This window comes from Myotis myotis, unplaced genomic scaffold, assembly GCF_014108235.1.
Source record: "Myotis myotis isolate mMyoMyo1 unplaced genomic scaffold, mMyoMyo1.p scaffold_m19_p_8, whole genome shotgun sequence".
Taxonomy (NCBI): Eukaryota; Metazoa; Chordata; class Mammalia; order Chiroptera; family Vespertilionidae; genus Myotis; species Myotis myotis.
In genome coordinates, this window is record NW_023416390.1 from 47,396,324 (window position 1) to 47,914,970 (window position 518,647).

The 518,647-nt window shown below is 39.0% G+C and overlaps 12 protein-coding genes, 1 long non-coding RNA gene, 2 other non-coding genes and 3 pseudogenes across 46 annotated transcripts; 8 read left to right on the top strand and 10 right to left on the bottom strand.

Moving 5' to 3' along the window:
* The first annotated feature begins 23,500 nt into the window (after positions 1-23,500).
* On the top strand, positions 23,501-23,609 carry LOC118662287. Its single transcript, XR_004969679.1, has one exon. It is a non-coding gene; the product is annotated as a U6 spliceosomal RNA (small nuclear RNA).
* Positions 23,610-34,819: 11,210 nt separating this feature from the next.
* UBR3 (ubiquitin protein ligase E3 component n-recognin 3) lies at positions 34,820-223,682 on the bottom strand. Of its 12 annotated transcripts, none has more exons than XM_036319910.1 (40): positions 223,068-223,682; positions 192,532-192,671; positions 189,802-189,957; positions 184,704-184,847; positions 183,333-183,382; positions 169,018-169,084; positions 162,249-162,379; positions 160,871-161,099; positions 149,749-149,928; positions 149,039-149,172; positions 137,607-137,693; positions 135,665-135,730; positions 135,493-135,582; positions 134,613-134,741; positions 133,870-133,922; positions 133,638-133,771; positions 133,221-133,306; positions 131,511-131,652; positions 128,846-128,942; positions 124,705-124,846; positions 122,218-122,322; positions 120,191-120,364; positions 119,974-120,006; positions 117,071-117,531; positions 109,250-109,338; positions 92,533-92,700; positions 88,009-88,142; positions 84,494-84,604; positions 77,777-77,989; positions 75,654-75,790; positions 69,708-69,793; positions 68,223-68,325; positions 62,450-62,553; positions 56,334-56,458; positions 51,205-51,312; positions 50,950-51,075; positions 44,777-44,956; positions 39,967-40,176; positions 39,126-39,265; positions 34,820-38,846 (listed from the first exon to the last, which is right to left on the bottom strand). In XM_036319910.1, the coding sequence occupies exons 1-40, from the start codon at positions 223,604-223,606 to the stop codon at positions 38,729-38,731; spliced, it is 5,721 nt and encodes a 1,906-aa protein (XP_036175803.1). In that variant the 5' UTR covers positions 223,607-223,682; the 3' UTR covers positions 34,820-38,728. The 12 variants fall into 12 exon arrangements, with proteins under 12 accessions (XP_036175803.1, XP_036175802.1, XP_036175805.1 ...); XM_036319909.1 differs by having other exon boundaries at positions 189,802-189,960; positions 223,068-223,681; XM_036319912.1 differs by having other exon boundaries at positions 92,533-92,682; positions 189,802-189,960; positions 223,068-223,680.
* On the top strand, positions 138,118-144,958 carry LOC118661441 (annotated as a pseudogene).
* Positions 223,683-230,380: 6,698 nt separating the features above from the next.
* Positions 230,381-240,505, top strand: METTL5 (methyltransferase like 5). Of its 4 annotated transcripts, XM_036319231.1 has the most exons (8): positions 230,455-230,597; positions 230,708-230,908; positions 234,927-235,041; positions 235,377-235,558; positions 237,023-237,105; positions 238,266-238,317; positions 239,978-240,027; positions 240,403-240,505. In XM_036319231.1, the coding sequence occupies exons 2-8, from the start codon at positions 230,761-230,763 to the stop codon at positions 240,439-240,441; spliced, it is 669 nt and encodes a 222-aa protein (XP_036175124.1). In that variant the 5' UTR covers positions 230,455-230,597; positions 230,708-230,760; the 3' UTR covers positions 240,442-240,505. The 4 variants fall into 4 exon arrangements, 3 of the variants coding, with proteins under 3 accessions (XP_036175122.1, XP_036175123.1, XP_036175124.1); XM_036319229.1 differs by having other exon boundaries at positions 230,383-230,908; XM_036319230.1 differs by having other exon boundaries at positions 230,384-230,869.
* On the bottom strand, positions 238,962-250,248 carry SSB (small RNA binding exonuclease protection factor La). Of its 4 annotated transcripts, XM_036319228.1 has the most exons (13): positions 250,093-250,178; positions 248,593-248,664; positions 247,023-247,061; positions 246,495-246,598; positions 246,233-246,407; positions 245,436-245,543; positions 245,248-245,348; positions 242,763-242,834; positions 242,404-242,446; positions 241,881-242,021; positions 241,139-241,325; positions 240,877-241,008; positions 238,962-240,594 (listed from the first exon to the last, which is right to left on the bottom strand). In XM_036319228.1, the coding sequence occupies exons 4-13, from the start codon at positions 246,509-246,511 to the stop codon at positions 240,506-240,508; spliced, it is 1,065 nt and encodes a 354-aa protein (XP_036175121.1). In that variant the 5' UTR covers positions 246,512-246,598; positions 247,023-247,061; positions 248,593-248,664; positions 250,093-250,178; the 3' UTR covers positions 238,962-240,505. The 4 variants fall into 4 exon arrangements, with proteins under 4 accessions (XP_036175121.1, XP_036175118.1, XP_036175119.1 ...); XM_036319225.1 differs by lacking the exon at positions 247,023-247,061 and having other exon boundaries at positions 250,093-250,247; XM_036319226.1 differs by lacking the exons at positions 246,495-246,598; positions 247,023-247,061 and having other exon boundaries at positions 250,093-250,248.
* An 8,114-nt stretch (positions 250,249-258,362) lies between these two features.
* KLHL23 (kelch like family member 23) lies at positions 258,363-275,136 on the bottom strand. Of its 3 annotated transcripts, XR_004969533.1 has the most exons (5): positions 274,714-275,136; positions 272,646-273,860; positions 266,866-267,018; positions 261,681-261,824; positions 259,935-260,072 (listed from the first exon to the last, which is right to left on the bottom strand). XR_004969533.1 is itself a non-coding variant. In XM_036320460.1 (4 exons), exons 2-4 carry the CDS (start codon positions 273,856-273,858, stop codon positions 259,762-259,764), a joined length of 1,677 nt encoding a protein of 558 aa, XP_036176353.1. In that variant the 5' UTR covers positions 273,859-273,860; positions 274,714-275,132; the 3' UTR covers positions 258,363-259,761. The 3 variants fall into 3 exon arrangements, 2 of the variants coding, with proteins under 2 accessions (XP_036176353.1, XP_036176354.1); XM_036320460.1 differs by lacking the exon at positions 261,681-261,824 and having other exon boundaries at positions 258,363-260,072; positions 274,714-275,132; XM_036320461.1 differs by lacking the exons at positions 261,681-261,824; positions 274,714-275,136 and adding an exon at positions 274,127-274,428 and having other exon boundaries at positions 258,363-260,072.
* Positions 275,137-289,161: 14,025 nt separating this feature from the next.
* On the bottom strand, positions 289,162-296,594 carry PHOSPHO2 (phosphatase, orphan 2). Of its 3 annotated transcripts, XM_036319929.1 has the most exons (5): positions 296,349-296,594; positions 295,812-295,845; positions 294,797-294,965; positions 293,355-293,484; positions 289,162-289,923 (listed from the first exon to the last, which is right to left on the bottom strand). In XM_036319929.1, the coding sequence occupies exon 5, from the start codon at positions 289,896-289,898 to the stop codon at positions 289,173-289,175; it is 726 nt and encodes a 241-aa protein (XP_036175822.1). In that variant the 5' UTR covers positions 289,899-289,923; positions 293,355-293,484; positions 294,797-294,965; positions 295,812-295,845; positions 296,349-296,594; the 3' UTR covers positions 289,162-289,172. The 3 variants fall into 3 exon arrangements, with proteins under 3 accessions (XP_036175822.1, XP_036175821.1, XP_036175823.1); XM_036319928.1 differs by lacking the exon at positions 293,355-293,484 and having other exon boundaries at positions 296,349-296,592; XM_036319930.1 differs by lacking the exons at positions 293,355-293,484; positions 294,797-294,965.
* Positions 296,595-296,699: 105 nt separating this feature from the next.
* Positions 296,700-330,697, top strand: CCDC173 (coiled-coil domain containing 173). Its single transcript, XM_036319931.1, has 9 exons — positions 296,700-296,800; positions 300,186-300,412; positions 302,058-302,231; positions 302,341-302,534; positions 309,094-309,250; positions 313,420-313,559; positions 316,573-316,765; positions 317,676-317,840; positions 330,174-330,697. The coding sequence occupies exons 1-9, from the start codon at positions 296,734-296,736 to the stop codon at positions 330,516-330,518; spliced, it is 1,662 nt and encodes a 553-aa protein (XP_036175824.1). The 5' UTR covers positions 296,700-296,733; the 3' UTR covers positions 330,519-330,697.
* LOC118661670 lies at positions 323,728-333,904 on the bottom strand. Of its 3 annotated transcripts, XR_004969429.1 has the most exons (5): positions 333,858-333,902; positions 331,899-331,989; positions 331,427-331,548; positions 330,142-330,249; positions 323,728-324,519 (listed from the first exon to the last, which is right to left on the bottom strand). It is a non-coding gene; the product is annotated as an uncharacterized LOC118661670 (long non-coding RNA). The 3 variants fall into 3 exon arrangements; XR_004969428.1 differs by lacking the exon at positions 331,899-331,989 and having other exon boundaries at positions 333,858-333,904; XR_004969430.1 differs by lacking the exons at positions 331,899-331,989; positions 333,858-333,902 and adding an exon at positions 332,688-332,725.
* Positions 333,905-338,375: 4,471 nt separating this feature from the next.
* On the bottom strand, positions 338,376-388,505 carry PPIG (peptidylprolyl isomerase G). 5 transcript variants are annotated; one of them, XM_036318905.1, is made up of 15 exons: positions 387,963-388,098; positions 377,393-377,439; positions 376,516-376,593; positions 376,338-376,412; positions 375,867-375,974; positions 374,954-374,998; positions 372,152-372,239; positions 365,457-365,486; positions 365,229-365,368; positions 352,664-352,871; positions 351,308-351,475; positions 349,427-349,514; positions 344,368-344,504; positions 343,079-344,189; positions 338,376-338,484 (listed from the first exon to the last, which is right to left on the bottom strand). In XM_036318905.1, exons 3-14 carry the CDS (start codon positions 376,574-376,576, stop codon positions 343,079-343,081), a joined length of 2,259 nt encoding a protein of 752 aa, XP_036174798.1. In that variant the 5' UTR covers positions 376,577-376,593; positions 377,393-377,439; positions 387,963-388,098; the 3' UTR covers positions 338,376-338,484. The 5 variants fall into 5 exon arrangements, with proteins under 5 accessions (XP_036174798.1, XP_036174801.1, XP_036174800.1 ...); XM_036318908.1 differs by lacking the exons at positions 338,376-338,484; positions 387,963-388,098 and adding an exon at positions 388,392-388,505 and having other exon boundaries at positions 339,101-344,189; positions 376,516-376,595; positions 377,394-377,439; XM_036318907.1 differs by lacking the exons at positions 338,376-338,484; positions 387,963-388,098 and adding an exon at positions 387,785-387,879 and having other exon boundaries at positions 339,101-344,189.
* On the top strand, positions 355,718-356,867 carry LOC118661442 (annotated as a pseudogene).
* On the bottom strand, positions 372,853-372,958 carry LOC118662302. Its single transcript, XR_004969690.1, has one exon. It is a non-coding gene; the product is annotated as a U6 spliceosomal RNA (small nuclear RNA).
* Positions 377,720-378,330, top strand: LOC118661192 (eukaryotic translation initiation factor 1-like). Its single transcript, XM_036318910.1, has one exon. The coding sequence runs from the start codon at positions 377,852-377,854 to the stop codon at positions 378,188-378,190; it is 339 nt and encodes a 112-aa protein (XP_036174803.1). The 5' UTR covers positions 377,720-377,851; the 3' UTR covers positions 378,191-378,330.
* A 6,804-nt stretch (positions 388,506-395,309) lies between the features above and the next one.
* Positions 395,310-396,295, bottom strand: LOC118661847 (40S ribosomal protein S27-like). Its single transcript, XM_036320305.1, has one exon. It carries the CDS (start codon positions 395,752-395,754, stop codon positions 395,482-395,484), a length of 273 nt encoding a protein of 90 aa, XP_036176198.1. The 5' UTR covers positions 395,755-396,295; the 3' UTR covers positions 395,310-395,481.
* Positions 396,296-403,844: 7,549 nt separating this feature from the next.
* Positions 403,845-432,809, top strand: FASTKD1 (FAST kinase domains 1). Of its 4 annotated transcripts, none has more exons than XM_036320226.1 (15): positions 403,845-403,934; positions 406,371-406,890; positions 411,112-411,180; positions 412,848-412,973; positions 417,239-417,637; positions 418,779-418,889; positions 420,418-420,549; positions 421,760-422,246; positions 424,166-424,280; positions 427,947-428,075; positions 429,546-429,677; positions 430,039-430,152; positions 430,748-430,886; positions 431,726-431,840; positions 432,561-432,809. In XM_036320226.1, exons 2-15 carry the CDS (start codon positions 406,514-406,516, stop codon positions 432,654-432,656), a joined length of 2,541 nt encoding a protein of 846 aa, XP_036176119.1. In that variant the 5' UTR covers positions 403,845-403,934; positions 406,371-406,513; the 3' UTR covers positions 432,657-432,809. The 4 variants fall into 4 exon arrangements, with proteins under 4 accessions (XP_036176119.1, XP_036176118.1, XP_036176120.1 ...); XM_036320225.1 differs by having other exon boundaries at positions 403,874-403,980; XM_036320227.1 differs by lacking the exon at positions 420,418-420,549 and having other exon boundaries at positions 403,874-403,980.
* A 5,413-nt stretch (positions 432,810-438,222) lies between these two features.
* KLHL41 (kelch like family member 41) lies at positions 438,223-456,482 on the bottom strand. The gene is made up of 6 exons (XM_036320041.1): positions 455,289-456,482; positions 451,537-451,694; positions 451,318-451,425; positions 445,915-446,100; positions 444,531-444,677; positions 438,223-438,986 (listed from the first exon to the last, which is right to left on the bottom strand). Exons 1-6 carry the CDS (start codon positions 456,393-456,395, stop codon positions 438,875-438,877), a joined length of 1,818 nt encoding a protein of 605 aa, XP_036175934.1. The 5' UTR covers positions 456,396-456,482; the 3' UTR covers positions 438,223-438,874.
* A 3,065-nt stretch (positions 456,483-459,547) lies between these two features.
* Positions 459,548-482,320, bottom strand: BBS5 (Bardet-Biedl syndrome 5). Of its 2 annotated transcripts, XM_036320458.1 has the most exons (12): positions 482,162-482,320; positions 479,908-479,990; positions 476,804-476,869; positions 474,680-474,729; positions 474,423-474,550; positions 472,266-472,401; positions 470,250-470,345; positions 467,073-467,135; positions 465,394-465,528; positions 461,035-461,118; positions 460,115-460,138; positions 459,548-459,962 (listed from the first exon to the last, which is right to left on the bottom strand). In XM_036320458.1, exons 1-12 carry the CDS (start codon positions 482,218-482,220, stop codon positions 459,861-459,863), a joined length of 1,026 nt encoding a protein of 341 aa, XP_036176351.1. In that variant the 5' UTR covers positions 482,221-482,320; the 3' UTR covers positions 459,548-459,860. The 2 variants fall into 2 exon arrangements, with proteins under 2 accessions (XP_036176351.1, XP_036176352.1); XM_036320459.1 differs by lacking the exon at positions 470,250-470,345.
* A 16,333-nt stretch (positions 482,321-498,653) lies between these two features.
* Positions 498,654-499,454, top strand: LOC118661550 (annotated as a pseudogene).
* The last annotated feature ends 19,193 nt before the right edge of the window (positions 499,455-518,647 follow it).

Genomic DNA, 518,647 nt, shown 5'->3' on the forward strand with positions numbered 1-518,647 from the left:
CAAATAATTGTATTCAGTGGGTCACTGAGACTTGCAGCAGGTTTTACTGTTATTTACCATGCAGTTAGCAGGCCAGATGCTTAGAGCTCGGAGCTACCACTACATATGAACAAATCAGAAAAAATGAGGGGCATCATGCATTTTATGTTATTAGCATAACCTGAAAGACAGTATATAATTGGTTCCATATTAAAAATCCTGTACAGTGAAGTCTACTGCTCTCCTCCCAGACACCAGGGTGGTGATTGTGGTGCAGATCCAGGGCAACTGATGTGCTTTTGTAAACAGTGCAGAATTAAGGGTCCTACTGAACTTTTTTTAGGTCAAAATCATTGTGAGGTAGCTCTGGCCCGTGTGGTTCAGTTGATTGGGCATCATCCCTTGCACTGAACAGTTGCTGGTTCCATTCCTGGTCAGGGTGCATTCCCAGATTGCTGACTGTGGGCTCCATCACCAGTAGGGAGCATGCAGGAGGCAGCTGATGTATATTCCAATCTCACATTGTGGAGCAGAAGGTGAACACTGGGCTGAAAGTCAGGGGACTTGGGTTCTACTCCTGAATACCTGCCGAGTCATCTCAGGGAAGTTACTTGAATTCATATTAGGAAAAGAGATGATGAAGGCCCTGGCTGGGTAGAGTTGGTTAGAGTGTCAGCATGATAAGCCATGGCTTCAGGTGTGATCCTGTCAGGGCACATTCAAGAAGCAACCAATGAATCCTATATAATAAAGATGTAATATGCAAATGGTCATTACGCCATGAAGTGTAACAACCAACCGCGTAATGACCAACCACATAACGACTGGATCATGGATCAGCAGGAGGGTGGGGCAGTGAGCTAAAAGCGGGTGGTGGAGAGCTACAAGAGGAGGCAGGACAGCAAGCTAGAAGGGGGGGCAGGGAGGATGGGAGGGGAGCGGAGGGAGCTACAGGAAGGCAGGGCAGCGGGCAGAGAGCTACTGGAGGGCAGCAGCGAGCTATTGGCACACAGATTCATGCACAGGGCTACTAGTACATAAATAAGTGGATACAAACATCAATGTTTCTCCCTTCCTCTCTCTAAAAATCAACAAATAATTTTTTAAAAATACTCATTTAAAAAATTACTCATTAAAGAAAAGGGATGATGACTGGATTAATTTATTTTATTGAGTTAATTTTAAAGGATAAATGAAAGCTCAGAGTTTTCATAGGATGTGAAAAGCGTTATGTGGCTCTGTGGTTGAGCGGCAACCCATGCACCAAGAGGTCATCAGTTTGGTTCCTGGTTGGGGCACATATCTGGGTTGCTGCTTCGATCCACAGTGAGGGGTGTGCAGGAGGCAGCCAATGAATGTTTCTCTCTCACTGATGTTTCTATCTCTCTCTCCCTTCCTCTCTAAAATCAATTTTTAAAAAATTTTAAGAGACCTCAGCTAATGCAATTAAAAACATAAAAAGCATTGCAGACAAAGGGAATTCTAGGGGGCAAAAGAAAGAAGCATCAAATGGCATAGGTTGCTTGGAGAACCACAGGTACTTCAGCCAAGCTGGAGCCAACATATCAAGGAGCAGCAGTGGCAGGAGTGTGGGGACCCAGGCCTCCAGATTCTGAAGGCTCTTGAGTGCCTCTTTCTTCATCTGCAATGGGAGCAATTCCAGTAACTGAGATCATGTAAATCAGGGTTTCGCACAGCGTTTGACAAGGAGAAAGGTATAAGCTGCCAAGCAGGGTTGTTCTTCAAACGTCCGAAAGTCAAAACAGAAGACCCCGGGCAATAGTGGCCTTGTTCACACAGCCTACCTGTGAAATAATACAAGAAAATCTATATATTGTTCTATGTCCCTGGTTCCTGGCACAGAGCTCCTAAAAATCTTGTAATTTCCTAAATCATCAGAATACTAGGAGTATCTTTTGTTCCAATATTTGGTCTTTGACCTTGGTTCCTCACACAAAGCTCCTAAATCTCTTGGAATTTTGTGGGTAATAGGAGCATCTTTTGTTCTAATGAGATGACTCTTGGTGGGCTCCTGGATGGCTTCAGGATGGGGGCTGGTCACCAGGAAGACCAAACCATGATTAGAAGCTTAGAATTTTCAGCCCTACTCCCCATCTCCTAGAAAGGGTTGAAAATTGAGTTGATGATTGGTTGTGTCTACATGAGGAAGCCTTCATAAAAAGTTCTGAAGCATGACGTTTAGATGGCTTCTGGGTTGATGAACACATCTATCTACTAGGAGGGTGTTGTACCCCAGCTCCATGGACACAGAGTTACTGCACTTGGGACCCTTCCAGACCTCGCCCTATGTATCTCTTCATCTGGCTGTTCATCTATATCCTTTATCATATCCTTTCTTATATAATAAACAAGTAACATAAATGTTTCCCTGAGTTCCATGAATTCTAGCAAATGATCTAATCCATGAAGAAAGTCACGGAACCTCTGATTTATAGCTAAGTCAGACAGAAATTTTCGGGAACCTGGGAACCTAGAAGCCCACTACTTGGGATTGGTGTCTTACGTACAGGGTGGCAGTCCGCTGGGACTGAGCCCCTTAACCTGTGGGATCTGTGTTAACGCCAGGCAGTTGGTGTCTGAATTGTTGGATGTAGAAAACCCACACATCTGGTGTCAGAAGTGCTGTGAGTGTGGTAACAGTGTGCGAGTGAAGGAAAAACAGGGGGCTTTTCCAAGTCACTACCCCACATGAGGGGTCTGTCCCACATCCAGCACCCAGGAAAAGCCCAGTGCTGCACCCCAGACAGCCAGCTGGGGGCCTGCTTTCTCTCCATCCTGACAATCCTATTTCTAAGGCTGGGCTCATTTCCTGATGGTCCTTTCTTTACCTCTGATGATTTGACCAAACACAGCCTTATTCTGCACCTAAAATTCTATGCCTGCACACCACCCTCTCAGAGACGTCTCCCATTCTGTCTCCTAAAATACTGATGTGGGCATGGAATTGGACTGGAATTTTCCATTGCCTTTCAGCCTGGGTGTTCCATTGGCCTTCTCCTGAGAAGGGGCCCCCACTTCTGCCCTAGCATTCCCCTTACCCTCTTAAGTACAGTAGACCCTCATGCTAACATTTTGTATTTTGCAGACTATGTTAATCTCCTTCTGGAAAATATTTCTGGCAGAGAGGTTAATGGGGATCCCAGCCAAGGTGAGCAAATTTTCAAAGAGAGTGGTCAGTAAGGTTAAAGGTTATCAAGATACTGAGGACCAGAGAAAATCCATTTGACTCAGCTAGTGGGAACTAACGTTTCAATGGTGCTAAGCAATGGAGCAGAGGCCACATCCAGGGGTGAAGAACAGAGATGCTATAAACCACTTTCTCCCAAAACGTGTCAATGACAGGAAGGGAAAAATAAGGTGATGGTGAAAGGAGCCACATGATCAACTGAAAGTTTTTCTCAAGTTAGAAAAAGAAAAAAAAAACTAGGGTTATTTTCCAGCAGAGGATCAAGAAATAGAATATGGAACCAAAGTCTAAGGAGCAATCTCTTGTTGATGAAATATTTATATCTGCTGTCATCAAGAATTACCTTCCCCTCCAAAAGCTCTAGTAAGGAAAGTATATATAAATATAGGTACTTTCTCACTTGGCATTTTGAACAAGATGCACATAAAACCCAATATATTCAAATCCTTTTAAAATTATCAGCCTGTACTCTCTGACCCCTTTGGGTTAAATTCAACTGGCATAAGAACAAGTAATTGAAGTATTAAGAATCAATTAACAGCGATCTGGCTGATTGTCATTACACCTTTAATTAGCAGGATTGGTTTCAGTATCACAGTGCAATGGTTAGTGCCTATGAATGCATTGATTGCCCAGCCACCAGCTGACATTTTGAGAACCTTGATGCATCATCACTTTTTCCTGCTGCTAATTAAGATTTATATCTTCCACTGCATTAATATTGCACAGGCCTTTGTGGTGGAGGCAGGGTTTTTCCACTGCCTTTGTGTCAGTAGATCTCATCAGTTACAGGCACACGCTGGGATTACAGGCTTGTAAACTCTCTATCCCAGGGACTCCATTCAAACTGGATCCTCTGCTGGTCCATTCAGTGAATATTTTTTAAAAGGATAACCATATGCCAATCACTGTGCTAAGTGCCAGGACAGAGGAGAGAGAGGAATATCAGGATGAATGAGGCACTGGCCTGAATTTAGGAAGCTTGTCATTTCTGGGGGGGGACACACACACACACGGTACTCACTGGAATACAGTACAGTGCAAATTACCATGGACTAGAGAAAATGTGAGTGGGGCACAGAGGATGAGGCAATTAGCTCTGATTTCCAACAAGTGACCTTTTTTAAAAAATTCTTATTGTCACAAAGATTCAAGGGTTCATTCAACAGGGAAGGGGACTTAATTGAGTAATTCCATGACCAGTCTAGACATTCGTGAAAAAGGCAGCTTATTCATTTCTAGCCACACTTCCCACTCTGCAGGAAGAGGAGCCAGAGCAGCTGATGTCTGATCTGACTGGACTTTCCACTCACTGGTCAGAGGGTCAGTGCCTGTGCCTCCCAGGGCATATCTTCTCCCTTCCTCCCAAAGTAGCTCATGCCAACTGCTGCTCATTTAACCACACAAGTGTGCTACGAATAAATAGGCATGCCTAAGAATCATTTTGGAAGCATTTTAATTTAACTTTTTAGTGTTTTTGTTCTTTTTTATTAGAAAAGATAATACAAGCAAAGGCTTGAAAAAGCACTAGCACTGCTTTCTTTCTCTTGTCCACTGACTTTGGAATGAGAATAAGCACAAGATAAACTGCTGGAGGATGAGACTCATGGAACAGAAGTGAGTTGGCAAAGTTGTCCCAGCCAAGACCCTACACATGTAAGAGAACCCAACCAAGATCAGCAGAGCCACCATCCAACTTATAAAATCATAAGCAAAAAGAAGTCTTTCTTGCTGTAGGCCACTGAAATTCTGTGGTCATTTGTTACATAGCACATCATTGTGATAATACATAACTATATGTCTACTAATACATTTATGTACTAGTATGTGTTGCTTACTCTGTTTATAAGCAGAGATCCCCATCTAGTATAAAACTTTCTCAAAACCTTATGAGGCAGCTACCATATTCCCTTGTTACATATGAGGAAAGAGACCCAAAAATGGTAGAGTGACTTGTCCAAATTGCCCCAGTTGGAAAATGCCATGGCTGGGCCTTTAGCTCTGATATTCACACTCAAAGTCCAGTGGTTTTTGCCACAAAAATCAAAGCAGCCTAACATCTTCCTCAAGTGTCATGAACTCTAATGTACCCAAGAGCCAGGCAGGCCACCTGAAAAGCTAAAGGGACCACTCACATTGTCAGAGTGTTGTCAGGGTATGGTGGAGATTGAGGAATCTGAAAACCGTGTGGTCTATATAAAGGGTCCACCACAATTCAGCTCAGGCCAAATTTGCCCCACAGAAATGAGGTCCAGGTTGCTACATGGCATGGTTTTTCAAGAGAAGTCAGAAAGCCAAACTTGTATATAAATTGTTCTATTTTTATAAGTTAGCTTTATTTTTAAAAGTGCAGTGCAGGCCAAAAAATATGTGTGCAGTATCTGGCACCGAAACTGCCAGCGTGTCGGGACTGCCTTATATTGGTACAACGCTTCACAGTTTAACAAGTAGTTTTACACCCATTATGTCATGTTTCCCAAATAGAGACCCTATAATGACAGGTAAAGAACCTACTATGATTAACACTTTTGGAGATGAGGCTCAGAGAAAGTAAGTAACTTTCACACAACCAATTAGCAAAAATTGAGACAAGCATCATTGGCCTCAGGTTTCTGTACTTGTCATTCCTTTTTCACATCAACTGCACAGGACAGATGAAAACTCTCCTGTGTCTGAGGCACAGGTGGGATGGGGCCGTGCAGAAGGCTCCATTATATCAGGAAGCCATGCTCCTGTCAGGTTTCCAAAGCTCTGTACTGTGGGCAGATCTTTGTTTAAATTTAGCAACGGATTATAGTCACTCCCCCAATAGTTTACTTTCTCTGATTATTTTCTTCTTTCTCTCTGTAAGTGAACCATATCTACTTATTTAATTTATAAAATTCTGTCTCCCCATCAAATAGCCTTAGGCTACAAAAAAAATCAAAGAAAATTCCTAATTAAAGTATTAAAAGAGTTTTAAAAGCTAGCAGAAATGATGACAAAAACATAAACATCAAATCTACAAATTAAGCATGAAATGACATTAAGAAATAATTTCCTCCCAGTATCCAATCAAGGTGGCTCAGCCGACTGCAAAGATAATACAACATGCAGCAAAGCATGTAATAAATAAAGGGCCCTCATCAAAATGAACATGTAATTTCTGCACAGGAAGCGGTACTGTGCTTCCTTACCTGTTCACTCTCCAGCCATTTTAGCAAGCTTATATTTCAATGAGACGAGGCAGGGAAAGTGTAGGAGGCAGGGAAGATGAATAGATGTCGTTTCACAGTTTGCAGCTGGCCAGGAGTGGCCACAAAGGCTTTGGGAGGTCAAGGCATCCCTGGAATCATCTGTCTCTATTGGGAGGGCTCTGGCTTTTCAGATGGGCCTGAAAGGCTGAAGTGAAGAATATAGGAGGCACGCAAGGACGAGGACAGCAAGGACACACAAGGGCGCCCATCCAGACCTGGCAGGCATCCATCTTTAAAAGAAAGACCCTTCATCAACAGTCATATTTCCATGAATACTAATGACACAACAGCTTATAGACTTACAACAGTCCACAGATTGCCCGCATAAAAGGAAACACGTTTAGTTGATGCTGAACATTAAATGTGCCTGAGAAACCCCCTTGTTGAAATTTCAGTCTTTTTTCATATTATTCTGACATTGAGAAATATATTTGCTTTGGCCTCACTCTGAAGAGAAGAAAAAAAAAGTCTTTTTATAAGATCAAAATAAATAAAGATTACTCTCTCACAAGATTGTTTTCATCCTGCCAAGTAAATAAAGTGATGACTCAATAAGCAGAAATTGCACCTCAAATCCTTAAATAACCATGACCAGTGTAAGCTCTGTTAGCTATTACTGGTTGCTTCCTTTTTTCTTTTTTCTCTAAGCAGCTCACTCAGCAGAAAATATTCTAACAACATCAGAGTGATCGCACTGAGTCCTGAGAAGACCTGACAACTGGGTGAGCGGCTTGAGGAGAAAGACTATGGGTGTGGATTCCCCACCACTACAGTTTCTGGAAAGTTCCCTCTGACAGAGCTTGGACTTTTCCCATCAAAGCTATGGTCTGGTGAGTCTCCTGTTTGAAGCCGCATAGCATTTTCTAACTTGCTACACATTTGTGGTCTTTAGATCAGATATTTGTAGGCGTCTCTCCCAGGGAGTTTGGAAGCTGCCCCAAGGGCACTTTGCTGAGCCAGGCAGGCTCCTCGAGTCCCGGCTGGCTGCACACCCACATGATGTGGAATGGGGAGACTATAAGGTCAGGTGCCTCCCTCCATTCGCAGGTTTGGCACCAGATAAATCCATTAGTATTTCCCCTTGAAAGAAACAGGTTTGTCAAACAAAGAGATGGAGCTTCCCCCACATCCCACAATTGCTGTTATAGGAATTTTTAGTGAGTGACCAAATACTAGTAATTAGGATTCCCGCAATGGATTCTCTTGTTTAAAAAATATATGCCGCCCTGAGCTGGTTTGGCTCAGTGGATAGAGTGTTGGCCTGTGGAATGAAGGGTCCCGGGTTCGATTCCGGTCAAGGGGACATGCCCGGGTTGTGGCTCCATCCCCAGTGTGGGGCGTGCAGGAGGCGGCAAATCAATGATTCTCTCTCATCATTAATGTGTTTCTCTCTCTCTCTCTTTTCCTCCCTTCCTCTCTGAAATCAATGATATATATATATATATATATATATATATATATATGCCAGATTTATTTTTCCATGGAGACAACCAATTCTGCACCCGTGTCTATAATATCCTCTCTAATAAAAGATTATTGGGGTTTTAAATGAGAGTTGTATTAGAGCCCACCTAAGTTATACCCATCAGAGCATTTAGTTCCAAGCCACTGTCCTTTTTACTTAATGTCAAACAGGCAATCTTTGATAGCATCATTTGAACACTGAACAGCTGCCTTCTTCAAAATCACCTTCTCATCATAGATCCCTCTCTTATTATTCGTTCCACAAACATGTACTAAAGCCCGCTCTGTGAAGGCTGCTAGGCCAGACCTGAGGAAATGACAGTGAACAGACGCCGTCCCTGCCCCTTACAGTCAAGGGAGAGAAGAATATTGTGCAAACTGCTTTTTCACATTCCAAGGAAAGTTGCCTTCTACTTTCATTTTATGTAAGACTATTACTCAGAATCCTATTTCTTTTTTCATTAAAAATTTCTGCTGATAAAAGATATATTTTTTCTGCTGCAAAAATATTGACATTTATGCAGGAGAAAAGTAAAGCCATGCGTCATCCTCTGACTGACAGATAACTGGTAAAGTGTCAGGGGTGCGTATATTTCCAGAACTTTTTCACTGTGTGTCTATGCACTTATATGCACCATCTTGTAAAGTTTATTGATAGAAGAGAAGGTATAAGAGAGCACAGAAATGAGGGGAAGAGAAACAGAAACAAAGAAACAGAGACAGAGTGACTGAAGCCAAGAGGCAGAGGCAGAGAGAGGGGGGAAAGACAGAGGCAGAGAGAGGGCAAGCTGGCCGTTTCCCTTCGATCAACTTGGGTCTCCTTCCTCATGAGGAGGACCAACCGGTCTCAGGGTCCTGGCCAGCCAACTGATGAGTTAAAAGCCTTTGCCCAAGCTCACTGCATCTATAAACTAACGACCCTGCAGGAATGCCTGCCCACACGCCCACGGCCTCTGGAAATCTACACTGGGCCTGTTCATAGTAAAGAGTGCTGGTTTCCCAATTTCTGATTTAAAAAAATTTTTTTGGTGTTTTTAAAGAATTATGGGTATGGCACCACATTTTTCTTTTTGCTTTTCTTTATGTTTATATCTCAGTGTCTAATTAGCTTGTCACTTCACCTCCTGGTTTGACATTAAAGGGTTTATTTGACAAAAAAAAGCTAAGAAAATGCTAACTCATAATCTGGCATAAGTTTCAGGCTGAGTCTAGGTCAGTGATGGCGAACCTATGACACGTGAACTCATTTTTTGGTTGATTTTCTTTGTTAAATGGCATTTAAATATATAAAATAAATATCAAAAATATAAGTCTTTGTTTTACTATGGTTGCAAATATCAAAAAATTTCTATATGTGACACGGCACCAGAGTTAAGTTAGGGTTTTTCAAAATGTTGACACGCCGAGCTCAAAAGGTTCGCCATCACTGACCTAGGTCATTCCTGAAGAAAAGCAGATTAAAGATATTTAAATGTTCTACAGCAAATGGGTTTCAATTCAAAATACACCCAAACCATGTGTCAGAGCCAAGCAAGATACATGGCCTTGTCTAGATCAACAATTTGTTTCTCACTCCTTACGTGGGGGTTTTGATGTCATGTGGAGAATGACTATATTTTCATAGAAAAAAAGAATAAAGTCTGATGATTCCCATCATGGTGCCCCTGGCCTGTCCAATATCCTCACAGAAAGCATTCTTCGTGGTTTCACCCAGGGGCTTGATAACGCCAAGTAGTTACCCCCAAAGCAGAAGTAACGGCCACTGATGACCTGGGGATGGTCCAGGGCAGTGGGACCAGAGCACTGGGCTCCTCTGCCCGTGAAGCAGCATCTGCTTGGGGACAGCCGCTCCTGGCATGGCCTTCCAGGGACACCTCCAGCCGTCCAGCCAGCATGCTGCTGCCTCGCAAGAAATCGTGCTTACTCAACCCCATTTTTGCCTCATCATGAGGAAGGGAGATTAGCCCATGGACCAGCTTTCCTGATAGGCATCACTACTGAGTCCTGACGCATCTGTGATCATACCCCACGCTCTGTAGTCACTTAAAATCATAATATCACCCTTATTAAAAAGGCAAATGGCGCCTGTCAGTGGGCTGTGTAAGCCCTAAAACATGACATTGGGAAGGCAGGCAATTTTCCTTAAATGCTTCCTGATTACCCGCTCTTCGGATCTCCCTTATCTCCTCCTGTCCGAAGACAGACTGCCAGCAAAGGCCGCCCAGCCCCGTTTCACGGCCAACGGCATGGCATAAATCCATTTGCGAGCAGTGATTATAATGAGCGGAGAAACGGCATGCCTCTCTGGTCTCTCTCCACCATCCAAGCCTTGTAATCTTATCGTCATCTCCCGATAACACTGACGTGGTCTTCCATCAGCCATCTGCCCTCTGCCTGCGGAGGCCAGCCTGCGGGCCTGGGAAGGAGGGGCGCTCAGCCTCTTGATAAGAACCTCTTCCTTCCACCACCTACCCATGCTCGGAACTCTGAAGCTTTCCCAGAATGTCAAGGACAGACTGCGGGCTAAAAACATTTTGGACTACAGGGGGGAAACCAGGTAGATGTTTTCCCTCTAAGCCAGCGGTTCTCAACCTGTGGGTCGCGACCCCTTTGGTGATTGAACGACCCTTCCACAGGGGTCGCCTAAGACCATCCTGCATATCAGATATTTACATTACGATTCATAACAGTAGGAACATTACAGTTATGAAGTAGCAACGAAAATAATGTTATGGTTGGGTCCCAACATGAGGAACTGTACTTAAAGGGCCAGAAGGTTGGGAACCACTGCCTAAGCCCTGAGAAAGAGTAAGAAGAAAGTCCGAGCATCCTGCCTGCACCCAAGTTCCCACTCAGCAGGGACCAGTCTGTAGCCTCCACCTACACCAGCTGGGCCACTCCGCCTCCTCTCCTCTCAGTTGGGAAGGTCTCCCACAGCAAAGGGCAGGGACGGCCAAGCGCAGGACTCCCCAGAGGGAGAGCAGAGGCACGTCAAGATGTAAAGTACAGCATAGGGAATGCAGTCAGTAATAGCATAATAGCTCTGCATGGGGCCATTTGGGTCCTAGAAGTATCAGGGGGACCACTCTGGACATGTTATCTAACCACTTTGCTGTGCCTCTGCAGCTAATATAGCATATTATTGAATGTAACTGAAAAATTAAAAATTTTAATTAAATAGAGCACAGCGAACATTATTCTATTTTACCAAAGGACCTGAGTAGAAGTCAAAATTTTTATATTTACTACACACACATAGTTGCACTAAAAGTCACACCTATTGCTTAATATTTTTCTGAGAAGAGCACATTAAACAAAAATGTATGTGCGGTAGGAGGGAGTACGCAGAGAGTAGTTTTCCATCGAATTTTAAATCATATTTACTTAAACCTCACGAATTTTAACTCTTCTTGGGCTGCAGCTGACAATGACTACATGCAGATGCAGATATATGATTTTTAAAAAGGGAATATTTTCGGGCTGAAGACCAGTGACACGTGCCAGAAAGATCAAGCCAATGTCTGCATGCCAGACAGGCCTGCCGTCTAGGTCTCCAAGGTGGGAGGACATGGCTTTGGGAATTCTTTCTCTTACCCTGTTCTGTTTCCTTCGGCGCTTTCACTGCTCACCTCTGACGTTGCTGCAATGAATAAGCAAAAAAGCAGACTCGTGACGGCTGCCCAACACCTGTGGCCCTCAGCCTCCACCCGCCTCCATGGCCGCCTGGGACCCAGGCCCCGGCGTTATCTTTCACTCACTCAGCTCCTGGCCAGAGGAGGAAGGGCCTTACCTTACCTGCCATTGTTCCACCTGAACAAAGGTGAGACTAACCGTAAGGAAGTCCTGCTCCCAAGATAAAGGACTACAGAGATGAATAATTAATAATTCATGGGAACTTGAAGCGGATGGTAAGTGTGAGGCCAGGGTGAATAAAAGAAAGAAACACTAAATGAAAAGACCAAGTTTTGTCCATAAGGAAGGTCAGAGAGGGGATGTTCACCTTCAATTGCTGAGAAACGGAGCCTCCTTTTCCAAATGTTAGTATTGGACTGAGAGAACCAGGCCTTCAGTTCCAATGGGCAAGGGCTGCTGGCTATTCATAGAAAATGTCCTCTTTCGAGCCTGCTTACCCTGGTTTCTACATCGGGCTCGATTCTGAAGACCCATCCATGTTCCTCCATGTCCCATTAGCTCCCATTCCTAGGAGACTCCCTTTTCATTTTCAAAACAGTTTATTGTTAAAGGTACGATGACTCAGCTAAGGCCACTCGCTGGCTCTTTTATCCATGTCTTCATTCAACAAATATTGACAAAGTCTCTCTCTCTCTCTCTCTCTCTCTCTCTCTCTCTCTCTCTCTCTGTGTGTGTGTGTGTGTGTGAGCGCGCGCGCACGCCAACATCTGTGCTAAGACCAGGGGTCCCCAAACTTTTTAAACAGGGGGCCAGTTCACTGTCCCTCAGACCATTGGAGGGCCGGACTATAGTTTAAAAAAACTATGAACAAATTCCTATGCACACTGCACATATCTTATTTTGAAGTAAAAAAACAAAACTTCAAAAAAAAAAAAGGCTCTCCTAACTTCAAAAAAAAGGCCCTACTAACTGCAAAATAAAAAAAAGTAGACCTCCTAACTTCAAAAAAAATAAATCCTAACTTGTTCTTACCCCAGTCCTCAGGCAGCAGCAGGCTCTGCACAGGCAAGCTCGTGACTCGTCCAATCACACCCAAGATTGAGAGGAGGAGTCGAGAGACAGAGAGAAGGAGGGGAGTTGGAGAGTGCAGCGCACATTCCACACATGTGCACTGCAGGCCCGGGACGAGTCGGCTGCTAAGCAACAGGCAGCAGTGGCAAAAACACCCGGCGGGCCGGATAAATGTTTTCGGCGGGCCGCATGTGGCCCACGGGTCGTAGTTTGAGGACCCCTGGCTAAGACATTAAGGCAGCGGTTCTCAACCTGTGGGTCGTGACCCCTTTGGGGGTCAAACAACCCTTTCACAGGGATCGCCTAAGACCATTGGAAAACACATAATTACATATTGTTTTTGTGATTAATCACTATGCTTTAATTATGTTCAATTTGTAACAATGAAATTGGGGGTCACCACAACATGAGGAACTGTATTAAAGGGCCACGGCATTAGGAAGGTTGAGAACCACTGCACTAGGGTCAAACAGGAAAATAAGGCTCCGAGTGTCTTCAGGCAGGCTGGCAGCCTCACGGCCTCACACGCCTGTGGTGTTGGTGGTCATCTCCACATTGCTGTCTCCAGCCCAGACTTCTCCCCTGCACTCAAAACTCAGAGCCAACAGGGCACGCAGCATCCTTCCTGGATATCTGCTGCTGTCTCATAGGCATCGAAATGGGATTTGTCCAAACCCGGACTCTGAACCTGCTCCTCCTGCAGCCTTGTCTATTTCCATTAAGGCCACTCCATTCTTCCCTTCATTAGGGCTTTTCTTGGAGTCATCATACTTTCTGTGTCAGTCAGAATCTGTTTGGGAACTGGAAACTACAACCGTTATTTTAACGGGAAGAGTATAATACAGGTCATTGTTAACCAGATACTAGAGAGCTGAAAAGGCCATCAGGGACCACTGAGGTAGCCAGAGATAGTGCAGAAAGCAGCCAACACCCCTCAGGCTGGGCGATCGGAGGGAAGATTGGGGTCACCTTTGCCTACAGTCTGTGAAGAGGGACCCGCAGAGCTGGCTTGGACTTCTGAGGAGAGAGCCATGGCCAGGAGGTGCTGGTACTTCTAAGGGGCCCAATAGCTCTGGGAGTGTGAGGAAAAGTGGCATTTGGAACCAGCTACTGCTGCAGTGTCACAGACAGGAACAGGGAATCAACGGGATGGCACATGTCCTTCTCCCTCTCCAGTCTTGTGTGTCCCTCCAGCACCAATAACATGGAGCTAGCTGGCCATGCCGAGAAGCACGAGCTTAAGCACGAGCAGGCTACCTCTTTGGCTACTTTGCCTCCACACACCTGTATACAAAACTTCTTTCTCTCACACCCCACCTCCTACTGCCAGCAAATCCTCTCAGCTCTACCTTTAAATATCGCCAGGATTTCACTGCTTCTCCCCACTCCACTGCCACCATTCGGGTCTAAGCACCACCAGGCGCACCTGGGTCACCACAATAGCCTCCTAAGAGGTTTTTGTGACTGTCCCCGGGTCAGTTCTCCACGCAGAAGCCACCATGGTTGCATTAGTTAGCTAGCACTGCCACAAACATAGTGGATTAAACTACCACAAACACAGTGGATTAAAACAACAGAAACGTATTCTCTCAGTTGTGGAGGCCAAAAGTCTTTCATCACGATGCCCCCGGGGGTTGCTTACTTCTGTAGCAGCGGTTCTCAACCTGTGGGTCGCAACCCCTTTGAGGGCCAAACAACCCTTTCACAGACCATCGGAAAACACATATATAATTACATATTGTTTTTGTGATTAATCACTATGCTTTAATTATGTTCAATTTGTAACAATGAAAATACATCCTGCATATCAGATATTTACATTAGGATTCATAACAGTAGCAAAATTAGTTATGAAGTAGCCACGAAAATAATTTTATGGTTGGGGGTCACCACAACATGAGGAACTGTATTAAAGGGTCGGGGCATTAGGAAGGTTGAGAACCACTGCTCTGTAGGCTCCTGACAGAGAATCTAGATATTCCACGCCTCCCTCCTGGCTGCTGGCGGCTGCTGGCAATCCTCAGCATCCCGTGACCTTGAGGATACACCGTTTCAGGCTCTGTCTTCACAGGACCTGCTTTGTCTCTGGGTGTTTCTAGTGTCTTCTCCTCTTCTTATAAGGACACCAGTCATTGGATTTAGGGTCCATCGTAAACCCAGTATGATATCATTTTGATATTCTTAACTTTATTTCATCTGCAAAGACTCTATTTTGAAATAAGGTCTCATTCACAGGTACTCTGGATTAAAATCCTAGAAAAATCTTTTAGGGACCACTACTCAACCCACTCCAGTGATCACAGTTAAACACAAATTAGATCATGTCACCCCTCTGCTCCAACGGGTCCCTTCCCTGAGTAAAAACTGCACTCCTGCACAATCTGGACACTTCGCCCTTCTGACTTCCTCTCTTGCTGCTCTCCCCTTCCTTCCAGACAGAAGCTATGCAGTCCCTCAGCACAGCACTCAAGCCAGCCTCAGGCTGCCCCTCTACACTCTCCCTCCACATTTCCCAGGGCTGTCTCTCTCTTAGTTTCTTTAGACCATTTCTCATAAGTTACCTTCTCAGCAAGGTTCCTCCTAACTAGGCCATATAAAACTGAATCTCGTTATTTTTCCAGATTATTTTACTTTTAGGTTATCTGTCAGCTTTTTTAAAAATATATTTTTTTATTGATTTCAGAGAAGGAGGGAGAGGCAGAAAGACAGGCTGGCAGTCTTAGAGATAAAGATAAAGTCTTAATGGCTATCATCAACAAGTCAACAAACGACAAGTGCTGGTGAGGATGTGGAGAAAAAGGAACCTCGTGCGCTGCTGGTGAGAATGCAGACTGATGCAGCCACTGTGGAGAACAGTATGGAGTTTCCTCAAAAAATTCAAAATGGAACTCCCATTTGACCCAGTAATCCCACTTCTAGGAATATATCCCAAGAAACCAGAAACACCAATCAGAAAGGACATATGCACCCCTATGTTCATAGCAGCACAATTTACAATAGCTAAGATTTGGAAATAGCCTAAGTACCCATCAGCAGATGGGTGGATTAAAAAATGGTGGTACGTTAATACAATGGAATACTGTGCTGCTGTAAAAAAGAAAGAACTCTTACCATTCACAACAGCATGGATGGACCAAGAGAGCATTATGCTAAGCGAAATAAACCAGTCAGAGAAAGATAAAGTCACATGATCTCACTCATTTGTGGAATATAATGAACAACATAAACTGATGAACAAAAATAGATCCAGAGACAGAGAAGCATCGATCAGACCATCCAACTTCAGAGAGAAGGCAGGAGAGGGAGGGTGGGCGGGGAGGTAAAAGACCAACCAAAGGACTTGTATGCATGCATATAAGCAAAACCAATGGACACAGACACTGGGCGGGTGTGGGCATGTGTGGGGGAGGGGGTGGCCCAGGGAGACGTCAATGGGGAAAAAAAGAGACATATGTAATACTCCATGTAATACTTTAAACAATAAAAGCATCAATGATGAGAGAGAATCATCGATGGGCTGCCTCCTGCATGCCCCCTACTGGGTATAGAGCCTGCAACCTGGGCATGTGCCCTGACCAGGAATTGAACTGTGACCTCCTGGTTCATAGATTGACACTCAACCACTGAGCCACACTAGCTGGGTTCTGTCAGCTTTTTAAAGATGACTTTTTATTAACTACTTTACTGGGATTTAATTGCCATAGAATAAACTGCACATGTTTACAATGTACAATTTGATAAGTTTTGACACTTCTATACACTCATGAAATTATCACCATTAAGATAGTGAATTACAATTAAAATAGTGAATATAGCCATCACTCTTAAAATTTCCTTGGGATCCTTTATAACCCTTTGCAACCTGCCCGGACCTGCTTTTTGGAGGTTGTGGTTTTATTTTCATTCAGTTCAAAACACTTTCTAATTTTCCTTTGACTTCTTCTTTGACCCATTTAGAGATATGTTTTTCAGTTGCTGCAGATTTGGAAATTTTCCAGAGCTCTGTCTTTTGTTGGTTTCTAATTTAATTCTATTATGACTACAGAATAAGCTTTGAGTGACTTGAATCCTTTCAAATGTACAAAGGCTTTTATATGCTGCAGAATATGGCCTCTCTTGCCAAATGGACAGTGAAAAGAATGTGTACCCTGCTCTTATTAGGTGCCGTGTTCTCTAAATGTCAAGTGGGTCTACTCGGTTGATAGTTTTGATCTGGTCTTTCAAATCTTTCATTTTCTTTTTATTCTCTATTTATTCTATTGATTATTGAGGGAAGGGTATTGAAATCTCTAGCTACAATTAAAGATTTGTCTACTTCTCTTTGCATTTGTATTAGTTTTCACTTCATATATTTCAAAGCTTTATTTTTAAGTGCATGATATTTAGGATTGTTATGCTCTATTGATGGACTGACCCCTTCATCATTAGGAAAGGACATTTTGTCTCTCTGGTAATACCCTTGTCTCTGAAGCTACTTTGTCTGATGTTAATATAGCCACTACAACTTTATTGTGATTGGCATCAACATGGTAACTTTTGTTCATCTTTTTATATTTTATTTATTTGTGTCTTTATATTTAAAGTGTGTTTCTTACAATGTGTAATTAGTTCTTGCTTTTTTATTGAATTTGACAATCTCTGCCTTCTAATTGGAGTGTTTAGACTATTTATATTTACTATTATTACTGATAAAGTTGGATTTAAGTCTATCATCTTATTTGTTTTCTATTTATCCCATCTGTTCTTTCTTCTTTTCCCATTTTTCTGCCTCCTTTTGGAGGAGTACTTCTTAAAATTTCATTTTATCTCTTTTGTTGGCTTATTAACTATAATTCTTTGTTTTCTTATTTTAGTGGTTTCTTTGGGAGATTATATTATACTAGAGGACCAATGCATGAAATTCATGCAAGAGTAGGCCTTCCTTCCCCCAGTTGCTGGCACCAGCTTCCCTCTGGCACCCGGGACCTGGGCTTCCCTCGCAGCCCCAGCTTCGTCTGGAAGGACGTCCGGAAGGACATCCAGTCTAATTAGCATATTACACTTTTATTATTATAGATATCTTTAGCATATCACAGTGGACTTTCAAGTGATATATGTACAGTAAAAGAGTCTCACAATAATATTTCTTTATGGCCCGTTCACGGGTTTCGGCATAAAAAAAATAATAATAATAATTTTTTTTAATTCTTCCTTCTAGGCCTTTATACTATATGTTTTCATGCATACTACTTATAGATATGTTATAAAACTCAAAATTGTTATTATTTTTGTTTAAATAGTGAATTATTTTTTGTAACAGCTTCATTGAGATATAGTTGACATACTATACAATTCACCCTTTGAAAGTGTACAATTCAATGATTTTTAGTATATTCATAAGACTGCAACCATCACCACTATATAATGCAGAACATTTTTACCACACTAAAAGAAAAGCCCTCACCTTTAGCCAATACCTCCCAAACCCCCCAGCCCTCACTGCTCTAGGTCACCACTAACCTACTTTCTGTCTCTATAGATTTTCCTATCCTGGACATTTCTTATGACTGGCTCTTTTCACTTAGCACATAACATTCTTAAAGCTAACTCATGTTGTAATATGTATCCATATTTTGCCCTTTCTTTTTTTAAAAAAATATTTTTTTATTGATTTCAGAGAGGAAGGGATAGGGAGAGAGAGAAACACCAATGATGAGAGAGAATCATTCCTCAGCTGCCTTCTGCATGCCTTACTGGGGATTGAGCCCACAACCTGGGCATGTGCCCTGACTAGGAATTGAACCCTGACTTCCTGGTTCATAGGTCGATGCTCAACCACTGAGCCACACCAGTTGGGCTACTTAATTTTTCATTTGTAATCCTGTATTCTTTTTCTTAAAGAGGACCCCCATTATTGTGTAATCTCTGGCCCCATACTCAGGCTCTTGTACTGAACCCCCTGGTTTGGAATTCTGCCTGCCTCCACCACCTACTAGCACTGTGATCTTAAGCGCCTCTGTATCTGTTTTGTTTTGTGTGTTTTTTTTTTCCATCGGTAAAACCAGGATGACAATAGGACTTACATTATGATGTGAAACATTAAATGAGCTAATATGTGTAAACCACTTAGAAAAGAACATGGAACATAGAAATCACTCAATAAATCTGTTATTCTTATTATTATTTGAGCATCAACAAGATATAGGTAGAACTATAAATTATGGGATCATCCATAGAGAGTGTGAGGGCTTCGAATGAAAGATCTGTATACTAGTGTAAGTGGTGAGAGCAGGGGAAGAGATTACAAAAGAGACAGAGTAGTGACCAGAGAATGAGATTACCCAAAGAATATAATGTCCTAGAAAATAAATTAAGCAAACTTTCATAGAAGGGAGAGATTAATCTGTTCTGTGCCACTAAAGATCAAGATGAGAACTTAAAAATATCCCCTGGATTTGGCAATATAGCAGTCATGACTGATGCTGTAAAATGGGGACATGAACAGGTCCCACCACATATGTTAATAGTGAGTATTAAATGAGAAATCCATACTAATTCCTTAGAATATATTAATCATTCAAAAAAATATAAGGTATTTTCATTACTATTATTATCAAAATTATGTATATCATTTACATCACTGGTTCCAGCCTGTGTCTTACCCTAGTACAGTGGTCGGCAAACCGCAGCTCGCGAGCCACATGCGGCTCTTTGGCCCCTTGAGTGTGGCTCTTTCCACAAAATACCACGTGCGGGCACGCACGTACAGTGCGATTGAAACTTCGTGGCCCATGCGCAGAAGTAGGTTTTTGGAAAGGAGATAGACGAAACAAGTATACAAGACGAGTGTGGATGGGAGAGTTGGAAGGGGTCGACCTCAGCGAACGTACCTCAATCAGGTTGAGGACGTTTTTAGCAAAGGCCAGCTTAGGAGTACCCTAATTAAGGTAATAACAATGTACCTACCTATATAGTTTAAGTTTAAAAAATTTGGCTCTCAAAAGAAATTTCAATCGTTGTACTGTTGATATTTGGCTCTGTTGACTAATGAGTTTGCCGACCACTGCCCTGGTATATAAATGTTAGGACGGAGTCTCTGTCTGGTCCTACTGTCTTTATTTGCTTTGATGCATTTTCACCCACACCTTGAGGTATGCTACTAGGGGGTCCTTCTCTCTCTCTCTCTCTCTCCCTCTCTCTCTCTCTCTCTCTCTCTCTCACTCACACACACACACACACACACACACACACACACACATACCACAGACTATCCTACAAGCTTATTTTTCTTTTTTCCAAGGGCAATTGTTTCCCCCTGCCTTCATACTCTTCCCTATCTCCCTATCTTATTAAAGTAATGTAGAATTCACCAATAATTAGCACTCCATGTGGATTCAAAGGCCAAGGCCAATCCTGGGTCAATACTGAGTCACATGTTCATATCCTTTAGTGCTAGGAGAGATGCCTGGGCCCTTCTGGCTTCTATAGGAGAGGCAGAGCTCAGCTTTCTACCAGGATTCCCTCCAAGTAAGAAGTGGACTGGATTCTTAGCAGCCAAAGACCAGTGACCAGTGTACCCTACACTCAACTAATTCCAGCATTCCAAGGATATAACCAACTCAACCAAAAGATATGTTTAATTATATTTCTAAATTTTCTTTTTAATTTGAAGAGGTACCAAATCCATTTGGTCACTTGTTTGTAAGCCATGTGAATTCTAAGTGAAAAGCTGGTCCTGTGGGTCTGATTCACTACTATAGGAATCATATTAATGCTATTTGCAAAGATCTGTAGGGAGCCCCAAATTATACCTTGCAAGGTAAGAAGTATAACTTGTACCAAGAATCAAATTATTCAAACCCAAAACAATCCTGTGTTCAAGCTGAAAATTTGTTCCCCAGGCTTCTCTAAGCCTTGTACTGTGAGTCATTCTAGATGACTAAACCTCCCAATACTTGAAAGCTTAATCATTTAAACAAAAAACTTTAGAATTTTAGTGATGTGAGACAAAAATCTTCCTAAATAAAACTATTTCAACTTCCTAAGCAAGGCAAAATGAACATAATTTTACCTTCTCTTAGAGACTCAGGGTCATCCATAAAAATATCAGTTAATGGCTCATTCTAGAATAGATTTAAGGCTCCAGGGGTTATTTAACCCTACCCTAAATGGCCCAGATGGTTGGTTTTGAGTTCTTGGGACTATTTTAGTTTTTCTGTCTCTTTTCTTATTGGTACCTGTCACTTCCCGCCACTAGAAGTTTGCTGATCTACAGTAGCTTCTTTCACATTAAACTATTTGTTGCTCTTTAAATCTGAGAGCTTAGATACCCTGTGAGAGTTCTTAAATAGTACAAATTGATTCTAAATGGGGCCCTGAGAGATTCCACAGGTGAACAACCTAAAGTTGCTCAGATGTTGCTTTTCTAAAATCAGTAAAGCATAAGTAAACAAAACAAATGAAACATTTTGTGACATCCACTCTGGGTTCTCTGATGTTTTGTTGGTTTTTCTTACTTTGTGATTTTGGCCATGTCCTACAGTGGTAGGAAAGGTGGGGGGGGGGGGGGGGGTTCTCGCAAAGGAGACGAGGCCTCAGATGTGCTTCATTCTCTCTCTATCATCAGGGGCATCAGCCGGCTGGAAATACAACCAGTGGCTTGGATCAGCAAATAACTGAAATACTTCAGGAAAGACTTGGGACAGAAAGGCCAGGGGCAGTCAGAAACAGGTACTCTCAAAAATATTTCCTCATTCCTCACAAAAAATTACTAAAGGCATGAGATCTTGCCCCGACCCTGGACCTGGTTGGAAGAAGCAGCTTTGTTCCCTGGGTTTGGCTGGATGGGCCAGCTCCCCAGGGGGACAGGGGGCTGTCAGACACCGCACTCCCATCCCAGGAACCGGCTCGCAAGCAGGGCTGCTCCTCTGCCGCCTCCCCCTGCAGCGCACCACCTGGCCCAGGATTTCTCTGTACTGGGAGAAACCTCTGCCCAACGTTTCGGTCAATCCTGGGGAGCATTTTCAATAGGTGAGTGAGGTTCCAACTATTTAATTCCTTAAACAACAGAAATCTCAGCTGTTCCCGAGAGTCTGTGCTTTGGCTCCGAGGAAGCCCTTCCCCAACAATCTCCTGACACAGGGCAGCTGAGGCACCGGCCCTCCGGCCATCCATCAGCACAGCACCGAGGCTAAGGAGCTCTTGTCCTGTGGCCTGCTTCTCACACCCCCACCTTCTGCTTCCCAGGCAGGCTGGCTCTTGAGCTTCTTTCCAGCCTCTTCCCTTGGGCAGCTTCCAGCTTACTTGACCTATTTTCTACCAGCTCACAACAGAGGGCATAGAAAAGTGCTGAGTCACTATAGGGTCTGTGTTGTTTCCCATTTATAAAGCCCATTTATAAAGGTGATATTAAAATATCACCTTTTAGCGGCCCCACACCTCATAGGTTTAATGGTCCATTCTAATTAATAATCAGCTACGTTTCTTTCTTTACCTTCTTTCCCTAGTGTTAAGAGAAAAGAAAGTTCTTCTCTTTCAGTAGATTCTAGATCCTGTATTTATAAATATCATTAGAGGCTATACACTTTCACAATGATAGGAAAAGTAAAGATTTTCTCTATTTACTCATTCAGGACAGAACTATTTCTCTGACTATTACTAGAAAGTTTTCTCCCTTCTCCATCTTCAGCTCAGTGTCCTGGGTCTCTAGGTTCATAGTAGCTATTCAAGAAACATTCATTGGTTGAAAGAATGGCTAGAGATGGATAAATGTCTCCACTTTGTCATCTTCCAGGGCATCCCCCAAACTTGTTAGAGAACCCTCACAATGCTTCTTGGAGGCTCTTTTTCAGGGACCCATGATCAAAGGGGCCTCTCTCAAGCCTATTTGAGGTTCATACAATGGAATTTAATTATTAAGACACTTCTATTTGCATCTTTGTTTTGTTTGCAGAAGAACTGGATGAAAACCTAGCTCCCTGGGTCCTGGGTAGAAGTTCTGAGTGAATGGTTGGACAATTTTGGGTTTCTAGTACAGCTCAGCTCTCAGGCACCTTGGCATCCACTTGGCCCTGGAATGGCTGTGCACAGCCAGGGTTCTGTCCGGAGCTCAAAGGGCTCCTCCAGAGCTCTGAAGCAATTAAATTTGGGACTTGCTCTACTTTGTTATGAGCCTGTAGGATTTTTTTATCTTTTCAGAAGTCTTGGCAGCTATTGGCCCCTCTTTAGAGAACATCCTCCCTCGAACATTACAAGATGCTATTGCCCACTGAGAACTACAAAGGCAATGGCCCTGGTTACTGACCCCACAGTACGTCAGAGGCCAGGGACTCAGTGTCACAGGCCAAACTACCCTAGTGAGACTCAGTGGCTGCCACTTCCCTAATCTCCCAGCTCCTCCAGTCTGTCTCTCCCTTTTCTGGAGCTGAGCCAGGCTTCCGGAGGACGTGTCCTCCTCGCAGTGGGGCTCCTTGTTAACATTGCTTCTTGTCTCTTGTTCTTTGCTCCAGTCCCACTGCAGCTTCCTGTCACAGCATTGCCAACCGGATCTGACCCCACTCCTGATATGGCCCTCCTAAGAGAGGGCTTTGAGCCAAGAGAAGACAGGCTGTGGCCATGAGAAATGGAAGGAGCCTCTCCAGGTCAAAAAGAGGCCACATCAGTAACTAGCAGTGCTGAGCCCAGGGAAAGTGCTCTTACAACTGTTACTGTTTGGATTATTGGTTGCATAGCCTTAGAGTGACTCCCCACATATTGCTTCTCAGTAACAAGGGAGAAAACAAACAAACACAGCAACCACACCATGGGGAAAGTGCACAACACCTTGGCTGGATGATCAAAATCAACTTTATCTATAACCTCAATCTAACCCTGAAGAAACACCAGGCAAATACACAACGAGGAACATGCTGTTCAAACAACATGGTGTGTGGTGCTCCCTTTCTCAACACATATACTAAAATTTGAATGATACAGAGAAGATTAGCATAGCCCCCCTGCACAAAGATGACACACAAATTTATGAAATTTTAAAAAAAGTGTGTGGGGGAATGAGGGATCAATGTCATTTAAACAGATTAAAGGAAGCTAAAAATACATGACAAGGATGTGCAATACTTGACCCTAGAGTAGACTGTGTCCTGTACTAGGGAGGGGGAAGGGGATGCTTTAGAGGCCATTGATAAGTCAACAAAATTGATATGTGAAGGCTAGGTTAGACAAACGGACTTTGTTCATATTTTCATATATTGATCTCAGTGTGAATATTTAGTTAATAGAAAGACTTTAGACCGGCAGGAAATTCTCCAAAGATATTTTTCAATGGGTGGTAGGTTTTAAAGTGTCTCTAGGCTTTCTGGGATGGATGGCAGACAATTAGCCTGCCTCTTGCCTGAGAAATCAGACTAATTACTGGTGAGGCTTGGCTAATGGGGTCTTTTGTGAACTCCCTCCTTAAATGAGAAATCTTTAACTTTTCAAAAAACTCAATCTCATTTGTGCTGCTGATTCCTAATATTTCTAAATAATTGCTTGGCCTCTGGGCTTGTAAAGTCAAATAACCCAAATCAAACCAAGCTGCTGTGGCAGAGGAAGTTTTTATTTTGTGCGAATCTACTGGAGGAAACAGACTGAGTTTGGAATCATCGTAAGCAAAGACTAGCTGCAGCTCACGCATGGGCCAGTTTTGTGGACCTGGGCTAAGAGGTGAGTTTACCCCCTTTGGGCTGAAATGGCTTGTTGACATGCTCACACCGTGAACACTGGCATGTTTCAGAACTCACAGTTTGTAAGATGTAGGCTAGTCTTAGTAATGACAGGGTCATCCACCAGCAGGAGGTCCTCTGAGGGAGGTGACCTTGAAACAGAGATACATGTCAACGGTGATAGGAGGAGAGGGAAGAACAGCTCAGAGCTTGTCAGGCCGGAGAGGATTCCGAAAGTGGCTCGGAGCTGAGGTGCACCCTACACAGCTGGCTGGAAGGACCTGCTCCAGCAGCACCTCCAGCGACCTCGAAAGGCAGATGTGGAATATTCTATTAGCCCTTTCTTCAGAGTCCTTCCTCATCAAGGATTTTCACAACTCTTGAAATACAGTAAAACGGGAATGCTTGGTGCCTTTGGATTCCTTTTATAATATTAAATTGCACTGAATTGCCTCCTAGCTAATTCTGAGCTCTTCCTCTACTATATTTTCACCAGCTCCACTGGTTCTTTCCAGAAACTTTGAGAAGGGATAGCTGTCTGCCCCATAGCTTCTTGGGATATTCTGGCTCCCCACTCTATCCTGAAGAATAGAAAACATTTCCTCTTTTTGCATTAATAAAGGTACCATTCAACTTTTTTAAAAATTGGTAGAAAACTTCAAAAAGATAAAAGAGGTATACAAATGGTTTCAGGACATAGATTGTATTCTAATGGGAGTTATGGCAAAAATTAGGGTCCAGTAAACTCCAGGTTCCTTCCCTCTCTTCCACTCCTCCACTCAGCCTAGAACTTTCTGAACAAAATCCTCCTTAAATCCTTCAGCATCTTTCTCCCGCTCCATTCTGAGCACATGCATATTCCTCCAGGAAATAAGCATGGACAGGGGCCTCAGTCACCACAGGTAAGACTAAGTGGGTCATTAAAGGTCCATGCCTAGTCAGAGAAAGACGCCTCTCATTTCTCAATGACCAGGGTTCTCACATGTGTTATGCACACAGACTACCTGGTAAATGTGTTAAAATTCATATTTGGGGGCCTTTCTTCCACATTCACTAGGTCTGTGGTAGGGCTCAAGAAACTGCTTTTTTTTTTTAAGAGAGAAAGGGGGAGCAAAACATCGATGTGAGAGAAACATCCATCCATTGCCTCCAGTACTGGGGATTGAACCCCCAACCTAGGTATGTACCCTAACCCTAACCAGGAATTGAACCTGCCATCTTTTGGTATACGGGAGGCAACTCCAACCAACTGAGCAACCAGGCTGGGGCTCCTTGGTATTTCTTGAACAATTTTTGTTGTATTGTTGTTAATCCTCACCTGAGGATATTTTCCCATTGTTTTTTAGAGAGAGTTGGAAGGGAGGGGGAGAGACAGAGAGAGAGAGAAACATGGGGATCGAGCCTGCAATCGAGGTACCCTTGACCAGAATCGAAACTTGGACCCTTCAGTCTGTGGGCCAATGCTCTAGCCACTGAGCAAACTGGCTAGGGCAGGAAACTGCATTTTTTAACAGTCATCCTCGGTATTCCGATTCAGATAAAAAGAAGACACTTTGAAAGGCTCTTTTGGAACTACAGCATCATAATGACAGTCTTAAAAAACTGGTACCAAGTCCTAACAGAAGTAAAGGGTCATTTCTCTGCCCTTTTCTACACCAGAATGGAGTCATCCCCCAGATCTGGAACTTCAAGAGCTGCCCTGGCTCAACCTCCCAGTCCACCGTGGCACTCTGCGAGCCCGAGTTACCCACAACAGCTGCTGACTCTTTTAAACGATCACAAGGGAGTCACATTCTACAGCCTCCCATGCAAAGCCATCCAGTGTGCAATCACCCTTCAGTTAAGCTCTCCCTTACATTTAATCAGTTCTCTCACTGCAAGACTCATCAACTCTGGCTCTGTTCTCTGTGGAGATGGAAAAACAACGTTACTGTGCAATTTCTGACCCTTCATTGAATCACAGAAGAGATTGCAGATATTATCTGGCACTACCCCTCTACTCTACCTATGAGGATGTTTGTCCAAAGACGACATGCATTCTGTGGGTTTTAGTTTACAGTTCCTGCAAAACATCTGAAGAAAGCTGTCCAGTAGGTAGCTATACAACAGCCCCCATTCTGTAAATTTTCTATTCTACTGTGTTGCCTTAATTTGGGAGTGGGGTGAGAGCACCCTCTTAGCCTTTTCTGTATCAGAATATACATATGAACTCCTCCAAAACACGTTTTCCAATATTATAATCATTTTAACTGCTTGTCTTCAGATTTTTCTTTGCTCCAAATAGGCTTGCCAGACATGGCAAATTAAAACTCAGGACTCCTAGTTAAATTTGAATTTCAAATAAACTAATAATTTTAGTAAATATTTCCCATGCAATATTTGAGTCATGCTTATACCTTTTCAAAATTTTTATTGTTGAGAGTATTACAGATGTTGTCCCCTTTCCCCCCCATTACTCCCTCCACCCGGTTCCCACTCTGCCCCAGGCCTTCACTACCCTATTGTCTGTGCCATGGGCAATGCATATATACATATAAGTTCTTTGATTACAAGATACAAGGCCAGCACACAAAAATAATTTAATTTCTATTAGCAATAAACAATTAGAAACTAAAAATTTTTAAATACCCATTAGAAAATGAAATCTCAGTTATAAATCTAATATTCAGCTTTAGATTGTTTTTTTCAAGCTCCTTCTGTACTAAAGCATTTGAAAGTTCTAAACTAAAGTTCAAAAACAGACAAAACTAACCTATGATGATGAAGAAGACAGAAAAGTGTAGTACCAGGGTAGGACATAGGGGACTTGTGGTTTCTCTGGTAGTATTCTATTTCTTGACTTGTGTAATGATATGTTTACCTTTTGATAAATCACTAGCATAAACAATTATGAGTTGGATACTTTTCTGAATATATGTTCTACATTAAAAATTTTTAAATAATAAACAAAAATATAGTGTTATCATGTCTTGAAACATTTGTAAAACTACATTTTGAAATTGCAGTTTACATTTTATCTTAACCAATTAAACATTAGCAGAATGATCTGAGAAATATAATGGTTTAATTTAACAAATCATTAGATTTCCATAAAATTTTATTGTTTCACAAAATTTGCATCATTCTCACCCATATTTTCCTCATCATTATTACCTAGCAATGACAGTAACTGTTGTCACATAGCTAACACTAATCATCCTTACAAAGCTTGCAGATGCTTTCATTTTGGGGTAGGTAGTCTTAGGGTCAGAGCATTGGGATAATTATCCCTCATCTACACAAGGTTCATCTTTTGTTTTGTTTCCAAAATCCCAATTCCTCTATTTCCCTCTCTGTCCTCTCCCTGCCCCCAAACATAGGTATCTGAGATTATCCTTGGATACTAATGTATTCTTTAAAATTATAAAGGGTACAAAGTTTCAGTTATGCTGGATGAATAAATTCAGGATATCTGTGCAGCATGATGTATATAGTTAATAACACTATATTGTATACTTGAAATTTGCTAAGAAAGTCGGTCTTAAATGTCCTCACCACAAAAATAATTATAACTATATGAGGTGATGAATATGTTAATTAGCTTGGTTGTAGTAATAATTTTGCAATGTTTTATGTGTATCAAAATATCACATTGTATACAATATCTCAATATATACAATTTTTGTTAATAATGACTCAATGAAGCTGGAAAACATTATATAGTTTTTAATGTGTACAAATTTTTAGCTTACATAAATGGTTGGTGCAATGGATCTTATTCTTTTTTTTCTTTTACCCAACACCATGGTTTTTGAATAATTACCTCTGTTGCTATGTGCACATCTAGTTTATTTCTGACTGCTCCAGAGTTCACTCTGTGTGTACCTACTTTTTATGTTTTTTTCTTTTGTGATAAACAACAAAAAACACTGCAAACCTACCCCTATACCAAAAGTTTCTTTGGAATATATCCAGGGTTGGGAAGGCTGGGTCATTAAGTATGTAAATTTATCTTTACTAGGTACTGCTAGAATACTGCTTCTAGAAGTGACTCTCGTTATGTGTTTAGTATTTCGCTGATTGGTAGGGAGCATTTCTTTTATACACATATTAGTCGTTTACGTACAAACTACGAGGTAAACAACTGATAAATTTGATATCAAAAGTAAGCATTTCTCTTCCAGGAACAACAGGAGAGGCAACAAAGTAAACAGATAACCACATGGAGGAAGATATCCGCAGCATCTAAAACATCAGAGGAGTCTCCATTCCACCTTATTTAGTCTTCCCAACGACCCCAGAAGTCAGCGTCATTATAACTCCCATTTTATAGATGGAAAACCTGACACCAAAGAGGCACAAATAACTTACCCAGGATCAAATCGATAATCAGAAGATGAGAGCAGACTTAAATCCAGATTCAACTGAATGGAAACCCTTTGCTCTGGGACTTCCACTTTTTGGATCCATGTGTAAGGAGCTTGGAAGTTCCACTCCATCCTAACAAGAAGTTGAACGGACTGAAAAATCATCAGCTCTTCTTGGATCCCTGAGATGCGGGAGGACACAAGGCAAAGTGCCGCCCTCCAGGTTGGAGAGACGGGGACTATGCGGAGTTGTAGCTTCCTGATGAGATTCGCAGTGGAAGCAGCTGTGGGAGTCAGCGCTGGGGAGGAACACCTGGCCTGCAGTTGATGATCGCGGGAGGCTCGGTGTGGACAAGTCTGAGAGTTAGAGGCTCAGAGGGGCCTGGTCATAGGGCAGCCCCGAAGATATTGTGTAACTTACCTCAGGAGCTCAATCAGTTCCCCACAGTAAATAGCAGAGAAAAACCCCCTCGGGCTTCCTTCAGGAGAAGGGAAAAGGAACCATTGTGAAATTTACCAAACCACTCGGTTCTATTAAAAAGGCCTGCCCTCAGGAGAAACTATTTAACCAGAGCCTAGCGGAGGTGGGGAATGCATTTACAGGCTCCAGCCCACTCTAGCCACCCTGTTCCACCCAAGTGGGGAGGGTAAAGGGCGAAACTTGTGAAGGTCACGGTCCAGAGGCATAGGTTCACTCATAGACTGAGCCGAAATTATAGGGCCATAGAAGGCTTTCCTCCCCCAAATCACAACTAAAGGCCTACTTACAGCAGCTCCTCCACCCAGTGCCTCACAGTGGACTATCAAGGGGAAATTTCAAGGCACACCAAAAGGAAAAAAACAAGCAGACAGAAAGCACCTCTTCAGAAAGGACAGAGCAAGCATCCGAACCAGATAGGCGGGATGCTGGAAGGATCAGACTTAGGATTGTAAGTAACTATGATTAATATGCTAATGGATAAAGTAGACAGCATGCAAGAACAGATGGGCAATGTACACAGAAAGAGAGAAATCTTTTAAAAGGACCAAAAGAATGCTAGAGATAAAAACATGGTGATTAAAAAAAAAAAAAAAAAAAAGCCCCGACCCGTTTGGCTCAGTGGATAAAGCGTCTGTCTGCGGGCTGAAGGGTCCCGGGTTCGATTCCGGTTAAGGGCATGTACCTTGGTTGCGGGCACATCCCTAGTAGGGGGTGTGCAGGAGGCAACTGATAGATGTTTCTCTCTCATTGATGTTTCTGACTCTCTATCCTTCTCCCTTCCTCTCTGTAAAAAATCAATAAAATATATTTTTAAAAAAACAACATGGTGGATGGATGAGTTTTTTTAAAAGCCCATTTGGCCATTGTTACACTCCTTGAATGACGAATCTCTGTCCTGTAAATCTACATATGTGGCCATCTGTAGGCATATCTTTTCTATCATATATCCTTCTATCTTTTTCCAAATGGTGAAATAAGTATAATGGTGGAGACAGAGTTTGAATTGGAGGCAAGACAGTTAGATCTGGGAACAAAAAGAACTGAAACCAAGAAAAATAAAACCTTCAAGTTGGATGGTTAAAAACAATTAAGGGGCATTGACAAAGGCCCCATATTTGTTATCAGTCAACAGGTCAAAAACAAAGATATCAAAGAGTTGAACTGTACAGACTCACCTGCCTTTTTAAAATCTTTTTATTTTGAAATAATTATAGCCTTACAGGAAGGTGCAAAAATAATACAGAGGCAAGCTATGTCCTTTACTCAGTCTCCTTCACGCTTATATCTTACGTAACCATAGTCCAATATCAAAACTGGGAAACAATACATTGGTGAAATGTGTGTGCAGTTCTGTCATTTCATCACGTGTGGATTTATGTAACCCCTGCTGCCATCAAATACAGAACAATGCCATCACCGTGATATCTGCCTCTGGCTCCCCTTCATAGTCCAGCTTGCTTTATAGCAGCGGTTCTCAACCTGTGGGTCGCGACCCCTTTGGCGGTCGAAGGACCCTTTCACAGGGGTCGCCTAAGACCATCCTGCATATCAGATATTTACATTACAATTCATAACAATAGCAACATTACAGTTATGAAGTAGCAACGAAAATAATTTTATGGTTGGGTCACAACATGAGGAACTGTATTTAAAGGGCCAGAAGGTTGAGAACCACTGCTTTATAGGAAGATAACAATCTAAAGCTCAGTCTGGGAGCATTTAGGACATGGTAAGTGTGGAGAAGGCAGATGAAAGATGACTGTCCCATAACTGCCACTATGCCAGACTCTCCAGTGTGTCAGGGAATCTTGGTTAGGGACCTCCCACCACTGCTGGTGGTTCTCCTGAGAAGCAAAACTCTTTAAAAAGACATTAAAATTGTTCCAGCTACACTGTCCCCAGATCTTTTGTCCCCACCTTCCTTATCTCCTGTCCCACATTCCCCCAACCTGGCCCTTCACTCACTCCCTGGCCTCTTATTCACTGAGACAAACTAGATTCAATCTTCAAGTCCCTTAGTCAGTGGCATTGGCCTGCCTAATCTAACAAGTCACCATAAACCTCGTTTACTCGTAAATGGACTCATAAAAGAGACTCTGTCCTCTGCCCTCTCTCATGGTATCTCATGCCCATGGCCTCATGAAAATCATCCCAAGTTTGCACCTCTGGCTCCAGACAAGGTAGCTCCACCTGTATGTCATGAGCACCCTAAAACTGTCCCAAATTCAACTCTGTATTCTAACAAAAATTGTCCTCTGCCGTGTTCCCCACAGTGGAGACTAAAATCATTACCTGCTCAGTCACTCAGTATAGAGGCCTCAGTAACTTCAGTCTCCCCCTGCCCTGTCCCCACATCCCTCACTTCCCAGCGTGCAATAGATGGGGCTTTTGAGCACCTTTCTGCGGTTCCCTCGTTCTTGATTCCCCTCAGATCCTGATTATTTCTCACGTGGACTAAAATGACAATGCAGCCTCCCCTTCACAGCGCCACTGCATTCTTCCTCTCAGCGCTCACCATGGAGGCATCACTCCCCTGCTCAACCACCTGGGATGACTCATCACTTAGAAAGTCAAAACTCCTTCCTTCAGCATCTCAAGGGCTCCATTCCCAAGGGAACAGTGTGTGCTCTAGAGCCACCCTGCCTTTGCATCTGCCACTTTTTAATCAGCCCAGATGGTCCTACACCCTTGACCTGCTTGATAAAATCCTGTGCATCCTTCCAGACCTCTTTCAGAGCCATCTTCTTGGCTGAGCCTTCTTTGATTGGCCAGATGGAATGACTTCTCCTTGGCATTCCCATGGGCACTTTATTCTAACGATTCTTTAAGGTTACCTAGAAATACAGCTCATGTACATTTCTAACATTGCAACCACCTTCGTCATTTTCTGATCTAGCAAAATACTGAAGAAAAACAATGAGTTTTAGACTTAAACTAGGATTTGAATTCCAATTCTGATATGTACTGACATGTGGCATTGCACCAATTGTCCTCTCTGAGCCTAATTTCTTCATCAGTAAAATGAGGAAAACACTGTCTGTCCAATAGTAATGTGGATAAAATGCCAAGCACAATGTCTCCAAACTCAGGGTAGGCACTCCAAAACTACGAGCTGGGGTCTCCACTTTATATCATACCTAATATCTAAGGCAAGTTTTGTGAATAGCAGGCTGTGAAAAAAATTTTGTGTAAACCCCTCCCACATTGTACGAGGGTTGGTATGTATGACAGAAGTAATATGCCACTTCCAGCTTAGGTTATAAAAGACACTGGGGGAAAATTTTTGTAAATAAAGGGTACTTGCCCTGGCTATTGTGGCTCAGTTGGTTGGGCGCAGTTCCATGCACTGAACAGTTGGTTCAATTCCAGGTCAAGTACAGGCCTGGGTTGCAGGCTTGATCCCTGGGAGGCATGCAGGAGGCAGCCAATCTATATTCTGCTTTCACATCAATATTTCTCTCCCTCTCAAAATCAACAACAACAAAAAAACAACTTTAAATAAATAGGTACTGGGGCTTTCATCTTGGGTATGGTTTTGTGTATGTTCTGTCTCTCCCGCTCTTTGATCCCTTGTCCTGGGGAAATCAGTTGCTGTGTTGTTTGCAGCCCTGTGGAGACCCCACATGGCAAGAAACCACAAGTGAATTTTGAAAGCAAATCCTCCAGCCCGTCAAGCCTCAGATGACTGTGACTCGGCTGAGACTTTCATTACAGCCTACCAAGACTCTGAGCCAGAATCACTCAGCTAAGCTACTCCTGGATTCCTGGCCCACAGCTTGTAATATAAGGAATATTATTTTATTGCATTAATTTTAGAGTAATTTGTTAACTAGGAGTAGATATCTAACATAGTCTGAATCTCTTTATTTGCCAATACTAGAAGCCACATGTGTCTGTGGATGCTTTTGCATTACAATGCAGAGTTGAATGGTTATGTTTTGTAGAAAATGTTTGCTGACAGTTGCTCTAAACTGAGGCCATAATGATCATTTTAACATTGCAATCTGAACACTCACTGCCCTACTTAATCTCTTACAATGACTTCCTGTCATTGTAAGGACAAAGATCAAAATCCATAACATGGCCTGAGGCCATGCATGATCTGACTCAAGCCTATCTTTCCTGCATCATATCTTGCCACACCCACCACACCCTTCTGCTTTCAATGCTTCAACTGTACTGTACTTCTTTCAGTTTCTTTTTCTTTATTGGGGCAACACTGGGTAATAACATTATGTAATTTTCAGATACACAATATTATAATTTGACATCTGTGTATTCTATCGCATGCTCCCCATCTGATGCTTCCATCTGAAGTCTAGTTTCCTTGTTAGCATATATTTGACCCCCTTAACCCACTTTGCCTTTCCCCTCCCTTTCCCCTCTGTAACCACCGATCTGTTGTATCTAGGAGTGTGTTCTTGTTGTTTTTTTTATATTCCATGAGTGAAAGCATATGGTTTTGTCCTTTTCCATCGGACTTATTTCACTTAGCATGATATTCTAAAGTTCCATTCAGTTTCTGGAGTGTATCTTGCCCACGCTTATTCCAGGGCCTGTATGCTATATACCCTTTAGATTCTAAAGTTTAGAATGCCCTCCCTCTATTCCAGTGGTTCTCAACGTGTGGGTCACGACCATCGGAAAACACATATAGCATATCAGCTATTTACATTATGATTCATAACAGTAGCAAAATTACAGTTACGAAGTAGCAACGAAAATAATTTTATGGTTGGGGGTCACCACAACATGAGGAACTGTATTAAAGGGTCGCGGCATTAAGAAGCTTGAGAACCACCTTCCCTCCTTCACTTAGCTTTCTACCCATTTTTCAGGTCTCAGTTTAAACATCACTTCCTCTATGCAGTCTGTGAGCTCCCCAAACTAAATGATCCCATTGGTTCCCATAGCCCTCTGCCTAACTTGCTGATAACATCCATTTACCTGTAGAGTGCTGTTTCCAACTAGACTGCAGGGAGACACTAACACTCTGTCTTGCTCATTGTGGTATCCTCAGCATTTAGCTTAGCATCTGGCACACAATAGGCACTTAATATTCCCTGCTCTCCCTTAACCTATTGAATTCTGTCAATTCTCTTCTGATATTGTCCACTTCTTTCTGTCTCCACAACTCCCCTAATTGAGCCAACTGTTATGTTGTGTCTGGATTCTTTCAACAGATACCTAGGCAAGTCTTCCCACTCTGGATTTTTCTCCACAGTGCAGCTGGACTAACTTTACTAAAATGCAAAGCTGATGGCTTCCCACTGCTCTCTAAAGAGTCTAAAACTCTTGGAAGACTTACAAAATCCTTTGTAATTTAGATTTTACCTCTCTCTCAAAAGCACATATGTTAGAGTCAAAGTGATTCCCTTTCAGGTCTTTAACTATAGATTCTCTCTCAACTCTGAATTTTGCAAATGATTCTCTTCACCTGCCTAAAACAGTATTCCTTCCCTTTCACCCAGGCATCTCCTACACAGTATTTGGGAATCATCTTTAGACATCTCTACCCCTGAAAGCTTCCTCATACTCCCAAGTCTGGTTCAAGGTACCTTCTTTAGTACCCTATATTCCATTGCCCCCAACACGCTCTACACACACCACTTGTAGCATTAATTACACAAAAAGCTCTGTGAGAGAAGGGATTCTCTGGCTTCTTTTCCATTGTTATTTCCAGTATTTACACAAGGCTTGGCACATAGGAGACAAAAAAATTTACTAAATAAGTGAATTTTAATGCTTCAACACTAAAGCAATTTTCATAACTTTGAAAGCTTACATTAAATCTTGTGATTTATAATATTATACCCTTCAATTTATCCCACATGGACCCTACACTCATTTCAACTAGCACCCCCAAATTTCTTACATTGTACCCACCTCTCAAATCCCCAAAACATGAATTTAGCAGTCTAATTTCTACCCTTCAGGTCCTAGACTGCTGGGCTCAGGGGCTTCATAAAGTCACAAAACCTTTCTAACTGGCTCCATTAAAATATGGCTCCTAACCCTACTGGGCCCTCAATATGACTTCTGTGGTGCTTCTCCTTATTCCCAGCCTATTCTCTCCTACTATATGTCTAAACTTTCACCACTTGCCTCAAGCACCCAAGTTATTCTCCACTTGCTCACTCTCAACAGATGATCCTGCTACTCTGTCACCGAGGTAAGAGGGAAATGGATAGGACTCCTTTCCTTCCTTTAAACTTTCTTTCCTTTCTCTTGCCCCTATTCCTTCCTCTCAAGCTGAAGCATTTATCTGTGCCCTTGAACCTACTTCTCTGGCCTGCTCTTGAGCTCTGCCACATCAATCTTGGTACTGTCATATTTCATATTAACTCACTCATGGTATCACTACTTCATTGTGTTGCATCAGCTGGAGTGGCATCCTCTCCACTGCTAGATTACTGCACACTAAGATGGTACAGCTCTTCAATACTTGATATGCCTCATTATCAAGGGAGCCTGAAGTTCACAAATCGAGAAGTGATGACGTTGCCATCCTTCTGCCCACTCCAGCTCACCCATGATGAGCTTGATCCAGTCAGATCACAGAGATAAAAGAAAGAACTATGTGCTGTGAATGGAACTGAGACAGTAACATTTCTTCTGCTCTCCCACTAATTCTCAAGTGTCAGGCATAACCCCAAGCTACAATAAATGTATCTTGTCTTGGTGATTCTAGTGGTTAAAACTATGTTGCATTCTTTTGTTGTTGTCAACATGACCTCAAATATGAGCCAAGAATGGGAACTTGAGAATTAGCAATGACAATCCTGGAGAAGACGCAAGAGACTCCTGGGCCACCTCTCCTCTCGTGCTGTTGTTCTCCCCAAGCTTTCAGTGCTTTTGTCAGCATTTCTTCTAGGTCAAAGAAATCAATAAATATCAACACACATAAAGCAGAAAGAAAGGTTTGTAAACATAAATGGATTTCTAAGTGGCTGGTGATGACTGGCTGGTGAGCTCCAGGATGGAGGGATAGGGATGAGGACTGTCAATTCAAACACCTCCACAGACCATTCAAAAAGACCATTATCACGAATTACTTCAGATTTCTAAAGTCCAGCTGGGAATTTTCAGAAAGCAAGGACCATGCAGTGTTCCTCAGTTCTGCACAACCATTTTCTTCTCCCTACTCCTTTCCAAAATACATACACTTAGCAAAGGCTTTGCATTAATTTTAACACAAGGGTAGCAGATATAGGAACTAGCTCTCGAAAGAAAAAAGAAAAAACAAACCCTTTACACTTAAACTCCACCTTAAAGCAATTATTAGCTATGTTATGCTTTCATCTTTTGAGCCGTGCTCACTTACATACATTATTGTCAATATCTTTGAAAAAACATGTAAACATTAAACATTTTAAGGACCTTTCACAAACCAAATGACAGTAGGTTTTTATTAACATATCTTACAATGTTGATTATTCCTAGGTTTATAATTTCTGCTTAATTATAAAGATTGATTTAGCTTCTACAGTAATGTACTGTATTTAAATGATCATTCATACAGGGTATCACACCAGTACATTTTTTGAATAATATACACACAGCACTCTAACTTGGATCTGTTATTTTTAAAAGTGGATTTATAAATGGTACTTAAAAAAATTATGGGGGGGAAATTAAAGTTCTAGTTTAGCAGCATGCATGTATGAATTCAAGTACAATTTTCAACCAAGTGCTTTTAAAAAATTTATTGGTGACTAATTCACCAATATCAAAATAAACACTATCAAACCCAAATTTTAATGTTAAGGCTAAATATTTCACTTCACATCCATATGCACAACCATAAAACATTCCATTTTAAATATGTAGTAATCAAAGTCTGAATACATTATACCATGTATATATAGCATCAGAGTTTCAAATTGTAGAATTATTCAAGTTCATGAATCCTGAAACAGTATTTACTAGAGATGTAAATTCAACCACACTTACAAATGGTCTGGTATTCATAATGACTGATGCAAAAAAAAATATGACAGACTGAACTTATGATACATTACTGTAAAAAGTAGCAGTGAGTTGGAAAGGACAGCTATTTAAACAGAATCATTCTAATCTTTCAGAAAGTTATCTTAATATTTTGGAAATGTATATAAAAATAGCAAGCTATTTCCATGTATTTTATTGTAGAGCTATAGGTAATTTTTTTACTTTTTGAACACATTTGAGTATGTACTGTTCTGCTCTCTCTACTTTAACCAAGGCCATCATTTAATGTCCACTTGCATATTCTGTAATATCATGTCATTCATGATTTTTAGAAGCTAGATCTGACTTTATTTTTATATTTTATCACTAGATGTTTTTTAGGTTATTTTTATATGTAAAAATGTAATTTTATATAACAAGCCATGTTCAGTCCAAAGTATCTGGAATTGTTTGATAGCACTAAGCATGAAATAATCATCAACTTAATTAATTGAAAAAAAATGGCAGCAATATATAACATGCTTTTCTGTAATCTTCCTTCTCTTCTAATAGAGTTTAGCTCAATCATTCCCATTCTGACTTAAAAACCCTACAAACATAAATTGCTTTTCACAACAGCACTTAAGAAGAATGCAGATGTGAGGTTCATTCATGAGGGTCCTCACCACTGAGCCTTTCCCTCCCTTTTTAGGAAACCAAGCAGAAATAGCAGTGATTACATTGCACAAATATATAGATGAACCTCTTGAGTTGAAAGGAAAGTTCCAAAACTATGCTTCATTTGTGGGGAAGTCTGAGCATTTCCAATCCAGTCATTTAAAAAAAAGTGTGGTTGGTAATAAAAGATGGGCATGAGCAGATTCAAAATCTGCCATGTGTATGCTCTTAAAACTTAATTTTATAGTCAAATCTATTTGTTACTACCTCCAGTAATTCAACCAACTGAAATGGAAAATTTTGATTTTAAGGGCTCCCTCCCCCAAGCACTCATGTATCTCCCAAAATGTACTGTATTATATTAACAGCAGCTATCTACTTATTTTACAATTATTTCAATTATTTACCTGGGGAGAATATTTATGAAATTCCTGAGAATGAATTAAGTTTTCAGCAAAGCCTTAAACTTTAACAGATTCCTCACAATAAGAAAACATTTTAAAGTTCTACTATTAAACCAACTTTTACTATACAATATTTCACATAAATCATGTTTTACATTTTTTTCTAATTACATACAGCAAAAATCTCAAATCAACACAAGAATGGTGAGGGGAAAAGATGCATTATGTTTAGCAGATGCAAATTAACACACAGACATAAAGAAGCAGTAAAACTTTAAATAAATCACACCAACTCTAAGTATCAATGAATCATTGATATGCATTGCTGGGAGAATCAGTTTTAAATAATTTTGTCAAATTGTGCTTCTTATTAATTGTAGATTTTTTTAAATGACCACTAAAGAATGATTTAACTTGTAACTTATGTTCTCCAGATACTTTTTAAAATTATTATACCATTAATGTGATTACCAAGCACCTAATTTTGGAAAGGCTTCATAACGTAAGTTTTCTTTTTTTCCCCTCAGCAGAAGTGTTAATCCCCCAAATTAAGTTAAAGCTTATTGTTGATAAATTCTTAATGAAAATGATAATATAATGCAGTGCCGAGGTGGTGAGTCAGAGCCCATTGTAGTGTGGACCCCATCTTTTATTGATGTGATCAAAAGTATGAGAGATCCACTGTTGTTCAAGAACTTTGTATCTTTCCTTACAAATGTAGAGAGGCTTGCCTCGCCTAGGGGAAAAAAAGGAAAAAGGTATTAAAAGTAATAAAATACAATAAAGATTTTTAAAAATAGAATTTTCATGGCAAAAATTTCACATAGTAATTTGGTTTATTTCATGTTTTCTCAGGATGATGAGGAAAATATCTCAAAAACTAGAAATAGCTCTAAATTAATGACTGTCAGAATTTCTTAATATAAAACTTTTATTATTACAAAGCTAGAAATGGCACATTGTTCTCACCGGACCAAATGTCAGTGACACCCCTGTGACACCCACGCATTCTCACCTAAGATCCCGGTCTTCCTCTCCGTGCGCGTCCAGGTACACTGAGCCCCACAGGCAGAAGCGGTGCCCTCGGATGATGATGATCACAGACGCATTGACCAGGAGGAAAATCCCTGTGCCAGCACCGCAGTTCTGAGAATGCTAAAAGATTAAAAATATATCCAATAACTCCATAATCAAATAGACTTTACATAAGAAAATCAAAAATCCCTTAAGTAAATTTCTTCTAAATAAAACAGGCATATTTTAAAAAATTTTAATAAGATTTTATCTAAGTTAAATTTACAATCTCACTTCTAACATTTTATTAATAATACATTAGGAGGAATTTGGGTAAGGATTATCTAGAAAAGCGATTAAAAGCCAATGCCGGGGTGGAGGGACAATTGGGCAATAAGGACACATATGTAGTATCTTAATCAATAAAGAAAAAGAAATTTAAAAAGAATAAGCAGGCACAAAAAAAAAAGCCAATACAAACCTAATTCAGAGATTAGCACCTACATTAGCATATATGGCTGTGATTTCGTTGCACAACACTCAAAAGTATGTATCAGTAAAGGATAGTGGGAGTAGGAAGAGGAAGAAAATTGTACTTATGAAAGGTTTTACTCAAAGACTCAGCTGTTTTGTTTTGCTTTGCTTTACCCTTTTACTGGGTTAAAAAGAACAAAAACAAACAAGAACAAAAAAGAACAAAATCTTTACATATACTGTTTATTTCCCCCAAAACCTAAACTTTTAGAGCTGGCTTGACCATATATATGTATCTATATAGCACATATCCATGTGATATGAAATTTTGAGTTTTCATAAAATTGCTATTATTTACTAATACTTACCAATACACATTCACAGTAACTTTGTTGCTTGCAGCACAGTCCTTTCAGGCATACAAAAGTGCCACAAACAAGGCAAACAGCAGGATCTTTAGGAACCTTGGTGCAGACACTGCAGGTTTTTCTGTGGTAGTACTGAAAAATGGTATTATAATTCTCAGGCAACTGTAGTAGGTGTGGTAACTTCCATCTTGACTCTTGGATAAGCAAGGCCTAAAACATTATCCAAAAATATTCATTAGTCCTATGTATTTAAGTCATTAACACAAAATACTTATTTTTTTAAATGAATTTTTAAAAAATGGAAAATCTGTCTCCAAAAATGTGACTTATTTTCTTTATTAACACTCTTCTCATTTCCATTTTACAAGTGACCAAAACTGTATTTCGAAAATTACCATTCTTTATTTTTAATGTTGTTTCTATTTAAAATATGATGCAAGGTTTAGATTAAGCACCATAAAACACTTAAACTTGTTATTACTTTAAAAGAAGAATATTAAATATAACTAAACATGCATAAAAAATATATCTAGATATACTTGTTTTATATATGCTTTCAAACAGTTATACATTTTTTTAAAACCAAGTTTTGACCTTTCTTAGCTAAATGATTCATTGGCTTTTTCTTTAGGGAAAGTCAAAGTTTTAACTCATTTCTATTTCAATACTTTATAACCTAGAGTGTGTGTGTGTGGGGGGGGGGGTACCTTTTTTCTGTCAAGGCCATTTGGATATTTATAACATCATTCTTGGGCCATACCAAGCTATCAACTTAAAAATTAGCCTGCTATATTTGGTCAAACATTTAATTAACTCACCCCTAATGCATTGGCAGGGCCAGACCAAATGACTTCTCCGGCCTTATACAGCCCAAGGGCCTGATGTTCCCTACCCTTGATCTAATTATAAAGTATTGTTCTCCTTCCTAGAAGGTGTAAAATCTTCTTATACCTCAAGCTAAGATATTTTGTATCCATAAGTGCTGGGGCTACAACTCTTCATAAATTTGCTTACTTTTTTTTAAAATGACAAATTAGTTCAATTTTCCTGCAGGATATACTTTATTGATTGTTTGCAGGGATATAAAAATATTAGTAACAGCACTCATTTTTTTTCTAGATGCTACTTCATTAACACAAATAAAATGTAGTATGAATCTATTAGCTTAAGAAACTGTAAAGATGGCAGGCAACTCTTATGTGATTATCTCACATTATCTACAGCCATAATCCATCTAACTCAATGCAGTGGCTAAATAGCTAACCTGGTACTTATCAGTAAGTTCATGGATAAGGTGACCATGGAAGCAAGGGTAAGGACAATATATGGGCCTACAATATGCTATTTGCCAGTACTCAGTGCCCATCCCTGGATTCCAAAAACTGCTATTCCATGATGGGTTGATTATATTGGAACTCTTCCATCAGTGGAAGGAATGGCAGTTTGTCCTCACTGGACTTGATACTTAGCAAGATTAGACTGTGAACTACCCAGTAACTCACACCACAAGGCCTCTAATAAAATAATCTTCTTCTATACAGGAGTATTGATTGTTCTCTCACAGCTAGAAATGGACAGATTAGGAAACCAGGGTTTAAAGGTGGTTGTGGCATCTTCCATGATTTCATCTAAGAATTCGGTTTTTAATTTCTGTTTCCCTAAGGAAGCTGTGTACTCTTCTCCACCAGATTCCACTGATTTAGAAAGTAAATGTCATCTAATCATTCTAGGTTACCCACACCACTAAGAGAAGAAAGGGAATGGCTCACAGCACTGTCTGAAGGGACTGACCCTGACCGGTGGCTATCAAGAGCAGCTGAGATGCTAGTCAAAGGAGGTGAAAGAATAAAGTCATATATTTGACTGTATATTAACTACAGCTTTATGACTGGTTGTAACTTTTGCTTTCTGTGGCATACATTTTTGCAACAATTTTCATTCTTTCCCCCTTTCTCTTACTATTGAATTCAGGGTGAGTAGGTGCTAATTAAAATTTTCTAGATGACTGGGGTGTAAGTACAACAAAATCACAAAAGGAATGTACATCTGCCAGACCCTCGGGAGGCTGATGATGTAACTATTGGATGTGACTTCAGTTTGCATATTTTGAAAAGTGTTTGTAGAGGTGATGTGATGGTTACTTCATTTTGAACACAGAAAGAAGTGAAACTCTATGAATGAGAAGAAAGATGTCTATGTGCTGGGCAAGTAAGATGTGGAGGTAATGGGCTACCAGTGTTTTTTATTTTCCATTTGTCCAACATCTTTATCTGCATCCTTATATTAATGGTATTACAAGTTCTTTTGGAACAAAAACAACCTCTTTTCCTGCTACAAACAAGTCTGATAGGGTTGCCCCCTCACTAGATATACCCACCACAGGGGTGTGCATATGATACAAATTAGGCTAACCAGGTTCTCTCTCCCAGGAATCTGAATCTTGAGTGCACATGGAGGGAAGGAAAATGGTTGAGGCAGAGTCATCCAGGGGTAGAACTTCAGAGAAAACAGACCACAGGTTTGCAACCAAACTGTTTGAACTAAAGAATCTTAAGTGATGCACATTAGAAGCACTAACTCAGGCTATCTTTCAAGGGTACTGTTATTGGACTATTTAGCTTCATTCACTGTTTATCTTTCTAAGTCCCTATATTCAAATTTAAAATTCCTGGCAAAGAAAATCTGGTTGCCCTAGAGTCCCAGCCAGGGTTAGAAATAGAACAGAGTGAAGCAGGAACAGGAGGAGGGGTGCAGGTCAGGTGGTGATGCATTCCAATAACCAGTAAAAACTCTGCATGAATAAGTTTATCAATAAATGTCTGACCTTAAAACAAATAATTACCACTATATTTTACAAAAAGATAAAATATTTTTAAATAATAAATTCTTATTCTCCATCAATATCCACACCAATATTATTCATCTAAAATGTAGGCCTTCTCTTACACTATCAAATAAGTTATTTTTCTCTGTTGCTTAACCCATGGCTCATATGAAAACAAAAACTTTAATGATGCTCATCTCTTTTTCTCCTGTCCTGGTTCTACAATTACACCCACCTCTTACTCCAACTCATGCCTCATAGGTTTTCAGACATCAAAATAGAACTTCAGATTCTAGCTACAAACTGTGAATAAAGAAACTACTAGACAGAAAAAAGATTTTTATACATAACATACAAGATTCAATTAACTTCATGAATTTCCCATTCCTTTTTTTAAAAAAATATAAAATGATATATTATCTCTTCAAGGACTTCGACAAAAAAAAATAGAAATGAGTAAAATAGACATTTATTATTTATGCTTATCTTGCCTTTATTATTCACTTCAATGTTTTAAAAATTAAGTATAATCAGACACTTCCATCTGAAATACTAATCTTTTTATTTTCCCTTTGATGTTAAAATTAAAATTCTAATTTTCCCTGAAATTTGGTTCCCTTTCATCAATTCTATTTCAGCCAATGACATCCTACCACCATTTAATTGTTCCACAAATATTTATTAGGTCACTAGTCTATAGCAGGCACTTTATAGGAACTAGGGATTCAAGGATATACAAATAATTTTTGCTTTGTGGAGCCACAAATCAGACACAATAAACAGTGATAAATATGGCAACTGTGAGAGACAATGGCAAAAGTACTGTTATACAGCACAACAGTACTATCATACAGGAAAACAGAGGGAGGGGGTTAAGGCTTCAGAGGAATATGGACTATCAGACAAAGCTTTACAGAAGAGGTAACAAAACCTTGATGGATTAATTCAGCAGGGGAAGGGTAGGAAGTTTATTTTAGATAAAAGCAATAGCAACAAGCAATAGCACAGGTGTTTGAAGATATATAGCACAGTTAAGAAACATTCTTTTGGTTTGAGCAAGGTTGTGGGCAAGGGAGTGGTACAGAATAAGGTTAGAAAGGTAGGCAAGATGGGGAAAATCCTTGAATGCTTTGCAAAGAGTACATTGATGGGACATCTTCAATGGTGTTTAAGCAGGAGCAGGTTCCTATCAGAACTATGTGTACTCACTACTATTCTTCTAATGATGTGAGTTCAAGATCTTAAAGTCATGTGTATATGTTCACCAAGTCCTATCTATTTTTCTCAAATGTCTCTTGCATTGGTTACATTCTAATTTCTACTGTTAGGACAATAGTACAGATTTTCTTCACCACCTAAATAATCATCTCTGGCTTCCCTCTCTCCTTACTTAACTTACCTGCTAAAAAGCCACCAGATTACCCCATAAAACACTTACTTCTCTCATATTATGCCATTTCTCAAATACTGTAGTTCTAGCTATAGAAAATGTCTGAGCACCAAACTATGGCATTCAACCACCCTCTGCTGCCCCCACTCTCCAATACCAAACCTTTCTCCAGCTGAGCTGGCGGCAATGGGCCAGCAAATTTTAAAGTTCAAGGTGTGACCTTTTAGACCTGCTAGTCCAAATCTTTGATTTCTTTGTTGACAGTTCTCTTTCCAATAAGCTTACAAGTCCCTCATCTATCTTAAAATTCCTTTGTATCTTCCAAGTCTAATGCTATGATTATTTAAGGAATCAATAAAAACCTGACAACCTAAAACAAACTAAAAGTGACATAGTAATTCCTTAGCTTTATTGATTGAAATACTTCTGCTTTTACATTCAAAAACAAATATTATGTAAGTAAATCATTTCTCAATGTAATTAGTTTAATAAATGTTTCTAAGAATAGATGACCTATAAGTTTCAAATTCTTCATTAGCCTCTTAAATATTAGCACATGACCTCTATGGCAAGTGAGCACTATTCCTTTTACATACCTTTCCTTGTTCTGCATGTCTTTCAGTAAATGAATTTATCTCAGAACACCACTGAGCTATAATATCAAATGCTGGAACTGGCCAATCAAGACAGGAGGCACTGATGAAGGGATGTTCTGTTTGGTAAAATGTTGGCAGAAGTCCCAGGCAGCTGGAAAGAACTGAAAATTCTTCTTCTTCCTTTTAGACATGAAATAGAAAATTCTCAAGATATTTCATCATGAACATTTCCCATTTTAGGTATCTTTTTTTAAAATATATTTTATTGATTTTTTACAGAGAGGAAGGGAGAGAGATAGAGAGTTAGAAACATCGATGAGAGAGAAACATCGATCAGCTGCCTCCTGCACATCTCCTACTGGGGATATGCCCGCAACCCAGGTACATGCCCTTGACCGGAATCGAACCTGGGACCTTTCAGTCCGCAGGCCGACGCTCTATCCACTGAGCCAAACCGGTTACGGCCCCATTTTAGGTATTTTAAGTGTCATTCTCAACAATTACTTTTGGATAGTAAGAAAACTTTCTAAACTAAAGTACAGGGAGTAAAAGAAATGAGAGAAAGGTCCCTAGCTGTTATATCCAAATATCCCTATAATATTTCTCTCTGAAATTTAACTCCTAAGTGCCATAGTATCTGCTTCTTTTATACATTTATTTTCTAAACTAGAGGCCCTGTGCACGAAATTCATGCACTGAGGTGGGGGGGTCCCTCAGCCTGGCCTGCGCCCTCTTGCAGTCTGGGACCCCTCAAGGGATGTCCACCTGCCAGCACTCAGACATCTCTCTCACAGTCTGGGGCTCTTGCAGTCCGGGACCCCTCGCTCCTTACCACCCACCTGCAGCAGAGGCAGGAGAGGCTCCCACCATCACCACTGCACTAGCCAGCCTGAGCCCAGCTTCTGTGCTCCCTGTGGGAGCACACTGACCACCAGGGGGCATCTCCTGCATTAATTGTCTGCCCCCTAGTGGTCAGTGCACATCATAGTCACCGTTTGGTCAATTTGCATATGAGGGTTTTATTATATAGGACTAGAGGCCCGGTGCACAAAAATTTGTGCACTCGGGGGGGAGGGGGGTGGTCCCTCAGCCCAGCCTGTGCCCTCTCGCAGTCTGGGGCCCCTCGGGAGATAACGACCTGCTGGCTTAGGCATGCTCCCGGGTGGCAGAGGGCAGGCCTAATCCCTAGGTGCAGCCCCTGGTCGGGCTCAGAGCAGGGCCGATTGGGAATTGGGGCGCCGCCCCGTCATGCACAGAGCAGGGCGGACTGGAAGGTTGCAATGCCACCCTCAGTCATGCTCAGGGTAGGGCCAATTGGGGGGTTGGGGCACCGCCCCCTGTCACACTCAAGGCAGGGTCGATGGGGAGGTGGCGGCGCCACCCCCTGTCACACACAGAGCAGGGCCAATCAGGGGGTTGGGGCGCTGCCCCCTGTCATGCACAGAGCAGGGCCCATCAGGGGGTTTGAGCGCTGCCCCCTGTCATGCTGATCCCGGTGCCAGGAGACCTCGCGGCTCCGCTGATCCCGGTGCTGGGAGGCATATTACCCTTTTACTATATAGAATAGAGGCCTGGTGCATGGGTGGGGGCTGGCTGGTTTGCCCTGAAGGGTGTCCCGGATCTGGGTGGGGGTCCCCACTGGGGTGCCTGGCCAGCCTGGATGAGGGGATGATGGCTGTTTGCAGCTGATCACAGACCCTTCAGGGTGGGGGTCCCCACTGGGGTGCCTGGCCAGTCTGGGTGAGGGGCTGAGGGCTGTTTTCAGGCTGGGACTGAAGCTCCCAACTGCTCCTTTTTTTCTTTTCTTTTTTTTTTTATTCTGAGCCAGCTTTAGCTCTGAGGCTCCAGCTCTTAGGCCTCCGCTCCTGAAAGCAGGTATCTGGTTTGTTTAGGTTCTACAATCGAAACTCTGTATCAACTCCAGGTCTGAGATCCCAGCTAGCTGAAAGCTGGTTTCTGGGGTTTTGTTTAGCTTCTATTTTTGTAACTATGTTTCAAACTGCCAGCTCAGAGGCTTGCAGCGGCAGGCGGGGAACGTTGGAGTCCTCTGTCACTGAAGCAAGCAAGCCTCATGTTAGTTTCAAGCTGCCTGGCTGCCGGCCGCCATCTTGGCCGGCAGTTAATTTGCATATCTCGCTGATTAGCCAATGGGAAGGGTAGCTGTCGTATGCCAATTACCATGTTTCTCTTTTATTAGATAGGATAGTATGGTCACATAACTGATGAGTACAGTCTATAGAGTCATATTTACTCTGAAAGTCAATGTTAATTTAGGACAAAAGCAAAGTGACTTTGGTTAAAAAGACATAGCTTGTCAGTGTGGATGAAGAATAAGAGTAAAAGCATGGAATACACAAGAGGCAATGCTAAATAATTTGCATGTGAAACAAAGTCAGTTTTAAAAGAAGGGAGGCCCTTGCCAGTGTTGCTCAATGGCTAAAGTGTTGACCTCCTACAGCAGTGATGGTAAACCTTTTGAGCTCGATGTGTCAGCATTTTGAAAAACCCTAACTTAACTCTGGTGCCATGTCACATATAGAAATTTTTTGATATTTGCAACCATAGTAAAACAAAGATTTATATTTTTGATATTTATTTTATATATTTCAATGCCATTTAACAAAGAAAAATCAACCAAAAAAATGAGTTCGCGTGTCACCTCTGACATGCGTGTCATAGGTTTGCCATCACTGTCCTACACCAAAGGGTCTCAGTTTTGATCCTGTGCCTGTGGGAGGCAACCAACTGATGTTTCTCTCTTTCTCCTCTCTCTCTCTCCGCCTCCCTCCCTTCCACTCTCTTTAAAAATCAACTGAAAAAATATTCTCTGGTAAAGATTACGAAAAATAAATAAATAAGTCTGTCAAAAACATTTTAATAAATAAATAAATAAATAAATAAATAAATAAATAAAAATAGAAGAAGTGAGTTTTAAAAAACTTCCGAGATCCAAGTGTCCGGCGATCTGAAGCTCCACTCAGTTATAATAGAACCAGAGAAATAAGTCATCCAAGCACTCACATTTTGAAAGTTTATTTTTAAGGAGTTTGTTAGCCCTGTGAAAACCAAAGTATACTCCCTAATCTTTTTTTATTTAACTGAAAAAACCATTTTTGAGGCTAGTGTGTCTACTTTCTTCTGTCCATTGGATCAATTCCTATCATCCTTCAAATCTCCGAGCTCCCCAGAGAAGCCTCCCCTCACCCCTATTAATGAGACTTCACATTACCCAGCCCCATTCAGATAAAATTAATCCTTCCACACCTTGTAAACATTTCTCTTTTGGATATTTGCTATTAGTTACTTTAAAAATAAATTAGCCTTTCCTATAAGACTGTGGGAGCGGTTCCTGGGTGTAGGAGCTCTGTCTTCCCAGGGCTTGGCACATAATAGAAATTCAACCAGCATCTCTTTGCAAAAGTGAACTAATTAATTATCTAGATTAAGTACAAAATTTGAAATATGGTACAAAGATAAAAAAGCAAAATGATAAGAAAGCTAAAAAATGTTAATTTTTTAAATCTCTAGAAATAAGGCCACAAATCCCCCATTTATATAGCTATGCAAAGAGGGCATTTTTAAAAACAACTTTATTGAGGTATAACTTCCATAACCATAAAATGGACCAACCTTAAGTGTAGTTTGATGAATTTTAGTAAAAGTATAATCATGAAACTACTGCTACCATAAAATTTTAGAACAATTCCACTCCCCCAAAATATTCCTTTTACCCCTATGCAATCAATTCCAGCCCCTTCTCCTGCCCAAGCAACCACTGATATGCTTTCTGCCATTGTAGTTTGGGATTTTACATTTCATATAAATGAAACCATTATGTGTTCTTTTGTGCCTGGCCTCTTTCACTTAGCATAATATTTTGAGATTCATTCATGTTATAGTGTGTATCAGTAGTCCATTCCTTCTTATTACTGAGTAGCATTCCACTATATGAGCATACCACATTTTGTTCACACGTTCACTTGTTGAAGGACCTCTGGGTTATTTCCAGTTTTTGACTACTATAAATTAGGCTGCTATGAACATTCAATTACAAGTATTTATGTGGACATACGCTTTCATATCTTTTGGTAGATAACTAAGAATAGAATCATTGTGTTATACAGTTAAGTGCATGCTTAATATTTTAAAGAAAACTGCCAGAATTTGACTATACCACTTTGCATTCCCACCAGCAATGAATAGGAGTTTCATGGAACTCTACCCAACTCCTTATCAACACTTGTAACATTAATTTATACTCCTCTAATCAACAATGATGTTGAACACTCTGTCATGTACATATTGGTCATTCATATATATTCTTATAAGAAGTGCTTGTTCAAATTTTTTGACCACCGTATGTTTTTTGTTTTCTTATTGTTGAGTTATAAAAGTTCCTGATATATTCTGGATACAAATCCTTTCTCAATATATATTTTTTAAATTTTTTTATGAAAACAACAAACCCACAGATCCGAGAAGCTTAATTAATTCAAATCAGGAGGAAATATAAATAGGTCCATTACTGGAGTTCTCAATGTTAAGATGATAACATTATAATGTTACAGCGTCAGTTCTTCCAGTTAAGATGAGAGTTCTAAATTAATATTTAGAGTCAGTGAAAACCTTCCCCATCCCCCCAAAAAACTAAATAGGCTTTGTTTTTTTATAGGAACTTCAGGCTGATTTAAAAATTTTGTGGAAATACAATGAATAGCCAAAACATACCTTGAAAAAGAACACATTTTGAGAACTTATACTGTATGATTTCAAGTCTTACTATTTTAAGTCTTTTTTTCAAGATCTCATTTGAAAGAAAGGTTCTACTGCTAAAGTATGTTTGAAAACTCCTGCTGCAGTATCATGGGACTCAGGAGGGGAGAGATTAAAGGAAGGTGTGATGAGGCATATCAAACTGTGCTGTGATCAGATGGTCCTTAGTAACATTTGAGGCTGCAGGAGAGTATTGGCAGGGGGAAAAATAGATTTTGTGGGGTTAAGGAGTGAGTAGAGAGTAATGTAGGCAGCTGGTAATAGACCACAATTAGAAAGAGAAGGAACAGATGTAGGTAAATGTCCTGGTTGGGCAGCCCCTTCCTCGTGCCCATGCTCACTACCATTAGTGCTAGGGATAACTTCTGAAGTTAAAGGTATTTTGATTAAAGCTGTAGTCTTCAAGTGAGTTACTTGATTTAACAAGACCAAGACTCCACAGGTCTCTCACTCTATCCACTCTTCTAGTAACTACAAAATCAGTCTCAGACAACCCTGATGTATGGAAATATTCGTATTTTTGAAGTCACTTTGGCTTTCCAGTGCCTGGATTGCTGTTAAAAAAGAAAAACCCCACAGCTTAATCCCTACTTTTTGTTTAAGGAGATTCTCCTAGATTATTGGTGCAATACAGTGATGTGAAGAATTTTTGAATATTTTTAATTTGTTCAATATCTTATAATCCTAAATACAAAGTTTTGGGGACAAATATGTAGAGTTTAATCTCAAATCACTTGATAAAAACCAAAGAACACAAACTATGCAATGGCCAATTACATAGGAGAAAAGGAATAATCAACTTCTTAATTCTGATATACTTCAGGCTTCAACGATCATAAATATGATAAATACCGTAATGGCCACATCAAATTCACCGAAAATGAATGGCAGATAATGCCAAAAACATAATCCTAAAAGCTAATTTGGTTTACTTACCTTCTGCTTTCCTTTCCTGTCACTTTCTTGCCTACTCACATTGACCAACAGTTCTAAGAAATATATTAAACTAGTGATAACTCATTCATCCAAGTTTTAATATAAATGACTATAAATTGAACATTTTGTTGTTCTAAAATTACATAAACACCATCATATCTTCAGATAACCAGCTTTCTGACCAACATAATTTTTAAAGGATATTAAAAGCAATTAGTGATAAATGTATCAATAGAGATGGTGATAACTATTATCAATATGAATACTATGATCCTGTTAAAGTATTGGGCATTTAATATCACTGATCTAATCCAAAACTACTTAAATATCAAATATTAGTAACATTACCATAAAAATGAGTGGATGCTAACAAATACAAAATATAATAACAATAAGTATTCTAAATAGTTATTCCTTTTAGTTAGACTAAAACAATGCACCCTAATCTCTATCCCAAATTATACCTGGCAGCTAGGTAAATCTTCCCCAAAAAGGTGATGCTGAAGAAGGCTGGTGATTCTGAGGAAAGGTAAGCAGAAGTCCTGCAAGTATTTTTCCATGGATTCAGAAGACCAAGCAATAGGGCTAACCTAAAGTTAAAAAAAGAAAACCTGAATAATTCATTCTGTGATATAGCTTTAAAAATTATATTCATAATGGCAACAAAACCTAAATTTTTAACTAAATAACCACTACATCTAACCTTAGAGAAAACATACCATTGCACACTCCTGAGCTCCTTCTTCATGGTATAACTTTCCTTTAGATAGTTCACTTATCACAAAGCTCAATAGCACTTTATAAGACTTTTCTGCATCACACGTATTCTAGGAAAAATTAAAATATTAGTTATCTCAGTCACTGAATTTACAAAAAGTTAACATTGAAAAGAACACTTTTTAAAGAGTACAGCATAATTATGATTACATTAGAGGCCTGGTACACGAATTCATTCACACTGAAAGGAAATTAATTAAAATAAATATTTTAATATCACTATTCACCCTTTCTCTATAATAGACGTATTAACCAAATTCACAATCGACAATGACAAATGGTAACATACACATGTGATTGGCGCCAGCAAGAGCTTTATATGTATCACGTATGTGTGAGTCAACTTAGCCTTTTATAGATATAGACTAAACTTGCTTAATTAGACCTGCTTTCTGATGTAGCTAAACCTTTTCCAGCCCAGTGAAGCACCCCAACTTCTCTTCCAGGTAATTGTCAGCAACACATCAGTAAATATCAACATGAAGCAGATTATTATTGTAGATCATGCAGGGAGAACAAAGGGTAATATATTTAACTGCAGCAGTGTCGACTATATTTTGCACAGTGAGAAAACCTGAAGTCATTTTCAAGGTCCACCATTTCTTACTTCTTTTCAGTCGGGTCAAGTTTCTAAGTCTCTGTTTTCCAGCTAATGAAAAGAAAATAGGATTCCACCAAGTCTCCCATCTACCTACTCCAGGACTTCTATGAGGATCAAATGAGATGAGGCACGGGAGAATGCTTCACAGACATTTGGTTAAAGTGTGAAATGTTTCCACCTGGCTATAAAGCAAGTCATGTTCCTGGGCAGAAGAAACTGAAAGGAGGCTAGTCGCTAGGGAGAAAAAGCCGGCATTGCTACGTGACATCATTACCCAGATGGTAGGATACTTAGCATATTAGTTTTTTATATATATAGCTTATTTTTCAAGTATGTAAACTTCAATTCCTCAAAACCTATACATTTACACAATGAAGTACTACTCAGCTGTAAAAGGAAGAAAATTTTATGTTTTGTGACAGCATGGATGGACCTGGAGAACATTATACTAAGTAAAGTAGGTCAGACCAGTCAGAGAAAGACAAGTACCATGTCATTTCATTCATATGTGGAATTTAATTCATATGTGGAACAAACTGAACTGACAAGCAAAATAGAGACAAAATCATAGAGAGCAGGCAGGCAGCTCTGGTGTGTGTGGAAGGATGTTGGGGGGCCGGGTGGAAAGACTGACAAAAAAAAGAAAAAGAACTCATGGACATGGATAATAGTGTGATGACTTCAGGGGGAAGGCAAAGGGGTAGAGGTAGAAGAGGGCATGGGGTGGGGGGGAATAAATGGTGATGAGTGGGGAGCAAAGAAATCCTGGTATAAAGTCTCTTTTAGCAGATATTCCAAAGAAGAAAAAAAATATGCTAACTGTAATGACCATTTTTCCAACACAACTGAACTTCCTTATCAAATTATCTCTATAATATTCTTTTGAAAAATACATATTTTTATTGCTCTAGGGTAGATTCAATCTGGCAAAAATCTGTTTTCACTGGTATTATACCTGAGGATAAAGAATTATATGGTGGGTTGGAATAAACGAGGCTCAAGAAGAAAGAAAAGAAGGAAAGGGATGAGAAGAAAAGAAGTAAAGGAAGAAGGAAATGAAAAAAAAAAAAAGGAATGAATGATACACAATGATACATTTCATTACTTATATAGCTGTTTCCATTATTTACTAGAGGCCCAGTGCACAAAATTCGTGCACTCGGAGGAGTCCCTCAGCCTGCCCTGCTCCCTCTCGCAGTCCTATGAGGAGTGGGCCTAAGCCATCAGCTAGACATCCTTAGCACTGCCTCAGAGGCAGGAGAGGCTCCCGCCACCACCACTGCACTTGCCAGCCGTGAGCCCAGCTTCTGGCTAAGCGGCTCTCCCCCTGTGGGAATGCAATGACCACCAGGGGGAAGCTCCTGCATTGAGTGGGATCGAGCCAAAACTGGCTCTCCAACATCCCCCAAGGGGTCCTGGATTGTGAGAGGGTGCAGGCCAGTCCAAGGGACCCAACTGGTGCACAATCGGGGCTGGGGAGGGACCGCAGGAGGGCTCTAGGGCGTGTTGGCACATTTCCCTCAGTCCCAATCAGCCGGACCCCAGCAGCAAGCTCACCCACCAGTCAGAGTGTCTGCCCCCTGGTGGTCAGTGCACATCATAGTGACTGGTCCACCGGTCGACTCTCTGCCCCCTGGTGGTCAGTGCACATCACAGCAAGTGGTTGAGCGGCTTTAGCATGTCATTAGCATATTATGCTTTGATTGGCTGAATGGACAACCATACAACCAGACACTTAGTCTATTAGGCTTTTATTATGTAGGATATGTTATGTATCTAAACGTTTAAATCAACTGCAGAAAAAGCTAATAAAAGCAAAACAATCTACAGAATAATTATAATTTTTCCTTTATTCACTAAAGCCATTTATGTGGTTATAAACTTCTAATCTACGTCTGATAAGAATCTAACTCATGTTAAAGGTTTTATTAAGTATTATTAAATAGCTAATGATTATCAAGTCAAGAAAGAAAATTAATATGTTACCTAAATTAGCTCATGTTCCTCCCATTATAGATTTACAACTGTCTAATGTTCTGTCATTAAGGTCTCATTTTTGCAGTTAGATTAATAGATTTAGACCCAAATAATATCAGGAAATGTTTTAAATATACAACTTTTCATTATTAGACAGTTTACTAAGAAAACATAAACAATGACATAGCATAAAAACCTAATATACTTGATTTGAATACTAACAATACAAATATCAGATTTGAGTGTGTTCAGAAACCTGAAAGGATATTTAGAAAAAAAGAAAGATAACTGCAGAATAAAAATTATCTAAGAATCAACTAAGAACAAGGAGAAAAAATCATTGCAAGAAAAGACAAAAATCCATTTTGAGAACTTGGAATAATAAAATTTTATAAAGAGAGGCACCATTATAAATCATATATTCCAAATTCTCATTTACCTTTCAGAAAATTGAGGTTCATGGAGTTTTTATGTCTTGACTGAAAAAGTAATATGTATCTCTATTTAGTGGTAGAAGCTTGGCCTAGTACTTAGGTTCAATGGCCAACCACACATATCCCTAATTAAGACATAATGAACTTTGTGATGATACTATACAAATTTTTTGTACATATAATCATGATCTGAGAGTAAATTGGTGATAAAAGTGAAAGTTAGGTTGAGTATATTTCATGTGTTTATAATTAGTCTTCTCTCCCCTTTGATATAAGTACGTTAATCCTCACCTGAGGATAATTTTTCCAGTGATTTTTTTTAGAGAGAATGGGGGAGGGGGGAGAGAGAGAGAGAGAGAGAGAGAGGTAAGAGAGACACAGCAACTGGTTGCCTCCCGCTCAAGCCCCAACCCAAGCTGGGGATCAAGTCTGCAACCAAGGTACGTGCTCTTGGCTGGGAATTGAATCCACAACCCTTCAGCCCATAGGCCAATGCTCTAACCCAGTGGTCGGCAAACTCATTAGTCAACAGAGCCAAATATCAACAGTACAACGATTGAAATTTCTTTTGAGAGCCAAATTTTTTAAACTTAAACTATATAGGTAGGTACATTGTTATTAACTTAATTAGGGTACTCCTAAGCTGGCCTTTGCTAAAAACGTCCTCAATCTGATTGAGATACGTTCGCTGAGGTCGACCCCTTCCAACTCTCCCATCCACACTCATCTTGTATACTTGTTTCAGATAGACGAGTGTGGATGGGAGAGTTGGAAGGGGTCGACCTCAACGAACAAACGTACCTCAAAACAATGTACCTCCCCCGCGCTGCGTATCCCGCAGCCCGACCAACCGAAACCCCCCACTTCTTCTAGCGCTACTTCTTCAAAATAGACTCGCCCAGGCCGAAAACTGACTTCTGCACATGGGCCACGAAGTTTCAATCGCACTGTATGTGTGCGCCCGCATGTGGTATTTTGTGGAAGAGCCACACTCGAGGGGCCAAAGAGCCGCATGTGGCTCGCGAGCCGCGGTTTGCCAACCACTGCTCTAACCACTTAGCACCAGCCTGGGCAAATAGATATGATTTTAACAGAAACTTTTCAATGAGGTATAAAACCTCTTTAAGAGTTTATAAGCCTAACAAAGGTTTAATTTATACGACACCTATTCTTTTCTACTTTTCCCAAATAAATATTGAAGTAACTTTCTTATTTTAAACATTCTGTAAGCCAAACCACTCAGTCACAGAGTACTTTGATTCTATAGTATCCCATTTGTTCTCAAGCCACTGAATACTTTAATTAAATACATTTAACTAAATGTGCACAATTGTTCTAAATTTTTTACATAATTTTAACTAAAGAGATCTCCTTTAAATTTCCTAAGAACTTATATATATTCCAACATGAGGGGAAAAAAGCAGTACTTAAAGAGGTATAATTAAGAAAAGGTTAGGATTATTTTTTTAGGTTTAGTATATTTTATTTTTAAGCATATAAAGTATCTGAGAGGCAAACTTACAATCCCAATAGAAAAAGAAAAAAAAGCCTCAAACTAATAAGTACAGAAATCGATTTGCCTCAAACAGAACAGTAGTATTTACATGCAATACATTTCCAATACACCTTTCACCTTGGGATTTTTAAGTTTAGAAATGATAAGTTAAAAGCCATCTTTGGATTGTGACTGGGGATAGAGATAAGAAGAAGGAAAGATGACATATAGTAAAATAGGTAAGTCTGCAAACATTGTGCTACTTCCTCACTGTGTTAGCAAAATTTTTGTAACTTCTGTAAGTTTAAGGCTTATAGCAAAAGCAAAACAAAACTGCCCAAATATAAAGAGATAAAGGCCAAGGTTTAGAAACAGATGCAAAAGAGCTCATTGCACAAGGAAAACATTTTCAACTTTTTTTAGCCTGAAGGTGTTACATTTCCATTTAAAATAGTTTGTTAATAACTCATTTTGTATTTAAAACATCTAATCTCATTCATTCACACCTCCAACTTAAATGAGTTTACCGAACTACTAAATAACAAATTCGAATAAGACACTAACCTTTTTGAGAGCTCCTGTATGTTTCCAGGCTGACCTATCTTCCTCATTGCATTTGACTGAAAGTGCCACAAGAGCTTGTGTGTACAGTAGGGCAAAAAGCACCTTCACAATGCAGGTGAAGTGGTCTACAAGAGAAAGAGAAGATTGTTATTTCTTTGAAATCTAGACATTTTATACTCAAGACTAGAGGCCCAGTGCACAAAATTCATGCACTCAATGGGGGGGGGGAGGGTCCCTGAGCCCAGATTGCGAGAGGGCACAGGCCAGGCCAAGGGCCCCCACCAGTGCACAATCGGGGCCGGGGAGGGCCAGAGAGGGACTGCAGGAGGGCTCCAGGGCATGTCTGGCCCATCTCGCTCAGTCCTGATCAGCTGGACCCCAGCAGCAAGCTAACCTACTGGTCAGAGCATGTGCCCCCTGGTGTTCAGTGCACATCATAGCAACTGGTCGACCAGTCGACTGTCTGCCCACTGGTGGTCAGTGCACATCATAGTGAGCAGTTGAGCGGCCTTAGATATCATTAGCATATTACGCTTTGACTGGTTGACTGGACACCCAGACGACCAGACATTTAGCATATTAGGCTTTTATTATATAGGATAATTTCACAAACATATGCCTTTCTTTGCATGTGTAATTGATTTTTGTTCAACATTTAAGTAGTTAATAAAATGATATTACAATGTGGTGATATATTTTCTACTCAACAGATCTAAAATTATGAAATCAAAGTTCCCTTATTCATCCACTGAATATGTAAATGAGAGGCATTTAGCATAGTGGGAGGTGTTCTATGTTTTAGAATACCAGAGTGCTAATGCCACTCAACCTCAGAATAGCTGTTTAACCTTGGCAAATCCCCTACTAGATATCATGTACTTAACAATGTCTGGTAGTCTGAGTGCTTAAAACCAGTACTTCGTCTACTTCTAATATGATATAGATCTTGTAAATAATAACATAATATAAAACAATACAATACAGAACTTCTAAAATAAAAAAATAAAAAAAGAGATCCCAATATTTTAGGTACTCTGAGTTTTAAAATTCAATGAAAACCATAACAATGCAAAAACAAGAGTAACAATAATGCAAGATGCTTGGTACATATTAGGTACTTAATAAATGGTAGCTTAATAATCATAATTAATACTTATAAATACCTAATAACAGAAAATTGCCTCAAATGTCTCATTCAATCCTCAGAAGTCTCAATTGGACAACTAAGCTTCAAAAGGATGTGCCAGTGGTAACAAAGCTAATAAGCACATGTGTGTGGATTCTGAACTTGAATCCACACACATCAATCAGATTCAGTGTTCCTTCTATTATCTTATGCTGTTCAGTTGGTGGGCATCATCCCATGCACCAAAAAGTTGCTGATTCAATTCCCCATCAGGTCACAAGCCTGGGGATGTGGGCTCGATCCCCAGTAGGAGGCATGCAAGAGAAAACCAATAGATGTTCTGCTCTCACATCAATGTTTCTCTTTCTCCCTTTCCCTTCCTCTCTCTCTCTAAAAATCAATAAAAATATTTTTTAAAAAGCCCTAGCTGGTGTGACTCAGTTGATTGTCATCCCATGTACTGAGAGGTCGCTGGCTCCATTCCTGGTCTGGGCACATGCCAGGATTTTGTGCAGAAAGCAGCCGTTCAATGGTTCTCTCTCATCAATGTTTTTCTCTCTCTCTCTCCCTCTCCCTTCTTCTCTCTCTAAAATCAATTTTAATATATTTAAAATACATATTTTTCAAAGGTCAAATTGAAGTACACACAAATAATATCTTCTCCAGTAACAAGGCTTTTATACATCCACAGATGTATAAAAACCTTTCTTTCCTTCTTTATCCTTTCTTCCTTTCTTCCTCCTTCCTTCTTTCCTTCCTTTCCTTCCTTCCTTTCCTTCCTTCCTTTTTTCTTTCTTTCTTTCAATCGAATGTTACAAAAGTAACATTGTTTAATTAAACCATACAGGTTTCAGGTGTGCAACTCAACAAACCATCATCTGCATACTGCATTGTGCACACACTACCCAAAGTCAAGTCTCCTTCTTTCCTCATTTATCCCACCTTTGCCACTTCCACCTTGCCCCACCCCCCTTTCCCTCTGGTTATCATCATACCATTGTCCATATCTATGTGTCATATACACACACACACACTAAAGGCCCAATGCACGAAATTCGTGCAAGAGTAAGCCTTCCTTCCCCCAGCTGCTGGCACCTGCTTCCCTCTGACACCTGGGACCCGGGCTTCCCTCTGGCCTCTGGCACCCAGAACCCGGAATCCGGGACCCAGGCTTCCCTTACAGCCCTGGCTTCATTCAAAAGGTTGTCTGGAAGGACATCCAATCTAATTAGCATATTACACTTTTATTATAGGATATATATTTTTTTGCCTAATCCTATAACTTTTTCTCACCCAGCCCCCCAACCCCCTCTCCTCTGAAAGCTATCAGTCTCTTCTATGTATCTATGCCTCTGTTTCTATTTTATCTGTTAAATCATTTTTAGATTCCACATATAAGTGAGCTCATGTGATACTTATCTTTCTCTGGCCTATTTCACTTAGCATAATAATTTTCAGGTCTCTCCATGCTGTAGCAAAAGGTAAGATTTTCTTCTTTCTTTTGGCCAAGTAGTATTCCATTGTGTAAATGTACCACAGCTTTTTTATCCACTCATCTACTGCTGGGTACTTGGGCTATTTCCAAATCTTGGCTATTATAAGTAACTAGAGGCCCGGTGCACAAAAAATTTGTGCACTGGCGGGGGTGGGGGGTGTCCCTCAGCCCCACTTGTGACCTCTCACAGTCTGGGACCCCTTGGTCCTGCTGGCTTAGGCCCACTCCCGGGTGGCAGAGGGCAGGCCCAATCCCTAGGTGCAGCCCCTGGTTGGGCTCAGAGCAGGGCCAATTGAGGAGTTGGGGCACTGCCCCGTCACGCACAGAGCAGGGCCAATCAGGGGGTTGGGGAGCTCCCCCCTGCCACGCACAGAGTAGGGCCGATAGGGGAGTTGGGGCACCACCCTGTCACACACAGAGCAGGGCAGATCAGGGGGTTGGGGCGCCGCCCCCTGTCACCCATAGAGCAGGGCCGATCAGGGGGTTGGGGCACTCCCACCGTCACACTCAGAGCAGGGCCGACGGGGAGGTTGTGGCTCCACCCCGTCACACATAGAGCAGGGCCCATGGGGGGGTTGGGGCGCCGCACCCTGTCACACACAGAGCAGGGCCGATCAGGGGGTTGGGGAGCTCCCATCAGGCACAGAGCAGGGCCGATCAGGGGGTTGGGGCGCCTTCCCCTGTCACGAACAGAGCAGGGCGGATAGGGAGGTTGTGGCCCCGACCCCTGTCACACACAGAGCCGCAGGGCGATCAGGGGGTTTGGGCGCTGCCCTCTGTCACACTGCTCCAGGGGCCAGGAGGCCTCGTGGCTCCACTGATCCCAGTGCTGGGAGGCCTCGCGGCTCCACTTGGCACTGGGGCAGTGAGGCCTCGCTGCTCAGCTGATCCCGGTGCTAGGAGGCCTCGCTGCTCTGCTGACCCCGGTGCTGGGAGGCCTCGCAGCTCCGCTTGACACAGGGGCAGTGAGGCCTCGCTGCTCCGCTGATCCCGGTGCTAGGAGGCCTTGCTGCTCCGCTGATCCCTGTGCTGGGAGGCTCCGATGATCCCGGTGCCAGGAGGTCTTGCGGCTCCGCTGATCCCGGTGCCAGGAGGCCTCATGGCTCCGCTGATCCCAGTGCCGGGAGGCCTCACGGCTCCACTGATCGCAGGGCGTGAGGCCTTGCGGCTCCGCTGATCCTGGGTTCGGGAGGCCTCACGTCTCCGCTGATCCCGGTGATGGGAGGCATATTATCCTTTTACTATATAGGATAGAGGCCTGGGGCATGGGTGGGGGCCAGCTGGTTTGCCCTGAAGGGTGTCCTGGATCAGGGTGGGGGACCCCACTGGGGTGCCTGGCCAGTCTGGGTGAGGGGCTGAGGGCCGTTTTCAGGCTGGCAGGTGACTGAAGCTCCCAACCTCTCCTTTTTTTCTTTTTATTCTGGGATTTATTTACCTTCTATGGCTGTCACTGGAACTGAGAGCCAGCTTTAGCTCTGAGGCTCGGCTCCAGCTCTGAGGCCTCCACTGCTGAAAACAGGTATCTGGGTTTGTTTGGCTTCTATAATTGAAACACTGTTGCAACTCCAGCTCAGCCGGCTGGCTGAAAGCATGGGGTTTGTTTAGCTTCTATAATTGCAACATTGTTTCTTAGAGTGCAAGCTCAGAGCCCAGCAGCGGCAGGTGGGGAACCTTGGCTTCCTCCTTCACTGGAGCAAGCAAGCCTCCTGTTTGCTTCAGGTGCCTGGCTGCCGGCCGCCATCTTGGTTGGCAGTTAATTTGCATATCACCCTGATTAGCCAATGGGAAGCATGTCGGAGGTATGGTAAATTACCATGTTTGTCTATTATTAGATAGGATGCTGCCATGAACATAGGGGTACATATATTCTTTTGAATTAGTGTTTCAGATTTCTTCAGATATATTCCCAAAAGTGGGATTACTGGGCCAAAAGGTAGTTCCATTTTTGATTTTTTGAAGAAAGGCCACACAGTTTTCCACTGTGGCTACACTGGTCTGCATTCCCACCAACAGTGTATAGGCCTCTCTTTCCTTCACATCCTTGCCAGTACTGGTTGTTGATTTACTGATGATAATCATGACAGCTGTGAGGTGATATCTCATTTTGGTTTTAATTTGCATTTCTCTGATGATTAGTGCCAATGAACATCTTTTCATATGTCTATTGGCCATCTGAATGTCCTCTTTAGAGAAGTGTCTATTCAAATCCTTTGCCCATTTTTTAATTGGTTTGTTATGCTTCTTGGTATTGACTTATAAAATTCTTTATATATTTGGAAATTAATCCCTTAGCAGATTTATTATTGGAAAATATGTAGTGGGCTGCCTTTTCATTTTGTTAATGTTTTCTTTTGTTATACGAAAGTTTTTTAGTTTTATGTAGTCCCATTTGTTTATTTTTTCCTTTGTTTCCCTTGCCTGAAGAGATATATTAACAAAAAGATTGCTATGAGAGAGTCTGAGAGTTTACTGCCTTATGTTTTCTTCTAGGATTTTTATGGTTTCCCGACTTTACATTTAACTCTTTTGTCCATTTTGAGTTTATTCTTATGTATGGTATAAGTTGGTGGTCTAGTTGCATTTTTTTTGCATGTACCTGTCCAATTTTACCATTTAATAAAGAAACTGTTTTTACTTCATTGTATGTTCTTACCTCCTTTGTCAAATATTAATTGACCATTGATTTACTTCTGGGCTTTCTGTTCTATTCCACTGATTTATATGCCTATTGTTATGCCAGTAACAGGCTGTTTTGATTACAATAGCCTTGTAGTATAATTTAATATAAGGTAGTATGATACCTCCAATTTTGTTCTTCTTTCTCAAGATTGCTGAGAATACTGAGGGTCTTTTGTGGTTCCTTATAAAATTTTGGAATATTTGTTCTAGACCCCACAGATGTTTTTTCTAGTGTAACTTAAATAGCACAAAAACAAACAGAAAAAAGCAGAAACCTGTTTCCCACCAAAGGAGAATAGTTAATTACTTGACAGAATAGTTTAAATGTTTTCAAATAAAAACTGGAGCAATTAAAATGTTTGTAGTATAATATTAATATCAATATTATGACATTAACACTAATTAAAAATGATGGGACATCACATTTGAATAAATCTATGATATTACTATATTAAAATGTATTAGTATATGCATGTAAATAGGGTGGGGCCATTAAGGCTGAAAGTTTGTTTTATTTTTCACGTTTTTGTATTATCACTTTAATTTTTTTAAAACAGGTTTTCAGAGTGATTTCCCATGTCTTTACCTCATTATGGACTAAAAAGCTAAAAAAAATAGACCTATAAGGGAAAAAAACAATTTTGTTTCATTGTCATTTTCTTTATATATATAACTACTATTTATTAAAAATAGAAAAAACAATGTTATTTACCTCTAAATAATCCCATCAGATGAATGCTACATTTGTTGCTACAATTAGTAGACTATTCATTATATATACTATGTAATCTAAGAATCTGAATTATAAAGACATACCTTTGCGTAAGGGTTGTGGCATCATTAAAATCTGAATAAGCAAAAGGGATGTAACATCATGATAAAGAATTGGAACCTCAGGCTGTTGTTCTTCATTTCCCAACCTAAAAGAAAATGCATAATCACTTTAGGCTGTATTGTACATCTTTTCTTTCTAATTCATTTTCTATTTTACACATATGCCTATGGATCAGAAATCAAACTTTCATAAGCACCTGAGAACTTTCAAAAGAAAAAGCTAGGAGCCATAATTTTTGCCTAAAAAATAATCTTTTTTTATCTTTTTTAATCCTCACCCAAAGATATGTTTTCACTGACTTTAGGGGAGGGGGGAGCGAGAGAGAGAGAGAGAGAGAGAGAGAGAGAGAGAGAGAGAGAGAGAGAGAGAGAGAAACACTGATGGGAGAGAGAAACATCAATAAAGAATCCTTCAGAAATATTTAAAAAATAAGATACAAACAGAAAAATGTACAGATGTCCTAAATATGTAATTCACAGATTATACACAAATTGCTAATAAATATGAAATATTTATATAAAGTTAACTTCACCAGAAGTTATATAAATTTCTATTACTTTAAGATACCTTTTTTTAATTTCAGAAAGAGAAAGGGAGAGGGAGAGAGATAGAAACATCAATGATAACAGAGAATCATTAATCAGCTGTCTCCTGCATGCCCCCTACTGGGGATTGAGCACCAAACCCTAGGAATCAAACGTTCAACCACTGAGTCACACCATTTGGACATGAGATCCCAATTTTTGACTCTCAAATTACCCCCAAAATATTTTTAAGTACTAATATTCAAGATTGACAGAAATGAGGACATTCTTAGATTGACAATTTAAGTTTATATAGGTACAATCTTTCTGAGAAGCAATGTTGCTCTGTACAACACAGTTCCTAACACTCAGTGAATATTTATCAAATAAATTACTGAAATAATCTAAAACATTATGTTATTCTATAGTTTCATGTTATTCTATAGTTCTAGGTTACATCTAACATGTCAAGAACTGCTTAACACATCATCTGATATTATGGTGGGAAAAGAAAAATTAAATAATTAACAATAGAAATGAATGAATAAATAAATTAGGTACATCATTTAAAGAATTTTTAATGATAAGGGAATCTGGTTGTTACATATTAATTTAAAATTCTAAAACTGATAGAGTATGAATCAAATAGTATTCTAAAATTTATAATATATGTACATATAAAAAAGAAAATGAAAAAGTATCTCATAATGTTAAAAGTATAGAGGATATCTCAGAAAATATGATTTATCCCTATATTTGCTCTCATTTTTATGGTTGATGAGTTCATTAAACTGTAATAAACTATATATAACACATAGTTTATAAGATTCTAGATCATTTCATTCTCATCTTCAACATTTTTGTATGTTCTAAGCATTGTACAATAAATATAATTTTTATAATCAGAAAAAAATGTAAAAATAATAAACTGAAGCTTGTTGGCTACTAAGATAAAAACAATCATTCTGAAAACATAGAAATGGATTTTCCTGGCACACAGTAGGCGCATACTATGAATGAATGAATGAATGAATGAATGAATGAATGAATTCACCCCACTGTCAAAAGAGAAGCATAGATTTTGACTGTGGGGTTTAATAACATCATTATGATAATTATTCTTTAAATGCTTAATATTTAAAATACATAATTATTTCTGATGGCCAAGAGACATATGAAAAATGCTCAAAGTCACTAATCATCAAAGAGATGTAAAATAAAACCATAATGAGGTATGACCTCACACCTGCCAGAATGGCTACCATGAACAAATCACAAACAAGAACTGTCAAGGATGTAGAGCAAAGGGAACTCTAGTACACTGCAGAATGGTACAGCCACTGTGGTAATGCAGAATGGTACAGCCACTGTGGAAAAACAGTATGGAGTTCCCTTAAAAAATTAAAAGTAGAACTCCCATTTGGCCCAGTGATCCCACTTCTAAGAATATATCCTAAGAATCCTAAAACACCAATCAGAAAGAATATATGCACCCTTATGTTCATAACAGAGCTATCTACAATAGCTAAGATCTGGCAACAGCCCAAGTGCCCATCAGTAGATGAGTGGATAAAAAAGCTGTGGTACATTTACACCAGGGAATACTATGCGGCAGTAGAAAATAAGGTTCTCTTACCCTTTGAGACGGAATGAAAGGACCTGGAGAATATTATGCTAAGCGAAATAAGCCAGTCAGAGAAAGACAAGTATCACATGATCTCACCTCTATGTGGAATCTAATGAACAAAATGAACTCACGAACAAAACAGATCCAGAGACATGGAAGCATGCAACAGACTGACAAATCTCAGAGTGAAGAAGGGGAAGGGATAACAGATTAACCAAAGAACTTATATGCACATATGCATAACTCATAGACACACACAACAGTGCAGTGAAGACCTGGGGAGGGGACAGGAGTGGGATGTAGGGGGACAACTGTAATACTTTCAACAATAAAGATAATTTTTTAAAATATGTAATTGTTTCTAACTTCTAAAGTTTTTAGCTAATCTTTAAAAAAATCTAGATTATAAAAACTGTACACTACTATTAACTCTACAGATGATAAGAGAAAATGGGTGGGTTAGTGTTAATAGGCCTAATTTTCCCATTATTTTTTCTTAAACCAAATGACTGTTAATACAATAAAATTAAAAGGAAATAAGAAAATAATTTTTATGAGGATTACAGAAAAAGCATATATGAGAAATCTATATCATTAGACATAGAATTTGATGAAGAAGTATTAAAAGTGAGAAAAGAGGAAAAGATACTTCAATTCTTAAAAATCTAATATTGTAGATATAAAACAGATGATATTATTAGTATTACAACTTAGTGAACTAGTGAACCATACTGGAAATTCCTCAGATCTGTAGACTAACAGTTAAGATGTTAGGCTCTGAAATCAGAAGGTTTTGGATTCAAATACCAGCTTTATTCCTTAAAAGCTGCATATCCCAAAAGAGTATGTTAATTAACTTTTCTAAGCCTCAGGTTCCTCATATGTAAAAACTGGGATAACAATGGTACCTAGTGTACAGCGTTATGGTGATGATAAAATGAGATTATACACACGAAGTACAAAAATGCCTTACCATGAAATAAGCACTAGATAAGTGTTCACAGCATTTACTACTATCCTAATGGGTATTTATCTTAGGGCTTAAAAAGAACACAACCCAGCAATCAATATTATGGAAAGCATAGTACCTATGTCTGTTCTTTCAATATATTTTTTTAAATCCTCATCTGAGGATATCCTTTCCACTAGTTTCTAGAGAAAGTGGAAAAGTGGAATGAGGGAGGAAATGGGAGGGAGGGAGGGAGAGAGAGAGAGAGAGACAGAGAGAGAGAGAGAGAGAGAGAGAGAGAGAGAGAGAGAGAGAGAGAGAGAGAGAGAGACAGAGAGACAGAGAGAGAGACAGAGAGAAACATCAGTTGGTTGCCTCCCACATGTGCCCCCATTGCCTGGGGAACCTGCAATCAAGCTACCAAGCTACATGCCCTTGACTGGGAATCGAACTAGCAACCCTTCAGTACACAGGCCGACACTCTAACTACTGAGCAAAACCGGATAGGGCTTCTCTTTCAACTTTTAATTCAACAATACTACACTTAAGAAATCTTTCTTTGCCGAAACCGGTTTGGCTCAGTGGATAGAGCGTCGGCCTACGGACTGAAGGGTCCCAGGTTCGATTCTGGTCAAGGGCATGTACCTTGGTTGCGGGCACATCCCCAGTAGGGGGTGTGCAGGAGGCAGCATATCGATATTTCTCTCTCATCGATGTTTCTAACTCTCTATCCCTCTCCTTTCTTCTCTGTAAAAAATCAATAAAATATATTTTTTAAAAGAAATCTTTCATTTGCTGAACATCTTTAGACTCAGAGCATTAGGTATGCTAATACTTTATGCACACCATCCTTGTCCCTGGGTATGCAAGTCCAGCTAAGAAAGAAAATCACTAGCTAATATGAACAAAAGTGATTTTCCTTAGCCATAATATGCAAAATACTTACAGCTTGCTCATTTTGTCTATAAACACAAAACACACACACAATTTTATTTTGTTTTGAAGAAGTAGCAGGATGTATTTATAACTTCAAAGTATCTCCCACAGATACTAACTACAAGGGATAAAATAACTTTACAGTGAAAAAACCTAGCAGATACCACATTAACCAAATGATGAGAATTACTATCATCAATAACAAGACAAATCAACAGCATGTGCCTCCTGATACAACACAGTAAAAAGAACATATTACTTCTGTGGTATTTCTGCCAAAAGTTTATAGCCTGAATCTAACTACAAGGAAATATTAGACAAAAATAATTTGAGAAATTCTACAAAATAATTGGCCTAAACCCTTCAAAAAAGAAGTCAGTGTCATAAAATACAAAGAAAAAGTCAGGAACAATTTCAGATTAAAGGAAACTAAAGAGGCATGACAACTAAACACAAGCATGATTTTGAATGGTCTTTGCATTGCATTTGCATTTCCCAGGATATTACTGAAACAACTAGCAAAATCTGAACAGGTTCTGTATGAGGTAAGGGTCAACATTAATTGTTTCTCATATAAATAGTCAATTAATCATCATCATTCACCATAAAGACTACACTTCCCCCTCCTCAGAGCCATCTATACTATAAATCCAACATCTAGTACAGGGATGGGCAACCCCTGGCATGCAGGCCAAACATGGCATGCCAGTAACTTTTGCTGGCACGCGAAACCCTCTCTTATAATCTTCCATTTACAATTTTTTTCTTAATATCGACTTTTTTATTTTTCAGATAAATTCAGTGTAGGTGCATCTTAGATAAATAAATAATTTTACATAACAAGTTATCTTAAAGAACATAGACATGGATTGACGAGAGAGGGGAAGAGCAATTTCAATAGTGTCGAAAATGAACTACTGAGGACTTGGAATGCCATTCCAGAAAATTTTTTCTGTTTAAAAAACTTTGCAACAGCATTACTCTCCATGCTTTCATCCACATATGCTTGTGAATCTTTGTTCTCAGTGATGAATTTTGTTAAGTCTCATAATAGGAGTAGCCTGACGGATGAAAGTAGTAGCTCGTGTATATCTCTGAAAGTCACCAAATATAAACCTGATGTAAAATCTCTGTCATCAGTGATGCAGCAGCAAAAGTCCCACTGATAATATCAAACGGAGTCATAAAGTCTTCTGTCGGACTATCAGTGTACATGTATGCATTAAAAAATAAATGTATTTTTCATCATCATATACTGTGTTTTTGTCACTCGAATGAATTTTATTATTTCTTCAAGGTTCTTCACATATGTACGCCTTAAGAGATATCAAGTAGGCGTAACATGTTCTCAAAAAATTAGGGTTGGCACACAGAAGAATTTTGAGTCAGAGATTTTGCTGGCTTTGGCACGCACTCACAAAAAAGTTGCCCACCCCTGATCTAGTACAACCGAAGAAAGGTTTTTTAAAATCACTATTTTGCAGCATCTAATGAAATATCAGATTAAGGCAAGAATCTTCAGGGATTGCAAAAATCATTAGATGAAAGGCTGATGGGGAACTTAACAATGGAGGGATCAGGCTTAGGCTACTTGAATCCACTGATCAATTCTGACATAAAAAGAGGCACAACCAGCTATTGTGTACATCCATTTGAACGTTTTATCTGCATTTTTCAAAAACAGTTTTAATTAACTTTAATCTTTCAGTAATACTTACTGCGAATTCATCTCTTCTAACTGAGTAAGCTTTCCCCAGGGATTAAACTCAGAATCAATGCTATAAAGCCGCATGTGCAAGGCTAATACATGGAACAGTTGATCTAAATAAGTTAAAGAAAAGGTAATTAGAAAGTTTACAAAATTCTTCCAGAACAAAATTCAGACAAAATGTCTAATTTATAAAGGAATGTTTCCTATTCTTATAATTATAATTCACCAGGTTTAAGTACCAACTACTTCATGCTCTCTTTTAAGCTAAATTCTGAAATATACCTAAATAATTTCAAGTAGTGTCTGGAATGTCCTTATAGTCCATCTTAACAGGAATGGTTCCTTTTCCTCATCTGTCATAGACCTACTTTTCCTGCGTTTTATGCCACAGCTTTACAACATGTGCTTCTCACTATTGTTGTCTCTTCCTAAACAAAATTTACTATTATCTTCAATACCCTACCCTGAATAATATGGACAATAACAACCATACAAATCAGTTAGGTGAAGTATTTTTCTTTACTTAATATTTTCCCCAACATCTTTTTTACGTTGAATTTTGATTCAACCTAAAGAAAAAAATAACAGCCCTGGTAGGTGTGGCTCAGTTGGTTGGAGCATCTTCCCATGCACTGATGGGTCTTGGGTTCAATTTCCAGTCAGGGCACATACCCAGGTTTCAAGTTCACGTTCATGAAAAATCTACTTTAAGTTCCAAATGACACTTCTTTCAACTATACCCTTACAAAAAGTATTAAAGAATCATGCCACTTTACAATATAAAGTATATTCATAAATAAAAGCAAACATATACAACTTTAATAGGTTTTAACATGTATATCAAAATACAACATAAATGTATTCCTTAATAGCAGCTATATAGAGGAATCTATAGACAATACTAGTTGCCATTATGAAAAGATTTTCTTAAATGTACACAATGGGAAAATTCTTTTAAAGAATTTAGTTCACCCTAACCGGTTTGGCTCAGTGGATAGAGCGTCAGCCTGCGGACTGAAGGGTCCCAGGTTCGATTCCGGTCAAGGGCATGTACCTTGGTTGCGGGCACATCCCCAGTAGGGGGTGTGCAGGAGGCAGCTGATCGATGTTCCTCTCTCATTGATGTTTCTAACTCTCTATCCCTCTCCCTTCCTCTCTGTAAAAAATCAATAAAATATACATTTTTTAAAATAAAAGAATTTAGCTCAAGAACAATTTTTTATAGCTGAGAATAACATATTGTTTTAGAACCAATGTAAATGTGGTCAATTAGCATGACATTTATTTACTGAGTAATCACAGTACAGAAAGAGCTAATATTCATATGATTTTTTTCTAAGTACAAGATTAACCATTTAAAGCATATAATCACTATTAAAACTGATTATATACAACATAAAAAGAATCTAAAAATACACCAAAAGATTACTTTCTCTGTGTATGTCTTCAAAAAAGACATAAATAGAAAATTTTAGCACCATTTAATACTTACTTAAACAAGACCTTTTGCCAGCTGTGCTTGCACCCCCTGAACACAAATTCCCTCCTCGATGTATTAATTCAAGTTCCAAATTTGTTCTGTAAGTAAAGCATTATAATATATCTTAGTCATTAGGCTGAAGCAATATTTCTTAATTTGTCTTATTGATATGACTGAGTCAACCTAAACAATGAAGTTCAACTTTATTATTTGCAAAAGTATAATCTATGCAATATCAGTACAATTTTATTTCTGAAATAAAAAGGGGAAAGCTTATTGTCCTTACTTATATATTCATATTTATAACTGCAAAACCGCACATGTCACAGTATAATTGTTCAAAATTCCAAATGTTGGCAAATACTAAAAACTAGGCCATAAGGAAAATAACTACAATGCACTTCATAAACCTGCTAATGAATCTAAAGGAAGAATTTGTATTCCAACTGTTAGCCACTGAGTAGGTGGTTACTATCATACAACGCACAAGTGAAGGTCAATTTTCCTATCAGAGAAATGGTTATCACTCATTGGAGCTTGGATGATTCTAGAAATCAATATTAAGAAACAAAATCACTAACATAAAGGTGACTAGGGACAACATAATTAACAGCAATCTCTTCTGTGGATGTCTAAAATTAATTTTATTAAAATATATTGTGTAACTATTGATACTGCTAAACATCAGTAGTATTATTCATAAAGACCTGAAATTATAAAATATTTAGCAATTATCAGCTTACAAAATAGCAATAATTAGTAAATTGACATTTCAAAAATCAAACTGATGAAGAATCTAAAGATTCACTCAAAAATAGTAACAGTAAAATAGCAATTTTTGCCAAAATAATAAATAAAAATTCTGAGTGATAAACTATGTATTTTTACTTCAACAGTATTAATAATCTTAAATATACCTTTATTTGCCACAACTAAAACTGAATGAAGTTGTTTATATCCTAGACATGCATTTGACACTAATAGTGAGCTATCCCCCAGTCTTAAAAAATAAAAAAAATAATAAAATTAGGCAGCCAAGTTTCAAGCTTACTCTTTGCAAATGATTTCAAGAAAAAACATATGCTTTTTTATTTCAAACAAGAATGTTTTGAAATGTTATTTTCATATATTTACTTAGAAATGCAAACTTTAAAATATTAATATTCCTAAGTCTGTACATTTGTCACCTATTTATAAAGGAATGCTTTAATCCTCTCTACTTGTTGGGGGGGGGGGGGGGCAAGAAGGGGAAGGAAAGCAATTTAACATTGATAATGTTCCTGCTCAGAGCTCCATCTGGTTGCTGCTGATAAGGGAATCTGTGTAACAAGGAAATTTTCCACCCTTCAGGCGATTTTCATTGCTCACTGAACTTCTAAAAACCTACCAGCAAGGAAGCAGGGACAAGGATTTCATATTAGTGGACAGAAAGCGAGCGGAGACCAGCATGTTTTCCTTCATCAAGGGGACATAAATGGGATCAATACATTTTGTTTTCACAAATCTTCTGTTGCCTAATCTGTAGGAAAAAATTAATGGCTATATTCTCTTATAGAAACTAAGATTTCCTAGATAGTACTTTTAAAGGAGCTAACCAGAAACATGAGCAATTCTTACATTCAAATGTCAGAACTAGAATGTCAACTTTGATTTCAGGGTAATTTGCAAAAATATTCATTAAAATATAAATACAGCCGAAACCGGTTTGGCTCAGTGGATAGAGCGTCGGCCTGCGGACTGAGGGGTCCCGGGTTCGATTCCGGTCAAGGGCATGTACCTGGGTTGCGGGCACTTCCCCAGTGGGGGATGTGCAGGAGGCAGCTGATCGATGTTTCTCTCTCATCGATGTTTCTAACTCTCTATCTCTCTCCCTTCTCTCTGTAAAAAATCAATAAAATATATTTTAAAAAAAAAATAAATAAAATAAAATAAAATATAAATACAAGAACAATTATGTTTATTCAACCATCAAATAAGGTGCTTTAAAGGATGACAAACATGTTACTAGGAATTTTATTTTAATGAATACTTGACAGAAAACTACTAAATGTAATTAATTATTTCAGATTATGGTAGGACAATCTCCTACACAACATTCTTTCTGAATTTAAAAAAAAAATAAAAATACCTGCCTATCCAAAGGGTTAGTTTAGTATCATGTACTAATTTCTAAAACTTTAAAAATCAAAGTCAGAGGCCCTAACCATCAGCTTTTCCTTATTTCATTTATAACAAAATTTGTGCTTTAATTCAGACTTGCAAGAAAAGAGACACAAATGCACCTTGCTCCCATGTCTAATCTTCCCTCACTGTTGAAAATCAACCACACAATAGTGCTGTTAGCAGGAGTTTTCTGAGCATTCCAACAATTTCTTCTTTGCTGCCCTCAGAAAATCTCCCAAGGCTTCACCATACAAATAAAATTAAAAACAAAAAGATACTCATTGTCCTATCAAAAAAAAGTTCTAAAACAATGATTAAGGGAAACAGTTTTACAGGCTAGTTACCCTCTAGAACAGCGGTTCTCAACCTGTGGGTCGCAACCCCTTTGGCGGTCGAACGACCCTTTCACAGGGGTCACCTAAGATCATCCTGCATATCGATATTTACATTATGATTCATAACAGTAGCAACATTACAGTTATGAAGTAGCAACGAAAATAATTTTATGGTTGGGTCACAACATGAGGAACTGTATTTAAAGGGCCAGAAGGTTGAGAACCATTGCTCTAGAAATATTTTGTTTCTAAACATCAAAAAATGTAAGTTCCCCAAGGAACAAACAAAATTACTTATTCAGCAGGAAGAAATTCAGTTCTGGAAAACAGGTTGTAGTTCATTCAAAATTACTAAAGTCAAATAAATAAACTTGTAAGTTCTAATAAACCATACATTTAAGAATCACAATATTTAACTCAAAAGTTAATTCAAAGTAAGTTTACTTCTAAATATTTTACTTAAATATCTAAGCATTTTAGATATTAATATGTTAATGCCTACTTTTTAGGAATAAAAATAATCATAATCTATAATCATAAGTATTTATGACATAAGATTATATGCTAGGCATAAGATAATTATGAAGAATCTGGTTGGTTTCCTACCTTATAAAATTATATCCTATTCAAATAGGACCTTGGTCGACAAACTGCGGCTCGCGAGTCACATGCGGCTCTTTGTCCCCTTGAGTGTGGCCACGAAGTTTCAATCTCACTGTATGTGCGCGCCCACACGTGTATTTTGTGGAAGAGCCACACTCAAGGGGCCGCAGTTTGCCGACCACTGCTGACCTAGGTAATTTTAACCAAAGGAAAATGAGGTTTTTAAGGAGTATATAGTTTCTCTTTCAGAATCTTTATTTTGCTGCTTTAAAGTTTATCATTAAAGATCAGAGAAGGATGGGAAGAGGGAAGAGCATATGTTCTCTACACATATATACCCTTATTAGTAAGTAACATTTGACATTTGTTCCTGCTTCTCTATAAAAGAGAAAAACTGAAATATGTATATTTTAAAAGTCTCCTTAATTAGCAAGCTTTATTCTGTAAGTTATTTATATATTTAAACCACAAATAGGAATCTAAAATTTCCACTAAACTAATGTAAATCAAATTATTGGATTTATCATAGTATAGCAAAATTCCATATATAGATCATGCCCATTCAAACAGGATTTTCTTATAAGTCAAATCAAAGGCATAATAATCAACATTTGTATGTACGTGTGTGTATGTGTGTGTGTGTGTGTGTGTGTGTGTGTGTGTGTGTGAGAGAGAGAGAGAGAGAGAGAGAGAGAGAGAGAGAGAGAGAGAATAAGTATGTGTGCATAATGACATTTCGGTCAACGACGGAACACATATACCAGAGTAATACCATAACGTTATAATGGAGCTAAAAAAATTCCTATCACCTAGTGATGTCACAGTCATCCTAACATCATAGCACAACACATTACTCACATGTTTGTGGTGATGCTAGTGTGAACAAACCTGCCGAGCTGCCAATCGTATAAAAGTATAACACATACAATTATGGATAGTATATAATACTTGACAATAATAAATGACTACGTTACTGGTTTATGTATTTACTATACTACATTTTTAACATTATTTTAGAGTGTACTCTTCATAAAATGTATTACACTGGTAGTCACCTCATAAATCTCATGTTCATCGCATCTGGTTATTGCATTATTTTTCTGTGATTGATTTAATCTTGTGTTTGTACAGTAACATGCTGTACAGGCTTATAGCCTGGAAGCAATAGGCTATATCACAGAGCCTCAGTGTGTAGGAGGCTATGCCATCTAAGTTTGTTAAGTACATTCTATAACCTTTGCACAACAACAAAATCAACTATTGGCATATTTTTCAGAACATATCCCTATCATTAAGTAGCACAGGACTACCTATGTGTGTGTGCGCGCGCGCACACACACACACACACACACACACACACAAACACACATCATAATTGAGTTGGTCTACATTCATTCCAATATTCTGTAGCATTATTATCACAATATAGTACAGGAGTTTTGTAGAACCTTGAAACCGTGGAAAATTAAATTATATTCAATTTAGTTTTCACATAAAGCATATTTTACTCCAAGTACGCAATTGGTAACTCTCCAGAGACAAATGTTAAGTTAACTATTATATCTTCCCCCAAAGCATTCTGGATAAATAATAACAGTCAGGAGTGTGCAGGCTAAAAGTTACTTCCCAGTCCATTAGATCCTTTTACAACAAATTGTGTACAGCATTTGCATTCTTAAACCAAAGACTAACGTTTCCTTATCTTGAGCTCTAACTTGCTTGCAGCAATTTTCCTGAATCTGGTTCTATTTTTCCTGGGTTCTAAAGACTACATATACTTCATTTATCCTTTTGTTATCCTCCGGTCCAGGAATGGGGCAAAGACAATGGCCATGATAAACTGCGTGTATATATGACCTAAAAAAAGCTGAACGCAGGAGAAGAAAGAGGATTGGAACTGAAAGAACACTAGACCAAGACTCAAGAGACCCGAGTTCTAGACCTACTCTGCCACTAATTTGGTGCATGACTTCCAGTCACATTTTCTCTCTAAATGTTGCCTATGACAACACTACTTGGACAAAATATGACGCTTCTAGAGATATCCAGGGGTCTACAAATCAGTTCTGGCAGAACGAGTTTACAAGTTTCTAATTTGCCCGGTTCCTTCCCTATTTACTTCTTTTATGGTTCTCTGTTTTCATTCTATTAAGTTTTCTAAAATTCCTATTTGGAACTATTTCTTAGGTAATGAACATCTACTCAGTCTATTAGACTAATCATACCTAATTTGAAAGATGAGAATTATTTGCCTCTGTTTTCTTAAGCTGCTGCTAGCCACTAATCGAGGCTTAAGATCTGCCTGATCTCATGCTTCCTCTTCCTTCACCTGTTTTTCAAAAGCAACTATTGTCTTCTAGGATATTATTAGATCTTTCACTAGTTTAGAACAAACAAAGTAAGTTCTTCTTATTGTTGTTATTTTTTTAAGTAAATACTGTTCAACATGTTACAATGTTTTAATTCTCATTATTATCACTTTTTGAAAACTTGAATAGTGATTTCTTAACACCACCTTTCATATATAATATTCACATGCTCTGAGGCAGATATCTGTCTCAAAATGTTAACAATATACTTTTCCCACATATCATATATCATATATCATATATCATATATCATATATATATCATATAATGCTTAGTAACACTTAACTCAATATTTCACTAAAATAAACTCTTCACACAATGAAAGAAAAGTATACTTTTATAGTCCTTCAAGGAGATTCTAAAATTAGCCATAATTTCAACAAGCATTAAAAAATATCCTTTCTTTAAATAAATATGAATGAAAATAAATGAAATAAACCAACTAAAAATAATAAGTAAATATAAAAGTATATACTGCATATACCTACCTAGCAACAGAATACATAAAAAGAAAATCATTGTCTGGTGAGCCTGGGGTCTTGCTATAGTCTCTATATTTCTTCTGAGTAGTATTTTTTATATCTTTCATTACAGATTCCATTTCCTTACTTAAGTTAGTTTCGGACTGTAAAAAATACAAACAAAATATAGTTTATTTATATTCATTTTCTCTAATAATAGTCTAACACTATTGTTTATCATATGAACATACTAGAAAATTAAAGTTAAAAAGTACATTAACTATCTATTATAAATGTATGTAGTACACAAAGATAAAACAGATCAAGAAATATTTTCTCTTATTTTAGGGATATTTTCTCCTAATCTATATTGTGACCGGTAACTCAACCACACAAACTATATTCTAAATAAATGAGTGGATGTCATTAAAATAATATTTTAGAACAGTTCCCATGTTTATAAAAAACATGATTTTCATTTTCAAAGACTAATATTGATGCCCCTTACTTAAAGCATACTATAAACACACACAAATTTAGAAGTATCAAAGAAAAAAAAATCACGAAGACTCTAAAATTAGTCTTCAACTGAGAAAAGAAACTGCTAGGAGATGATTCTGAGTAGCTTTGAAACTATGAATTTCTGTTTCAAAAGTTTTCATAAGTTTACTGCAAAAACCAGCCATAGCTGTCACTTCTCTCAAGAACTATGTCATAGCTCAAGCCAATGTGGCCCAGTTGGTTGGAGCATCATCCCATACACCAAAAGGTTGCAGGTTCAATTCCCAATGAGGGCACATACTTAGGATGCAGGTTCGATCCTGGCAGGGGCACACATGGAAGGCAACTGATCTATGTTTCTCCCTCTCCCTCCCACATATCCTAAAATCAATAAAAACATATCCTCAGCTGAGGATTATCTTTTTAAAAAAAGAACCATATCACAAACCTATAATAAGGTGAAATATTTAAGAGTTTGAATCAAATAAATAAATCCTACTGGATAGGATAAAAGATGGGTTCACTTAGAACAAAACACACAGTAAAATAGATCTGACTTATGGTGAATGGTTCAATCAAGTATACAATATTTCATCTCTTTAATATATATACACACACAAATGTGTATGTAAATCTATAATTACACATATATAAAGTGTGTGTGTGTGCATGTGTGTGTGTGTCTAAATATATCTTAATCCTAAAATACCTAATGGGCATAATTTTAAATGATTAAACTGTGCTTAACATTGCAAGATACATAGATATAATTTACTGGTTTGGGTGGCTTTGTTTTTAAATATTTCAATATCTTAATCCTACCAGACCTGAGGCCCTGAACCTAACTGTCCCCTATACCTGGGCTCCTGAGCATTAAAGAGAAAAAACCCACATGATATAGAAAAATGTTAGTTACATGCAAACAAGTGGTTAGAATAAGATGGAACTTGGAGACATTGTAGAAAATAGGTCTACCTTTCATCTACCTTTCATCTAGCGCCAATATTTCACCTTTGTGTAGAAATTACCGAAAAATCGGTACAGCGGTCTGGTAGGGTTAAAAAAGTTTAACCATATCTAAGCTTATAGGACAGCAGTTCTCAACCTGTGGGCCGTGACCCTTTTGGGGGTCAAACGACCCTTTCATAGGAGTCGCCTAAGACCATCGGAAAACACATATATAATTACATATTGCTTTTGTGATTAATCACTATGCTTTAATTATGTTCAGTTTGTAACAATGAAAATACATCCTGCATATCAGATATTTGCATTATGATTCATAACAGTAGCAAAATTACAGTTATGAAGTAGCAACGAAAATAATTTTATGGTTGGGGGTCACCACAACACGAGGAACTGTATTAAAGGGTCGCGGCATTAGGAAGGTTGAGAACCACTGTTATAGGATTTCATGATCTGGAAGACATATATTAAAACTATAACAATTTTTTAGACTAAGGAAAAGTATAGCCTTTGCTAATAATTTGTTCTATTATTCTCATTTTTATTTTTAATAACGACAAATAAGAGAAAAACTTCTAAAAACAATTTGTATTAAATGTATAAAGGCCCAGAATAATTTAAAAACAAAAGAAATATAAAAGCTAAAAAGCAGAGCTGAGTTAACCAGGATATTTCTGCCTTACACTGATGCTTACTGGGAAAGCTCCCGGCCGTCCCTGCAGCTCCTCCACTTCCTTTATGAGATCTTGTAAGCTTTTGTTACTAGGACGTTGCCAAAGGTTATTTTCCATATTGCTTCCAGGATAACAAGGAAGAACACTGTTCGCAAACTGCCTGCAGAGAGGACAGGTGAATTCTCCTTTGTCCACGGAGAACCCCTGAAGAACCTGGTCATTCTAAAAGATGAAATAAACATACAGATGTAGGATGCACACCTTTATATAAAATAAAATTTACACCACTACATTTTATAGTAAATAAATGAAACATACAAAATAAGACACCTCTAATATATGCCATAAAAACATAAACAAAATCTCTCATTTAACTGTTGAAGCTTATCAAATCACCTCTCACATCATGGCAATTATGCAATAGTTGCCATCACCAATAAATTCCTTAAGTACCCTACTCTTCTCTCAGTATTGAAACATTTAAATAATGACAAAATCACTCTGAAATGTGGATTTAAGATAAAGAATAACTCAAAAAGCAGACCACATTACAGTGGATCACCTTCTTCTTACCCCTTACCCTGTTTTCATAATCTATAAGTGACTACTGAGAAGATTCTCCAAGTGCCCATGTAGGTAAGATAGATAGCTTTTGAACATAAATTAAGCCAAAAAAATGTGATGTGTCTGTCTTGTGTCTTAACTGCTGAACACAACTGACTGGACTTTACGCAATAGATCTGTTTAGGTTTCATGGATAGGAAAAAGACTTAGAGTATTCAGAACGTAAGTGTGACAGGAGGAGAATTAACTCCTTCTTTCAGATGTTTCTGATAGAGGAGGAAAAAGTAGAATTTTTGAAGCAAAGACACATAATGCACATATGCCTAGTAGGAAGCTCTTGCTCGAGAGACTGCAATACATGCTTACTAACCAGAGGACTTAAGACAGACATTCAGGCTGATAAATTTGTTCCTTTCTTTTGCCTGAGACCATCCCACATCTATTTTGTTCTTGTAGGCCATTGCTCTTGTGTTGTCCTAACTGTTATATATCTTTTCCCAGTAATCTCTCTCTTATTCTGTTAACTAGCTTTACCTCAAAATATGTTTTTAATACATTATGTATATGTAAGAATACTACAAAATGACCATTATTACTAATAAGACAAAAGTAATGAGAAAATAGGATTAAGGAAAAGAAAATAAATTTATTTGCCTACTAGAGGCCTCATGCATGAAATTCATGCAAGAGTAGGCCTTCCTTCCCCCAGCTGCCAGTACTGGCTTCCCTCTGGCACCTGGGACCCGGGCTTCCCTTTGCAACCCCAGCTTCATCTGGAAGGTCATCCAGAAGGATGTCTGGTCTAATTAGCATATTATGCTTTTATTATTATAGATAGTTAATAAGGTAGTTAATGACAATGTCAGGATGAACTTAGGTTTCCCAACTCTTTTTTTTTTTTTTCAACTCTTAATTTAGTGCTAATTTCACTACACCTAGGATCTCAAATACTTGGACTAACAGAACTATTTTTTTTTTAACTTTTGACATTTATTTTATTTTTTTAAAAATATATTTTATTGTTTTTTTTACAGAGAGGAAGGGAGAGAGATAGAGAGTTAGAAACATCGATGAGAGAGAAACATCGATCAGCTGCCTCCTGCACACCTCTCATTGGGGATGTGCCTGCAGCCAAGGTACATGCCCTTGACCGGAATCGAACCTGGGACCTTTCAGTCCGCAGGCCGACGCTCTATCCACTGAGCCAAACCAGTCAGGCAACTTTTGACATTTATTTTTAAATACAATTCTATAAACACTTATTAAATTCTATCATGTGTCACGTGATGGCATAAAGAGTTAAGATACATCTTCACTTAAGATACAATTTAAAAGCAAACAGAAACAGCTAGATTACAATAATAATGTGATAAATGCAACAAAGAAGGCTTTCCAGAAAAGACTTGTGAGCTGAGTTTTAGATACAAAGAAGAGTATACTACAAGGTTGGGGCAAGGGACCTGATCACTGAAGGACATTCTGTGATAAGCTTCCCTATATCCTTAATTTTAAAGAATGCCAATCTACCTCCTTACCTTGACTGAAACTCAATTCTTTCCTAAATCCTCCCCAGAAGCCCTCTCAGTTAGGCACCGCTCATTCTCCTACATCCCTCACATCTCAGCATCCTTCTCATCTCCAGTGCTGGCTCCAGATAATTATTCTTGCATTCTCCTATCTTTGTGGCTCATGTCATTTAACAGTGCCATCCTTTTTACTGGTCTCCATTGCCTTCATTAACATAAGGACTTTGATACCTAGATCAGTTTTCCTCATCACTCCAAGTTCTACCATCCTCCTATGCAACTTAAGCAGTGTGTACGTGGACAACCCGTCTTACTTACATCTGAGTCCTTCAACTCCTCGGCCTAATCGGCTCCTATGGCTCTGACCTCCACTCTAACACCAGTACCTGTTACCATGACCACATCCTTGTTCTGTAATGGCCCAAAATTATCCATATCTGAAAATACTAAATTCATACATCTTAGTTTCTGACTTCCAACTCCTGTTTCCTTTAGTTCCTCTTTTTTTGTCCCAGTTTATTAGGCCATTCCTATCCTGCCCAAACACCATGATCCGCCACTTCAAAAACATTCAAGTCAATACTCCTCATTCCCCTCCATATGTCCTTTCATCACACATACCTAACAAAACATTCATACAAAATTAATCCAATGTATGACTTCTCTAATTCTGCATCAAACTAAATGCTGTTAGGGAAAACTGAAATAATTTCTTCCACAGTTTCCAATTTCAGCGGAACCCTGAATACTGCATGGCAATCTTGCTCCAACATCCTGTGAAGCACTCTCTCACCCAATTCCAAAGTGGTTTTTCAAAACCACCTCTTCACTTGTAATGTCCCTTCACTTACCCCAGCCTTGTCCCCTATACTCTAGGCACATAAAGCCACACCTCCTGACTTAGAAAGAAGAGAGTCATGGCAGCTCCTTCAGCTTCCTGACTTCTCTCACACCGAATATGGAGCTAATAAATCCTACCAGTCCTTCCATCCACTTTCTTCCTTTATCCCCTTTGCTAATATCTCCTAATCACACCACTGTCAGTATGATCTACCTAATGTGAGATTATTACCAATCACAATTTTTCAATGATCACCATTATCTTTCACCTTGATTCCTTACTCTCTTATGCTGCACACACAATCTCTCAGAAGACCATATATATATTATATATATATATTATATATATTTCAAATATCTAACCTCTTCTCCATCTCAACTGCCATAACCAAGCCCAAGCAACCATCATCTCTTGCCTTCTAAATGATATAACCTCATATTTTCTAACTCTCCTGCAATCCTACAACAATCTCCTGCAAACACAACTACCACAATAAACTTTCTGAGCATGTCATATCTCTGCTTAAGAGTCTTTAATGGCTTTAATGTATCTCTGGAAGGAATCTGTCTAGAGTCCAAAATCCTTACATGGACCTTTACAATATGACCCCTGACTACTTCTCCCATCTTCTCTCTCATCATTCAAACACCTTCCTTCATCAAATGTTCTAGCACAGCCGTGGGCAAACTGGCCCGCGGGTATCCGGCCCGTTTGAAATGAATAAAACAACAACAACAAAAAGACCGTACCCTTTTATGTAATGATGTTTACTTTGAATTTATATTAGTTCACACAAACACTCCATCCATGCTTTTGTTCCAGCCCTCCTGTCCAGTTTAAGAACCCATTGTGGCTGAAACCGGTTTGGCTCAGTGGATAGAGCGTCAGCCTGCGGACTGAAAGGTCCCAGGTTCGATTCCGGTCAAGGGCATGTACCTGGGTTGCGGGCACATCCCCAGTAGATGTGCAGGAGGCAGCTGATCGATGTTTCTCTCTCATCGATGTTTCTGACTCTCTATCTCTCTCCCTTCCTCTCTGTAAAAAATCAATAAAATATATTAAAAAAAAAAAAAAAAAGAACCCATTGTGGCCCTCGAGTCAAAAAGTTTGCCCACCCCTGTTCTAGCACTTTGGCAGATGTTCCAATAAGACCCTGTATACACTTCATAATACTTAGCACATATGCTGCAACTGTTTATTTCTGTCTCACACAATGTATAGTAAACTCCTTGAGAGAAACTGTGTCTTATTCACTGTTGTATCCTGAAAATCTATCACAGTATCTGGAACACTACAGGCTTTGAACAAATATTTGTTGAATGAACAAAATTGAATAAAGAGGTATGAAAAAGGGATAATGTGCTTACAGAGCTATTAATTAGCTTATTAGTGCTGAATTGATGGAAGATAAAGCTAAAGCAACAGCCAAGCCTAGGTCACGGAGTGCCTTGAATGCCATTCAGAGAAAAATAAACTTTATCACATTAGGAATAAGTCAGTAAAGGGTCTTTAAGCCATATGTCATCAGATTTACATTTTAGAAAGATCAATATAGTGACTAAAGTAGACTTGGAGTAAGGAAACTGACAAGAAAGCAATTGCATTAGTTAATAGATGAAGGCATATACAAAAAAGTAGAAGTGGGAACAATAAAGATGGAATATAGCCAAATGAGATTTTAGAAGGCAGAATCAATAGAATTTCATAATGACTGAATGTGAGGTAAGGAGTAGGAAAGGAAAAAAAGAAATCCACTGCTTCTGAGTTAGGAATCTGGGAATAGAATAGAGCTATCTAGCTTTTAAGAAGTTAAGCTGAGAGAAAGATAAAAACTACAGCGACATGCCCAGCCGGCGTGGCTCAGTGGTTGAGCATTGACCTATGAACCAGGAGGTCACGGTTCGATTCCCAGTCAGGGCACATGCCCAGGTTTCAGGCTCAATCCCCAGTAGGGGGTGTGCAGGAGGCAGCCAATCAATGATTCTCATCATTGATGTTTCTTTCTCTTCCTCTCCCTTCTTCTCTGAAATCAATAAAAATATTAAAAAAAAAAAAAAAAAAAGACTACAGCTACAGGAAAATACAAGGTCAAGGAAAGAAATTTTAAATGGCAGACTTTGGTGTACTTATTAACTGAAAAGAAGGGACAGACCAGGCAAAAAAACTAAAGCTACAGAAGAAAAAGAGGTTAATTACTGATAAACCAAAGCCACTGTGGTAAAGGGGAGAAAGGAATCCTACAGCATAAAAAGGAAGATTATTCCTGAACAGAAGAAGAAATACTACCTCTAAGGGTAGAAAAGAAAGGACTGGTTGGGATGCAAAGTCATTTATCAAGGAATATTAAAGCAAGGCAGGAAGCTAAAGTAGTATGTGACAGAGAACCACTGTTTTTGGTGAGAGGAAGAGACAGTTTAATGAGGGGAAAGAGTTCTTGGGACTTAAGTGGGATAGGGGAGGCAAAGGTTTGGAATAGCTGCTGAGGAAACCAGGAGAGAAAACTGATTAAAGACAGGTAAATGAAGTGATAAGTGGTATCTACAGTCCATGACTTTAGTCCAACAATTTTCAACCTTTCATCTTATGGCACACAGAAACTAATTACTAAAATTCTGAGGCACACCAAAAAATATATTGTGTTGTTTTTGCCAATCTGACAAAAAAAAAATAGTTATAATTTTGATTCACTCATACCAGACAGCTATTGTTGTGTTGGCTGTTGTCACTTTTTTATTTGATAATCTAAGGGAAAAGAGGTGCCCTAACTAAAATTCTCATGGCATACCGCCGAAACCGGTTTGGCTCAGTGGATAGAGCGTCGGCTTGTGGACTGAAAGGTCCCAGGTTCGATTCCGGTCAAGGGCATGTACCTGGGTTGCGGGCACATCCCCACTGGGAGATGTGCAGGAGGCAGCTGATCGGTGTTTCTCTCTCATCGATGTTTCTAACTCTCTATCTCTCTCCCTTCCTCTCTGTAAAAAACCAATAAAATATTTAAAAAATAAAATAAAATAAAATTCTCATGGCATACCAGTTGAAATTCACTGTTCTAGTCTAAGGCACTATTATAGAAAACCACAAATTTATGGAGATGCCAATTTACTTAGTTTTATTACTTTTCTAGCAGGGCTAGTTGCCTAGGTGTATGATCAAAGGAGGCAGATTAAACAACAGGTATTAAGAACAGAATGGGCAAAGTATAAGTAAGTGAGGCTAGGTAAGAGCTAATGCACCAGGAAAAATGCACAAGGGTTAAAGGACTAGAGATCTTGATGCTAGATGCAAAACATACTAATAAGAGTGAAAATAAGAGAATTTGAAAAATAATCAAATGATATAGTGGGATAATAAAGCTTAATATTAATAAAGCTTAATATTTCAGAACTAGAGTAGCAAAGTCTAAAATTACAGCCATGTCCTGGCCTGTGTGGCTCAATGGTTGAGTGTCAACCTATGAACCAGGAGGTCATGGTTCAATTCCCAGTCAGGGCACATGCCCAGGTTGTAGGGAGCGTGCAGGAGGCAGCCAATCGATGATTCTCATCATTGGTGTTTCTCCCTCTCCCCTCCTTTCTAAAATTAATAAAAACATTTTTAAAAAATAAAATAAAATTACAGCCTTGGAAGTCAGCTGCTAAAAAAAATCCCTAAAGTTGAAGAAATGAAGAAACTGTGAGTTTAGATTGTTCACATGATGATCAAAATCACCCCAGATGAATTGGGATTTATATGCTGTAAAGATATTTAATATGGGGAAAAATACATACACCTTTAAAATTTATTCAATTAACTTACCCGTAATGATTCCATGTAAGACTTATGACAATCTATATGTAATGTATGTCCACAGGTTTGGACATAAACACCTCCTTCCCAGCCAATTGATACTGCCAAGAGACAAGAACTCTTAAAAAAAGAAAGACAAAATACAATTAATTTTAAAGAAGTATAGACATATTTAAATATATCCACAGAAACCTCTGAATGATTTTTTATTTGAACTTAGCTTTCTGATTTGGTGACTAAATAGACTGTGAAGCTTTTAAACCCAGAGGAAAAGGAAGAATAACTTTGTATTTTTGTGATAAAGCAATACCAGACTTGACAGCCCGAAAGCAACTCTTTAAACTAGAAACACCATTAAGACTTAGCTTCTAAATATCTATGCTCATATGAAAAATAATGATCAATTAGACTTTCTCCACCCCATAAAATATAAGCTCTCAATATTATACTATAGTTCAGTGTAAACTATACTGCTATTGATGATCTTAACTGTTTTATATGGTATTTAATCTGTGATTGCCATTAACAACTTCCCTCTTAAAGGGTCTTCTTCCCTTTGGCTTCCATAATGAGACTCCCTTTTGGTTTTACTTCCAACTCTTTAACCATTTGGTTTAGGCTCCTTTAAGTCTCTTCTTTCTTGCCCTGCCCCTTCAAAGTTTATATTCCTCAAGATTCTATTCTTAGTGCTTACTCTCTACTCATTACAACTATTCTCCCTAAGTGATTTAATCAGTAAATTCACCTAGCCTCAAAGCTAAATCTCTTGCCTGACTGACAGATACAAATACTTAGCTGCCAACCAGAAATCTCCAGTTTGACATTCCTCAGATAACATAAAATTAATGTGTCAAAAACTTGTCATTTTCTCCATTACTCTTCCTTTTCCTCTGGGTTTAAAAGCTCCACAATCTATTTAGTCACCAAATCAGAAAGCTAAAGTTACTCTACCTCACACCCTTTCCTTCACACCACAGTTTTAATTCCCAAATCATATGAATTCTGTCTTCTAAATAACTCATGACTTTGGCCTGACTTCTTCATTCTCAATGTAACATTCAAGTCTGTACATTTGTTGGGGGGGAAGGGGGGGGAGGATTTCTTATATAAAGTTTTGTAATTGGTCTTCTTGACTCCAATTTCTTCTCTCCATGATGCATCCCCCACATATCTCTCCAAAGTACAAATTTGGTCATAAGAATAACCCCAAAAAAGTGCCTTAACATTTACAAGGGTTTAATATAATGCACAATAAAGAAGGCAAACAGATTATATAAGCCAACTACACACTCATTTGAAATTTGTTTTTAAAGTTAATTGCTTCTATCTCCTTTTTCTCTTACATCTTCAACTTCTTCTCTGCTAATTCCTTCCATTCAGCCTATAAACAGGCTTAGACTTTTCCTCCTAAAATAATTTTGAGTTTTCATTTCCCCTCTGACAAATAGTACTTACTTGACAATGAACTTGAGTTCACCCCACTAGAGTCTGTAGTAAATAGATGGCCAAGCCAGAGCAATATAAGATCTAACATGAGTGACAGCATATGATGAAAGCTTTGAGAGCCATAAAAACTCTTTTTATATTAGAAATTTATACATTATAATGTAAGATGACCAAATCAACTTTAACAACAGTAAAACAAAGTTCCAATATTAAATCGAGACTCTTCATGAGCATCTGAAAGTTAAAAATCACAGTGCAAAATGTCTTCGCAGCCAATTTAAATATATGTGCAGCAGCACAAATCAAATACTACTCACAGCAAGTGAGCCGGCTTCTACTGTTACAAATCAGAAAAACAACAGGAGATCTGCTCATCTCTGTTTTATGATTTGCAGCCACTTGAAGTAGAAGCAAATTTTGGTATTAGATCATTTTAGAACTAGAGGCCCAGTACATGGATTTGTACACTGGTGGGGGTCCCTAAGCCGGGCCCTTAGGAATCGGGCTGAAACCAGCTCTCCGACATCCCTGAAGGGGTCCCAGATTGTGAGAGGGTGCAGGCCAGGCCAAAGGACCCCACCAGTGCAGGATCGGGACTGGGGAGGGACTGCAGGAGGGTTCCAGGGCGTGTTCAGCCCGTCTCACCCAGTTCTGATCAGGGCCGATCGGGGCCATTTGGGGCCGTCTCACCCAGTCCCAATCAGGGCCAATTGGGCTTGCCGGTCGGGGAGGGACCGTGGGAGGGCTCCAGGGCATGTCCGGCCCATCTTGCCCAGTCCCAAACAGCAGGACCCAAGCAGCAAACTAAGCTACTGTTCGGAGAACCTGCACCCTGGTGGTCAGTGCGCATGATAGCAACTGGTCAAACAGTTGAACAATTGGACACTTAGCATATTAAGCTTTTATTATATAGGACTAGAGGCCCAGTACACGAATTCATGCACTGGTGGGTCTAGCCAGCCCACCCTGATGGGGGCCATCGGGGGTGGGCTGGCTGGGGTGGGGGGCCGACAAGGGGCGGGCCCGACTGGGGCGAGGGGCTGCCGGCGGTTTGCCAACCAGGGCAAGGGGCCACCGGTGGTTTACCGGCTGGCCCTGCCCCCAACTGGGGTGGGCATGCCCGCTGGGAGGCGGGGGCCGCCAGGGCAAGGGACCACAGGTGTTCTGGTCGTTCTGCCATTCAGTCAATTTGCATATTACCCTTTTATAGGATGGTTGTTAGTTAATAAACAAGCTGCTTCTTTGACTATGTATTATAAAAATGTAATTAACCCTTTGCAGTCCAATGTTATTTTTGGAATTCAAACAGTCTGGTCCAAATTAATTGACGGGATTGAATGTTGAACTTTTTAATGTTCTTATTGCTCGGCGTTGGATCTGCTCCTAGCGCCTGGTCTGTCGAGTCAGCCTCGAGGTTGGACTGAAAAGGGTTAATCTTCCTTTTTAATAAAAGCAGTTAGCTGAAAACACTAAGTCATTTGTTAATGTAACTGTTAGATGTCTTATTTGAATTTGCTATAGTGTGGAAAAAGAGCAGGAAAACATTTACTAATATGAGATTAATATTTTAGGAAGACTTCAATAATGTGTCCACCACTGTGCTAAGTGCTTATCATCCAATTTTCACGACCTCAATATTTATTAAAACCTCCCACAGTAATTGGTAGTATCTTTTTACAAATAAGGAATACAAAGGTTCTAAGATCACTCAGTTATAAATGGTAGTAGATACACACTCGTTCTACATTAGACAAGACCTCCCTAACTAGAGCCATCTGCTTCTCCAGAATCCACCAGAAACCTTCTCCTCAGACCAGACCAGTATTATAGTTAATAGTATTAAATTTGTATACCTCCCAATAAATAACATTTAAAACGAAGATATAACATTTATAACCTAAAATATTTACTTATTAACAGATTTCCATTTCTTTACTATTCACATATTAATTTTTTTTAATAAAGTTCCAGACTCTAAATCAGAATGACATCTGTTAGAAAAATATACATAAAACTCTGGAGTGAAATTACTATGAATTTTGCAGACAAATATACTAGTAGATAAAAAGGATACTCACATCTTTAAAATAACGCTGTAATAATGAAAGCCTCACATCATGAACTGCTGCACATGTATCCCAAGGATAAATCTGTTCCTCTTCAGTGATAGGCAACTTTTTTGGCTCAGTGTTGTCACGGCACTGCCCCAAAACTATATTAACAACAGAGATAAGAGCTCATTAAATAATCAATATATAGACCTGATTCACCATAAGAGCCAAGTTATTTACAACCAGCTGACTAATGTTTGCACTTATTAGACCCTAAAAAAAAGTGATATTCTAGTGTTCTTCTAGAGAGTAAATAAAACTCCAAAGATGCCAATATTTAATTTTCAAATTAACAGTAAAATATGGGTGTTTACTCGGGATGGATGAATGGACTAATGGATTGATCGAAGAATCAATAGATGAATGGATTGATGGAGGATGGTTTCCAAAGTCTGTCCATTGAAAAAGTCTAGAAATTATGACACTCCAGTAACAAATAAATTTTATTTCTAAATACACTATCTCTCATGAAAAGGAAACAGAGACCCTCGGAGAAAAACCTGAGTCCAAGGTTGGGAAAAAGTTCAAGAAAAATCTGGAATTTTGTGTAATAAAGAGCAAGGGGTAGCTCTGGCTGAGCAGCTCAGTTGGCTGGAGTGTCATTCCATACACCAAAAGATTGCAAGTTAGATTCCCAGTCAGGGCACATACCTAAGTTGTGGGTTCAATCCCTGATCGGGGCACATACGTGAGGTAAATAAATGATGTTTCTCTCTCACATCGATGTTTCTCTCTCTCTCTCTCTCTCTCTTTCTCTCTCTCTCTCTCTCTAGTCAATGAAAACATATCCTCAGGTAAAGATTTAAAAAAAAAAGATCGAGGGGTAATTCAAACACTGAGGGGGCAGTCATGAGGATCTAAAGGAGTTCTGACTGGTCAAATTTGAGAAAATTTAAGTACTGAAAAGAATAATAACAGAAACAGATAACACATTCATTGATTCAGATGAGGAATCAAGTAAAAGGGTAAATTACTAGAGGCTCATCATATAGATTACCTACCACCTTAACCAAGTGATCAAACTTCACTGGCATCACCAATAATAGGACAAGCTGTCACTATGAGCCTCATTCTACAGAACTGACTTAGACTCATCAAAACTTTCTAAAGGTCTGGAGAAACTATCCTTGACTAAAGGAGACTAACAGGAAATGACAATGAAATGCAATGTATAATCTTGGCTCTTGGATCAAGAAAAAGACTTTGCTCTAAAAATATTACTGGGATATTTGAGAGAATTTTAACATAGAATATTAGATGTTATTAATAACAAATTTCTTGGATATGATTATACTGTGGATATAGTAAAAATACCCTTGTTCTTAGGAGATAGTGTCTGAAGTATTTAGGAATAAAATGTCATGATGTCTGCCATTTTCTTCTGAAGAGAGAGAAAAAGAGAGTAAATAAGAGAGGGGGAAAAAAACAATATTGGTGAGTCTACTTAAAGGTATCCAACTTTTCTGAAGATATAAAACTTTTCAAAATGAAAACTTGGGAAGAGGTATATGGCAAAAGGAGAAAAACAAATACTAGGATTTTATAATTGTAAAAGCACAAAAAAGGGGAGTAGGGATAAAAACATACAGTGCCATACATTATTATAAGACTGATAAGCATGGGAAGAGCCATTCTTAGGGAAGGTAAATTAGCCATAACACTCACTGTGGGCCCCAAGTTTTGAAGAGTAGTGGCAAAAAGAAGAGACAGAAGTAAATGCTAACAACTAAAATATAGTTATCCATGATGTATGCACTTCTGTATTGGTTTCCTAAGATTTTCATTTATCTCTCCTCTAGTCTTTATTTCTTCCTATCTGCTAGCTTTGCAGTCAACTTATTCCTAAAGTGTAAAGTTACATTACTGATTTGAGATCTTCTTTTTTTGAGGGAAGCGTTTGCAGCTATAAATTTCCCTCTGTGCACTGTTTTCACCACCCACATAAGTTTTGGTATGTTGTGTTTGCACTTTCATTTGTTTCACAGTACCTTCTAATTCTTCTTTGGCCCATTGGTTGTTTAAGAATGTGTTATTTACACATATTTGTGAATTTTCCAATTTTCCTACTGTTATTGATTTCTAGTTTCATTCCATGTGGTCAGAGATGATACTTTGGATGATTTCAGTCTTTTTAAATGTTTTGAGACTGTTTCATGGCTAACCCATGTTCTATCTTGGAGAATGTTCCATGTACAATTGAGAAAACTGTATTCTACTGTTGTTAGAAAGAGTATTCAAGGGGTTTTTTTTAGGTTTAATTGTTTTATAGTGTTGCTTAAGTGTTTTATTTCTTTTTTTGATATTCTGTCTAGCTGTTCTATAAATTATTGAAAATGGGAGATTAAAGTCTCCAACTATCATTATAAAACTACTAGTGGCCTGGTGCACGGATTTGTGCACACTGAAAGGAAATTAATTAGAAGAAATATTTTAATATCGCTATTCGCCCTTTCTTTATAATAGAAGTGTCAACCAAATTCACAATCGACAATGACAGATCAAAACACACATGTGATTGGCGCCAGTGAGAGCTTTATATGTATTGCGCATGCGCGAGTCAACTTAGCTTTTTATATATATAGAATAAACTTGCTTAATTAGACCTGCTTTCTGATGTAGCTAAACCTTTTCCAGCCCAGTGAAACACTCCAACTTCTCTTTCAGGTTATGGTCAGCAACACAGCAGTAAATATCAACACGAAGCAGATTATTATTGTAGATCACGCAGGGAGAACAAAGGGTAAAATATTTAACTGCAGCAGTGTTTGACTATATTCTGTGCAGTGAGAAAACCTAAAGTCATTTCAAGATCCATAATTTCTTACTTCTTTTCAGTCAGGTCAAGTTTCTAAACTTTCTAAATCTCCATTTGCTGGCTAATGAAAAGAAAATAGGATTCTACCAAATCTCCTATCTACCTACTCCAGGACTTCTTTGAGGATCAAATGAGATGAGGCATGGAAAAATGCTTCACAAACATTTGGTTAAAGTGTGAAATATTTGCACCTGGCTATAAAGCAAGTCATGTTCCTGGGCTGAAGAAACTGCAAGGAGGCAAGTTGCTAGGGAGAGGAAGTTGGGCATTGCTACGTGATGTCATTACCCGGCATCCATAGCCACCGTTTCCGGGCTGGGCTGGACTGTGGGCTGCATTTTACACCATGGAGTCCCAGCAGCACTGACTGTGATTTGGTGGACTATTGCTCCAGGATGGTGGCAGGGCCTATGTCCTACTTGGGGGAAGCTGAGTGTTGCTTTGTCGGCACCAGGACCGTGCTGCTGTTTCTCTGTAAATGGCCAGTGTGTGTCTCGGCAGCTCCTGCATTGAGTGTCTGGCCCCTGATGGTCAGTGCGTGTCATAGTGACTGGTCGAACAGTGGGAGAGAAACAGCATATTAGCCTTTTATATATACAGATTTCTCCCTCTAATTCTATATTTGCTTCATATATTTTGAGCCTCTGCTACTTGATGTGTATACACTTATAAATGTTATATCTTCTAACCCTAATCATAACCCTACCTCAAAATACTTCAGTAAGGGAGAGAATAGAGAGCATTCAGACAAATCCTTAAAAAAACCCCAAAATTTGTTTTTAACTATAGATTGGCAAACATATTTGTCAGCTGACTGTTTCAAGAATGACACCTTCTAGTAGCTCAAGATATAAGGACAAAGCTACCTAAATATGCCTTATGCAATTAAAATAATTAAGCTGACAGCCCTGGACAGTGTGGTTCAGTTCGTTGGAGCATCATCCCATGCACCAGCAGGTCAAGGATTTGATTCCCAGTTGGGGTGCAAATGGGAGGCAGCCAATTGATGTATCTCTTACATCAATGTTTCTGTCCCTCACTCTCTTTCTTTTTCTCTCTTCTCCTTCCTTCCTCTCTTAAAAAAATCAATATTTAATTTGACAGTATTTCTGGTGTTAAAATTCTTCCAGATTTTAGAATAAATTGCCAAAAACACTAAACTCAGCTAACGGCCACCTAGCATTGGTAATATACCACATCATTTTAAGGAAAAAGACTGTAACTTATAAAGAGATCTGTTAAAAAGTTCTTCCAACATTCATGTCCAGCAAGGTCAGATAAAACCAGATTAAGAATCTTCGCTATACAATTCTAAATCAACCGTTGCTATGTAGACCTATAGTTATATCTAGACCAGGGGTGGGCAAACTTTTTGACTCGAGGGCCACAATGGGTTCTTAAACTGGACCGGAGGGCCGGAACAAAAGCATGGATGGAGTATTTGTGTGAACTAATATAAATTCAAAGTAAACATCATTACATAAAAGGGTACGGTCTTTTTTTTTTTTTTTTTAGTTTTATTCATTTCAAACGGGCCGGATTCGGCCCGCGGGCCGTAGTTTGCCCACAGCTGATCTAGAGAAATATATAACTTACATTCAATACAGATATTTATTAATCTGTTGTATATACTTTATCTTTACAATGTTCCCACTGAAAAAGTACTTTAATTTTACCTGAGGATGCTTGTAACAGAACAACCAATCCTGTAGGTCGGTCTTCAGAGGAGGGGCCACTCTGCCCACAAATAACACAATCATATACTGCCTCAGAAACTTGTGGTTCTGCTGTGGTGATCTCCATAGGAATATCATTCTCAGGAGAATCTGAGAAGAAAAATCTCTCTTCAATGAAAATGTGGGGAAAAACTTAGTTGAAATAATTTTGAGCTTCAATACCAATAAAGATATATTGTAATAAAATTATGGAAAAATACCTTGCTAAAATAAAATGTTTACTAAGAAAGACAAAATATTCAAAGAGTTGATATAATGAAAGACTTTAAATAATACGTGGTTAAATACTTCTGATAGTGTATCATTCACAAACAAAATTGAAAGGAAAAACACAGAGGCAAAGACATTTGTATTAAAAACACCTTTAAGATATTATAATTTAAGAAAATTGTTTTAATTTTCTTTGAGGCACCTCAGAAGGAAAATTTATGACATCTCAGCTCTTGGGAAAAAAATGGCAATACTCACTAGGAGATAAAAGAGAAACAAACTATTCCTCCTTTATTTTAAATTCCAGTGATTATATCTTGGCATTAATAATTATTGATATGTTTATTTATGTACAGAAATCATTTATATATGACAATACATATTAATAAAGCAAAACTACTATAAAAAAAATAACAGTAATCCTTTGGTGATAAGATGTTAACAGCAAGAAATAAAATACTGATTATAATTTTCCAATAAAGACTCTTAAATTCACAAAGATCAGTGATATTGGCAAAAAGCGAGTAGAGGGGATTGGGAAGACCAGGAAAGCAGAAGTGATTTATGACTTCTTTAAAAGATGAAGGCATATTTAAATAAAGATGTATAAATGCATGACAGAAATAGAAAAAGAAAAATATCAAGTTCAGATAGGTTTAATAAGAATTCATGCAGATAAATATGTATCTAATAGTTATTGAAAGTAACTGAGAAGGGCCAAAATAAAGCTTTGAATAATGCCCAGTATTAATGAAAAATAAAAAAGAAGCCAATAAAGAAATCAGAGAAAAAAATAATACATAAATAGAACAAAAATGGCAGCACAGTTAAACACTGATACTCACCGCCTCCCACAACCACATCAAAATTACAACTAAAATATAGAACAACTATCATTCAGAACCTCCTGAAATCTGGCTGAATGGAAGTCCTACAACTGGAGAAGTAAAGAAGAAAGCACACTGAGACTAGTGGGAGGGGCAGAGGCACAGATGGGCTAGTCCAGCCGTGGGCAAACTACGGCCCGCGGGCCGGATTCGGCCCATTTGAAATGAATAAAACTAAAAAAAAAAAAAAGACCATACCCTTTTATGTAATGATGTTTACTTTGAATTTATATTAGTTCACACAATCACTCCATCCATGCTTTTGTTCCGGCCCTCTGGTCCAGTTTAAGAACCCATTGTGGCCCTGGAGTCAAAAAGTTTGCCCACCCCTGGGCTAGTCCGACAACCACCCATGGTGTTTCTTTACTCGGGAGGGATATCTCCAAGGCTTCCTATAATACACCAAATCATTTTAAGGAACATTGACCCCTGTGAGAAGCAGGGGTCCTGACCCCACACCAGACCCCCAGGTTCCAGAGCTGGGAAGAAAAGTCCCCATAACTTCGGATTGTAAAAGCCAGCGATGATTGTTGCTAAGTGACATGGAGGCTGTTGGAGTCCCAGGTGTTCCTCTTGAAAGGCCCGTGCACCAACTTCATGGTCCCAGTTCCTCTGAGCTCCAGCACTGGGCAGCAGTGTTGGGGGAATCCAGGAATAAACAAGGAATAACTGGACTGTTTGTCATCAGGGCAGGAACCCAGGGATGGTTTTCTCCCAGAAAGGGGTGCTCACAGAGGTCAATGTTCCTGTGCTTAGATCTCCACAGTCACAGAGCTAACTGGCAGCCATATCTGAGTTTTCATCAGCATGGTCCACACTGTTCCCTCCACCCTGGTGATTCCCTGAGACCTTGTCCCATCCAATTGCGGCACCACAGAAGCTGTTTGCAGCTACTTTTCCATATGAATGGCCTGTCCTGGCTCAGGCTTCAGACTTTCCTTAAACAAGCAGCAACTGGCCCCAGTGTGCCCCAAACCTAATCAATACCGGGCTGTAGTACCAGTCTGCCTTGCTTCACAGCTGGGCTTTGCCTGGGCACTTTTTAGCCCAATACAAGTAGCACCCATCTGCAGAGATCTTTGTAGCTCCTGTTGGGTGGCCCCAGTCAGTGTACCTGGTAGACAGCTTCAGAACATACCAGATTACAACTCTACACATCCACAAGCGACACACTCAAGGGGCAGACTCAGTGAGACCCAAAGCCCCACTGAAGCAAGTCCTGCTCCACAGGAGTGTCTCCTGCACAGCAGCTCTTCCACTATAGATACAGTTGGTCTTCACAGCCAACTGACCGGGATGTCAACCCTCCCAGTGATGCCAAAAGCAATCAAGGCACAACTACAACATCAACATCATTAAAATGTCCAAACTACCCAAAGCAATCTATAAATTCAACGCACTTCCCATTAAAATACCAACGGCATATTTCACAGACCTAGAACGAACTCTCCAAACACTCATCTGGAATAAAAAAAAGACCCCGAACAGCTGCAGCTGAGAAAGAACAGAGTAGGTGGGATCTCAATGCCAGATATCAAGCTGTATTACAAAGCCACTGTTCTCAACTGCCTGGTACTGGCACAAGATCAGACATATAGATCAATGGAATAGAATAGAGAACCCAGAAATCGGCCCGAACCAATATGCTCAATTAATATTTGACAAAGGAGGCAAGAACATACAATGGAGTCAAGACAGTCTCTTCAATAAATGGTGCTGGGAAAATTGGACGGATACATGCAAAAAAAAGAAACTAGACCACCAACTTACACCATACACAAAAATAAACTCAAAATGGATGAAGGACTTAAATGTAAGACCATAAAAATACTAGAGGAATCCAAAGGCAACAAAATCTCAGACATATGCCGAAGCAATTTCTTCACCAATACAGCTCCTAGGGCATTGGAAACTAAAGAGAAAATAAACAAATGGGACTACATCAAAATAAAAAGCTTCTGCACAGCAAAAGAAACCATCAACAAAAAACAAGAAAGCCCACTGCATGGGAAAACATATTTGTCAATGTTATCACTGATAAGGGTTTAATCTCCAACATTTATAGGGAACTCATACAACTTAACAAAAGGAAGATAAACAATACAATCAAAAAATGGGCAAAAGACCTAAATAGACACTTTTCAAAAGAGGACATTCAGAAAGCCAAGAGACATATGAAATCATGCTCAAGTCACTAATCATCCGAGAGATGCAAATCAAAACAACGAGGTACTATCTCACACCTGCCAGAATGGCTATCATCAACAAATCAACAAACGACAAGTGCTGGAGAGGATACGGAGAAAAAGGAACCCTCGTGCACTGCTGGTGGGAATGCAGACTGGTGCAGCCACTATGGAAGACAGTATGGAGTTTCCTCAAAAAGTTAAAAATGGAACTCCCATTTGACCCATTGATCCCACTTCTAGGACTATATCCCAAGAAACCAGAAAACCAATCAGAAAGGATATATGCATCCCTATGTTCATAGCAGCACAATTTACCATAGCTAAGATTTGGAAACAACCTAAGTGCCCATCAACGGATGAATGGATTAGAAAACTGTGGTACATATAAACAATGGAATACTACGCTGCTGTAAAAAAGAAGGAATTCTTACCATTTGCAACAGCATGGATGGAACTGGAGAGCATTATGCTAAGCGAAATAAGCCAGTCAGTGAAAGAAAAATACCACATGATCTCACTCATTTATGGATAATAAAGACCATTATAAACTGATGAACAAAAATAGATACAGAGGCAGAGCAGCATTAAACAGACGGTCAAACTACAGTAGGAAGGCTGGGGAGGGTTGGGGGGTAAGAGATCAACCAAAGGACTTGTATGCATGCATATAAGCATAACCAATGGACACAAGACACTGGGGGGTCGGGGAAGCTGGGGGAAGGTCGGGGGGGGCGGGGGGGGGAGAGACTAATTGTTGTAATATTTTAAGCAATAAAAAATATATCAGACAAAAAACAAAAAAAGACTGTGCACACAATCCACACAGGAGTGCACCTAGAGTACCCAGCTCAGGTAATGAGGGAGGCTGAGCCACTGGGCCCTACAGGACACCTATTACACAACACCACTTTACCAATTCCAGGAGACATAACAACTCTACCTAATACACAGAAACAAACACAGGAAGCTGGTAAAATGTGGAAACAAAGAAATATGTTACAAATGAAAGAAATGGAAGCAAAACTACTGGATACAGACTTCAAAACAATGGTTATAAGGTCATTCAAGGATCTTAAAGAGAGCATCAAGGGACTTAATGAGAACTTCAAGGGACTTAGTGAGACTTTTAAGGATCTTAGTGAGAATGTCAAAGACATGAAAAAGAACCAGTCAGAAATTAAGCATACTACACTAGCTAAAATAATGAATAATTTACAGGGATTCAACACAGACATCTGCCTTGCCTGGGGGGAAGGCAGTCCACACACCCTATTGGAAAACAGTCCACACACCCTATTGGAAAAGTAACAATTAGCCTCCAGGCAGAAGCAACCACCCTACCCAGTTGAAAAAACTCTCACCACACCAGAAGACGATTGCCTGGGGGCAATTCAATTCAGAATCCTATTAGTCTGTAGACAGAGGCTGTTTCTGGAGGCTTTGAGTCTTTGCCTGATCCAATTTGTCAGAAATAGCCTTTAACACTGTCCTGCACTAGAGATTGAGAGGTATAGAGGATCTACCTAAATCATAGTCACAAACCCAAATAGACAACCAAAATGAGGAAACAAAGAAACAACCTCCAAATGAAAGAACTAGCGAATTCTCTGGAAAAAGAGATAAATGAGCAAAGATAAGAAATTTATCTGAAACAGAGTTCAGAGTAATGATGTTAAAAATGCTCAACAACATGAAAAAAGATATAGTAACTATGAAAAAAGAACAGTCTGAGATAAAGAATGACACAACACAAATAAAGAACACATTGGAAGGAATACACAACAGATTAGGGGAAGCTAAGGATCGAATCAGTGAATATGAAGATCGAGTTGAAAATATCACTCAATTAGAGAAGCAAAAAGAAAAAACAATTAAAAAACAGAAGGACAGCTTAAGGGAGCTGTGGGACAATGTGAAACATAACAATATTAGAATAGTATGTGTGCCAAAAGTGGCAGGAAGGGAGAAAGGAATAGAGAAGGTGTATGAAGACATAATGGCAGAAAACTTCCCTAACCTGGTAAAGGTAAAAGTCACACAAGTTCAAGAGGCACAGAGAACCCCAAAGAAGAAGAACCCAAATAGATCCACGCCCAGAAACATCATAATTAAAATGCCAAAAACTAAAGACAAAGAGAGAATCTTAAAGGCAGAAAGAGAAAAGAAGACTGTTAACAACAAAGTAGTTCCCATAAGGCTAACACCTGATTTCTCATCAGAAACTCTACAGGCCAGAAGAGAATGGCATGAAGTACTCAAGGTAATGTAAAGCAAGGATCTGAGACAAAGATTACTATATCCAGCAAGGCTATCATTCAAAATAGATGGTCAAATAAAGAGCTTCCCAGACAAAAAAAAGGCAAAAGGAGTTCATTACCACCAAGCCAGCATTACAAGAAATGCTAAAGAGGGTTCTGTAAGGCACTTCTGAAAAGAAAAAACAGAGAGAAACCTCGCCATCTGGAATTAAAATAGCTATAAATAAGTACCTCTCAATAATAACACTAAATGTAAATGGATTAAATGCTACAATCAAAAGGTATAGGGTAGCTGAATGGATAAAAAAACATGACCCAACTATACACTGTCTACAAGAGACCCACCTCAAAACAAAAGACACACACAAGATGAAAGTGAAGGGATGGAAAAAAAATTTCTATGCAAATGGAAAAGAAAAAAAGCTGGAGTAGCAATACTCATATACGACAAAACAGACTTTAAAGGCATCATGCTAAACAAAATAAGCCAGTCTGAGAAAGATAAATATCATATGATCTCACTCATTTGTGGAATATAATGAACAACATAAACTGATGAACAAAAATAGAGCCAGAGGGGAAAAAAATATTCTAGAATATAGTAGAAGTAATCCTGTTATTTGCAGATTTTTAATATTTCCTACAACTTTTGTGATATCATATGATGTTAGTACAGTTTTGGTAATATATTTATATTTAAAAATCCTTTTATTCTTGAAATATTAATGCTTATTGCATATAATATTGTTACTAGTATATGGAAGATAATTTTTCTTGAATAATTGGTATTTATTACATGTAACATATTTAAAATCATTTTTCTTGAGATATTAATGTTTATTGCATGTAACATTGTAATATTTAAAATCATTTTTCTTGAAATAAAAAAACCGAAAAAAAGAAGAAAAATATGAACAATAAAATGGCAATAAATGCATATCTATCAACAATTGGTTCTAAAAATCAAAATAAATGAACAAGATACCTAATGAACAAGATAAAGTGATGAATAAAATAGAATCAGAGGCAGAAACATGGAACAGACAGACAAATCTCAGAGGGAAGGGGTGAGTGGGTGTGGGAAGAAATTAACCAAAGATCTTATATGCATACTAGAGGCCCGATGCATGAAATTTGTGCAAGAGTAGGCCTTCCATCCCCTGACTGCCGGCACCGGCTTCCTTCTGGCACCTGGGACCCAGGCTTCCCTCGAATCCCCGACTTTATCTGGAAGGATGTCTGTAAGGACATCTGGCCTAACTACCATATTATGCTTTTATTATTATAGATATGCATTACCTATGGACACAGACAATAGGTTGGTGAAGGGTTGGGATGGGGCAGGAACCCAGGTGGAGGGGGGCAATAAAAGAAAAAGGGGCAACATCTGTAATACTCTCAACAATAAAGGTTTTAAAAAATATATAAATAGAACGAGAGAGCTCAATGTCTATGAAAATAAGATTAATGAATCACAATAAATAGATTTCAAAAGAAAGTACCAAAGGCCATTAAACTTTGACATGTGATTACTGTTTCTTAGGAAGAACTTTTTAGCACAGAAAAGAGGGGATGTGTCTGACTGTTCTCAAGTTCAAAGGAGAATAGAGAAATACCTGACTTAAAGTGACATGAAATAATTCAGTCTCACATTAAGTGCCAAAGAAAAAGAATTTCTTGAACTCTACCTCACACACAAAGATAGCTTTCCTTTTCTTTTTTCTTTTTTTTTTTTCTTTCTTTTTTTTATGTTGTGGTACAATCCAGTTGAAACTTCAAAGAAATCCTAATACCAAAATGCTATATCAAAGAAGCTGCTACGTTTCATTTCCTAAACTTTTAAAAAGTAGGGCTTCACTGTGCTAAAGGAATGAAAATAAAACAGATGGCCATCTCTTTCATGCGTAGTAATTTTTATTTTTATTCTGACTTTAATAATTACAGATACTAATATCCCTTTTTCTTCAAGAAAATAAAAAGATCATGGTTTGTTTCTTTAAAAAAGAGGAAAACCACTACTTCTATGTATTATTGGTAATTTATTATTGATTCTCTCATTCTGATACATTTGTAACACAGATTCTCTTCTACATTCTGAACTCCATCCTGGAACAATGACTTTAAATTTGCATACATTTAGATTCACTCTGTTGTAAAGTTCTATGGGTTTTGAAAAATGCATAGTGTTATGTATCCAACTTTATAGCATCATTCAAAATAATTTCACTGCTCTAAAAAAATCCCGTGTTTCACCTATTTAGTCCACCACCACACCCAACCCTGGCAACCACTGATTTGTTTATTGTCTCTATGGTTTTGCCTTTTCCAAAATGTTACGTAATTGGAAACATACAGTAGGTAGCCTTTTCAGACTGGTTAGTTTCACTAAGCAATATGCATTTAAGATTCATCCATGTCTTGCATGGTCTGGTAGTTAATTCCCTTTTATTGCTGAATAGTATTCCATTGCATGAATGTACCACAGTTTGTTTATTCATCTACTGAAGAATATCTTGGCTACTTCCAGTTTTAAGCAATTATGAGTAAAACTTCTATAATCATTCATGTGTAGATTTTTTTTACAGACATAAATTTTTACATTAGTTGGGTAAATACCGAGGAGCATAATGGCTGAATCATATCATAAGACTAAGTTTAGCCTTGTAGGAAAATGTCAAATTCCTAAACCAAAAAATTTCAAGAGAAAGAACTTTTTGTACTTTTAACTGGCAACAAATGGGGAGAAAACCTGAGTTAATGTTAGATTTACATCCCTCCCACTGGATCTTTTTAAATTAACAGTTAGTAGGTATTAAAAGCATATAAACACTTATCTTCACAGAGTGGCTATGAAAGAGTAGATATACAGTGTGGGGCAAAAGTAGGTTTACAGTTGTTCATATGAAAAATAATACAATAATTAATAAATAATAATACAAGAATAAACTGAGAAATGACATATAAGAAAACCAATTTTTACCATAGGCCAATCAATATAAACAAGTGTTAAGGTCCTATAGAATCTCATCAATGTTATAATGAAATGACACTGAACAAAATGAATTATTTGAGGACCTGCTATATAATAATCCCTTTTAACTGTGTGAAAATCAATGTAAAAGGAGATTAAGTAAATTACTCCAGGCAATTGAGGAGCTGAAATATGAACCTAGGCAACAAGCTCCAGAATCCATACTCATAACCACTGCACTATGCTACCTCTCCAATGAAGTACAGCCTTTAAAAATTATAGTTACTAAGAGTTTTTAAAATAATATAGAGATATTTTTACACTAAAATGTTGAGTAAAAAGGCATGATACAAAATTGTTACTATACAGTATCACTAGTAATATACATGTATTTGGATGGTAGGATTAAGGATAAAGTTTGTTCCTTCTTTATGCTTAAAATGAATTATGTCTAGGGTCAGAAAATAATTTCCATACTAAATTCTTTATATTTGGAACTCAATTTTGTTGCATTTCAATCATCTCTATCTGATAAAACTTTAATGGATCAAGGTTATAATTTAATATCTTGATTTACACCTTTATAGCTAGTCAAAATAAATAAGGGGGCCCTAGCCAGTTTTCTCAATGGTTAGAGCATCAGCCCACATACTGAAGGCTCTCAGGTTCGATTTTGGTAAAGGGCACGTACCTTGGTTACAAGCTTCATCCCTGGCCCAGTCAGAGCACATGTGGGAGGCAACCAATCAATGTGTCTCTCTCTTATCTATGTTTCTCTCTGTGTGTGTCTGGGTCTCTCCTCCTCCCTTCCACTCTCCCTAAAAATCAATGGAAAAAAAATATCCTGGGGTGAGGATTAACAAAAAACAAACAAACAAATAAAGGGGGTTAGTGAGCAGGAGAAAAAAAATCTTAGAAAATGCAGAAGTGAGTTTCTTCATACAGGAAACTTGATAACTACAGAAAGGCATTAAACATCAAAGGCATTAAACTAGTTAAGAGTAGTATTCACAGCGCAGAAATCTGTTGCATTCAGAGAGAAAAGCTTTTGTCCTTAACTTCTTATCAAATGAAATTACTTGATTAGAAGATTTGAAAAGTACTATATCTTATAAATTTGAAATATTCTGTATGCTGTCTTACTAGGCTAAATATCTTAGGAAAACATTCCTCATACACAAAGATAAAGGCAAAATAAGAAGCAACCACAGAATGTTTACATTCCTGTAACACAGATAGGAAATAAGGCAAGAAGACAAAAGGAATTCTGACAAATGAAGCAGAGGACTGGACTAAGATTAAACTGTATCTGTACTACTGCCAGATAGTACTTCAGGGGGAGAAATGCAACTTGGCAATTTTTATCTTGGGCAATGGATGAAAACAGTCTCAAATGGATTTTTGGGGTCAAACAGATCTCTATGGGAAAGAACTGAGTTCTAAATCAAAGGAATATACAAATCTGAATGGTCCAGGATCCCACTGGCATGGCCATGAACAACATAAATAAACCAAGTGCTCATGAATCTTTATTACCTCACCTGTCGCCACTGCAGCATGCAAGAACCGGGACTGAGATCATTATCCTGATGGCTTCTGTGAATTGCCTTTGTTTGCTAGCAATCACGTCTGCCTGATCCCTCAATTGTTCTTCCTGTGCCCTGGCTACTGCCAAAAAAGGTCATACCTTCCAAAAAGTAGTAAGATTTAGGAGAGGGAGTCAATAACTTGCAGACTAATAACAAGTCAAAGTTATGATCTTGATTATAACTGGTCCCTAAGCATTGTTTATCAATCTTCATACTTAGCCTTGGTGAGCAACATCTTCCACTCTCCTCAGCAACTATTCCAAACCTCTGCTGGCATTCTTTCTACTCAGCAGATCTCACATTTTATTTAACCCTGAAAACTAAAGCAACCAAGTGATTACCTAAACTTCCCATTTCCCTTACCCCAATGAAACTTACCTTTATCTCCATCCAATCTTTCCTCCTTCCCTCCAGTCTCCTCAGGAAATGAGGTGGCCATTCTCCTATTCAACACTACCTAACTGCCTCTGGGTGCTTTGCTTAATCAGTTCCTCAGAAAACTGTTTTTGCTTTATCTCACTTGAGACTGGGAAGCAATAGATAAAAATAATTTCTAAAAGTATTAACATTCCTTAGTTCCTAAACTTGCAGACAAATAAACCAAACTGCACATCAAACTGGTTATAGAACTGCTCTCAAGTGACTTCAAAACAGAGAACTTTGTCTCTACAACCTTAGAGGAATATATTGAAAGACAAAATGAGCCTGACCAGTGTGGCTCAGTGGTTGAGCGTCGACCTATGAACCAAAAGGTCACAGTTCGATTCCTGGTCAGTGCACATGCCCAGGTTGCGGGCTCAATTTCTACTGTGGGGCGTGCAGGAGGCAGCCGGTCAATGATTCTCTCTCATCATTGATGTTTCTCTCTCTCTCTCCCTCTCCCTTCCTCTCTGAAATCAATAAAAATATGTTTTAAAAAATGATATGTAAATAAATTTTTAAGGTTAATTCAAATAATTTCATTATTTAACCTAACATCGAGGCTTGTATTTTGAAATCATTGTCTTTGTAGGAAAAAGTAATTTTCTTACATATAGTATGTTGTGGTTGAGTAGGAGAATATGCTTAATCCTAGGGCAGGGGTGGGCAACCTTTTTGTGAGGGTGTGCCAAAACCAGCAAAATCTCTGACTCAAAATTCTTCTGCGTGCCAACCCTAATTTTTTGAGAACATGTTACGCCTACTTGATATCTCTTAAGGTGTACGTATGTGAAGAACCTTGAAGAAATAATAAAATTCATTCGAGCGACAAAAAACACAGTATATGATGATAAAAAATACATTTATTTTTTAATATAAACATGTTATGTAAAATTATTTATTTATCTAAGATGCACCTACACTGAATTTATCTGAAAAGTAAAAAGTCGATATTAAGAAAAAAATTATAAATGGAAGATTATAAGAGAGGGTTTTGCGTGCCAGCAAAAGTTACTGGCATGCTGTGTTTGGCACGTGTGCCAGGGTTTGCCCACCCCTGTTCTAGGGCATGCGTGCTATAATATCCTACCTAATAATAGACAAACAGGGTAATTGACCATACCTTTGCTACGCCTCCCATTGGCTAATCAGCATGATACGCAAATTAACCACCAACAAAGATGGCGGTTAATTTGCATACATAGGCTCCAAGAGGTGGAGCGAAGCCTGACGACCGGGAGCCAGCGGAGCAGCGAGGCCTCACGGCTCTGGGGCCGGTGGAGCAGCGAGGCCTGATGTTTCCGGGGCCAGCGGAGCAGCGAAGCCTGACGTTTCTGGGGCCGGCTCCGGCCAGAGCGAAGGCCTGGGCCCCGGGGTGCCAGAGGCAAACCGGTGCCAGCAGCCAGGGGAAAGGAAGGCCTGTTGCACGAATCTCTTCGTGCAACAGGCCTCTAGTTTAGGAATAAAGTGATATGATGTCTAGAATTTACTTCATTAATAGAGAGACAGAAAACAAGGAGGTGCAAGAAGAAAAAAAATGTTAACTAAATGAAGGTTACATTGGAATTTATAATACTATTTTCTGTATGTTTGAAATTTATCTTAGGAAAAAATTGCATATGCAAATTATCTCATTTTGGTTAAAAAGAAAAACCCTTTAAGGACACAAGCTAAGTTAGGAAATCTGGTAGCAAAAAAATGTATTATTTTCTTATTTTTAATTATATGTGTTTTCTAAGATTCTATAATAACAATTTAATGCTTTTATATCAGAAATTTTAACTTCATACTAACTACAATAATTAGGAAGTATCTAATTCAAGATTGCAAACAAAACACAGGCTTTTGTTGTTCACTCCTTCTAAAAGAACACTGAAATAAAAGTAAAGAAGAAATATTCCTAAAAGAATATAGAAAAAGGATAGAGTTGTGAAAGAGAATTGAACCAACCAACAAATAAGAGATGTCAATAAAATTTCTGAACAATCGGAAGAGATTGGAGACATGCCGAAAGGTGAAAGAAAGCTATAAAAGCTGCAAACACTTGTGCATTATGAGAAAGTTACAGAAATGACCTATCCCTTTAAAAGTCCATCTAGGCTTAGAATCAGCCAGTGATCCAACAACAGGGATCGTAAGTATGAAGTGATTGTGAAAATATTTTAATTAATTGAAAGACTATATACAGAACTCACTATTCAGCACTCAAGTCCTTCCTCAACATTGACTAAACAGAGCATTCAGGTGTCTTGGCATTTATCTCAGAAGAAAAAAAAAGGGAAGGAGGCAGGGAGGGAGAGACTATTCTTCTCCAAAGAAACTGAACAAGTTGCCTGGAGAGCAGTGGAGTTTCTAGGTAATTATTAACATATGTGGGCTCAAACCAATCAGTGTGCCATCCTCCCACTCAAATCTAAGTCTGACAGTCAACACGTCTCACCCACAGACTAGACAGAATAAAAAGGATCAGCCCCAGCCAATTTGGCTCAGTGGATAGAGCGTCAGCCTGCGGGCTGAAGCGTCCTAGGTTCAATTCTGATCAAGAGCACGTACCTCGGTTGCAGGCTCAATCCCTGGCCCTGGTCAGGGAGCGCATGCTGAGGCAACCAATCAATGTGTCTTTCTCACATTGATGTTTCTCTCTGTGTGTCTCTCCCTTTCCTTTCCACTCTCTAAAAATCAATGGAGAAATATCCTCGGGTGAGGATTAACAAAAAAGAAAAACAAAACAAACAGAAAACAAAGAACAAGGATCAAACCTATTTACACATCAGTAGAATAAACCTAAATTAGCTACCTAGAGTGAAGGCGAACCTATGACACACATGTCAGAGGTGGCACGCAAACTCATTTTTTTGGTTGATTTTTCTTGGTTAAATGGAATTTAAATATATAAAATAAATATCAAAAATATAAGTATTTGTTTTACTGTGGTTGCAAATATCAAAAAAATTCTATATGTGACAAAGCATCAGAGTTAAGTTAGGGTTTTTCAAAATGCTGACATGCCGAGCTCAAAAGGTTCGCCATCACTGACCTAGACCATCTTTCCAGGACAACCAAGTATTATCAGGCAAGTGAGGAAAACTAGCAACATGAAAGATTAACAAATATTTTAAGTAATTCAGAAGGATAATTCAGAGAGAAGAGAGACATCTAACACATTCAGAAAAATATGAGAAAAGAAATCTATAGACAAAATAAGAACAAGATGCTGGAAAGAAGAAATCTCTAAGCATGTAAAGCAAAAGAACACATGAGATAAAAGATAAAATATTAAAAGATCCAATATCCAACTAGTAGGACTCCCACAAAAAGAGAAGAAAGAAAAATAAAAAAATATATTGTAATAGTTCTCTATTGCTGTTTAACAAATTACCCCAATATTCAGTGGCTTAAACCAACATTTACTATCTCACACAGTTTCTGAGGATCAGGAATCTAGGAGCAGCTTAGCTAGATGGTTCTGCCTTGGGTTCTGTCATAAGAATGTTAACAAAAAAAACAGCTAGGCTGTGCCCATTTCTGGAAGTTCCACATCTAAGCTCACTCACATGACTATTGGCCAGAGGCCTCAGTCACTCACCACATAGTCCTCTCCATAGAGCTGTTCACAATATGGCAGCTGACTTTCCCCAGAATGAGTAATCCAAAAGAGAGAAAGCAATCAAGACAGAAGCCACAGTGTCTTTTAAAACCTAACCTCAGAAATTACATATCTCACTTCTAGCATATTCCAATGGTAAAGTACACCAATTCTGGTGCAATTTGGGAGAAGAGTTCACAGGGCATAAATATCAGGAGGCATGGATGGATCATTGAGGGTCACCTTGGAGGATGACTGTTATACTACCATCAAGAAAATCATAGGAAAAATTTTTCTCAGAGCTTCACAGATATAAATCTTCAGATTAAAAGGCCATTAAGTACTAAAGAGACTGAAAAAAGATCTACCTAGATATAAATCATAAAATCTCATATCTCTAAGAATCAGACAACTGTAAAAGTGTCACAGAAAAGCGGGGGGGCGGGGGGGTTGCTCAGCTACGAAAAAATAAAAACAAAACTACCACCAGACTTCTCATCAAATGAATAATAAAAAGACAAGGGAGTATTGCCAAAACAGTTGAGACAGAAAATGTGTATCAACCTAGAATTCTACATTCATCCAAATGAATAATCAAGCATGAGAGCAAATTGAGGTCCCATCCAGAAATATAAAGAATTAGAAAGATTAGCCTCCACGCAAGCATTATTAGGAATATACTTGAGGCTACACTCCAATAAAACAAGACCAAAAAAACGAGATAATATAAGATGTAGGAAACTCTAAATCAACCCTACAAGAGAAAAATTCCAAGGCAATGGCTGTACAGTATGCCTACAAAGCAAATGGACCAGACTGGAACAGAATAACAGAAAAAGGACAATATCTTTGAGTAGAATAATAGAAATGCCATAAAGATATATTAGTTAAGAAAAAAGTGTAGTTGAAAACCTCAGGAAAAACAAAAGACAATATAACAAAGTAATAGCCCAAATAGAAATGAGTAAAAGGTGGTATGGTTTTAGCAGTTGAAAGAGCTATAAGAAGAGAGGCTATATACTAAACACAATTTCCTTAAAGTGGTCCAGGTGTCAGACCACTGAACTCAAAAAAAGTAAATGTATCCTAGCACGCTACTTAGTTAGCCCTATACTCAACAACATTCAAAAGGCTGTATTAATTGTTTTTAACTTTTAGAGTCAAGCTTTAGATGAAAGACTTGATTACAAATGTAAAACAAAATGTTAGCAAACTTGACAATTTTAAAGTAAACAAGTAACTACTCTGGCCGGTGTGGTTCAGTTGGTTGGGCATCATCCCATGCATCAGAAGGTCACAGGTTCAATTTCCGGTAAGGGCACATGCCAGGGTTGCAGACTAGATCCCCAGTAGGGGGCGTGCAGGAGGCAGCCGATCCATGTTTCTCTCATATGGATGTTTATCTTTCTCCCTCTCCCTTCCTTTCTAATACTCCTTTTTTTTAAAAATATTTTTTTTAAAGTAAACAAGTAACTGTTAAAAGGTGGAAGACAGAGATGAGACAAATAAGAAAGATAGAGGTGCTTATTAGTTCATTTTATATAAGGAGTATGAAGAAACTGATTATAGATACAATAATTAATAGATATTATATTTAATATGTGAAAAACAAAAAATATAATTATCAATATTTGAAAAGAAGTAAAAGAAGAGATGGAGAAAGGGAATGTAGTGTCAATAAACTAAATTCTTATCTATCATATAAGAAAGTCAACTGATATTAAGTTAATCCAAAATACAGAATTTAAATATTCTTTACATCGAAGTTATATCCTGAACATAAACTCCACTGTTGATGGTTTAGAGGATACTATGCTACATCCGGACTGACCCCACTCCACACCTTTTCATTGGTTATGTGTGCTTTTGTGCACAAAAGTGCATGAGAATGTATATGCATATGTGACTGCACATATGTATATGCATTTCAACTAAATGCATATACATATGCATTTTCTTTCAGCATTTTTGTCTAAAAACATCACTGGATTGCAAGAAGTGGTCAGGGAAGGAAATATCCAGGTTGATGAAAGACTAAGATTAATTGAGATTTAATCTATTTCTCCAATATTTGTAAAAGATTACTCAAACCAACCTACCATCAAATGGCATTGCCTCTCATTGTACAAATGCAAATGAAGTGAGAAGTGCACCTAATTTCAAGTAATGCTGAAAGGTGGCAGAAGGAGGAAGCACTAGATGTATCTGAAACTGTTTAAGGATCTTGAAATAATTTCACTTACACAAAAAAAATCAGAATAAGTAAATGCATTATGGTGAACCTCACAAATCTAAAAGAAAATTTAACATTAGAGAACAGTGGGAAGAAACTATTGATACCATCAGGAAGAGCTTTCTAACTGCAGCTACTCAACAACAGAATGTACTTCCTATAATAAAGATCTGATCTTCTACCAACCCATTGGTTAAGTAAAGAACAGAAATAATCTCTCTGTAATGTTTAAAACTTATGGAAGATTAGACTAAATACTCCCCAAAATAGTAACTGTAATTATGAAAGTTCTAAATTAATAAAGTTTGACTTACCAACATCCATTGCAGTTTCCATAAAGCTTTTTTGTCGTGAAGCAAACTCTGCAAGCAATTTTTGCTGCCTCTCTCTAGCCTTTTGTCGCCTAGATTAAACAGAAATAAAGTGATAAGTACCAGGCATGCTAAGGCTTATTTGCTATCTTTCAGGAGTATATGATGTATGAAAAGGCCTTTGTACACAGTTAACAGCAACATGAACTTGGGATCTAATGACTGATTTTTAACATAAACAAAATGTTAATTTTCGTATTTGAAAAGCTGTACTGTGATTATGTAAGAAAGTGCCCTTATGTCTAGAAAATACACACTAAAGTATTTCAGGGTAAAGCAATTTACTCTGAAATAATCCAGGAAGTTCTTTGTACTATCCTTGAAATATTTCTGTAAGTTTGAGATTTCTTTAAAATAAAAAGGTTTGGGGAAAACCAAGATGGCGGCATAGGTAAACACCTGAAATTGCTGCCTCACACAACCACTTCAAAACTACAACTAAAGACAAAACAGATAATGTTATGGGGGGAGAACCAAGATGGCGGCATAGGTTAACGCCGGAGTTTGCTGCCTTGAACAACTACTTCAAAAGTGAAACCAAAAAACGGAAGGGACATCACCCAGAACCACAGGAACGCTGGCTGAGTGGGAGTCCTACAACTAGGAGGAAAGAGAAACGCATACGGACACTCAGAGGAGGCGCAGTGCTGAAGTCAAATTCTGAGGTGCGGAGTGCGCGGAGCGGGCTGGCGGCGGAGGGCGCGGTTGGCGTTTTCAATCGGGAGGGAGTCGCAGACTCTGAGCTCCAGATCCGGGCGAGTCTTTAGGGACCCAGACTCAAACGGGAGAAGCGGGACTGTCTGGCTTCAGTCAGAGCCAGTGCAGCTTTCTCTCTGAGCTTTGCAGCGGGTGCTGGGACTCAGAGAGGCAGAGCCCCTGGGGACAGGACTGAGAGCCGCCATAACTGCTCTCTCCGGCCCACCCTGTTGATCCCGTGCGACCCGCCCCGCCCAAGCCCTGCACACAGGCATTTGCCGGATAGCCTCAGGCAAAGGCTAGATTAGCACCTCCCTAGAGGACAGAAGTTCTCTCACTGCTGACACAGCTGATTCTCATAGCCACTTGGCCTGGAGGTCAAACCCTCACTGGAATTAGCTACAACAATCAAGATTTAACTATAAGACTGCGAACAAAGACCACTAGGGGGTGCACCAAGGAAGCATAACAAAATGCGGAGACAAAGAAACAGGACAAAATTGTCAATGGAAGATATAGAGTTCAGAACCACACTTTTAAGGTCTCTCGAGAACTGTTTAGAAGCTGCCGATAAACTTAATGAGATCTACAAGAAAACTAATGAGACCCTCGATCTTATATTGGGGAACCAACTAGAAATTAAGCATACACGGACTGAAATAACGAATATTATACAGACTCCCGACAGCAGACCAGAGGAGCGCAAGAATCAAGTCAATGATTTGAAATGCGAGGAAGCAAAAAACACCCAACCGGAAAAGCAAAATGAAAAAAGAATCCAAAAATGCGAGGATAGTGTAAGGAGCCTCTGGGACAGCTTCAAGCGTACCAACATCAGAATTATAGGGGTGCCAGAAGATGAGAGAGAGCAAGATATTGAAAACCTATTTGAAGAAATAATGACAGAAAACTTCCCCCACCTGGTGAAAGAAATGGACTTACAGGTCCAAGAAGCGCGGAGAACCCCAAACAAAAGGAATCCAAAGAGGACCACACCAAGACACATCATAATTAAAATGCCAAGAGCAAAAGATAAAGAGAGAATCTTAAAAACAGCAAGAGAAAGAAACTCAGTTACCTACAAGGGAATACCCATACGACTGTCAGCTGATTTCTCAACAGAAACTTTGCAGGCCAGAAGGGAGTGGCAAGAAATACTCAAAGTGATGAATACCAAGAACCTACAACCAAGATTACTTTATCCAGCAAAGCTATCATTCAGAACTGAAGGTCAGATAAAGAGCTTCACAGATAAGGAAAAGCTAAAGGAGTTCATCACCACCAAACCAGGATTATATGAAATGCTGAAAGGTATCCTTTAAGAAGAGGAAGAGGAAGAGGAAGAAAAAGGTAAAGATACAAATTATGAACAACAAATATGCATCTATCAACAAGTGAATCTAAGAATCACGTGAATAAATAATCTGATGAGCAGAATGAACTGTTGATTATAATAGAATCAGGGACATAGAAAGGGAATGGACTGACTATTCCTGGGGGGGAAAGGGGTGTGGGAGATGCGGGAAGAGACTGGACAAAAATCGTGCACCTATGGATGAGGACAGTGGGTGGGGAGTGAGGGTGGAGGGTGGGGCGGGAACTGGGAGGAGGGGAGTTATGGGGGGGGGGGAAAGAGGAACAAATGTAATAATCTGAACAATAAAGATTTAATTAAATAAAAAAAATAAAAAAATAAAAAATAAAGACAAAACAGACATCGCCCAGAACCACAGGAAGGCCGGTTGAGTGGAAATTCTACAACTAGAAGGAAAGAGAAAAGCACACTGAGACTTAGCAGGTGCGGAAGTAAAGTGCAGAGGTACGGAGGCGCGTGGAAAGGGCTGGCAACGGAGGACGCCAGTGTCTTTTTCAATCGGGAGGGAGTCTCAAGTTCCCAACGGCCCTTACTCCAGTTCGGGCGAGTCTCTGGGGACCCAGACTCATCTGGGGAGAAACTGGACTGTCTGGCAGCAGGCAGAACTCAAGGGCAGCTTTCTCTAAGAGGTGCTTGCAGCAATTACTGGGACACTGAGAAAAGGGGGCCTCTTAGGGTAGGACTGAGGATCAGCCATAGCTGCTTGCTCCGCCCTGTTGATTCCCTGAGACCCCGCCCCACCCAAGCTGCTAACAGAGGCTTTTGCATATGAATGGGCTGGCCCTTTGAGATCTAAAATTACCTAACAAACTGCAGCTGGGTCAGAGAGAACCAGAACATCCAAAAGAAGGTTCAAGGCCCCACAGCAGCTTGCACTGCTTCACAGCTGGGCTTCATCTGAGCACTTCCAAACCCCAAACAAAGAAGAGGAATCTGTAGATCTCTCCATAGCTCCTGCTGGGTGGCCTCAGGCAGAGGCTAAATTAGCACCTCCTTAGAGATACAAGAGCCCGTGTACCTGGTGGTCAGAGTGGGACCATCCAGATTACAACTCCTCAGATCCATAAGGGACACACTAAGGGGACAGACTCAGTGAGCACCGTAGCCCCACTGAAGCAAGTCTTGCCCCAGAAGGGTGTCATCAGCACAGAAGTTCTCCCACTGCAGACACAGCTGATTCTCACAGACAATTGGCCTGGAGGTCAATTCCTCCCAGTGATACCAACAACAATCAAGGCTTAACTACAACAAGACTGTGCACACAGCCCACAAAGGGGTGCACCAAGAGTGTCTACCTCAGGTAATTGGGGAGGCTGAGCCACTGGGCCCTACAGGACATCTAGCACACAAAGCCACTCTATCAACACAGGGAAGCATAAAAAAATGCAGAGACAAAGAAACAGATCACAAATGACAGAAATGGAGGAAAGCAAACTACTGGATATAGAGTTCAAAACCACGGTTATAAGGTTTTTCAAGAATTTTCTAGAAACCGCTGATAAATTTAGTGAGACCCTCGAGGATATAAAAAAGGACCAACTAGAAATTAAGCATACACTGACCAAAATAAAGAATAATATACAGAGATCCAACAGCAGACAAGAAGATCCCAAGAATCAAGTCAAAGATTTCAAATATGAAGAATCAAAAAATACCCAACCGGAAAAGAAAAAAAAAAATCCAAAAATATCAAGATAGTGTAAGGAGCCTCTGGGACGTCAAGCATACCAACATCCGAATTATGGGGGTTCCAGAAGAAGAGAGAGAGCAAGATATTGAAAACCTATTTGAAGAAATAATGACAGAAAACTTCCCCTACCTGCTGAAAGAAATAGACTTACAAGTCCAGGAAGCACGGAGAACCCCAAACCAAAGGAATCCAAAGAGGACCACACCAAGACACATCATAATTAAAATGCCAAGAGCAAAAGACAAAGAGAGAATCTTAAAAGCAGCAAGAGAAAAAAGTCAGTTATCTACAAGGGAGTACCCATACAATTGTCAGCTGATTTCTCAACAGAAACTTTGCAGGCCAGAAGGGAGTGGCAAGAAATATTCAAAGTGATGAATACCAAGAACCTACAACCAAGATTACTTTATCCAACAAAGCTATCATTCAGAATTGAAGGTCAGATAAAGAGCTTCACTGATAAGAAAAAGCTAAAGGAGTTCATCACTACCAAACCAGTAGTCTATGAAATGCTGAAAGGTATTCTTTAAGAAGAGGAAGAAGAAGAAAAAAGGTGAAAATAAAAATTATGAACAACAATTACATATCTATCAACAAGTGAATCTAAAAATCAAGTGAATAAAAAATCTGATGAACAGAGTAAACTGGTGAATATAATAGAATCAGGGGCATAGAAAGGGAGTAGACTGGCAATTCTCGGGGGGGGGGGGAAGGGCTGTGGGGGGTGGGAGGAGAGACTGGACAAAAATTGTACACCTATGGATGAGGACAGTGAGAGAGGGTAAGGGCAGAGGGTGGGGTGGGAACTGGGTGGAGGGGAGTTATGGGGGGGAAAAAGAGGAACAACTGTAATAATCTGAACAATAAAGATTTATTTTTAAAAAAAGGAATAAAAAAGAATAACTGAGGCAGATTAGAGTTTGTCTTACAATACAAAAAATAAAATATAATAAATAAAATAAAATGGTTTGAAAAATTAAATCCATCCTCAAAAGACAAAAATTTGCCACCATAGAAAAAATGGAAACAAACAAAAATATGCTATAGTTGCTCAGAGCATTCTATGAGACCTCCAAAAGTGCTATAAGTAACAATAGCCTTGCCAGGATACATGCTTGGTCTCATATAGCACTATTTTGTAAATTTATAAGGCTTAGTATGTTTTTTAAATTAAAACACTGTTATTGCACTTTACAGATTGCCTTTAAATATGTACATGTACATTTAGAATATATTCCATAAGAGAATATTTCAAAAAACAAATCCATATATCAAACATAAGAAAGCCTCAAATGTAACTGCTTGGCACTAGAATTAAAATGCATTTCTATTCTGCCACAACCACATGAGCCCGGAAGACTAAACTCTAGATCAGTATGGCTGTCACCTTGATTTTGGCCTATGAGACTGAGCTGAGAACCCAGTCACACTATGTCTGGACTTGGACATACAGAAACAGTGAGTAAATAAATGGGTATCGCTTTAAGCTGCTAAAAAAATGTATATCTATACTAGCTTTCTATAATTTCCGGGGGGGAGGGGAAATGTGTCATTGTTATATTTTCCTTCCATTGTTAATTTTTCTTAATGTAGGTTATTCTTTTCTAAAATTGGGCACAGATATGAGTAAAAACATAAACAAGTTCTGGCAGATTCAGTACAACTCAAGAGTGTTCCATTATTACCCCAGAGGTGGAGACACTGAGACTGCATAATGTTACAACCATCTAAGGTTTCCTATTTGTATCTTGTTTTCTATGGAGTTAATCTATTATGAAAGTGATGCCAAATTTGTCTATAGATCAGGTACTTTGGAATGGATCATCATTAAACGCTTGTGAACTATTCTGCCCTTATTATAAAACTTAATCCCAAAGCCAAAATAAACTGAGAAAAGATAATGTGAGAAGCATAGTGAGATTCAAATAGGTTCATCTTAATTCTTAGCTGTCTGCTATAGGAATAGTTTCAACTTTTTGTCAATACCATCACTGCTCAAAGTAACTAAAGCCCATTACAAAGAAAGTCTTGAAATTGTTTTTAGAATATTATTTATTATAATAGCATTAGAGCTTTTGTAAAAATAGCATCTGAACTATGTACTCCAGTATCATGTCTATTGAGTAATAATCACAAAATGTTTTTGACCAAATAAAACAAACTTTGACTCACAGATGTTTATCTTCCTTAAAAAAAAAAAACATATTATGCTATAACCAAAAAAAAAAAAATCACCAATTTAGAAAAGACTAACAAAAATAAAAATTTAACTCATTTTGACATTATGATTTTATCAGATCCATTAAATTCTAGGAAGTTACTAATTCAAAATTAATGAACTGTCATCTAAATTGTTATTCATAACAATCTATAATAATAAAAGCATAATATGCTAATTAGACCAGACGTCCTTCCAGACGACCTTTCGGACGAAGCTGGGGCTGCGAGGGAAGCCCGGGTCCTGTGTGCCTGCCGGCAGCCAGAGAGAAGCTCGGGTCCTGGGTGTCAGAGGGAAGCTGGTGCTGGCAGCAGGGGGAAGGAAGGCCTACTCTTGCACAAATTTCATGCATCAGGCCTCTATTTCCTATTATAAAGTACTATGAGAAATCTGAACTTTCCTAAATTCATAATATACCAAAGCCTTTTATGTATACTTGTAACAAATTATCTGTAACAAAATCACATCAGCAATAAAGTACAACTACATATGTGACTAAAATTGCTCCTGATACAGTTACCAAAGATGAAATTCTAACTATATGGTCAAACGGAACAGCCAATCTTCTCGGAATTTTTGCAGCACTTAACAATGCTGAGAAGTTTCTTCCTTCCTGAACCTCCTCATGCCTTCTCTAATGCCACTCTCTAAAGTTCTCCTCCTATTCTACTCTAGCCATCCCTTTTCAGTCACTTTTGTGGGTACTCCTTCCTCAGTCACTCCCTTTAATGTTTTCTCCTTGAGTCCTATATTAAGTGTTCTCTTACTGTACACACTCTTCCATATACAAGGCACATAATTATTACTTATGTGCCCAAATCTGTAGCTATAACTCAGAATTCTCCCCTACAAATCAAATTTATTTGACTGGACATCTTCACTTGGATGTCCTTCTTAAACTCAGTAATGGACAAGCCTGAGCACATCAATTTTACTGCTAAGCCTGAGCCTCCTGCTAGCCTCCCTTATCTTGGTAAAAAGGAAAATCATCCAAGAAAGATTTTTTTTAAATTTATAAATATCAGGATTTAACAACAAATTAAAAGCAATCTAGAGTTCCAAATGCTAGAGTCATAAGTATGTTTTAAAACAGTGATGGCGAACCTTTTGAGCTCAGCGTGTCAGCATTTTGAAAAACCCTAACTTAACTCTGGTGCCGTGTCACATATAGAAATTTTTTGATATTTGCAACCATAGTAAAACAAATACTTATATTTTTGATATTTATTTTATATATTTAAATGCCATTTAACAAAGAAAAATCAACCAAAAAAATGAGTTCGCGTGTCACCTCTGACACGCATGTCATAGGTTCACCATCACTGTTTTAAAACATTCCTTATTTAATAATCAGTGATCACACACTGAAAAGAGTGGAAAGAACCAAAAGGAACTAAAATAGTCCAATTTTTATTTTGAGATATATTTAAAATATATTTTTTTAATTTTCTGTTCTCATTTAAAGTCAAATTGATAGAAGTTTTTGAAAACAGCAGGAGAATTATTAGATTCCCATGGTAATTACAGAAGTAGCAATTTTCCACAGGGGCCTACAAGTTTAAGGCAGTAATTTAATGCTGGGGTCAGAAACCTTGTTTTCTCAACAACAACTAACTCAAGCATACTACACACACAAGCACCAACTACATTTGGTTCCATTTATCTTACAAAGCTTTAAGCTATGATTATAGCTACTAAACACCCAGGTCCTCAGCCAATAAGAAAAGCTATATCAAATCTTGAACTGTACCATTCATGTTAAAAACAGTAAAAATAAAAAATTACCTTTCTTCTTTGTCCAATGTTTTCTTCTCTGCTGCAGTGACTTTTCTGGGTGGCACAGGAGGGGTCACTTTTCTGCATATCTCTTCAATGATACGTTTGTTCATTCTGCTTTGCAATGCAGCTTTTAGTAAAATTCTTTCTACTGCAGTTATACCATCTCCATGACTATATTTAGGAATTTCTGGTTGGATCAAAATTTCTATGTCATCAAGCCAAGGAGGATAGTAGGAGTTTTGTTTTCCTGAGAGTTTGTGGTGAAGTTTAATTAGCAAAGACAATATACTTTCTTTAATTTCCAAAATGGCTGTAGTTAACTGTGGAGCTGAACCAGGAGCAGACCATTTACTTGAAGTTTTAGGACGAACCACCTGATTTGCTTCATTGCTGCTACGATTGATGATCTCCTGAAACTTCTTTCTACGCTCTGCTACTAAGCTGAAAACTTGGGCTGTACCAGAATTCTACCATTAAAAAAGAAAAAGAAAGAAATCAAAGAAGTTATTCAGTGTCAAGTTTAAAAACATATTAGTACTACGTTTTCCAAAGGGAATGTTCAAAGTTTCATGCAGATATGTTTCAATAGATTTTCTTTTTAAGATATCTGACTCTTCACCTCTCTTTCCTACATATACTTAGACCCACTCAATCTGAAAATAACAATGAAGAGGAAAAAGGAGATAATCCAAGATAACAACTCTTTTGCAACCTCCTGAATCTATCTATCTACTAGAGAAAACAGACAAAGCTTGAGTAGTATCTATAGTCATATTAAAGAGGAATCATAAATTAAGTTCCTCATCAGTTTAAAAAAAGAAAAGCTGTTCTACCCAACATTCATCAAGAATACCATATTTGCCCTAGCTAGTTTGGCTCACTGGATAGAGCATCAGCGCAGACTTAAGAGTCCCAGGTTCAATTCTGGTCAAGGGTTGACCTTGGCTACAGGCTTGAACCCCTGGCCACACCAGCCCTGCCACCCAAAGGGCACATGCAGGTGACAACCAATCGATGTGTCTCTCTCACATCAACGTTTCTGTCTATGTTTCTCCCTCTCCCTTCCACTCTCTCTAAAAATCAATGGAGCTCAGCTGGCATGGCTCAGTGGTTGAGCATCAATTTATAAAACAGAAGGTCACAGTTTGATTCCCAATCGGGGCACATGCCCAGATTGCGGGCTCGATCCCCAGTGTGGGGTGTACAGGAGGCAGCCGATCAATGATTCTCTCTCATCATTGATGTTTGTGTCTCTTTCCCTCTCCCTTACTCTCTGAAATCAATAAAAATATATTTAAAAAAATATATGAAGTGAAGAGAGACTCACCTGCAAGTACCAGCTCTGATAGTGGAAAAATATCCTTAGGTGAGGATTAAAAAAAAAAAAGAATACTATACTCTACTAATTTCTAAAAAACTGTCATATTTTCCAGTGAAGAAAATTATAAATTAATTTTTTCTACGCTAATAAATATGAACTGCTAATTAATTTCATTTTTAAGGAACTTCAAAAGTTTGAAAATTATTTCTAACATGCTTAAAGTTATTAATATGAAATATAAAGATGAAAAATCAAATTTATCTGTTTCATATTTGAGTATCACTATAATTTGTTATTTGAACAGATTTTTAAAAACCATGTTTTTCAATGTATTGTCTAAATAGCCTTTACCCTAAAGCTGTCAAACTGAATTAGAGCTCTTAGAAATCATTTTTAATTAAGACACACATCAGTTTAATACATTTCATTAATTTTTTAAGCAAGAATAAGAACAATGCTCCAATGCTTTGATGAGTTAAATTATAATATACACTATTTTTCAACATCCAAACTGTTTTTCTAATTTTTTTAATCCTCACCCCAGGATATTTTTCCATTGATTTTTTTAGAGTGAAAGGGAGGGGGGAGGGGAAGAGAGAGAGCAAAAGACTGAGACAGAGAGAGAGAAACATCTATGTGAGAGAGACACATGGATTGGTTGCCTCCCACATATGCCTTGACAAGGCCCCCAACCCAGGCTGGGGATCGAGCCTACAAGCAAGGTATGTGCCTTTGACTGGGAATCGAACCCACAACCCACAACCCTTTGGTCCTCGGGCTTATGCTCTAACCACTGCGCGCGCAACTTGGCAAGGGCCAAGTTGTTTTTCAAAATACTCTCTACTAGCCTAAGAGGCAAAAGCTGCCTCTTAGAAAGATTCCAATATTTTAATAAAAACTCTTTATGATGTTCACAGCAAGAACATGTTGTCAAAGGCAAAGAAATCTCTGACCACAGGACTCTACTATGAGAAATGTCTGATTCAGTGTTCCCTACTCACAAAAATATAGATTGTAGGCATTAGGTGTTTAAGTTTAGTTATTTGACATGTCACTGCAATATATTTCATTTCTGCTTTTTAAAAATTAATTAAGCTACATGCAATGAGAGCTGATTTCCAAAATGAATCCAAATACACAATATATGGAGTTTAAGTTCTGAGAGCTTATTTTATCAAAGTTAATTAATTGCCATAATAAAAAAATTATAAATGGGCATGCTGCCGGCAATTAAACATTAAATTTATTTTGATTTAGGAAACATTTATTTTTAAGTTGTTAGTAACAATGCTAAATGTAAACAGACCCAAATGTGCTGCCCATAATTGATGTAAAATACTTCTAATACTACCAAGAAAAACCCACTAAGCACTCAGTATTATTTTTTTAAGTTCAATAATATGAATTTCCTTTAAAATTATACCTAAATCACTATATTAAAAACACACACGTATACATTAAAGAAACACCTCTTTAAATTTAACCATATTAATTAAACATACATATACACACACAAATACTTCAGTGTTTTTCCACATTTCCAGTTAAAGCCACATTGCTAGTTAATGCAAATATCACATACATCTACCTCTCTTTGAAGAACTTTAGGCCTTCGTGAACTCTGGCAGATTAAAGGAAAAAGAGAGGTGAAGCTGCTTAGATATATCAGAGAAAATAAAAGAATTTATAGTTACCTACAACCACATTTATTTTTCTTTTGGATATCACAGGATGACCTAAACAATGTATCTGTCCAAACATAACATAAAGCGTTTCCTTTTTTTCTTTCTCCCTTCCACACTTACTTGTAAAGAACCCAAGCTATCAGAGCTGGTACTTGCAGGTGAGTCTCTCTTCACTTCAGGAGCAGTCTCTGGAACTCTCACTCTAACATAGTTTATAAAGTGTCGCATGTTGGCTACTAAATTACTGCCAGGAAACCAACTGTCATGACAACGTTCTGGTCCACACACTGATGCCTAAAACATAAACATAATGAATATCAAGCCTTGTCAAGTCAGGTCTAAGGTACAAGGGAGGTGTAACAAGCCCAAATAATCATCCACTGTCTGTCATATCCTTAAATCCCCATAGCCTCATCCACAAATTATAAAGTGCTAATAAAACCAAATTCAGCCCTGACTGGTTTGGCTCAGTGGATAGAGCATCGGCCTGCAGACTCAAGGGTCCCAGGTTTGATTCCAGTCAAGGGCATGTACCTTGGTTGTGGGCACATCCCCAGTAGGGGGCGTGCAAGAGGCAGCTGATCGATGTTTCTCTCTCATTGATGTTTCTAACTCTCTATCCCTCTCCACTCCTCTCTGTGAAAAATCAATAAAATATATTTAAAAAACAAAAAACAAATTCAAACACAAAATACAAGAATAAACTTTTCAATACTGATATGGGTAAATTCAAAGGAAGTCAGCTAAATTTCTCCTGAAAAGTACATTTTAAATCTGAAAATACTTAACGTACAGAATATTTTTCATCACTCGTTAGCAACTCATTATATAGCCAAATAATGGTAATATGGAATAACTGTAGAAGAAAGTGTGAAAAATCAACTAAAAGTCTGACCTAGTCTTAGAGGAATCTTAATGATCCTTTACTATCTATGGGAGAATATATGTTGATTCAACTGCCTAGTCTTTTTACTTGTTTTTTGTTGTTGTTGTTTTTTGTTTTGCTGTTGTGTTGTATTTTGTCTTTTTGAAGGGAGGGAATGAGGAAGCCTTATATTTTAAAATCAGTTTGTAGAAACAATTGCTTTTATGGAATGATACTTTTAAAGTGCTGAAAAATCTTAACTTGTATACTTAAGTACTTTAAACATCCTATGTAATAAAAGGTCAATATGCAAATTGACCGAACAGTGGAACGACTGCTCACTATGACACACACTGACCATCAGAGGGCAGACGCTCAATGAAGGAGCTGCCCCCTGGTGGTCAATGCGCTCCCACAGGGGGAGCACCACTCTCAGCCAGAAGCCAGTCTCACAGCTGGCAAGCGCAGCAGCGATGGCCAGAGCCTCTCCCACCTCCGAGCAGCACTAAGGATGTTCAAGTGCCAGTTCAGGCCCACTCCCCGCGGGCCTAAGCCATCAGTCGGACATCTCCAGGGCTCCTGGACTGCAAGAGGGTGCAAGCCAGGCTGAGAGACCTCCTCCCCCCCATCACCTGCCAAGTGCAAGAATTTCATGTACCGGGCCTCTAGTTCTCCCATAAAACACTATTCACTTCACAAACTTAAAATCTTTACCCAAAATACTTGCTTCTCAAAAATAATCCCTAATCAAATTATTAGACTTTCTAGACTGAACTGATTATTACCAGTAATCAATGTTATTACCATTGATCACCAAAAATTCATTAACTACTTTTCTCAGATCTACAGATTATGAATTTACCAATTTCAAATTCAATAATTCTACAAGTAGAGTGTAATGCAGGGATCCTCAAACTTTTTAAACAGGGGCCAGTTCACTGTCCCTCACACCGTTGGAGGGCCGGACTATAGTTTAAAAAAAACTATGAACAAATTCCTATGTGCACTGCACATATCTTATTTTGAAGTAAAAAAACAAAACGGGAACAAATACAATATTTGTATTTGCATGTGACCGCGGGCCGTAGTTCGAGGACCCCTGGTGTAATGTATCAGTGAAACTGCTAAAAACCCCTGAATTTAAAGATCAAAAAGAGCCTTTTCTAGTAGTTCTTTAAGATCATATATAAGATGATTTTGTAAATACATTTCAAGATGACATATTACCTTTATTAAGGAATGTTATAAACTTTAATGTCTAAAAATGTACGAAATTACTTACCTCTTCATCTGATTCCTCATCAGCTGAATTTTCAAGTCCTAATTCAATCAGATATAAAACCATGCAGAGTACATGTTCTGACAGATTTTGATGATCCATTAAAATCTTTAAAAAGGGAAAAAAATGCCTCATAATTACTTTTTTCCACAAAATATATTACACATTTAAATATCCAAAAACATTTTAATGTCATAGATTAAAAAAAATAAACATACATATAAGTATATAGCATGATCAAACATGTACTAAAGCTACATCTTGGTGAAAAGACAAACTAAACCAAAAATACAAGTTCCCTTGCAAGATCACACAGTATTTTAAGCAATATCTAAAAATAAGAGTTCACTGATTTCCTAAAGGTTAACACATTAAACAGTCCACTAAATCCATTATTATAAATATACTAGTATCTGAAAAAATAACAAGAATATTTTACATCCTAATTTGCTGACACTCTTCTACTGATGACAAGGATATCAGAGCAGCAGTAGAAGTGGGTTGAAGGCTGGGAGGCAACAGAGGTCATCCTTTTAATCTGCTACTTTATAAAGGAAACCAAGGCTCAGCCACACATTCAGTTAGCAAAACTAGAACACAGATTTCAGGCTCCCAAAGATTATCTACCATTACTACACTGCCTTCTCTTGATACATAAAATATTACTAAATTCAAGTAAATTTTGGCTTGAAATCCTGTGACATTCCATCTTACAGCTTCAATTTCATAGCTAAGAAAAAAATCACTTTATTAAATACTGCAAAATAATTAAAGTGACTTTTCTGGGGAATTTTATTAACATGTTCTACATTAATGTTTGTTAATAAACATGGCAGGAGAGAAAAGGTTTTACTGACATTGGTTTTTAGAAAGTTGACTTGCCAGTGCAATGTCAGTTAGAAAAGTTTTTTCTATTATTATTAAATTAAAAGCTATTATAAAGTTCAGACCTTAAAAAATTTGTTCATAATAACCTTGTAACACCGCCTTTCTATTTTTGATAAAATACTATTTTTACAGTAAGCAAATAAAAGGTTGAAAAATATAACTTGAGAGAACATAAATCATTCACAGTAAGACTTTAATTTTTAAATCATAAATTATTGACTTACTACTTATTAATTATAACAGTGCTCAGATTAATCATCTGAAGTAGTTATTTAACCTTTAAAACTCAAAAATCGTATCTGAAAAATAAAAATAACAACTTTAACTCATAAATTTTGCTAGAATTAAACAAAGTAATGTATATAAGTACATATAAAGCATTTGAAACAAAATCTAGCACTAAGTAAACATTCAAAAATGTCTGTTATTGTAAAATAAATACAAATATAATTTTAGTAAGAAAAAATATTTTACTTTTTTAATGAAGAAAAGAAAATTTTAATCATTTTATTGAATAATCCTCTTGGAAATTAATAAAAATAAACCATTTAAGATATTTTGAAACACGTATCTAAAATCTTAACAGGAATAAATTGAAAAATTGCTCAGGTAGAGTTGAAAAGAGGGAGGGATACAAAAATCTAAAAGGATTATCCCATTACTAGTACATAGCAAACATTAAGAAAAAATCTAGTGTCTATTTAACTAAGTTTAATATATATTTTCTTAAATAATTAATAAATGTATATGTAGTCATTGGAAATTTGCATAACAAATATGCTTATTTTTCTTTTTATGCTTTTTAATTTTTCAAATTCTAATTAGGAAGAACAGTAGTTTTTCTTTGTATCTAATTATATGTTTATTATGTCTATAGTTACTTTGTAACTGTCTATAGTAATTTCATCTTATAACAGTTCTTTTGTCTTTCATCTCTTATCCAGATTACATCATAAATATGCCTGTTTTATATGCATACACCACAATATTATGCGTACAATTTTTTAGTACACTATTAATGTTAGCCAAATAAATAAATCAGTTTATGTGAAAAGAGCCAAGAATAAAACAAATTCAAGGTAAGAAGAAAGTAAAAATATCTTTTGAGTTTCTAAAGTCCTTAACATGAGCAAAATCTTAATGTGTCATATAGGAACCCATTCACATCCCTCCATGTCACATTCCTGATAAGAGTTAAAAAACCAAGGGAACAACCTTAAACACAGGGTTACTGGCCCCCATGGCTGTCATCTTAGTTTTGTCATGTTAGTAGCTACTGGTGGTTGTTTGGTCCCTGTTGTTCATCCCAATCTTCCTGTAATTTCACCATATCCACTCTTGTTCTACAGAAGCTATCTATAAATATTGCTAATCTGGAACTGGATAACATAGTTCCCACAAAGAATGGTATAGTTATTCCATTATTTTTAACTTAGAATTCATAAACATGTGATTATAACATGCCCTCATACATCTTAAATTATAAATACACTTTGCTTTATAAATGGTACTTTTATGTAGATATTATCCTTTAGCACTTCTATTTGAAAATTATGGAAATAAATTCTAATCGGAATCTTTCTATTCAAATCATTACTGTACCTTGTAAAGCAGAGTGAATAGCACAATATGTAAAGTTTTACAGTGCAATAGTCTCATGAGACCTTTATAGCTGGGATGGAGTGGTGTCCTTTTCTTATAAGGAGGCCAAGGATTTCCAGGGAATTTTCCATTCTGTTTTAAACTGTAAAAATAAAACAAAACTAAAATTAGATGGTAGACTCAAGATTAAACTGTAGTATAAACTGTGATTTATTGTCATTAATTTTTGTCACATTTCCTATGCAGTACATTTTTTTTAATCCTCACACGAGGATATTTTTCCAAATATTGTCTACCATTTTTAGAGAGAGTGGAAAAGAGAGGAAAAGACAGAGAGAAATATCGATGTGATAGAAACACATTGACTGGTTGCCTCCTGCACGACCCGACCAAAGCCCAGGCCGAGGAGGAGCCTGCAACAGAGGTATGTGCCCTTGACCAGAATCAAACCCAGGACTCTTTGGTCAGCAGGCTGACATTTTCCACTGAGCCAAACAGTCTAGGGCTATGCAGTACTATTTTAATCAAATTGCTTAAAATTTTTAAATGGGCCCTCGCCAACATTGCTTAGTGATTAGAGTGCCATCCTGTGCACCAAGGGGACGTGGGTTCCATTCCCGGTCAGGGCACATACTCAGGTTGCAGGTTCAATTCCTGGTCAGGGCACAAGTGGATGGGAGGCAACCGATCGATGTTTCTCACATCAATGTTTCTCTCTCTCTCTCTCTCTCTCTCTCTCTCTCTCTCTCTCTCTCCCTCTCCCCCCCCTCACCCCCTCCAACCTTGCCTCTCTCCCTCCCTCCCTCCCTTCTTTTTCTTCCTCCCTCCCTCTCTCAATGAAAAAATACATATCCTCAAATGAGGATTGAAAAAGCCAAATGAACATTATTATTGCCTTCCATATTGGATAAAAATGAATGGAGAGAGCTAAAACTAAAGAGAAATATGAATAGGAAAATGTTAACAAAGGAAAACAAACAGAAAGAATACAAAGTAAAGAACTAGGCAAACAAATTCCCAGTTATGCCCTAGCCAGGTAGCTCAGTTGGTTTGAACATCATCCCCAAACGCCAAAGTTGAGGGTTCAATCTCCCTTCAGGGCACATGCAAGGATCAACCAATGAATGCATAAATAAGTGGAACAACAAATCAATGTATTTCTCTCTCTCCCTCTCTCTCTAAAAATAAAAAAAAAATCAATAAAAATATATTATTTTAAATTTCCAATTGCAGTAACTGAATAAAATAGAGAAGCTAAAAATTCCCCACTACAGCTGGGAAAGCTGGATAAAACATAACATATAACCTTTTGAAGGCATATCTGAAGCACAAAAGAGAAAGTAGAGTTCTCCAAGGTAACAGGGGAAAAAATAACAAGCACTAACACAGTGTTTGCCAATGGTTTTAAAGTCTTTGAGATCTCAAGGTGTTGAACTCACACCAGGCTTAGAGATGGAACTGAGATCCCACATAAAGCTGAGACCTGAAAAGCTTTACCCTCAATGAAAGGATAACTCACAATGAGAAATAAGAAAGTTTGTCTCTTCTATGATGGAAAAATAACAGATTCCCAGGAAGATAATAATCATGAACTTGTATGAACAGAAGACTCAAAACATAAAAGACAAAATCTGAGAGAATTACACAAAGAAAGTGACAAATCCACACCCTTAATAAAAGATATTAACATACTTCTAACACAGTGGTCGGCAAACTGTGGCTCGCGAGCCACATGCGGCTCTTTGGCCCCTTGAGTGTGGCTCTTCCACAAAATACCACATGTGGGCACGCACGTACAGTGCGATTGAAACTTCGTGGCCCATGTGCAGACGTCAGTTTTCGGCCTGGGCGAGTCTATTTTGAAGAAGTAGCGCTAGAAGAAGTGGGGGTGTCGGTTGGTCGGGCCGCGGGATACGCAGCGCGGGGGAGGTACATTGTTTTGAGGTACGTTTGTTCGTTGAGGTCGACCCCTTCCAACTCTCCCATCCACACTCCTCTATCTGAAACAAGTATACAAGATGAGTGTGGATGGGAGAGTTGGAAGGGGTTGACCTCAGTGAACATACCTCAATCAGATTGAGGACATTTTTAGCAAAGGCCAGCTTAGGAGTACCCTAATTAAGTTAATAACAATGTACCTACCTATATAGTTTAAGTTTAAAAAATTTGGCTCTCAAAAGAAATTTCAATCGTTTACTGTTGATATTTGGCTCTGTTGACTAACGAGTTTGCCAACCACTGTTCTAACAGAAAGCCCAGTAAAAATAAATTGGTAAGGATTTTGAAGATTTTTAACAACACAATTAACAATCTCGACCCAAAGACAAATAAAGAACATCCATTAGAGAATACACATAATTTTAACTAATTTTAGAACATTTATAAAAATTGAAAAAACAATAAATTACAAAGTAAATCTCAACAAATACAAAAAGAACTAATACACAGATCACAATCACTTATCACAAAGCAAATAAAACTAGAAATCAAGATAACCCCAAACCCCAAACATATAGATCTAAACCAGGTTTCTCAACCTTAACACTAGTGACATTTGGAACCAGGTAATTCTTTGTTTGAGGTGCAGACCTAGCATCTACTAGATGTCAGTAACAACCCTCCCAGTCTTCACACAATGCCAAGTGTCTGTGAAGGATAAAAATCATCCCAGGTTGAGAACCACAAGTCTAAATGTGTTCAATTAAAAGTCTATGTGAAAAATAAAAGATGCAATTCTGTTTGCTTCACAGAGGGCCTAGCATATAACAAGCATTCCATAAAGGTATTGTTAAATAAAATTTCCTCTTTAAAATTGATTACAAGGCTTTAAAGTTTCAGCCCAATCCTAGTCCAAATTTCTATTTATTACAATGTAAAAGAGAGTAATAAAATTTACTATTCATTTAATTCTTATGTAATACTCAATTGAACAGCCACTACCACTGCCTCCTGAAAAAAAAGGCAGAACCACCTAAAACAACAGTATTTAGAAAGGCCGCACTAGGTTTTTTCCATGTAAATGCTTTCTCCCACTCATCTTTAATTTTTTAATGTGAACCACTCAAATTTATTTATTCAACAAATATACTCTAAATGCCTACTATGTGCCAGCACTGAAAGAATTACTGAAAATGTAAAAGAGATATACAGACAAAAGTATCTTCCCTCAAGGAACTAACAGTATAGTAAAAGCATACAAGCAAATAGTTATAAAACCACATAAGCATAGAAAGAAACTGCTAAGAAAGCAGAAAAAGGGCAACTTCAGACTATCCCCCTAAGGGTTTTAGAGAAAAATAGGGAAAGATGCTGATGAGTAAACTAGGTTTTGTTTTATTTTGGGGGAGTTGCACCAAAATTTGGCACCAAAATTTTCTTCAAATACATCTGTGATGGATCTTAAATTCAACGTATCTCTATTATTACAAAGTCTGGCAAAAGAGAAGTTTCAGTTATACCTAATACATTTATACTTTGATAGTTAACTGGACATATATTTTTTTCAAAATTAAAGACATCGATATCAATTTAAACTTGTTTTTTAAATGTTTACCTTAAGCTTTAGAAAAGCACAAATAAAATATGATGTTCAAAAATATAATATTAATTACTGAAGTTTAAAAATAAGTGGAATTAATACATTTAAAATAATCTACAACAACATACAAAATTGAATACATTAAAAAGATATCCTTCAAAACTTTATTTTCCGCAATCATCAACATTTTAAACTACTTTAAATACTTACAAGTAAAATTCATTTTATTTTGGCTATTTTCCCAGTTAATAGCAATATTACCACACTTTTTGATACCCATCATCTCTGATATCAGACAATTTTATTCTCTTAACTTGTGCCTCCTCTAGTGGTTTAAAAGTAGAACAACAGAAAACCAATCTTTGAATTCCACTGGTTTTATGTTTTATAAAATTTATTTTTATCAGATTAAAATCAGATTTTGGGTCAAGATCTTGAGAACATAGGTCTCAGCCAGATTATTTTTTTAATCTTAAAATATTTTCTCCTCTAAAGACTGAGAGCATACTTTAATGAGAGCATATCACATCTGTGTTATAATTGAAATGTTTCTATATAAATACAAAATGTCCATTATTATACTAATCAATACAACGAACTTACAATGCTGTATATCTGTCCATTGCAGACTGCACGTCTCTACGGTAAACTGTTCGAAGAATGACCATGACGGGGTCAAACTCCTGATCCCAGACTTCAGCTATTATTCAAAAGAAAGTAGAAACAAAACACTGACGTCATAGGAATAAAGCCAATCTCTAATGATGAATTACATTAAGTATATTTTAAATTTAAAATATGGGAGAGTTTAATTAGATATATTTGGTTTAATAAGCTTGATGTCATGAATACTTTCTAAATCAAAAATCATAATTTCATCATTATGAAAGTTCTCAAGTTCACTAAGAACTAGTGGGCAAAAATTTTTATATGATAATACCTCACCATAAAAATTTAGTTCACTGGATATTTTTTATAAATTGTCAACCAGAAAGTGAGAAACACAATACATTAACACTTTTCAAAGTTGTCATGGTAATGACATATTGAAATTGATCTCCTTACCTTCTCCATAATTACGAACCACTATCCTATGTATGATGGTACACAAGATGATTTTAAGTATTAACTGTACAAACCTTTTTATTTTAATAATTATATTAATGTGTATTAGAAAAATGTACATTGTAAATAAAACCTGTGATCTCACTAATAATCATGCATAGGATGAGGCAAAGTTTTAAAAAAGTGAATCTATATAAGAAAATACAGTATACTACGTATATAATAATAGAAATGATATTTAGATGTAGCAAAATCTACACAATGGAATAATAATTCTAGAAACTGCTACCTCTTTCCTAAATTAAGCTTTTTCTCCTCTCAGTATCTGTAGCAGAATTCTCAACATTTGAAAACATAGTAAGAAGCTTAAGATTCTTCCTATACATCTACTATAATTTCAACTTTCTGACATAAAAAACTTTTAACATAAAAAACTTGTACCTATTTTCTTTTTTTTCTTTATTGATTAAGGTATTACATATGTGTCCTTATTCCCCCAATGCCCCCACCACCACCACCACCACCACTCATGCCCTCACGCCCCTGGTGTCTGTGCCAATTGGTTATTAGGCTTATATGCATGCATATATTCGTCTTAAATTATCATAAGTATGATCTAAGATCCTTAAGATAGTCCTTCACAAAGACTTTTGCTACTGTTTCTATTATCATTTATTGTCCTTCACTTTTAATTCTATTAATTTGTAAAATTAAAATACCAATGCTTTTATTAGAATTATGAAACCATAGCAATGGAAGAAAACTTTAGTGCTTAACTAGTCCAGAAGGCTTCAAACAGTGTTCCATTGGAGCTGAATTTCCAGAGGTTTTAACAGGGGCCACTTTGGAGCAAGGAGGTGTCAAAACAGACAAGAAGCTATATATCCGCTACTCACACACACTTTGACAAGAGTCGGGCTGCTTTTAGCAGGTTTGCATAGCAGATTTACTTAAGGCTTAGTTCCCAAAAATTATAGAAAGGTTTATTTAATCACTTTTGAAAACCTTAAAAACCATTCATTTTGCAAATAAGTCAAATCCAAAGATAAACTAATTTTCTCAACATCACACAACTAGCTAATACAATTCAGTACTGTATTTGAATATGACACCCAATTTCTTGCAACTAATCTTCAAATACCCAGTGCTCCATCTCAGTGTCTAAAACTTTATTGTGTATGACAATCATCTTGTAGAGCTTGTTAAAAAAAAAAAAAAGCATGCTCCCAGAATCCATCCCTAGCAATCTTAATGAGAGCAGATTTGGTTTTCAATAAGGACCACAGATGAGTCTGACAGAGGTAATCCTCACTGCACACTTTAATAGGCTCTGTACCATACAAGACCACCACTCCCCTTGGAAGCTCACCTAAATTTTAGATACAAAATGCTCTCTGCAACAAAGAAAAACTTTTCCTTTAATGGAATATGTCACAACCAGAAACTCTGAGTTATTCTTTGTAAACTCCCTGAAAAATCCCACACAAGAAGGCTCATTCTGCTGTTTTGCTGAACACAGTACATTCTATTTACAACTTCAAAGTGGGCATCAGTTTTTCATTTAGAAAACGAGTACTGAGGTGGTCATGAAGCATGTAACTGCTACTTCTTTCAAAATTTTACCTTACATTAGTGAAAATGTGAAAGTTAAAAAGAAAAGACTGTGAATCAAGACTTTACCTACTTCTGGCTCTTATCAAACATGTTATCTATAAATCCCAGGGGAAATCTTAGAAAATCAACCATTTAAGGAAAGGATTCTATGTTTTGAAAATGTTTCAGTATTCTATATAGATTTTAATTTCACCTGCTTCAAATTAAACTTTGGGTGGTGAGTACTATTTCCAAATCAAATTTTGAAAGCAAATACATTCAAAATGTTTTTAGGTATATATTTTGTTTTATAATTTGTGGTTTATTTACAGTTCGTTCACTTATAAAAATGAACTAATACAGTTCATATATAAAGTTCCTTTTATAATTCAGTCATCTAAAAAGCTTTATTATAATATAAAAGCCATAGATTTGTAAATAAGTGATAGCAATATCACTATATACCATAAAGGACAAACATACATCTATAAGAAAGTTGAAGAAAAAACCCAAAGCAGAATAAATGAAAGGCAAAACATTTTTTTTTCAGTATACACAACTCACCTTCAGGAAAACTGATATTTAAAAGAATTTATGTACATAAACGTACCTTTAGGAGTATACATGCCTTGTTGCATAGAACCTCCAGGTTCGAAAACAGGAGCCTTAAAATCAGCTACAGCTGATAAAACTGATTCAAAGCTATAACTGCCCGGAATAATGCCACTTTTGGGATTTGGATTTTCTGGAATATGATGTATGTGTCAAGAAAAAAAATTCATGACTAAAAGCCAGATTTATAAACTTATTAAGGTACTCCAGTTTCTAACTGTTTTTGCTAAAAAGGTAGAATTGTCTGTAATATATGAAATTGGCCACAAGAGGGCTATATAATTTGATAACTATTTGTAATTGTGAATTTTAAAAAAATTTTAAACAGGAAGCCTACTAATAAAGTATATGCTGAAGTTGTTCCCAAGTATATTTCCCCAAAACTAATTAATCAAATTTCAGAAAAGGAAAAATAAAACTCTAAAAAAATTAATTTATATTTTCATCATTTTGCAAATGTGTGCTTTCCCTTAGAAAATCAAAGAGAGCAGACTAAAAATTAACCAAGATTTTTACGAGTAAAGATTGTTTTTCCAAAAACACAAAATGTCATCTCAAAGTAAAAACAAAAAGATGCTAAGCAAATTTTTTAAAAGAAGGAAACCAGAAAACCACAGACTCTTTCCCACTGGCTTCACATTGAAGTGTACAATTCTTTTAAATTCAAAATTTTCTAACATGCTTTTGCTCTGTTACAGCACGGATACACAGTATATAATTGTTTTAAAAAATTCTAAAACAACAACAACAGGATGCTGCTTATGAAAATCTTCAAAGTTATCAAACAGGAATTCCAATAAGAGTCATTTCACAAAATTGTAGCAAATTATTCCAAACATATTCACAATATACAAAGTAATTTAGTCAAAAATTTACAAGAAAAAATATTTATCACAAAATAACATGATGATCTTGGTCTAAGATTTTATAACAATAACAAAAAATAACATATCCATGTATGCTCAGTCCTATACAAGGAACCATACGTTTTCAAAGTTGTAGACAATAGTCCTTGCCCTTAAAAACCTCTTGGTTTAATAGTAAACTCAAAGAAAAAATCCTCAGAATGTTTAAAACCCTGGTAATAATAATTATAAGGCAAACCTCTAAACTTTAACCAGAATTCCAGCCAGGCTATATGATAAAGTACTCGCTGCCTTTTACAAGATGTTCAGCTTTCTTTCACAAATACGGTCCTAGAAGGTCATACATATCCTTGGGTGCCCCGAGCCAGCAGTCCTGAGGTCTAACGGAGGCCTAAGAAGAGCTCGCTGAGAGCCCTAGCCGGTTTGGCTCAGTGGATAGAGCACCAGCCTGCAGATTGAAGGGTCCCAGGTTCAATTCTGGTCAAGGGCACATGCCCAGGTTGCAGGCTCGAGTCCCAGTAGGGAGCGTGCAGGAGGCAGTCAATCAATGATACTCTCTTATGACTGATGTTTCTATTGCTCTTTCCCTCTCTCTTCCTCTCTGATATCAATAAAAAATACATTAAAAAACAAAAAAGAGCTCCCTGAGAGGTGACAATTAGAGGCCAAAACATCTGCCACTAGCCCTGAAGACACAATGGAACAAATACTTTTTCCATACTATTTTCAAATTCAAAAAAAAGTTTAGTCAAAAAAGTGATATATCTTTAATCTATAAAAATTACTTATTATTTATATTTAGATCCTGCAACTATTAGTAAATTAAACTTTTAAAAGGATATGAGGTCCAGCAATGAACTATGTGTCCTGTCGTTCATACACAGCTGGGCTACCATCTCTGCCCTAAGAATCTCATCATCAGACATTCCTAAAATAATTAAAAACAGAATTAATAAATCTGAATTAACAAATTATAGAAACAACTTATCACACATTTTATTAAGCTGTTTACCAAAAATAAGATGCTTTAAAAATTAAAGAGCAAAGAATACAATGCCCCAAATATAGCTGCATTTTAACTACCTGCTGTTTGCAGTTCCCTTAAATTAAGGGTTTTAACATATTAAGTTTGAAACACTGTTTAAATATGTGCACATCCTTTCCTTTTTTTTCCATAAGCCAGTTATTAACACTGGGAGGGAGAGGAAACGGAAGAAAATAGTATTTAATACCCAAGTATTAGTATCGCTGCTTTTTACCTAAATGTAAACGAAGACTCAAAAGAATCACAAGAAATGTAAGAGCGCCTTCTAACATCGACCTCTCATGCTCTGCATCAAGTACTGTGTTTTGATGTTGCGACGCCATTGTCAACAAATCCACTACCTTAAATCTATGAGAAATATTTGAGACAAATTTTTTGAATGTTAAAACAAAATTAACTTAAATTTCAAATACTTCCTAATACCTGTCTTATAAAAGTATGCTTACCTTTCAAAGACAGATGAAATAAAATAATCTGGGTCAAGTCTAGAAGCACAAACCTTCAAAAGATAAAAAAATCAAAACCATCAATTTTATTTCTCCATATTCAGTTTTACTTCTTATATCAATCATGTTGGGTATATTTTTTTTTAATTTTTTGCATCTATGATGTTTTGAAATCTTGGGGAGGCCTTACAGACCCTGCAAGAGACTACCCAGGTACTCTCAAGGAGAACTAATTCCTAAAGAGAGTAAATAACTCTCTTGGGAGCCAGCCTCTTATATGCAAGTCAGTCACCCCCTTTATTTAACTCACATACAACCATCCAGTATGCCCCCTACAGTAAATCAATCCAGGACCAAGTACCAGATAGCCAGGGACAGTCCCTATGCCGCAAAAACCCACCAAAATTATTCAAACTAGCCAATCCTAAAGTGTTTCCTCTGCCCTGACTTGCCTTTCCTATGGAGACACCAAAAAAAAAAAAAGAAAGAAAGAAAAAGAGAGTTCTACTCTTATATTTCCCCCCCTCCTGCTTCCACTTCCTGCACCAATCTAATGCTTCTTCTGTGGTCCTGCATGATGTGGCATGGCACCTTCTCTTGGGAAATGTAATGAACAAATTCTTCTTTCAATAGCAATGACCTCTCTGTGTTGTCATTCAGTCATATGAATAGATTAGAATCCTGTGGGTACAAATGAGACATTTCCAATCTAAAGTACAACATCTATTATCAAGTTGGCTTACCTGTAATAGGTAAATGTCAGGATCGATCATGGAATTACAGAAATGAGATTGAACATAGGTCATGGCTTGTCCTTTGATTTGCAGACCATTTCTTACCCACATATTGCTGTGGATTTCAGCAAGACTTGCCTAGTAAAATAAAAATTATGTAAATTGGACAAAGAAGTCATCTAAATTCAATCTTTATAAAATATGTTATATTGAAAAATCACTTCAAAATATTTTATAACTTAATCACAGTATGAGCCTGACATTCTGTCCAATGTTAATTTAAGACATTCAATTCAAATATATACTTTAAATTTTTTAAATCCTTTATGTGGTCCCTTTTGTTGGAATTGTATATGTGAGTTAGTTTTATAAGAGTTATTTAGTGATGGCTTCTGGATATATTTATAGTAATATTCACTGAAATATTAAATAAGGAATCTATGAGAAATATTTGAAACAAATCAAGTAGGTGAATTACCCCAAACAACATGGATAATAAAATAGTGGTGCCACCAAGGCTATAATCCATTAGGTCTACTAACTCCCCAAAGCAGTGCTATAAACTTTCCCTACAAATAAATATAGTGAAAATAATTCCTGAGAAAACTATAACTAAGCGTAAATCTCATAAAAGCAAAAATTCCTAAATATAACCTAGCAAAAATATCAAAACTAAGTTTAATGTTGTTTAAATCTTTATTATTGAAAGTATTACATATGTCCTCTTGTTCCCCCATTGATTCCTTCTAGCCTGCCCTTGCCCACCCCAGCAAAATTTTTTCAAACATTTTGGCTACTAAAACAATGATAATGGCATAAAAATAAAATAAAGGAAGAATCATTTAACCAAATAATTCAATCAAAATGCTTTAAAAGCCTGAATACGTACTTGAATTTGGAGTGGATGAATCATTAGTTTCATTAACATTTCCTGATCTGGTAAAACAGAATCCAAATCTAGTTCTTGACATTTCACAGCCTAAAAAATATGATTAAAAAGTTACTAACTGAATATTTATTTTCTAATATTTAAAAAAAGAATTGTTTAATGATAATCTTACCTTACTCAGAAACATAGCATAGTAACGATGTAGTGGCAGATGAAAAGTGACTTGGTTGGGAGCTGGCTGGAATAAACAAACAAAATCCACAAGTCAAAGAATGTTTTACAGAAGTTCAAAGAAGGTTTTAAAATGTTGAAACCACACTTTCACCTTGATTTATTCCTATATTTTTAATCAAGACTTAAAATTTTAGAAGTATAGCTTTAAAAAATACATAGAAAAGATAAAACTATTCTATTTTAAACACCTAAATATAAGTTCCTGAAGGCAAAAATTGTATACTACTCAACTCTGAAGCCTCTGAAGCCTCCAGCACAGAATAAGAAATGGGAGAGATGTCCCTTTACGTAGGCCACTTGGGAATCTTCAAATGCACGCATACCAAACACATAATAGTAACATGAAAAACAACTGCAGCTCACCGGCATTGAGCACTCATCATGTGCCAGTCCCCACTTTATTCACATTACCCCATTTAATCCTCATAAAAATCCTGTGAAGGAGGAACTATTAATAGTCTCATTTTATAAAAAGGGAAATTCAAGCTTAGAAAACATAAGTAACTTCCTAACAAGTAGAAGAAGTTAGTCTGGACCCACTGTTATATTCAGAGTGGTAAGAGCCTCTGATTATAGTCCTAAACTGAGTATAGGTGAAATGCTTGCCTAGGTTCCTTCACAAGCTAAGTGAGATGTTCCCCATATCAGTGCTGAACACACAACCTCCATAATTAAGCTTAGTACTATTATCTTCAAGACTTTTGGCAACCTTGTGACTATTATAGAATTTGTATTTTAAATATGTGAATCCCATGGGTCACGCTATCACTATAGGGCAAAAGTACACAATAGCTGTCTTTTTTAAACAAATTTTAAAAAATTAAAAAAGTATTTTTAATGCTTTTATAAATTTTAGTAGTTTTTCATGTTAAAAAATATTGTCCAGAACATTCAGATAATAATACTAATGTAGTATCAGTATAGAACTATAAAGAGCTGCAATATGTCAGATCCGTGAAAGTTTTTTTCAAAAATATGAGAACAGCATCCTCCTCATTATGTGAATAAAAGTCTATAAATTAGTCTAATAAATAAAAGTTTGCCTTCCATAAAAAGGAAGAAATTTCTGACACATGCTACAAGATGGATGAACCTTGAGGACTTTTTGCTAAGTGAAATAAGCCAGTCACAAAAAGACAAATACTTTGTGATTCTACTTATATGAGTTACTTAGTTAAAATCATAGAGACAGAAAGTATAATGGTGGAGTAAGGCTAGGGTGTGGAAAGGGAATTTAATGGGTTAGTTTCAGTTTTGGGGGGGAAAAAACAACAACAAGAACAAAAGAACAGCAGAGGTTCCATCTGTGTAGGATTCAAAAATCACCCAGGGAATTGAAGTAGTCTGAAACATGGCATATTGTGATGCCACTTTATAAGAGGAATGAAAGGGGCTTCTAATAGTAAATGTGTCTGACTAATTAGAAGCAAGCCCTTGCTTAATTCATACAGAGCCTGTTCTATGTTATTCATTAATAACAAGCACCTTTGTTCAAACCCACTCAAAAACGATGACCAATTTAAAAAGTTGTGATACTGTTTCCATCAATATTCCCCATCCTATTCACATTTGCACTGTCATTTTTACCTCTTCAAATAAAACTAATTTACTCCTGACAAATACTGAGACATACACATTTAAGCACAGGAAAAAATATCATGCCCTTCTCTAGGAAATAAACAAACATAAGTAATGCACTGTGGAACCTCCTAGATGTCAAGGAACTGGTGTCCCACTTCTTCCTTTTTAAAACTTAATGATATTATTCACTCTGACTTCTTTCCCTTGTCCTATACAAAGGTATTCATTATTTTCAGTGTTAAATATAATCTAACAGTTCTTTTCTTAAATGCTTTTACATATATCAAAAATGTACATACCTCATCTACAAAGTTAATTGCATCAAACCAGTCTTGAAGAGCTTCAAGGCAATATCTAACAACATTTCGAGTATATTCTTGGGTTTCCTAAAATAATAAGTTATACAGCACATATATATGTGTGTATTTTCAACTTCAAATTATATGCAATACATAAAACTAAGTTATATGCATTATATATAATGGTAAAATATTTTTTTCAAAACAAGTACATTTTTCATTTCAAGAAATCACCCTTTCACAAATACTAACAATCAATGACAATTATAAAAATTAAAGAACACAATCTGCTACATATTCCTTTAAATGAATCAAAGCTGAAATAGATTTATATAATATAAACCAGGTTCCATTTCAAGACATCCCAAAAATATTATAAATTCTCTAATCTTATTGTTTAACAGGTACAGAGTTTCTTTTGGGGGATGATAAAATGTTTTGGAAATAGGTAGTGATCATGCTTACACAACACTATAAATGTACTTAATGTCACTGAATTAGGCACCTAAAAATGGCTAGAGAGGTAAAATTTATGTTACATATATTTTACTACAATAAAAAACAACAAAAATAAAAAGGGACGAATATATAACTACTATAAGTAACCTATAAATATATTTGTTTGCAACAGAATTTAGAAGAAAAAAGTATAAGTATGTGTCACTAATGCTTTATGGAGAAATGGATCCAGTGAAATAGGCATCTATTAAGTTAAACGGGAAAATAAATGATGATAGCCTTTGCAAAAATAAAGTGGGCTAAGAATCTGAATAGACATTTACATGAGAAGATGCTCAACATTATCAGTCATTAGAAAAATACAAATCAAAGCCACAGTAAGATACCATCCATATAAACTAGGATGGCGATAATTTTAAAATGTAAAATAAAAAGTGTTGGCAATGATAGAAACTGAAACTCTCATACATAGTTGGTGGGAATGTAAAATGCCCAAGAGAATTAAAAGCATACATATTTACACAAAAACTTGTATACAAATGTTTACAGAAGCAATATTCATAGTAGCCACACACAAAAAAGAATCAATTCAAGAATGGACAAGTAAAATCTATGTGATGGAATACTACTCAGCCATAAAAAGAAATGAAGTACTGATTAATATATGCTGTAACACAGCTGAACCATGAAAACATTACTAAGTGAAAGAAGCCAGACACAAAAGGCCAAATATTGTATGATTCCATTTATATGAAATGTCCAGATAAACAAGTTCAGGCAGAAGAGAGAGAAGGTTTCCAGGGGATGAGAAGAGGTTGAAATTGGAAGGTATGAAGCAGGGAGGGGAAGGTGATAAAAATGTTCTGGAATTAGTAGTAATGGTTGCACAACTTTGTGAATATACTATAAACTACTGAACTGTACACTTTAAAAAGGTTAAAATGGTGAATTTTATGTTATGTGAATTTTAAATATATTATATATGTAAATATCTTTTTACATATGTAAATTACTCTGGGCCTCTAAAGAAAGCTAAGTTTCACATTCATTGTTGACTCCTCCTTCATCCTGCTCAGTCTCCATGTCCTGTTAATTCTTCCTTGATATTATTATCTCATAAGTTCTCTCCTATTTCCACCTATTTCTGCTACGATCCAAACCAAGTATCACTTATCTAGTTTCCTTGCCAATAGTCACTCTGTTCTAATCTATCCCATTTATAAAGATTTATCTTCATAAAAATACTAGAGGCCCAGTGCATAAATTCATGCACCTGTGGGGTCCCTCAACCTGGCCTGTGCCCTCTCGCATTCCAGGACATCGGACTGCCAGTTTTGAGGATCAGCCGAAACCGGCAGTCCGATGTCCCACGAGGAATGTAGTAGTGCCTGAAGCGGCAGGCAGCTGGGGAGGAGCCCCAGCTGGGGCTGGGCACCACTTCTGCCCATCCTAGCCCCGCTGTGCCTGCCACTGCCGCTGCTTGGTAGTGCTGCCTGGGAAGCTTCAGGCTGAGCTGTGCTCCCACTGTGGGAGTGCACTGACCACCAGGGGGCAGCTCCTGCACTCAGCATCTTCTCCTTGGTGGTCAGTGCACATCATAGCGACCGGTTGACTGGTCGTTCTGTTGTTCAGTTGTTTAGGCTTTTATAAAGAGATATTATTTTTAAAGCACATTCTGTTTCCCATCTCTCACAGGAAAAAATATAATGGCACTTATAAATTACAATAAATAATCTGTCATAACCAAACTAACTGGTAGATAATTAATGACTAAAGAAACTTTAAAAACCAAATGTTCTCCTATTTTATCAAGGATTTGGACAAAGGAGTACCATTATTCCTTCTCAACACTAATGTAAACTGACACAATCCCTTTGGAGAATAATTTAAAAAGTGGGTATCAAGACTCTTTTAAAAAGTGGCCAGTTTATTCCATTCCTAAATATAGCATATTTAATAATCTGTTCAGTTAATCTCTCTCCCATATCCTCACCACTAACACACCCACTCAAAAAAGAAATTTAGTATGCATGCTAACTACCTGTTAGTTTATCATCTTTGGCAAATTACTTAAATTGTATGAGTCTCCGTTTCTCATTTGTAAAGATGGGAATTAATACTACTTACTTCCTAGTACTGTTATGAAGAAGCAAATGAAATAATGTATGTAAAATGCTCTGTGTCAAAAAATAAATAAATAAAATGCTCTGTGTCATAGTCTAGCACTACTTCTGATAAGCAGTTAAGTGTCCCAGAGACAAGGCCAGACACTTCTGTCAAGTATGCAGTAATCCAAAGTTGCCACTAGGTGGAGATTTTATAGCTTGTTTGTTCTGTTCAAAAAGCAAAAATTAATAATATTCTAGAAATGAGCCATCCTTTATCCATTCTATCTGTTATTAAACAATCTAGTACTACTGTTTTAACTAGCTCTTACCATTTTCAACAACCAAACAGAATTCAGGGTAATCATACAAAGAAAGCTATCAGGTGAAGTTCCCGTTTTGATTGCTAATCTTTTAGTTTTCAATTTTATAATTAGAGAATATAAACACAAAGAAATAGCTCCCCCCCCCCCGCCTTAAATAATAGTCTTTCTTCTAGTTTACATTTCTAAAACCTGACAACACTGCTGCTAAAGACATTCTTGCTTAAGAGACAATTATAATAAAGCAGTAAAGAGCACTGGTTATAAAATCGGATGAATTTGTTTCAAACTCAGCTTTCACTTGTAGTTTTGTGAACTTGGACAAGTTATTTAACCTATGAAAGAAAGTGATGATACTATTTACTTCATTAGAGATGGTATGTGGATTAAGTAAGCATATAACCTCAAGCCCTAACCGGTTTGGCTCAGTGGATAGAGCGTCAGCCTGCGGACTGAAGGGTCCCAGGTTCAATTCCGGTCAAGGGCATGTACCTGGGTTGCAGGCACATCCCCAATAGGGGGTGTGCAGGAGGCAGCTGATTGATGTTTCTCTCTCATCAATGTTTCTAACTCTCTATCCCTCTCCCTTCCTCTCTGTAAAAAATCAATAAAATATATTTTTTTTTAAAAAAGAATATAACCTCAAGAATACAGTGTAAAGAACAATGTCTGGCAAACTGTAAGTGCTCAAGAGATCATCTTATCTAGGACCAAGACACTACTGTCTCAGATACTACCAGGACAATATGAACTTGCTTTCTGTCTGTTCTCTCACTTTATAGATTAAGGGAACCATAACACATTGCAATCCTGGCCTTCAGAGCTAAAAATAAAAATAAACTACTGCCCAGTAGGCGAGGCTCAGTGGTTGAGCATCAACCTATAAACCAGGAGGCTACGGTTCAATTCCCAGGCAGGGCACATGCTCGGGTTGTAGGATCAATCCCCAGTGTGGGGCATGCAGGAGGCAGCCGATTAATCATTCTCTCTCATCACTGATGTATCTATCTCTCTCTCCCTTTCCCTTCCTCTCTGAAGTAAATAACTTAAAATATATAAACTACTGCCTGGAAACAATGATTTCTAATTATTATGTAACCTCAGCTTCATAATCCAAAGTCATCCTCAAAACTGTTGGCACCTCCTAAAATAATGTCTTTTTATTATCAATATCGTATCAATCCTCCCTCCTAAATCACTGTCTTCCATTGGCTTACATGACACTGAATTTTTCTGGTTTTTCTCATTCCCTCCATATCCAAATGTTAGTTGTTTCTTCAGAGTCCATTGCTCTTCTCTTCCTACTTTATCTCATTCCATTGCCAATGATAAATATCATCTATATGCCCAAGGGTCTAAAATTTATAACCTTAGTACAGATTCCTCCTCTGAGCACAAAACTCATATAGCCATCTATTCTAGTTCATTCTACCTCATATATTCCAGCTGCCTATTCACTATTTCCACTTGGATATTTCATAGGCATCTCAAACTTAGCACATCTAAAACTAACTCTAATCTTTCTAAACCTACTTTTTCTACCAATCTTTTCTATTTCTGTACCTAGTTACCCAAAAGTCTTTCTCTCTCACTCATCAATAACATACAATCCATCACTAAGCCTACTGATTCTCATCTTCAATATCTAAAGGGCATCTTGAATATACCTTGAATTTCAAAGCTGAATGTCCTATCTAGACTACTATCTTAATTATTAAGATAATTATTATTATCTTAATTGGTTTATTTGCTTCTAGTCCTGATGCTCTCCACATCCCCCTCAATCAGTCTTCCCAAAACTACAATGATCTTTTAAGTATATATCTGATCAGATCAAACCTCTGTTTAAAAATCTTCACTGGCTTCTCCTTAAAACTAAATCCAAGATTCATTAACATGATCTATAAGGAACTGCTTTAATAATCTGATCCCTGCCACTCTCTCCAACTCCATGTTCTACTCTATTGCTCTAGCCACAAATTCCTTAAAAGGACCAATCACTGGAGGCAGGCTATTCCAATCTCTCTCTCCTACTACCCTGGTAACCCCAGTTTTATTGTTCACATAACTGGTACCTACATAATCTTTCTTCAGAAAGACCTTCACAGATCCTCACATTTAATCAGTCTGAGATCCTACCATCACAACAATCTGTTATTATTCTATAGAGTACTTAGAGTTTACAAAGTAAAGCTACATGTTTATTTACTTAATGTCTATCTCCCCTAGTAGATTGCTCCATGAGAGAAAGAACCAAGTCTACTTTTTCAACATCAAAAACCCAAGAATCTAGATACTCTCTAGCACAGAATAGCATTCAATAAACATTGTGAATGAACAAACAAATCACATATTATATGACAGTTTATAATAATTTACATAGAGATTAACAAGGTAATATAAACCTAACTGAAAGAACTTAAATGAAGAGATTACATATAAATTGAGTCTTATAAGTAGAATTTTTGAAGAGCTAACACTAATGGTTCTTCCCAATCATTAGAATCACTGCTGAGATCCTACTGCACATCAATTAAATCTAAATCTCTGACAGTGGGGCTTAGGCACATGTAATTTTAAAGCTTCCCAGGTGATTTTCATGTAAAAGAAGCACTGGACTAAGCAGAGAGGATGAAAGAGCATATGCCAAAAAAGGGACTAGCTTAAAAAAAAGCATAGAAGTCGAGAAAGAACAATGCAGGTGGCGACCCACAGTGGCTCCTGTTCCGGGGGACCCAGCCTGGGCTCCCCCCTTACCAAGAGCTGCCATTAGGCAGACCCAACCATGGCCCCCTACAGACTACAAACCTGAAGGGCAGCAAGATCCTTTGCACCCATAGCTTGAAAGGGAACAGTTGTTGCCTTTTCGGGAGGTTGTCTAGCTGCAACATGTGCAAGAAACACCCTTCAGTGTCTGGGTACCACGCTGTGCTGTAGCCTGGGGTGTCCAGCCCCAATGGAGAATACAATGGCTATGGGCCTGATTCCTACCTCTATGACCTGGGAAGCACCCACGGCACCTTTCTCAACAAGACTTACATCCCACCCCATACCTACTGTCAGCTCCAAGTCGGACATGTTCTTCATTTCTGTGCAGCACTTGGCTCTTTCTTTTCAGGGACCAGAGGAAGACCGAGAGGTAGAATCCAAGTTGACAGTAACACAATTGAAGGAATTGGGCAAGAAGCAACAAATGATGTTTGAAAAGATGAAGGGTAAAACTCAAATGAAGATGAGGAAAGGGATACCACTAAAAGGAAGAGAAATACTAGTAGTCAAGATGAAATGGGGTGCACTTGGGGAATGGGAAAAGATGCTGTAGATCAGGAGGCTGAAGAGAACCCCATTGTTATAGAATTTCAGCAGGAAAGGCTGAATATATTTTTTATTGATTTCAGAGAGCAAGGAGAGGGAGAGCGAGAGAGAGATAGAAACATCAATGATGAGAATCATTGATCAGTTGCCTCCTGCACGCCCCACACTGGGGATCAAGCCCGCAACCCAGGCATGTGCCCCTGACTGGAATTGTACCTGGGACCCTTCAGTCCACAGGCTGATGCTCTATCCACTGAGCCAAACCGGCTAGGGCAAGGCAGGCCTTTTATATAAAGTATCCAAAAAAGGTTCTCCAAAGGTTTATTTTTGCCTGAGAAATAGAATATGATTTTGATAAACAGGGACACAGCACTTGGCTTTACAGGGTTAGATTACCTGTGGATGATTCCACTGGAAAACAATTGGTGGCTGAGGCTGTACACTCGGGAAAGAAAAAAGAAGCAATGATCCAGTGCTCACTGGAAGCCTGTCCAATCCTCGATACTTTGAGATTTCTGAGGAAGGAGACAGTGTCTCACAAAAGGAAAGTGAAGAACTGAGAAGAGGAAGACTTTTATGACAATGATGATGACATATTTCTTGATTGGACTGGTTAAGAAGAAGCTTCTAGACTAAATGAAGAAGGCTGGGAAGATTTGATGAGAAGCCAGAGACCTTTGAATCATTGGTTACAAAGTTGAATGATGCTGAAAAAGAACTCTGAAATTTCTGAGAGACTGAAAGCCTCAAGCAAAGCTCTGTCAGTCACCACGTCAAACTCTTTAGATGCATTCATGTCTTAAATGAACAGGGAATGCACTGGATGGTGTGTCCTGGACGAAACTTCACCTGAGAACTTTTGAACTGAGGAAAGAACAACAGAGACTTAAAGGACTGACAAAAACTGTAAAGCCAGCAGAGATTCTGGAACTAAAAAGGACTAAAAGTCAGACTATAGATGCTGAAAAATAAGCTAAAAAGTTTACATCTTTCTTTCTTTGGTGTCATGAAAGAAGAACACAAATTCAAATTAAAAACTGGAACAGTAGGAAAGATACCCCCTAAGCGTCCTGAACTCCCTCCAATTCTAATGAGAATGAAGGCTGAGCCTAAAGTAGAAGAAGAGGGGAAAGAGGAGAAAGAAAAGGAGGATCAGAAAGAAAGTAAAACTGTCATTATTCACAGATGATATGATATTATACATATAAAACCCTAAAGATTCCACACAAAAACTGCTAGATTTAATAAATGAATTTGGAAATATAGCAGGATATAAAATTAACATCCAGAAATCAGTATTTTTATACACCAATAATGGACTCACAGAAGGAGAAATTTTTTAAAAATCCCAGTTACCATTGCAACAAAAAATTAAGATTAACTTAACTAAGGAGGTACAAGATCTGTACTCAGAAAACTACAGGACATTGAAAAGAGATAGAGGAAGATATAAACAAGTGGAAGAATATACCTTGTTCATAGATTGATAGAATTAACATAATTAAAATGTCCATACTACCCAAAGCATTCTATGGGTTCAATGCAATCCCTATTAAAATATCAACAGCATATTTCACAGATCTAGAACAAATACTCAAAAAATTTATATGGAACCAAAAAAACACACAAATAGCCACAACAAACTTAGCTACTGTAATCAAAACAGCCTGGTACTGGCACAAGAACAGATCAATGAATCAGAACAGAGAACCCAGAAATCAACTCAAGCAATTATTCTCAATTAATATTTGACAATGGAGGCAAAGACATACATGGAATAAAGAAAGTCTCTCCAATAAGTGGTGTTGGGAAAATTGGACAGGTACGTGCAAAAAACTGAAACTAGACCACCGGCTTATACAGTACACAAGAATAAACTCAAAATGAATAAAAGACTTATATGTAAGTTGTGAAACAATAAAAATCCTAGGAGAAACCATAGGCAGCAAAATCTCAGACATCTCCCATGACAATATGTTTTACAGATACATCTCCTAGGGCAAGGGAAACAAAGGAGAATATAACCAAATTGAGCTACATCGAAATATAAAGCTTCTCCACAGCAAAAGAAACCATCAACAAAATGAAAAGGGAGCCCACTGTATGGGAGAATATATTTGCCCATGATATATCTGATAAGGGATTAATTTCCAAAATATATAAGGAACTCATACAACTTAACAAAAGGAAGAGAAACAATCCAATTAAAAATTTGGCAAAGCATCCCGCCTAAGTGGACAAGAGATATGAAAAAAATGCTTAAGATCACTAATCATCAGAAAGATGCAAATTAAAACAACTATGAGATATCACCTCACAGCTGTCAGAATGGCTACCATCAACAAATCAACAAGTGACAAGTGCTGGCAAGGACGTGGAGAAAAGGGAACCCTAGTACACTGCTGATGAGAATGCAGACTGGTGCAGCCACTGTGGAGTTCCACAAAAAATTAAATATGGAACTGCTATTTGACCAGTGATCCCACTTTAAGTAGAATATCCCACTCAGAAAGAATATCTGAACCCCTATGTTCACAGCAGCCCAATTTATAATAGTTAAGATCTGGAAACTGTCAAAATGTCCACCAGTATATGAGCAAATAAAAAAATTGTGGTATATCTACACCATGGAATACTACACAGCTGAAAAAAGGATTTGTTACATTTTGAAATAGCATGGAGGGACCTAGGGAGTATTTTGCTAAGCAAAATAAGTCAGTCAGGTAAAGTATCACATGGTCTCACTCATATGTGGAATCTAATAAACAAAATAAATGGATGAACAAAATAGATCCAGAGACACTGAAGCATGGAACAGACAGATGAATCTCAGAGGGAAGGCAGGGGTGGTTGGTGGGGAGAGATTAACCAAAGAACATAGAATGCATATATGCATAACACATAGACACAGACAATAGTGTGGTGATGGCCTTCGGGGGTGGGTCCTGGGTGGAGGGGGTCAATGGGGAAAACTAGGGACATCTGTAATACTTTCAACAATAAAGATAAAAATTTTTGAAAAAAGGAAGGATCGGGGAGGAAAAAAAATAACTGGAGGCTGGAAGCAGTAAACTACATCAGGAGAGAGGGTCAGAGGAAGCAGTGCAGAAAACAAGCCCTCCCACAGATCTCACATGTTTTAAAGAAACAAAACAGCATGGAAACATGTTTCTACTCAGCCAAATGGAATAGAATAAAGATTATCAAGAGACTGGTGAAACAGCTGCATGATGTGAGGACCCCTCAACATCAAAGAATGAATATGAGGAAAACGGAGATGAATTGAAGAAAAAGAAAGCTCCGGTCCAGGTAAACTTCTTCCAACACTTTCCTCCAAATTTCCAAACTACTATGTGTGGGTCCCACCTCAAGGTCAAAGTGGAGATGACGGAACCCATCTTAATAACAAGTATGGCTACTGATTACTTCAGAATCCTGAAGGAAAACCTTGTGGACCATGTGACATGGGACATTTAAAATAACATATCAAGCTCAATGTCCAAAGAAGGTGTTCAGAAGATCATTTATAAAATTTGGTGACTGTCCTTTTCTTTTATACTGAATTTGGCTTCCTGAATTTATCTATCCATCTGATTCTCTTGAATTTTGTGTTTATGTTTAAAAGTGTTTGTGTATGTATGTAAAAAGGAACCAGACATTTTGAGAATTAGTAAAGTAAGAGACATGACTGTTAAATTTTTTAAAAAGAGCATTGCATGCTGAGGAATGGTAATCCAAGGAAGGCAAGTAGGTAGGAACGTGAATTAAGAGAAATAAGTTGAGGGCAAATTGTGTAGAATCTTAAATGCCTCTATAGAAAACTCTCAAACATTATCCTGGAGACAGATGAGAAGTTGAGTAATTTTTAAGCAGAGAAGAGATATCCACAGAACTTAGAAAAGTAACAAGTATTGGGATGGATTACAAAAAGAAGAATCAAAGGCAGAAAAACAATTTAAGAAATTGCCTTAACAACCCAGATTTTTTAAATATACAGAAATAAATTAAGACAGAGGAAAGAAGTGGGAGGGAGATATTTCTGGAATGGAAAAGAGAATTCATGGCATCTTATACAGGTTAAACAAGGCTGGTACAGCAATGGGAGAAGGTTTCTATACTAGCTAATCGCATCATTTAAGATACCATTAAGTAACATAAAGAACGCAGTATGAACAGATGATTTTAGAAGTTAGTTAGGGACCTGAGAAAACATGTACCTAATAAGGAGATCTATCTACATGAGTAGCCAGAGCTGTTGGAAATCTGAACCTAGCAGGACAGCAATCAAGTTGTGAGTCATCTGCATTTAGAAAATAGCTGAAGTCATGAGAGAAAATATAAATCTGCTTAAAGAAACATATACACTTAAAGAGTATATGGAAGAGAGCCTCATAATAACCCTGTGAAAAGTTCAGGCTTTGCTGTCCTTCATTTTGCTTTTTTAAAAATAAGGATAAAGACTGAGACTGCAAAGTTCAAGTAGTTTAAAATGAACAGGCCAAGTCACCTAAGTAGAAAGAGGCAGTGCCCAACCGGAACCCAGAGTTTCAAAATATTTCTACTATAAAATCTTGTACAGCATGCTTATTGGTACAGGTATGCAGGCTGGACTTCCTGGTACCTATATAGCAAAATCTTAGTCAAGTTCTTAGTTTAAGGATTGGGGAATTCCATTTTTCTGGATTATCCAAGGATTCTGGAGTCCCATCAAACCAATACTTCAAAATACAAAAGTAAAATATGTGTTTGTATAGAAAGACATACATACACACAATTATAAATAAGCATTTTCTTATCCAATTAAAAGAATTTATGTTGCTGCTATGTTACCTTTAGATTTTGTTTATAAACAACTGGAATTTGTATAAAATGTATGCTGATTTTGCGCTTGGAATCTTAAAAGTGTAAACTTTATTGATAACTATCCTCATCCCTTGAAAGACAAGACAAATCAGGCAACTAACTGATAATGTATAAAATGAAACAATAAAGATGAGTGCAGAGATTTATATTCACAACAAGGGAAGGCTGGAAAGATTTGATAATATAAATGAAGTCCAGCCTGTCTAAGAAAAATAGTTACTGTCTCAAGTCAGCTTTCATAGAGGTGAGTTCAGAACTAAACATTGCAACCTTATTATACATATGTATACAAATAAATGTTTTCACATCTTTTTTCTTAATTAATTATTGTAAAGGTATTTATAGGAATTAACAAAAATAAACATACCCTCACTTTACAATGTGATAAAAGCCCCCACATTGGCTGTGCACATGCCTCAAGTTCAGCAGCAAAGGCAGCATAGTAGGTCTGAGACTCAAATTCCACATGCTCATTTAGTTCTCGCTTGTTTAAGTTCATACCTTACAAAAATTAAAACAGATATAAGCCTTATTAATGAAAATAAGATTTCCTATTAAAAATCAAATAAAATACTTCCTAGTACCAAACATATTCTAATATACACACAAATAGCAATATGTATAGAAATAAGTAAATTATTAAAAATATAACAATCTAGTCCTTTTGGAATTCTTTACAAACTAGATTTTCTTATAAATACTTTGCAAATTGTCTCTTATATAACATAATTAAATTTATTAAATTAAAAAGTTAAAATTATTTTAACTGATGCTAGTTGAGATTTTTATGAAAGCATTATGAATCTTCTTAGAGAATAGAAACTTCCAGAATAATCGTTTAAAATACTAAAAAAATTACATTCTTATTCTCGTTTCCTTTTTAATATTTTGACATTTTTATAATTCTGATGTATCGTCATGAATACTTTATTAAAGTATTTACAAATATCAATTAATTAAAATGAGACACTTCACATGTAACCAAATAATGTGCTATTATCTTTTAATTAGTAGTTGATAGCTCCGCATTAGGCATTTGGTAAACTAAAGAAATTAACAAAAAAATAAAATTCATACCTTGAAAGAAAGATACAAAGTTCATCCATGTAACTAACAGACCATGGTCCTCCAAAAATTTCTTAGCCACACTTTGATGAGAAAGAATATTAATAAAATCACTGACAAGAGGCCAATAAGTGTTATTCTTCAGTAATGCTTCTCCACAGTTCACTACCACATGTAAACTATTTTCTTCATCTAAAACAAACACACACAGCCCAAAAATAAGTTTAAAAAAAACTTTACAAGGATTATACTTTACAGATTATATACTTTAGATTCAGAGACACCTAAATTCAAACCAAGCTTGCCATTTAATATCTATATGGCTTTAAATATGTTAGACTCTGAATAAATTTCCACATCTGTAAAATGGAAAAAGACATTATCTTAAGGGAATTAAATGAAATGTTAACATAATGCTTAGCACATTATAATAATGTTTACTATTATGTCCAACATATTATATGATACTGAGTTAACTATGTTTATAAAACCACTAGAAGCCCGTTGAACGAAGATTCGCACAATAGGCCTTCCTTCCCCTGGCTGCTGGCACCGGTTTTCCTCCAGCACCCGGGACCCAGGCCTTTGGTCCGGCCGGAGCGGAGAAGCCAAGCCTCGAGGCTAGGCTTCTCCACTGCAGCCACAGCGAGGCTTGCCTTCTCCACTGTGGCCCGCAGTGAGGCTTGGCTTCTCTGCTGCAGCCAAGCCTCTTTAGTTTTCAGTCTTCAGTCTTCACTCTGGCTGGAGCCTACAGTCTTCGCTCCACGCCTGTGAATGCAAATTAACTGCCATCTTTGTTGGGTTAATTTGCATACTCATCTGATTGGCTAGTGGGCATAGCAGAGTGACATCAATTAGCATGTTTCTCTTTTATTAGTGTAGATATTATTTTCTTGATTCCAATGACATAATGCAATATTTCAGTCCAAATCAATAAATATTTTTATTCCCAGATTAATCTCATTCCATCTTAGCTATCAAATCTGTGATTTAAACTATATATTTAATTACTTTCTACTCAAAGAATATGTAAATACAATTTCTTAGCAAAAACAGTATTTCAAAAATGAAAGAACAGAAAACACACATAAACTTAAGCCTTAAAAAAAGTCCTCAAAAACATTTTTTTACAGTTTCAGTTTTTAAATCTTTTTTTGTTGATTTGAGAGAGAAAAAAGGAAGAAAGGAGGGAGGAAGACAGAGACATCGATTTGTTGTTCCACTTATTTATGCATTCATTGGTTGCTTCTTGTATGTGCCCAGACCAGAGATTGAACCCACAACCTTCGTATATCGGAATGATGCTATAACCAACTGATCTACTAGGCCAGGGCAAAATCCTCAAAATGTAAATACATTGCTGGAGAGGGGGTATGCTTATATAAAATCTTCCTTTTTTTTTTTTTTTTTTACAAAATCTTTACAATAGAAGTTATCACAAATGCATTAGCTCTCTTAACCAATTCCAATTAAACTGATTCACTGGAAAAACAAGCTCCCCAATCCCACTGTAAAATACCCTAATAGCCATAATTTACAGAATGGTTGGTATAAAAGCCTAGTATAAGAGCCTAGTATGTATATGCTTATCCAGAGTCAGTTTTCATTTCTGTTCATATAAACTGTTGTTTTTATTATAATTAGAAAATTTAAATTAAAAGTATATGAACTGATGAAATATGAAAGCATAGAGAGAAACATTACAAAAACTGGATCATAAGCTTTTAAGAGACAATAAAGGTGCCTGAGAAAATGCTAAAAAATCTTGGAGGGGAAAAATCATAAAAGCCTAGAAAGATTTTTAGATATAGTGAAGCCACTAAGATCTAATGTTCCTATTCTACTTTAAGGAAACTGAAACTGAAAATCACAGATGATGCATTAAAGATGTGATATATATATATAAGAAAGACGAAGAATTTAGTCAAGGAAACCACACCCTAAAAATGCTTTGCCCAAAATTAAGACTGGAGAATGAGCATGCATTTCTGTGTTTTAGGTTAAATGCATTGTTTAAGGTAATGTATATTTTGTTGTTAATCCTCACCTGAGGATATTTTTCCATTGATTTTTCTTTTCTTTGTTTGAGACAGTAGAAGGGAGAGGGAAAGACAGAGAGAGAGAAACACCGATGAGAGAAGACACATCAATTGGTTGCCTCCTGGACCGAGATAGAGGATCAAGCCTGCAACCAAGATACATGCCCCTGACCAGAATCGAACCAAGGACCCTTCAGTCCAAGGGCCGACACCCTATCCACTGAGCCAAACTGGCCAAAGCAGTATGTATCATTTTTAATGATTCTTCACTTTAACCACTTACTGTCAAACTCGTGAGGAGGGCTTCTACTGAACCTCTTAATTTCCATACATTGAATTTGGGTTTCAGTCTATGAAATTATTTTTCCAATTCTTGATGTTTAATATGAATACTTGCTTTCTTTTGGCAAGATTGATATCTGTTTTAATTTTTGCAAGGTATGAACTTAAACAAGTAAGAACTAAATGAGCATGTGGAATTTGAGTCTCAACTATGATGCCTTTGCTGCTGAACTTGAGGCAAGTAAGGGGACTCTTATCACACTGAAATTTAACTATATGTAAGAACAGGACCCACAAAGTTAAGTACACTCTCTTTTAGTGCTTCTCAACAGGATAAGAGAGGGTATAACTGAATGAGGAAGAGGGAGTAAGGGACTTTCTATAAATAACCCACACCTGAGATTCAGAAAAGCCCTCTGACTGACAACTACTGCCACTGTAGTTGTGAGCCATTGATATTGATGGGAGAGTGCTTAGGGATGCTGAGACTTTTAAAAATATATATATTTAAACATTGATCGCTGTTCTATTTCATTAAAAACAGAGGATAAGTAAGCAGAGTATAATTACCCAAAATCACTATTTTTCTTGACACTACTTTAAATATTAATCTTGTGAAAAACACCTTAGAATCTTTAATGACATAAAATGATTAGTACTTCTATTTTTCCCTGCGTACTTTCATCACTAGAGAGTAATGATTCAATGTTAAATGAGAGTCAATCATCAACAATTATTTATTGAGCACCTACTGAGGACCAGGTAGTCTATTAAGCTCTGAGATTAAAGTGGTAAATAAATCGACTTCTATAGTTTCACCCAGCCAGTATGGTTCAGTGGTTGAGCATCGACCTACAAACCAGGAAGTCACAGTTAGATTCTCAGTCAGGGCACGTGCCTGAGCTGCGGGCTAGATCCCCAATAGTGGGTGTCCAAGAGGCAGTCGATGAATGATTCTCATCATTGATGTTTCTATCTCTTTCTCCCTCTCCCTTCCTCTCTGAAATCAATAAAAATATTTTTTTTAATTTTATTTAAAAAAAGACTTATATAGTCTCTCTTTTCACTGAGATTAAGATCTAAGAAGACAGTGGGTATGATAGAGACTATAACAAGAAAAGTACAGGAAGTCATAAGAACAAATAAAACTAGTCTACAATTCAGGAAGAGTCTCCTGAGGAAGAGATATTTAAACTGAGATATACAGAATAAAACAGGAATTAGAGATTAGCCAAAGAAATTAGGGATGGAGAAGAAAATGGTGTTCTAAGTAGACAAAGCTGTAAAAAAAAATAAAAAAGAGGCCCAGCTGGTATGCGTCAGTGGTTGAGCATTGACCTATGAACCAGGAGGGCATGGTTAGATTCCCAGTCGGGGCACATGCCTGGCTTGTAGGCTTGGGCCCCAGTGTGGGGCATGCAGGAGACAACCGATCAATGATTCTCTCTCATCACTGATATTTATATCTCTCTTTCCCACTCCCTTCCTCTCTAAAATCAATAAAAATTATTTTTTTAAGATAAAATCACTGAGACAAAGAATGCAAAGAATAGGTGGCAGAAATGAGGCTAGAGATCCTTATAAATCAGATTCAGGAGTTTGAAGTTCATGTAAAGAGAATGGCAAGCCACTGGAAGGTGGCAAGGTGGTAAGAAAGGGGACATGATGTGTAGCGTGGAGAGTGACTAAAGAATGGCGGTGATAACTAGTGGTAGAGGCCTAGAGATAACTATTGTTTCAACTATGGTGGTGACATGAAGATGCAGAGACAAAGAGAAGTGGCTATTTTAAGATGTTTAGACTATATCACCAAGGAGCAACAAGAACTCAGAAATGACTCCTAGGTTTTTAGGTTGGGCAGCTGTGTAGATGATTATGCAGTGGTACCAAAATATAAATTTGTGTACTCATACACACACACATACATATACACATACATGCCGGGAGCCGGTCCATGCTTGCTGTTTCAAGGGACCTGGCATATATGGCATACTGTTCTTAATATGTTTGCTCACCTTCTTGGCACTATGTGTTTTAACCAAGGTCTCTGAGAAAGGTTGTTTCCCCAGGTAGGGATTTTCCCCTGAAGTTAGGGAGGGAATAAAACCTCTTAACTAAGTGCCAGGCGGGTAATTAATCACTTTAACTATGAACAATCATGCTTAAGCTACATAATCTTTACTCCCTGGAATGGAGATAAGAAACGCCCTAACCTTTGGAATAGAGATTGATAGGATTGGAATCAACTGGTATAAATACAGATGTAACAAGACAGCAAGACACAGAACTTAGAAGACAGAACTTAGAAGACAGAACCTAGAGACAGAAGAACTTCACTGGAGAGAACATGGCAAAAGATCCTGGACAGAAACTGGCAACAGAACCTAGAGACAGAACCTGGCTACAGAACCTGGATAGAACATGGCAAGAGAACCTGACTAGAAACTGGTGACTGAACCTGGCTGGAGAACCTGGACAGAACCTGGCTGGAGAACCTAGTGAGGGAACATGGCTACAGAACCTGGCTGGAGAACCTAGCAAGAGAACATGGACACAGAACCTGGCTGGAGATCCTAACCAGGACCTCTCTGGAGATCCAGACCAGAACTTGGCTGGAGATCCTGGCTGGAGATCCTGGCTAGGCTGCTGATCAACTGAACACTGTCTCCGTGTCCTTCCTTCTTCGCCGACTCTGTCAACACCTTTGGGGACCCCTTGACCTGCTGGGGTTGGACCCCAGCACATACATACATACATACATGCACATACAAGATAACAGAAATGAAGCAGGCTTGATAGAGGGATATTGAGTTTTTGGTGTGGACATAGTGTGTTTGAGTTGCTTATAGACACTGAAAGAATATAATTCAATAAAGTTTGATATGAAGGACAGAAGATCAAACTAGGATTTCTAGCAACTACAGATATTCCTGTTGTTATGCAACGCCTGGTTTTAAGTCCCATTTTACCCAGAATGATTTAAAAGGCAAACTGAAAATTTCAGGAATTTGAAGTTATGAATTATGTTTGGGACAGCACAGTGGTATGGTGTAAAAATGAATACAACAAAATAAAAATGTAATGTAGGGGTCACTAGCAGATGCTCTTCCCTTTTTTTTAAATCTTTTTTAATTTTTTATTTATTGATTGATTTTAGAGAGAGAAAGGACAGAAAAGAGAGAGAGAATCATTGATGTGCCCTGTCCAGAAATCAAACCCAAAACTTTGGTGTATAGGGATGACACTCTAATCAACTGAACCACCAGCCAAGGCAAGGCTTTTCCTGTTTTTTAAAAATATATATTTTTATTGACTTTTAGAGAGAGTGGGAGAGAGAGGGAGAAAGAGAAATATCAACGTGAAAGGGAGACATTGATCAGCTGCCTCCTGCACACACTGCCCCGGAATCAAACCAGCAACATTTCAGTGCACAGAATGGCACCACACCAGCCAGGGTGAGGCTTTTTCCTTTAAATCTTAAGCTATTGCTGTGGTCATTGAATTCTCATTGTGTCAGCTCCTGTATTTACTATAGTACAGAAAAAACTTTCAATTTATGCAAAGGTTAGATGGAGACTGTTAAAAAAAAATTAAAAATAAAGTATAGAGAAACCAAGATGGGGGCATAGGTAAACACCGGAGATTGCTGCCTCGCACAACCACTTCAAAAATACAACTAAAAGACGGAACGGACATCACCCAGACCCACAGGAAGGCTGGCTGAGGGGAAATTCTACAACTAGAAGGAAAGAGAAAAGCATACCGAGACGCAGAGGAGGTGCGGTGCTGAAGTAAAATACAAAGGTGCGGAGGTGCGTGCGGAGTGGCTGGCGGCTGAGGGCGCAGTTGTCTGTTTCAATCGGAAGGGAGTCTCAGGCTCTGAGCTCCAGTTCCGGGCAAGTCTCTGGGGACCCAGATTCAAACAGGAGAAGCGGGACTGTCTGGCATCCATCGGAACTCGAGGGCAGCTTTCTCTCCGAGGTTTGCAGCAGTTGCTGGGACACTGAGAGGCAGAGCCTCTGGGGACGGGACTGAGAGCAGCCATAACTGCTCACTCCACCCGCCCTATTGATCCCCTGGGACCCACCCCACTCAAGCCTTGCACGGAGGCATTTGCTGGTTAGCCTCAGGCAGAGGCTAGATTAGCATCGCCCTAGAGATCCAGGACAGAAGTTTTCCCACTGCAGACACAGCTGATTCTCACAGCCAATTGGCCTGGAGGCCAAATCCCCCCCAGTGTTACCTACAATAATCAAGGCTTAGCTACAACAAGACTGCACACAAAGACCACAAGGGGGTGCACCAAGAGTGTCTACCTCAGGTAATTGGGACACTTAGCACAGAAAGCCACTCTATCAACACAGCGAAGCATAAAAAAATGCCTAGACAAAGAAACGGGACACAAATGACAGAGATGGAGGAAAGCAAACTACTGGATATAGAGTTCAAAACCACACTTTTGAGGTCTTTCAAGAGTCTTCTAGAGACTGCCAATAAACTTAAAGCAATCTAATGAGACCCTCGATGTTGTGATAAAGGACCAACTAGAAATTAAGCATACACTGACTGAAATAAAGAATATTATACAGACTCCCAACAGCAGACCAGAGGATCGCAAGATTCAAGTCAAAGATTTGAAATACGAAGAAGCAAAAAGCACCCAACCGGAAAAGCAAAATGAAAAAAGAATCCGAAAATACGAAGATAGTGTAAGGAGCCTCTGGGGCAGTTTCAAGCGTACCAACATCCAAATTATAGGGATGCCAGAAGATGAGAGAGAGCAAGATATTGAAAACCTATTTGAAGAAATAATGACAGAAAACTTCCCCTACCTGCTGAAAGAAATAGACTTACAAGTCCAGGAAGCGCAGAGAACCCCAAACAAAAGGAATCCAAAGAGGACCACACCAAGACACATCATAATTAAAATGCCAAGAGCAAAAGACAAAGAGAGAATCTTAAAAGCAGCAAGAGAAAGAAACTCAGTTACCTACAAGGGAATACCCATACGACTGTCAGCTGATTTCTCAACAGAAACTTTGCAGGCCAGAAGGGAGTGGCAAGAAATATTCAAAGTGATGAATACCAAGAACCTACAACCAAGATTACTTTATCCAGCAAAGCTATCATTCAGAATTGAAGGTCAGATAAAGAGCTTCACAGATAAGGAAAAGCTAAAGGAGTTCATCACCACCAAACCAGTATTATACGAAATGCTGAAAGGTATCCTTTAAGAAGAGGAAGAAGAAAAAGGTAAAGATACAAATTATGAACAACAAATACGCATCTATCAACAAGTGAATATAAGAATCAAGTGAATAAATAATCTGATGAACAGAATGAACTGGTGATTATAACAGAATCAGGGACATAGAAAGGGAATGGACTGACTATTCTTGAGGGGGAAAGGGGTGTGGGGGATGGGGGAAGAGACTGGACAAAAATCGTGCACCTATGGATGAGGACAGTGGGTGGGAAGTGAGGGCGGAGGGTGGGGTGGGAACTGGGAGGAGGGGCGTTATGGGGGGGAAAAGAGGAACAAATGTAATAATCTGAACAATAAAGATTTAATTTAAATTAAATAAAAAAGAAAGTATAGAGATCCTGTTGTAACATCTGTGGCTAGTTATATTTAATATATTTAAAGCTCATTCCAATACTACTCATGCAAAAATGAGAATAACTTATGATGCTTTTATAAAACCAGTAAATATGTACTATGAAATGCTATACTATTTTTAAAAGTAGAAAAAACAGCATAGCAGCTAAAGATAATTTTAGACCTGGGCTTAGAAATAATGTAATTTACTAGAAAAAATACATTTGTATTTAAAGATCTTAGAAAAGTTACCTATAGCTATTTAGCTTCTACAACATTCAACTTGTACAAGAATTTCCAGGACAGACCAATTTCCAGCACTAGAAGGGAAGCATATATAGAAAACAAATAAGACCATGCAATATGATTTCACAAAATATGGGGAAAATGAGAAGAGCAGAGATATCAGGACCAAGTGCCAAGAAACACTAACATCAATATGACAAGTAGAAAAGAGTACTGGGCCACAAAAAGAGCAGAAAATCAATAGTGTGAAACGCTACTGAAAATCAAACAAGATAAGGTCCAAAGAGTGGCCACTGATTTCTTCATCATGTCCATGGGTGGGGAACATCTGGCCCATGGAAGTCATTTGGTCTGGCCCTGCCAAGGCATGAGTGGTGAGCTAATTAAATGTTTGACCAAATATAGCAGGCTAATTTTTAAGTTGATAAAGTTGCTTGGCCCAAAATCGATATTATAAATATCCAAATGGCCCTTGGCAGAAAAAAGATTTCCCACCCCTGATGTAGGCCATAAAAAGGACAACAATGTAATGTATTATATAAACTGGGACTCTTTTGAGACTAAAAGAGATTATATTAATAACTATATCAGAACAACAGTCATAATTTGGGGCTGTTTTGGGAACATAGGACATGTGGCCACTGGAGTCGTCGACAATTTTAGAAAGAACAACAGAATGATGGAAGCAGACACTAGAATCAGGGGTGGGCAAACTTTTTGACTCGAGGGCCACAATGGGTTCTTAAACTGGACCGGAGGGCCGGAACAAAAGCATGGATGGAGTGTTTGTGTGAACTAATATAAATTCAAAGTAAACATCATTACATAAAAGGGTACAGTCTTTTTTTTCAATAGTTTTATTCATTTCAAACGGGCAGGAGCGGGCCGTAGTTTGCCCACGGCTGCACTAGATTGAGGTAAGTTATTGAGTGATTAGAGATAAAAACAAATTCAAAAACTCTCTCTGGAAAGTTATCTATGGGGAAAAAATGGGAGGCAGACGCATATACAAATATTCTTCTTCCCATATATTCTTCTTTGTAGACCAAATAAAACCATATAATGTAAGCACAGCAGAATCATTTAGTCAACAAAATAGACTGCAGATTCTTTTCAAAAGAGCAGATACTTCTAAATTTAAAAAGTTTTCTTGTTTATAAATTAAAAATACTATTTTTTAAAAGGTCTTTTCAAAAATAAAAGAAAGAGCAATATGTATAGTTAGTAGTTAAATCTCTAAGAAATAAAAGGTCGTCTTACAAGAAGATAGAAAAACTATAACACAAAGTGGATTTTAAATTTTCCTTTAAAGAAGTGAAGAGGTATATTGCTTAATGCAGGGGTCCTCAAACTTTTTAAACAGGGGGCCAGTTCACTGTCACTCAGACCGTTGGAGGGCCGGACTATAGTTTAAAAAAAACTATGAATTCCTATGCACACTGCACATATCTTATTTTGAAGTAAAAAAACTAAACGGGAACAAATACAATATTTGTATTTGCATGTGGCCCGCGGGCCGTAGTTTGAGGACCCCTGGCTTAATGTATAAAATGTATTATTCTCCCACTATACCTACAATGGGAAAATAGTCCCACAGTGGGCAAAAGTATGAGTTTTGAAGTGAAACACCGAGCTGTACATCTTTACAGCTGTAAAACTATAAACTATTGATTTAACTCCCTAAGCCATAATTGCCTCATCTATAAAATGGAGAAAGCAATATCTATAATACATATAAAGTACTGAGAAAAGAGCATAGCATACAATGACTGCTCAAAAGATAGTAGCTATCATAATTATTAGCTAGCTATTATTACACATAAAGCATGTGCCCTGCACTGAGCATATATCAATTTTCAGGCTATGGTATCACATCTGAAAACAGACAATAGGAGACGATATGCAGAAGAAGGCAACATTGGAACAAAGCAAGTCTCAACTACAGAAAATGGGAAGGTCCTAAGATTTAATCTGAAGTACTGGTTGTTGTTATTTTAAAGGTTAACTCCAGGTGCCAACAAGAGAAGACACAGTCTTATCAATGTTGGCCTGGCAGTGTCATGGTGAAGAACAAAAATTCTGAATCAGAGTATATGAATTCTGAATCTTGGCTCTGTCATTTACTAGCTGTATACTCTATGGCAAATGAACTAACTTCACTATGCCTCAATTTACTCATCTTTAAAGTGGGGATAGTAACAATGTCAATCTCAGAGAGTTGTTCAGAAGTTTAATTAAAACAACATACAAATAGTATTCACACAGTTCCTAATACATAGCAAACATTCACATAATATACATTATTATAGGGAGGTAAAGTCAAGATGAAAGACTTCAGAGAAATGAGAATGTGATAAGGTCCTAGAAATGTATGGCAATTTGAGGAGTATCAACCATACAGTGGCACAAAATAAGAAAATCAAAGATTCATTATGGCAGCACAGAAAAGTTAAGATTTATTCAACTTTTACATTATAAAAAGTATAGGTATAGTAAAATGTCTGATAGTAAAAAATTTATAATAAGAAAAGGAACATATCTAATTAGGAAATGTTTAAATTATAGTAAAGCCATATGATATTAATACCTGCAACCATTAAAACACATATTCTTGACATGTACACTATGGTAACATATTTTTAAGTATGTATGTATATATACATATAAATATATTATCATACAAAATGACAGAAAATATCCCAAAATGTTAACAAGTTATTTGTGAATAACAAAACTACAGGTGATTTTAGGAGGCCAATGCCTTATCCATTAGGTGACTGGGGCTTCTAAACTACAGGTGATTTTAAAGTTTTGTTTTAAATGTTACTGAAAATTTTCCAAAAATTTCTTTTACAAATATGTACTATTTTATAATATTTTGAAAGCTATTTTTAAACACACAAGGAGGTTTTAAGAGTAGGTATACACATTATACTAATAAAACTAGTGAAAATAATTCTGAGTTTACCTTGTAGCTCACTTTTAATAAGGCAACTTTCCATCATGTATAATAGCACAGTGACCATAATATCCAGCAGCTGACATTCTTCTGTTACCTGTCTTGCTAGCTCCTCATTGCTGAACAACTGAACACTAATATGAACAATTCTGTTAGACATCGTGTCTGATTCATGACTTTTCTTCAGTGTTTTCATAATGAAGGCATAATGCTGAACAAAAGTTTTTGTAAAAGCAACCTGTAAATGTTTTAAATAGAAAAAAACCCACATTAGTTTAACTTTGACTTTTATTACACATTTTCCAATATATTACATTAAACTATTAATTAGTTTGTGATGATGTCCAAGGTAACTGAAAAAATAATTTCAATGATGACAGTAGTCTTAAGTCATATTTCCCCATTTTTTGAAACATCAGCAAAATATTTTGATGGTTAAAAAATATTTAATAGGCATTTTAAATTATTAAAATTTTAAAGCAACTACAAATACCATAGTTTAAAATACAAATTCTCACTATGCTCATAAATAAATCAATTTATTGTCAAAATATTTCTCTCTGTTCTGTGCTACCTACTTTAAAAACAAAATCTAAAGTCTCGGTTAAAAACTATCACAGGTTTCATATAACTTAACAAGTGAGTCAATGTGATTACTCCAAAAGAAATATCTTCTCCTATTTGTTCAGAAAGCCACTAATCTAACTAAATATTCTTTCTGTGTAACATGTACATTTATTTCCTCTGTTATTTTCCTAAGCAGTTATAACGTCACCAAACAATGGCATTATTAAAGTGAGGCCCTATTTCCTAAGCCATAAAAAGAACTATAGCATGATTCACTTTCTTTTTCATACACTAGGCTATGTCATTTTGCCATAACTATACAGTGGTAACAGGTGAGTCCAGACACTCTGGGACTAGAGACTTCATCTACCTACATGAGTACATTAGTCAATAACTGTTCTGTATTTAACTTTATGGCAGGCAGCTACTAATTCCATGTTTTCCCATACCTAACCCCACAATCTAAATTCAATTGCCCCCATTACACATACTCATAGCACCTGTACCTCTCCTTCGAAGAATTTGTAACAATATATTTATTTGAGCAATTGTTTTTATGTTTGTCACCCAGCATTCCTTTGGACCAAGTTCCATGCAGAAGGGCAACCCTTAGGAATTCTGTTTGACAGTGGTGCTTTGCCACAGATCTTTGATACTATGCTTCTTCTGCAGACCCTATGTTCTTTCACAGTGTTATATCAGTCCTCAGAGCTACAACACAATAAGCCATAGCTGAGATGTATATTTTTAAAATTTAGTAGAGAAAGGGCAAAGAATAGGGAGCAAAGTTCAGAAAGGAAGGGGGGGGAAATGTATATACCTTATACTCTTGATCTGGAAGCATATTGAGTAAGAAAGTTACCATCTTCTGAGGGAATTCATATTTTATAGTCCAAAACAATAGTTCTTCTAGGAAACTTTTATGTTTCAAAACATCCATTATGGATTGATCTGTGTTAAAAAAAAAATTTTATCGTCTAATGATATAAGTTTCTCATTTCATTTAAACCTTACTATAATTAATAACCCATCAACCCCAAACACCTAAATGTATCTAAACATTAAGGATACCTTTTCAATAATTCAATGATAATATTTACAATATCAAGCTAGATTTCTATCATCTCCACAGTTTATAAATAATAAGATACTAACCCCTATGTTTTAAGATAAAGCAGTTACTTAAAAAATAATTACTTATCCTTAAACATAAACCATTTACCTAAAATTTCTACTAAGATTAATCTTACAAGAACAATATTCACGATACCTAATTTAAAACAGTAATAATTATCAATTGAACAAAATAGAGAGCCCAGCTATAAAACCATATGCATATGAACAGATACTTTTCAACAAAGGAGACAGAAACATACAATGGAGTAAAGATAATCTCTTCAATAAATAGTGCTGGGAAAATTGGAAAACCAAATGCAAATGAATGAAACAGGATTACAGTTTGTCCCCATGTACAAAAATTAGTTCAAAATGGACCAAAGACCTAAATATAAGATCTGAAAAATAAGTTACATAGAAGAAAACATAGGTATAAAACTTAATGGACCGCCGAAACTGGTTTGGCTCAGTGGATAGAGCGTCGGCCTGTGGACTGAAAGGTCCCAGGTTCGATTCCGGTCAAGGGCATGTACCTGGGTTGCGGGCACATCCCCAATAGGAGATGTGCAGGAGGCAGCTGATCGATGTTTCTCTCTCATCGATGTTTCTAACTCTCTATCTCTCTCCCTTCCTCTCTGTAAAAAATCAATAAAATATAAAAAAAAAACAAAAAAACTTAATGGACCTTAGTAGTAGAGAACACTTTATGAACTTAACTCCAAAGGCAAGGAAAGTAAAGGCAAAAATAAATGAAAGGGACGACTAGTATATCAAACTAAAAAGCTTCTGCACAGCAAAAGAAACTGACAAAACAAAGAGGCAGCAAACCAGATGGGAGATACTTGCAAACAGTAGTTCCGACAAAGGTTTAATTTCCAATATATATAAAAAAAACTCATAAAATTCAACACCAAGCAAACAAACAACCCAATCAAAAAGTGGGCAGAGGGCCCGGACAACGTGGCTCATTGGTAGAGCATCAACCTATGAACCAGGAGGTCACGGTTTGATTCCCGTTCAGGGCACATGCCTGGGTTGCAGGCTCAATCCCCAGTGTGGGGCATGTAGGAGGCAGCCAATCAATGATTCTCTCTCATCATTGATGTTTCTCTCTCCTTCTCCCTTCCCCTTCCCCATCTTCCTCCCTGAAATCAATATATATATGTATGTGTGTGTGTTTTTGTTTTGTCTTCTCTTAAGTGAACAGAGGGCCTGAAAATACACCTCTCCCAAGAAGGCATACAAACAGCCAACAGATATATGAAAAGATGTTCATGAACAACAAATACACCTCTATCAACAAGTGAATTTAAAAATCAAGTGAATAAATAATCTGATGAACAGAATGAACTGGTGATTATAACAGAATCAGGGACATAGAAAGGGAATGGACTATTCTTGGGGGGGAAAGGGGTGTGGGGGATGCGGGAAGAGACTGAACAAAAATCGTGCACCTATGGATGAGGACAGTGGGTGGGGAGTGAGGGCAGAGGGTGGGGTGGGAACTGGGAGGAGAGGAGTTATGGGGGGGAAAAAGAGGAACAAATGTAATAATCTGAACAATGAAGATTTAATTTTTAAAAAAAAAAAGATGTTCAACCTCACTGCCAATTAGGAAAATGCAAATCAAAACTACAATGAGATACCACCTCACACCTGTTAGAGTGGCCATTATCACCAAGACAAACAATAACAAGTGTTGGAGAGGTTGTGGAAAAAGGGAATCTTCATTCGCTGCTGGTGGGAATGGTACAACCACTATAGAAAGCAGTCTGGTGATTCCTCAAAAAATTAAGAATAGAGCTACCATACGATCCAGCAATCCCTCTTCTGGGTATATACCCGAAAAACTCAAAATCATGTATTCGGAAAGATATATGCACCTCTATGTTCATTGTAACATTATTTACGGTGGCCATGACATGGAAACAACCAAAGTGTCCTGCCATAGAGGACTGGACAAAGAAGCTGTGGTACATATACACAATGGAATACTACTCAGCCATAAGAAAGGATGAAATAGCACCATTTGCAACAACATGGATGGACCCTGAGAACATTATGCTAAGTGAAGTAAGTCAGTCAGAAAAAGCTAAGAACTCTATGATTTCACTTATATGTGGGAAACAAAAATGAAACTTATGAACACAAACAGCAGTGCAGTGATTGCCAGAGGGAAGGGGGTGGGGGAAGCATGGGGTCCTAATATATGGTGACAGGAGAAGATTTGACTTTGGATGGTGGGCACACGGTGCAATATACAGATATTGTAACATAGAAACCCACACCTGAAACCTATATGTACGTTCATGTTGACCAAGGTCACCCCAATAAATTTAAATTAATTAACTAATTAACTAATTAGATGATAATAATGGTTTTAAGCTAAAAACATACTATTAAGGACATAAAGTCCAAATCTAAATTTTTTAATTTTTAAAAAAAGAGGGGAAATCTTTACAAATTCAATAATTTATTTCTTCAAAATTATCCTTCATAAAAGAAATACTAATTTCACCAGAAAGAATAATTACTAATGCATTGCTTACCACAGTATGCAGAAGCATTTTTTTCTAGTAAAAATATACCAGGCAAAGTATAAAGAGTGCTAAATATGCTTACTTGCACTAGACTCAAGAGTTCCTCTTCATGTATACAATGCCCCTTTCTAATAAAAGTATTCAAAGGGGGATAAAATTTCTACTGGAAAGCCTATTTCTAAAGCCAACTGCCACTCCTTGAAGGCTAAGGCTGTCTCTTGCTAAACTCTGAATCTTTGCCATACTTAGTCAACAGCAATGTCTCAACCAAATACGATGAACGAAATATGTTTAATATTTTAGCTATCTCTTTCACTTTCTCCAATTTTCCCCCTAAAAATGAACTAATTCTGACTATTAATCTCTGTTGGAGCAAATGATCTTGGGCTACTGTTCTGAATCATCATCTCTATATAAGGACATCAAAAGGATATAGCAAATATCAACTGTGAGCAGACTAGTTCAGTGATGGTGCTTAAGCAGGAACTGGAACTAAATGAAAGATTTTTAAAAAAACAGTATCACATGCACCAAAATATGCAGGAACAGCCATAACTACATTACAGTTCAAGTTGTCTTGCAGGATAACCTTGTAGAGTTTTTTCAATTAACCCTACCCAATTTCACAGTTCTTTTATTGTTGAGCAATGTGTTCACACCACATCTCGCTCAGGTAATGAGTCTACTCCAACTCAGATGTATCTCAAGGACTCAGGTAAAAACATGGGCAACTCAAGTAAGTCAAAGGGTCAGGTAGCCATATGGGTTTCTATTTTTTCAGGGATCACAGCTTCTCTGCTGAGCCAGGGAGAAGGGACACACGTTTGTAGGAGTATGTTTGCATCCTGGACTGCAGACCAAATTTCATGCCCTTTGCTAGTAGCTCACAAGTTAAATGCAGCAGCCTATGTAACTAAGAACACTTACAAAACAAACCTCAACTAAAACTACCCGCTTGCTCCACCTTTCCAAGCAGTTCCAAATATTCCACAAGATATACTTAATTAGCACCAGAAATAAGAAGCTTGTTTTCATCAAAATATTATTTTAACCTCTGGAGACTCTTGGAGACCATGTTAACCCAGACTACAGACATGTTAAACTTCTGACTGTGGCAAAAATCCCAAGTGCAGGCTGCCAACTAGAAGCAAGTACTCAATTGCCCAGCCAGTTTTGCTCAGTAGTTGAGCATCACCCCACGCACCAAGACGTCACTAGTTTGAGTCCCAATCATGCCGGGGTCCAACCCCAGCAGGTCCAGGGGTCCCCAAAGGTGTGGACGGAGTCGGCGAAGACGGAATGACACGGAGACAGCATTCAGTTGATCAGCAGCCTAGCCAGGATCTCTAGCCAGGATCTCCAGCCAAGTTCTGGTCTGGATCTCCAGCGAAGTTCTGCTTAGGATCTCCAGCCAGGTTCTGTGTCCATGTTCCCTCGCTAGGTTCTCCAGCCAGGTTCAGTCACCAGGTTCTAGTCAGGTTCTCTTGCCAATTTCTGTAGTCAGGTTCAGTCCAGGATCTTTTGCCATGTTCTCTCGCTAGGTTCTGTCTCTAGGTTCTGAGGCCAGTTTCTGTCCAGGAACTTTTGCCATGTTCTCTCCAGCGAAGTTCTTCTGTCTCTAGAGAACGTTCTGTGTAGGTTCTGTGCCTAGGTTCTGTCTCTCTTGGTTCCGTATTCTAAGTTCTGAGTCTTGCTGTCTTATTACATCTGTATTTATACCAGTTGATTCAATCCTATCAATCTCTATTCCAAAGGTTAGGGCGTTTCTTATCTCCATTCCAGGGAGTAAAGATTATGTAGCTTAAGCATGATTGTTCGTAGTTAAGGTGATTAATTACCCACCTGGCACTAGTTAAGAGGTTTTATTCCCTCCCTAACTTCAGGGGAAAATTCCTACCTGGGGAAACAACCTTTCTCAGAGACCTCGGTTAAAACACATAGTGCCAAGAAGGTGAGCAAACATATTAAGAACAGCATGCCATATATGCCAGGTCCCTTGAAACAGCAAGCATGGACCGGCCCCCGGCAAATTCCCCCTTTTTTATTTTTTACAAGCAGGCATTAAAAAGAAAACCCCGAAATGCTCTCTTGTATCCATTTTAAGAGTAGGATTGGCACTTTCCGCTATTACCTGAGGCCTGATCTATCACCCCAGGGAGAGCTTGCCAATCCTGCACTTTCCCGGGGTGGAAAGGCTGCAGTGGGGTTAAGGATAAGGCTCCTTGGGCCTACCTCCTCCCATGCCTTTACATTTACCTTTCCTTCCTCAGAAAAGCATGGACATACTTCTTGTATAAAACGTTCTGTCTGACTGGGAGTAACCTTAATTCCTCTGCTAGCAAGCATATGAGTTAAGAGATCAATACAGAGTCTTATTTCTTTATACTCAGTATGGCACATCTTCTTAATCTAAAGATCAATACAGAGTCTTCTTTCTTTGGACTCAGTATGGCACATCTCAATCTAAGTTCTGTACTATCCACCTTCTTACCCTACTTATCCTCTATAGGGGGGTCTGCAGTACCCTGGTGGAGTCCTATCCGTCCCGAGTGTGGGGGTTCTCAATGGGGGGGCTTACCTAAGGGAATCCTGTTCCAGGGGTTCCCAAAGGTGTGGACGGAGTCGGCGAAGACTACCCACCCTCTTCCTACGGTGGAGTCCTATCCGTCCCGAGTACAGGGCGCTTACCTAGGGGTCCCTGTTCGGGCGCCATATGCCGGGGTCCAACCCCAGCAGGTCCAGGGGTCCCCAAAGGTGTGGACGGAGTCGGCGAAGACGGAATGACACGGAGACAGCATTCAGTTGATCAGCAGCCTAGCCAGGATCTCTAGCCAGGATCTCCAGCCAAGTTCTGGTCTGGATCTCCAGCGAAGTTCTGCTTAGGATCTCCAGCCAGGTTCTGTGTCCATGTTCCCTCGCTAGGTTCTCCAGCCAGGTTCAGTCACCAGGTTCTAGTCAGGTTCTCTTGCCAATTTCTGTAGTCAGGTCAGTCCAGGATCTTTTGCCATGTTCTCTCGCTAGGTTCTGTCTCTAGGTTCTGAGGCCAGTTTCTGTCCAGGAACTTTTGCCATGTTCTCTCCAGCGAAGTTCTTCTGTCTCTAGAGAACGTTCTGTGTAGGTTCTGTGCCTAGGTTCTGTCTCTCTTGGTTCCGTATTCTAAGTTCTGAGTCTTGCTGTCTTATTACATCTGTATTTATACCAGTTGATTCAATCCTATCAATCTCTATTACAAAGGTTAGGGCGTTTCTTATCTCCATTCCAGGGAGTAAAGATTATGTAGCTTAAGCATGATTGTTCGTAGTTAAGGTGATTAATTACCCACCTGGCACTAGTTAAGAGGTTTTATTCCCTCCCTAACTTCAGGGGAAAATTCCTACCTGGGGAAACAACCTTTCTCAGAGACCTCGGTTAAAACACATAGTGCCAAGAAGGTGAGCAAACATATTAAGAACAGCATGCCATATATGCCAGGTCCCTTGAAACAGCAAGCATGGACCGGCCCCCGGCACAATCAGGGCACATTCATTTATTCACATTCTCTCTTTCACCATCTCTACCTTATTTGTCATTTTCACTTTAGAATGCATACACCAAATTATAAAAAGATGTAATCCAAACTAAAACTGTACACCTAAAACACTGGCTCCAAATCAAACAATTAATGAAACGACTTATATTTTTCTGGCTCAAAAAAGATAATGAACATTTATTTTAAAAAACATATAACAAAATCCCAATAGTAAGGGTTTTACTTGCTTTTGAGGTCCCCCACAATCACCCCCTAAAGACAGTTTCTCCATTATTCGACAAATATAATAACATAATTCTCTTTTCAAACACACCTCGGATGTCAATACGAATAGCCAATCAAGTGTTCCTAGAGATTAAGCATTTAGAAACTTTTTATACAAGTTAAAAATAAAATATAAATACCTTTGGTGCTACTGCTTAGTTTGACCCTTTTTCTCTTGCCAAGACCTTGACTTCCATCCTGATCCTCCTGGAGGAAAACAGAATTAGCATTATAATAATGCTATTCATGAATTTATATTTTTTACATAAATATATGTATGTTTATAAATGATTAAATATAATATATTCATGCTTAGATATTATTAATCAACACATTTTACTTTTCTGTATTTGCTGTAGTATCTTTTAATGCTAATTTTGATTAAATTATATAATGAAAATCCTTAGTATTAAAATATAAGAGCTCTTAAACTTAATCTGTTCTTCTAACGCAAATTGCCAAAATAAAAATTTTCCTGACTTTATAAACATCATTTCATACGAACAAAGAAGCTGAAGGGGGAGTCGAGCAGACTGGCATAGGAAGAAAGGAGAGAAGGAGCAGAGGGCTAAAACAATCAATAAAGAAAAATGCTTTGAAGAGTCTAAGACAAAGAAAAGTCATAATCTGCACCTGGGGAAATCATTTGGATGCCCAGGAAAACATCTTGGAGTGGTCTGAGGCAGTCTCAAGGGGATGGTACACTGCACCACAGCAACAGAGTGGGAAGCTAGGGAGCTGAGACAACACAAAGGGAGGAGGAACAGAGGAAGCAGCCTGCGGATGGTGAAACCAAGGTGTGGCTAGAGGTGTGCATCTAGGGAAGGAGCCCTGGGCATAGGCGCACATTTCTAATTTTCTTTACATGTTGCTGAAAAGGCTCTTGCTTTCTTTATAGCTGAATTCAGGAGTTCTTCCCATCCAGCTAAATGTTATGATTCCACTCCATTTTCCCAGCTTTCCTAAACTAGGAAATTGCATATGAATTCAAAACTTCTATTTTATACTATCATTTTCCTATTTTCCAAACATATATGAGTCAACTGGTATTATAAGGACATGTATGGTAGCATTTTGGCATATAGTCTGCTAACAATGGAGTTGGTGGCATGTTAGAATGTAATACAAATTCCCAGATTTCTCAAGTAGAGCCCATCAAATCTTGAAAGCAGAAAAGTAGTCTCGGATTCATACTGCTGTTCTATCTACTATTATAGCTTCCTTGGCCTACACACCATAGTCTTAATTTCTGGTTTCTATCAAGTCCAGCATCAGTCCTCAGGGCCAGTCTGGGGTTTTCCAGAGCTACATTCCACATTTACTGAGCACTTCAATATGCCCTCCCTATTAATCCCCACCCTTGCCAAGGCCTCCATAGTAATCTACCAGGCAGCAGGACTGACGAACTACTACTCCTCCTCTGCTACCCTCACCCTTGCCATTGGAGAAACTCAACCAGAATAAAACTTGGAGCCTTAAAAGACAGAAAACAGACACAAGAATGTAAAATCAGCCCTGGCCAGTGTGGCTCAGTTGGTTGGGTGTCATTCTGTGCACCCAATGGTTGCTGGTTCGATTCCCAGTCAGGGCACATGCTCGAGTTATGGGCTTAATCCCCAGTGGGGGACGTGCAGGAGGCAACTGATCAGTGTTTCACTCTCACATCAATATTTCTCTCTCCCTCTCCTTTTCTCTCTCTCTCTCTAAAAATCACTTTTTTAAATCTTAAAAAAAAAGAATGTTAAATCATGCCACAGGACCCAGGGGATTCCAAAGTTTGAGATTTTAGCTAATAGCCATTCTGAAACTGTTCTCCCAGCCCTGAGAAAAAAGACAAATTTGGAAAATCTATGTTATATCCCAGGTTAGGATTGCTTAATTATTTCTCTTTTTTTAAAATATATTTTTATTGATTTCAGAGAGGAAGGGAGAGGGAGAGAGATAGAAACATCAATGATGAGAGAGAATCATTGATCAGCTGCTTCCTGCACGCTCCCTACTGGGCATCAAGCTTGCAACCCGGGCATGTGCCCTGCCCGGGAATTGAACCATGACCTCCTGGTTCATAGGTTAACACTCAACCACTGAGCCACGCTGCTGGGTGGCTTCATTATTTCAAATATAAACTTCCTATGAAAAGAATATCCTTGATCAACCAGTGGTCTTAGAAATACAAAGTTTTATAAATTTCCCAGTCTTATAGTCTAAAAGACAAGTAAAATTAGTCAGGCAAAGGAGGGGAACATCATTCCAAAAAGATAAGACAGCATAAGCAAAGGTGCAATAACAAAAGTCCATAAACATAGACCAGTGAGGTGGTCTGGACATCATAATATATATCAGCCAAAGCAAGGAAAGGAGATTATCTCCATCTAAACTGGCAGGAAAATGGGTACTCTTATACACTGTTGGTAACATTATACAACAGTACAATTTTCCTGAATGGCAATATACATGTCATAAATCTTTAAAGTGTATTTATCATTGGAACAGAAATTCCAGTTCTGGAAATTTATCCTAGAGAAATAGGAACAAGCAAATAGGAACTATATGTATAAATATTCATCACATTTTATTTATAACAGGGAAAAAACAAGAATCTTTGGCTTCCAACAACAGGGTACACAGTAAATAAATTATAGCACACTTTTGTACCCTTTGAAGAAAAACAATGCTAGAGTTCTAAATTCACTGTGAACAGAGAGATGTTCAAAAACTATTAAAAATGATAAAAAGATCTCATATGTAGAATAGCATATGGAATGTAAAACCATTTCAGTATTGGTAATATATATATATATATGTGTGTATATATATATGATCTATCTATATAAAAGCCTAAGCAGCCAGAACACCGGAATGACTGAAACTACTGGTCACTATGATGCGCACTGACCACCAGATGGCAGATGCTCAATGCAAGAGCTGTGCCCTGGTGGTCAGTGTGCTCCCACAGCCAACCTCTCGTGGCCAGCCAACCTCCCATGGTCCCTCCCCCCATCCGGCAGGCTCTGGCCAGCAGCTGGCAGCTGGAAAGAAGGCCCCGGCTGGCAGCCAGAAAACCCCAATAGGCCCTGATCACCAGCCAGGCCTAGGGACCCCACACATGCACGAATTTCATGCACCAGGCCTCAGGTACACAAATAAAATCTGTTAAAGCATACTCCTTGTTACAGATGTTCAAAAAGACCATTAGTGAAAAAGGCAGAATACTGAATAGCACATACAGCATGAAACCCTTAAAATATACTATATATGGGGTGGGTTAAAAGTGAGTTCACAGTTGTTGGTAGGAAAATAATGCAATAATTATTAAATAATAAGAATAAACTGTTTTGTGTACTCACAACTGTAAGCCTGCTTTGCCAACCCCAGTATAAAAATGTTAGAATACAGATGTTTATAGTAAGACACCTCAAAATGATAAGAATAATAGGTAATTTTATTATATTTTTGTTAATGTCTATTTTCTCTTTACTCAATAATGAATATGGATTATAGCTCTAAGTTAATTTTTTAATAGTCTATTAATTTTTAGAGAGAGAAAAGGTGAGGGAGAAAGAGATAGAAACACCAGGAAACCAAGATGGCGGCATAGGTAAACACCGGAGATTGCTGCTTCGCACAACCACTTCAAAAATACAACTAAAAGACAGAATGGACATCATCCCAAACCATAGGAAGACTGGCTGAGTGGAAACTCTACAACTAGAAGGAAAGAGAAAAGCATACCGAGACTCCGAGGAGGTGCGGTACGGAAATAAAATACAGAGGTACAGAGGCGCACGCAGAGAGGGCTGGGGGCTGAGGACACCGTAGTCTTTTTCAATCGGGAGGGAGTCTCAAGCTCTGAGCTCCAGTTCTGGGCGAGTCTCTGGGGACCCAGACTCATACGGGAGAAACTGGACTGTCCGGCATCGGTTGGAAATCGAGGGCAGCTTTCTCTCGGGGGTGCTTGCAGCGATTGCCAGGACACTGAGAAGCAGGGCCTCTGAGGATAGGATTGAGAGCAGGCATAACTGCTCGCTCCGCCCTGTTGATCCCCTGGGACCCCGCCCCGCCCAAGCCATGCATGGAGGCTTTTGCATATGAAAGGCCTGGCCCTTTGCAATCTGATAATTACCTAACAAACTGCAGCTGCCCCAAGGCCCCAGGGCAATTTGCATTGCTTCACAGCTGGCTCCTGCTGGATAGCCTCAGGCAGAGGCTAGATTAGCACCTCCTTAGAGATCCAGGAGCCAGTGTGCCCAGTGGTCAGAGTGGGACTATCCAGATTGCAGCTCCTTGGATCCATAAAGGACACACTCAGGGGGCAGACTCAGTGAGCACCAAAACCCCATTGAAGCAAGTCTTGCCCCAGAAGAGTGTCTCCAGCACAGAAGTTCTCCCACTGCAGACACAGCTGATTCTCACAGCCAACTGGCTAGGAGGTCAATCCCTCCCAGTGTTACCTACAACAATCAAGGCTCAACTGCAACAAGACTGTGCACACAGCCCACAAAGGGGTGCACCAAGAGTGTCTACCTCAGGTAATTGGGGAGGCTGAGCCACTGGGCCCTATAGGACACCTAGCACAGAAAGCCACTCTATCGACACAGCGAAGCATAAAAAAATGCGGAGACAAAGAAACAGGGCACAAATGACAGAAATGGAGGAAAAGCAAACGACTGGATATAGAGTTCAAAACCACACTTTTAAGGTTTTTCAAGAATTTTCTAGAAACCGGCAATAAACTTAATGAGACCCTCAAGAAATCTAGTGAGACTCTTGAGGTTGTGCTAAAGGACCAACTAGAAATTAAGCATAAACTGACTGAAATAAAGAATATTATACAGACTCCCAACAGCAGACTAGAGGATCCAAGAATCAAGTCAAAGATTTGAAATACGAAGAAGCAAAATACACCCAACCGGAAAAGCAAAATGAAAAAAGAATCCAAAAATATGAAGATAGTGTAAGGAGCCTCTGGGACAGTTTCAAGCGTACCAACATCCGAATTATAGGGGTGCCAGAAGAAGAGAGAGAGCAAGATACTGAAAACCTATTTGGAGATTCCTGACTCGAGAACCAAGATGGCGGCATAGGTTAATGCCGGAGATTGCTGCCTCGAACAACCACTTCAAAAAACAACTAAAAGACGGAACAGACATCATCCAGAACCACAGGAAGGCTGGCTGAGTGGAAATTCTACAACTAGGAGGAAAGAGAATATCATACCCAGACTCAGAGGAGGCACAGTGCTGAAGTGAAATAGTAAGGTGCGGAGTGCACGTGGAGCGGGCTGGAGGCGGAGGGCGCGGCTGTTGTTTTCAATCGGGAGGGAGTTTCAGACTCTGAGCTCCAGATCCGGGCGAGTCTCTAGGGACCCAGACTCAAACAGGAGAAGCGGGACTGTCTGGCTTTGGTCGGAACTCGAAGGCAGCTTTCTCTCCGAGGTTTGCAGCGGTTGCTGGGACTCTGTGAGGCAGAGCCCCTAGGGACGGAACTGAGAGCAGCCATAACTGCTCGCTCCGGCCCGCCCTGTAGATCCCCGGGGACCCGCCCCGCCCAAGCCCTGCACAGAGCCATTTGCCGGATAGCCTCAGGCAAAGGCTAGATTAGCACCGCGCTAGAGATCCAGCACAGAAGCTCTCCCACTGCAGACACAGTGGACTTTCATAGCCAGTTAGCCTGGAGGTCAAATCACCCCCGGTATTGCGGACAACAATCAAGGCTTAACTACAACAAGACTGCGCACAAAGACTACTAGGGGGTGCACCAAGAAAGCATAAAAAATGCGGAGACAAAGAAACAGGACAAAACTGTCAATGGAGGATATTGAGTTTAGAACCACACTTTTAAGGTCTCTTAAGAACTATCTAGAAGCAGTCGATAAATGTAGTGAGATCCTCAAGAAATCTAATGAGACCCTCAATGTTATGATAAAGAACCAACTAGAAATTAAGCATACACGGACTGAAATAACGAATACTATACAGACTCCCAACAGCAGACCAGAGGAGCGCAAGAATCAAGGCAAAGATTTGAAATGCGAAGAAGCAAAAAACACCCAACCAGAAAAGCAAAATGAAAAAAGAATCCGAAAATACGAAGATAGTGTAAGGAGCCTCTGGGACAGCTTCAAGCGTACCAACATCAGAATTTTAGGGGTGCCAGAAGATGAGAGAGAGCAAGATATTGAAAACCTATTTGAAGAAATAATGACAGAAAACTTCCCCCACCTGGTGAAAGAAATAGACTTACAGGTCCAGGAAGTGCAGAGAACCCCAAACAAAAGGAATCCAAAGAGAACCACACCAAGACACATCATAATTAAAATGCCAAGAGCAAAAGACAAAGAGAGAATCTTAAAAGCAGCAAGAGAAAGAAACTCAGTTACCTACAAGGGAATACCCATACGACTGTCAGCTGATTTCTCAACAGAAACTTTGCAGGCCAGAAGGGAGTGGCAAGAAATATTCAAAGTGATGAATGCCAAGGACCTACAACCAAGATTACTTTATCCAGCAAAGCTATCATTCAGAATTGAAGGTCAGATAAAGAGCTTCACAGATAAGAAAAAGCTAAAGGAGTTCATCACCACTAAACCAGTATTATATGAAATGCTGAAAGGTATCCTTTAAGAAGAGGAAGAAGAAGAAAAAGGTAAAGATACAAATTACGAACAACAAATACACATCTATCAACAAGTGAATCTAAAAATCAAGTGAATAAATAATCTGATGAACAGAATGAACTGGTGATTATAATAGAATCAGGGGCATAGAAAGGGAGTGGACTGACTACTCTTGGGGGGGGAAAGGGGTGTGGCGGGTGCGGGAAGAGACTGAACAAAAATGGTGCACCTATGGATGAGGACAGTTGGGGCGGGGGGTGAGGGCGGAGGGTGGGGTGGGAAACGTTGGAGGGGAGCTATGGGGGGAAAAAGAGGAACAACTGTAATAATCGAACAATAAAGATTTAATTTAAAAAAAAAAAAAGAAAAGAAAGAAACACCAGTGTGAGAGCACATCAATCAGGTGCCTCCTGCATGCTCCCCAACAGGGGATCAAGCCCACAAGCCCAGCACATGCCCTTGACGAGGAATTGAACCAGCAACTTCCTGGTGCACAGAACAACGCCCAACCAACTGAGTCACACTAATATTTTAAATACTAGTTCAGATTTCCGATCCTAATTGCAATAATATGCATAAGATAATGGGCTACTGTGCTATCTATTACAACTCCATCACTAACAAGAATTCATTAGCCTGAGTAAATCAGTTAATTCTATGGAATTCAGCTTCCTCATCCATAAATAGGTTAAGCAAGATAGACTTTAAGGTCACTTTTAGCTTTAACATTTTTAATGTTTATAACCTTCAAATTATCTCCTCCTAATTCTCACTTTTGCTTTGTTATATTACAAGATTCTTCTATTTCTAACTCAAGATATAAAAGTCAGAAAGCAAAGACTTTGTAGTATATAAATCAATAAAACAAATGAATGTTTTTGTATAAAAATTATGATCACAATCTTAAAACAGAAAATTGCCTGACTTTATCGCTAAAACTCTTCTAAGATTGCCCTGGGTAGTGATCTTATCTCTATACTTTTCCATACTTCTCACTTCAAATATTTTTATGTGACTTTTATAATCAGAAAGAAATACAATCCATAAAAATTCCAAATATACATACCCTGTAGCCTAGCAATTCCATAACTTAGAAAACTATATGCACATCTGCACAAAAATAAATGTAAGCATTATCTTCAAATAAAAAAACTGAAAATTAAGAAAATGATTGGCCGAAACCGGTTTGGCTCAGTGGATAGAGCGTCGGCCTGCGGACTGAAAGGTCCCAGGTTCGATTCCGGTCAAGGGCATGTACCTGGGTTGCGGGCACATCCCCAGTAGGAGATGTGCAGGAGGCGGCTGATCGATGTTTCTCTTCCATCGATGTTTCTAACTCTCTATCTCTCTCCCTTCCTCTCTGCCGGGGTCCAACCCCAGCGGGTCCAGGGGTCCCCAAAGGTGTGGACGGAGTCGGCGAAGAAGGAATGACACGGAGACAGTGTTCAGTTGATCAGCAGCCTAACCAGGATCTCTAGCCAAGTTCTGATCAGGATCTCCAGCGAAGTTCTGGTTCAGGATCTCCAGCCAGGTTCTGTGTCCAGTTGTCTTGCTAGGTTCTCCAGCCAGGTTCTCCAGGATCTCCAGCCAGGTTCTGTGTCCATGTTCTCTTGCTATGTTCTCCAGGCAGGTTCAGTAGCCATGTTCCCTCGCTAGGTTCTCCAGCCAGGTTCAGTCACCAGGTTCTAGTCAGGTTCTCTTGCCAATTTCTGTAGTCAGGTTCAGTCCAGGATCTTTTGCCATGTTCTCTCGCTAGGTTCTGTCTCTAGGTTCTGAGGCCAGTTTCTGTCCTGGATCTTTTGCCATGTTCTCTCCAGCGAAGTTCTTCTGTCTCTAGAGAACGTTCTGTGTAGGTTCTGTGCCTCCTGGTTCTGTCTTCTTCTGGTTCCGTATTCTAAGTTCTGTGTTCTAACTTCTGTGTTCTAAGTTCTGTATCTTGCTGTCTTGTTACAACTGTATTTATACCAGTTGATTCTAATCCTATCAATCTCTATTCCAAAGGTTAGGGCGTTTCTTATCTCCATTCCAGGGAGTAAAGATTAAGTAGCTTAAACATGATTGTTCGTAGTTAAAGTGATTAATTACCCGCCTGGCACTTAGTTGAGAGGTTTTATTCCCTCCCTAACTTCAGGGGAAAATCCCTACCTGGGGAAACAACCTTTCTCAGAGAGGAGACCTTGGTTAAAACACATAGTGCCAAGAAGGTGAGCAAACATATTAAGAACAGTATGCCATATATGCCAGGTCCCTTGAAACAGCAAGGATGGACCGGCTCCCGGCAAATTCCCCCTTTTTTATTTTTTAAAAGCGGGCATTAAAAAGAAAACCCCGAAATGCTCTCTTGTATCCATTTTAAGAGTAGGATTGGCGCTTTCCGCTATTACCTGAGTCCTGATCTATCACCCCAGGGAGAGCTTGCCAATCCTGCACTTTACCGGGTGGAAAGGCTGCAGTGGGGTTAAGGATAAGGCTCCTTGGGCCTACCTCCTCCCATGCCTTTACATCTACCTTTCCTTCCTCAGAAAAGCATGGACATACTTCTTGTATAAAACGTTCTGTCTGACTGGGAGTAACCTTAATTCCTCTGCTAGCAAGCATATGTGTTAAAAGATCAATACAGAGTCATTTCTTTAGACTCAGTATGGCACATCCTCTTAATCTAAAGATCAATACAGAGTCTTCTTTCTTTGGACTCAGTATGGCACATCTTCTCAATCTAAGAATCAATACAGAGTCTTCTTTCTTTGGACTCAGTATGGCACATCTTCTCAATCTAAGTTCTGTACTATCCACCTTCTTACCCTACTTATCCTCTATAGGGGGGTCTGTAGCACCCTGGTGGAGTCCTATCCGTCCCGAGTGTGGGGGTTCTCAATGGGGGGGGGCCTTACCTAGGGGAATCCTGTTCCAGGGGTTCCCAAAGGTGTGGACAGAGTCGGCGAAGACTATCCACCCTCTCCTACGGTGGAGTCCTATCCATCCCGAGAGTGGGGTGCTTACCTAGGGGTCCCTGTTCGGGCGCCATATGCCGGGGTCCAACCCCAGCGGGTCCAGGGGTCCCCAAAGGTGTGGACGGAGTCGGCAAAGAAGGAATGACATGGAGGCAGCGTTCAGTTGATCAGCAGCCTAGCCAGGATCTCCAGCCAGGATCTCCAGCCAAGCTCTGGTCTGGATCTCCAGAGAGGTTCTGCTTCAGATCTCCAGCCAGGTCCTGTGTCCATGTTCTCTTGCTAGGTTCTCCAGCCAGGTTCAGTCCAGGTTCTCCAGCCAGGTTCAGTCACCAGGTTCTAGTCAGGTTCTCTTGCCCATTTCTGTAGTCAGGTTCAGTCCAGGATCTTTTGCCATGTTCTCTCCAGCGAAGTTCTTCTGTCTCTAGTTCTGTGTAGGTTCTGTCTTCTTCATTCTGTCTTCTGAGTTCTGTGTTCTAAGCTCTGTATTCTAAGTTCTGAGTTCTAAGTTCTGTGTTCTAAGTTCTGTATCTTGCTGTCTTGTTACAACTGTATTTATACCAGTTGATTCTAATCCTATCAATCTCTATTCCAAAGGTTAGGGCGTTTCTTATCTCCATTCCAGGGAGTAAAGATTAAGTAGCTTAAACATGATTGTTCGTAGTTAAAGTGATTAATTACCCGCCTGGCACTTAGTTGAGAGGTTTTATTCCCTCCCTAACTTCAGGGGAAAATCCCTACCTGGGGAAACAACCTTTCTCAGAGAGGAGACCTTGGTTAAAACACATAGTGCCAAGAAGGTGAGCAAACATATTAAGAACAGTATGCCATATATGCCAGGTCCCTTGAAACAGCAAGGATGGACCGGCTCCCGGCAAATTCCCCCTTTTTTATTTTTTAAAAGCGGGCATTAAAAAGAAAACCCCGAAATGCTCTCTTGTATCCATTTTAAGAGTAGGATTGGCGCTTTCCGCTATTACCTGAGTCCTGATCTATCACCCCAGGGAGAGCTTGCCAATCCTGCACTTTACCGGGTGGAAAGGCTGCAGTGGGGTTAAGGATAAGGCTCCTTGGGCCTACCTCCTCCCATGCCTTTACATCTACCTTTCCTTCCTCAGAAAAGCATGGACATACTTCTTGTATAAAACGTTCTGTCTGACTGGGAGTAACCTTAATTCCTCTGCTAGCAAGCATATGTGTTAAAAGATCAATACAGAGTCATTTCTTTAGACTCAGTATGGCACATCCTCTTAATCTAAAGATCAATACAGAGTCTTCTTTCTTTGGACTCAGTATGGCACATCTTCTCAATCTAAGAATCAATACAGAGTCTTCTTTCTTTGGACTCAGTATGGCACATCTTCTCAATCTAAGTTCTGTACTATCCACCTTCTTACCCTACTTATCCTCTATAGGGGGGTCTGTAGCACCCTGGTGGAGTCCTATCCGTCCCGAGTGTGGGGGTTTTCAATGGGGGGGGGCCTTACCTAGGGGAATCCTGTTCCAGGGGTTCCCAAAGGTGTGGACAGAGTCGGCGAAGACTATCCACCCTCTCCTACGGTGGAGTCCTATCCATCCCGAGAGTGGGGTGCTTACCTAGGGGTCCCTGTTCGGGCGCCATATGCCGGGGTCCAACCCCAGCGGGTCCAGGGGTCCCCAAAGGTGTGGACGGAGTCGGCGAAGAAGGAATGACACGGAGACAGTGTTCAGTTGATCAGCAGCCTAACCAGGATCTCTAGCCAAGTTCTGATCAGGATCTCCAGCGAAGTTCTGGTTCAGGATCTCCAGCCAGGTTCTGTGTCCAGTTGTCTTGCTAGGTTCTCCAGCCAGGTTCTCCAGGATCTCCAGCCAGGTTCTGTGTCCATGTTCTCTTGCTATGTTCTCCAGGCAGGTTCAGTAGCCATGTTCCCTCGCTAGGTTCTCCAGCCAGGTTCAGTCACCAGGTTCTAGTCAGGTTCTCTTGCCAATTTCTGTAGTCAGGTTCAGTCCAGGATCTTTTGCCATGTTCTCTCGCTAGGTTCTGTCTCTAGGTTCTGAGGCCAGTTTCTGTCCTGGATCTTTTGCCATGTTCTCTCCAGCAAAGTTCTTCTGTCTCTAGAGAACGTTCTGTGTAGGTTCTGTGCCTCCTGGTTCTGTCTTCTTCTGGTTCCGTATTCTAAGTTCTGTGTTCTAACTTCTGTGTTCTAAGTTCTGTATCTTGCTGTCTTGTTACAACTGTATTTATACCAGTTGATTCTAATCCTATCAATCTCTATTCCAAAGGTTAGGGCGTTTCTTATCTCCATTCCAGGGAGTAAAGATTAAGTAGCTTAAACATGATTGTTCGTAGTTAAAGTGATTAATTACCCGCCTGGCACTTAGTTGAGAGGTTTTATTCCCTCCCTAACTTCAGGGGAAAATCCCTACCTGGGGAAACAACCTTTCTCAGAGAGGAGACCTTGGTTAAAACACATAGTGCCAAGAAGGTGAGCAAACATATTAAGAACAGTATGCCATATATGCCAGGTCCCTTGAAACAGCAAGGATGGACCGGCTCCCAGCACCTCTCTGTATAAAATCAATAAAAAATATTAAAAAAAAAAAAGAAAATGATTGGATACACTGCACAATACTATATAGCAGTAATAAAGAGTATTGGCAAAGAGGGATTAACACAATACATTATGGAGGAAATAACAGGACACAAAATAGTGTAACCTTTTTTATTTATTCACACACACACACATACACACACACACACACACAATCCATTTCTGTAAGCACACAGTTACTTAACTACATAGAAAATGGTCTGTCAAGGACAGCCAAACTATTAACTGTAATCCAGAGGGGATTTTTATTTTATCTGAATTGTCTAGCAAAGCAACTACCTTGTATTCATTTGTGCATTATCTAATTTTTAATTTAATTTTTAAATATAAACTTCATTACTTTTAAACCATGCTTTAGTAAACCAATTCCTCTGAAAAGATAAGCAGAAATACCTACACTATGACCCATAAGAGTTCAAAAATTCTAATACTTGAACCCCTTCTACACATAAAGGACTAGGTAGAAAGCATTTATCAAGTTCCTAATTTGTGTTGTCCATGATAGGTACTTTACATATGTTATTCCATTTAATCCTAACATGAGAATTACCATCATTTTCTTCATGAGGAGATTGATGTTCAGAAGTTAAATAACCTGGCAAAAGCATAGTGATATTATAAGACAAGATTAAGCTCAGGTCTGCCTAACTCTAAAGCTCAAGTATCTCTTAAAGAAAAACTAAAGTAAATGTTCCTCAATCTACCTCCAACTAAACAACTCTACCTCAAATTCTTAAGCTTTCAAATGTCCAAATGACCTATTTTTAGCTCAATTAGAAAACATAAGAAACTATAAAAAGTATTCTGAAATATACTAGAAGTTTGATTATAAAATGTGATTTAGGGATCAAATGTGATTTAGGGAATAAACTACTTTTAAATATATGTATAAATTAAATATACATTACATGCTCTAAAAGTAAATCTCAGCTATCACAAAAATACTGCATTACGAGGATAGCTGTTGAAATGAAGTATTCTAAAGTTATCACCATCAAAAAATATTTACTATGATATTCACACTGAGCCATAATCATAATTAAGGAGCAAATGATTATATATATCACAGAAGTTAAAGAATCTAAGAGGAATGAGGAGAGACGAAAAGATCTAAAGAAGGACAGATGAGAAGTAATGGTGATGAACAAAATTCACATTTCAAATCCTCTGATATTCCCCTAGGAATTACTTCCAGAAGAGATTTAAAAGCCTCCTTTACCCATGCACACAAAAGGATCTCCTTTTAGCATTCTATCATAAAATATGGCATTGTTATGATGCAATTATGTACTATTAAAGTCTCCACTGGCGATTTAAAAGCTAATCTGGAGAGCTTAGGCCAAGACAAAAGCAAATGTTACTTCTTTCCTAGACACTGGAGAAATATCTGTGTTGAAGATCAGCTTTTCACGTGCCCAGAAATCAAATCCAATTCATGTAAATAAAGTAGAATTGTTAGCAAGGCTGTTGGATGCATAATGCTAGGTATGCTAAAATAATATGAAGATTTTAATCAACCATATAAATACAAACATGAAATTATAGATTTTTCAAGATTATATCAAGATATTTAGATTATTGTAATAAAGTGCTCTGTAATATCAGTAAACCATTTCATTATGTAATAGTTTCCTAAAGTTTCTACTGGCAATAGATACAAGTAGAAACTCCTTTCCTATCTGCCTGGCTTTAGTCAAGGAAGTGCACATGCACCCATTCATATTCAACTACGCATTCTCAGATCTTGCCTTTTGAGAAGCCATTCCACCTCACCACAACAGTAGTGTTATAAAGGACTTACTAGAAATATTTATTATATTAATAAGCACTAAAAAAATTGAAATTTCAAATTGACAGTCTATTTCCCTGTACATTGCTTTTTTTTTAATAATCCTTGACATATTCGGTGTAACTTAGTTATGTGATGAGAAAAGCAGTTACATTTCATATTCTTTTAATAAGTTACTCTGGACTTCACTAAATTTCTTAAGACAATTTCATTGTACTTATAACAGCAATTTGGATAAATTTTGGATACCTTCCTAGGACAAATCTCTATCTCTATCTCCCACTTCTAAACTATTAAAAGAGAAATTAATTATAAACAAATAAAAATCTAGTTGTAGTAGTACTTGTTCTGTCACTAAGTGATTATATGATCGTGGCTAAGTTATTCCATTCTGAGTATCAGTGTCCTTGTCTACAAAATTAAGAATTTAAACTAGATAATATCCATAAATCTGTAGTTTTAAGACTTTTTAAAATTCTATTTTTAAAAAGTTCGAAATTGTAAATCTCACCTCATCTGAAGAATCTAGTTGTCCCAATGTCCCTGTTGCACCTGCAAAACCTTTAAAAAGGAAAAAAAAAGTTGCCCTTCATAGTTGTTACATAATGCTTTACTTGCTACATCACAATATCAAAAGCTAAGTTTTGTTATATTAAGACACCTCATTCTAACAGTTATCTTGGCAAAGTTCAACATTTATCTTTAATACATTTGGATCTAATACTTTATATACTTTATACTTTCAATAGGAAATCCCAGTGAAAACCCAAATATAATCATCACAAATGGTGTTTCAAAAGTATCTCTATTTTTTCCCTTTTTATTGAATTTATTTGGGTGACACTGGTTAACAAAATATACAAGTTGCACGTACACAATTCTACAACCCATCATCTGTACACTGTATTGTATGTTCCTCATCCCAAGTCAAGTCTTCATCCATCACCATTTATCATTCCCCTTCTCCACACAACTCCCTCCCCTTTAGCAATCACCACACTGTTGCCCCTGTCCAGAAGTTTTTCCCTGTTTTTTTTTCCTTTTTGCTCAATTCCTCCACACCTCCAAAACCTTACCCCAACCTTTTTAGTTTTAAACTATGGTTTACTAAAATTCTGGGCTACTCTTAAATATAACAACTGCTGCATTTTTTACTAGTTAGAAACAGAACCTTAATAAACTAAACAAATTCCATTTAAGAAAAATGCTTTCAGCCCTGACCGGTTTGGCTCAGTAGATGGAGCGTCGGCCTGCGGACTGAAGGGTCCCAGGTTCGATTCCGGTTAAGGGCATGTACCTTGGTTGCGGGCACATCCCCAGTAGGGAGTGTGCAGGAAGCAGCTGAATCGATGTTTCTCTCTCATCGATGTTTCTAACTCTCTATCCCTCTCCTTCTCCCTTCCTCTCTGTAAAAAATCAACAAAATATATTTTTTTAAAAAACATATTAGCCGAAACCGGTTTGGCTCAGTGGATAGAGCGTCGGCCTGCGGACTGAAGGGTCCCGGGTTCGATTCCGGTCGGGGGCATGTGCCTGGGTTGCGGGCATATCCCTAGTAGGAGATGTGCGGGAGGCAGCTGATCGATGTTTCTCTCTCATCGATGTTTCTAACTCTCTATCTCTCTCCCTTCCTCTCTGTAAAAAATCAATAAAATATATTTAAAAAAAAAAAAAAAAACATATTAAAAAAAAGAAAAATGCTTTCTCTTCTTTGGCTAATCTATTTACTTTTGCTTCTAAATCTTTAAACTTTTATTACTTTCCTTACAAAGAAGGATACATTATTTAAATTTCTCCAATAATGAGAAAGTTTGAAGGGGGTTATTTTGTTTGTTTTAATACAGAAAAGTTATCATTATCCAAATTACATATTTAGACAAACCTTGAACTGCCAGAGTGCTAGTGCCAGCAGATGGCTCCTGTATACCATATACAAGTTTATCCTCAGGATAGGTAAGTCCAGAGCTCTTCAAAGCTATAAGGTACTTTTCATGACTTTTCTTTGCACAAGTATTTTCTCCAAGACCTAATATTTAAAACAAATTTAAAATAGGATTAAAATATTCCATTTGAAATATAAGTACAGTCAATTCAGTCACTAATATATATATTATATATCTATAAATAGGTGAATATGCTATTGAAGGGAGAACCCTAGCGTGAATTATATAAAATAGTTTCACACCTTTTTTACTCATGTTTGGCATTAACAATCCCAGAATGTACAGCACATTTATAACAAATAATGAAACCTACTAAGTAACTGAACATCTAAAATACGCCAGAGATTATATATAAGGCACAGAGCAGGCAAAGATTAATAAGGCAAATTCCTGTCTTCAATGAATTAGTGTTAGAGAAAGACAATATGGTAAAAGACAATTATGTAGTAGACTTCATCATTTGGTTTGATAACCTGTGTTCTCCTAATACTGTGCAACCAACTTAGCCAAAGCAGAGTACTTAGGACAGGTTTCCTAGAGAAGATAATCCCTGGGTGAAATTTTAAAATATTACAACTGAAATTACTGTTAACTCCTGTTTTATTATCATATTTAAGGTATTAAAAGTATAATTTCAACAAAAGTATCAGTTAAAACTAATTTATTCCAAAAAATACTGAAAAGTTTAGGTTCTAGAATTGAACAATCCTAAAACTTTCACTTTAGCATTTCAGCTTATTAATTATTGCCAATTTTTCTATTGTTTTGCTTTTAATATATTATGGAAGATGGAATAATAGTAAAAGAAAACACTAATATTTAAGAATTCCTTAAAAGAAAAAAATCGTTCTCTGTCTGAAAGCCAAATTACCATGGCATTTGCCACCTCTTTAGGCAGACTATGTATCTTAAATTAAGATCTCAGCCTCTCTGAACAGACTGACTAATCTCAGAGGGAAGCAGGGCCAGGGGATCAGGAAGAGATTAACCAAAGATCTTATATGCATATATGCATTCATTATCTATGGATACAGACAATAGGGTGATGAAGGCTTGTGGTGGGGCAGGAACCAGGTGGGGGGGGGGGGGCAATGGGGACAAAGAAAGGAGACATCTGTAATACTATCAGTAATAAATATTTTTAAAAATAAAAAAAAAAAAAGATCTCAGCCTCTCTGATTATAAAAAGATATAAATGAGTTTCTTTAGTATTTGCTGAGTTTTATTTCCTCTCTTTACTAGCCTCAATAACTGCAATAGAATAGTTTGGGGTTTTTTTAAATCTCTGTCCAATCTCTTTGAGCTGGTATAAAAAAAAAAACTCCAACACAGACTAAATAGATGGGAATTAAAAACAACCATAATTAGTTTGCAAAGAATAAAGAACTCATAACGTTCTATGTAAGAAATGACTAAATTTCTCCTGAATAATAAAAAACACACATTTATCTCAATGAGATAGATTTGTAATACCTTTTAGTTAACAAAATACAATTCATCAATCTCTCACAAGCCTGAGAAAAATGAATATATAAAACCTTATATGGTTTATGAGCATCTACCTAATCTAAAGCTAGCCTAATATAATAGCCTTTCTTTGTACCACTATCCCCATAACATTCATTTCATTTCAACCACACTAGCCTTTTTTATTCCTTTTATAAAAATAAGCTCATTTTCACCCATAAATATTCCCACATGTACACTGTATTATGATATTCTTTATATTTATCCTGCTTGGGGTTCTTTAAACATCTTGGATCAATAAGTCTATATTTTTTCATCTAATTTGGGGAATTGTAGTCATGATTTCTCCAAATGTTTTTTGTTTTTTTAATATATATTTTATTGATTTTTTTACAGAGAGGAAGAGAGAAGGATAGAGAGTTAAGAAACATCGATGGGAGAGAAACATCGATCAGCTGCCTCCTGCACACCCCCCACTGGGGATGTGCCCGCAACCAAGGTACATGCCCTTGACCGGAATCGAACCTGGGACCTTTCAGTCCGCAGGCCAACGCTCTATCCACTGAGCCAAACCGGTTAGGGCTCCAAATGTTTTTTAATGCCCCAATTCTCACTCGCCTGTCATGATATTTGGTCATCTTATTCTAATAGGCCCTTGAGGCTCTGTTGTGTTTTCGGTTTTCTAGTTTAATAATCTATTGATGTGTCTTCAAATTCACTAAGTCTTTCCACCTGTCTAATCTACTGCTAAACCCATCCAATAAATTTTTCAATTAAATTCTTGCACTCTACAGTAATTTTCAGTTCTAGAATTTTATTATTTATGTTTCTTTGCTAAGATTCCTTATCTCTTTGATCATAATTATTTGAACAGGTTTTTCTTTAATTTCTTAAACATATTTATAATAATTTCTTTAATGTCTACCTGCTAAATCCAATATCTGGGCTACTGCAAGGTCAGTTTCTACTGACTGTTTTGATAACATATTGGACATTGTTTAAAAAAAAAAAAAAGAACAGTTTATTTTTTAGAGAGGGAGAGAGAGAAACATGATGTGAGAGTGCAACAGTGATGAGCTGCTGCCTCCTGCACACCCTTTATTGGGGTTGGAGCCTCAACCCGGGGCTGTGTCCTTGGCCAGAAATCGAACCGGCAACTTCCTCGTACATAGGATGATGCCCAACCAACTGAGCCACACCAGCCAGGGTAATATTGAACATTCTAATGATACATTATACAAGATTCTGGATTCTATTATCTTCATGTGAAGAGTATTCATTTTATTTTAGAAAACAGTTCAATTAATAGCCTGATCATGGATGTGAGGGCGATCTGGATGCAACATCTGTCAGTCACCCCATTGATCGCCAGGGTTGATCGGGCTGATCTGGCTGGCTAGCCAGGTGTCCCCCTCCTCCCTCACCATCCATGTGTGTCCCTCCCGAAGCTGCACGCTTGGTCGAAGAGGATGACCTACCCCTCAGAGGAGAGGACCGGTCTTCAGTCTAGAGTATAGTACTAGCTGCACTCCCCTGCTAGAACCTCCAGACAAGTCTCAATTAACAGCCTGATCACCTAGAACTCATGAAGGTTTGGTTTAACACTTTTGTAAAGAACAGATCTGTGCAAAGCCTAAGTTTCTCAAAATGCCCTCTGAGCTGACAGGAATCATCTCCATAATCTATCTTCCTTGCAGATACTGTCAGGGCTTTAGGCTTCATTAAGGCTGACCTAGACCAGCCCTTACTCTAAGTTTGGCCTTCTGTCTCAGCTAGATGCCTGAGGTATTAACAAACTCCAATGTCTCCCAATACTACTTAACCAGTTTTATGTTTATGGCATAAGGGATGGACTGACCAATAGTTATAGAGAAAAATGTCCTCTACCTGAAATCTAGTCCTATCCCATTACCACCCAACTCCCCTCACCCTTTGTGAAGCTTCCTCACCTTCACCATCAGTGAAATCAGTCTCTCTTTAGTATACACTTGTCCTACCCTTTCATAGCATTTACTACAATTTATGAGTAGTCTGAGGGTTTTATTAATGTCATCTCACTCACTAGACTATAAGCTTTATAAGGGTAGAAATAGGATTATCAGGTTTATTAATTACCTTCTCTACCCAAGCTCTAATACCTAGCTCAAAGCCAAACCACACAGTGGATACTTAAGTATCTGTTGAAGAAATAAATATATCCGACTACCTGTAAATAACACATGATTAATAATAAACATGGAAATTATACTAAGAAACAAGACAAACTTCAATTTTCAAAACATGCTATTTATGAACCAGTATAAAGAATGCCATTTAAAATATCGCCAAAACCGGTTTGGCTCAGTGGATAGAGCATCGGCCTGTGGACTGAAAGGTCCCAGGTTCGATTCCGGTCAAGGGCATGTACCTGGGTTGCGGGCATATCCCCAGTAGGAGATGTGCAGGAGGCAGCTGATCGATGTTTCTCTCTCATTGATGTTTCTAACTCTCTATCTCTCTCCCTTCCTCTCTGTAAAAAATCAATAAAATATATTTAAAAAATAAAAATAAAAATAAAATAAAATAAAATATTTATAACAAGATTTTTAAATAATTGATATATTTATTATACTATGAATTTGAGCTAAACGAAAAGTATAAAAACTAAAATATTTTATATAACAGTATAGTATACTATGTAAAAACATACTCAACAATTCCAAGTTTTAAAACATAAACTCTACATTATTATAAAATCCTTAAAAAACCCAAAAGTTTAGAATACCAAAGATGAAAACATAAAATGGTTGTTGTTCTTGTTAGAAGGAAGAAAGAATACAGTTATGATTATGTCACATCCAAAGTTAACACCCTAGCCCAGGGGTGGGCAAACTTTTTGACTCGAGGGCCACAATGGGTTCTTAACTGGACCGGAGGGCCGGAACAAAAGCATGGGTGGAGTGTTTGTGTGAACTAATATAAATTCAAAGTAAACTCATTACATAAAAGGGTACGGTCTTTTTTTTTTTTTTAGTTTTATTCTTTTCAAACGGGCCGGATCCGCCCGAGGGCCGTAGTTTGCCCACGGCTGCCCTAGCCGGTTTTGATCAGTGGATAGAGCATTGGCCTACAGACCACAGGGTCCCGGGTTCAATGCCGGTCAAGGGCACGTACTTGGTTGTGCAGGCTTTTCCCTAGCCTGGGCCCTGGTAAGAGCTCCTGCAGGAGGCAACCAGTCGATGTGTTTCTCTCGCATCGATGTTTCTCTCTGTCTTTCCCTCTCTCTTCCACTCTTCCTAAAAATCAATGGAAAAATATCCTGAGGTGAGGATTAACAAAAAGGAAAAAAAAAAGTTAAGAGACCTAGGTTCTAGTTCCAACTTCAAAATAAATTAGTTATAAGGTCTTAAACTAGTCATTTAATTTTTAGGGGGCTTCGTTTCTTCATCCATAAAATCAGATATTCTTCATAACAGCCAGCTTTATGAAAAAAAATCTACATTTTACTTTTAAGTTCTAAAATACACAATTTCTAATAAGTATACAATATAAGTAAACTTTAACGTTCTTCTACTCTAACACTTTACTCACCAGAAGTCAGATCTTTGTAGTTCTGTTGGTTTGTCAAAACCTGAGTAAGAACAGACCGCATTGCTCCTCCCATTTTAGTTAGATCTTCTAAAAAGGAAATTTGAGGTTCCAAAAGCTGAAGAACTTTGCTAAGGTCTTTTTCTGATGGTACATCAGCTGCTAAAGAAAAAAATTAAACATTATAATTAATTTTCTTTAAAATATTTTGATAAGAATATTTTATTCATTTAAAATTATAGTGACTTAGATGACAGTATTTTATAATCAAAAAAGTTAATATAAAAAAAAAGTTAATATAAAAACTCTATGTGGAAATTAGGTATCCACCAAGCACCCAGCCTAGGGTAGACTTGGTCAGGTATTCAGTCATATAAGAAAAGGTTAATGAGGAAAAAGATACCATAGGTATTATTTAATTTGTGTAAGCAGCATTCAATTTGAGGGCTCTATACTTCCAGATACATAAATGTAATCATAAGATCATTTCAAAATTACATAGTATTTAAGAAAAAGTAAAACAAGACCAAAATCAAATACATTGTACAAAATTATGTCAGTTCTAAATTTAAACCAGTGTAGCAAATAACACATCCTCTATCATATTCCAAAAATACAGACCTGTGTTAGCTGGAGGTCAAAGCAACTAACATGAAAAATAACTGTTTTCAGAAACATGAATGTTTTTACTAAAACAATTTAAAAATACCAGGCAATATATGTCTAGTAGAGATAAAGGAAGAAAAGGGAAACTTGCATAGTAACTGAAAAAGAATATTTAAGAGGCAAAGAAAACAAATGCTTTAGAGAAACTGAGGTCTAAAAGAAAGAAGCGAATAGAGAGATTTAGAGTTTAGCTATGATTGGTTAAAAGAAGAATGCATATAAGGGAGCTAACAGGGTCCGGTGTACCCAGTAAAAAGGACATCAATTTCATTGATTAATTCAGCATCTACTCTATTATAGGCACTGAGAAACAAAACTAAATTAAGACATAGTTACTAACTCACACCTAGTTCAAAGATAATCTGTGAATTCTAGACAATGATGAGTCCTGAGACCCAAACCAAAAGCCTTACTTTCTCAATAGAAAATTAATAGTATATGTTATTCATGTTTATAATCTCCCCCAATGACTTATACAGTTAAAATAGTAAATATTTAAGTAACTTTAATTTTTGGTTCCTAAGAGCTCTAACACAAGTTCTGACATTGGTCTGAGGATTGTAGGGTGAAATGAAAATGGAATTCAAGGCAACTGTAAAACCACAAGATCTCTGAACTTCCATTACCACAGATTAGATCATTTCAAGTCCTTTCTTTAATTTTAAAGTCTTTTTTTTTTCACACAGACACAAGAAATGTATACTAAGCATAAATAGTTATATAGAGAGGAAAACATCATGAATCTAAGTTCATAAAGTTTATCTTAAGACAAAAAAGTACTTCCATTCATTCCTTTATGTTTTCAACAATGGTAACAGATAATTATCAAAGCTATGTATCTACGTTATCTACCTTTATAACTGCTAAATGTCACCATAGGAAAAAATAAATATAATGTACTTTTGTTTGAATTATTCTGATTATTGAGAAATTGTACAGAAGGCAAGTTCAATAACCCAGATGGTCTCTGGTTCATTCATTCCTAAGACAAGAGTAGTCTGTAACTAAATCAAAATAATATTTCTTTCTGTATTTTACAAGACATACTCTGAGAAGAGTAGACGTATTTAACAAAGGATTGTATAATTTGCTAAAAATGTAGACATAAGAAAGGGTTCGCTCACAATGAAGGAAACATGATAGTTTTAGGAATAATAAAGACGCTATGTGATATTTCTTCACACTTAAAGGATGGGGGAGATACAGAAGATAAAAATGTGTGCCATAGTTTCAAATTAAATCTAAGATTATTTATAACATTAAATAATTTAAAACCTCTAAAAGTAATGCAAAATGCTGTCCCTTATATGACAAAAATGCAGGTATCATTAGAAAAGTAAAAAGCAACAAAAAATTAATAAATTTGTTTTATACCACTAGTGGATATCTGTAATCCACAATGTCAGACTGAAAACTTTAACAGACAATAGCTAAATCCAAATATTTAACTAAAGTATATTTAAAAAGACTGTGAATAAATCTTAAAAGGTAAAAAGAATATCTATAATTTGCATGTTTCTTTTCTCTTTTTAACACTATCATATTGCTTACCCCCATACATTCTACCAGATACATGGGAGTGAGCCATTTGACTCTCTCATAAGTTCTTATATATGGAGAGGAACAAAAATATATAGACCCCTACAAAAAAGGGGGGAGGAGGGCAAATCTATAGACAGATAGCTATAGATATTGGTGAAAGAGTAGTTTAATCTTCTAAAAATCTAAGTTAAATTCAAACTTTTCCAGGACTTCTTAATTCTGCTCTATCACAATATAACTGCAAATAGAGTCACTTTAACCCTATAAAATGATTATTTCCTCATATGCAAAAGGCTAATAAATTTTATCAAAACCATCTTTGATCACAGGAACACACAGTGCCCAACTGTGCCAACTACAAGGTTACTGAATTTATATTTAGTGTGTTTTTACTTAATATTTCACAGTCTCCTCATAAAAAATATTGCAAAAATAAGCTATCCGAAAAAACTCACCTGTTATTAATGCTAAACTTTGTTATCTGGAATTTGAAAAGAGTACTAACAAAGAAAATATTAAACATACCTGGCTCATTATAGCCTTCTCTTAAGTACTGAATAAGACAAAAAATAAATCTTGGAAGCACAAATTCAGACATCATGAGTAAGTCTTTGGGGACACAAGGGATATTTGAACTTGATTTAATTTGATGTCTTCTGCAAAACCTATAATATGAAAAATGAAAAAACAATTAATAGTGATGTCTTATCTGCCAAGAATACAGTACTTCTATTTACAATATCCATAAATGGAATGCAAGCCAATATCAAAGCCAATGTATTCTTCCTTTATAATTTTTAAGGCACCAAGTTAGAAGAATATATAGTTTTAACAAGTCTTTAAATTAAAAAATGGTACTGAGGGATATTTCTTCCTAATAAAAGACCGTACTAATTAAGTTCCCACTAGAATACAAAAAGAAAATCTCATTACAGAATTTATATTTTTAACTGCAATTTATTAGTTTCAAGTACTATTTTATTACTTATAAACCTTTATAAACCACTAATTATAAATTAATCATTTCCCAAGAATTTGCATTCCTTAACTATATCTAACTTTTTGCATTAGTGAATAAGCGATATAAAAGTTGAAGTTTATTTTTAAAGTTTACACACTTGAGTATATACATTTCAATTTTTATTTATACTTATTTTAAAGCATGATTGGTATACTTGAGCAAAAATGAAGAAAACTTCATTCACAATCCAATAATCACAATTAAGGTATTTTGTGACTAAACACAAAATAACCACACTAAACATATAAAATGCCTAGAAATAATCTTAAGAAGGGTGTAGAAATTATTTTAGTTGAAAAATATAAAAGATCTGAATAGAGAAAACTATATAACCAAATGGGAAATCCAATTTTTTTAAAGTCTGTTCCACCAAACTTAATACCATTAGATTTAAATCCCAATGGGACTAATTATAAACTAATTGTAAAATTCAAATGGAAGAACATATGTGTGAAAAAAAATCAGTAAAAATGAAAAAAAATTAATGATAGTGAGCTAGACCTTAAAAACACAGTACAAAGCTATTATAATTAAAAATCTGTGGTAATTTTATCACATCAATGGACCACAATGGAGTCTAGAAGCAGGCTATGTAAATTTGCAAATTTAACATAATAAATGTGGCATCTCAATTCAATGGGGAGAAGACAAAGTGCTTAGGGACAACTAGTTATTTAAATGCAGAATGTAAATTTGATTTTTCTTATACCATAAGCAAAATATATTCCAAACAGATCAAAATCAAATGTGAAAAAAGTTACCAGGAAGAAAATAAACTATTCCCCTAAATAATCTCAAGGTCTTGAAACAAAACCCATAAAATATAACAATTAACTATATAAATCAAAAGCTTCTATGCAGAAGACAATTACAAACTGGAAAAAATATTTACACTATGTAAAAAAGATTAATATATATGATCTATAACTCTCAGAAATGGATAAGAAAAAGAAAACAATTTAATAGAAAACTCAGAGAAGGTCATGAATAATTCAAAAAAGAAGTACTGAATAGCCAACAAACGTGAAGATGTTCAAGTTCCCTAATAATCAAAACAATTAATCAATCATCAAATCAGCAAATAAAACAATGAATAGCTTCTCTTTCTGCACTCATGTGACTAAAAAGAAAATTAGGATAATTCTGTACATGTTGCTTCATAAAATCCTTTATGTAAATAAAACAAGTATACTATTTCTTTTGTTTAAGAAAATAATCAAAGCAATGAATTTCATTAAAATAAAATATGAGTGCCCTCGCTGGTTTGGATCAGTGGATATAGTGTCCCCCTAGCCCACAGACTGAAGGGTCCAGGTTCGATTCTGTACCTAGGTTTTAGCTTACTGGAGGCAATCATCTCTCTCTGTCTCTCTCCCTTCCTTCCACTCTCTCTTTAAAAAAAAAAAATCCTCTGATGAGGATTAACAAAAATTAAAAATAAATAAAAATGACCACTTTAAAAAAATAAATAAATACTAAAACATGAGTAAGTAGAAAATGTCCATTTTGTGATGCCTACTGAAATATTTGACCCATGCTATGAAGCCACTAGGCAGCGGTTCTCAACCTGTGGGTCACAACCATCAGAAAATATATATAGGATATCAGATATTTACATTATGATTCATAACAGTAGCAAAATTACAGTTATGAAGTTGCAATGAAAATAATTTTATGGTTGGGGATTACCACAACATGAGGAACTGTATTAAAGGGTTGCGAAGGTTGAGAACCACTGCCGGACTCGAGGAAGGCTTGAGGGAAAATTTTTCACTTAGAGATCAGACTACTAAATCTTTACCAATCTGTATGATCAGAAGTGAAAAAAATTAAGCTCTGTGATGCTTGTAAAACACACAGCACTGATTTCAAGCACCATTTATGAAGTGTTCTTACCAAACAAGATGCATTTGAATGACATCACAACTCTAGAACTAACTGCCATTTATAAAGAAACAAAGGAGATAAAGGAACAAGTTAAATGACACCACAAAAAAGCAAACAGACAAATCATGAATGTAGAACATTATACAGAACTTTACTAGGGGCGATGGGCCCATATTCAGCGTGCAGATGATGTTTTATTCATTTGTACATTTGAAGCCTGTATGGTTTTATGAACCAATGTCACCACAATAAATTCAAAAATAAATAAATAAATAAATCCTATATAATAAAAGCCTATTTTGCTAAGTGTCCTGTCGCCTGGTCGTCCATTCAACCAATCAAGGCATAATATGCTAATGATATGCTAAGGCCGCTCAACCACTCGCTATGATGTGCACTGACCACCAGGAGGCAGAGAGTCAACCAGTGGATCAGTCACTATGATGTGCACTGACCACCAGGGAGCAGATGCTCCAACCAGTAGGTTAGCTTGCTGCTGTGGTCCAGCCAATCAGGATTGCACAAGACAGGCCAGACACGCCCTGGAGCCCTCCCGCAGTCCCTCCCCAGCCCCGATCGTGCACTGGTAGGGTCCCTCAGCCTGGCCTGCGCCCTCTCACAATCCGGGACCCCTCAGGGGATGTCAGAGAGCCAGTTTCAACTTGACGGTAGAACCGGTCCCTATAACATGCACTGACCACCAGCAGGCAGACACTCAACACAGAAGCCGCCCCCTGGTGGTCAGTGTGCTCCCACAGGGGGAGCGCAGCTCAACCAGAAGCGGGGCTCATGGCTGGCGAGCTGCAGTGGCAGGAGCCGCTCCCGTCCCCACAGCAGCGCTAAGGATGTCCAACTGATGGCTTAGGCCCGCTCCTCATGGGAAAACAAGGACCTCTCGCCAGGGTAACCTATCCTCCCCTAGTATATGCATGGTCATGAAGTTTGGACCCCCTGACCTTTCATATCACTGGTCTTGCAGTTTTGACCCTCCCTGTGACCTTTCCTCCTCTGGCCTTTGCTAGTTGTACAAGTGAAACCCCCTGAGAGGGGGGATGAACAAGAGGATCAGAGAATAGCTCTTAAGCATTAAGCCCCCAGGACAATGAGGTTCTGACCCAAATCAAATACATCTGGGTCTCAGCTGTGTTTTAGCTCCAGGACGAGAAAAATATCAAAACCTGACAAGCAATGCCAAGGCTGACATCAGGACCAGCAGCATTGACTATGACCTCCCTGACCTGATGCCAACCGATCAATAGAGACCACAATGCTGAAAGGACACACTTGGAAAGCTGATGAATATTCTATTGGGATCCTCCCCTGAGACCTTCAGATAAAAATCCTCAAGAAGGAGGACTCAACGCAGCTCTCTCTATGGAGAACTCGCATGCCTTTCCCCACCTCCTTCTTGAATCCCCTTCCTCCAGGGGAGGTTTTCTTGCCTCTCTCCTTCTGCGCTCCAAGGGCCCCTCTTTTGCCTCTATAACTTGTTTCCTGAGCCCTTTTCTTCTACATCTGCGACTTGCTAAATAAACTTTCTCTTATAGTTTGAGTCTAGACTCTAGACTCTTAATTCTTTCTTAGCCAGAACTCAAGTACCCAAGGTTGTTGAACCAGGTCCAGTCTGACTCCACCGGTCTAACAACTAGTGCCATTTTGCCCCACCAACAGATCCATAAAAGACTTTGCATTTGTTTAAAAGAATGAGATAGGCCAGAACCAGTTTGGCTCAGTGGATAGAGCGTCGGCCTGCGGACTCAAGGGTCCCAGGTTCGATTCCGGTCAAGGGCATGTACCTTGGTTGCGGGCACATCCCCCGTGCGGGGCGTGCAGGAGGCGGCTGATCGGTGTTTCTCTCTCATTGATGTTTCTAACTCTCTATCCCTCTCCCTTCCTCTCTGTATAAAATCAATTAAAAAAATAAAAAAACATATTTAAAAGAATGAGATAGATCGATAAAGATAAAAATAGAATCATGCCTAAGATAAAGTGAGAAAAGAAATGCATAGCAGTATAAATAATCTCTTTTATATATTAAATTTTACAGAAAGAATAGGCAAGAAAATGTTGACATATGTAAGAAGAAAAATATTTAGAAAATGTATACCAAATTTGGTGTAAATTACCTGGGAGTGATATGGCATACTTTTATTTTCTACATTAATTCTACCTGTAATTTTGAATTTTGTATAATGAACATATCTAGAGAGAACCAAGATGGCGGCATAGGTAAACACCTGTACTTGCTGACTCCCACAGCTACATCAAAATTACAACTAAAATACATAACAACTATCATCCAGAACCACAGGAAAGCTGGTTGAGTGGAAGTCTAGGAAGGTAAAGAAGAAAGTGCACTGAGACTGATAGGAGGTGTGGAGGCACAGAACAGGTTGGCACCCAGGTGCGCCACTTTTTTAATCTGAAGGGAGATTCAAGCTCCAGCTTGCTCTGAGCTCCAGTGCCGGGCGAGACTCGGGGGGAACCAGAAACATACAGGGAGAAACTGGACTTTCTGGCATCGGGGCAATAACTTGGGGGTGTCTTTCTTCCAGACGGAGGTGCTCCCAAGGTTCACTGCTCCTCTGCTGGAACCTCCCAGGTGCAGGGCTGACTGGCAGCCACTGCTGTTTGCTCTGCCCTGGAGATTCCCTGAGTCCCCACCCTACCCAATTTATAACCCCACTCAAGCTGTGCACAGCGGCTTTTGCATATGAATGGCCTGTCCTTTCTCAGCCTAAAACCTGTGAAACAGCTGCAGCTGTGTCAGGAAGCCCCAAAGTTATCAAAAGAAGGCCCAAGACTGCACCAGCACCAGCACCAGCACCAGCCTGTCTTGCTTCATAGCTGAGCCTCGTCTGGGCACTTCCAAACCTGATACAAAGAGGAGGAATCTGCAGATCTCTCTGTAGCTCCTGCTGGGTGGCCCCAGGCAGTGGCTGACTTTGCACCTCCTTGGAGATCCAAGAGCCAGTGTACCCAGTGGTCAGTGCGAGACCATACCAGATTACAACTCTTCACATCCATAAGTGACACACTCAAAGAGCAGGTTCACATCCATAAGTACCACACTCAAAGAGCAGATTCAGTGAGCACCAAAGCCCCACTGAAGCAAGTCTTGCCCCATAAGAGTGTCTCCTGAACAGCAGCTCTTCCACTGTAGACACCGCTGGTCCTCACAACCAATTGGCCTAGAGTCAATTCCTCCCAATGACACCAACAGCAATCAAGGCTCAAGTACAACAAGACTTGTGCACACAGTCCACAAAGGGGTGCACCAAGAATGTCCACCTCAGGTGATTGGGGGGGCTGAGGCACTGGGCCCTATAGGACACCTACTACACAAGGCCACTCTATCAACTCAAGGAGACTTAGCAGCTACCCAATACATAGAAACAAACACAGGGAAGCAGCCAAAATGTGGTGACAAAGAAACATGTCACAAATGAAAGAAATGGAAGAAAGCAAAATACTGGATACAGAGTTCAAAACCACAGTTAAAAGGTTACTCAAGAATCTTCTAGAAACCTCCGAGGAACTTAGTGAGACCTTCAAGGATCTCAGTGAGAACGCCAAAAAATGGAAAAGGACCAGTCAGAAATTAAGTATACACTGACTGAAATAAAGAATAATATACAGAGATTTGCCCTGACCAGTTTGGCTCGGTGGATAGAGCATTGGCCTGCGGACTGAAGGGTCCCAGGTTTAATTCCAGTCAAGGGCATGTACCTTGGTTGCAGGCACATCCCCAGTGGGGGGCGTGCAGGAGGCAGCTGATCGATGTTTCTCTTTCGTCAATGCTTCCAACTCTCTATCCCTCTCCCTTCCTCTCTGTAAAAAATCAATAAAATATATTTTAAAAAAGGAATAATATACAGAGATTCAACAGTAGACTAGAGGATCCCAAGAATCAAGTCAAAGATTTGAAATACGAGGAAGCAAAAAACACCCAACCAGAAGAGCAAAAAGAAAAAAGAATCCAAAAATATGAAGACAGTGTAAGGAGCCTCTGGGACAACTTCAAGCATACCAACATCCGAATTATGGGGGTGCCAGAAGAAGAGAGAGAGCAAGATATTGAAAACCTATTTGAAGAAATAATGACAGAAAACTTCCCCTACCTGCTGAAAGAAATAGACTTACCAGTCCAGGAAGTGCAGAGAACCCAAAACAAGAGGAATCCAAAGAGGACCACACCAAGACACATCATAATTAAAATGCCAAGAGCAAAAGACAAAGAGAGAATCTTAAAAGCAGCAAGAGAAAAACAGTCAGTTACTTACAAGGGGGTACCCATATGACTGTCAGCTGCTTTCTCAACAGAAACTATGCAGGCCACCAGAAGGGAGTGGCAAGAAATATTCAAAGTGATGAATGCCAAGAACCTACAACCAAGATTACTTTATCCAGCAAAGCTATCGTTTAGAATTAAAGGTCAGATAAAGAGCTTCACAGACAAGAAAAAGCTAAAGGAGTTCATCACAACCAAACCCATATTATATGAAATGCTGCAGGGTATTCTTTAAGAAGAGGAAGAAGAAGAAAAAGGTAAAGATAAAAAGTTATGAACAACAAAGTGACAACAAATACATATCTATCAACAACTGAATCTAAAAATCAAATGAATAAAAAATGTGATGAGCAGAATAAACTGGTGAATCAGGGGCATGGAAATGGAGCGGGCTAATAATTCTCAGGGGGGGTGGGGGAGTGTGGGGAGGGTATGGGAAGAGATTGGACAAAGATCTTATATGCATGTATGCAGTACCTATGGATGCGGATAGTAGGGTGGTGAGGGCCTGGTGTGGGGTGGGAACCAAGTGAAGGGGAGCTATGGGGGCAAAAAAGAGGGACATCTGTAATAATCTGAATAAAGATTTTTTTAAAAAACGTATCTATAACTTTGTGATCAAAAGGAAAAATTTTGTACCAAGAACAAGTAAATGATTAAGTATACTTATCCATTTGGTTTCAGTTCCAAAATTTAAAGCATTAATTCTTAACCTCTTTTGGTTCATGGACCCCTTTGAGAATTTATTTTTTTTTTAATATATTTTTATTGATTTTTTGCAGAGAGGAAGGGAGAGAGATAGAGAGTCAGAAACATCGATGAGAGAGAAACATCAACCAGCTGCCTTCTGCACACCTCCCACTGGGGATATGCCCGCAACCAAGGTACATGCCCTTGACCAGAATCGAACCTGGGACCTTTCAGTCCGTAGGCCGACGCTCTATCCACTGAGCCAAACCGGTCTTGGCCCCCTTTGAGAATTTAATATAAGTCATAGCTCTTTCTTAAGAAATATATACACACATACAAAAATAAACCATTCAGAGGATTCACACCTGCTGAAGTCTATCTACCTTTAAGGCAGAGCTTCTAATTGTTAGGTCCAGTAAATTAAAGAGAAGAGAGATATATTTCTTCAATCCTCAAGGCAGACAGAAGGGCAGGGTCTGAGTAGCCTCCTCAGTTGCCTCAGTGTCCCATCCAAATATCATTTCCACATCTATCATATTATGAAAAAGGTTAGTAACTATTATCCCTTAAGGACCAAACCTTTATTTAAAAGGAAATATGAATTTAAGAACCTCCTTCAGCTGGACATACAAAATCAAAGTAAAATCAAGAAAACTTTTTAAATGATACCATTTTTAATTTAAAAGCCTTTAAAAGATAAAAAAGAACCTGGCCTCTGTGACAGCTTAGAGAACCAATGGTTACCTAAGATAATTTAATTAAAGCACCTATAAACATAAGTGTAAAGGAGAGAAAACAGATGAAAGGAAAGTCAGAATAGAAGAATGATAAAACACACTGGGCCAAAAGACTAAAGGATGCAATGTAAGGCTCGACAGCTGAAAAGCAAGAGAGAGAGGATTAAATAAAGGAGGGCACAGAAAGCTCTTAGATACTCAGTGCAGGAAAGAAATCAATTCAAAAGAGCTACTGGGTAGAGAGTAAAGAACAATTTGAATAGAGTGTCAAGTGGCTTCAAGGCATAAAATTTCAACCTGGAACTAAGCCCAAAGGACAGCAATAATGGTCTAAGCAACCTTTGGACCAGCATTACAGGAGTGTATCAGATGGCTGTGGACTTAACAAATTAATAGCCAAAAGACTAAAGAACCAAGCTCTGTGAGCCAATTTAAATGATGTAAGACTGTCCAACATGGATGGAACATTCTATAAGATCTACAAACAGAATTGGACTTTGTATTTCAGGCTTAGCAGAGTATGGGAACTAAGACATTTTACACAGCAAGTATTCCATAAAGGCTTGATGAAACAAAGATTTAATGTAATAGAACACCAAAAATTATTTCAAGGGTGTCCAGTTAAATAACAAGGAACCCGTTTAATAATCCCAGGTTTCAAATATGCTTTGAAGAACCTCTATTACACCTGGCACTTAGACCCTAGGAGCACAGGGGCCTTGCTCTCATGGAGCTAATTTTCTATTGGGTGGGGAGGGGAGTAGAGGAGAGAAACAAAAAATTAAATATGAATAATAAGCTCTATGAACATTTATAATGATTTATAGAGTGCATCCATTAGGCTCCTTTAAATCAGATTTGTCAGGGAAGGCTTTTCTACAGAGGTGATATATGCAGGCTACAGGCCAAATGACATGAAGGAGCTAGGCTAGGTATGCAAAAAGCTTTGTAGAGCATACTGTCAAGAGGCCTGACAAATGCAAGTGTATATAACCAGGTACTAGTGATCTCTCCCCCAATGAACAGGAGAAGAGCTTTCTAGACAACTAGAATGGCTCCAAAGAAAAAATGAGGCAGGAAGTAATGTGTTCATATTAGCAGTTCACAGGTCACAGATACTTTTTTCAAGGAAACCAATGGATTTTAATGATTAAGAACGTTAAATATTCCTTAGTGAAGTAGGATGTTATGGTAATAATGGAATGGCCCAATGAAATGATATAAAGAGATGATAAATGACCTTATCAAATTTCAAGCTCCCCCCCCCCATTGATTTCTAGAGAGAGTGGAAGAGAGGCAGGACGGGGGGGGGGGCGATGGGGGGGGGGACATGGACATGAGAGAAACACATCCATTGGTTGTCTCCCACATGCGCCCCCACCAGGCCCGGGGAACCTGCAATGAAGGTACATGTCCAGGAACCCTTCAGTCCTTGGGCAAATGTTCTAACCGCTGAGAAACCAGCCAGGGCTTACTTCAAGCTTTTAAAACGTTTCATTGAAGAACAACTGTTAGAAAATTGCAGCTTAGTAAAATATCACAAACCAAACTTAATGACTAAAAGCAGAATTCTTGGACTCCAAGGAAGAGAAAGAGGAAACAGGATGGGAGAGGAGCAAAGGGACAGAGGATTCTGAAGTCTGCAAATTACTGAGTCTTTAAAGGGAGTACGAGTACAAGGAGAGGCCAACTCAAATAACCATATGCTACAAAAATTAGACAAGTATCTGAGATAAGCTCCCCTAAAAATTAGCCTTTGGTGTGCACATCCCCTTCCCAACTTAGCACATATTACACATATATACACTACTTTGCATATAATTTAAAATAACAACAGAGATCCCTAGAGAGTTGCCCCAAACTAAAAAATCCTAAAAATAATCTGTTCTCTTAATTTTATAGAAGGGACAATCTTAGAAACAATAAATGACAAACCTACCTGGTAAAATTGTTTTAAAACTCCTGAAATAGTTCATGGACACAGACAATAGTGTGGTAAAGACCCATGGTGGGGCAGGACTGGGTGGATGGGGGCAAAGGGGAGGAAATGGGGAACATCTGTAATACCGTCAACAATAAAAAAAAAGAAAAAGAAAGGATAATAATAAACTCCTGAAAATCACAAAAGATATACCATAAAAATATACATTATTAACCTAAACTAATCTATAAATTTAATATGAACCTCAGTAAAAATGACAATAAGGAATAAACAAGTTGGTTGTAAAGTTTGTATGGAAAAGTAACAATAGCTAAGAAAATTCTGAAAAATAAGTTATGAAGTTGAAGTAGCTTTACCAGATATTAAAACTTACTATAAAATTTAAATAATCGCCCTAAACGGTTTGGCTCAGTGGATAGCGCATCAGCCTGTGGACTGAAGGGTCCCAGGTTCGATTCCGGTCAAGGTCATGTACCTTGGTTGTGGGCACATCCCCAGTAAGGGGATGTGCAGGAGGCAGCTGATCGATGTTTCTCTCTCATCGATGTTTCTAACTCTCTATCCCTCTACCTCCCTCTCTGTAAAAAAAATCAATAAAATACTTTTTTTTAATTTAAATAATCAAAACAGTGTATCCAGCCGTTAGGGAGCTTACATTCTAGAGGTTAGATATACACATCTATGATAATAAAAGCATAATATGCTAATTAGACCGGATGTCCTTCCAGAGCACCTTCTGGAGGAAGCTGTGGCAGCGGGGGCTGAGGCAGAGGCGGCCACAGAGGCCAGCCGAGGCAAAGGCAGCCACCACAGCAGCAGGGAGGGGCCAAGCCCCTTGCACAAATTTCGTGCATCAGGCCTCTAGTTAATGATAAATACAATTAAATAAACTATAGAATAAAGAAAGGAGTCAAGTCATAAATTCAGTTCCAAATTCGACAATATGTAGTCTTGTGCCTCCACAAAAAAGTCACCAAATGACCAAGAAAGACAGTGAGAGAGGAAGAAAGGAACAAAGGACCTAAAAAACAGTCAGAAAACAACAAAATGGCAATAGTAAATCCTTACCTATCAATAAATACTTTAAATATAAATGGATTAAATTCTCCAATCTAAAGATATAGAGCAGCTGAATGAATAAAAAATAACAATAAGATTCAATGATATGCTGCCTACAAGAGATTCGCTTTAGCTTTATGAATGTGAACAGGCTGAAAGTTAAAGGAAGGAAAAAAATATTCCAAGCAAATGTAACCAAAAGAGAGCAGGAGTGGCTATACTTATATCAGACATGATAGACTTTAATTCAAAAATGGTGACAAGAGACAAGGAAAGATATTACATTATGATAAAGGGGTCAATTCATCAAGAAGATATAACAATTTTAAATATTTATGCATTCAACATCAGAGCACCTAAATAAACAAAAAAAATACTAACACAACTGCAAGGAGAAATAAACGTTAATACAAAATTGTAGGGGACTACAATATACCACTCTCAACAAGGATATCCAAAGAGGATATTAATAAGTTAACAGCAATTTGGAACAACACTACAGACCAAATGAACCTAACAGACCTTTACAGAACATCCAACAGAATATATATTAGTCTCAAGAATGAAACAGGACATTCTCAAAGAAAGATCATATGTAAGGCCATAAAACAAGTCTTGAAAAGGACAAGACGTCCTTTCCCCAGCCGCTGGTAAAGTGCTCGGTCCTTCCAAAGAAGCTAAGGCTGTGTTGGGGTGAGACCCTCACTTCATCCAGCAATTAGCACACCACCCCTGGCAGCATTCGCCCACACCACGGTCTTGGAACTCACCTGCATCTACTCAGCCCTTATCCAGCAATGACAGTGATGGATGATAAGATCAATGCTCTCATTAAAGCAACTGGTGTAAATGTTGAACCTTTCTGGCCAGGCTTGTTTGCAAAGGCTCTGACCAATGTCAACATTGGGAGTCTCATCTGCAATGTAGGGCCTGGTGGACCTGCCCCAGCAACTAGTGCTGTACCAGCAGAAGATCCTGCTCCCTCCACCACTGCTGCCTCAGCTGAGGAGAAGAAAGTGGAAGCAAAGAAAGAAGAATATGAGGAGTATGACGATGACATGGGTTTTGGTCTTTTTGACTAAACTTCTTTTGTAACACATTCAATAAAAAGCTGAACTCTGTTTAAAAAAAAATAAAAAAGGTCAAGAAGATTGAAATTATATCAGACATCTTTTCTGAAACCATAGGTTATTAAACTATAAATCAACAAAAAGATGCCAAAACCGGTTTGGCTCAGTGGATAGAGCATCGGCCTGCGGACTGAAAGGTCCCGGGTTCGATTCCGGTCAAGGGCATGTACCTTGGTTGCGGGCACATCCCCAGTGGGAGATGTGCAGGAGGCAGCTGATCGATGTTTCTCTCTCATCGATGTTTCTAGCTCTCTATCTCTCTCCCTTCCTCTCTGTAAAAAATCAATAAAATATATTTTAAAAAAATAATAATAATAAAAAAATAAATAAAAAAAAATAAAAAGAGGAAAACTGGAATACTCACAAATATGTGGAAATTAACACACTCCTAAACTAATGGGTCAAAGAAGAAATCAAAAGGAAAATGTAGCCGAACCGGTTTGGCTCAGTGGATAGAGCGTTGGCCTGCAGACTGAAGGGTCCCAGGTTCGATTCCGGTCAAGGGCATGTACCTTGGTTGCGGGCACATCCCCAGTGGGGGACGTGCAGGAGGCAGCTGATCGATGTTTCTCTCTCATCGATGTTTCTGGCTCTCTATCCCTCTCCCTTCTTCTCTGTGAAAAATCAATAAAATACATAAAAATAAATAAATAAATAAAAATTAAAAAAAATTAAGAAAAAAAGGAAAATGTAAAAATATCTTAAAGTGCCGAAACCGGTTTGGCTCAGTGGATAGAGCGTCGGCCTGTGGACTGAAAGGTCCCGGGTTCGATCCCGGGTTTGATTCCAGTCAAGGGCATGTACCTGGGTTGCGGGCACATCCCCAGTAGGAGATGTGCAGGAGGCAGCTGATCGATGTTTCTCTCTCATCGATGTTTCTAACTCTCTATCTCTCTCCCTTCCTCTCTGTAAAAAATCAATAAAATATATTAAAAAATATATATCTTAAAGTAATACAAACCAAAGCCTATGGGATGAAGTAAAAGACATTCTAAAAGGAAAATTTGTGTCATTCATAAAGGTCTACATTAAAAAATAAGAAAGATCTCAAATGAACACCCTAACTTGACACAGTAAGGAACTAGAAAAAGAAAAAAATAAGCCCAAATTACCAATAGGATGGAAAAAAGAATAGAGCAAAAATAAACAAGGAAACAGAAAAGATCAATAAAACTAGGAGTTGATTTTTTTTAAAAGACAAATCCTTAGCTAGACTAAATAAGAGGAAAAGCAAGATGATTCGATTGATAAAATTATAAATTAAAGAAGAAAATTTACAACTGATACCACAGAAATACAAAGGATCATTACAACTGATACCACAGAAATACAAAGGATCATAGGAGACTACTATGAACTATCATACTCCAACAAATTGGATAACCTCAAAGAAATGGGTAAATTCCTCAAAACAAACAATCTAATAAGAATGAATGAATGAAAAAAATAAAAAAAATAAACAGACCAATAACAAGTAAGGAAAGTAAATCAGTAATCAAAAAATCTCAAACAAGAAAAGCCAGGACCAGATGACGTCACTGATGAATTTCATAAAACACTTAAAGAAGAATTAACTCTAATCCTTCTCACACTTTTTCAAAATATTGAAAAAGGAGGAAATGCTGCTTATGTTGATACCAAAGCAATATAAGGACACTAGAGGAAAAGAATATTAAAGGTCAACATCCCTGATGAATATTAATGCAAAAATTCTCAAAAACAAATGCTAACAAACCAAGTTAAACAACACATTAAAAGATCATGTAAGATTTATCCCTGGTTCAACATACAGAAACCTATCAATGTAACACACCAGATTAACAAAATGAAGGATAAAATTTACATGATAATCTTAACAGCTGCAGAAAAAGCATTTGGCAGAATTCAACATCCAATCATGGTTTTAAAAAAAAAATTATCAGCAACTGGGGACAGAGAGAATATACCTCAACATAATAAAGGCCATATATGACAAGCCACAGCTAAAATCATACTTAATATTGAAAAACTGAAAGCTTCTCTTTTAAGATTAGAAAGAAGACCAGGGTGCCCTCTCTCCCCACAGCTATTCAGCACAGCACTGGAAGTCCTTGCCAGAGTAGCTAGGGAAGAAAAAGAAATAAAAGGTATCCAAATTAGAAAGGAAAAAGTAAAACTGTCTCTGCTTATGAGATGACATTATATCAGAAAATCTTAAAAACTATATCAAAAATCTGTTAGAATATTAAAAAATCAACATCAAAATTCAACTGCATTTTTATATACTAACTAGAGGCCCGGTGCATGGATTTGTGCAACAGAGGGGTCCCTCAGCCTGGCCTGAGTCCTCTCACAATCTGGGACCCCTCAGAGGATGTCAGACTGCCAGTTTTGGCCCAATCCCCACAGGCCAGGCAGAGGGACCCCACCGGTGCATGAATCCATGCACCAGGCCTCTAGTATGCATGTAAGATCTTTGGTTAATCTCTTCTCACCCTCCCCCCCCTTCCCTCTGAGATTCATCAGTCTGTTCCATGTTTCCACGCCTGTGCGTTGAGTGTCTGCCCCCTGGTGGCCAGTGCGCATCATAGCTACCAGTCAAACGGTCGAATGGTCGCTTAGGCTTTTATATATATAGATAATGAACTACCTGAAAAAGAAATTAAGAAAAAAATTCAATTTACAGTAGCATTAAAAATAATAAAATACATAAGAATAATTTTAACCAAGGAGGTGAAAGCTCTATGCACTGAAGACTATAAAATACTGATGAAAGAAGACACAAATAAATGGAAAGATATCCTGTGTTCATGGATGTTAAGATCTCCATACTACCCAAAGCAACCAACAAATTCAATGCAATCCCTATCAAAATTCCAATAGCATTTTTCACAGAAATAGAAAAAAAAAAAACTAAAGTTCACATGAAACCACAAAAACCCTAAAGAGCCCAAGCAATCTTGAGAAAGAACAAAGTTAAAGGCATCGTACTTCCTAATTTCAAACTATATCAGAAAGTGATTGTAATCAAAACAGAATGGTATTGGTTTAAAAAAAAGACAAATTAATGGAGCAGAATAGAAACCCCAGAAATAAGCTCAGGCATATACAGTCACTAATATTCAACAAGAAAGCCAAAAATACACAATCGAGAATGGATATAATCTCTTCAATAAATGGTGCTGGGAAAACTGGACATTCACATACAAAAGAATGAAATTGGATCACTATCTTATACCACTCATAAAGTTAACTCAAGTTGGATTAAAAACTTAAATACTACAAACCATAAACTCCTAGCAAAAAAAAACATAGGGAAAAAGCTCCTGATGTAGACCTTGGCAATGATTTTTTAGAGATGACATAAAAAATACAAGCAGCCGAAGCCGGTTTGGCTCAGTGGATGGAGCGTCGGCCTGCGGACTGAAAGGTCCCAGGTTCGATTCCGGTCAGGGGCATGTGCCTGGGTTGCGGGCATATCCCCAGTAGGAGATGTGCAGGAGGCAGCTGATCGATGTTTCTCTCTCATCGATGTTTCTGGCTCTCTGTCTCTCTCTCTTCCTCTCTGTAGAAAAATCAATGAAGTATATAAAAAATAAATAAATAAAAAATAAAATAAAATAAAAAAATACAAGCAAAAATAAACAAATGGAACGACATCAAACTAAAAAGTTTCTACATAGCAAAAGAATCAATCAATGAAATTAAGAGTAACCTAAGGAATGACAGAAAATATTTGCAAATCATTGATCTGATAAGGGGTTGATATCCAAACTATATAAAAACTCATACAACTTAACATCAAAAAAAAAAAAATACTCTAATTTTAAAATGGACAGAGGACCTGATATCTCTCTCTCTCTCTCTCTCTCTCTCTCTCTCTCTCTCTCTCTCTCTCTCACACACACACACACACACACACACACAGCTGACCCTTGAACAATACAAGAGTTAGGGATGTTGACTACCTACACAGTCAAAAATATGCATAGCTTTGACTCCCCAAAAATTTAACTACTACTAATAGCCTACTGTTGACTGCAAGCCTTCCCAATAATATAAACAATCAATTAACACATATTTTATATGTTATATTATTATATGCTATACTCTTACAATAAAGTCAGATCAAAAAAATATTAACAAAATCATAGGAAGAAAAAAAATACATTTACAGTATTTATTGAAAAAAATTCCCATATGTTTGGACCTGTGCAGATCAAACCTATGTTGTTCCAGGTTTGTGTGTGTGTGTATGTGTGAATATCATTCAGCCATAAAGAAGAAGAAAATCCTGCCATTTGTGACAACATGGATGAAACCTGGAGGGCATTATTATGCTAAGTGGAACAAGTCAAACAGAGGAAGACAAATACTGTATGATTTCACTTATATGTGGAATTCTGAAAAAGTTGAATTCATAGAAACAGAGTAGAATGGTGGTTTCCAGGGGCTGCAAGGAGAGGAAAGTAAGTTATTGGACATAGAGTACAAACTTTCTTTTTTTAAAAAAACAAAAAAACTCCATTCTTTTTTTTTTTTAACATATTTTATGGATTTTTTACAGAGAGGAAGGGAGAGTGATAGAGAGTTAGAAATATCCATCAGCTGCCTCCTGCACACCCCCTACTGGGGATGTGCCTGCAACCAAGGTACATGCCCTTGACCAGAATCGAACCTGCAACCCTTGAGTCCGCAGGCCGATACTGTATCCACTGAGCCAAACCGGTTAGGGCACAAACTTTCAGTTATAAGATGAGTAATTTGGAAGACAGAAAAGGGCTGGAAGAGGTTAATGGGGGAAAAGGAAGACCTATGTAATACTTTCAACAATAAAGATTTTTTTTTAAAGATGAGTAATTTGTGGGGATCTAATGTACAGTATAGGGACTACAGTTAACAATACTGTGTTGTATAGTTCAAATTTACTGAAAAAATTTTACTGAGGAAAGAAGATAACCGTGTGAGGTGGGGGGGTGGGTGTTAAATAACCTTATTGTGGTTGGTATTCATTTTATAATATATACATATATCAAATCATATTATATACCTTAAATTTATACAGTTTCAATTTATCAATTATACCTCAATAAAGCTAAGGGGAAAATCAGGCTGGATGGTCTTTCTAATTAAATTAAATGACAATGAGAAATTTTCTTAGTTTAAGAATCTATTATAGCCCAGCTAGGGTGGGTCAGTAGTGAGCCATCAACCCATGAACCCGAGTTCACAGTTCAATTCCCTATCAGGGCATATTCTCAGGTTGCGGGGCTCGATTCCCAGTGTGGGGCGTGCAGGAGGCAGCCAATCAAGGATTCTCTCTCATCATTAATGTTTCTATCTCTGTTCTTCTCCCCTTCCTCTCTCAAATCAATAAAAAATTTTTTAAAGAATCTATTATAGCCGGGCCAGTGTGTTTCAGGGTTGAGCATCAACCTATGAACCAAGAGGTCATTGGTTCGATTTCCAGTCAGGGCACATGCTGGGGTTGTGGGCTTGATCCCCAGTAGGGGTGTGCAGGAGACAGCCAGTCGACGTTTCTCATCAATGTTTCTATCTCTCTCCTTCTCCCTTGCTCTCTTTCTAAAAATCAATTTTTTAAAAAAATTTTAATGTAAAAAAAAGAATCTATATAGCATTAAGGCTGAACCTTTTTAACCTCTTTCTAATCTCAAAACTCTTTTTAGTATTTAAAAAACTCTTCATCACCTTGAGATTTTTACATTACCTTAAATACATTTCATATTAGAATTCAGGTAATATTACATACTTATCAATATTTAATTATCTATTACTTAAAGTAGATACGGTGCATATTTTACTAAAATACTTTAAACTGTGCATATACATTTTATACACACTTTCTTAAGTAAATAAACTTGATAACATAAAAACACTTAAGATATACTAATACAGGAGAAACCAAGATGGCAGAGTAGGTAAACACCGGAAATTGCTATTTCGCAGAACCACTTCAAAAATAGAAGTAAAAGACAAAACGGACATCATCCAGAACCACAGGAAGGCTGGCTGAGTGGAAATTCTACAACTAGAAGGAAAGAGAAAAGCACACTGAGACTCAGAGGAGGTGCGGAAGTAAAGTGCAGAGGTACGGAGGCACGCACAGAAACGACTGGCAACTGAGGACGCAGTTATCTTTTTCAATCGAGAAGGAGTCTCAAGCTCCCGACTGCTCTGAACTCCAGTTCTGGGCAAGTCGCTGGGGACCCAGACTCATAAGGGGAAAAATGGACTGTCTGACATCGGTCGGAACTCGAGGGCGGCTTTCTCTCAGAGATGCTTGCGGCGATTACTGGGACACTGAGACACGGGGCCTCTTAGGGTAGGACTGAGGATCAGCCATAGCTGTTTGCTCCGCCCTGTTGATTCCCTGAGACCCTGCCCCACCCAAGCTGCTAACAGAGGCTTTTGCATATGAAAGGCCTGGCCCTTTGCAATCTGAAAACTACCTAACAAACTGCAGCTGGGCCAGACAGACCCAGAACTTCGAAAAGAAGGCCCAAGGCCCCACAGCAGCTTGTATTGCTTCACAGCTGGGCCTCATCTGGGCACCTCCAAACCCCAAACAAAGAAGAGGAATCTGCAGATCTCTCCATAGCTCCTGCTGGGTGGCCTCAGGCAGAGGCCAAATTAGCACCTCCTTAGAGATCCAGGAGCCAGTGTGCCCAGTGGTCAGAGTGGGACTATCCAGATTACAACTCCTCAGATCCATAGGGGACACACTCAGGGGGCAGACTCAGTGAGCACCAACGCCCCATTGAAGCAAGTCTTGCCCCAGAAGAGTTTCTCCAGCACAGAAGTTCTCCCACTGTAGACACAGCTGATTCTCACAGACAATTGGCCTGGAGGTCAATTCCTCCCAGTGATACCTACAACAATCAAGGCTCAACTACAACAAGACTGTGCTCACAGCCCACAAAGGGGTGCACCAAGTGTGTCCACCTCAGGTAATTGGGGAGGCTGAGCCACTGGGCCCTATAGGACACCTAGCACACAAAACCACTCTATCAACACAGTGAAGTATAAAAAATGTGGAGACAAAGAAACAGGTCACAAATGACAGAAATGGAGGAAAGCAAACTATTGGATATAGAGTTCAAAACCACAATTTAAGGTTTTTCAAGAATTTTCTAGAAACCACTGATAAATTTAGTGAGACCCTCAAGAAATCTAGTGAGACCCTCGAGGTTATGAAAAAGGACCAACTAGAAATTAAGCATACACTGACTGAAATAAAGAATATTATACAGACTCCCAACAGCAGACCAGAGGAGCGCAAGAATCAAGTCAAAGATTCGAAACGCGAAGAAGCAAAAAACACCCAACTGGAAAAGCAAAATGAAAAAAGAATCCGAAAATACGAAGATAGTGTAAGGAGCCTCTGGGACAGCTTCAAGCATACCAACATCCAAATTATTGGGGTGCCAGAAGAAGAGAGAGAGCAAGATATTGAAAACCTATTTGAAGAAATAATGACAGAAAACTTCCCCTACCTGCTGAAAGAAATAGACTTACAAGTCCAGGAAGCGCAGAGAACCCAAAACAAAAGGAATCCAAAGAGGACCACACCAAGACACATCATAATTAAAATGCCAAGAGCAAAAGACAGAGAGAGAATCTTAAAAGCAGCAAGAGAAAAAAAGTCAGTTACCTACAAGGGAGTACACATACGACTGTCAGCTGATTTCTCAACAGAAACTTTGCAGGCCAGAAGGGAGTGGCAAGAAATATTCAAAGTGATAAATAGCAAGAACCTACAGCCAAGATTCCTTTACCCTGCAAAGCTATCATTCAGAATTGAAGGTCAGATAAAGAACTTCACAGATAAGAAAAAGCTAAAGGAGTTCATCACCACCAAACCAGTATTATATAAAATGCTGAAAGGTATCCTTTAAGAAGAGGAAGAAGAGAAAAAGGTAAAGATACAAATTACGAACAACAAATACACATCTATCAACAAGTGAATCTAAAAATCAAGTGAATAAATAATCTGATGAACAGAATAAACTGGTGAATATAATAGAATCAGGGGCATAGAAAGGGAGTGGACTGACTATTCTCTAGGGGGAAAGGGGTGTGGGGGGTGCGGGAAGAGACTGAACAAAAATGGTGCACCTATGGATGAGGACAGTGGAGGGGGGGGGGAGGGTAAGGACAGAGGGTGGGGTGGGAACCGGGTGGAGGGGAGCTATGGGGGGAAAAAGAGGAACAACTGTAATAATCTGAACAATAAAGATTTAATTTAAAAAAAGAAAAAGAAAAAAAAGATGTTTACAAAAAAGAAAGATATACTAATACAGAAACTCAGAATCTGAGTTAAAAACCCTTCTCAATATTACTCCAAATAAACTTAATAGAAAGTACCATTTTCCTTTTTGTCAATGAGAAGGGTTAACTAATGTTGAAGTTCAGGTTTATAAAAACCTAAACGTCTTTTCTTTCAGAGTACCTAAGTACAAGAGAGTAATATGAGTAGATAATGAGAAATATTAACAAAACTATGATAACACATTACAATAACAATTTCAGAGATAAAGAACACCTACCTACCTTATAGGTTTGTTTCTATTTTTTTTAATGAACTATATATAATTATCCCTGTTTTCTAAAATTTCACTTTACACCACTTCAATTTAATGGAAGACATATATTAGTAACTGATTTTGCTAACCAAAAGAAATCCAAAAAGGATTTTTGCTCTTCCAAAAAAAGGCAAAAACAGTGTTTAATGTTTGCTTTGCAGTGAGCTGTGGTAGAGCTATTCAGAAAAATAGAAGACACTTAAAGGTGTTGATAAAAATATACTTCTTGTCAAAACGGTTTGGCTCAGTGGATAGAGCGTCGACCTGCAGACTGAAGGGTCCCAGGTTCGATTCCGGTCAAGGGCATGTACCTGGGTTGCGGGCACATCCCCAGTAGGAGATGTGCAGGAGGCAGCTGATCAATGCTTCTCTCTCATCGATGTTTCTAACTCTCTATCTCTCTCCCTTCCTCTCTGTAAAAAATCAATAAAATATATTAAAATATATATATATATATATATACTTCTTATTGTTTCATTCACATATAAGCAGTTGGAATAACCAAGTGATATTTTTCTGAATACATGAGTAGATACATTAGTCCTTTTGCTGAAAAATACCTTAAAGAAACCAATAGGTGTTTTCTGGTAATAAGCGTGCTGCTCACCCACCTGGCATTACCAAGTATGGTGGTAACATTTATGTTGTGTTCTTACTGCTGAATACAATACAGTTGTGGCCACCATGTGACCAAAGCCTAAAAGGCACAATTAGGGCTTATCATATGAAAATTGCGATGTGTTTTATTTTAAGTGCCACTGACAGAAAGGGCAACTCTGAAGCGTCTTTATAAGAGATCTAGAAAGAGTACTATATAAAATTGGCAACCACCAACCTTAGAGATGCTCTTAATGGGCTAAGAGTCTGAATGAAAAATGGCATTTGGAGGAAACTGTCACAAAGCAATGAACAATTTTTTTAATATGTTTTATTTATTTTAGAGGAATAGAGAGGGGGAGAGAGAACATCGATCAGCTGCCTCCTGCATTTCCCCTACCAGGGATCAAGACTGTAACCCTGGCCAGGAATCAAAACAGCAACCTCCTGGTGCATGGAGCGATGCTCAACCCTAAGAAACCTAAAACACCAATCAGAAAGAATGTATGCACCCCTATGTTCATAGCAGCACAATTTACAATAGCAAAGATCTGGCAACTGCCCAAGTGTCCATCAGTAGATGAACAGATAAAAAAGCTGTGGTACATTTACACCAGGGAATACTATGCAGCTGTAAAAATGAAGGAGCTCTCTCCCTTTGAGACAGTATAGACCAGGGGTGGGCAAACTTTTTGACTCGAGGGCCACAATGGGTTCTTAAACTGGACCGGAGGGCCGGAACAAAAGCATGGATGGAGTGTTTGTGTGAACTAATATAAATTCAAAGTAAACATCATTACATAAAAGGGTACGGTCTTTTTTTTTTTTTTAGTTTTATTCATTTCAAACGGGCCGGATCCGGCCCGCGGGCCGTAGTTTGCCCACGGCTGGTATAGAGGGACCTGGAGAGTATTATGCTAAGTGAAAAAAGACAGTCAGAGAAAGACAAGGATCTCACTCATATGTGTAATCTAATGAACAAAATAAACTGATGAACAAAACAGATCCAGAGATATAGAAACATGGAACAGATTGTAGAATCTCAGAAGGAAGGCAGGGGTGGGTAGGTGGGAAGAGATCAACCAAATAACCTGTATGCATATATGCATAACCCATGGACACAGATAATAGGGTGATGGAAGTCTGAGGCAGAGGACAGGGGTGGGTTATAAAGGTGTCAATTGGAGAAAAAAGGGGACATATGTAATACTTTGAACAATAAAGGTTGTTGTTTTTTTAATGAAAGCTGGGTTTGTGGAAGTTAATAAAGATGATGATGGCCCTGGCCCGTGTACTCAGTGGTTAGAGCGTCAGCCCATGCACTGAAGGGTCTCAGGTTTGAATCCTGGAAAAGGGCAAGTACCTGGGTTGCAGGTTCGGTCCCTGGCCCCTGGTAAGGCACATGCAAGAAGAAACCAATCGATGTGTGTCTCTCTCACCAATGTTTCTTTCTCTCTCCCTCACTCCTCCCTTTCCTTCTCTTTCTCTCCCTCCTTCCTTCCTTTCTTACCTCCTTTCCACTCTCTAAAAATCAACGGGAAAAATATCCTCAGGAAGGAGTAACAAAAACAAAATGATGTTGAAGAGGTCTTGGCATCCCGTGACCAACAACTTACAGATTAAGAACTAATGCAATTAATTGCAAGAGGAAAGAATATGAACCAAAAACTATTGCAATAGCAAATGAAGTCAACCGAAAATGAAGTCATCCAGGAACTGAAGGTGAAGCACTTGCATGAGATTTTTCACTATGAATGACCTTGCTGCAATGACTACAGAAAAGTCTGACTTTAATTTTGAAAGGGCATGTAGGTTTAGGAAAAGTTTGCAGGATGTTTTGAGCCTACAAAGAATTGTATGATAGAAAAATGTGTCATGCTTAAGCAGACAAGCATATTGTAGAATATCAAGCCTTCCACATCAGCCACAACAGACAGCTAACCGTGGAGCTCAACTTTCAATATTAAGACAAGCAGACATAATCTGCCTGCCCTGATATATTCAGACAATGATGAGATGTTAACAGATGTCCCTCTGCCTCTCTCTTCTACACCTACCTCCCACTACCCCAACTCCATCAACTCTGCCTAATACAGCATCATCACCACCTCTCAACTTCCAGTGTGCTCACTGTCTTCCCAAATCTAGTAAGGCAAACTATACCATACATACATTATTTGTACTTTATACAGGCTGTGTACTTATCATATGATTCCTGCTTTTAATATTGTTAGTGTTATTTTAGGTTTTGCGTGTTATCTGGTATGATTTGGTAGGTTATTTGGGGAATCTAAGAATACTCAAAAAATCTCCATATAAATTAATGGTAATTGTTTTTCACTTTGTACCATTTCTGCTTACAGAAGATGTCATAGGAATACTCTCTTTTCTGATAGCAGGAAAAACCTGTACTCAGCGGACCTTTCAACCAGAATTTTTTAAATATATTTTTATTGATTATATAGAGAGAGGAAAAGAAAGGGAGAGAGACAGAAACATCAATAGGCTGCCGTACCCAACCAGGGATCAAACCTGCAACCTGGGCATGTGCCCTGACCAGAATCAAACCAGCAACCCTTCGGTGCATAGGATGATGCTCAACCAACTGAGTCACACTTGCCAGAACTCAACCAGAATTATTTAACAGACTTCTCCTTTTCTTCTCTTTCTCGTTCTCTCCTATGCATATATACATATATACATGAACAACACACATAAATTCATGCAGATTTCAAAAAGAAACTAAGTCCCTTTATAGGGAAAAAGAAAATGTCCTCACATTTTAAGAACCAGCACATCTTTGTAAACTACCTGACAAAAAGACACTGCTCATAGCTTATAATAACCCTATTCTATTATAAATAATGAGGCATTGCTTAACAAAATGGAAAGTCCTCAGAAACTGTCTCCTGCCCAGGTTTGCTAATAATCTTAGTTAGTTGGGAAAGAATGTGCATTTTTAGATCCAAAAACAAACATGGTTCTACTATATGAGTCAACAATGTTTTTCTTATAGGCCAGATAGTAAATATTTTAGGCTTTGAGAGGCAGTCTCTGTAGCAACTACTCAAGTCTGTCTGTAGAGTGAAAGCAACCATGAACAATATAAATAAATGAGTGTGATTTGTTCCAATAAAACTTTATTTATAAAACAAAGCAGCCAATTCCTGCACATTAATGTTAACTCCATGTTCTACAAGGATCCAAATGATGAACAACCATAGAATCGAAAATGCAAAAGTCTACCTACTCTATTAAATTAAACCATGTTCTATTAATCAATGAGGCCAGTGTCTTATAACTTTCTGCGTACAGTGGGGCCTTGACTTATGAGTTTAATTCGTTCCGTGACGGAGCTCGTAACTCAGATTACTCGTATGTCAAATCTTAAAGGGAACAAGTGAGACACGTGATGCTGGGCTGATGTTGTGGTGTTCACTGTGACGTTAACTGCGCCAACTAGCGGTGGGGTATCAGAAGCTGGCTCGTAACCCGAGTTTTAGCTCGCAACTCAAAGCAAAAAATCTGCCGAGAGACAGCTCGTATCTCTAAAAACTCGTTAGTCGGGACACTCGTAAGTCAAGGACCCACTGTATAGGTCTTTTACCTTAATGGCTGAATTTATTCCAAGGTACTTTTCATTAATATTTTAGAGAGAAGAAGTGAGAAGGAGGGAAAGAGAGAGAGTGAGAGAGAAACATCAATCAATTGCCTCCCACACGCGCCCCAACCAGGGATCAAACCCACAACCTGGGTATGTGCCCTGACTGGTAATAGAACCTACCACCTTTCAGTGCACCTGACAACACTCCAACCAACTGAGCCACACTGGCCAGAGCTCCAAGGTATTTTTTAATGCAAATATAAATGGGATTGTTTTCTTAGTTTCCCTTTCTGATAGTTCATTGTTAGTGTACAAAAACACAATAAATTCTGGGCATTTATTTTGTATGCTGCTACTTTAATGAATTTATTCATCAGTTCCAGTAGCTTTTTGGTGGAATATTTAAGGTTCTTTCTATATAGTTTCATGTCATCTGCAAATAAAGACAGTTTTACTTCTTCCTCTCCAATTCGAATGCCTTTATTTCTTTTTATTGTCTGATTACTCTGCCTAGGAATTCAAATACCATGTTGAATAAAAGTGTTGAAAGTGGACATCTGTGTCTTGTTCCTGACCTTAAGGAAAACTATTTTAGTTTTTCGCCATTAAGTATGATGTTAGATGTTGGTTTGTTACATATGTTCCTTATTATGTCCAGGTATGTTCCTTCTATTCCTACTTTGCTAAGAGATTTGATCATGTTAATGGATTTGTGAATACTGAACTAATCTTGCATCCCAATAAACCTACTTGATCATGGTGTATAATCTTTTTTATGTGTTGCTGAATTCAGTTTGCTAATATTTTGTTGAGGACTTTTGTATCTATCATCATCAGAGATATTGGCCTACGGTATTTCACTTTTTTTCGAAATATCTCTGTCGGGTCTGGAATCAGCATAGTGTTGGTCTTGTAAAGTGCGCTTGGGAGCATTCCTTCCTATTTAATTTTTTGGAACATTTTGAGAAGGGCAGGTGTTCTTCTTTGAATGTTTGGTAAAATTCACCTGAGAAGCTATCTGGTCCAGGACTTTTATTTGATGGGAGGTTGTTGTTTTTTTCCAATTTCATTAGTAGTTATTGGTCAGTCTGCTCATATTTTCTGACTAGAGGCCTGGTGCACGGATTCATGCACTGGTGGGGCCCCACAGCCTGGCCTGCAGGAATCGGACCAAAACTGGCTGTCCAACATACCCTGAGGGGTCCCAGATTGCAAGAGGGTGGTTCTCGGGTGACGCACCCTGGAATCAGGCTCCCTCCTCTCTGGTTCTGGGTGCATCACACGAGAACCGCAGCTACCAAGTCACCACAACTCAGCAGCTCCTGCGTTGAGCATCTGCCCCCTGGTGATCATTGCATGTCATGGCTACCTACCGGTCAGACAGTCACTTAGGGGTGTGTGTGTGTGTGTATATATATATATGTGTATATATATATATATATATATATATATATATATATATATTCTTCTTGATTCTTGATTCACTCTTGAAAGATTGTATGTTCCTAGAAACTGATCCATTACTTCCAGGGTATCTAATTTGTGGCATATAATTGTTCATAATTTTTCTTTAATCCTTTGTATTTCTGTGGTGTCAGTTGTCACTTCTCTTTCATTTCTGATTTTATTTATTTTGGTCCTCTTTCTATTTTTCTTTATGAGTCTAGCTAAAAGTTTATCAATTTTGTTTATCTTTCAAACTACCAGCTCCTGGTTTCATTGATCTTTTGTATTTTTTTTAGACTGCATTTCATTTTTTTCCACTCTAACCTTTATTTTTCCTTTCTTCTATTCACTTTGGGCTTTGTTTGTTCTTTATATAATTACTTTAGGTATAAGTACAGATTGCTATAAGATTAGTATGTATACCATCTACAGCCCAGATGCCCTAAACCTATATGAGTACCTTCAAAGAAACTCACTGACATAGTTTCGCTCCCACATTGAAGCATCACAATTAGAAATCAGATTTGCTTTTCACCCAGATCAACCTGATAATTACCACTGTGTTCCAAAATTCAGAGAAGAATCAATATTATTTCTTAACTTCATGTTTTTAAAGGATTTCCTAAATGCTTAAACTAGTCTGTGAAGTAAAAATGACTAAATATCAGTAAAGAATTGTTTCAACTCCTTCCTCTATGTTTTGAAATGCCTCTAATATAAAGAAAAAAGTGTTAGTTTAAAAAGAAAAAGGCCCAACAGAATGGAATATTTTAAAAAATACAACAGTATTAAATGAAAGTACGAATAAGAATGTTATTTGTAGAGACAGTAGAGAGAAGTGTTGAGTGGTCAGGCTCCAGAGCCAGCATGCCTAATTTAGTGCTTGTGTAATCCTGGGCAAGTTTTTTAAAACTCTGTGCCCCACTTTCCTTTTCTATACAATGGGGATAATAACAGTAATAATCTCAGAGTTGTTGAAGATTAAATGAGTTAAATCATGTAAAGCAATTAATATTTTTATTGTCGTTGTTATATATTTTATTGATTTCAGAGAAAAAGGGAGAGGGGTAGATAGATAGAAACATCAGTGATGAGAGAGAATCATTGACCAGCTGCTGCCTGTACTCCCCACACTGGGGATTGAGCCCACAACCCAGACATGTGCCCTGACCAGAAATCTAACCGTGACCTCCTGCTTCATAGGTCAGTGCTCAACCACTGAGCTACACCAGCCAGACAAGCAGTTAATATTTGACCACTGTTTTCCAAATAGGTGGATAAAAGTCCAAACTTTTAATAACACTGTTGATAAGGCTGTTAGAAAACAGGGAGTCTCATTCCCTGCTTAGTATTAAGCCTCATGGAGGGCAATTTGGAAATCCCACTTTTGAGAATGTATTCCATTGATATTCTTGCACAGGTCTGAAAAGACAGGTATTCCAGGTTTTATATCGGAAACCAAATATCCATCAAAAGTGATGATTAAACAAAGTATGGCAACTTCATGACATGGAACACTATGTAGCAGTTTTGGTTTTTTTAAACAGATTGGCATGGAAAGATCTCTTAAATCTTTTCATAAGTGAAAAATGTAAGATGTGCAGAACAATGCATATGGCATGTTATGTTTTGCATAAAAAAGACTGAAAAATCAAAATACATATTCATCGTTGTTGGTTTTTGCACTAAGAAACTAACAATGGTGGGACGAAACTGGGCAGATGGAAGACAAGATGGGAGGGACACTTCAAACTGTTTATGTTTGGGCTTTTTTTTGCTATATGAATATTTTACCTATTCAAATATTAATTTTAAAAGCTATTTTCTTAATGTTAGTACTTGGTGATGGGGAGACATGAAGAGATAAACCAAAAGAACTTATATGCATAGCCCACAGACAATAGGGTGGTAAAGACCTGGGGACGTAGGTAGGGCTGGAAGGAGAGGGGTATAGGGGGAGGAATGGGAGACATCTGTAATACTATCAACAATAATATATATATGAAAAAACGAATGTCAGTCTTTACGCTCTTGAATATTAGCTGCAATTATTTCTGTTATTTTTTTCCAAATATATATTTTTTATTTCAGAGAGGAAGGGAGAGGGAGAGAGAGATAGAAACATCAATGATGAGAGAGAATCGTTTATCAACATGTGACCAATAGAGCCCACAACCGGGGCATGTGCCCTTGACTGGAATCGAACCTGGGACCCTTTAGTCCGCAGGCTGACACTCTATCCAAACCAGCTAGGGCTATTACTGTTGTTATTAGTAATACTAGTAGTAGTAGTAGTAGTAGTAGTAGTAGTAGTAGCAATCTCAAAAAACCTTTCTTTTTTAAAAATATATTTTTATTGATTTTAGAGAGAAAGGGAAAGGAAGAGAGAGAGAGAAACATCAATGATGAGAGAGAATCATTGACCAGCTGCATCCTGCATGTCCCACACTGGAGATCGAGCCTGCAACCCAGACATGTACCCTGACCAGGAATCAAATCATAACCTCCTAGTTTATAAGTCAATGCTCAACTACTGAGCCACACTAGACAGGTATCTAATTTTTTTAATCCTCACATGAGGCTATGCTTTTCATTGATTTTAGAGAGAGAGTTCGGAAGAGGGGAAAGGAGGAAGAGAGAAAAAGAGAGAAACATCAGTTGCCTCAAGCCTACCAGAGATAGAATCGCAACCTGGGCATTGCCCTGACCAAGAATCCAACCCGTGACCCTTCAGTGCACAGGATGACGCTCTAACCATTGGACGTACTGGCCAGGGCTCAAAATGCCTCCTTTCTAAAGCCTTTTTCTTACTCTCTCTGCACAGCAGCCTCCTATAACTCCTGAACTATATAAGGAATTTATCATTTTCTATTCTATTGTAAGTGGCTTAAGTCTTATTCCTGTTTAATATCCCAGGAACCTTGCTTTCACCTAGTAGATACAAACATTCTGGAGAAACAGTAACCTACAAGTACTCCAAAGAAGAAAATGGTGACCATTTCTAAAGGGATTATACTCTATAAGACTTAAAATTTGAAAAACTTGAATAACTAGATTTGCTAGCATTCTTTCAACTACTACTGCCCAGCTAAAATTTTCTCTGGGTCACAAAGTTTTTCCTTATCCCAGGACTTCCCTAAACATGGGAATCATGTCCCAAGCCAAGACACTACATGGACGAACTCTTTAACTCGCTGCAATCTCTGAAATGTCTTCTGTCCCAAGTCCCAACACCCTGGTACATCCTTCCTATTGGAAAAGCATTTGTTTTGAGTGTCTCCTTTTAGAAAGATGGCACGTATTAGACAGCGAATAAGGTGCGCTTTTTATAAAGCTGGAGAAGAGCTCACACCTGACTCCTAATTTGCTCAGTGTTTTGTTTGTTCTCCTGGTACAGAGGGTAGTCTATCACTGATGGCTCGGTAGCCCAATTCTAGATGTCATTCCAGCACACCAAATACCCCACTGACAGCTCAACAGCCGCTTTCCGTGCAGGCCCCTCCCACTCGCTCCTCCCTCAACCCCCACAAGCTCCAGAGCTCCTCCGCACAGAGAGACACGCTGACAGTTCCGAAGTCCTTCTCCCTACGCTGTCCTCCCCTGCAGCTGCAAGACCACCTCCCCGCCTCTCATCATCCCGCGATCCCATTCGGTCCCCAATACCCCTCCCAGCCAAACCAAATCACACCATCATCGCTTCCCAGGAAGCACGCCGCTTTCTACAGCCTTTCCCAACAAGTGCACCATTGACAGTTCGATACCACATTCCCCAAGAATCCTTTTCCTCCTCCTACCCCACGCACAGGCTCTTTGCTCGCTCTCACTCGGTCGCCCTGGCTTCCCCGAAAATTCACGGCCCGATCCTTAAACCTGCCCTCCGCTCTCCCCTCCATCTCACCCCCTCTCCGCCGCTGACAGCTCAGACCGCTCCATCCCCGGGTGCCCGCACCCTCCCTCCCCTGCTCCCTTCCCTTCACGTCTCAGAATCGGCCCCCAAGCCCCCACTCCCGGTCTCCCAAAACCCTGGCCCGGACCTCCCGCTGCGCTCCCCGCCCCGGGGGAGGGCTCCACTCACCCGCTCTCCCGCATCACGTTGCTGTCCCCGCAATCGCAGGCGCCCCCGGCCTGGCTGCGGAACATGTTGAAGTCGTGTCCCGTGTGGTCGCCCTGGTGGAAGCACTCGGCGCACAGCGACATGCAAGGGGAGATGCCGCACGTCCGGCAGCGGTAGGCCACGAAGTTGGCCGTCCAGACCAGGCCGCAGAGCGCCGCCGGGTCGTAGGCCCGCACCGCCGCGCAGAACTCCTCGTAGCCGCCGCCGCCCGCCAGGAGGCACTTACACCACTCCAGGGCCTCCTCCTCGGCCGCCCCCGGGCCGCCGCCGCCCGCCGCCGCCTCCTCCCCGTCCGCCGCCACGGCCAGCGGCCGCTCGGCGCTCAGCACCCGCTCCAGCAGCGCCTGCAGCTCCTCGGCGCCCGCCCGGTTGTCCGGGCGGCTCAGGGCCGCCTTCAGGTGCGCGGCGGTGGCCGCCTTGTCCAGCGCCAGCCCGGCAGCGGGCAGCTCGGGTTGGGGCGGCTGCGGCCCCCCGACGGCCGCCGCGGCCGCTGCCGCCATGATGAGAGCTCAGAATTTGGAGAGCCCAGGGCTGGCGGCTCCTCCCGGGAGGGTGGGGGAATTGACTGCTGCGATTGCTCGGCCGCCCAACTCTCGCGATAGCCGGGAGCTGCCGCGCACCTTGGCCCCGGCTCCTGCACACGCCCCCTCAGACTGCGGTGCCGGTGCGGTCTGCGCGCGCCGCGGCTCGCCTGCGATGCTGCTGCATTCACTCCCCACCACCTCTGGGCTCTCAAAGTTAAGAGCAACTGAAATATTTCATATGAGAATTATTTAGTATGAAAAATCTTTAATGTGGACAATGGTGGGGTGTTTTTTTTTTTAATGTGCCTGGATGTAGGAATTATACGCAGCATCTTTCAGATGTTTTTTAAGCATCTGCATTTCGTTTAGCGATATAAATTCCCATTGTCGAATCCATACTTAATATGTCAATGGCAAATGGACACAGAAAAGGTGCTCAGCATCATTAGTCGTTAAGGAAATGCAAATTAAAGCTATGAGATACCGCTATACACACCCACTAGAATGGCAATGATCAACAAGACAGACAATAACAAATGCTGGCAAGGACGTGGAGAAGCAGGCACCCTCATGCTTCACAGATGGGGATGTACAATAGTACAGCATGTGGGAAAAGTTTGACAGTTAGCTTGACATTTACCACAGAGCCCTTCAATTCCACTCCTAGGAATCTACCCAAGATAATTTACAACATATATCCACACAAAGACTTAAAGGTAAATATAGTAGCCAAAAAAAACCTGGAAGCAATCCAAAAGTCTATCAATTCGTAAATGGTTAAACAAAATGCGGTATATTCATATAATGGTATACTACTTAACAATAAAAAAAAAGCATGAAATATGTGCTATAACATGGATGAACTTCAAAAATCTTATGTCCATGAAAGAAGTCAGATACCCCCCAAAATTTATATTGTATGATTCCATTTACATGAACTGTTCAGGAAAGGCAAATCTATGGAGACAGAAAGTAGATTAGCAGTTAAATAATCTATGGGAAGGTAAGAACAGACAATAGGTACTAAGCGTCTTTATAGAATGATACAAATGTTCTAAATTTGGATTGTGGTGATGGTTGCACAACTATGTAAAATTTACTAAAAATCATTGCATTCTACTCTAAAAACAGGTGGATTTTATGGTGTGAAAGTATACCTCCATAAAACAGTTAATGATCATAATCAGTAGTAGTACTTATTGTTTGAGATGAATAACAATCACATTTCTGTCCAGATAGAAACTATTTTACTGCTTTAGCTTTCAAAAGCAATATTACAGGCTCTCAAATCTTTGGTTCTCCTAAGGTATCTGGGGCTTCTATCATTTGGATCCAGGAAGTCTGACATTTTTCTCTTTCAATGCATTAGTGTAATATACCAATTCTTCTTCTAAATTACCTCTCAAATAACAGGGCTGTGTAATGGGGAATTCCTACAACGATCATATTTCCATGAGGGAAAGCCAGATTGAAATTCAGCTGAAAACTCAGTACTCACTTCAATGTTATACCTCATAAGATTTTATTTAAGTGTGTTACTATTACTCTACTGAAGACATTGAGTAAATAATGCAATATGCTGCAGTTACAGAAAGCTAAAAATAGTATCTAAAGTGTGCTTTTATATATTTCATCTTAATTAATGTAAAGAAAAATCTGGTAATACTTCTAAATTGGCTTTTCAAATTAAAATAAACCACACAGATGAGTTAAGAGCTATAAATAAATGATAGATAACATCATCGCTTCCAAACTTAAAGTAGATACCTTCAACAGAGAAGTTTAAAAATTAATGTAAATACTTCAAAATTGTTTTTGTATAAATCAAGAGTTTTTTAGTTGCAAGTGATAAAAACCCAACTTGAACTAGCTGAAGCCAAACAGAGGACCATATTAGATCATGTAAACAATGGAGGGAAGGGGGATATGAACCTGGAGGTGTATACACCTTTGTTTTCGGTGAGCATCAGCTCTGTTGTCTTCTGTGCATGGACCTCTCCCAACCCCAGCTCTAGGCCACATCCCACTTCACAACAAAGAATAAGGGTCTCTTCTCTGCCAGATCCACTTCAAACCTTGGATGGCCCCATGCCATCCTTACTATCAGAAATAGAGGAGGCCATACCTGCTGGGAACATAAACATACACAATGCTTAGAACATTAATTTCTCAATTTCTACCTCGCCTCCAAATATACACAAGACCTTCTCTACATACACAGCAAATCTGTCAGTTCTAATGGCAAATGTTGAAATTGCGCATGGTAAGAAACATTGTGCCTACTATGTACAGGAATTCTGACCAGTGAGCACATTTAAGATTCACAACCACCCTGAGAGGCACTTCTCATTATCCCCATTTTACACATAGCAGTGATACCCTTCATTTCACAGCCTTCAAACCATGAGAACAAACCCTGGTAGAAAAATCATGCATTGTTTTTGAGTGTGCCTGTCTTTCTCCCTTCTTCCTTCCTTCCTTTCTTCCTAGCTTAATACCTACCTTGCAAACTAAACTTACTGCCAGTCTCTCATTTGATTAATATTGAAGCAAAGACGTTTTAGTAATTTTCTCAAGTTGTGCTTTAGAAATATTTTGGAGGAAAACGGCATGACAGTGCATTGTTTGACCTATTTTAGCTCCTCTACAGGAGCAACTTTTCCAAGGTTATGAATGCTTAACAACTCTCTGGGGTCTTTTTTTATTATCATTCAATACTATTCCAAGTTGTCCTACTTTTCTTTTCCTCCATTCTTTTTTTTTTAATCCAAGGAAAGTTTCCTTCTCTTCATCCCTACTAAAGGCCAGAAGATTTTCACCCACTGCCTTATTCATGCAGCAAATTAATTCAATAAGTGTTTGTTGAGCTCCTACTAATTACTGTGAACAAAACACATGGTCCATGGCATGGCTTAGCATGACACAAACCTAGGGAACACCATTCACATACAATGCTCCTTACACTGAGCTTACACACTGATGGAAGCATATTATAAATTGCAACCTAATCTACAAATACAGTATTATTGTTGCTACAATTATTATTACTTATAATCTGGGAGTGAAAAAAACAAAGTACTAACGACAAAATAAAAGACTAACAGAATGAGTTAATTTAAAATTTCTATTTATTAAAAGAAACAGTTAAGAGTTACAGCCTTTCATCCACAGCCAGCATCATACTCAATGGGCAAAAACTATGAATGTTTCCCTTAAGATCAGGAACAAGACAGGATGTCTACTTTCACCACTCTTATTCAACATAGAACTGGAAGTCCTAGCCACAGCAATCAGACAAGAAGAAGAAATAAAAGGGCATCCAAATTAAAAAGGAAGAAGTAAAACTGTCATTATTTGCAGATGACATGATATTGTATATAGAGATCTCTAAAGATTACACCAAAAACTATTAGAACTGATAAATGAGTTCAGTAAAGTAGCAGGATACAAAATAATGAAATCAGTTGCATTTTTATACACCAATAATGAACTATCAGAAAAGGAAACTAAAAAGAACAATCCCATTCACAGCTGCTTCAAAAAGAATAAAATAGCCCGGCCAGTGTGACTCAGTGGTTGAGCATCGACCTAGGAACCAGGAGGACATGGTTCAATTACCAGTCAGGGCACATACCCGGGTGCAAGCTCAGTCCCCAGTAGGGGGCGTGCAGGAGGCAGCCAATCAATGATTCTCTCTCATCACTGATGTTTCTATCTCTCCCTCTCCCTTCCTCTCTGAAATCAATAAAAATTTATTTTTTAAAAAAGACAACCCACAGAATGGGACAAAATATTTACAGACTGCTAGTATATAACTGCTAAGGATCAAGTATGTAGAATACACAAAGAACTCTTACAACTCAACAATAAAAACATGAATAGCCCAATTTTGAAATAAGCAAAGGATTTGGATCGTTATTTATCCAAAGAAGCTATAGAAATTATCAAGAAGCATATTTTAAAATGTTCATCAGGGAAATATAAATCAAACCGCAATTAATTGCTACTTCATACCTGATAGGATGGCTATAATTTTAAAAATGAAAAATAATAAGTGTTGGTGAGGATATGGAGAACTTGGTTATAGGAACTTGGTCATACATTGTTTATAGGAAGCTAAAATGATGCCACATGAAGGATCTTTGTGGTGATGGAAATACTGTGTCTTGACTGTATCTGTCAATATCCAGTTGTGATACTATAGTTTTGCAAAATGTTATTATTGGGGGAAACTGAGTAAAAGATATGGAGAATCTCTATGTGTTATTTCTTATGATTGTATATGAATTTACAATTATCTAAAAATAAAAATTTTAAATCAAATTTTTAATAGAAAAAATGTTTTCAACCACATATAGGTCTGTTTTCTTTTCATATATCCGGCTACTTTCAATTATCCATTTGGTTCAAACTCCTTACTCTAGCCACCTCCCTCTCAACAAATACCAGCAACAACAACTATTGGGTATGTGTTATGTGACAAAGAACTTTATGTACTAACTTTATGTGTAAGAACTTTTATGTATTAACTTATTTAATCCTTACAACAGATAACTTTGAATTCTACTTTTCACAGGAAACAGCAGCCTCAGACACCACTTCCTCTACTTCATTCTCGTCCATCCATGTATATATATACTAGAGGCCCGGTGCACAAAAAATTGTGCACTCGGGGGGAAGAGGGGGTCCCTCAGCCCGGCCTGTGCCCTCTCGCAGTCTGGGACCCCTCGGGAGATAACGACCTGCTGGCTTAGGCCTGCTCCTGGGTGGCAGAGGGCAGGCCCAATCCCTAGGTGCATCCCCTGGTCGGGCTCAGAGCAGGGCCGATTTGGGAGTTGGGGCGCCGCCCCCTGTCATGCACAGAGCAGGGCTGATCAGGGGGTTGAGGAGCTCCCCCCTGTCACTCACAGAGTAGGGCCGATAGGGGAGTTGGGGCACCGCCCCGTCACCCACAGAGCAGGGCGGATCAGGGGGTTGGGGCGCCGCCACTGTCACACTCAGGGCAGGGCCAATGGGGAGGTTATGGCTCTACCCCGTCACACACAGAGTAGGGCCCGTGGGGGGCGGGGGGGGGGCAATTGGGACACCACACCTTGTCACACACAGAGCAGGGCCGATCAGGGGGCTTTGGTCACTGCCCCCGTCACGCTGATCCCGGTCCCAGGAGGCCTCGCTGCTCCGCTGATCCCGGTGCTGGGAGGCATATTACCCTTTTACTATATAGGATAGAAGCCTGGTGCACGGGTGGGGGCCGGCTGGTTTGCCCTGAAGGGTGTCCTGGGTCAGGGTGGGGGTCCCCACTGGGGTGCCTGGCCAGCCTGGGTGAGGGGCTGAGGGCCGTTTTCAGGCTGACGGGTGACTGAAGCTCCCAACCTGTCCTTTTTTCCTTTTTTTTTTTTTCATTCTGGGCTAGCTTTAGCTCTGAGGCTCGGCTCCAGCTATGAGACTTCCACTGCTGAAAGCAGGTTTCTGGCCTTTGTTTACCTTCTGTATTTGAAACAATGTTGCGGTCCTGCTGGCTGAAGCCTGGGGTTTTGTTTAGCTTCTATTTTTGTAACATAGTTGCTTAGAGTGCAGCTGAGAGGCCGGCAAGGCAGGCAGGGACGCTTTGGCTTCCTCCATCACTAAAGCAAGCAAGCCTCATGTTAGTTTCCAGCTGCCTGGCTGCTGGCGGCCATCTTGGCTGTCAGTTAATTTGCATATCGCCCTGATTAGCCAATGGGAAGGGTAGCGGTCGTACGCCAATTACCATGTTTCTGTTTTATTAGATAGGAAGATATATATATATATATATAATTTTCACTATATATATGTACATATATATATAATTTCAGAGAGGAAGGGAGAGGGAGAAAGAGATAGAATCATCAGTGATGAGAGAGACTCATTGATCAGCTGCCTCCTGCACGCCCCCTACTGGGGATGGAGCCCACAATCTGGAATTGAACCCGGGACTCTTCAGTCCGCAGGCTAAACCACCTCTTTTTCTTCCTTTAACATAATGAAATGAAAGGCCGATTTCGCAGATTAAAGGCAATCCTTTCACTTAAGCACAGAATCTACCTCTCAGGATCCTAACTCCATCCAATATCCTCTTTCTTGTATTTTGAATCCCTACCTTTCTATTCGCTTTAACCTGTTCGAAAGCTTCCCCTAACCTTACAAATCCATCAATTCTCACTCCCCTTTTCATAGCCACATTTCTTAAAACGTGTTCACATTTATTCTTTCTACTTCCGAAACTTTCATTCCATTCAATATCCACTACAAGTTGATTTCTGCTCCTACTCTTATGAAAGCCTGACCTCTTTCCAGCATTTCACACTACTACCTATTTCTTCATTTAAACTCTCTCTTCTTTGGGCTTCTCTGACATCACTACCCTGTGAGAGTTGAGTAAGTGACACGGGTGACCTAAAAAGAGGGAAACAAAGTTATAATAAATAGGGCATGCTCATGACCAAGGAGGCAAAGGTGAGGACATCGCTGCTTTTTGAGAGGGGAGTTGGGAGACTGAGGGCAGAAAGGGCTACACTGGGCATTAAAACAAAGTAAACAAAGTGACTGTAACTTACACCCTCTTTGTTCCTTTGTTCCCCTATCCTTTGAGTGAAACGGCCGGGGGGGCGGGGGGGTGCAACCGGCTGGGGCTCAGCGAGAAGGGGGGGGAGTGGAAGTGGAGGAGCACTGAGTCGCCAGCGGAACCCGTGAGCAAGGCCGCGGTTGCAGCTCGGAGGCAGCACTGGGACGAACGCGAGCGCGCCTGGTTAGCGGCGCTTCCGGCCCCAGCCACGGCGCTAGCAACCTCTTGAAATGCGCCGATGCGGTGCTTGAAACCTGGGCTGGAGCCGCCGCTGATCGAGGATCCTGAGATCGGCGCGGGATACCCTGGAGGCAGGCTGCCCAGAGGCTGGCGGAAGACTCCGCTCGCCGATAGCGCCGGGAGGAGACGCACACGGCCTGGCCGGTGTGTCCTTACCGCCATTCGTCCCCTGCCCGGCCCCTGGGCCAGCGGCGCTGAAAAACGGGCGGGGGCGCGGGGGCTCGGGAAATTCAGGTTAAATAATTTCTCTGCAGATCCGGTGCCGTTAAACCCTGAGAACCCACACTTTAAAAAAAAAAAAAAAAAAATGAAGAAATTAAGACTTAAAGAACTAGAGAGTCGCCTGCAACAAGTGGATGGATTCGAAAAGCCCAAGTTACTCCTAGAACAGTATCCCACCAGGCCGCACATTGCAGGTAGGGCGGCTGGTGACCACGCCTGTGCTTCTCGGGTGGGTGAGTCCTGTCTGCTCACTCTATAGTGAAATGAGGACAGTTGTTTACATACAAAGAACGTCCAGAGGAAATCTGCTGAAAGGTTACATAGCACGTTAGAGAGGACTTCCTTGACACCACAGCTAAAGACACCCCACACACAGACACACACGTTGCCATTTTACTGTTTGCTTCTGCGTGCCCTTAATACTGTCAGACGTCTTTTTAATGTGTTTGTTTCTCTCGTTACACTGTAAACTCCTCAAGGGAAAAGAATTGGGCTTTTTCACACAGTGCCCCGTGTCTGAAGAGTTTCTGATACTAGTTAGGAGCTCAGTAAATATTTGTAAAATAAGGATCAATTTCCTTTTGCAAGGAATTGTCAGCACAGATTCTATGCTATACTCTGTCCTAGAAATGAATACTAGAGCTGGCTAGCTGAAGGACTTTTAACAAATCCATAATAGGCGCTATGTAACTATGAAGATGCATTTCAATTTTAAAAATGATCCGAGTGAGAATCAGTAGTGTTGCTTGATCTGAGAGAATGATACCAGTAATACAGGAAAGAATACAGGAAAAATCATTCATATTTAATAAATGTATTATCAAAGTCATTGGGGAGTCTTAGGAAAATTAATTTGTTGGCAACACCTGCCAGGAGGAAACTCATCCAGCTCCAACATGGTTTTGTTTCTAAGCTGCCAGTGAATGTCAAGGAACTAACTCCAACATACTGTCATAATTTCAACCAAATATTAAGACCAGTTCACTCAAGTTAGATAACGACTTATTTACTATCTCAGGTTATAGGGTTTCTAAGTGGAATTCAGCTTTTTAAAAGGCCAGTTGTAACATGCACATGGATGTGCTAATTCTTTACCAGCTTCAAAGTCACTAACACCTGCAGCTATAATCAGGACAGCACAGTCGGCCTGAGATGTCCCATAATTGTATTTTTGGTAAAACTGGATCCTGGGCCATCAGTAATGGCCAGTAATCCTTGTAGGGTTCATATATCCATAGGGAGATATCAGTGATCTTACTCATGAGTAACCTTCAGCATATACCAGACCTTTGTGTATTTGAAATATCCCTTTCCAATCTCAGTAGCTTCTGCTCTATAGCTCAATAGTTCTATCAGGTCTTCTTAGTACAGTGGTTCTCAACTTGTGGGTCGCAACCCCTTTGGGGGTCGAACAACCCTTTCACAGGGGTTGCCTAAGACAATCGGAAAACACATATATAATTACATATTGTTTTTGTGATTAATCACTATGCTTTAATTATGTTCAATTTGTAACAATGAAAATACATCCTGCATATCAGATATTTACATTATGATTCATAACAGTAGCAAAATTACAGTTACGAAGTAGCAACGAAAATAATTTTATGGTTGGGGGTCACCACAACATGAGGAACTGTACTAAAGGGTCGCGGCATTAGGAAGGTTGAGAACCACTGTATTAGTAGATTATGAATATATGTCTGTAGATCATAAATGTATGTGTCTAAATATGTGAGTCTAAAAGCTATATTGTGGGTTTGGTTTTTTCCTTTGCCATTCTAGTTTAAGCTTATGGTACCTGGTGACAAATTTGTTGCAAAAAAGTTCTGTGCCATTTTAATGTTAATGCATGGTTCCTGGACTTACAGATTTCACAAATCAGTAAAATTTCAAAATAATTTTGGGGAGAGAACCAAGATGGCGGCATAGGTTAACGCCAGAGATTGCTGCCTTGAATAACCAAATCAAAACACACCTAAAAGACGGAACGGACATCATCCAGAACCACAGGAAGGCTGGCTGAGTGGAAATTCTACAACTAGGAGGAAAGAGAATATCATACCCAGACTCAGAGGAGGCGCAGTGCTGAAGTGAAATACTCAGGTTCGGAGTGCACGCGGAGCAGGCTGTCAGCGGAGGGTGCGGTTGGTGCTTTCAATCGGGAGGGAGTCTCAGATTCTGAGCTCCAGAGCCAGGCGAGTCTCTAGGGACCCAGACTCAAACGGGAGAAGCGGGACTGTCTGGCTTCAGTCGGAACTCGAAGGCAGCTTTCTCTCCGAGGTTTGCAGCGGTTGCTGGGACTCTGTGAGGCAGAGCCACTAGGGACGGAACTGAGAGCCGCCATAACTGCTCTCTCCGGCCCACCCTGTTGATCCCGAGCCCGAGTGGCCCACCCACCCCGCCCAAGCCCTGCGCAGAGCCATTTGCCAGATAGCCTCAGGCAAAGCCTAGATTAGCACCTCCCTAGAGGACAGAAGTTTTCCCACTGCAGACACAGCTGATTCCCACAGCCAGTTGGCCTGGAGGCCAAATCCCCCTAGTATTAACTACAACAATCAAGGCTTAACTACAGGAGGACTGCACACAAAGACCACTAGGGGGTGCACCAAGAAAGCATAAAAAATGCGGAGACAAAGAAACAGGACAAAACTGTCAATGGAGGATATTCAGTTCAGAACCACACTTTTAAGGACTCTCAAGAACTGTCTAGAAGCCGCTGATAAACTTAATGAGATCCTCAACAAATCTAATGAGACCCTCGATGTTATGATAAAGAACCAACTAGAAATTAAACATACACGACTGAAATAACGAATATTATACAGACTCCCAACAGCAGACCAGAGGACCGCAAGAATCAAGGCAAAGATTTGAAATGCGAAGAAGCTAAAAACACCCAACCGGAAAAGCAAAATGAAAAAAGAATCCGAAAATACGAAGATAGTGTAAGGAGCCTCTGGGACAGCTTCAAGAGTACCAACATCAGAATTTTAGGGGTGCCAGAAGATGAGAGAGAGCAAGATATTGAAAACCTATTTGAAGAAATAATGACAGAAAACTTCCCCTACCTGGTGAAAGAAATAGACTTACAAGTCCAGGAAGCACAGAGAACCCCAAACAAAAGGAATCCAAAGAGGACCACACCAAGACACATCATAATTAAAATGCCAAGAGCAAAAGACAAAGAGAGACTCTTAAGAGCAGCAAGAGAAAGAAACTCAGTTACCTACAAGGGAGTACCCATACAACTGTCAGCTGATTTCTCAACAGAAACTTTGCAGGCCAGAAGGGAATGGCAAGAAATATTCAAAGTGATGAATACCAAGAACCTACAACCAAGATTCCTTTATCCAGCAAAGCTATCATTCAGAACTGAAGGTCAGATAAAGAGCTTCACAGATAAAGAAAAGCTAAAGGAGTTCATCACCACCAAACCAGTATTATATGAAATGCTGAAAGGTATCCTTTAAGAAGAGGAAGAAGAAGAAAAAGGTAAAGATACAAATTATGAACAACAAACATGCATCTATCAACAAGTGAATCTAAGAATCAAGTGAATAAATAATCTGGTGATCATAATAGAATCAGGGACATAGAAAGGGAATGGACTGACTATTCTTGGGGGGGAAAGGGGTGTGAGAGATGCAGGAAGAGACTGGACAAAAATCGTGCACCTATGGATGAGGACAGTGGGTGGGGAGTGAGGGCGGATGGTGGGGCGGGAACTGGGAGGAGGGGAGTTATGGGGGGAAAAAAGAGGAACAAATGTAATAATCTGAACAATAAAGATTTAATTAAGAAAAAAAAAATAATTTTGGACACGGATATAGCATTGCCAAATTTATATATTAACAAGGAAAGATATTTTTAAAACCTATTTACTCTTCCCATCCTTTCATAAAAATATTTCAACATCAAAGATAACTGATATATGTGTGTGGATGGCAATGTTTTAAACAGATTGAGGGGAAAAACATTGACCTTATTTTTCTCATTTACCTCAGAGTTTTGTCATTCTTGGCATTGTCACCAGAGACTAGTTTTGGGGAACCACTGGTATGGGTTTTATTATTCTTGTGTGTGAGACTTTGTATTACATACCAAGGTATTATGCCTTATGTTCTAGGGTACCATTTGGGGGAGGACTAGATAATGAAATACAAATTGTTTTAAAGAGTCATTTGCACAAATTGGATTTTGGTCATCAACTTGCTTACTTATTCTCTAATATGTTTTTTGATCTTTTAGCATGTATGCTGTATACAATTCATAACACATATGATGACATTGAAAATAAAGTGGTTGCAGATCTAGGATGTGGTTGTGGAGTACTCAGCATCGGAACTGCAATGTTAGGAGCAGGGTAGGTCCAGTATATATTATTTGGTATGGGGTGGTTTTAATAAGCATAAATAGGATCAGCTGGTTATATTTATGGGACTCTATAGTATAATGAGTTAATTTTGAACGAGCAGAACTAAAAAAAATACAACAACAACAATAAAACCAGTAACACCAGCAGGCAGATGTCTCCCTTGTATACAAACCTGAGTTTCCAACCCCTGCCAGATTGGGAAATCATGCTGTTGGAAGGTAACACTCACTCTTACTTTGCCAGTTGAGTTATGATTTTTATTGTTATTGTTTTGACTTGGAAGCCATAAATAGTGGATCTTTGTCTATGTTTTGTATTTATAGGTTGTGTGTTGGATTTGACATAGATGAAGATGCATTGGAAATATTTAATAGGAATGTGGAAGAATTCGAGTTAACAAATGTTGACATGGTTCAATGTGATGTGTGCTCATTAGTTAACAGAATGTCCAAGTCGTTTGATACAGTAATTATGAATCCTCCTTTTGGAACCAAAAATAATAAAGGTTAGTAACAAAACTCAGGTATATTGGTTTTAAAAACCAGTTGGTTGTTGATTGTTTAGGTTAAGTGTTTTTATCACTCTACAGTAAATACACCAATTTCTTATCTATAGTTATTACATTTTCAATTTGTGTAATGCATGGATAGGGAATTGAATTTTTCAATCTTTGTTTTCACAAATTTGTATTAAATAAAAAAAAATATTTTTATACTCCATCTGGTTTCAACAATGATTTACCTGCCCTTTATGAATGATTATGAATCCTATAAAGTATTTTATACTTTTACATAGAACCTCCTTTTTTCTTTTTCTTTTTTTGGTTAATCCTGGAGGATATTTTTCCCATTGATTTTAGAGAGATTGGAAGTGAGGGGGGGAGAAAGAGAAAACATCCATGTCTGGAACCCATATCAAATGGTTGCCTCCCCCACACACCCCAGCCTGGGTGGGGAATCTGCAACCCAGGTATGTGCCCTTGACTGGAATAGAACTCGAGACTCTTTTATTCTTGGGCCGGCGTTCTAACCACTAAACCATGCCAGCCAAGGCTAGAACCCATATATATATATATGTATATATATAATTTATTTTTTTATTTTTATTTTTTTCCAGAGAGGAATGGAGAGGGAGAGATAAAAACATCAATGATGGCCAGGGCCGGTTTGGCTCAGTGGATAGAGCGTCGGCCTGCGGACTGAAAGGTCCCAGGTTCGATTCCGGTCAAGGGCATGTACCTGGGTTGCGGGCACTTCCCCGGTGGGGGATGTGCAGGAGGCAGCTGATCGATGTTTCTCTCTCATCGAAGTTTCTAACTCTCTATCTCTCTCCCTTCCTCTCTGTAAAAAATCAATAAAATATATTTAAAAAAAACAAAAACAAAAAAAAACAAAAACAAAAAAAAACATCAATGATGAGAATCACTCATCAGCTGCCTCCTGCATGCCCCCTACTGGGGAGTGAACCTGCAACCCGAGCATGTGACCTTGACATGAATCAAACCTGGGACCTTTCAGTCCGCAGGCTGATGCTGTATCCACTGAGCAAAACCAGCTAGTGCTGGAACCTCTTTCAGTAACAGTGACTCACTGTGGCTTTTTTTGTGAGAATGCTGTGCGCAAGGAGGGTAGGAAATCAGTAAGAGGAAAAGACATGCAGTTTGAAAAAGTCCTCTTTGCACCCCCCACCCCCACCCGATTCTAATTACTACTCTGTTCCTTTCTCCCTTCTTTGAAAGTTATTAATTTGGAATATGATACTAAAATTTTTACTTTATCCTTATTCAAATATGACATTATAGTTCTGGTTTTATTCTATCAACTTATATTTGGATGTTTTACTTATTTGTACTCTTTTTGCACAATTTGAAGTGGCTATTTTCATATTTATTAATACCTGGTATTCATTTAATCTTCTATTTTGATAACAGGTATATAATTTAAATTGGAGCTTTTTCTACTGTTAACAGGAACAGATATGGCATTTCTGAAGACTGCTTTGGAAATGGCAAGAACAGCAGTATATTCTTTACACAAATCCTCAACTAGAGAAGTAAGTTCAAATCATCATGATATTCTGCCATTTATTTTTGAAATCATTAGTGTTGTAAGGATTTGCTGTGAAATGTATTTATTGGTAAGTAAATGTAAATATTAGACAAAAACCTGGGCATGTGCTCCAACTAGGAATTGAACTGTGACCTCCTGGTCCATAGGTCCACACTCAACCACTGAGCAACACTGGTCAGGCAAGTCTGTATTCTTATACAGAAATTCTAGATTTCAAAAATGGGAAAATATACCCAAACTAGGATTATTTATTAAATTCAAGAAAAAACTACATGCACAAACACAGTGTCAGTATTGTTTATAATGAAAATATTTCCCTAAAATTTAGGGAAAGTTAGTTTATCAACCAGCTTAATCATACTATCAACATGAATAAAATGCTTATACCAAATATTAATATCTCTAGATTTCTAGCAAATTATGCACATAATTTATTTAGGGGATTATGGGCAACTTTCCATTTACGTTGAAATGTATATATTTTTAAAAATTCATAAAGCAATTTTTATAACCAAAAATTTTATGAAGTAGTTCAAGAATTTTAGTCCTATAAGTAGTTAACATTTAGTACTTACTGTGTGCCAGGACAGTTCAAAGCACTTTTCATATTCCTCAACAATCAGATGAGAGATACCATTATTATCCTCATTTAACAGATGAAGAAACTGAGGCACAAAAAGAATGAGTAGCTCAGGGTTACAAAGCTGGTAAGTAGCAGAGCAGCAGTTCAGATGCAGGCTGTCTGGTTCTAGAGACCATGTTCTTAACTACTATCCCCCACTGCCACTGACCATGTACATAGATCTCTGTTAAATAGTTTCCAGGATAGTTATATATTAATTATTGATGAAATAATGCTGCAGAAACTATGGTTACATTGTACAGTTTGATATATTTCTGAAATAATAACTTTGTGACTTGGATTTTATTTAAATATGTAATTTGGCTCAGATGGTTAAATATATTGAAATGGCTTGGTTTATTTTCTAAATGTGATCCAATCAATTGAAAAAAATGTAAGGATCTAAATTCTAATGAAGTTTTAAAAGCTTGAATTTTTTGAAAACTTAATACCAAGTATTAGTAAAAAGCAATTTAAAAATATTTACAAATCAGTTCACATTAACATGTTATTATGTTCAGCATATCCAAAAGAAAGCTGCAGAATGGAAAATCAAGATAGACATCATTGCAGGTAAGAGTTTTAAAGTTTCTCATAAAACAAATCTAAATTCTAAGAAAGCCAGAATGCATTAGCCAAACCAGAATTTTTATACAGGTGCTAAGAAGATAGTGTAAATCACGTTTTTTAGTGTGGCAAATGGAGTAAAGGCAGGGTATCAATGTTTGTCTAAGACTGTCCCAATTTATGTATTGCATTTTACTGAAAATTTCTAATAGTACCCAAGTATTTGGTCACTCCAAGCTCAGACCCTTTATAGCTTCAGTGACTGAAAAGCTTGGGTTTAGAGTTGGTCAGACCTGTTTGAAATCCATTCATGGAAAATACCACCAGATTATGCCTGGACCACCTGTCTTTTTTTTAAACTATTGCTGCCTTTTCTTTTTCATTTTAATATATATATTTTACTGATTTCAGAGAAGGGAGAGATAGAAACATCAATGATGAGAGAGAATCATTGATTGGCTGCCTCCTGCACACCCTCTACTGGGGATTGAGCCTGCAACCCAGGCATGTGTCCTTGACTGGAATCCAGCCAAACCAGCTAGGGCTGGATCACCTGTCTTTCAATTTTCTAATTGCCCCTGAAGTCAAATAACATGAAGCTTTTTTTTAGTAGGGGATAGAATATAATCATCCACACTGAGTAAATCATGCTTGGTACATTTTTATTAGTAAACTGAATATTCACAAACATTAAAATAGGGAAAGCATACAACTAGAAGCTAACTGTAATCCAAATAATTTTGAAAAGTCTGAAGTAAGAGTACAATAAGGGGAAATGTTTTTACACGATAATAAACTATGAACTAGCACGATGGTGTTAATCATATAACTAGATCTATTACTGTTCTTAATATAATGTGAAAAGGTCAGTCTTTCTATTATATTCAGTATTGTCATTCCTTATGTAATTTAAGTTATTCGAATATGCAACATGGAGCACCTTAGAACAATTCCAGTATAATACCAAACCAGAGCCTTGCTACTCCAAATGTAGTTTTAGATGCTGACCATTGACATCCCTTGGGAGCTTGTTAGACTTGCAGAATTTCAGGCTCCACTCAGATCTACTGAATTACAACTTGCGCCTCAACGCACATTAAAATTTGAGAGCTGTGACCTATAGTTAGAATTTATGTTGTAAAATATGAAGGGATAGGTAGACTCATTGCCATCCCGCTAAAATGGATCAGTAGTAAGTTTGGAGGACCTACATTATACTTTAGAAAGGAATATGAAAAGGTTGGTTTTCGTTTGAGAGCATAGTAGGAAAATACATGGCTACTTACTACCATTACTAAAATCCAGACAATAAAACTTTAAAATAGGTATGAGATTGCTAGCTATTGATTAGGAAACTAAAAATAGGAAGGTACTATCATTTTCATAGGATATACTTTTGTCCACTTGTTATGCTTCTAAACTCTTCCCTATAACCTCAAATTTTGGTATAAATTACCAAAGTAGCAGAAATGCCAAACTCAACTTGCCATGGGTAACCTTGGGGATACATGGCAGTCCTTGGATACCAAGTTAAAGTGACAGGTCTAAAATCTTCAGTTTACCAGCATTTAGTGTTTTCTTAATTCGTGGGGTTTTTTTAGTCAAAGGTGGTAAATGCTTGGAAATACAGTTTTTATCCTTAAGTTGCTTTTTTTTTTTTTTATAGAGCTGAGATACGACCTGCCAGCATCATACAAATTTCATAAAAAGAAATCAGTAAGTCTCTTGAACTTTACAATAAGTAATTAATTCTTATGTTATCAAGTTGCCTGAGTAAATACAGAAAGCCAGCCTGGGAGACAGATTATGGAACAGCTTATAAGCCACAGCCAATACTCTAGTTTAAGATAAATTATTTCTCAAATACTTTGGACAGAAAAAGAAAAAATAAACTAAGTTTTTGCTCTTTTTATATAGTATACATTTTATTCGTTTGTACTAATACATTCTCATATTACAAAGGCAATTTAGTACAAGAATCTTTTGATATTTGAATCATCTGAATAACATACAACTGTACATTAAAAAAAAAATCCTCATTTGGATAACAAAAAGACAAGCTAAACAATAAAAAATTTTCTTTTCTTACAGGTAGACATTGAAGTGGACCTAATTCGGTTTTCTTTTTAAAAGCCTCCAAAGACAAATACAGCTAAAAACCTAATTAAAATGAATACAAAATTTGTTTACTAAACTACTGGTCTCCGGCACCATTTTCTGTTTTCTGCTGTTTTGATGCAGGTTCTTCTTTGTCTGTTTCTTCTCTTGCTCTTTTTACTGGTCCTACACAATAACAGAATTAATTTTTGTTAAGTTCATTGTAAGGATTACTCTATTTTAGTAAGGAGCACAATTACCAATGAGAAAAGGCTTTTCTTGTAGTACAGACCTTCTGCTCTCTAACCTTAACTTCCAAACATCCTTGTTATCCATTTGTAAAAACAGCACAACCAGGGTAAATTGCAATCCAATAATGCCACTCATACAGAAACTGAAAAACTACATCACTGTTCTCTCCCACAAATAATTTCTCATGTAAGTACCAAAGGACTTAGAAAAACTTACCAGATGAACCATTTTCATCATGTTCATCATCACTATCAAATTTAGTTTTCTTGCCCTGGAACTGTACTTTTCCTTTAGCAGACCCAGTCTGGGCAACTTTATTACCCTTTCCTTTTCCTTTAAATCTGCGACCTAGAGAGGCAATTGAGAAATCAGTAAAGAAATGTTTTAAATATCTTGTCACTGTCTTTGAACACCTATTATACTTTTTACTCAAGCAAATAAGTAAATATCCAAACTCTCAGAAAAAAATAAGTATAACCTTTTGACTTCCATTTGTTGAGGGATTCTTGTTGATCATCTATGATTTTTTTCAATGCTTCTTTTTCCACATCTCCATCTAGTACTTCCCATGTCACTTCTTTGTTCTTTAATTGAAGGTTACCATTATTTGCATCTTTGGCTTTATCCAGTGCTTCCTTAGCTTTTTCTTTAAATAGAATTATTCCCTACATCAAAGACAAAAAGCCACACCCTTAAGTTTTTAGTCTCACAGTTAATACCTTCAAAGTAAATTTTCCTAGTCTGCAAAATCTTCCATGCCATTACCAGTTTCAATGAATTTTAGTGAACATCAGGAACATACTACAAAACTTGCAGTCACTGATCCAACAATTATTTACAGCATAACATAAAATATCAGGTATTGCCCGGCCAATATGGCTCAGTGGTTGAAAGTAGACTCATGCACCAGATCACTGGTTCGATTCCCAGTCAGGGCACTTGCCCAGGTTGCAGGCTCCATCCTCAGTAGGGGGCGTGCAGGAGGCAGCTGATCAATGTTTCTCTCCCCATTCCCCTTTCTCTAAAAATCAACAAACATATATTTTTCAAACAAAATATAAGTATCACATGGAGTCAAAGCAATAACAAAATGGACAAGTAATTAAAGAGAAGCTATTTGCATAAACAGTGATTCTCTCTATTAATGATTTCATCTAAAAGGTAAATTTCTGTGGATTTTTCAACATTGGCATAAAGCATATGAATGAATGTTTTCAAACCTCTTTTGCTCCTCTGACAAAGTCTATCCATTTTATTTCACCATGATTTGAGAAAAGGATGTGCAAATCTTCTCTACAGGTCTGATCATCCAGGTCCCCTGAAAATTTCAACAAGCAGCCAATCTTTTCTTCTAGAGATTTCTATAAAAACATACAAGGCAATAAGTTTCTTAAAAGCAACCCCAAATCAGAAGTAGCTTACACCACTCTATACCTATACAAGGAAAAGACTAGAAACTAAAATGCTATTTTTAAGTACTTTAATAGTTGGTACATTTCATCCTTTGTTCTACAATGGCTTTTGATTTAATTTCTCCAACAAATAATATTTAATTAGTTATATATTTTAGTTACATAAATCTGTTTATTAAATCATCTCTGGATAAATAATAATTTAGCCAATAGTACTTGGCTATTACTTTAGTGTAATGACAACTACAGATTTGCTTACATATTTTCTGGAAAGTCCTCAGATCTTTTATTCTCAACTTTAAATTCTTAGATATCAGTAATATATACTTACCATTTCAGCATTTTCTGCTAACTTTCGTTTTTCTTCTTGCTCTCTACAAATAAAAATATAATTAGAATTTTCCACTTACTATATGAGAAAATTAAGTCATGGTAAAGATAACCTTGATCGTGATCACTAAACTTAACCAAAGCCAGTCCTTAGAATTTCTGATTGTCTAATGCTAGCACACACAATGTGGCCCCCAGATTATCAAGGCAGTTTAAGAACCCAATGTTTCATGAGCAAAAGGTAAGTAAGCCTATTGCTACTCATTTTAAAGCTCATCACCAGCCCCATTTCCCAGAACCACTCTCTACCTTTGTAAAGATTTAAGGAATTAAAATGTTCTATTAGCTCTATTTACTTACTTTTTAGCTCGTAATTTAGCTTCCACTTTATTTTGCTTTCTTTCTTCATTTTTCTTTGCAAAGTAATCTTCCCTAAAGGACACGAAATATAGAGGCTTAATTCATGAGAACAAAGATTTCAAATTATTTTTAATTTTTTAAGACATGGCATAAGAATGTTACATTTTTTCCCATCAACATAATTACCTAAAAATTCAAAAGATATCAAGGAAGTTACTCTTATGTTTTTTAAATAACAGATTTACTAAGAATTCACATGCCATAAAATTCACCGTTTTAAAGTGTATAGTTCAATGTCTTTTAATATATTTAGGTTGTAAAACCATCACTATTATCTAATTTCAAAACATTTTCATGACCCCCAAAAGAAATCCCATATCCATTAACAATCTCATATTGGTTTTCATTTATTATTCATGTATTTCTTACTTATTTTTTAAGGTATATTTTTTATTGATTTCAGAGAGGAAGGGATAGAAACATAGATGAGAGAGAATCATCGATTGGTTGCCTCCTACATGCCCCACACTGGGGACGGAGCTGGCAAACCAGGCCATGTGCCCCTGACTGGAATCAAACCCAGGACCCTTCAGTCCGCAGGCTGACACTCTATCTACTGAGCCAAACCAGCTAGGGCTCATTCATGTTTTTTTAAAAGTAAACCAGAAATTATGTAAGTTTCAGAGTTTTCTAGTGTTCATTTCAAAAAAGGAGAAAGTTCTAAAATCCCTCCGAGACCCAAGAATAAGAACAATTATAAAAATCACATTAAAAAATATTTCTTGAGGGGTCCTGGCCAGGTGGCTCGGTTGGAGCGTCATCCTGTATACCAAAGGGTAGTGGGTTCAATTCCTATCAGGGAAAATACCTAAGTTTTAGGTTCGATCCCTGGTCAGGGCACATATGGGAGACAACACATAGATGCTATCTCTCACATCGATGTCCACCCCGCCCCCCAGTCTAATCAGTAAAAACATATCCTTGGGCCCCTAATTATAGATACTTCTCTCAATATGCCTCCCAGTTTTTATGAGAGTTCAAACTATACAATACTGTTCAAAACTGAAGACTATTAGGTGTCAGTTCTTTATTCTGCTTACTGTGATACTATAGAGAAATTATTCTTCATTACTGCTCAGCAAAATCATTGTATATGCTTAATCATCACTTATTTTATTTTTTCCGGTTTCCTTGCATTATAGTGTCTCTGTTACTGGTTTTTAAGAGCTGATTATGAATTTAGGTGCAAAATAAGTCATAAAGATGTTAACAATTTCTCATGCACTGCAAATGAAATACCATGTTTTTTTGTTATTATTTTACTCTGTTGTTTTACTTTTTGGTTGTATCAAACTTGTGTATTAAATATAATCATGTTCTGTTTAAAAACCAACAAACATATCCTTGGGTGAAGTCTAAAAAAGAAAAAACACTTTTGAGAATGTAACACTGAGCATGATTCATCACAGTGCATCTCTAAGTCCAGTTTAGTACACAGCATATTTAGAATACTATGTTGTAGAGAGCGCCTGGGAAGGCACATGAGCTGATTGTTGGCCAAGTCTAGGGCATTGGCAGAGCCACCTCCTGGAAACATACCTTGCCTGAGGCAGGTATGTTGTCCAGCCTAACCTTTAGCTCAGGCACCGGGGGGGGGGGGGGGGGGGGGGTTCATTATCTAAGCTCAGCCAGGCGCCAGGAATGGACTCAGCCAGGAGTGACAATGACAAAGAAGCCACAAGAATGAAGAATTGCAGCTTGATCCTTAACCATGATTTCACATAATTTCCTTGGTCTTAAAACTCTAGTAAAACTTTCTGGTATCATGCTGTATTATAATAAACGTGCTGCACCAGCTCTGGGTCACTGTCTCTGCATTGGAGGGCAGCATCCCACCTGGCCCGTTTTCCCTACTGTCTCTCTGTCTGTCTCTTTCTTTTTTTCAATCCCCCGTTGCCCCTACACAGAACTCGTCCACTCTCTAGCCGTGCTGGTCGCGGTAAAGAGAGAAAAATTATACTATGTAATGCAAAAGCAGGAGACAATGGTCCTCCATCTAACTTTATCATGCAAATGCTCTGGTTTGTCCAAGTTTTTAGACACACACATTAAAAAAATGTGATCCAAATCCTTTGTACTATATAAAATACAGGCATATAGATTATGAGAAGAACAGATAAAAATTGTACAGTGATTTATTCTCTAACACCAAAAGCCCAAACTTCAGTATCCAGCCTGATTATAAATTTTAGATGCAAAATAAGTTAGCCTCATTTACTGATTGCTAACAGAGAAGAGGTATTAATAAACATTTCTATGTATTCTCAAAGGATTAAGTTTCCACTAAACAAATTTCAAGCATTTCTCAAAGAATCCTATGGATGCCAAAACTACTGGACTTACAGAGGAGGCTATTCCATATTCCTTACCCCAGTGTGTCAATTCCACATAAGTGGCCAGAAGAAACATCAGCAAAAAGACTTACTTGAAAAGTATTAGCAGATCTGTGTCTTTGTATTTTTGTCCAGGGGTCTCCACAAACTTTTTAGCAGATTCAATGCTATCAAACACAGCAAATATTGATCCCTTTTAAAAGGGGGAGAAAGATTTTTTTTTAGTTATGTCCCATATATTTTCCCAACTAGAAAAATCTGTTACCTCATACAACCATACCTTAAATGCTTTATGCAATGTTCTTCTCATCTGAATATTTAGTACTTGACCTTTATCTTCTAACCATTCTTTTATGTCATCAAGGGTTGCATCAGTAGGGAAGCCTTTCTGTGAGTAGGAAGAAAGGTACAAATGACTTCTCAGGTAAACAATGAGCCAGAAATTCTGAATCCTTTTGTCTTGAAATGAAGCCAGGATACCCATCTATCCCTCCCTCCCTCAAATGTTTGACAGCTCTGGTTAAGAGCTATTGCTATCTGGTACAGTAAGAGTGACTCTTTTATCTGGGATTCAATTCAAAATAATCCAGTTGTTGTAAAAAAATAGTAATAATCCAGTTGGAACAGGGACAGGACAAGATTAATCAGGTATTAACTAGATTACAACTAGAAAATTGTTACAACTAGAAAATTGTACATTATATATCCAATCTACTTTTGTATGTCTGAAATTTTCCAGAATAAAAAATACTTAAAAATTAATATACTAAAAAAAATTGCTATCAAGTTTAGCTGATGACAAGTAAGAACAGGTGATATGCACTGGGTGTTTATATGCTAAATATTTTATCCAATGGTATATGAGTTTTTCACTTGATTCTCACACTTCTATAAGGTAAAAATATTATCCCCATTTATAAAGATAAGGCTTAAAGAGATTAAGAACATATAGTAGGTGGTGAGGGACATATCATAAGTAGTGAAGCTATGATTCCTGAGCCCTTATTCTCACCAACTCTACCATCCATTCTTTCTAAATAAGTAAGTTATAATTAATTGCATTAAAGGCCCACTCACAATATAAACAGATCTGTTTTTTACATCATTTTTATACTCATCAGTCACTTCAGGGAGAGGTTTGTTTGGAGATCTTCTGATTTTGGTTTTATCTTCACTTATTTCCATGAGTTCTGCCTTTGATTTGCTCAATGCTTCTACTATGACATTAAAGTCTGTTGTTAGACGATTTAACCTGAAGAATATGTGTAAAAACATTGTAAGACTTCGTACTAGCACTTGTTAACAGAAAATCTAAAGATGGTTTTTAAAAGGTTTTTACCTATTAAATTTTATCATTATTTCCAAAGGTACCCAGCCTTCATCCAGTTTGATTTGTTCCTTTAAAAATTTGTCCCGTGGCAAATTGAAATCACCAAAATAATACTGCAAGATAATTACAATATATTTCAGATCATTGTATAATACTGACTCCAACTCTGGAGGGTTTTTATTTTAATTACTATCACATCACTAAGTTATATTCTTTAAAAATACATGTCATGCCCTGGCCAGTATTGTTCGTTTGGCTGCGCGTCGTCCCATGCACCAAAAGGTCACCAGTTCTATTCCCAGTTATGGCACATGCCTGGATTCAGGCTTGACCCCCGGTGGGGGTGTGTGCAAGAGGCAGGAAATCAATGTTTCTCTTTTTCTCTCTCCCCTCCTCATTCTTCCTTTCTAAAATCAATAAAAACATATTTAAAAAATATAATTAAATATTCATAATACAAATTTAACAAAAAGGTAAAACTAAAAATTGATTAAACAATGTAATTAACAGATAGGTCAACAACAAATAAAAACATACCTAAGGATTTAGTATATAAAAAAACCTCTTGCTTCAAATCTGTGTGGAAAGAATAAATTTAAAACCTGGAATAAACTGGTTAATCACTCTAATTTTTAAAAGTTAAAAGTGTATATCTAATTTAAGCATAGAAGCACCCTTTCTCAGTATAAAAACAAGAAAAAACTATACATGAAAAGGCCCAAGTGTGACTACTTGGAATGCCAAAAATAAGACAAACACAGAAGTCTATTAATAATTCTTAGAAATCAAGGGTCTGGAAGAAAAACCCCCAGAAAACACTGATAAAAAAATGAATAAAGGACATTAAAAAAAAATTACTAAAACTAAACATGTACTATAAGTTCAATTCATTATTAATCAAAGAAATATAAATTAATGAAATAGCATTTTTCACCTGACAAATAGGCCGAAATTCTAAAAAGTATACCTAGTATTGTCCTGAATACAGAGAAATGGTCATGCAGGCAGAGATGTAAATTGACCTTAATTATTGAAAGTTTTTAAAAATGTGTATAACCTTTAAATCAGTAAACATGTTTATTAATTTATATATAAAGATATCATGATAAAACTGCTATAGCTAAAATACTGGAAATACCCTACATATCAAATAGGGAATGGGGTATATTGCACCCCATGTTTGGTGGAGGAAAGGGAAGGAATTAAAAACTATGTTCGTGTCAGCACTGACCAAAGTGTAAAAGTGTATTCATTGGGCTTTAACCTCGATTACCTCAGGAGGGTGGGATCTGAGAGGTGACAGGGTATAGAAGGGACATCATTAATGTTTTCTTTGTGCTTCTTTATATTATTCTAAATATTAACACAGAATAATTTATAATTTTCTTCACAAAGAAATTAGTACAAAATATTGCAATATAGGAAATTTTAAATGACAAAGAAGTAGAACTTTTAAAAAAATAGTTGAGAATTGCCAAAAACACACCAAATAATATGAAGTTTTTCAGTAAAAACATAAAATAGAAGCTAAGACATTACCCACAGCAGCCATTATCGTAAAGTTTCAACTTGTAAATACAAAAGTTTAAAAAAATGCTAAGTGGACTCTGCAAACAAATATTCTGTTAAAAGTTACAACAGCCAAGAACTATTTGGGCAGGAATTACAACTAAGATCTTCAAAGATTAAAGTGCTATGTAACAGGGAAGGTCCTTCACAAAGAATTATGTTACCTTATTAAGTGCCAGGCACTCTGCTGTATGTTTTACATTTTATTACATGTAACCCTCACAGCCACCTTATAAGGAAGGTACTATTATCCTCACTTTATAGACTAGGAAACTAAAGAAAAAAAGTAAGTAACACCAGTCTACAATGTTATCTTTTGAAATGCCTGTAGTCTTCGGGTTTCATGAACTGGCTCCATCAATATAAAACAGTTGTACTATTATATGTACAACTAATTCCAAGAATCAAAGACAAGCCAAATATTGGATAATGGGTCAGTATATGACCGAAAGTAAATGTTCTTTCTGTATTTGTTCTGAGGCCCTAAATTTCCTTTCAAAGAGCCCGTTTCCACAGTTGAATAGTACAAGGATCCTACCTCAATTTGATGACAGATTTTGGCCTCCAGGGCAGCCATTTTTTCATCACCATTTTCAGCCATTGTGGCCACCTGTAAATTTTTCCGAATTGGTATTACTGTTGTTTTTTAGCACAAAACTCAAGATCAGAAAAAGAATGTTTTAAAATAACCAATATCCCACTGTTTTCTTTAAAAATAAATCAATAATTTTTAGTTCCTCTACTCGATTCTCAAATTTCGACAAGAGAAAACTCTGGAATGAGTGGTGGGAGAGTGAAAAGGTGCACACCCCTTTCAGTAAGTAAATCACTGCTCCATCTTCTGTAACAAAGCAAGTGGTTATCTTCGTTATGGATCTCAGCCCCACTTGTTTGCTGTGGGCCAAATTCCTTTTAAAACTAGTCACAGTTTGACTTACTGAAACCTCTACCAGCAAAGACCAAGTATCACAACTTCAGGTGGGAAAAAAAAGGTCACCTACTATTGCCAGGGCCCAACCCGATGCTGCCCAGGAAGCAGCCGACGAAATGACAGCGTGAGAGCCTGCAGACGCTGAAACCCGGATAAGCTGGGGTAAGCGCGCCTTCTCATTCTCTAGTCACTGACCAGCTTCCTGCTTAGCAGGGCAGGGGAGAATGAGGCTGTGAGGTTGGTGTGCGAGGGACACAAAACCACGGCCCCTCGCTTGGGGCTGCTGGCCTCCGGGGCGAAAGTGTCTCTGCCCTTAGCCGACCCCTCACGGCACGGTCCTCGGAGGCCGGGCGCAGGCGCTGCAACCATATGCACTGGTTGGCGGACCGCAATCTACATCCCTAAGTTACTACCATGACTTAGGGCCCCTTAGAAAACAAGGGGGGGGGGCGGGGTAAAGAACGATAAGAACGATCTAGGCCCCACCAGGCTTCTCGGCCGACCCAATTGGAACTTGGCTTCATCACAGTCCCCCCAGAATGTAAATAAGACGGGAGATATTAGCCACAGCTAACATTTCGCACAGAGGCCTTGATGTGAGTGAGTGAAGACCCTAGACACCCGAGAGTTCGGCCAGGGAACACCTACAGCCCCGATCCCCGGGCCTCACCCGGTCCCACAGGATCCCAGGAGCCCCGCGGAGTCCCGCCGCGCCAACCCCCCCGGGGACTGACAGAGGGGCCCCCACGCCCGCCCGAGGCGCCGCCGCAAGGCCGCGAAGGCAGGAAACTTTAAAGACGCAGCGGAGAGGCGGGCAGCTTCTGTCCAAAGGCCCCGCCAGGGACCCGTCCCAAAGCAGCCCCGGCTCGCTCGGCTCCCAACCTCGTGCGCAGAACCCCCGGCTCCCGCACTCCCCTCAGGGCCCCTCTCCCCTCCCGGACCAGCGCGCCGCCTCCGGCCGCGGCCCACGCGGCACCGGACCCCAACCTGAGGAAGGAGAGAAGCCGAGGCGCCCAGCATGAGGCGGCAAAGAAAGGGAAGGCGCCGAGGTACGCCACGCAAAGCTGGGCCTTTGGTCCCTCCTCGTTAGCCCCGGGAGTTGCTCACCTTTAAGGTCCCGGTTCCGCAGAGCCGGGCCACACGACCACTGAGAACGCCTCGCCGCCGCGGCGTCGCCTCTTCTAACGCGCGCGCAAAGAAGATGGGGACTGTCCCGGCAGCCCTTGCGCCGAGTGCGAGCGGCCACGGCAGCGCGGCTACGGCGGCGCAGAGGCTGGCGGGCGCCGGCGCAGCGTGATGATGCGGATGTAGTCCCGCCCCTACTCCTCTGCCCTCCCCAGGAAATTGGGTTGCAGTGTGATAGAGGATGTTAGCGTAAATATTTGTTTTTGAGTGAGTGAGTGAGTGAGTGAGTGAGTGAGTGAGTGAGTGAGTGAGTGAGTGAGTGAGTGAGTGAGTGAGTGAGTGAGTGTGAACGAGAGAGAGAAATATTATCTGTTCCATTTACAGCATTTATACATTCATTGGTTGCTTCTTGTATGTGCCTGGGAATCAAACCCAGAAACCTTGGCGTATCAGATGTTCTAACCAACTGAGCTACCTGGCCAGGGCAGTACAGTCATTTTAGAAAGCAACTTGGTAATATCTGCTAAAGTTTAAAATGTGTATAGCAGACGACCCAAAATCCACTCCTAATAATATATTCTAGGAAAATTTTCACATCTGTGCACAAAAAAAACATGCCCAAGAATATTCATAGAAATGTATAAATGCAAAAAAAAGGGGGGGGGATTAACTAAATGTCCACCAAACAAGAACAGGTAACTACATTGTGGTGTAATTAAACAATGAAATAATAAACAATACTGTGCCCTAGCCAGTATGGCTCAGTTGGTTGGGCATCCTCCCATGCACCAAAAGGTTGCTGGTTTGATTCCCAGTCAGATCACATGCCCAGGTTGCAGGTTCAATGCCCCATAGGGGGCATGCAGGAGGCAGTTGATTGATGTTAAGCTCTCACATCAATGTTTCTCTCTTCTCCCTTCTTGCTCTAAGTCAATAAACTATTCTTAAAAAAAAAAAAAATGTTTTACCCCAACCAGGGCTGGTGATTGAACCTGCAACCATGGTATGTGCCCTTGACTGACAATAGAACCTGTGGCCCCTCTAACCACTGAACACACTGGCCAGGGCAAGACTCTGAGCTTTTATTTTTTAATATTTTTATTTTTTAATGTATTTTTATCATTTTGGAGAGAGAGGAAGGGAGAGGGAGAGAGAAATAGAAACATCCATGAGAGAGAAACATCAATTCACTGCCTACTGCATGCCCCTTACAGAGGATTGAGCCTGCAATCCAGGCATGTGCCCTCACTGGGAGTTGAGCCTGTGACCTCTTGGTTTATAGATCGATGCTCAACCACTGAGCCACACCGGCTGGGCAAGACTGAGCTTTTTACCTGAACATATGGCTACCCATCTTTGCATCAGTCTATGATAGCATACATGTATGCTATTGTAAGGATTTTAACTCGGAATGAAATATAGGGGTGGGCAAAAGTAGGTTTACAGTTGTTCATGTGGAAAGACATGCAGGTTATGATTTATAATAGCTTTATTAACTTAAAAGAATAAACCCCGTTTCTTATACTCACAACTGTAAACTTACTTTTGCCCACCCCTATAGGTGTCATCACGACATTTGAACAGAAGAGTGATAGGATCACAGTGTCTTATGGATTATATTGTTACTATTGTCAACAGGGATTTACCTGCTCATCAGGAAAAAAGTACAAGGCAAGGTGTCTCTCCAGTCAAAAAACTGGCTGCAGCCCTCACCGATTTGGCTCAGTGGATAGAGCATCAGCCTGCGGACTGAAGGATCCCGGGTTCGATTCCAGTCAAGGACCCATGCCTGGGTTGCGGGCTTGATCCCCAATAGGGGGTGTGCAGAAGGCAGCCAATCAATTATTCTCTCTCATCGTTGATGTTCCTGTCCCTCTCTCCCTCTTCCTTCCTCTCTGAAATCAATAAAAATATGTTTAAAAAAACAAGTATTAAAAAAAAAAAACTGGCTGCAAACTCTCCCCCAAGGCCAGAACTAAAGCTGCTTTACAAGTTGAGGAGACTAGGACACTGGGCAACTGCCTGGGTAGCTCTCCTTTTCCTCATATTAAATTCTTCTAAATGTTTGGTTTTTACGACAAGGAGTGGGAAAGATAGGGATGGAATCTGATGAGAAAGTTCCTGATCCTGGACTTATGAGTCAGGATGCTGTGCTACTTCCACAGATGGTTTTTAATATACTTTTGCAGATGTTTTCTCATAAAACTTTGAGTTTTCTCATTGAAAAAGTATTTCAAAGCTTCAGCTCATCCATTGCTATGGCCAAGAACATCCTTATTTGTAACTTATGGAATAAACACACAGAGGTCCACAGATGTCACTATGGAAAGATGCCCAGTTAGAACTACTTTTCAAAATAGTACATGCAAGATGAAAACCGCAACTAGGGAATACAAAGTCACAAAATGCACTTGAAAACTAAAGCTGTGTCCAGCTAAGAGAATAATGATAATTTAAATTGGGCACAATATTGATTTAAATTTTCCAACCATTTCACAAACCAGGTGTTTGCTGTGATTTTGGTGAGCTTGGACTAATGGGGCTTCTGAACAGCGTGCAAGTCCTACCCCACACCTTCTTAGAGAAGTTTCTTCTTGTTCAAAGAGATAAAGGTTATAAATTCCATCACCTTGTCTTCTTAACTTCTTTTAAAAGCAGAGGTAAGAAAGAGAATATATATATTTTTAAATCAATAACTTTGGGTTTCTATATTTACTTAAAAACACTAGAATATAGTTTTATGTGTCTTTTGTGTTCATTGGACATCCTAAGATGTTGACAAGGGGGAAATGTTATCTTGAAGAGTCCTCCTATGAGAACTTGGCTGGGCCCCAAGAATAAATGCCTTATGTTAGAAATTGGAGTACAGAAAAGCAGAAAAAAAGCTCTATGACTTTTTCAAAGACCTTCAAAAAATTATGGAGAACAAAACCTTGTAAAACTTTCCTATTTTTTTTATTTCCTAAAAGTCCTTAACATTCTTTTCTCCCATGTGACTAAAAAGCCAAGTCCCAGTAAGGCAGGTTAGTAAGAAACTAGAAAAACTCCCTGGCAAGTGGAATAAGAAAACTGAGACAAATGACCGAACAATCAGCTGGAATAGCTGAGCAAGTAATAGTTAGCTGATAAATCCTAAGACACCTAGGAGCAGGTGGTTTAAGTCACCTTAGAAAGGGAGAAAGATAAAACACATACACGCACACTGATCCATGATAGAGGTGGAACTAAGCAGAGAATAACCCTAACCTCCATTACACACTAATTTTATTTTTTAAACTTATTTCAAATAACTTTTTATTTCTATTTTAAAATTGATTTGAGAGAGAGAGGAATGGTGACAGAGAGAGAGAGAGAGAGAGAGAGAGAGAGAGAGAGAGAGAGAGAGAGAGAGAGAGATGATAGAGACCCAGATAAAGATAGAAAGAGAAACTCAGTCAACTGCCTCCTGCACGTCCCTTCTGGGGGATGGAGCTGAAACCCAGGCATGTGCCATAACTGGGAATCTATCTGGTGACCTTTTCGTGCCTGGGATGATGCTCAACCAACTGAGCCGGGCGTACAGGCTCACTTTAATACATCAGCATACTAAATGACACACCCAGAAATCTACTAACTATTCTGTTGAGATCCTCCCCTGGGATTTCTCCTAAAACTCCCGCTGGTAGAAAACAGATAAAACCCACAGGACAAAGGACACCAGTGTGTGCTGTTCCTTGAGCAGGCCCGTGCCCCCTTTCTTAGTTGTGTACTTGGCTTCTTCTATCCTAAGCTCTAAGGGTCGGATGAGACTTGCACCCAGGGGAGCAAGTGGTAGCAGCAACTCATCCGAGCTTACCTCTTGGTCCTGTCTCCAGGGGTCCTTCCTTTGCCTCAGTCCGAAGCTTTAAGAAACTTACTCTCACTTTCACTGAAGCTCCTGTACTGAAATTTTTCCAGCACAAGTCAAGAACCTGGAGGTGGAGAAAGGTCCTGGACCATGCCGGGGCAGGGCCAACCCTGGTGTGGAAGAGGCCCAGGAACACCAGGTGGTAGTTTGTCAGTTTTAGCCCCACTTTCTCCTTTGCTTTCTGTTTGGAATTTTGAAGAATTCCAGAAGTATTGAAAATTCATACCTAAACTGCATATTCTGAGACTGGGATGTGTCTGTGAGAGAGGGGGCGGATAAAGCAAATGAGTTATAATGTGCTAATCTAATTGTTTTCATAGGTGACTTTGAGAAGCAGAAAACTTTCTGTGGGCAAAGGGGCTATAGATGTTAGGAGAGAGGAAGTTGGGTAAACACCCTGTGTTGCTTTTACCACTTTCCTGACAATTCCAGGATCTTAGAAAGTTTTAACTCTAATTACCCTTCTACCTTTGTATTATTATTGTGTGTTTTAATTTCAGTCTTGAAATTTAATAGCAATAAACATCCCTAGAGCTTAGATAAAGATCTTAAAATACCATTACTCACTAACAGACATCCGAGTTGCTTGGAGAAATGGCTGATTCCAGGTGTGGGGCTAAAAAGGATATTTTTTTCTCTCATCTTTTAAATTCTTTTGGCTGGGCTAGTAAATTAACAGAGACAGATTAACAAGAGAAAACCAAAGCTTAATACATGTGCATGGAGAATTCATATAAGCATGAAAATTTCAAAGACAGTAAGGCAACATTGTGTATAAAAAACATTTTTGGACAAAGAAGAAAGAAGGGGAGGCAGAGTATTCAGAAGTGAGATTTCAGAAGTGAGAATGGGTGATATTCAGGTAGTTGAGGAGGAGGGGAACATAAGTGGCAGGAGAATTCTTGTTAGGCAACTCAGAAGCAATGGGACACAGGGTATCTAGGTAACAGGCCCAGCCTGAAGCCCTCTCGTTTTCTGCACTTACTTCAAATTAGGCTGAGGCAAACATCCTAAGATTTCCTTCCTGGAGTAGGCCTTTCCATCTGAATCTCTTACACAGAAAGGGAAGGGTCAAAGGTTCTTTCCGAATCTTTTGTTTCTTAATAAACAGCTTAAAATCAATATCCCAAGAGGCAAAACTTTTGGCTCTCTTCACAGGTTTGAGGCAGGAAATGTGCAAAAAAAGTATAAAAAACAATCTGCAGTGCCTTCTGATATGGCTGTATTTAACCCAGTTATTAATTAACTGGAAAGGAACAAAGGGAAGGCTGAATAGTATAGGCATGCCCAGTAAAGTCTGGGTGACATAGGGAAGGTACTGGTCAGTTACACCTGGTAACAGGTCATTGGCCAGGATGGTATGGCCACTGCATGGGCGAGAAACTGGAGATACATAAACAAAGGAGTTCCCTCTCTTGCCCTTGAACCTGACTCTTGGCTTCAGGGCTCCCATGCTCTGCACTCATCCACAGCCCACAGCCGTGTGGACCCCACACACAATGGACTGATGGAATAAAACTAGCATGATGCTACATTGGACCCAGCTCCACCATGGGATGACACGCTGGACATTGGCTTTGCTTTTAGCTCTGCTGAATCCCCAGGTGCACTTCTTCCAGGACTGGTTTAAGGGAAATGGGACTTTTAAAACCCAGAGATGTAATTCCACGCAAATAAAGCTTTCTACCACATCTCATCCTCCCACGAGGGCCTCTGGAAATTCTTACTCCAGTGGTACCCTCAAGAGCCCCACTCTTACTAATAAAGGAGGGCAATCCACGCAATTCTCTGATAACATTTCCACTGGCTCAAGATAGAGTAAACTGAGCATAAATAAGAGTAGCTGCAACACACTGAAAAATGCCACGTACATTTAAATGCTTGAGTCCACAATAATTAAAAAACACCAAGAAATCTAATAAATCGCCTTTGAAGGATGCTAATAACTGCTTATTTTGCAAACTAGTACATAAAGATGAAGGAACCAAAGTTCTGCCACTCTGAAGCTGCTTTTTGGGATATTGATTTTAAGCTGTTTAATTAGCTATCTAAATGAGATCACACCAGCTGGGGTGTGATCCCATTTAACTTCACCTTCACATGGACCCTATCTCCAAATACATTTTTGCATTGGCAATAAGGACTTCAACCTATAAATTTTGGGGGACACAAGCATTCAGTCCATAACACAGCATATATTTACATAAATGTGAAAATAAAGGCTAATGTGCCTATAAGTAGTTAGTACCCTAGATGTTGATCTTATTTCAATTAAAGCTAAAAATTAAAAATACGAATTGTGAGAAACAGCAACTTTTAAATTTGGATACTTAAAGAGTCCTTTTAGTCATGCTTCAAATCATCTCCACAGTTTTAATCATTTCATAAAACAGTTTGCCTTCCCACAGCAACAGCCTGCATGCAGTTATCCTATATAATAAAGAGGTAATATGCAAATTGACCATCACTCCAACACACGATGGCTGCCTCCATGTGGCCACAAGATGGCCAGCAGGGGAGGGCAGTTGGGGGCGACCAGGCCAGCAGGGGAGGGGAGTTGGGGGTGACCAGGCCAGCAGGGGAGGGCAGTTAGGGGTGACCGGGCTGGCAGGGGAGCATTTAGGCTTCAATCAGGCTGGCATGGGAGTGATTAGGGGGTGATCAGGCTGGCTGGCAGAAGCAGTTAGGGGCAATCAGGCAGGCAGGCCTAAACGGGCAGTCAGACATCCCTCGAGGGGTCCCAGATTGGAGAGGGTGAAGGCTGGGCTGAGGGAACCCCCCCCCCCCCAGTGCAAGAATTTTGCGCACCGGGGCCTCTAGTAGTAAAATATTTTTTGTTCATACTACAGTGATTTGGAAATTGGGATAATTCTGACAGAACTGTTTACCTTCTAATCCTTACTTGTGTGCACAAATCAATAGAAAAAAGAATTTTACAGAAAATAGGAGCTGCAAATTAAACACCTCAGATCACAAACTATTTTCAATATCCTTCAAACACCTCTGAATCCTTTTCTGTAAAAACACTCAATACTGTCATCCTTACAAAAAAATATGCTGGCTACACAAGTGAAATGCTAGAGCTTGAGAATACTAAGAAGAATAAGATGTGATCCAAGGTCCCAAAACTAGCTAAGAGACATACTTATGCATATATAAATGATGTATCCTTTACATGTGACAGTGGGAGTTTACTGTGGCTGAAACAGTCAGGAAAAATCCTCAGAGGTTGGACTTGAATCAGAATTTTATAGGACCTACACAAGTTAAAAGCAGGGGAGCCCTGGCTGGTGTGGCTTAGTTGGTTGAGCATCGTCCAGTGCACTGAGAGTCACTGGTTAGATTTTAGTGGGGGCACATATACCAGTTGTGGGCTGGATCCCCAGTAGGGGGCGTGCAAGAGGAAGCCAATTGATGTTTCTCTTAACGATGTTTCTCTTTCCTTCTCCCTTCCTTTTCCTCTAAAATCAATAAAAAACATATTATTTATTTAAAAAGAATGTTCTTCAAAATAAATAAATAAAAGGAGGGAAAAGTTGAGTGAAACTGTTCGCATCTATTCCATAAAACAGATCTCTAAGCATGACTAGGCAACATATTGGTCCAGCATTGACTGCTAAATGTTCTTGAGAGCAATAAAATAGTCTGTAATTCAGTTACAGACGGAAAGAGTCTATAATTCAGTTATTTCATTAATTCAGACTATCCTTCAACTCAACTGGCCCAAATTCAAGCAGTTTACCACATATAGTGCTTTATTTATTTTTATTGAAAATGCAAAGTCATATTAAAGAACGACATTTAAATAAATTAAAAATCATTCCATATCCCTCTACACTAACACAATGAATTTCAGTTTTGCAAATTACCTTCCACATGCATAAAGATTTTACAAAATCACAATCATAGGGTTCATACTATTTTACATTGTGCTTACTTTACTTATTATTTTATAGACACGTCCATATTTCTACAGTCTTCCAAATCATTATTTTAATAGCAGTATAACATTTCACTGTTTTTATTAGCCCATTTTCTTCTTTAACATGTAGATTATTTCCAATTTTTTGCTATTATAAGTAATACAGACATAAACATCTTCATGCATTTGCCTTTTTTTGGTTTGTTTTGTTTTTACATTATTTTTTAGGAGTAGAATTTAAGGGCAAAGATATGGTCAATTTCATGGCTCTTTCTATGTAGTACCAGGTTGCAATCCAAAAGGGTTGAATCTATTTATTTTATTTATTAAATATATTTCTTTATTGATTTCAGAGAGGATGGGAGAGGGAGAGAGAGATAGAAACATCAATGATGAGAGAGAATCATTGATCAGCTGCCTCCTGCATGCCCCCCACTGGGGATTGAGCCTGCAACCTGGGCATGTGCCCTGGGCCAGAATCAAACCTGGGACCCTTCAGTCCGCAGGCCAACGCTCTATCCACCGAGCCAAACCGGCCAGGGCATTATATCTATTTAAATGCCATCTAAAGTAAATGCATTTACACAGTTTCTTTCTAAAATTAAAAAAAAAGAAGTGTTAAGTAATTTTAAACTTCTGTATTTAAAGTTAAAAATAACTGTCTCTTTTTAAAAAAATGAAGGGTGTGGATAGATGGTCTAAACAGATTACTAGAAGTTTAGATGAGTTAACTAAAGCAACGTTTCCCAACTTTTCTCAAGTTATAGCACACAGGGACAATTATAGAAAATGGACAAAGGTGTTGCTGGCCCAGAAATTCCAGCCACCCAGGCCACTTATGGCTGCCCCAAGGGTTATGAGGATCCACATCTAGGCACACGTATGACCAAAAGTGCCTGTGTGCATGATGGGCTGGGAACCTCTAATTGAGGAGAGGTTCTAGTTAGTGGCAGAGCTGGGAAATGGATGCAAACTTCTAATCAAGGTATTTTCTACTATATCACAACTGTTCTGCATGCTTTCTGCTCTAAAATTCAATTTTATATGCAGACGTGTCTATACTTAAGAATAAAGAGGATTTTCTAACATGCTTAAAAGAAAGATACCTAACCTAGTGATTTATATCAAAGCTGAATATTAAAAACAGTTCTTACCATCAGCAAATGTTTGGCTATTTTCTTTGCAATTTTTCAGATATGCCATTTTTTTACATTTAGTTTGTAAACTCTCAACAATAATTATCTTTTGCACAGTATCTTATATATATGTTAATCAGTAAATAAAGAATAACAATGAATTATACACACAACAAAGGAAAAAAACCTAGATTTAAAGTAAGACCACATTCTAAATAATTCTAAAGGTGATAAAAAAAATTTTTTTTAAAGTGTTGATTTTGCAGAGGTAGAGAAGATTCCCTCCTTAAATTTCAAATTCCCTACTAGCTAAATAGAACCTTAATGTACACTGTCAATTACATTAGAGGGTCATAAGAGACATTTCATTCCAAAGAATGATTCTGTCCTGCACCCAGTGTTCATGCTACCAGGAGAAAAAATTTACTACAAAGGCATTTCACCTTTTACCAAGTGTCCAATATTCCATACCACCTTCAAAAATCAGAGATTATAGATGCTAGCTAACCCCATTGTTTCAATTGCAAACATACATTAGATTTCTCTTGATCATTCATCACTGGGTTGAGGTATAGAGTGGGTGTTAGAAATGAAAATTTACCTATTATGCGCCAGGCCAAAACAAGAAGCAAGGAACTCCAAACTCTGCATTTTTTTTTTTACTACACCCCAAAACAGTGATTACTCGGTCATTTCTACAGATCCAATCAGACATTATACACACAAACGCATCCGTGGGACCGCATGGCACTTGGAAGATTACCCACGATTTCCCACTTATTAAGGTCTGGATCATACTTTTCAATGCTCTGAAGATATGTTCCCTTTGAATAGGAATATCCCCCAGTGACATAGATACATCCATTCATGATGACAGCACCACACTCCATCCTTCTTTCCATCATGGGAGCTATCTCTCTCCACTCATTTTGTTCAGGGTCATAGCATTCTGTGATTGTAGTTTGTCCACCAACTAGATAGAGCTTACTTTCAAATGGAACTGAACACAGTCCATATTCTATTAAAAAGAAAAAAGCAAATTTTAGTAGGATAACAAACAAAAGAGATACCTTAGGGTGGTGATGTAACGATCCTTTATAATTATGCATACAAACATAGAATAGTCGTGACATTTTGACTCCAGCACACACTACCACAACACTGGGCCATAAGATCCATTCCCTTTCACCTGCCATGCTCTCTACCACATTACCCTGTTTTAATTCTCTCCATAGCACTTTTCATGATCTGGTGTGTGACTTGTTTCCTGTATCCCTGCTGTCTGCTCCATTTCCAGTTGGAGAATGGCAAGTATATGGACCCAATAAGTGTTTGTTGGATCAATGAATAAATTGTACCCTTTGCCTTCTGTGCCTAAATATGCCCTCCTGTGATTTTGTGAAAGAAAAGCTTTATAAGCCCCTCTTCAGAAAGAGACAATGTGAGATCAAAAATGTGATTTCCCCATTAAGAATGGAAGACAAATTCTTATCAGTTAAGTTCTTGCTATCTAGGTTTTAAAGGCTAAAGAAGACTCAGAAGATGGGCATTTTTGTTTTGAGTCCACATTCTGTTGTTGTCAAGTTTCTGACAAGAAAATAAGAATTCTCCCACCTCTGAAAAACCCACTTGTTCCTTTCTAGTTATATACACGTAGAATTTTTATTGGATTTAGTTGCTTAAAATATTTGTGAAACATTGTTTATATAAATTACTAGAGACCCAGTGCACAAAATTTGTGCACGGTTAGGGTCCCTAGGCCTGACCAGCAATCAGGGCCAATCAGGTTCCCCGCCTCCCTGCCTCCCCCTTCCCTCGATCCCTCAGTGCCCCATCATGTTTTGCACCGCCCCCTGGTGGTCAGCGCACATCATAGCGAGTGACTGAACTCCAGGTCTCCTGGTCAAAGTCCTGAGAGGACAATTTGCATATTAGCCTTTTATTATATAGGAGGATATGAATCATTCCATCAAATGGTTATTGTGAAAATTCATGATGACACAAAAATTTTATGAGTTGATGTGATTCAACAATGAGTTCACGAGGCTTTTCTTAAATTATTCAAAGTTTACCCAAAAACCCTCTATTTGTGGTTTGTATATTAAGAGAGTTATCTTGCCTAGCTGGCATGGCTCAGTGGTTGAGCATTGACCTATGAACCAGGAGGTCACAGTTCAATTCCTGGTCAGGGCACATGATTGGGTTTCGGGCTCCATCCCATGTGCGGTATGCAGGGGGCAGCCAATCAATGAGTCTCTCTCATCATTGATGTCTCTGTCTCTCTCTCCCTCTCCCTGCCTCTCTGAAATCAATAAAAATATATTTAAAAAAGAAAAGAAAGATATCTCAATCTTCCTATAGCAATAAGTATATTTAAAATAAAGTGGTTCCTGCCCTAGCTGGTTTGGCTCAGTAGATAGTCAGCCTTTGGACCGAAGGGTACCAGTTTCGACAATGGTCAAGGGCATGTACCTCAGTAACAGGCACCTCCCTGACCTGAGCCCTCTCTCTTCCACTTTCTCTCAAAACCAATGGAAAAAATATCCTTGGGTGAAGATTAAAAATAAAATACAGTGATTCCTGATAATTTTTCCCATTACCCAAATACAACATAAAGTTCTATTACATTGATGGAAACTCTTTCTTCTTCAGCTGTAACTGCCTTGTTTCTTGTTGGTCACTCTATGAAGTAACTGAGGCCCAGGGGCTGAATCTTATTTATTGTGCTCCCAGCACTGAAAGTAGCATATAGAAAGCACTCAGCAAATATCTGTTAGACAAATGAATAAATGAACAATTTCAAACCAAGCATGAGAATAGTGCCATTTGTCACGGCTCTGAGTTTACACACAAATATTTACTACAAATGCATGGCAGTCTGCATTAGGTATTACATGAGTGAAGTGAAAAAACCCATGCAGGATTCAGAGACAACCACAATATTTTCATGTATGAAATACTCATTGAAATGATTTCAAATGTTTTTTTTTCCTAAGCAGATGTGAGGAATGTTATAGATTTGACGTTGACCCTGGAGTGACTGTCAACTCCTTTCTCTCCATCATTTCCTGTATGTAATCAGTCAAGATAGCAATCACTCTTCTGACTAAAGAGACCTATACAGCTTATGTAACATAACTTCCTTATCCCATTGGAAAGTAAGAACCAAGAGCTAAGCTGTTACTCTGGAGAGCCAGGAGAGAGCTCTCTTCCCACATGACACAGCCATCCACCGCTTTTTCTCCTTTATCACTTACAGCTGCTTCACTGTTCTTCATGCTCTCTTCTTCCTCAACTCAACCCTTAACTAATGCTATTTCTCAAGGTTCTGCCCATAGCTGTACTGTTGGTCCCACCCTCCCATGACATCTCATTCATCCCCACACCCATAGCCATCACCTCCAAGTAAACAATTCCCAGATCTATATTTAGCTGCATTCTTCCTCCTGAGTTGCAGAATCGCAATTCCTATTGCTTTCTAGACAGCTCCTCTGGTTATCCAACTCATTTTTCACATTCAACTATAAAACTGAGCTCATTATCTCTCCACTTCTCCCTTCCTATTGGCTCTTCCTTCAATCCTCCCCATCCTCCCAGTCAACCAGCCAGAGACCTTGGAATGACTCTCAACTACTTTCTCTCCCTCATTTCCTATATCTAATCAGTCAAAACAGCAATCACTACCAATTCAATCAATGTCGAATCTATAACATTCCTCATATCTGCCCATTTTCTACTCCACCACTTCAGGCTTTCAGCATTTCCTGCCTGGTTTATTACCAATAGTTTTAGTAGATCTCACTGCCGTCTTTCTCCCAATCTATTCTAAAAGGAGCTCTCTTCTTAAAACTAGAACGGATCACACCCCATTCTCTTGCTCTGACACCTCTGACAGTTCTCCATTTTTAAATTTTCCTGGCTCATATTTCTTCCTGACAGCAATCACTGTGGCCAAGGAGTGGTTGTTGCCTTAGATGAGGCTTGTATGCTCTGCAGCACCAGTCTCTCCAGGAATCGAGAGCCCTCCAAAGCCCTCCATGGTACACTCCTCAACTGAACTTTCTCATCCAGTCTCTCATTCTACCCTCTTACATCTCATTCATATATATCTACTCCAGAAACTGAAATAAACCTGGAACTTTCCCTTCTGCCTTCCTTCACTGGCTAATTTTCTGCCAGAAAACCTTCCTCAAAAACTACCTTCCTTAATTACAGCCATTCTTTAAGGCCTAAATCATAACAAGCTACTCCTGAAGCTTCTAGATTCCCCTTAATTAGACTCGAGCTCTCTCTCCCCTCAATTTCAATAGCAGGTAGTTGTAAGATTGTCTTGTATTCCCATTATGAATGTACATTTGCTACCAGATTCTGAGTTCCTTTGGTAGTAGAGACTATCCTTTAATTATCTTTGTATCTTACATAATAACTGGAATGATATCTTTCCCCAAGTAAGGTCTCAAAAAATATTATGTTCGATTCCCGGTCAGGTCACATGCCTGGGCTTGAGGCAGTCAATCGATATTTAGCTCCCACATCGATGTTTCTATCTCTCTCTCCTTATCTTATCCTCTCTCTCTCAAAATCAATTTTTAAAAAACGTTAAAAATTAAAAGATCATGATTATATTATGTTCTAAAAATAATAGTAGTCTAAGCTATATATAAGGTAGACTTATAGATATAAGACATTCTTCAGGAGGTGCTCCTAAAATGCTAAGAAGCATACCTTGTACATGGGAGGGTGGGTAGGGCCAGGGAGGAGGAGGGTAAAGGGGAGGGAAATGGGAGATAGCTATAATACTATCAACAATAAAAATATATTTAGAAAGAAAAAAAGAAGCAGACCTTGCTATAATTTAGACAATGTAGATCCAAATGCCTCTAAGGCAGTGGTTCTCAACCTTCTGGCCCTTTAAATACAGTTCTTCATGTTGTGAACCAACCATAAAGTTATTTTCGTTGCTACTTCATAACTGTCATGTTGCTACTGTTATGAATCGTAATGTAAATATCTGATATGCAGGATGGTCTTAGGTGACCCCTGTGAAAGGGTCGTTCGACCGCCAAAAGGGTCGCGACCCACAGGTTGAGAACCGCTGCTCTAAGGGCTAAGGAGATAACAGACTAGCAGAATGAAGCAGGCTAGGGGTAAAAACAACAGCACGGGCCCTAGTTCTGTGATGTGAGGAGAATGGGAGATACTACTGACATCATCTAAAGGCAACAGCCACTACTTGGCCACAGTGATTGCTGTCAGGAAGGAATATGAGCCAGACCTGCCAAGTTTTCTAAGACCAGAAATCATGGTTTTTATTTGAAATCTCCTGAATTTTAAATATTGGTAACAAGCCAGTTCAAAAATATTTTAAACACTGTAAGAGCCAAACAGAATATCCCATGCAGAGTGCTAATTTGATAACTTTGTTTCTTATATTACTTCAGGGAAAAGTCTAATGAAAATCAAAACTTTAAAAATTGGATTATAGCCCTGACCTGTTTGGCTCAGTGGATAGAGTGTCGGCCTGTGGACTGAAGGGTCCCAGGTTCGATTCTGGTCAAGGGCATGTACCTTGGTTGCAGACACATCCCCAATAAGGAGTGTGCAGGAGGCAGCCGATCGATGTTTCTCTCTCATTGATGTTTCTAGCTCTCTATCCCTCTCCCTTCCTCTCTGTAAAAAAAATAATCAATAAAATAAATTTTTAAAAAATTGGATTATAAGTTCCCCCTGATTTATACTGTAATTTAATATTTATTTCTAATTGATTTTTCAATTTGTCATGGCTTTTCACACCTTGGCTTAAGTCTCACTGACTTCTAGACTTTTTCAAGCAGTGAACAAGTTATATGTAATTAGAACATGCTATGGGATATTTTTCAAAGAACTCCTTTATGAAATACATATTATTTATAATGTAAATAACTATCCTCTAGTTTGTTAATCTGACTTTTCATATATTGGATTTTCTTTGTAAAGCTAAATCAGAGTAATAGCTAACTCATAAGGTTAACGGGAGGATCAAATGAGATAACAGTGTAGTTGTGAAGAGCATGGTGTTCCCAGGCAGATTGCCTGGATTAAAACCTCACCTCTAACGAGCACTAGCTGGCTGACCTTGGGCAATTTATTTACTGTGTGCCTTAGAAAATAGAGATAATAATAGCATCTAGCTCACAAGATTGCGGTAGGGTTTACGTGGATGAACACATGTAAAACTATTGGCATAGTTAGTTCCTGGCACATTCTTACTGAATAAATGTTAGCTATTAATCAATATGAGCTGTTAATATTATTTTCCATTATAACTTCATTGGTCATATGGAAAGTGGTGGGAGTCTGCGATAGTACATATGGGCTACTAGGAAACAGTCTCTCCATTCCATGACATCTTCAGAGCCAGGACAGCCTGAGGCTGAAGTGTCTTCTTATGCAAAGCCCATGACATACGGAGATGCAGCCCCTGATCCAGGTGTGCTCTACCTGAATTGTGAGATGACATATGTGACCTATGGGTATTAGTAGCTGCACTGGTCAAAAGCAGGAGAGCCTGCTCCCTTAAGGAGAGGCAGCCTGCTTAGTAGTTACAGCACAGGTTATGCAATTTGTCTGAACTGAATCCTCATCTATCACTTCCAAACTGTGTGTCCTTGGCAAAGGTACCTATCCTTTCTAAGCCTCCATTTCCAAATATGTAACAGGTAAACAATACCTACTAACAGGGTTGTGGTTAGAATTTAAGGTAATATTACATGCAAAGTGTTTAGTTAATATCTGGCCTATGAGAAGTGCTCAAGGTTAGCTGTTACTATTACTCTCAGAGGGTTCCAGCTTGTGAATTTCAGTTACGCTCCCCAGTAACCCACATGGAAGCCTGATGCTATATGGAAAATGACTCAAAGTAGTATGGTGATTTGGTGATATAAATCTTTCCTAATGAGAAACTTAAACATAAGGCATAACTGTAACAGGACATAGCTTATGCTTTCCCCAAGTTCTTCAAAGACACAAGTCAAAGAACAAAAGACACCATAGAAAGCAGGCCATTCCTTGTGGGCAGACATGTCTTTATGATTGTTAAAGTAAGGCCAACATAAGGCTCTACACGTGGTAGGAGGGAGTGCTTAATAGTTATTGAAACCCAGAAAGAGTATGCTTCTAAAAGAAGAAAACATCTCCTGCTGAACCGAATCACTCGGTACCCTTCCCAATATTTGATAGACTAGTGCCTTTTATCTGTCTATAAAAGTTATGTTTTATATAATGCATGTAAATGAAAAAAAGCACATAAGGAAGACAAAAAAGAATCTAAGTGAAAAAAATGTTTCTTTAATACACTTTTATTGATTTCAGAGAGGAAGTGAGAGGGAGAGACAGAAACATCAATGATGAGAATCATTGATTGGCTGCCTCCTGCATGCCCCCTACTGGGGATCGAGCCTGCAACCTGGGCATGTGCCCTTGTTCGGAATCAAACCCGGGACCCTTCAGTCCGTAGGCCGATGCTCTATCCACTGAGCCAAACCAGCTAGGGCTGAAAATTTTTTTTAAAGAAACTACTTTTATTCACAGAGGCTTAAAATGTATGTTGTGTAATGACATGTGGGGAAGTATCTGTAGACATGATCTAATCTGAATAATCTAAATTGTGATTATTGTTACATGGACACATGACTATTTTGAGCCTTTTAATTAAACCCATGTGCAATCTACTATAAACTTAGCATTTTCCTATTTCCAGCCCATTTTTAGCCATCTCTCACACTGATAGGCTGTGTATCACGAAATGCACTATTCAGACAGCATTTTGTTACCTGGATGGGGACCAGAAGTGATGAGGCTCCATTCATTGATATCCGAATTGTAGCTCTGGACCTTGTCATAGGTGCAGCTCCCTCTGTAGCCACAGTGTCCACCAATGACGTAGATAACTTCATGTAAGACACAGGCAGTAGCATTTCCCACACCTGTGTGTCAATTAAAATCACATCCTCAGATTGATCTTTCATTCTGCTTTGCAATGAATAACTGTATTGTCTTTGTTATGGATACTAGATATAAGGCACTGTCCTAGGTGCTCTGAGGGATAGAAGAATGAAAAAGAAAGGCTCCTGCCCTGATAGTGTGTCTCAATGGTGGAGCGTCGACCTATAAACCAGGGGTTCACGGTTCGATTTCTGGTCAGGGCACATGCCTGGGTTGCAGGCTCAATCCCCAGTGTGGGGCGTGCAGGAGGCAGCCGATCAAAAATTCTCTCTCATCGTTGACATTTCTATCTCCCTCTCCCTCTCCATTCCTCTCTGAAATCAATAGAAATATTTTTAAAAAATAAAAAGAAAGGCTCCTTATACTCTTTTAAAAGAGGATGAGACATTTACACAACTAGAATACAGGGTACAGACCTACTACTGTGGATGTGCAAAACAAAGAGACATTACTTTTGACTAGGGAAATCATGGCAGGAGGTGGCAATATTTGACTTGGGCCTTAGTAGGTAGGACTTTGTCAGGCAGAGGTGAGAGGAAGCCACTGAAGTGAGGGCAAGGCAAGTGCAAAGGCTTACTGGACAATTCAAGTAGTTGTTTTGATTCTGCCACCCTGGAAGGGATGGTGACACACCTGGGGTTGACCTGTGGCAATTAAAGCTGGCAGAGTAAGTTGGAGCCACGTGGCAAAGAATCCTGATGCCCAATTTAAAAATTTGCACTTGATTCAACAGGATTTTGTTGTTGTTGTTAATCCTCACCTGAGGATATTTTTCCATTGACTTTTTTAGGGAGAGCAGAAGAGAGAGGGAAAGACAGAGAGAATCACTGATGTGAGAGAAACACATCAATTGGTTGCCTCCTGCATGAACCCTGACCAGGGCCCAGGCTGGGGAGAAGCCTGGAACCAAGGACCAGAATCGAACCCGGGACCCTTTGGTCTGCAAGCTCTATCCACTCTGCCAAACCAGCTAAGGCGATTCAACAGGATTTTTAAAGTTTTTAAACAAAGGAAAGGAGGAACTACAGCATAGAAGGATAGAATTGGTCCAGGTGCAAAGTGTTGAGGGCCTGAGTTAGAAGCAGTCTTGGTATAGAGCAGTGGTTCTCAACCTTCCTAATGCAGTTCTTTATGTTGTGGTGACCCCCAACCATAAAATTATTTTCGTTGTTACTTCATAACTGTAATGTTGCTACTTTATGAATCGTAATGTAAATATCTGATATGCAGGATGTATTTTCATTGTTACAAATTGAACATAATTAAAGCATAGTGATTAATCACAAAAACAATATGTAATTATATGTGTTTTCCGATGGTCTTAGGCAACCCCTGTGAAAGGGTCGTTCGACCCCCAAAGGGATCGCGACCCACAAGTTGAGAACGGCTGGTATAGAGGAAGGTGCACAGCGGCAAGAGACACAGGTAAAACAGAAGGGCCTTGATGACTGATTGAGTTGAAGACAAGACGGATTCCGAGGTCCCTAGCTCAGAAAACCGGGAAACGCTGATGCCGCAGAAAAATGAGAAAGAGAAAATGGTTTCGGCAGGGGAACAAGAAGAGAGAAAGAATGATGATGAAGCTCATTTTAGTCAAAATGTCAGCTTAATCTTTCAACCGACTTTTATTTTCGGATATTGCATGGTGGGTGCAGTTCAGGCTCCTCGTTCATTTCTACTCCAAAACAAAACTGAGTTTATTTCTTTAATATGTTTTTATTGATTTTTAGAGAGAGGGAGAAGGATCAAGAGATAAAAACGTCAATGAGAGAGAAAACCTCATTGATCAGCTGCCTCCTGTACTCCTCCCTCCGCCCCCCGCCCCCATCCCCACCCCCACTCCCAATGGGGATGGAGCCTGCAACCCAGTATGTTCCCTGGCCAGGAATAGAACTAATGACCTCTTGATTCCTGGGTTGATGTTCAACCACTGAGCCACTCCAGCTGGGCCAAAAGTGAGTTTATAAGCAGGGCAGTTATGATGAGAGGGGTAAGAAAAGTTACGAGTTCCTAAAAAGCCATCTATTTATTTCTTCTCTGTACCTCCCTTAACCAAAAAAGAAAGTTAATTTGAAATTTGACTCTACCCAATTTAAGGTCTCATTCCCCGGGAAAGAAGCTAGTTCACTTAGAGACTACAAAATAAAACAAACTGGGGGAAAATGTTCTCCTTTCTACATAAGAACGGGAAACTAAAAGTTCAGCATGAGTCTGAGCATCAGAACTAGCCAAAACTGCACATAACTGACAAAGTGTTAGCCTTCCCTGGGATGATGAGGTATAATCAGGAATCAAACCTTCAAGGTGAAAGTATAAAACTTTGACATTTCAAACCCAGCTGGTAGGTGAGGGAGGGCTTTTGCATATGAGGGCCTCCCATTCCTCTTAAGCTATCAAGAACACATTCAGCTTTCTTTCATGGTGGATACACCATTGCAGCATTTTATTTTCAGCAAGCGTTGCTTCAAAAGTTTTAACAAAATTTCAGTAAAGTCATAGGTTTCTGCCCTCAAAGCAATATAATGTAAACTACAAAATCACTGAAACTTAAAAAAAAAAAAAAAATCACCGAAACTTATCATTAAGAAGCAGAGGCAGCCAAACAGGTGTGGCTCAATGGTTGAGCACCAGCCTATGAACCAGGAGGTTCAATTCCCATCAGGGCACATGCCCGGGGTTGCAGGTTCGATCCCCAATGGGGGGCAGCCGATCAATGGTTCTTTCTCAACATTGTTGTTTGTATCCCTCTCTCCCTCTCCCTTCCTCTCTCTGAAATCAACAAAAACATTTTTTTATTTTTAAAATTATTTTATTATTTATATATTTGTTTTTCAACATCTTTTTTTTTTTTTTAATCCTCACCCGATGGTATTTTTCCATTGATTTTTAGAGAGAGTGAAAGAGAGAGGGAAAGACAGAGAGAAATATCAATGTGAGAGCAACATCGATTGGTTGCCTCCTGCACTCGCCCTGGAGCCTGCAACCAAGGTACATGCCCTTGACCCTGGGACCCTTCAATCCACAGGCTGACACCCTATCCACTGAGCCAAACTGGCTAAGGCAACAAAAACATTTTTTTAAAAAAGAAAAGAAACAGAGGCAGGAATGTATCTAGGTTTACGGTAACTGCTAAGATATTTGCAGTGGCCTTATTTCTTTTGTAAAAGAGGAGTCGGACAGGACCTTTGGAATCACCATGGAGAGGGGACTGAAAATCTGTTAAGTGGGGGTCATGCTCAGCTAGAGTCAAAAATCAGAGCAGCAATAGCAGCGGGCGTTAAGCCACCTTTTCCCACCCTACCAACCATTTCTGCACCGTTGGGCATGAAGGAGAGTGGTCAGGATTTAAGATGAAAAATACTTCCGCCCCATCAAAGCTGTCATGTTCTTCTATAATGACGTTCCTGAGTACAATGCCTAATGCTGGTAAGTGCTTCCCAGGCATAAGTTCATTTAGTCCTCTCAAAACTCTAAACTAAGTAATGTCACCCCCATTGTACAGACGGCCATTTGCCGAAGCTCGCCAGCAAATGAGTGGAAAGTTGGGATTTGGACTCGGGCAGTTCCATTTCAGAAGCAGTGTGCCTGATCACAAGGCTATTTTGCCTCTCAGGCTTCCTGCTTGTCATCCAAGGATCATACCAGGTCAGATTCCCACGCCAGGTCAGATTCCCACACCCTCGCCAGTGTTAAAAAAGAAACAGAAAGGCCTGGGAAGAAACATTTGGAATAAAATGACACAAATTTGGTAACCAACCACCAATTGTTTTAGTGCAGCTCCCCAGCACCAAAAAAATAAATGTAATTAAGATTCCAGTGTAGCTTTTTTCCGGGGGGAGGGAAGGAGAGCAAGGCTAATCTAGTACCAAACAGCTAGTGCCTGCCTCTCTCTTTAACACTATGAGACAAGACTTGAATCAAAAATGCAGAGGCTCAACAAAGAAGTGCTGGCGAGGATGTGGAGAAAAGGGAACCCTGTGCACTGTTAGTGGGGATGCAGACTGGCACAGCCACTGTGGAAAACCGTATGGAGTTTCCTCAAAGAATTAAAAGTGGATCTGCCTTTTGACCCAGTGATCCCACTTTTAGGAATATATCCAAAGAAACCTGAAACACTAATTCGAGAGACTATATGCAGCTCTGTGTTCATAACAGCATTGTTTACAATAGCCAAGATCTGGAAACAGCCCAAGTGTCCAAAAGCTGTGGTACATTTACACAATGGAATACTACTAGGCCATACAAAAAAAAGAAAGAACACCTTACCTTTTGTGACAGCATGAATGAACCTGAAGATTATAATGCTAAGTGAAATAAGCCAGTCAAAGAAAGATAAATACCATATGATCTCGCCCTAACCAGTTTGGCTCAGTGGATAGAGCCTCAGCCTGCAGACTCAAGGGTCCCAGGTTCGAGTCCGGTCAAGGGCATGTACCTTGGTTGCAGGCACATCCCCAGTAGGGAGTGTGCAGGAGGCAGCTGATCGATGTTTCTCTCTCATCGATGTTTCTAACTCTCTATCCCTCTCCCTTCCTGTCTGTAAAAAAATCAATAAAATATATTTTTAAAAAATACCATATGATCTCACTAATATGTGGAATCTAATGAACAAAATAAACCGAGGAACAAAAAAGAAGCAGATGCATGGATATATGAAACAGATTAACAGCTGTCAGAGGGGAGAGAGCTTTTTTTTGGGGGGGGGAACTTTAATTTTGTGAAAGAAGGTGAGGGAATCAAGCAAAAATCAAACAAACAAACCATAACATACCTATATAACACATAAATACAGATAACTGTGGTGACTGCCAGAGGAAAAGGGCAGTGGGGAGTAAGTGGAGGTGGGCAAAGAGGGGGAGAATGGGGACAGAAAGAGACTTTGCTTGGGTGATGGAACCACAATGCCACGTGCAGACGATGTTTTGTTGAGTTGTACACTTGAAACCTGTATGGTTTTGTGAACCAATGTCACCCCAATAAATTCAACTAAAAAAAAAAAAAAGCAGAGCCTATATCTAGTTTTTGAGAGAATGTAATTTGTTATACCCTCAGGGGCCAAAACTTTCAAGGTTTTAATGAAAGATCACCCTGGCTGGTGTGGCTTAGTGGGTTGAGCATTGTCCCGTGTATCGAAAGGTCCATTCCCAGTCAGGGTAGATGCCCTCATTGCCGGCTTGATCCCCAGTATGGGGTGAGCAGGAGGCAGCTGATCAATGATTCTCTCTCATCACTGATGTTTCTCTCTCTCTCTCTCTTTCTCTTTTTCTCCCTTCCTCTCAGAAATCAAAAAATATATATTTAAAAATAAGAAAATAAAAAATAGATCTCAAAACAGGTTGTAGAGTCAGAAGAATGAATTATACTGGTTTCTAATATAAAAATGTCTTTTCTAGCCTGAGTATTCTAAACACATAAATCTCAGACAAGTTGGGGACTGCTATACTATGCTTTTACTTGGAACATTCTGCACATTATTTGTATAATCCACTCTAGTTCCTAGGTAGCATTCCAAGTAAATTCTTTTTCAAGTTATTTGCAAGAGAAGCAAGACTGTTGGCCTAACCTTATACACCTAAAAAAATACAGAATAAGCATAATCTGCACTTACCTTTAATCATGTTTGCAATGGGAATCCATTTCTCTTTTAATGGATCATAGAACTCGGCCTCTTCTGCTGGAGCCCCTTTTCTGTAACCGCCTAAAGCATAGACACAGCCACCCAAGGTGACTGCACAGTGGTAGTACCTGGCATTGAGCATTGGCAAACCTTCCGTCCATTCATCACTTTCACTGTTATAGATCCACACTGTGTCAAGAGCTTCTATGTTATCTGTCCTGTAACCCCCAGTTACATAAATGTTGGGTCCCAAACATGTAACACCATAGCTCTCCCTAGTATAATCTGGTATTTCTGCTCCCTGAATCCACACATTTGTCAAAGGATCCCATATGTGGACCTCTGATAAAGGATGCCAGTAATAGCCTCCAATGATATACATTGTGGCTGTGGACCTCTTGGAAAGCTCTTTATGCATGGGGTTCAAAGCATTGTATATCAGAGACCGTATCTTATTTTCTGTTAGTAGGCAGCTTCTTTGAAGGCCTAAAGCTGTTTTTAAATACATTGGATCTATATCTATGTTGATATAGCTTAGTAGATTATACAGGAAGTCAATTCGATTTCCTACATCGTAAGCAGTCCACTTAATAACTGGCTCTATGATGGCTTCTTCTTTCCAAACACTGAGATTCTTTCTGGACAAGATAAAAAGCAACTTTTCAAAGCTGACTTCCAGAAATTCTTCTTGTTGCCATACTTCCTTAAACCTTGAACACAGAATTCTCTGAGATTCCTTCTCTAGTTCTGGACATACGTGAAATTCTGCAAAGGAGTGCATTCCAATACAGTTATCAATATCCAGATGCCTTACCAAAAACTGCTCACAAGCTTTCTTTACTGAGAGGAACTGCAGCAGATCTGCTGCTTCAAGCAGGCTTTGAACATTTCTTTTCGTTATTTCAATTTGAGAAGTGTATGCATAATTTACAAGACCTTCCAAAATATCATGGTGGATGCCAAAGATTTTTATTTTATTTTTAAATTTTTCTTTCATGTCAGCTGTGAACATTGCCTTAAAATAATTGCTGCAAGCAGCTAAAACAGCTCGGTGACAATGGAAGATTATGCCTGACGGACACTGAAGGGTGATATCAGTAAATAATCCATCCAAGTAAAATGTTTTGAATGCATCCAGAAAATCCACTGGATGCGCTGAGTCCTTAAAAAGGTAAATATAATCTTCTTGTCCTTTCAGAGCCATGGCTGCAATAAATATAAAACAATAAACGTGCTTTCAATTGTGCATATTACCTCAATTAATCAATACTAAACATTCCAATCATTAGAATGACTGCTTAGCGCCAAATAAAATCCAAAACTAGACTAAGTTCAACATTCTAAATGCAAAAAGTGGATGGACTATTTCGTAATTTGGATGATGGTCAATTTAAATTCAGGGTAGCTCGGAGCCTGAAATGAAGCCCCCGGATTTTTCAATAGTCCTTTCTAGAAAAAAAATTATTTCCTACCCCAATTACACCGTCTCCATCTGTCCCGAGCAGGCGTCTGAGAGACATCCCGCTCTTGGCAAACAAAGTGCCCGAGGGGTCACCCCATTCAACCGAGAGGGGCCGGCCTCGGTTCGACCCCCATTCAACCGTTTTCGCTTTCAGGCCGCTTCGAGATGCCAAGCGGGGGATGATCGAGAGGTAATGGGACCGAGGTCCTGGAAAAGGGGAGCCCTGTGCCTCTCCGGAGGCAGGAAGGCGAGAAAGGAGAGCGGCGCGCCCCTCCCCGCGGTGCCAGGGGTTTCCGCGCCCCCGCGCCCGGGCCCGCTTCCCGCCCGCTTCCCGCCCCGCCCCGGCCCGGCACGGGGGCTCCCAGGGCGCCGCCCGCCGCCCGTCGGGCCGGGTGCCCAGGTCCCTCGGCCCCGGACGCCCCGCAGGTGTGGGACGGCGCGGCGGGCGGCCCCGCGCTCAGCCGGCCCGGCGCCCGCGCGGCCATTGTCTCCGCGCCTCCGCCGCGGGCTCCGGAGGCGGCGCGGCCTCGCCCTCCCGCGCTCGCCCGCTCTCGGTCCGCCCGCGGGTCTCGGGCGGCGGGCCCGCTGCGCACCTACCTCCGGCGGCGGCTCGGGGCCGGGTGCTGGCCCGCGGGCTAGCGGCGAGCGGGGGCGGAGGCGCCGCCGGACCCTCTGACCATCTTTGGAAGCGGCGCGGCGGAGGCTGCCTGCTAGTGCAGCTCCAGCCCACAAACGGCGCCTATTTTGGTGCCCCGGCTGCTCCCCGCCTCCCACCGAACAGCCCCCCGCGGGCCACTCGCGGGAGCTCCGGGCGGTGCCCCCGCAGCAGGTGGGCCGGCTTCCCCGGGACGGGACAGCGCGGGGCCGGTGGCTCTCCCCTCTCCTGGGGTCTGTCTCAAGCACATACTCCCCCGAGCATTTCCCCTCGACTAGAGACACACTCGGCGTTAAGTCCTGAGTTCAGAGCACATGTCGGGGTGGGGGAGGGAGTCCCCTTTTCCCTTCCTTCAGTAGCTCTCGCCGGCCGGGGTGGAGGGGAAGGGAGAGAATGCAGCACAAGGGCAGGTCTGGTGTTGAGGTTGTCTTCAAAATGCCAGGAGTAGCGGCGGCTTTCCCACGAACGCCACCCTGCCCGAGCACCGCACCCTGGAGGGAGCCCCTAGGGGTGATGTGCGCACCAGGGGTTCACCTGGGAGCTTTGAGATGGGCTGGGAGCAGCCAGGGCCAAGGATTCAGGCTGCCGTGTTTGGAGCAGAGGAGTCACCAGTCTTCCTCCTGGTGACAGCCAGTCCAACACGTAAGGATGTCCATGGGCTACACCAGAAAGTTCATTTTCTGATCCAACAAAAGCCAATATCGAATGTTTTCATTTATCATTCACTTAGTTGTAGGATTTTCTTGAGTGCCTGATAGGGCGAGGCTCTGGTAGTAGAATGGTGGATACAGCTGTCACAGAGCTGCAGGGGTGGGCAAACTTTTTGACTTGAGGGCCACAATGGGTTCTTAAACTGGACCGGAGGGCCGGAACAAAAGCATGGATGGAGTGTTTGTGTGAACTAATATAAATTCAAAGTAAACATCATTACATAAAAGGGTACGGTCTTTTTTTTTAGTTTTATTCATTTCAAACTGGCCGGATTCGGCCTGCGGGCTGTAGTTTGCCCACGGCTGGCTTAGAGTCTAGCCTTCTTAAGGGAGGAAGGAGACCTGGATGAAAGCAACACCAGAGACCCAGTGTCTCTCTCTCAGTGTCCTGAAAGGCAGACTACACAAATGGACAATGGCCAGGTCGTAGGTGACAACAGAACTCTGAATGACATAAGCAGCCCAGGAAGCCAAATCACAACCTCTGCAGCAATTGGACCAGAACAGGCAGCACTGGTCAAGACTCTACTTCCAACTCAGGGCCACCAGAGAAAGCCAACTAGACTCCCTAAACCAGTGGCATAAAATACCTCTGTTTCTAGTAGCCCATGCAGATTGCCCAGGCCAGCAATCTCCAATCAGAGCAGACCTGAGACCTCCCCCTTTTTCTCACTCTTATGTAAAGCTTTCCCATTCCCATGCCTGTCTGAGCCTCTGCCAAGGGCAAGTGTGGGTGGCTGACTCTTGCTATAGCAAGATCTGAAAAAAGAAAAAAAAAAAAAGCTGTTTGTTCTCATTTAGGGGGTTTAGCTTAATTCCACATGTCAGACCATCGCAATTGAATTATGCGGGATGCTGGTCATGCAGCATCCCCAGACTTCACAGGGATGGAGACCTAGGAATCTGCATTCTAATCAAGGGCATCATGTGATTCTTCTTTTGCAGTTAGAAGAATGTACTAGTATGCTGGACCCAAAATGGAAGAAAAATGAAAGGTTTAAAATCCCAACATCTGGTAAACAGTTTAGTAGAGAAAAAACATAAGTGAGACTTAGTTTCAGGCTTCAATTTCATCTCTGCCATGTATCTAACATGTAACTTTAAACAAGTTACTAAACTTCTCTGATCCTTCGTTCTCTGATCTGTAAAACACATACAAGAAATCAGTACTTTCTGAACCTAACATAAGGTTATTGGAAAGATAAAATTAAAAATATGAAAGCACTTAAGATGTGGCATATAAATGTTAGTTAGCTATTATAATGAAAGGATATTTAAAACCTCAATTTGGAAATTAGTATCTTATTAACATTTCTTCAAAAAATTATGAACTTTGTAGTTAATGGTAACTATAGGCAGTTTGTCTTTCATTTTCTGATGATATTGTCACTCAAGGACACGATTGTGACTGATTGAAGATAGGTCATCCTTTCCATGTTTGTCACCGAAGTGTGGAGATGGCTGTTAGTGGCAAGGATGATAAGGTTCATGTGCAGAAATAATTATAGGCTCTGGCTAATTCAGATTAGGAGCTTCTAGAATCATAGCTGCATGTGATAAATGATTCTTTAAAATTTTTTTTTTAATTTATTGATTTCAGAGAGGAAGAGAGAGGGAGAGACAGATAGAAATATCAATGATGAGAGATATTAATCAGCTGCCTCCTGCACACCCCCTACTGGGGATTGAGCCCACAACCTGGGCATGTGCCCTTGACCAGAATCAAACCTGGGACCCTTTAGTCCGCAGGCCAACGCTCTATCCATGAGCTAAACCAGCTAGGGCATAAATGATTCTTGAATAGCAGAATTTACTCTTTCCATTGAGCAGAGTTATTTCAGGTTGCTGCATAGATTAATTAAAACATTTGCTTCCATTGCCTAACATTCCCTAGTTGGGACTTACTGCTTCATAATGTATATCAACTATATGTCAATTATATGTCAATAAAAAAAAGAGCAGAAAAAGTGTATGTCAGTACACATTAGACTGATTCAAGTTGCCGGGAGAAGAGCAGGTCCTGCAGGTATTGCCCGCAGTTCCTCTTTCCCACATGCTTTATCAAAGAGACCATTACAAACACTAATACAGTTGATGCACTCAGAACATATAATTAGCAATATGTTAAATAAATTAATGACACTGTTCAAGAAAACATGTGCCATCTGTGAGTCCAAGTCTAAAGGAAATAAAGGGCCACCCTGGGGATGAAACATAAACAACTCTTGGCAGATATCAAGCTTGGCATGGAGTTAGATGCCATTTGACATCACACTTTGCTTTTCAAAAGACTCTTGGTTTCTAAAAATAACAATTCTATTTATTTGCTTATTGCTTTTACCTTATTAGTACATCTTCCCACTAAGTATTGCCGTCTCATTAAATGTTTGATATGCTAATTGTGATATGATTATCGATGTGTGTAGATGGCAGATATCTACAGGAAATTTTGTGTACTTTGCTTGCACACTGGGTTCAACAAGTTGCTGTTAAGTAAAAAATAGTGGGTATAATTTATATGGCCACAACATAGAGCTCTGTAGGTCGTGCTTGGCACAATTCATTCCACTCAAGTAGAGTGTAATATGTGAACACTGTATGTACTCAGTTGTACAGTACACAACCAGCATAGGTTGCCCGGAAGTTGATATGTCTTGGAAAAGCCTTTTTGGCATGCTTCCCAGAAAATGATAAAGTAAACATTCTTTTTTTATTATTATTTTATTTAAACAAACTTTTTTTTTATTTAAACAAACTTTTAATTACACTTGACATTCAGTATTATTTTACATATGGCACCATGCATAGTTATTACAGTGTCATTGGCTATATTCCCTACGCTGTATTCTACATTCCTGTAACTATTTAGTATCTACCAATATGTACTTCTTAATCCCTTTGCCCTTTTCAGCCAGCCCCCAACTCCCTGCCCCTCTGGTAACCATCAGTTTTTCCCCTGTATCTATGAGTCTGTTTCTGTTTTGTTCATGTATTGTATTCTTTTTTTTTTTAGCTCAAAAAATTATTTTCCATGAATTCTTTCTTAGAAAGCTACTGAAAAATGTGCTCCAACAAAACAAGAGTATAAATTGAGAAAGATCGTGACATGAGATCTGAAAGCAGTTTCCAGCAGAGAGGGTAAATGGTAGGCAGAGAATAAAAGCTGTTGAGAAGGAAGAAGAGCTTTGGGACTGGGTGGGAGAGTTGGAGGTAGGGACAGGGGAGGAAAGGAACAACAAGCTCTTTGAACATATGGCAAATATTACTAATGGATGTGTGTAAGATTATGGAACATAGGGGAGGGTGACAAATTGTTGGGTCCAGGGTTCATGTCCCTGTTCGGGCGCCAATTGTTGGGGTCCAGCCACAGCAGGTCCAGGGGTTCCCAAAGGTGTGGACGGAGTCGGCGAAGAAGGAATGACACGGAGACAGCATTCAGTTGATCGGCAGCCTAGCCAGGTTCTCCAGCCAGGTTCTTCCGCCAGGTTCTCATGTATTGTATTCTTTAGAGTCCACATATAAGTGAAATAATGTGGTATTTGTTTTTCTCTGTTTGACTTATTTCATTTAGCATGATACTTTATAGGTTCATCCATGTTGTTGCAAATGATAAGATTTATGGCCAAATACTATCCCATTGTATATATGTACCATTTCTTCTGTATCTAGTTGTCTATCAAGGGGCACTTGAGTTGCTTCCATATCTTAGCTATTGTAAATAATTCTACAATAAAAATAGGGGTGCATTTATCTTTTCAAATTAGTGTTTTGGATTTCTTCAAATACCCAGAAGTGGAATTGCTCGGTCATAAAGTAGTTCTATTTTACATTTTTGAGGAACCTCCATATCATTTTACATAGTGGCTGCACCAATTTGCAAGTTCACCAACAGTGCACGAGGATTCTCTTTCCTCCACATCTTCTCCAACACTTGTTATTTGTGGATTTATTGGTGATAGCCATTCTGAAAGGTGTGATGTGATATCTCATTGTGGTTTTAATTTGCATTTCTCTAATGATTAGTGACATTGAGCATCTTTTCATATTTCTGTTGGCCATCTGCAACAGAAAAGTGTACTCTGGAAAAGTGTCTATTTAGATCCTCTGCCCATTTTTCAATTGGGTTGTTTCTTTTGGTGCTGAGTTGTATGAGTGCTTTATAAATTTTGGATACTAACTCCTTATTGGATGCATAATTGGCAAATATCTTCTTCTATTCAATACACTGTTTTCGTTTTGTTGATGGCTTTCTTTGTTGTAAAAAAACTTTGTTTGATGTCCCATTTGTTTGTTTTTTCTTTAGATTCCTTTGCCCAGAGGAGATATGTCAGAAAAAATACTACTAAGAGCAATGTTTTCTTCTAGGAATTTTATAGTTTGGGGTATTATATTTAGGTCTATAATCCATTTTGAGTTTTTTTTAATATGGTGTAAAAAGGTGGTCTAATTTCATTTTTTGCATGTATCTGTTCAATTTTCTCAACACCATTTATTGAATAGACTGTCTTTACGCCATTGTGTGTTCTCGCCTCCTCTGTCATATATTAATTGGCCATATAGGCAGGGGTCTATTTCTGGGATCTCTGTTATTTCATTTCTCTGTGTGTCTGTGTTTTATGCCAGTACCATGCTGTTTCGATTACTATAGTTTGTAGTATAGTTTCAAATCAGGTAGCATGATACCTCCAACTTTGTTCTTTCTCTAGATTGCTGTGGCTATTTGGGGCCTTTCATGATTTCATATAAATTGTAGGATTATTTGTTCTAGTTCTGTGGAAAATGTCATTGGTATTTTGATAGAGATTGCATTGAATTTATAGATTTGGAGAGATGTAAAGGACTTGGTAGAGCTTCGCAGGTAAAGGGAATAATGTGGCAGTGAGGACAGCAGATTCATGAGGTAGTGATGAGGTAACTGGCCCGATGAAGTAAGTAAAGGAGAGTGAGGTGAAGAAAATGGTGTTTGGGCCCTGGCCATAGATCCAGAAAAAAATCAAACTCAATTGATTAGCTTTCAAACCTATCCATATATTAGCCAAAACCCACTTACAAAGCTTTATTCCAATACTCCCCACGTTCAACCTTTAACTTACTTCCTCAGGCCAGCTGCCTCATCACTACCTCATGAATCTGCTATCCTCACTGCCACATTATTTCCTTTACCTGGGAAGCTCTGGCAAGTCCTTTCCATTTCTCTAACTCCTTTCCATCCTTTAAGGTGTGGATCACAACCCACTTTTCTCAAAAAGCTTCTCTTATATTTCAGTTAATCAATTGAATGAATACAAAACACAGTGCTGTCTGGTCATCCAGTCCTTCCTTGACCTAAGTACTTTCTGTTTGTGCTGATTACTAAGATGCTTTATGAAGCATACTTTGGTATTACACATTACATATGTACGTTTCCCTCTACCTCTTCAAACTGTAAGTTCTTTTAAGGGGACATCATTCTTTTTAAGACATAGGCCTACCCTTCTTTTTTTTTTTTAATTAAATCTTTATTGTTCAGATTATTACATTTGTTCCTCTTTTTCCCCCCCATAACTCCCCTCCTCCCAGTTCCCGCCCCACCCTCCGCCCTCACTCCCCACCCACTGTCCTCATCCATAGGTGCACGATTTTTGTCCAGTCTCTTCCCGCATCTCCCACACCCCTTACCCCCCCCCCCCGCAAGAATAGTCAGTCCATTCCCTTTCTATGTCCCTGATTCTATTATGATCACCAGATTATTTGTTCACTTGATTCTTAGATTCACTTGTTGATAGATACATGTTTGTTGTTCATAATTTGTATCTTTACCTTTTTCTTCTTCTTCCTCTTCTTAAAGGATACCTTTCAGCATTTCATATAATACTGGTTTGGTGGTGATGAACTCCTTCAGCTTTTCCTTACCTTTGAAGCTCTTTATCTGACCTTCAGTTCTGAATGATAGCTTTGCTGCATAAATTAATCTTGGTTGTAGGTTCTTGGTATTCATCACTTTGAATATTTCTTGCCATTCCCTTCTAGGCCTACCCTTCTTATCCTTCCACCGGTTTCTGTTTTGTGTAGGGGGGGTCCCTTAGTAGGAACCCCCAAAATATTTGTTGAATGAAGTATTTTCGTTCTTAAAATTGTGCAATAAGATCTTTCTCTGGATTTAAATGCGAAGAGGCTAAATCGTTAATAGATCCCTGAAAGAATATACTTAAATATTGAACCAAGAATAACATATTGCTTGACCAGGTTGTGAACAGTTGTGATTTTGACATGTAACAAAACCCAGAATATAAATGTAGATTAGTATAATACTGGTAAATGTGAATGAGCAAGTTTTCCATGTTGGACTAATTATAAATTCTTATGTGGAAAATAGTAGTTTAATTGTCAATATTTTTTACGAGTTGTTTAGATATGTAAAAAGACAAACTAATATTTTACTAAGTAATATCTTCCATAAATGGGAGTTTCTAAGAATTTCTGTGTTGGGAAACATCTATGTTAGTATTTTGTTTCCATATGAACCGTTATCACACAGACATCATCAGTCTGTATGGCATAAACAAGTAAGATAGATTTAGCTTTTGGCCTGGAATATATTTATAAGCCTTTATAAAGCATATCAAAACATCTGCCTACAACAGAACTATCACACTGTCTACCTAAAAAAGAAACCCAACAGAGTGCACAAGATGAGAGTATCAGGTAAAACAATTTAGTTAATTCTCTACAACTGGTCTCATCTGAAGATGTGCTGTGGGGTTATTAGGCCAATAAAGGACTCTCATCTTCTGAAAAAAAGCATATCTGATAATAGGAAGAGTGAAGTGGCTATAAATTCCAGTCCCACTCACACTATTAATAGAGCTACTCTAGCCTGTATGGGGCCTGCCTGCAGTTGCCCCTATTGCTGTATCAGCCATCTCTTGAAGCTATTTATGAGACCATGAAGGAAACTTTACTCTAACATATCTTTATAGCTAGTATAAACCAGGAGCTTAAAAAGCCAAATGTTGTAAAAATAAATAAGGATGTGGGCATATCAGATAATATTTTTAAAAAGTAGAATAAAGATGTAATTATAACTTGTACTACAAAAGATTATACCTGCACTACTACAAAAGCAGATTTAATCTAAAAGATGTGTGCCACAATCATATGACACCTGGATGGAAAAGAAGCCTAATATGTATTTAACATAGGAAGGATATGATTAAGTAGGCATCAAAAATATTAAACAATCAGATGGTGATTGCTGTGCTGTGACAAGGCTGTGGACTTGGTGATAAGGGCATTTTATATGGGGAAAAATATTCTGGATCTATGGCTTTAAGAGTAGTGTATTTAGTATGTACAATTGCTATATTTTCACTTGATCCACATTTTCACTGTGCTCTGGGCCTTACAAATTATGTAATCAGCCCTGTCTGAGCTGCTCAGCTCTGGTCCATTCACTGGCAGATGGTTGTGGGCTATGCTCTATCTCTCAGGAAGTTTGCTTTATTTCTTTAAATTTGTTTTTCTTCTTTAAAAAGTACAGTCATATTATAAAAATTAGAAAATAGGTTAGCAGAAAAATTAAATCATCCTCAAAACTCTGTAAGGCAGAGACATTTTAACTAGCATCTCTTCATACATCATAATGTTTGGTGGCTAGTCAGAGAATAAAAAATGATTCATTACTTTATAGTATAGTATAAATTGTCAAGCATGTATAAGTTATAAAAAAGATGTGCATGTGAAAAGTAGACTATTTCCTGGGACATGGTATTAGCTATTGTATTAACTTTCCATTGCTATATAACAAAATACCACAAATTTAGCAGTTTAAAACAACACAAATATATCATCTCACAGTTTCTGCAGGTCAGAAACCTGAACATAGTGCGACTGGGTTCTCTGCTCAGGTCTCACAGGCTGAAATGAAGCTGCCAGCCTGAGCTGTGTTTTTCATCTAGGTCCTCTTCCAAGCTCACACGGCAGTTGGTAGAATTCATTTCCGTGCAGAATTATAGGATTGAAGTCCCTGTTTCTTTGCTGGCTGTCAAGCAGGGCCTGTTCTTGGCTCCTCGAGGTTGTCCACATTACTGTACTTACTACATGCCTCCCTCCATCTTTAAACCCACAGTGGCATGTAGCATCTTCATGTGAATCACTGACTTCCTCTTCGCTACCAGCTAGAACAACTCTCTGCTTTAAAGGGCTCAGGTACTTAGGTCAGGTCTACCCCGATAATCTCCCTGCTGTAAAACAACCTAATCACAGTAGTAAAATACATCAAGTACACAGAGCTGGGGATTACCCATGGCATGTATACCAGTGAGTGGGAAAACTCTGGGGCCATTTTAGATTCTGTCTACCAAGATAGGAGGCTCCTCCTTCTCTATCCAATCCTATTATGACTTTAATATTTAAGTCTTCTTCCATTCACAATTAACTCTAATATGTCTATTTTATAAGCTCACATTTCAATATAGTAAAAAATATCTATAAGGAAGTTGCTTGTTATTGGGGGAAACATAGGATTCTTTTGTTTACAAAGGAAATGTTTTAGAGAACAAAAATCTTACATTTTAATAAGCCTAGCTAGTGTGTATCAATATATTTGTCTCATACAACCTAAAGAATAACCCACATGTTCAATTTAGATGTTTATATTTAAAAATAAAGATTAAGTCTGGCTGGTGTAGCTCTGTGATTGAGAGTTGACCCATAAACCAGGAATTCTCAGGAGGGGGGGGGGGGCATGCAGGATTCTTTCACATCACTGATGTTTCTATCTCTCTCTCCCCCTTCCTCTCTGAAATAAAAATCAATCAATCAATCAATCAATTAAAGATTAAGACCAGATTATCTAGAAATAATCAAAATAAGATTTAGGCCCTAGCTGGTTTTGTTCAGTGGATAGAGCATCGGCCTGTAGAAGGAAGGGTCCTAGGTTCAATTCCGGTCAGGGGCACATGCCCAGGTCGCGGGCTTGATCCCTAATAGGGGGCATGCAGGAGGCAGCTGATCAATGATTCCTTCTCATCATTGATGTTTCTATCTCTCTATTTCTCCTTTCCTCTCTGAAATCAATAAAAATATATTTTAAAAAATAAGATTTAGAAAATATTAACACAAAATGATGCAAACAATATTTTTTACAAATATGACAATATTAATATCCTCCATATATGAATTACTCAGAAAAAGAGGTAAGAACATAAGACCCTACAGATAAATGAGAAAAGGACATATCAAACATTAAAAAAACAACAACATAGAAATAGAAATGACTTAGTTTATTGGTTTTTAAAGAGGGAGAAGAAACATCCCACTTGCACCGGACCAGGGATTGAGCCCACAACCCGGGGGAGTGCCCTGACTAGGAATTGAACCAGCAACCTTTTGGTGCACAGGCTGATGCCCAACCAGCCGAGCCACACCGGCCAGGGTTTATTATATCTACACATTCTCTGGCTCCCTCTTCAAAAAGGAAGTCTAATTTCCCTCTCTTTGAGCATGGACTTGACTCAGCGCTCTCATTTAACAAACAGAATATGGCAGAGTAATGGTATGTGACTTCTACGAGGAGGTCACAAAAGGCATAGTAGTTTTCTCTTTGCACTCCCTCTTGGATAGCAGCTCACTTGGCAGGAAACCATGGCTCTAGGACACCCAAGCAGCTCTTTGGAGAGGCCTCCTGCCAACAACCAACAATAAAATGTGACTTTGTGATAACCATCAATGAGTAACGGAGGCCTCCTGCCAAAAGGCATGCGAGTGAGCCATTTTGCAAGCAGAGCCTCCAGCCCTAGTCAAGTTTTCATATGAATACTGCCTTGCTCAGTGGTTCTCAACCTTGGCTGCACATTAGAATCACCTGGGAATCTTTTTGAAATCCTGATTTCTGGGCCTCATCCTCCGGAAATTCTGTTTCTTTGTTACTAATGTCGTGCCCCACCCCATAACAAAGAAACAGAATTTCCGGAGGATGAGGCCCAGAAATCAGGATTTCAAAAAGATTCCCAGGTGATTCTAATGTGCAGCCAAGGTTGAGAACCACTGCCCTAGCACATATCTTGACTCATTTCAGATCCTGAGCCAGAACCCAGTTACATGCTCTGAAATTCCTGACCCATAGAACCTATGAGATAATTAACTCTTAGTTTTAAGCTGTTACTTTTTTTTTCAGCTGTTGAATTTTGAGGTGATTTACTCTGCAGCAAAGTAATAGTCAACTACCAAAGCTTCAAGAAAAACTACACAACCTGAATAGCCCTCTATCTATGAAAGATGTTGAATTAGTAGTTACAAACCTTCCCACAGAAACTCTAGGCCTAGATGGCTTTATTATTGAATTCTTCCAAATATTTAAGAAATAGTACCAGCTATTTAGTTTAATTGTTGCTCCTTTCGATGTCTTTTTGTTTTTTTTCTGGCAGCTTTAAGCTTTTTCCATCTTTGGTTTGCAGCAGTTTTACAATGATGTGATTTCATGTGGTTTTCTTTTGATCCTGTTTAGGGGTTCATAAGGAATCTTGAATCTGTGGTTTGATGTTTTTTATTGATTTTGTGAAATTTTCAGTCATTATCTCTTAAAATACTGCTTTTTTTTCTTTGTCTTTTCTTTCTAGACACCGATTTACTGTTAGATCTCACTGTATATTCTGTGTCACAGATATTTTGCTAACTGCTATATTTTCATTGTTTTGTCTCTTTGCATCATTCTGGATATTTTCTTCTAACTTATGTTCATTCACTAATTCTCTCTTCAACCATGCCTGTTCTGCTATCAATCCATTCATTGATTCTAATTTCAGCCATGGTAATTTTCAGCTCTAGTATTTCCATATATTTTTTAAAATATAGTTTTCAATTCTTTGCCCAAGCTCTCCTTAGTTTGTGTCTGAAAACTGCAATATCTGGATATCCCGCAGATCTGTTTAAATGGAAGCTTCTGCTGGTATTCATTGTTTTTTGGTGTGGCTTTTTATTGTGTCCTACAGTGTACCTGCAAAACTTTATAGATCTATTTTGAGGCTTACTGCATTAATTTTCTATGGCTGTATAACAGTATTACCACAAACTAAGTGTCTTAAAACAATACACATTTATTATCTTAGGTCCTATGGGCGAAGGGTCCAAGCACAGCTCAGCTGGGGACTCTGTTTCAGGGTTTCACATTTCTGCAATCAAAGTGTCAGGTGTGGTCTCAGCTGAGGTTCCACTGGGAAAGGATCCACTTTCAAGCTCACATGGTGGCAGCATATAGTTCCTTGCAGACTGCTGCACCAAAGACCTACTTCTGCTAACTGTTGTTTTTACTCGGTTGTTTTTCATGTGGCCCTCTCCCAAGGCCAGTTCATAACATGGCAGCTGGCTTCAAAGTCAACAAGGAAGAGTTCACTAAGATGGGCATTAGAATATGATGTAAGCATGTGTACATAATCACATAGAGACCTCATCATCTTTGTGGTATCCTATTCATTAGAAGGAAGTCATATTTCCCCCTCTCCACACACAAACAAGGCATACCAATTTCAGGGGTTGTAGGGGGCCACTTTGGAGTCTGTCCACATACCTAGGATGTTAACATCCTTTTGAGAGAATTTAAATTTGTTTCTGCCAAGCACCTGGGAGCTCTAAAAAATCATAGATAATCTCAATCCAATTTCAGGGACTAAGAATATTCAAAGCTGAGCTGCCATCCCTGGGTAGGTATGCTTATTTCTGGATCATTCTTACTCCAACTGGATAATTCTTACTTGTTTCAGGATTGTTACTCAAAGAGGAAAGGTTTATCACTGCAGGCCTCTTCCCCCTGGTAGCACGATATTGTCAAGATAACCACTCAGCATCTCAGACAATAATTACAGAATTAGCCAACACTTCTAGGAAAAAGCAGCTCACCTACTTGGGCTTCTGTGCTTTGGTAGCAATTGTTCATTGTTATCAGCTCTCTCAAGGCTTTAAGCAGATGTTTTAAAATTTTTGTTTAGCTATCAGCTTTTCTAGATGTGCTCTTTAGAAAATCTGGTCCAAATTACTTGATCTACCATTATAATAAATAAAAGTCTTATGTGTGTTTTTTTTACTACCATAATTCGTAATTTATTACTGGCCTCGACATATAGAGAAATAATAATCTATAAGAGTAAATGTGTTTACATGTAATCTAACCTGTTAATTTAAAGATTTATTTTTTGAACCTGAAAGACGAATTACAACCTACTCACCCCCCCCCCCCCCCGCCATTAAATTATACTGAACGTTTCTATTTCTGGAGCTTTCCATGGTGGAAAAGAAAAATTCTAATATTTTACACAATGGATATATATGCCTAAAACACAAGAGCCTAGAAATTAGCATGAAATTATAAACCTTTTTACGTCACTTGCTATTTTGCTAACATTCTACATGAATCAGTATCTTAAATATTGAGTATTTCTACAAATTACATATTATATCACTCAAGACTGCATAGTAGAAATAATACACTGATTAAACCAGTATACTGGAGTTATAGTTGTGATACTAAGTTTAAAATATTTGAGAAACATTGATTTGTATTTAATTTTAAAAGTCCGAATTGATGAAAACTTGGGTAATAGATACTGCATCCCTACCTTTTAAATACACTAATTTGGGTGCTAGCTGGTTTGGCTCAGTGGATAGAGCATTAGCCTGAAGACTGAAGGGTTCGGGATTTGATTTCCGCCAAGGGTACATGTCCAGGTTGCAGGCACATGTCCAGGTTGCAGGCTCGACCCCCAGTAGGGGGCATGCAGAAGGCAGTCAATCAATGATTCCCTCTCATCATTGATGTTTCTATCTCTCTTCCTCTCCCTTCCTCTCTGAAATCAATAAAAATATTTTTTAAAAAAATAAAATACACTGATTTGGGAATAGAACAGTGATGGCGAACCTCTGACACGTGTGTCAGAGGTGACACACGAACTCATTTTTTTTTATTTTTCTCTGTTAAGTGGCATTTTAAATATATAAAATAAATATCAAAAATATAAATCTTTGTTTTACTATGGTTGCAAATATCAAAAAATTTCTATATGTGACACGGCACCAGAGTTAAGTTAGGGTTTTTCAAAATGCTGACACGCCGAGCTCAAAAGGTTCGCCATCACTGGAATAGAACATTATATATATTTGGGCTATGTGAATGAAGCATCAGGTTTATTTTTAAGATCTACAACTATTGGACATGCTTTTGAAATAAATATCTAAGAAAGTAAAATACAGGACTATTCTCTCTGAAGAGAATAATCTATCAACCACCTTTGGTAGCGACCACTAGTTGCACTTACCTTAATTCTATACTCCTCTTTTTTCCAATGTTTTCCAGGCAAATGGCCATCTGGAATAAAAGCTATATTTTTCATCCTTCCTTGCAATTAGGTGGGGGCATTGTGACTGAGTTTTTGCCAATGCAATTTAAATGAGTGTGCAATTCACTACCTTCCTTCTTGCTGGCCATAAAATATTGATATGAGGGTTGGAGCTTGAATAACAATCTTGTATCATGAGTTGGTAGCCAAGTGCTGAAGTTGGTAGAGCAAAATAGCAGACTTGAGAGATACTTACCTCTGGAATTCTTTTAAGTGAGAGGAAAAAAATCTTTTTTTTTTTTTTTTAAACCATTGGCATTTGGGATTTTAGTTTTATGCTGCTGTCCCCAATCTTAACTGGTACACATTTCAATTGTTGGCATATTACTCCTTTATTAGAATTTGCAAATGAGAAATTATTTCAACACCCGAAGACCAAACTACAACACAAGATTCCATAGGCTCAAGATTTTGAGACATTCTGGAAAGAGTTTTCTGTAAAGTATATCCTTTCCGTGGCATGGCAACATCATTTTTCTTTAAAAAGGTTATTGGGCAAAGATCATTCCCACCATCACCTATATAAACAATCTGTGTATAATTCACTCCTTGTTGTAACTGTTTATCTACAAATTCTACCAAAACTACATTTTTGCAAAGGTTTTTGGGGCATCTATTGCAAGAATGAGCGTGATAATTTTCCACAGTGAGATGCCCACTGCCATCAAAAGCTGCTGGATTTGTAAACACTTTATCAAACACATCATGAAAATTGGTAGCTTCTAAAACCCAATCAATGAAGACAGAATTTGAATCTGAAATAATGATGCAATCAAATTTGTCCTTGTTCTTTCTTATGAAGTTTAAAAGCTCCACCATCCCTGGAGTGAAAGGCATTGATGTCATTGTTCTTTTCATTTCATCTTCTCTTACACCTTCCTCTCCCAAATACTTAAAGACTCTGCCCATAAATTCTGTCCAAAATCCTTTTTTGTAAGAATCCTGTAGTTCATTAGGAAGCTTTTTCTCTGGGGCACATTGTACAATCCAGGTGTCACTATTGTCATCTATGATTGTATTGTCAAAGTCAAAAACCAGCAAAATTTTCATGGTTCCAAAACAGATTTAGGTTACCCTGAAAAAGAAGAAATATTATTCCCTAAATACTCTGTTTTACATATATAGCTATTACTTAACAAACATTACTGAGTGTTAAACATAGAGTGAATCTGTTAAAACATAGGGTGAACATAAACAAATTAAAATAACTAAGCATTTTTGGACCACCATTTAAGCATATTTGCCTGAGAAGCAAAGTTCATATTTGAGTATTTTAAGTGAATGGAAAATAGAATATCTAAAAAGGATATCCACGGTATTATTGTGATCCTGTGGGGATTATTCCTTGAGCATTTAGAATTAAGCTATTGAGAGAAGTAATGAAACAATTATTCTCTTACAGTCTTATTTAGAAATGTTTAAATATTACAGAAAAATGTATGCTAATTACTCATTTTTATCATTACAGCCAAACTTATTAGTTTAAAATATCTCTATATATAAAAGGCTAATATGCAAACTGTCACCTCAGGAGTTCGACCAAGTTCGATCGCTTGCTATGATGCATGCTGACCACCAGGGGGGCAGCACAGAATGAAGGAGGGCCCCAGGGCTGGCAGCTGGGAAAGGAAGGCCCCGGCCTGCAGCATGAAGGCCCGGATTGGCCCTGATCGCTGGCCAGGCCTAGGGACCCTACCTGTGCATGAATTTCATGCACCGGGTCCTAGTTTACAATAATCTTCATATTAAACAATAGGTCTCTGTGTACTAACCAAAATTCAGACCAAACTTAACATAACATTAAATCTTGCAAACTTTAAATACTTTTTAAAAAAAGTGTTTAAAGTGACAGTACATTGTACCCCACATCGACATGAAGTGTTTTTGCTTTGAGCTCTGGTCACAGTTGTACAAAACAAATGGCTATTTTTAGATTTTCCAGTAAGACATTACTTAGTGCCTATCATGTTTAGCATAAAAAGCATTAACAATCCTGGCTGGTGTGGCTTGGTTGGTTGGGCATTGTCCCCTGCACCGAAAGGTTGCTGGTTCAATTCCCGATTAGGGCATATGCTTGGGTTGCTGGCTCAATCCCTTATAGGGGACGTGCAGGAGGCAGCCATTCTATGTTTCTCTCACATTGATGTTTCTCTTAAAAAAAAAAAAAAAAAAAGCATTAACGAAGAAATATGACACATGGTCCTAGCCTCAGGGTCTACAATCTAGTTGCGAATACATAGCACATTTAAAACTAATGAGACTAGCACAAAACAGTATATCACTAAGTATTAAATTGCACAGCACAGAAACATTTCTACCATACAGGAAAGAGAGAGAGCAAGATCATTGAGTTCATAATGGGTAGAGATGAGAGAGAAAGATAAAGGGTTGCATAGTGAGCAAACCAGCAGGAAAGGAGAAGAGGATTCACATCACTAATTGGTAGGAAATTTGCTTAATAATAGCTCTTATTTCTGATTAATAGCTTCTAGTTGGTGGTGAGTTCTCTTGTAATGTTGGGAAATGATAAAAGCACACTGCTTTCATTGAAGTTGTCTGGCCTATAATCTTTTTATATAATATTTTTTTATTGAGTTCAGAGAGGAAGAAGAGGGAGAAATAGAAACATCAATGATGAGAGTCATTGATTAGCTGCCTCCTGCACACCCGCCACTGGGAACCGAACCCGAAACCCAGGCATGTGCCCTTGACCAGAATCGAACCCAGGACCATTCAGTCCGCAGGCTGATGCTCTATCCACTGAGCCAAACCAGCTAGGGCTGGCCTATAATCTTGTAGCATTTTCAATGCACAGTCTACTTTCACTCACTTCAGCTTGATATAAGGAGATTGGATTTCTGAGGGCCAATCGGCTATTTGTCCTACTCAATGAAGTATTCTGCAACATTAGCAATCACATCAAAAACCTTAAGGTGGTTATTGTATGTTGGCCTGTATAATGATGATTAATAGCGAACAAAAAAAAGTGTTTAGCTTGAAATCAATTTCTAATATCAATGCCAATGTTAAATCTAAATGGTTACAGGATGCTGTACTTGAAATTCTAAACAAATTACTTGAAGTGGAGGTTAGTTTAGTTCTTCTGGACTAGTCGTAACTTTTGTTAACAATTTTTACGTTTATTTATTTACTTATTTATTTCAGAGAGAAGGGAAAGGGGGGGAGAGAGAGACAGAGAAAGCCAGGGAGAGAGAGTGAAACATCAATGTGAGAAAGAAACATCAATTGGTCGCCTCCTGTATGCACCCCGACCAGGGATCAAACCCACAACCTAGGTCAGGGTTGCGCAACCCCTGGCACGCGTGCCAAACATGGCACGCCAGTAACTTTTGCTCGCACGCGAAACGCTCTCTTATAATCTTCCATTTACAATTTTTTTCTTAATATCGACTTTTTTATTTTTCAGATAAATTCAGTGTAGGTGCATCTTAGATAAATAATTTTACATAACAAGTTATCTTAAAGACCATAGACATGGCTGACTTTGAAATACAGTTGATTGAATTTCAGAGTAGCTCAATTTGGATGCAGAAATTTATTGACCTTAGAGTTGATTTGGAAAACACTGAAAAAAAGCGGTTAGAGACAGGAGTACCAGAGGGAAGTGTCGAAAATGAACTATTGAGGACTTGGAATGCCATTCCAGAAAATTTTTTTTGTTTAAAAAACTTTGCAACAGCGTTACTCTCCATGTTTTCATCCACATACGCTTGTGAATCTTTGTTCTCACTGATGAATTTTGTTAAGTCTCATAAAAGGAGTAGCCTGACGGATGAAAGTAGTAGCTCGTGCATATCTCTGAAGGTCACGAAATATAAACCTGATGTAAAATCTCTGTCATCAGTGATGCAGCAGCAAAAGTCCCACTGATAATATCAAACGGAGTCATAAAGTCTTCTGTCGGACTATCAGTGTACATGTATACATTACAAAGTAAATGTGTTTTTCATCATCATATACTGTGTTTTTGTCGCTCAAATGAATTTTATTATTTCTTCAAGGTTCTTCACATACGTACACCTTAAGAGATATCAAGTAGGTGTAACATGTTCTCAAAAAATTAGGGTTGGCACGCAGAAGAATTTTGAGTCAGAGATTTTGCTGGTTTTGGCACGCACTCACAAAAAGGTTGCCCATCCCTGACCTAGGTATATGCCCTGACCAGAGTGCCAAATAATCTGGACATACTTGAGTAATCACATTACTTACAATATGACAATTTCTTAAATCTTTTACTTTAAAAGATAATATAGGTCAATTACACATCTCAAGAGAAAAGAATAAATTGGTTAACAGATGGTATGAATAAAAATTATCATGTAAAAATAATAATTATACAGATTACCCAAATAAAAACTATAATTAGTATATATAGAACATTTAAAAAAGAGTAGTATTTTTAGAGATCACCAGACACTTAAAAAAAGAACTTTATAATTATCTCATTTAACTATCATAACCCTATTAAGTAGTAATTATCCTCACCTTAAAGATATGTAAACTAGTGCTTAAGTATTAGATAGGTTGGTTAAGTATTAGTTAAATGGCAGAGCTGGAATTTTGACTCAGGTCTGCTTGACTTCAAAGTTCATGCTTTTAAGAACCACACTAGTGTCTAAGAAATAGAATACAGTATTTAAAGATTATTGATCAGTTTAAAAATAAAATACTAAGGTCATTTTAACAAAAAGAGGTTTAATTACATGAAAACATTCATTAAAGTACACACTACCTATAATACTACCTCTGTGATCTACTTCATAACCATTCTGAGGTTTTAGCAAGAAATTCTACAAAGAAAAGTGAAGAACCCCACAAATAAAAAAGAGATAAATAAAAATGGAAAACATGTTATTAACCAATGTTACCGTGATAAATTTAATTTAAATTAAAAAAAAAAGGAAACATGGCATTTAATCACATGTATTCTCTGGTTTATTACAATAGTTAGCCCTGGCCAGTGTGGCTCAGTGGTTGAGCATTGAACCAGGAGGTCCCAGTTTGATTCTTGGTCTGGGCACATGCCCAGGTTGTGGGCTCAATCCCCAGTTGGGGGTGTGCAGGAGTGCAGGAAGCAGCCGATCAATGATTCTTTCTCATCACTGATGCTTCTCTCTCTCTCTCTCTCTCTTTCTCTCTCTCTCCCACTTTCTCTCTGAAATCAATTAAAATATATATTAAAAAAACCAGATAGCCAGCAGGTGAAACAGAATAGAGGTCATTACCCATATAAGAGTAAGCATTCAATGTCTCTCAATTTAGAAAATCTGGAGAATAATTAATCTAGATGGTATCTCCTGTTGTGTGAATTTAGATATATACAAGGTAAGGCAAAAGTAGGTTTACAGTTGTTTGTATGAAAAATAATACAATAATTAATCAATACTACTACAAGAATAAACACTGTGTAGACCTACTTTTGCCCCTCCCTGTAATATCCTGAGACTCTGTATCCTTGAATCTCCAAATGCCTAACCCAGCTGCCTCTGACTGGCTCCCAGAGATTTAAGTGCAAAATTCACTTTCCCATAATTTCATGGGAAAGTGAATTATGCACTTAAAAACAATGATGCACTTAGAAACAATGTAATAAATAGCAATAAGGCATAGTTGACAATTACATTAGGACTGTACCTAGACATATTTTAAATTAAATATGATTTTTAAGCATTCTGAATTTAATTAAAATTTTCTTCAAGTATAATTCATTGTTGGTTAAAAATTTCCTCAAGCCTAGACTTAATTAGCTACAAGTTACTAAAATTCCTGAACTATTGACCTAAAAATACTAAGATATGTCATAAGCCTGAAGTTAATATAGTGCCACTGCTATTAATTTCTATCTAAAAGTGAACTTTTCTTAATTTCATATATTTTATATTCATTTTTTTCACCACTCAACATAAATCTTTATTAAAAATACTTACCCAACTAAGTATTTCCGAGACAATTAATCGTACTTCAGCATAGAGTTAAATAGTCATGACAACCTTCAGTTTTCAACACCAGCCCGTTTCTAACCAACATTACTCCTACTCTATATGCATGCAACGAAGTCTTCTGGTTTGGAGCAAAGGAACAGAGACTTCTTAACTCCTAAAATTAATAAAAGTTTATTTAAGATACTTTAAAATTTGTTTTCTTATGATGCTATTTTTTCTTACATCAGAAAAGCACCTATTGGCAACAGAAAAACAAAATCTTGATTAAACACAAACCTTAAATGCAAAACGGAATGTTACGTAAATATAAGTTTTTACCTGGTGGATACAATCACAAGTGTTACACTGATTACGTTGAGAATTACAAATTCCACTTTTTCTTTTTGTTTGTTAAATAACAGACCAATACTACATTCTGTTGTCAATAAACATTCAAAGATTTGGCATACTTGAAATAAAAGTCTCAAAAATTAAGGATATGCACAAACATCCAATTTTAAGAATGTGAATCTATTTTGAAACCAATCTGTTAAAATTCCCAAAATAGTTATTAACTATTCTCTCCCACAGCTGGAGCAGTATATATGTTTTGTATATCTGCAATGTTTCCATAGTCTAACAATAACCTCTGTGCTTTTAACTAATGGAAACTAGAAACTACATAGACATCCAAGAATTGAGGACTGCTTAAATGAGACATGTAGCCTTGAAATGCTTATTGTTCGTTATAATAAAGATTTGGGTTCCTTAAGCCTAACTCCGTGTGCAGGTGACTTCTGACTCTGGGGCCGAGGTAAAACTGTTGCTCTTCTGACTACCGCTCCTGCTGTAATTCACCCCTGATCCAGGGGCCTGCAGCTTCTACAAAACCGTGGCAGGTGTTGCTAGCATGCAGGCAGGGTGGAATCTCTTTCCCAGGTCTTGACATTTTAAAAACTGTGCCTCCCAAAAACAAATAAACAACAAAACCAGGTATTTTATTAACCCCTTTCATACTTACCAGCATTCTTACGGTGGAACATCTGATAGAAAACCTGAAGAAAAACAGTACAACTACGTTAGAACTTCAGTGATTGAAAATGTTACTCCTTCCATTTTGAACAACTCCGATTTGGTGCCTAATAAGTACGCATTGCAGCCCACTAGCTTGTAAGGAAATCATTTCCACCTCGATGTGTTGGAAAAGTATCTTCTGAGACCAAGCCCGCACCCACTCTTAACAGATTCTGGTGTCCTTCGAGGTCTGGTTGATGCTCCAAATACATTCACTTTACTGTATTTACCAAGCAATTTAAATACATTAAAGGTCCGAATATGAACGTTCTGAGACAACATCCAAGTTTTCACCTTCTTATGTTTAAAAAACTGAGCCCCATCTGGCCCGAATTACGCCCTAGAAACTAAAGTATGTAAACATCGATTTTCTGTCAACGAACCCCTGCGTTCCCGTGGCTAAGGGAGAGCGCGGCCCTTCCCCTTCCACGCGCGAGGACACCGTGGGCCGCACACACCAGCCCGGGCCCCGCTCCCCACACACCTGCCGGGTCCGCCGGGACTAGGAGGGGTCGTCCCGCGGGAGGCCCGTGATGGATGAGAATGGGGGCACCGGTCCGGGCCCCCAGATCCCCGCACTGGCCCAGGACAGGAGTCGGCAGCTGTGCGAGCCTCCGCCCTGCTCCCGCGGAGCGCCCCCGCGCCGGTCCGTGGGGACGCCCCGCTCTGACACCGGCCTTTGCTTCTCGCGCAGGCGCAGCCTGGGTGCTCCGGCCCCACAGCCCGCAGCGGCCGGTTCCTCGTTCTTCAGCGGCAGCTGCCGTCACTTCCGGCGGCGTTGCTAAGCAACTGCGCGGCATTTCCAAACACTGCAGGCTAGAAGCTGCAGCGCCCCGCCTCGCAGTCGCCTTTCCCAGTCTCAGAGCGCCATGGGCACCTCGGCAGAGATGCAGGTGCGGTTCGGAAGGCGCTCTGGACAGGCGAAGGGAAGCACGGGTGAGCTAAACTGCCCCACGCTGACCTGGGGATTGTTTCTGACCCCCCAGACGCGGGGTGAGAGGCGAGGGTGCCAGGTGAGGGGGCCTAGTCCAGGGGAAGTGGACTCCAAGTCAAAAGCAGCGTGGGGTTCTATGTAATTAGACAGTTTCGCCCTCAGATGAATCGGTAGGTGGGAAAAGTTTACATAAATACCCGACCAGTGTGGCTCAGTGGTTGAGCGTGGACCCATAAACCGGGGATGTCCAGGTCAGGGCACATGGCGGTTTCCGGTTGGATCCCAGTAGGGGGCGTGCAGGAGGCAGCCGATCAATGATTCTCATCCTTAATGTTTCTATCCCTCTTCCTCTCCTTTCCTCTCTCTGAAATCAATAAAAACACTGGAGAAGAAAAAGTTTACATAAATAGAGGTGGAGAAAATATAAGAAGTAGGCTGACCCAATTGATCTGTATGGTTGCAATTCCAAGAGTCTGGAGTTTACTTTACTCAGAGCTCATCAGAAATGTTTGTTAAAAAAGTCAGTGCCGCCCAAACTGTTTTGGCTCAGTGGATAGAGCGTCGGCCTGCGGACTGAAAGGTCCCAGGTTCGATTCCGGTCAAGGGCATGTACCTGGGTTGCGGGCACATCCCCAGTAGGGGGTGTGCAGGAGGCAGATGACCGATGTTTCTCTTTCATCGATGTTGCTAACTATCTCTCTCCCTTCCTCTCTGTAAAAAATCAATAAAATATATATATTTAAAAAAAAAAAAGTCAGTGCCGCCCTAGGCCGTTTGCCTCAGTGGATAGAGCATCGGCCTGCCAACTAAAGGATCCCATTGGATTCAGGTCAAGGGCACATGCCCGGGTTGCAGGCTCGATCCCCAGTAGGGGGCGTGCAGGAGGCAGCTGATCAATGATTCTCTCTCATCATTGATGTTTCTGTCTCTCCCTCTCCCTTTATTTTTGAAATTATATATATATATATATATATATATATATATATATATATATATATATTTAAAAATCAGTGCCATTTTCTAAACTTCACAGCTGGCTGAGGAAGTGATGATAGTTGAGTACAAACAAGATGACCAAGAAACTTATGTTCTGGAATTAGTGGTGATGTTTGCACAGCTTTGTGAATAAACTAAAAGTCACTGAATGTTACCCTTTACAATGGTGAGTTTTATGATATGTGAACTATATCTCAATTTAAAAAGAGAGATTTTGTAAGCCACGGAAAGTGTGTTAACGATGACAGCTCATGGACTGATTTTAGATACCCGTAGGTCATTTGCCACTGCTTTTGTCCCCTCTCTACTCCATGAGACTGTCTAGTCATAGTCTTTCTATGTCCATCTCTTTTTTCTTGTTCCTTCTTTCAACTGTGGCCTGTTTAATTTCTGGAACAGCCACTACTAGCATTGTGTGAGAGCCACTGTGAGGAAGGGATCTTGGAAATAAGAGTGGCCTTAGAGGAGTGAACTGTACATCAATCCAGTGAATTAGAGCATGGATGTGTGAGATCATCTGTAGCTCTGATGTCAATCAGAGCTCCTTATCCTCAGAGAGATGGGGGAACTTGTCCCAACTTCAATGGCCTCGAAAGTCAAAAAACTTTCCCAGATTTTCTGTGGGTTCTCTTATTTCTTTATGCTTGCCCATTTCTACTGCTTTTGTGCTCTTGGTTCTCTTCTTGAGTCAGAGTCCATGGAAAGATCTTGAATAAGCCCTAGCTGGTTGTTCAGTGGTTAGAGTGTTGGACCGCTGACTGAAGAAGGGTTATGGGTTTGATTCTGGTCAAGGGCACATACCTCGGTTGTGGATTTGATCCCCAGCCACCAATTGATGTGTCTCTCTCACTCGATGTTTCTCTCTCTTTGTCTCTCCCTCTTTTCCTCTCTCTCTAAAATCAATGGAAAAAATATCCTTGGGTGAGGATTAACAACAACAAAAAAAGATCTTGAATAAAACATCTCATGAGTGCAGTTACTCTACTGAAGATTTGGGATGTCACAGGGGAGGGATCACATTGTGCACCACATAGCTTCTGACATGCAGCTCTCCTTCCACGGCTTCCATCCAGAGCCTGTTCACCACTGACTAAGGAACTCCAGGCTTCAGGTCTGATTGATCTGATTGAACTGGCAGTATAATGAGATCCTCATTGTCCCAGGTGCTTCCTTTTTTTCCACCCTGTCGTTCACAGTAACAGCTTCCTATACGGTTGCTTCCTTTTGTGGTCCTAGGATGGGTGCCTATCTGGCCTTCATGCTTCCTTGTTCATATCTAGCTTGAGAGTAACTCTCAGATATCTTTACCAGAAGAACAAGAAAGAACTTTTCTAGAAGTCTCAAATAAACCTCTTCTCCTATTTTTTTATTATAGAAATAATTATTGGCAAGGGAGATGCAAGTATTCTTAAACTAATGAGGCCCAACCTGGAAACTGTAGACAGTTCTCCAAATTACATTGCTGGTACTCAGTTAGGAAGGGATTGAATAGAGTCAGTTATAATGTCTACAATCCCAATAGGTGAACATTTCCAAAGTTATCTATAATAATAAAAGCATGCCCTAACTGGTTTGGCTCAGTGGATAGAGCGCCGGCCTGCGGACTGAAAGGTCCCAGGTTCGATTCCAGTCAAGGGCATGTGCCTGGGTTGCGGGCACATCCCCAGTAGGGGGTGTGCAGGAGGCAGCTGATCGATGTTTCTCACTCATCCATGTTTCTCTCTATTCCTCTCCCTTCCTCTCTGTAAAAAATCAATAAAATATTATATTTAAAAATAATAATAATAAAAGCATAATATGCTAATTAGACCAGACAACTGAATGAACTTCTGGATGTCCTTCTGGACGACCTTAGGCTGAAGCCGCAGTGATGGGGGCCGAGGCAGAGGTGGTTAGGGGCGATCAGGCAGGCAGGCAGAGTGGTTAGGGGTGATCAGGCAGTCAGGCAGGCAGGTGAGCAGTTAGGAGCCAGTGGTCCCGGATTGCGAGAGGGTGCAGGCCAGGCTGAGGGACATTCCCCCCCCCCCGCACGAATTTTGTGCACCAGGCCTCTAGTCCATTTATAAACTCCTATGTGGTTAAATTGAAAAATGCTTTTATAACAACCTGTTGGGTAGGTATTATTGATGTCAGCTTTAAAAATGTTGATACCAAGACTCCAAGTAGTTAAATGACTTCCCCAAGTTTACACACTAAGGAAATGACTAAACAAGGACTCAAATCTATGTCTTTTGATTTCAAAGTGTTGTATCTTTCCATTTAATCCCAGCTGCTCTTAAGATAACAAGAATATAATTATTATTTCAAATAATTTCTATATAGAAATGTCTGAGAAAAAAATATCACACTCTTCTTGAAAGTTTTTAATATTCATTTTTAACACTTTATTAGAAATAAAGAACTCCAATGAAGATCAAGTTCTCTATCCACCTCTTCTACCTAGCAAAGTAGACCTCCGGCAGGTCACCATAATTCCACACAATGAGTGGGAAAGGATTCGAGATAGCATTGATGGCATGACAAGAAAAGCAGCATGCCTTCGCGCAGAAAGAAAGGCAAAGAAAGAAATGCATCTCCGATCCCAAGAAGTGGTAAAACATTGGGCTCGAACATATGCAGTAAGTATTAACCACCCAGGAGTACATAGCACTGAAGGCTTACTTTTTTTCTTAGCACTCTTATAAATGTTTTTACATATAGCTCTAGCCAGTTTGGCTCAGTGGATAGAGCATCGGCCTGTGGATTGAAGGGTCCCGGGTTCGATTCTGGTCAAGGGCACATGCCTGGGGTTGTGGGCTCGATCCCCAGTAAGGGGTGTGCAGGAGGCAGCCAATCAATGATTCTCTGTCAGCATTGATGATTCTATCTCTTTCTCCCTCTCCCTTCCTCTATGAAATCAATAAAAATATATTTTTAAAAAATATATTTTCCCTATAAAATATAAAAATGCATTGAAACACATTTTCAACACCTTTATTTAGGTATAAGTGACATGCAATAAATTGGATATATTTAAAGTGTACAGTTTGATAAGTTTTGGCATATAGACCCCTGAAACCATCATTATAATTAAGAAAATGAACATATTCACTACCCCAGAAAAGTTTATTCATAGCCCATTTTACTGCCTCTCACTCTTCCCCCCACTTTGTCTCCTATCTCTAGGCAACTACTGACCTGCTTTCCATTATAAATTTCACTCAACATGAAATATTTTCATGTTATTGTGTGTGTCAATTATTCATTCACTGTTATTGCTAAGTGGTGTTCCCATGTATGGATATATACCACAGTTTGTTTATCTGTTCAATTGTTGATATTTGAGCTGCTTCCTATAAATTTGGCTCCTATAAATAATGCTGCTGCCCTACCCGGTTTGGCACAGTGGGTAGAGCTTTGGCCTGCAGACTGAAGGGTCCCTGGTTCAATTCCAGTCAAGGGCACATGCCTGGGTTGCGGGCTCGATCCCAAGTAGGGGGTGTGCAGGAGGCAGCCGATCAATGATTCTCTTCTATGTTGATGTTTCTCCTCTCCCTTCCTCTCTGAAATCAATAAAAATATATATTTTTTAAAAAGCTGCTTATGGCCCTGACCGGTTTGGCTCAGCGGATAGAGCGTCGGCCTGCGGACTCAAGGGTCCGAGGTTCGATTCCAGTCAAGGGCATGTACCTTGGTTGCAGGCACATCCCCAGTGGGGAGTGTGCAGGAGGCAGCTGATCAATGTTTCTAACTCTCTATCCCTCTCATTTCCTCTCTGTAAAAAATCAATAAAATATATTTTAAAAAATAAATAAATAAAAATAAAAAAATAAAAAGCTGCTTATGAACTTTCATGTGTAAGTCTATGTATGGAGATATGCTTTCATTTCTCTTGGGTAAATATCTTGGTGTAGAATAGCTGAATCATATGATGTATGCTTATATATTATTATGTAAATATATGAAGGAACTTTGAAGTAAACACAGGAAACTAATAATAGTGGTTGTCTTAGAGATTGCCGATGTAAATTAGGATTGGAGGGAGAGTTTCACTGTATACATTTATAGTATTTTTGGGTTTTCAACCATATAACTGTGTTACCTACCTAAAAAGTTCAATTAAAAATTAGCTCATGAGTGTGACTTCTTATTTTATTTATTAATGATAAGTGCAAATACAATAAAGACTAATAATGAAAGTTTAAATGATCATATTACAATGTTCAATTTTGTAAAATTTAATTGAAAAATGAAAACAGATGACTGCTTTGGTCTTTTTTGCAGGGGATCAAAGAACAAAAACTTAAAGCCAAAAAGAAGCGTGATGAAGAAATAGAGGCTGAAAGACAAATTCTTGATCTGGAAGAAGCGATATACAAACAAGGAGAAAGAAGAAAGGCCATTGAACATGCAAAGCAATATCAATTTTACCAGACAGAAAGACTGAAAAACTTCCATGTACTACTCTGGTTTTCTTGTATTTTTATATATACTTAACATATTTATACACAATTAGATTTTATTTTCTTACAGTACTGTAATTTTTTTTTAATTTTTATTTTTGTAGTCAGGACTTCTTCTTAGTAGAGTGATGAAAGAACGCGATGCTCAGATTGAATCCCAAAAGAGTAGAATAAAATCTGATAAAAAATGGGAGGAACAACTGAAACTCAACATTGAAAAAGCTCTTAAGGAAGAACAAGAAAAAGCAGGAAAACAACGCAGAGATAGAATAGCTCTTGCCAATGATCATTTAAAACAGTATGTATATATAAATTACCTTGTTTGTACCTTTCTCTTTTTCTCATGGTGGATATAGCTTTTTTTCCTGATTATAAAAGTAATACATGCTAAAATACCTACTAAGTAGAAAAAAAAAATACAGGGAAAGAGGGCAAAACTCATTATCACTCCCTTACCCAGAGGTAATATATTGTCACTATAATGCTGCAGAACAAACAACCACACCTCTAGTAGCATTCACCAGTAGACATTTATTTCTCATGTATCTGGGGGTTGGTTGGGTGTGGCTGGCAGCTTTTGTTCAAACCGCAGGACTGGCTGGGTTTGCTTGTTGTGGGCAAGGCTCTGATCTGCTCCATGTGTATTCATTCTGAAGTCCTAGATGAAGGACCGGCAGTCACCTGTGGGAAGCTTTTCTTACGGTGCTGACAGAGATGCAGAAGAATGAGCACAAGCTTGCAAGAATGGGCCTAAACCCTAAGTCAAAGGTCAAGGAAACACATGGCCTACCATGAGTCTAAGTCATAAGGCTCGGCCCAACAACATTGGAACAGAGAAATAGACTCCCATGGGAGTGGGGAGTGAGAGAGTGAGCTTTTTTGAATAATCTAATCCACCACAATAAGCTGTTTTTATTTTGGTATATAGCCATACAGACCTTTTTTGATGGTGGTGGTGAAGGTGGGTGGATTCATTGAGGTATAATTTACATTTAATAATAATCGACTTTTTAACAGCTTAGAGCTGTATACCTCACCCAAATCAGGACACGGAATACTTCCATCACCCCAAATGGGTTTCCTCATGCCCCTTTGCACTGAATTCTATCCCCCACCCTCCGCCCCTGGAAATCATTGATCCAGTGATGCAACCATTTTTCCTGATCATATATACTCACATTTTATAAAATAAAATTGGATCAACTACCATTTTATTAAATGTTTTTTTCATTTATCAATATGTCAGTAAATTGAAATCAAACCTGATCTCTTTTTTAAAAGTATAATTTTTCTTACTTTTCTAAATAACTGATACACACAAATAAGGCACAGGAAAAGGCACAAAGGAGATTCAGAAGAAAAAGTCTCTTCTGTGTCTACCAGCTACTTTGTTTCTCCAATGTGAGATTTACCAGTTTCTTTACACTATAGTTTAAATGTGTACAAATTGTATAAATACATAAAAAACTTTAAACATTACTGTGTTGGTAGACATCATAGAATTATAAAACATAGTTAAGCAAAATTAAAAATAAATTAAAAATCACTAGAAATTCAGTGATCTAGAGTAGGCACTGTTAACATTTGGGTGTATGTCTGTTCTTAAAAATTAAATAAGCATAATAAATGCATTTATGCTTATTTAAATTCAAGCTATACAGCAAAATTTGGAGTAAAATTTGAAAGCTCATCTTCAGAGCCATCCTATTTAATGTCTGTCTCTTTAAGTCTCATTTTCCTCTTCCTAAATAGCCATTATAAAAAGTTTTATAACTATCCCTTCAGAATGTTTTATTGAAGTTACTAATGCTTATATATAGCACATATTTAAGTGTGTATGTATTTTTTTTAATATATTTTATTGATTTTTTACAGAGAGGAAGGGAGAGAGATAGAGAGCCAGAAACATCAATGAGAGAGAAACATCGATCAGCTGCCTCCTGCACATCTCCCACTGGGGACATGCCCGCAACCCAGGCACATGCCCCTGACCGGAATCGAACCCGGGACCCCTCAGTCCGCAGGCCGACGCTCTATCCACTGAGCCAAACCGGTTTCGGCGTGTATATGTATTTTTTAACTTGGATGTTATACAATATATTTTTCTGTGACTTCATTTTTTCACTCAACAATATACCTTGAATATCTTTTTATGCCAGAATATATGGATCAGTCACATCTTTTAAAATAATTATATTGTATACTAAGCATGTACCATTATTTATCCTATGTAATAAAAGCCCAGCGACCGAACGGTGGAACAACCAGACCAACCAGTCAACCAGTTGCTATGACATGCACTGACCACCACAGGGCAGATGCTCAAGGCAGGAGCTGCCCCCTGGTGGTCAGTGCACTCCCATAGTGGGAGTGCCACTCAGAGGGCAGGCCCACAGCCGCTCAGCTAACTGAGATGAGCGGAGCTCCCACAGCGGGCCAATCCCCACAGGCCATGCCCCTCACCAGTGCATGAATCCCATGCACCGGGCCTCTAATTTAACTATAACTATTATTGAGGGAAATTTGGGTGCCCCCCATTACTAACAATGTTGCAGGTCATCCTTAGCATATATCCTTAGTAACTTTTGTGCAAAGATGTATTTATGTAGGATAGAGTTCTTGAAATGGACTTGGATTTTACATATGGAGAGTGATACCAAATTGCCTTTGAGAAGGCTTTCAGTGCATTCATCAATGATGTCTGACACCCTTTATACTATAATCAATACTGGTACTTTTTTTGGCAAAAAATTATATCTTTTAATTTACATTTCTAGTAATTTTAGTGAGACAGCATTTTTTCATGTATAAATGGCCATTTGTTTGGGTTTTTATTATCATGAATTGGTTATCCCATTGTTCTTGTGTAGGTTGTTTCATATTGGTATGTAGTTTGTCATTGATTAAAAACTGATTAATAAGGAGTTTTATATATATTGATATTCTAATTTATTAGTCATTGCAGATTTTGTCATCATTCTGAATGGTTTTTAGTAGTTATTTATTTTTATGTGTTCAAATCTCTCTTTTTGTTATTTTATTTTTGTATATATATTTATTTCTCAGAATCACAAATGTCTAAATGACATAGACATCAATTCTCAGGATGTACTAGTATATGTTGCCAGATTGTATTCTTCAGTTATTTTAACCCTTAGTAAAAGGAGAAGGGTGACTTTTGGATTTATTGTAATTTTTTTTCTTTGGCAGTGTAGAAATCCAAGGGTTTGTGCAAGTTATGGACAGAGCCGTTGGCAAAGGGAGGCAAATATTTAGCCAGTGAGTCTCCTTTGAGACATCTCTCTTTTTATGTTGGCTGTTGCAGCTCAGAGATCATTATAGGTAGCAGATTAATCTCCAGCAAGCTACCTGGCAAGTGCTAACACCTTCACAGGCCATCTGTCCCCCTGTAGCCTTTGCAGGCTGTGTTTGGGCCATAGGATCATCTTTCTTTTTTTTTTTTTTTTAAAACACAGTCATACATTTCTTTTTCTTTTTTTTAAAATATATTTTATTGATTTTTTACAGAGAGGAAGGGAGAGAGATAGAGAGCCAGAAACATCGATGAGAGAGAAACATCGATCAGCTGCCTCCTGCACATCCCCCACTGGGGATGTGCCCGCAACCCAGGCACATGCCCCTGACCGGAATCGAACCTGGGACCCTTCAGTCCGCAAGCCGACGCTCTATCCACTGAGCCAAACCGGTTTCGGCATAGGATCATCTTTCCAAGTGGTCTTGGGCAACAGGTTAGAGGTTAAAGCAGGTTCTAGGATTTGCTTTAGTTGTTTCTTTGGCTTATTTTCATGTAGTCTAGATGTTCGTCAGGCTCTGAGGTAAGCACAAATTCCTTCACAGTGGACTCAGTCTTTGTGGATGGTGGCCAAGTATTACCTATCCTCACTTTACTTTTTACTGACATATTTTTTTACCAGAAATCTCTTGAAAATTCAGGTATGTGAGTAAGGCCTTGCTATAGCTTCTAGTAGTGATGTAGAATTCCCTTCCTCCCATTGCTTGCATTGAGAGGAATTAGGAGGAAAATGTTTGACACGTGAGCTTGGGTTGCCAATTTGGTTCCAGATTCTTACATCTTAAATTTATTAAGAAAATTCAATTCTATAATTGAATACAACAGAGGAAAATGTAAATTATAATTTTTTTTTAATAAATGAATTTACAAATTATCACTAAGTTGTGATTATTACATCTCTAGCATAGGCAACTGAAAAGAAGGTGGTATTATTCACTAAGATAAGAACAAGAGACCAAAAGGATCTGTTTAGAAGAGGAGGAGGATGAGTTTGGTCTTAGACAAAGTGAATAGATAGTCAGGTGGTGATGTCTAGTGGGTTGTTTCTATAAGAATCACATGTGTGAATTGTAATAGGATCAGACCTCATATTTGATGTTTGACTGCTGATTTCTTTGTAGGCCTCACCCTCCCTTCCCCTTTGGCCCTACATCTGAAAAGGCTGATAAGAAGGCCCCTGGACTTCTCTTTTCCTTTGGTACCAGCAGAGAATTTATATCTCGCCTGCACAGGAACTTTCCCCAGTCCCACCCATTAGTCTGGGGGAAGGCCCAAATCTATTCCCTTTGCTTTTCCCAAGTCATTCCAGACTTACTTGTGTCTGTACAGCTCTCCCAGTAGTTTCTTGTGTGAGTAATACTTTCTCCCAACTTCTCTTGGTGCTTGGAATGTCATCTGAACCAAATTTTGGATAGGAGCCCCTAAAGCTTTTGTAGGAGGACAACACAACATATGTATAAGCTCAAGTCAGATCTGGGCTAGACAAATATAGATTTGGGGCCTTCAGGATGTGAATCAGAGATAGCAATGAGATTTCATGACAAATTCTACTCTGATTATTAGGTAGAGGCTGTCCAGTGCGTTGGGTTGGGCAGGTCCAAAACTCAGCAGTAAAGAGTTTTGCATTGCATATTGGTGTCTGCTGTGGACATGGGTGTTGGAAGTAAAGATCTAAATGTTATGTCTTTTTTCCCTGAACTAGAGGATCTCGGATTTCCTCCAATACGTTAACTTCGCATTAAGCTAAATTAATGGCAGGTAGTTGAGTAGTCTACCCAAACTAAGATAAAAGTCTTTATTGACAGGTAATTCAATATTATTTAATAGTTACATATTATTTATATAATTCATTGACAATATTACCTCTGCACTGACCCTAGATCTATTTTTGTTCTTACTTAAAGTTCTATGTGAAAACAATGCATTATTCAACACAAGCATCGGTATAATGTTGGTGATTCCAAATTGGCTAAAGAATGTTAAAATTGCAAAATTTTTTATATCATGTTGTTTTTCCTTAATATAGCAATTTTATTTTATTTTTAATATATTTTATTGATTTTTTACAGAGGAAGGGAGAGGGATAGAGAGTTAGAAGCATCGATGAGAGAGAAACATCGATCAGCTGCCTCCTGCACAGCCCCTACGGGGGATGTGCCCGCAACCCAGGTACATGCCCTTGACCGGAATCGAACCTGGGACCTTTCAGTCCGCAGGCCGACGCTCTATCCACTGAGCAAAACTGGTTAGGGCAATATAGCAATTTTAAAACTTCATTTCTCAAAATTGGATACATCTCTTTTTATAATGTCCTTTAAATCTTTATTGTTAACTTGTGAGTTTGCTTCTAAGAGACTGATAAAATATTTAATAGTTCTAATAACCTAAACAAACAAGTGAATCAAAATTTGAAAACCTAGTTTTTTTTAGGGCAATCATAGACCTGGTTTAACTGTGGCCAGCAGTGACTTTTTTCTATGACTCCAAAGTATTTACTCTGTACAGATGCATCAATTAGGCATCTCCTATCCTAAATTGGCTTAATAATACAACAGGGAACTTACTGCTCTTTTAACTGGATAGTCCTCCATGGCACAGGGGAAGGGAATTTTCCCCTCCTGGAAGCTAAGGGAGGAGACTCCAAGAGAAAAAAAAGTTTTTGATTAGGCACATGTGAAAGAAAGGTTTACCCCTCAGTCTTTTAGTCCATGTAAGTAGGTTGTGACTCTATCCTGTGCCTACCTGTTCAGGAATAAGAATAAAAAAAACAAAAAACAAAACTAGAGACAGCAGACAGCGGCCATGGAGCAGCCTGCACATTGTTGATTGGCTGACAGGCACGCATTTCGGGCCCAGCTGTCTTGCCGGCATGTGGACTGGCGACCAGAGGAGGGCACTCAGAGCCTGCAATAAACTGAAGGCGGAATCGCCTGCAGTGACAATGGGGGGTCTTGGGAGCCAATTGTCCAGACCCGAGCTCCACAGTGAGGAGGCTCTTCGGGATCTCTGAAGAACTCGGACATTCAGCCCCTTGACAGAACCAGCATTTGGTAGCTTCCCACTCAGAAGGTAAGCTCGTCAATGCTGGCTACAGGAGGGATGACAACCAGCGTGGCCAGTTGGATAAGGAAACCTTCGTTTCTCTCCTTCCATCAAACCCCATCCCCTGAGTGGCTACCCATACCTTAGGTAGCATGTCTAGTGCTGAAATTGAGAAGCCCTAGGGATTAAGGACTTTTCTGAAAAATAATGTCACATTCCACCATACAGTCCTTCAGTGAGCTGGTCCTTCCTAAAGGAAAGAAATATTTGGAATCCTAGTGTGGGAGTTAATTTGGGTGAGGAATGAAACAAATTTCAAAGGAAGGAAAATATTGGTAATTCTGGGCCAACCATTTTGGATTTGGTGTTAACCACAGCTCTTTATATATGTCTTGTCCCCCTCCTCCCTAAAAATATCCACAAGTTCTTTCTTACAGCCTCAAATCATCCCAGATTATAATTAATTTATTCAATATATAACATTTTTTTTGGTTTGTTTTAGAATAAAGGAACATGAAGAGGAAGAAGAAAGGAGGAGAAAATCTGAAGAAAATGATGCTGAGGAAATAAAGCGACAGAATGCATTATATGAAATAGAAATGAGAAAAAAACTAGAAGAGAAAAATAAAGAGATAAAGGAAAGAAGGAAACTATTTTTTGTAAGTTGAAAATACAGCATCTCTTCAAAATATGTACAAAGTTTAATGACTACATTGTAGTATACTTTTTTATAAATAATAGTGGATAGAAAACAAGTTGCTATTAAATTGGATTTCTAAGTATATTGGGGAGAGCTATACTTGCTATGGTTTTATGTGGATGTGCTCACATGCAAGAGCAAGAAATAAGAGAATGAAGATTTTTTTCAAATGACTTTATTTTCTTATCCTTAAAATGAGTTATCATATATATATTGTTATAAACATATAGTATCTCTTGATTTATCAATTTTAGTCATTTTCTGTGTCTTTGCCCTGGTAGTTGAGGATTTAGCTCAGCTTTGCTATTCTTGGAACACAGATGGCTTCTGGCCTCCAGGTTGCCTCATGGCCCTGAATGGCTGCTGGAGCTCCTGCCTCGTGACCACATTCAAGGCAGCAAGAAGGAAGGAAGGAAGAAGGACAAAAAAGAGAGCCCTGCCTTGGCCGGGTACCTGAGTTGGTGGGAACATCGTCCTGTCCACCAAAAGGTTGATTCACAGAGCACATACCTAGGTTTCGGGTTTGATCCCAGATTTGGGGTGCATATGGGGGGCAGTCAGTCGATGTTTCTCTCTTACATTGATGTTCTCTCTCTCTCCCCCCTTCCTTTCTCTCTAAAATCAAGAAAAACATATCCTCAGGTGAGGATTTAAAAAATAATAAAAATAAATCTCTATTAAAAAAATTTTTTGTTAGAATATACATCTATATATTTTCTTGTATATGTGCTAAAACGAAGTCTGGAGTAGGAATTAGTTTCACAGTGATTGAGTGTAGTGGGTGGAGTTAGAAATAAGCAGATACATAGTAGATGGGGTAAATATATATATATATATATATATATATATATATATATATATATATATATGTGTGTGTGTGTGTGTGTGTGTGTGTGTGTGTGTGTTTCAGAGAGGAAGAGAAAGGGATAGAGAGATAGAAACATCAATGATGAGAGAGAGAGAATAATTGATTGGCTGCCTTCTGCATGCCCCCTACTAGGGATCAAGCCCACAACCCAGGCATGTGCCCTTGACAAGAATGGAACCTGGGATTCTTCAGTCTGCAGGCTGATGATCTATCCACTGAGCCAAACCAGCAAGGGTGGGATAGGTGTCTTTTAAATATTTTTAATGTGTATACTGTGTGACTATATTAACTATTTTTTTAATATATTTTTTATTGATTAAGATATTACATATGTGTCCTTGTCCCCACGTTACCCTCTACCCCCCACCCCCCCCACCCCCGCTCATGCCCTCACCCCCCCGTTGTCCATGTCCATTGGTTAGGCCTATATGCTTGCATATAAGTCCTTTGGTTGATCTTTCCCCCTTACCCCCACCCTCCCCTACCTTCCTTCCAAGTCCCGACAGTCCAATCAATGCCTCTCCGTCTCTGGATCAGTCCTTGTTCATCAGCTTATGTTGTTCATTATATTCCACAAATGAGTGAGATCCTGTGGTATTTATCCGCTCTCAAGTTCCATCCATGCTGTGGCAAATGGTAAGAGTTCCTTTTTCTTCTTCCTCTTCTTAAAGAATACCTTTCAGCATTTCATATAATGCTGGTTTGGTGGTGATGAACTCCTTTAGCTTTTTCTTATCCGTGAAGCTCTTTATCTGACCTTCTATTCTGAATGATAGCTTTGCTGGATAAAGTAATCTTGGTTGCAGGTTCTTGCTATTCATCACTTTGAATATTTCTTGCCAGTCTCTTCTGGCCTGCATGGTTTCTGTTGAGAAATCAGCTGACAGTCGTATGGGTACTCCCTTGTAGGTAACTGACTGTCTTTCTCTTGCTGCTTTTAAGATTCTCTCTTTATCTTTTGCTCTTGGCATTTTAATTATGATGTGTCTTGGTGTGGTCCTCCTTGGATTCCTTTTGTTTGGGGTTCTCTGCGCTTCCTGGACTTGTAAGTCCATTTCTTTCACCAGGTAGGGGAAGTTTTCTGTCATTATTTCTTCAAAAAGGTTTTCAATATCTTGCCCTCTCTCTCCTTCTGGTACCCCTATAATTCTGATGTTGGTACGCTTGAAGTTGTCCCAGAGGTTCCTTACACTATCTTCATATTTTTGGAATCTCTTTTCTTTTTTCTTTTTCGGTTGGGTATTTTTTGTTTCTTTGTATTTCAAATCTTTGACTTGATTCTTGGGATCCTCTTTTCTGCTGCTGGATCTCTGTAAATTATTCTTTATTTCAGTCAGTGTATGCTTAATTTCTAGTTGGTCCTTTTTCATGTCCTCCATGGTCTCCCTATACTTATTGAGGGATTCATTAAATTTATCGGCGGTTTCCATAAAATTCTTGAAAAACCTTATAACCGTGGCCTTAAACTCTATATCCAATCGTTTGCTTTCCTCCATTTCTGCCATTTGTGACCTGTTTCTTTGTCTCCGCATTTTGGCAGCTTCCCTGTGTTGATAGAGTGGCCCTGTGCGCCAGGTGTCCTGTAGGGCCCAGTAGCTCAGCCTCCCCAGTTACCTGGGGTGAACACTCTTGGTGCACTCTTGGTGCCTTGGTTGTTGTAGAATCACTGGGAGGAATTGACCTCCAGGCCAATTGGCTGTGAGAATCAGCTGTGTCTAAAGTGGGAGAACTTCTGTGCTGAAGACACCCTTCTGGGGCAAGACTTGCTTCAGTGGGGCTTTGGTGCTCACTGAGTCTGCTCCCTGAGTGCGTCCCTTATGGATCTGAGGAGTTGCAGTCTGGATGGACCCCCTCTGACCACTGGGTACAGTGGCTCCTGGATCTAAGGAGGTGCTAATTCAGCCTCTGCCTGAGGCCACACAGCAGGAGCCACGAAGAGGCTCAGCTGTGAAGCAATGCAAGCCACTGCGGGGCCTTGGGCCTTCTCTTGGAAGTTCCAGGTCTGCCTGGTTCGGCTGCAGTTAGGTACATTCACATGCAAAAGCCTCTGCGGCAGCCTGGGTGGGGCGGGGTCTCAGGGAGTCAGAGGGCGGAGAAAGCGGCCATGGCCGATTCTCCGCCCGTCGCGAGTCTCAGTGTTCCGGTAACGGCTGCAAGCACCTCTGAGGGAAAGCCGCCCTCAAGTTCGCTCGCTGCCGGACAGACCAGCTTCTCCCCGTGTGAGACCTGGGTCCCCAGAGACTTCCCGGAACCGGAGTTCAGAGCCGGCGGGAGTTTGTGATTCAAAAAGACAGCCGCGTCCTCAGGCGCCACCCCCTTTCCTCGCGCGCGCGCCGCCGTACCTCTGCACTTCACCTCCGCAGCGCCTCTGGCTCTCAGCGTGCTTTTCTTTCCTTCTCGTTGTGGACTTTACACTCAGCCAGCCTTCCTGTTGTTCTGGATGATGTTTGCTCAGTCCTTTGGGGTAATTTTCAATTGTTGTGTGAGGCAATAATTTCCCGGTGTTTACCTATGCCGCCATCTTAGTTGCTCCCCCAACTATTTTTAAAAATATATTTTTCTTGACTTCAAAGAGAAAGGAAGAAGGAGAAAGAGGTAGAAACATCAAAAATGAGACTCATTGATCAGCTGCCTCCTGCACACCCGCTACTAGGGATCAAGCCCACAACCCCGGCATGTGCCCTTGACCAGAATTGAACCCGGAATCCTTCAATCTGCAGGCTGATGCTCTATCCACTGAGCCAAACTGGCTAGGGCTGATGGGTTTTTTTCTGATTATTGAATTATTTTAGTTACATATTTTTAGAGAAATGAACTATTTAAAAAGAAATATAGAAAAGCATAAAGAAGGTGTAAAAGTCACTTATAATCTCAAAGATAACTAACATTTGATACATTTCTTTCAGTTATATATACATTATAAACCTGCTAAATATGCTACTTAGTGTTTATATTCTGTTTGCCCTTCACTCAGCAATTGTATTATTTGTATTCTTCCCATGTCACTGGAAGTATAATTTATTTAACCATTTTTCCATTATTGAATATTTGAGGTTGTTTCCAACTTGTCACCATTATAAATAACTTTGAAGTGCATGGTATATAAAACTTAGTGCATTTTTCTGATGATCTCGTTGGGATAAATTTCCAAGAGAGAAATAACTGGATCAGAATCTGTGACCGTTTGACAGGTTCTTGTTAGATATTTATATGTGAAAGATATTTTTCTTGATAGGCTAACACAGAACTTTTTCTCTAAGGAACATATGAATGATAAAAATATCATCAAAGCCGTAGAACAGCAGCAGCAAGAGGAGGAAGATGAAAAGATTAGAAAATTTATCAAAACAAAAAAGCGTCTTATACAAATGAGGAAAGAAAAAGAAGCTGAAACACACAGGTAAGCTTTTAAAATAACTCACATAATTAATAAATTATTTTGTTATAAATGAGAAGTTGTGACATGAAAGGAGCCTTTAGGAATAAAGGCCTCATTATTTTATGGATGACTCGAGCATTTGTGACACAATGACTTCAGTTTGGGGCATGTGATTTGGGGTTTCCCTGGAATATCAAGGACATCTGTCTGGTAGAAGGCTGGGAATACCGGAAATCTCCGCTCTGGACGGGTATGAGCTGGAGGTGGCTGTGTGAGGCATTGCTGTATATGCGGTTGTTAGAACTGTAGACACGGGTGACCTCACCTAAGGTAAATAGGTAAGAAATGAAGGTGGCATAGTCCTTAGGACAAATGCAGGAAGAAGGTAAGGTGCAGACCACAGAATAGCTTCTAGAGATTGGAGGAAAACCAGAGAAACAGCAGAGGAGGAGAGTTTCAGTTAAAAAAAAAAAAAAAAAAAAAAAAAAAAAAGGCAATCTTTAGTGTTAGATCAATAAAGGTATTAAATGAGATTTTTAAAAATTATGTATTAGATTTAGAGGTCAGTTTAGTGAGGAGTTTGGGATGAGGCGAGAGTGGGAAACCAGCGACAGTACATCGTGTTTCTGCCTAGATCATGCTTTTCTCTGATGGCTTTACATCACACTTAGAGTCTTTACTATGGCCACTAGGGCTCCACACCTGTCCTAATTCACAACTGCCTCCAGCCTCACCTCAGACCTGGTCTCTCACTGTTCTCTCCTTCCTTTCCTCTTCCTCGATCACAGGGGACCTCTCCTGTACCCTCTGGGGAATGCTCACCTCTCTTAACTCTTCAGGTCATTACTCAAATATTGCCTTCTCATTGAGGCTTTCTCTGACCACCTTAAAATTACAACCCCACCCCCACCCCCACATTGCTTATCCCTTTATTTTTTTTAGACCCACTGGTTTTGTATTATTTTTTTATTTTTCTTTATTGATTAAGGTATTACATGTGTGTCCTTATCCCCCCATTGCCCCCCCGCCTTGCCCTCACCCCCCTGGTGTCTGTGTCCATTGGTTAGGCTTATATGCATGCATACAAGTCCTTTGGTTGATCTCTCCCCCTTACCCCTACCCACCCCTACCTTCCCTCTGAGGTTTGACCATCTGATTGATGCTTCTCTGTCTCTGGATCTGTTTTTGTTCATCAGTTTATGTTGTTCATTATATTCCATAAATGAATGAGATCATGTGATATTTATCTTTCTCTGACTGGCTTATTTCACTTAGCATAATGGTCTCCAGTTCCATCCAGGCTGTTGCAAATGGTAAGAATTCCTTCTTTTTTACTGCAGCGTAGTATTCCATTGTGTAGATGTTCCACAGTTTTTTAATCCACTCATCTGCTGATGGGCACTTAGGCTGTTTCCAAATCTTAGTTATGGTGAACTATCCCTTTAATTGCTCTCGTTTTCCTGGTTGCATGATCTAGCACTATTTAAATTATTTATTGTTTGCTGTCCCTCTACCCCAGCTATAACAAAAGCTACATGAGGTCAGAGACTTTTAATGTTTTTGTTTATTATTAGTCTCCAGCACTTGGAATAGTGCCTGGCATATAGCAGGCAATCAATAAAAGTGTTAAAATATTGTTTTAAGCCTAGATGAAATGTCACCTTTTCCATGAAGCCTTTTTTTTTCTTTTATTTTCTTTTTCATTTGCCTATATCATTTTCTAGCTTTCTCGTGGCATTTGTATAGTTGCCCTTTGTCTGTATAGTTACTTGTGCAAATGTCTTTTCTCCACTTTAAATTGTAATTACCTTGGGATAGGCACTGTGTTCTTTCTCATAATTTCTGCCACATTGCTTTGCAAATTCACTCAGTAATTTAGTGAATTTGTCATATCTAAATTTAAAAGTATTTTTGGCCCAACATCCTAAATAAAAGTGCCCCAATCTTTTATTTTTTATACATTTTTAAATATATATTTTTTAATTTCAGAGAGGATAGGAGAGGGAGAGAGAGTGATATGAACATCAATGATGAGAGAGAATCATTGACCGGCTCCTACATGACCCACACTGGGGATGGAGCCTGCAACCCAGGCACATGCCCTGACCAGGAATCGAACCGTGATCTTCTGGTTTCATAGGTTGATGCTCAACCACTGCACCACACTGGCTGGGCCCCAATCCTTTATTTTATTTTTATTTATTTATTTAGTTAGTTAGTTGTGTGTGTGTGTTTTTTTATTTTGGGGGAGGGGACCCAAATCCTTTAAAAAATAAGGCAGTCTTCTCCCCCTTATCCATAGTTTTGCAGATAATAAGAGGATGGATTTATTCAGAATTTGATAACTTTTACTAGATTTTTTTGTATTTTATTTAAAGAAAGGCCTTTGATTTATTTTATAACTTAAGCCTCCAATGTTAGAGTAAACAGAGTAATATAGTAAAGTATTTAAAAATATTTTTCATTGTGGAGAATTTTAACACTTTATTTCTGATACACATGTACACATATACGAGATCATATTATATGCATTACTCCCGTTGGGTTTTTAGAATACCATAGTATTCTAATATGATAGTATTTGATCTGTTAACTGAGATGGCCACTAAGTGACTAACAGGCAGGTAGTGTATAAGGTAGTGTATACAGCGTGGATATGCTGGACAAAGGGATAATTCATGTCCCAGATGAGATGGAGTGAGATTTCATCACACTACTCAGAATGGTGTGCAATTTAAAACATAGAAATTGTTTTTTTCTGGAATTTTACATTGAATATTTTTGGACTGAGGTTGACCACAGGAAACTGAAACCACAGAAAGCAGAACCACAGAAAAGGGGGGGACTACTGCATACTTTATTCTAAAAATGAAGTATTAAAAATAATTTCCATTTAAAACAATCAATATTTATGCGAGGGGCAAAGGGGCTCCTTTTTGCCTTGTAAAAGACTAAAATATCTGACTCTCCAAATTATACTGACTCCATAGCAGATCTATTCATGAAGATTTGCATGATGGTTGCTTTGTTATAGGCTAATGGAGGAACGTAGAAAAAGAATAAATAACTTCCTGAGTGAAATAATAAAACAGAAACTTGACAATGAAGATATGATTCTTGCTAGAAATAGTGAAGAAGTTGAAGCTGAATGGGAAAAAAGAGAAAGAGATAAATATGAAAAAAATAAAGCAGAATTAAAAGCGATTGAAGAATATAGAGTCTTTGCGGTAAGCAACTTAATTTTGACAAATAAAAATTACACCAAAAAAAGTAAGCCCTTCCCACTGTCCTATCTACTCCCTCTGTATCCCAGACAAAAAAATATCAGAGATTTGAAAAATAATGTATGAATTATCTTCCTGTATTCTTGAAATCAGACCATGTTTACTTTCTAACAGAAGATAACATGACAATCAATTACAAATAATGTATTTATAGATGCAAAGTAATAATCTCTTCTGTTCTAATTTGGTGAAATATGCCATTGGCATTTTAATAGGAATTGCATTGGGTAGTATGGACATTTTAATGATGTTAATTCTTCCAGTCCGTGAACACGGTATATGCTTCCTCTGTGTCTTTCTTCAGTGTCCTATAGTTTTCTCAGTACAGGTCTTTTATCTTCTTGGTTAAATTTATTCCTAGGTACCTTATTTTTTGTTGTTGTTGCATTAGTATGAAATACAAGACATTTAATTCATTAATATACTTTGAATTTGAATGTTTTCAAGACAAATAATGCAAAAATTACCCTATTGCATTTCTGTATTTCTTAATTATTCAGAATTTATTTCCTCTATGACTGTCATAATATTTAAATTGGATAATTTATAAACATTGTAGCAACTAATTTTTTTATCTACAAAGATTTTCCTACCGTGAGAAGATCTACCTTTTTTTCTATTCCTGTATTTTTTTTTTTTTTAACAAATGTCATTCTATTTAAGTTGTCGTTGTGTGTCCTGATATTTGGGAGATAAGCTGTCCACATGGGGATGAGCCTAGGTGCATACAATTTTCCGCCCTTGCATTGCTCTGGGCTGACTTTCTGCTTGGAGCTTTCTGATCCGTGCCTTCTTTAGAGAGCAATGGTTGCTGAACATAGTTTAGTGTTTTCCTTTACCTTTTAACATCTAGATGAAAAACAAAGCAGAAGAAGAAAGACAAAGAAAAATTGAGGATAAAGAACATTTGCTGGCTGTCATGAAAGCGGACCAGATTTTCTATGAGCATGAAAAGGAGAAAAAACGCAAAAGTGATAAAGAACGTCTTGAAGTTCAAGATGCCCATATTCAGCAAATGGTAATTATTCCTGTTTATACTTATTTTAGTAATAACTATGTAAATAGAGTTCATGTGAATTTTCTTTCCAAAGCAGATTCCTTTGACAAGTGAGATCAGCTGGTCATTATGACACAATCCTATATAATAAAAGGGTAATATGCAAATTGACCCTAATGGTGGAACCGGAACAACTGGTCGCTATGACGCGCACTGACCACCAGAGGGCAGATGCTCAATGCAGGAGCTGCCCCCGGGTGGTCAGTGCGCTCCCACAGGGGGAGCACTGCTCAGCCAGAAGCTGGCTCGTGGCTGGCCAGCACAGCGGCAGTGCGGGGGGTCTCTCCCGCCTCCGCAGTAGCACTAAGGATGTCCAACTGACAGCTTAGGCCCACTCCTTGCAGGGAGCAGGTCCAAGCCATTAGTTGAACATCCCCTGAGGGCTCCTGGGCTACCAGAGGAATGTCCAACTGCCAACTTAGCCCCACTCCCTTGGGGAGCGGGCCTAAACTGACAGGTGGACATCCCCCAAGGGTTTCTGGACTGCAAGAGGGTGCAGGCTAGGCTGAGGGAAACCCCTGAGTGCATGAATTTTCGTGCATCGGGCCTCTAGTCTATACTAATAATAGAGGAATATGCAAATTGTCTAGGACGTCGTCACAGTAACGACCAAACAGCAGGCTGCATGGGGTGACCAGGCCAGCAGGGGGGGCAGTGAGGGACGACCAAACAACTGAACAGCAGGCCAGCAGGGGGATTAGTGAGGGATGACCAAACGACTGAACAGCAGGTTGCGTGGGGTGACCAGGCCAGCGGGGGGGGATAATTGGTGGCAACCAGGCCAGCAGGGGGGCAGTTGGGGATGACAAGTCTGGTGGGAGGGGGCAGTTGGGGGTGACCAGGCTGGCGGGGGGCAGTTAGGGGTGACCAGGCCAGCGGGGGGGGCAGTTAGGGGAGATAAGGCCACAGGCAGAGGCAGTTAGGGGTGATCAGGCTGGCAGGCAGGTGAGCAGTCAGGAGCCAGCAGTCCCAGATTGTGAGAGGGTGCAGGCTGGGCTGAGTGATCCTTGCCCCCGTGCACGATTTCGTGCACTGGGCCTCTAGTATCTAATCTAATAATAAACAGAGTAACTGACCATACCTTCGCTACGCCTCCCACTGGCTAATCAGCGAGATATGTAAATTAACCACCAACAAAGATGGTGGTTAATTTGCATATGTAGGCACGAAGCGGAGCAGCAAAGGCACTGAAGGCAGCTCTGGCCGGAGCAGCGAAGGTGCTGAAGGCGGCTCCGGCTGGAGCAGCAAAGGCCTGGGTGCTGGGTGCTGGAGGAAAACTGGTGCCAGCAGCCAGGGGAAGGGAAGGCCTATTGCACAAATCTTTTCGTGCAACAGGCCTCTAGTCCTATCTAATAAAAGAGAAACATGGTAATTGGCGTATGACCGCTACCCTTCCCATTGGCTAATCAGGGCAATATGCAAATTAACTGCCAGCCAAGATGGCGGCTGGCAGCCAGGCAGCTTGAAACTAACATGAGGCTTGCTTGCTTCAGTGATGGAGGACTCCAACATTCCCCGCCTGCCGCTGCAGGCCTCTGAGCTGCAACTCTAAGCAACTATGTAACAAATATAGAAGCTAAACAAAACCCCAGAAACCTGCTTTAGTCTCCAGGCTTCAGCCAGCAGGATCGCAACATTGTAAGCAAAGGCCAGAAACCTATTTTCAGCAGCGGAGGCCTAAGAGCTGGAGCCAAGCCTCAAAGCTAAAGCTGGCCCAGAATAAAAAAAAAAAAAAAAAAAAAAAAAGGAGCGGTTGGGAGCTTCAGTCACCCCCAGCCTGAAAACAGCCCTCAGCCCCTCACCCAGACTGGCCAGGCACCCCAGTGGGGACCCCCACCCTGATCCAGGACACCCTTCAGGGCAAACCAGCCGGCACCCACCCGTGCACCAGGCCTCTACCCTATATAGTAAAAGGGTAACATGCCTCCCAGCACCGGAATCAGCGGAGCCGCGAGGCCTCCCGGCATCGGGATCAGCGTGACAGGGGGCAGGGCCCAAACCCCCTGATCGCCCTGTGGCTCTGTGTGTGACAGGGGGCGGGGCCACAACCTCCCTATCCGCCCTGCTCTGTTCGTGACAGGGGAAGGCGCCCCAACCCCCTGATCAGCCCTGCTCTGTGCCTGATAGGGGGGAGCCCCCCAACCCCCTGATCGCCCTGCGGCTCTGTGTGTGACAGGGTGCGGCGCCCCAACCCCCTGATCGGCCCTGCTCTGAGCCCGACCAGGGGCTGCACCTAGGGATTGGGCCTGCCCTCTGCCACTCGGGAACAGGCCTAAGCCAGCAGGTCGTTATCTCCTGAGGGGTCCCAGACTGTGAGAGGGCACAGGCCGGGCTGAGGGACTCCCCTCCCCCCCGAGTGCACAAATTTTTGTGCACCGGGCCTCTAGTATATATATAATAGACTAGCAACTGGGCAATTGGCCAACCAGCTGGTAGGTATGATGCACACTGACCACAAGGGGGCAGACGCTCAATGCAGGAGGTGCTGAGTGACAGCAAGTTTGCAGAGTGCCCTCTTGTAACTATCGGACTCCTAGGGGGGATGTTGGACTGCCGGTTTCGACCCAACCCCCATAGGCTAGGCTGAGGGACCCCACCTGTTGGAGGCACCCTGCTTATTCTGCAGACACCCTTCATGCCCCGGTGCCACCCCACGTGCAGCCGGCCAGGGAGGGATGGTGAGAGGTTGGCTCCAGGGCGTGTCCGGCCCATCTAGCCCAGTCCTGCCCCGCTGGCCACCTTTTAATTAATTTCCTTTCAATGTGCACAAATTTGTGCACTGGGCCTCTAGTTACTCAGAAATTATATTGATTGGGATCTTACAGGTTTCACATCTAAAGTGAGTACCAGAAATTTTAGAACATGTATGAAGGACCTGGCATGCAATCATTTGTAACTAAAAACTGTCTTACAAAATGGCTGTACCATTTTCCATTCCTACCAACAACATATATGAAGACAACTTGCTCCATATCCTCACTATCACTTAGTACTATCCTTTGATTTAGACTATTATAGTGTAGTGATGTTTCATGGTGGTGTTATGCATTTCCCTAATGACTAAAAATATTGAACATCTTTTCATGTCTTCTTAACTATATGTGTGCCTTCTTTTGTGAAGTGTTTATTCAAATCTTTTGTTAATTATTTGATTGGGTTGTTTGATTTCTTTTTTTTTTTAAATATATTTTATTGACTTTTTTACAAAGAGGAAGGGAGAGGGATAGAGAGTTAGAAACATCGATGAGAGAGAAACATCCATCAGCTGCCTCCTGCACACCCCCCACTGGGGATGTGCCTGCAACTAAGGTACATGCCCTTGACCGGAATCGAACCTGGGACCCTTCAGTCTGCAGGCCGACGCTCTATCCACTGAGCCAAACCGGCTTTGGCAGGTTGTTTGATTTCTTATTGTTGAGTTTTAACTTGTTTTTTAATGTGGTAAAATATATATAATATAAAATTTACTGTTTTATCCATTAAACAGAACTCTCTATTCTCCCTTCCAGCCTCTGGTAACCACTGTTCTATTTTCTGTTTCTATTAATATGATTATTCCAGGTACCTTATATTAGTGCAATCATATAATATTTGTCCTTTTGGTATCTTATCTCACTTAACATAACGTCTTCAAGGTTCATTCGTGTTGCCACATATGTCAGTTTCATTCTTTTGTTTTGTTTTGTATTGGTTAATCCTCACCAAAGGATATTTTTCCATTGATTTTTAGGGAAAGTGGAAGAGAGAGGGAAAGAGAGAGAGAAACATCGATGTGAGAGAAACACATCGATTGGTTGCCTCCTAGGCCTGGGCCAGGGAGGTGCCTACAACCAAGACATGTGCCCTTGACTGGAATCAAACCCGGGACCTTTTGGTCCACAGGCCAAAGTTCTATCCACTGAGCTAAACCAGCTATGGCTCAGTTTCATTCTTATTAAGGCTGAATAACATTCCATTGTACATGTATACTGCATTTTGTTTATCCATATATCCATCAATAGATTTGGGTTGTTTCCATCTTTTGGCTATTGCAAAGAATGCTTCTGTGCACATTGGTATACAAATATCTGTTTGAGTTTCTTCTTTCAGTTCTTTTGTTTACATACCCAGAAGTGGAATTGCTGGGTTACATGGTAATTCTATATTTAGTTTATTTTTAGAACCATTGTACTGTTTTCTATAGCAGCCGTACCTTTCTACATTCCCACCAGCAATGTTCAAGGGTTCCAATTTCTCCAAATTCCAACAAATTGTTTTCTGGGTTTGTTGTTGTTGGGTTTAAAAAATATATATATTTATATATATATTTTTTCATTGATTTCAGAGAGGAAGAGAGAGGAAGAGAGAGAGGGAGAGAGAGAAACATTGATGCTGAGAGAGAATCATTGATTGACATCCCTCTGGGAGCCCGGGAGACCTCAGGGGATGTCCGACTTTGGCTAAGCCAAAGTTAGACATCCTTAGCACTGCAGAGGAGGCAGGAGAGGCTCCTGCCACCACTGCTGCTGTCCCAGCTATCAGCCCGGCTTGTGGCTGAGTGGAGCTCCTCCTGTGGGAGAACACTGACCACCAGGGGGCAGCTCCTGCGTTGAGCATCTGCCCCTGGTGGTCAATGCATATCATAGCGATCAGTTGTTCTGCCATTAGGGTCAATTTGCATATTCCCTTTTATTATATAGGATTAGCCATTTCTATTCAGCCTGAAGACTTTCTATAGTATGTTTTACAGTACAGATGGGCTAGCAATAAATTCTTCAGTTTGATTTTCTTTTTTTATTGATTTTTAGAGAGATGTAGTGGGGGGGGAGAGAATGAGAGAGAGGAAAAGAGAAAGAAAAAAACATTGATCAATTGCCTCCTACACACTCCCCAACAGGGGATCAAATCTGCACCCTGAGTATGCACCCTGATCTGGAATCAAACCCGCCCCCTTTTGGTGTACAGGACAGTGCTCCAACCAACTGAGCCACAGTGATCAGGGCCAGTTGGTTTTTTGTGGTTTTTTTTTTTGTTTTTTTTTAAATAATGTATTTATATTACCTTCATTTCCTTGGATATAAAATTATGGGATGTCATATTTTTCCATTTTGAATATGTTGTTTCAGTGTCTTCTAGCCTTCATTGTTTATGATTAGAAATCTGCTATTAAATATATTGTTGATCCCTATATATATGATGTGTTGTTGTTCTCTTGATTTTAATATTTTTCTCTTTATTTTTGGCTCTCAGAATATTTACTGTGATGTGTTTTTCTCGTGTTTATTCTTTTTGGAGTTTGTGATACTTCTTGGGTGTGCCTGTTATATCACCAAATGTGGGAAGTTTTTGACCATTATTTCTTCAAATATTTTTTCTGCCTCTCTATCATTTTCCCCTCAGGGGTCCAATTTTCACATATTAAGAGACATTTGATATTATACCACAGATCTCTGAAGTTCTGTTCATTTTTCATCAATCTTTTTCTTTCTGTTGTGCAGATGGGACAATTTTTATTGGTCTACCTTCAAATTCACTGATTCTGATATAGAACACATCTAGTGACATTTTTATTTCAATTATTGAACTTCCAACTCAGTTTTTATTTGGTTCTTTTTAATGGTTTCTCCTTTTCTATTTAGATTCCCTATATTTCCTTTAATTATTTTAATATGTTTATAATAGCTGCTTTGAAATCTAATTGTTAAATTCAATATGCTGCTTAGAACAATTCTGTTTTTTTTTTTTTTTAAATATATTTTATTGATTTTTTACAGAGAGGAAGGGAGAGAGATAGAGAGTTAGAAACATTGATGAGAGAGAAACATCAATCAGCTGCCTCCTGCACATTTCCCACTGGGGATGTGCCCGCAACCCAGGTACATGCCCTTGACCAGAATCGAACCTGGGACCTTTCAGTCCGCAGGCTGAAACCGGTTTCGGCCAATTCTGTTTTTTCCTTACAACAATGTAACACTTTCCTATTTCTTTGCAAGTCTAGTAAGTTTTCATTGAAAACCTGACATTGTATAGAGTATGTTGTACACTCTGTTTTGTTCTGAGGGTGGTTGCTCTTTGTTTTAGTAGGCAGTTACTTTCCCTGGATGCAAGCTATGAAATCTCTCTTCACAATAGGCAGCCTTTGAAGTCTCTGCTAATGTTTGTTTGTTTTTAAGTCTGGCTCTCTAAAGTTCCTCTCCGTACTGACATTGACAGTCAACCAATAACATGGGTAGAGTTTATCTTCAGACAAGCTAAACCAGCAATGCTTTTACCACGGCTGCATAAGCTGTGTGTGGGTTGAGGATGGCCTTCCAAAGAACAGAACATTCACAATCTCCTCCAGGTTTTTAATTTTTGCTAGACGTACTGGGATCTCCTGTGTGAATGTATAGTTTATCAATTAATCAGGGATGTCTGTAGAGTTTATTATTTTAATTCTTCTATAACTGTCTTGCCTCCAGAATCTCCCCCTTAAATTTTTAGCAGCATTGTCACTCAACTCAAATAGAATCTGCAAGTTTTCGTTACTTGAGCTGGATAGGTAGCAATGCTCTCCAAACAAGAATGCCATAAAGTTGCCATTCTTACCAGATTTAGCAGCAGTTTTTCATGAAAAGACACTTCTTAAGTATTTACCCGCATCTGGTCACTTTCTAGGGCTCTGAAATGTTTGATTTTAAAAAAATGTTAATATATATTTTTTATTTCAGAGAGGTAGGAGAGGGAGATAGAGATAGAAATGTCAATGATGAGAGAGAATCATTAATCGGCTGCCTCCTGCATACCCCCTACTGGGGATCAAGCCAGCAACCCGAGCATGTGCCCTTGACTGGAATCAAACCCAGGACCCTCCAGTCTGTAGGCCAGCACTCTATCCACTAAGCCAAACCAGCTAGGGCTGATTTTAATAATTTTTAATAATAAACTTGCTACCTGTGGAGGGAAATTGGCCAACTTCCTTATGCAGCCATTACCAGAAGTGGGATCTGCCATATTATTTTGGGGCAAATCGGAGATTATCTAATTTTATTAATGTATATTTCAGAATGTATCTCTACTACTCAGGGACTCTTTAGAAATCAACATAATCACAATTCTATTATCATATCTAAAACAATTAACATTCAGTGCGGGGAGGGGGGGGATCAATGGGAAAAAAAGGGGGACATCTGTAATACTTTCAACAATAAAGATACATTAAAAAAATAAAACAATAAACACTTAGTGTTTAAATTCCCCTCAAATTATCTCATGGGTAGTTTTGAAATTGTGTTATTTGAATTGGGATCAAATAAGGTACATGTATTCTATTTGGTTGATATGTCTTTAAAGTCTCTTTTAATCTATAACTCCTCCTCCACCTCCATCCTCTCTTTTTGTCTTAAGTTCTCCCTCCTTGTCTTTATTATATTTGTTCTTTTTTTGTTGTTTGTTGAAGAAATTGTTTGTTTGTTTTTATCTTTTAGAGTTATTATCTGGCTTTTGCCATTTGGATCCCTGTGGTGTAATTTAATGTGTTCCCTGCATTTGATGTAAAATCTAGATTAGATTCAATTTTTGGGTTGAAATTCCTCATGGGTGATATTGTGTCCTTCTATTAGAAGGTACTAATGACTGCTGTCTCACTTTCTGTGATTTGAAGACCCTTTGATGATCATTGTCTAAATCTCTTAATTCATGAGGTGGCAAAATGTCAATTTCCTTCGGATTCATTTGTTAATGTCTTCAAAAACTTTTCATGATCAGCAGTTTGGTTTCCTTGAGGTACAATTTTTAAGGAAACGATAGGATAAATACTTGATTCTTTCACTTTATTTTCCAGTGTCCAAAATATTAGCTCTCTTGCATCCTTCAAAAGTGCTTGTTGTTACTTTTTAACTACTATTTTAAAAGTTTCTCTATGAGTTTCTATTTTTTTTTAATATACTTTATTGATTTTTTACAGAGAGGAAGGGAGAGAGATAGAGAGTTAGAAACATCGATGAGAGAGAAACATTGATCAGCTGCCTCCTGCACATCTCCTACTGGGGATGTGCCTGCAACCCAGGTACATGCCCTTGACCAGAATCGAACCGGGGACCTTTCAGTCCGCAGGCCGACGCTCTATCCACTGAGCCAAACCGGTTTCGGCTATGAGTTTCTATTAATGCTTAATTAGTGCATATCAAATTTGAGGTACCAATCTATGATCCATTATGCAATTCTTCCCTCCATTGTTACTTCCATTGTACTTTTTTTAAATTAATAAATCTTTATTGTTCAGATTATTATAGATGTTCCTCTTTTTTCCCCCCATAGCTCCCCTCCACCTGGTTCCCACCCCACCCCATGCCCTTACCCCCTGCCACTGTCCTCATCCATAGGTGTAAGTTTTTGTTTTTTTTAATTGCTTACAGTCTTACAAAGGGTATTACATATGCGTCCCTTTTTTCCCCCCGCCCTTGACAATCCCCTGGCCTCCCCTACCCCCCGTATAGGTGTAAGATTTTTGTCCAGTCTTTTCCCACACCCTCCTTATCTCCTTCCCCCCAAGAATTGTCAGTCCACTCCCTTTCTATGCCCCTGCTTCTATTATATTCACCAGTTTATTCTGACTTAATTTTTAGGTTCACTTGTTGATAGATATTTATTTGTTGTCACTTTGTTGTTGATAATTTTTATCTTTACCTTTTTCTCCTTCTTCCTCTTCCTAAAGAATATCCTTCAGCATTTCATATAATCCCCTGGTTTGGTGGTGATGAAATCCTTTAGCTTTTTCTTGTCTGTGAAGCTCTTTATCTGACCTTCAATTCTACATGATAGCTTTGCTGGGTAGAATAATCTTGGTTCTTGCTATTCATCACTTTGAATATTTCTTGCCACTCCCTTCAGGCTTGCATGGTTTCTGTTGAGAAATCAGCTGACAGTCGTATGGGTACTCCCTTTTAGGTAACTAACTGTTTTTCTCTTGCTGCTTTTAAGATTCTCTGTCTTTTGCTCTCGGCATTTTAATTATGATGTGTCTTGGTGTGGTCCTCTTTGGATTCCTCTTATTTGGGTTCTCTTCACTTCCTGGACTTGTAAGTCTATTTCTTTGAGTAGGTAGGGGAAGTTTTCTGTCATGATTTCTTCTAATAGGCTTTCAGTATCTTGCTCTCTCTCTTCTTCTGGCACCCCCATAATTCGGATGTTGGTATGCTTGAAGTTGTCCCAGAGGCTCCTCACACTATCTTCATATTTTTGGATTCTTTTTTCGTTTTGTTTTTCCAGATGGGTGTTTTTCTGCTTCTTTGTATTTCAAATCTTTGACTTGATTCTTGCAACCCTCTAGTCTGCTGCTGGATCTCTGTATAAGATTCTTTATTTCAGTCAGTGTATGTTTAATTTCTGACTGGTCCTTTTCCATTTTTTTGGTATTCTCATTAAGATCCTTGAAGGTCTCACTAAGTTCCTCAGAGGTTTGTAGAAGATTCTTGAGTAACCTTATAACTGTGGTTTTGAACTCTATGTCCTCCGTTAGTTTGCTTTCCTCCATTTCTTTCATTTGTGACATGTTTCTTTCTCTGCATTTTTGGCTGACTGCGAGGACCAGCAGTCTACAGTGGAAGAACTGCTGTTGTGCTGGAGACACCATTATGGGGTAGGACTTGCTTCAATGGGGCTTTGGTGCTCACTGAGTCTGCTTCTTGAGTGTGTCCCTTATGGATGTGTGGAGTTGAAATCTGGTAGCTGACCAGGGGTACCCTGGCTCCTGGATCTCCAAGTCAACCACTGTGTGAGTCCACCCAGCAGGAGCTACAGCGGTATCAGCAGATTTCTCCTCTTTGTTTGGGGTTTGGAAGTTTTGAAGCTCTCTGACCCAGCTGCAGTTTGTTAGGTTAGGCTGCAAAAGCTCAGGTGATTCCTTTGCGCCGCTGCGCACAGCTTGGATGGGGATGTAAATTGAGTGGGGCGGGATCTCAGAGAATCACTAGGGCAGAGCAAACAGCAATGGCTGTCGTCAGCCATCTCCGTGACTCCGCATCTGTGTTCCCGAGTCCCTCTGTGACCCTGAGTCCTGCGCCCCCACAGCAACAATGATCCCTGCACGCAGCTCTGCGAGAAAGCCACCCTCACTTTCCGACCCCCTGCAAAACAGTCCAGTTTCTCCCCGTAGGAGTCTGGGACCCCAGAGTCTCACCATAAATGAGTTCAGTGCATTTGAGAGCTTGTATCCCCTTCCGATTGAGAAAAACCACGCACCCAGGTGCAGCTGCCTCCTGCGTGCCTTTGTACCTCTGTTCTTGGTGCCTTTGCACCTCCTACCCGGTCTCAATGCACTTTTTTCTTTCCTTCTAGTTGTAGAACTTCCACTCGGCCAGCTTTCCCGTGGTTCTGGATGATAGCTGTTTTGTCTTATAGTTGTAGTTTCAATGCTGTTATGGGAGGCAGCACACACAGGTTTATACCTTATGCCGCCATCTTGGTTCTCCAATCTCTTCCATTGTACTTTAAATGTTTCTCCCTGTTCCCTCAATATCTTTCTACAAACCACCAAATCAACATATTTCAACTGCTGCTTGTTAAGATCCCACATTTAGAAGACAGTTTATAGCTTTTTCTGACTTAAAAAAATACTTATTGAATGTAATTTTATATTTTGTCAAGCTTCTGGTAGTTTATCACCAATTTAACATATAAGCTTTAATTTTTAAATGCAGCACTCAGTAATAAAAATGTGCTTTCTATATTCATATAGTTGCTCTATCTATATAATAAAGAGCTGATATGCTAATTAGACTGAACAGCAGAATGACCATCTGGACATCCTTCCGGACAACTGTCTGGATGACCTTGTGGATGAAGCCAGGGCTGCGAGGGCTGAGCCCCTTGCACGAATTTGTGTATCAGGCCTCTAGTTTCCTTATAAATTTCAATTTATAGTAGATATCAGGTTTGAGCTACTATTTTATGCTTAAGTATTGGGTATTGATTTTGAAAAATATTTTTTGAATACTAAAATATATTCTTAAGCAGGGGTCCTCAAACTACGGCCCGCGGGCCACATGCAAATACAAATATTGTATTTGTTCCCGTTTTGTTTTTTTACTTCAAAATAAGATATGTGCAGTGTGCATAGGAATTCGTTCATAGTTTTTTTTAAAACTATAGTCCGGCCCTCCAACGGTCTGAGGGACAGTGAACTGGCCCCCAGTTTAAAAAGTTTGAGGACCCCTGTTCTTAAGTATACAAAAATCACTCAATTTTTTTTTGCCAACTCAGCATTTTTAAAAAATGCCACAGAGAAAACAAAATGAAAAAATTGTCAGCCAAAACTACAAAGAAATCGTTAAAAGTCATTATAATCACATCCTATATAATAAAAGCCTAATATGCTAAATGTCCGACCGCTTGTTCAACCATTCGACTAATTGCTATGATGCGCACTGACTGCCAGGAGGCAGATGCTCCCTGGTACGTTACCTTGCTGCTGGGGTCCAGCTGATCAGGACTGGGCGAAACGGGCCGGACACACCCTGGAACCCTCCCATAGTCCCTCTCTGGCCCCAATTGTGTATCGGTGTGGTTCCTCAGCCTGGCCTGCGCCCTATCACAATCCAGGACCTCTCAGGGGATGTTGGAGAGCCGGTTTTGGCCAGATTCCCACAGGCCAGGCCGAGGGAATCCACTGGTGCACGAATCTGTGCACTGGTCCTATAGTATAATATAAAGGAGCATTTTTATGAAGTTACAAGAAAAAAATTTATGAAATGTTGGTAAATTGGCTTTTGGTAGAGAACTTAGCGTACTTACTCCACACAGCAACTGATCGACCTACATTGATAAATGTCACTTGTTCTAACTTCAGATTATTGGGAAACAGAGCATGTAGTTGGTTTAACTTAGCTCAGATAGTCACTGACAATTTAATCTTATATTCCTGTGGCACATGGTATACTGGGATGACTTAGGAGAGTGGGTTTGAGTTAGTTCCTTCAAAATAGTGGATGGGTAGGGACAGTGATTGGTATGCCTTCTACACCTGCCAGAGTACACTTTATTAATTGATAGAAACATTATCTAAATTTCATGCCTTTAACTATTTTGCTGTATTGTTTGAAGATGTATCATCACAAAAGGCTATTAAGGTAAGTTTCATTGAGTCATGACTTTTGAGGATGATGATATTGTGAGATACATTGGAAAGTTTCTGAAATAAATTATAGTATGCAGTTGTTAAGTCATAACTTGTCAAATATCAACGAGTTTAGAAAAGTCTATCTACAACTTCTAATGCTATGTTTAGAAAGTTGGTCTTACTTACCAATATAGAATTGTACTTTCTTTCCTCAATAGGCCAAAAATAAGTTTAATGCAAAACAAGCAAAAGAAGACGATCTGGAGTATTGCAGACTTACTGAAGAACTTATGGCTGGAAAGGAGAAACAATTTCAAGATTATGCCAGGGAAGTAATTAAATTTGAGTCTGAATCAACAAATAAACATATTTATCCTCTTGTAAAATCTGTACAGAGAGGACCTGGAGGTGGCCATGGACCAGTTCTTACAAACAGAAGTGGATTAAGACCTAGCTATCAGACAAATGATTTCACTGGAGTCCAGCTCCCTTCTTATAATTTGCAGGGATCAAAATATAATAATTTTCAAAAGTCTAAGGGAAGGCTAGGTTTTACATTGTAGGAAAAAGTTTGTTTGAGAGACTAAATTGTAGCCAATACTATAAGCTCCAAATGTAAGTGAATTACTTGCTTATAATTTAATAAAGCTGTTCTTCATCTAAGTACAATTATGTTGGATCTTCACCATCGAAGGTTAATTCATTTTTGATAAAAAATATATACACATAATAAAATGTATTTTAGTCACTTAAAAATGTGTTCAGTGGCATTTATATTCATAATATTGTATAACCATTACAATTATCAAGTTCCAGAACCTTTTCATTGCTCAAATGGAAACCCTGTACCTATTAAGCAGTCACTCCTCATCTCCCCCTCTCCATAGCCCCTGGCAACCACTAATCTGCTTTGTGGTTTTGCCTATTTGGATATTTCATATAAATGGAATCATACTGTGGCCTTGTCTCAGATTTATTTCATTTAGCATATTTTCAAGGTCTAATGTTCTACATCATCAGCACTTCATTCCTTTTTATAGCTGCATGGAAGTACTACTTTTCTCTTCACAAAATTGTGTACCATTCAGTACTTAAATGTTAGTTTCAAATAACACTAACAATATGATTACCAAATGCAATTTATGGCTTGTGTTTATTTTATAGTGTATCTCACTAGAAAGGCAGTTGAAATAATTCCTCTTCATGTAGTTAGGCAGCCAACTTGATACAAGTTCAGTGTTTTTTTATGAACTGCATTCCCCTGCTCCTTTTTTTTTTTTTTTGACTGTGGTATAAAATGCAGAATACAAACTTTACCATCTTAAACATTTTTAAGAGTACAGTTCTGTAGTATACTAGTATATTCACATATTGTGTAACCAATCTCCGGATCTTCTCATCTTGCAAAACTGAAACTATATACCCATTAAAGAACTCTCCATTTCCCCTCCCCTTAGCTCCTGGGACCTACCATTCTCCTTTATGTTTCTATGAATTTGACCACTCTAGATGCTTCATTAAGTAGACTTTATTTCCATTAGCATAATGTTCTCAAGGTCATCTAATGTTGAAGCATGTGCCAGAATTCCTTTCCTAAAACAATATGAAATTATATATACACTAGAGGACCAGTGCACAAATTTGTGCATGGGTGGGGGCTGATTGGGCTAGGTTGGCCAGGGAGAGAGGACATGGGAGGTTGGCTGGCTGCCCCTGCCCCCAATCGGGGTGGGGGTCAGGTCAAGGGTGGGGCCAGCCAGGGGGAGGGGCCACAGTCAGCAGGCTGAACCTGCCCCCAATCAGGGTGGGAGTGACCTGATAGGGCCAGCTGAGGGGAGGGGCTGCAAGCAGTTGGCTGGCTGGGCCCACCCTCTGGTTGAACTCCAGGTCGAGGGGACAATTTGCATATTAGCCTTTTATTATATAGGCTATCCCAAACTTACTTTATCCATTCCTTCATTAGTGGACACTTTGGTTATTTTCATCTCTTGGCTGTGGTGAATAATGCTGCTATAAACACTGGTGTGAAAATCTCTGAGATAATCTTTAAATTATTTTGGATATATGCTCAAAAGTTAAATTGCTTTATGACAATTGTTAAAAATTTTCTAAAGAACCATCATACTGTTTAGACCACGAGCTGCACTTTACATTCCCACAACATTGCACCAGGGAACACATCTTCACTAACATCCTATCTAATAAAAGACAAAAAGGGTAATTAACCCTACCTCCATTACGCTTCCCATTGGCTAATTAGGGCGCTATGCAAATTAACTGCCAACAAAGATAGTGGTTAATTTGCATATGTAGGCACAATGATGGGAAGCGAAAGGGGAAGGATGGAAGAACAGTGATAGGAAACCCAGGCAGCAGGCAAGAGCCAAGGGGGTGCCACCTGGCCTGCATCCCAGTGGTCGCCATGGCAATCGGAAGGAGAGAGAGCTGGGACGCAGGGCCCAGGAGTGCCGCCTGGCCTGCGTCCCAGTGATTACCATGGCGATCGGAAGGAGAGAGAGCCGGGGCGCAGGCCGGGCGGCACCCAGTGGTTGCCATGGCAATTGGAGGGAGGGAGAGCCACATCGGGATCAGAGAGCCGGGGCGCAGGCGAGGTGGCACCCCGGCACCCAGCACCTGACATGCAAAGGTCAGGGATGAAATAACTATTCCCAACCACATCTGCAAATATCCTGGGGAAGGCGTCACTGAAGAGTTCACAATAACTCTCTTACTTGGCAAGGAAGAACGCAGTTGGCAATGGAAACAATCCCTTACATCAAAGTTAAGGTCCCTCTGGGTAAAAAAGAATATTTCCAACGTAAAGGAGGGAGCAGGCAAAAATAATAGGTTCTCATGACTTCCACTGAAGTTTGAGCATATGACAGAGTCAAAACAAACATACAAATTAAAACAGACAGTGGACATTCAAATGACCTGAATCAGCTGTCACTGTTTGTCCCAATAGCAGCAATGTTTATGTGATAATATAGTTTAACAAACATACAAAACAAGTCACATGATAAGAGAGGTTTGGCTTCTAAAGTAAATTGAATATGTTCTTTAAAAATTCTCATGTCCTCCCTTCTGATTATAATTCTTAATTTTCCAATCAGAAAATTATCCCAGGTGATCCAGTAACATGTAGAACTCCAGTAACCTAACTTATTTTAAAAAAACAAACATCCCAACCATTTTTAAAATATTTAAATTGATATTTTAGGGTTAAAATTATAGAAGATATTTAGATCCAAATATATTTTCTGAATAGAAAATATTTCAGTTTTTGATTAAAAAAAAATAAACATAAAAAATATATGTGACACATTTTCCCAAGGAACTCTGAATTAGTACCTTTCCCTCTAACTTTCTTCAAATTAAGAGAATCTATGGAGTTCCCTATACTGCACAAGTTTTAATGAAAGAAAATAAGACTTTCTAAGAGCAGCAAATACTTGTTTTCTTATTTACAAACATATATACTCTTCTCTCTCTCTCTCTCTCTCTCTTTCTCTCTCTCTCTCTCTCTCTCAAATATATTCTTACTGATTCAGAGAGGAAGGGAGATAGAAACATCAATAATGAGAATCATTGATCAGCTCCCTCCTACATGCCCTGTACTGGGGATCAAGCCCACAACCCGGGCATGTGGCCTGACCTGGAATCAAACTGTGACTTCCTGGTTCATAGGTCGATGCTAAACCACTGAGTCACACCGGCCAGGCTCAATTCTTATTTATAAATTCATTCCAAGGACATATACAGCTTGAAAAGCTTTGGAAGTAGTTTCAAAAAAACTAGCTTTTAAGTAACAAGAAAACAGTTATAGAAGAAAGTTTAAATTAGAAGAAAAAAATTGTTTTAATTTATTCAAAAATGGGAACATCCTCCATGAAAATGTGTACCTTGACTGTGGATGGCTGGGTGGCTTTATCACACCTTAGGAATTCACCTGCTTTTTACAATGAAAAGAGAGTTTCATCTCATTTCTCCCCCAGGGTAGATATCTGTCAACAGAAGGTGGACATCAATAAAAGGAGGGGCTTGCACAATCAATCCAGAAAGTCAGCAATCTATGAATAATCCAGAACCAAGTATTTATCTCCTCTGCCACACACCCTCCCTCCCAGCCAGTGAGCAAGATAGTTACTCTCAAGTCAAGCCAAGTGCCCCCCAGTCACAGTGGCCCAATGCTGACATAAAAAGCATACAAATAATTCTCACTCTGGCATAAAAGTGACAACTTTCTTGGAAGAAAAGGAGATACTGTAAATTTCTCAGTCTTCCTGAAACATTTTTTAAAGTAATTTTTACTTCTTTAGAAAAAATGCATACATGGCAAACTATCTGTAATAAAAGGCCCATTCTATAAAATTTTACCTGGTCCTACTCATATTTGCAATCATACCACATTTACAGACAAATGTATCTATACTAATAAAAGAGTAATATGCTAACTAGACTGAGAGATCTTCCAGGAAACCTTCCAGATGTTCTTCTGGACAAAGCCATGGTGGCGGGGCCAAGGTAGAGGCACTTGGAGGCCAAGAGGGGGAGCAGTTGTGGGTGATCAGGCTGGTGGGGGGCGGGGCCATTGGGGGTAAGCAGACCAGCAGGGGGGCCAGTTGGGGCCAAGCAGGCCATCAGTGGGGGTCAATTGGAGGTGATCAGGACAGCGGGGGGCACTTTGGAGTGAGCAGGCCAGTGGGGAGGGAAGATAGGGGCAAGCAGGCCAGCGGGGGGGGGGGGGGCAGTTTGGGGTGATCAGGCTGGCAGGGGGGCATTTGGGGGCAAGCAGGCCGCCAGCGGGGGGGGGGGGGTGCAGTTGGGGGCGAGCAGGCTGGCAGGCAGAGTGGTTAGGAGCCAGCAGTCCTGGATTGCGATAGGGATGTCCGACTGCTGGTTTAGGCCCGATCCCTGTAAACTGGCAGTAGGACCTCCTTTGAGGGGTCCCAAATTAGAGAGGGTGCAGGCCAGGCTGAGGAACACACCCTCCCCTGTGCATGAATTTCGTGCACCAGGGCACCAGTCCTATATATTAAAAGAGAAACATGCAAATTAACGGTCCCTCTGCTACACTCAAGCCACGCCCACAAGTCACACCCACAAGCCAATCAAGAGCAAGTATGCAAATTAACACAACTAAGATGGTGGCGGCCACAGAGCCGGAGCGAGCAGGAGGCTTGGGTTGCCCCCGACGATGGAGGAAGCCAAGCTTCCTGCCTACCCTGGCCAGCCCTGGGCTATGCTCAAGGCTACAAAGTTTCAATTATATAAGATAAACAAACCCCCAGAAAAAATAAAAGGAGAGGCTGGCAGCTTCAGTTGCGGGGGGGGGGGGGGGGGGCGTGTAGCCAGCCTGCAAACAGCCATCAGCACTTCACCCAGACTGGCCAGGAACCCCAATGGGGACCCCCACCCTGAAGGGGGTGTGGCCAGCATAAAAACGGCCCTCAGCCCCTCACCCAGGCTGGCCACACCCCCATGGGGTGAGGGTCCCCACTGGGGGGCTTGACCAGCCTGCAAACAGCCATCAGCCCCTCACCCAGGCTGGCCAGGTACCCTAGCAGGACTCCCCTGTGATCCGGGACACCCTTCAGGGTAAACCAGCTGGCCCCCATCCATGCACCAGGCCTCTATCCTATATAATAAAAGGTTAATATGCAAATTGACCCTAACAGCAAAACGACTGGGAATCACTGGTTACAATGACACACACTGACCACCAGGGGGCAGATGCTCAATGCAGGAACTGTCCCCTGGTGGTCAGTGCACTACCACAGGGGAAGCTCTGCTCAGCCACAAGACAGGCTGATGGTTGCCAGCACAGTGGTGGTGGCGGGAGCCTCTCCTGCCTCCTCAGCAGCACTAAGGATGTCCCACTGCAGCTTAGGCCTGCTCCCCGCTGGCAAGTGGACATCCCCCGAGGGCTCCCAGAGGAATGTCTGACTGCCAGCTTAAGCCCGGTCACCCCTGGGAGCGGGCCTAAGCCAGCAGGTGGACATCCCCCGAGTGGTCCCAGACTGCGAGAAGGGCACAGGCCGGGCTGAAGGACCCCTCCGCGAGTGCACAAACTTTTGTGCACTGGGCCTCTAGTCTATAATAATAATCTATAACAATAAAAGCATAATATGTTAGACTAAATGACCTTCTGGATGAAGCTGTAGCCAGGGACATGGCGGGCGGGGGGGTGGCAAGGCAGAGGCAGCCACTGCCACAGCAGGGGCCAAGACCCTTACATGAATTTCATGCATCAGGCCTCTAGTATTTTGATAATAGCCATCCTAATGGATATGAGGTGCTATATCATTGTGGTTTTGATTTACAGTTCCAGTTTATCAGTTGTGAATTTGTCAACATTGGAGAAATGTCTATTTGAGTCCTCTTGAGCTTTTTCATCCATTGCTTTTTTTGTTGAGTTATAGTTCTTTACATACTGTGGATATTAACCCCTTATCAGGTATGATTTGCAAAGATTTTCTCCTCCATTTGCCAGACAAGTAGGTTACCTTTTCACTGTTGTCCTTTGCTTATTGTTTTTTAAAATAAGTATGTGTATTCTCATTTCACTCTTGCATAAAACAATCTTGCTTTTTTCATTATACCCTAGAGATCACAGTCCAGTATATAAAGACCCTCATTTCCCCCCATATGGCACAGTATTGTTGCATGTTTGTACCAGTTTACTCAACCAGTGGCATACCAACAGATATATATTATCTCCAGTCCTTGCTACTATAAATTCATGCAAATAACAGCTTTGTTTCATATTTTCATCAGTGTATTTTTGAAATAGATTTCTACAAATCAAAATGCTAAATATAGGTGTAAATTACACAGACCATCATTCTCTCAGGGACCAAGTCCTATAGCAAAAATATTTGATGTCATGATCCTCTCTGGGAATCTGATGAAACTTATAGCTCCTTGAGCAGTAAAGTGTACTATTCCCCCTGTCCCACCCCAAACATTATGTAATTTCAGGACTTCCACAACATCCTCTCATAGGCTACACAGGGCAGTGACTCTTGCCCATACCCGATTGTGATTAAATATATTTGGGACAAAGATGGCCACCTACACGTAAAAAGAAATAAAAAACAAAACCCAAAACGGTATAGATGATTCTGTAAGCAAAGCCATCATTCCAAATCATAACTTCAGGGCTTACGGATCCCAGGTTAAACAAATCCTGTTAAGAGACTAATGTAGCTGAATATTAAAAAGAACACTGTATACACTGATTCCAAAATTGTGTACCAAGGGGATCTAAGGGACCATAGTGAACTCACAAAGGCACAACAGGTAGGATATTTTAAAAGCTTACAGGTAAACAGTATTTGACATCTCTAAGACTATACGTATTAACACATTGCGTACTGCATAGAAATCTCTAAGACATACGCCAGGGACTGCACGTTTTTGGGCAAACGGCACATTATTTAAATCATCATAATGCACTTTAGGTGTTGTTTTTCAATAATTATAACATTTTTATTTACAATTAAAGTTCCTAGTACTTTTTTAACGTATGGTACTGCATAAAACATTTTCCTCTATGAAGAGGGACCAAAATTTACATAAGTATCTAGATTCGCTCTTTTTCCATGGGTGTGAAAAACAAGAACACTCGTGAGCGGTCCTTAACAAACGGCGTGCAAAACACGAGAAAACTCCTGAGCGGTATGAAATGTGTTTAAGAAAGCTCAGTTTCAACTGGTATTAGATATGCCATCCCTTTTGATGACATCCTATCTTTATAAACCTGGATGCTCAGCAGTTGCTGGGATAAAATGCAAGTAGGGCATAAAAACGCATGAGGGTGATGGCATTCAATCTGATTCCAAGCTTTGAGTAGTGCAATGACTAAGTTGCACACCTCCATTAGTAATCAATGTTTTTAAACATGAGTGATATATGTGTGTGTGTATTTGGCCTAGGGTTGCCATGCAAAGGCACAATGAACTAATAAAATCTGGGAACCTCTGTCATATATTCTTTCCTTTAAATTGTTTTAGGAAGTATATTATATAGGGGTGATGACTAGTTTTGGATAGTTATCTTCACATACGTATATAATTTGATTCTATTGGGCTGGGTTTTCTACTAGAGTTCAGCACACTAATAAAATAAAATAAAAAAGGCTGTGCAGCTTTCAATCACAAACAATTCAGTGTAAAGAATAGAATGGCAAAACACAAAACAGTGGATACATACTAATCTGCTACTTTGAAAAAAGAAACCCATAGCTAAAATTTGTGCAAAGATGTAAACTAGAACCAAGACATTTTGGGTATTGAGGATTTTGGGGGGTGGGGTAAAAAATTATGAACCAGCATTTAAAAATAAAAAGGAAATACAATATTAGATTAAGAAATGTTTAGTAAAGAAACCTAGAAAGCAATGAAAATAGAAAAAGCAAATTGATACTAAAAGTATTTTAATACACAATTTGCACAGTCCATATGATGAAGCACTTACATTTTACATATTCTCCTGGTTAAATAAAGCATTTAAAAAACACTCCAGAACCTGAAAGTTTAATAATATTCACCTGTTAATACACACAAATCACTGGATGGTCAGAACGTTTTTACCTAAGCATATATATTTTCTGTGACTAACTCTCAAGTTAGGTATGCAAATTTTGCCTATATACATCTCATTTAAATTTAAAAAACAACCAAACAAGAAGCCAAAAAACTAGAGTCAATTTTTCTTACAAGTCAACATTTATATGGTTTTAGAACACTTAAACTGGAGGGCCAAGGATATAATAGTGTTCCTAATACTGGGAAATTTGGGGAAATTAAAAAGCAAATGGGCTTTTCTACTAGATAGTAATGCAAATTCCAAGTGTGACCTTAAAAGCTTGCTGAGGCAAAAGACACATGGCAATCAGAAGCATCAAGATTAAACATTTATACTAGGATTTATTCCTAAACCTTCTGGAAATCGTCACTGCTGGCTAAATTCTTAAAGAAATTCCATATTATTAAACACTACTCAGTTTTTTTTTTCCCCCCCGAATACAAATTCTATATCTCCATGGGTAAAATAAAATTGTATTTTAGTTCATTTATTTCCATTATTTAGCTTTTAATAAAATAAAGGTTAAATAAACAAATTTAAAAATAGAAAAACAAACTATTTATTATAGTATAGTTTATTTAATACAAACTATAAAAATTGATAGTTTCAGAGTTTAAATTCCATAAAATGCAGTTTGCAGAAAACAATTTAACAGTTACTAATGATAAGAGAAGCAGCATTGTCAAACATTTTACAATTGTAACAAGAGCTTTATTCCTAAATTTCATTAAAAAAATATACATCACAGTGACTTTGAACTAGGAAAAGAAGTGCTTTAACTTGGTTTTTCCCTTCCACCATGAGAGCAGCCACAACTTTTAACATCCCCACATACAAATGCCCAATTCATGTATTGATCCTTCAAAACACTATAAACACTCAAAGGGGAAGAAAATACACATTGGTAAACAGGAATTTCCTTTAAGAAGAAAAGGGGTGGGGAAACACAGGTCAGCCCCACCACTCCTTCCTGTGCCTCAACAAATCCCTTTTCCTACCTTGCTGATGGAATTTTAAAAATTTATGTGATTTTTCTTTTCCTTTAATATTGACTTTTTGTGTCACAGCCCAGCCCAGAGTTTGCCTTTGCCTGAATCCTTTAAAGGCAGCTGGAAAGGCCACTACAGGCAGGAGTCAGCCAGTGCTGTATATCCTGGAGTTTACTTTTAAACAAGCATTTATAACAAAACACATTTTCACGATAAACCGGTTATAAAACTACAATCCTTGGAGATTCCATTCAATTCTAAATGCATGAAAACTAAACTGAATAATTATAGTAAACATGACCAAAAGGTGACAGAAAAATATGACTTTTGTTTCTCTATAACAATCATCTATATGGTGTATATTTAAAGTACCTTCTGGTGAAGGTAAACAGAACAAGTTTCTATACAAATTTATTAAAGGTTCAAAGTATGATTTAAAAAAATTGCCACTTAGGGTGAAGCACAATGAACTACTTATTAAAAAACATACTAACGTGAAAAATTAGAATTGTCAGTTAATACCATACTCAAAATACCAGAAACCCAATGTGTTCCTGTCCTTAACATTAAGACATTTTTACTTTTCAGTTTCCTATCACTGGGTACAAGAATCAAAAGCAATTCAATAAAGCCAATATGAATCAATATCACACTTGTGCAGACGATTTATCAGTCAAATTCTTTAAAAATTCTGTGAAGGCTTTAAGGAACTACAATGTTATGAATTCTCTAACTGTATAATTTTAAATATTTTAAAGCAATCAAGCAGCTCCTCTACTGCTCATTTAGAATCAATCACTCTGTTGTGTCAATTTCTGTGGAAGATGGTTTATCCAGAAAGAGTGTTCACTTGAAATAATAATCATGAAAAATTTCTCAGATATTGAGCCAGGCAAGATAGACAAATTTATTTAAATATCTTTAAGAGAATATTAAGTCAAAGATACTTAGAGGTTCCCAGCTGGTGTGCCTCAGTGGTTGAGCATTGACCTATGAACCAGGAGGTCACTGTTCGATTCCTGGTAAGGGCACATGCCCGGTTTGTGGACTCAATCCCCAGTAGGGGGCGTGTAGGAGGCAGCTGATCAATGATTATCTCTCATCATTGATGTTTCTCTCTCTTCTCTCCCTCTCCCTTCCTCGCTGGAATTATATATATTTAAAAAGATTCTTAAAGGTAAACTGTAAGCTCAGACATAACTATAAAATGACAAGAAGGTATTAAATAGCTGACTTTTAGGAAAACTGAGTGTGTTCAAAGTAATAACTAAAGGCGGTACAACTATTAAAAATGTTAGTAGGAGGAAAGGACCATTTGAGCTGTGTGCTATTCAGATGCAAAGGAAGACATGAGGTACAATAAATGCTATTTAGTCATTTTTTAAATGTTCTTTACATTCTGAATATAAAACCTACCTGACTGACACCTATCATCTCCTTTGCCAAAATCTGTTCTATTGTTAAAACAGCTTATAAAGCTTTTTTTTTTTTTAAAGGCTTAGCATGGAGTTGGTCTTCTGATAACCAAAATAAAAGACTACTTATAGAAATTACTAAATTTCCCCCCTATTGTTACTTGCCTATTAATTCTCAGTAGATAAAGCTCTGGGATCAGACAATACAGAAGTATGCTTACTTTTATCATGGCTTTTTTAAAAAAATAGAACTTGATTAGAAATCCTTTCTTAAATAGCATCTTTCTTGATGTGCAAAAAGTATATAACAAAGATTTTAAAAATGCAATTTACTGAATTTAAAATAAACAGTAACTAATTTAAAATATGTAAGAGGTTATACACTCAAGACTCAATTACCCTAATGTGGGTGTGTGTTCAAAAGTTTCAAAGGAATCAACCACCCTGAATTACCATAAACATCTATTACTTTTATAATCAAGGAAAAAACTTAGAAATTACTCCACTGTGGATATTTGTTTCAAGGAATTCCAAACAATCATATAATCATTACCCTATTACTCATTATGTAAACAGCTACTACCATAATGCCAAATGTATCATTAATGTATTAATTATATTATGTTAAGCACTGTTTCATTTAGTACTAACAGCATTGACTAGCTACTTACTGGGTTTACCAAGAGACTGCCTTGGTAATAGAGTTGACACTATATTGACAAATATTAAAGTACAAAACACTCTAGGAGTTACTATTAATTGGAATTCTGAAATTTCTTTTCAAATGAGGCAGGTTTTGTGTTTGCTGGATGTTCAGTATTTTATTTAGAAATTACAGAATAAAAGGCCACACATCACAAATATAGCAATGTACAACACATAAAATTCTAAATGGACTTTAGATACCTTTAGTGTTTAACTCTGTTAGCTATCAAATTTTGCAATTTTCTACTCTAAGTGGCAATGTTATACATGCCCAGTTAAAATAATGTTAACAGTAATGGTATAAACCATCTGAATAGAAAGAAACCAGTCATAAACATGCTATAGCCTAAGGTGATACATATATTAAAAAGAGATATTTTCTTGCCATTTGAAACAGCTATGAGAATTAGTGCAGTTTAAGTTACACACACACACACACACACACACACACACACACACACGAACACAAATAAAACATGCAGAATTAACACTCAACTCTATATAGGTCAGTGGCCAAAAAAGAGAAGTCTTGTCAATACTAACAACTTTTAGAATCAAACTTAAGAGTTGCACAAGTGGTATATGCTTTAGTGAGAAAAGTAGATAATAAAACAAGGTTCTCTAAAAGCAAATGAAAGCAACATAGATTGAGAATCACAGTCTGATCTTCCAGGATTACCTGTCAGATGCTGTAATATAACAGCAAGTCAAGCTTAATCAGTACATCAACTGAAAAAATACTCAACTATTTTTAGAGACAGTTAAGTAAAACAGAACTAGACATGAAAAATATCATGAGACAAGCTATGAGTGGAACTATAAAGAACAGCATATGAAGTACTATATAAAGAACTAAATAGCTATTTTAAAGCACAAATTACTATAACATCAAAAGTAATGCCTTAAGATCTCAAGTTATTAGGATCCTATTTCTGTGTAAAAATTGCTATAAGCCTCTATCATAAATCCAATCAGAAAATCTTTGTAAGATTTCTTCTATCAAGTGGCTTCTAAAGTTACTTTGATCATGAGTAACACAAGCTTTTGTAACAATGTATTCCAACAATCAGTTATATTTGTTTCCAAATGGCTGATCACACAAATTAAGGGATAGCATGTTTGCTATTGGCTGATTGTTGCAACACAAAAATGTATACATGAAATAGTGAAACACAGCACACAGTATTACACCGAAGTATTTTTCTCATTTCAAGTTTATTAAAACTTTAGCAGTACAAATTATCCAGCTTGCAGATTATCAAAAGATCAACTCAATAAAGTCCATGTTTAAAAAAAAAAAAAAAAAAAAAAAGGACAAACATAAACAACCCAAAACAATGAGAGAAACAACATAAAGGAGATTCATCAGCAAGTCTCTAAAACTTAAAATTTGAGACAGAATGGAAATAAGTTTATACAACTCACTCATCCACTTTTGTCTTCATCTGTTCCAGGGCTTGATTCATGATCAAATTTTTTATTTTTATCATGTGCATGGTCATTTTCTTGACCCTTTGATTTTTGGTTTTCTTTTTCCACTGAGGATCTGGTCTTCTCATCCTCCTTATGTTTTAATGTGGAGAACTTTAATTCATTGTCCTGACTACTTTGTTTTATTTTTGGGAATGGACTTTGATCTCTATCAGCCTTTTTATCCCTGTTATCATTTGAACTATTATGATCACGATTTTTAGAGTGCATTCTCCTCTCACCCTCAGAATTTTCTTTTCTGTGTGAACTCTTACCTTCTTGGTTTCTATATTTTTCTTTGTTCCTGCTTTGACTTTCTTCTCTCTCTGAGCTCCTTGAATCTCTTCTCCTTCTCCTTCTATCTTTACTTCTCGATCGTCCTGGTGTAGCTCTTCTCTCTCGGCTCCGTGACCTTCCTCTTCTCCTGTACTCCTGCTCTCTGTATCTATGGTACTCCTTGCTTCTGCTACGATCACGGTCATGGCTTCTGGATCGCACTCTTCTGCTCCTGTCTCTACTTCTGCTTCGTTCCCTTGTTCTACTATTGTAACTGTGTTTGCCTTTAGTTGTATCACGTTCTCTGCTTCTAGACTGTGCACGCCTATCCTTTTCCTTACTTTTATTATGATCATGCTCATTACTTTTTGATTCTAACTGTTTAGACTTCTCTTTACTTCTACTCCTTTCCTGATCTTTTCCTTTAGAATCGGACTTTTCTTTTTCTTTTGTATTTTCATGATCCTTTTCTTTACTCCTTGACCTCATCTTCTTTTCTTCATGTCTATTATGCTTTGTATCCCTTTCCTTACTCTTTGATTTCTCTTTGCTTTTACTCCTACTTTTAGATTTGGCCCTTTTCTTCACCTTGTTTTTATTATACTTATCATCTTTCTCTGAATTTCTTCTGACGTCTCTCTCTTTGCTGTTAGATTTATGGTCTTTAATTTTCTTTTCCTTTTCACTTTTTCTGTTTGGACTCTCAGACACATGCCTGAGATCAGTTATTTTCTTCTCTTTTACTCTAACTGGGCTTCTTTGATTTTCTTTTACTTCATTTAACTCACTCCTAAAATATAAGAGGGAAAAAAAGCCTTTTTATTAAGAAAAAAACTGGTGTCATTAGCTAGAATGATATTCTATTTTCCTTAAGATATCCAGAAACGGCTACAAATAACTGGATGTACTATAGTAAAAAAAATAAAAAATATTTTTTTCACATTTGAAATAATATACTTAAATCTTACTTATCCCCTTTGATCCATCTTTCACCACTTGATACTCTCATTCTTTGAGCTCTTTGCATCTCTTGCCTCCAATGTGGAGGAGTCTCACTCCGTCTGAAACGATCCCTTGATCTGGATCTAGATGGAGTTCGATAACGCTTAAGAAAATAAAAAGGGGAAAATTAACATATAAAAATATAAAAGCATTTTACCATAGCTGAAGTGTATATATTTCCAGGTTCAAATAAAGTGTCTGATATTCATATGCCCTCTAAAAAAAAATTTCTCCAATTTTCAGATAGGAAATCAATGAGAAATACTCTAAAAACATACTGAAATTCCAAATAAGCATTAACCACAGAAACTCTAGCCATCCACATCTTCTCTAGGAAACTGTCTTCAGTGGTTCTCAACCTTCCTAATGCTGAGACCCTTTAATACAGTTCATGTTGTGGTGACCCCCAACCATAAAATTATTTTCGTAGCTACTTCATAACTGTAATTTTGCTACTGTTATGAATCGTAATGTAAATATCTGATATGCTATATGTGTTTTCCGATGGTTGCGACCCACATGTTGAGAACTGCTGAAAATGATGATAAAGCAGAATAGGTTCAAGAACCCTCACAAGTTGCCAAGTTCCAATTTGGAAGTATGTGATCTTGATGTTTCAAAGCAAAAAGTCCCATATTATTAAAAAACAAAAAAAACAAGTAAATGTACAGATACTCATTTATTCAACTGGTACTTTTTCAACTCTTAGGATGGCCAACAACTCTACCACATAGTAAGGAAACATTAGTGAGTCAAGACACACCTGATTTTGCTCTCTTGGAACTTATATTCTACAAGGTTAGGAGAACAGAGACAGACATATTATCACAGATAATGAAGCATATATTCAACCACAATTAGAATGAATATAAAAGAAGTAAAAGGTGCTCAGGGACTATATAACAAAGATATTTAACCTAGTGTAGGCAAAGGGTGGAAAAGTTAAATGACAAGTAAAAGCTAAAAACTACGGAATATGTATGAGGAGTTACCTAGGCAAGGGTAAGGAAAAAAAGATAAAAGGGGGTGAGGATAGATGGGTGAGGAAGAACATGTTAGGCATAGAAATATACCACGTTTGAAGGTGCTGAGATAGGAAGAAATAGCATGTTTTAGAAATGATCAGAAGACAGATCAGTGTGGCTAACGACAAAATTGCAAAGGAAAGTAGCACTTGATAATCTGATGAAGCAAGCAAGGACTAGCTTTTGTGAGGTCTTGTAGGCTATGGTAACTATTTTGGATTTATCATAAGGACAACAACAAAGGAGTGGCATAATTAGATTTTCATTTTCAAATGATCACTCTGGAGAAAAGATTACATCAGTGATTCTCAAAGTGTGGTTTAGGAATCACAAGACTCACTATGGTCTAGGGCAGTGGTCAGCAAACCGCGGCTCGTGAGTCACATGCCGCTCTTTGGCCCCTTGAGTGTGGCTCTTCCACAAAATACCACATGCAGGCGCGCATGTACAGTGCAATTGAAACTTCGTAGCCCATGTGCATAAGTCGGTTTTCGGAAAGGAGATAGACGAAACAAGAATACAAGACCGAGTGTGGAGGAGAGAGTTGGAAGGGGTCGACCTCAGCGAACATACCTCAATCAGATTGAGGACGTTTTTAGCAAAGGCCAGCTTAGGAGTACCCTAATTAAGTTAGTAACAATGTACCTACCTATACAGTTTAAGTTTAAAAAATTTGGCTCTCAAAAGAAATTTCAATCATTGTACTGTTGATATTTGGCTCTGTTGACTAATGAGTTTGCCGACCACTGGTCTAGGGCAGTGGTTGGCAAATTGCGGCTCGCGAGCCACATGTGGCTATTTGGCCCCTTGAGTGTGGCCACGAAGTTTCAATCGCACTGTACGTGCGCGCCTGCATGTGGTATTTTGTGGAAGAGCCAAACTCAAGGGGCCACAGTTTGCCGACCACTGGTCTAGCTAGGGCAGTGGTTCTCAACCTTGGCTGCACATTAGAATCACCTGGGAATCTTCTTTTTTTTTAATATATTTTATTGATTTTTTAAAAAATATGTTTTATTGGTTTTTTACAGAGAGAAGGGAAGAGGGCTAGAGAGTAAGAAAATAAGACATAGATGAGAGAGAAACATCGATCAGCTGCCTCCCGCACATCTCCCACTGCGGATGTGCCTGCAACCAAGGTACATGCCCTTGACCAGAATCAAACCTGGGACCTTTCAATCTGCAGGCAGATGCTCTATCCACTGAGCCAAACCGGCTAGGGCTGATTTTTTTTTTTTTTTACAGAGAGGAAGGGAGAGGGATAGAGAGTTAGAAACATTGATCAGCTGTCTCCTGCACACTCCCTACTGGGGGATGTGCCCACAACCAAGGTACATGCCCTTGACCGGACTCAAACCTGGGACCCTTGAGTCCGCAGGCTGACGCTCTAGCCACTGAGCCAAAGTAACTAGATAGGTAAGGCCCGGTCCTCAGGATGCTCACAGTAAGTGGAGGGAGGATCAGGGGCCCCTCAGTGGACATTTGAGCTGAGGCCTAAGCAACCAAGGGCGGGCCATGCTGAGATCTGAGGAAAGTGAGTTCCAGGCAGAAAGGGGGGCCTCCAAAGGCTCTGAGCCCTGCCTTGCTGGAGGGCAGGCACAAGGAACGAAAAGTGGCATGAGGTCCTAGAGCAGTGGTTCTCAACCTTGGCTGCACATTAGAATCACCTGGGAATCTTTTTAAAATCCTGATTTCTGGGCCTCCTCCTCTGGAAATTCTGTTTCTTTGTTACTAACGTGGCCTCACCCCATAACAAAGAAACAGAATTTCCGGAGGAGGAGGCCCAGAAATCAGGATTTTAAAAAGATTCCCAGGTGATTCTAATGTGCAGCCAAGGTTGAGAACCACTGGTCTAGGGATTTGTGAGGTCAAAATTATTTTCATAATATCACATTATTTGCCTTCTCCACTTTCATTCTTTATCTCGCAATGGAGTTTTTCAGAGACAATATGGCATGTTTTTTGTTTGTATTTGTCTTTTTGTTTTGTTTTTTCAAATATATTTTATTGATTTTTTACAGAGAGGAAGGGAGAGGGATAGAGAATTAGAAACATCAATGAGAGAGAAACATCGATCAGCTGCCTCCTGCACACCCCCTACTGGGGATGTGCCTGCAACCAAGGTACATGCCCTTGACCAGAATTGAACCTGGGACCTTTCAGTCTGCAGGCCGACACTCTATCCACTGAGCCAAACCGATTAGGGCAATATGGCATGTTTTGATGTCTTTGCTTTCACAGCTAATGGATTATGTGCTTATATATGGTAGTTTTGTGTTTTAAATGCTACTCAGTTTTAATTTCCAGAAGAGTAAATATTAATAGATATAATCCACATCAACAAAAGCTCTTTTGAATCCTCAATAATTTTTAAGAGTATAAAGTAGTCCTAAGACAAAGAAGTTTAAGAACTGCCATGAAAACAGTTAGGAGGGTATTTACAGTTCTGAGAACATACGATGAATTTAATTAAGATTACTGGAGTGGAGTTTGAGAGAAGCAGATAGATTTCAGAGTATTTAGGAGGTTAAACTGAGAGGACTTGGTGATGAATAAGATTACATATGATAGCAAAGAAAGGGGGAAAACAAAATGATTCTTGGGCTTGAAATTTAAGTAACTGTACACGTGTTGGTGTTTGTCACGAGGCCAGGAATCTAAAGGAAAATTAGGTCTGAAGAGAAAGTGCTTATTGTATATACTGAGTTTGAGGTGCCCATTAAGCAACTAAATGGCTGTCAAATAAGCCCTTGGTGAGAGAAGAACAGATGAAAATTTGACATTTATCAGCATACAGGGAGCCACTGAAGCCAAGAGAGTGATGAGATTATCCAAGGAGCACATGCAAAATGAGAAGAGTTTAAACCCTGTTGTAGCACAATATTTAAAAGTGGGGTAGAAGGGTATGAACTGGCACTGGAAATGCAAGATAGAATAGCCACAGATAGGAAGAAAATATGATGGGAGTAAAGCAAAAAGAGTATTACAAGTAGGGATATTAAGTAAGACAAAGACTGAAAGGATCCACTGGATTTTGTGACAGGAAGCTGATCACATGCCAAGTGCTGTTTTCAGCAGAACGGTAGAAGACAAACTGAAATGGCTGAGGAATGAGTAGGAAGTAAATAAATTATACTAAATATACCCAAGTTTCTAAAATGCTGAAAACACAATAGATATTTAAATCTGATAGGGATAATCTAGTAAAGACAAAGGGGGAGGGGGAAAAGAGGTAAAGAGGGAGTGAGGGGAGATATCTGTAATACAATCAACAATAAAAATATATTAAAAAAAGAGGATGAAATATAAGAATAGAGTTAGCCGAAACCGGTTTGGCTCAGTGGATAGAGCGTTGGCCTGTGGACTGAAAGGTCCTGGGTTCGATTCCGGTCCAGGGCATGTACCTGGGTTGCGGGGCACATCCCCAGTAGGAGATGTGCAAGAGGCAGCTGATTGATGTTTCTCTCTCATCGATGTTTCTAACTCTCTATCTCTCTCCCTTCCTCTCTGTAAAAAATCAATAAAATATATTTAAAAAAAAAAAGAACAGAGTTAATTTTTAACAAGAGTAGAGATGTAGTGGTCAGGAAGGGGCACAGCAAAGACCTTCATCTCATTTTACACCATGTATCTGTAAAAATCCATTAACATCCCATGGATTTTAAGTTTGGAAGTACTAATACAAACAAGTTACCATGAAAAGAGAACATAATTCAATACCCACACCTACTCTGAATTTTAGTTACTTACATATAAAACTATTTAAGAAACACTCAAATTATTTTAAGGTAAATGCAATACTATTAAGATTTATGGGAAGGTCAAGCTGGTTTGGCTCAGTTGGCCAGTGGACTGAAGGGTCCCAGGTTCAATCCCCAGTAGGGGGTGTGCAGAAGGCAGCCAATCAATGATTCTCTCACATTACTGATGTTTCTCTCTCTCTCTCCCTCTCCCTTCCTCTCTGAAATAAATAAAAAAGATTTATGGGAAAAGAATCACCTACCCTCGGTCCTCTTCCTTTAATTTTCCTGCCAGACCTAGTAACTAAAAGTCGCCTCTGGTATGAAGCAGGCTGGGAATTAAGTGGATTACTAGAAGGAAGCAAAGAGAAAATTAAAACATTATTTTATAAAAATAAATCTGGGAAATATAGCTTTGCTGATCTAAAGTAATAAATTTAAAATCATATATAATTAGTGGTTTTCAACCAGGAATGTTATCAATGACTAGCAGGTATCTGGAAAAGTCTGGAAGCATTTTTTCAACAGTCAATGTCTAAAGACGGTGCTATTGGTAGTAAGTGCCCAGAAGTGAGGAATGCTAAAACCTTACAATGCATGAGGATGAAGAACTATTTTGCCCCCAAATTCCAATTGTAGCCTGTTGAGAAACATTGTTATATAATCATTACTAAGACGAAGTTAACCCGACAGTGCTAAGGAAAGTCACCAGAAGAGTTTAGTATAGGCTATATGCTGTTGAGAGAATAATTTTAAAACTTCCTTATTCCAAGTACCTTATTATCTTACTAGAGACCTGGTGCACAAAATTTGTGCACTCGGTGGGGAGGGGGGCGGGGGGGGGCCCTCAGCCCGGCCTGTGCCCTCTCGCAGTCTAGGAGTCCTTAGGGGGTGTCCAACTGCTGGCTTAGGCCAGGTCCCAATGGGGAGCTGGCCTAAGCCAACAGTTGGATAGCCTCAGCGCTGCTGCGAGGCGGGAGAGCCTCCTGCCACCGCCACTGCGCTCGCTCACCAGCCATGAGCACGGCTTCTGGCTCAGCGGCGCTCCCCCTGTGGGAGTGCACTGACCACTAGGGGGTAGCTCCTGAATTGAGCGTCTGCCCCTTGGTGGTCAGTGCGCATCATAGCAACCGGTCCTTCCGTCATTCTGTCGATATGCATAATAGCCTTTTATTATATAGGATGAGTTGTTCATTGAGAATAAAACTATATGAAGTGTAATTATTGTGAATTAAGCAGAAACAATGTAGTCTGAATTAGCAAGATGTTTATACCATGGTTTATGCCAAAAAGGAAAACTATTTTCAAATAATGAGTTAATACTGATTAGCATTAACAATATCCATGTAAGTTATATTTGAAAAGGACATTCTAAAGTAGTTCAAACATTTTCTCTTTAATATTTACTTCCTTAGAAACATCTTAAATACCTGAGGAAAAATAAAAATCCAATCAATCAATATTAAAATAACAAAGACTTAACTTTATGTTTTTACTGTATTATGAAAGTATGGGGGGATTGCTCAAAATTGTATTACTTTTATAACATTCCTCTTTGTTCATAAATAAGAGAAACACTTCAATTTTTTATGTAGAAAATTTCTGCAAGTATTTGAACATGATATCAATTTTCATTACCAAAATATCATAAATCATGCAAGAAAAACACCATTTTTTCCCCTATCAGCGAAATAGAAAATGGTTTTTACTTAAAAGTTTAATGTATACAAAATAATTGAACTGTAAACTTCAAATGGGTGCATGTTATTTTATGTAAATTTGTCTTCAATGAAGTTCATTTTAAAAAGAAAAAAGTTTAATGTATACAAATAACACAGTAAAACACATCTCATTTTTAAATGGAATTGATTTAGAATTCCCTTTAACATCTTTTTAGCATTTACAGTGCTTATTTTTCTTAAAAAGTAAACTTTTACTCAAAAATCTATTTGCATTGTCAATTTATCCGTTCAGCTATGCAGTTATTAGCAAAAAAGAGCTTTATGAACATTACCCTATAAAGGAAGATTTCAATCTTGTGACAAAGTCACAAAATCTTGTCTAAAATAAGTACACACTTTTTTCCCCCCAGAGAGATTGCGTTAAAGATTGTAAGGAACTACAAGATATACACATGTACATACCACTCTCTCTCTCTGTCTCTTTCTCTGTTTTTCCTTTCTTTCTCATCAGCTTTAGGAGGACTTTTTCTCATTAGAAATCTATTTTCAGGTATAGGAGGGATCTCTTCTGGACGGACAGTAGACTGGGGTTGTGCATCAAGATTTTCAGCCTCACTTCCACTAGATGCGCTTAATAGAAACACAAAACAAGTCTCATTTAGTTATTACATGCCTACTCCAAATGTCCAATTGTTGGTATTTCTTTTCTTTAAGATACCACAATATATACACCATCCTATACCTGTGACAAACCAACTAACCAACCAAAAATTAAAACCAAACATCTCCATTGTCACAGTTTCAAAAAAGATTTCCCACTAAAATGGGCCCAAAATATGATTAAATTATATTGTCCTTGGACAATGTAAACTTAAATAAACTTAAAATACTTTAAAATGCAGGTAAAAAAATTAGTTGTTTTAGAGGAAATAGGTATATAAAGACAAATTTTAGTACTGACACATTATTTCAGACAAAACAGGGGAAACAAATACAGTAACATCTGCTTTCTATCCTATGCAAAGGATATTGGAGCAAAGAAAACGAAGGACAAAAAAGCAAGGTAGACTGCTACAAAAAATGAGGAAAACAAAAGTTGGTTTACTTCAATTCTCACTAATCTCATATTCCATTCATAATTACAAACCTATAAAACCAAAAGCATAATTACACTGAGTTCAGATAAAATTAACTGAATGGTTTTGTTGAAAATGGAAATGAATATACCCAAATTTAGTCTAGAGACTGTAGAATACCAAAATGATCTTATACTTCATGGTATAAAATATTTCTATTTTAATGTTCCCAAATAATTGATCCAAAATCTCAAAAGAATTATTTATAAACAGAAGGAAATATATATATATATGCCTAAGCAACCATCGCAACTGAACAGGACAACTGAACAGGCTGCGTGGGGCGACCAGGCCGGCAGGGGTTCAGTTTGGGGCAGCCAGGCCAGCGGGGGGGGAGGGGGCAGTAAGGGGTGACCAGGCCTGCGGGGGGGCAGTAAGGGGTGACCAGGCCGGGGGGGGGGGGGGCAGTTGGGGACAACCAGGATGGCAGGGGAGGGGGGGGTAGTTAGGGGCGATCAGACCGGTGGGGGGGAGGGGGCAGTTGGGAGCAACTAGGTTGGCAGGGGGGGCAGTTGGGGGTGACCAGGCTGGCAGGGGGGGGGGGCAGTTAGGAGCCAGTGGTCCCGATTGGAGAGGGTGCAGGCTGGGCTGAGGGGACACCCCCCCACCCCCGTGCACAAATTTCGTGCACCAGGCCTCTAGTTAGAATATAAAGCTAGTGTTGAAAAAGTAAAATTAAGACCTTTTCTTGCTTTTCTTTCGCTTCTTCTTTTCTTTCTTGTGTTTTCGGGAATTTTTCCTATGTTTCTTTTTTCTTTTTTTTGATTTCTCTTCAGAAGCACTTTCAGAATCAGAAGAATCAGAAGAGGATTGAGAATCACTTGAGCTATCTGAGTCACTGGATGATGATGAGGAGGAGGATTTATGCCTTTTCTTTTCTTCTTTCTTAGCTTTCATAAAGAAACAAAAAGGTCTTTTGGTCAACGCATTTTAGATAAACATTTTAAGTGGAAATTTATATTTTCTAAGTCCAGTATTTAATAGCTAGTCCATCTAGCTTTTTGAACTGAGAGGCACAGGAAAGGAGTTAAGAGTCAAGATTATAATCCAGAGTTGTATCTATTGAACCCAGGGGTGGGGAAGGTCCCATTGGCTGAATAAGCCCACAGAATCATTTGGCCTGGCCCTGACACGGTATTAGGGATGAGTTAATTAAATGTTTGACCAAATATAGCAGACTAATTTTTAAGTTGATAATTTTGTATAGCCTGAGAATGATGTTATAAACATCCAAATGGCCCTAAGCAGAAAAAAGGTTCCCCAACCTTGTAGAATTTTTGAAAAATAACAGATAAATCTATAACAATAAACTAAATTAATTTTAGGAAACATTTGATAGCATAGTGTTTTCAAAAAAGCACAGAAGCAACACTTAAGAGTCCGAGGTTCTAATTTTCTTGTAGCACTCAACTTTTTCTCTTATTGAGTAGAATAGGAGAAAAATACTTTGCATAAGTGTGAAAAGATAAGAATAGGAGAAAAATACTTTGCATAAATGTGGAAAGATAAGAAACATGATTTCAGCCCTGATCAGTTTGGCTCAGTGGATAGAGCGTCGGCTTGGGGACTGAAGGGTCCCGGGTTCGATTCCAGTCAAGGACATGTACCTTGGTTGCAGGCACATCCCCAGTAGGGGGTGTGCAGGAGGCAGCTGATCGATGTTTCTCTTTCATCGATGTTTCTGACTTTCTATCCCTCTCCCTTCCTCTCTGTAAAAAATCAATAAATTTTTTTAAAAAAAGGGAAACACGATTTCATTAGCATGGACTTATGTTTCCATGCCTTAGCATTCCCCTAATGATTAAGAAATTTAGCCGTTTGAAAGTACTAACACAAATAAGTTACTATGAAAAGAGAATATAACAATTCATTCAGTGGAGATGAGGGGAGTAGACTTACAACAGAGGGTGGTCATTTGATAATAATAACTATGTTTTTGAGATATCTACAAAAAAATTCTTCAAATTGAAAATCTTACTTTGGTTTAAGTAATAATTTTAAAAAGGGTCCCAAAGCTCAGATGCTTTAAGGACTAATCAACTAACATAAATAAGTGAAGTTAACCTGGTATAATAAAACAGGAATTGGTGAAAGATATGACAAACTGCATAGAGCTTGACTCGTCTAAAAGTATTCTAATTAAACTATGGAATTAAAGAGTGAATACAAGCCAAAGATGGGACACCATTGATATATGGGTAACTACAATAACATGGAACACATCAACTACATTAGAATCCATCTATATATATAAAAGCCTAAGTGACTGAACAACTGAATGACCAAATGACTCATCGAACGGTAATTATGACATGCACTGACCACCAGGGGGCAGATGCTCAATGCAGGAGTTTCCCCTGGTGGTCAGGTGCACTCCCAGTCAACCTCCCATAGCCCCTCCCCCTGGCCGGTGCACCAACCTCCCCTGGCACCAGCCAGCAGGCCAACCTCCCATGGCCCCTCTCCCTGGCCAGCCAGCCCCAGGCCCCGATCAGCCCCATTCCCCACCCGTGCACGAATTCGTGCATTAGGCCTCTAGTTAGTTAATAATGATATTGGTAAATAAAATACAAAGTATTTATACTGTTTTTTTCTATTTGAACTGTACCACTGGTTAACTAAATAGTAAATGAAGGGAAGATGCTATTTATCAAAAGTATTCCAGCAATAAATGTAGGGATCAGAGTTTGTGTATCATCATTTTACAACTAATGAGGCACACTGATCACCAATTGCTGCTACAGAGAACAAAGACAACCTGTCCTGTGTGACTCTTGGTCCTATCAAAACTTTAAAAAAAAAAAAAAATCAAAACTGAATCTGATCAATTTTCTACAACTACAAAGCTAATAGGAAACAGAAGTAAAAAAGAATATATTACATCAGATACAGGTGCAATCAGTAAAATCCAGCATGTAGAATAATGGGAAACACTACAGGACAAATGACCGAGGCAAATTTTAAGATGCCTCACAGGCCAGGGTGAGATTATAACTATTTTTATGGTAATATAATCTGCCTGAGTATCATATGACATCACCTATAAAAGGAAAATATACTGTGTTTTAGAAAAGATGCCTTGGAAGAGGGTTTAGAAAGTACAAAAGTTAAAAAAGTTCCCCCTTTTATATTTGTCAGCACTGTCTTATGTGCAAAATTTAATTTACTAGTACATACCCTTTTCCTAGGTATCTGTTCAGAATAAAAAAGAATCTGATTGGGGGGAAAACAGCAGTAAAAAATAGATGAGCAAAAAGCAAAAATTAGAGACATGACAACATCAGTATTAAACTACATTCTATTAATAGAGTGTTGCTTTAGTTAACCTAAATTGAAAAATAGTATCTAGGCACGTGAATCTGACTGAAATATTATCCTTCTCAAATCAACAAGTATGTTTAACTGATTAGTATTAGACACATCGCAAAATGAGGCCAAGACACCGAGAGGAAGAATTGTAGAGCATATGGAGAAGTTCCACAGGGAACTTTACAAGACAATCTATTTGGAAAATATGATCAACAAGTGTGAATTCAATAGCAAATAGCATCGGGAAATATACACTTAACATTTTTCTAGAAACTCTGACTCTATTAATTGTATACAAATTTAGTAGTGTGGTCAAAAAGTACACAAGTAGAATGGAAATGCTTTGTAGAACTACAGTCAGTTTTGTAAGACAACATATGTATTCCTATAAATCTCTCTGCTATGGAAAACCGTACAATAAAACCACATGGCTTATGGGGACACCATAGACTTCATGATGGAAAAGCCTGCAACTCAGAAATACCAATGGGTATATGTTTTTAAAAGCCCCAAGAAAAGCTCTTTCCAGACAAAGGAGTGGGAAAAGGATGACTTAGCAAGACAAAACTCTCTCACTCTCTCTCTCTCTCTCCCTCCCTCCCTCCCTCCCTCCCTCTCTCTGTCTCTGTTATCTAGTGGCTGTACGGCCAAGGCAAGGCTATGGCGTGTATCGGATGCAGACCAGATCACGGTGGACCGGCAGAGCTGTTATTTTGTTTTGTTTTAACAGGACAGTTTATTGATTTTTCACAGAGAGGAAAGAAGAGGGAGAGTTAGAAACATTGATCAGCTGCCCCCTGCACGCCCCCCACTGGAGATGTGCCCGCAACCAAGGTACATGCCCTTGACAGGAATTAAACTTGGGACCCCCCCCCCCCCCCCCCCCCCCGCGCGCCCAGTCCGTAGGCTGACGCTCTATCCACTGAGCCAATCCGGTCAGGGCCCGGCAGAGCTGTTTTACCAAAAGAATGAAGCTCGGAAATACATGCACAACTCTAGGATGATTGATGTGCAAACCAAAATGATTGGACGAGCATTGGAGCTCCTTGATCTGCCTGATGAGAAGCCCCGTTTTCTGTTGGATACGGGCTGCGGTAGTGGGCTGAGTGGAGATTATATCTCTGATGAGGGGCACTACTGGGTGGGCATCAACATCAGCCTTGCCATGCTGGATGCAGCTCTGGACTGAGAAGCACAAGGAGAACTACTTCTTGGGGGCCAGGGCATCCCCTTCAAACCGGGCTCCTTTGATGGTTATATCAGCATTTCTACTATTTAGTGGCTCTGTAATGCTAACAAGAAGCCTGACATTCCTGCCAAGCGCTTGTACTGCTTTTTTTCTCCTCTTTATTCTTTGCTGGTCCGTGGAGACTGAGCTGTTCTGCAGCTATACCCTGAGAACTCGGAGTAGTTCGAGCTGATTACAACCCAGGCTATCAGGGCTGGTTTCACTGGTGGTGTGGTGGTGGACTACCCCAACAGTGCCCAAGCAAAGAAGTTGTACCTGTTTGTTTTCTGGACCACTGACCTTTCTGCCAAAGGGCCTGAATGAAATTAAGGAAGAAGAGGAGACAGAGAAACCAAGATGGCGGCATAGGTAAACACCGGAAATTGCTGCCTTGCAAAACCACTTCAAAAATACAACTAAAAGACAAAACGGACATCATCCAGAACTACAGGAAAGCTGGCTGAGTGGAAATTCTACAACTAGAAGGAAAGAGAAAAGCCCACTGAGACTCAGAGGAGGTGCAGAAGTAAAGTGCAGAGGTACGGAGGTGGGTGCGGAAAGGGCAGGCAACTGAGGATGTGGTTGTCTTTTTCGATCAGGAGGGAGACACAAGCTCCAGATAGCCCTGAACTCCAGTTCCGGGTGAGTCTCTGGGGATGCAGACTCATACGGGGAGAAACTGGACTGTCTGGCATCGGTTGGAAATTGAGAGTGGCTTCTCTCAGAGGTGTGTGCAGTGATTACACGGACACTGAGACCTGGGAACTCTTGGGCAGGACTGAGAATCAGCCATAGCTGTTTGCTCCGCCCTGTTGATTCCCTGAGACCCCGCCCCACCCAAGCTGTGCGCAGGAGCTTTTGCATATGAAAGGCCTGGCCCTCTGCAATCTGAAAATTACCTAACAAACTGCAGCTGGGCCAGACAGACCCAGAACTTCCAAAAGAAGGCCCAAGGCCCAAGGCCCCACAGCAGCTTGCATTGCTTCGCAGCTGGGCCTCATCTGGGCACCTCCAAACCCCAAACAAAGAAGAGGAATCTGCAGATCTCTCCATAGCTCCTGCTGGATAGCCTCAGCCAGAGGCTAAATTAGCATCTCCTTAGATCCAAGAGCCAGTGTACCCAGTGGTCAGAGTGGGACCATCCAGATTACAACTCCTCAGATCCATAAGGGACACACTCAGGGGGCAGACTCAGTGAGCACCAAAGCCCCACTGAAGCAAGTCTTGCCCCAGAAGGGTGTCTCCAGCACAGAAGTTCTCCCACCATAACCACAGCTGAATCTCACAGCCAACTGGCCTGGAGGTCAATTCCTCCCAGTGATACCTACAACAATAAAGGCTTAACTACAACAAGACTGTGCACAAAGCCCACAAAGGGGTGCACCAAGAGTATCTACCTCCGGTAATTGGGGAGGCTGAGCCACTGGGCCCTATAGGACACCGAGGACAGAAAGCCACTCTATCAACACAGGGAAGCATAAAAAATGCAGAGACAAAGAAACAGGTCACAAATGACAGAAATGGAGGAAAGCAAAATACTGGACATAGAGTTCAAAACCACAGTTATAAGGTTTTTCAAGACTTTCTAGAAACCACCAATAAATTTAGTGAGACCCCCCCCCCAAAAAAAATTTAGTGAGACCCTCAATAAATCTAGTGAGACCCTCGAGGTTATGAAAAAGGACCAACTAGAAATTAAGCATACACTGACTGAAATAAAGAATATTATACAGAGATCCAACAGCAGACTAGAGGATTGCAAGAATCAAGTCAACGATTTGAAATACAAAGAAGCAAAAAACACCCAACTGGAAAAGCAAAACGAAAAAAGAATCCAAAAATATGAAGATAGTGTAAGGAGCCTCTGGGACAACTTCAAGCGTACCAACATCCGAATTATAGGGGTGCCAGAAGAAGAGAGAGAGCAAGATATTGAAAACCTATTTGAAGAAATAATGACAGAAAACTTCCCCTACCTGGTGAAAGAAATATAGACTTACAACTCTAGGAAGCGCAGAGAACCCCAAACAAAAGGAATCCAAAGAGGACCACACCAAGACACATCATAATTAAAATGCCAAGAGCAAAAGACAAAGAGAGAATCTTAAAAGCAGCAAGAGAAAAAAAGTCAGTTACCTTCAAGGGAGTACAGAAACTTTGCAGGCCAGAAGGGAGTGGTGATGAATGCCAAGAACCTACAACCAAGATTACTTTATCCAGCAAAGCTATCATTCAGAATTGAAGGTCAGATAAAGAGCTTCACAGATAAGGAAAAGCTAAAGGAGTTCATCACCACCAAACCAGTATTACATGAAATGCTGAAAGGTATTCTTTTTTTGGGGAAAGGTATTCTTTAAGAAGAGGAAGAAGAAGAAAAAGGTAAAGATAAAAATTATGAACAACAAATACCTATCAACAAGTGAATCTAAAAATCAAGTGAATAAAAAATCCGATGAACAGAATAAACTGGTGAATATAATAGAATCGGGGCATAGAAAGGGAGTGGACTGACAATCCTTGGGGGGGAAAAGGGTGTGGGGGGTGCGGGAAGAGACTGGACAAAAATCGTACACCTATGGATGAGGACAGTGGGGGGGGCGTTAAGGACAGAGGGTGGGGTGGGAACTGGGTGGAGGGGAGCTATGGGGGAAAAAAGAGGAACAACTATAATAGTCTGAATAATAAAGATAAATAAATAAATAAATAAATAAATAAGATTTGCAAAAAATCAAGTTTCTTTTTCCCAATGCTTTCTGCAGCTGTTTTCCCTTAATGTATTAGATAAATCATCTGGAATTTAAGATTTTTCTTTTGTTGCAGAAAAAAAATAAATAAAAAGGAAGAAGAGGAGTCAAGGGAATACAGCAGGTCCTCAGGTTATATTGGAGATGTGTTCCTATGACATGACATAACACGATTTTCGCTGTAAGTCAGAACCCACCTACATAAGCACCTATGAAACTCATATGGAGCACATACACAGCAGTAATAAAGTGAAACAGTAAAACAAATTTAAAAAATAACAATTCCTGCTGAAACCGGTTTGGCTCAGTGGATAGAGCGTCGGCCTGCGGACTGAAAGGTCCCAGGTTCGATTCCGGTCAAGGGCATGTACCTGGGTTGCGGGCACATCCCCAGTGGGGAGGTGTGCAGGAGGCAGCTGATCGATGTTTCTCTCTCATCGATGTTTCTAACTCTCTATCTCGCTCCCTTCCTCTCTGTAAAAAATCAATAAAAAAAAAAAAAAAATTCCTGACCTTTACTTGTGATAAGTAAATAATAAAAAACATAAAGCACATATGCACATACGTCGAAATGACAGAACTTTTTTTTTTTATAAATAGGAGATGGCAACATAACGACGTACATTGAGTCCAAAGTAACCAGAGGACTGAATGTAATTAATCAGTTAATATAAAAATAAATATAACTTTTTAAGTAAGGCTGACATTAGTCATTTTAGAGAATTGTGAATTAAAATTAGCTTTTTAAAAACCTATCAATAGCCCTAGATGGTTTGGTTCAGTGGATAGAGCATCGGCCTGTGGACTGAAGGGTCTCTGGTTCGATTCCGGTCAAGGGCATATACCCGGGTTGTGGGCTTGATCCCCAGTAGGGGGTGTGCAGGAGGCAGCTAATCAGTGATTCTCTTTTATCATTGATGTTTCTATCTCTCTATCTCTCTTTCCTTATATTTCCTTATATTCTAGTGGCAATGTCTACCAAAATTACAAATGCACGACTTCTATAATCTTCTAATTCCATTTCTAGAAATGTATCTTTCCAGTCAACATTTGCATACATGTAAAATGATATACAAAATATGGGAATGGGAACTCATGGGCAGATATGGAAGACTTTTACCAACTATCCTTTTATGCTTTCTAAATTTTGAACCAAATAAATGTATTACATTTAAAAAGAGAATTTATTTTTATCCTCACCCAAGGCTATGTTTGTTTGTGTTTTTTAAAGAGAGAGAGGAAGGGAGAGAGAAACATCGATCAGTTACCTCCTGACAAACCCTCAACCTAGGTATGTGCCCTGACTAGGAATCAAACCTTGAACCTTTTTCTTTTTTAAAGTTCTCTTTTTTAAAAAAATATTTTTATTGATTTCAGAGAGGAAGAAAGAGGGAGAGAGAAACATCAATGATGAAAGAATCGCTGATCAGCTGCCTCCTCCATACTCCCCACTGGGGGCCCGCAACCCAGGCATGTGCCCTGACCAGGAATCAAACTGTGATTTCTTGGGTCATAGGTCAAGACACTCAACCACTGAACCATGCCGGCTGGGTAAACCTGTAACCTTTTTGGTGTACAGGACAATGCTCCAAAAACTGAACCACAGGGCCAGGGCTAAAAATAGAAAATTTTAAACTTTCAAGTATGACAACTGTTTCCATTTCTTCCTCCCAAAACCCTACCTCCTGCCTAACGACTTGCACAAAATCGATTTCAAAGTCTCTTTTACAAGAATAAATATCCTTAAGACATAGGTATTGACTTTACTAACAACCAAGCTCCAGAACATTTTACTTGTAAAAACCTAAGGTAAGAAAATGCTGCCTGAAACCTACATAATTTAATTTACTAAGGTATCCACAATAAATTCAATAAAGAAAAAAAAGAAAGAAAATAATACCTTTCATGTTTGAGATCTATAGACACAATGAACTTCAAATGAAACCTTTATGTTGATGAAAATATCTCGGCCATCATCAAAATATATTTTGAAATAAAGAAAAGTATCCCTAAAATAGGTCTCTTTTAGATATTTTCATTCCACATTACTGTCTCCTTTCAAACATTTCTAAATTTACCATCCCACTGTTTTCCAGTAAAATACCATCATCACAGCTCTTAATTCTTGGGTAAGGACACTGAAATGAAACCATCACCATAGTCTCTCTGGTGTTCTCCACCGTCCCCTCAGTACAAGATTCACCAGCTGCTTCCTGTATTGTATTCTTCTCTCTGTACTGCCAAGCAATGTGTTTCCTGCCACATATATGCAAAATCTCTGCTCATATAACTACTTATTTATTGCTATGTTGCCATAATTCAGACCTTGTGTGTCAGTGTACTCTGTAATGTAGCAATGACTCTGTCTCTTGTTGCATGGCCATGGTGGACAGACCTCTCTTAACAACAACTGAATTGAACTCTGAAAAGACCAGTATAACCTGAAGTCATGCCAGGGCTGAAAAACCAGGAAATGCCTTAATCAAGATAGTAGTTTCATTTTCTGGAGCTCTGTGTTCTATCCTCCACTACTATGCCCCCTGAAATCCTCTATAGGGATGTACTTTTTATTAGTCTCTAGTGTTCTACCTCAGCATCTGTTGAAGGTTCTTCTGACTCTGAACCTTCTCAAGCACACTGAAATAGCCACAAAAAGCAGAATTTCCAATCTTGCAACAGCAAAGGGAGAAAGGCCCCAGAAGATTGCCCAGACTCACCAAGACCATTTACAGGTGGGCCCAGACAGTCAGATTTCTTCAGAAGTCTTTTTGTTTTCTTTCATGAAGTTAGAAAAAGAAAAAAAAAAGATTCTGTATTTATTTCTTTTTAAACTGGGGTATAAATCTCTCAAACAAGGTTATAAATGTAATGATGGTGAACACCACAGCGTTGCACAAAGCTTTTTGACTATTCACAATTTAAAATTGCAAGGAGGCCATGAAATTTAAAAATTGAATGTAAGACACAGCTCTGCCTAAAAAAAAAGATTATATAGATGCATGACAAAATCCATTCTGACCAATGTTCTAAATGGTAATTGAAGGACTGTAGACTAACACGTGCCAAACTGTATGATCTCAAACATAAAGGTATTTTCCTCTTTCCACAGTGTTATCCAGAATAGCAGTCATGGTTGGAAACAAATCTAACCTCTTCAGGAACTATGGAGAGACATTAACCTTCCCCAACGGCTGAAACTGTTAAGGGCAAAGTTTGCTACCTTAACATGAGATTGAGGAACATACACTAAGTTGCTACAACAACTTTCAGTACAACTTCCTGGCCACAACAGCATGGGCAAAATTAGCATTTATCTCTTCAGGTGAAAAGACATTATAAGGGCACAAATCATATATAAAGAGTGACATTCATTCACTTTCTCTTCCTTTCATCAAATACTCAAACACTGATCCTTTAATACCAAAAAAATCCCACACAAAAAAACATTATAACACAGTTACTAGAGAATTTATGATAATGGTTTATGATTTAAAATGTAACCTTCTTAAAATTACTTCAATCTCTAAATATTCCACACAGCAGTCTTAACACTTTTATAAGCAGAAAATAGATCCTGGCACAGAGACCTTAAAGACTAAAAAATGTAAGAAGAAGAAAAAACTATAGTCAGTATAGAATAAAAGATGAAGATTTCCTAGATAATATGGGGGAAAAATAATCTTTTTTTTTTTTTTATTGCTTAAAGTATTACAAAGGGTATTACATATGTGTCCTTTTTTTCCCCCCGCCCGGAAAAATAATATCTTAAAACCAAAATATTCCAATTGTACAAATGAGACTCTCAAGGATTAAATATAAGTAGGTTCAGGGTCTAAAATTTGCAAATACAGATGGCTTATTAGTTTTTTCTTTCTAAACAATGTAAAAGGTATGTAAATGTCTACACCATGCTGTATTCCTAAAACTCTTACAGTAATTGTATGTCAGCTATAATTAAAAGTTTAAAAGAAAAATTTAAATTAAAGATACTCAACAACTATTCTTTTATTTAAACCCTTACTCGGGGATATGTTTTTCACTGATTCTAGAGAGAAAGAAAAACATCAATGTGAGAGAGATACATCAATGGGTTGCCTCCTAGATGCACCCCAACCAGGATTGAACCCACAACCTGGGCATGTGCCCTCAACCCTTCAGTGCATGGGATGATGCTCTAGCCAACTGAGCCACACAACCCAGGGCAACAACTCATTCTTTTTCTTTTTCTACTTTTATTGAATTCAGAGAAGAAGGGAGAAAGAGAAAGAGATAGAAACATCAATGATGAGAGAGAATCATTGATTGGCTGCCTCCTGCATGCCCCACACTGGGGATCAAGCCCACAACCCGGGCATGTGCCCTGATTGGGAATTGAATCGTGACTTCCTGGTTCATAGGTCGACACTCAATCATTGAGCCCCACCAGGTGGGCCAACACCTCATTCTTTACTGAATCTTCATGAACACAAGGCATGCATTATACCTGTTGTTTGTAAATAAAGATAGACTCATGAACACCAAGAAGTTATATACACAGTCCCATTATGAGCTGCAGCATATATTCCTGAAATGGTTTATGAGATACATATCTGATATGACAAAAAAGGAAAGGAATCTATCAGAATCAAAATTAAATGCAGAGACAGAAAATAAAAAATAAGCCTTCTCTATGACCATATTGGGTCTTTCGAAATAAAAACAAAACAAATTGTGCGTATTTCTTTTACAGCTATGTTGATTTTTTTTTGTGGGGGGGGAGGGAGGGAGGGAGGGAGGGAGGGAGGGAGAGAGAGAGAGAGAGAGAGAGAGAGAGAGAGAGAGAGAAATCAATGATGAGAGAGCATCACTGATCAGCTGCCTCCTGCATGCCCCTCACTGGGGACCAAGCCCACAACCTGAGCATGTACCCTGACCAGGAACTGAACCTTGATTTCCTGTTTCATAGGTCAACGCTCAACCACTGACCCACGCCAGCCGAGCAAAACGTGCTTATTTCTAAATGTTACAGAGGAACTCAGTATACCTAAAACTTGAGAACAGAACGTTCTACTTAAGTCAATTCTGAAAGAAATGTTAAAGACTAATGACTTAGTAACTTAACAGAAAGAGCTCTAGATTTGGAGCCAGCAAACTAACTTGGGTTTGAGGCATAGTCCCCTGATGTGGTAAGTATATCTTTATCTGTAAAATAGGGGAAATACTATAGGACTTTTATGAAGATCAGAAAAGATTATAGATGATTCTTGCCTTTGTTAACCATGAAAAACTTCAGTATTGATGTTATTGGTCCCTAGACTAGTAAGAATAGTCAGTTCAACATTTATTGCTTTCTACACAAATTTGAAGGTAATACCACTATTTTTAGAGTGCCAGACTCAATTATCTGTAATAAATGATAGCAGTTACATACTTGATATGCAATATAAAGACTTAAAATATTTACTTAAAGTTCTTACTATTTTGGATAATATCATATCAAACTATTAGTCGTGGTAACTTTAATTGTCCTGGACTAAATAAAAGAAGTTTCTCAAACATGCCAGATGCTTCTGAATCTAAGCAGCACATGAAGGGTAAATAATTTATTCCCCTAAAGTTTCTTAGTCTATGTTTTCCTCTTAAATTGACATCTTTTTCCCACTCTTTCTTTGCCTAGAAAGTAACTATTTTCCACGCTACTTAAACAACTAAGTTTTTTTTAGCCCCCCCCCCCCCCAAAAAAAGGTGGAAGCAGGACAAATTACTGAAAACTAGTAAGAAAACGGAAGTTGTTCTGTGGTAAATGAACAATGTATGAAATAAAACAAAGCATGTTTTCAAAAAATGACGGTTATAAAACAAAAATATATTCAAAAGACAAAATCCAAATATTTAAATCCACTTTAATGTGAACCTTATGCCAACTATTTAGAGTGTCTGCTATTTTGTATGCATAAGAATGATCAGAAATGTGTATTTGTTCTTACCTTTAGATTTGGGAATTAGCTCTCCACAACTGAGTATCCGCACCTCAGCAAATGGTTTGCTAGCTGCATCTGTTTTCTGATTTTCTATCTCCCTCACAACTTCTTGGCCAGAAATCACTTGCCCAAAAACAACATGATGCCTAAAGAGTCACATAAAAGTGATTAAATAAAAACTTCTTATTTTAATATTAATTTAAAGTAGATTATAAAATTAATTAAAATATTTACCCATCTAAATGAGGAGTTGGTTTTGTTGTTCTTTTGGAAATCATCAGACAGAAGAATAAAAACAAAGTCAGAGAAAAACAAAGTTAGCATCTCTACAAAGGAAAAGAAAATAACTGCATTGGAAACAAAGTTGTAAACAAACAAATCATACATCTTAACATAATACTTATTATATTGACCTGAAGTAGAATAGAATGCAATATGTTTTCCACATAATAAATTTTTAAAAATTTGTTCTGATTATAAAAGTAATACCTACACATTGCTGAAAACTTACATGTATTTAGCATTGTAAGTTAAAAATGGGAACTCTTATAACCGTGCTAGAGGAAACATAAAATGATGTAAAGTTAACATTTTGGTATTATTTCTACCCATCCATGTTTTTTGTATGTGACAGGTTCTTACTGAATATTCATGGTTGTATATTGTTCTACTATACGGACATATCAAAATTTGTCAAACCATTCCACTAGTTTATGGTTTAACAATAGTGTTTTTAATCTTAACATTTTAAATAGTTAAATCACAGATCATATTCTGATGGCTCTCACACATTTCCTATTGAACCTGAACAGAAAATATAGTGTTTATAAATTGTTAAATTACCTGTCAACATTTAAAATTTTGGATACTTTTACATAAAAATTTTAGACCTTCTGAAAACCTAGAAGATGTAGAACCCGACCCATGGAAATAGTTGGCCAGACTGAGAATCTCTGCCTTCTTTAGTACAGGAATTAATAGTTTGGTTTCTTGTCCCAGTAGTCTTTACTTATATTATTTCTTAAGACCTGTAGTTTTTTTAGTTTGTTACCCCTGTCATAAAGTAAACTTCATGTTGAAGAGAGATCTTGATTAAAACTTTGGATAAAACCCCAAGAAAGAAAAAATTCATTTTTTGTGAATAAAGTGTATTTTTAACACTAGATTGCCCAAGGAAGTCATTTTGACTGTTTTTTAATTTCAATTAGAAAAACAATTATGTATATAAGGACACAATGTCTTAGAATTTTGTGACTTTTTTTTACAACATATGAATGCGTTTATTAATAATTGTAATTACCTCTCCCTCCTTCATTTCTGGTATATATATATGTGTTATACCTATATTGCCCAAAAGCAGTCATTTTGACTGCTTGCGGGGGGGGGGGGGGGCGGAATTATGACTCTTATTATTGAATTGAGTAAATTTCTCATATGACCAGGTCGGCTCTGTATTGAAATAACAGTTTTCATTTTTTTTTCGATTACCGTCACATGATAACATACAAGTACATGATAAATTGTTGATACTTGATAAGTTGCAGTTGCTCAATAAGCTAAACTAGTACTTGTTATTCGAATCTTTATGCAGTGATACTTGTTCTAATAAGTTGTTTATTGTATTTCTTTTGCGCCCTAAATTCATGAAAGAAATGTCGAATAGAAGTGAGTTCTTGGAAAAGCTAAGGAACATAAGTGAAGAGTGCTCCTATATTATTCTTTCACAATGCAGTCATTTTGACTGCTTTTGGGCAATATAGGTATATACTAAATTTCAGTCTTTCTAGTGTTAAAATCATTTCTTTTCCCATATCAGCCTTAAAAGCTTTGTGGTTAAAAGAAGGCTGCTACTGCCCTAACCAGTTTGGCTCAGTGGATAGAGCTTCGGCTTATGGACTGAAAGGTCCCAGGTTCGATTCCGGTCAAGGGCATATACCTTTGGTTGTGGGCACATCCCCAGTAGGGGGTGTGCAGGAGGCAGCTGATCGATGTTTCTCTCTCATTGATGTTTCTAACTCTCTATCCCTCTCCCTTCCTCTCTGTAAAAAATCAATAAAATATATTAAAAAAAATAGAAGGCTGCTACTTGAGTAGCTAGTAGGACATACTAGATGGGCATTGTATAAGACTTATTATTTTCTAAAAATCTTATCAAAAAAGACATTAGAATTTTGGAAGTAGAAACACCACTTAACTATTAGTTAGCCCGAGCTGGTTCGGCTCAGTGGATAGAGCATTGGCCTATGGACTGAAGGGTCCCAGGTTAGATTCCGGTCAAGGGCACGTGCCCAGGTAGTGGGCTGGATCCCCAGTCGGGGGCGTGCAGGAGGCAGCCAATCAATGATTCTCTCTCATCACTGATGTTTCTCTCTCTCTCCCTCTCCTTTCCTCTCTGAAATCAATAAAAATATATTTGGGGGAAAAAAAAGTTAACCATTGTTTAAAGCACATACAAGACTACTAAAAAAATTCTAACATATACATTTATTTTTAAAAGTCCACCTTACTTTTAAAACTAATAACTCATTGTTTCCTCACTGTTAACAGCTATGCTTACTTGAACTTGCTAAAAGCACCTAGAAATGTAAAAACGTAGGTGTATACCTTGTATGTATTATGTTATATTCAGTGTGCAGGCGTGTGTGTGTGTAAAATCTGCATCTAGATACAGTTAATTCTCACTCCACAGATTTCATATTTGCAAGTTTACTTGCTCACTAGAATTTATTTGTAATCCCTAAAGCAATTTCAGTTATTTTCATGGTCATTCTCAGACTGGTGAAAAAGGTTGTTGGTAAGAAATATGGAAAAATGGGAATTCTTATAACAGTGCTGGTAGAAACATAAAATGATGTCACCACTGTGAAAAACATTCTGATGGCTTCTCAAAAAGCTAAAAGTGTTCTGGCTGGTGGGGCTCAGTTGGTTGACCCATGCACCAAAAGGTTGCTTGATTGCCAGTCAGGGCACATGCCCAAGTTCAAGAAGCCTATCAATGTTTAGCTCTCTCACATTAATATTTCTCTTTCTTTCCCTTCCTCTCTCTCTAAAAATCAATTTCAAAAGTCTTTTAAAAAAAGTTAAACGTAAATTTCCTCATGACCCAGCAGTTCCAACTCCTAGGTATGTAGCCAAAAGAATTGAAAACGGGGACTCGTGGAAAGAGGTAAGATGAAATCAACACTTAGAGGTAAGATTCAGTGAATATACTTGAAAGATGTTATGAACTTAATAGAGATTTTGGTTAGCACGGGAAGATTTTATCTAAAAAAGGAAAATCAATTATCATGCCCAGTGTTAAGGATCTGATAAAACTGGCACTTACTGCTGATACTAAAGTATACATCTTTTTGGAAGTCAATGCAGCATATACAAAGAAAAACTTAAAAATGTGTAAAACAGCCCAGCCAGTGTGGCTCAGTAGTTGAGCATGGACCATAAACCAAGTCAGGGTTCAATTCCAGTTCAGGACACATGCCCAATTGCAGGCTCAATCCCCAGTGGGGAGCATGCAGGAGGTAGCCGATCAATGATTCTCTGTCATCACTGATGTTTCTATCTCTCTCCCTCTCCCTTCCTCAATAAAAATATATTTTTAAGAATATGTGTAAAGCATTTCAGTAAGTAAACTTGTAGCAACTTATAAATAAGAAATAATTAAAATACATCAAATAATAGGCACAACAATGCTCATTGCAGCAATTTGGAAAAAAGGGAACTAAACCAAATGTTCAAAAATTAAGGTTAATTAGCTGGCCAGGTTGACTCAGTGGGTTGGAGCATTGTCCTGTTCACCAAAAAGGTTATGGGTTCAATTCAGGGCACATACCTAGGTTGCAGGTTCCATCCCTAGTTGATACACATACAGGAGGCAACCAATCGGTATTTCTTCCTCACATTGATGTTTTTTTCTCTCTCAAATCAATATATATCCTCAGTTGAGAATAATATATATAGGTTACTTATATAAATAAAGCACTGTACATTCAAACAATGGACTAACATGTAGCTTTTATTTTTTTATTTATTTTTAAATATATTTTATTGATTTTTCACAGAGAGGAAGGGAGAGAGATAGAAAGCTAGAAACATCGATGAGAGAGAAACATCCATCAGCTGCCTCCCGCACATCTCCCACTGGGGATGTGCCCGCAACCCAGGTACATGCCCTTGACCGGAATCGAACCTGGGACCCCTCAGTCCGCAGGCTGACACTCTATCCACTGAGCCAAATCGGTTTCGGCTAACATGTAGCTTTTAAAATATTAATATTTAGTGATGTGCAAAGAGATTTATATTTGAAAGTTAATTATAACCGTTTATATACAACACTCACTCTACATACATTTTTATTAGAAAGATGCTCTGGGGATGGGATTGTTTTCTTCTTTTCATTTGTATGGTCTAACTTTTCTTTCTTTTTTATTTTTATGTTTTATATATTTTTATTGATTATAGAGAGGAGAGGAGAACCAAACTGGGTAGGGCTGTGTGGTCTAACTTTTCTACAAAAAACACAATAAAGTTGTTTTGGGAGAAAAAAAAAATCAGGCCCGGCCAGGGTGGCACAGTGGTTGAGCGTCGACCTATGAACCAGGAGGTCAGGATTCGATTCTGGTCAATGACACATGCCCAGGTTGTGGGCGAAATCCCCAGTGGGGGTGTGCAGGAGGCAGCTGATCAATAATTCCCTCTCATCACTGATGTTCTTTCCCTTCCTCTCTGAAGTCAATACAAAATTTTTTAAAAAAATAAAAAAATAAAAAAATCAGAAACCCTATGGTGTGGGACAAAAGTAGGTTTAAGTTGTGAGTACATGAAAGTTTACTCCTGTATTACTGTTTATTAATTACTGTATTACTTTCCATATAAACAACTGTAAACCTACTTTTCTACCACCCTGTATACACATAATAGAGTACTATGCAGCTGCAAAAAAAGAATGAGAAAGGACAGGTTCATATCTATGAACTGAAATGGAGTGATTTCCAGGACATATTGTTAAGTGAAAAGAGCAAAATATTATAAATATACCTACTGCACAAGAAAAAAAGGGAAAATAAGAAAATATATATATGTATCTGTGCTGATGTTTGCAGAAAGAAATATAGGAAGATAAACCAGAAACTAATGAGGTTGGTTATTAGCATGGATAGCTGGATATGCGGTGAAAAAATGGGAATGGAGTGAAGAGTTAGGTAAGAGTGATACCTCAAGGGAATTTTTATTTTGACATTTAGAATCATGTTAATGTTTTATAAACTTTAAAAAAGAAAAAACTCACAAAACAAAACAACATGGGGAGAGGAAGAACTAAAGGAAATGTCATCAGAAACAAATGATCCTACCATGTTTTGAGTCATAAAACCACATAAAATTCACACCAAAGAATACTAATCCAAGTAACTTTTAAGCATGGCATTTTAACTACATACTCTATGTCTAAAGAAAAAGTAGCTATACATAAATAGTGAACTCTAGTTAATAGGTTATTTTCAGTGATATAGCACGGCAATTTTTTTTTCTTTTTAGGATTCTGCAAGTGAATAGAAATTCTGAAGATAAATAGAAGCCAGGTGTTTCACTGTTGAAGAAGAGAGTTACAAATATGGAATGAAAAAACACTAGAATACACATGGTGAAGGACTTAGTTCTTCTCAGAGCAGGAGAGTTTAAGGCTCTTGAAAGGGAGAGCAAATCTGTTCCCATAGGACATGATAAAAATATACATTGCTGACAAGAGCTCTGGTCACAATTTTTTTATAGTCAGAATTACAAAACATCAGCAGTATTAGCTTTGGGGTTACAAATATATTTTAGCGAGTAGGCAAATTCATATATACATAATCTTAATGAGGACCGATTTTATTTTACTTTTTGTAATTACATAATTTATGGATACTCTATGTAAATATCATATTCCTTGTTAAATATGCCCTCTAGATCAGCCAGCATGACTCAGTGGTTGAGCACTGACCCATGAACCAGGAGGTCACAGTTCGATTCCTGATCAGGGCACATGCTGGTCAGGGTACATGCCCCGGTTGGGGCCTCAATCCCCAGTGTGGGTGTGCAGGAGGCAGCTGATCAATGATTATCTCTCATCACTGATATTTCTCTCTCTCTCTCTCTCTCTCTCTCCCTCCCTCTTCCTTCCTGCCTGAAATCAATATTTATTTAAAAAGAAAATAAAGCCCTAACCGGTTTGGCTCAGTGGATAGAGCATCGGCCTGTGGACTGAAGGGTCCCAGGTTTGATTCTGGTCAAGGGCATGTACCTTGATTGCAGGCACATCCCCAGTAGGGGGCGTGCAGGAGGCAGCTGATCAATGTTTCTCTCTCATCGATGTTTCTAACCCTCTATCCCTCTCAATTCCTCTCTGCAAAAAATCAATAAAATATATTAAAAAATAAATAAAAATATAGTTTTTAAAAATATATGTGCTCACTAAATTTACCACCTAAAGATAACTCTTTCCTTAATCAATTATTTCTGAAATGACTGCAAATATGGTGATTTTTCTACTGCATCATTCCTTTTACATTGAGTTGACATTTTACTAAGGAACAGCTTTTGTGTTTCCCATTATTCACTCATTTTTTTATATCTATGGACTCCTGGAATTGTTTTATTTGACAATCCAATACTTTTTGATGGTCAAATAGTCCTAATATGGCCAGTGGAAACACCACCCCTTCAAACTGGCTCCTGTCTTCTTGACAAGTTTTTCATCATTTGAAAACTTTAGTAGTACAATTCAACTCCCCTTTTAATAATATTCCCTTCTTTAACAATTCTTTATTCCCCCTTCTTTAAAAATGCCCATCCCTTATTGGCCCCTCCTCTACTTATTAGGGATCAAGGGCAGGCACACAGAAAAATGACACACCAAGAGAAATGTTTTCAGCTATCAGATCATAAATACTTACATGAAAAACTGAGAACCATTTGTATCCTTCCCTCTGTTGGCCATTGACAAGAGAAATTCTTTGTTGTGTTTAACAGCAAAACTCTCATCTACAGAGAAGCAAAGTTTCAGTTACATTACTTATAAACTACCCCCCAAAATTATTTCCACTCCTCTTCATGTCTTATGTCCATGTCATGTGCTTTTTAGTACCAGAAAAATTTAAATAAAAGTCAGGTTAAAAGAAGAATCAAATATTAAGCAATTTCCTTCCCCATCTTTTTAAAGTTTTTTTTTAAAACCTCACCAGAGGATATGTTTAATGATTTTAGAGAGGAAGGTACAGAGAAATATAATGAGACAGAAATATTGATCAGTCGCCTCTTGTATGTATGTGCGCCCTGACCGAGGATGGAACCTACAACCCAGACAAATGCCCTGTCCGGGAATCAAACCCGTAAGCTTTTTGTGTATGGGATCACATTCCAACCAATCAAGCCACCCAGCTGGGGCTCTTCATCTTTTTAGATTAAAATATTTTTAATTTTCAATCCCCTGCTATAAACTCCAATTAGTCTATCAACCCCCTTTCTTACATTTGTCCTTTATGTTTTTTTGAAAAAGGCAAATTTCTTTGTTTAAACAAAAAAATGAAACTTTCCTAAAAAGCAAGAGAAGAATCCAGATAGAATTTTTTATATTGCCCCCCACTTTAAGAATTGAAAATAAGGAATGCTTTACAAATTTGTGCATTATATCCTTGTGCAGCAACCATGCTAACCTTCTCTGTATTATTCCAATTTTAGTATCTGTGCTGCCAAAGCCATACTATTTATTTTACTTCTGAACACAAAGGGTACATATTATTCTGAGCATAAAGCGGTACTCTTTAACTTAATCTCTGCCACAGCATCACTTAGTGCAAAGAGCAGCTTGCCTTCCAATCTTGCATTAGAATGAAAATTAAGCAAGTGAAATTTGAAACAAAATACTGAATACCAAAGGTGAAAGATGGATAACATGAAATATTTCCCCATTCACATGTTCATAGTCTTTCAAATGATCTTCACATCAATAAAAAATTCTAGCGAGACAACTCAAATCTGGGAAAAACGTTATAGCTAAATTTTGGAATATCAAGGAGAGTTTAAAAAATTTTTCACAGAAAAATGAACCCAAAATTTGGATATTGTTACTAAGAAATACTGCTGAATCACCTTTAATAAAGGTTAAGATCATTCAATATCCATTTATGGTAAAGACTCTCAACAGCCCTGACCGGTTTGGCTCAGTGGATAGAGCGTCGGCCAGCGGACTGAAGGGTCCCAGGTTCGATTCCGGTCAAGGGCATGTACCTTGGTTGTGGGCACATCCCCAGTGGAGGGTGTGCAGGAGGCAGCTGATCGATGTTTCTCTCTCATTGATGTTTCTAACTCTCTATCCCTCTCCCTTCCTCTCTGTAAAAAATCAATAAAATATATTAAAAAAAAAAAAAAAAAGACTCACAACGAAGTGGTACAGAGAGAATATGCCTCAATATAATAAATGCCATATGTAACAAACCCACAGCTATGGGATACTAAAGGTAAAAAGCTGAAAGCTTTTGCTCTAAGATCAGAATGAGATAAGGGTGATCACTCTTGCCACTTTTTTAAACAGTAGAGGCCCAGTGCACGTATTCATGCACCGGTGTGGTCCCTTGGCCTGGCCTGTACCCTCTCGCAATCTGGAACCCCTTGGGAGATGTCAGAGAGCCGGTTTCGGCCCAATTCCCGCAGGCCAGGCCGAGGGACCCCACTGGTACATGATCGGGGCCAGGGAGGGACCGCAGGAGGGCTCCAGAGCGTGTCTGGCTGTCTCACCCACTCCCCATCAGCTGGACCCCACCAGCAAGCTAAGACCCCAGTCAGAGCGTCTGTCCCCTGGTGATCAGTGCACATAATAGTGACTAGTCCAAAGATCAAATGAACAGTCGGACATTTAGCATATTAGGCTCGGACATCCCTCTCACAATCTGGGACCACTGGCTCCTAACCTCTCGCCTGCCTGTCTACCTGATCGCCCCTAACCACTCTGCCAGCCTGCCTGACCACCCCTAACCACTCTGCCTGCCTGCCTCATCGCCCCTAACAGCCCCTGCTCGCCTGCCTGCCTCAATGCCCCTAACCTCCTCTGCATTGGCCCCAGCCACTGCAGCTTTGTCCGGAAGGATATCTGGAATGACGTCCGGAAGGTCGTTTGGCTGTCCGGTCTAATTAGCGTATTACTCTTTTTTATTATAGATCATTGAAATCCTTTAGATAATATGATATATAAATGTCCTAGACCAAAACCAAAAATTCTATCTCTATAAAAAGTCTATAATTTTAAAAATACATATTTATTGATTTTTAGAGAGTATCTGTGCTGCCAAAGCCATACTATTTACTTTACTTCTGAGCTGCCAAGGAAGTAAAGGAAGAGGGAGAAAGAGAAACATCAATGTGAGAGCAGAACATTAGTTGGCTGCCTCCTGCACACTACCTACTGGGGATAGAACCTGCAACCTGGGCTTGTGCCCTGATTAGGAATTGAACTAGCAACCTTTTGGTGCATGGTACAATGCCCAAACAACTAAGCCACACTGGCCAAGGCATATATTATAAAATTTTTCACACGAAAATTTACCTAACAACAACAAAAATTACCTCCAGAGTAATTGAAGGTAGATGGATATTAGTACAGTATACACTGTTTAATAAGTAATCTTATTGATTTAATAGAGAAAATCAAGTGCATAAAACAGAAACCATTAAAAACACAATTTAAAAGTAAACATTTTTACCTTCAAAAAATCCTCCATAAATAGATTCCCCTCCTCGTCCATTTCCTAGGGATGAAAAACATGGATTCTTAGAACTCTCAAGACAGTAATCTCTTAGAAGGTGCTACCTAACCAAAATGCTTAGAAAGTTAGTGCTTGAATGACTTTCAATAATACTCATAGGTTCATAGCAAATCGTAAAGTCCATACTGACAAGATCCCAAATTACTTTCTTTCCCTTATGATACAATAGTAAGAATATGACAAAGTCTATTAAGATAAGGGACACACACAATGGTCAATTCTAATGATGATTATATAGGTTTTTCAACAGAAATTACTGACCTTTTTGAAAGTGTCTTTAAAATAGAATTTTGATGTTTTTATAATAAAAAAGTAAAGGTAAAAACTATATGGTGGGTAAGGATTACTAGCTGTGACGAAACCAAACACATACACTGATAGGTTACTAACGGAGGAATACAGTGTTTTGTTTTTTTTTTATCAAGAAGCAAATTTCTGGCCAAAACCGGTTTGGCTCAGTGGATAGAGCGTCGGCCTGCGGACTGAAAGGTCCCACGTTCGATTCCGGTCAAGGGCATGTACCTGGGTTGCGGGCATATCCCCAGCGGGGGATGTGCAGGAGGCAGCTGATCGATGTTTCTCTCTCATCGATGTTTCTAACTCTCTATCTCTCTCCCTTCCTCTCTGTAAAAAATCAATAAAATATATTTAAAAAAAAAAAAAAAAAAAAAGAAGCAAATTTCTGAAAGTAATTCAAGCATCAAAGGTAAAATTATTTCCTGTGCTTCCTTCTTTTAACTTATTTCTATGAGTACTTCTAATTCACAGGGCAAAAAAATAAAACTGAAGATTTGAGATCTATGATATTTAGCAAGGAATATATATTTTTTTGTGGGAATCAAAGTCTTACCTTCACTGAAGTCACCACCCTGAACCATAAAATCTTTGACAACTCTGTGAAAGAGACAACTCTTATAATGCAATGGCTTCTGAGTTGATTTCCCTGTTCCCTTTTCACCTATAAAAAAGAAAAATTAGTAGGCCATTTAGTAGAAAGAAAATCAAGGAAGTAGTATTAAAGCATAATTAATGATGAAAGCTTTCACCTGTGAAACAAACAATATAGATTTTTTTTAAACTACTGAATTTTCACTCGCTCAGGAATTTTTTTTAAAATTCATTTAAAAAATCCTGAAGAGTGCTGAAATGTAGAAATCAATATCAAATAAAATCCATTACAACTAATATGTCTAAGAATTAATTTAACATAATGCTGCATAATTTGCATGTTAAGAGTAAAGAGTAATATGCATAAAGAAATCTAAAATTTGTTTAAATAAAAATGGGACTACTGTTAGGGAAATTGAAAATAGCCACAAACCTGTACAAAGACAACGGAAGTTCTCGCATGTTTTGGGACACACATCAGAAAATAATTCAAAGACAACTCTTCCAGCTTAAAAAAAAAAGAAAATAAGTAGTTGGTTAAAACTTCCTTACGAATTTAAAATACTAAATACTCATTTACAAATGTTAAATAAGAACATTAATCTTCTTACCCGGTTGATTATTAATGGCGATGTCAAAAAAACATCGAGGACGTTGAACCTTTATTCCCATGGCTCCAATATTTCAGTCTATGAGTAAAATACAATTTTCAGACAAAGATTTTTTCATAAATCTCTGTAAAAAATATTCTGTGGAGCATAAACTAGAAATGTAGTTTGAAATTTATTTTGATATTTACTTCCATGGCATAAAATATATAGATTGTTTTCTTTTAGAGATTAGATTGCATTTTATGAGGCACACAAAAAAGACAGGGAAAAAAAGGCTTAGGTCTGGACAATGTGGTTCAGTTGGAAAGTTCTCCCGTGCATAGAAGAGTCTCGGGTTGGATTCCCCGTCAGGGTGCATACAGGAGGCAACCAATTGATGTTTCTCTCTCTCTATGTTTCTCTCTCTCTCTCTCTCTCTCTCTCTCTCATTAGGAACATAAAAAAAGAAAAGGAAAGAAAAGGCTTAACCATTATATAATACTAAAGGCCTGGTGCAAGAAATTCGTGCACAGGTAGGGCCCCTAGGCCTGGCCCATAATCAGGGCCGATCAGGTTCCCTGCCTCCCCACCTCCTCCTTCCCTCACCACCTCACGCTGCCACCACCATGAGGTTCCCCCAGCCTCCCTGCCTCCTCCTTCCCTTGCTCCCTCAGCTCCCCGCTGCTGCTGCTGGTTGCCCGCCATGTTCCGCACTGCACCTTGGTGGTCAGCGCATGTCATAGCGAGCAATCAAACTGCCGTCTTCCCGGTTGAACTACCGAGGGGACATTTTGCAATATATATGTAATTTCTATTTTAACAACCAAATATAGATTGCCACCCCAAACAGAAAATTGTATTAAGTCTGTATGACTAGTTAACTCAACAGGCAAATTACCTTAAATAGAGAAAAATCAAGGACAAAATCATCCAATCCTTTCAGCCCTGTAAAACAAAAAGAGAGTTTTGATTAAAATGGTGGTTTTAGAAAGAAAACATGCAAATCTCTAAAAAACACAGCAAAACAAACATAAATCATCAAGGAAGAAAGGGGGATAATTTAACAACAGTAATATATGATTGATTTATATTTTGAATAAAAGCACATTAAGCCATACAGTGCCCTGTATGAGGATATGTTCTGATCAACAGCAATAGCATTGATAGGCTAGTGTAGACACAAAAAATCAGAAACATCAATAATGAGAGAATTCCCAGTGACTGAGCCGCCGCCGAGGACTCAAGCAACCTCCCCCTTGAGCCCCCCTTGCTTCCCGACGCTCCGTCCCCCCTGCCCGCCTTCTCCCGCCGCAGCCTTCCGCAGGCCGTTTCCACCGAGGAAAAGGAATCGTATCGTATGTCGGCTATCCAGAACCTTCACTCTTTCGACCCCTTTGCTGATGCAAGTAAGGGTGATGACCTGCTTCCCGCTGGCACTGAGGATTATATCCATATAAGAATTCAACAGAGAAACGGCAGGAAGACCCTTACTACTGCCCAAGGGATCGCCGATGATTACGATAAAAAGAAACTAGTGAAGGCCTTTAAGAAATTTGCCTGCAATGGTACTGTAATTGAGCATCCAGAATATGGAGAAGTAATTCAGCTGCAGGGTGACCAGCGCAAGAACATATGCCAGTTCCTTGTCGAGATTGGACTGGCTAAGGACGACCAGCTGAAGGTTCATGGGTTTTAAGTGCTTTTGGCTCACAGAAGCTTAAGTGAGGATTTCTTTGCAATGAGTAGAATTTCCCTCCTGTCCCTTGTCACAAGTTTAAAAACCTCACAGCTTGTATAATGTAACCGTTTGGGGTCTGCTTTTAACTTAGACTGGTGTAACTCCTTCATGCAATAAACTGAAAAGAGCCATGCTGTCTAGTCTTGAAGTTCCTCGTTTAAACAGAGGTCAAGCAGTAGGCGCCTGGCAGTGTCCAGCCTGAAACGGAGCAATACCGTGATGTTTCAGCCAAGCCCACGTCTGGCCAAAGCGCCTCACCAGAGTTCCCTGCCCTCAGAGAATGTCACCACCGCCTGAGCGGCCTTCAGTGAAGCTGAGAGGAGAGGGGTAAGGCACCAGCGGCATGTGCACCACTAGAGGGAGCCTTCCGCAACCACAGATCTACACCTGACCAGGTGATGGAGCTTCGAGCAAGCAGCCTGCCACCTTCCCTCCAGTGAGGTGTAAGGACTTGTGGCTTGCCACCAAGGTCTTTTTGACCAGACAGATCCTAGCTAATTGTTGTCCAAACACCATAATTTGAGGCCAACCTTCTTATCAGAGTTAAACTTTTGACAAGGGAACAAATTTCAAACTGAAGTGTCAGTCATGTTAGCTAGCTATAGAGCTTGCAACTTCCTAGCAACAGCTGCCCAATGCCATGTGAAGTAAAAAAACAAAAATGATTTTTGGGGTGTTCTTTTTCCCCTCCTTCAGTTTTAATGTTATGTTATGTTATGTATATAAACCCTTATTTAAATAAAACTTGTTTTCAGAAAAGAAAAAAAAAATGAGAGAATTATTGATTGGCATGCCCCACACAAGGATTGAGAACTGACAGGGAACCAAACAGTGACCTCCTGGTACATGGGTTGACACTCAACCCTGACTCACAATGGCCTGGTGATTGCAGAGATCTTTTAAAAGAATAATTCCCAATACAGTATCTACTCCTCTGGAAACAAAATGCAAAACTCTTAAGGTTTCATGCTTTAAACTGGTTTATACCATAAACCAGTAAAATTCAACTACTAAGAATCTACTGTATGGGACTACCCTAAATTTAGAAAGCCTTCATGTATATAAAGTTGGCCATCTTAGTGCTCATTTTAATAACATATAATCAGAAGCAACCTATTCAATTTTATGAAAATTGGTTAAATTACAGTTCCTAGTTAAATAAAATAAATAATTTGGGAAATGCTCATAATTTGTTAAAAATAATCAACATATAACAGTAAATGTAATATAATTATAATCACATACACTACTCCTATCCCACCAAGTCAAAGACTTACAAAAAGAAAAAAAAAAAATAGCCGAAACCGGTTTGGCTCAGTGGATAGAGCGTCGGCCTGCGGACTGAAGGGTCCCAGGTTCGATTCCGGTCAAGGGCATGTACCTGGGTTGCGGGCATATCCCCAGTGGGAGATGTGCAGGAGGCAGCTGATCGATGTTTCTCTCTCATCGATGTTTCTAACTCTCTATCTCTCTCCCTTCCTCTCTGTAAAAAATCAATAAACTATATTTAAAAAAAAAAAAAGAAAAAGAAAAAAATGATTGAAAGGAAATAATCATTACTGTGTTTCAGCAATTTCCAACTAGTGTGCAACAAGAGGCACATTGTATACTGCAAGTAATGTTTAAAACATGCAAGACCTGACTATTTACTAGTAGACACAGGAACTGACCTCCTTTTCCATTGGATTGTCAAATAAAAAAATGACAACAGCCAATATCACAATAGCCGTCTAGTGTGAGTAAATCAAAATTATAACAATTTTTTTGGTCAGATAGGCAAAAAACATGTTTGTTGTGCCAAAGAATTTTAGTAATTAGTTTATGTGTGCCACAGGATGAAAAAAATTAAAAATCGCTTGTTTGACTGTAAGACTGGAGACAGTTTCTGTCTCACTATACTTCTTTTCTACTTTTAATAAACACAATTGCTATTATAAAGAACAAGTTAATAATAAAAAAGAAAATGTATATATAATCTCCGAAGACTATATAGAATGCACACATCTGGGAGGGCTATTATATTTAGGTTATGCCACATAAGGATACTTTTCATAGGTACAGATTAAAAAATAATAGCCGAAACCGGTTTGGCTCAGTGGATAGAGCGTCGGTCTGTGGACTGAAGGGTCCCAGGTTCGATTCCGGTCAAGGGCATGTACCTGGGTTGCGGGCACATCCCCAGTGGGAGATGTGCGGGAGGCAGCTGATCGATGTTTCTCTCTCATCGACGTTTCTAACTCCCTATCTCTATCCCTTCCTCTCTGTAAAAAATCAATAAAATATATTTAAAAAAATAATAATAATAATAAATATGCCTTAATTCAAGAAAGACGAAAGGCCGAAACCGGTTTGGCTCAGTGGATAGAGCGTCGGCTTGCGGACTGAAAGGTCCCAGGTTTGATTCCGGTCAAGGGCATGTACCTGGGTTGCGGGCACATCCCCAGCAGGAGATGTGCAGGAGGCAGCTGATCGATGTTTCTCTCTCATCGATGTTTCTAACTCTCTATCTCTCTCCCTTCCTCTCTGTAAAAAATCAATAAAATATATTTTTTAAAAAAAAGACGCAAGATAGCAAATTATCATTAAAAGCACTACACAAATCTCGAGAACATAAATGGTCTAATATTAAAAGCTAATGAAGAAAAATAGATGACACAATAGATGGTTCAACACTATGTCTCTAACATTATTCAAACCAGATTTTATCTAATCAGAAATAGGACAGTATTTTCTCTATGAACTCCTGATATTACTCAAATAATATCCAAACTCAAACACAAGACAAACATCTGGTCAATTTTTCCTTTTTTTTTCAAGAAAAAGTAGAGAGAAAATAATTTAGGGAAAAATCAAGCCTATGCAATTTTCAGTAAAATAGATGAATTTCCTAAGAATGGTAAATAATGAAATCTTTTAGTGTAGCAGTCTACAGATGTTCTGTTTGCTGCAAATTTGTTTAATCTAAATGAGTTACAGCTATTTCTATAAAATCGATATAAAACAAATAATCATATCTAGCCTCATTCCTGTATAGCAATCATAAGTCTCTCCCATTAGTGAGGTATATGTTTCAGTTAGACCTAGTTTCCACTGTTGCCTATTAGCTGTTACCATTTATTATGTACTTGACCTCATGCACTCACCTCACCTGCCCCAGCACTTCAGAAATTTGAATTTGATATTTAATTTCATCTACTTTATTCATAATAAAAATAATTTAAAATAAGATAATGAAGTTAATAAGCTTACAAAAAAAAATCACACAAAAACTGCATAAAATCCTGGCTCTTAGCTGTAACTTTTATTTTTTATAATTTCATCTTTATTTTTATTTACTTTTTATACATGTATGTTTATTGATTTCAGAGAGGAAGAAGGAGAGATAGAAACATCAATGATGAGAGAGAATCATCGATCAACTGCTTCCTGCATGCCCCACATTGAGGATCGAGCCCACAACCCAGGCATGTGCCCTGACTGGGAATCAAACCGTGACCTTCTGGTTCATCATTCAACAGTCAACTACTGAGTCACACCGGTGGGGCAAGCTGTAACTTTTAATATTTTTTCATATATACTTCTACTTTTTTCTTAGCAGAGAGAATCACATGTTGATTTAAATGTTTATCAAAAATATCATAGTTACTTTTGTATGTGAATAGACATGTTATAATATTTTAAAATATAAGTGCTAGAATTATAAAGTTATACAACAAATATGCATATTTCATAAAAATATCAGAGGTAACAATTCATATATAAAAAGTTAAATCTGCCCTGCCCGGTTTGGCTCAGTGGACAGAGCGTCGGCCTGCAGTCTAAAGGGTCCCCCCGGGTTCGATTCTGGTCAAGGACATGTACCTTGGTTGCGGGCACATCCCCAGTGGGGGGTGTGCAGGAGGCAGCTGATCGATGTCTCTCTCATCGATGTTTCTAACTCTCCATCCCTCTCCCTTCCTCTCTGTTAAAAATCAATAAAACATGTTTAAAAAATAAAGTTAAATCTTGTTAAGTTCATACATAAAATAATTTCCATATTCACCCAAAAGTAACATGAAGGATGGGGGGTGGGGTGGAACAAGCATATGGGCAACTAATTATTAAAATATATGGTAAAGGCCGAAACCGGTTTGGCTCAGTGGATAGAGCGTCGGCCTGCGGACTGAAAGGTCCCAGGTTCGATTCCGGTCAAGGGCATGTACCTGGGTTGCGGGCACATCCCCAGTGGGAGATGTGCAGGAGGCAGCTGATCGATGTTTCTCTCTCATCCATGTTTCTGACTCTCTATCTCTCTCCCTTTCTCTCTGTAAAAAATCAATAAAATATATTAAAAAAAATAAAATAAAAATATATATATGGTAAAGGACAAGGTATTTGTAATTAGGCAATAAAAAATACAGTAACTTTATTATATTCAAAGAATTATTCACACAGTATGAGGGAATCAGCATATTACTGAATCTTGAAAAAGTAGATAATAAATTCTTTTAAACTGTTAATATTAAGATGATAGCAGGTTTGGCCCTTTCTGAATCCCTTGGTTAATTCCCAAGTGCCCTTAAAGATTCAGCATAGCCAGAGTACACTCTGGGAGTTTCACCCTGACTCTCAAAAGCTTAAGTGACCCTCCTTTGTTTAATCTTACTTTATCGTAAATTGCTCTGTAAGTCCTTGAACTGAGAACCTATGTATCTTCAAAGCAATGACTGGCCCAGCACTATATTATCAAATAAAAAGAATACTAGTTAACCAAGGCATAACTGGAACTAGACTCTTCTATTAAAACCCAGTGCCTTGGCCCTAGCCAGTTTTTCTCAGTGGTGGGAGTATCAGCCCGCAGACTGAAGGGTGCCAGATTCCATTCTGGTCAAGGGCACGTGTCAATCCCTGGTCCTGGTCAGGCATGTGCAGGAAGCAACCAATCAATATGTTTGTCTCACATCAATGTTTCTCTCTGTCTTTACCTCCCCTCCCTTCTGCTTTCTCTTAAAAAAACAATGAAAGAAAATATCCTCAGGTTAGGATTAACAAACACAACAAAAAACCCAGTGCCTTTCCTCCTGTAAATACTGCTTCTCACATAGTTTATTGCCAAATTGTATCTGTAGTCAGAAATTTTCCCAGAGCCTACCAGTAACCATCCTCTCAGCCTGTTTCACAACTGAAACAACCTATTTCCTAGATCCGCCTACTGCATTCTATGTCCCCCAAAAATGTATACACACTTTAACAGCTAATAGCTCAATTTTGAAAATGAAATGTATTTTAAGTAAACACTACCTTTATAATTATTCAGTGTGTGTATACATTTTTTGGGGGACACTATGGGTGTTTTTTTTTTATAAAAGTGTTCCTTTCCTTTCTTCCTCATCCTCTCACTTTCTTCCAACTGAATCCACTATAAGAGGGAGCATATTCAGTTCAGAACCAAGATACAAGGATGGGAAGTTCTCATCTGCTTAAGTTTAATAAACAGGTAACAATTTATATACAAGATTTTCACCTCTAAGCGTAATCATACTAAGTTTAATTAAAATTACAGTGGATCTTGAAGATTACTTTCAAAGAAGGCAATTTAACATTCACAGCAGCCTCTTTACACTAACCCTAAATGTAGTTCCCAGAGAACAAATGAGAAATGAAAATGAACTGCTTAAAAAACATTTAAATACACTATTATGTGCCAGATTACTAATGAATTAAGTACAACTTAACTTTCTGAGGTGTCAGGAAAGGCGACCATGCTCTTCCACATAGTGCCCCTTCCCTTAGTGTCGCTAACAGTTACAAACCATTATGCTAGAAGCACAATTTAACAGTGTATAGACATTTCCTAAATTCTTAAATCCTTTAGAAAATGTAAAACCTGTAATGTTGCCAACTTCAGTGTTAAATAAGAAAATTATACACTTAAAAAAATTTAGCCTCCCCTGAGAACATATTTTTATTGATTTTTAGAGAGAGAGAGTGACAGATAGACAGACAGACATCAATGTGAGAGAGAAACATGGATGGGCTGCCTCCTGACCAGGAGTTGGAACCTACAATCTAGGTATGTGCCTTGATTCAGAATCGAACCCAAAACCTTTTGGTATACTCCAACCGACCTAACCACTCAGCTAGGGCAAGATACACCTTTTACACATACAATCCAAGAGCCATAAAAATAGTTACAACTGTGTTAGTGCTGAACTGAAAAAGCATATACTAACTGGGAAATCTCTGCTCATATTCTTAATATTGTAGCTGTAATTATCTAAGTTCTTGTAACAATAAATTTATTTCAATGTCTCCAGAGTTAACCTACGCCATCCTATCAACATTATTCAATCCAGTAATTCCTATATAAAGAAGTACAAAACTCCTGAAGTTTGAAGAAACTTTAGAAATAATCTGGTCCAATCTTCTGATTTTATAGATTGAGAAGACTAGAGAGCTGAAGTGACTGGCTCAAGGTCACAAGTGGGAAAAAAACAAGAGTTTCATGATTAACTACTCTATAGCTTCTCTGTGGAAACCAGCTTATTTATAAATATTCTAGGTAATGGCTCATTTAACTTTCCAGCATACTGACCATAATGCAATGAATTATGACTAAATTTTAAGATGAAGTTTTACATAATTAACATGGCTTAATATATAAACAAACAGGTTTTTCATTTGTTTTAAAAATTAATTCATAAATAAATGGAACAACAAATCAATGTTTCTCTAAGTCAATAAATAAAAATTTTTACAAATCAAGAGTAAAAGCCCCAGCTAGTTTGGCTCAGTGGATAGAGAGTCAGCCTACGGACTGAAGGGTCCTGGGTTCGATTCCAGTCAAGGACACATGCCCGGGTTTCCAGCTCGATCCCCAGTAGGGGGTGTGCAAGAGGCAGCCAATCAATGATTCTCTCATCATTGATGTTTTTCTCTCTCTCTGTACCTCTCCCTTCCTCTCTGAAATCAATAAATATATATATATTTTTAAAAAATCAGTCAAGGGCCGAAACCGGTTTGGCTCAGTGGATAGAGCGTTGGCCTGCGGACTGAAGGGTCCCAGGTTCGATTCCGGTCAAGGGCATGTACCTGGGTTGCGGGCACATCCCCAGTGGGAGATGTGCAGGAGGCAGCTGATCGATGTTTCTCTCTCATCGATGTTTCTAACTTTCTATCTCTCTCCCTTCCTCTCTCTGAAAAATCAATAAAATATATTTAAAAAAAAAAAATCAGTCAAGGAATCATTCATGTTTTAAAAATAACCATTTTAAGCCATAGCCAGTTTGGCTCAGTGGATAGAGCCTCAGCCTGTGGACCAAAGGGTCCAAGGTTCGATTCTGATCCAGGGCATGGACCTTGGTTGCAAGATCCTATCCAGTCCGGGCCCTGGTCTGGGCTCGTGCAGCAGGCAACCAATCGATGTGTTTCCCTCTGTCTTTCCCTCTCTCTTCTACTCTCCCTAAAAATGGAAAAATATCCTCGGGAAAGGATTAACATAAATAAATAAATAGCCCAAGTTAAAAAAAATTTTAATATCAAAAATTGATGTCTACATTTATAAGTATGATTTAATTCTATTTCAGAAGGAGATTGCTGCTTATTTTAAGCCACCACTCAAACTAAAAGAGCAGATTTCTTGTCTGCACTAAAAGTACAAAGTCCCAGTTTCAACAGTTTTCTTGAGTATTCATTATACTTGCCTGTAGCAAATGTCAATGCAAGATTTGCCCCGCAGAAATAAAAACACATTGAGTTCTTATTAGGACCATATATGCATTAACATGTAAGTGGAAAAACCACTGACATGTAAATCAAATGAAAACTGAAACTTGGTGCTAATATTAAAGCCGGGGGTGGTAGCATAAGATTTGCAACAAACTCTTCAATCACTTGAGTCAATTATCTATGAATTCCCAAGTAAAACACCCTGGTACACTAGAATACTAAAAACATAATACATTATATTTCTGTTGAAATACCTATTAGTAAAATAATAAGGAAAAAACATCAACACATATTTCTTTAAAACAGCAACATTAAAAGAATTATTGATGGAGTCCTGATAGCTAACAGAACTAGTTCACTTTATTATGAATAGCTACCAATTTCCCTTTAAAGAATGAACGCTGCCTGACAGAAAAATCTAATTTAAAATATACAAAAGGACAAAGACCTTACTTTGAGGCTAGGGATAATGCAAGACCACATTTAAAAGCACCACAAACTAAGGCCTTTAGTAAGTCCCAATAAATGCAATGTATGCCCTTCACTTCACTGGTACAAGAACTACCGAGCTCTTACTCAAAGCCAATTGTACATAGAATTTTAACAAACCTAAATATTTATTTTTGAAGCCCAGTTTCATGATAGTCTAAAATAAAAAATATCGTTTACAGATGAAGAAACTGAGGTTCAGAAGGATGGTTGAGCCAGCCCTGGCTGGAAAGCTCAGTTGGTTGAGTGTCCTCAGGATGGCCAAGGTAGTGGCTTCTCTTCCCCATCAGGGCACATACAAGAATCAACCAATGGACAAGTGGAACAACAAACTAATGTTTCTGTCTCTCCCTTCCTTTCTCTATAAAATAAAGTAAAAAATCAAATAAAATGGCTGAGCCAAAAACAAAGCAGTATTTTCTAACCTAAGAAGTTTGCAAACTTGCACCGTCCTGACAACAGAGGAAGGCGACCCTGACAACAGCCTGCAACCATCAACCCCCCTCCCCCCGAAAAAAAAAAGTAAAAAGCAAACACAATTAAAAAAAAAAAAAGCGCACGGAATCCTACAAAACAAGACCCTTAACGACCCCAGGGCACCAACGATACTGAATCATAAAGAAAACATTAAAAAATGTAAAGTGAACTCTTTAAGACTTATTATAAAAATAATCCCATCTCAAATGGTTAAAATATAAAAGGGGGGGTGTTAAAATGGGTAAATTTTCTGATACATAACGAATATTAATCAGAGAAGAGGCTATTATAGATATCTGTGCCTTTTCTGGATTTTATGGCACAATTTCCAAAAATGTTCTCACACACACATACACACGCACCATCATCCTTCCGAACCGGTAAATTACTGGCCATTCTTTGCCAAATGAAAATACATACACACACACGCACATGCTCCCCCTCTCTGGTTCTAGCTAATGAAAGTTAACGTACCCCCAAAATTTCCAAAAACATTTAATTATTCCTTGGAAGCATTTGTGATCATTTTTTTTTTTTTTTTTGCAAAAACTAGGTCCTGCACTGTTATGAGAAGTACTTCACTGTTACGAGAAGAAACTGCACAAAATGGTGCTGTTATCACGTTTTCCGAACGCCTGGGAACTCTCCGCTCCCGCAGACCTGGATGTCGCTCCTTTCCGAGGCGCCGACGACACACACTTGCCAGCGAAGGCAGACGGAGCCCAGGAGCCGTCATCTTCCCCCTCGAGCCGTCCCCGCTCCCGAAAGGCCTGCGCTGCTCGCGGCCGTGGCAGAACCTGGAGACGCGCCGGGCCGCGAGGGCAGAGCCCGCGTCTCCGTGTTCGGAGGGAGCCGAACCCGGCGGCCCGGGCCGCTTACCTGGCCCCGGCAGACGCCGCCTCCGGGAGGTGGAAAAAAGGTCGCAGGAGGCAAGCCCGTCTTCAGCCGAGCCTTCCCCCGGGGACCCCGGCCCCTCGCCCGCTCCTCTCCAACCCGAACCTGACAGGAGGTCAGGCTACACCTCCCCTGACCCCGCCAACCCGCCTGCCTCCCCCACCTGAGCGTTCAGTCTCACGACGCGGAAGCATCAAAACCCAGCGCGGCTCCCCAGAGTTCAGGCCGCCGCCGCTGCCGCCATATTACAGCCTGTGCGGCAGAATGCGTCAGGGAGGGAGGCGTGCGCCGCGACGGAGAGGGCGGAGGCCGGCAGGGGGAGGGCCGCGGCCGCGGCCGCGGCCCCGGCCCGGGTGACGCGGCGGGAAGCCCGCTCCCGAGCCGGCCTCTGCAGAGCCGGAGCCGGCGCCACGGCCCGCGGGGGTCCCCCTCTGGAACCTGGCAGCCCTGAGGTCTCAAGGGGAAGACGGTTGAGTCGGCAGGGCCTGTGGCGCCGGCTCCGCCCCTCGTCTCCGGCCCTTCCCGCTCGCGTGCCCCGGGGCTGCTGCTGCGAAGGACGCCGCCGAAACAACGCGGGCTTCAGGCCGCTCACCTGCACCCGCACTGTCTCCTCCTGCCGGGCCGGTCCTGCGGAGCGCTTCAAATCTACCGCCGCCAGAAAAGGCGCTAAAGCCCACTACCCGCCTCCCTCCCCCACCACCCAGTCGCCGTGTGGAGGGGACGCGTCGCGCCGGAAGTACGTCACGGGTCGGTCGACCTTAGCTCCTGGTGCTCCCTTGATTGGGTCACCCCAGCCCTGCCTGGCGTTCTAGGGTGTTGGTGCTGGTTAACTACCTAATTTATAGGTAGTTTAGTTGATTGGGACCGTTTGTAACTACATGTAAGAATGCCAAATAGTTCGCGAGATGAAGTGCTTCACTTAGAAAACACTTATTTGTCGTCTTTATTGGGAAGAAAGCCCTCCCTTGAAGAAGCTCCCAGCCAGTCTGGGTGTCTTGGAGCCTTGTCCTTACACCAACAAGGTAGCGGATTCTATTCCAGGCCAGGGCACATACCTAAGTTGTGGGTTGGCTCCCCAGTTGGGGCGCAACCCATGGATGTTCTGTTTATCTCTCACATCCATGTTTCTCTCTCTAAAAAGAAAGAAAGCCCTAGCTGGTTTGGCTCAGTGGAGAGAGCGGGTGACTCGGGACTGAAGGGTCCGGGGTTGTGGGCTCATCCCCAGTTGGGGGTTTGCAGGAGGCAGCCCATGGATCAATGACTCTCTCTCATCATTGATGTTTCTATCTCTTCCTCTTTGAATCAATGAAAGTATATTTAAAAAAAATAAAAAGCAGCCCTAAGGCTCAGTGGATAGAATGTCAGCCTGAGGACTGAAGGGTCCCAGGTTCGATTCCCATCAAGGGCATGTACCTTGGTTTCTGGCACATCCCCAGTGGGGGGTGTGCAGGAAGCAGCTGATTGATGTTTCTCTCTCATCAATCTTTCTCTCTATTCCTCTCCCTTACTCTCTATAGAAAATCAATAAAATACATATTTTTTAAAAATAAATAAAAAGCAATAAAAACATAGGTGAGGATTTTTTAAAAATGAAGCTTCCAGTTCAGCTTCTAGTTAATGCTATGACACAATTTTTTTGTAAAAAAGAAAAAAAGTGCTATTTGAGGAAAAAGGAAAATTACAAAGTCATTGATGCTCGTTTTTTTATATTTCACAATACCCCATGGTATAGGTTGTTATTGTTTTGCAGATAAAGAAATGTAGGCACAGGGAGATTAAGTGGCTCCTCTTAAACACAGTTTCTAAATATCAAAGCTAGTCTTTGACTCCAAATACAGTGCTCTGTAGGGGAAATCAGACATATACTGTTGTTATTTTAAGAAGTAAGAATCCCTAGATTATGTTAGAAATAAATGCCCACTGCTATTTGGGAGGAAGGGTACTGGGGCAATCCTTGAGGGGATGTGGGCAAGTTTTAAAGGAACTAGCTAAGGGAACTTAGGTTTTATTATTGTGTAAAAAGAATGTAAGTTATAAAAAATAAAAGAACTTAAGTCATTATTTAAATTTTTCACTTATTTACGGCCTGTGAATTAATTATCAACAATAGTTAGACATGTGGTACATGTAAGAGTCTTGTAAAACAGGACAATTCCTTAAGCCATTGATTGCCTTTATTGCAAGGGAGCAACAGCATACTCATCTTTAGACAGTTAAGTGGTTGCATGATTTACACTTTGCAGTGAGGAGGGCAATTCTGCAAGACCTTAAAAAATCTGATTTATATTAAGCATTATTAAGATGGATTTTCTTGAGTATTGGTTTGTTTGATTTTTGTTTATTCAGCTTTCTTCAGAATATATATATATTTTTTTAAATATATTTTTATTGATTTTTTACAGAGAGGAAGGGAGAGAGATAGAGAGCTAGAAACATCGATGAGAGAGAAACATCGATCAGCTGCCTCCTGCACATCTCCCACTGGGGATGTGCCCACAACCCAGGCACATGTCCCTGACCGGAATCGAACCCAGGACCCTTGAGTCCGCAGGCCGACGCTCCATCCACTGAGCCAAACCGGTTTCGGCAGAATATATTTTTAATTAGATATGACATACAGATTAGTTTCTTAGACTTCTACTTACTGATAGAGGTAATGTGTAAATGACATTGGTCTTACATTGGTGTATTACTCTTTCTCATTCATTCAGTCAGAGACATTTTTGAAGAAATGTTACAGATCATCCTATATAATAAAAGCCTAATATGCAAATAGACTGAACAGTGCAATGACCAGTCGGTGGAAGGGGCCCAGGCCAGCGAGCAGACGAGCAGACGGCACCAGACCAGCCAAGCCAGGTGCCAGCAGGTAGAGGGAGGGGACAGTGATTGGGGAGCAGCAACCAGTGGTGGCGGAGGAGTGATCGGGGGGAGGAGCAGTGCCAGCCACCTGCTGGCCGGCGCTGTCCCTTGATCAGCCCACCAGTCGCCTCCCACAGAGGGAGGCCACTGGAAGAGGCCATCGGAGGAGGCAGCAGGGCAGCGGGGGGCAGGGCCAGCCGCTTGCCAGCCAGCTCTGTCCCCCGATTGGCCCACCGGTCACCTGCAGAGGGAGGCCAGACTTGGCTTAAGCTGTCAGTCGGACATCTCCCAAGGGATCCCAGACTGCTAGAGGTCACAGGCCAGGCTGAGGGACACACCCACTCCCTGAGTACACAAATTTTCATGCACCAGGCCTCTAGTCATACCATAATTAGCATATTGAAGTATACAAAGGTAACATTACTAATCTTCTTCTATATATACCATCTTCCAAGAAAAATACACATATATTGTCAATGTAAGAAACATCTATACCTAGAGAATTTTTATGAGTTCATTTGAGCCAAACTGACAACAACTCCTGGGGAGAAAAATCTCAACAAATTGAGAATATGCTCTAGAGAATGTCAATTTTGCAGCTTATTTTATATATTAGAATCAAAGGAGGTGAGGTAAGAAGGTTTAATCTCTCTTGGTGGGAGATTAAGAAGGTGGGAGAAAGCAAAATGGGGAAATCTCTGGGATTGGATAAAAAATAAAATGGAGAGATACTTCTTTTACATTGGTGGGTACAGAATGGTTAATAATGAACATTTATAGCACAAGGAGTTGGTATTTGGGGGACAAGATAACAATGAGGGATTCTGTGTCCTGGTTTTCTGGTGGTGGGTGTTCCTTGAGGGGTCTGGAAAAGGAGAGTACTCTGACATTTCAAAGGTATGTTATCTTAGATGCAAAAAGACAATAGACAGACTCAAGGTAAAGACAGGCCTTTGTTAAGGAAGCTACAGGCCTAGGTGTGACTACCTGTTTAACCCTTTCAGTTAGAGATTTTTATGTTCAGATCATCTCATGGGGTTACTTTTAGTCTCTGAGTTTGTAAGGCCCACCATGCAGGCCTCCTCTGAGCTTGTCAGGATTAGTATGTGACCCCTTTTTAATCCATAATATGAATTGTCTTATAATTATTTAATAGTAAAATATTAATAAGTACTGTGGGATCTAAAAAAAAATAATACTTTTCCTCCCACCTTCTAAATTCTTCAAACTGGGCTAATAATCAAATTAACGGAGACAGATTAATAGGAGAAAAATCAAATTTTTAATACATGCTCATGGGGAATTCACACAGTCATGAAAATTCTAGCAAAGCAAATTTAAAAGAGTTTATATGATCAATTGCTATACTTGTTGAAGTTATACAAATAATCAGGCCAAATTCATTGAAACTAGACTTATGCAGTAAATTAGTCTTAATTTGGCTATCATTGAGAAAAATGAGGGTGATTTTAGAAAGAAAAATTGTGTTTCAATAGAATCTTTAATATACCGTTGTGGACATTAGATTCTAGTTTAGTTAGTTGTGTTTAAAGTTTTATTTTTATTTATTTTTAAAATATATTTTATTGATTTTTTACAGAGAGGAGGGGAGAGGGTTAGAGAGTTAGAAACATCGATGAGAGAGAAACATCGATCAGCTGCCTACTGTACATTCCCTACTGGGGATGTGCCAGCAACCAAGGTACATGCCCTTGACCGGAATCGAACCTGGGACTCTTCAGTCCACAGGCTGACGCTCTATCCACTGAGCCAAACCGGTTAAGGCTAAAATTTTATTTTTCACCTGTAAACTGAACTGGGTCATGAATTTTTCTTGTTTTCTTAGATATTTGACTACAACTCTCTGAACCAGCAATTTTCAATCAGTGTGCCGAAAGAATTTTTTAAAAATGCAATATCTGACTATTTAGTCAGGAGCACTGACTGACCTCTTTTCCCTTTGATTGTTAAATAAAAAAAATGACAACAGGCAACACAACAATAGCTATCCGGTGTCAGTAAATCAAAAGTATACCTCCCCCCCCCCTCAGATTAGCAAAATATATAATATAATATTGGTGTGCCACAGAATTTTAGTAAGTAGTTTATGTGTGCCATGAGATTACAAAGATTGAAAAGCGCTTCTCTGACCTAATGGTTTCAGTTTTCTCCCATCCTTGGAAATATTGAGAATTAAAACTGTATTTTTTCTGAAACTTACAATTACAATCCACAGCTGGAAGACATGATGCAAACTTCAGACATCATCACAACAGCTCATGCTTAAACAATCTCAGTGACTGATGCTATGTAAGCCAAGCAAAGTTTACCTGAGCACCTGATGGCATCATCAGAGACATTCAAACCACAGGCCAGGAGTATCTATCAGCTTGTCACTGCCTGCCCACATTTTCCACCAACTGAAGGGAACCAAAGTTTTACCCCCTGAATCCGCCTTTTGGGATGTTGATTTTAAACTGGTAATTAAGAAACAAAAGACTCAGAAAGAACCTTGGACCCTCCCCCTCTTTCCTGCTCAAGAAAAATCTGCTTCAGGAAGGATATTGCATTAGCCTAAATAGCTTAATTTGAAGTATGTATGGTAGATGGGGCTTCAGTCAGAGGCCTGTTAGGTTGATAACCCCTGTGTCCCAATGCTTCTTAGTTGCCGAGCAAGGATTTTTCTGCTGTGTGTGTTCTGCTCTTCCTCAACTGCCTGTAAATCACCCAGTTCTCACTTCTGAAATCCTAAGACCCTATTTCCTTTGCTCAAAATGTCTTATATATCCAATGCTGCCTCATTGGAATTTCATGCTCATGTGAATTTCCCTTGTGTATGTATTAAAATTTTATTTTCTCGCCGAGGCCGGTTTGGCTCAGTGGATAGAGTGTCGGCCTGCGGACTGAAGGGTCCCGGGTTCGATTCCGGTAGGGGGCATGTACCTGGGTTGCGGGCACATCCCCAGTAGGAGGTGTGCAGGAGGCGGCTGATCGATGTTTCTCTCCCATCGATGTTTCTAACTCTCTATCTCTCTCTCCCTTCCTCTCTGTAAAAAATCAATAAAATATATTTAAAAAAAAAAAAATTTTATTTTCTCTGTTATTTCTCTGTTTATTTCTCTGTTAATTTCTCTGTTTATTTCTCTGTTATTTCTCTGTTTATTTCTCTGTTAATTTAATTATTAGTCCAGCTGGAAGAATTTAGATGATGGGAGGAAATGCATTAATTACTTTTAGCTCACACAGTGCTTATTAGATACTAGGGGCCCGTGCATGAATTCCTGCACCTTGAAAGGCACTGTGGGCCTCAAGGCTGCAGTGAGCACAGGGGCCGGTCTTGGCGCATCCTCCACGTCCCCACCCGGCCCCTACCCTGTCTACCGGCAGCCCTGCTTCCAACGCTGCCGCTCCCATGCACTGATGGTGCCAGCCCCACTCGCACCCGCTGCCAGCACTGAGTGATCGTGACCCGTGCCGGGCCCCAGCAGCGGGTGCGAGCACTCGGTGGGACTGGGACCGTGAAGCATGGGTTAATTTTCAGTAACCACTAGAGGCTCACCCCAATGACAGTGATCGGCGCCCTGCCTTGGTCTGGCACCCCTGCTCACCTGCTCCACCATCCTGCCACAGCCAGTGCCCACCATGTTCCATGCTCTGCTGTCTGCTGCCGATGCCTGCCATGTTCCGCGCGTGCCCCTTGGTGGTCAGCATACATCATAGTGACCAGTTGTTTGGTTGTTCAGTTGTTCCACTGTTGGGTCCATTTGCATATTAGGGTTTTATATAGAGAGATTATATATATTACAAATGGTGAGATTTTAGAAGATTCTTTTTTTAAATATCTTTTATTGATTTTTTTACAGAGAGGAAGGGAGAGGGATAGTCAGAAACATTGATAAGAGAGAAACATCGATCAGCTGCCTCTTGCACACCTCCCACTAGGGATGTGCCCGCAACCAAGGTACACGCCCTTGACCGGAATTGAACCTGGGACCTTTTAGTCCGCAGGCCAACGCTCTATCCACTGAGCCAAACTGGTTAGGGCAGAAGATTCTTTTTTTTTTTTTAAGATTTTGTTTTTATTTATTTATTTATTTGGTTAATTCTCACCCAAGGATATTTTTTCCATTGATTTTTAGAGAGCGTGGGAGGGGGAGGGAGTAAGAGAGAGAAACATCAAAGTGAGAAAGACACATTGATTGGTAACTTGCTTGGACCAGGCCAGGGATAAACCTGCAACCCAGATATGTGCCCTTGACCAAGAATCAAACCTGCAACACTTTGGTCCAAGGGCCAATGCTCTACCATTGACCCACACTAGCCAGGGCTAGAAGAGTCTTGAAAGATGTTTAGAAGCAGCATTACAAATAGCTGGTGCTGAGCCATGACAAAATTTTCACTGCTCTTTTTCTTAGGAAAAATTGTTTGTTTTTTAAAATTGTCATTTTCTTAGTGTTAAAATATATTTTTATGAAATGATGGTTATGAAATGTGGTAATTGTTTTCTTTTTTTAAAATATATTTTATTGATTTTAGACAGGAAGGGAGAGGGAGATAGAAACATCAATGATGAGAGAGAATCATTGATTGGCTGCCTCCTGCACGTCCCCTACTGGGGATCGAACCCACAATCCAGGCATGTGCCCTTGGTCGAAATCAAACCTGAGATCCTTCAGTCCGCAGGCCAAAGCTCTGTCCATTGACCCAGAGCAGCTAAGGCTGGTAATTGTTTTCTTTCTCTAGATGTCCTTATTTGGACAAATGAAAAATTGGCATACTTTTTTAAAATCCAAAATGTGTTTATTGGGATGGTTTCCCACTCATCTTGATTTGAGGTACTTTTGGTGCTGCTTCCTTCTGAAGGAGCGTTCTTCTGTAAGCCTTGCTTTTCCTCCTGTTGGCTGACAGAGAACCATGGAGCAACCAACACACAAAACTACCGTTGGTGCATGGCTAAAGATGGTGGTGATTTTATAGCATCCTGGGCATTTTACATCCATGAAATAGGAATTGGGGCTCTGCACCAGGCACTTCTTGTGTTTCCTCTTCTCCTCTTCTGGAGGGGGATGGAGGAGATACTTAGCGAGAGGCATATTGTCCTGGGGAGGGCGTCACTGCCAGAAAGTGGCATACTTTTTTTGGTCCCAAATATGTTGACATTTCACTGGTCTGTGAAATCCCAAAGTTTCCCAAATGGATTTGACATGGATTTATTTTTCTAAGGGAGTTGTTGCAAGTACAAGGAAGTGTTATCTCCAACAATACTGTGGCTTAAAGAACAAAGGATTTATTTCTCTCTTACACAATAGATCTGAGGTGGGTAGGCCAAGTCAGAGCACAGTTTTACTCCATATAGTCATCCAGGACTTCACTTTCTTCCATGGTGTTATTCCAACATGCTCAGAGCCTTGACGTTGCATTAGGGTGTGTTGGCTTGGGTTTCAGCTGGCAGGAACAGAAAGAAGTAATAACATTTTAAGACCTAAACCAGGAAATAGCACATGCACTTTGGCTCTAATTCTGTCAATGAGAACATGGCCAAATTCAATTACAAAGTGGGAAATGTAATATTGGTGTGTGTCCTGAAAGAAAAGAAAAAGGTATTTTGGTGGAACATTAACAGTCTGGACCACATATCCCATTTAAAGGTAGTTGTTTGCACCCTAGCTGGTTTGGCTCAGAGAATAGAGCGTCGGCCTTCTGACTAAAGGGTGTCCCAGGTTCAATTTCAGCCAAGGGCACATGCCTGGGTTGTGAGTTAGATCCCTCCCAGTAAGGGCCGTGCAGGAGGCAGCCAACTAATGATTCTATCTCATCATTCTATCTCTCTCTTTTCCTCTTTGAAATCAATAAAAATATGTGACCATTCTACACTGTGAGTAGACACGAGATTTTGCTGTGATGTTGCTAATGTTTTGAACTATGTTTAGCCTCCAGCTCTCTTACTATAACTTAAGGTCACTTTTAATATCAGATTTAAAACAAAAATAAAATAATTTAAAAATAATCAGAACAGGGATTTCCAAGGAATGACTTCAGTTAGCCCTTGACTTATTTTGCATGCCTTTTTAAAAGGTAGGATTATTATTACTATTATTTTAATATATATTTATTGATTTCAAAGCGAAAGGGAGAGAGACAGAAACATTAATGATGAGAATCATTGATTGGCTGCCTCCTATGCACCCCACACTGGAGATTGAGCCCGCAACCAGGGCATGTGCCCCAGGAATCGAACCGTGACCTCCTGGTTCATAGGTCCATGTTCAACCACTCAGCTATGCTGACCAGGCTATTGTTATTTTTAATCCTCACCTGAGGACATGTTTAGAGAGAGGAAGGGAGAGAGAAACATTGATGTGAGAGAGAAACATTGATTTGGTTGTCTTCTGCACATGCCCCTACTGGGGATCAAACCCGAGACCCAGGTATGTGCCCTTACCAGAATCAAACCAGCAACCTTTCAGTGCACAGGATTATTGTCAACCAACTGAGCCACTTTGACCAGGCTAAAGATAGGATTTTTAAATTAAAGTTTAACATATATTCACAAACCATAAGTATACATTTTACAAAGTGAGCATACAGATGTAACCTCCACCAGCTTATGACAAAGAGCAATATGAGCATCCCAGAAGTCTCCATGTCTCTCCTCAGTAATTCTACCACCCCACCCAACCCACCCAGTAATTATATCTCTTCACCCCACCCTACAAAGATAACCTTTATCCAGAGCTCCATCAGCATATATTACTTTTGTCTATTTCTGAACATTATCTAAATGAAATTATGAATATGTATTTATTTCTGGCTGGCTTTTTGCTCAATATTTGTGAATTATCAATATTGCTGTATGCAACAATAGTTTGTTCTAATTTCTGTGTAGTACTCCATTATTTGGGTGTATTAGTCAGGGTTCTCTGAGAAACAGAACCAATAGGCCAGTGGTCAGCAAACCGCGGCTCGTGAGCCATATGCGGCTCTTTGGCCCCTTGAGTGTGGCTCTTCCACAAAATACCACGTGCGGGCGCACATACAGTGCGGTTGAAACTTTGTGGCCCATGCGCAGAAGTCGGTTTTGGGCCTAGGCGAGTCTATTTTGAAGAAGTGGCATTAGAAGAAGTAGGAGGTGTCGGTTGGTTGGGCGACGGGAGATGCGGCACAGGCGAGCCACAGGATACGAAGCGCGGGGGAGGTGCGCGCGATTCATGCACCAGTTGAGTGAGCCAGTCAGTCAGCAGTCTCATTGTGCAGTGGTTAGTGCTAGTCGCATCCGCAAATCGCACGCGAGTGCGTACAAAAGTACCTACTCAAAGCATAAAGTTACCTGTATTTTTCCAACCAGCTGCAAATCCTACAGGTATTTTTGTCATCAATTTAAGAATTGTTATTATTTTGTGTTGGTGGCTTTATTATCATAAAACTAGAGGCCGGTGCACAAAAATCTGTGCACTGGTGTTGGGGGGGTGGGGGGTGTCCTTCAGCCCCACTTGTGCCCTCTCACAGTCTGGGACCCCTTGGGAGATAACCACCTGCTGGCTTAGGCCCACTCCCCAGGTGGCAGATGGCAGGCCTGATCCCTTGGTGCCTGCCCCGCCTCCTCGGGTCGTGCACAGGGCAGGGCCGATCCGGGGTTTGGGTCGCCGCCCCGGGTGGGTCGCACACGGGACGCTCAGGCGAGCCGGCCGATTGCTGCTGCTCTGCCCGGCCGCCCGGGTCGGGTCGCACACGGACGCCCACCGCCCCAGGTCGCAGATAGCAGGCCCGGATGGCGGCAGGGCAGGCGGGATGGCGCTGTCCTGCCCTGCCTGCAGTATGCAAATTAGCCGCCATCTTTGTTGGCGGTTAATTTGCATATTGTGCTGATTAGCCAATGGGAGGCGTAGCAAAAGGTATGGTCAATTACCATGTTTGTCTATTATTAGATAGGATGAAACATTTTTTTAGGTGCCCTGTTTGACATGGCTACAAAGAAGAAGGAAAGAAAAACGGAAGGCGAAAACCGTGAATTTAAAGTTGAATGGGCTGAGACTTTTGCATTTATTCAAAACTTAAATGGCCTTCCAACCTGTCTTATTTGTCAGGAAAAATTGGTGCATAACAAGAAATCGAATTTGGAGAGTCACTTTACAACTAAACACGTGTCATTTAGTACTAAATATCCTGTCAGTGATGCAAGGAAGAAAGCAGTTGAGGAACTTCAGAAGAGTCAAGAAAAATCAAGTTCTGTATTTAATTACTGGATGCAATCTTCCAACAATGTTAATATTGCAAGTTTTGTGGTTAGTCAAGAGATTGCTAAGAGAGGAAAACCATATATGGACGGCGAATACATAAAAAGTTGTTATATAAATGCATCCAAAGAGCTATTTCGGGATTTTAAGAACAAAACAGATATTCTAAAAAAAATTAAAGTGTTACCATTGTCTGCTAAAACAGTGAGAGATAGAACAGTCAAAATGTCTTCGAATATAACCAGCAAGTCGAAGATCTTAAATTGGTTTCAGCTTTATCAATAGCAGTTGACGAGACTTGTGACATAAATGATACAGTGCAAATTTCACTTTTTGTATGATTTATTTCATCTACAGGTCCTAACGAAGAACTTTTAGGATTATTGTCACTCAAAGGTCAAACACGTGGAGAGGATATAGCAAATGTTGTAATTGAGTGCATTGAAAAACATCATATTCCACTCGATAAAATTGTCTCAATTTCAACAGACACGTCGAAAAGTATGATCGGCATAAGAAACGGGTTTGTTGCTATTTTGAAAGAAAAAATTAACCACGAGATACTTACCATTGCATCATTCATCAAGAAGCACTTTGTGCGCAGACATTTCCAGAGGAAATTTGCAAAGTTATGGAATTGGTGATTAAGATTATCAACTCCATTATAGCTAAAGCTCTTAATCATTGCCAATTTAAAGAATTTTGAGGTGAAATGGAGAGTGAGTACGCAGATCTTCTGCTGCATAGCAAGGTATGTTGGTTATCAAGAGGAAACGTTTTGAAACGTTTCGCTTCCTTATTATCAGAAATTAAAGCATTTCTCCTTGAGAAGGGTGTTCACTATCCAGAACTAACGAACGATCAGTGGATCCAAAAATTTTATTTCATGGTAGACGTTACGTCTCATCTAAATCAGCTTAATCGTAAACTACAGGGGAAAGGAAACACGGTTTTTTTGATGTTAGAAGAAGTTATTTCATTCGAAAACAAATTATCTTTTTGTTCAAGATTTTGAAAGAGAAACTTTGATTCACTTTCCAAGCCTGTTGAAATATCGCCAAGAAAATAACTCTGATATTGGCATTTGCTATTTCAAAACAACACTTTTAAATATGAGGGAAGCTTTTCTCAACAGGTTTCAGGAATTCAGAAACAGCAAAGCGACATTAGCCTTTGTTAAAAAACCTCTCAATGCTACTGTAACAGAATTAAATTTTTCTCCCTTTAATATTGACATTGCCAACTTTGAAATGCAATTGTTGGATTTAAAAAACAAAGGACTGCTGAAACCGGTTTGGCTCAGTGGATAGGGCGTCGGCCTGCGGACTGAGGGGTCCCAGGTTCGATTCCGGTCAAGGGCATGTGCCTGGGTTGTGGGCACATCCCCAGTGGGAGATGTGCAGGAGGCGGCTGATTGATGTTTCTCTCCCATCGATGTTTCTAACTCTCTATCTCTCTCCCTTCCTCTCTGTAAAAAATCAATAAAATATATTTAAAAAAAACCAAAGAACTCTGGAGCTCAAAATTGGAACGTCTTTGTGCTGATATAGAAATATTGAAGAGCCGAAACCGGTTTGGCTCAGTGGATAGAGCATTGGCCTGCGGACTGAGGGTTCCCATGTTCGATTCCGGTCAAGGGCATGTACCTGGGCTGCGGGCACATCCCCAGTGGGAGATGTGCAGGAGGCGGCTGATCGATGTTTCTAACTCTCTATCTCTCTCCCTTCCTCTCTGTAAAAAATCAATAAAATATATTTTTTAAAAAAAGAAATATTGAAGAAAAACAAATGTGAACTTAGTTCACAGCACAAGTGGTCTGCTTTGAAAGACCTGGAGAAAGAAGATACGTTGATTTTTAGCACCTGGAATAGTATTCCTGACTCACATAATCAACTGAAAAAACTAGCGTTTGCTGTTCTTTCCTTATTCGGGTCTACATATTTATGCGAACAATCATTTTCAAGCATGAACCTTATCAAGAGTAAATTGAGAAGTCGTCTTATTGATGAGAACCTGGAACTGTGCCTAAAATTAGAAACAACAATATACAAACCTGACTTACCCAAACTTTCCAAGGAGATGCAAGGCCATTGTTCACATTAGTGTTTGTCAGTCATTGTCATGATTTAATTTTATGGATATTGTAAGGTAAATTGTAAGGAATTTAATTTTATCAATAAATAACATCGTTATTAAGTATGATATCAAGTTTTATTCAACATACCTATAGTTTAACTAAGACTTAAATCTTTAAGTAAAGTTTATTAAGTTAATTTTAGGGAACATTGTGGAGTGAAAGAAGATGTAGTGTCGAGGATTGAGAAAGGTACGTTGAGATGGTTTGGACATATAGAGAGGATGAACGAAAGGAGATAGACGAAACAAGTATACAAGACGAGTGTGGATGGGAGAGTTGGAAGGGGCCGACCTCAGCGAACGTACCTCAATCAGATTGAGGACGTTTTTAGCAAAGGCCAGCTTACGAGTACCCTAATTAAGTTAATAACAATGTACCTACCTATATAGTTTAAGTTTAAAAAATTGGGCTCTCAAAAGAAATTTCAATCGTTGTACTGTTGATATTTGGCTCCATTGACTAATGAGTTTGCCCACCACTGCAATAGGCTATATTTAGGAAGATATTTATTATGAGAAATTGGCTCATGTGAGTATGAAGACTGAGAACACTCACAATCTGCTTTCTGCATTCTGGAGACGCTGGAAAGCTGGTGGTGTAATTCTAGTTCACTACCAGGGGAGCTGATGGTGAAAATCCCAGTCCAAAAGCAGGAGAAAAACCAATGTCCCAGCTCAAACAGGAAGGTAGAAAGTGAAATGGGAGAATTCCTCCTTTATGTGCCTTTTTGTTTTATTCAGGTGCTCCATGGATTGGATAATGTCCACCCACATTGGGAGGGCAATCTACTAAATCCACCAATTCAAATGCCCGATGCTTGCCCGGCCAGCATGGCTCAGTGGTTGAGCGTCAACCTATGAACCAGGATGTCATGGTTCAATTCCCAGTCAAGGGCACATGCTTATGTTGCTAGCTCGATCCGCAGTAGGGGGCATGTAGGAGGCAGCTGATTGATGTTTCTCTTTCTTCATTGATGTTTCTTTCTCTCTCTCCCTCTCCCTTCCTCTTTGAAATAAATAAAAACATTAATTCACCACCTCCCCCCACAGTGATCATGAATGGTTGAACAAATGCCCAATGCTCCCCTGGTTGCAAATCTCATGGGGACACTTAAAAAAAGAGCAGAGAGCACTTTCATCATGGGTCCTTTGTCTTCAAGCTGGTTCCCCGACTGAGGATCAAACCTGAAACCTAGGTATGTGCCCTGTCTGGGAATCAAATCCAAAACCTTTTTGGTATATACTCCAACCAACTGAGCCATCTGGCCAGGGCTGGGTAATTTTATTTTATTTATTTATTTATTTTTTTATTATGGTTCTTTTTTTTAAAAAAAATACTTTTATTGATTTTTTACAGAGAGGAAGGGAGAGGGATAGAGAGTTAGAAACATCGATGAGAGAGAAACATCGACCAGCTGCCTCCTGCACACCTCCTACTGGGGATGTGCCCGCAACCGAGGTACATGCCCTTGACCAGAATTGAACCCGGGACCCTTCAGTCCGCAGGCCGACGCTCTATCCACCGAGCCAAACCGGTTTTGGCTGGGTAATTTTATTTTTAAAAACTGTTACTGAAGAAGAATTAGGAACAAGACAGGTGTGCCCAGGGAGGGTCTGGACCATGTATACCATTTGCTCCTAAGTGTCCTTGGTTGGGAAGGTAAAACCTTGTGATTCATTAACTGGTTGTAAATTGTTTAGCATTGTTTAATTATTTTGTTTCAGTTTTCTTTATTCCACTTGTCAAAGAATTTCCCAAGCTTCTTACATCCTGCCACAATATCTCATTTTAATTTTGATTTGAATTTCCCTAATGATTATTGATGTTGAGCATTTTTTTCATGTCCTTATGGTCATGGAGAAATGTCTACTCAAGTTCCTTGCACATTAAAAAATATTTTTATCATTGAGTTGTAGGAGTTCTTTAAATATTCTGGCTATTAATCCCTTAATCAGATACAATATTTGCAAATATTTTCTCCTGCCTTCTAGATCAAGTTTTCTAAAATACCTAATAATAATTGCCCTGGCCCAAGTGGCTCAGGATTAGAGCTGGAGCACTGAAGGATCTCAGGTTTGATTCCTAGCCAAGGGCATGTATCTGAGTTGCAGGCTTAATTCCTGGCCTGTGGGGAAGAGTGTGGGAGGCAACCAATCTATGTGTCTCACTCACATTGATATCTCTTTCTCCCTCCCCCGCCCCCCCCCCCCCACTCTTTCTAAAAATCAATGGGAAAAATGTCCTCTGGTGAGGATTAAAAAACACAAAACACAATAAAAAAAACCTAGTAATACATTTACCCTTGCTTCCTCAAAGCATCCAATGTAGAGAAAAGCCCCTCTTAAGTCTCCCCCAATTCATTTAACACAAGGCTAAAAACTATAAGTTCCTCTTAACACCTTAATTTAACATCCCCTGGGGTGTGTTCTGCTTCATTGCAACCAGTCAAATTTGTTTAATTGTAGGTGTATTCCTGGTGGTCTTTGATTGAAGGGCATTGTCATAGGTCGTGCTCAGTTTCATCCCTATACCGTAGTAAGAAACAAAATTCCACACGTGTCTTTTCCATGTTTACGTTTTCAAATTTTATTTTTCTAAATATTAATTTTTATTGTATATTATAAAAATGCCAGTCTTCCATGACTGAGACAAAACCTCAGATAGCTGAGATACACTGACCTAAACGACTTGCAACACTTAAACAACTCTGGGATGCGCGGCCCAGCGCCTCTCTCAAAGAGGAACTACAATGCCCATAATTCCTCCAACCGCGTAAGCGACGTCTATTCGCCCGACTTTGCCGCGACGTCCTCTGGGGCATGTAGTGCTTGCATTCCGCCTTGCACGTTGTGCTCACCGGCATTTTTTTTCCGGTTTGGGGACGCCCAGCACCAGAGGAAAGGTGATGTCTCTCGAGTAAAGACTAACAACTGTGCTATGAGGGAAGGGTGAGCAACACCACTGCGCCCATTGTGTCTATTGTTGGGGATCAGGAATAGCCTTTACTTCTGACCTATCGTTACCAGCTTTCGCGTGGATCCTTCTAAAAGGTTGCTGGCCGTTGGAGGAAGTATTTGCGGGCAAGTCAGGGTCAGGTCGCTGCGGTGGATTTTCTTTTCCCACCAGCATGTTTTCAGGCCCGGGCACAGGGTTCACCTGAGAAACCGAGGCCTTCTAGGTGATTGGATATTTTTAGAGCGCGATGATCCAGGGCAGGGGCTGAGCCCACGCCGGCGGAGCCGGGAGACCACGTTTATTCGTTCAGCGCTGCTGTGTGCGGGGCGCGGAGGGTGCCCGCCACTTGCGAAGGGTATCACCACTTACACTGTACTGAACCATCTGTACTAAACTGACCGGGAATAAACTAAACCAGTTGGCAGATGGTACCTATCTCTCACCGATAGCCCCAAGGTCCCTCCTTTGGTTAAATGCCTTCCCCAAGGTTACTTCTTGGGGCGGAGCTGGCGACCTGACACTGGTATTGTAATCACTGAGTTGCTTCCACTTTCAGTGGTGGAGAGAGGGGAGAATCTTGAAGATAACGTTGCTTTGTGCAGGGTTTTCTGTGTTGTGTGTGACCCAGGTGGCCTTGGGTCAGGTTGCTGTCCTGATTGCCACACAGTCGCCAATACTTGGTCTTACCGTTTTTTTCTTGTGGGGTTGGCACAGCATAGAGAGGAGTCTGAGCGTACGTTTATTGTTGGGTTGTTAGTGTAATGAGGTGTTCAAGTTGAAAGAGTCGAAATAATGGGTATGATTGCCCCAGCTTCACTAGTACTAGAGTAGTTTTTAAATCTTTTTCAACCTAGCTTTTCTTATCTGTAAGATGCAAACGACAATATCTACCTGGCAGGTCCGGAAAATTTAATGGCATAATAGATTTTGAAAGTCCTTTTTAGAATGTTGCAGAAGTATTAGATGATGTGATTTTAGTCCCAGCTTTAAAACCATTGTTTCTCAACTAGCAATATAAACATTTATGTTTTACTTATTTTTAAAAATTGATTCTAGAGAGAGAAAGAGAGAAGGAAAGAAGGAAGGGAAGGAGGGAGGGAGGGAGGGAGGGAGGAAGGGAGGGAGGGAGGGAGGGAGGGAGGAAGGAAGGGAGGAAGGAAGGAAGGAAGGAAGGAAGGAAGGAAGGAAGGAGAGAAACACTGACTTGTTGTTCCTCTTATTTATGCACTCATTGGGTTAGTTCTTTTTTAAAAACATTCTTTATTGTTGAAAGTATTACATATGTCTCCTTTTTTGGGTTACTTCTTATATGAGTCCTGGCCAGGCATCGAGCCCTCAACCCCGGAGTATCCGGACAGCGCTCTAACTGAGCTACCCGGCAAGGCCTATAATATAGTTTTAAAACAAGTTATTTTTCATAATTATCTTTAGTTCATGTATTGCTTCACCATAGCTTGTTACATCACTTGTGGGTTTTGTTTTTTCATATTTTCTAATTAGACCTTTAATCATCTTGCTTATTGGTTAAAACCTACTAGTATATCTAAGGTCAAAAATGAATTGTTTGAGATACTTTGGGGCACCAGGAGAAAGGAACAAGAAATTAAGCTGAAAGCAAGTATGCCAGAAACTTAGCCTTCTAAATTTTTTTTTATTATGGCTCTGAATTAATGATTACTCTTTGTAGAAACTTTAAAGGTGATATATGTATTTATTGCAGTTTTGCTCTTTTTTTTTTTTAATCTTCACCTGAGGACATGCTTAGAGAGGAAGGGAGAGAGAGAAACATCTATTGGTTGCCTTCTGTATTTTCCCTGAATGGGGATCAAATCGTAAACCCAGGTATGTGCCCTGACTGGGAATCCATCCAGCAACCCTTTGGTGCACAGGAAAACGCTCAACCAGCTGGGCCACCCTTTTACTTAAAAAAAAACACCAGTTCTGAATTTGAGACTTTTTTACCCTGTTGCTGTTATGGTCAAATTTGAAAACTCTAAATGTTAGATGTAACAACATTAAAAAAATAATTTTAAGTTATAGTTGACATGCAATATTATATTATTTTCAGGTGTACAACGTAGTGTTTTGACATTTATGTACCTTATGAAGTGATCACCGTGATAACTTTAGTACCCGTCTGCCACTGTACAGAGTTATTATGATATTATTGACTATATTTCCTAACAAACATTTTTTAAGTGGAATGCAGAAAGAAGCCTTGTTTTCTGGACATTCAGTTTTGGATCAAACCCTACTATCTAGTTTAGACTAAGAACAACATCTCTAGTTAGTGCAAAAGAAACTTGTTACTTTAATTTGAATGTTGGAATTAATTTGATATTAATCATTTCAGTATAGCCATCTTAAACCAATTATTTTACAGGGGCTGTATATTGGAGTGGGACTTGGAGTCATCATAATGGAAGCAAAAAATATGAAGGAAAAACAGTTATTTTTATACCAGCATATTGTACCTGGCTACTAGTTGTAAATGGTTTTCCTTACCCAAGAAAATTTGTGATGTGAATGAAAAAGCACCTTTTTTCCCCAGACTCATTGTTTACAGATATGCTTCGCCTAAGAGCTATTTGTTCGTTCTCTTGGAGAGTGTTACGTTTTCGACCCTTCGGTTGTGAACCATTAATTAGCCAGATGGATAAGTGTACAAATGAAGAGCAACTATTTGATCTTATTGAAGAAAACAAAGCCATAATTTCAGAAGAGGAAGTGGGATGTGCATTTAATATACTTTGGCAGTTTCAGAAGCAGAAGACTGGCTTGTTAAAAAGTGTTGAATATATCAGAAACCATCCCCAATTTCTTACTCTTTATCATTTAACCACAAATAAAATGGAATTTATGAATGATGATAACCTGGTGAATGTGTTGTACCAGATACAACAGTAAGTAATGTATTTTTAGATTTTATAAACATGGTTATATTTAATTTTCTAAACATCTCTTTAAAATGGAAAACTATATTTTTTTCTTATAGTTTTTCTGATCATCTAATATTTTAAAGCTATTTAGAGAATATTCTTTGATTGTGGTAATCATTTCACAATATTTGCATCTCAAAGCATCATGTGCAACCTCAATATATACAATATTTGTTAATCATACCTCAATAAAGGTGGGAAGAAATTTAAAAAGGAAAAAAACTACATTGTTTGCAAGGGAATCAAGCCTTCAGAAGAACTGAACTCCCTAAATAAAGGAGTCAGTAGTTATATAAAGGCTAAAAAAGCACACAAAAGTTATAACTAGTCTGTTTGTTAGTCTCAGTGGTGGAAAAATAGTTTTCTCACAGGATTATCCAACCTGCAAGGGCTATTTAAGTAGCTGCAGATGTTGACATTGCACAAAGCAGAGATAAAGTTGTTTTTATTAGGGAGTCAGCATACAGTAAAGAGGTCTAAAGCTTTACTTATTTGGGAGATATGTGTAAGAATAAAAAAGAGTGGTTCTCCCTTGTTTTTGGCGGTCTTTCTCAGATTGCAAAGTTTTCTCTCTGAGGTACATGAAGAGAGTATGTAATGATGATGGGCAAAATACCAGTTTTGCCTTCTCAGTGGTCATGTTAGTTTGGAAAATGCTGAACCAGACAAAATTAAACAGATCTTTATTGCAGGACTCCTCCGAGCCATTAATATGCTAGTGTATATTTGAATTCTGAGTGGGCCTTTTCCAAACTTATTTAACCACAAAACATTGTGTTGAACATCTCACAACACTGATGTGTGTGTCAGGCACAGAAGGAGAAATGCTGCTTGGTAATTTGCCTAAAAACTGCATTTCTATGTTTCCCTCAAGTGCTCTATTTATATAAAAGCCTAAGCGACTGTTAACAACCGAATGACTGGAACAGCCGGTCAACCAGTCACTATGACGTGCACTGACCACCAGGGGACAGATGCTCCATGCAGGAGCTGCCCCTGGTGGTCAGCCAACCTTTCTGGTCCCTCCCCCCGGCTGGCAGGCCCTGTCTGGCAGCCGGCCGGCCTGGCCTCATTTGGGACTGGGCGAGATGGCCCCGATAGGCCTGGTCGCTGGCCAGGCCTAGAGACCCCACCTGTGCATGAATTTCGTGCAACGGGTCTCTAGTATTTTAACAAGGAAAGGATTTCAAGAGTAATGTAATTGTGTTTTTCAAGATTTTTAAACAGGATGTAGTTTGATTTTTGCTTCATGACTCAACCTGAAATTTGATTTTTAGGAGATAAAATAATATAGCCTTATTAACATTATAAAGATGTTGAAATTGGTTAAAAAGAAAAACTTTTATACATATAATATATGATATATGTGGCTTAATTACATGTGTAAAATATCCATTGTTAGTAAAGATATACTGGAATAGGAACTCTTTTCTAAAAAATATATTTTTATTTGAAAAAAGCTATACTAGAACAGGAACTCTTATATCAGTGGTTCTCAACCTTGGCTGCACATTAGAATCACCTGGGAATCTTTAAAATCCTGATTTCTGGGCCTCACCCTCTGGAAATTCTGTTTCTTTGTTACTAATGTTGTGGCCCCACCCCATAACAAAGAAACAGAATTTCTGGAGGATGAGGCCCAGAAATCAGGATTTTAAAAAGATTCCCAGGTGATTCTAATGTGCAGCCAAGGTTGAGAACCCCTGTCTTATATGTTGCTGATAGTGTAATATGTGTTAGGAACTTTATTATTTTTTATTTTATTTTTCAATTACAGTTTACATTCTGCATTATTTCGTGTTAGTTTCAGGTGTATAAGATAGTGGTTAGACAATCGTATACTTTACAAAGTGATTCTCCCGATATTTCAAGTGCCCACCTGGCATCATACATAGTCATTACAATATTATTAACTACATTCCTTATGTGTACTCTACATTCCTGTGACAATTAAAAAAATATTTTTATTGATTTCAGAGAGGAAGGGAGAGGGAAAGAGAGACAGAAACATTAATGATGAAAGAGAATCATTGATCAGCTGCCTCCTGCATGCCCCCTACTGGGGCTCAAGCTTGAAACCTGGGCATGTACCGGAATTGAACTGTGACCTCCTGGTTCATAGGTCAATGCTCAACAACTGAGCCACACCAGCAGAGCCCGTAACTACAATTTGTACTTCTTAATCCCTTCACATTTTCATCCAGCCCCCCCCCCCCCCCCCCCCCCCCTCTGGTAACCACCACTCTACTCGCTGTATCTGTGAGTCTGTTTCTATGTTGTTTGTTTTTGTTCTTTAGATTCCACATATGAGTGAAATCATATGATATTTGTCTTTCTCTGACTGACTTATTTCACTTAGTATAATACTCTCTAGGTCAGTGATGGCGAACCTTTTGAGCTCGGCGTGTCAGCATTTTGAAAAACCCTAACTTAACTCTGGTGCTGTGTCACATATAGACATTTTTTGATATTTGCAACCATAGTAAAACAAAGATTTATATTTTTGATATGTATTTTATATATTTAAATGCCATTTAACAGAGAAAAATCAACCAAAAAAATGAGTTCGCGTGTCACCTCCGACACACGTGTCATAGGTTCGCCATCACTGCTCTAGGTCCATCCATGCTGTATAACATGAACTTTAAAACTACTGTTGGGGGGGGGGGATCTACCCTTGGATCTAATAATTTTGCTTCTGTGATTTATCATAAAAGAGTGATCTGAGATACATATAAAGATTCTTGTACATGGAAATTCATCTCAGCATGAATTCTGTCTCTCTCTCTATATAAAAGGCCAAGTGACTGACCGTCCATTCATGTGACCGACTGACTGGCCAGTACATATGACACACGCTGGCAATTTAAAAATAAACGTTGAGTCATGCACTTCTATTATAGAGAAAGGGTGAATAGCAATATTAAAATATTTTGTATTTTAATTTTATAATACTATATTATATATACTATTTTGATATGTAATTTTTTGCAGTAATGTAATTACCGCACAAATCTTTCTTCTAATTAATTTCCTTTCAATGTGCATGAATCCGTGCACTGGGCCACTAGTTGTTTATAATATTGAAAAACTAAAATTCAAATAGGTGAATGTTTAACCAAACGATACTATATTCACTTAATGGAATAATATACAATCATTAAAAATTATGTTGCCCTAGCTGGTTTGGCTCAGTGGATAGAGCTTTGGCCTGTGGATGGTAGGGTCCCAGGTTCGATTTTGGTCAAGGGCACTTACCTGGTTGTGGACTCGATCCCCAGTAGGGGTGTGACAGAGGCAGTGGGTCAATATTCTCTTTCATCATTGATGTCTCTCTCTCTCTCTCCCTCTTCCTTCCTCTCTGAAATCAATAAAAACATATTTAAAAATTATGTTCTGAGTACTATGTAATAATTAACACAAATGCCTACAATATAATATTAGCTTATTGAAAAAAGCAGGATATAGAAATGTTAAAGAAGTCTGTATATTTCATGTGTGTAGAAAAAATAACTGAAGAGAACTGTTCCAAATAAATGATGGTGGCTATTTATGAGTAGCGGAGTTAGAATTGATTTTTATTACCCTATTACAATTTTTCTTTATTTTACAAACTTTATCCTATAGAAATATTTTTATAATCAGAGCAAAGTAATACAGGTTATGCGCACTTTTATTTATTTATTTATTAAATAATACATTTATGGGTTTTTAAAAAATATATTTTTATTGATTTGAGAGAGAGATAGAAACATCCATGATGACAGAGAATCATGGATTGGCTGCCTCTTGCAAATCCCCCACAACCCGGGCATGTGCCCTTGACTGGAATCGAACCTGGGACCTTTCAGTTCGCAGGCTGATGCTCTATCCACTGAGCCAAACCGGCTAGGGCTATGTGCACTTTTAACATGAAATGCATCTTTGAGCATTTTCATTATTCAGTGGAGCGCATTGACACAAGCAGATAAAAGGTTAACGGGATATGAGATAAAGTATAGATATTTATTAGATTGTACTAAGAAATCAGAATACTGAAATGAAAGCAGATCAGAAATAAGGACTGACTGTCTAAGAGTATAATAACCTGCAGTTCACTTTTGCCTTATAATTCTTACTACATGTGTTTTTAGTAATTTAAAAATGCATAGATATAGAAAATTATTTTCTCTTGTTTTTATTGAGGTTTGCTGTTGAGTCCCATGACCCACTAGTTGAAGCATTAGTGACAGAAGCGTGGAGAAGACTGGAAAGGCAAGTACTCTGAGTTCTTCCCCTAAGATCAGGGTTATTTTTTTCAGGGTTAGCAAAGTGAAATCTTGTAGGGGAAAAATGGGGAATGTGTTTTTCCTTGAGGGAGAAAGAACAGTATTTCAAATGTTTCCTCTTTAAATTAAGAGTCGGGAACATACACAAACAATAGTATGGGGAATGCCTGGGGGCTGGGGGGTGCAGGGTTGGGTGGAGGAAGGCAAAAGGGATAAAATGGGAGACATCTGTAATTTGTTTCTGACAACCATAAAACAAAAAGAGTAGGGAACATAATGTGCTTTTCCACATTTACACTTAATCAAAATATAAATAAGGTAGAGTCAGCTATTCCTGGAACGGCATTTTTTTTAACTTTATTGTTGACATGATTACAGGTGTCCCCATTTCCTCTCCCCCTTCTTCCTCCTTTGCTGACCTGCACCCAGCTTCCCCTCAGCCCCCCTTCCCTCTGGCCATCACCACACTGTTGTCTGTCTATGGGTTATGCATATATGTTCTTTGGCTAATTCCTTCACCTTCTTTCATCCAGTCCCTCTTTCCCCCCTCTCCTCTGACAGCTGTCAGTCTATTCCATGTATCCATGCTTCTGTTTCTATTTTATCGGTTTATTTTGTTCATTAGATCATGGACTGGCATTTTTGAATTTTCTTTTCTGGAAGAGTTCTACTTCAGAACGATTTTCTGAGTGATAGGCAGTCAATTAAAACCTAGATGTTCAGGAGCAATAAAAAGAGAAAAAAGAAGACACCAGTTTACTAGAAAGAAAAACACTTTAACAGCATCTGTAGGTACTTGCCTCTCTCTCTTTTCTTATGGAAAGGCAGTGACCAGAGTTCACCAGTGACTTAGAAGCTTTCAGGTCCATCGCTGCAAGCAGTATCAATTCAGATTTATTTCCTAAACTACAAACTCAGCTATTTTTTTTCTTTCTTTCTTTTTTTTTTTTTTTGGTTAATCCTCACCTGAGGATATTTTTCCATTGATTTTTTAGAGAGAGTGGAAGAGAGAGGGAAAGACAGAGAGAAACATTGATGGGAGAAGAACACATCACTTGGTTGCCTCCTGCATGTACTTCCACCAGAGCCAGGGCCGGGGAGGAGCCTGTAACCAAGGTATGTGTCCTTGACCGGAATCAAACCCGTGACCCTTTGGTCCGCAGGCTGACATTCTATTCACTGAGTAAAACTGGCTAGGGCAAAACTCAGCTATTTTCATCATGTTGTTATAATCAGTAATCATCTAAAAAATGTGAAATTTATTCAGGGTATTCTTGAGTATTGAGAAGTCTATACAATTTATATTATGCAAGAGTATATGAGAACTCTTCATTTATAAGAGAGCTGAGAGAAAAACAAAGCTCATTTTGGCAAATCTTCACTGAGGATCAAGTTGGCAACCTGGACATGTGTACTGACCAGGAATCGAACCGTGACCTCCTGGTTCATAGATCGAAGCTCAACCACTGAGCCACGCCAGCCGGGCAGCATGGGTTACTTTAAAAATAACAAATAACATTTTAGAAAAATTCATTTTAAAGTAGTAATGTATTAGTAATATAATAATATTTTTATAATTTTGTATTTTACAACTTTTTATGTGTTTAAGAGAAAGTAAATACTAATGATCTCTTCTGTATATTTCTTCAATAGGTTTGATATGAATGTTCTGGCAAAATTTTCCACTTGCCTAGCAGATCAACACTTACATTTTAGTCCATTAATGGGAAAAATAGCTGATATTGTAAGTAGGAACTTGGAAACAATACAGGACTTAAGGTAGGTTTATTTAGAAAGCCCTTGTGTTGTGGTGGAAACGTTCTGGGCTTTGTATGCATACACACTTAGATTGGCCACTTTCTAGTAATGTGACTTTAACTTCTTGAGAAGTTCACTGTCCACATTTATAAAACAGGGATAGTAATGTATCTACTTTGCAATGTTGTGGGAATTAGAGATAAAGTATTTAAAGTATAACACAATATTGTAACAGTTTACTCCGTTACATATACAGTTTATGGCAGTACTAGTCACAATTGCCAAAAGATTTGGAAACAACCCAAATGTCTTTTAAACAGAAGAATGGACAATCAAATTGTGGTATATATCTACAATAGAATATTATTCAACTTTAAAAAGGAAGGTAATTCTGACACATACTACAACATCGATGAACCCTAAAGACATTGTGCTAAGTGAAATAAGCCAGATGCAAAAGGACAAATTCTGCATGATTCTGCTTAAGACGAATTACCTAGAGTAGTCAAAGTCAGCAAAACAAAGTAGAATGTCTATTGCCAGGGGTTGGGCGGAGAGGAAATGGAGATTTATTATTTAATAAGTAAGGAGTTTTAGTTTGAGAAGATGAAAATATTCTCCAGGTAGATGGTGGTAATGATTGTACAACAATGTGAATGTACTTAACACCACTTAACTGTACACTTAAAAATGTTTAAAATGGTAAATTTTACATTATGTCATTTTTCTACACACATGAAAGTAGCTTGTAAAAGCAGACAATAAAAATTGTAAATTTTGTTTAACTTTAAAAATTATTATAGACCTCTTTAGAAAATCTAATGAAATATTTGGACATTTCCTCACTCCAAACTGCAGTTACAAATATATATGTAATTTGAAAAATAATTTCAGGCGTCTTTATAGTTAAACCAAATAGCAATGTTAGGTTACTAATTAATGCTAATATTAACATTAAACATTTGAATAGAGAAGCCAAAGTATTGTACAACTGGGTCTTTAAAAATAGATTTATTTTCTTGAAAAGATTAAAAGAAATTTGGAAACAAAAATATGTAAATAGTTCCACTATCCTAATGGTTGCGATAGTTTCAGATTGATATTTTTATATCTTTTTTTGTAGATTGTTTTCTATTATCATCCCCAGGTATTTGTTATATGTCTTTTTTTTAAAAAAAAAAAATTTGCTTATTGATTTTTAGAGAGAGAGGAAGGGATTTTTGTGTGTGTCCCAATTGGGGATCCAATCCACAACCTTGGCACATTGAGACGTCCTCCAACTGAGCACCCAACCAGAGTCCTTGTTACGTGTCTTTTCCATTTTGCATTTATTCATCATTATGGATGCATTCTTATAGTTGTGATTTTTCTGATTTTTATTATGTAAGAACTGTCATTTGAAAGCAGGGACCTCACTTTTGTAATTTTGGTGTTTTCCAAGTGCCAGAAGAGGGATTTATGTGTTTGTTTTTTTAATTACTATTTTTTTTGATATATGTTTTTTAAAAGTGTTTATTGAGTGAAGAAATATTAAATGCTACTTCATGTTTGGTATTGTCTTTCATATATTAATATCAATCTACCATGAAACATTAAAATACATAAAATCATTAGAAATATTTTACCAAGATTTTTATTAGTAAACTAGAGGCACAGTGCATGGATTCATGCACCGGTGGGGTCCCTCGGCCTGGCCTGCGCCCCCTCTCAATCTGGGACTTCTCGGGGGTTGTCAGAGACTGGGTTTCAGCCTGATCCCCACAGGTCAGGCCAAGGGACCCCACCGGTGCACAATCCGGGCTGGGGAGGGGTCATAGGAGGGCTCCAGGGCATGTCCGACCCATCTCGCCCAGTCCCACTCAGCCATACCCCAGCATCAAGCTAACCTACCGGTTGGAGCATCTGCCCTCTGGTGGTCAGTGTGCATCATAGTGACTGGTTGAATGGTTGAACAAACAGTTGGACACTTAGTGTATTAGGCTTTTATTATATAGGACTAGAGGCCCGGTGCACAAAAATTTGTGCACTCGGTGGGGGAAGGGGGGTCCCTCAGCCTGGCCTGTGCCCTCTCGCAGTCTGGGACCCCTCGGGAGATAACGACCTGCTGGCTTAGGCCTGCTCCCGGGTGGCAGAGGGCAGGCCCAATCCCTAGGTGCAGCCCCTGGTTGGGCTCAGAGCAGGGCCGATTGGGGAGTTGGGGCACCGCCCCCTGTCATGCACAGAGCAGGGCGGATTGGGAGGTTGCGATGCCACCCTCAGTCATGCTCAGGGTAGGGTTGATAGGGAGGTTGCGGCGCCACCCCCTGTCACTCACAGAGCAGGGCCAATCAGGGGGTTGGGGAGCTCCCCCAGGTCACGCACAGAGCAGGGTTGATCAGGGGGTTGGGGAGCTCCCCCCAGTCACGCACAGAGCAGGGTCGATCAGGGGGTTGGGCAGCTCCCCCCCTGTCACGCACAGAGCAGGGCCCATCAGGGGGTTGAGGAGCTCCCCCCTGTCACTCACAGAGTAGGGGCGATAGGGGAGTTGGGGCACTGCCCCCTGTCACACACAGAGCAGGGTGGATCAGGGGGTTGGGGCGCCGCCCTCTATCACCCACAGAGCAGGGCTGATCAGGGGGTTGGGGCGCCGCCACCGTCACACTCAAGGCAGGGCCGATGGGGAGGTTATGGCTCTACCCCATCACACACAGAGCAGGGCCCGTGGGGTGGGGGGGTTGGGGCGCCGCACCCTGTCACACACAGAGCCACAGGGCGATCAGGAGGTTGGGGAGCTCCCCCAACCTTACGCATAGAGCAGGGCCGATCAGGGGGTTGGGGCGCCTTCCCCTGTCAGGAACAGAGCAGGGCCGATAGGGAGGTTGTGGCCCCACCCCCTGTCACACACAGAGCCACAGGGTGATCAGGGGGTTTGGGTGCTGCCCTCTGTCACGCTGATCCCGGTGCCGGGAGACCTCGCGGCTCCGCTGATCCCGGTGCTGGGAGGCATATTACCCTTTTACTATATAGAATAGAGGCCTGGTGCATGGGTGGGGGCTGGCTGGTTTGCCCTGAAGGGTGTCCCGGATCTGGGTGGGGGTCCCCACTGGGGTGCCTGGCCAGCCTGGGTGAGGGGATGATGGTTGTTTGCAGCTAGTCACACACCATTCAGGGTGGGGGTCCCCACTGGGGTGCCTGGCCAGCCTGGATGAGGGGATGATGGCTGTTTGCAGCTGGTCACACACCCTTCAAGGTGGGGGTCCCCACTGGGGTACCTGGCCAGTCTGGGTGAGGGGCTGAGGGCTGTTTTCAGGCTGGGACTGAAGCTCCCAACTGCTCCTTTCTTTCTTTTTTATTTATTTATTCTGAGCCAGCTTTAGCTCTGAGGCTCCAGCTCTTAGGCCTCCGCTCCTGAAAGCAGGTGTCTGGTTTGTTTAGGTTCTACAATCGAAACTCTGTATCAACTCCAGGTCTGAGATCCCGGCTAGCTGAAAGCTGGTTTCTGGGGTTTTGTTTAGCTTCTATTTTTGTAACTATGTTTCAAACTGCCAGCTCAGAGGCCTGCAGCGGCAGGCGGGGAACGTTGGAGTCCTCTGTCACTGAAGCAAGCAAGCCTCATGTTAGTTTCAAGCTGCCTGGCCGCCGGCTGCCATCTTGGCTGGCAGTTAATTTGCATATCGCCCTGATTAGCCTATGGGAAGGTTAGCGGTCGTACGCCAATTACCATGTTTCTCTTTTATTAGATAAGATTACAGATATACAGAGACAAGAGTAATAAAGCAAAGTTCTACTACCAAAAATACAAAATGAGACTTTTAATGTTGCATTCCTGGGCTGTTGATCCAGTGATTTATGAGTAAATTTCACTAAAATATTTTCCTTTAGTCCTGGCCTGGTAGCTCAATTGGTTAGAACATCATCTTGATACAGCAAGGTTTGATCCCCAATCAGGGCACGTACAAGAAGCAACCAATGAATGCATAAATAAGTGGAACAACAAATTGATATCTCTCTCTCAAAAAAAAAATCAATAAAGAAAAAAATTAAAAAAACATTTTTCTTCAAAGAAGATAACTATAGAACAAGATAGTATATATACTCAATAAAAAATATTATTTCAGTGCTTTTTTTGGTCCAAAGAGGTTCAATTACTCAGAGATCTGAGTCAAGTTCTACTAGTATTTAAAAAAAATTGTGTTATAAAACTGGTAATATTTTTACCAGTTCCTTTCTATATCTAGTTTTTTAGTCTTAGATTTGTTCATTATTCTTAAATAATGTAAACATTTTTGCATCTTTTCCTTTTTCAGGTCTTTGTCTGTTTTGATGGTCAGCATATCTTCTTTAACATCCCAACGTTTTCAAGAACAATTAGTGAAGAAAACAGAACTTCTTTTTGATACCATAGATTCTTCCCAGGTCAACATTGCAAGAAGAATAGTTCAATTCCTTAGAAACATTAAATATAGTTATTACCCACTATTAGAAAGGTGTAATAAAGTGTTTTTAAGCAATGTGAATGACCTTGATTTGGACTTCATCAGTAAAATATTTAGCCTATACCACTCTCTACAATTTCATAATTTTGAATTTATTTTAATAACTAAAAAGAGGCTAACTGAAATGATTCCTCTGTTTGATCAGCCTGCTACCTTTGTCAAATTGTTTGTAGTATTGGGACCCGTGGCAGGACCTGAAGAAAAGAAACAGTAAGTTCTGCTAAAAATGCTTTACTTTTCTGTGGAGACTATATGGAGCCTTCAAGCTGAGATGTTGCAGTTCTGGAAGGCACAAAAATCAACTGTGGAATGGAAAATATTCTCATATGCTCTGCTCCTTGATTCTTTCTCTATCCTAATTTACATCTCAAACTCTCACTCTGCTATTGTGTTCTGAAAGGGAGCCAGTACCCCCTTGTGGCAATAGATGAGGGAGAACACTATTTAAGGACCTTTATTCTCCCTTCCTAGGTCATGTGACTGGCTTTAAAACAGGTATAAGACTGCCCTGCCCAGTGTAGGCTGTGGACTATTCAGAATTATAGTAGTTAACAAGACCATTTTTTGCTTTGTCTTCCCATTCATCATCAAAAGCCTTTTTTATGTACAGTGGCATATATTCCCATGCCAGGTTTGAGTGAATTTGATCTATCTCCCATCTTAGAAGAATTTCCCGTATTGCTAGATATTAATGTAGATGGAAATTTTAGAGAATACAAAAAATGAGCAAATACTGTATACATGATTACTGATATGAACAAATGGGTAAGTACTATTAGTGGATTATTTAAGCAGGTGTTCCAGAGAGTTGCATAATAGAAGTATCTACATCATTACTCTGTTAGCCAAAACTTCATGGAGAGTTTTATTTTTAAGAATCCTTTGAAATATATATGAAGAAATTTAAAGGTACATTTTAAGAGACTATCACGATAAGAACAAGATGATTATTTAAGAAACCTTTATTGGAATCTCTTTTTTTTTTTGTCACTAAATATTATTAAAACCTCATATGCTAAAGCAGTACAAAAGTTGAATTTAACTGGATCCCTGCCTTCAAAGATTTTATATTCCAATTGGGAGGATAGAAATATATAATTGAAATATGTAAATACTATGACATTGCAAAATAGTTTATGAATAAGCACTCAAATTAGTGATACAGTTAGTAAGTGCTGTGGGCAGACAGAAAAGTGAGAAAAATGTGGACTAAAGTGGCTGGGAAAAGCTATGAAAAGCATATTTGAATTAAGTTTTTCATATTTTCTATTTGTTACCTAAGAACTGTTACTTTAACATTTTTTAATAAACTATCCATTTTTCAACCTAAAAATTTCTTCTTTGCTTCTAGACTTGAATCAACTATATTATTGATGTCAGAGGAGCTGACCAGCCAGCAAGCCCTGGCAGTGATTGGAGCAATGGAAGAGATGGAAAGCAGAAATTTACGTCTGATTAAAAAGTAGTCATTCCTGAAATTCATGGTGTTAAGTTTAGTTGTCATTCATAAGTAGCTATGTTTTTGAGGAAAAATTACGTTTTTTTTCCTATAATCTAGCTGTTGGTTTTGAAGAAATAAGGAATTAACACTTAAGGTATTATTTATTTCCGTTTGTTTTTCAAAATAGAAATTCTGAAATTGTTTATAGTATTTTTCATTTCATTTGCTACTGTTGTTATTCTCAAGCAGAGTATCATAATCTAGGAAAGTTGAGAGCATAGAACAGGATCCTACTTTTCAAAAGGACAGTTTCTGAAAAATAGTTGACATCTTTGTGAGCTTGGTTTCACACCACAGTTGTTACCTTGAAATCATACTACCACATATTAACTTTTTGTTAACTTGAGATTTAAGAAGGAAAAAAATTCATGGTTTAACACACACACACACACACAAACACACATGTTATTATTATTTTTAAAATATATTTTTATTGATATCAGAGAGGAAGGGAGAGGGAGAGACAGAAACATCAATGATGAGAGAATCATTGATTGGCTGCCTCCTGCACGCCCCCTACTGGGGATTGAGCCCACAACCTGGGCATGTGCCCTTGACTGGAATGGAACCAGGGACCCTTCAGTCCACAATCCAAAGCTCTATCCACTGAACCAAACCAGCTAGTGTTTATGTTATTTTTTTTTTTTTTATCTATCATATTCCATTTTGAAAATATTCCTTCTGCCTTATCCCTCCAACTTACTGTCTCAGCATTTACCATTGTTTTGAAGCATTTCTATTAGAAGGCCAGTGGATTTAAGGAGGAAAAATAAGTTTTGATAATTGTAAATATTTTTTTGGAGGGAGGATGTGGAATTTGGTGGTTCTTTGGAGAGATTACTTATTTAGGAAGTAAAACTATGCTTTTCTCTCTTTTTACTATTTTTTTTTTTTTTTCAATGTCTCAATGAGCCTTTATTTGCAGTCTGCCTTTAATGACGCGGGTAATGTTTTCAGTCCCTTTCCCCAGATTCCTCCCTCAATTCGCGAGTTTCTCGGCATACCCAGGCAGCCAGCTCCTTTACAAAGAAACCCGAAGGGCTCCGCACGCACCGCCAGCGACAGCGGGCGGCCAGCGAAACAGACAAGATGGCGGCCCTCTTTTTACTATTGATAATTAAATATTTCATTCATACTTTATTGATAGCTCATTCTATTTTGTTATATTTCTATCACCATCTTTTAAAAAATTAATTTTTTATTTTTCAATGACATTTGAAACTCAATATTATATTAGTTTCAGGTGTAAGGTGTACTGGTTAGACACTTAGATAACTTACAAAGTGACCCCCCCTCCCATAAGTCTAGTCCTCACCGGGCACCATTTCTATCACCATCCTGAGACAGTTCTTCAAGAACAGAAGTCCTTGTCTCATTTATTGCTGTCTCTCCAGCACAGAGCGTGTCTGGCGTGAAGGAGCTCCTCAGTGAATGTTTAATAAGTAAATGAGCGAACTGGTTAGAATAGATGTTTTATCATTCTTTTTAGAATTGCTTCAATTCTGCATAAGAATTTGGAGAACTATAAACCAGTAGAGTTATTGAAGATAACTCAAGCATTGATTGTTCTACATTTCCAAAGTAAAGAGTTTTTTGTGAAACTCAGAGAATTATTGCTTAGGTAAGATTAAAGTAGAACTGTTTGTTGAGTCTTTCATTTTGTAATCTAATCTTTCAATTTGTAATCTAGTTTGGTTTAATTATGTAAAGAATTGGTGGAACTTTAGGAGGTAGAATTGGATAGCTTATTATTTTATTTTCTTTTTTTTTTTTATTTTTATTTTATTTTTTTTAAATATATATTTTATTGATTTTTTACAGAGAGGAAGGGAGAGATAGAGAGTTAGAAGCATCAATGAGAGAGAAACATCGATCAGCCGCCTCCCGCACATCTCCTACTGGGGATGTGCCCGCAACCCACGTACATGTCCTTGACCGGAATCGAACCCGGGACCCTTCAGTCCGCAGGCCGACGCTCTATCCACTGAGCCAAACTGGTTTTGGCAAGATTTTTTATTTATGTATTTATTTTTTAAAACTCTTCTTTTAAAATATGTTTTAATTGATTTTGGAGAGAGAAGGGAGAGGTAAAAGAGAGAAACATTGATGTGAGAGCAAATTGATTGCCTTCCATATGCACCCCAACCAGGGATTGAACCCACAACTTGGACATGTGCCCTGACTGGGAATCAAACTGATGACCTTTTGATGCACAGCATGATGCTCAACCAACTGATCCACACTGGCCAAGGCCCTAAAGATTTTTAAAAGCTCTTAGTTTTTTATTTTATTTTAACAACTGCTGTCCTGGTGGTAAGAATCTTACCATGGATGTTTGGGAAAAGAGACATAAAGAATGGAGTCAATTCTGTTTTTTTTTAAGACTTCACTTCCTAGATAGAAGAAGTAGGATGGGAACCAGTATAATTGAGTGATTGCTATTTCCTGGTGCCTGTACTAAGTACCAACTCCTGACAGGTCATATCAGAAATTCAGCCCAAATTCTGTCTCTAGCAATAGCACTGGAAAAAAACATTGTTCTGACACTGACCTTTTTGTTTTCAGGGACTATGGTTTTATTTTTGCATTAAAAAAATTGGGATGTGCTTTATATTATCTTAAGGCTTCCCTTAGTAACTCTATGGACCTGTCTTTGATTTAGTTAACCCTTCTTTAATTAACTTGTATTTTAAGCCTCCCCCATCCCATTAGAATAATAATGGATGTTAGCATAATAATACATATTTGTATTTTAATACTTATGTATATTTTGGTTTTTGTTGCTAATGTATTAATTTTGTTCTTTTTACTTGCCCTCCTTTTCTTTATAGTTATTTGAAAGTTAGTGTCAAAACTAGTGAGATTTCCATCCTGGTCTGTGCCATTTCTAAACTTCCATCTCCTCACTTAGATGAAGTGGGGATATCTCGAATTGAAGCAATTTTACCACAGTGTGACCTGAATGACCTGAATAGTTTTGCCACTTCTGTTTTAAGATGGATTCATTATGGTCATGTGTATCCAGATAACACTACTGGAAAACAGCTGAAACTACTTCAAAAATTAGATCACTATGGGCATCAGAGACTACAAAAATACAACAATTTGAATTCGTTATGCGAAGAACTTAAATCTTTAAAAGGAGACTGGTTTTCTGAGTCTCTTCTTGAAGAAACAGTTGCTACTTTACAGCGTTTGGTGGATGAAATTAATTACACAAATGTTGCGGGAATTGCATATTTTATTTCTAGAACTAACTACCTCAATACTTTGCTGCTTGACAAGATAGCCTCAGTGGTCCTCCAGCAGATTGAAAAGGTGAAATTGAAATGTCACACCATTTTATATAGTTGTCAACTTATAAAAACAAATGTATATCGTAAGTACTTTGACACCTTGATTGGAATTTGAAGTTTAAAAATTAAACTTTAATTTTTGGTTAGCAATTTGTTGTTTCTCCTCTTAAACCCTTTTTCTCCAGCATTACAGATATGGACAGATTGTTAAAATCAGTAGTCAAAATTCATTTACTAGAAGGAAGTACTAAAAGCAATACTGGTTATTATTAAGAAGGATATTAGAGTACGAATAATTTTTGTTTTCCCTTTTTCTTATTTTCTGTAATCCTGTGATACTACTTTTACTGTTTAAAAACAACTATATTTAAAAGTGTGAGAAAAGTGTGAAAACAGAAAATTATACTGACTTCAGTACAGTTTACCCTTGAACAATGTGGGGGTTATCATTACATCCTTATATAACTTTTGACTCTTCCAAAACTTAACTAATAGTTTACTGTGTTGGTTTTTTAAATTTAATTTTAGTGATTTTGGAGAGAGGGAGAGAGAAACATTGATTTGTTGTCCCATTTTTTTATGCAGTTGAATAACATATTTTGTATCTTATATGTATTATATACTATATTCTTATAATAAAGTAAGCTAGAGAAAAGAAGATGTTACTAAGATCAGCCCAGCCAGTGTGGTTCAGTGGTTGAACATTGACCCATGAACCAAGAGGTCACCAGTTCAATTCCTTGTCAGGGCACATGCCTGGGTTGCAGGCTCCGTCCCCAGTAGGGAGTTTGCAGGAGGCAGCCGATCAATGATTTTCTCTCATCATTGATATTACTATCTCTTTCTCCCTCATACTTCCTCTCTGAAATCAATAAAAAATTTTTGTAAAAAAGAAAATACGTTTACAATATTTATTGAAAAAATCTGCATATAAGTGGATTCATGTAGTTCAAACCCATATTGTTTAGGGTGTACTGTATTTTTTAAAATTTCTTGATTTTTAGAGAGAGGAAGAGAGAGAAACAGAAACATTGATTTGTTATTCCACTTATTTATGCATTCATTGCTTGCTTCTTGTATTTGCCCTAAATGGAGATTGAACCTGCAACTTTGGTGTATCGGCACAATGCTTTAATCAACTGAGCTACCTGGCCAGGGCAGGTCTGCTGTATTCTTAAATTATCAGTGCGTTTTCTTACAAATTCATTTCTGGAACTTATGAAATGCTGCTTTTTGGGTTATTGTTTTTATAAGATTTTTACTTTGTATTCTCTCAAATGAAAATAAAAGTCTGTCTTATCTGTTTAGCATATTTCTTGGTAGTATTGGATGAGTGAGTGAATAGTGAAAAATAGTGAATGAAAGAAAAATAAATTATGATTATTTTAAACTAAGAAACCCCTTTAATTACATTATGAGTACAAAATGCACTGATATCATATAAATTATATAAATTAGTGACACTTCCTATTCATTTTTTAAAAATATTTTTTCATTGATTTTTATAGAGAGAGAGGGAGGGAGAGGGGTAGAGAGGTAGAAACATCAGTGGGAGAGGAACAACATCGATTGGCTGCCTCCTGCATGTACCCCTTCTGGGGATTGAGCCAGCAAGGGGGCTTGTCCCTGCCTAGGAATCGAACTGGTGACCTCAACTGCTGAGCTATACTGCCTGGGTTTCCTATTCATTTTAATGACTAGTGAATTTCTGGAATAGGATTTTACATCTAACAAGATTAATTCGTACATTATCTGATTTTCTTTAGAGTTACTAGAAATTAGTGGGGTTAAATAGATTATAGCGGGGTAGAAAAATTAAATAGAGTAATGCATATATCATTTAACTATAGGCACGTTAGAAAATGACTTTTATCCAAAATAATTAGGTTAAAATTTTGTTTTACTGAAGTTAAAGTAAACGTTTTTGTTCTGTTTATACAGATCCATCCTTTTGCAATCTTTGCTATTATTCTCCCATTCAGCACCTTGAACTATGATCCACCTCAAAGGGATGAATTTTTTGGAACTTGTATTCAACACCTTAATTCTTACTTAAGTAGGTATATTATTTGGCACTAAATTGAATGAATAGGTGGGAGGATACTATTGCTGATGTTTCTCATTTAAAGGATAACCATAGTAGCTGTGAGTTCTATAAAAAAGTTTATATCCAATTTTGACACTTTATTATGAAATGTCAAACATATGGATAAAATTGAAAGAATGAACAGGGAATAACTATATACTCATAGGGTAGATTCATTAATCATTAACATTTTATCGTATTTGCTTTACTGTTTGTCTTTCTTGCACTTATTATTTTCTGAGCCATTTGAAAGTAATTTGTAGGCATTGTGACCCTTCATCTCTAATTACTCAGGCATACACCTTCCTAAAAATAATGAACATCTTCTGTATCTCCACAATTCTGTTATCATCTAAGAAAATTAATAGTCTCCTACATTCATGTGTAAATGACCTTTATTATTCCCAAAATACAAAATACTGTGGTTGTTTACCAGGATCCATTCAAGGTTCACTCATTGTGTGGCTGATCTCTTAGAGTCTAGAATATTCTCTGGGTTTTTGGTTTTGTTTTGGTTTTATATTTTGCTTGAGATTGATTTGGGAGAAAGGTTGTTGTTGTTTTTTCTAATATTCTCTTATCATAGCTTTCAAATGTACAGAAAAATTGAAAGAATATAACAAACATCTCTATACTGTATACCCACAATCTAGCTTTTGAATAATGATTAATTTATTACCACATTTGCTATATGTGTGTGTACATACTCATTTATGTCTGATAAATTATTTTTTGTTGTTGTTTTATATATATACTAGAGGCCCAGTGCACGGATTCATGCACTGGTGGGGTTCTTCGGCCAGGCCTGCACCCTCTCGCAATCCGGGATCCCTTGGGGGATGTCAGACTGCTGGTTTCAGCCTGATCCCCGCAGGCCAGGCCAAGGGACCCACACCGGTGCACAAATCCATGCACTGGGCCTCTACTATGCATATAAGATCTTTGGTTAATCTCTTCCCACCCTTCCCCTTCCCCCCTTCCCTCTGAGATTTATCAGTCCGTTCCATGTTTCCATGCCTGTGCATTGAGTGTCTGCCCCCTGGTGGTCAGTGTACGTCATAACTATCGGTTGAATGGTCGCTTAGGCTTTCATGTATATAGATTTTTATTGATTTCAGAGAGGAAGGGAGAGGGAGAGAGAGAAACATCAATGATGAGAGGGAATCATTGATTGGTTGCCTCCTGCACCCCTCCCCCCCCACTGGGGATCAAACCCACAACCTGGGCATATGCCCTTGACCGAACCTGGCCCCCCTCAGTCTGCAGGCCAACATTCTATCCATTGAGCCAAACTGGCTAGGGCCTATTTGTGGGTTATTTATTTTTTTTTATGTTTTTGATTTTTTTTTTTTTTTTTAGAGAGGAAGGGAGAGGGATAGAGAGATAGAAACATTGATGAGAGAGAAACATCATGGATCTGCTGCCTCCTGCATTTCCCCTACTGGGGATCAAGTTCAAAACCTGGGCATGTGCCCTGACCGGGAATCAAACCAGTGACCTCTTCGTTCATGGGTCGATGCTCAACCACTGAGTCAGCTCTAAATACTTGAGGTTATAAGGACATTCAGTATCACACTTAAAAAAAAAGTTAAGTACCACCTATACCATAATCAAATTTTCCCAAATCTCACCAAATTGTCTTTTATGACTTTTTTTAAAAGCAACCAATATTGAGTTGTTATGTCACTTTCTCCCTATCTTTTTTCCCCTTGGTATTATTATTTTTTTAAGAGATTGACCATTTATTGTTGAATGTTCAGATTATTGATTTATCTGATTGCTTTTTGTTAAAACCGTGCTCCTTCATCTGCAGTATTTCTAGTAATATAGAAATTAGGAATAGGTGCTTGATTAGATTCAGATTAAATATTTTTAGCAAACATGCCTTGTATGCGTTGCTGTGTACCTGATGTTTGTATCACATCTGGAGACACATAATATCTGATTCTTTCTATCAATTTTAATAGTTAAGCTGCTGTGAGACCAGTATACATTAATTTATCAGTATCATGCTCATAGACTTTACCACATTTTTGTGGGATTTATAGGTCATATAGTGTCTAACTATGTCTGACACTATTGTGTCTGCTAATAGACAAGTAAAATGGGACTGTGTTCTGTGTATGTTTATATATGAATAGCGCCTATAACATTTTTAGTAGCACAAGTATATGTAGAAATATGAGACTTGAAACTGAGACTTAGAATATGCTCTCCTGGTTGTTCAATCATGTTTCAGAAGGAAATAAAAATACATCTCTTCTCATATTCTCTAAGTAGAGGCTTAGATAATAGAATTTCTTTTTAAATTAAGGGTATAAGAGAAGAAAGGTTGAGAAGTACAGCTTTGATTTTTTAAAAGACTTTCTGAGAATGAAGAGTTTTGGAGACCTTTATAAGATAATTTAAAATAACTAATGGAGTAATAATTCTCTTTATTTTGAATAAATGTTAGTTTTGATAGATCGGTAAATGCCTCATTTATCTTGATCTTGCTTTATTAAAATAAACTCAGCAAAAAATAAAAAAAATTTCATTCTTTTTGTACTTTGTAAAAATACTGTTGTAGTAGGGCATTTTGGATGACTCCTTGCTTCTCATCAGTAATGTCTCTTGGATGAGGCAATTCAGCTAAATTACCTCAAGCCTTACACTCTGGGATATGTGCCATGCTGCTGGGTGACAGGTAAGGGAGGAGGTGCTAGGTGAGATCTGAGCTTTTTGCATGTTTGCACTCAGCCTAGAAATCTGAGATCCCTACAGAGTAGCATAGGGTAGCGGTCTAGGCTCCAGGCTGGACTCTCCAGGTTAAATCTCACCCTCCACTTGCTAGCTGTGTGGCTTTGAGCAAGCCATTTAACTTCTCTGTATTTCTGTACATTCATTTATAAAGTGGAAATAGTAACTGTTTCTGCTGTATACTGAAGTGAAATTTAAATGAGTTAATATTTGTAAAGTGCTTACAGTGATTCCTAACAATTCTGAGCACTATTGTATTATTACTAGAGGCCTGATGCACGAAATTCGTGCAGGAATAAGCCTTCCTTCCCCTGACTGTCGGCACTGGCTTCCCTCTGGCACCTGGGACCTGGGCTTCCCTCCAGCACCCGGGACCTGGGCTTCCCTTCGGCCGCCAGCAGGCACCTGGGACCTGGGCTTCCCTCATAGCCTGGGCTTCGTCCAGAAGGTCATCCGGAAGGACATCCGGTCTAATTGGAATATTACACTTTTATTATTATAGATCATCAGTATATAGAGATTGGGATCAATTAGTTTTCTGTACACTATTGACCTTTAGTTTTGAATTCTTTTTCTTTTCAAGGTAATTAAAAACTTTCAATGAAAGGATAATAATAATAAAGAAGCATATAGTATGAATTTATACAAATTGAGTCACCCATGGAATCAGTACACAGATCAAGAAACAATATTACTATAGTACCCTTCTTTCTTTTCCCCTTTTCTATTCTACCCCCACCCAAAGGCAACTACTTAACTACTGGCAGTATAGATTATTTTGGGCAAGGATGTGTTTGTATCATTTCTTAAAAACCTGGTTTTATCTGAATAAAGTGTGTGCTTATGTATATGTGAGGTGGCTATAATAATTTTTTAAAAATTTTAATTTTGTTCTAGGTCTATTGGACCCTCTCAGGATAGTGTTTCTTGGTTTCTTTTTGGCCACACTTGAATATTTTCCAGAAGATCTGCTAAAGACAATTTTTAACATCAAATTTTTAAGCAGATTGGATTCTCAACTTGAAAGTATGTATCTGCATTTTATTGTTATCATTTGTACATTATATCCAAGTTTCAGTTCTACCTATACCCAAGCACTTAAATGTTAATTTTTTGTTTGCTTATAGAAGTATTTCCTGCTTATTGTAGAAGATTTGGAAAACACAGAAAATATAAAACAGAAAGTAAAAGATTACTCAATCTTACCACCAAGTGAAACTACTACTTTTAATGTTTTGGAGTGTTTCTTTTTTTTTTTCTATCTCCTGCTCTTTTGTATATGTTTATATATGTACTAGAGGCCCGGTGTATGAATTCATGCACAGGTGGGGTCCCTCGGCCTGGCAAGCGATCGGGGTCACGGGGGGTTGGCCAGCCGCCTGATCTGGGCTGATGGGGCGGGTCTGCTGGAGGGAGGAACCGCAGGAGGTTTGGCAGGCCTGCGGGAGGGACCACGGGAGGTTGGCCAGCTGGGGGAGGGACCGCGGGAGGTTAGCTGGCTCCTGGAGGTTGGCTGTGGGAGCGCACTGACCACCAGGGGGTAGCTCCTGCATTGAGTGTCTGCCACCTGGTGGTCAGTGCGCGTCATAGCAAATAGTCAATTGGTCATTCGGTTGTTTGGTCGTTCGGTCACTTAGGCTTTTATATATATAGAAGATACATATTTTAAAACAAAATTTGAATTATTTATGTATTCACTTTTATATATTGCCTTTAGTCATTGAACTGTATTTTGAATGATTTTTCATGCCATGAAATATCTTTTGATATCATGATTTAAAAAAATAATTCTTTATTGTTGAAAGTATTACATATGTCCCCTTGTTTCCTCCATTGACACCCTCCAACTCACCCCTGCCTCAGGCCTTCAGCACCCTGTCTGTGTCCATGGTTATGCACATATGCATACAGCGTCTTTGGTTGATTACCTCCCCACCTTCCCTCTGAGATTCCCCACTCTGTTCCATGATTCCATGTCTCTGGATCCACTCCATTCATCAGTTTATTTTGTTACTTAGATTCCACACAGAGTGCGATCCTATGCTACTTGTCTTTCTGTGGCTGCTTATTTCACTTAGCATGAAATGTCATGATTTTTTTAGTGTCTAAATATTCTGCCATTATATAGATGTAATGAAGTTTGTTTATCTTAGAGGTTGTTATAAATAATGATTGTTATATATGAATCATTGTCCTCATTTTTGTTCCCTGTGGATAGAGTCCTAAATGCAGAATAATAGGCCAATGAAAATTCTTTGGTAGTATTTTTAAAAATATAGATTTAATATTAATAATTAGTAGAAATAACATAGGAGTTGGTTCTAATCATGCCACTGAATGTAATAAGTTAAAAACATAAAGCATGTGTGTGCAACTGAAATGATTTTATCAGAATAAAAGTGTCAACCAATAGTGAGGATAAATTAATGTGAAAAATGGATTGTCTTTGCTAGGTTCAAGCTATCAAAATCCATTAATATATTTTTTTTATTTCAGTTTTATATTCAACTCTAAATAGGAAGGTCCAATTTCGTCTTATGGAATTAAATAGAGCAGTCTGCTTGGAATGCCCTGAGTATCAGATTCCATGGTTTCATGACCGCTTCTGTCAGCAACTTTATAATAAAGGTTTGAGTTTTCTTTGGGTCAGAAAGTGAAGTTTAACTCTAAAGTATTAGATAGTACATTGTTATTATTTTTAGACCTAACCATGACACCAGAGTTTCCAACAGTGCCATGACCTGTTTAATGGGACCTTTTTGTAGGAGAGATTTGTGTTATAAGAATTTCTTAATATTTATGACACTAAAACGCTTTTGGTAGAGAGCAAAGAACTTGTGTTATACTGAATCTAGTGTCATTGCATATAATATTACATTGAAGCCCTTGTTGGAAATATAAATCTTTATGTTTCATTTTATAGAATTGGATGGTTTTCATTCAAAAACTGATTATTTTAAGTGAAGTAATTCTTTTTATTTTTATAAAGATATTGGCAGCCTGAATGGAGCACAGCAGCAGATTTATAAAATGTTAGCAGAGGTATTAGGAGGAACCAATTGTGTAAAAGCCTCCGTTCTTACACCTTATTACCACCCAATAGGTGAGTCTTTAATCATCTCATCAACTGGAATTTTAAAGAGAAGCTTTTTTGCATTTTTTTAAAGTTATCTTGAAAATTTCTCATATTGATGTTGTTTTTTTTTTCCCCTCTCCCTTCCACTCTCTAAAAATCAATGGGAAAAAATATCCTCAGGTGAGGATTAACAAAAAAAAAAACATTAAAAAAAATATCATTGCCTAAATCCGTCATTCATTGGAGCGGGGGCAAAGTAGTGATATTCTACATCTATCATTCCTTCTGAATTTATTGGCTGGAATTTGTTTAAAAACTTTCAAGGTCAACTATTTATGCCTATGTATACTTCATATAGGAAAGACAGGGTACGGCTTGAATCTTTACTAGTTTTCAGATGAGCTGGCTTAGCTCCTCCAAATGTGACCAACAGAATTAAGGGGATTAAAAAAAAACTTCTTTAATGTGATTTGCCCTAGTCTAGTGCTTAAATATAGCCCATGCTAAATACTAGTTATAGTTTAATAATACTTGCTGGTTGATTTGTATTGATTGATTTTGGACCAGATCTTATAAAATCAGTCGGATAATTCATACTGTTGATTCTTGTACTTGCTTATAGATTTTGAGTGTATCTTGGATAAAAGAAAAAAACCTCTTCCTTATGGAAGCCATAATATAACTTCGGGAAAACTGCCAGAAATGCACTGGGAATCAAATACCCAAATAGTTGGATCGAGACTGCCACCAGGAGCTGAAAGGTAACTTATTTTTTAGTTTCAGATTTTGTCATCTAAATGTTATATTTGGCATAATCTAATGAATTTATTTATCAAGGATTTATGGAGTAGCAGAATCTGCTTCTCATCCATCTCATGCATTCTGCCTCTATACCTTTGCTTTTACTGTGCTTTCTGCTTTAATGTCCATCCTTCATTGTCCAAAGCCTAGCATAACGTGCTAATCTCCTAGTTGACTTCAGCAGAAGCAAATAGTATCTTCTTTGGAGCCTCCATACCTTTCTGCTTTTCTGATAGCCCTCCGCCATTTCTTACTAAAGCTATGTCATTTGATCTTTGCATCTCACAGTGCCTTCCTTACATATGGAAGGTTCATAAGAAATATATATTGGGGCCCTAACTGGTTTGGCTCAGTGGATGGAGCATCGGCCTGCGGACTCAGGGGTCCCAGGTTCGATTCCGGTCAAGGACATGTACCTTGGTTGCGGGCACATACCCAGTAGGGAATGTGCAGGAGGCAGCTGATTGATGTGATGTTTCTCTCTCATCGATGTTTCTAACTCTCTATCCCTCTCCCTTCCTCTCTGTAAAGAATCAATAAAATATATTTAAAAAAAGAAAAAAGAAATATATATTGGATAGAGAAACAAATGGGTGAAAGCATGGAGATATTTAGTATAATTGCTATAATTCTAAGAAATAGGCTTAGTTGTCATTAATAATTTAGACAGACAATAACTTGGTATACTCATTTATATTCATTTGATTTTTTGTTAGTTTATAAAATACAACCTTTTCCTGAAAGGCTTATAATTATTCATTTTGATTTTAGAGCAAATATTTATTTTTATCTTATATAGAATTGCTTTGGAATTTTTGGATTTAAGAGCTTTTTGTAGAAACATTCCTCATTTAAAAGGAAAATCTGCTATGAAAAAACGACATTTGGAGATTTTGGGCTATCGTGTAATTCAGGTATGAGATACTCATGTAAATCACCTTCTTAAAATACCTACAGTATGTGAATTATATCTTAATGAAAAAATGCTTCATTTAGACAGTTATTTAGACAGAAAAATGTACATGTGTTTCCTTTTAATGTTGAAGTTCTAGAATTACATCTTTTTAATATTTAAAAAAGTTGTATTAAAATATCTGAAACAAAATATCCTCCATTTTTTTGAATAATCTTTAATCATAAAAACATAATATGCTAATTAGACCAGATGACCTTTCCGACGACTGTCCAGATGAAGCTGCAGCAGAGGCAGCTGCCGCGGTGGCGGGGCCGAGCCCCTTGCATGAATTTTGTGCATCGGGCCCCTCGTAGTAAATAAAAATCATTACTTGTACCTAGAAGACCTATTGACTTGTCTTCATTTATCTTATCAAACGGATAGAATTGTAAGAGAAAAAGGCTCGAGTATGAATGTTGGAAAGGTGCCTAGAAAAAACTGTCCATTGTTGGTATTATAGGAACAGAAGGATGAAAAGACCTGTGAGGCAGAAAAAGGTCTTCTGGGCTGCCAGGAAGAAGGACCCACTTGGCTTCCAAAGCGGGTTTAAAGGCTATACTTATGTAAACTAACTTCATAGGTTTCTACAGCTGTGCTCAGCAGTGCTTAGAAGTCTTCCCTGATGTCTTTTGTTGTTGCCTTAAAATCCACTCAATCTGCATTACTTATTTTTTCACAGATCCCTCATTTAGAATGGAACTCTATGGCACTGTCAACAAAGAATGCTCGAATGGACTACCTAAGAGAACGTATATTTGGAGATGGCAAATCATGATAGTAGTTTTTATTTAAAATTAGTTACCAGAGTGTGTTACATATGAACTTATTTTAATTAAGTGGTCTGACTCAGTTAAATAATAGTATAGAATTGACTGGTTTTAAGGTCAATTGAATCAATATTAAAATAAACAGACATTTTACAATAGAATATCCTCTCCACTGTCTGTTGGGAAATTGTTTAACATCCTATCTAATAAAGAGAAACATGGTAATTGGCGTACGACCGCTACCCTTCCCATTGGCTAATCAGGGCAATATGCAAATTAACTGCCAGCCAAGATGGCAGCCAGCAGCCAGGCAACTTGAAACTAACATGAGGCTTGCTTGCTTCAGTGACAGAGGACTCCAACGTTCCCTGCCTGCCGCTGCAGGCCTCTGAGCTGCAACTCTAAGCAACTATGTAACAAATATAGAAGCTAAACAAAAACGGGCTTCAGCCAGCAGGATCGCAACATTGTAAGCAAAGGCTAGAAACCTACTTTCAGCAGCGGAGGCCTAAGAGCTGGAGCCAAGCCTCAAAGCTAAAGCTGGCCCAGAATAAAAAAAAAAAGAAAAGAAAAGGAGCGGTTGGGAGCTTCAGTCACCCCCAGCCTGAAAACAGCCATCATCCCCTCACCCAGGCTGGCCAGGCACCCCAGTGGGGACCCCCACCCTGATCCAGGACACCCTTCAGGGCAAACCAGCCGGCACCCACCCGTGCACCAGGCCTCTACCCTATATAGTAAAAGGGTAATATGCCTCCCAGCACCGGGATCAGCGGAGCCGAGAGGCCTCCCGGCACCGGGATCAGCGTGACAGGGGGCAGCGCCCAAACCCCCTGATCAGCCCTGCTCTGTGCCTGATAGGGGGGAGCTCCCCAACCCCCTAATCGCCCTGCAGCTCTGTGTGTGACAGGGTGCAGCGCCCCAACCCCCTGATTGGCCCTGCTCTGTGTGTGACAGGGTGCGGTGCCCCAACCCCCCCCCCCCATGGGCCCTGCTCTGTGTGTGACGGGGTAGAGCCATAACCTCCCCATCGGCCCTGCCCTGAGTGTGACAGTGGCGGCGCCCTAACCCCCTGATCGGCCCTGCTCTGTGGGTGATAGAGGGCGGCGCCCCAACCCCCTGATGGGCCCTGCTCTGTGCGTGACAGGTTATGGAGCCCCAACCCCCTGATTGGCCCTGCTCTGTGCGTGACAGGGGGTGGTGCTGCAACCTCCCCATCGACCCTGCCTTGAGTGTGACAGGGGACGGTGCCCCAACCCCCCAATCGGCCCTACCCTGAGCGTGACTGAGGGTGGCATCGCAACCTCCCAATCCGCCCTGCTCTGTGCATGACAGGGGGCGGCGCCCCAATTCCCCAATCGGCCCTGCTCTGAGCCAGACCAGGGGCTGCACCTAGGGATTGGGCCTGCCCTCTGCCACTCGGGAGCAGGCCTAAGCCAGCAGGTCGTTATCTCCTGAGGGGTCCCAGACTGTGAGAGGGCACAGGCCAGGCTGAGGGACCCCCCTCCCCCCCAAGTGCACAAATTTTTGTGCACCGGGCCTCTAGTTCTTAATATAAAAGACATGTAGCTTTTAAGAAACTTAAATAGTTTACAATTCATCTTTGAGTACATGCTATTGTCAGGAACTATTTTTGATATTGAGAATACAGCAGTGAGTACACTGTATCTTCAGGAGTGGAGTCAAAGAAAGTAAATGAATAAAATATGCCTTAGCCCTAGCTGGTTTGGCTCAGTGGATAGAACGTCGGCCTGTGGACTGAAGAGTCCCGGGTTTGATTCTGGTCAAGGTCACATGTCCGGGTTATGGGCTCGATTCCCAGTAGGGGGCGTGCAGGAGGCAGCTGATCAATGATTCTAATCATTGATGCTTTTATCTCTCTCCCTTTTCCCTTCCTTTCTGGGAAAAAAAATGTATGTGTGTTTGTATATATATATATATACATATATATTGAAAAATAGAGAATATGCTAATTAACCAGGATGCCATAACCGGTTGACCCGACAGCAGGTTGTGCACACAGCATCGGGGGTGGGGCGGCAGGGGCCTTCGGGCGCCTGCGCTGGGGGAGGGCCTGATCAGCAGCAGCCACAGCTGCTTCAAGGGCCAGAGAGGGAGGCAGGTCTGGACCGAAGGGTGGGCGGCGCCGTGTGATTTTGAATCATGCACTGGGCTCCTAGTGTATATATGTGTGTATATATATGCACACACACATATATATGTATATATACACACACACACGTACACACATATATATACACACATACACACACCTTAGATGATATTAAGTGATATGGAGAAGAATTCATAGGAACATTATGGGTGGGTGTGATTTTCAGTAGGGTGAACTGGGAAAGATGAGGTTATCATTTGAGTAAAGACTTAAGGAGGTGAGGCTGACTCAGCATAGAGTACTTTAGGCAAAGAGATGAGTAGGTGCAAAGATCCTGAGGTAGGAATATGCCTGCTATGTTTGAAAATAACAAGGAATCGACTCTGGCTAGAGCAGAACAAATGGGTTGGAAGTATAAGAGGAAAGGTAGATAACAGTGTCAAATATATATGATCTCATGGCTACTCTGAGTGAGATGAGAGGCCGTTGGAGAGTTTCTAGCAAAGAAATGAAGTACTCATATTCTAACTGGATCACTTTGACTACTCTGTTGATATGAGAAAAGACTGTGGTGGGGCAAGTGTATAAGCAGGGAAACCCATTAGAAGATCATTGCAGTAATCCAGACAAGAGATGGATGGAGGCTTGGAGGTAATGAGAAGTGGGCAGATTTTTTTAATGTATTTGAAGGCAGAGGCAACAGAATTTACTCAAAGATTGGGTACAAAGTATGAAAAAAAGGAGTTAAGGACAACTCTGTTTTTGTCCTGAGCAACTGAAAAGATGTCAATGCCATTGATTGATATGGGGAAGTCCAGGGGAAGCAGAAGGTGGGAAGTGGTGGTGGTGGGGGTGAGGATCACGAGTTTGTTTTTAGACATGTTGAGTTTGTGATGCCATTTAAATATCTAAGTGGAGATATCAAATAGGCACTTGAATAAATGAGTTTGGAGGTCAGGGGAGAGGTGCCGGTTTCAGATTTAAATTTGGAAGTTTCAAGCACTAGAAGAAATCACTAAAAGTGATTAGAGGAAAGTGTGACTGAAGGAAAGGTCTGAGGACTGAGCTCCAGGTGCTTGGACATGAAGGGGTGAAGAGGAAGATGGTCAAGAAGAAGCAAAGGAGACTGGACAGGATTGGCCAGTGGGGTAGGAGGAAGCCAAGTAGGTAAGATGGAAACTGGGAAATATCCATTAAATTTAGTAATGTGAAAATCACTGGTGCCCTGGCCTGTGTGGCTCAGTTGGGTGTCATCCATGCACCAAAGGTTGCCCCTTCAATTCCTGGTCAGGTTATATGTCCTGGTTGTGGGCTCAATCCCTGGAGGCAGCCAATTGATGTTTTATTCTCACATTGCTGTTTCTCTCTCTCCCTGTCCCTTCCTCTCTCTAAAAATAAAAAAAATATATTTTTTAAAAAATCACTGGTAACTGTGAAAAGAGTAGTTTTGGTGAAGTGATGAGTTTGAAAGTCTGACTGGTTTTAAGAGAAAGTGGGAGGAGACAAGACTTTCTTATAAATGGAAGCAAAGAAATGGGGAGATAGCAGAGGGGGAAGTGAACCAATCTTGACTTGGTCTGATCCAACAGATGCTGAGGAAGGAATACTGATTTCCTCTCTGTCTTGCAACACATTTATTCAATTAAATAGTTACTAAGGGCCTACTATGTGATATAATCCCTAGCCCTTCTCCCAAGAGTGGTATATTTGTGCTCAGTGGAAAGCCATATTGTAAGGACCCTTAGGCCGCCTGGTGGTGGTGGGAGGGAGGTGGGTAATTGACCATCTGAAATTTGTTATCTTCTGAGTCCATGACCCTCTAAATTAATTCTGTCTCAAAATAAAGTTGGTGGCTAGAGTGCCTTGAATCTTAAAATATGTGCCCTGCATGTAATTTGCTCCACTGATATTTAGTTTAGATTTAAAAATATCCAATTATTTTGCATGACGAGCTCCAGTTCTTAATATTACAAAATGTGAACTTCACAGAACCTCTTGTGCAAAACAGAATCAGAACAGTAAGCAAATGAAAGATTTTTCTCCTTATTTAGTTTCTTAATTCTGAATTTCCTCATGATATTCATTTGTATTAGCTGATACTCTTAATGCTGAGTGTTTATTATCCATTTTATGAATGTGTCCTATTTCTAAAGCAAATGATTGCCAGGACTAAACCTCTTGAACAGGTTAAAATATTTTACTGTGTAACTTTTAGAATAAAATGATTAGACTAGTGAGAGTTAGAAATTAAACTGACAAGGGTTATAAACCAGATATAAATGAAAACCCAGACAGTATATATTAAAAACAAAACAAAACAAACAAACAAACAAAAACCCTGATTAAATGACCCGGATATACCTTTCACTTATTGTCACACAAAATCTGACTTCTCATATACCACATCTCTTCCTTTCCTTTCTCTAAGTTACCTGATTCAAAGAATATATAAATATATTTGTATTTATATATATATGTATATTTTAATATATTTTATTGATTTTTTACAGAGAGGAAGGGAGAGGGATAGAGAGTTGGAAATATTAATCAGCTGCCTCCTGCACACTCCCAACTGGGGATGTGCCCACAACCAAGGTATTAACTTGACCAGAATCGAACGTAGGACCCTTTAGTCCACAGGCTGATGCTCTATCCACTGAGCCAAACCGGTTAGGGCTATTTATATTTTTGTTTGGTGATTTTTCTGTCTAAATAACTGTCTAAACAAAGCATTTTTTTCATTAAGATATAATTCACATATCATAAAATCCACTCTTTTAAAGTGTACAGTTCAGTAGTTTTTAGTACATTCACATGATTGTGCAACCATATCACCACTATCTAATTCCTGAACATTTTCCTTATCCCAAAGCATTATTTTTACAACTTAATCTCATGTCTACAGAGTTCAGCATTCTTCCTAATCAGAGGATACTCCAAATCAGTCCTAAATCAGGTTTCTCAGAAAATAACATGTCGGGACAGATGTTAAACATGTCTATGAAAGCACGTGAGGCCCATAGCAATAATTAGTTGATGATTGGAGAGCATTGAATGTGATGGTTCTGGACAGTCAACTTACTATGTACAGGGTGGGGCACAAGTCAGTTTACAGTTGTGAGTATGTGAAACACAGAGTTTATTCTTGCATTATTATTTATTAATTATTGAATTATTTTTCATATGAACAACTGTAAACCTGTTGCTCCACCCTGTATACTACTACACTAAGAACAAACAGCTTGAATATAGGGTCTTATATCTCAGAAAAATAGAATAATAGTCATCTTCCCTTCAGAAATTTGCAATAGCTCTTTCCTGAAAAGCATAGATAAACCAATGAATACACACCCTCCTCCATACCACCCACTGGCCCCAACTTCTGCCTCAGCAGTTTAAGGACACTTCCCCTCCCTCTCACCACAAATACTTTTGTTAATGGCTTAAAAACTGTGATTGGCTGGTTTTAAATTGAAAAAAAAAATTATTTTATTTAAATCACAAGCAGTATACCAGTGTCACAAAAGAATGGAGAAAAAGATCACTTGAACTTGACTACTTAGAGACTTTTCCCCTTCAAGTGAGACCCATTTATTATACTCTTTAAATAGCATTTCGGAAGTCTCTTGGCATGTAATCTTTAATATAATGCACAGGATTCTTGTCATATCTTGAAGCACTAGGAGGGAATGTTTTTGATGTTTTTAAACATTTAAAAATGTAGATGTACATTTAAAAATGTAGAAGCTCATTCTCCAGCTTCATTTGTAATGGGAAACATGTAAAGTTACCCTAAAAATGCAAATGAAGCGATTAGCAACTCAAATTTAGGAACCTGCTTTATAGTCGTTGATTGAGTAAGAGATCTCAAAAGAAATAATCTGGTCAAGTTAATACTGAATTTTTCATTAGAAAATGGTTTTAAGATATGATCATTACATTGAAGATTCAGACTTTGAGGTTTTGATACCCACTGCTAACCTCTTGCACAGTAACTTAGTGGATAATTTCTACATGGATCTCTGTATAGGCTTAAAAAAAACAACCAGAATAAATTAAAGCCCTGTTATCCAAACAAACCACCTCCCAATCTATTACATTTTTTCACCTCCTTGTTTACAGTTTAGACACTTTGAAGAGATTTAAACGTGTTGCGAGGCAACTAGCTCCTGAAGCATAACGTATTTCCTTCAACATCCCAGCCCATTCCTTTTTATCATCTTCATACCTGGTAGAGAAAAAAGAGTAATCAATAAGCAGTTTTTAAGTAGATAGTTCTTTATGTGTTAAATACACAAATGTGAATCTTTGAGGAAACCCTACTGGCTCTTAGCCAGAGGAGGTTGCCCTTGACCAGTGTAGAATAATACTTGAATTCCTCCCAAATATTCATCCTTTGAATGAGCTATGTCTGAACTGCCATAGTATTTAATTTGGATGCTTAAGCAGTTAAGTCTTACCTGGGAAATCAGACTATCCAGAGATGAGGAGTAATACACAGGCAATGAAACATTCACTTTGGACTGATAGATACGGCTGGTTTTTTATGAATCAAGGCCATCAGACTCTACCTTAATGTAAGAACTGGATGAGCAGGTTATGAATTTCATTTGTTCTCATACACTAGTGCTCAGTACTAGATGTTAAGTAAGATCTGGTTGTTCCCTGTGAATATTCAGGGTTATAAAGTTACAGACAACTCAAATTCCTCTGCCTGGTGCCTGGAATGCTTTTCTCTCTTTGTATGAGAAACTCCTAAATGCTGCCTTCTCTCTGAAGTATTTCTTGCCTTCTTCTCTTCATTTTTCACATTGTTCTTTAAATAGTATCTTGCCTGACCGGTTTGGCTCAATGGATAGAGCGTCAGCCTGCGGACTCAAGTGTCCCGGGTTCGATTCTGGTCAAGGGCATGTACCCTGGTTGCGGGCACATGCCCAGTGGGGAGTGTGCAGGAGGCAGCTGATCGATGTTTCTCTCTCGTTGTTTCTAACTCTCTATCCCTCTCCCTTCCTCTCTGTAAAAAATCAATAAAATTTATTAAAAAAAAATAAATAGTATCTTTATAGCAATTATTCTGTTTTAATCCCCCTCCTATATTTATGTTCTCAACAAGCTCAAGGGCATTTGAGGACAAATAATAAAGGGTGTCCCAAAATTCATGCAAGAAGTAATTTTGATAGAAAACACAGGTTTATAATTAAAAATTGTAAATTTTTTTATTGATTCATAAAGTATACAGTATAGGGTTATTATGGAATAGCATATTGGGTAAATGGCCTCCATGGCTTTGCTGGCACATACGCATTCTTTTGTTATTGCCTGAGCAGCCACATTTTTTTAAAAAAATATATTTTATTGATTTTTTACAGAGAGGAAGGGAGAGGGATAGAGAGTTAGAAACATCGATGAGAGAGAAACATCGATCAGCTGCCTCCTGCACACTCCCTACTGGGGATGTGCCTGCAACCAAGGTACATGCCCTTGACCGGAATCGAACCCGGGACCCTTCAGTCCACAGGCTGATGCTCTATCCACTGAGCCAAACCGGTTAGGGCAGCAGCTGCATTTTCGAAGAAGAATGGTCCGATGATGCCTCCAGCCCAAAATCCGCACCAAACAGTGGTATGTTGTGGATGCATTTGTTTCTCAACAATCACTCGTGGATTTTCTGAATCCCAAATGCGACAATTTTGTCGATTAACCAAGCCATCAAGATGAAAATGAGCCTCATCGAAATTCAGCCACATTTATGCAAAATGGTCACGGAAAATTTCAACAAAAGAGTGTGTATGTGCCAGCAAGGCCATGGAGGCCATTTACCCGATGTGCTATTCCATACATAACCCTATACTGTATACTTTATGAATCAATAAAAAATTTACAATTTTTAATTATAAACCTGTTTTTTCTATCAAAATTACTTCTTGTGTGAATTTCGGGACACCCTTCTATCTTACTCATTATTTTCCCTCCAGAAGCAATCATTACTTGGCATAAAGAAACCCGAGCTCTGGCTGGTGTGTCAGTGGTGAGAGTGTCAGTCCAAGCACCAAAGGGTGTAGGGTTCCATTCCCAGTCAAGAGCAGGTACCTGGGTTGCAGGTTTGATCCCAGACTGGTCCCCTTGTGTGGGAGGCAGGCAATCGTGTCAACCAATCAGCTTCCCCCACCCCCTTTCCTCTCCTTCCACTATCTCTAAAAGAAATTAGTGGAAAAAATATCCTTGCGTGAGGATTAATAATTAGCTGATACCTATGTAAGATATGCACTATGTGGCCGAACCGGTTTGGCTCAGTGGATAGAGCATCGGCCTGCGGACTGAAGGGTCCCGGGTTTGATTCTGGTCAAGGGCATGTACCTTGGTTGTGGGTGCATCCCCAGTGGGGGGCATGCAGGAGGCAGCTGATTGATGTTTCTCTCTCATCGATGTTTCTAACTCTCTATCCCTCTCCCTTCCTCTCTGTAAAAAAAACCCACAATAAAATATATTTTAAAAAAAAAGATATGCACTATGTGACTTAATTTCTTCAATAGTCCAAATTTAATTCTCAACAGTTGTATTATACACCAAGTGATTTTTATGTAGAGAAAAGTAGGCAAAAAATATTTTACTACTAATAAAGGGAAGAACCTTAATTATCTAAACAAAATTTGGGGCAGCAAATTAAGAGAATTTTTAAAAAAAATATATATTTTATTGATTTTTTTTACAGAGAGGAAGGGAGAGGGATAGAGAGTTAGAAACATTGATGAGAGAGAAGCATCGATCAGCTGCCTCCTGCACACCCCCCTACCGGGGATGTGCCTGCAACCAAGGTACATGCCCTTGACCGGAATCGAACCTGGGACCCTTCAGTCCGCAGGCCGACGCTCTATCCAGTGAGCCAAACCAGCTAGGGCATAAGAGAATGTTTTTTTAAAAAATATATTTTTATTGCTTTCAGAGAGGAAGGGGGAGAGAGAGAGAGATAGAAACATCAATAATGAGAAAGAATCATTGATTGGCTGCCTCCTGCACACCCCCACTGGAGGTTGAGCACAACCTGGGCATGTACCCTAACTGGGAATCGAACTGTGACCTCCTGGTTTATAGGTCGAAGCTCAACCACTGAGCCATGCTGGCTGGCCGGGCAAGAGAGGATGGTTTTAAATGACCCAATGAAAAAATGACACTTGAGCACGAGGAAGTAGAAGTTAAATGAGGCTGAAAAGGTTTGCTTCCTGGCAGTTATACTGATCATTGTCATCCCTTTTTTACATCTCTGCATGTGTGAATAGAACCTCACTAGGAGGTTGAGGGCAAGTGGGCAGCCACTTTTCCAAAGATCAGTGGCTTTCCACCAAGTCACACTGATTGCTGGACCCCACCTCCAGACTCAGTAGGTCTGAGGTGAGGCCTGTGAACTTGCATACTGGGCCAACACCAGGTGCTGCTGTTGCTGCTTTGGGAACCACTGCGGATTATTGGTTCTCAAATTTGACTGCACATTGGAACCATTTGGAGACATTAAAACAATTGATGCCTGGGTTCCACCCTCGAGATTGAATTAATTGTTCTGGGCATGAGTTTTTAAAAGTTCCCCAAGTGATTCTAATACACAGCAAGGTTTGAGAATCCCTGTTCTAGATTTTATTACCCAAATGGAAAATACCAGTACCTACAACTAAAATTTTACAGTCAAGCAGACAATGATGAATGTTCTCTCTTGCCTTTTCCCAATCCAGTGGCTCCCAGACTTGTCAGCACATTAGAAGCATCCAGGGAGCTTTTGAAAGTTTCAAAACCCCAACCATACCTGAGACTAATTAAGTCACAATCAATAGAGGTGTGACAGAGTGTCAGTATTTTTTGAAGCTCCCCACGTAATTCCAGTGAGCAAGCAAGTTTAGGAACTGCTGCCCTAGTTGTAAAATAAACCATAACCAGAGATGATCCCTCTCTCAGGTTCCCCTCAGCAATACCTTTAGCAGGAGATGTACTTTCCACTGCTGCCTACACTTCCTCTTGCTGAAGCAACTTGGCTTTTGACTGCTCTTGGGAACCAGAGTAGCCCATGTGGAGGTCATCTTGTGACAGCACCCTTCCTTAACACCAGCAGCTGCACATTAGAATCATCTGGGAAGGTTTTAGGAAATAGTGAAGCCGAGGCCCTATCTCCAGAAACTCGGATTTAATTGTTCTGTGTTAAGGCCCAGGAACCGGTATATTGTAAAAGCATCCCAGGTGATTTATAATGTAGAGCCAGGGTTGAGAATCACTACCTACTGGTTGGTTCCTACCCATTTTCCCAAACCCCTAACCCTTCCAACCATTCATTAGTTCATCCTTTTTTTTTTTTTTAATTTAATTTAATTTTATTTTATTTTATTTTATTTTTTTTATTGCTTCCAGACTCCCCATTTCATCCTCTTGCTAAGTCTAGCCTCTTGCCTGGGAATCTCCAGTTTCTTTCTCTTCCTCTTCCTTTCCTTGGGGAAGAGAAGGGTAATAGTCAACCTCCTCTTATAGCCACTTTTTTCTTGCTCTCTACACAGCTGGTTACTATTACAGCAACATAAGGAAATGATGGATGCACAAAATAATTGCTCAGTTAAGCTACTGGCCTTTTAGATCCCCAAGCACAGTGCCTGGGCTGACGGCAGCAGTTCACTGGCTGGGAATAAGGCATGTGCTGGTCTAGGTATAGAGCAAATAATATTCGCTTTTCACGTTCAGGCTCAGTGGTATGCCTTCACTGATCACTCTTCCCAAGCTGTATCTAAACTTAAACATGCAAATAAGTCACCTGGGAATCTTGTTAAAGTGCAGATTCTGATGTAGTCTAGGGTGGGGCCTGGGATTCTCCATTTCTAAGCTCCCAAGAGCTGCCAACACTTTGAGTACCAAGGCTGTGGACAATCTGGTGACAGGCCATCCAGATTTGGGGGTAGGTAGGGGCTAGTCTTTAAGCTGAGGGGAAAAGCATGAGTTTGACAGTTTCTGGATGGATGTTCAGCCTGAACTCACGTATGCTCACCTTGGGCAACTGAGATCTATTTCCTGTAAACTTAGATCCCCAAGTACAGTGCCTGGGCTGAAGGCAGCAGGCATGTGGTTTTCTGATGGTGACCAGACATCTATACACTATACACTCTGCCTCTGACTTATGTGACTCTTTATGACACAACACTTACCTGGGAGGTAAAATGGATGGCTACTTTTTACTTTTTAAAAAAGCTTTTTTAGCCTTAGCTGGTTTGGTTCAGTAGATAGAGCATCAGCCTACAGAATGAAGGGTCCTGGATCAATTCTGGTCAAGGGCACATATGATCCCCAGCAAGAGGTGTGCAAGAGGCAGCTTATCAGGGATGTTTCTCACCACTGATATTTCTATCTCTCTCTCATTCTCCCTTCCTCTCTGAAATCAATTTAAAAATATATAAATTTTTTATAAAAAAGCTTTTGTAACTAAATCCTCAGGAAATATGTAAAACCATAGAAATTAGATTTAAAATAGAATTCATGAATTGGTGGAAAACTCAAGAGGTTAAATATTTCTTCAGAACTCTGTTTTAAATTCTCATTTAATTGGTTAAGAACAAGCCCAGATAAGTTCTGGTTAGAAGAAGTAGCATGTGCAAAAGTTCAATTAGATTCCGAGTCTACCACCAATAAGTAGCTTACATGTTGGGAAAGTCTGGCTTACTATTTACTTAAAAGTTGTTCATTTTATCAGTTATCACTTATCTGAATTTGATATTTGGTTCGGAAAATTAGAGTGGAGAGAACTTACTTCCATATATCATTGACTTCAGTGGGTGCAAACTCTTTGGACTCCAGCTGAATCATGGCAAAACCACTGATGGCATACAGGGATCCAGCCAGACTGACCAAACTGATGGAGCTTCTTTCCTGGGGAAATTCGGTCATTGCTTCCCATCTAGGAATTATTGAAAATAATCAATGTAAAACTAAAGAAATGCCAACTGTATTTACTGACCAATTATAGGTAATTATAAAGAAATTCAAGTAGCATAGGCACCCAAAATTAGAAGATGAAATTTGCTACTAGGAAATATCAAAATATTATTCCTTTCTTTGAAAGAAATAACCAGATTAGATATAAAGTTCTCAATATGACAATAACATGTATACCGTAGACAATCTGGAAAATACACAAAGGTATAGAAAAAAATAAATATCCCCTATGATCATACCTTCCAGACTTAATCATAAGCAACATTTTGGTGTAATTTTGTCATTTTTATAAAAGGATACATTTAAATATAGACATCCATTCATACATATGAATGAAACTAAGAAAATAATTACAATTTTGTGTGCAGCTTCTTTAACTTTTTATATCATGAGTTTACCCATAGTATATAGTCTTCAAAAACATGATTTTCAATGATTATTTAAGTCCTAGCCATAGAAGTTCCTTGTAATTTTCAGATACTAAAGTCTATTGTAATCAGGCATACATGGTTTCTTAAAAATGTAATAATAGTTTACTCTAATTTTTTCTTCATTGCTAAACTGAGAGTATAAAACTATATATTCATCCAGATGTGTGAGCTCAAAGATTTAAAAAAGACTAATTTTATGTAAATATTTGTCTAATGTTTTCACATTAACTTTAAGCCAATAAAAGCTTAAAAGTTAAAAATTTAAGAATATCATAAAGAGAATAAAAGAATTAAACTTCTGAAGCACTCATGCTTTACAAGTATCACAAGCTAAGGTGGAGGTTTTTTCATCCATAAAGAAACTATCTGTTTCAAATCAAATAACTCTATAGAGACATGTATATCCACCTATGTGTAGATAATTACTCAGAAGTGTTACCTTTGCATGACTAAATTCACAAAGTTAATAACAAGTACGAATTAAGTACAAGTGTTACCTTTGCATGACTAAATTCACAAAGTTAATAACAAGTACGAATTAAGTACTTCAACATTACCTTGAGGGTCATGCGTTCCAAATTACGAACACATGTAATGCAGCAAAATGTTAGGCATTTTTACATTCAGTAACAGGAAAAGAAACCCAGATGAAGATATTTTCTCTTTAAGTCTTCCTTTCCTATCCTCCTCTCCCCATGTTCTAGAAAGCTTGACATTTATCCAAAGTTAACACTTAAAATGTATAGTGGTTCATATGCAGTAACTCACTTATTGGTTGTGAGGTCAAAAGCTTCAACAGACGCTGAAAGACCCTCTTCAGTGACACCTCCTGCAACCACAATTTTGCCTTTATGGATAGCCACTCCGAACATCGAACGTGGGGTTTTCATTGGAGGCATATCTTTCCAGTCTCCTTTTTTTGGGTTGTAGATAAATACTCTGTTTGTACACTTTCTGTAAACATAAGAGACAACAAAATGATCCTTATAGAACCTTCCTTTTTTGAAAGAAGCAACTTCACTAGTCATCTAGCTTTGCTTCTCATATGAAATATGTAGTACAGCAGAAGATCAGAAGACCCCCAAAGTATTCTTTATCTATTTTTTCTTTTTATTGAATTTTTTGGGGTGACACTGATCAACCCCAAAGTATACTTAATCTGAACATATGCCACCAAGCAGAGGACAGTTTCAAATGTGAGGACCAAAACTATTTTATAATTTAATGATAGTACTGGAAGGTAGAACACCTTTACTCTGTTGTTGTTAATCCTCACTTGAGGATATCTTTTCCATTGCTTTTCAGAGAGAGTGGAAGGGAGGGAGATAGAGGTAAAGATAGAGAGAGAAAGAAACATTGATGTGAGAGAGACACATCAACTGGTTGTCTCCTACATGTGCCCCAATCGGGGGTAGGAGGTGGGAAGCGAACCCGCAACCCAGGTACATGCCCTTGACCAGAAATCAAGTCTGTGACCCTTCAGTGTGCAGGCTGATGCTCTAACCACTGAGAAAACCAGCCAGGGCAGGAAACCCACATAGAGTATATTTTAATCCTGCTACTGGATTCAACAGAAGACATGAATAGAGCAAAATATAAACCATAAGACCTTCATTGTGTGTTAGTAACAAAATGTTTATTTCATTATATGAATATCCTAAGAATGAATCAGTTAACTTAAAAAGTAATTAGGTGGGAAGGCTGGGGTAAGAGATCAACCGAGGGACTTGTATGCATGCATATAAGCATAACCAATGAACACAAGACACTGGGGCATAGGGGAGGCTGGGGGAAGGCCAAGGGGAAAAAAAGAAGAGGAGACATATGTAATACTCTTTGTAATACTTTAAGCAATAAAACAAAATAAAAAAATGAATATAAAACTAAAAAAAAAGTAATTAGGTGAGACTGTACCTATTTTAAAATTTAACTATGTAATATGATGGCTCATTTAATTTCAGTCCATCATTAATAAACTAATGTATTTTAAGAACCCTGGGACTATAGATTAGACAACTAATCATCTGAGTTGATGAGTAATGAGAGTAGTTTTATATGCTAAATGCTACCAGAAAAACTTGGACTCATCTGAATTCTTCTTCTTAGTATGTTCCTTATGTTTCCTTAAAGTTATCCACAGTTCACTGATGAAAGTTTAGAATTCCTAATAATAATTGATTAACTGAATATAATTGGTAGCCAAAAAGCAAACAAACAAAATTCCAACTTTTTGTGAGGACAATTTTTTTCTTCAGTCTTAGAACAGACCAGATACCTGAAGTAGAAGCATTTCTTCTAATATTTGACTATGAATATTACTTTAAAATTTCTTGCCCCTCCAGTGTAACTCTGGTTGAGCGCTGACCCATGCACCAGGAGGTTACAGGTGAAATTCCTGGTCAGGGCATGTGCTAGGTTGCAGGCTCAATCCCCAGTAGGTGGCGTGCAGGAGGCAGCCAATTGATGTTTCTCATTGATGTTTCTATCTCTCCCTCTCCCTTCCTCTCTCTGGAATCAATAAAAGAAAAAACATTTAAGATTTCTTGACTAGAACATGATACAAAGTCATGTTCTTCACATTTAGTGGTGATAACTAGTGCAATTCAGTGCTTACTTTTAGATAATGACTCATTTCAAAGTTCTTGACTGGCATTTGCCAAGCCACGCCTTGGTTAATCATATTCTCAAGATTACTATATTCTTACTGACAAGACTTGTATGCTTCTTACTGACATATCAATTTCCTAGTTACTAATACTTGAAGGAAACAATTTAAGCCACTTGGCAGGGTCATTATGTTTCCAAAATCAGAAGTGCTTAATAGATTTTCCATTTCATTTACTCAGGAAAAAATGCCCCAAGTAAGATTTTATTTTTTGCCAAAACCGGTTTGGCTCAGTGGATAGAGCGTCGGCCTGCGGACTGAAGGGTCCCGGGTTCGATTCCGGTCAAGGGCATGTACCTGGGTTGAGGGCACATCCCCAGTAGGAGATGTGCAGGAGGCGGTTGATCGATGTTTCTCTCTCATCGATGTTTCTAACTATCTCTCTTCCTTCCTCTCTGTAAAAAATCAATAAAATATATTTTTATAAAAAGATTTTATTTTTTGAGCTACAGAACTTTCATTTCAGATACAGTGGGTTTGGCAGTTAATCTTGAACAGAAATTTTGGTCATCCAAAATAAGATTTTACACTGGGTGGGTTTATAATATGGCTTTCCTTTATTCATTTGATGGTAATATCTGGGATTGAGGAGGACTTCAAAATTTCAGAATGTTACCTTTGACTATAAAATGATTGTATAAAAACTCATTGATTTTTTGAATCACATTTTAGGTGCCATGTTTGTCATTTTAATTGAATATTAACCATTAACTCCAGAACATAGAATTCTTTACTTCTAGCACATTTCCATATTTTACTCTCCTTTCCTGTTTGCCCTTATAATTCTTAAAAAAAAAAAAAAATCCTCACCAGAGGATATTTTTTCCATTGCTTTTTCAGAGAGAGTGGAAGGGAGGGAGTGGAAGTGGGGGAAAGGGGAAGAAAGAAAGAGAAAGAGACAGAGATATCCATGTGAGAGACACATGGACTGGTTGCCTCCCCACAGACTCCCAAATCTGGGGGCAGGGAGGGAATCAACAACCCAGGCATGTGTCCCTGACTGGGAATCGAACCTGGACCCTTCTGTGTGTAGCGTTGCACTTATAATTCTTTTTTTTTTTTTTTTTATAATAATTCTTAATTCTGGCTCCCTTTCCAGGATTGGACATTGCTATTAATTAAACAACTTGGACAAATGATGACAAAGTCAAATTAGAGTTTTTAGGGGCAGGAAATATTTCTCACTATTTAAACAGAAAATCATCAATTTACCAGACAGGCTACTGACTTAGCTGACTGACTTCTAGGATATCTGAATTCAGGTCTCCCTTTGAGTTATATAATATTTTTCCTTATTTCCTATCCTTTGAGAAGTGCCTAGAAATGTCATGCAAACTTACGACTGGGCACCAGTGGGCATCCCAGGGTTAAATATTGTGAATACTCCCTCTGTCCAGGAGTAAAGTGAAATATTGCTGAAGAAATAACTGCCCTATTTTCAGTCACCATGCTTTTCAGTTTTAAGCTCACCTATCTAAATCCTCTCTTATGAATGTGAAGTACAAATCCATGATATTTTTATGCACTACTGTTAGTAATTATATTTTAAATTCTAAATTAAAGAGATATACTTAATTTTTTATCTCCTTCTAGCCAAATGAATTAAAAAAGCCTGTAAGTTTTAATGCAGTAAAATATAATTATAAAATAGCTAAATAAAATATTTGATTACTAGAGGCCCGGTGCACAAAAATTTGTGCACTCAGGGGGGTTGTCCCTCAGCCTGGCCTGTGCCCTCTCGCAGTCTGGGACTCCTTGGGGGATGACCACCTGCTGGCTTAAGCCTGCTCTCCGGGGGATTGGGCCTAAGCTGGCAATCAGACATCCCTCTGGCAGTCCGGCAGCCCTCGGGGGATGTCCACTTGCCAGCAGGGAGCAGACCTAAACTTCAGTCGGACATCCTTAGCGCTGCTGAGGAGGCAGGAGAGGCTCCCACCACCACCGCTCTACTGACAGCCATCAGCCTGGCTTGTGGCTGAGCAGAGCTCCCCCATGTGGGAGTGCACTGACCACCAGAGGGCAGCTCCTGCATTGAGCGTCTGCCCCCTGGTGGTCAGTGTGTGTCATAGTGACCAGTCATTCCCAGTCTTTCTGCTGTTAGGGTCAGTTTGCATATTACCCTTTTACTATATAGGATAGAGGCCTGGTGCACGGGTGGGGGCTGGCTGGTTTGCCCTGAAGGGTGTCCTGGATCAGGGTAGGGGTCCCCACTGGGGTGCCTGGCCAGTCTGGGTGAGTGGCTGAGGGCCATTTTCAGGCTGGCTGGCGACTGAAGCTCCCAGCCTCTCCTTTTTTTCTTTTTTCTTTTTTTTTAATTCTGGGATTTATTTACCTTCTATAATTGAAACTTTGTTGCTGTCACTGGAGCTGAGAGCTGCTCACTCCAGCTCTGAGGCCACAGCCTGCTGAAAGCAGGTATCTGGGGTTTGTTTAGCTTCTATAATTGAAACTTAGTTGCTTTCAGAGCTCAGAGCCGGGCCGCGGCAGGCGGGGAACTTTGGCTTCCTCCATCACTGGAGCAAGGAAGCCTCCTGCTCACTTCAGCTGCATGGCTGCCGGCCACCATCTTGGTTGGCAGTTAATTTGCATATCGCCCTGATTAGCCAATGGGAAGTGTAGCGAAGGTACGGTCAATTACCCTTTTTGTCTTTTATTAGATAGGATGCTCCTAAGTACTCCTTTTCTACTATAAGACTGCTTATGTTGGAGGTATTATGAAATCATCCTATATAATAAAAACCTAATATGCTAAGTGTCCAGTCATCCGGTAGGCCATTCAACCAATCCAAGTGTAATATGCTAATGATATGCTAAAGCCGCTCAACCGCTTGCTATGATGTGCACTGACCACCAGGGGGCAGACAGTCAACTGGTCGACCAGTCGCTATGACATGCACTGATTGACCACCAGGGGGAAGATACTCTGACTGGTAGGTTAGCTTGCTGCTGGGGTCTGGCTGATTTGGACTGAGCGAGATGGGCCAGACACACCCTGGAGCCCTCCTGCGATCCCTCCCCAGCTGGCCAACCTCCTGCATCTAGACCTGTGCCCTCTCACAATCCAGGCTGAGGCCCCCCCGCAAGTGCACAAATTTCGTGCACCAAGCCTTTAGTTTATAATATACTCCAATAACTTTTCAAAATTTAAAAAATTTCCCCCCAAAGACTTATGGGTGAGAACTGAGTCCTATTTCACTATGGAGACTTAAATGAAAAGAGGAAGGAACCCTTGTAATAAAAAACCACTTGGGCCCTAACCAGTTTGGCTCAGTGGATAGAGCATTGGCCTGCAGACTGAAGGGTCCCAGGTTTGATTCCGGTCAAGGACATGTACCTTGGTTGCAGGCACATCCCCAATGAGGGATGTGCAGGAGGCAGCTGATAGATGTTTCTAACTCTCTATCCCTCTCCCTTCCTCTCTGTAAAAAATCAATAAAATATATATTTAAAAAAACCCAAAAAAACCCACTTGGATGTAAAGCACCAGGAGGGTTCAGGGTACTCACTTGTCATCTGTCTTTCCTCCTAAACAGTATATCATCCCCTTATGTGAAACCACATTATGGCCATAGACTTTGATAGGAAGTTTTTTTACTTCATTCCATTTTGCAGCCCTAAAATCAGAAGATGAAAGAATTTATTTATAAGCTTTCAGTAAAAATATGAATGTTCTAGACACTCATATACCTGAATGCTTAGGAAATGGGAATGTCATGCAAACTTACACAGGATCATAGCATAATACTGTATCCAGTGAAGCCTCCGTTTGAAGGTCTTTGCCTGCAACTACATAGATTTTGTCATCTGCCTCTCCCAGACCAAAAAGACACCTCGCTGAAGGCAGAGGTGGAAGGCCAACCCACTCAGATGCAACAGTATCAAGCTGAAAGAAAAAAAAAAAGAGGAAATGTGGAGCTTGTTAGCAAAAGGTTACAGATGTACCAGAAAATATCTATACTTTCTGAGGTAGTCAAAGATCTTGCAAGTAAAATACACTGTAAATCAAAAGTATTGTATTTTACTTAGAAAAGTGAGAAAATCCACTTGGTTTAACAAAATAGCTGAAAGTAACAAAACGTGTAGGACTTTAAGAAAGGAAAGCGAATGAAATGAGTCACAGGAGGTTGGTTAGAACTGTGAAGTTTGTTGTCAAATTTTCATCTCTTGTTCAGGTTTGAACAGGGAATCATAATACTTTTAGGACACTAGCGAAAGAAAGGTTTTCACTGCAGGGAGGGTCACAGTACGTGAGTGATCCCCGCATGCTATATTTAACATGCTCCCCAAGCCAGCATCCGGGACAGCTGGACCTGTCGCTCAGTCCACAGACAACTGGAACGTTAGGCAGTATCTTCTTTCTTCCAAAACTTTTCAGGTTTGCTTTATTGCTTTATGAGATAGGCAGGTGTTCTAGCTTATAACCTCCTAGCCTTTTGTTGAGCGTTAACTGAAATACCTTTCTCTTTTTAAAAAATTTATATTAGGAAGTAACTGCTTATTTTTGCTATTGCCACTTCTGCCAGCCTAAGATCGCCTTCTAAGTGTCCGTGCCCTGGGGGAGGTGATTCTGGTATGCCTGGCATCAGTTTCAGCTTACTGTTACTACTACAACTTACTATTGGTAATTTTAAGATTTTTCGAATTTACATTTAGGACACCAAGGCACAAGAAAACTGTTCTCGGAAGGTAGTGCCATCATAGGCTTGTTGAGCTCTCTGTGCAGCAGAAGAAAAAGAAATAAAACCCAGAATAAATGGATATCAAGAACAGATGTAGGCCCTAATGGCTGTGGTATAGGGAGGGGTCCCTGTGGAAGCCCATCAGTATCTGGTCTAGTAACCTTGGCTAAAGCGAAGTACTAATTAAGATTAGACGAGAGAGTGGTTTAATCCTCACATGTACATTAGCTTTGCATTTACTAATTTCGATATCTACACTGTGATCACTAATGTTTTCATTTTTGAAAAAAGAAATCCTTTTACCAAGAAAGTGGTGTGCAGTATAGTAGAAAGAATAATGAACATTTATGGAGTTTTGACTCTGTGAGAGGGTTTGTACTAAATGCTTTACTCGGGTAATCTCATTTAGTTCTCCAGGATAGGCACTTTGATTGTCTCCATTTTACAGATGAGGAAACGGAGGCACAGAAGGGTTGAACAGTTTGCCCAAGCTCACAGAGCTTGTAAGTGATATCCGAATGCAAGCTACATAAATCCATAGTTTTTGTCTTAAAATGGGAACAGAAACCCTCATCACCCCATGCGGGTGGGTTTATTGCCCGCACTTTGCAGTATTGTCTACATCCCCTACCACCCTTGATGGGGTATTTCCTGCAGCAGACGGAACAGTAGACTGCCTGCCAGACTTTCTGATACGTGAGTTGTCAAGCTATTGAACCACTATGGCTCTAGTTTCCTCATCCTTAAAATTAGGGTTTGGACCTAGGTTATTTTAAGATGTGGTGCTGTTCAAAGATTTGATGACTCTATTAACTCTATGGAAAAAAAAAAACACCCCTCTCTTACCTATGTAAAAAAATTCTCATAATCTATTTACAGTATACAATCAAAGGCCATATTACTCCTAACTTAGTACTTTTTAAATAGATGTGAACAAGCAAAAATGCAACACCTGAAATTCTCATACCTAAATTTTCTTATGAGTCATTACCCTCTTTTATGATTGGATTTTTTTCTACTTTCATGCATAAAAACAAACTTAATAATGAGCCTATGATATTATGAATAATTCATAGTTATATTAAGGAATCCAGTAGAAGAGAGAATCTCTTATAAAATAATTGTTATTTGGGTAGAGAATTAATTTTTTTTTTACAATGCTAAGACTTCTGCTAACTAAAAACTTCATAGGAAGAAAAATCAATATGACAGAATTTCATTTAAGTTCATTTGTATGTCCCCTAGAGCAGTGGTTTCATGCATCAGAATCACCTAGGCCAGTGATGGCAAACCTTTTGAGCTCAGCGTGTCAGCATTTTGAAAAACCCTAACTTAACTCTGGTGCCGTGTCACATATAGAAATATTTTGATATTTGCAACCATAGTAAAACAAAGACTTATATTTTTCATATTTATTTTATATATTTAAATGCCATTTAACAAAGAAAAATCAACCAAAAAAATGAGTTCGCGTGTCACCTCTGACATGCGTGTCATAGGTTCGCCATCACTGACCTAGGGGGCTCACCCTCCAGAGTTTCTGTCCACAGGTCTGGGCAGGACGATCAGGTGTTTTTATCCTGGCATTTTGTTCGACTCTGTGTGCCTTTTAAAAGGAGCAAGGCATGGGCAATGACAGGGAGCTGACCCTTTCAACTTTGTATAACTTTTTATGGTTATAAAAACATCAAGCAGTTTTCTTGAACCAGAAATGAGAGGCTAAGCCAATAAAAGTAAGGGTAGTAACAGGATGGAAGCAAATACAGATAAGGCTGTAAATGTTCCATGGATCTATTTTTTCTAGGTATCTATCTGTATTTTGATGTAATTTTTACTTCCTAGATATAATTATTCTTTTAAATTGAATTTGCCCTTTCTGAAACTAAAATGAGGGCTTAGGAAATTTTCTGTCCCACATTCAAATACTTATGATTACAGCTTCTATTTTATTTTTTTATTTCTAGTTAACATTCTTCAGTAGATCTTTGAAAATTAAGAAGCATGGTTAACATGTATTATTACATTTTTCAAGATTAGAAAAAGCTGGTTTAAATGCCATATTTTGTGAATGCACAGTATTCACACACTTTGAGAGTACGTAGTTACTGTGGCATGACAGTCTACACTTACTTAGCTCTAGCCTTCCCAACTCAAGTGCCCAGAAATCCCAGGCCATGACTAAACAAACTCTTTGAGCTAGCCGTAAGCTGCAAAATACTGGCATTGGCATTAGTGAAGATAAAGGTGAAGCCACTGATTCCTTCATAAACTGATCAAGTACAAGGTGTTGCTAATATGAAACAAACTCCCTTCAGACAAACTACAAAGAGTCTATTAGCTTAGGATTTGTTTTCTAAGAAACTTCTGTGGTTTTACAAAACGGATTAAGTTGTAATAATGTCTAAGTATAACTGTGATCCAAATAAATGTGATCATTTATCACATATAAAAAGTCATAGTAAATTCCTAATATTGTGAATCAATTCCAATTTGTGACACTTGTGCAGACAGTTTTTCCTAGAAGGTAATGCAAAGTGCGAAATATACACACACAAGTTCTTCTCACTTTCAACAAAATTATATTATAGGCAGCAACCATAAACAAGAGGTGACAAATTAGTTTCAGGAAACTTGGAAGAAATTAGAAAATCTGTTCAATTATAGCTTTTTGGGACTGGAATAGGACATCAAGTAGAATAAAATGCAAGCAGCCTGAATAATTTGCAAATCGGCTAAGAGGATGGTGAGTAACCACCTTGCCTTTGTATCTCCACTTGTATAAAAATCGCCTTTCTTACCTGGAAGAAGTATGACTGTAGAGGTTGATCTTTATTTTCTTCATCCACATATAGTCCTCCTACCACATATACCTGATTTTGTTGGGTAACGACGCTGGAATGATTTCTGGGAATCTGTTCAGCCAATGCAGTAAGGTAGCATTCATTTTCCGTGGGATCATAAGCCACTGCAGCTGTGTCATTAATCAAGAGGATGAGGTCTTTGACAAACATTCCATGCCTGGGAATGTCATTCAGGTAACCAGGAAGTAAATCTTCATCACCAACATCTCCATTCACCTCACCAGCCCCAGCCTTGTCTGCATTCTTGCTGGGTTCTGGAAGTTTGCCTGCGAAAGCGTCTTTGAGAACTTTGATTTTTTTCTGGAGTTCTGGGTTGCTTTTAATGATATCATCTTTCTCAACATGATCTTTAAAATATTTTTCTGTCATCAGGCGAAAACGGATACAATCAAACACTTCGCTAAGGCTTTTAACTCTTTCTTTGTCTGTTCGCACCCATTTCATCACCGCCTCAAATACTGTTTCTTCCTTTTCTACATTTAGGCTGTCATTTGAAACGACTGAGATCAATTCCTGTGGCGACAGTTGCATGAAGTCCTCTTCCTTACAAATCTGTACAAAGCGATCAGACACAAATTCCCGGGCCGAGATGGCAAGTCTGGGGCAGTCAAGGAGAAGTCCTAATCTTAGGATGGCTAGACAGTTACCAGGAGCCAGTCTTTTCTGAAGGTAAGAGACACAGACAGTGAACACGGAGGGGATCTGAAAGCGGCTGGCCAGTGCAAAAATATCTTGCACGTTTCCATCGTTGAGGTCAATACTGGCGGAGTAGAGGTACTTGATGATTAAATCCAGCATGGCAGAATCCACATTATCTAGTACTACCTCCTTTTTTTTCGCCTCATCAATGTCAGATAAAAAATACTCACGGAAGTAAGGACTACACGCTGACAAAATCAATCTGTGGCACGGAATACTTTTGTCGCCAGCTTTTAGGGTGCAGTCGATGAATTTTTTCTCATCCAGGAGATCTCTTAGACCATCCTGAAGAAGGGTGGATTGGTAAAGCCGCAGTTCCTCTGCGAGTTCCCGCTGCGATTCCATTTTGGGAGTCACCTGGGTGAGGAAGGGGACACTGAAGGCCTTAGCTCCGTGCAGCACACAGGTCTAGCTGTAAAGAGGCAGAGCAGTGTGCTTTGCCCAGCCTGAAGCCTTTGCAATTTAATCCCACCGGCTAAATATAGATACCAACTCCAACAACGGGAATTCAGGAGAGCTGGTTTGGAAAGAAGAGTGGTTCTTGCAGCTGTTATAGATGGAAAGGAACAACTGAAACTTTTTATCACGAAGGAAACAGCTCAGAAACAAGAGATTTAAATGAAGTGGAAAGCTTTAAAATACATAAAGCATTAGGAGGTCAGCTAATAAAGGCTACCACAAGAAAATGTTTATTGAATTAACAGAAAACTGAATCATAAAAATGAGTCAGTCCACTAAAAATGGTCTGGTGGCAAGCTACTTGGCTATCTGATTAATCATGCAAAGGTTAAGAATATGGGGTGAGTTCATTTGAATACTCAAGCAAGATCCCCTTTCCAAAAACTGTTACCAAGTTTTATTTTCAACTTACAACAGTGAGGTATATACTTTTCTTTTAGAAACAGGACACCAAAAGACTTCTATTTATGTTCTATAATTATGGTGGTTTTAGAAAAACATTAAATATAATACCCTCATCATAACTGAAATAATAAGTATAGAGAAACTGCTAATTTTCTAAGACATTCTAAATTATCTTTGTTAAATGGAAAAAGTATAATTGATATTGAATTAAATTATAAAATTATTTTATTCACACTCTGTCTCACTCTACATAGTATTTGGTGTGGCAAACAACAGCAATAAAATAAGTAAAATAAAAGCTGTCATCAAGACCAAAAAGAAAAATAGTTTAAAGTCAATACTAGAGAAATAAACCCACACACAATTTGACCACTAAAGATATCCTATGATGTAAAGTGTTTAAGATGATTTTTCATTAAAGAAAAAGTTAAGAACAGATGTAACCCCATGAGAACAATGTTATCAACAGAACATAGCAAAACCAAGATGAAATGCTACATCACCTGTATAAATTTGGAAAACAGGTCTAATACATGAAAAAGAAAAAAAAAAAGAATGTATAAGTGGAACCATAATTTAAGTTTATTATAATAGAACACCATATTAATTATGGAATTCAGAAAGCATGATTTGAAAGAAAATTGATTTTTTTATATACAGATAGCATCATATACTTATGAAATATTTTATTACAAAATTATATTGTCACATTTTCTGAACTCAGTGGGGCTGTAGAAATACTGTAATATCAATGGTTAGTATCTTTTTCTTTAAATAATATTTTATTTTTCAATTACAGTTGATGTAGAATATTATATTAATATCAAGTGTATAACCCTGTGATTAGACATTTATATAACTTACAAAGTGATCACTCCGATAAATCTAGTACCTGCCTGACACTATAGTTGTTATAATATTATTGACTATATTCCCTATGCTGTACTTGACATCCCCATGACTATTCTGGAACTACCAATTTGTATTTCCTAATCCCTTCACCTTTTTCACTCATCCTGCCAACTCCCCTCCCATTTGCCAATCATCAAAATGTTCTCTATGAGTCTCTTTCTGTTCTGCTTATTTATTTTGTTTTCTAAGTGAAATCATCTGACATTTGACTTTCTCTGTCTGACTTATTTCACTAGCACAATACACCCTAGGTCCATCCATGTTGTTGCAGATGGCAAGATTTTTTTCATATTCCATTGCATATATGTACCACTTCTTGGTATTCTTAAACATGCTCAAAAGAACATAAGCTCCATGAAGATAGGGAATTTTTTGGGGGGGATAGGGGGGTGTTGTTTTGTTCAGTGCTATGCCTTCAGATTAGAGAATTATGTATTTTTAAACTTCAAGATCTCTATCCATGAGTAAAGGTTTTTTCTCTTATTTACATCATAGTGAAGTCAGTGGTACCGTCAGCTGCTAAAACAACAGCTGAAAGAAGAGCTCATTGACTCTTTTTCCATTTATAGACGGCACTACGGTTTAACACACTAGGAAAAACTCACAGCTGCTCCCTTATTTAAACAATAAGTGACTCATTTCTCTCTACACGTAACACCTAACATTTGAAAAGATTGAGTCAGATACAAACACCATGATAATGTTATTTGAGATTATTCCTTACTAGCTGACAATTTTATAGTCACTTTTGCTTGAAAAACTACTTAAACAATATTCCTGGTATCATTTGGTGACCTTATAAATTTTTCCAACAACCATTTTTCCCCTTAATATAGGTTTATCATATAACCCCACCCCATAAAATGTAGAAATCCTTTCCTATTTAAATAAAGTATTTTATAGCTTTAGTCATTGTTGTTTATTAGATGCAAATCAGCACTTGCTTGAACCTTATCTTAAATGTTTTTACATGCTTATTCCTTTCCCTCTAGACCAGCGGTTCTCAACCTGTGGGTCGAGACCCCTTTGGTGGTCGAATGACCCTTTCACAGGGGTCGCCTAAGACCATCCTGCATATCAGATATTTACATTACGATTCAAAACAGTAGCAACATTACAGTTATGAAGTAGCAACGAAAATAATTTTATGGTTGAGTCGCAACATAAGGAACTGTATTTAAAGGGCCAGAAGGTTGAGAACCACTGCTCTAGACTAAAGAGGGTTCCTTTGGCTAATTTCAATGATTTGACAAAGGTTCCTTATGACGTTTCTTTATACAAAGCAGTGGCAAAAAGCATTGAGGCCAGAGAAGTCACCACATCTTACCTAACCAAGAAATCAGAAAACTGATTTTTGAAAACTTCAAAGAAATTTCAATTAATACAAACAAGGATGAAGTCAATAAATGAACTATTTATTTATAAATTATTTAAAATTATTTACTTACAAAATAAAATGTGTTCTTGCCTAAACTATATTGAAATTATTTATAAAATTGCTCAAAACTTTACATAGGAGTTGATATATTCCAGAGTTAGCTACAATTTTTATAGACATGATTACTTAAAAATGACAAGTTTAAGGGTTATAATTTATATTAGAGTTGGCTTACATTGTAGCTATATGATAATATATTTAAAGCAGATTTTTATAATTAACAGTTGTAATTTGATTATTCCATAAGAATAGTCTTATTCTTTTAAATAATACTTTCAAAACATTAAGTGGTGCTGCATAAAGTTTTTATTAAACCCAATGTGATACATTCATTTACTATCCACAGACTAATAGTTTACAAGTATTAGGAACAAAATAGACATATTTACAAACCAGATACATTTTGATTACAGTTTCAAATATAATTTTTTAAAAAACTGATAGTAAAAGCCTAAATGAAATTTTCTTCAATCATTAAAAAACTCTTTCTTAAAAGCTTTTTCTGTAAATGTAAAAACGATTCCATGCCTTATAGAAGACAACTAGTATCTTTAATCTTGAGATATCTTTAAATAAAAATCCAGCTCAACTCAAGATCAACTCATTACTTCCCAAAGTCCCTGTAGGGTGAATCCATCCTTCAATTTCTCTATTGCAAGCCCCAGTTCTTCTGAAAATACAGGTTCACGATCTTGTTGCTTTTTGGGAGATAAGAGGATGAGATGGGAATAGAGAAGGTAGGCATAGAAGAGGGAAAAAACAAAAAATAGGTTTCACATAAGTTTGTGAATACTAAATGTTAGAAAATAGAAAGTATTTTTTTCACATGCTATAGGTAAAATATCCTTACCTTATTGCCATCAGCAAAATAAGCCTATAAGATAAAGAAAATTATATTTCACATATGTGACATAATATTATAATGGGTCAGTGAGCTAAGGAACAGGTAATTAATTTACAGAACAATTCTATGACAATATATTTTATATTCTGTTACTATGTGTCTAACGATTTTCTTAATTATCTTTACAATGCTGGTAGCAGAATTTGCTTTTTCAGTCCGTCATTATTAAGATCTTCAAGAGTTGTGCTTTAAAGTCTAAAAATTGTGCTTTGTTAAAAGATAAAAAGTATGTCTTAGAGAGTAGTGAAATATCATCCCTAATTTTTGTTTACAAGAAGATGCTGGCAAAACAAAACAAAGTAATCAGTCAGAAAATACATAGAGTTTAAGGTAATAGAAGTTTATAATTAAATATTTTATACTAATTTCAGTTTTGTTTAGAAATATATGTTCTCAGAGAACATGTCAGATTCTTAGACCACAATATAAAGTAAGCATTATTATTATTTTGACTATTAATTACATAATGCAAATTTAGAAACAGGAAAGTTTATTGTTAAAAATAGATATTCATTTTAAGATAAAATACCTATAAATTGAAAGTAATACCTATAAATAGAAAGTACAGATATTAAATTAATTTAATTAACTATATTTAGCATTTTCTATTATTCTAAAAGTATGGAAAACTTTTCACATATCTGAAATCTGAATAATTGTGTTCTCAAACTATTTCCCAGTTTGGTAATTAAAAAATATTTCCACACACACAAAACCCCTAACTTAAAAAAAAATTACACTCCAACTCATGTTTAAAATACTCTCAAAAGTCTCAAGTTCAATGGTATTTACATACTTAATCTATTATTTAATAAAACGTGACTCAGAATCACAAGAAATTGAGTAACTTCCTTTAGGATGCTTACCACAAAAGCGTCTGGGTGATCATCAGAGTCTATTTCTACATCATCTTGAATCTGTTCAACTGTCAGAGCTTCAAGAGGCTGTGGCTGAAAATCAGATGTTAAAATGCATTAAACAAACAAAAAAATGCATTAAAGAGACAATGTTAATTAAACAAATAATTTTAGTAAAATTTACTGAGAATTATAAATTTATAAGAGGATAACACAATTGTAAACTATTCAAGTCTTATAAAATTCATTGTATAACATATTCTATTAAAACTAACTTGGGTAATAAAATGAGTCAGTTAAACCTAAGCTTTTAAATCTGAAATTGATATCATCAAAAGAATTAAAATGACAAATTTACACATCCTCAATATGATATTCTAAAAGAAATCTTACAGATAGAATTCTAAAATAATACAGATATTCTAAAAGAAAAAACTCTCATTGAACTTTATCTGATTTTCTTTCATACAGTTAAACAAAACAAAGTTTCCTCCAAAATAATCATTAAGTAGAACCTGTGAAAAGTAAAAGAACTAAGCTTTGTAGGGAATATTATAAAAGGTAAAACATAATATAATACTTATACTTATGAACTTATTTTTCAAATACTGGAGTATCCTTGGTATATTAGGTACTATGCTAGTGCTACCAAGGGTTTAAAGTCCCTGACCTTAACCACGAAAGGCTTTTAATCTAGTGGAAGGTGGGGCAAAGGATAAAATATAATTACAAATAACTAAATATTAGGTTGAACCATCTGAAATTGCCATTTTTATTAGCTGAAAATGGTAAAATGTTACTAATATCTTTGGTTTAACATACAAAAGTAGCTGTAACAAAAGCATTATCTATTATAATCAAAGAGTTTGGAGAAAGCACAACTTCTGAATTGTGAATCCCAGAAATTTTCATGATGTAGAGGTCTTGATCTAGGGCTTTTAGGATGAGGATGATATTCATAAGGAGATTAGGGGAAAGGGTATTTCTGGCAGAGGGGATCAGCATCAGCAAAGGTGAAAAATCACAGGATGTGGCTGGAGAATGATGAATAACCCAGTATGGTCAGAATATAAGAATCCCATGAGACAGAAGGAACTAAGTAGGGTTCTAGTACTGAACAACACTAGGGAGCATCATTCACACTAAAGTTCATGTGAACAATGTTCTCTCGAGTTAACAGTGTGCATGTACAACCAGATACTGTGGCTGTGCAGCTAAGGTGAGAAAGGTAGACTGAAGTCTACTGAAATTCTTTAATATCAGCTCAAAAAATTTGGACTTTATTGATAGGTATTTGGTGGGGGAGGGCTGAGAGTAGAAGGGTATTGCTTGATAAGAGAGTAAACTGATTTCATATTCTGAGGTTAGCCTCAGTGTTTCAAGTTATGTTCAGAGCTGTGTGACTGTTACAAGTAATTTAACCTGTCTAAGGTCTCCTTAACTGTGGATGCAGGTGATAATATACTTCATAGTATTGTTGAGAGGATTAAATGAGATGATACATATAAAGTTCTTAGAGCAGTGAATGGCAAACATGTGTTCAACAACTGAATATTCACTAAGAATCTGTTCTGTACCAGTTGAGACTGCTGGAGATATAATGGTTAAAGAAAACAGATAAAAATCTTGACTTCATGGAGTTTATTTATAGCAGAAGAGACTGATTAGTGTTACCGAAAATAAAGTAAGCAAGCAGAATGAGGGACAAAAAAGTGACGGGAGTTGCCATTTTATTTATTTATTTGTTTGCTTATTTATTTAATGTTAATCCTCACCTGAGGATATTTTTTCCACTGACTTTTAGAGAGAGTGGAATAGAGAGGGAAAGACAGAGAGAAACATCTATGTGCGAGAAACACATCAATTGGTTGCCCCCTGCATGAGCCCTGATCAAGGCCCAGGCTGGGGAGGAGCCTGCAACCAAGGTATGTGCCCTTGACTGGAATCGAACCCGGGACCCTTTGATCCACTGAACCAAACTGGCTAGGGTGGAGTTGCCATTTTAGATGGATAGTCAGGGAAGACCTCCCTGGAGTGGTGGCTGTTCGAGTAGGGATTTACATGAGGTGACAGAGTGAGCTATTATGGTTGGCTATTATATGTACTGGGGCCAAAGAAGGGGGAAAGAGAGAAAGAATGGGTAGAACTAACAAGCCAAGTATCTCCCAGGTGCCAAACATTTTATAGATATGATCAATAACATTTTTATCAATAACTTTAAAAAGTATATATATATATATTATTGATTTCAGTGAGGAAGGGAGAGGGAGAGAGAAACATTAATGATGAGAGAGAATCATTGATCTGCTGCCTCATGCTCGCCCCATACTAGAAATTGAATTGAACTGTGACCTCCTGGTTCACAGGTCGATAGATACTCAACCACTGAGCCATGCCTGCCAGGCTATCAATAACTTTTTTTGTTGTTTAGGTAATCAGTAACTTTTTAAGAGAGATTATCTTCATTTTATTATTTTATTAAAATTTTGTTTGTTTGTTTTTTGTTAATCCTCACCCAAGGATTAATTTATTAATTTTCCATTAATTTTTTTTTAGAGAGAGTGGGAGAGGAGGAGACAGAGAGAGAAACTTTGATGTGAGAGAGACACATCGACTGTTGCCTCCCGCATGTGCCCCACCTGGGGCCAGGGATTGAGCCTGCAACTGAGGTATGTCCCCTTGACTAGAATAGAACCCGGACCCTTCAGTCCACAAGCCAATGTTCTTTCCTCTGAGCCAAACTGGCCGGGGTATTATCTTCATTTTATAATGAGAAAAACTGAAACTCAATTTGCCTAAGATCAAAAATAAATAGTGAAGTTAGGATTGAAGTTGGGTTTGTATGGAAAAAAGGAGATAGGAACAGGGAAGAGACTGGTATACTCCACTGAATGTATAAAATAAGATAATGGGGAAAAGCCCTGGCTGAGTAGCTTAGTTGGTTAGAGTGTTGTCCCGATATGCCAAGGTTGTGAGTTTGATCCCCAGTCAGAGCACATATAAGAATCAACCAATGAATGTATAAATGAGTGGAACAACTCAACGTTTTTCTCTCTCTAAAATAAACAAACAAATAAACAAATAAATAAAGGGGGGGGGAACTCCATGGTTTTGAGTATAGCCAACTTTGACAACGCTAAAAATAAGTAAGTAGTAAATAAATAAGTAAATCGGCAGGATGCTGCTTTTGAGAAAAACGCTGCCATTATAGGTATGCCGAATTTGAGATACTCTACCAAGTCTTAGTGTATTTTACTGACTTGGAAAATTATTTACCCTAATTTAATTACTAAGATAAACTTTTTAAAAAAATATATTTCTTTATTGATTTCAGAGGGAAGAAGGGAGAAGGAGAGACAGAAACATCAATGATGAGAGAGAACCATTGATCGGCTGCCTCCTGCATGCCCCCCACTGGGGATTGAGCCCGCAACCCAGGCATGTGCCCTTGGCCGGAATCGAACCTGGGACCCTTCAGTCCGAAGGCTGACGCTTTATCCACTGAGCCAAGCCGGCTAGGGCTAAGATAAACTTTTAAATGAGAAATTAATATAGATAATATATGTGATATGTGACATGGGTCAACATGCTGAGTACCGGTAGGGACACTGATGAAAGAGTGGATAACAAGGACACCAGCAATAGATATACAGTGAGGGCCCAATAAAACAGACAGCAAGGGAACCTGTGATGGAGTGGTCAGCGAGGGTACCAGTGAGAGAGCCTCTGGCAAGGGTACTGATAGAACACAGAGAGGGCGTCTCTAATGAAGTGGCTGGTGAGTGCACAGGGATAAGTCAGATGACAAGGGTCCTAGCTGGAGTAGCTGAAAGTAAAGCCAAAAGAGAACTGATGTACCTGGAGAGTCGAACTGGTGAGAAACCAGATATCATAGGGAGATAAAGAGTGAACATGTGGGGATAATATTAAAAATATTTCATAACTGGTCTTGCACAGGAACTGAGGAATAGGGATGGACACAGACCATATTAGTGGAGCAAACTCCTGCAGTTGCTATGCTGTAGGGCCTTGGAGGAAGAAAATGGTGTCTGTAAGGTTTGCCTGTGCTAATGGGAGGCTGAAGTAGAATAAAAACAAAGCTTACAGAGTGAGAGATTCTAGTCTGTCTACATCAAGGAGCCTTGCATATGGAGACTTCTCTGGATAGGCTGCTCACCGAGAAGGGCAGGAATTAAAGACGAAGCAGCCCGTGAGAAGACAGGTGGTGAGCACAGAGCAGAGTCTGTATAGTCGACCTTTTAAACATAGTTTAAAATTAAGTTGTACATAATGTATTTATATCTGAATTTTATAGATTGTGTGAAAACAATTCAGCAAACACTGTATTTCACACAGTGAACAAATTACCTTTTCTTCCATCTCATAATCTACTCCAAATATAGGACTGGCAGAATAGACTTTGTGAAGTGAATTTATTTCCTTAACTGATGCTTGTAGTTTTTCCACAGGATCTATTTTAAAGCCAAGAACATATCCTCCACTCTACAAGGAAAAATAATGAAAAAAAAAGAAACAAGCCAGAGAAATGTTATTTCAGGATATATACATGATAAATTTTAGCTATAATTGTCTTATTTCAGAGCATAATATGTAAGCTGATTTTTTAAAATAAAAATTTTATTATGAAAAACTTCAAACATAAACAAAAATAGAAAGAGTACAGTAAGCGTCCATGCAGCCATCATCCAGTGTACACAAATAACAAGGCATGGCCAATTCTTCTATCTGTAACCGTACCCTCCCCCAGATCTCCTCCCCTCACACACTCAGGATTATTTTAAAGCCTATCCAGATATCACATCATTTCATCTGTAAATATCAAACTTGATATTTCAAGTTTAAAGATACACTGTAGATTGTGATGGCCAAGGGAACTAAGTTTTTCTTATGCTAGACCTTGAAAAGGAATATACTATATATTAAAAGAGGTAAGGGGATGATCTACCTGAGGCTATCACCTTGAAGAATGAAAAATTTACTAGCTGGCCCGGCCAGGGTGGCTCAGTGGTTGATCGTCAACCTATGAACCAAGAGGTCACAGTTCAATTCCTGGTCAGGGCACATGCCCGGGTTGTGGGTTTGATCCCCAGTGTGGGGCATGCAGGAGGCAGCCAATCAATGATTCTCTCTCATCCTTGACGTTTCTCTCTCTCTCTCCCTCTTCTTTCCTCTCTGAAATCAATAAAAAATATTGTTAAAAAATTTGCTAGCTGTACGATATTGGGAAACTTTTATTATCTTTCTAAGCTTCAACTTTCTAACCATAAAATGGTTAACAAGTTGTTGTATTAAATAAAATGATATATATATATATATATATGACATTTTGTACAATTCCTAGAACACAGTAAGCACTCAATAAATGGCAGCTGACCAACAGGCCACAGGAAAGGAGTGAATATACATTCATATTTAAACTTAGAAATGAGAAGAGGAGTGATTTTACAAATAATAAATGTTTTATTTAAATGTATTTCTTTAAAAATCTGGTATAATGAGTATAGCAATTTATAATTAGATACAATATAATCTTTTGAGAGAATAAAGTCTCAAGTGTGTATGTGTGTATATCTGTAAATATCTGTGTTTCTCAAACATAGTCTTGTGAATCAATCAGATCTGAATTGAAACCTAGCCCTACCATTTACTAGTGAGAACATGGGCAAGGCTCCTAAATTCTCCAGGCCCCAGTTTCCTTGACTGTGAAATGGGGAAAGAATAGTAACCGTATCATAGAGTTGTGTAAAGATTGAAGTAATGCACGAAAAGTACAGTGACTTGACTCTGTCATTAAACATAATAATCATAATGATAGTAATGAGTATGCTTGTCCAACAAAGAAACATAACCAGGATTCTTCCTATGGGGACAATTACTGCGTGACTTCACACTCTTCATATAACTTCTTGTTATAGCTAAAATTCTTCTTGGATGTAAACTGGTTACAGTATAAATAAAATTAAAAGTAGACTGTCATATAGTTTTAAAAATCTATTGAAGATTAATAAAAATATTAAGTATCTTACCTGCTGAGAGCTTTCTATGACAAGAGCTAGCCCAAATTTTGAATCTCTAATCTTTATTGAACGCTAGATATAAAATGAAAAAGAAAAAAGATGCTGTTTTTATTATCTGATAGCAATGAATTTTTAGCATATTTTTCAACTTTCACAAAATATACCACTTTTCATAGTCTAAATAAAAGAATTCTTCTTCTTTCCTTCATTATACTCCCACAGAGATCTAGTAAAAAAAACTTGCACATTTGAAATAAGTGGCAAACTTATAAAGCAATATAAGGATGACATCTCTGAAATATGTACAAATTTCTCTGATTTCCTTGGAAGTCAGAAAATCTTTCTGGATATTTTGAACCAAAGGCTAGCAAACTTTTAGTTATGCAGAGCGAGAGTCTTTTGTGGCTCCTATGGCTGCTTTAGTTTTTAAAAGTTACATGTGCCTTCTGTTTCTTACATCACAGGTGGCTACTTTCTTAAAGAATCTCCGTTCCATTTGTTAAAAGAAAAAAACAAGTTGAGGGCATTCATCACTGGGCATCTAGGAAGGCTGGGATAGGTCAAATGTAGCTAACACCCACAGGTAAGCAGAACATGAAGATTAAGCTTGCCTAGCAGGTGTGAGAAGTGACATCAGTGGCCTAGGAGAAGGGAAGAGGGGAAAGCACAATGGCAGGCAGGACCTGTGGAGAGTGACACAAAAGGTACTTGGGTGGGGTTAGAGAGAAAAAGTGGAGGATCTACCATTAAGACCAGCAGACCGACAGACAGAGAAGGGTAGTCTGTGGTAGGTGATGGCATATTATACTTCCAGACAGACATTTGAGGTTGAAACAGAGAGAGAGAAGAAAGAGAGGAAGAGGGAGCAAGAGGTGAAATGCCTGGAGGGGCGGGAGGATAGGAGACTAGAGGGGGAAGGGAGACTGATTAAATGGTAATTGTTATGAAAACCTGGCCTTCTATCTAGACTCCTTCACACCCCACCAGTAGTGCACACAGTCCTGGTTTAGAACCATAAAACACTGGCACCTGGATTGTCAGTAGGTAAACTAACCCGGTAACTGTGGGTGACATAGCCCGCTAAGATGGAAACTGGCAAGGATATACATAGGAATGGGGTCAGGGCAATGGCAGAGGTGTTAAATGAGCTGAAGTTAGACTATGACTGCCTTAGTGACAGACTGTGATGATATCAGATTGCAAGCTGTTTGGGCCTGGCTGAATTTATCCAGAAGCCATACTGGCAACTGTTTTCTTAAAGAACAAAAAGCACCGTATTTGAAGAGCAGAAAGCACAGATTATTTACTACTCATCAATTATTCAGCATAATAGAGTTTAGGTTAGGCAAGCCAAAACACATGTAAATACAATATAGAATAGCAATGAACACCAGAAGCACCAATTTATCAAATACCTATGTGGCCTCTGTCACATCTTCCCAGCCATGATTATAAATTCTTGTATTTCGTTAGATGGCCAGAAATAATTTTCTTCCTATCAGAATTTATGATTTTCTGTTTAATGTGTTGCTTTTCACCACCTGACAGAAAGCTCCTTGATGGCAGGAACAGTTCTGGTTCATGATTTTTCTGATTGTATCTCTAGCATCTAGCACAGAGCAGCTTCTCAATATCAGGCAAATGAATGATTAGATATTTTAAAGTAACTCAGAAATCAAACAATTTAGCAAAAGATAGGCTTGAGAATATTTTCCAAAGAATCATCCTTCTCATAGGCCAAGCAGTCTCTTAAAAATGACATTTTCCAAATATACATACATTGTTTCTCCTCCATAAATATTTATTAATGAAACTGCTTAGTCTTAAGACTACTCTTATACTACATTAAAGGCAATTATCATAGAATAACTTCACAGGATTTTCATTAAGTATTTTTATGTTCCATCTAGTTTGCACTAGATTGTATATAAAATGAAATTCTTCAGTTTATTGTTTATTATTTGTTCCACCATTCCACATACTTATCATAACAGCAACAGCAGAGTAAAAAGAACCACTTTTATATTTTCCCAAAACAAATTGGTCTTAGATGTAGTTACTTATTTTGGATTTTAACAGCTTCAACTTAAGCTAAAACCATTATCATTAAAAACCATATTGAATTCTTTCACCAAAGCTGTATCAGAATACAGTGTAAACAGTTCATTCACAGAATGAATGATTTTATTCTGTCTTTAAAAGAGTTTGAACAGCACTCTCCCTCCAGGGAACACTCCCATGCCCTTCCCTCTCCTCTTTCCCTTCTCCTTTCCCCATAGGCACGAATCCCCTAACCTCTAAGGGACCCCTGAGACTTGCAACCAGGGGAGCGTGGGCAGCGGCAGCTTGTCCTGGGCTAACCCTGAACCTGTCTCCAAGGCCCCTTTTCTCTGACTTCTCAGTGAGCCAAAGCAGCCCAGTCTAGGCTCTCCTGCTACTTCTTCCCTAGTTTCACTGTCCTAAGTGTGTTTTTGCTTTGGTCAATAAATTCTTGCTTGCTTTTCTTTAAAAAAAAAAAAAAAGAAAAAGGAAAAAAAAAATGGTTTGAGCAGAGCCCTGGCTGGGTGGCTCAGTTGGTTGGAGTGTCATCCTGCACACCAAAAGAGGCAGGTTTAATCCTCAGCTGGAGTGCATACGGGAGGCAACTGATTGATGTTTCTCTCTCACATTGATGTTTTTCTCTCTCCCTCTCTCTATCCCTTCCTCTCTCTAGACATACCCTTGGTAGAGGATTTAAAAATAAAATATCCTTTCTGTTTGAGCAAAAAGTAGCAAGAAAGCCAAAATAAAGTGTATGGATTAGTATGCTGAACCCATGCCAAGGAACAACCATATACCTGCATCACAGAAAGGTTATGGAAAACTTTAGTAGCCAAACCCCTTTGAATGGAATCTAAGAAACACACATCTTCATCTGTATGAAAACTAAGTTTTAGAATCCAGTATATTTCTTTCCTAATAGCAAGTTGTAATGGTGCTGTTTCCCTTGACTATAAGTACAATTGGATCTTTTCTATGTTGAAATAGTAAATTATTAACATTTTAAAAGTATGCTCTTAGTTAAACTGCTGCCACTTAAAAAGGCAGAAAGATAACTCATCTAATCCCCAAAATCCTCTTAACTGTTGAACAAAAATTAATTATTCTGCATTAAAATGAGGTCATCAAAATGCATCATGCACTTACAATTTGCAGATATGGTATACTGACGTTAAAACTGTCATTCATATTTGCATGCCACACAATTCTCACATTGGTAATAAAAAAGGTTCCTAAATTTCCCTATAAAGGAGAGTAATGAGAGATACATCAATGATCATTTGGTTAAATACTTATTCTTTATTTTCTAAACACCAGAATAACTCTCATGATCAGAGCAACAGCAAATACCAGAACTGATTACAGGAATTATGGAGTACAGTTAGATTACTGAGATCATGGCTCTGGAGTTAGATAATCATTACATTATCAGTACTTACCAGCTGTCTGACCCAGGGGCAAATTTCTTTTTGATGCATTGTATGAAATGTAAAATGAATATCTGATTAAATAACCTATGTAAATAAAGCCCATAGCACAGTGTCTGGCACACAGTAAACGCTATCAAGTGCTGGATCTTATTATGACTATTATTCAAAACCTGGGATAAGTCAAGGCAAGGGAGTTGTGGTGCCAAAGAGACAAAACACAGGTGCTAACCCTCATTAGTCCACAAGAGCTATACTGTGGCTCTTCCACACTAACTACAGATCAAACTATAGTTGTAGGGCCCCTCAAAATCTTTCATAATTATCCTAATATAGTAACTAAGTGCCCTAAAAAATCTGCAAGACCTAATAACATGGCACCAAAATTATCTGCCTCTATCATTTTCCACCTCCTCCCCACCACATACACTAGAACAGTGATGGCGAACCTATGACACGAGTGTCAGAGGTGACACGCGAACTCATTTTTTTGGTTGATTTTTCTTTGTTAAATGGCATTTAAATATATAAAATAAATATCAAAAATATAAGTCTTTGTTTTACTATGGTTGCAAATATCAAAAAATTTCTATATGTGACACGGCACCAGAGTTAAGTTAGGGTTTTTCAAAATGCTGACACGCCGAGCTCAAAAGGTTCGCCATCACTGCACTAGAAGAATTTTCTTTATTTTATACTTTGAGGTTGCACATAAAACATTTACTAACAAACCCAAAACTTAAAAAGCCTTTTCCTGGAATGACCAAGTTTGAAACAGCAAAAAAGATCACCTATTTCCCAATTATAATGAAATTAATAAAATATATAGAAGTATTCTCCCCTCCACTCTTATCTTGTAAAAAACTATCATACAAAAAAATTTACTCACTATTATTCCCAGACCAAGTCTCATTAAACAATACTAAACTTTGCTGACTCCTGGTGAAAAGTAGTTAGTCAGATGGGGAATGTATATCTCCTATAGAACCTTTATCATAGTTTAAAACTAGAACTTTTCAAATGAGCAAAGTTTATTTACAATTTATGATTCAATGTTTATTTTAGCAAGATGCTCATCATTCAAATGCTATAGCTTTACCACAGTGGTTGTCAGTGTAACCTAGGTTGTAACACACCATAAACTGGAAACTATTCTTAGTAAGAGACAAATTTTTCTCTAGAAATTAATGTTATTTATTCCAACTATCAGTTGCTTACATGTTTCAACTAGTAATAATTTCAAGAGTAAAGGAAAAGTTACAATAATGGATACAGGAGTCACCAAATGAATTATATATTTAATTCCATAAAGACCAGATTTAAAAACTTCTGTGATGGTCCAACCCCTAGCTCTCCTCCATTAGTACAGGTTATCAAGATGCGGAGTGCAGGGTAGTAGCATCGGGGGAAGATCATGGCTCTGGGCTGAACCAGGTATGTGAGGTCACTTGATTCTTAAGGGCCTGAGTTTTACAACGATAAGTGAGGAGAGGCTAAACTAGAGATGATCTGAGGTCCATTCCAGCTCTAAATGCAATGCAGGGCAAATGTTAAACAGGACAAAACCATAAAAATATGAAAATTATATTATTTTATATGAAGAGTTATAATGTTAACTTATTAAGAGGTATGATGCTAATTTTAACAGTTAAATGAATATATAAACTTAATGATAAATGGAAAAATGATTATCAAGGCACTGATCCAAAAGATTCATTAGTTTTTTGTACAATACCTGATCACTGGATAAATTCCATACTCCATTGATTTTATCATATACATGTTCTTGTGGTAATAACCTTAGTTCCTTATTTTGAATTAGTGCACTTCTCAATTTAAAATCACGATACATTTTAGAAGTTTCATATGCTCTATAAAAGAGAACAAACAAGAGGCTAACCCAAACTGAAAATACAGTTTTCTTTCTTTATGTTAAAATATACAATTGTTAGTACCTATATACATCACTCAAGTAATTATTACAGTAAATTGAAATTTTTTTCTTTTCAGCAAGTTTTGGTGATTATAGTCTTTTGTAGATTTTGTCATTTTAGTGTAGCACTTACATATTTTATCTCAGTAAACTATTTTTTAGATGTCTAATTTTAAGGCACTACTTATCACACAGCACAATGAGAGGGCACAGATTTTCTCTCAAACTGAGAAACAATGCTTCTATATAATAGACATGAAAATTATTTTTTCTATCAAAATGCTCCCCTTCATTTGTTTTAGTCAAAGGCACCATTATTCTTTTTCTCACTATAACCTGAAGAAATTATGCTCACACTTACCTCTACATAGAGAATTAGAATGAATCTGTACCAATTCCAAAAGTAACCCTAGGACAGAGTCTAGGACAGACAGTGTGTGTACCTGTGTGTGTGTATAAAATCTCTATAATTTTGTTTTCTTTCCATGTCTCTATATTAATAAATAATAAATACAGAAGAAAATTTGTAACTTTTTAAATGTAAACTGTAATTGAAAAATAAAATTTTAAAAAGTTACAAATTGACTTATTAAAAAAAAAGAAGTTGGCCCTGGCAGGGTAGCTTCCTTGCGAGTTTGATCCCCAGTCAGGGCACATACAAGAATCAACCAATGAATGCATAAATAAGTGGAACAACAAAAATCTCTCTCTCTCTAAAAGTCAATCAATAAAATAAAAAAAAGAAGTCAGATATAAAAGACCACATTATATGATTCCATTTATATGTAATGTCAAGAATAGGCAAATCCATAGAGACATAATGTAAATTAGTGGTTGCCCTGGCAGTTTCTTTTTGGGGTGATGGAAATATTCTGGAATTGGGCAGTGATGATATCTTGTGAATATACCAAAACTACCAAAGTGTGAACTTTAAAGTAATACATTTTATGTTATATGAATTATATATGTAAAAAACACACACAAAAAACAAAACACTAAAACACTGTGTAGATTTAAACAATCAACAAAATTAAAAACTAACAAACTAGGAAACTAAGAAATACATTTGCAATAATATGGCTGATAGAGACATAATTAAGAAATTTACAATAGAAAGCTATAAATAAGCAAAAAAAGAAAAATTTCAGCATTACTAGTAATAAAAGAAGCGCAAATTAAAACAATGGTATTTATGTGTGTATAAATTTGTATATATATTTATTTTGCTGTCATCATAGTCAAGCTTTTAAAAAAAATAATAGCACGTAGGATAAAAAAAATAAAAAAGAGGTGCCCTGGCCAGTTTGGCTCAGTGGATAGAGTGTCCGGCCTGCGGACTGAAGGGTCCCTGGATGTGTTCAGGGGCACATGTCCAAGTTATGGGCTCGATCAATGGTTCTCTCTCATCATTGATGTTTCTATCTCTCTCTCCCTTTCCCTTCCTCTCTGAAATCAATAAAGAGCATGAGATAAATATTTAAGAATAAGTGATTTATCAAAAAAAAGAAAAAAAGAGCTGAAATAGTGAAAAGAGAAGAATTTGGCAAACAAATAAAAATCCCAAAACAACCACAAAGCAAAACAACAACAAAACTCTTTGGGGAAAACACCCAGACATATTTTCTATTATTAGAAGAATAATCTTTTAAAATCATTAATTAAATTATATAACCTTGTTATTTACATTGAATGAATTTTCTATTTCCTTGTAACGACGTTTGTAGCTAATAGAATCTTCAGTAAATTTTTTTTTTAATGAATCTTCAATAGTCATATGTGCTTTATAAATACCTTCAAAGTGTTTATTAAATGATAATACAATGTATTCTAAATATCTTCAGGATATTTGCAATAGAGCTTGGAGGAAGATAGCACCACACTTCTAAACTTTATTCTCTAAACCTTTATAACATAGAATTATTATAAAAATATTCAATAATCCACAAAGTATTACCATACCTGTGTACTGCAATCACAGAAGTAAAAAGTCTAGGACTTCCAGGAATCAAATTTGTAAATATAAACTCAAAACGAGTACTGTTACATTTTGTTAGTATATAAAGAGCTTCAGTTTGGCCTCGTAATTTCTGTAAGGACAAATTTATTCAAAAGTTCAGATTTTAAAAGCAATTTCTCACAGTGAAAACAAACACCAACCTCAAATATCTCATGTTTCTGCACTATACATATATTTCAATAAGGTTTTTCAGACTTACAGAGTTAGCAGTCCTTGTTGTAATATTCAGTATGCAGTTGTAGCCGATAGCTAAAATTCAAAAGCAACGAATTTAAAGAATGGAATAACAATAAACTGAGAAAAAATTTATATACAGAACTTTTAAGTTTTTTTTATTTTTATTGCTTAAAGTATTAGAAAGAGTGTTACATATGTCTCCTTTCCTCACCCCCCCCCACCCCTCGACATTCCCCTGGCCTCCCCTACCCCCCAGTGTCTTATGTCCACTGGTTATGCTTATATGCATGCATACAAGTCCTTTGGTTGATCTCTTACCCACCCCCCTCTTGCCCTCCCACCCTCCCCGGCCTTCCCGCTGTAGTTTGACAGTCTTCAGAACTTTTAAGTTTTAAAAAATTAAATGTAAAAATATAGCTTTTAAACATTTTCATGAAACAACTATAAATTTAAGTTAAATAATGAAAAGAAATCGAAAGTCAATTCTGCCTCTTTGAAAAAACACATTCATAACATGGGACAAAGAAAATTTGCTTCTCTAAAATGTACACAGTATTGGTTTACTGAAAATCTTAGCATAACTACATTAAGAAAAAATGTCTAGCTGCATAATCTAAAATAGGTGTTTTTGTTTGTTTGTTTGTTTATTTTAAAATTGATTTCAGAGAGAGAAAGGGAGAGGGAGAAAGAGAAACATCAATGATGAGAGAGAATCATTGATCGGCTGCTTCCTGCATGCCCCCTTCTGGGGATCAAGCCTGCAACCTGGGCATGTGCCCTTGATCCGAATCAGACCCGGGACCCTTCAGTCCACAGGCTGATGCGTCATCCACTGAGCCAAACCAGCTAGGGCTAAAATAGTTTTTTAAAGTAAGTTAAACAAAATTTAACACAATGAAAGTTTGTACTTTTCTATTACAATTTAGATTTCCCTTTTTAGGGATTATTTGAAACAGGTCATTAACAAGTTGTCAAAGATAAACAAAAAACAAACAAAATCATTCAATGTAAGAGTACTAATCTCCTATATGTCCAGGAGATAAACTGGACTGAAAAAACATCTTTTAAATTTTGATGCAGTCAGTGGTTAGTCAAGGATTTCTGAAACTTTTATCAGTTTAAAGTTTTTGCCCTGGCCAGGTGGCTCAGTTGATTGGAGTGCTGGATTGGGGTGTTGTCTTGTGCACCAAAAAGGTTGTGGGTTCGATTCCCATCAGGGCACATACATGGTTGTGTGTTCAATCCCTGGTCGGGGTGAGTACAGGAGGCAACCAATCGATGTTTCTTTCTCACATTGATACTTCTCTCTCTCTCGCTCTCGCTCTCTCTCTCTTCTTCCCTCCCTCCCTTCTAGTTCCTCTCTCTCTAAAAGTCAATAAAAACATTTCCTTGGGCCCTAATCAGTTTGGATAGAGTGTTAGCCCTCAGACTGAAGGGTTCTGGATTTGATTCTGGTCAAGGGCATGTACCTTGGTTGAGGGATCATCTCCAGTGGGGGCGTGCAGGAGGCAGCTGATCAATCTTTCTCTCTCACTGATGTTTCTTACTCTCTATCCCTCTCCCTTCCTCTCAGTAAAATCAATAAAATATATTTAAAAAACACACAAATGTAGAGGGCCGCCAGGGAGGCACCTAGGCATTTTCTTATAATTATTGTCAGCTGAATTCAGAGCTTAGGCAGAGCCACGCCCTGGGAACATGCTTCCCCAATAAGGCTGGACATGTTAATCAGGCAGGGGCGGAACTAGATAGGTAAATCTAGGCCTTTAAGATAAACCTGCTGCGTGGCTCAGCCTGCTTTTTGCCGCCTCTCCATCAGAGAGGATGGCGCCCACCTGGCCACAGCTTAAAATCTATTTCTGCGTCCTGGTCTTTCTTTAATTTCTTAATCCCCAGCTCCTCCACTCAGCAAATGGACTGTTTCCTTTTCCATGCGGGACGTGGAAAAGAGAGAAACAGCCCCCCACACACAAACATATCCTTGGGTTGAGGATTAAATAAATAAATAAATAAATAAATAAATAAATAAATATAGTTTTCCACATATTTTATAGTATAGCTTTTTCGGTATCAAAAGCCACTGGGCAAGTTCACTTGACAAAGTATTTTTTGTTGTTGTCTAGTGTTATCTAATGAAGATACTTACAAAGATTGACTCTTGGTAATGCCAAAGAATGCCAGATAATTCTTAAATTTGTTACTAAGAGTCTACCTAAAAGCAAACAAAAAAATAGGTTACCTTAAGTAAGAGCTTATTTTTGCAATACAAAATAAGGTAGACATGAAACTAATGGCTCAGTATCAGCAGCTCCAAGGGGAAAAAAAAGTCAAGTAAATCTGAGCATGGTAAACTACCTTAGAGATTTATAATACAATTAGCATATTATGATAGCTTTGAGAAACCCTAAAATAATAAAACTCTCTTAACTTTGTTTAACACAACATTTCTTCAACAAATTATAACCATAGAACTCTTCTATGAGTAATCTATAGCTAGGTCATACTCCTTCCTCCCTGAAAACCCCTAGAATATCTAAAATCAGACTAAACCTGTATGAATGTTGGGGTGAGAGGGGATAGGAGATTCCAAAAATAAAGGAAGGTGTCCTCAAGAGAAGCTGCAGAACATTACATGGTATGCTTGACAAATGATAAGTGACCCAGCCTGGCTAGAGTGGAAGGTTCACACAAGATCATGGAAGAGTAGACATTGCATCTATCAATCGGGGTCAAACAGAAAACAGATGGCACACTCAAATTAGAATAATTGAGGTTTCTATACAAAGGATTTATTACAAAGGTACGGGTGGGTTGTCAGGAACCATAAGTGAAATAGCAGATCTGTACCACCCAGGCCCAGAGGGACAAGGATAGGGAGCAGTTTACCAAATGAAGGAACAAGGTTTTAAAGAGCCAAATGTTGAGAGGAAAGAATGTGGGGAATAAACACCCAGACTGCACTCTCCTGCCTCCCTTTGATCTTCTGCCTTGGCTCTTCCACCAGAAGCTAGAGTGCACAGGAGGCCTTTGATGTAGTCTACACAGTTTCTCAGGAGAAAAGAGAAAGGGTGGAGAAGGTGCTGAGTCTGGAGGGACAAATGGAGGACAGTAGTGCATGCAAGAAAGGTTGTTTTCGGACAAAGAGTTTGCCTTATAAAACCAGTGACCAACTCGGATTATCTGTTTTTCTATTCTTGGTACATCGCCTACAAGTCTCCGGCATTCTTATGTTGCCTTTGTCCTGCTAAAGGACCCCATCGTACAAATCCAAACCCAGTATTCCAAGCATGGACTTTTCTCCCTATCTTCCCAAACACAAAAATAGAATTCTCCCTGTTTCTCTTAATCTCCCAAACACTGAAACATGGCTGTTTCATTCTCATATAGCTTCAGTGCGTAAAGCTAATCTGATAATTCCATGTCAGAACACTTGCAGTTGAAGTGGATTAAATGTGCTAATCTTTTGGGATATTTATAGTTTTAACATGGGGCTTCTGAACTTGAGAGTGACTTAGCTTGGTCATTTTCACATTTCTGGAAAGGAGGGGAAAGAGATAGCTAGAAGGCAGGATTCTTCTCCCCTCCCCCCTTTTAAAAAATCCTCACTCGAAAATATGTTTTTTTAAAAATTGATTTTACTGAAGGAGGAAAGAGGAGAGAGAGAGAGAGAAACATTGATTGGTTGCCTCCTGTACTCACTCCAACCGGGGATCAAACCCACAACCTAGATACTAGTATGTGTCCTGACCTGGTATCAAACCCTCATCCTCTTGGTGTACAGGATGATGCCCGAACAACTGAGCTACCTGGGCCCCTTCCTTTTTTTTTACTTTCTTATTAGCCAGAAGCTCTGTACACTCCTGTAAAATTCCATTTTCTGAGCAATTGTTTCTGAGGTGCGTTATTTTTATTCATAGTAAGATTTCTGGCCAGGAAGATGTTTTTTCCTCCCTACCTCAAAGTGCTAGTGTAGGGTACTGCACTCAGTGAGTACCCTTAGTCTTTGTTTGGACTAGTGGATGGAATGTCATATCAGAACTCCTGCCAATCTGTATGAGACCAAAACTTTCTCCTGGCTTCCTTAAGTTAATTCAGGTGTTTTCAAGATCTGACCATCTAGACTCCAGATTCTAGAGATTATTATTCCATCCCCAAAGGCACACACTAAGACTTCTTGTTTGCTACTAAGTCTTGACACTCATTCTCACCTGGTCTTGGCATTTACTAGGAAGCATTTCAGAAATGTGATCTAAGCACTCCTTTAATGATGGGCTCTAGCTACTGACAGGATCCACCTGTAGCTGGTGATGATGCTAGGTTCTCACAGAGAAGAAAGGCTCATAAATGAACCTGCTGTTCACATGCCATCCCAGAACAGACCAGAAGAAAGGCTCAGAGAGGAATCAGCCACTCAAATGCTGCAGTGAGCATGTTATACCAGTAAGGGCTACTGTTCTATCTCTAGGATTTACTGATCCTTCTTACGTGAATGAGGTCTGCTCCTTTTCCTCACTTTTTCTCTTCAATAAGAGGTTTATGTCCCACCCTACTAAATCTCCTCTCCCCCCAAAGATCTTTTTAGATACACTAAGCTTCCCACTCCTTATTTCCTATTTTTATCTTGAAGAACAGTAAGTGATGCATCTAACACCTACTGACCACTGGTCATTGGCTCCATACAGCTGCTTGGGAAAATTTGTTTTGGAGGGACTCAAGAGTCCAGCCCTGTTGCTCCTCAGTGACATGCACAGACGTCTCACAGTATTTTCTGTCCTTAACCTATAACTAGACTTCATAATACGGCATTGAATTTGCTCTCCACATGTCCATCTCTAGGTGTCATTAGGGATTGTGCATTACTCTTGGATTTCTTAAAAGGAAGCATAGCTCCATGTAGCACAGCTATGACCTATTATGTTCCACTACCCCATATTCTTTTTTGGGGGGAGGCAAATCCAAAAGTCAGAACTATCCCATGACCCTTGCAAACAGAGCTCCTGGACTTTTAACAGCTACATTGGATGAAGCTGATGTCAGAATCAGGGCTTACTGAAGGACCAGAGTTCTGAGGGAAGAACCTGTATTCCCTGGCTACAGGTTTAATACCTACCCTTTCTTCCATTTCAGTCTAAGAAAAGTCTTATGTGGATTTAATGCTCCCACTCTCAGAATTACATACAATGCATTTCATATCTTATTCTCCATCTAATATAAACCAGAAATATAAAATGTATTAGATAATATACTCACCTCTATCTCCATTATTTCCTTTGGTGTCTTCAATTGAATCTAAACAATCAATAAGGACTTCTCCAGGTCTTGTTTTCATTTGTCTAAAATAAATATAAATACTTTAATTTTAAAGCTACAATACACCCACTTAAATCTAGTTAGGGAGAAAAAAGACATATATATACCTATAAAACAGCCAATAGTATAAAGGATACAGTACCAAATGCTCATGCATTCAAAACTCCAAGAACCTGGAGATAAGTGTGACTGGAATGACCAGGACATGTAGAGCAGCCGGAACTAGAAAGAGAGGTAGGACTTGGAGGGGAAGGAAAGGGGAAAGAGAGAGAAGGAAGAGAGGGAGAGAGGCATAGGAATAAGAAATGATAAGGGAATGTGAGGAAACTGGTCTGGCTGGAGAAGAAGGTCCATACTGAGAGGTAGTGAGAAATATAGTTGGGTTAGGAGGTAAGAACTAGATTACGGAGAACCGGAGAACCATAAATGCTAGTCAGTTAGGAATGCGCCTTATCCTGTGGGCAGTGGAGAACCCCCAGAGGTTTCTGAACAGAGGAAAGTATGGAAGGAAAGCAAAGCATCATCAGGACTTTGTAAACAATTAGAAACAGGAGACAAAAGAAAGTAATGAAGAATGGTTTGCTGATAGAATGCACTCCAGTATATCAAAGAAAACAACAAAAACAAAACCTAGCAAATATGTAGGAGAGTCTTCTAAGACGTTCTCCATAGAACCAACTCAATTACATACTGAAAACACAGATATGGTCATGTCACTTCCCTGCTTCAGTCTTCCCTGTCACCCGACTGCCTGGAAAACGAAGTCCAAAATCCCCAGTTGAACATTTCACAATCGGACTAACCTATTTTTCTATTTGTACTAACCTCCACCCTCTACCTGCCAGACATTGCCTTCTCGCCAATGAAGCTTATACTTCCAAGACTCTGCCTTTTCCCTCCCCATGGAATACTTTCCTCCTGTTTTCCTTGACTAGGCTCTGACCATTTTTCAGAGCTCAATTCAAATATTCTTTCTTTTTTGAGGTCTTCCCCAGGCAGAATCAACTATTCTGTTTCTACAGTTCCCCAACTCTTTGCTCATGTTTTTTGGATAGTTTTTATCACATTTAAAAAAAGAGTTGTCAATGTATATCTCCTGCACTAGAATGGGGGTAGGGATGGGAAATAATTTCCTATTATTTTGTATCTAGCTACTAGCACAGTAACCAGAACATAGCAAACATTTGTTAAATGTTTAATAACTAAAAATATTCACGAAATGGATGTTTTCTTGGACCAGGAATCCCCCAAGAATAACAGAAAAAGTCATAGAATGTGTGCAATATGTAACTATGGTTTATAATTTCATAAATTCTCTTCCCTTTTAACTCCTTAAAGGTTTTCTAAGATCATTCTAGTATTACATATTTAGTCACGAATACGGTAAGTCTTGAAAGTTAACATTTCATTTTTCCATCTAATTAGGTTCTGTTCATGGTAAGGAATCATAAGTGGCTAATAAGTCCCACGCCATTAACCCAAGAACCTTAGCTTTACTGTTTTCCAACATTTAATATCCAAATGGGCATTTTTCCTGGGCTTTTTTGGGCAAGAGATTTCTAACTCTTCTCTCTTTAAAGCATGACATCTTCCAAAAACTTCTGTTTGAGAGGCTCCGAAAGGGGCTCCTTCTTCCTATTGGCGATTTAGATGAACAGTTAGACGGAGGCTTACTCCGGAAATAAAGTTTGCGCGGTGAGGAGTTTTGGGGGATGCTTACTTACGCCCACCCCCTCATTGTACTGAGAAGCCTCAAGCACTGGACGGCAGTCATTTATCCAAGGGTTCGCAACGTGTGTCGTTATTCTAGGCCTAGTTCCCGAACCCGTTTCCCGCGTCCCTGCCCTCTTCCTCCCACCACCCCAAACGGCCACCCCAGGCTCGCGCGGGTGTACTGGACGCCGGGTCCTGCGTGGTGCCCGCGGCGCTGGGGCTCAGGCGCCCTAGGTCCCCGGGCCAGGCATCGCGCGGGCCCGAAACCGTGTCGTTTAGACGCGTTTGGCTGTCACGCCGGCCCCGGCAGCGCCGCCGTGTCCGGCCGATGCAGGGTTCCCCGAGGTGCCCACCACAGGCTTACACCCGCTGGCACCCTCGCCCGGGCCGCAGCTGTGGGGGTGCAGGCTCCGCCCGCTGGCCCGGAACGTGCCGCGGCGCCCTCGGGGCCCCAGGCCGCTGTGGAATATCCGCGACTCACTGCGGGGACACGTCGAAGCGGACGTCCCGGTCCTCCCAAAGCGCGTCCAGCACCGACATGGTGACCGAGGCCCGCGGCGGGCCCGCTCCACAGAGGTGGAGGCCGAGCGGCGTCTCGCCGGCTCCAAGGCAACGGGACGCCTCTGTCGCTACGTCTACGGCGGGCCCCGAGGCCCAAGCTTCGCTGAGGCGGGCGCGCGCTTTCCCCGCCCCGTCGCGTCCTTAAGCGGATTGGAGGCTCCAGGCAGGGTTCCGGGGCTCAGGCTCGCCAAGCTGGCCCCGGGCCCAGGAGGGGGTGCTTGGCCTCGGAATGACCGTCCTGGCTTCCAAACACACATGCTTAGGCCTTCCCCCTCACCCCCGTTTCTCTACACTGTCAAAAGTGTAGCCTTAAAACTCTAAGTTCCCTTCCTGGCCCCGCTGGGATCTGGCCCTGCCATCCTCTAGGGCAGGGGTTCTCAACCTTGGCTGCACATTAGAATCAGCTGGGGATCTTTTTAAAATCCCGATTTCTGGGCCTCCTCCTCCGGAAATTCTGTTTCTTTGTTACTAATGTTGTGAAGGAGGCCCAGAAATCGGGATTTTAAAAAGATTCCCAGGTGATTCTAATGTGCAGCCACGGTTGAGAACCACTGCTCTAGGACCTCATGCCACTTTCGCTCCTTGTGCCTGCCCTCCAGCCAGGCAGGGCTCAGAGCCTTTGGAGGCCCCCTTTCTGTCTGGAACTCACTTTCCTCAGATCTCAGCATGGCCCGCCCTCTGTCGCTTAGGCCTCAGCTCAAATGTCCACTGAGGGGCCCCTGATCCTCCCTCCACTTACTGTGAGCATCCCGAGGACCCGGCCTGACCCATCTAGTTACTTTGCACAGTGCCCAGCCCAGTGCAGGCACTCAAGAAATACTTTTTGAATAAATCAATGTGCGTTCCTTCCCTCAATTCATGATTTTTTTCTTTTCCTTCTTTTTTTTTTTTGAGTTTAGACATTTAATTATGCATATTCCTTTTACATGAATTCCAAAGAATGGAACATGAGCCTATTTTCCCACCCTGGGTTTCTACCCCATCTTGTTTGCTTGCTAGTTGTTTGTTTCCATCGATTTCAGAGAAGAAGGGAGAGGGAGAGAGAGAGAGAGAAACATCAGCGATGAGAAAGAATTACTGATCAGCTGCCTCCGGTATGACCCACAGGGGCGATTGAACCTGTAACCTGGGAACATGCCTTTACAGGAATCAAACTGTGACCTCCTGGTTCTTAGGTTGACGCTCAACCAATGAGCCATGCCAGCAGGGCCTAGCTGTGTTTTCTGACCCATCAAGGGTCTAATCCAACATTAGCCCAGATGGATGTCAGAATTGTTATATGCCAGTGGATCCTTTTTACCTTTCAATTGGCCTCCCCTCCCCCTTTTAATGTTTTTTTAATTTTTATTTTAGAGAGAGAGGAAAAGAGAGGGAGAGGGAGACATCTATTTGTTTTTCCACTTATTTATGCATTCATTGATTAATTCTTGTTTATACCCTGATCAGGAATCAAACCCACAACCTTGGCATATGGGGACTATGAAGGTTGGAGTGAAGTTGGAGTGGGTGGAGAATGTGTAATCGTTTCTCTAGAACAATAGTGACATCTGGTGGCAAATTCTTGTACTAGACTACATTAAACGGTGGGTGTGGATTCCCTATTTGAAGGCAAAAAGTACTGTTAACCATTAATCAGACCTGATTTTTAAAAAAATATTTTATTGATTTTTTACAGAAAGGAAGGGAGAGGGATAGAGAGAGTCAGAAACATCGATGAAAGAGAAATCTCTATCAGCTGCCTCCTGCACACTCCCCACTGGGTATGTGCCCGCAACCAAGGTACATGCCCTTGACCGGAATCGGACCTGGGACCCTTGAGTCCACAGGCTGACGCTCTATCCACTGAGCCAAACCGGTCAGGGCCAGACCTGATTAAATAAGAATTTACTGAGTACCTACTATGCACTGGAACTATGATAGTACTTTCATAGATATTATTTCTCTATGTTATTTTATATTTCCCCCACATGACTAGGCACTAAATTAATTCTGCATGTACTAATGTCATAGAGCAGCTATGGCATCCAAACCCCTAAAATTATATGCAAAATGTGTGCGTGTGTGTCTTTAGGGAAATGGGTCCTTAGCTTTTATAATATGCTCACATGGGTTCCATGCTCCCATGACACTTGACATTGCTACCTAACTGTATGTTTCTAACAATGCTACTATGATATACTTTGGACTAGCTTCATCAATCTCTTTTTCTCTGGAAGTTGCCATTTCTTCTGGCAAACCACATTCACCTTAGGTTAAAAAAACTTTAAATGACTTGAATGAAAAAAGGAAAGAAAGGTAAACAAAACAAAAAGGCAAGATGAATAGAGTTAGGTAACATTGCACAGTGGAGAGAATATTGGAATATCAATAAGTCCAAATCCGTTACTTCTGCCCATCTGAGCTTAGTCAAGTTAGCTGACCTTTGAGTCTCAGTTTCCTCATCTGTGAAATGGAAATACTGATATCAAAGAATTGTTATAAGAATTGAATGATGGTGATGAGTTTTTAGATACAACCAAAAGTGCGATCCATGAAAGAAAAAAGTTGGACTTTATTGAAGTTAAAAACTCCTGCTATGCAAAAGAGACCATTAAGAGAATAAAGACAAGCCACAGACAGAAAATATCTGCAAAACACATGTCTGATAAAGGATTTGTATTTAAAATGTCGAGAATCCACTGAGTTCCACCAAGGGGATGAGGCCTGTGGACTGGCGTGGAAAGGCATCATTACAGCCGTAGCTTTTGGTATTGCAACTTGGCTCTCTTGGCTTCATCGGGATGTCACATGACCTCTGATTGAAGTCCTGTCCAACCCATGCCTGATCTACTGCTTTCTTTTATTATTGTAATTTTTTTAAAGTTTTATTTATTGATTTTTAGGAGAGAGAGAGAGAGAGAGGAGAGAAAAGGAGAGAGAAACATCAATTTGTTGTCCCACTTATTTATGCACTCATTCTTGATTCTTGTATGTGCCCTGATGGGGATGTAACCTGCAACCTTGGCATATTGGGACAATGCTTTAACCGATTAAGCTGCCTGGCCAGGGCCCTGATCTATTGCTTTAAATCTTGCCCGTCCAGCTTCAATATACCAGCACTGATCAGTTGCTTTAATTCACATCCTGCAGTCAGAATTAATCTCCATAGCCTGCTCCTTGTCCCAATCCTTGTCTGCTTGATGACTGCTAAGTTGTTGCCTGCCCTGATCCTGCCCACTATGACCTTAACTAGGCACTATTGCTCCTCATTTGTGGTAAGACTTTAGAAAGCTAGAGAATAAAATATAAGATGGAAGAGTCAAAGAATTGAAAAGGATAGGAATGTATAGGTGTTTTTCTTTTTGCTTTTGATAATTTTTAAGACATGGAACTTCCCAGTTACCTTGTCTAGACTAGAGCAAAAACCAAATCAGGGAAGTCAAAATATGTCTCAAACTTCATATTAGTCTATTTTTTAAGATGTTATACTAACTCCTCACACTTAAATCAGAGTCAAAAATTCCCTATACATTCTTGTTAGAAGTTATTTATCTATTCTGTGCACAATTTTAATTTTTTCACATGTTCTGCACATCTCCCCTGTTGCTGGTTGGAAATCTTTAAAACAGCCTAAAATGCTATTTTGGGACAGCCAATGTTAGGAGGAGTCCTTGAGGATTTTGTAGGGTTTTATATGTAATGTACAACCTAATCAGTTGCAGGGAGTTGAAGACACACATAGGGTGAGTGTGATTTACAACATGCTTTATAATTTAGAATACAGGAGGTGGCGTTGGAAGAGACCTTAGAGGTTAAAGAGATCAATCTCCTACTCAGTGAAGTAATCCTTTTGACAAAACCTTGATAGATGGATTTTTAACATCTGCTTGAAAATTTTCAATAATTTCCAGTGATGGGAAACTCACTGCTTATCTAGGCAGGTCATTTTATTTATTCCCAGTTTGAATGATCATAATACTCTCCTTTATAACGATTTGAGGTCTGCCTTTCTGTGACTACTTTCCAGGGAACCAAATTCCTTCCTCAGGAGTAATACAGATAAGACTTAATAAACTATTGGCCAAATTTTCATATACAGTAAGAAAGTTACCATGTTATTCCTCTCTTCTCCAGGCTAAATAACTCAATTCTTTTCACCATTCCCTAACTAGCCCCGGTCTCCTTCCTCTAGTGTTAATTTTTATCAATGTCTCAAACAGGACACTAGACATCTACAGTATTTTAATGTATGAAGCCTAATAAATTTTTTCTTTTATAGATTGAGTTGTTAGTGTCATGTCCAAGAAGTCTGCCTAACCTCAGACCACAAATATCTCTCTCTCTCTCTCTCTCTCTCTATATATATATATATATATATATATATGGCATTGTTTAGTTTTATGATTTACATTTAGATCTACAACCCATTTTGAGTTAATCTAGTAACATACTTCAACATATGGGTTGGAGGGTTTTCATTTTGATTTTTGTTTTGCATACGGATGCCCAGTTGTTCCAACATCATTTATTGAAAAAAAAAACAAACCAAAATCAAAAACACAAAACTACAAAAAAAACAACTATTTCTTCCAGAAAATTCTTTTGCATCTTTGTCAAAGTCAATATACATATGTGTGATTTTGATTTTTGGACTCTATTCTGTTCTTTTCCTTTGCCAATAATACTCTCTCTGGATTATTGTAACTTTGTAGTAAATCTTAAAATAGAGTGGTGTGATCCCTCCAACCTGATACTTCTTTTTCAAAGTTGTTGTGGCTATTCTAGTTCTTTTTTTCTTTCTTTTTCCCCCCCCTGCAAAAAGCTTTATTGTTTCATTTGGTTCAATGCATGGAAGTGGGCTTCATGGAGGTTAAAAGAATGGCTAGTGGGCCCTAGCTGGTCTGGCTCAGTGGATGGAGCGCAGGCCTGTGAACTGAGGGGTCCTGGGTTCGATTTCAGTCAAGGGCACATGCCTGGATTGTGGGCTCGATCTCCAGTAGGGGGTGTGCGGGAGGCAGCCAATCAATGATTCTCTCTCATCATTGATGTTTCTGTCTCTCTCCTTCTCCCTTCCTCTCTGAAATATATATATATATTTTCTCCACAAAAAAACAAAAACTAGAAAGCTTCTCCTAGAGAACTCTGTCTGTCCCCCTAGGTGCCCACTCTGAGTTTCAGGCTGCCTTGAGTCCAGGCCAGAGATACTAGAAGGAATAACAAGGAAAATCAATACTGGTTAGTGACATTTCCAATTCTGGTCTTATTCCCAAATCTTTCTGCTGTTATTTATTTTTCAGTGTTCTCACAAAGGTGCTCTATGCATTCTATCTAGGTTTTATAGCTGTGTGGCTCAGGTACTAGTAGATCATGGAGACTGTCATATCTTTTAAAAAGGTAAATGATTTCATTCTGGGAACACTCTTATCCTTCATTTGCGCTTTTTTTGAATATACATTTAGTGATATTAAATTGTGTCATATTGGTATTGACTATGATCCTTTCGATTCATTGTTTTTCATCTACTCATTGTTTTAATGTGTACAATTGCAATAACTAATAATTCCTTCTTTTAATATATCTTCAGCCAAGTCTTTGATTAAAACATTGACTAGGTTAAGACTAAGAAAAGAACTTTGGAAGAACGTTATAAAAGATCTATAGGTTTATTCATTAATTTATCCACTTTATTAAGTGCCTACTATATGCCTGGTACTTTCTAATGCCCTGGAGTATGGAAGCAAATAGGATAAAATCTGTTGACAAAGATCCAGAAAACAATGCACTTTGGTTAGTGCTCTTCAATCATCAGTGAATGCACTTAACTTTACTAACCCAAAACAAATGACCCTGGGTCAGGCTCTGTGAGGCCTATAGAAGATGCAGCAGTGAACGAGTCAGTGACAATCCCTGTCATAAAGTTGTCAGTCTTATCTGTACTATCACATTGCCTTGATTCTCTAATTTTGCCTACCAGGCCATAATGAAAGACTTTGTCACATGACTTTATGAAATCCCTAACTACATCAATAATCTATCCCTGATCTACCAATATAGACACGCTAGCAGAAAAAATATCCCTGGAGGTTAATTGTGAAACTTGCTCTGATTTACCTCCAGTTTCTTTTCTGAGTGCTAATTCACTCTATGTTTGAACCAGTTTATGTTTTTTAGAGCTTGATATCAGCTACTTGATAGAATCTAGGATCCAGATTTTCTCTTTCAAAAAAGCAAGATACTGGATTCCTTTCCTGAATTAAAAATGGGGTGTGGCTCAGTGGCTGAGCGTCCACCTATGAACCAGGTCACAGTTGGATTCCTGGTCAGGTCACATGCCCAAGTTGTGGGCTCAATCCCCAGTGGGGGGCATGCAGGAGGCAGCTGATCAATGATTCTCTCTCATCATTGGTGTTTCTATCCCTCTCCGTCTCTGAAATCAATAAAAATATATAGTTATTTTTTTTTAAAAAGCAAATATTTATTTATCTTTAATTTTAAATACCTTCTACCAACTTAAACTTCTTCCAACCATTTTCCCTTTTGGTGGATCCCCCCTGTCTTCTATTTTCCATGTCTTCTCTGTTGTTAGACCTTAGCTCGTTCTTTCCCTTTGGTTATATTTTTGCATCTCTTAGGATCTCTTTTAGAGGGAGGAAGTGGGTAACCACAGTCAGAGCAATTGATTTTTAGAGGCAAGAGAGAACCAGAGAGATGATGAATCCTAATCCTGTTGCTATTATCTAGGCTTAGGTCTTACTCTGAATGTAGATGTTTGGTATTAGACTGATATTTATGAGTGGCATACACACTCCTAGTTTGGCTGTGTTTCAAGGCTAGGGAAATGGATGCATATGGAACCACAGGCAGAAAAAATTTATTTCAGGGCACAGAATAATTTGAACAGAAATTATTCACATTTAAAAAATATGATATTATTAAGAGGAATTTCTCAGTGCCCCTAAAATCCAAATGAAACACTAAATTTTCAATATGGACAAAGTAATTACTGTTAATGCCAAACATTTTTCCTTTTTCTCTTATAATGATAGCGCGATAATCTCTAAACAATGAGAATTGATTAATACCTTTTCCTGTTGGATTCCAATGCCAGTAATTTAAAAAGTCTGTTTAATTTTGTGATCCAGCCACCTTTCCATGGAAGATATAACTATCACCTTACCACAAGATACTTTAGAACAATACAAACAACAGCAATAAGAACAATAACAGCAGCAACAAAACCTGGTCTCTTACAAAATACTGATTCCACATGTAAGCTGTGCCAACTCCATTTCCAAATAATTAATTGCCTTATACTGTCCTTTTTTTCTTTCACTTCACAATACAGGATTTTCCCACTAAGATCAATCACTCTTTGTCTCAGCTCATGTTTTCCTATGTACAGGAGTTAGAATGGTTCTGGACAGTTAATTACCCATAAATCCATCTCTAAAACACAGAACATGTCAGCTGCTTTTGTAAACCCCCGATGTTCCATTTTGCCTCCGTGACTTTTTTATAAACTAATTGTGTTAATGCACTGGCATATTTATTGCTCACCTTTTGACCTTTTATGCTGATCCCTGGCTGCCGACAAGGCCCTTTCAATTGATCAAAACCACAATCCTCCTGTGTAAGAAAGGTCACATTTACTTTAACAATGGGAACCCATGGCCCTGTGTCGCCTCGATGTGGGTCACCCAGGGGCACATCACAGCGAAGACTGAGACATGCATGGATCTCCCGAGTTTTTACCTTTTCAGTTTCAGACACAGAGGCAAAGGAATGATTTAAAAACAAAATCTTGACTGCTGCCTCTCACTTGTTTTAAGTTCTGAGAGGGAAAATTGAAAGTCTTTATTAAAAAGGAATATCTATCTCTTTTTTTCCCCACTCAAGCTTAGATTAGAACTTTTCTGAACAAAAAGGATCAGAGTGGGAGATGGTGCAGCTATGAGGATTTTGAGATTCCTGGCCAGCAGGTGACACCTGGAGGATATGAAGTCTGCCACATGCTAGATTAATTTGTTTTTTCTTCTTTCCTCCTTTCCTTCCTTTCTTCCTTTGTTTTGTAGAAGTGTAAAAAGAAGAGATCATGCCCTAATCGGTTTGGCTCAGTGGATAGAGCGTCAGCCTGCAGACTGAAGGGTCCCAGGTTCGATTCTGGTCAAGGGCATGTACCTTGGTTGCGGGCACATCCCCAGTAGGGGGTGTGCAGGAGGCAGCTGATCGATGTTTCTCTCTCATCGATGTTTCTAACTCTCTATCCCTCTCCCTTCCTCTCTGTAAAAAAACTCAATAAAAAAATATATTAAAAAAAAAGAAGAGATCATAAACTCAGACGCCTCCAGGGTATGAACGATGTTTAATGATGAGATATGGAAACGTGAGAACTAGTGAACACAGCTCCATCTTTTTTTATTTTTTAAAAATATTTTTATTGATTTTAGGGAGGAAGGGAGAGGGAGAGAGAGAGAGATAGAAACATCAATGATGAGAGAATTATTGATTGGCTGCCTCCTGCACACCCTCTACTGGGGATCGAGCCCACAACTTGAGCATGTGCCCTGACCGGGAATCGAACCTACACAAACCATGAGTGCTTGGTTCATAGGTTGACGTTCAACCATTGAGCCCCACTTATGGGGCAACAAAGTCCCATCTTAAAGAGGTGGCTACTACTCACCCTCAGTATATTCTACACAGGAGTGCAGGCCCAGTGTGGCAAGATTTTCTGAGTTTTCAAAAGAAACAGGAAATTCAGTGTTTATTTGTTTTTAGAAACATCCCAAAATTTAAATGTTGACAACAAGCAACTGAAAGTTTTGAAAATTACTGTATGGGCCCTAGCCAGTTACCTCAGTTGGTTAGAGCATCATCTGGATATGCCAAGGTTGTGAGTTTGATCCCCACTCAGGGCATATATAAGAATCAACCAAGGAATACATGAATAAGTACAACAACAAATCAATGTTTCTCTCTAAAATCAATAAAAATCATTAAAACAACAACAACAACACACCACTGTGTGGGGGAAAAAAAATCACTGTATAGAATAGCTCTGCAGTCTGAAGTTGACCAGCACTTCAGGGCATCCAAAGCTCCATTGTCCTGCATGTGTGTCTGCAAAAGCTTTTAGTCTACTCTAAAGTTTGACCAGGTATAGAATTATAGGTTAAAAGTCATTGTCTTTAAAAAATTTTAAGACTTCTGATCTTTTATCTTTACCATCTAGGATCATTAATGAGATATTTAAGGCCATTCTCATTCATTTGTATGCGATTTTTAAAATTCTCTCTTCTGAAGATTTAAAGGATTTTCATGTTATTCCCAATAGTCAGGACTTTTTAAATTAATGGTGTTTGTCACTTGGCGAGTTATAGATGGTTGTCCTTCATTCCCACTAGTTTTGCTGAATTATAATTTTTTTATTGTCTAAAGTTTTACATATGTCTTCTTTTTCCCCAATTGACCGTCCCCCCAGCCATTCCCACCCTGGGCAAGCCCCCGCTGCCCCAGTGCCTCTGTGCATTGGTTATGCTAATATGCATGCATACAAGTCCTTTGGTTGCTCTCTAACCCCCCCTGAATTAGAATTTTCATTTTGACTTTTTTCTCTTCTTGGCACTCAGAAATATACATGTTCCATAACCAAAACTGATTTTCTGACATTTTGTATTTTTCATCTTTTCCCCCTTATCTGCAACCTCTGGAGTGCTCTCTCTCCCTCTCTCTCTCTCTCTTTCTCTCTCTCTCTCTCTCCTACTTTCTGGGATGATTTTATTTTCTAACCCTTCTATTTAAATTTTTAAAAATATATTTTATTGATTTTTTACAGAGAGGAAAGGAGAGGGATAGAGAATTAGAAACATCAATGAGAGAGAAACATCCATCAGCTGCCTCCTGCACACCCCCTACTGGGATGTGCCCGCAACCAAGGTACATGCCTTTGACAGGAATCAAACCTGGGACCCTTCAGTCTGCAGGCTGAAGCTCTATCCACTGAGAAAACCGGTTAGGGCTTTATTTAATTTTTAAAAATTTAGTGCATAGATTTGTTTATTAATTTATTTTGTGTAGCAAAGGTGGAAATTTATTGAATAACAAGTACAGACTCCCACATGGGGAAGGGGAAAGAATCTCACAGCACAGACTCCTATGTGGGGAGGGAGAGAGTCCCTAATGCATAGATTTTAAGTTTTTATTTTTTTTATTTTTATTTTTTTTTATTTATTGCTTAAAGTATTACAAAGAGTGTTACATATGTCTCCTTTTTTTTCCCCCCCGCACTTGACAATCCCCTGGCCTCCCCTACCCCCCAGTGTCTTATGTCCATTGGTTATGCTTATATGCATGCATACAAGTCCTTCGGTTGATCTCTTACCCGCCCCCCCCCGCCCCCCAACCCTCCCGGCCTTCCCACTGTAGTTTGACAGTCTGTTCGAGGCAGCTCTGCCTCTGTATATATTTTTGTTCATAAGTTTATAATGGTCTTTATTATCCATAAATGAGTGAGATCATGTGGTATTTTTCCTTCATTGGCTGGCTTATTTCACTTAGCATAATGCTCTCCAGTTCCATCCATGCTGGTGCAAATGGTAAGAATTCCTTCTTTTTTTATAGCAGCATAGTATTCCATTGTGTAGATGTACCACAGTTTTCTAATCCACTCATCTGCTGATGGGCACTTAGGCTGTTTCCAGATCTTAGCTATGGTGAATTGTGCTGCTATGAACATAGGGGTGCATATATCCTTTCTGATTGGTGTTTCTGTTTTCTTGGGATATATTCCTAGAAGTGGGATCACAGGGTCAAATGGGAGTTCCATTTTTAGTTTTTTGAGGAAACTCCATACTGTCTTCCATAGTGGCTGCACCAGTCTGCATTCCCACCAGCAGTGCACGAGTGTTCCTGTTTTTAAGAGGTCTTTCCTGTCCTTGGATTATCTGTTTTCATAGCATCTATTATATATATATATTTTTTTTTTCAGGGTACACCTTCAGTTATTTCTCTGAGGACATTCTTTGCTTGTTTGTCAGTTGTTATCTCTTCCCTGTATGTTCTTCCTCCTTTTCAATCCCCATTCCTCAAATTTTTTACTTTTCTTTCTTCCTTTATTTTCAGATCCTTTGCTTGTTTTGGTCTCTCCCAGAAATCTCTGATAAATCTTGAGCATTCATTTACACTTGAAGGTGGAGCCCTAAGCGGTTGGCTGGAAGTCTTTGTGTAGCCACTTCTATGAGCTCTTCCATGATTCTTCTAACCTATGTGATTTCAGTCTTTTAATCCCCAAAGAACTATGAATCCCTCTTATGGCATTCACATTCTGCTTTATATCAGTGACCGCTACACTAGCCTTATACATGAGAACTCTTCTATGTGATATGAATCTCCTCCCCTGGGATACATTACCTCAAATCAGCCTGATAACCCTTGTGCATTTAGTGTTTCTTCCATTTCACTGTAAATGCTGTTTATCACTGTTAGTTATCACTGGTCGGGAACATGGTTGAAATTTCTAGGTTATCCTTGCACAATCTGGTAAAAACAACCATGGAATAGTTTGGTGAATTTACTAAAAAAAATATAGATATTTTCTTTTTGCACATTTGTGAATTTGTGGGCAGGGTAACTATCCTCCAATGTGTCGGGTCTACCAGAAATTCAGGGAGTGGCAAATGATACCCCAAGAATCCATAAAAGAGGGCTTATTAAGAACTGGAGCAATTTGTGTGCATCCATTGTATCAAAGAATGCTATATAATAAATGCCTCTGTCTCTCTCTGTTTTTTAATCCTTACCTGAGGACATGCTTAAGAGAAGAAAGGGAAGAGAGAGAGAGAGAGAGAGAGAGAGAGAGAGAGAGAGAGAAAGAGAAAGAGAGAACAATGTGAAAGATTGGCTGTAACTTCTCTGGTACTCATCCCATGTGATCACTTAATTAACAGAGGCAGCAGAAGTGAAGCTGTGTGACTTCTGAGGCTAGGTCAGGAAGGTGATATAGATTCAGCTTTTGGAACCCTGAGCTACGATGTAAATTCTCATGCTGCCATGCTGTGAGAAAATCCAGGTCACACAAGATGCCACATATAGCTGCTCAGCCCCATTAGGTCCCAACTGACAGGCAGCATGTCAGGCCAGACATGTAAGTGAAGACACCTCTAGATCCAGCACATCCCCCAATCCCTGCCACAGAGTCAGTCCCAACTGTTGAGTTTCCCATCTGAGACTTCAAATATCATGGAACAGTGACAAGTCATATTTGTTGTGCTCTGTTGAAATTCCTGACCCACAGAACCCATCAGCATAATACAATGGTTGTTTTAAGCTGGTAAGTTATTTTTTCTTTTCTTTTTAAAAATTTTATTTTTCTTTGTTCTTTATCTTTTTTTTTAAACTGGTAAGTTTTGAAATAATTTGCAAACATGGCAATCGTAACTAAAATAGGAGGGAGTAGATTTATCAGGTTCTAGGGAAGGAAAGGTGGTCTGGTGTTAGGGGCAAGAAAGGAATATTAGGGATTGGCTGTGGTTGTGGGAAATATTGATCTTGCTCTGTTAACCATGATTTCCTTGTGTTGGTTAAAGAAAGGACATTCTGACCTGGCTGGGAGTCAACCGTGGACCTGGGAGTCAACCTCAGAATGAGGCCCATTCTCATGAAGAGATTAACACCCTTGTTGCCCAAACAACAGAGTACCACCCAGCCTCTTACTTCCCCATGCCTGTAACTCCTACTTTCCCATGCCTAAAACCCAATTCCCTGTGTAATCTTTGTCCTACCCTGTATAAGCAGCTGGCTTATAGGGGCAGGAGAGCAGATTTTTGTGGATGACCTGCTGCTCTCCCATACTGCTGGCAGTATTGGAATAAACAGTTCTTTCCTGAACCTCTGAGTGCATATGGTTTGTCGCTTCCCACCGACCTGATTTCTGCCATAACACTGGGAGAATGACCATGTTGAACAGAAACAAAATTTCTAAACAGCAGTTAGCAAGCCCTCATGGGACAGTCCTGCATTACTCTGATACCACCCTGGGAATTCTCCTTCATCTGTACTACTTTAACAGACAGCTACAAGGATGCAAAAGAACTAAAATACGGATGTCCTCTTATTCTGCACAGTCTTTTATGAGTCCCTCCAGCTTTCACGGAATAGGGGTGGCATAGCTTCCCTTTTCTAGCATTCTTGGTGGCATCTGAAACACAGAGTCTGTAATACTGACATAAAGTTATACTAAGAAGATTAATAAGTAGAACCATATCAAACATTAGATGGGCTGACTTCACACAGAATATGTGTGACTCCCAGCTGTACAGCTCATTTGTCTAATTCCCAAACAACATCACTAATTCTTTTTGTAGGTGGGTATGTAATCCCTTGAGTGCACTGTCTGTGCTCAGTCACCCAGCATTTCCTGAGATGCCCAGCAAGCAGCAAATCTTGTAAGTCAGATTTTCTTTCAAGTTCACTCCAGTTGAATCATCACCTCCACTGTTGCTCCTGATTCTGCCGTCTTTGTTTTCTTGACTGTGAATATGTTTACCTCTTGCTTCCATTGAAGATACCAAGCATTAGCCATCAAGTTAGTCTCCAAACATCACTCAGTATTAAAAGTTAGGTACGCAACCTCTTTTGATATTGATGGAGGAGAGGCAACCTGATCTTTTTGCAGGTGGTTGCCAACTTGTTTAGCCCTTTGCTCTATTGCTTTTCCTTTCTTAGCCACAGAGTGTCTTTCTGTTTCCACTGAGTTCTTTGGAGATCTCTATTTCCCAGGACTCTCTCCTACTTCCTGCATGTATTATACTGAGGATAAAGAAGAAACAAGCTGGGCCAACCAACATTGAGTCCTAACTTAGATGTGTTAAAATTTAACTTCCTTTTTCCCCCTCTAGAAATAACTGAACCTACCTTCTCCATGAATCCTTGTTTACTTTCATAGTAGAAAACCCTTATAAGAGAATCTATAAGTGGAAGTTTACGCTGGGATCCTAAGATGACAAATGCCAGGTGGCAGAGTGGACTGTGAGGTCATGCAGTAGGATTTGTAAAATTTCAAGCGAAGTTTCTAAACCTTTTTCATATCAGAGTTCTAAAGGATAGGGTTGGAAATGGGAAGCAGAGGATGTCTTTGAAGACAACTCTGTTGTGAGCTCTCCCTGCCTACTTTTCTCTCTTTCAAGCCTAGTGAGAAGGGGTCCTTAGAAATCTTGATATGTGTCTAGTGCCACTGGGGGGCAGAGGGAGGCAATGTGGACTAATGTCTGACTTCTGACTCAAAAATATAAAAGGCAGGAATGTGGATGACCCAGCTGACCCAAGGTGGGAGCAAAGGATACGTGCGAATTTCCTAGATCAGATGTGATCACTGGGAGAAAGAATAGGCCAGGGCTCTTTTTAATCTTGTCCAATCCTGGACTGAGTGTTGGGAATCCAAGATTGAAAATGACTATACAATGCTGAGGTGGAACAGCTAGCGAGAGGAAAATGCATCCACTAGGACTGGAAACTACATTGAATGTTCCCAGTAAGGATTTCTGAAGGGGTCACAAGAGAGACCGTAAATTACAGAGCTGGCTTTACACATCTGTCAGACCAGAGGGCAAGGACCACTTTATGACAGTTCTGATGAATAACGTTCCTTTTCTTCTCTCTGCTTCTTTCCCCCCTTTTTCCTCCTCTGGCTTTGATCCCTGGGGGAGTCAGAAAACAACTAGCAAGATAGAGGTAGAAGCCTATATGTACCATTAGACCCATAGTAGTATTTACTCCCATTGTTGAACATGTAGTGGCATTTTAATTGTATGAAACCAGGAAAGTCTTATTGGCCAGACTCCTTGGAAGACCTTTGATAATTTGTGTCATTCTTTCAGACTATTCACTTGGACAATAGTTACTTAACTATTAATTCCTTAATCTAGCTTAGTATAAATATAGAACATTTTGTGCTTCCATGAAATACTATGCACTATCTAGGGGACACCCTAGATAAGATAGGTCATTTTTTAAAATTTTATTTTAGAGAGGGAGGAAGGGAGAGGGAGAGAGAGAGAGGGAGAAACATTCATGTGAGAGAGAAACGTTGATTGGTTGCCTCCTGAAGGTATCCTGACCAGGGACTGAGCCTGCAACCTGGGCATGTGCCCTGACCTGGAATTGAACCACTGACGCTCAATCAACTGAGCTACACAAGCCAGGGCTAAATTTGTCTTTTTTTTTTTTTTTTAATTTCTCCTTTGAATTGGTGGTAGCATTTCCTCAGTATTCTCACTGAGTTAAAGAAAATCTTTAACATGTATTTATTTTTATATCTGTATGATAGTCATGATTTTATCTTTTTTGGAAAATTATCTTTTAACAGTATGTTGTCAAAATATTAATGTTTAGCAGTCCATGTATTGCTAAATAATGACTTGAAGATGTGATTATTATAGCAGAGGTTTGATATGGAACTATGAGTTTTCAATAAAAAATTTCTCATTTCTGCCCCAGCCAATTTGGCTCAGTGTATAGAGCATTGGCCTGTGGACCAAAAGATCCTGGGTTTGATTCTGGTCAAGGGCACATACCTCGTTTGCAGGCTCCTCCCCAGCCCGGGCCCTGGTCAGAGCTTGTCCAGGAGGCAACCAATTGATATGTTTCTCTCACATCGATGTTTCCCTCTCTCTTCCACTCTCCCTAAAAATCAATGGAAAAATATCCTTGGGTAAGGATTAAAAAAAAATTTTTTTTCTCATTTCCCTTGGAAAATCAGTGGCTTTGGTGATTTTGCTGTGTAATTTATGGGCAACAGATAAAAACACAAGAAATGTGCAGGTCTAGGGCAAGAGAATTCCTATGATTGCAAAACTACTATGGGATCCCTCAGCAACACCCTCTGCTCATCCTCCCATTTCTGAACAGAGGGACACAAAAGAACCAAACTATGGACATCAAATTATAACAGGCATGGCTACTAGTGCCTCCCTGTGCTCTAGGGCATTCTGAAGGAGTTCTCTTCTGATAACATCAGCAGAAATCATCCCTGTTAGAGTCTTAGGCAAATGTAAAGGCCAGTTTGTATATTTAAATAGAAGACGTCTGATGTTTTTATTTTTGTTGATTTCAGAGAGGAAGGGAGAGGGAGAGAGAGAGAAACATCAGTGAAAGAGAATCATTGATCAGCTGCCTCCTGTGTGCCCCTCATGAGGATTGAGCCCACAACCCAGGCATGTGCCCTGACCAAGAATTGAACTGTGACCTCCTGGTTCATAGGTTGATGCTCAACCACTGAGCCATGCCGGCTGGGCCTGATTTTTTTTTTTTTTTAATGGCAAATTCAAAAGAATCAGAGTGGCTTTTTCTGCACAATCCCTCCTTCCCAGCCCGCTAGGGCTGTGAGCTCCAGGCTCCTGCTAAGCTAGCACTGCTGTTGTCTCCTTCTGGCCACCCTCATGATCATCTACTGGGACCTCATTAGCCATGATGAGATGTTCTCCAGCATCTGCAAGTTCTGGGAGATTGCTGATGGGCTGTGCCTGGAGGTGGAGGGCACGGTAATCAGTAGGACAGAGGGTAACATTGATAACTCGCTGAAGGCTAAAGGATAAAGGTTTCAATATCAGTGGTGTTGGTATTGTCATGAACCATCATTTTCACAAAAGAAGTCTACAAGGAGTACATCAAGGATTACATGAAATCAATCAAAAGGAAACTTGGAGTACAGAGATTAGAAAGATTAAAACCTTTTATGACAGACTGGTCAGTGTGGCTCAGTGGTTGAGTGTCTGCCCAGGAGATCACTGTTTGATTCCCTGTCAGAGCACATGCCCAAATTGCTGGCATGCAAGAGGCAGCAGATCAATGATGTTTGTCTCTCATCGATGTTTCTATCTCTCTATCCTTCTCCCTTCCTCTCTCTCTAAACATCAATAAAAATGTTTTTTAAAAAGGTAAAAAAGAAAGAAAAACAAACAAACAAACAAAAAAAACCAAAAAGCCTTTTATGACAGGTGCTGCAGATCTTGCACATCCTTGTAATTTTAAATCTATCAGTTCCTTATTGGTGAAAACATGCATGCAGATGGCATGTTTGCTCTGCTGGATGACCATGAGGATGGTGTAACCCATTTATGATCTTCTTTAAAGATGGTTCAGAAATGGGAAAATGTTCACAAATTTGGCAGTTTGGATCTATCACCTGTCATCGTAACTGGCTACTGCTTGTCACCCACACACCAGGACAATGGCATTGATGTTATCTTGAGCTCTTCATTTTATTTTGACCAGGATTTATTTGGAGCAGAGGCAGTGTTTTTTTTGTTTTGTTTTTTGTTTTTTTTTTAGAAAAACACGTCATGTTGGTTGTTTAAAAATAAAATGCATTTTTAACTTAAAAGAAGAAAAGAAGAATCAGAGTGTTTCCTTGACATGAAAATCTTCTCTAAAGACACAATATTACTGTAGCAGCAAATCATGAAAAGACCTGACACAGGTTGACATCCATGACCCTGTCAACATTGATGGGAACTTGTGTGGAAACCAACTTTTGTCCTCTTTGAAGTCTGAAGTTTTGAATAGACTCTAGTTCTTTGCTGGGGCCCTGACACTGATTAGTTCTGATCTCTACCCTTTGAGATTCTCTTAGCAATTTGGCTGTTGTACAAGTGCTGCCAGGGGCATGTACTACCACTTCTCACAAATACAAGGGTGGGCAAAAGTAGGTTAAATTACCAGCCATCATTACCTAAAATATAAATTGCCAGTAATGATATGAAATAACAACAATAGCAATAACAATAATATAAATAAATACAATAATTATTAAATGAATAATAATATGGGCATAAACTCTGTGTTTCAAATATGGTAGAGTACTTGGCTTTATAGTTTCTGACACAGAAGAAAACAATGTCAGCTGAAAAGAAGCACAGTTGTTTGTTGAAGTATAAACTTTCTTTAAGAGAAGATGTTCTCCCCTAATCTGACTGAGTCATTCTGCCTCAGTCCCTAATAGGAAGGGAGAAAATGTTGTGTGTGATCTTGAAATCTAATTAGAGCAAAGTATCAAATGACCTTGGCACATTTCTCTGGACACTTTCTTAGGGATCAGAATAGAATTACCCCCATCTAACCTCAATAATAGTTAAGTAATTGTTGCACAGTTGCCTCATATAAAATATATTCACATTTTATTTTTAATCTAGGAGTTGAATGCACGTTGCAAGAGCCCCGTGCCTACCTTCTGATATTGGTCTGAATTTTGCTAACTTGATTTCAAACTTTGAAGATAGCTTTGTTCACTAGAGCATGAGAAAGTGCAGGACATTTCTTTTAAATCAGGACTTTAAGTCTACAGTAAAGTGACCTGGAGCAAATGCATGGCATCATTCCATTGTACAAGATCTGCAAGGCTCATTTTTAGGACATCATAGTTAACTTATGCTTTCTAAATATTTTTTTCAAATGCCTGTAGCAATGTGATTGTGTTGCCTTTTCCATTTCTCCATTCTTGGAGAATTAGGATGAACTCATTAAAATTTCATGTGGATTATTGCCCTTACTGACACTTGTTATCCATGTCCCTGAGTTTAAAAAAGAGTGGTGTTGGTGGGTCCATCCCATTCTGATCCCTGTGTATCTATAGAGATTACAAAGATTTTTGCTTTTTTGATACTCACAAATGTTCTTAATTCAAATGTCTATTTTGTATTTAAAGACAAGCCTAAATGTCTGCTGTTTTTCTTTCTTTTTTAAAAAATATACTTTTTTTTAAATTGACTTCAGAGAGAGGAAACGAGAGGGAGAGAGAGATAGAAACATCAATGATGAGAGAGAATCATATCATTGATCAGCTGCCTCCTGAAGGGCCTCTACTAGGGAATTGAGCCCACAACCCAGGCATGTGGCCTGACCGGGAATTGAACTGTGATCTCCTGGTTCATAGGTTGGTGTTCAACCACTGAGCCCATCCAAATGAAATATGGTATTTTCTAAGGTAGTGAAAAGTTTGTCAGTTTCTGAAGTCATCATTCTAGGGAGATAATAAGGCACTGTATGTAACTACAGCAGGCTCAGATGTGAAGCATGCTGGAATCTCAAGAACATCAGCTGGCATGAAATAGGAGAAAGCTGGGACTGAGTTGAGAGAGAAATGGAGGTGTATAAATGGGAAGGCCATGCAACACAATGCCCTGGGCCTAAAGGGTATAGCAGTATGAGCTTGTTGGACAATTAGTAAATCAAGGTACATACATGTGTAGGAGTAGGCTTCTGTGGGCTCCAATATATATCCTCCACTTTGTAGGTAAGTCTAAAAGCAGGATATTGTAGTGTATGCCGTCCAGTGATTCCTGCCAGGACCCCTGCAAGGGTATAAGAAACAAGAACCAGAATCTAGGGGTAGATCAGGCAGCAACTAGACAGGGAATCCGGATGTGAAATTAAAAAAAAATATATTTCTATTGATTTCAGAGAGAAAGGGGAGGGAGAGAGAAATAGAAGCATCAATGATGAGAGAGAATCATTGATTCGCTGCCTCCTGAACGCACCCATGGGGGGATCGAGTCCACAACCTGGGCATGTGCCCTTGACTGGAATCAAACCCAGGACCTCACAGTCTGCAGGCCAATGCTCTATCCACTGAGCCAACCCTGCTAGGGATGAAATGTTTTAGAAAAAGTATGTGATTTGGAGCCAGACTGAAATGGTTATCAGGCTATGTTCTCATCGTAGCTGTCTGACTTTAGTAAGTTACTTAACCTGAGTCTCAGTTTCCATAACTGCAAAGTGGAATAATAATCACCACTTCATAGGTTGTTGTAAGGATTGGAAATACCTTATGTAAAATACCCAGCACAGCAGTAGGCCTGTATTATGGCATCTATTCTTTAATTGGTTAAGACATCAGGTCTAGTAAAGGATGAGAGCTCCAAACAGGTGAGCCAAAGCAGACGCTCCATCTTTTTTCTTTAAAAAATAAAATGATTTGAGAGAGAGAGAAGGGAGAGGGAGAGAGAAACATTGATTTCCTGTTCCACTCATTTATGCAGTCACTGGTTGGTTCTTGTATGTACCCTGACTGGGAGTCAAACCCACGACCTTCTGGTGCATTGGATGATACTCCAACCAAGTGAACCACACTGACCAGGGCTTGTGGGATTTTTTTTTTAAAAAAATTTATATTAAAAAATATTATCTTTATTGTTTAAAGTAGTAAAGATCTTCCCTTTGTTGTTTTTCCCCCCAATGACCTCCTCTACCCTGCACCGACCTTATGGAATTTTTTTTAAAGCAATGTAATAACAACAATATATGGGTAACTATTAATTGTACCTCCATGTTATTTACATATGGAGTGAAATTTATGGGACATTTTATGGCAGAATTTAAATTTCCAGCCCCAGGGAGACCATGTCTGACAGGATACTTTTTGAGGTTGCCAACAGCTCAGTAAAGAGAACAAGATGTTTCTGGATTTGCCAGTTGTCAGCTGTGTAGCTTTTGGCAGATGTCCCAGACTTAAGAATTTGGAGACTGTCCTTCTAGCCTACTGTCCTAAGTGATCCTTGAAAGCTTCTTTCAACTCTAAGTCATAATAGTACTGCACTCTAAGCACTGTGCTTTGTGGACAGTACCCTTCGTAGGTATAATCACCTTCTTTGGATTGAAGAGGACCCCGAGGCTCAAAGAGATGAAGAGGCATGCCATGGCCACACCAGCAGGGTTCAGTGCAGGGTTGGGGTCCTTAGAGTCCTTGTTTGTCTCTTGTGCCCAATCATCAATAAATTAATTTACATATATCATATATAAAGACTTGTGGGGAGTGCACTAGACTTTTCTTTTTCCCTGAAAGGAAAAAAGTTTGGAGAATTCTGTATTTCAATCTAATTTTAAATATATAAAAATAATTGTGAAATTAAATAGGCCATAAAAATATTGCACAAAAACCCACTTGTAAATGTTCTTATTAGGATTATTTGAACATTTGGATTATTTATTCTTTTAGATTTTCTGGGGCCACTGTTCTCCTGCCTTGAAACAGGTACTGGGCAGGTGATTCAAGAAGAGATGTCTGCTTTGTGTGGGTATGACTTTTGTAACCTTGCTTTTTCTGGTATTATGGAAGTAATAATAGCTACCATTATACGTTTATCTGCCAGGTGCTGTGATAAACATTTTATTTTATTGTTATTGATGAGAGAGAGAGAGAGAGAGAGAGAGGGAGAGATTTGTTGTTCCACTTATTTGTGCATCCATTGGTTGCTTCTTGCATGTGCCCTGACTAGGATTGGAACCCCCAAACTTGGCATATCAGAATGGTACTCTCACCAACTGAACTACCCAGCCAGGCTGTGATAAGCATTTTAAATTGCATCTCATTTAATCTTCAATGGCCTTACAAGGTAAGATTAATAGATCTACTAATTTTTTTGTCCCTGCACCCTCTCCTCATCCCCCTTCCTCACATCCACATCAGGTAACTTCACCAGGACCTAAGTATTTAATTCGCCAAAACCTCCTTAAAAAAATCAAACAAACTTAGAAGAAAAATATAGAACAACCATCATCCAGAACCGCTGGAAAGCTGGCTGAATGGAAGTCCTACATCTAGAGAAGTGAAGAAGAAAGCACGCTGAGACTGGCAGGAGGTGCGGAACAGATTGGTCCAGCACCCACGTGGGCCACTTTTTTTGTTTTGTTTGTTTAATGACTTGATTTAAAAGAAGATTCCATAACGTAGCGTGTGACTTCAGCATGTAAAGAAGATTCAATTTGTAAAAAATAGGTATATGTTACTTTAGTAACATATCAATGACATAGAACAGAATATATTGCTTTACAAATCCATTATTATACTGTAATTTTTGCTAGGATTCCCCCCCCCCCCCAATGTAATTCAGAATTGATAAAGTTGTGTGTGTGTGTGTGTGTGTGTGTGTGTGTGTATGTAATTTTTTAAAAATATATTTTTTATTGATTTTTTACAGAGAGGAAGGGAGAGGGATAGAGAGTTAGAAACATCAATGAGAGAGAAACATCGACCAGCTGCCTCCTGCACACCTCCTACTGGGGATGTGCCTGCAACAAAGGTACATGCCCTTGACGGGAATCGAACCTGGGACCTTTCAGTTCACAGGCCGACGCTCTATCCACTGAGCCAAACCGGTTCAGCTGTAATTTTTTTTTTTTTAATGTTTAAAGTATTACATGTGTCTCCTTTTTCCCCCATTGACCCCTTCCCGGCCAATCCTCTCCTCCCCCACAGGACATGCCCCCACTACTCCAGTGTCTGTGTCCATTGGTTATGCTAATATGCATGCATACAGGTCCTTTGGTTGATCTCTAACATCACCCCCCCACCTTCCCTGTGAAGTTTGACGGTCTGTTCAGTGTTTCTGTCTCTGGATCTATTTTTCTTTATCAGTTTATGTTGTTCTCTACACTAATTTTTTATAATGCTGAGATCTGCTCAAGATTGCCGGGGTCCAACCCCAGCAGGTCCAGGGGTCCCCAAAGGTGTAGATGGAGTCGGCGAAGAAGGAATGACACAGAGACAGTGTTCAGTTGATCAGCAGCCTAGCCAGGATCTCCAGCCAAGTTCTGGTCTGGATCTCCAGAGAGGTTCTGCTGTTTATTGTCTTGTTACATCCATATTTATCCCAGTTGATTTTAATCCTGTCAATTTCTATTACAAAGGTTAGGGCGTTTCTTATCTCCATTCCAGGGAGTAAAGATTATGTAGCTTAAGCATGATTGTTTGTAGTGATTAACTACCCGCCTGGCACTTAGTTAAGCAGTTTCATCCCCTCCCTGACTTCAGGGAAAAATTCCTACCTGGGGAAACAACCTTTCTAGGAGAGGCATCCCCTCCCTGACTTCAGGGAAAAATTCCTACCTGGGGAAACAACCTTTCTAGGAGAGGCATCCCCTCCCTGACTTCAGGGAAAAATTCCTACCTGGGGAAACAACCTTTCTCGGAGAGGTGACCTTGGTTAAAACACACAGCGCTAAGGGGAGCAAACATATTAAGAACAGTATGCTATATACGCCAGGTCCCTTGAAACATATGCTGTGCAGATGTTTCTTTCCTGCAGCGACTGTGTCAAGCAGCAAGGATGGACCGGCTTCCGGCAAATTCCCCCTTTTTTATTTTTTAAATGATAGCGCATGCAAATCAGTGGCCACCTCTCAGATTGGGCCATTTAAGTCTCGGAAGAAGAGTGGCAAGCAATGATAGTGAGCATAGCTATAAACATAGTGGATGGAGCGCAGAAGGAGCCCCATTCCTGTAGAAGGTTGCCAGCCTCTTCAGTCAAGGGATTTCAGCTGTCCTCAAGTTGTTGGTTTGGTTGTCTTTGTTGGTCTGGCTAGCGGGCGGCGTCACTGGCGACAGGCTTCCCGAAGCGTTAGCAAGTTGAAGGGCTGCATCAAAGGGTCCATCAGGGCCGTGGTTGATGGTGGTGTTGATGTCCGAGGAGGCGTAAGCTGTGCCCTCTGGATCCAGCTGATATGGAAAATGGAGGGTAGTAGAAAAAGAAGAGAAAGCAAAAGAACTACAAGGCATGGAAGTGTTTAGAAAAAAGAGGGAGAAGAAAGGGAAGAAGGCAGCATCCTGACACAGCCCTTTCCTTCAGCTTCCCCTTTCCCTGTGGTCCCAGGTAGAAATGGGAAACAAGTCCTGTTGCAGTGAGAGGGCAGCTGCTGTCAGCCAGTCTCTGTCTTTACCTGGGTCCCGATCTGAGCTGGGCATGGGAAGCAGGAAGCAGCCATGGGGACAGGAGACCTTCCTCAGAAGGGGCGAGTGTTCAAGCCCCTGCACCATTGGGGAGGGGGGTCTGTGCCCCACCTTTGTTGCACCCCAAGTTTTCTCCTACTGGCCCCCGACTGTGCCTGTCTTAGGTTGCCCCACCCTGTGGAGTCTTACCCGTCGTTGACTACCAGCCATCTCTGGGCCAAGTAGGGTGATGTGAGGTTCAGTTTTGTCTCCTTGATAGCCTATGTCCCTCTGGCCTCCATGCCCAGCAACTGCCTTTGGATTCCCTCGCCTGCTGGCGGGGCTCTGGCATTGATCATAGGGAACTCAGGTTTCTTCTCTAGAGAGGGCCCAGCTTACGCCATTGGGCCAGAGACAGATCCATGGTACCAGCCACCATGAGGCTTCAACCTCAGCATGAACAGAGAGCTCAGGCAACAGCTATGGGCAATTGGATTGTAAGAAGAGGGTCCCTCTTGGCACAAGGGTAAGAGGCGCCAATACAGGACAAAGGAGAGTCCTGGAACAGGGCTTTCTCAGCCCAGGATGTCAGGCTCTTGGCACAAGACAACTCCATGTATGGGGCATATACCAAACACCCCTAGTCACGGCATAAAAGGGAGATGCCCTTCCTGGAACAGTAGGGTAGGGAGATTCTAGAAAACGCTGTGTTCAGGAAAGAAGGAGAAAGGCCAAAGAACCAGCAAACAAGTAGTTAGATTTTAAAAAAAGGAAAAAGGAAAGGAGATGTGGGGCAAAGCTGGGACATGTGGAAAGACAAAACGGAGGCACATGTGATCCTCCCAATGGACAGATTGTTCCAGCTCAGGGCTGCACATCTGCTGCAGACGGGCACTGGTCAGGTGTGCTATGATGAGGCAGAGATGGCAGGCTGTGAGACATAAGGTCGGACTAGACGGTCTGGAATCCACACAGGTGAGTCTGCGTCCTGTGGAAATATACAAGCATATCCTCTCCCCTGGGTTAAAAGTACATCAGGTCCCTTCCAGGCTCCTGTAAGCAAGTCTCTCCATTTGACGAGGGCTTTAGGTTTAGTTAGATCAGGGTTCCAATGCCTGTACATCGGGGAATTCCCCTCAGAATCTACATTTAGTATATTAATTACAAATTGAGCATGTTGTAGAACATGATGAAGAGAGGAATATTTAAACTCATTTTCTTGTAATATTTTGTAACAGGAGTAAATCAAACACTGCTGGGGCTATATAATAAAACTCCCATTTGAGATAAGATATCTCTTCCCCATAATGTAAAGGGGATAGTTGTAATTACATAGGGACAGAATGTTCCTGAATGTTGATCTTTATCAGCCCAAGTTAAAATCTGAGAACTCTTTTTTACATTAGATGCCTTGCCTAGTCCTACTAGGGAAGTGGAGGTGGTGTGCGTGGGCCATGAAGAGGGCCAATCCTTCCCTGCTATGCAGGAAACATCTGCTCCTGTATCCAATAGACCTTCAATTGGTTTTCCCTGAATTTGTAAAATTTTTGTAGGTCTAGTAGCATGGATTTCTTGTATCCAAAATGCTGCATCACTAGATCCAAAGCCTCCGGCCCCTCTAGCTTCCTGGGTAACAGCTGTCCCTATTTTATGTATTGGTAACAGGATTAATTGGGCAATTCTCTGGTTGGGCTGAATCTGTATAGTTGTGGTGGGTGGGGAAAGTAAAATCTGTATTTCTCCTGTGTAGTCTGCATCAACAACTCCTGGGATGACTAAGATCCCCTGTAACGAGGTGGAGCTCCGTCCTAATATTAAACCTATGGTTCCCTCAGGCAGCGGCCCAGACACTCCTGTAGGAATGGCTGCTACTGGCGAGTCTGGGGTTAGTACTGCATGGGTGGTTGAGTGGAGGTCCAATCCTGCGCTGCCTGGGGTTGCCCTGAAGAGGTCACTGACTGATTGAAATTTGCAAAGGGGTTGAGGGTTGATGCCCCTATTATTGCAGGGGCCTGGGGCTGGCCCCTTCTCAAGTTTCCCGATTGAGGTGATGGGATATAACCTCCTTGGGAGCTATTTGTAGAGTTTAAAGGCCGACCATTTTTATGGTATTTTGATCTACATTCCTTTGCCCAATGGAATCCTTTCTGACATCGGGGACAAACGGTCTTTGGAGGATTAATATTATTCCCTAATGTATTTCCAGGCTGTCGAGGAGCTTGCCATCTGGCCTGAGTATTATTATTTTTATTTGGGCATTCTCTGCTAAAGTGCCCAGATAAGCCACAAGAGTAGCAGTTCATATTTCTTTTATTACCTGTAGTATTGCTGGCTTGTCCTATAGCCTGTACATATTGAGGGTATGTCTCCCCTTTGAGAGCTGCAGCTGTAGCTACACCCTGTATAAATGCTGGACTTACATCAGCACACTGTTTTATAAAATCATTTATAGTTCCTGTTCTGCGAATCGGCCTTAATAAAGCCTGACAGGTATTATTAGCATTTTCAAAAGCCAGTTGTTTGATTAGGATATCGGCTGCCTCTTTGTTATTGATTACTCTCTTGACTGCCTGCATGAGGCGAGAAAGGAAATCCTGATATGGTTCCTCGACCTTCTGTTTAACCTCTGTAAGGGTGGTGGTTTTTCCTGCTGTATAAGGTAGGGATTTCCAGGCACTTACTGCACAACTGGTTACTTTGGTAAGTGCCTCTGGGGGCATATTCATTTGCTCCTCAGCTGTGTTAAAATCACCTTCTCCTAATATCATGTCTAGGGTTATTCTTTTTCTGGTTTTTTCGCTAGTGGCTACAGCTTTCTTAGCAAGATCTTCATATTCAGTTTTCCATAATAAGTAATCGCCTCCTGAGAGACAGGATTTACAAACCTGTGACCAATCATAAGGAGTCATCCATTTACTGGCTAGGGTTTCTACCAAGGTTTGTGTGTAAGGAGCTAGAGGTCCATATTCAGAGCAGGTTAATTTTAATTCTTTAAGTACTTTGTAAGGTATAGGCACCAAGGTGGGGTTTCTATTCCCACCAGACTCATTCTCATATGTAACTGGGAAGCAGAGTGAGAATTCAAGATCTCCATTAGCTTCAGCTTCTCTTATCGCCCTTTGAAATTTAGACATGGAGCTCATAGGAGCCACAGGACCTGGTTTAGGCTTCCTTTCTAATTTGGGGAGCCTGTTTTGAATGGGAGGGCCATTCTCCTCTCTACTGACTGGAAAGGGCCAACGGTCATGTTTATGATATTTATTCTCCTCCCGATCAGTAGGCATAGCTAAATTGCTTTTAGATTGAGCTGAAGACAATGATGATGTGTCCTCTCTGGGTGGAGCCGAGGGACTATTTAAATTTTGAGAAAGTTCAACCATTTTTGCCTCTGGTGCCAAGGTGTCACAGATTGAATCCCAGAGGGAAAAGAAACATGGCAGGACCTTCTCAGATTCATGGTGTTTCTTTAATTGCTTTCCTACTTCAACCCAAGTTTTTAAATTAACAGTTCCATCCTCTGGAAGCCATTGACATACTTCTTCTATAAAACTTTCTGTCTCACTGGGAAAAACCTCAACTCCAATTCTGCTAGTAAGCATATGCGTTAAAAGATTAATACAGAGTCTTTTTTCTTTAGACTCAGTATGACCCATCTTGTCAATCTAAGTTCTGTACTAACTACCCGCTTACCCTACTTATTCTCTATGGGGGGGGGGGGGTCTGCAGCACCTTACGGTGCAGTCCTATCCGTCCCAAGTACGGGGGGACTTACCTAAGGGAACCCTGTTCGGGCGCCAGATGCCGGGGTCCAATCCCAGCAGGTCCAGGGGTCCCCAAAGGTGTAGATGGAGTCGGCGAAGAAGGAATGACACAGAGACAGTGTTCAGTTGATCAGCAGCCTAGCCAGGATCTCCAGCCAGGATCTCCAGCCAAGTTCTGGTCTGGATCTCCAGAGAGGTTCTGCTGTTTATTGTCTTGTTACATCCGTATTTATCCCAGTTGATTTTAATCCTGTCAATTTCTATTACAAAGGTTAGGGCGTTTCTTATCTCCATTCCAGGGAGTAAAGATTATGTAGCTTAAGCATGATTGTTTGTAGTGACTAACTACCCGCCTGGCACTTAGTTAAGGAGTTTCATCCCCTCCCTGACTTCAGGGAAAAATTCCTACCTGGGGAAACAACCTTTCTAGGAGAGGCATCCCCTCCCTGACTTCAAGGAAAAATTCCTACCTGGGGAAACAACCTTTCTAGGAGAGGCATCCCCTCCCTGACTTCAGGGAAAAATTCCTACCTGGGGAAACAACCTTTCTCGGAGAGGTGACCTTGGTTAAAACACACAGCGCTAAGGGGAGCAAACATATTAAGAACAGTATGCTAGAACACAGGAAGGGGGAGCAACTAAGATGGCGGCATAGGTAAACACCGGGAAATTATTGCCTCACACAACAATTGAAAATTACCCCAAAGGACTGAGCAAACATCATCCAGAACAACAGGAAGGCTGGCTGAGTGTAAATTCCACAACTAGAAGGAAAGAAAAGCACGCTGAGAGCCAGAGGCGCTGCGGAGGTGAAGTGCAGAGGTACGGCGCGCGCGCGCGAGGAAAGGGGGTGGCGCCTGAGGACGCGGCTGTCTTTTTGAATCACAAACTCCCGACGGCTCTGAACTCCGGTTCCGGGAAGTCTCTGGGGACCCAGGTCTCACACGGGGAGAAGCTGGTCTGTCCGGCAGCGAGCGAACTTGAGGGCGGCTTTCCCTCAGAGGTGCTTGCAGCCGTTACCGGAACACTGAGACGCGCGACTCCGGGCGGAGAATCGGCCATGGCCGCTTTCTCCGCCCTCTGACTCCCTGAGACCCCGCCCCACCCAGGCTGCCGCAGAGGCTTTTGCATGTGAATGTACCTAACTGCAGCCGAACCAGGCAGACCTGGAACTTCCAAGAGAAGGCCCAAGGCCCCGCGGCGGCTTGCATTGCTTCACAGCTGAGCCTCTTCGTGGCTCCTGCTGTGTGGCCTCAGGCAGAGGCTGAATTAGCACCTCCTTAGATCCAGGAGCCACTGTACCCAGTGGTCAGAGGGGGACCATCCAGACTGCAACTCCTCAGATCCATAAGGGACGCACTCAGGGAGCAGACTCAGTGAGCACCAAAGCCCCACTGAAGCAAGTCTTGCCCCAGAAGGGTGTCTTTAGCACAGAAGTTCTCCCACTTTAGACACAGCTGATTCTCACAGCCAATTGGCCTGGAGGTCAATTCCTCCCAGTGATTCTACAACAACCAAGGCACCAAGAGTGCACCAAGAGTGTCCACCCCAGGTAACTGGGGAGGCTGAGCTACTGGGCCCTACAGGACACCTGGCGCACAGGGCCACTCTATCAACACAGGGAAGCTGCCAAAATGCGGAGACAAAGAAACAGGTCACAAATGGCAGAAATGGAGGAAAGGAAACGATTGGATATAGAGTTTAAGGCCACGGTTATAAGGTTTTTCAAGAATTTTATGGAAACCGCCGATAAATTTAATGAATCCCTCAATAAGTATAGGGAGACCATGGAGGACATGAAAAAGGACCAACTAGAAATTAAGCATACACTGACTGAAATAAAGAATAATTTACAGAGATCCAGCAGCAGAAAAGAGGATCCCAAGAATCAAGTCAAAGATTTGAAATACAAAGAAACAAAAAATACCCAACCGAAAAAGGAAAAAGAAAAGAGATTCCAAAAATATGAAGATAGTGTAAGGAACCTCTGGGACAACTTCAAGCGTACCAACATCAGAATTATAGGGGTACCAGAAGGAGAGAGAGGGCAAGATATTGAAAACCTTTTTGAAGAAATAATGACAGAAAACTTCCCCTACCTGGTGAAAGAAATGGACTTACAAGTCCAGGAAGCGCAGAGAACCCCAAACAAAAGGAATCCAAGGAGGACCACACCAAGACACATCATAATTAAAATGCCAAGAGCAAAAGATAAAGAGAGAATCTTAAAAGCAGCAAGAGAAAGACAGTCAGTTACCTACAAGGGAGTACCCATACGACTGTCAGCTGATTTCTCAACAGAAACCATGCAGGCCAGAAGAGAGTGGCAAGAAATATTCAAAGTGATGAATAGCAAGAACCTGCAACCAAGATTACTTTATCCAGCAAAGCTATCATTCAGAATAGAAGGTCAGATAAAGAGCTTCACGGATAAGAAAAAGCTAAAGGAGTTCATCACCACCAAACCAGCATTATATGAAATGCTGAAAGGTATTCTTTAAGAAGAGGAAGAAGAAAAAGGAACTCTTACCATTTGCCACAGCATGGATGGAACTTGAGAGCGGATAAATACCACAGGATCTCACTCATTTGTGGAATATAATGAACAACATAAGCTGATGAACAAGGACTGATCCAGAGACGGAGAGGCATTGATTGGACTGTCGGGACTTGGAGGGAAGGTAGGGGAGGGTGGGGGTAAGGGGGAAAGATCAACCAAAGGACTTATATGCAAGCATATAGGCCTAACCAATGGACATGGACAACGGGGGGAGGTGAGGGCATGAGCGGGGGTGGGGGGGGTGGGGGGGTAGAGGGTAACGTGGGGACAAGGACACATATGTAATATCTTAATCAATAAAAAATATATTAAAAAAAAAAAAAAAAAAAGAACAGTATGCTATATACGCCAGTCCCTTGAAACATATGCTGTGCAGATGTTTCTTTCCTGCAGCGACTGTGTCAAGCAGCAAGGATGGACCGGCTTCCGGCAAAGATTACCCATCTAAAATTTGAACTTTAAGCTTTTGACTCTTAAATTTTCTAACTTTTTGTTTGGTGATTGTTTTAAACATGCCAGATGTGTTTGCTAAAATATTAATTTCATAAATATTGAAGTTTTATTCTTTAGAACTATAAAAATGGATGCCACAATACACATTGCATCTAAACCTTATCACAAAACTTCTAAAGTGCTCATATAAAAGATCGTTCTACAAAATTGTATATTTATTTATTCTTTTTATTCCTTCTCTTTAAATAGGGATAAAATTAAACTCTGTTAGGGTTCCCTAACTAGCACATTTTATAAACAATTATATCAGCTTCAAGACTTTAAAATTATTAAATTTTAAATTATTATAGGTAACTTACCAGAAATAGGTAATTTTGCTCTTTGATATAGGAAATTAAGGATATAAATTATACTAATTAGCTTTGCTACATAATTCCAATGTTTCATTAATTTCTACTAGAAATTGACTACATTATTTTGTCAACCAAAGGATAATTGCTTTTTAATGTTAGGTAAAAAATGCAGACAAGCCCTAACCGGTTTGGCTCAGTGGATAGAGTGTCGGCCTGTGGACTCAAGGGTCCCAGGTTCGATTCCAGTCAAGGGCACGTACCTGGGTTGCGGGCACATCCCCAGCAAGGGATGTGCAGGAGGCAGCTGATCGATGTTTCTCTCTCATCAATGTTTCTAACTCTCTATCCCTCTCCCTTCCTCTCTGTAAAAAATCAATAAAATATATTAAAAAAAAAAAAAAAGAAAATTCCTGGGATTCTCCCATGCTTTGCTTTAAAAAGAAATGCAGTCAAATAGGACACAGAAATAAATATATTAATTATGTGTGAAACAAGACTTACTAATGTTTTCTGGCTTTATAAAATACTAGAGGCCCGGTGCACAAAATTTGTGCACTTGGCGGGGGGGGGGGGGGTTGTCCCTCAGCCTGGCCTAAGCCCTCTTGCCGTCTGGGAGCCCTCAGGGGATGTCAGTTAGACATTCTTAGCGCTGCCATGGAGGTGGGAGAGGCTCCCTCTGAGTCCAGCTTCTGGCTGAGCAGCGCTCCCCCTCTGGGGGCACACTGAGCACCAGGAGGCAGCTCCTGCATTGTGCATCTGCCCCCTGGTGGTCAGTGTGCATCATAGCAACTGGTCATTCCACCGTGGGGTCAAAACCGGCTCTCCGACATTCCCCGAGGGGTTCTGGATTGTGAGAGGTCGTAGGCCAGGTCAAGGGACCCCACTGGTGCATGATTGGGGCTGGGAAGGGATGGGGGAGGTTGGCCAGCTGGGGAGGGACTGCAGGAGGGTTCCAGGGTGCGTCCAGCCCTTCTCGCTCAGTCCGATCAGCCAGACCCCAGCAGCAAGCTCACCTACCCGTCGGAACATCTTCCCCCTAGTAGTCAGTGCACGTCATAGCGAACAGTTGAGCAGCCTTAGCATGTTATTAGCATATTACACTTTGATTGGTTGAAGGGCTGACCAGATGACTAGACACTTAGCATATTAGCCTTTTATTATATAGGATAATTTACTTTCAGTGAACAAGTCATAGATTTAAATTATATACATATATATTTTAAAGCCATTATCAGATTTAAATTTTTATTTATTGCTTTTAGAGAGAGAAATATTGATTCATTATATCCACTTACATATTTATGCAGTCATTGATTGATTCTTCTATGCATGCTGACCAGGGATTAAACTTGGGATTTGGGGATGATGTTCTAACCAACTGAGCTACCTGGCCAGGGCTAAATAAATTTTTAATCGAAGACAGGTGAAGAAAAATTTTAGAAAATGAATAATCACACAGAAAAGGAATTTCAATGAAGAAAAATAGGATTAAATTTGGCCACTGGGTGTCAATCTTGATCCATATTCACAAGTAGTTATGCAGCAAAAATTTTATATTAACTTCAGTCAGCTTTTCTTTGTAATTTTCTCTCCAGAGAGTTAAAGGAGCAATTTTATTTAATAACTAACACAATAGCACATTTTTTCTTTAAAAGTTTTTGTAATTTGTCTTTCACTACTATGAAGATTTTAATTTTCAGAAAATCTGAGGAGGAAATAAAAGACTCAAACAACAGCCAACGAGGCTAAAGGGGGGAATAAATAGTGATGGAAGGAGACCTGACTTGGGATGATGAACACACAATACAGTATAGAGATGATGTGTTATAGAATTGTGCTCCTGAAATCTGTATAATTTTATTAACCAATGTCACCCAAATAAATTCAGCAGCTCCCCCCAAAAAGAGCAGATTTAATAAAAATAAACTGACATTTGCACTTTTCAAATCTTCTTGTGGTAAGCTTGACTATCTGTGTAAAACATCCTTGGGTGACTTTATTTCTGCACAGTACTCCGACCATGTAAAATTTCAAGGTGTAAATGTAGGGAATGTAGGGGCACATCTCCCAAGGGTATGTTTTTTTATTGATTTTTTTTATAGAGAGGGGAAGGGAGAAAGAGAGAGAGAGAGAGAGAGAGAGAGAAACATCTATTGGTTGCTTCCCATATACACCCCAACCAGGGATCAAATCTGCAACCTAAGTATGTGCCCTGACTGGGAGTTGAACCCGAAACCTTTTGGTGTATGGGATGACGCTCCAACCAACTGACAACTGAGCCACCTGGCAGCTATCTTTACCTCTTTTTAATGAATTCTTCTAGAATCTAGAACAGCCGTGGACAAACTACGGCCCGCGGGCCAGATCCGGCCCGTTTGAAATGAATAAAACTAAAAAAAAAAAAGACCGTACCCTTTTATGTAATGATGTTTACTTTGAATTTATATTAGTTCACACAAACACTCCATCCATGCTTTTGTTCCGGCCCTCCAGTCCAGTTTAAGAACCATTGTGGCCCTCGAGTCAAAAAGTTTGCCCACCCCTGATCTAGAACAACCATGTATGCACACATATCTTCTCTGTGTGTTATATACTAGTACAAATGGCACAGTATACATGCCATTCTGAAACTTTCATTTTTTAAATGTTTAATAATGTATCTTGGAAGTTGTTTTATATCAGGCAATATAGATCTGCCTCATTCTGAATTGAGAATATCCTTCCCTTCCCCCAAAGATAATAAATAGAGTCTGATGTTCTCATCTCTTAGGATTTTAGATTCAGTACAAAGGCAAGAATTTGGTCAGACATGCCAATTCAGATTAGAGGAAATGGAACCTAGAGAAGTTGGATGTCTTCACCTCTGAAGGTTTGCAAGTCTTTGATACCCCTTTGCCTCCTCCTTCCTTCTAAATCCCTCCAACAATCTTGAACATACTTCTGACTTTTGTTTATCTTACTTCTCTTCAGATAAGTCTCCTTAGAAGCTCGTGTCCACTTGAGTCAAGCCACAACCATATTATGACCCCCTACAACACACCATAGCATAGTAATGTACCAGAAAATCAGATAAAGCTGGATATTTACAAGTAGCATTTTAAAACAACCTCTCATTTGAATTAAAACAATGCTGCTTGATTTCTTTCATTTCTGAGCTACTGAACTGGATTGATAATGTTTCATTTTTAAAAAATTAAGTAGCTTAAGATCTTAATTTGTCATCCTATTTATAGGGCTACTATAATTATTGTAGGTTGCTGTGGCCCCAAATTTATCCTTCCATTATGTTGGACTGACATTGAGACCATCCTGGACAACATGCCAGTGATCTTTCTAAACCCAATGTAATCAGCATGTGTTGAGATACAGCTTCAACAGTAGCCAGTGATTCCTAACTTTCTGGAGTTGCTGAGTTCTGTTGTTGGGTTTCAACATCCCCTCCTATCCCAAGCACTGTGCAAGGCTTTCCCTAGTTTTGAATTAATTTGGTTTTGAGCACTGTCAGAATTATGCTTTGGATCCCTTGGGATCATTACTGATATCTTGGGGGTTAAGTGCCCGGGGATACCTGTTACCACGCTATGTTCTCTTTCTCTGCACAGTATTTAGAACCCTTAGTTAGTAAATGGCCCTTGAAAAGCCTCTGGGCTTTATAATTCTATAAACAGTATAAAACAGGCCTCTCTGGAGTGACTCCGAAGCATTGCCTTCTAAGAGTTATGAGACACGGTTGGCGCTTGAGTCCAGAGGGGAGCGTTAGGCATTTCATGCCCTGTTAGGTTGTTCGGAGGATGCCCTTGATTTGCAGCTGAAGTTACTATTGGCCTCAGAAGCTTCAATAACACCTTGGCTGGGCATGAATTTAAGTCAGGGCCTCCTGGCAGGTTGATCGGTAGGCCTTGGGAGCAGTGTTTCTTTTTATTGTTTTTAAAACAAATGTCTATTTTATTTTTATTTATTTTGTTAATCCTCACCTGAGGATATTTTTCCCCACTGATTTTTAGAGAGAGTAGAAGGGAGGGAAGGGGAGAGAGAAAGAAAGAGAAATACCCATGAGTTGCCTCCTGCACCTACCCTGACCGAGGTCAGGAATTGAACCTGCAACCTAGGTATGTGCCCTTGACTGGGAATCAAACCCAGGACCCTTGGTGGGCAGGCCAACATTCTAACCACTGAGCACACCAATCAGGGCAATCAACCTTTGGAACCTTGCTGCTGTATAACTTATCAGAGCCTTGTAAGCATTAATGCAAGTTCTGAAAGGGTCCAGCCCAAAGGAAGGGGGCCGGAGGTGCTGGTATCACAAAAAAGAGTGGTTGTGTCCTTGCCTCTCAGGCCTCCGCCTCCAATGATCCAGAAGAATGGATTTCCTTCTTGGGACTGTTCTGGGGACTTTGACCTCCAGTTTCTACTTTTGCCTTTGGATGGTTACTGCTGCCAAACTCAGAGTCTGACTGGCCTTTCAGAAAGGCAAATATGGGATTTAGTGCCCCCCCCCCTTTTTTATAGGTAACTAACAGCTTCTTCATCTGTGAAATAAATATTATAATAATGGTACTGCTTGGGGAAATAAATAAGATGATATTCTAAAGAACTTGGTACAGTGTTATCCAATTGTAAGACCTCAGTAAATAGTGGCCACTAATATTAGGAGAGAAGGTTGCTCATGGTTACCCGAATAGGGTGATTTTAGTTGCTCCTTGTCTAAGAGGACCTGCCCTCCTGACTCTCTGATACTTGAAATTCTGTAACTAGAAATCTACTCCTTCAAATCAAAATGTCCTGATAAATGTAAACATTTCTGTGAGGGAGAACATTCAGGCAGAGCATCCTATATAATAAAAGCTTGGTATGCAAATTGTACCCTTGATCAGGAGTTCATCTGGGCGTTCAACCAGTGGGCAGGGCTGGCCCGGGGAAGGGAGGGAGGCCCAGGAGACTAGGGACCCTACCAGTGCATGAATATTGTGCACTGGGCCTCTAATGTTTTACATATTAATGAGAATAAACTAATCTTAACAGATTTTGATAAGGATAAATAAGGGCACTGAGCACTTTGGGGAAGAAAAAAGAGTTCTCACTGAGTAAAGGAACTGCAAAGATGATTAAGGTTAAGGACATTCTAGTTAAACTACCTCTATTTTGGAGCTTTATATAGAACTCCTCTATTTCCTTGAATTATGTGTCCCTTTGGAAAGAAATGTCACCTAATGACCCATTCGTATTTAGTCCCATGGCTCTTTCCATTATTACTCACTAATTAATTAATTAATTTTTTTTTAGGGTGGAACAATCCTTTATTTTTATGTTATTTTATTTATTTTTTAAGTCCCATATTTTTTAAGAATATGTTTATTGATTTTTTTTTGCCCCGCCTCCCCCTCCCCTGTTTATTGATTTTTTTTTTAAAGAGAGAGAGGTAGGGAGAGGGAAAGAGAGAGAAACAACAATGTGAGAGAACATTGATCAGTTGCCTCCCACACCCACCTTAACTGGTGATCCATCTCCCAACTCAGGTATGTGCCCTGACGAGGAATCGAACCAGTGACTTTTTGGTTCACAGGATGACCCTCAATCAACTGAGCTATACCAGCCAGGGCAAGCC

What these genes read in the sequence shown, in the direction of transcription:
- CCDC173 (XM_036319931.1), top strand. Translation starts at nt 296,734, where the DNA reads ATGGGCACCTCGGCAGAGATGCAGGTGCGGTTCGGAAGGCGCTCTGGA. An exon ending in GCCAATGATCATTTAAAACA is followed by an intron (nt 302,535 to 309,093) that starts GTATGTATATAT and finishes GGTTTGTTTTAG; the next exon opens with AATAAAGGAACATGAAGAGG. An exon ending in AAAGAAGCTGAAACACACAG is followed by an intron (nt 313,560 to 316,572) that starts GTAAGCTTTTAA and finishes GCTTTGTTATAG; the next exon opens with GCTAATGGAGGAACGTAGAA.
- KLHL41 (XM_036320041.1), bottom strand. Translation starts at nt 456,395, where the DNA reads ATGGAATCGCAGCGGGAACTCGCAGAGGAACTGCGGCTTTACCAATCC. An exon ending in GGAGGAAAGACAGATGACAA is followed by an intron (nt 446,101 to 451,317) that starts GTGAGTACCCTG and finishes TTATGTTTACAG; the next exon opens with AAAGTGTACAAACAGAGTAT. An exon ending in GAAGTCAATGATATATGGAA is followed by an intron (nt 438,987 to 444,530) that starts GTAAGTTCTCTC and finishes TTTCTCTACCAG; the next exon opens with GTATGAAGATGATAAAAAGG.
- PHOSPHO2 (XM_036319930.1), bottom strand. Translation starts at nt 289,898, where the DNA reads ATGAAAATTTTGCTGGTTTTTGACTTTGACAATACAATCATAGATGAC.
- BBS5 (XM_036320458.1), bottom strand. Translation starts at nt 482,220, where the DNA reads ATGTCGGTGCTGGACGCGCTTTGGGAGGACCGGGACGTCCGCTTCGAC. An exon ending in ATTACCAAGAGTCAATCTTT is followed by an intron (nt 474,730 to 476,803) that starts GTAAGTATCTTC and finishes TTTGAATTTTAG; the next exon opens with CTATCGGCTACAACTGCATA. An exon ending in GTATACCATATCTGCAAATT is followed by an intron (nt 467,136 to 470,249) that starts GTAAGTGCATGA and finishes TTTTATATCTAG; the next exon opens with CGTTCAATAAAGATTAGAGA.
- LOC118661192 (XM_036318910.1), top strand. Translation starts at nt 377,852, where the DNA reads ATGTCGGCTATCCAGAACCTTCACTCTTTCGACCCCTTTGCTGATGCA.
- UBR3 (XM_036319909.1), bottom strand. Translation starts at nt 223,606, where the DNA reads ATGGCGGCAGCGGCCGCGGCGGCCGTCGGGGGGCCGCAGCCGCCCCAA. An exon ending in AGAAGGCTATAATGAGCCAG is followed by an intron (nt 189,961 to 192,531) that starts GTATGTTTAATA and finishes TTTTTTCTTTAG; the next exon opens with CAGCTGATGTACCATCAGAA. An exon ending in CTACAAAGATCTGACTTCTG is followed by an intron (nt 184,848 to 189,801) that starts GTGAGTAAAGTG and finishes TTTAAATATTAG; the next exon opens with GTCTTGGAGAAAATACTTGT.
- FASTKD1 (XM_036320226.1), top strand. Translation starts at nt 406,514, where the DNA reads ATGAAAAAGCACCTTTTTTCCCCAGACTCATTGTTTACAGATATGCTT. An exon ending in GAAACAATACAGGACTTAAG is followed by an intron (nt 412,974 to 417,238) that starts GTAGGTTTATTT and finishes TTCCTTTTTCAG; the next exon opens with GTCTTTGTCTGTTTTGATGG. An exon ending in CTGCCACCAGGAGCTGAAAG is followed by an intron (nt 430,887 to 431,725) that starts GTAACTTATTTT and finishes TATCTTATATAG; the next exon opens with AATTGCTTTGGAATTTTTGG.
- KLHL23 (XM_036320460.1), bottom strand. Translation starts at nt 273,858, where the DNA reads ATGGCTCTGAAAGGACAAGAAGATTATATTTACCTTTTTAAGGACTCA. An exon ending in CATTGCAAACATGATTAAAG is followed by an intron (nt 267,019 to 272,645) that starts GTAAGTGCAGAT and finishes ATTGACACACAG; the next exon opens with GTGTGGGAAATGCTACTGCC. An exon ending in CACTTCTGGTCCCCATCCAG is followed by an intron (nt 260,073 to 266,865) that starts GTAACAAAATGC and finishes TCTTTTTAATAG; the next exon opens with AATATGGACTGTGTTCAGTT.
- METTL5 (XM_036319229.1), top strand. Translation starts at nt 230,452, where the DNA reads ATGCGGTGCTTGAAACCTGGGCTGGAGCCGCCGCTGATCGAGGATCCT. An exon ending in CGCCTGTGCTTCTCGGGTGG is followed by an intron (nt 230,909 to 234,926) that starts GTGAGTCCTGTC and finishes TTGATCTTTTAG; the next exon opens with CATGTATGCTGTATACAATT. An exon ending in TGGAACCAAAAATAATAAAG is followed by an intron (nt 235,559 to 237,022) that starts GTTAGTAACAAA and finishes TACTGTTAACAG; the next exon opens with GAACAGATATGGCATTTCTG.
- LOC118661847 (XM_036320305.1), bottom strand. Translation starts at nt 395,754, where the DNA reads ATGCCTCTCGCTAAGTATCTCCTCCATCCCCCTCCAGAAGAGGAGAAG.
- SSB (XM_036319225.1), bottom strand. Translation starts at nt 248,655, where the DNA reads ATGGCTGAAAATGGTGATGAAAAAATGGCTGCCCTGGAGGCCAAAATC. An exon ending in ATAATGATAAAATTTAATAG is followed by an intron (nt 246,408 to 246,494) that starts GTAAAAACCTTT and finishes CATATTCTTCAG; the next exon opens with GTTAAATCGTCTAACAACAG. An exon ending in TTGTCAGAGGAGCAAAAGAG is followed by an intron (nt 241,326 to 241,880) that starts GTTTGAAAACAT and finishes TCTTTGATGTAG; the next exon opens with GGAATAATTCTATTTAAAGA.
- PPIG (XM_036318905.1), bottom strand. Translation starts at nt 376,576, where the DNA reads ATGGGAATAAAGGTTCAACGTCCTCGATGTTTTTTTGACATCGCCATT. An exon ending in CGAAAGAAAAGCAAGAAAAG is followed by an intron (nt 351,476 to 352,663) that starts GTCTTAATTTTA and finishes GTTTCTATTAAG; the next exon opens with CGCATCTAGTGGAAGTGAGG. An exon ending in AGAGACAGAGAGAGAGAGTG is followed by an intron (nt 349,515 to 351,307) that starts GTATGTACATGT and finishes GCTTCCTTCTAG; the next exon opens with TAATCCACTTAATTCCCAGC.